The 576,716-nt window shown below is 36.9% G+C and overlaps 27 protein-coding genes across 49 annotated transcripts in view; 9 read left to right on the top strand and 18 right to left on the bottom strand.

Moving 5' to 3' along the window:
• The window catches only part of ano2b (anoctamin 2b), a 41,391-nt gene extending 25,585 nt beyond the window's left edge, over positions 1 to 15,806 (top strand). For all 3 annotated transcript variants that reach the window (XM_046874228.1, XM_046874230.1, XM_046874231.1), the window contains 6 exons: positions 2,419 to 2,567; positions 7,630 to 7,782; positions 7,906 to 7,958; positions 9,630 to 9,799; positions 12,138 to 12,243; positions 13,731 to 15,806. In XM_046874228.1, coding sequence (XP_046730184.1) covers positions 2,419 to 2,567; positions 7,630 to 7,782; positions 7,906 to 7,958; positions 9,630 to 9,799; positions 12,138 to 12,243; positions 13,731 to 14,099 — 1,000 coding nt within the window. In that variant the 3' untranslated portion in view covers positions 14,100 to 15,806. The remainder of the gene's footprint in view (positions 1 to 2,418; positions 2,568 to 7,629; positions 7,783 to 7,905; positions 7,959 to 9,629; positions 9,800 to 12,137; positions 12,244 to 13,730) is intronic.
• Positions 15,807 to 17,801: 1,995 nt separating this feature from the next.
• LOC124400820 (golgin subfamily A member 6-like protein 10) lies at positions 17,802 to 20,936 on the bottom strand. The gene is made up of 5 exons (XM_046872600.1): positions 20,895 to 20,936; positions 20,303 to 20,431; positions 20,147 to 20,215; positions 18,694 to 18,786; positions 17,802 to 17,891 (listed from the first exon to the last, which is right to left on the bottom strand). The coding sequence occupies exons 1-5, from the start codon at positions 20,934 to 20,936 to the stop codon at positions 17,802 to 17,804; spliced, it is 423 nt and encodes a 140-aa protein (XP_046728556.1).
• Positions 20,937 to 26,533: 5,597 nt separating this feature from the next.
• On the bottom strand, positions 26,534 to 45,329 carry ntf3 (neurotrophin 3). The gene is made up of 2 exons (XM_046874421.1): positions 45,096 to 45,329; positions 26,534 to 27,417 (listed from the first exon to the last, which is right to left on the bottom strand). Exons 1-2 carry the CDS (start codon positions 45,111 to 45,113, stop codon positions 26,635 to 26,637), a joined length of 801 nt encoding a protein of 266 aa, XP_046730377.1. The 5' UTR covers positions 45,114 to 45,329; the 3' UTR covers positions 26,534 to 26,634.
• A 24,783-nt stretch (positions 45,330 to 70,112) lies between these two features.
• Positions 70,113 to 91,017, bottom strand: tbc1d30 (TBC1 domain family, member 30). Of its 4 annotated transcripts, XM_046874059.1 has the most exons (14): positions 90,087 to 91,017; positions 86,697 to 86,861; positions 80,031 to 80,092; positions 79,812 to 79,877; positions 78,712 to 78,837; positions 77,795 to 77,980; positions 77,170 to 77,338; positions 75,265 to 75,433; positions 74,956 to 75,061; positions 74,231 to 74,337; positions 73,771 to 73,910; positions 73,107 to 73,313; positions 72,471 to 72,536; positions 70,113 to 72,115 (listed from the first exon to the last, which is right to left on the bottom strand). In XM_046874059.1, exons 1-14 carry the CDS (start codon positions 90,589 to 90,591, stop codon positions 71,211 to 71,213), a joined length of 2,979 nt encoding a protein of 992 aa, XP_046730015.1. In that variant the 5' UTR covers positions 90,592 to 91,017; the 3' UTR covers positions 70,113 to 71,210. The 4 variants fall into 4 exon arrangements, with proteins under 4 accessions (XP_046730015.1, XP_046730017.1, XP_046730018.1 ...); XM_046874061.1 differs by lacking the exon at positions 72,471 to 72,536 and having other exon boundaries at positions 90,087 to 91,012; XM_046874062.1 differs by lacking the exons at positions 86,697 to 86,861; positions 90,087 to 91,017 and adding an exon at positions 82,554 to 83,067.
• Positions 91,018 to 91,847: 830 nt separating this feature from the next.
• On the top strand, positions 91,848 to 100,202 carry gnsa (glucosamine (N-acetyl)-6-sulfatase a). The gene is made up of 14 exons (XM_046874204.1): positions 91,848 to 92,249; positions 92,340 to 92,399; positions 92,669 to 92,875; positions 94,147 to 94,212; positions 94,671 to 94,769; positions 94,901 to 95,068; positions 95,465 to 95,547; positions 95,628 to 95,746; positions 95,851 to 95,954; positions 96,059 to 96,160; positions 96,265 to 96,375; positions 96,633 to 96,743; positions 97,053 to 97,213; positions 99,030 to 100,202. The coding sequence occupies exons 1-14, from the start codon at positions 92,088 to 92,090 to the stop codon at positions 99,103 to 99,105; spliced, it is 1,629 nt and encodes a 542-aa protein (XP_046730160.1). The 5' UTR covers positions 91,848 to 92,087; the 3' UTR covers positions 99,106 to 100,202.
• A 3,207-nt stretch (positions 100,203 to 103,409) lies between these two features.
• Positions 103,410 to 148,580, bottom strand: rassf3 (Ras association domain family member 3). 3 transcript variants are annotated; one of them, XM_046873406.1, is made up of 6 exons: positions 148,101 to 148,580; positions 136,597 to 136,730; positions 110,516 to 110,623; positions 108,769 to 109,021; positions 106,513 to 106,628; positions 103,410 to 106,420 (listed from the first exon to the last, which is right to left on the bottom strand). In XM_046873406.1, the coding sequence occupies exons 1-6, from the start codon at positions 148,372 to 148,374 to the stop codon at positions 106,271 to 106,273; spliced, it is 1,035 nt and encodes a 344-aa protein (XP_046729362.1). In that variant the 5' UTR covers positions 148,375 to 148,580; the 3' UTR covers positions 103,410 to 106,270. The 3 variants fall into 3 exon arrangements, with proteins under 3 accessions (XP_046729362.1, XP_046729363.1, XP_046729364.1); XM_046873407.1 differs by lacking the exon at positions 148,101 to 148,580 and adding an exon at positions 143,328 to 143,466; XM_046873408.1 differs by lacking the exons at positions 136,597 to 136,730; positions 148,101 to 148,580 and adding an exon at positions 124,721 to 125,174.
• Positions 148,581 to 153,686: 5,106 nt separating this feature from the next.
• LOC124401901 (apoptosis facilitator Bcl-2-like protein 14) lies at positions 153,687 to 156,494 on the bottom strand. Its single transcript, XM_046874456.1, has 6 exons — positions 156,438 to 156,494; positions 155,447 to 155,706; positions 155,161 to 155,259; positions 154,998 to 155,056; positions 154,474 to 154,743; positions 153,687 to 154,313 (listed from the first exon to the last, which is right to left on the bottom strand). The coding sequence occupies exons 1-6, from the start codon at positions 156,464 to 156,466 to the stop codon at positions 154,266 to 154,268; spliced, it is 765 nt and encodes a 254-aa protein (XP_046730412.1). The 5' UTR covers positions 156,467 to 156,494; the 3' UTR covers positions 153,687 to 154,265.
• Positions 156,495 to 163,608: 7,114 nt separating this feature from the next.
• LOC124401899 (apoptosis facilitator Bcl-2-like protein 14) lies at positions 163,609 to 166,187 on the bottom strand. The gene is made up of 6 exons (XM_046874455.1): positions 166,144 to 166,187; positions 164,828 to 165,087; positions 164,548 to 164,646; positions 164,384 to 164,442; positions 163,902 to 164,171; positions 163,609 to 163,743 (listed from the first exon to the last, which is right to left on the bottom strand). Exons 1-6 carry the CDS (start codon positions 166,170 to 166,172, stop codon positions 163,696 to 163,698), a joined length of 765 nt encoding a protein of 254 aa, XP_046730411.1. The 5' UTR covers positions 166,173 to 166,187; the 3' UTR covers positions 163,609 to 163,695.
• A 5,902-nt stretch (positions 166,188 to 172,089) lies between these two features.
• On the bottom strand, positions 172,090 to 175,242 carry LOC124401898 (apoptosis facilitator Bcl-2-like protein 14). The gene is made up of 6 exons (XM_046874454.1): positions 175,159 to 175,242; positions 173,700 to 173,959; positions 173,414 to 173,512; positions 173,251 to 173,309; positions 172,727 to 172,996; positions 172,090 to 172,568 (listed from the first exon to the last, which is right to left on the bottom strand). Exons 1-6 carry the CDS (start codon positions 175,185 to 175,187, stop codon positions 172,521 to 172,523), a joined length of 765 nt encoding a protein of 254 aa, XP_046730410.1. The 5' UTR covers positions 175,188 to 175,242; the 3' UTR covers positions 172,090 to 172,520.
• A 2,334-nt stretch (positions 175,243 to 177,576) lies between these two features.
• dgki (diacylglycerol kinase, iota) lies at positions 177,577 to 245,652 on the bottom strand. Of its 3 annotated transcripts, none has more exons than XM_046873056.1 (33): positions 244,971 to 245,652; positions 213,599 to 213,707; positions 211,066 to 211,161; positions 208,865 to 208,936; positions 208,647 to 208,703; positions 208,502 to 208,567; positions 207,560 to 207,628; positions 207,345 to 207,461; positions 203,831 to 203,905; positions 203,420 to 203,515; positions 203,242 to 203,324; positions 199,674 to 199,734; positions 198,622 to 198,735; positions 196,248 to 196,373; positions 195,635 to 195,713; positions 195,472 to 195,527; positions 195,299 to 195,361; positions 194,991 to 195,064; positions 193,692 to 193,803; positions 193,392 to 193,591; positions 191,322 to 191,384; positions 188,559 to 188,659; positions 186,334 to 186,413; positions 185,374 to 185,418; positions 184,379 to 184,448; positions 184,247 to 184,287; positions 184,041 to 184,165; positions 183,594 to 183,619; positions 182,851 to 182,888; positions 181,906 to 182,026; positions 180,327 to 180,363; positions 180,145 to 180,244; positions 177,577 to 179,632 (listed from the first exon to the last, which is right to left on the bottom strand). In XM_046873056.1, the coding sequence occupies exons 1-33, from the start codon at positions 245,174 to 245,176 to the stop codon at positions 179,516 to 179,518; spliced, it is 2,895 nt and encodes a 964-aa protein (XP_046729012.1). In that variant the 5' UTR covers positions 245,177 to 245,652; the 3' UTR covers positions 177,577 to 179,515. The 3 variants fall into 3 exon arrangements, with proteins under 3 accessions (XP_046729012.1, XP_046729011.1, XP_046729013.1); XM_046873055.1 differs by having other exon boundaries at positions 208,865 to 208,939; XM_046873057.1 differs by lacking the exon at positions 191,322 to 191,384 and having other exon boundaries at positions 208,865 to 208,939.
• A 7,610-nt stretch (positions 245,653 to 253,262) lies between these two features.
• nots (nothepsin) lies at positions 253,263 to 260,701 on the bottom strand. Its single transcript, XM_046873101.1, has 9 exons — positions 260,646 to 260,701; positions 260,354 to 260,534; positions 259,663 to 259,780; positions 259,288 to 259,406; positions 258,697 to 258,896; positions 255,562 to 255,687; positions 254,992 to 255,139; positions 253,990 to 254,088; positions 253,263 to 253,891 (listed from the first exon to the last, which is right to left on the bottom strand). Exons 1-9 carry the CDS (start codon positions 260,699 to 260,701, stop codon positions 253,706 to 253,708), a joined length of 1,233 nt encoding a protein of 410 aa, XP_046729057.1. The 3' UTR covers positions 253,263 to 253,705.
• A 564-nt stretch (positions 260,702 to 261,265) lies between these two features.
• On the bottom strand, positions 261,266 to 270,413 carry cct2 (chaperonin containing TCP1, subunit 2 (beta)). The gene is made up of 16 exons (XM_046873117.1): positions 270,263 to 270,413; positions 268,225 to 268,299; positions 267,465 to 267,530; positions 267,266 to 267,377; positions 266,436 to 266,512; positions 266,016 to 266,128; positions 265,053 to 265,255; positions 264,834 to 264,934; positions 264,601 to 264,728; positions 263,979 to 264,082; positions 263,392 to 263,511; positions 262,860 to 262,988; positions 262,536 to 262,639; positions 261,979 to 262,078; positions 261,706 to 261,847; positions 261,266 to 261,472 (listed from the first exon to the last, which is right to left on the bottom strand). Exons 1-16 carry the CDS (start codon positions 270,263 to 270,265, stop codon positions 261,442 to 261,444), a joined length of 1,608 nt encoding a protein of 535 aa, XP_046729073.1. The 5' UTR covers positions 270,266 to 270,413; the 3' UTR covers positions 261,266 to 261,441.
• Positions 270,414 to 272,276: 1,863 nt separating this feature from the next.
• LOC124401127 (ras-related protein Rab-19-like) lies at positions 272,277 to 277,571 on the top strand. The gene is made up of 3 exons (XM_046873118.1): positions 272,277 to 272,777; positions 275,066 to 275,249; positions 275,952 to 277,571. The coding sequence occupies exons 1-3, from the start codon at positions 272,583 to 272,585 to the stop codon at positions 276,233 to 276,235; spliced, it is 663 nt and encodes a 220-aa protein (XP_046729074.1). The 5' UTR covers positions 272,277 to 272,582; the 3' UTR covers positions 276,236 to 277,571.
• terfa (telomeric repeat binding factor a) lies at positions 277,172 to 286,880 on the bottom strand. Of its 2 annotated transcripts, XM_046873115.1 has the most exons (12): positions 286,640 to 286,880; positions 285,317 to 285,412; positions 285,102 to 285,226; positions 284,540 to 284,632; positions 284,231 to 284,371; positions 283,103 to 283,284; positions 281,664 to 282,278; positions 281,160 to 281,306; positions 279,077 to 279,166; positions 278,725 to 278,810; positions 278,408 to 278,442; positions 277,172 to 278,069 (listed from the first exon to the last, which is right to left on the bottom strand). In XM_046873115.1, exons 1-12 carry the CDS (start codon positions 286,788 to 286,790, stop codon positions 277,911 to 277,913), a joined length of 1,920 nt encoding a protein of 639 aa, XP_046729071.1. In that variant the 5' UTR covers positions 286,791 to 286,880; the 3' UTR covers positions 277,172 to 277,910. The 2 variants fall into 2 exon arrangements, with proteins under 2 accessions (XP_046729071.1, XP_046729072.1); XM_046873116.1 differs by lacking the exon at positions 279,077 to 279,166.
• Positions 286,881 to 291,292: 4,412 nt separating this feature from the next.
• ckap4 (cytoskeleton associated protein 4) lies at positions 291,293 to 293,907 on the top strand. Its single transcript, XM_046873390.1, has 2 exons — positions 291,293 to 291,737; positions 292,407 to 293,907. The coding sequence occupies exons 1-2, from the start codon at positions 291,426 to 291,428 to the stop codon at positions 293,688 to 293,690; spliced, it is 1,596 nt and encodes a 531-aa protein (XP_046729346.1). The 5' UTR covers positions 291,293 to 291,425; the 3' UTR covers positions 293,691 to 293,907.
• A 2,446-nt stretch (positions 293,908 to 296,353) lies between these two features.
• LOC124401204 (IKBKB interacting protein) lies at positions 296,354 to 300,818 on the bottom strand. Of its 2 annotated transcripts, none has more exons than XM_046873286.1 (3): positions 300,354 to 300,771; positions 299,589 to 299,706; positions 296,354 to 297,250 (listed from the first exon to the last, which is right to left on the bottom strand). In XM_046873286.1, exons 1-3 carry the CDS (start codon positions 300,554 to 300,556, stop codon positions 296,447 to 296,449), a joined length of 1,125 nt encoding a protein of 374 aa, XP_046729242.1. In that variant the 5' UTR covers positions 300,557 to 300,771; the 3' UTR covers positions 296,354 to 296,446. The 2 variants fall into 2 exon arrangements, with proteins under 2 accessions (XP_046729242.1, XP_046729241.1); XM_046873285.1 differs by lacking the exon at positions 296,354 to 297,250 and adding an exon at positions 297,457 to 299,199 and having other exon boundaries at positions 300,354 to 300,818.
• Positions 300,819 to 301,480: 662 nt separating this feature from the next.
• Positions 301,481 to 311,411, bottom strand: arfgap3 (ADP-ribosylation factor GTPase activating protein 3). The gene is made up of 16 exons (XM_046873284.1): positions 311,084 to 311,411; positions 308,676 to 308,794; positions 308,521 to 308,593; positions 308,136 to 308,267; positions 307,865 to 307,945; positions 307,077 to 307,149; positions 306,903 to 306,959; positions 306,787 to 306,827; positions 306,503 to 306,642; positions 305,605 to 305,736; positions 305,021 to 305,152; positions 304,713 to 304,853; positions 304,489 to 304,612; positions 304,298 to 304,385; positions 303,838 to 303,962; positions 301,481 to 303,304 (listed from the first exon to the last, which is right to left on the bottom strand). The coding sequence occupies exons 1-16, from the start codon at positions 311,150 to 311,152 to the stop codon at positions 303,287 to 303,289; spliced, it is 1,545 nt and encodes a 514-aa protein (XP_046729240.1). The 5' UTR covers positions 311,153 to 311,411; the 3' UTR covers positions 301,481 to 303,286.
• A 3,126-nt stretch (positions 311,412 to 314,537) lies between these two features.
• pacsin2 (protein kinase C and casein kinase substrate in neurons 2) lies at positions 314,538 to 338,389 on the bottom strand. Of its 3 annotated transcripts, none has more exons than XM_046873045.1 (11): positions 338,240 to 338,388; positions 325,578 to 325,650; positions 325,333 to 325,489; positions 324,718 to 324,953; positions 323,871 to 324,023; positions 323,091 to 323,266; positions 322,289 to 322,409; positions 319,806 to 319,924; positions 317,775 to 317,909; positions 316,557 to 316,741; positions 314,538 to 316,364 (listed from the first exon to the last, which is right to left on the bottom strand). In XM_046873045.1, the coding sequence occupies exons 2-11, from the start codon at positions 325,629 to 325,631 to the stop codon at positions 316,252 to 316,254; spliced, it is 1,449 nt and encodes a 482-aa protein (XP_046729001.1). In that variant the 5' UTR covers positions 325,632 to 325,650; positions 338,240 to 338,388; the 3' UTR covers positions 314,538 to 316,251. The 3 variants fall into 3 exon arrangements, with proteins under 3 accessions (XP_046729001.1, XP_046729002.1, XP_046729003.1); XM_046873046.1 differs by lacking the exon at positions 338,240 to 338,388 and adding an exon at positions 325,946 to 325,994; XM_046873047.1 differs by lacking the exon at positions 317,775 to 317,909 and having other exon boundaries at positions 338,240 to 338,389.
• A 5,706-nt stretch (positions 338,390 to 344,095) lies between these two features.
• Positions 344,096 to 352,188, bottom strand: ttll1 (tubulin tyrosine ligase-like family, member 1). Of its 4 annotated transcripts, none has more exons than XM_046872839.1 (11): positions 351,897 to 352,188; positions 351,560 to 351,757; positions 350,121 to 350,329; positions 349,846 to 350,026; positions 348,883 to 349,020; positions 348,670 to 348,778; positions 347,907 to 348,050; positions 346,880 to 346,966; positions 345,257 to 345,420; positions 344,716 to 344,774; positions 344,096 to 344,589 (listed from the first exon to the last, which is right to left on the bottom strand). In XM_046872839.1, the coding sequence occupies exons 2-11, from the start codon at positions 351,670 to 351,672 to the stop codon at positions 344,519 to 344,521; spliced, it is 1,275 nt and encodes a 424-aa protein (XP_046728795.1). In that variant the 5' UTR covers positions 351,673 to 351,757; positions 351,897 to 352,188; the 3' UTR covers positions 344,096 to 344,518. The 4 variants fall into 4 exon arrangements, with proteins under 4 accessions (XP_046728795.1, XP_046728794.1, XP_046728796.1 ...); XM_046872838.1 differs by having other exon boundaries at positions 351,560 to 351,774; positions 351,988 to 352,186; XM_046872840.1 differs by having other exon boundaries at positions 351,560 to 351,774; positions 352,096 to 352,177.
• Positions 352,189 to 352,633: 445 nt separating this feature from the next.
• Positions 352,634 to 362,308, bottom strand: LOC124400968 (zinc finger protein 14-like). Of its 2 annotated transcripts, none has more exons than XM_046872833.1 (9): positions 362,173 to 362,308; positions 360,817 to 361,010; positions 359,516 to 359,620; positions 359,085 to 359,180; positions 358,839 to 358,949; positions 356,382 to 356,502; positions 355,626 to 356,280; positions 355,434 to 355,492; positions 352,634 to 354,857 (listed from the first exon to the last, which is right to left on the bottom strand). In XM_046872833.1, the coding sequence occupies exons 1-9, from the start codon at positions 362,243 to 362,245 to the stop codon at positions 352,840 to 352,842; spliced, it is 3,432 nt and encodes a 1,143-aa protein (XP_046728789.1). In that variant the 5' UTR covers positions 362,246 to 362,308; the 3' UTR covers positions 352,634 to 352,839. The 2 variants fall into 2 exon arrangements, with proteins under 2 accessions (XP_046728789.1, XP_046728790.1); XM_046872834.1 differs by lacking the exon at positions 362,173 to 362,308 and adding an exon at positions 361,165 to 361,349.
• zgc:171422 (uncharacterized protein LOC100001353 homolog) lies at positions 362,244 to 370,584 on the top strand. 3 transcript variants are annotated; one of them, XM_046872835.1, is made up of 9 exons: positions 362,244 to 362,493; positions 363,962 to 364,164; positions 364,284 to 364,376; positions 364,503 to 364,598; positions 366,070 to 366,180; positions 366,268 to 366,388; positions 366,497 to 367,010; positions 368,667 to 368,695; positions 369,184 to 370,584. In XM_046872835.1, exons 1-9 carry the CDS (start codon positions 362,244 to 362,246, stop codon positions 370,416 to 370,418), a joined length of 2,652 nt encoding a protein of 883 aa, XP_046728791.1. In that variant the 3' UTR covers positions 370,419 to 370,584. The 3 variants fall into 3 exon arrangements, with proteins under 3 accessions (XP_046728791.1, XP_046728793.1, XP_046728792.1); XM_046872837.1 differs by lacking the exon at positions 362,244 to 362,493 and adding an exon at positions 362,970 to 363,241; XM_046872836.1 differs by lacking the exon at positions 362,244 to 362,493 and adding an exon at positions 363,735 to 363,875.
• Positions 370,585 to 380,183: 9,599 nt separating this feature from the next.
• Positions 380,184 to 391,005, top strand: LOC124401488 (zinc finger protein 35-like). The gene is made up of 9 exons (XM_046873849.1): positions 380,184 to 380,340; positions 382,861 to 383,060; positions 383,718 to 383,810; positions 385,493 to 385,588; positions 386,463 to 386,573; positions 388,127 to 388,247; positions 388,561 to 389,128; positions 389,238 to 389,287; positions 389,828 to 391,005. Exons 1-9 carry the CDS (start codon positions 380,337 to 380,339, stop codon positions 390,877 to 390,879), a joined length of 2,295 nt encoding a protein of 764 aa, XP_046729805.1. The 5' UTR covers positions 380,184 to 380,336; the 3' UTR covers positions 390,880 to 391,005.
• Positions 391,006 to 394,948: 3,943 nt separating this feature from the next.
• On the top strand, positions 394,949 to 411,392 carry slc37a3 (solute carrier family 37 member 3). 2 transcript variants are annotated; one of them, XM_046872924.1, is made up of 15 exons: positions 394,949 to 395,145; positions 397,746 to 397,892; positions 398,327 to 398,441; positions 399,111 to 399,203; positions 400,127 to 400,210; positions 400,383 to 400,528; positions 401,579 to 401,675; positions 402,107 to 402,191; positions 402,824 to 403,032; positions 405,414 to 405,555; positions 406,455 to 406,556; positions 406,667 to 406,714; positions 407,353 to 407,504; positions 407,750 to 407,815; positions 407,903 to 411,392. In XM_046872924.1, exons 2-15 carry the CDS (start codon positions 397,819 to 397,821, stop codon positions 407,993 to 407,995), a joined length of 1,506 nt encoding a protein of 501 aa, XP_046728880.1. In that variant the 5' UTR covers positions 394,949 to 395,145; positions 397,746 to 397,818; the 3' UTR covers positions 407,996 to 411,392. The 2 variants fall into 2 exon arrangements, with proteins under 2 accessions (XP_046728880.1, XP_046728879.1); XM_046872923.1 differs by lacking the exon at positions 394,949 to 395,145 and adding an exon at positions 395,188 to 395,708.
• Positions 411,393 to 413,084: 1,692 nt separating this feature from the next.
• On the bottom strand, positions 413,085 to 419,031 carry cdkn1d (cyclin-dependent kinase inhibitor 1D). 2 transcript variants are annotated; one of them, XM_046872926.1, is made up of 4 exons: positions 418,927 to 419,031; positions 418,511 to 418,743; positions 416,121 to 416,530; positions 413,085 to 415,809 (listed from the first exon to the last, which is right to left on the bottom strand). In XM_046872926.1, the coding sequence occupies exons 3-4, from the start codon at positions 416,506 to 416,508 to the stop codon at positions 415,751 to 415,753; spliced, it is 447 nt and encodes a 148-aa protein (XP_046728882.1). In that variant the 5' UTR covers positions 416,509 to 416,530; positions 418,511 to 418,743; positions 418,927 to 419,031; the 3' UTR covers positions 413,085 to 415,750. The 2 variants fall into 2 exon arrangements, with proteins under 2 accessions (XP_046728882.1, XP_046728881.1); XM_046872925.1 differs by having other exon boundaries at positions 418,511 to 419,008.
• Positions 419,032 to 430,447: 11,416 nt separating this feature from the next.
• sapcd1 (suppressor APC domain containing 1) lies at positions 430,448 to 435,180 on the top strand. The gene is made up of 4 exons (XM_046872592.1): positions 430,448 to 430,700; positions 431,033 to 431,185; positions 432,151 to 432,303; positions 433,064 to 435,180. Exons 1-4 carry the CDS (start codon positions 430,614 to 430,616, stop codon positions 433,151 to 433,153), a joined length of 483 nt encoding a protein of 160 aa, XP_046728548.1. The 5' UTR covers positions 430,448 to 430,613; the 3' UTR covers positions 433,154 to 435,180.
• Positions 435,181 to 438,636: 3,456 nt separating this feature from the next.
• LOC124401521 (achaete-scute homolog 4) lies at positions 438,637 to 440,285 on the bottom strand. Of its 2 annotated transcripts, none has more exons than XM_046873904.1 (2): positions 440,146 to 440,285; positions 438,637 to 440,056 (listed from the first exon to the last, which is right to left on the bottom strand). In XM_046873904.1, the coding sequence occupies exon 2, from the start codon at positions 440,047 to 440,049 to the stop codon at positions 439,546 to 439,548; it is 504 nt and encodes a 167-aa protein (XP_046729860.1). In that variant the 5' UTR covers positions 440,050 to 440,056; positions 440,146 to 440,285; the 3' UTR covers positions 438,637 to 439,545. The 2 variants fall into 2 exon arrangements, with proteins under 2 accessions (XP_046729860.1, XP_046729861.1); XM_046873905.1 differs by having other exon boundaries at positions 438,637 to 440,053; positions 440,146 to 440,267.
• Positions 440,286 to 524,288: 84,003 nt separating this feature from the next.
• LOC124401575 (LARGE xylosyl- and glucuronyltransferase 1-like) lies at positions 524,289 to 569,631 on the top strand. Its single transcript, XM_046873967.1, has 15 exons — positions 524,289 to 524,405; positions 537,851 to 538,043; positions 543,672 to 543,946; positions 545,068 to 545,150; positions 551,922 to 552,045; positions 552,916 to 553,087; positions 557,827 to 557,931; positions 558,623 to 558,735; positions 559,275 to 559,400; positions 560,104 to 560,259; positions 560,418 to 560,581; positions 562,201 to 562,479; positions 562,790 to 562,936; positions 566,145 to 566,340; positions 567,044 to 569,631. Exons 2-15 carry the CDS (start codon positions 537,854 to 537,856, stop codon positions 567,239 to 567,241), a joined length of 2,328 nt encoding a protein of 775 aa, XP_046729923.1. The 5' UTR covers positions 524,289 to 524,405; positions 537,851 to 537,853; the 3' UTR covers positions 567,242 to 569,631.
• Positions 569,632 to 576,716: the final 7,085 nt, after the last annotated feature.

Here is a 576,716-nt window from a genome sequence, read left to right on the forward strand (position 1 = left end):
GTTATTCAAGCTCTTCCAAACTTCTACTAATGTCATTTGTTCAAGAATGCAAATGACATGAGTGAAGTCCTTGGAAAGGCCTGCGAGAGGAAAATGAGGATGACTTTAAACTGATTCTCCTGTTCTGCTCTATAAATACCCAACTTCGTTACTGGAGAAAGGACAGGGCTGAAGTGCCTGGTACCTACGCACTGTGATGGAGGCCAGAGGGGACAGGAGGACTCAATATCCCACAATTCCCTTTACACACCTGACCTACATTGTAGTTCTGATCCCCCTAAAGTTTGCTTTACACTTTGTCCTACTATATTATATCATACAAACTGTAAAGTAGTGTGTATTTTAATATTAGGACCATTGTCCATTACAAAGCATTTTGATGCATTCAAGGTGTGTGTGTGTGTGTGTGTGTGTGTGTGTGTGTGTGTGTGCTTGCGTGTATGTGTATGTGTGTGTGTGTGTGTGTGTGTATGTGTGCTTTTCTGTCCTAAATGAAGCTTGACAGCTGGTAAATGGGAGCTTTAGCACGGCAGGAGAAAAGCACTTCTGATACAGAGGCATTAAAAAGTAATGTTCTGGAAAAGGGCTGTATTTTGAGCATATAAATAATGCATCAGCTCCATTTAGTGGATTTTATTGGAGACATTAATAGGCAGAGATATGGACCACATGGCCCATTTCATCGTCTATATTTGGCTTTCAGAGGCAGCATGAGACACAAACTCTTTCTCTCTCTTCTTTATTACTGTACCCTTTCTCTCTCTCCATGACAACTTGCCAAATATTAGGGATGTCTTTCAACACACAGAACAAGGTTAGTGCTGGTCTGAAAGGTCCAGAAAAAAAGTGAAGGGCATATTAACACCAAAGTTACTATAACTGCAAATGGAACTTTAGACATTAGACAGATTTAAAGCTGGAAAACATTTTTGTTTTGCATATTAGCAATTTCTTTTATCAACTGGTAATGAAAGTTACTTCTTGTTCAAACATTTTTACAATGATTTTTCAGTGTCTATTGGAATGAAGGATAGGGGTTGAAGTTAACAAAACAGAATTATATTATTATTTATAACAATTTAAATATGTCTAATTAAATACTGGTCCAGGCCACACCCACTTCAGTTCAATAAAAAGTTAAAATACAAATTTATTTTAAACGCCAGGACCTAACAAGTTAAAATGAACTTGTAGGTTTAATTTTCTAAATTAATTATGCTGTTTGTATCTTTTTTCTAAATAAACCTGGTTCCATTTGCAGTTATAGTAACTTTGGTGTTAATATGCCCCTTAATTTTTAAATTAAATGTGACTAAATAAGGTAGGGAGTTTTCTTTTGAACATGTTTTTCCAAAATTAAGGAACTTCATTGAAAGTTTTTTTAATTTATTCAATTATATATATATATATATATATATATATATATATATATATATATATATATATATATATATATATATATATATATATATACCCTTTATGGGATTGGTATTTAGATAGTACAACATGTTGTGTATGTAGTGTTAAGTAATATGTTATACTCTCATTTATTAGAAAAAAATCTGATATAGCACCTTTTAGTGATTTCTTTAAAAACTACTGTACTGTAAGTTTGTTAGCTGATCATGATTATCTGGAATTTTGAGACAGGAAAATTAGCAACAGTCAAGAGTCATGAGAAAGTTCTTGGCATTAAGTCAGCTGGCCTTTTCACCTTTTTTTTTTTTTTTAATACAGCCCTATCTGGAAAATTTCCCTTAGTAATTCTTGGATTAATAGCAAATTTTTGGGAGTCTCTCAAACCCCCTTTAAGTAAAAATTTGTCTGTGTATGCATGGGAACTTTTATTTGAGTAGAATGACAGCATGCCATTGCATGCTGAGATTAAAGGCATGCTTCCTGGAACATTATTGGGTTGAAATCGGCCCCATTTACTCAGGTTGTTTAACTTTTACAACAGAGTAAAGTTTATGAGTAAAAAGTGAGGAGCTGTGTAAGCATGCAGGACACCACATGTCTGTGTCATTCAGATGGAACCACCTGAGGCAACACTTTCATTATGGCCTAAAAGTTGGTATATACTGTATGTTTCTTTTATAAAAGGTAATATGTTGACAGTTAGTTTGCTCTAAGATGATGCTATTGTGTCAGTCTCTTTAGTGTCAGTATTAGACTAATAATACACAACCTTCATTCATTCAGTTTAGATCAAACTAAAGCATACTGTGTATTTTGCCATGCATCAAATAAGAGATCAAAAATGTTTTGTGCCCTATTCATTGCATATTTCGTTTTTCAATTTTAAATACACAAATAAACAATATAAAAGCATGTTAACTCCATATAGTGTATTAAGATACTACATTCATAGATTATTAAACAATACATGCTTTTTGTTCTTTCTGTTGATCTCTGCAGGAAGCTAAAGAAGCTGTTCCGCTCCCTAAAGGAAAAGAAGCGAGCTCCTGAAGTGCATGTGGAAGAGACAGGCCGTAATCTACGTCAGTGGCACCTGGACTATGACCTAGAGCCGTTCGAAGGCCTTACACCCGAATACATGGAGATGAGTGAGTGACCGTTCAGCAACATCAAAGTGTCAGGTCTTATAGGAATGCACATGTTTATCACATCAAGCCTCTTTGATGTCCTGGGTTGTCATTTAATGATGGTCCTCTCTGGCTGTAGCTTTTGAGCCACTGGGGTTTGTTTGCATGCTAGAATAATGCATGCAAGTTCTGCATTTGTCTTTTGGACTGTTAACAAACAGTGTTTCCATTAGTGAGTGTGTTGTGTATAAATTCCTGACTGAATCATTAGTAATGCCATTGGTCATGAACATGTGTGTGCTCAGCAATAAGCAAATGTTGTACTATCAATGACATAATAGTTGCGGTAGTTTTTTTTTTTAACTAGGTGAAATAACTGTAGATAATTAGTTTAAAAGTTGATATATATATTGTACATACTGATATACTGTATTTTAGTTTCTTACTGCAGTTTACATTGTTGACTTCTGCTTAACGCTATCGAATAAGGTATATATTGTGAATTCTTTTTTACTTTTGTACCACAGTTTAAAACGCCGTTTGCATTTGCACAATTCAGTGCACGTTCACATGATTGCTTTTGTAATTTTTTAAATGGCCAAAAATATTTTTTTAATTCAGTTGTACTGTATACTGACTTGACTAGGGCATGTTGATTGCTAAAAATGCAGTTCAGTTGACACTTTGTTGGACAGTTAATGTTAACCAGCCAAAAAGAGACTTTTTAAACATGCCCTCTAGAGCAAACAGTGATTGTCAATCAAGTTAAAGCTGGAAATGCTATTTCCCACAAAGGTTATGTTCCATGTGCATGTGTGGGTGACAGAAAAGCAGTTATGCAGTCTTGCATTCCGTCACAAATTATAGGCTGTAATTTTTCCGCACAATAGATTGTTGGTCATGCAAAATCACTAAACTGTATCAAGCACCTAATCAGCACTCTAAACAGATTCTCACAAATTCGAGTTGCTTATGTAAGCAAATACATAGACAAGGCTGACAGTCAAAATTCATAATGTAGACTATGACTAGCTTTAGTCAATCTAGACAAGACTCTTTCTTTGGACAAACTTTGGATCTTCGCAGCTCATGTTATGGTAGCGCTAAATTACATTCTGAATTTAAGGATCAATGGATTAATATGGACTAATATGGAATCTGGATGTAATTATTATAAGTAATAATAATGCACATAGCTTATACAATAAATAATGCTAGCACACATTATTTTACATATCCATGCTTGTCTTTGACAAATGGCTGAAACTAATGCTTACTGAATTTATGCTAGACACTTTCTTTTTATTACATTTTTATGTTTTTCCCCTGTGACTCACCAGATCCTGATCATTATCGGAGTAGGTAAAACTGTAACAAGTTAGGCAGATGTGTTCTGGTTTCGAAGTAGGTGGCTGTAAAAACATAATGAATGCCAGATGATTGCTATAGCAAAACACATTTCATGTTTAAGTCTATGGTAGATTGATCTGTGGTATGGGAATGGCTGATTTAATATTCAAGCAGGTGTGATCTGAAGTCACATATCTAGCAGACCAAAAAGGCCAGCCTGATTAATGTGGGACTGCATTGGATGCTATGCTGTGCTAAGTGTTTAAAATATTTATGTTAAGTCTTTCTGTGGTTTATATTATATGAGAATAGACTAGTCTTTTTTAAAATACCCTGCTCCTGCCTATTTTAGACCCATTTACTATTTTCTGGCTGAGAGTATGTCAATTTATTAAAAAAGTAATATAAAGAATATACAGATTATTTGTTTGATATGATTATCAGTCATTATTTGTTCAATTTTATTCTAAAAAATGGGTACAAAATAGATATCAAAGCAATACACCGCCTAGAGTATCTCTAACTTAGTGATTTACCAGGTAAATGCAACAAGTTGCAGCCTGTGCCTTATATATATATATATATATATATATATATATATATATATATATATATATATATATATATATATATATATATATATATATAAAACTATAACTAGTCTATTCTCAAATAAATCACAGGCACCTTTGAATATGGATAAAAAAAAATTAGCCTGAAATGAAAATTAAAATGTATAGAAAAACATTGTGTATGTTTGTACACTAATTAAATATCTTTTTACATCTGTAAATATGTAATGTTAGCTGGTATGGTTGTATGTTTCAAATAATGATCATCAATTAATAGGTTACAGTTCCTCAGAACAAAACGCCTCAAAACAAATACAAAATAGTTACTCTTCATATACAGTATACTAAATATACACACTTACCAGACTACTTAGATACACCCTCTAAGAGTCCCAGCTGTTTCTCATTGCATCTCTGGTTAATTATTTTCCATTAAAGACTTTTATAGAATTATCCTGCAACGCGTGGCTAATACTAACAAAAACTGATTTTACCTTTTAACCTTTACCTATCTCCATCAAAATATATAAATAAAAATACAATGCAGTTTATGAGGTTTTACCCAGGAAAAATGTTTCTTAATAAACTAGGTTTTGTTGCCATAAATTCAATCCACGTGGTCTTGGACTTTAGATTGGAAGGTCATGAGTTTAAATCCCAGCACTGTCAATCTGCCACTGCTGTTCTATTGAGCAAGGCCTTTAAACCACAAATGCTCAGTTGTATAAATGCAATAATTGTAAATCTGCAAGATTCGATAAATGTTAAATGTGTTAGAACTATAGTTGTCAGAATTACATGTGTTCACAGGATAGACCAATCCTGCATTAATTCTAAAACAGTATGTTCAGTGTGTTAGAACAGCATAATTTTTTGTTGTTGGACCAGGCCTATTTTAATACATGGCATTTTCTGCATTGGTCTTTTTACTCAAATTATGTTATTATTGTGTATCCCAAAATCTGTATATTTACTTGCTACTGGATAATACATAATATTTAGATGAGGAGTTCTTGCTAAATGATTCATAAAGTATCAGCTGGAACTTTGGTGCTTAAAGGTAGCTGTTGACTCCTCTATTAGTAAGCTAACACCGCACTTTTTTGGCAGTGGGTTATCTGGACCAGGTTACCGGAATGCTCTGTAACAATTTGTAATCTGCCTGAGCTATGTAAATGAGCCTGTTGTCAATTAAGCACAGGACATGAGGTTACAGGTTTTCAGAATCATAAGCATAGTGTCCATGAGGTGCTTCTAGGACACTACACCTTCTCACCACTTTCCAGATTCCTGGGGTTAAATATTAGACTGTAGAAAACATCCCCAAATACTAAGGAATGAAGTAAAACGTAACTAAATGGATCAAGCTTGATTTTAAATGTGTTATGGCTGAAAACATTGCTCACTGGGCATTGACTATATCGAATCAGTGAATCATCATGTCTTCTGATGGCCTCTGGCATGTGTTTGCATGTTCATTGCCTCGTTAATTAACTCAACTTGAAGCTGTGAGTGGGTTTCCTTAAGGCTAAAGCTAGAATTTTGACCCTGAATCATGTCATCTTGTAGATTTGGATAGTGTTTTGCTGTACCCATGAGCATGCCTTCTGGTGTTAGAATGAAAAGACAGACATTCCATACACTGATGAGATGCTTATCTGCTGTAAAAAGGCCCACAGTGTAAAAATGCAATATTAGAACAATCAGCACAGATTTCACCATGCATCGTCTGATTTACAAGATTTTACAGTATTTACCACTAACCCTGTTAGGGGTACAACAGTGGTTATCTTTAAAGCTTCCCTGCAGCAGTTGTACAGTAAACTTCTAATGGCAGTTCTTTAACAAGTTTTATTACATTGGCAGCTCTTTCACAGGTTTTATCACATTTTTATTAATGGCATTTGGCAGACACCCTTGTCCAGAGCAATTTACAATAATCTCATTTATACAACTGAGCAGTTAAATATTTAGTGCCTTACTCAAGGCAGAGTGGTGGTGCAGGGATTTGAACTCATAACCTTTTGATCAGATGTTCAATGTCTTAAACACTCACTTTCTGCTACTATTAATTTCTTTGTTCAAATGATGATGTGTGTTAGAAGACGGTGTTAGAAGTCAATCCCAGAATAGCTTGGCATGTATTTCCACTTGGTTTGTGGTCGTATTAGTTTTCTGTATTAAAACCGAAGTTCGAGTGGCTTAATTTCAGATTTTGTCCAAACATGAGATTTGTTTGTACTTACATGCAATATTTTTTACTATGAATTTACTGCTATGATGTTACATATCTTAAAATTAAGAAGTTGGACCTCATACAGTCCTTTTGTAATGAGACTGTACAAAAAATTGTTGCTTTCCAAAAGTGTATATCATTACAATTGAAATTAGAGGCATGATATGGAATCACATAGTTTCACTAGTCACATAGTGAGTATTCAGAAAGCTTGTAAGATTATATATACATTGCATTATTTTATTTAGATTAAGATCAATTATTTTAATGCAGAAATCACTATAAGACCTCTTTCTCACAAGAGCATTATTTAGATCAAGGTACAACAAATTTAAAGGTCAAATTCTTCACATGGTTTCGAGCTTTTACGCAAGGTAATGTACAGGCATTCCTGTTAATACTTTCATTAGCACTGATCATTCCTGCATTGTTGACATGATGACTGACTAATGCTTGATTATCAGCCTGTAAGTTCCCAGTTTTTTATTTCTTAACACTTCATGCATTTTTTTTTACTGTTTTCTAAACCAATTCCCAAAACATATGAACACGTGTTGGATCATGAGCTAGCATAATTAGAACAAGAGAGAAATTTCTAAGGCTGTGTGTTTGTCAGAGCCAATTTAATAAAGCCACTGGAGTAAATTTTGTAATGTCCCTGAGGTTTCCCACTTGAAGATATTTAGGCCAGGAAAAAAAAAATCTGTTCTTCAGTAACATACAACAGAGTTCATGGTTTTTAATCATTTTGGTGCCTAAAGCCTTCAAACTAATAACCAGTATGGTACGCACAATCTAACACTGAATGAAAGCCAGGGCCTGTTTAATAGTCTTCAGCATGCTATTTAGTGCACAAGAAGTGTGTGATGATAATGAACTCAAAACCATCTCCATAGTTGTGTATTTTTTCCTTTCCTGTTTGCAGTAATCCAGTTTGGATTTGTCTCCCTCTTTGTGGCCTCTTTTCCCCTGGCTCCTCTTTTTGCTCTCTTGAACAACATCATCGAGATCCGACTGGATGCTAAGAAGTTTGTCACTGAGCTGCGCAGACCAGATGCCGTGAGAGCACAAGATATTGGTACTACACTACAGTACATCTTTATATAATGATTTACATCTAGAAAACCAGATGATATGTACTGAGGTTTATGCACATTTGTGACAGCTTATGAAATTTGTCTGTGTTTGCTTCTTGTTTTAGGAATCTGGTACAATATTCTAAATGGACTGGGCAAGTTTTCAGTTCTCATCAATGTAAGTGGGTCTATATTTCTCAGTTGCAATTTGCTTGTATGGGCTACTTTAGACTTGATATACATTATTAATGCGGTTCTTCCTATTGTAAAGGAGATAACAGAAATGGTAACTCATAAGTCACTGCAAAGAAAGATATTTAATTTTTTTTAGATTTATAAATGATGGAGTTGAAGAAAATCTTTACCTTCTGTCATTCATTTCTGGTGCAGTATATCCTATAAATATGTTATAGAGCTCTATTATAGGATATTCTAACTCCAGTTTGAGATAGGTCTGGGATTTAAGCCACCCTAATATGGACCAGAGATCTCTAATGCAGACATATTTTGGAATGCTTTGATGTGTTCTCTATTACATAGGTTAAATAAATATGAAAATATGTTTTCAAAATGTTATGTCTTCTTGATTTTTACAGTGATATATATTTTATCATGTTTGGTTTGGTTAGCTTATAGTGTTATGGCTATTTGAATATGGTTTTACACACAATGTTCCCACATTGAATGTATTATATGGAATGTATTAACTTTGGATACAGATCATAACCGATGTATACAGCTGAAAAGCATTTACATATCCGTACATGTTTTTATTAAAATGAGAAAAAAACAGATGGACTAAAAACTGACTTGCATCTCCTGAAGAGTTTTGAGAATCTTTATGAGCTGACACAGAAGTTTATCTGTGTCCAGATCTTTTTGACAGTTGCCAAATATAAAATCACATTATCTGCTTCATTATGTACAATAGTCTAAACTCTTTCATTTTTCTAATGCAAAAAAGCTTTTCAAAAGTAATGTGAATAGATAGATAGATAGATAGATAGATAGATAGATAGATAGATAGATAGATAGATAGATAGATAGATAGATAGATCTACCAGTAGTGCAAAAAGTAGCAATTCTGCAAATAGTGCAGATAAATATGTAGCATATGTACAGCATGTAATATATATATATAAATATATATATATATATATATATATATATATATATATATATATATATATATATATATATATATATGTATTTATTTATTTATATTTATTCACTGTACATATTTTTACAATATATATGTAAAACATAATATGTACAGTGAATAAATATAAAGGCTATAGCAGTGCAGAGATGTGTGGACATTGTTGAGAAGTACAGGTAAATGGTTCTAAGTCTATGGCATTGAAAAAAACAAGGAACAAGAAGTAAAAGGTTATAAGGTTATGGCATTAAAACATGTGCAAGCTGAATGTACAGTATGTGTAGAGAATGAGGAGTATATGAAAATACAGTATGTAATATGTACATTATATGTATAATTGTACAGAAGTTATATACAGTTTTTATAAAGTGATCTAACGGTGTAGTGTAGAGTTCAGTAGTGTGATGGTGGATGGGAAAAAAGCTGTCCCTGAACATGCTGGTTGTTCCTGAACTTACTGGAATAATTATTTTAATAATTTTATATTGCGAAATAGTGCAGAACAACAAATAAAACATAAATAAAACCTTAAATTGGTTTTTTATGAATTTTTTTTGCAGTTTTCTAACAAAATTTCTAGGCTTCTATGAGGATTTATAAGGCTGCTTTAAAGACTTTAAACAGTTATTTTGAATCTGTATCTCTATTTTCTAATAAAACTGCCTTAAACATGTTCCCTTTATTTTTCAGGCTTTTGTCATCTCCTTTACATCCGACTTCATTCCACGATTGGTATATCAATACTTGTACAGTCCGAGTGGCACCATGGATGGCTTCATCGACCACACACTGTCCTACTTCAATGTCAGTGATTTTCAGCCAGGCACAGCACCTGCTGCATCCACTTACACAGTGTGCCGGTGAGCCCCGTCATTGCTGTTTGAAAATTATTTAACACTTTAAGTAAGTTTCTTAATGTCAGATGGATGTACATTGACAACTATCATTATCACAGTACTTTAAAGCTGAGAAATAATAAAGTGAGTCGTGACATGTCTGTAACACATTCAAAATGATGGTGAATGGTTTAAAGATCATGCAATAGTTTCATCATAATTTCTATGAAGTATGTGTCCAGCAGCATTACACTATTCAACAACTTGCCATATCAAAGAGGTTTTCTGTGCAGTTCAAATTTCTGCATTAACCGAACTCCTGCCACATTGACTCTCCATACTGTACTATATTCTCCATACTATAAGTACTTTAGTCAGCTCAGTGAACCATGCTTCTCTAGCTCCTTGCTTCATTCAGACATGGATTGGTATAATAAAGTAGGAAAGGAAAAGCTGAGTTCACATTCTGCTTTTAGCATGAGACATTTTGTGTGTTAATGGGTTAGATGTTCTAGTGGCATTTCAGATGCTTTAAGTGTTTAACTGCAAATCTAAACATTATCAGCATGCATCTTCAGGCCACCAGGATCTTTTGCTAGCTCCTGATACCACTGGAATAAACTTGTGCAAGATCATTTTTGATACACTTTTCTACAAACAGAATTGTACTAACTAATATAACAGAGCCTCTACTTGTATATTCTTTTATTCAATACTTTGAGTGACATTATAATTGTAATAATTTACATTTTCTAAAGTCACCACTCTTTCTGTTTCTGTAACTGGTCTGGCAAGAAGGGATTACCTTAAGAACTGTTCACACGGGACTAAAATTACATGGTGATAACATAGCATGTTACAATTTCAGATAAATCCTTTAATTCTTAAACTGTTGTGATGAAAAGAAAGCTTTTCCCATTACCCTGGTTATAAGGAAAGATTTCTTTTTTTTTTTTAAACCAGTACAATTACTGACTGTGTGCATAATTTTTCTTGTTGGACAGGAGTCAGCTCAGCAGTTACATTGGGGTGTTCATCCCAGAGGGGTTAAAATTCCAACAACCTGCTTCACCTAATACTTATGCCAGATCAACACCCACTAATTTGTCAATGTAATGACTACACTGCTAGTCCAATAGACTTTCATTGGTACTAATGTAATCATCATTGTCCATTCAGTTATTTATTGTATTGCTTGTTACCCACAACATCAATGTTCTAGTTTCCAGTTATAACAATGTTGTATATCATTTTTAGCTCTCATATATGTGTGACGGTCCAAATAAATAAACGTAGGTATAAAGGAGTAAGGGTAACAAATTGAAAAAAAGAAGTGCATAAAGGTTAAATACTATACAGACATTACAGAAAGATTCCTGCATTTTGCTGTAGGTCTCTTGGCAGCCACTCTGAAATCTTGTACTTTCTGCAATTTTGGAAGGATGTCACATTATTTCTTGGAAGTATCACTGTGGTGCCCTGTTTTTATCCACTTGGTTATAGCTTTCATAGTTGATTTTTTTCTGTACCCCATTTCTGGCTTATACCTTTAATCAATAAGGTCTTGTAAATGCATTGTAAACTCTTTGCAGAACATTGGGATTAATTAGAACCACTTTAATATGACAGATAATGACTTTTAATTAATGTAATTAATTCATTTGCACACTCATGCAATGCAAAGTTATTGCATTATTTTCCCCCTAAAATATTGAATATGTTTTTGATTTAAGTGTTGGTTGCTATGTTACACTAAACAATTTTCATATGCACTGTATACACTTTTACGTGTCAAATTGAAAATGTTTAATGTAGGTATATGGATAAAGCAGTCAGGAAAATTTAGGAAATATAATAGGTTATACCCAAATAAAATTTAATACTATACAAATGGACACCGTAATAATACTTTATAAGGAATGAATTCACGGTGCTGACAATATCTGTACAAAAGGATCTTACACTAACATTCTGACTAAAAAGGAATCTGATGACTTTAGCTGATAAAATGTAAACACTTTGTCCCATATCTATTTCATTATGGGTAGTGAAAATCTGGATGCCTTTGAAATGTTTTTCTACCCTCTTCACTCAGAAAAACAAACAGTGCAGCAACTCTAAAGGCAGGAATAGTGCGAAGAGAAAACACACGATTTTATTACCTCCTTGGTTGTTTAAAGTCTATTAAAAATCCTGAACCAATTCATTAAATCTTCTTGTGTTAAACCATGCAGCTTGTCAAAAATATCTGTGGTGCATGTTCTTTTATGGCCCTGCAGCAAGGCATCTCTTGGAAAAAAGACAGTTGTATGAAATAACTCTTCCTGTAAGCACACATGTTCAACTCTGATCTTATCTGCAGGTATAAGGATTACAGGGAGCCACCCTGGTCTTCACAGCCTTACCAGTTCTCCAAACAGTACTGGTCAATCCTAGCAGCCCGACTGGGATTTGTAATCTTATTCCAGGTATGCTTTTTACATTTCTGGCAACTATTCACCCTAGCCTCTGTAAATCAGCTTCTCTAAGTCAGAGTAATTAGTATTAGTATTAGTATTCTCTGACTATATATAAAAAAGTAGGGATAAGTTGGCCATTCTCTTTTAAATATGCTGTGACTGACATTACAACATCTCAGATAGCAGTGAAATGAGCTATGAGCTGCTATATGGTGCTTGCACATAAAATGTTACATCTTTAAATCAACCAGGTGTTTATGATAAAAACCCCACTTTAACCATTTAATGTTCAAAAGTTTAAAAAAATAAAATTTTCTTTGCACACCCTTAAAAAGGGGAATTGGAATAAACTCAGGTCTGTGAAAACTGCATTCATACAGTTCCATCCTTGTTTTGGATTATTATTATTATTATTATTATTATTATTATTATTATTATTATTAAATTATTATGGAATAAATATGTTAAAAAACATATACACAAGGTATATACTTTTTTTTTTTTACCTTGTTTTATTTGTTTTTATGACACTCTTAACCAACCTGGATGTAAAATACTCAATCAGCCATGCATAATCCTGCTCAATCAAACATTCTGTCTTAGCTCCAAGAAGTTAATATTTTTCACTATATGATTTCCAAAAGCAACGAGAGTGAGAGTAAATAGCAGTCTGACACATGCCATATTCTTACAACAATATGGCATGCACATTGCAGAACAGCTCAGTTACATCCTGCCTCTCATCATATTTTTTAAAGGGCTCCATATTGGAAAATTCTTCCTAAGAAAAGACCACAAATGAAAATCACTGTTACTTCCATGTTAGAATTGTTAGATGAAATTGTTGTGCTCTTCAGGGTATTATATTTGGAATTGTGAAACTTTTACTACACGTTGTGAAATATAGGAAATTATTAAATGTAATTTTCTCTTTTTTTTTCTGTGTGCTCAGAAACAATAAAAATACATTTTTGGTAATATTTTTCTAATATTAAAAGGAATTAGTTTTTAGGCCCTTAACACAAAATGGTTGTATGATTGCTAAATGTCTGCACTTGATACATCTTTAGCAGAGCAAATATTGAAAAATACATAGTACTCATTTATAAATATGGCTTATTTCATGGAATTGAAATTAATTAATGCATTGATATTGGAACATGCAGCTGATTTAAGGTTAGATTATGTTACGTAGTACACTTTTAATTAGCTCAGGAAGCAGTAACAGAATACATTTTCACAGTAACCTTTCAACCATGTATGTTAGTAATCACTGGATGTAATGGATAACATTGGCAAGGGCAAGCAATTGTAACATAATGCCGTGATGTCTTGTCAGGGTAAAGATACTCATATAGTGATACTCTTAAGAGATACTTTGTCTGCATTCTAAAGCAATCTACCGATTGTTTCCTGCCCCATCCTGTTATGGCCACCTTCACCCTTCTTTCTTATTCATTTTCCTGTGTCTTGATTTGTATCCTTGTGTGTTGCAGAACCTGGTAATGTTCTTAGGCCTCCTGGTGGCCTGGGTGATCCCGGATGTCCCCAAGAACATCAGTGAGCAGATTAAGAGGGAAAAGACCCTGCTTGTAGATGTCTTCATGAAGGAGGAGAAGGAGAAGCTTCAGCTAATCCATAACCTTTTCTCTAAAGAATCAGGCCATTTGGTGCTGCAGGAGCCCAGGAAGCAAGTGCTGACAGTTTCTGAGCCCCAGGCTCCCTTGCCCAACCTCACACAAGCTGATGATACCAACTCTGCTTCTCGTCCCCGTACCCGTGCACGTGCTGCAAGCTTTAGCCAATTTACCCGCCAGACCTCTGTGTCACCCAATCATGAGGGAGGCACACAGACAGCAGTGTGAAATAAGCAATTAAGAGTCAGCAAGAGGGGTTAGCCGGCCATGAGATCTTCAGAGTGCCCATAATTAAAATGGAGGACTGGCAGAGGACGAAGGGTAGAGCTAAGCTTTCCACTGAGTTCTTGAGGTGAATTAGAACCCTCCATACTGTGGTTCTCACTGAAGCGAATGCAAGAGATCTATATCTATATCTGTACTGTATGTCTGAGCATATGTCCACAGGCGGCGTGTTTTGGCTGCTTTTAAAGCTGTGATGTATCCACGCAGTCCGCAGAGGCAATCGCATCCTAAGCTAAGGCTTCATAGGACCGCTTGCCATAGGACATCATCCCATGCACAATGCAACTGGTTGAGAGCACAGACACCGGAATGAAAGACCAGGAATCTCATCCGTGGGGCCTCTCGCACATATTTCCCCCATCTGTTCTTAAGCTAAGAGGAACACGTGTTTTGACAGGATTCAAAAATTAATGTTCACATCTGGTCCATGTTCACTGAACAATTTGTGACACTACACAAACCCAAACTGCTTTGCGAACTTTTTGAAATGTAGCGTATCACAGCAAATAATTATTCTCTTTCATTTTCTCAGGTAACACCTTCACTGTAGGCTTTATTTATTTATCTGAATAATGTTACAGCTCTTTGTTTATTAGAGACTATGAAACGTTTTTCAATAAGGGATAAGAAACATGAACTACAATATTGCACAAATTGTATTGTACAAAAAAAAAAAAACAATACATAAAAGTTGATGGGTGTCAAATTTGTTACAGATCTCTTTCTTTAAAGATGGAAGTCAAAGTGAATGTTTAGTTTTCTCATAAGTAAACTGGATGATAAGGCTGTCTGTGTTACCAGGTAAGGTTTTGTTTGTGCTTAGGGTCAATTAATAAGCTGTTTCACTCTTACAACTCAATATTTATGATTATTGTTGTTTTATTTTAATGAACTCCTGTTGTATGTATTAACAGCAATGTCACACTTGGAAAAGGCCAGCAGTGATGATTATGCACTGAGAAGTCAGATACATGAGCCAAGACAATGTTAACCATATGTAAAGCATATCTGGGAACATGGAATTAAACTCCCATTCAGTTTAGACATTTTCAAATGTCTGCTAAGTTCTTACAGAGCATGTGCAGACTACTTTCAATCCAAAATCAAGGTCTGTAGCTTTTAGCATTTTTTCCATGTTCATGACTATGTGCAGCTTTCTGCTTTTTGGTCAAACCCATTATTCTCGCTAAGATTGGATATCATCAGCCATGTACTGATTAGTACAGAGTCAGAGGCTGGGAAAGGAAGGCCAACATCTGGCTGTCACACTCTCTTTTCCTCGAATGACAAATCAGGCTTCTATCTTGGCAGTGCACTGTGTTTTGTTACTTTATTGGCATGGGCAGTGCCAGCCTGACGTTTGTCTTGAGTGCAGATTTTAAGCAGCAGGTGCCAATAGAAAGAGATCATTTTCAATTTCATAAATTATTTGTGAAATTATGCAAGCTTTATTTTCATATGACATCATGCAATAATGTGGTTTGTTTTATTCATTGAATGGTTTACATAGCTTTAAAAAAAGTGTATAAGAGTGCCATCTTGCAACTGTTACATCGTTTTAAAGTTTAACAAACCCAGGCTGGCTAATTCTGTGCATAAAAAATGATTTGTGTATTATTTGGTATCTATGAAGGCATGAAATGAAATCCAATTTGTAAGTAATTATTGCATTGAATTAATTGAAAGTGTACTTAATTGGAAAAGGGCATTGTGGGTAGCCAGGGACATGAAATAGATTTGCATCATGCCTGTGGCATTAAGCACATCGTCTTGCTACAAGCGCTGGGCTTTGCAGTATATTTTGTTGATGACGCATAGAATCTTTCTTTACATTTAAGTCATTATATGATAATGTAATAGGGTAAAAGGAAAGGCTTCACCCTGTAATTATCTTTTCTCTCTACTAACGGCAGTCTAGGCTGAATAATTTAATAAAGCTCCAGTCAGTGTGTCATTTGGCTGGCTAATAACTTACACGTCATGACAGGTGTTGTCTGGGTGTAGGTGTACTGCACAGCTATGCAGAAACATGATAGAATAATGAATGAAATGTTTCATTAATTAATAAATGAAGCCTTCAGATGACCTTGGCCAGTCTAGTGTTTTGTATAACTCCATAATAATCAGTAGTTCCTAATGTATGATGTCAGGTATTTATCTAAAGGGTGGCAAATCTAAACTATACTATAATCTATATAATAGTTTATGATACTCCTTTTACTGTTGCCTGCCTTCCTTCTGAATGCGAACATATCTATGGATGTGTTTACCGGTGAGCTGGAGGCATTTTACAAGCCTAGAGTGTAAAGTATACATGTGGAGTTTCATAACCCAGGCACAGGGGGGGCAATAATCATATCTTTTTCCCAGAATTTCCTCTAGGGCAACACCTCTTTAATTGAGGATGGTACATACTTAAGTTTCACATGGTTTCATGTGTTGGCTACACCTTAGAATTCTACCATTTTGTGTGTGTACATTTACAAACTCCTCCATTTTGTATTCCTAGGCATACATGCACAGGTAAGCCCTGCCCATAGCACATTCCTTAGTTAAATCCACAAGCCTGATTTGTACATTACTTGTCTTCTTGTTTTCCCTTTGATAGATCGCCATCTATTTTTGCAGTTGTGAAGGAAGCATTTTTCAAACACTGGAAGAGTGATTGGGAGAGTGTGCCTGAAAAATCTTGTGTAATAAATAAAAAAAAAAGAAAGAAATCAGAAGAAGAAGAGAGGGAGGATCTTGTGAAGTTGTTTGCGTGATAATGTAGCCTAAGCAGGTAGACCAGAATAGCTTGCCAATTATGTCTTAATCCTTTTCAGCAAAACAGCAACACTAGCCTTTTAGCACCACACTGATTCAGAAAAATCTTATAGATGATTATATAGTATACTAGCTGTGTCACAACAGATATTTTACTATTTTATTTAGCTGATTATATCATTCATTATTAAGATAGAATAGAATAGAATAGAATAGAATAGAATAGAATAGAATAGAATGGGGCAACAGCGTTTGATGTGAATTTAGGTGCTCTCTTGTATGTATCACAGAAAAAGACGGGAGAGAGGGAGAGACACTTGAGTCTGGCATTTTCCTGCCCTCAGGGGCCAGACACGCTGCAACATGACTCCGGAGAATCTCCTTTACTTAATGCTAGACCTGAACTGTTGGGGCCCTCTTTCTGTCTTTTTCTTTCTTCGTCTCTTTCACACTAGTCATGCACATCAGTCTAAGGTTCCTAAAGAAGACACAAATCTAAATAAACATTTTTGTGTAAGATCAACATAACCACCTTTTTTAGCCCACGGCATCATGGGAAATACGATTAGCTGATGTGACATGGGAATTAGGTTCCCGCTTATCTTAGCAATTTGTCACCCTATACTATTCTTAAAATGTACACAGTCATGAGCCACACTATAATTAGTTTTACACAAACTTTGTACATGTTTTTTTTCTAAGCTATTTTCGCTTGCACTATAGGCCTACTCTTAAATTAATAAAAAAATTTAATTAATTAAATGTAAAATGAATATACAACTTCAGTACTTATTAGGTCACTCAAAGTTATTTTTCAGTGCTCTTTACATTCACAGATTTATATTAGTGTTTTCTTCATTTACTATATATGAATGTTGGTTACAGCCTCCTAAGAAGGTGGGTGACTTTCTCACTGGCTGTATCAGGCTCTAGATCCAGATCCTGCATCAACACTCTCTTCTGAAAGTACTGCAAAAGGAAAAGTTACATATGAAAGGTGAATAAACAGTGCTATAGAAAGCATCCTTACCAGTTGTAAGTTGGCTAATAAATTATGCATAAATGCTAGGCCTATTTTCTAACACAAATTTTATACATTTATTTATTTATTTATTTATTTATTTATTTATTTATTTATTTATTTACTTAATCATCAAAGCACCAGAGATCTTGTGAAAATGTACACAAACACAATGCAAATAAATAATCATTAGTACAATGTGAGCACTGGACAGGGGATATAAAACATTTGACATTAAATGTTAAAAAAATTATAAAAGATAATTGAGATTAATAATATATAGACCCTTATTAACTAATAATCAGGTGATCGGATATCTTCAAAAAGCAATCCAAATTTCCAGCCAAAAATGCAATCAATTACTAAATCCAGTACTAACATATTGCAGAGAGATATTAACATTTGCACAACTTTCTTTAGTTTGTAAAGCTCTCTGTAAAGTCGTGCCATGCTTTAATCTGTAAAATACAACTGCATGTGTCACAATTTCTGTTTTGGTTTAGAACACTGTTTACTTTTAGAAGTTGTTTATGTCGGCATAGGAATTGTATTTGTGACTGCTTGTGTGTTGCTATTTTTTGTGGTTAGTGCTTGTGTGGATCTAAATCAGTGGCTTGGCACTGCTCAGCATGCTGTATGTAACATCTGGTGTAGTCAGGTCAGCCTTTTCCTGACTCCCACATCTGTGTGGTTAATCAATTTATTGTGTTTGTGTGTGTGTCTGTGGGTGTGATCAAGGGGCTACCTCACCCTGAATTCACGTAGCCTGTGTAATCTACCACGCAGAGACTCACGCTCAGATGATAGGCTTGCCACATGGCTTTTCCATTGCTCCTCCTTCTCCTTTAGAAGACACCAGAAGACACACACGCAACTCCATCACACACTCTGGCACTCCATGATAAAATGGCAAGTACATGAGAAATACCCAGCTTTTACAATGAGCTCACCAAACTTTGCAGAAGCATTTTGCAAATATGCGACTTGCATCATTTTCAATTTCCTTGACAAACAAGATGTTTCATGCATTAATCAGAATTGGCCTCTCCTGATAACTGATGGTTGCTCCAAAACTTTAGGGCTAACCCTGAATACTAAATACCTAATTCTGAAAAATTGCTTCCTGTGTGGCTCAGAGACAGGCCTTACTGTTCATGTTAACAAGATTCAGTTGATACAGAGTGATATGGGGCGTGTGACCTCAATTTATCCACATTTAAAGTATCTCTTATGTGGATACTTCTGATTCTGCTAAGTTAATAGTATAGCTCCTTGTGGAATTAACTTATGCCTATAGAACCTGTACTGTATGCTTTTCAGCATATGGTATAAATCAGAATAGATTTATGTTTCTGTTTGTTCTGAATTTTAACAACATGTTCCAGCACCTCATTCCTCAGACACTCAACACATTCACACCCAGGTCCCCAGGGGGAAGGGGGGAGATGTGGGTGAGGGCGGGGGGTCTTTAAGAGGTTGGATAGGGGTCTGTAAAGTTTATTTATTTGGATTAGACAATGGCAGTGATGGATTGTAATAGGATAGAGTGGAGTACACATTAGAAAGTGTAACCAGTTCCACATCCGTTTGTAATCTTAGTGGAAAATAAATCCTGGTTAACTAGAAGCATGAACAAAAGAAGGAGTGCTAATAAATTTCTTTTGATTCACACCTACAAAAGGAAACATGAGCAAAACGGTCATGCGAGAGTTTCCCTGAGAGTTCCCAAATGGAAACAACAACGAGAAGTTGTCCTTTAGTGACCTCACACAATCCCGTTAGACCATCACTGTGCTGGCAGTCAACAGCCTGCAGCTGGAAAGCTTCTTTCCTTATACACAGACACACATAGCATTTTTGAGCCTACTCTCTCTTGCTTATTATACATCTCAGCCTCAAGTCTCTGCTCACCATACACTTACAGTATAAGCTGTTTATAGGAAGGGATGAGCATTTATATTGTAGCACTTTTCTTTTCTTTTACATAGCATGATTGTTTTGCTAAGATGAGGTCATTTAATTTGAAACTGCATTACACCAATAAAGCAATTAAGCACAATAAGGTTTGCAAGTTAGTCTGCTAAAGAACTATTGTTTTGCTTGGCAAGATGACAGAGTGTGCTATCAGGCATGGATATAAATAGCATTATCTCAGCAGATTAATATAGCTATAATGGCCAAGCTGGCGCCCAGAGCATCATACCCTCCTCTGCTTCTCCAGCTCACACTGCCTCTCCTGCTCCTGCTGTTCTCGGGCTAACTTCCTGCGGAGCTTTAGGACCCACAAATCGTATTAACAAACATGGGCATCAAAAGTCATTAAAAATCTTTTTGGGACTGGTTCTAGAGGAGTATTTACCCTTTCTTCTTGTTTCTGGGGCCGGTCACTCTCACAAAACGTGTTCTCCTTTGGAGTCTTTTTTAGTTCCCTGCTTTCCTGGTTTTTAAGGAAAGCATAATCCTCTTCCTTACAAATGTCTCTCATACACTGAATTGAAGAGAACAGCCTGTCACAGCTTCATATCATCAGCTCATAACCATCAGCAAATGCGAAAATACAAAAAGCAGGTTCGGTTCTACCAGAGCTTAAAGTTAAATGTTGAACAATCAAAATTGCTACAAAGCATATGTGTGGTGGTCTGGGATATCCCTGCACATGATCACATTTTGACATGTTCTACTTTATTACACTTTGCAAACAATGTCAAACCTTTTAACTCAACTGATATTCTCTTTAGTTTGAATCTCAGTCAGAAGTAACGTGTTTACATTTGCAAACATTTGACATCTTTTGATAACGATGCTAATGTGTATTGCAGACTTTTTAATCAGGTCTTTAGGCATTAATGAACATCATTTTTATTTTTGGTAGCCTTCCAGAATTCAGCCACAGCAACTAAAATCGGTCAATATTGTCTCAGTCGAAAATCTGGAAAAGACACTATACATACCTTTGACATAGGAATTGCAGCAAACCTCTTTGAGTGAGCCATCCTTCAGAGAAAGTTGCATAAATGTAAGCAAACTTGCAAAACCCAGAAAATTCCCTTGCTTTTCAAATAATTCTGTCTCCAAATCCTATCAAAGTACTAAATTAAATATTCTTCCCACTGGTATGTAGAACACCCAGCAAACATGCTTTAGAATGAATGGACTTGTAACTAATTTCAATGTAAATCTAATAGTTCGATCTCTTGCCTGTGTACACAGTGACATGCTAATGAAATTTCACTCATATATAACTTTTTCATACAGACCCCTGGTTCTATTTTCAGCTTGTTACAATGTTAATCCCCTATCAGTCTATCAGCTCAGAACTAGCCAACTCACCTACAGTAGGAAAGAGGTATCCAACTTTGGAGCGTTTGTAAGTTCTCCTCTAGGTATCCTGCTGATCCTATGTTGTGGTCAACCTATTTCAATGAGTGAAATACCATGACGAAACTGAGCAGACATTACCGCTATTTCAGCACAGGCATGCTAGAACTGCCACTGCTACGCTAATAAAATCCAACAGCTCATTAATCTTAATTGATTGGAGATGTTTCTGTCACTTTGTTCTCTGTACTGTATGTTTAGAATGTGTTGTTTTGCAATGGATCTATTCCACTTTTGCTATCTTAATACCTATACCGTGTGATATCAAACCATTCATGTAATTGATTTGACAGTTCTTATTACCCAAGAAAATTAGTAAAGGAACATCTCTACATTTGTATCTGAATATGCATGACCCTACAACTTCCTATAAAAAGACAAGAAGATCTAATCTAAAACATAAATTCCAAGTCAATCTGGAGAATTGTATCAGAAAGGTAAATTTTGTTGATATTGTACTATATTACTGTATAGATGATGAACAAATAGAAAAAGACTTGAGTAAAAGTAAAGATACAGTAGGTAAAATATTACTTCAGTAAAAGTGCTCCTTTTGTACCTGAGTAAAAGTACAAAAGTATTTGCCTACAAATGTACTTAAGTGTCCAAGTATTATTATTTATTATGGCTATAATGTCTTATAAATGTTATCACAAGATTCTTTGCTTTATCAACTCAGTTTATATGAAAAGACTCTAATGCTACTTTTAGCATACGCATCTATTAATAGAATGATATTAATGAGTCAAACACTGATTGACATTTATTAAAATGATTATGATTCTACAACCATCTTTTCAACAACTTCAAATCTTGCAAATAAGGTCACAGGTTTTGTGGCTTGTTAGAGTCAGGAGTTTCTTCCATCATTTATTCCTCTCAAAATGTTCTGCTGGCTGTTGAACTGATGCTGAATTGTATGTTTGTGTTATGTAGATACCACTAACCGGCAATGGCAGTTCTAGCTTGGACGCCTCGTGCCACCCCTGGCAAGCTGCCTATGTCGCCTGTGCCTAAATCCACCCCTGCCAAATGGCGTGCTGTGTACTTGACCAGTTACGTTTCCACTTCACTCAAATATAAAGAAACAACTGTTTTCAATAAATATATTTGACTTTAAAATGTAGTGAAGTTGAAGTTAATGTCTCCCCAAACGGAAATACCTGAGTAAAGTAGAGATATGTGAAAAATAAACTAAAGTACAGCAATGAATTACATTCGCTTCATTATTGTCCACCACTGTTAGAGACCCATTAGAGCATTTAAGTGTTTAAATGTCTTTTTGGTGAATCAAAATAGTGGTTTTCTTTAGAGTTAGGGTGGCTAATATCTTATCTAATTTCATTCTGATGGTAATCATTACCTAAAAATCAAATGCCCCTTTGGGTCGGGTGATATTTAGAATAAACCAAAAAAACCCAGATATTTCAACCCAATACCCTTAGAGATTCCAAGTTTTATTTAAGAACTACTACAAATAACCTGCTGGACTATTAAACCCATTAACTACATTCCAAAAACATTTCCTTCCTGTATGCTTTTGGTTTTAAGCATATCCAACACAGTCTGTTTAGCTCAAATTTAATATCCCAACCTTAAGGCAACCTAACATGCTTCTTTTCCTTGATTATTTTTTTCTCTGGAAGTCATTTGTGTGGATTGGCCTGTTTGGCTCATGACCTGAATGTGGTAACCCAAAATAGTTTTTAATCCACTGTGGGAAAGTCATCCTCCATTTTGTGGTATCAAAAATGTCACATGCTCCACATGGCTGTGTGATTTATTGGATTTGCACCCACCACATGGTGATTAAAAGAATCATTTCATTTGTCTGTATTACTCAATGAATAGAGATCAGATCACATGTTATAAATATTATAAAAACAAGTTTAATCAGAAAATACATTTTTATGGAAACAGGCATTAAATGTCATTAAATAGTTGGCCTTTTTTCTTACAATGATCCTTCAAGTATCATAGACCAAGATGGAGCATATTTAACCAGATAAGTGAAGAGAGGGACTAAAAAACAAAACAAAGTAGAGACATCAGGCCAGTAAGGGTGAATTAAACAGAAACTACTTTGCTAAACAAGGAACATCCAACATACATGTTATCAAAATAGAGCTCTGTTATTGGTCACAGTTAACTCAGTCTTGACATATCCAAAAAGAAAAGAACATTTAAAATATCAGGTGGTCCATAAATGTAACATTTTGGCACATTCTCCTTTTCAACTTTGTAAATATTTATTGATAAGAAAGTACTTGTCCTGGATTTCAGCATTTGCAATGGTTCCATGGTCAGGTTCATTATCATTACTTAAAGCAGCAAGAATTTCTACAGAATGCACGTTAACAGCAGGGCCTTTTACACACAATACTATACATGTTGGAATGTATCACTGGATGAATTAAAGACAATCCAAACATAAGCAATATCAAGGGTGTGTATGGCTGCCCGCCTTCCATACTCCAGTGTAAGATTTAGCTTAACAGAAAAGAGAATGTGTTCAGATGATTGTGTAGGCTCACTCTCTAGAGCTTTCAGGGGAAATAAGAGCAAAGTTAAGTCCTTTATTTTGTGTGTTTTCTTCCTATAGTTCCAGATAGAGATGGAGGAGGCATCCCATTGGAATACCATATGAAACGTAGGACATATCCTGTTCTGTTTATAATGTTAGTTGACATCTGGATGGTGTTGAACTCTCTCATACACTCAAGTCCTAAAAATTTCACTCAAAGCAAGCAGAGTCTGTCAGTCAAAATGTGACTGGCCCAGAGAGCCTTATCTGGTTTAATCAGACATTCTCTTGATATTTTTTTGTAATTTTTAAATACAATACAATAACTAATATTGCTTTAAAGTAATGCATATTTTAATACAAATGTGTGAAGTTGTGCCTTAATCGAAATGCAACATCCTATATATTTTTTTAAACCCTCTGCTTGCACAGATGATCAGATGATGAAGATTTGCCTGAAACTTAAAAACCTTAAAAAAAAAAAAAAAAAAAAAAACTTTTATAGGACACTACAGTAGTACTATTTCATGTGGATTTATAGGTTAAAAAGTCTCTTCCATGACCCTATGGGATGTTCAGGGGTTAATTATTATAGTCACCTGAGATGCCTAGATAGACCAGTTTGAGCATACCTGACCCCTGAGCTGTAAAGCACCAGCTTGTGGCAATTTTATATAGTCACTCAAGTCCTCATAAAACAAAAATGTTTTCAACAATAGAAAATAATAATACAAAAACAAAATTGTCCTATGAGAAGCAACAACATATTGATATATATAAGTGTACACAGCCTGACTGGAATACTATCATTATTATCTCAGGATGCAATTGTGAAACTGGTGTGGAATAGTGAGGATGATAACCTAGAGGCAACCTTTTGTTTGATGGGTTAAATCAAACAAAAAATGACATCTGGAAGTCTTAAAATCTAGGTGGTACATTGCCTAGATATAGAAACCATTTGCTCTGAAATGGACCTTTTCTTTTAAAGGACCGATCTATTTGTCTCTGGTTTGGTGAAAAAAAACAACAACCACCCTTGGATTCAAACAATGTGTTTGGTAAATGGATCCCCAGTGTATAGTGTATAACAACCACAACATGACTCATGGATCAAGCTTTTACCAGTTCATTAAAAAGACAACTGCTGTGATTGCATATGCTTATTTGAGGTATAGCGTGAACTGTCATCAGTTAAGACAGGGCAAGACATTTGATGAAAGTGAGTGCGACCCTTTTTAAATTACTGAACCCATTTTTTTTTAAAGGCATTTTTTGGTATCGTTATTTTTAAATAAAAAAGAATGAGTAACAGCATAGCATTGTGGAAAATAGCAAAGGTGGCAAATAACATTTGTATTGGAGATGTTGATAAGGTACTATGAAAATAGCCCTTCTAGTATCAAGACGTTGGCATATTTGTTCCTACCAAAAAGGGAGAGAAATTGGCTAGCTTTCTTTCAAAATAAAGAAAATGTCCCCTTTGTTAATCTTCGAAATAATCTCAAGAGAAGCAAAACTTCTTAATGGTACTCAAATCCTAGCATTTTTTTGTGGGCTTTACTCCACTGTAAAAGTACATTTTGGCTTTAATACATTTGTTTTTTGCTACTCTTGTTCTGCTAAAGCGTTTAAAAGATTGGAAAATGAACTTGGCAGTAGTTTTTGATTGACAATGTGTGAAGAAGCAACTGTGATCTTTGGTAAGCTGGGTCAAAGGCTTAGGTCAAAGGTCTCTGGTAAAATCTACAGGGTTTATGAAGGAAAGTGGAATGTGCACCCATTATTCCTCCATTTTGCCAGGAGCTTTATTCAGTCAGCATGCTATTGCTTAATGAAATCACATCTACTTTCCCTACCATCCTTCTTCCTTCTACTGTATGTGCAGTTAATGACTTTAACTAGTTTTTTCTTTTTATGTTTCATGTGGCAAAATGATGTGAAAAGTTGAACAATATTAGGTTTTTGTGATCAAAGGCAATACATCAATCATTGTTATAGTTTGACACAAGGACTTTTTTTTTACTGAATTCCCCTTTTAAAGACCCCATCCAGATATATGAAAAATGGCTTCAATTCTTGGGTTCATTGCTGTACTGGTATTAACCATGGGGTATAATGTTTCTGAAATTAGCCATTAACTATTGTTTTCTGTACATAAATCTGTGTGACCAGTAAACCCATATGCATTGCATTGTTTGCACAAGTAGATGAGTTATACAAAAATATATATTTAACAATTTCATGCATTTTGCGATACACATATAACTCATATGCTCTGTGGCATATTTCTTGAAAGTAAATAAGATCTGAACTATGACTTCTTTTTTCCCAGACATAATGACAGCACAATATCAGTAGCACAGACTGATGCAATACTGTTGTTGAGTGATGAGGATGTGATTTTTTTTTCTCAATCTAATTATACCACAGTTTATATTTCAATTGTAGCTGATTCCAGGATTTAGGTCTTAACGAGTGATATATCCTTTGACTGTTGAAGGTGTAGAAGCAAGGCACATAGTTTCACCCTGTAATGCTCTCTTAGCTTAGTGGCATTCTATATCTTAAGTCATCTTATGTCCATTTATGCCTCTCTCTTTTTCTTTAGAATATGCTTTGATAACAACTTAAATAAATAACACAAATATATTTATACATCATATAAACATGTAACGGCTACATGTGTTTCATATAACTTAAATAATAATTTATATCATATTTACAACCTCCCAGGGTAAAATAGAAAGACAGTGGATTAGTTGCACAGTACAGAGTTTTCTTAACTTTTACGTCCTGCGGTGTTTGCGTGAAAGTGCGCAAACGCATGAGGTGTTTATCCGTATCCAGCGCCAGTTCATCACGTTGTTGAATTTGGTGAGGGCTCGTACGTACGTCTGTGAGGTTTTGCACTGCGAGTTCCAGTGCTTTTCGTCTATACCACGGCAGCCACTCTTAACTGGCTTGCTGGTCTGGCAGGTTGTCTCGTAAAAGTATTGCTTCATAGTTGACCTCTTTATGTCCACCTCCGTAAGCACCGAGACCTCAAAACCATGGATGTCCACTGCTGTGGTCTTGTCGGTCACCCAATGGCTCATGCTGTCACAAACTGAGAACTCACCACGGTAGCTCTTGTGCTCAGCATAACGCTTTTGCCGCGTCTTATTGGTGCTCTGAGAGTCCCGAGCACCCTCAAAGTCATTCATGAGGTATAAGGGTGGGGGTTGCAGTGGTGGCCGCTCACTCAGTAACACTCGTGGGGAGTTGTAGCGCTTATGCTGCCTCAAGAGCTCATCAGCCATAGACCTCTTAGGCTGATAAGCAGAGCTGACATGCTGGGGGTATTCCATATCTGTAGGTGCATTGAGGGAAGTGGGCATAGGTGTATCCTGGCTCCCATCATCTTGCCGCTGTCGACGGCTTATGTCTGCCTGCAGCAGTTTGACAATGAGAGTGTTGATGGGGTCCTGCGTGGGCCGCTGCTTGTTCATGGCAGTGATTGAGACGCAATAAAGGTACGTGAGGAATATCACGTACAGAAGGATGGACATCACTAGATTCACCTGTAAGACCTGAAGAGAGAAATGAAGAGGAGTCTAAGTAAACAACTATAAACAGTTACAAATAAAATTTTGAATTGGCAATAAAATTAATATTCTAATAAAAAATATTTTCTAAAACTAAATAACAGTAAATTAATTAATCAGTCTTGATGCGCGTTAACGCAAATTTCTAATCAGCCAATCACATGGCAGCAACTCAATGCATTTAGGCATGTAGACATGGTCAAGACAATCTGCTGCAGTTCAAACCGAGCGTCAGAATAGGGAAGAAACGTGATTTTAGTGACTTTGAACATGGCATGGTTGTTGGTGCCAGACGGGCTTGTCTGAGTATTTCAGAAACTGCTGATCTACTGGGATTTTCACGCACATCCATCACTAGGTTTTACAGAGAATGGTCCGAAAAAGAGAAAATAACCAGTGAGCGGCGGTTCTGTGGGCGCAAATGCCTTGTTGATGCCAGAGGTCAGAGGAGAATGGCCAGACTGGTTCGGGCTGATAGAAAGGCAACAGTAACCCAAATAAACACTCGTTACAACCGTATGCAGAAGAGCATCACGTCGAACCTTGAGGCAGATGGGCTACAGCAGCAGAAGACCACGCCGGGTGCCACTCCTGACAGCTAAGAACAGGAAACTGAGGCTACAATTCGCACAGGCTCACCAAAATTGGACAATAAAAGATTGGAAAGTTGCCTGGTCTGATGAGTCTCGATTTCTGCTGCGACATTCGGATGTTAGGGTCAGAATTTGGCGTCAACAACATGAAAGCATGGATCCATCCTGCCTTGTATCAACAGTTCAGGCTGGTGTTGGTGGTGTAATGGTGTGGGGGATATTTTCTTGGCACAGTTTGGGCCCATTAGTACCAATTGAGCATCGTGTCAACGCCACAGCCTACTTGATTATTGATGCTGACCATGTCCATCCCTTTATGACCACAGTATACCCATCTTCTGATTCCCAGATGAAGCTGGCTTGTTGAGAGAAAAATATGACTATTGATAGACTTTTCAGTACCTTTATCAAGCAGAAAGACCTGTTTCAAGGTTTGCCTCCAAAAGAGAAATGCCTCTATTTTAATCAGGATTGTGGGAAACTTGCCTTCTACTAGGCTGCACTGTAAGTATGGTTTGGTAAATACCCCTTAATTATTTTAGATTGGTTTTCTGTGACATACTGAACAAACATGTAATCATATAAACTGACATTTTTAGCACTCCTGCTAAAACATTCAGATGCTTTTTTTTTTAGGAGGAATATTTGAGGTTGCAGTAGGACATTCCACACAAAATAATTATGAAAGAGCAAATCAAGAGGTGCTGGAAGAATAAAGACATTAACTCTAACGGGTGCCACAAATAAATGCTATAGACAACAAAATTGTAGACTCTCCTGAAATACATGAGTATTAGTGTGTTCAGGATATTTTGTTGTTGTAGACACCATTTAAATCAGTGCCATGCCCTAGTTTAAGATGTCATCTAGTATATGCATTCATGCATCCCATCTATACATTGACTGACTAAACTCATTGCTGTGATGTTATTATACACAATTACTGTGCCCTTTGGCTTTCTTAGGTCTGTCAACTAATCACACCCCAATTTCCAGTCATTAGGATGCTCTTCAAGCAGAGCCATGGGGGATTAAATCAGGTCACTACACTTTTCAACCTAGTGACTGTATCTGGCTATACTCCAAACATATTTATTATCAGTTACCAGGTCAATGTTTGTGGCCCAGATTAGTGGAGTGTTTCATTTTAATTTGGGTTAACAGGTGTCTGAAAACACACTGCAAGACATTTTTATTAACATCAACAAAATGGAAAGGCATGCTGTTAATATTTAGCTATTATCATTATTAATGGTTGTGATATTTGTGGTGAGAGTAGGGAGCAGGTTGAGAAGAGCCTGGAAAGGTGGCGGTATGTGCTGGAGAGAAGGGGAATGAAAGTCAGTAGGAGTAAGACAGAGTCCATGTGTGTGAATGAGAGGGAGGGCAGTGGAGTGGTGCGGTTGCAGGGAGAAGAGGTGGAGAAGGTGGATGAGTTCAGGTATCTGGGTTCAACAGTGCAAAGTAATGGAGAGTGTGTTAGAGAAGTGAAGAAAAGAGTGCAGGCAGGGTGGAGTGGGTGGAGAAGAGTGGCAGGAGTACTTTGTGATATTGAAAGGGAAAGTTTATAGGACTGTGGTAAAACCTGCGATGTTGCAAGGTTTAGAGACAGTGCCATTGAGTAAAAGACAGGAGGTGGAGCTGGAGGTAGCAGAGCTGAAGATGTTGAGGTTTTTGTTGGGATTGATGAGGATGGACAGGACTAGAAATAGGTTTATAAGAGGGACAGTAATAGCATGTAGGATGTTTTGGAGACAATATGAGGGAGGCGAGATTGAGATGGATTGACATGTGCAGAGGAGGTACATGGGGTATATCGGTAGGAGAATGCTAAGGATGGAGCCTCCAGGAAGGAGGAAAAGAGGAAGACCAAGGAGGAGGTTTAAGGATGTGGTGAGGGAAGACATGCAGGTAGTTTGTTTGAAAGAGACAGATGTACAGGACAGGGGGGTATCTAGAAGGATGATCCGCTGTGGGACCCCTAATGGGAGAAGCCAAAAGAGGAAGAAGATTATTAATGGTTATTAATAATACATCAGTCTGCGGCTGTTTATGTATAAACCTTCTTACTTTCTGTTACCTAATAATTAGTAAATGTAATAAGTTATCATCATGAAAGCATTAACGTAGTATTCTCCTCACCCCACATCAGTATATGATTTTACCTATGCACTTGTGGTTGAAAAACCATAAATCTTCAAAATCAGAAGAATGCAGATTATTATGAGATGTTTAATAAGCACATATGAGGTCAGGTATCTACACATTTCTGCCTGTATAGTGTCCCAAAATGCTGCTCTACCTGTCTGCTGAACTATTTTTTGTATGACCTATTATTTGAATTTTGACACTGCAGTTAAGAAAACTGCTTACTAATCACTTTTAAATCAATATAAGGATGACAAGCCTATCAGTTATTTACACAATATTTTACTTTACCCTTTTACATTAACAGCTTTGTTTTTACTGTCTCAAGTATCAGTATAAAATAACTCAAACTGGCAGCACATCCAGTACTAGACAACAAAAGATAAAAATGGAATATAAGTGGAAAATTGTTACCATATGACAAGCATAATGTCTCTTTGAATGTAATTTCTTTTAATTGACTAAAGATGATGCCAAATTTAAGTTCTGTGTCTCGTCCCTGAGCTCAACTAATGATGACATTGATGTTTTAAGACAGAAATGTCAGTCGCAGCAGCTGGTGCATCAAATTGTCATTTGTCATATGGAAAACTGCTGAGTAATAAAACCAAATAGTGTATACTTGGGCCTCATCCCCCTGAGAACCCTGTGTGTATATATGCTTTCATGAAAACCTCCCATAAGGTAATTTATAACTTCACCATGTGAACATTTCAAATAAGGCAAATATATACAGAGCAGGGAATTCAGAGACCCTACTAGCCATTAAATTGGTCTTAGGTGCTATATAAGTCAAGTTTAAGTTCAAGTCTATTTCTATAGCTCCTTTCACAATGGACATTGTCTCAAAGCAGCTTTATAGAATGTAAGAATTACAGAAAAAGCAATTAATATAAGTGAATTATGTGTGTTTATCCCTAATGAGCAGCCTGGGGTAAGTTAGGGGAGGAAAAACTCCCTTAGATGGTATGAGGAAGAAACCTTGAACTAGACTCAAAAAGAAACCCATCCTCATTTAAATTCTCCAATTTTATCCTCATCCAAATGGTGCTGGTACATCTCTAGATTTGTTCAGGATGTTTACAGGGTCGGCATCTACTCTTTGAAGGTCCATAATCTTCACGAGGTAGGACACAACTGGAACTGGCACAACCTCAGGATGCCTCAGGATGGGTAAAGGAATTAAATTATATTTGTTTTTCATCTATCTAACCTGGGACTGTTAGACAGGATTTTAAGTGTGTTTATCTTGCATTCATTGGAATGTCTTTTCTTTAGGAGGCTGAATACCAACCATAAGGAGGAAATCATGTAAAGTGTGTTTATTTAAAAAATCATATTTTTTGTCAGGGTCAAGATTAATATAATGGCTGCCTCATTACAGTCATAAGTTGTCACATATACAATCAAATACACTTTAGGACAATACACTGTCATTATTACTTTACATTCAGTGGATCAAATAATGCCACATGAGTTTTGTACATGAATTCAATGCTTTCACATTTCCACTGTCCTCCTACTAGCTAAATCAGTGATATATGTCATTTAAGATAAGAGCATTACTGATCTTACTGATCTTATCAATCTTACAGTACTACCCTATGTGGGGCCGAACATAAATAACATTTTGTGTAACAATGTATTTTATGAGAACTCTAACTTAGCTATAAAATCCCAAAAGCACTAGAATAAACAAAAAAGCATACTTCAGCATGCTCTTTTAAATTTCAGTTGGAAAAAAAAATCTTTTTTTTCCAGAGATTTATCAGACACAAAGCACAAATAAATGGTTGGCTGAGTTTCAGGCTTGAGGCAGTTTTTTGTTTGCCATTTTACAGATATTTAACAAAAATGAAAGAAGGCATGCCTCTCATGAGGAGTGAGGAGTGACTGATTTTTACAGTGCACATACCATGTACACATTTAATTCCTTGAAGATGAACAGTAAACAATTTGTCTCATTATTATTTAGTTTAAATATATTTTATTGAGTGAAACAGGAAACAGAGAAACAGCTTATATTAAGCACTGAGCATGCACATACTGCACATTACCAAAACTAGGAGGTACTGTATTTACTGTTCCATGTATAAAGAAGAATAAAATAAATTTAAAAAACATCTATCTTTTCTAATCTATTCCATCCAATTAAGTCTAACTTATAAGTGTGTGGTCAGGTCCACAGCCTTATTGTTCTTTTTTATTTTTATCTATGGGCTTTGGAGATTTATAAGCCTCATAGATTAGAAGTAATAATATACCCTGATCCCTCTTATAGACAATAGATATCATAATCTAATGCAGAGTGAAAGGTTTGAACTTTCAGCTTTTAACATCTTGTCTTGTACTGTAAATTTCTAATGCAAGATTATCTGTTAGGGTAATTTTTCTAAAAGACCAGCAGTGTTTTCATGCAATCAGAATATAAGCACTGTTAGGGTAGTTTGTTTCAAAATTGTTTACAAATTTATCTTGATTATCACAAGGTACAGTGATTCTCTTTCTTGTCCGTCATCCTGTTGCATAAGCAGAGGAAATTTAGCCCTCAGAGGAACACAGATGTACTCAAATGACATCCAGATTTGCAAATGTATTAAGAAGGTTGTGCACAGGAACTGTTCCAGTAAGAGAATGAGGATTGGTTTTATTTTTTTAGTTGGTTTTATGTGCCAATTCTCAAATCAAGCACCACAATCTGCCAAGTTGCACACATCTGGCAATTAAAACCGTCCGTGTGGAAACAAAGCAAAAAGTCTGATGATTTATGTAATTTAAATCACAATAATTACTTTAAAACATTTACAAGAATATTTTGTCTTCATGCTCTATGTTGAGTTTGGTTTCACTAATAATAAACATTAATTTGTTTAAATATACATATACATATATATATATATATATATATATATATATATATATATATATATATATATATATATATATATAAATATGCAAATATATATATATATATATATATATATATATATATATATATATATATATATATATATATATATATATATGGTATATTTGCATATTTACCTGGTAAATCACTAAGATCATTACTCAAGTCAGTGTGTTGCTTTGATATCCTTGTGCCAAGCCACAGCGGTGTATTTCAAGTGCTGGTAATGAGGCTCCTTATCAGTACATCAGTATAGTGATTATCACAATAGCACTTTGGTAAGGACCCAAATACATTCTGTTCTACATTAAATTAGGATGGGTGTGAAAAAAAAAAAACAAAGTTTGTGTGCACTAAGGCTCTATAACCCTATGATTTAATAAAGTCAGCATTGAACTTTGGGGTAATGTTTCAGTCAGAACCTGTTTTGCATTTTATCCTGCATGCCTACCAAAAAATGTAACGTGAGTTCCATGCTTTTCACCCTGTGTTTGAACTTTGCCTTGCAGCTTTTACATTTTGCAGAGCTCTAAGGTATTTCTAAACTGCCAACAATGTGTCTTTGATAAGAGAACTTAAAATTACGCAACAAACAGCATGCGCAAGATAAGGACAGTTGCCCTCGTGGTCACATGTGTCAGGGGTGAATGGCAGCAGGAATAGCTGCAGGAGTGGACTGATCATCAGCGGATCAGAAGAATGTTGTTCATAAAGCAGCCTAGCAGCCGGACTGGAAGCAGCAGGGATAATGTGCCAAGCTGCCCAGACAAATGCTTCGTATTTCTTCCTAAACACAAGGTAACTGTTGTCAAATAGCTCTTAAGCACACTGCTTAATGACTCTGAGATGTGTTCCAGATCAACTTCGACCACTAGACCCCCCAAAAAAAATGTTTTGTCATGCACAATTGCCGCTCTCAAAATATCCGTGACGATCGATCTGATTCAAGCAAAGGGTACTTATATAACTTTAATCTTGTGATCCACACACATTTATTATCATTTAAACACAAGTTATCATTTAAACACAAGTACCTGTTATTATTATCCCTTGTTGCACTTCACTGTAAGCTATGATGTGTTACTTTTAATTCAGGATTTAACCTTTGCTTCTGAACTGTATATCTTTTTTGCTAGTTTAATTTTTACATAATTTATTACCTACTACTGCTTGCACATGTCAAATAAAGATTACTGAATTGAAATCTTCATTTACACATTCTAAGCGATTCCATAAAAGCTCAACCTGTTTTAAAACCTTAATCATGATTTTCTTTATTACACAAGCATGCTAAATTCACCACCTGGTGAAACCCATATGCTCTGTAGATTAAATCTCTAATATACCACAGTATGATCTAATAAATCACAATGCAATTGAGCCTATTTTGTGAGATAATATATTAAGTGTGTAGATAACACTCAAAACCAGTTTGGTTTTATTTTACAGAATTTTTTTTATTACCATATAGATATAAGTACTGCTTAAATGTGTCCTTTACGAGACTTAAGCAAACTCAACTTGCATGCAGAAATGAAAAACAAAGTGTAAATACAATTTGTGACTATGCAATTTTTCTTTTGAAAGTAGTTACATTAAACTACTTTACTACACTAAGTTGCATGAAGTTTGGTGCATGGACCTTCCTTCAAACATTTAAAATACAGCAATTGGGAATTTGTGTATTTATGTGTGACGATTGCATTGGGTTGTGCTAGGCTGTTGTGGGTTGCAATGGCAGCTTTTCTGTCCTGGCAGTGGCCTCAAGCCTGCAAAATCCCTTGTGTTGAATTGATGCCCAGAGTTCTTACTGTACTCACAAGTCCAGTTGGATATAAATGACCACAGTAAGGGTTAATTCAGTGCTAGGATTTTGCTGTGTGTGGGTTCTTCACTGCCTACGCACATCCCCTAAAACCAGCCAAGGAGGCTTACCACTATGTGAGCTTTAAACTCCCAGCGGATTGCTTTGGGATTAGCCACGGCCTCTTAAACCACACAGTATTATCTGAGCTCTTCATCTTAGCACATGCTGTTACTGCACAGTTTATTACTCTGCGGGTGTAGAACAGTTTACAGTAGATTCACATGGGATTAAAACAGCATATTTGAGTGCAAACCACAACACTTTTCAGATCCTATGAATTCTCTCTCTCCGTCTTCTGAATATATGATCCATAATGTAATACTACTATTAAATATAGACATATATATATATATATATATATATATATATATATATATATATATATATATATATATATATATATACACACACACTACCATATATATATTTAAAATCTTATTGACAGCGCATTCTTCTGTGCAAGACCCAATAAGCTCTAACAGTCCTTGAGACTATAATCCCGGTCTGAACATCCAAGTGACTAACTGAGACCAGGTGCTCCATTTTTTTCTCAATTGTGTGCACCCCAGAGGCACTTACTTTGCGTGTACAGATGGTTACTGCATATAAGGAATTATAACAGAAGGTAATTTGTTTCATTCAATATAATGAAAGTCTAGCAACAACATGTAAACTACAAGTGCCAGACTCGAGTCCTGTTATTCACAGCATAAACCTCATTTATTACACCAGATACAACTGAGATCATCACTGAAGCCTATATAGGCCTATGGTGTGTTAAAGATAAGCCCACTGGCAAACACATGAGGCTATCTTGTAAGGACAGTTTACTCCACACTAACTGTTGCAATGCTGTGAACTTTCTTTAAGTCGGGACCTTATAAACACTTTGGTTTACTCATCTTCTAAGGATTTCATTTGCTTAAATCCACTACATTCAGTTTAAAGAACATCATATCTGTGTCAGGGTGATGATGCAGACCCAGTCTGTCCTGAGTATTCTGGGTGAAGCAGAAATACACCCTTTTAAGTCCTTTATGAGACTTGTGAGATTTAAAAAAGGTCTATAATTTCCACACTGTGACAACAGTGCATACTGATAAGAAACTAGTAGCACATTTGGTTTGTGACAGAATATACTGGACTGCATCAGACAAGAACATTCACCTCACATTCACATCTTTCATATCAAGCTTTCATAAATAAGAAAAAGAGATTTTTCCACTGCACAGTACAAGAGCTTTTGGCTGCAGATAACATGTAGTGTGCCTTTTCTGTTTACCACCAAATCAGTACCAATAATTCCAGTTCAAAGGATCATAAAACATACATGCACAAGATGGGCATCAACAAGACCTTATTGTAGCTGTTACAAACCAGATATGTATACAAAGGCATGCTGTTTGTGTACACACTATACACAAACTGACAATTTTAAATGAATGTTGTGGTTTTCTAACAGATAAATTCAAACATTAAGGTATTAAGACAGTCAATATGAATTTACTGACTGTCAGATCAGACAAAAGAATTTAATCTGTGCAGTGCTTTCATGTTGGAATTAACTATGGTGGAGGTACATAGCGACAATCAATGACATTATAGCCACAGCAGTTGGTGAAATCCGTGAGCAACAACTAGAATCCATTGAATCCAGTTGCCCAGTTCCTTTTGTGCAATGGAAAAACACCTTAACAGAAATCGATTTGATGTCCAACCACCCAGGATTTACAAACATCTAAGACCTAATGCTTTCCAAATATCCAGATGTTCCCGTAAAGCAGGAGTTTCTGGAACCCCCAAATCTGGATCTATGATTAGCACCATACACCATCTGGAGGAAAGCAAAAGACAGGAAAGAATGCTTTGTGCACACTTCTTGGTTTACATTTAGAGACCTTGCGGAATGCTTTCAGCACACAGACTCGACCCCACAGTCTCTGAAATCACATCAAGTTCAAACAGACAAATATTTCTAGTCAGAGAAATCTATACATACACACTGTACATTGTGATGACTTTACATTTAGCTTTAATTATCTTTGGACTTCAGATATTTTTCTTGCATTAAATGGCTTTATGATGTTCTGGCACTATAGGTGTTTAGCACATACTCTACAAATTAAACAGATAAGAGCTAAACTGTTCTGTAGGGGTTTTTTGTTACAAAACAGACTTTGTATAAGAAAACTTTCGAAAGGCACATTGTCTGCAGGTACACACTGCTTAATATCAGACCTTTAGAGACTAACATAAGGTCAACATAGAAATGGATGTTTGCTAGTACATTCTGACACATCCAGTCACAATGACCTAACAATGAATACATTCCATGCATGTCTCCTAAGAGTGTGTAACAAACACTTTGTGACATTCACATGAGGAACTGCACGTCTGTTCCTGAGGATTAGGGATGAAAGGCAGAGGAAAGACTTTGTCACTGCTGCCTTGTAGCTATGCAACCATGTGTTTGGAGCACAGGTTGAATGTCTGGCTTTGCCAGCAGCGCTCAACACCTCCTATTAACACAAAGTGCACTGCATGTGTGATCTCTCACACACTCTCTGCCAATACTTGAAATTGTAGGTTCCCTAATGATTTTAAAGTGCTGAGCCTGCAGTCAGTTGTCATTTTAAGACAAAATATTTCTGCAATTTATTGTAAGCTCAGTTTAAAAGGATTCTTTAACGTGGGGCTTTAAAATTGTACATGTTTACATATAGAAAAATCTCGACTAGTTACATAAAAGTCAGTATCTTTCCTATGGAATATTTTCTGATTATTTTTTAGAAATAAGATTTAAATTACACTTGTGTTTTTGAAGCATATATATTCAGTGACAGAGGAAACATTTGTTTCATAAATTAGGGGGTTATTTTTTTCATTAAAAACACATTCCATCTTGGTGCCAAAGAGCAGAGCATAGACGGGGAATGCTCGTTCTAAAAGAGAGATTAGTGTTCATATTCGCCCATGATACCTTTTAAAGGCAAATAAAGGCTCGGTGTAAGTTCTGAGCACCCGCCATTCTACACCACTGATATTACTCTGCCAAACAAAATAAAATAACGAATATGTTGAAAGCAGAAAAAGACAGTGCTGTGTATGAAAATGGTAGCCTTGTTTTGAAAAATCAGTAAAACAGTTGACAGTAAAAGGCACAGACTTTTAAAAAATCTGACAGTAAAGGATATACCCTGTTAGTGATAATATCCTGAGACTAATCTTTATCGAACTACTTTGATAAATCTTTCGTATTGCAAAATCAATATGATCTAAAGCAAGGTCTTCTTGGGAATCTGTGATAGATAAACTGAATTGGTTGAAGGCGACACAAACACTGTTGAATGTGTCTGACACTATGATTATGTCTGAAATATTTACACTTCTGTTTTTATAATTTGCGATTAGATAATATTTTTCCAGCAGCCACAGCAGGGTAAATATTTACATACTACTGACAGCATTTCAGAATTTCTCCCTTGATGAATTGAGTTTTATTGTTTTGATTGACTCAGATCCAGCCATGAGGTCAGTAAAAAGTATTCTGAATAATTTACTGTGAAATGATTGCAGTATTTTGGTTTTCAGAACAAAAACAAATCCTTCAGTGACAACAGTCTGTGATAAAACACTGTTTTTGTGTGGAAATGTATTCATATCTCAAGCCTGCTGCCTTTTTATAACACCAGGTGCTGATGATTACAGTTCAGCTATATAACAGGCTAGACGTTTTCTTAACAATCGAATCAATTATCAGTCAGACACTTCTACTGTGAACTATCTTAAGTGCTTTCTTTAAAATATTAATCTGATCAAAACTGCACTCACAAAGTTATATTTTTATTCAATTATTATTCAAATTCTTTGCTCTATAGCAATTTATATTTAAAAGTAACTACGGAACCAAATTTTTTAATAATTTACCTTTGAAAAAAAACGTCTCTTTGCCCTAAAATCTTTCATATAAAAATTAGCTTGTGTCAGCTTTGTCAGTAATATTTATGGATGAAACTCAGTGCTCAGTGTTTTCACTGGATAATTGATAGGTTGGTGTGGGAGGGGAAACCTGACACTTTAGTTATTATTACTATTCTCCCAAATTTCGGGCCCATAATTATAATCACACCCAGTTCATTTACTGTACATTTACTTTACACATTTACATTTACACCAGATTTTACATTTTTGTGATGTGTTTCTTAAAGAATTTCTAAGATTTTGAATTCCTTCCATGCAATAGATTTCTATCCTTATATGGGAAAGGAGTTGACTGGTATGTGAACCCTTCTTACTAGTTCTCACAAAAGAAAGTGTGATTTTAGTATTTTGATCATTTAATGTTTGAGTATTTTGACAGCTAAAAACAAAATAGTGGTTATGCAGATAGTCAATTAATCTCACAGTCACCATGAATAACATATTCTTGAAATATTTCTGTTGTTCTCCAGGGTGACTGGGATTTTTTGGTATTAACACAAAGAAATTTGTATGTAGAGTTTCACTGTGGGGCAGCTATATTGCCTATACCAGCCTCAAAGATTCAAATAAATGTCATCTTAAAAGTAAAAACAAAAAACTAAACCTTGATAATAAAAGTTATCAGCACCATTAAGGTGTGGATGGGTATAAATAGAATCAGTTCATTTGGATGAGGACTTGATGAGACCCCCCAATGCTGGCTAGGGTATGAAAGAATTGTTCACATATTGCACGTTAAAATAGACCAAACTAACAAAAATTCTCATCAGGTCTGCACAATACAAGGTAAGTGTGATAAGGGCACAAAAGAGTTATTGCAATTACATGCAAGATGACCAAAAAATTAAGAATCATATGCTTTAATTAAATTATCAAATATAATATGGACTGTTCCCAATCATCAGCCAATGCAATCTAATTTTGCTCATGTATTATAAATAGCTCTAGGCACTATTAACACAAATGCACAAATTAACACATAACCCCAAGGACTGAGCACACATTTTGTTTTGCAAGAAAAAAAAAAAAAGACACACGTCCCAGACACACACAATAGAAAAGCCAGTTTACCCTGAAGCTATCCAAAGGTAAGTTTCTTTTTTGTTGTACAGTTTGTTATATGTTATAATACGCAGTACACTTCAGTGATAAACAGAGGAAAAAACCTTTTCCTTATATCTCTTAGCTGATCTTAAATACTTAGGAAATTAGACTCAGATGCCATAGTTGATTACGATCACGTATGTCTGCATGCCTGCTCATGTAGTACCTGGTTTTCTTCAGGCTGTCAACGCAACATTAAAGTGAAAAAGAATTTTTATGAAGAAAACGAGTAACGTAACTCATTCTTGGGATGTCATCATGTACTAAAGTCCAAAATTCCCAAATGCACATTAAATAAAGACTCGGTGTCAATAAATATTCAGTGGTCAAACTGTTCCATTTATGGTCAAAACTGTGTATTTCCCACAGTATGAATATGGAGACCAAAAAAGCATGGGGTCAATGCTGGGTATGGGTATTTGGGTATGGCCATGTTTGAGTATGATTTGACCTTTGATGCTCTACATGCAAGTACTCAAAGTTTCCGGCCAGATCTTCAGTTCAGATTCTATAGTGACAAGCCAGCTGTGGGGGAGCTCTGTCAATCTGTTCTAAAAAATTGTGTCACATCAAGCCTGGGAATGTACAGAATATAGACATAATTTATCATAAATCCAGAAAGTCATGGTGAAAAGAATGCAGGAAAATCCCTCACTTATGGACTGTTTCTTCTGTGAGATTCTGATTCTGTGTATCATATCTCTACAAGATTAATAATCTTATTTAAAAATTCAAACCAGGCATAGCAGTACTGTTTTGGTACTTTAAAGGTGAAGGTCAGAATTCCAAAACATTCTGTGCTTCTGAAAAAATCTGAGCTAGACCTCATTGGGGTTTATATTCAGATTTCAATACTACTTAAGTCAATGTTCTGGGAAATGTGCCAGACTGATTTTTTTCAAGTGTTTATACCTTTTATCTACACACATATGCAGACTGAAAAGAAAATATTAGTTATCAAATGTCTAATATAATACAAAGTCACATAAAATCAACAATTTAAGACTATATAGAAATTGGTTATATAGAATTAGATATAAAAATAAACTTCAAATAGGGGTCATGATAAGTCCTAGTCCTAAATTTGATTTTATTATATGGTTTCCACTATCATTGTTTGGCAGTTACTAAAATAGCACTTTATTTTTTTGAATATTATGAAGTGACAGTTTATTGTGAACACAAGTAAGCAATAAGATAAAATACAGCTCATGATATCTGCCACTGGTTTAAAAATTGGCATTAATTCAAGGTCAGAATCACAGTGAATCAGTAAATTCTTCATGCAATTAGCACACTATTCATGAATAGTGCTTGAATTTGAAATTGTTTTTGCCTATTTCACCTCGAAATATTGATGTATTTATATTATAAATATTATATATAAAATATACATCATATATAATCTAATATACTATTAAAGTGCAGTTATAATTCATGTTTGTGCCATAACTGAGCCACTATACTGAATAGAATAATATTAAATGACTGCCTCTTGCTTTCCATTCGGGTTAGCTTTGAATTCATTGTTTCATGTGTAAGCAAAAAAGTACGAATGTCACTTTTTTAAGCAAAAAAGTACGAATGTCACTTTTTGCTTTTGGCTGAATACCTTTTATGTGCATTTGTCACACCTGACATGACTACTACAATAGTCTTTAGCCTCTTTGCTTGGAGCTAGAACAAGCTATAATATGTGCATAATTTAGCTGCTGTCTCTTCCAGGTCTGGAACATGGGCCCTACAGCTCTGACCACAACGAAAACACAACTTAAACCTATACTTCCTTGTTAAATACATACCACTCTTACTGTGCTTCACACATTTGTATTATTGTTGTTGTTTTTGTTGTTATTAATTTCCACCAAACAATTTGAGACAGACAAAAATTGGAGAAAATGCAAAAGTAATAAAACAACGGTGTGCATGACCTTCATAAATCCCACAATAGCTTTAAAATATATTAATGTATGAAAATGCCAAAATCCTCTGTTAGAACAGCAATTACCAATAAGATATGCACACAAAACCCAAAAATTTTTATGGTAAGAAATATACAGTACCAGGTGCACAAATCTACAATGAGATGCTGCAAAAATACCAAAAAGTTGTTTGCAACATCCTTTCCTTTTACTGAACCACTTACATAAGCACCTGGAGTTTGCTAGATACTACTGGATCTTAACTGGAAACAGGTCTATAATCTGATGAGACACAAATAGTAATTTGTGACATCCAACATGCAAGGTGGGTTTGGCATAAAAAATGGTTTACAGAAAAAAATAAAACAAATCTTCACTGCTAAGTATGATGGAGAATGTGTAATGTTATGGGAGAGTTGAAATGAAATCTGGCTGCTTCTACGCAAAAGCAGCAGCTGGGCTGTTGCTGATTCTCCCAACAGGACTATTATTCAAAACACATGTTCAACTTTACATAAAAATGGTTCAGCGACCACAGAATCAAACTAGTGATATGGCTATCCCAATTCCCTGACCTAAAGTCTGCTGAAAACCTGTGGCATGAGTAAAAGAGGAAAGTCAGCAAGAGAGGACCTAAAACCATCTGGAGGCATTCTGTACTGAGGAGTGTCTTGCCTTGTGGAAGTACTTTTTTTGGTACTATTTAGTATTTTTTGTAAAAAAAAAAATAAAAAAAAAATTCATAGCTGAACAATTGCGACAATCTATCTATCTATCGTACAGTATATCTAAACTTCAAATGTAACTAATTAACTACAAAGGCATTTCGTTAAGGCAATACATTAATATTATTTCATAATATTTAAATTAATTCATTACAAATTTTCACCTATCCTTACCATTATATATATATATATATATATATATATATATATATATATATATATATATATATATATATATATTTGCTAATGTAGAATGGTGTACATTGGTTGGAGTAAAAGATTGTGAGTGACCTGCTATAGAGCTCTGACTTCAACCCTATTAAACACCTTTGGGATAAATTGGAATGGTGACTGTACCCCAGGCCTCCTTACTCTACATCAGTACCTGACTATACTAACCTCCTTTGGCTAAATAAGCATAAATCTCCACAACCACATTCTAGTGAAACATCTTCCCAGAAACCTTACAACAGCAATGGGGACTAGTGTGGAATAAGATGTCCAAAAACCGCATATGAATCTTAGAGTCAGGTGTCCACAAACCTTTATCCATGTAGTGTACTTTAGATTTCAGAGATGCAACATTTTCATGTACTTTATATCATCTACATTTTCTTGTTTTATAAAATGATTGTTCTGAATGATCTCAGACCAGGAAAAATAACACCAATCAAATAATCAAAATTAAGTATTTATTAATTATATACACATTTATTTTTATACACTTTGGTTATACAGAACTATTTTGAATAAAATTTTCAGAAGAACTGCAGGAATTTCAACATCTCAGCTATGTACACGGCCGTCTGAAAGTCTTTATGGCCCTGTTAAATTAATGGCATGTGGAAAAGCCCTGCTGGTGATGTTTCCTATTCCATTTCTGCTCAAAGCAGCACCTGCAAACCATCTTCAATTCACTAACAACCCTGGTGTACCTTCCTGGTGATAAACACAGACTTTTCTTGAAGCAATGCAAAAATAAAATACATTCTTACAGTACTTTCTGGTCAATTTGGTAGTGTAAAATGTTGATAGTATGCAAAATGACCATAGTTTAAGTTATATGAACAATATGTAAGTATGCATTAGCTTGTCTCATTTACAGGGTCTCACCCTGTCCTCTGTCCTGAAATTCTTTAGTTAATTCCAGAGCAGATGCTTTTTGTGTCAAGTCTATTAACGCTGTTTGACAGATTCCACATATGGCAAGCCTATACAAGACCGCATAGAGTGAAACCCATTGACTCGGTCTTTCAGTGTACAGTATGTATATGTGTGGGCATGTGTGTGTGTGTGTGTGTGTGTGTGTGTGTGTTATATAACTGCACGCAAACTGTACATGCAACAAAACATCAACAATATATTCTTGAATTTAGATTTTCCAGCCAACATTTGCATTACTTATTTAAGTATATTCTTTTTACGAATGGCCTGCTACTGTTTCTGAATCAGGGAGTAAAGTCAGTTCTGCCCCTCAGGCACTGGCAGACAATTATCCAAGAAAACACACCGCAAATAATTGCAAGTGTGGAATTAACACTTACAGTGCTGAATTAACTCTTAATGTACTCCATCTGTACTGCATATGACCTTACATGACAATGTTTATTTATAATCATTTATTTATTTATTGAAAAAATCATAGAATTTCACATAGTATTGGTGTGACTTCATGCTCCTTTAAATTCCAGGGGGGGAACCACATGCTTTGCATAAACATGCATGAAATGTATTGTCCATGCATGTCAAACCCACATTTTAAATAGTTTCTCTATCTGCTGCCTTTGCTTATGTGGATGTGCCATAAGTTTCTGGTGAAGGAAAAACTATTCAATATAACATATATCAATAATCATGGCACATAATGTAATCACTAGTTTTTGTGTCATGTTACACCTATACCTATAATCGCGTTCTGTTTTAGCACAATATTTACTACAACAGGATGCGTTTTGGGTCGCAGCCACTTCACTTTCGCCCCTGTAACTCTTACTGTTTTCCACTCAAAGCATTGCATATCAGGGAAGAAAAGCAATGAATTTGCTACTAGTTTTCAGTTGTATCTCAGGATGTACACTGCATTCGTAATTTTTTGTTTTTGTTTGTTTGTTTTTTTCCAGCTGCTACATTTTGCAATGCTTTCGCTTCTAAACACGAGGCGCGACCGCGTTTTACGCACAAATCTAAAGAATAAATGTAAGAAAAAAAATCATGTACACCCGAGTGGAAAAGTGGTAGTGCTCACTCCAGGCACATTCCTAGTGAAAGGTGTAAAATCAAGTAAGTTGGAACTGTCCTGCTCTAGTCGAGTGAAAGTGCAGTCCATGATCACCGAGTCAAACCCAACCTGTGTGACATTCGCTGGAAAAAATTAAAAACTCAGATTGAACAGAAACAAAACAAAATCAGACATACCGTAATAAAGGTAACCATAGCATCGGTGGGGCAAAATTCAGCAGTCCCGACATGAAGGTGACGAGTTTATTAAGGATCCTTTTTGGAAACTTTCCAAATGGTTCAGAGCGCACTGTTTCCCTCTGCTCCAACAAACTCTTGCCAACGCGCAGAGAGCACAGGATACTCCTCTCTCACTCACTGACTCACTCTATCTCTTACTCACTCTCTCTGTCTGCCTCTATCGCTTACTTCACTCTCTCTCTCTCTCTCTCTCTCTCTCTCACACACACACACACACACACACACACACACACACAGTCACTCAAAACTTTCTGAACACCTTGCATAAAAACTTTTGGTTCAGCTGAAATAGTCTAGAATTTACAAATATGACATGTCTGTCGCATTACTTGAAGCACAATTATATATAAATGTGCTTCAAGTAATGCGACAGACATGTCATATTTGTAAATTTTAGAGCATTTCAAAAACATTGCATATTTTACATATATTTTTATCAACACTATTTAGTATCAACTCACTGTTCATCAGTCATCCATGCCGTGGCTGATCTGGAGACTATCCTGGGAACACTGGGTGTGATGTAGGATTACACCCTGCGTGGGAGGACAGTCAATCACCATGCACACACAGACACACACATTCATTCAGTCATTTACACATCCAGCAAGTTAGAGCAGTCAATCCGAATATCTGTCTGTATTTCTCCCAGAGGAAATACACAGGGAGAACATCTGAAACTCCACACAGACAGTAACCGGAGCTAAGGATTGACCCTGAGATGATTAGAAGACACGGTAGCTACCAGGTTCATCAACAAGTGCACTTGTCTTCTATATAGCGTTCACTAAGTTTTGGGTCTTTAAATTCAAAGATTTAGGTATTTAATGACAATTTCTTTTTTCATATGCTTAAAAGCTTTTGTCAGGGCAGTGTACATGCTGCCAGGGAATGGGGACGCAAGTGGTGCATTTAGTGCTTAAATTGTAATTACTGTATCAGCATAACACAGAAAGGTTAGACCCTGGTGTGAGATGAATTAATAAAGTTGCAGCGTATACTGTATGGAGGGGACTAATATTAATTCCAGGGCCACTCCTTGAGAAACACAATGCTGTAGATTTGAAAGACGACGTAACATACCAAAGGCATGTACAGAGATGGTATATAATATGTTCTGTATTCTTAATATTTATATATTTTGCTGGGGTTTTTTTATCTGCATCCTGTCCTTATTCTGTCCTTATTAAAGCCTATCATAAAAGTCCTGAAAAGGAATTTAATAGTCCTGGGTAATTTGAGTTGACATCTGCCATAAAAGACAACATCAAAACTAATGTGTTCAAGACAATCAGTATGACTCACCCCAGGCTCCACTTACTTACTTATTATTCTGTTATGTTGGTAAAAAAAAAAGTATTTACATATGTGGGAGGCATAAAATGCTAAATTGCTTTGTCATTTAGGCTTTTATTTTGTGGTGTTATGAATGTTAATTTAGCAGATAGTTGTACAGGACATTGTTGCTTTCGTGTCTGTCTTTGAACAAAAGTATCCAAATATTAAATGTAACTTTCATTCTCTCATATAATACTTTCTGTATAACCTTTTTTGCTGTTGCACTTATGGGATTCACTGCATTCACTTGGCAAATCTGCCAGCATTAGTACAGAGTGGTAGCTCCAGTGGTTAAGGCGCTGGATTACTAATTGGAAGGTCGGGGGTTCAAGCCCCGGTATTGCCAAGCTGCCACTCTTGGGCCCTTGAGCAAGGCCCTTAACCCTCTGTACTCCAGGGGTGCCATATCATGGCTGACCCTGCGCTCTGACCCCAGTTTCCAAGCAAAACTAGGATATGTGAAGAACAAATTTCACTGTGCTGTAATGTATATGTGACAGATAATAAAGGCTATTCTACAGTCTGTGTAAACAAGAGCGAATGACTAAAAATTTGAAATTTTAAAAGTTTTTTTAATGATTCTTGATTGTTTGTTTCATTTGCTGTATATCTGGTGATGCTGTTTGTTGGGTCAATAATTAACCATTTTGTATATTTTTCTTTTATGATTTAAGTTAAGATAAAAAGTAGAATAAAAATCATCACATCTAAATGTAGTAAAGCTCTGAATACCTTTGTTAATTACAGACTGAAGTGATGAAATGTGAAGGTGGGTTGGTGTTTTTGTTAAACGCTTTGTTAAACTTCTAACCTTCAGTCAAATAAACTCACAGAGGTGCTGAAAAGGATAAGATTGCTTTCCTAAGTCATAGATATTTCTGCTAAAAAGAAATAATAACAGGTTTAGTCTCCCATCCAGTCCAGCAGAGCCAGACCTCACATGCAGGTCTTTTCTAAGAGTTCACTGAGCACATAATCTCTGCGGCTCCTCAGTCAATTGCTAAAGTGTAAACGTGATACTGTTTTTGAGTTTGTTCTTTCCTATGGATATATAAGATTTTTCAGGTAAAGCATTTAAAGTAGTTTTAAAACTGCTAAAGTAGTTAAAATAGTTTTGAGAAAGAAAAGTAAAAAGCTAAAATGTAATATATTTCTTTGTTTCTAATGTCTACATATTAATCATTTGATTTTAAATCTTAATATATTAAATTAAACTGTCAGTAAGGATGTAAGACCACAAAACTGTCATTTTGACACACAAAAAGGCAACATTATGGGTGTTCTGGTTTGTGTTCCCACACTGACGCATAATCATGAATATGGGCACTGAATAATGACTGCCAATTATTATACCACCAGAATAGTTTCATTGGAGCCTCCATAAAAGAAATAAACATGATGGTTAAATGATTACAGTTGGGCAGCATAATCCATTGAATGAGATGGAGAGGATGTGAAGGAACCATTTGAAATACTTCTAGTTAACTAGCAAATAATACTAGACAGCTATTGAATCTGAGTGAATGCAGCTGTGTATAAATAGTCGCACATGCAACAACATTAATATGAACTGTCTGTCACAGACATGATATACATATTGAATATATCTGTACTGAAGACCACCTGCCAAAGCTATGCTAAATATGCTGCAAAACTTTGTGCAGAGAGTTTTCTTAGACCACCATGTTAAACTGTTAAAGTGTTAAGTTAAATGGCCATGTCTGCTTCATGGTGGAATGAAACCTGTCTGGTAGTGTTTGTACAAGTTTCTGTTACTTCTTTTACATCTGTGGGAGGTGCCATGTGTGTTTACCTTTGTACTTTTAAAACCTTGCTCTATAAGTGAAAGCTCACAGAAACTGTCTTCTTTATTCAACCAGCATGTATGTACTTAAATTATTGTTAAAAAGGAATGGACACACCTGTGACAAGGCCTTGCTGGCACACATTCAGGATTATGAGCAATTATGCAGCAGTAGCACCAGAAAAAGAATACAATTCAAACTGAGTACAAACCTGTCTAAGCACTGAAGTATCCAATTCTGCAATGACAAATTTTATGTAGTCAGAAGCATCAAAGAAGCAGGAAGAAGAATGGGCAATGGCTTGCGGTTTTTGTGAATGATAAATTGTACAATACAGGAAAAAATTCCTGGTGAGCTACTTGCTGTTGGTTTACAGCCATATTACATGCCAAGAGAGTTTGATATAATGTCATTCACAAGCTATGAATGTCCTATCCTTGGCTGATGAGCTGCTAAAGAGAAAACAATTAAAAATTTAATAAATAAACAATTTAATCATTTTATTTACCAAGTTTCACTTTTATTATATCACTTTTTTTCTATTCCCACAAAAGAAAGTAAGACCTGGGAGGTGCATGCTAATGCTAAGGACAAATACAGCACAATTACAAGCCTGTCATTTGAAATATCTGGATACACAAGGCAAATTCTTAATTCAGCAGTTATTCATTCCCATCAGGATGAAGTGGACCAGGTAAACTACAGGGTGAACATTTTTCATTTTACACAAAATGTAAACACAAGGATCAAATGAGGTCCAAGAGTCAAGATGGGTCTATTTTATAAATTTTTCTCAATTAATGCAAAATTCTTAAAAAATAATTTCTGACAATAACTAGACAAAGTTGTAGTAGAAACTTTACATTTCTTAGTATTGAATTCGTCATTTTGCTATAATGACAATGCGCACTCAAGCAGGCATGACCTCCAAAGCCTTATGATCCATTTTAGATAAAATCTAAGTGTTGTCTGAATACATACTTTAATAGAAAAGTATGTAGAGAATCAATAAAGAGATAATGCATGAGGAAAATCTGACATTTTGAACTTATCAAGTCAAAATCAAAATGTTCTTACATTTAAATAGGGACCCAGAAAATGTGCAAGATATTGAACTAATAATTAAACTTTTTATGTTGTTTATGGTAATGGTGGTCGTAGTATTAAGATTTATTTTGAATTAAATGGTAAATTCATTTATATCTCTAGCTGAAGTTAGTTGTACTGATAATCTTGTAGTGGTATTTTACAGGCAGATTTGTATTAAGGGTGTTGGCTAAGAATTGGCAGGAAATTTGTAGACATACATCAGCTCAGATAAGCAAACTCAGATAAGTCAAATATCATCACACCCCAACTTCAGGCATGAAAGAAGCCTGGCTGGAAGTGACTGAAAACAGCCAATCAGCTTAATCAGGAAAGATTGTAGACAAATGCCAGTGCCAAGATTTAGTAAGAGCTAACTGTCCAGTATTAGCTAAAAAAACAAAGTGGGATCTAGTAGCTGTAGGAGCAACTTTGATGTGCACAGTTAAATTATTAACACTGTGTGTGCCTGACTATAAGAAGACCATCAAAATATGCAAGAGGTTTTCAGAACTAAGGCTTTCCTAAAGAGACAGCAGTAAAGCCATGGATCATTATGAACCTGATGGTCCCTCTGAACATAAGACAAAGCCATTCAGGTTAACAAAAAGTGGTTTGAATGTGTTTAAATAGACTTGACGATACAGCCGATGATGTGAATAGGGCTGAAACTATCAAAATTTATACAGTATATATACAGTGTATATACAGTTTATACTACACCATCGGCATTAATGTCATTCTGTTTTATCTGACTAAAGTAATGAGCTCAGACTGATATTGTAGCTTAGTGTTACAGTATTGTGTTGAGTGTTGTGTATAGTGTAAAAGATCCATGTGCAGGAGTTTAATGTATCCACATTACATGCATAAACAATGGACCAAAGACAGGAAATAAAAAGAAAAGCGGTTTAAAAAATGATAGCTGATATTCAGAGGGAAAGATTGGCACACAAGTAGTTTAAGACAAAGCAGTATGAACAATCCAAAAGTCCAAAGTGGGAAAAAAAACTTTCTTATCTTAAAAATTCTACAAACAATACCCCACAATGGCAATGTGAAAGCAGTTTGCTTAAATTTTCTTTGCAAATTTATAAAAAATAAATAAATTAAATTAAAAAAATTTTACATGTACATAAGTTTTAACAGCCTTTGCTCAGATGCATCTTGTTTCCACTGATCATTCGTTAGATGTTTCTACAACTTGATTGTAATCCATCTGTGGTAAATTCAGTTGATTAGACATGATTTGGAAAGGCACACACCTGTCTATATAAGGTTCCACAGTTAACAGTGCATGTCAGAGCAGAAACCAATCCTGCTGGAAAGGGAACATTTGGTCCCTTCTTAGAAAGAGCGAATAAAATATTTAACACATAATCCTTATTACATACATGGAGTTACTAACTGCTTCTGAGTCGAGGGGCAAGAAAATATTTTGTACTCGAACACCAAAATGTTAAAGCACTCAATCATCTGTATAATATTCATTCTCATCTGGTTTCATGATTGATTCTCAGTGTCAGTTGTCAGTGTGCATCTGGCTCAGAGGTGTCCATTATTTCTGCAATACAGACACAAATATCAACTGCATTTTTTTTTGCTCAGCTGGAAAACTGACATGATGGATTATCATGGGATTGTGTATTTCATGCTAGAAGCATGCTTGGTAAATTGTATTGCAGATTATTAGGTTCTAATGCGTAATGTTGTTATCGGTGCAGGTAGCTAGTTGGATTAATTTATTTGGAGTTTGAGCACCTCATCATGGTATAGAAGCTCAGTATAAAGTATGCTCTTTAGGCCTGGTTAAAAGTTGGTTTTCATTCCATCTACTTGCCACTGCAAAAGTGAAACATTAGTGTGTTTCTTTTAATTCCAAACATGTAAATGGAAAATTAAGTAAAACATTTCATGGGGAGCTGCCCTCTGGTGGTCTGGTGTTGAATTATCTGTGGTGGGTATGACATTTGTGGGTGTTAAAATGAAAACTGGATATTTAAGGCTCTTGCACAGGTATAGTATTCAAGTACAAAACCAATTTTTATCCAGCAGAGAATATTGTTGGAGAAATTACGTTTTTTTTTTTGTTATAGACAGTGTATGTTTCAGTTCAGAGAATCGTGAACGCCAGTTAAGATTTATTTGATAACAATTTGTGAGTCTGGACTCACTTAAATTTAAGAAAAAAAATAACACTAGTAAGAACAAAATTTATGGCAAATTAAAGGGTTTAGTCAATGCTATTCATTGTATTTCCATTGAGCACCTTTTGTCAACATTTGAGGTAGGTGGTAGCTCAGTGGTTAAGGCTTAAGACTTTGGCTCGGAAGGTCACATGTTCAAATCCCAGCACAGAGTAGCCAATGCTTGCCCCTTAGAGCAAGGCCATTAACCCTCCACTGCTCAGTTGTAAGTCGCCCTGGATAAGGACGTCTGCCAAATGGTGTAAATGTAAACATTTTCCATTGCAAGTCACTGGAGCACCCTCCTGAGATTCTTTACTGACAACTGCCATTTTAAATAATATAATGTGGCTATTGCCCTCACAACTGGCCTCTCTAGTTGGCAATAACAGATCATATAGTATTATGCTTGAAGTTAGTAATAGAACATATTCCTGTTTTTAGCACCCAAAACCTCTTTTGTATTCTGTAATGACCAGAATACTAGTTAATTTCCAGATTCATATGAACTTTCAATTTTTTTGAAATCACAACGGTGTTTGCTTACTGCATTTATACCCCTGGGATTCTATATAATGTGCGAGTCTTTCTATTTATTCAAGTTTCAATTTAGTTGTGTTTGCAATGATTATTGAAACGCTTATGACTAGCCCCTTTTTTTGTCTGTCTACCAACCTACTTTTCTGTTTTAAACTTTTTGCCTGGCTATTCGTCCTTTTCACTTTTCACATTTTTTAGACCTCTAAAATAATAGTGTCCAGCAACCATTGTCTCAATGTCTCCGCATCCTAATAGTGTCAGATACTTCCTAGGATCACCCAGATATGTTTTGTATACAGACTGGCAAATTGTAATTTGTGATCTCGTTCTTGGCAGGGCGAGCAAGGGATTAGACTACGCCCTCATGGTCTGAAAGTAGAAAGATATTGACCTCTAAAACAGTTTCTCAGCTACTTCAAAGCAGTATTTAATCACCCCCCTGCAGGCAAGCATTTAGGGTCACAATTTCATGACAGGGCACTCAGTCTGCGATAGAATTTCAAACCCTAGCTCCTAGTACAGGGTGGAGTGAAACTGCTCTACGTGTTGCAAAAGTCTAATATCAGTATTACAAGGGAAGCTCTGACCCTAGAACTATACATCCAGCTCTACTGGTCCATAATGGGGGCATCCACCATTTCTTTCTCAAAAATCTTTTTTTTCAATCTTAATCAAACTGCACATTTTTGTTTAATCTGATGAAAATGGACAGTTCAGAGCATCCAAAATATTTACGACAATTGACCTATACATACATATAGTCAGGAACATTTATAATGTGTTACACAAGTTGATATAGAGCTAGTTGTTGGTGAAAGCAGAGTGATTTTCGAATTGTCTTCTGGTATATATTCTCTTCTCTTGATGTGTAGTAGGGTAACTCCAGCCCAAACCTGTCAATAATCTACAACAATATTTAAACTTTAGCTGCTTTTATTAGGTGTTTAACTAATGGTTTAGCATCTCTTTCCTATCTGCTTAAAAAGAATGCTCCTTTGGTTCAAAATTTCATTCATGAGCATTCAAACCCACAAATAGTCAGTAAAAAGATGACCAAAAAAGACTGTCAGCTAAAAATTGCTGGTAAATTTAAGTGAAACTTCTATTGTAGATTCTATTGTACTTTTGTCTGCATTTTTTGATGAGACTGTGGCACTGACATATACCTACACAGTGCATTTACTGGTTTCACCTGCTTTCACAAAGACTCTTTTGTGTAGTGCAGTGGTGAGGCTCAGTTCGGCTTTCCTAAAGACACTTGTGTTTCCTACTGATCGATGTAGAAGGAGTCTCCCACCTGGGCAACTGGGCCTCAGGGTCTGACGAGGCAATGATCCCGGCCCCTTGTCTCAGTGTACTGTGGCTGCAGGGAAAGGTGGGCATCAGGCATCAGAGAAAAAGAAAGAAAGGGGGGAGAGGACGACAGAAAAAAAGACTGAAGGAGGTGGAGGCCTGCTGTCTTTCCTGGCCAGATCAAGTTTCTACTCGTTTACACGGGTCACTGAACAGCTTTTTACTTTTATCTTTGCCCTGTAACTCACATAAACACTATCTCTCACTCTTACTATCTCACACACTCTCTCTCTCGTTCTGTTTTTCTCACACACACACACACACACACACACACACACACACACACACACACACACACACACACACACACAAAAAAATGCATATAAATGGTTATAATAGAAGTTACACCCTTGTGTAGCTCTTATTTACAAAGCAAATTAGGTTGTGAAAGCTAGTTTAAAATAATGGCATGTTTATTTGTATAAAAAAATAGTTGATATTAGTCACATCCATATTTACACAGTACTCATATGCTCTTCTTAGTAGAAACATACAATGGTGCATGGGCCTCTGACCACAACTCCTCACCCTGTGCTCACTTTTGCAGTGGTGGTCCAATAAACTATTTCTCTTCACCTACTGTAATGTAATTTACATTTACATCTCACACATACGAAGGGGTCAACAAATAATTATTATAAAAGAAGAGGAGGGAAAACTACAAACCAGTGCACAGTTTAATTGGGAGAAACATTCATATCACTGTATATTGTAAACTTAATTTGAAAAGTCGACAAATTAGCTCTTTCTTCAATCTTGAACCCAGTCACCTTCTGTTATACAAAATTCAAACTGTACTATTTCAGTTTTATAGACTTGCTTGTCCTTGAACAAACTTCTTCTTGCCAACGCATACATATACTCAGCTCCTTAGGCACTGGTGAGGTCAGAAAGTCCTCAATTGGGTTATTCATTGCCATGAGTGTGAAGCTCTTTTGGTACTTTTGGCTTTAACATGGGCTGAGACTGGATAGAACTGGCTACACAACTTCTCACCGGAGACCCAACAGCTCCATCTGCTTCATCTGTCATCTGCTTTACTACTGCTGACCTACTTCTGTCTGATAACTTGCTGGTCACATTTGCTAACATTAATCCTCTCTCCTTTCTTAAAAGCTAGGTTAACATAGGCTTAAAATGTACCTCTTTTAATGAAATTATCAACCTTACTAATCTTGTTGGCTGTGCATTGTCTTGAATAAGGCTGCTTGTGTTACTTTGGTGAAGGGATCTTTCTCAAGAATACAACAGTGGCTGGGATTTTAAGCCACAACTTTCAAATCTCTGGTGCAGATCCTCCACCACTGCTGACACTGTGTAAGTTTTTCCTCTTTTTGAGTCTTTGTTTCTCTTTTAATCATTCCATTTTGGTTCCTATAATTTTCCTTCTTTTCTTTTACTACCAACGCTTACAGTCATTCAAGTTTCCCTATTCACTTTAATGTGTTTGTGTTCGAACTGGCCTGAGTGCTGTGTGTCACACAAACATTGAGGAGCAGTGGGAGCTCAAACACTGGGTCTGGACTGCAGGGGGGCTGTCATGCGCCCACCCTTGCAAACAGGGCTCCTCTTGTGCTATTTAGGAGTCAGACAGAGTAATGCACTGACCTGGAAAGCAAGCCTGAGAGTGCAGCGTAACTTAAGGCTTGGGGTTCAGTTTACCTGCCTGGGCACCAGCAACAGTGGAGTGGAGTGCAATCTCCGCCAGGTTAGATTGCCCATTGAGATAATGGCCAAATACCATATGGGAGTTGTTAAGCAATACTGCTACAACACAAGACAAAGATAACGCACCGTCTAGAGCTTTGTGGAAGAATCTTAGATTTGTTTGTAATGCTGTGCAAAATGAATGTAGAGCACAGGAAGGGGATTTCTGTAGGCATTTGCGAACATGACTAGTTGGATAAAAGTAATTGATCTATATTAAATTATATTTCTTGAATGACTTAAATAGGGGATAAATTAATGTAAACAAGAGGTACATTTATTTCCGGTGTGTATGGGTAATGTGCTTTTGTTGTTCCTCTGTTTCCCTTTTGTTGCTCCTTTGTCTTTCCTTCATCAGGAACAGTGGGACTAGCATTTAATTTTCCCATCAACAGCAAATCCCTGATGAAATGCATATCAGAATTTCAGTGGTTCTTAATGCTGTAGAGTGTAAGAATGTTCCAGGAGAATAGTAATGATCAAAGTGTAAAATCTCCAAAATAAAATAAAGATCAAATTACTTATTTCGATTATCTGTATATAAAAATCTCTCTCTCTCTCTCTCTCTGTCTCTCTCACTCTCTCTCTCTCTCTCTTTTTCTAAGAAAGAGTAGCCCTTATGTGGTGCTGCTTATCATGGACAGTGTGTAGCATGTTGAAAGACATAAATAATATATTAAGCCAGTCTAATGAAAAACTAATCTATTAACTCACAATTTAAACAGTTTTTTGTTCCCATGCTGTACATGAATTGATTTAGTGAAAAATTAGTGGCTTTATGACAACATCTATCAACATCTAACAACATCTAACAATCAATTCACTAAATGGATATCATAAGGCCTGTGACGGCAGAGAAATCCATAATTATTGTTGTTGTTCGCTGTGTACATGTGAAATGCACTGCTGAAATTGCAATAACCTGGGACACACTTCCCCACAGTACCACCCATATACAAAGAGCAATGTTCACTGTGTTTGAAATTACCAAGTCAATAATTGAAATAATTATTTAAATAATTTCTTTGTCAATTATGTCAATTATGCTGCCATGACCAAAAATAAGTGAAATTAAAGCTTCTTGTAATCAATTTACCCCAAAGTCACTTCTCTACTATTAAGGGTCATTGCATATGCATGATTATGGGTGTGTATAAAAAATGTATACACCCTTATGCACACAAACTAAAAACTTTCTTTCGGCTTCTCTCGTTAGGGGTCGCCACAGCGGATCATCCGCATGGTTGATTTGGCATGTTTTTACGCTGGATGCCCGTCCTAACGCAACCATTTATCCATGCTTGGGACCGGCACTAAGACTTGTGCAACTCTAATGGCTGGGGTTGGTTCCCTGACCAGGGATCGAACCCGGGCCGCAGCGGTGAGAGAGCCGCATCCTAACCACTAGACCACCAGGGAACACACACACCCTTATGCACACAAATCTGATAAAATACAGTCTACGTTTAGAAATCTGTAAAAGTACAAGTAAACAAAATGAGGACAATGATCTTGAAATATTCATTATTCATTATTAAACGAATGCTAATCAGCCGTACTAATTGTTTCTACTTTCTTCTGAAAGATTCAAGTTAAAGTGATGCTAAAAAACAAACCCACCATTACCTAAAAAAGGCAAACAGAGATTTAGTACTGTCCAGGCATAGCAAGGAGTGATTCACACTTTCCAGAACCCACATACATTGACAGTGCACCTGCCTCTTTCCTTAACAAGTGTTTGTGGTCGTGTCTATATACAGTATGTGTGTGGGCAGGTAGGTCTTTACCAATACATGACAGAAGAGTGAGGTTTGTGTAATGTGAGTCTAGGATCAAGGTTATCTTGTAACTGGCTCTATGTTCAGATTTATCTTGGAGCTACTCACTATGCAGAGTCCTGTTTAATGCTTCAAGTTTCACGCCACATCAAAGTTAAGGTTTATTATTTAAATTGGTGCACGAGCATTTGGCAAGCATCATGATTTCAATCTATGCAGTCTTTTTGCCCCATGGCACTGAAAGGTTCATTGGGTATACGGCTAGTACTAGTAGTGCCATTAATCAAGCCAAATAGGCAATTAACCCTTGTGCTTCAAAAGTTCAAGGCACCATGTGAAATTGAAATTCGATTTGGTCTCTATTCACATTTAAAACTTTTAACAGTTAAATATAATTCTATGTCATGTAGATTCTGGTAAACATATACAGCAGCACTGACCGAAGGATGAATGTGTTTTAACTCCCAGCCACTTATAATGTGAAGCAAGTGCTGGTTTAGAAACACAATTCAAACAACTTCAGAAAAGCAGTGTTGATACAGAAAGCTAGATATCTATACAAATTGTTGGTAGCTACATCTTAAAATATTATGCAAGAGTTTATAGTGTGAGATTTATACAAACAAGTATTTAAATGAATGATTAATAAATATATCTGTAGCAGTTGTTTAGACATAGATGTGGTTGACCTTTATTTAGGTTGTGAACCTAAAGAACCATGTATCTTTAGTGAATTGTTTAAATTTGATCCATATTAACATGGACATGCACATTTGTAAGAATAAAAATAAATACATATAAAAATGCTTGTAGCACAAGTTATATGCAAATGGTAAATGTTTGTATAACAGTTATATGCAGATCACTTTTAATCTGTCTCATTGATTTGAGTTTTTATTTCAGCCATCATAACTACTGTATATCTATTTATATCAGTTTGTGTTCAATACTGTTTAACCATGGGGTCAACTAACATATTGCTAATAAATATACAATTGTTTTCTATTTCTCTGCAAATGCACACATTGGTTTTAGTGACTAAAATATGTCCTGAACCATTGAGTAAATTTGTAATTTGTACTTGTGAACACGTGTGAATTTACACTGGGTTAAACAGAGATTGATTGTTTCTAATTATTCATATCATAATTTTAATTTTATAATAATTCGTTTTAATAATCTTAAATAATTATTAATTATTATAATCAAATGTAAGTTTTAGATGTGTGAAAAATGTGTGGGTTATAAATTATAAAGGGTTATTTTTAAAGCTGGTTTGTTAGAGTGAATAACAAAAGGGTAAAGATCAGTAAAAGTTCTAACTTTGTTTTTCCTTTCATTTTTTGGTCACTATCTCCTTTCTGCTCACAGATGTCTGATAATCCAGGATAACTGCAAACACAAGGCCATGAGCTTCAGAGCTAACACCAGGATCAACAGGACAGATCATAACTTCATAGATTCCTTTCATTTTTTGAGTGTTAGTGCTGTTAGTGCTTAGCATGAAGAAATTTCATCAACAACCTAATTAAAAGCAGAATATACATGTTTTTGTCAGAGATTTTTTCTATAATGTGTAATGAGTATCAAATGATCATGCCACCCATTATAACTTTGTTTTATGTTTTATTAATATTCAGTGTCTAACTTTTCTTTTTAGAATATACATTCTGTAGATTCTTTAATGGTCTGTTACCTGCTTGGTTAAACCAAACAAACAGCAGGTGCAATCTAAGTAAGATTGTGCAACATTATTATAAATTATATATGACAGTTTAAAATGATCAGTGTTTGCACTCCACCCAAATGTCCCCAGTACTGTCACAAGAAAGTTATGTGAACAGGTTGAGCATGTTAATTTCTTTTGCGGTACATTTTGAATGTGTGGTGGTGAAATTCAGAGGAAATCCAATAATGCCTTCAGGATGTATGAGAAGAAGTAAACAAGTGTGTGTAATGCATGGCTTGCATTCATGGGTGAGCAAACTTCAGAAATCTATTAGGCTCCAAGCCAACCCTAAACATTTGCTGAGAGTCTGTTTCTTGCATTTAATAGTATTTGCATTATTGCCTTGCAGACTGACAGCACACACACACACACACACACACACACACACACACACACACACACACACACACACACACACACACACACACACAGTATCTGTTTCTTATGTTTTTTAAGGCGTATTTCCCACCAAGGTTAAATCTCAGTGTCTCTGCTATCATTGATAAACACATCGTAGGTCTAGGGCTTCAATACATTTTAATACAAGAGAACACTTCACTTCAATATATTCTAACACTACTTCAGGACATCCTTACATCGCTCTAAGAACAAATTAAGATAAAATGTCATTGTGTACATCATACACTGGTCATTTCAGATGCATCAGTTAGCTGCAAACTTTTATTCTAACCAAGCAGGAACCTGATATTGACTGAAAGCAAAGCTGAACCGGTGGAATCAAGTGGAATTGTTGAAATCAAAACCTGCAAGCATGCCTTTTTTTTGTGGATAAGATTAAAGACCCCACTCTTTTAGTCAATTTTGCCCTTCCATAAATACAAAAATGATTGGCTGAAACCACTGCCAGTCTCTAATTATATCACCTCATCAACAGTTATCTACTTCATCCGACAAGGAGGGGCAGCACAGAAAACCACCCTGAGGGAGAAAACAATCCTGTCACCAGGGAATAGCTGGAACATGAGAGTAGACTTTGATCGGTAGCTTTGGTTCCCAGCCGTGATTATCACAGCTTCTCACCAGACATTGTGTTATGGTCTGCAGCATTAAAAACATGGGAAGTCCCATGGGAAAATGGAGTAGGGTCAGAAAAAAAAAAAACACAAATAGTCAGGTTTGTGACATCAAGGAAAAATCAATTGTGATTGGATCTTTTTTTTTTGGGTTTCATATCAACTGTAACCATTTTTCCGGTAGGCAATGATAAGCAGAATGTTGTGGGGGTTTTATTTTTTTTTTTTTACCAAAAATATAATGAAACATAAAAATATGTTAAATAAAAAAGAGATATAACATTAGTTGTGGCTGTTATTTTTAGATCCTGTAATTAAAATAGTTGAGCAGGGGTGCAGACATCATTAAAGATATGTATACTTATTAGCTGCTTTATTGTAGGAACTAGAAAGAAAATCATTATTGAGGGTCATGTGTAGAAAGGGCAATCAGCGACAAACTAAAGCAATTAACATAAGCAGTATAAAAATCAAGGTGAGCCTTGGCAGATATGAATGCAATCTGTTGGACAAGTAAATAAAAAATATTTTCTACGTGTTCTCTCTTCTTTCTTTTGATAGATTTGAGATGTCATATACCTTATTTGACAACATGGCAGCAAAAAAAGAACCTTTATTTGTCACATATACTTTACAACACTGTGAAATTTTTTTTTTGCAAATCCAAGTGATGTTGGGAAGCTGGGGGTAGACATGTTCTAGAGCCCCTGGAGCACATATAGAATTAAGGCACTTGTTCAAGAGCCCAAGAGTTGTTACTTGGCTATACAGGGGCCTGAACCCCCAACCTACAACCTCCCCATGAGCATGAATATTATGCCAAAAAATTTGCGAACAAAAGTCTAAAGCTACATCTGCACATATGGCGAATCACACAAACAATGGTGACCATGCAATTGTCAGTGAGAGCTGACAACTTCCAGTAACAGGAGCAGCAGATGTGGGCATTCCCTCAAAGTTTAACTTCGTGCAAATGCGGAGCAATTTGGCTCACTGTATCAGTTAGGAATGGGCAATACCACTTATTATCTTTTTAGTATACAAAGTTTTACATTCCTTTCTACTTTACATATTTAAGTGAAGGAACTAGGGAATGTTGACATTTTTCCCCCTGAGCCTGTTTCTTCTTTGAATGATCGACTCTCCTTTGAAAAACATTCTTTTAGAAGGTCCAGTTGACACAGCGATCCTGAGATGTACGATTGAGTGACAGAATGCTGACTCATTTGTACGAGTGTAAACACAAGTCACACGAGATTAGGTAATTTTCCTATTTACAGTGGTGTGATTTCTTATATTCTTTGCATGTTTTTAACACTTTAATGTTTCAGATCATTAAACTAATGTAAATATTAGTAAAAGACAACACAAGTGAACACAACATGCAGCTTTTAAATAAAAGTTTTTATTATTAAGGGAAAACAAAATTCAAAACTACATGGCTCTGTGTGAAAAAGTGTATGCCCCCCTGTTAAAACTGTGGTTTATCACACCTGAGTTATATTTCTCTAGCCACACCCAGGCCTGATTACTGCCACACCTGTTCAAAATCAAGAAATCTCTTAAATAGGACCTGCCTGACAAAGTGAAGTTGATCAAAATATCTTCAAAATCTAGACAGCATGCCGAGATCCAAAGAAATTCAGAAACAAATGAGAAAGAAAGTAATTGAGATCTTTCAGTCTGGAAAAGGTTATAAAGCCATTTCTAAAGCTTTGGGACTCCAGCGAACAAGAGCGAGAACCATTAGTCACAAATGGCAAAAACATGGAACAGTGGAGATCCTTCCCAGGAGTGACCAGCTGACCAGAATTACCCCAAGAGCACAGCGACGACTCATCCAAGAGGTCACAAAAGACCCCACAACAACATCCAAAGAACTGCAGCCCTCAATTGCCTCAGTTAAGGTCAGTGTTCATGATTCCACCATAAGAAAAAGACTGGGCAAAAATGGTCTACATGGCAGAGTTCCAAGACGAAAACCTCAAAGGTGTGTGTCCCATTATGTCTGGCGTAAAAGTAACACCGCATTTCAGAAAAAGAACATCATACCAACAGGAAAACATGGTGGTGGTAGCAGAAGCGAACTTCTGCAGCAGGACATTGATCCAAAACACACCAGCAAGTCCACCTTTGAATAGCTGAAGAAAAAACAAATGAAGACTTTTGAGTGGCCTAGTCAAAGTCCTGACCTGAATCTTATTGAGATGCTGTGGCATGACCTTAAAAAGGCGGTTCATGCTCGAAAACCCTCCAATGTGACTGAATTACAACAATTCTGCATAGATAAGTGGACCTCAGTGCAAGTTATCGCAAACGCTTGATTGCAGTTGTTGCTGCTAAGGGCGGCCCAACCAGATATTAGGTTTAGGGGCAAACACTTTTTCACACAGGGGCATGTAGTTTTGAATTTGGTTTTCCCTTAATAATAAAAACCTTCATTTAAAAACTGCATGTTGTGTTCACTTGTGTTATCTTTTACTAATACTGTATTTAAATTAGTTTGATGATCTGAAACATTAAAGTGTGACAAACATGCAAATAAATCAGGGACTGACACCACTGTACATAAAAATAAAATGACTTGTTTTAAAAATAACAGGTTGGATCGATATTTTAATGTTATAATCAGTTCACCTGATCCAACACCAGTATTGAATAATATCGACACTCATACTAAAAATGAGACCAAAGTTTCATGATAACTGGAATGCTAGTTGCATTACCCAGTTATAAAAGTAGAAATTGCATGTAGTGATTAGTGACAGTTAAAAATTGCTGCATGCATTAACTTACCAAAACTATCCTTTCTTCTGTAGTCAAATCTACTGCGTTGGTTCATCCCTCTGAAAAAACTACGCATGATATCTGAATGTCAGTCACTGTACTGTATAATCCTTCTGTAGTTTATCATAATTTAATACTGCCACAATGCAAATAGGGCATTAAAAATGTAATGTGAAGTTATGTTATGTCATACACTGTGCGTGGTGTTTTTCCCAGAACATTTAAAATTATTTTTAGTTTGTTTTGTCATGCATGCAAATGAGCCCATTCTTTTTTGTTGTTGTTCAGAACACTATCTCCATAATGCTGTAAAATGGGCTGCATTCTCTGCATCACATTTGTCGAGTTGTCATTGTACTGTAAAGATATAACATGACAGAAAGAAAATGTCAGCTGACAACTGAAGTGCCAGTGAAACAAGAGTTCAAATATGGTCTGATTCCATTTATTTTATTTAGTGTAGTGTCATGTGGTTATTTAGGGAATATTATGTTTGAAATTTGTAAGTTTTTTTTATTAGATTACATTTGTATTTTATGTATGGCATGTGTAGGTGTGTCCTTAATGAATAAAGCTGCCCAAGTGTGGACTTCAAATATTGATATTAGGATTGCATGTCCAGGTTAAAGTGGTGTGATATTGTACCAGAGTATTTGGATTTGGGGAGTGTGCATGTTTCTACATTGTCATGATCTTATCAAAACTGGAACAAACCATAAAATATAGTCAAAAAGGGGATTTCACAATGTTAAAATATGATTTTTGTAATTATGATTCTGAATAATTAATGAAGCTAATTACTTTGATTAAATAACCCACATTAACAATTTTTCATAGTCTTCAAGGCTGAAATTTCTCAGTAGTGTGACCTAGACTTGACCCAGTGCTGAAAGCGAGTTCTTTATCTGAACCTATAAAAAACCTTTGCACTCAACAGTAAAAGCTTGAGGATAATTATTTTCATTAGATGTGACAGTGTATGACATTTTGCAAATGAAACTGGATATAACGTGTGTAATTTGGTAGATAAGCCTGCACTGATCTATAGTGAGGTTTTAAATCTCAGCTATTCAAGTCCTTGCCTCGGCTCTTGTACCCATCTATAATCCAGGCCATCTTATATTACATAAGCATATCACATAAACTTGTTTTGCATAAGCCTGCAAATTGCTTCTATCGCATTGCTCATCATTTTATTCTCCTGCGTTCATCCAGAACATTATCAGAGGACATTTTAGAGGACATGATCAGAGGACAAAATCAGACAAAATCTTATTTACTTGAAAATTACTTTTTATTAAATAAGTCCATCATTAATATTGTCAAATTGTACATTAAACATACAATATATCATAAAACCAATTTTTAGAGATTTTTTACTTAAACATTATATACTATTTCCAGATTATTTTGTTTTTTTCTAGAAACAAATACCGTAATTTTTCCCGACTATTAAGCGCACCCAAATATAAACCACACCCACTGAATTTTACAAATATTTTTATTTTGAACATAAATAAGCCGCACCTGTCTATAAGCCTGAAACTACACTGAAACTAATGAACTTTACATAGGCTTTAACGAAAGACAGTGTCTGTTACACGGTGTAACGGGTAAAATATGTAGCGGCTCCTTTAAAAGCAGAGCGAATATGTCCTTATTATTTTCTGATGCTCATTTCTAAGTTTCTTTGAGTAACCCATAACGCTGTTGCCAAGAAAAATAAAAAAGCAGAGTTTTGGAAACCTGTCTGTGCTTATATGATTTCTGTTGCAACTGGAGTTAGTGAGCTCTCCCTTCTTGCACAAAGGATTTTTCTGCTACCGTGTATCACATATACAGTATGGCCTGACAGAAGCCTAAACACAAGATAGGATTTAATGTAGAAATCAACAGCAAAGTCAAACTGATAAACAAATTAGTGGGAAACAGTAATTATTCTGCACATGTACTCTCTGAATAAGGACAAGTTTGATGCTTGGTTTTTTCTTTGAATGGGTGTTTTGTCAGCTGCTCTCTGAAGTCTACTTTGTAAGCCATTAAAGAGCCAATTGCAGCTTAGTAGGTGGGATTTGCACCTTATCCAATTATTTACTTAACAGCTTCCTTACATATATGTATTATATATATAGTTTTTCTTTTGGCATCGTCGTGTGTTTAAAAATCACCATCGGTGAAGCTTTTCTCAGCTCAGAACACAGGTGAAGTGCGTTTTTTCATGCCCGTTCAGCAATTTCATTGGTCTAATGTTATGGGGCTCAGTTTTTTGGCTTGAAGTTTGTGAAACCGGGAAAAACCCAGGAAAAATCCATAAATTAGCCGCTTCGTTGTTTAAGCCACGGGGTTCAAAGCGTGGGGAAAAAAGTAGCGGTTTATAGTCCAGAAAATATGGTATTAAAAACAGTATTGCCAAAAGAACAAGGTTATTTCAAGCATAATGTTTGATTTAGTTCATTATAATTTCACAAATAGCAAATATTTGATAACTTTAACTACATTCCAGGATTTTCTAGTTGCTTAGAAGTTGTTGTTTTTTTTAAGTTTAACTAGTTGATGAGTCTGAGTGTATGTCTTTCTGTCTCCCACCCCTACCTCTTTTTGTCTCTTTTGTACGCATGACCCTGTCCCCCCCTCACCCTTCATGAGCCCAGATGAGGAAACCTGGAAACCTCAGAAGTATTACTTACATTATTTGCATTTGATTCACAGAGATTCTCAGCCATTAAAGCTTACAGAGTCACTGATGAGAGTGCCTGCCTGCAGAAGAGGCTGCATTGTTCACCATTAGCGAAGGTATATCCTCTTTTGTTGGTCGTGTGAGCGTGTGTGTTTGTGTGTGTGTGTTTGTGTGTGTGTGTGTGTGTGTTGGGGTGGATGGGGGCATCTTTCCTTTTTATTCAAAGCAGAAATGCTTGAAAGGTACCGGACTTATTTCGATTCCTCTGAGGACATCTATAGGTGCTTGTGATGATATGCAAAATGAGTACTGTAGCTCTGATTATTTCATTTACACTAGTGTATATGAAAACAGATATTTAATTATTTTCACAAAAAAACAATTAACCTGTTTTTGCCATTTACCATTTAATTTTTTTTTTTTTTCAGAAAAGTGAGAAATTCAAGGTAAGAATCTGTGAGCAGCATGTCACAATACTTAATAATTATCATAATAAGTACTATAAGAACATAACCCTCACCCTAGGACATAAGGAGAGAATTAAACTAGTATTGCTTCCACCCCTGCTGTGTCAATGGTAATCTGCTGTTGCCCCAACATTTAACCCTGAAACAGGAACATACATTTTTGATTATACAAGCTGCCTTCACTTACCATTAAAACTTCTGTGTCCCATGTCTCTTTATCTAAGTCTGATGATGTATATATATATATATATATATATATATATATATATATATATATATATATATATATATATATATACATATATATATATATATATATATATATATATATATATATATATATATATATATAATGTATTTAAAGGTCAAAACTATTTTGTTTATTTCTTTGGTTTGTATGAAGTGAATTTTGCAGTCCCCTGATGCAAACCAAATGCAACCAAACAAAATTGTAAATTAGGATTAGCTGTCTCAGAGCTTTGGTTAATGGGCCTGCCTGATTTGGGCCAGCCCTGCTAATATAAGCCCCTGCCCAATATAAATTGAACTTTATCCTATACAATCAGAGTTAACTTCACTGCATGCAGGCTATAAAGTCTTTGCTTTGCCACAAAGCAAATAAATTCCTTAAGGCATCTGCAAAAAAGGTTGGTGAAGCCTATTAGTCTGGAAAATATTGCAAAAAACAAACCCCCAAAAGATTGTCTGGGGCTCCACCAAACCACAATCAGAGCCATATTATCCAAATGAAGAAAGTTTGGAATTGTAATCTTTTGGCTGAGCTGAAGTCAGTGATCATGGCTCTATTTTTAGAAAGGCGCTTTAATAAATTGTCAAAAAGCACTGTTTTATAATTTTGTTGTACTCCAGTGTCTCTGATTATGTGGATTATATGGCTATTGTAGGTAAATATACTCAGAAATTGAAGAACACTTATTAAGTCAAGTCATTATTCAAGTTATTTCTTGAAGCTGCACACAAGAATTTCTTACTTCAAATCTATTATATTATATTATATCCTATTAAAAGAGGATTTTCAAAAATAACAATAAATTCTTTCCCATGTTGTTCATGCTTGGAACCCATGTCATCTGCATAGATCCGATCCATAGTGCTGAGATTCCTCTGACTCATCAACAGTTTGGCACCACATGTCAGACAGAAAGACTAAACACACTCCAAATGAAGTTTATGAAAATTGTTTGCTTTATCCCACCACACATTTATCATATTCTTACCAAGCTGTGACATCAGAAAATAAATCTGACCAAAAGGTCACTAAAACAACGGAGCAAGTAAGCCTTTGACATTATTTTTTACATTTTGATGTAAGGGTTTATGTAAATAAGAAAAAAAGGGAAGAAGTAAAGTATTGATGAAAGCTTCATTTGCCACTTTTTTTTTTTTCCAAAAAGTGACGGTGGTGCAGCTGTTCAGTGAGAAAACATAAACTCAGTAATGCTGTAAACATTGGTGGCATTCACTTTTCAACATAGTGGCTGTATTACAGTAATCTCCATTCTACTGTTTAGATTACGAATGTTACAAAAATTCAAAATTATATTTATACTTAATGCCATTGTAACTTAAATGAAAAGGTAAATGGTAAAAAGAAAAAAGATTTAAAAATGTAATTTAAATATATCCTGTCATAACACAATCATTTGGAACAGTATGCTTGATTCAGTTTGTTTGATATGATTTAAATGTCAGCATGACAAAGTCAGGGTCAGGCCTGGTGTACAGACCTTTTAATACAGCAGTGCACGTAATCAGTGACAATGTGCTAAAACATTTGGTAGAGAATAATACTGAATAAGAAATAATCTAATAGAGTACAATCCACTTACTGTCCATCCTCCTACATGCTGGGCGAATGTACAAACCCAGCTGTCCTCAGAGGTACCTTTGAACTATGATCAGTTAGGCATGCTAACAATGCTAATTTGACATTTCCTCTCTTCCCACACACCCTTTACACAGATACATATAGCCAAATGCTCTCACACACACACACACACACACACACACACAGTGTCCTCAATGCTCATGCAAGTCCACTTCCTCATTGTGTATTCCAGGTGGAAATGTTTTTAATTTAATCTTGCCCTGTCATATACACATGGATTAGCATGTGTAAGATCATGCCAGGGTTGTGCTTGGATGAGACAAGATGGAAGAAAGTCTGCAAATGTATGTGAGTGTGTGTGTGTGTGTGTGTGTGTGTGTGTTTGTGCATGTATATGCAGTGTGCAGTACCTACTATTTTGCAGTATCCTTTGACGATAGCAAAAAGAATTTCCACCAATTTCATGGCTACTTTTAACAACAATCGCAGTGACGAATGCAAGCCTAATTAATTAAAAGGAACGGAAGGACTTTTTCTCCTCTTTACAATATGGCTGACCTGGACTTTCAAAAGTGAGAAGAGATCGAGTAGCTGAAGGAAATGGAGAATTACTTTTGCATTAGTGCACATCTGTACAGCTGAATGCCTGCTGTGTTGTATGAGTGGGAGAGAAGGTGAAACCTCATCACAGGGTTAATGGGATCTATATGCTTTTTTCTTGCCTTTTTTCCATAAAGCAAATATTTTACATTTAAATCTTCATGTTGTGTGTCCAGTTCAGAGGGCAGTAAATTTCTGGAGGTTGTTCAGAATTTCCTCTGAGCCTCTTTTCATGGAACATGAAGATCATATGGATTATGTTTCACAGGTCAAGCAACAAACTATATTTATGGAGCGTTCTCTTTTGAGGAAAATATATTTTATGATGGTGTGTGACCTGCATTTTAGGCCACTGTTGAAGTTATTTACTTATTTGTAACTTATTTACTACTGTTAAATGTGCATTTTTGTTATTCTTTGATAGCAATTGCTCATGAGTACTTAATGTAGATGAACTAATAAAAGGGCAGCTGTAAGAAACGAGAAGAAAGTCTAGACTCAGTAGCTCCTGGCATCAAAAGGGTTAAAGTAGTGCTTGTACTGATTGTAAACTGAGTTATTTTCCATGAGTCTGTAGCTCCCAAGTTTTTTTTCAGGTCTGATTATTCTTAACATCCCAAAACCGACCCTCCACATTTCAAATTCTGTTTTCAAAACCATGTACAAGGTCTTGTTGAAGTTTATCATGTCATAGAAACTTAAAAAAAAAATCTAAACAAATGTCTAAACAAGGTTGTGTGTGCTGTTCTTGGATAGGTGACATCTAGTCTTGCCCTCTGCAATAAGAGATAAATTAGTCTCTAGGGCAATCAATCATGAAGTACACAGAAGCTGCTCGGCCCTCTGCCAGGTCCAGAAGGATCGTCTGCCCAGTCATTCAGTACACAGATTGTCCCCCTGATCTCTTGAGAAATCTGTTTCCAACATTTTCTCACAAACCCACAGTGATGCATATGCATACATCCAGCAAAAATGACACTGGCAGCCTATTTCGGGGTTTGAGAAAGATGATCCGGCTGAGACGGACCTGAGTACTGCTTCACTTGCGTCTACGTGCTGATCTGCAATCCTCCAATCCATCATTAACCATCCTAAGAAAAACATTGATCTTAATCAACAGACATGTCTTTCAGTCTGAAAGATATTGATGTGGAATTTTCAGTGGTGCATGGAAAGGCATAGCAGGACATTTCCCTCAATATCATTATGTATATAGGATGTAAGCAGTCATTCTAAAATAATTAAATGACTAAAAGGATTACTTGAATACTGCGTTCCCAAACACACTGCTCTATGTTGATCAAATATCTATAATCAAAACCCTGCACAATCAAAATAGAGAAATGATTAAATAGGGGAATTGACTAAATGTTTCTTTAAGGGTAATTGTACTTTATTTTACATTATTCTCTTTTTATATTAATGACAAACAAAACCTTTATCTCTTTTGATTTATACCTATGAATGTTTTATACATATTATATACACTGTCATATTTACACTGACGACAATATAAAGAATAAAGATAACACATCACATAGAAAGACAAAAAACACTGAGTAAAACAAATTGAAGAAAATGTACAAATAGCAAAATAAAAAGTCTCTGACCAATAAAAACATTGCAAGACATTTAATTATTTGTAATGCTTTGCCTTGAATACGAGATTTATCATTATTTCCATGACCAGGTTTTGAATTTAAATTTGACTAAACTTCCAGGAACAAAAATGTGTGTTATTAGAACAGCAGCGCCCTCCAATGGCGTACTGGCCACAGTAGACCATGGCTCTGAGAACAGTGTGTGCATATAGTTCTGATTCCACAGCAACAATTCTTCAGAAACAAAACATTATAGTACATAAGACACAGATGGACTGTGCGACTGTTGTAATTAAACAACACTGGGAAATAGACCACACTCATAATGGATTATTATGTAACAGGAACTCTACTGTGACACTGGGTATTTAATTATGGGTAAATAATCGTTTGTTCAATTATTGAATTGAAATCCTGTTCATTATCATCCTGTTATTCTTTATTCTGTTCCAATGGATCCACAGACTATACTGGAAACATGTAGGATGCCAGACTCAAAGTGCCATGCACACATTCATTTACATCGAAATCCAAATTAAACCTGTCAATCCATCTACTAGAATTATTTAGAAAAACTAGAGAACCCAGAGAAAAATAAACCCCACATGAACATGATTAGAACATATTTAGTAGCCCTGAAGGTGGCAACATGACTAATTAACATAACAGTTTATTGTTTTATGACCGAAAACAAAACAGTTACAAATGAACTCTCAGGTCATCTTTTATACATGTATAATTTTTTTTATTGATGTACAGATGTGGATCAATGATCTGGTGCAATGGAAAAAAATAAATCAACATCAAAGCAAATATTTCATGATCTATTCATTTCTATTAGTCATATCTAGTATATTATGTGTGCAGTTCAAAAAGTTTAAAGAATAAGCTATGAAATAAAAAGCAAAAACTATTATTTCTGTTCGTAAACTGAAATGACCACAATTGTTGTGATGGCATGAACAAACTAATGAAGTGAAATTGATGACAACTGAAAACAAAGCCAAATGTTTGGAATGAGTAAGATTCATGATGATGAAATATAGGGAAATATAGGGCATTTTTACCAGTAAATAAATAAGCTGTATATATATATTTTTTTTAAATATTAGAATTTCTAGATCTATATCTTTCTAGATCTATATATGACAAATACATAATCATATCCAATACATTTATGGCAAAAGCCAAAGGTCAGACATGCAGCAGAATTATTTCATGGCTTCTTCACATTCTCCAGCAATTATAAACACTAGAAAAGAATAACCTGTTTGGCTCTTTTGTTGGAATACAAAAAAGAAAAATGAAGAAAAAAAAAAGTTCAACACATTCAAGATAAACTTAACTATCTAGGAGATTCCTTCATTTCTATCTATACCACTGTGTACAATATCTCAGTGGCTTCTGTGCTGTATACTGCTATAGCTTCTATATGTACTGAAAGAGCAAGCATATTTCAAAGGCTCAGATTCAGAGCTGAGGTGAAGAACAAGTGAAGCTGCTAATCACCGACGCCTAGTGGACGCCAGCACCCAATCGGTTCATGGTTTTGCTCATGTGTGGAAAGTGCACATTGGGAGTTCTGGAGGTAGGGCCATAGAGGCCCAGGTTACGTGCTGCTATGGATTTGCGGGGCGCTTTAACGCAGGGGAAAGGGGAGAAGATCTGCTGTGGTTTGGGAAGAATTTCTGGAGTAGATGCTACAGAAGAGCTCTGCCTGAACGAGCAAGCTGTGCTCTCTGAGCTGGAAGAATCGTGGCGACTGGAGCTTGCCACTGCTGAGACATATGGCTGTACATTTGGTTTGGGTTGTGGCTCTGGATTATTTTCCTGCTCTGGCTCTGAAAGCGGAGCAGGCGTTTCTGAATCATTCAACTCTGAAGGATCTTGTACTGATGAATCCAGGTCTAGGGTGGATAGCTGCTGTTCCATTTCCTTTATCTCTTCACTGCAGCCAGTATCCTGAAGCTGAGTTCCTGAGTCGGCCTCCTCCACAATCCCTTGCACTGGCTCCTGCATTGGCACATCTACTTTCTCCTGGCTTTCATGGTTATCTTTCCTCTCCTTCTCTTGATCTCCCGTTTCCTTCATCTTCTCCTTTTCCTCTTCTCTCTTTGCTTTCTCAGGGTTGGTGTTATTATTGAGCTCCTCCGAATCATCAAAGCCCAGCTGAGCCCGGGCCCGGGCCAAATTCCTGCGATGAGCACAAACATGAGCATGCCAGGGGGAATGAAGACTGTGATCCTGGGTAGGGGTGGACTGGGCTTGGGGAAGTAACCCTGTAGGACCTCCGAGCTCCTGGGCTATACCATTTTTACATGCATTCTGAGCACCTGTGGCCTTCTTTCCCACGAGAAGATGATTGACCACAGGTGAAGAGTGAATTTGGGAGGCAAAGATGCCGGTGGCTGGACATTTATCTACAAAAAAATAAAAATACACAGATGACAATAATTATTACAGTTAGTGCTTTAGTTGAATGCATTCCTACTGCCCAAATCAATGCATATAATTGAAATCAAGAGATTTGATGCAATTTGTTTAAAGCAAGAAGATTTGATGCAGTTGTATGATTCATGGAAATTAAAGTACACCAAAAGCAAGTTCTCATTCATGAAAAGTCACAGCATGAATCAATAAAATACCCAGATTAGTTGTTTTAGCCCCTTCTAAACAGCTTCAATCCCAGCACTGTATACCACACCAGCACAGATAGCCAATAAATTACTATAACTGCCTGCTACCAGAATTGTCCCAATACAAAAGACTCAGTACCAGTGTCAAGACTTGCCCATTTACTGGGCTGATGAGGTGTAACAGGTTCAGCTTCCACTGGCAGTCCTGGGAAAAACATGTGATCACACAATCCTGAAAAACAGCTGGTGGATGTGTCTGTCTTACTCTAGATTGTTTGTAAACTCAAATACATGGTGGAAAGTAGAGATCCTGACTAAAATGTTCATAACTAATCTCAGTGAAGAAGTTGACACAGAAAAAAAAGAGAAACCAAAAAGGCCTGAGGAGGTTTGGGCTAGCTAACATGCACTGTACCATATTTTGCTGAGGTTTGTCAGTGATACTGCATATCCATGTGTTTTAAAACCACACTTTCGTTAAAGCTTTAGGATCGAGGGAAGGTGTCCCAGAAATCTACGCTTTCAAAGAACTTTAACCTGCATAATGATCTCAAGACAACACCGTCTAATGCACTTTTACCTGCTTGCCGTTTTCTTGTCATGCTCTTTCAAATCCAGATATGAAATGCACTTGATAAAACGTCAAGAAACAAAATGGATAACATAGCCAGTATTTTTAAACACTGCTGTCTCTTGAGCCGCTCCCTAAAACAAAAGCTGACTATCATCATATTTTACTTTGAAATCCTCCTTGTAGTGTGGTTTGAATGGCTACCTGTGTGAATGTAGAGCAGGTTGGCCTGCTTCTGCTGCCTTCTCTTGATGCGGTAATACTGCTTAGTGAGTGCTCTGATGTCCGTACTCATGCGCTCCATCATCATGCTGTTGATGGTAGCGTGGTGCTCTGCCCGGCCGGCCCCTACCGCTCCTGGGCTCAACTCAGCCATACTGCTGCAAGGAGAGCTCAGCTCACCTCGCTGGTCTGAAAGAAATGACACATTGTCTAGTCAAACAGTGCAATTCACTGCCCAGTAAAACACTAAATCATTTTATATATTCTGTAATACGTTTAAACACGAGTCATTGCATAACCAAATCTATGGTAACGTTTCGTGTTTGATAGTCAAGCATTTTTTTTCACCTTAGTTTAATAATGCCAATAGGTACAGAACCCCTTTTTTAATATATGAAAGTAATACCAGAGCTCTGAGCATTAACACACACCTAATACTGATCTAGTACTGAACTTATTTACTTATATAATTGTAATAGCTGTTGTTGTGGCTAGTCCACATGTCATTCGTTTTGTTCAGCTGATAATTTAATTGAAATGGAAAACAATTTTTTAATTTAAGCAGCAGGAAAAAGTTAAATGCTTGTGAAAGAAAATAGAAACTGCTTCAAATTTATAAGGTACAACCATCAATATGCCGTTTTACCTTTTAAGTGCTTTTGGTATCTCTGAATCTCAGGGGCCAGGAGCCCACCTAGTGGCCCCAAACATCCTAGAGCAGTAACTATAGAGTCTTCATCATCCAGGTCTCCATCATCATCACTTTCCCATCCATGGAGCCCCTGGCTACAATTAAGAAAATTATAATTCATTATGTCATCTGTATAATATGCGACAAATTTATTGTAAAAACACAACGTTTGCCCAATCACAGACAATAAAAGCAGGCATCATTTTTTGAGTAATCTTACGTTTCTCAAACCAGACAAGTGTTTTAATGCATTTAAAAAAAAAAAAAAAAAACTCTATTTACAACTTCGCTTACTATGTAGGCAGACGCATTTATCTATAGTATTTAAATGCACATTATACTCACACCATCATAACGTTAACTCATTTACAGAGCAATATGCTGTAATCTAAACAGGCCTTCTCGGGTTACACACCTGCCAATGGCCTTGACTGCAGCAGGGAATGGAGTGATATTGTAAGTGTATTTCTCCCTCAGCTCAGCCAGCTGGGGAAAAGGAAAGGTGGCCATGGAGTACACCGTCTGTTAGAGAAAACACACACACACACATATATATATATACACACACGGCACAAGGTTTTCACAGACTGCCATGTATTCAGTATACCATTATCACCAGCTGGTTTTCTACCACAAGGTTAACAGAATCTTCTCATTACACAGACTATAATCCCACAGGTTTTTCAAAATCAAAGACATAAATTTCAATAGTAAGGGGCAGTTCAGCTCCAACAAAATAAACCAAATAGAAAAAAAGTATACAGGGTAAAATTAGCTTTCTGTTATTAATAATGACATCACTAGGATTCTGACAATGGAAGAATGTTTGAATGCTCCTTCTCCCAAGTCATTTCTCCTGAACTGGTTTAAAAAAATTGAGCTCATTCTTTTAAAACTATATGTAAGTTTTAGATACATTATCTCTATTTATCTGTAACATTGTAAAAGTTCCTGTTGGTCTTGCATTTTAGAGTTAATTTTCCAAAGCTGTAGGCTCTATTCCAAACTGTCAATTTAAAATCATTCATTAATGCAAGCCAATCTCACAGGTAAACAAACATTCAGAAATCATCTTCTCGCTAATGTACCTGCTATGTAAATGAAAGTGTAATTGAGTGCTGGACATAGTGACACCCTCACCTGCATGAGTTCATTGGAGTCGATTAAGTTGTCCTCCAGCATCTCTTGAGTCAGACAGCCCATAGTGCTGTAAAATTCATCAGCAGTCTGGCACTCTTCAATCCTCCTGCCAGAAAAAAAAAGAAAGAAAGAAAGAAAGAAAGAAAGAGGGAGAGAGAGAGAGAGAGAGAGAGAGAGAGATGTTTACATCACATGAAGATCTTGACCATTCATCACTATGAATAGCACTGTTTTTGCATCTAAATCTTGGTCACAGCTCCTAAATGCAAGGAGGTTTAAAAGGATTTAAACCAACTCTGGTTAACTCACTCTGCCAGCTTAGACCAAATTGCTAAGGCAACACGTAGCAGTACTTCTGATCCCTCAAAGAAAACCGAGTCCCAGATCTTCAGCACGGTGTGGTGAGGCAGGCAGGTGGCAAACATGGTAAGAAACCACTGCATAGTGAACACGTTGGTGAGTGGAGGCTCATAGCTTCCTGCAACAGCACAGCATTCATCATGAGTATACATCAACAAAAAATCATTTATAAATACAGTCGTGTGAAAAAGTGTTTGCCCCCTTCCTGATTTCTTTTTTTTTTTTTTTGCATGTTTGTCACACTTCAATGTTTCAGATCATCAAACTAATTTAAATATTAGTAAAAGATAACACAAGTGAACACAACATGCCGTTTTTAAATGAAGGTTTTTTTTTATTGAGGGAAAACAAAATCCAAAACTACATGGCCCTGTGTGAAAAAGTGTTTGCCCCTAAGGCTAATAACCGGTTGGGCCAACCTTAGAAGCAACAACTGCAATCAAACGTTTGCGATAACTTGCAATGAGTCTGTTACTGCACTGTGGAGGAATATTGGTCCACTCATCTTTGCAGATTTGTTGTAAATCAGCTACATTCGATGGTTTCAGAGCATGAACCACCCCTTTTTAAGGTCATGCCACAGCATCTCAATAGGATTCAGGTCAGGACTTTGACTAGGCCACTCCAAAGTCTTCATTTTGTTTTTCTTCAGCCATTCAGGTGGATTTGCTGGTATGATTTGGATCATTGTCCTGCTGCAGAACCCAAGTTCGCTTCACCTTGAGTTCACAAACAGATGGCCGGACATTCTCCTTCAGGATTTTTTGGTAAACAGCAGAATTTATGGTTCCATTTATCACAGCAAGTCTTCCAGGTCCTGAAGCAGCAAAACAGCCCCAGACCATCACACTACCACCACCATATTTTACTGTTGGTATGATGTTCTTTTTCGAAAATGCTGTGTTACTTTTACGCCAGACGTAATCGGACACACAGCTTTCAAAAAGTAAACTTTTGTCTCGTCAGTCCACAGAATATTTTCCCAAAAGTCTTGGGGATCATCAAGATGTTTTCTGGCAAAACTAAAACCAGCCTTAATGTTCTTTTTGCTCAGCAGTGGTTTTTGTCTTGGAACTCTGCCATGTAGACCATTTTTGCCCAGTCTCTTTCTTATAGTTGAGTCATAACTGACCTTAACTGAGGCAAGTAAAGCCTGCAGTTCTTTGGATGTTGTTTGGGGTCTTTTGTGACCTCTTGGATGAGTAGTCACTGTGCTCTTGGGGTCATACGGCTGCTCACTCCTGGGAAGGTTCTCCACTGTTCCATGTTTTAGCCATTTATGAATAATGGCTCTCACGGTGGTTCGCTGGAGTCCCAAAGCTGTAGAACTGGCTTTATAACCTTTTTCAGAATGATAGATCTCAATTACTTTCTTTCTCTTTTGTTTCTGAATTTCTTTGGATCTCGGCATGATGTCTAGCTTTTAAGGTTCTTTTGGTCTACTTCACTTTGTCAGGCAGGTCCTATTTAAGAGATTTCTTGATTGTGAACAGGTGTGGCAGTAATCAGGCCTGAGTGTGGATAGAGAAATAGAACTCAGGTGTGATAAACCCCAGTTTTAACATGGGGGCAAACACTTTTTCACACAGGGCCATGTAGTTTTGGATTTTGTTTTTCCTCAATAATATTTAAAACCTGCATGTTGTGTTCACTTGTGTTATCATTTACTAATATTTAAATTAGTTTGATGATCTGAAACATTAAAGTGCAATAAACGTGAAGAAAAAAAAAAAAAGAAAGATCACATTAAAGAAAAAATCATTATAATAAATATTATCATATAATACAAATATTTAATGATGGTAAAAGATAACAATACTACAATAAATAGAGGGGCTAGCTGGTGTCCCTTACCTCCTCCTGTCCGATTGGCTACTTTCTGTAAGTGGTGAAGATGTTGAGAGAGCTCTGGAAGTTTAAGCCTGAGCAAATCCCTGAATACAGCCATGTCCACAGACAGAGCACGCAGGTTGTTGGCAAAGTAGCTCTCAGGAAGCACCTTATCAATTAGATAAATCATCACCTGAAAGAGCACAGAATAAACATCATTATAAGCATTGTGGGCAACGTGTGTGCTTTAAATTAACTAGACAGCTGACTGACTAAACTAAATATAGTAAGAGAATTTTTAAATATAAAAATGAGTTTATAATCGTGGAAAAGTTTTAATAAAAACGAATAATTATCAAAGTTTCAAGAGGGTTTTATCAAGAGTTTTATGCCCAGAATCTATTCAAACATCTTTCAAACATTTACCAGGATTTTAATAAGTATTGGTGTAAATGTTGCTATTACTAAAGTCAACAAACTTCTTAATGTAAATGTAACACCAAAGTTTCTACCGTGTTAAGCCATTTGTGAATTTTAAGTAATTTATTACTAACCGAATTAGTTGGTTTCATAATAAGGATTATATATTAATTATTTGATGAGTTCATGCCAATCACTCATACAAAAGGTAAGAGACATAATGGATAACCTTTAAAGCATCGCCTTCATTGCCCTCTGTGACCTCAAGGATAAGGGCAGCCAACACGTTGAAGCCCTGGCAGTAACCCACAGTCTTGTTCCAGCGGGCATAAGCCAGTAACACCCTCTTCAGTACCACACGGTCCTGTTCAGCCTCCTGGCCGCAGTAAGAACTGCATCCTGTTCTGTGCAGGTCCTGCAGGGGACAATAAAAACACATTATAATTAACGCATCGCTGAGCACATGGGAATATTTTTGCACTTACATTGTAGCTGTGAGAGCACAAGGGAGTATTTATATTACATACAATGGAGGAAAATACAATTTTATATATTGAGTATATCTATTGATAGAGTGAGTAAAAAAAATAAATAAATAAAAAGAGTAAGACTGACTTACTCTTTATGGTAAGATGGACTTAGCCCTATTACGAACTACAAGCATTTGATGATTCATTCAGCCTTCACCAACAGAGGTGGGAAGGAGAGCGCAAATGGCGTCTTTGTTCCATTATGCACTTTGAGCTGACGTGATGCACTGAGCAAACATCCTGCTAGGCCATCTGACTGATTTAATCGGACAGATTTCACGTACTAATATTAAATATCTCTGGCAAAGAACATCCGCTTGCTGCTTTTAGCTTTGTGTATCTATTTCAATGCCAGACAGTTACCATTGTCTCATATTACTGGACTCTGAAAAAGAGAAATTTATGTTTTCCCAAACAAATAATTTAACTGATTTGCTTTATATTTCCTCCTGCAAATATTATACGTGTATGAGCGTTGGGCAATTGGCGTGCAAATGTAGCGTTGCTATTCCTAACCAGCTCTGCTATTCCATGACTAGAAACATGGTCATGAACTACAGCAATGCTTACAGATGAAACATTCACTTATTAAAATATTTATATATAAAATCATTACTTTTACTATCTGGATCCCCAGAGAGTCATCATCTGGATTGCTGCGATCATTGAACGCAAATCTCATAGTCTTCTCCCAGTCTATGGAGATGCTGTGGAGGTACTGATCAGCTAAGGTCAACCATACCTTAACAACGAAAATAAAAAGCATGAATATGAGACTTACACATATTTACCCCTTATTATACATATTTCTATATTAATTAGCAAAACTGTTATCGCACATTGGATGGCAGTAAAGTCTGTGACTCAAAGTAACTATTTTCTCCGTTGATTTTAACAGGCCTGTAATGCTGTGTACAGGAACATGCCAGTGTTTTTTTACTCAAACATTTATCCACAATTTAGAGTTTACTGAAAACTCCCTGAGGAGTTATATATGATAAGCAACTAAAACATGATGAAATAATGCACATTCAAAATTATCTGTATTACAGTCTAAACAATTAAGGATTTATTTGAGACACAAAACTATTAAAACATGTAATTTAAGTTTTAATATAGTGAAAAAAAGAAATCCGTCTTCCCCACTGACAGAAATCTGTCTTTCCCCACTGTCTTCAGACATTTCCCCACTGTGGGACGAAAATAAAGGTATATCTTAATAACTTACACCTATAAAAAACAGACTTTTCAATTTAATTTTAATCAGTTTTAACAAGTGATTTTAACAATATACACTGCCCCAAAGCAGCTTCACAGAAATAAATAATTGCATATATTAGTCTATTAAGATTATCCCCAATAAGGGGAGGTTTCTGAGCATGTTTAAAAGTTATCTTTCTAAAGACTTATCATTGGAACCTTTTGTATAAATGTTGAAACTCTTAACTCTACGGAAGCTTTACAATCTGTACTGCCCAGAAACAAAAAAGTACACAGACATAAACATTGTTTTATTATTTGACTATTAACATATTATTTATAACATAATTAAATTTAATGTTTTAAGGGCTGCCATTCCATGTTAGCAGTGTGTTTTGGTCAATGTGCTGCTGCAAAGCAAAATGTTAACTTTTCCAAAATGCTATTAATGTCAAATACACTGCTACGGTACAAAAACTGCACTGCACATGCAAAGAACAAGAGATGCAGACATACCCTCTTCCTCCACTCTTTGGGAATTCCAGTTGGAAGCCTAGCCACTGCCTTGAGGGCATCATACCACTACCGAACACAGAATACTGAACACTAAGTGCCACATTGTATGCAAAGTATAATACTATAAGTTCATATAAAAAACACTTTGTGTAATATCTGTCAAATCCGAGTCTACAGGGACAGAAAAAGCCTATAGCTGAAAAGTTTGAACTTGCTCACCTGTTGAAATCCATTCTTGCCAAGAGATGGTTCTAGAGTAAACTTCAGCCTGGTATCCACTCCTGTAGAGAACAAGAATTACCATAGAGTTCATATGAATGTGTAATAAAGAGAAATGTACATGTGTGACAGGGATGAGGGGGACAAATAGAACAGGAAATAAAAGTTGCCTTATGTAATGTGAAGCTGAATTATACAAAAATAAAAAAGAGTAGCATACACATGCCCACTAAATTGCGTTTGACCCTGCTGATTATTCCTTTTTCATTTTTTTATTTCAGAATTAAAGCTAACGCAAAGATATGAGTGATTGTTCAAATTCTACGTATTCTTCCTGTCCAAACTGAGCTTCCAGTTCTTCCTATCAAGATCACAGCTGCTTTGCTAAACATCTAAAGCAAATATACAAAAGTAAATTTAAAATTTAAAAAGACAATTTAAAATATTGTCCATGTTCGTTCTTTATCTCGAATGATTAGATTTTCCTCAAGTCCCATCCCTTCCAAGGAAGCACATGTCCAGATGCTGAAGGGTTTAATAATGATCATCAGGTTTTACCAGAAGCCTGAGTGCACAGTCATTAAAGCAAAAAGAGGGGCCATATGATATACTGTGATATACTATACCAATACTATGATATTTAAAATCCATGTAAATATTTTAGTTATTTCTTTTCACACAGGTTATTGCTTACAAGATTAACAAAAAACATCGTGATCAACTGAAAAATAATACAAAACAGAAGCAATCTCCTTAGTAGTGTTTTGCTTTCTGGCCCTATTCTGTGTGTGTAACAATAGAAATACCCTGATTGTTTATACACACAGACAGACACATAAAATCTAGCTATCTTCAGCTGACAATGGTGTTACATTTTGATTCTTTTGCAGTTTTTGTTTGAAGGGTCAGAACACGTCTAGCTCTGTGGAGAGTTTGACCAAAAATAAACCCTACCAAGAATTCTACCCAAATCTATGCACAATGCTTCCCCATGTCTAGTCAACGGTTTTTTCCCTTCCTTTCTATATTATCTTTTATCACTTTGGTTCTGGGAAGGCCATGTATGTGCCTAGGTACATACGGACCAATAAAACAGCAATGACAGCAGGAGATATGTCAGGACTAGAAAAATATTTACCCAAGTGTTCCGACTTAACACAGAGTGATTTTAGCTGCCCCTTTCCTCCTTTACATCACATACTGTTGCTTTTATTTCTACTAAGGACCGAATTCATGTAGACAATGGTAAGGACCAACATAAATGAAAGATGTACAGTATAACGCTAAAGCTACTGAGTAACCCGGAAGTGGCGTTAATAAATGGCTGCTGTCCGGTTCGCTGTGGTGCTGATCTGTCTTAATCGACTTCCTCATCCAGGTTCAAAACCAGCACCGAATGTGTTATTTTACAAACATAATATTATAGGTTTCATATATTTTTAATATTCATACTAAACGCTGGTTATTAACTCATACGCGGTCGCTGCTAGGTCTTTCACGAGCAGTGTATAATAGCATAAAGGACTAAATAAATATACCAACGTCCTAATGAGAAGTTTTCTTTAAACAAAAAAAGGTTTCAGTCTGTAATACAGACCTCCTCTGATCTCCGTCATGGTCTCCTGCTACGAGCTATTCAACAACAAACCCAACCGCGACCCTTTATTTACAATCGTCCGCCTCTCAGTGCTGGTTACAGGGGGATTTGCAATAGCCGAAACGATTATCTTTTCTGAACACTCCTACTTCCCCTGCCGAGCACCTAAAGAACATACATGAACCATATACAAACATGCTAAACAATATATATCCGTTTCTAAAATATCATGGGACACCACAAAAATAAGATCAGACCAATCAGATCAGAAGATCAGATAAATGATCCTAATGCAGTACCACCAGGCCAAATATTCAAATATAACTCATGGACCTGTACAGAAAAAATGCATTATGCTTTACCATTGCGTTGGTACAATGTGGTCTGATTGCTTTTTTATACCCATTTCAGTTACAGTAACAAAAACACCACTGTCTTGCAGACACTCTTTGCAGCATAAAAATGTTTAGAGGTATAAGGGGAATAAAACAATTTAAAACGGCAAAACAATTAACTTCGGGACGATAACTGGGATTTTGCGATCTCCCGAATGTCCATGTTTTTCAATAACAGCATGTCCCTTATTATATACATTATGCTATAATCCTAACCTAAAAAACGTGAAGGTTTAATTTGGTGCTCATTAACTAGGAGTCATGGATGTAAATATAGAAGTGATGCAAAGTTTGAAGGCCGCATTCTCAGCATCCTAATATGGGCAGAAATGATTTCAAGATATGTAGAGGAAAGCCTAGGTTATCCTAAGTGATGTCATTCAGTGCAAAGCAAAAAAATAAACTTTTACACAACACACGTCTAAGCTGATTGAATGCACACCACTGCTAATAATAATAACAATAACAATAATAATAATAATAATAATAATAATAATAATAATAATAATAGGACAGGTAGGTATGTAGGACCTGGCTCGAGTGTGCACAGGAGGCGCGGTGCGCTGCGGGAAATGCCGTTGCGTTTCTTGAGCACATTGCTGATGATGCTTCCGACACCACCGACCGAGTTCTGCTGCCGCTTCAAACAAACCCTGGACCTTTTAGATGCGACCAGCCTGTCCTGCTTCATTTGCAGAGGAGAAAAATGTCACTAGGCGAAAACACACCGAGCGTTTGACACGCGGCCCCCTTTTTTTTCTCGTCCTTTCAATTTCTTTTGCTTTTCATATGATGATATGAGGTTATGTTCTCGCAGCCGCTGCGGATATGGAAGATGGCGAGATGATCGATTCATCCGGTAGCGTCCGAACGCTGTGCTGTTCACTCAAACATTCGTCCATCCCCTGTCCTCCATCATTTAAAAGATCAATCCATTTGAATTTCAGGAAAACAGAACGTGGCTTGTTTTTTTGATATATATAATTATTTTTTAAGCAGGCTGCGCGGTGATCTAAGAACAAGGTACTTCAGCAGCGGCCGCGCGCAATGGGCCGGGGTGCGCGTTCACGTACTGTACACGACGAATGGGAGGAGGCGGAATGGCGTCAAAAGAGCGCCGTATCCACAGGAGATAATACACAAAAAGTTGGCATGCACAGCATACCGCAAGCACATGAGCAAGCACGAACGATTTTTGAAATTATTTAACCCAATTCTGTAAGCAAGTCTTTACACTCCTCAACAATTTGTTGTAGTCAATCAACACTATGCAGTGATGCAAAACAATACAGTACAGTATCAAGTCTTCTGCTATAGTTATTCAAATATATATAAGAATTAAAATGTGCATCACAAAGATTATGTACAGATGGATTTTTTTTGATGACGTATATAGATTTAAATACTAATAAAGCTTCAGTAATCACTTTTATCCACCAGGGTCTGAAACCTATTGTAAACCTATTATACCACATATACCCACTGGCATGCTTTGGGAGATCCAGAGAACACTCAAAAACCCCACATTGTCTGGAAGAATAGCAAAGAATGAACTCCAAACAGACTAAAACTCCTGGAGCTCAAGAGCTGTAAAGCAGCAACTGTACATACCTCACACCAACATGCCACCCAATTTAAAAACAATTAAATAAAATGATATCTACACAGAGTTGTCAGTCTGTTACATACATCCTGAACCGTCACACAAATTGCACATTTCAACGAGACATGGATCATTAGAAAATCTCTCAAAGGGGTAACAAATTAGAGGAAAATACTGATGGTCATGTGATGCTGTCTGTGTGGCATGCTTTGCCAATATTAATTATTTCATCTTCAACCTGCTTTGTAGACACAAACAAATCAATATTCGTGCACAGCTATACTGTACCTGGTTGGTTCTCATGCTGCATGTGGATAAAATGAAGAAAATCAATTTATCATTAACTTTTGTGATCTATCCATAACACTTTATAGATATGAACATCATACACCGAGGCCATTTATAAAGCAATGCACATTTACAGGAGTTGATAATATTTCCCCTCTGATACATAAACCAGTTATTTTAATTGTTCTTACCTACCTTACACTAAATAGATACTTCTTTAAAGTTCATTAGTTTGCAAATAATTACTGTAGAAATCCATTAGAGATCTCAGCTTTACTGTGTAGCAAACAGCTAAAAACAAAGCTTGGGGAAATGAGCACTTTAACTAATGTCATTTTCTGAGACAATTATCTCAATGGACATAGGTATGTACATAAAAATTTAAAAGGATTAATCCAGCCTGAAAAAATATGCATATTAACCTTTAGAACTAATATATTAACTCCAATAGCATCAAAGATATATGACTGGGATGTCAGGCATATAACTGCTAACTCCTCACATGGATAACAAAAATACAGCCTCAACTAACAATGAATGACCTGAAATACATATTTAATGTGATTCAAAATTGAGATTTGGACTGAGTTTAAATTTCAGTAGACTGCGGTCGTCATCTAACTGATAAAAAAATCTAACCAGCATCCTTCCAAAAATTGCTGCCACATCAAACTCTCTAACATTATTATGCCTTGTTTTTGCCCAATGGCTTTTAGAAGTCCATATCCATAATTAAGTATTGGACAGAAGTAAGAAGAGACTATGGAAGGTACTTTTGAGAGGAAAGTTTAATGTAGATTTTTTTTACCACATCCATGTTGCCCATCAATTAGTTATATAAGGTCTAATTAAAAACCCAAATAAAGTCTTTACCTTTTGTGTTTTTTCACAGAAATAAGGAAAACATTAAAGCAAGATAGAATGCCTTTATTTGAAATATATACTTGCTTTGCCTCCTAATTTAAGAAATGTTCAATGCTGATCACATATAATGATGTCTGTGGTCAGAAAGATGAAAGTATTTTTCCTCTGGTTCGTGGTATAATATGATGTCTTTCTTATTTTCTTGTGCCACATGTTTGCTTCAAGTTGACCCAGACCAGAACACAGGCACTGGCCATGAGGATGCCATTCATCCCAACTCTCACTCTAGTCCTGTCATGTGTCAGTTTCAGTGAATAAGGTAGACAGGACTCAATCTGTCACCAAAATGGAGGCCTCCAGTTTGCAACGCAAATACATGCTAGAAAACTGTTAAATAATCTTGATTGAATTTAACAAAACTTTGCAAAATGTGGATTTAAATCATTGATAGGTCATGTGCCTTCCACATTTTTAATAACGAGAATGAGCTCACACGAGACATGAGCTCATGTCATCTGGCCCTATTAATTATGCAAAGAAAAGTTGAAGTGTACTATTGTAAAATGAGGCTTTGAATGAAAAGAATCTTCATATTAATTCAGTAAATTAATTTGAATTGCATTTCCCAATCACACAATATTCTTCTTTGTCTTTGTTTCTGAAGGAGCACAAATCTCCACAAGCACACTCCAGAATCTAGTGAAACCTCTTCCCAGAAAAGTGGAGGGTATTATAACACTTATCTGCAGATTAACTGTGAAATGAAACATACTTATCTTATGGTCAGATGTCCACAAACCTTTACTGTGTAGGTCAGGGTACTCCAGGATAAGAACTGAGAAACACTGAGCTATATAATTTGGCAGAGAGGAATGTGTATATTGAGTAGCGGATATATAACTATGACATATGGGTTATGCCCATGTGTCTTTATATCTGATTTGTGACTCTCTAGTTTTCTATATTAGCATATTTATTTTATAGAGTATTCCACTGCATATGCATACAGTGTTTTTACACTTATTCATTAAGGAATTGGCAAACGATCCCACTGATGTTTAGGCAGTTCCATTAATTGAGGACTATTTGGGTGCACTGAACAAACTGAATGTGAGTTACCGTATTTTCCAGACTATAAGCCGCTACTTTGAACCCTGCAGCTTAAACAATGAAGCGGCTAATTTATGGATTTTTCCTTGGTTTTTCCCGGTTTCACAAACTTCATGCCAAAAAACTGAGCGACATAACATTAGACCAATGAAATTTCCAATCGGGTTCAGGTGATGGTTATCACCTGAAACTCTTTATATTAAATCAGATGCGCTCCCACTGAATCGGGCCGCACCACATCATAAATTTGGATGAGGTTCCTCTGATGTTTGACCTGCCGCTCACTCGGACTGTCTACAGGAAATGCGAATCATTCATCACACTGAAAACAACCGGGCATGAAAAAACACTTCACCTGTGTTCTGAGCTGCACGGCATCGGGAGAAAAGATTCACCGGTGGTGATTTTTAAATGCACGACGATGCCAAAACTCCCGAGAGAAATAGTTGTGAAAGGAAGGAGGAAGACAGTGAAGAATGACTTTCTTGGTAGGCTACTGTTTAGATACAAGCCGTGTAACAGACACTGTCTTTCATTAAAGCCTGTGTAAAGTTCATTCGTTTCAGTGTAGAGACAGGTGCGGCTTATTTATGTTTAAAATAGAAATCTTTGTCAAATTCAGTGGGTGTGGCTTATATTTGGGTGCGCTTAATAGTCCGGAAATTACGGTAATCAAATCCATCTTGAAGTCAGAAAATAGGTGAAAACAATATGACTGAAGTGCACTGAAAACCCAACCACAGAACAAGGCTCTGATTAAAAGACAAAATGTGTATAGAAAAAAAGAGACAATGCTAAATATGAGTTACTTCTTTTCGGGGAAACAGCTTGCAGGCAGGCGGTGACAATGTCAGATTTCTTCTGCTGTTTGTTTTGCAGTCTGTCTTTCCTTTTCAGCTGTCGCACTAGTTTAGCTGACTGAATTCCGATACGATATTTAACCTCCTGAATGATGCTCTTCAGCTCCTCTGGATCTGAAATAGATGGCACACACGGTCAGCTCAAATCTGGGTCCAAAACTACAAACAAGGGTTCTTTCAGGTCTGAGATGAATGAGAATATGTTCATTCTTGGCTAAAAGAAACAAAGACAACCTCAAAGTAGCTTTTGTGTGAAAGGTGTCTTAGATCACAAGTGAACAGAAGGAACATAGAGCCTTTTGAAACTAGAAATCTCATACAATTAGCTATCAAATCATTTTACACTACTCAAAAGTAGAATTAAATAAAAAAAGAGCATTCGTCTTCGAACAGAACATATGGTGGTAGCAACAGTATATACACTGTATACAGCATATTGGATTGGATAAGGAACGCTATGAAGCACGCTCAGACAGTGCAGTGCAAAATATAAATATTTAAATTAGACTTAAAAACTGTTTAAGTAATTTAATATAAATACAGTGCTGTGATAGTGATTTGTGGTGAGAGTAGGGAGCAGGTTAAAAAGAGCCTGGAGTGGTGGAGGTACATGCTGGAGAGAAGGGGAATGAAAGTCAGTAATTGTAAGACAGAGTACATGTGTGTGAATGAGAGGGAGGGCAGTGGAGTGGTGCAGGAGAAGTGGAGTGGCGAAGAGGTGGAGAAGGTGAAGGAGTTCAGGTACCTGGGGTCAACAGTGCAAAGTAATGAAGAGTGTGTTAGAGAAGTGAAGAAAAGAGTGCAGGTGGAGAAGAGTGATAGCAGGAGTGATTTGTGATAGAAGGGTATCTGTGAGAGTGAAAGGTAAAGTTTATAGGACTGTGGTGAGACCTGCGATGTTGTCTGGTTTAGAGACAGTGGCATTGAGTAAAAGACAGGAGATGGAGCTGGAGGTAGCAGAGCTGAAATGTTGAGGTTTTTGTTTTGAGCGACGGGGATAGACAGGATTATAAAGGAGTTTATTAGAGGAACGGCGCATGCAGGACGTTTTGGTTACAAGGTGTGGGAGGTGTGATTGAGATGGTTTGGACATGTGCAGAGGAGGAACATGGGTATATCGGTAGGAGAATGCTGAGGATGGAGCCACCAGGAAGGAGGAAAAGAGGAAGACCAGAGAGGAGGTTTATGGATGTGGTGAAGGAAGACATGCAGGTGGTTGGGTTGAAAGAGGTAGATGTAGAGGACAGGGGGGTATAGAGACGGATGATCCGCTGTGGCGCCCCCTAATGGGAGAAGCCGACAGAAGAAGAAGAAGCAGAAGATGATAAATACAGTGCTTTGCATGTATTTGCCCCATTCCTAATTTTTTTAAATTTATTATTATTTGCATATTTGTCTCACTTTTAGGATTCAGATCACCAAGCTAATTTTAATATTACACAAAGATAACCTCAGTAAATACAAAATGCAGTTTTTAAATAATTTTTTCATTTATTAGGAAAATAGCGGTGCAAACCTGCCTGGTCCTATGTGAAAAGGTAATTGCGCCCTGAGATGGCATAAGGAAGAAACCTCATCTGGGTTACACCGAATGTCCATTTATTGCAGATATACAATGTTGCGGGGTACAGTGATGGTGATCAGAAGCAAACTGTAGTCCTGAGTCAATGTAGCAGACTGTTGAAATTAACTACAGTCTAAATCCATAATCAAAGATCTCATTCTATTTAAGTCCACTCCAATTACTTTTTTACCCAGGGCCAGGCAGGATTGAACAGCTGTTTTTTCCCTTAGTAAATGAAATCATCATTTAAAAACTGCATTCTGTATTTACTCTGGTTATCATTGCGTAATATTAAAATTTGCTTGGTGACCATTTAAATGTGACAAATCAGAAAGGGGAAAATACTTTTTACAGCACTGTAGTTCATTTAGTAAAAAAAATCGTTTTTCAACAAGTAGGGCTGTCTAGGCCTAGTGACTGACTAAAAATAATAATACTTGATCAGCTCCTACTCCTTAAACAATACAACTATACTACTCTCCCAGGAAAGTGTTAACCCAGGAGCGTTTTAAAATGTTTAACAATCTCTGCTTCCTAAAAAGGTTCTACTTGTCACCTTTTTGAAATGCAAACCCTCTGGGCACAGGCGGAAGAATAACTACGGGTTTTAGGTTGTCTGTTTTTCCCCATGTATGTGTGTCCTATTAGGCAAGTAAAGTTATTTGGTGTTAAATAGATGGTTAGAGAATCTTGATTTATAAAATGGTCTACTTGGACCCTTGTCTAAAAATGGAAACCATATTCCCCTCAAGCTCACAAAATCTACTGTATGTAATGTGAATAAAGCCTCGGTGTGCTGGAGGAAACCTGAAAATACACAAATATGGCAAAAACTTTGTGGACATCAGAATGTCACACTAACACATGGTTTTTGCCCACATGATTTGCTCAAAAGCAGGAAACACACAATTGGATAAGATCTTTGTATGCTGTAGCATTAGAGTTTCCTTTCAATGGAAAGATGCCCAAACCTGTTCCACAATGACAATCCCCCTGCAACAAAGTGAGCTGCATAAACACATGTTTAGACACTTGTTTGGTTTATTCTTCTGGGGGAAGTTGTGTAGATGCCAACAGCAGGAGCTCAAATTGAAAATACTATATATTTCAAGTACATTAGAAAAATAACCATCCCAGAAACCACAATTAGATACACTTTATTTAAAGTGCATATAATTTTCCCCTTTTAAAACTCAAAAAGCACCCAGTACCATATGGTATAATATGGCAAAAAAAAAAAAACAACAGCTTTACAGATGGGGTAGTTACAATCTTAAAATGAGAGCTTAATAAAAAAGTGAATCTTGTAAATATTAGTGTGCTTAGCCAATAATTCTTGATTCCTAAAAAATTTAAGAAAAAGTGTAATTTTCTATGCTGGGGCCTACAACTGACTCAATCTACAAACTAACATTAAACTAATATTGGGCCAACACTAGCAAGGTGGAACTGGTAAAGGCCATGGTTGGGCCAACCGATTCCCATTGGACTTCCGACTTCCCATTAGGCCAACACTGGAAGATGATTGTTATAAAAAGTGCTCATTTCTTGGCCAAGTAAAGTTGACCCAAGCTGGAAACAGGATTGTATAGTTCTGGTCAATATAGACACCCAGACCAATCAATGCATGTTTGCAACCTGGAATGTGTTGCTAAGGAACATATGAAGAACTAATCTGAGAGCCTCCAAAAACTTCTAAAGAACTTCTGAGCTGTATACAACCTGCTGCAGAGCATTCTTTAATATTTTGAGATAGACAACAAGCCCAGACACACCTTTCTGAGCGAGATAATTCCTTTGGTGTCTTTTGGTGTGTTTCTCTTGAAGTTCTTGCAGAAAGCTGGACGCTGTGTTGCTTCTTCCCAAAAACGCGTCTGATCCTGAGGCCTCGGTCGAACTGTCCAGACTGTCTGCACTCCTGAGGCCCTTCCCGCCGCTGTATGTGTCATAAAGCTCCACAAGAAGACAGTCCACAATGGATGACCGACACCAGGACCTGCCATCGTCTTCCTCACAACGTGTCCAGGCTTCCTGGCACAGCGGCTCCACACAGACACTCCGTTCTGCATCGTCACAAACCACCGACTTTTCAGGAGAGAAACTGTTCCGCGCTCCGTCAGTGCGACCTGAGTGTACCTGTAGATCTTCTACTCCAGGACGCGTTCTTAATGAAACCCCGACCGAGTTTTCGAAAACTCCGCTTTCCTCGTCGGACTCCAGGTCCCCGTCGCATATGTCCACTTCTCTCAGATCGAGTTCAGGAACTTGTACACCTGACATTTTATTACGCCGAAGTTTAGAGACTTCTCTTCCCACTGACTCTGCACTGTGAACACGTGTGTAAACTGATGTTATTATAACAGGTCTAGGAGAAGGAACAGCAGTTCCGGGTGCGTGTCGTTCCAGGAGCTTGGGTTTGTGCGATATCTTTCCAGAGCTCCGGTTTCCTTCCTGAAAGCAGGCGGACTGCTGCAGACCAGCAGGAGACAGTGCAGTCAAGCAGGAGACAGTGCAGTCAAGCAGGAGACAGTGCAGTCCAACAGGAGACAGTGCAGTCCAACAGCTCACACTCCTCACTCTGCAGGTTTCTCAGCAGCAGCTGTGAGTCACTGAAGTACACAGGTGCACATGGAGAGGACCACGTCTTAACTTTTACTCTGTTTCCACATATGAGTGTGTGTGTGTGTGTGTGTGTGTGTGTGTGTAGAGAGAGAGAGATGTGTGCATACAAATATGTGTACATAAGAAAAAAAAAACCCTTAGCAGAAACATGGGACTACATCCAATGCAGTAAAATGAAGAAAAAAAAAAAACTACCTATATATATATATATATATATATATATATATATATATATATATATATATAACATATATATCACTAAAAGCGGCCCAGCTGCCCAGCTGTGATATATATCACAAAGTTTAACATAAACCTCTAATTGGAAATATCTTTCATTTATATATATATATATATATATATATATATATATATATATATATATATATATAAATGAAAGATATTTCCAATTAGAGGTTTATGTTAAACTTTGTGATAGATAGATAGATAGATAGATAGATAGATAGATAGATAGATAGATAGATAGATAGATAGATAGATAGATAGATAGGAAGCTGTCTAATGTAACGTTTATTTATGTTTGTTTAATATGTTTAACAGAGAGTAGTCTATATACTATATACACTCCTTATATAAGGGAAACTTTGAACCGTTAAATAATAATAATAATAATAATAATAATAATAATAATAATAATAATAACATGCATACATACACATAACTTTTTTTGCATGTTATTTGTATTTTTTTCTTACTGGAGTTACATACTGACCAATCGGTAATAAGGACTCTTTGACGGGCGTCAGACACTGACCAATCAGATCCTGTCACATTCAGCAACAGACTTACAGGGGGCGGGATTAAAACAAAAACGCAGCGCGCGCGGCAGTTATCAGCTGACCGGAGCTTCCGGTTTTGTAGCGCACGTGACCGTGAAACAAGGCTGTACTTTGAGAGTTTAGAACGGTTTCTTATTGGGAATCTAGGGCACTAAGTAGGATGTAGTAGTTAAATCATCCATTCCCTCACTAGTGTACTTTAATAGGGAAGAGGAATGCTGTTGAGATGCAGTAAAAGAAAGCTGAAGAGGTTTTTAAGTAGCTCGTGCAGTGGACAGTTTTCCTAGTTTTTTTAGTTCAGTAAAGTGTGTGTATTTTTGTGAATAGATTTGTGCATTTGTAATTAGGAAGCAAAACATGGAATCGATTACTGGATTATGTTACTACAGGACGTCCTATTTCACTTGTATTTGGGTAACTTTGTTGTGCAGCAGTTTGGCCGTGATGACCAAAACAAACCAGAGACCAAACATCGTGCTAATTCTCACTGATGATTTGGACATCTCTCTCGGCGGGATGGTGAGTTCTGGACCATTATCCTGCACTTATATCCGTACAAAAATCTGTTGACGCATGCATTATCCCATTTCACCCTATATATATTCACAGATTCCCTTAAACAAAACCAGGAAGCTGATTGGAGATGCTGGAATAACCTTTACAAACACGGTGTGTATGAACAACTGTTCAGACTGGTTGATTTCATGGGAAAAGAATGCAGTAGCTGTAATACTTTGACCAGAATCCTTTGGAATAGATTACCTGATTGCTCCCAGCTTTGCATCTTGATAATAAGCTTTGAACATGAACCTATTTCATATTATATGTATATAAAGCACAGAAAGTTTGAATTACTCAGGGAGCAACAAGACATGGACTTCAAACCACCAAACTTCATCTCTTTGCTCACATGATTCACTGTGATTTGTGCTCCTCAGTATGTTGCCAGTCCTCTGTGCTGTCCCAGCAGAGCCAGCATCCTGACGGGCAAATACCCACACAACCACCGGGTCATCAACAACACAATGGAAGGCAACTGCAGCAGTCCTGACTGGCAGAAGAGCCAAGAGCCTTCAACTTTCCCGGTCCTACTACAGAAATATGGCTACTACCAGACGTTTTTCGCTGGGAAGTACATGAACGAGGTGGCTTTTCTATTTTTAACTGCTATACCAGTTTCCTTCACTATCATGCATCACTAGTCACAAGTCACATGCATGACGTTTTACTGACTCTGGGAGCAGCAATGCACGTCATTTATATAAATATAATTAGTCCCTAGATAATTCGTTTAAATGAATTAGGTCTGCATACACACGTACACTGTCCGTACATACATACATACATACATACATACATATATATATATATATATATATATATATATATATATATATATATATATATACACACATACACAATATATATATTATGTCAATTAACTGAATTGGATGGATAAAACTTTATTGTCATAGCATAGTACAAAGCAGCAAAATGCAGTTGAACATCTACCAGTAGTGTCAATAAAAGTACTGTGATAATGATAAATATGTAAATATATTTACAACAAATGATTGACCTCTTTATTAAGCTTGCTTCATTTTGCTGTAGAGTTTGTTAATGTGGGGTTTTAGAGTTCTGTAGCTCGATCTTTTAGCTCGTCTTTGTGTTGGTGTTAATCATCCTAAAGGCATTAATCAGTGACAGAGTCTGACTCCAATACAGTGTTGTTTGGGGTTTTGAATGAATTGACTTTTCTCCACAATGCAATGTCAAACTCTGAAACGAATGCAAACAACTCCGCTCTTATCAAAATGCACGTGTAGTAGATGCGTAGAAAAACACTTGTTCATTTTTGCATAAGATATTAACTGGCTGTTTTAAACTATTGTTTCATATTAACTTTTATATATAACTTTTTATATGAACTTTTTTGATATTTTCAGTTTTCAGTCTGCTGATATTTCTGTTCTACTACACGATTGTTTTTATAGTAAAAGCTCTTTCACAGGGACCCATGAGGCAGATGCTTACACAATGTGATTTTAATAAACTTGCTTCATTGTCGATATAGTAATATTTATTTGAGGAAACATTTTCAGTGCTTTGTTACAGTCTAAGGTGAAGCAGTAATTTAATAAAATGCACCGGGTTTTCACTTTTGGCTAAAAATGAATTAAGTACTTTTAGAATCTGATGTTTTAGTAATTAACTGCCTTCACATCACCTGTTATTGATGATTTTCTTATAGCAGCACTCCTGTTGCTTTACTCTTAGTACTGAATGTTAATATGCACATTATGTATGTAATATTATAAAGTTGTGACAGTGCAATTCATTGTACAATCCTTATTTCTATAGTGTTACAAGTAAACTGAGGTAAACTCTCAGACTGTAATGCACTGTGTATTTTCAGTATGGTAACAAACAGGCTGGAGGAGTGGAGCATGTTCCCCCTGGATGGGATTACTGGTTTGCACTGGTAAGGAAATACAAATGTTTTAAATGTTTGTCTGTTACAAACCAACATGTATGTTTTTAGAATTTTATGCCAAAACACACACATATGCAAACACAATTTCACTGCTTTAAGTGTGATTAAAATGCTAATGTCAGCACAATTGAACTCTGCTTGTGTATCTTCAGACTTTGTTTACCTCTGGGCTTTTGAATACAATACCTCTGTCTTCAATACAGGAGGAGGGGATTTTGCGAAAGATGAACTATCTTTATCTTTCTTTTTTTTTATAGACATAAATGCTGTATGCTATTTGCATAAAACAGATTTAACGAAAGCTGTAGTTCTTATGCTGATTGAGGATTAGCTTGGATTAGTCAAATCCGTGTTCTAGTGTGTCATTATGATCTTCTTAAACTCTACATTCCTTTATATCTCAAACCCTTTGTCTGTGCTTGTGGTTTTTTTTTCTCCTTTTACAGGAAAAAAACTCAAAGTATTACAACTACACATTGTCAGTAAATGGAAAAGCACAGAAGCATGGAGAGAATTATTCTGAAGACTATCTTACTGACGTTCTGGTGAGCACTATTCCACGTCTCTCTTTCATGAATTAGATCAATGTGTGGTTGCATAAATTTAACAAGAACCCCTTATTTTTAGTGTTAATTTACCTTAATAATCAAGTTTTATCTCCCTTTTTCTTTCCTAGGCCAACATATCATTAGACTTTCTCCAGTATAAGTCAACCTACAGGCCATTTTTTATGATGGTGTCCACACCAGCTCCTCATTCTCCCTGGACAGCTGCACCCCAGTACGAAGGCCAGTTTTCCAACGTCAAAGCCCCAAGAGATCCTAGTTTTAACACCCATAGCAAGGTATATTGCTTGGTTTAGATGCACAATGTTAACTCCCACATAAAAAACTTATTTAAACATGGTTTTGTATATTCAAGTTATTAACCTTTTGTTCTCAATATCTAGTTTGAAACAGGTTGCTTATGTGTATGACATCCGGTAGGCTTATCACACAAAATCGTGGCGTGTTTTGTGATTATCTAAAAAACCTAATGCATTAAATGTCTCATCTTTTGTCTATAGGGTTTATGAATACAGAGAACTTTATTGCCAATGTACAAATAAAGCGAGATTCAATGTGCAGCTTCCCATTAAGCTATAGACCTGCTGTATTGATTGTGATTTAATGATAAATGCTTTCCTTGGATTGTTTTTATTTCATGCCTGTATGTTGGCTTCATTAATTGCTTCTTCTAGGATAAACACTGGCTGATTCGACAGGCAAAGTCTCCAATGTCGAACTCCTCTGTGGAATTCCTGGACAATGCTTACAGAAAAAGGTATGTGTTGGATATGATTTAACTGCTAAATTTTCTGGAATTTTAAATGCATACTTACGGTGGTTTTTCTTGTCCACTAGGTGGCGTACTCTTTTGTCTGTAGACGACCTGGTGGAGAAGGTGGTGAAGAAACTGGAAGCCCGAGGAGAGCTGGAGAACACGTATATCTTTTTCACCTCTGATAATGGCTACCACACCGGTAAGTCTGAACAAAAACGAAACAAAATCCAAGTGTGATTGAAGTGCGCGAAGTTTCATTTATCCTTATGTGTAATGTCTGTTTCTTTTCTCTTCTTCTCTCAGGCCAGTTTTCCCTCCCCATTGACAAGCGTCAGCTTTATGAGTTTGACATCAGAGTCCCTCTGCTTGTACGAGGACCAAACATTAAGCCTAACCAGACCAGCCCAGTAAGCCACACAAGCTTTTAGAAATCACATATATAATAATGTTTCAGTAAAGACTTTACATTCATGTAATTGTATTGTTGAATCACTTTTTTTTCTCCCACTAGTTGCTTGTAGCGAATATAGATTTGGGCCCAACTATCCTAGACATGGCAGGTTATGATGTCAATAAGACCCAGATGGACGGGATGTCCTTTCTACCGGTTATGGTAAGTCGCAAGAAACATGCACCTAGGAGTGTGTTTTTTCAGTGTGTGAGGAAAAAAATCAAATGGTTAAAGGTTTGTTGGAACTTTTTCTGTATGTGTCCCAGATTGGAAAGAATACCACCACAACATGGAGAACTGACTTTCTGGTGGAGTACGAGGGAGAAGGACACAATGTCTCTGATCCAGCTTGTCCCAGTGTGGGGCCAGGAGTCTCAGTAAGGAATTGTTTAAGCATGTGTGTGTACACGGAGGTGTGAGACACATTCGTGTGTAGGTGTGTCTGTGTCGATCGATGTGTATGTGAGTGGGTAGGTGTTTGCTGATCTGTGTTTACACACTTGGGTGGGTGCATGTATACGTGTGTGTGTGTGGGTGTGTCTCTATTTGTGCACGTGTTTGGTGTGGAGTGTGTCTATATGTAGACAACAAAAGCCAGCATTCTAAATTACAGTACCGCATCTTTTTTCTTTAGGAGTGTTTTCCAGACTGCGTATGCGAAGATGCATATAACAATACGTATGCTTGCGTTCGCACAGTCTCCCAGTCTACCAACCTGCAGTACTGTGAGTTTGATGATAATGAGGTGAGAACATAAATATGCATATTAACATAATTTGAATATAAACATGATTTGATGGTAAGATGTTTGTATTATGCGTTTTATATATTCTATCCATTTGTACTGTTAACTCACTCACTTATTTCTAAATCTAGCTCAAGCCTTTTTTATACAATTCTATAACATTTATTAAATGTTATTGAGATCAGTAACAATGTCACTGATGTATTTTGTGTGTGCAGTAGATTTATACATGAGTATTAAATGCCATTTGCTAAATAGTGGACAGTGCATTGTCATATTCTTTCCTTAACCAGTTCTCTTGTTGTGTAGGTGTTTGTGGAAGTGTATAATCTGACTGCAGACCCCTTCCAGCTCACAAACATTGCTAAGAGTATCGATCAGGAGGTTCTGGAGAAAATGAATCATCGATTGATGATGCTGCAGTCGTGTTCAGGACAGTCCTGCAGGACACCTGGGGTCTACGATTCACGGTAAGATCTTATAAGCATATTTGTCTTTAATGATTGTTAGAGGCCTTTTAGTTTTACTCAGGGGTGACAAATTCACTGACATTTATATCTGTGTGACTCTTGTGTGACTCACATGTCATGGAACTAGTTAAGATCATATTGCACATACTGACATTTTCAGATAAATCCTTTCAACTCTATTTTCAGTTTCTCTGCCTTCAAATTTGTCCTCTACAAAAAATTATATTCAATTTTCAAATTTCTTCGTCCTTGGTTAGCACATGTTCTATTAAAACAGTTGTTTTATTACATGTACATCTCTGCATCGTTCTCTTTATGCCAGAATTGCAGATGATGAATACTAAAAGAGCATAATCCTTAATTTCTAAACATCACTGATTGCATCTGTAATCAAGTAATTGGTCAGTTTAATTAAGATGATATGCCTTTATTTGTCCCACAGTGGGAAAATTTTTGTGTTACAGCAGCTAAGAAAACGAAATATGCAAATATATAAAAAGTAGAGACATTATACAAGTAGCTGCTGCAAAAGGCTGCCACTGGGGCGGCGCCGATCTACTCATCATCTTAGATCTCCTCAGATCTACATACTTTCTATGATATTGTTATATTGAGAATGCATAATTGGTTGACTTCATCTATTGCAAAAAAGAGCCAGATCGAAATCTTTTATATTTATATGTGAAGGGATCGGTTAATGCCACATAATCTATTGAGGATTCCTGTCAAATAAAACGGGTTTCAGTATGGGACACCCATTACTGGTTATCGACACCCAACTTGTTATTCCTATTGAGAAATTCAGTTTGAAACCACATAGACGACTGTGTATGTATTCACTTGAATGCTCTTACTGAAATCTATGGTCACACCTTATTCATTTCATAATGGATACATTTACCTGGTAATCATAGTCATACATCTAGAATATAAAACGATACTAAAATCTAAAAGTTTATACTTGTTTAAGTTATACTTGAGTAATGATTTATTCATGATCTGGCATCATTTAGCTGAGGAATGGGATCTCTTTTTGAGACTGGTTCTTTTCTAGGTTACATTGGACATTTCATTCTCACCATCTTTAACTCTAGGAAACAATCAAATCTGTATCCAGATATCCGTAAAGCTGCACTGTGATGATGTTTATTTTTAAAATCAGTATGTACATAAAATGTAATTATTGGGTGTATATTCAGTATTACAAAACATGATTGGCATTATGGACATTGTGTTAAATCAGTTACTGTTTTAATCATAAAATAAATAATAATGCTGATAAAGTTATATGTTACATATACTGGACATATTAGAAGGTACAAGTTATGTCATTCTAGAAAGTTTGGCCTAGTTTTGTTTTCAGTTGGAGAGAACATGGGAGGCAAAGTGGGGCTGCATAAGGTCCTGAGAACTGAGGTTGACCCTGTTAGATTTTTATGCATGAGGTCAATAAATGATGTTTACAGACGATGGGTCATGAATTAAAGGAAAACCCCATTATAGAATGTCTTGGTGATTAGTTGCCAGAACAGCTTTATTGCATCTTGGCATAGATTTCACTTAGGAGTTGTACTGAAGAGAGGAACACCATTCTTACAAAATATAGTGCCTGAACTGGTGTTTAAATGATGACATCTTTAAACACTTCTCCAACATGGTGGTTCAAAGGTTCCCCTACAAAGACCATATGTCATTTACGCCAATTTTAAAGTCTTTATAATCCATTCACTCAGCCCCCATGCTTTGTAGATGAAGGACAGTGTGATGTGTTTATGTAATGAAATACAGCTCAAAGCTTTTGTTGATCTTTTTCAAGGTTTAAATTCGACCCTCAGATGATCTTCGACAGTCTCAGGCCTCACGTGAGCCGACTGTGGCAGACACTAAAGTAAAGACGGGAAGAAAGATTTGAAAACGATGTTCTGCTGTTTCCTTTTGTGCTGATCTTCCCTTTCTGATCGTGACCGTCTTTTACAACCTTGGTCAAGAATCTGGGCGTGAGGGTTTATCAGAACAGGACACTACCCTCCTGCAGTCACTCTTTACTGTATTTCTGATTCTGACAGCTTTAGTTTTAACATAGGATGACTGAATTCAGTATTGGACAGATTTCTTTATTTTTCCCTGCATTTTGTTTGTTTGTTTTTTTTGCATCACCTGATTAACAACTAAGTTGGAAAGATTAGAGTAGCACAGATGACCTGTTTGCAGTGTTCCAGTGAGGTCTTGTCTATAATGAAATAATTGTTTGTGTTCTTTAGACATCAGAGATCTTCTATTCTATCAAATGTAGGCTTCACGTTTTGCTTAACATGTTTTGACTTTCCTGTTGGACATTTTTTGTGCTGTAGTTGGTCAAAGCCAAAGTTGAAAAAATTGAATGTATTTCATTTCAGAAAGCAATGTGCCTGATTCTGACCATTGGTTTTTATTACAGTATACAACATTCATCACTTTTTCATCATAGGGGAACTTGTATACGAATCTAAAAGATTTCCATACAACTGATTTTAGTTCAGTTGTGAATGAGCCAAAGGGATTCCAATATTCCAGTTAGGCAATTTAATAACTATTGAATGTGATCTTGTTCTTTTTAGTGCAAGAAATAATATTTTACTATGTGAGGGCGTGTAAGGGATATGAGATACTGTGTTGCTCTGGTAAAAACAACAGCGTCACTACTAAGGGAATACTTTCCACATTGTACTGCTGCATGTTGAATAACCGTATGTGTTTATCACATCATCCTTCTGGCCGGATTTCATATATTACTAATGATTTTGTGTTTTTTGTTGCCTTTTAGTTTTGAGAGAAAAGTCAATAGTGATGGTTTACTTTAATGCTTGTGTAAATAAAATAACTGATTGTCACTGGAGTCGATATGATGCTTTATTTAACTGAGGCACGTTCTGATCTGTGATGTTTTAATTTTGCACATAATTTCTTGAGACTTTTTTTTCCTCTTAAACAATAAACGACTATGAGCTTACTCAGTTTTCCTCTTTTGTTTTCTTTTTTATCATAACAATGTAAACAGATTTCGAGACACTTTCAGGACCTTTTGACCTTCCCACTATATTTGTCCTGCAAAGTGGGCAGGTGAATACAATTTTTTGTACAAATTAGTACAAGTACAAATTAATAAAAAATAAATAAATTAATAAATAAACATTACGAAGAAAAAGTCTAGTGCACCAGCTTTTTACGTTGCTGTTATGGAGGACATTTTAGCCACTCATTCAATCACTATTCATATCAGATCAGGTGCATCAAGTCAAGTTTATTTCGATAGCGCTTTTCACAATGGACATTGTCTTTAAGAATTAAGGTGAACAATGTGTATTTATCCCTGATGAGCAGCCTGGGGTGACTGGGCAAGAAAAAAACTCCCTTAGATGTTATGAGGAAGAAACCTTGAGAGGAACCAGACTCAAAAGGCAAACCCATCCTCATTTGGGTGATATCAAGAGTGCGATTATAGTCTTTATACCATACAGAACACTGGAGAGTGAGATCTAACATGAGCACCTTTCCTACAGTCTTATACAGTCAGTTGATGTTATGGAACCAAGAGCTACTGTGCAACTCATTAAATAGCTCAACAATTGAAATGTCCAAACACTACATAAAGTGGAATCCAAATGGCGAAGGTACATCTTTAAATGGTTCGGGTCCGTGATCTTATGAGGTGGGACACAACTGGACTTCAGGATGCCTCGGGATGGGAAGAGAAAGAGAAGCATTAACATTTTGCTGACATCTAAATTAAGTACCAACTGTACATAAATGATTTTATTTTTTCAATTATGTAGGACAACCATACACTATATGGAGAAACGTTTTGGAGCACTTGACTTTTCCAGCCATATGTGGTCCTTCTAAACTGTAACCAAAAACCTGGAGGCACACAGTTGTATAGGATGTCTTTGGGTGCGGCACTTTTCCCTGACCCACATCTGTACGACATGCATGACAATGCTCTTGTGCACAAAGCTAGTTCCATGAAGATCTGCTTTATATGGGTTGGAGTGGAAGATCTTGAGTGGTCTGCCTTAGAGCTCTGACCTCAACCATACTGAGAACCTTTGGGATGATTTGGAATGCTGACTGCACCTCAGGCTTTCTCACCTTCATCATGTCTGACTTTACTAGCTGAATGAGAATAAATCTCCACAAACACACTCCAAAATCTAGTGGAACATCTTCCCAGAAGAGTGAAGGTCACTATAACAGGAACTAAATGTGGAATGACATTTTAAAATATTCATGCTAATCTTATGGTAAGGTGTCACAAACGTTTATACCATATAGCGTACATACAATGACGTGTCTGTTATGACCTCATACAGTAGTGCAATTCTCTGTCTTTAGAAGTAAAGGTCCAGATAAACTAATGTGCTGTGTGTCAACATGATGTGAAGCCAAATCTGGTAAAGATTGGACAAAAATAGAAGGGTAGCAATAAAGGCATATATGTAAACATTCACTGTTTGAGTTTGAGTTCAGAAGTTGGTTAACATAATTCCCTTGATACATTTTCTTTGCTTAGATAAGCTTCAAGATCATGTGAGCCAAATATAGAAAATTCTGGAGGAGGAGCAGAAATGCAGTAGGTGTTTTTAACATTTTATTGTACCCTCTGAACAGTAGGTGGCGCTGGCTACAAATATGTGTCAAAGTATGATCTGGAATATTTCATACTCATTCTGTTTGGATTCTCTGCCTGATGTTATTAAATCCAGAAGAAAAATCTGTAAAATACTGGCCCTTATTTGAATTCCAATCCTCTAAACAGTGTAGAGAACGTTGATTACGGAGCTCATTTTCATTCAAAACACCATAAATGGTGAAGTTTAGAAAAAACAAAAATTCTATTATTATATCAATTATTATTATTGGAAAAATCAAATGTAGAAATGTTCCTTCAGCATAAATGAAGTCTAATTTTAAGTTGTGTCTGTTAGCATAAGTGATATAACACAGTATTTGGTGTAATTGAGCTTTGTTCTCGACCCTTGAAGGCACCATCACAATGATTCAAGCACAAAATGCATTAACTACAGAAAAACTGAAAAAGCTATGTCCAGGTAATTATCAGCAGAGCAGGACCTCAGGGGTGGAACCCATGCACTTAGGGCACAACATCTACTAGCACCTTCCTCTATCAGCTTAAAGCTTTAGTTCTGCATTTTGACATTGGACCGAATTCCTGCTGTCTGTAAACTATAAATTAATGAATGTGTTTTCTTCAGATGACAGGCTTCATGAATCCAAATGTGATTACAGGTGGCCTGTTCTGAGATGATATATTCTGATTGGTTCTTCGGAACATCATTTGCTGAACGTGATTAAACTACAGTTTTTTTCCATTGAATAACATGATGTATTATTTTTGAAGTTAATTACTATTAGTAAATAAAAGAGACTGTAGACATGTATAATGGCTTAATTATCTTTACAGCTACACTATATAAACACCTGACCATAAAATTGTTATGTGCTGTTTGAACATCCCATTCCAAATCTAGTGTCTATTTGCTGTTATAATAACATCCACGCTTTTGGGAGATGTTCCACAAGATTTCAGATTGTGGTTGTGGAGATTTGTGTTCATTCAGTCACAGTGCATTAGTAAAGTCAGGTATTGATGTAGGGTGAAGAGGCCTGAGGTGAAGTCAGTGTTCCAGCTCATCCCAAAGATGTTCATCTGGGTTGAGGTTAGAGATCTATAGCAGGCCACTCAAGATTTTCTACACAAACCCATGCAAACCATATCTTCATGGAGCATTGTGCGCAGGGGCACTGTCATGTTAGAATGGGTTTGGTTTTCTAGTTCACACCAAGTGAGAGAAAAATGTAACTCACAATTTAACTAACATAAATTTAAGTTGTGGCCCAATACAATTTTGTGCCTCCAACTCTGTGGTTACAGTTTTATGAAGAACCAAATATGGCTGGAAAAGTCAGGAATCCCAATAGTTGTCTACATAGCGTATTAATGTCATGTTAAGATTACTAAACAATTACAGTATTCATTATTAGTTTTTGCTCATCATGATTTTACAGAATTTCATTATCAAAACAGTTGTTACTTAATCTTAAGCTAAATCATTTCTTAATAAGAAGGTCGTTGTAATGTTTCTAATGTAGTGGGAAGTATCTTGTATATGGTAAAAGGAGCCATGAAACCACCACATCACAAATACATCATCTTTATTATAACATTATGTATTTGGCACAGTCTACCTTACAGCACTGATCAGTCTCAGCCATTTTCATTAACAGCAGCCCAGCAAATCTTAAACCATCTCCGTGTTCATTTAAGAGGATTGACCAGGTTTAGCTTTTGGACTAGATGAATTTCTGAAATGGCCAGTGGAATATGTAATGTTTTGGGATTTTCTATTTGAATTCCCTAAACATTGTTAAAAGCAGTAAAAAGGTAGACATTCCAATGTCTGGCGATCAGAAGGCAGACCTGCAAATGTTGCAAAAAAACCCCAAACATGAATGAACTGAGATTTCTGTATCAATAATCATACGGTTAAAAATCAGGAGCGTCTTTCTGTATAATCAAGTCATGTGCTGCAAAATACCAGCCAGTGATGTCCTTCACAGCCAGAACTGATATGCATGGATTAATATAATGCATGCATGTATAAGAGGAAATTTCTTTAGTAGTACTACACATACTCATAGTGTTTAGCGGAGATTTTATCGAACGGGTTAAGAAAATGTGATGCAGTTGGACAGCTGGAACATTCACAGTATTGCTCTACAAAACTACTGAAGCTTTTTACTCTTAGAGACAAGCTTCCATGGGACATAGCGATGCTTTCATAGAATAAAATATTAGTTATATAGTAATGGACATTTTTCTTTTTTTAAAGCATCCAAAGTTGACAAAAATAAAAGCTCTTCCCTGAATTACAATGTAAAGTGCCCAAAATGGTTTACTATCTACTACTACTAATATTACAGGAGCTCTGGGTGAGAATCAGTCAGAACCTAATGACCCCTGTAGAACAGAGCCACTGCACTGCATCTCACTGATAAAAACTCCTGCAATGATCAAACATTTGTTTCTAAAATATATTATATCCCAGTGTTTAGGAGTAAGTGTTGTCATGGTGAGATGACCACACAGGCTATATATCTAGAGTAACACACACGGTGACCGCAGCAGGCACGAAATTCTATATACTCTAGAAATGTAATATAAATATGCAATTTTACACTGTATCTTTGGTTATTAAAAAAAAAATGACATTTGAAAATAGAAAATAAAGAAAATATTGCTAAATGAGCAAAAGGACTGTGAAGTAAAGGTGCTATTACAGCAGATAAACAATAGATGTCCCCACATCACCACTAAACCCAATGCATGAATGGATGCTGCAACACCATATAATGCAACATCCATCAGAAACCCATCATGAAGGACTAACAGAGACTTGTTCTCATAAAATATGCAAAGGTATATATTTATATGTATTTAAAAAAAAAAAAAAAAAAATCAACCACTGATACACAAGTATCATTAAAGAAAATTTTGTATGGTGTATATGTTCACCGAGACAAAGTAGGACAGACTGCTGACAGATTGTCTGCACTATAAGACACATTTCTGCAGATTTCTGCGAACTACAGTACATTTAACAGTTTCAAAAAGAGAGATATAAGTTTAATAATGTAAAACTTTCTGTTCAGATTGTTCCATCTGTTAAATGCGTATCATCGAGCCTCCCGTTCGGCGACAGAATGTGATTCTAAAGTATCCCCTAAACACATTTACAGTATCATGCAGAACGATCTAGAACAGCTGCAGCTGAAATACGATACAGACGCTTACAGCCTACAGCCTGGCCATGTGAACGCATCCTCCAGCATGCATCTTTAATCTTCACTCTGTGTAATGCCTATTTAGAACTGGTCCAACGGTACATCCCTCCCCCGAAGCCCACTGCCAAATAGCCCATGCTTTGTCCTTTCTTCTGTATCTTATCTCTGTCAAAGGACCTGATAAGAAGGAGATTATTATATATAATCACTCGCAGCTTTCTGCCGAAGTTCAGCATTTAAGTTTGTTCCCAGACTGGAGCATGACAGTTCCTCTAGATGCATTTCAACTTCCTCTATCCCTAAATGTCAACTTCCTGCAATTGCTTCTGCTCTGTGACAACATGCGCTACTATCCGGAGTTCAGAAGCCTTTTTTATCAAGTACTGAACAAACTTAACTCAAAACCAACATATTGATCAACACTTCTAATTTCCTACATTCTATAATCCTTCTTCATGTTACGATTGCATTTCTACATATCCTGCTCCCTTTTCTCCATTGCCAACACTATCCTTTATTAGCAAATGTATTGTCAGTTTAATCTCTTCTCATAAGCGGTCATTCGACAGGTCTGGTAATACTAACACTGGCACTGCAGCTTGTCTCCAGTCCTCACAGTGCTGACGTAAAACCGGCCCGGGCTGAAAATAAAAGAATTTTGCGCAGACTTTCATCTGAACAGGATCGACTTTACATAAATTCTTTGGTAAATAAATCTTGCAGGTCAGCAGTAACTATCACCTACTGTTACTGCCTTTCTCTCTAGTCATTCACTTTGGATTGCTGCTATGACTTAATAAAAATAAAATAAGACTCTTACAATATAGATACAAACTAAAAAAGAACAAAGCTTCCCCATATAAATTAAAAACAAAAATATGTACAAACCTTAGTATCAATCAATTAAATAAAAGAATCAAACAGAACAGATTCTCAAGCTTGCATCATTCACAAGTTCTAGAGGTAACTGAACACAAAAAAAAAAAAGTGTGAGAGATGGGAATATGGCACACTGGGTAAAAGCATGGCACACAAAAAAGAGCAATCCCACATGTCCTCTGGAGTTAAGAGTTTCTAATAGAGATGTGCCACCTCACAGCCCAATCTGTGTGCTTCATTAGGCACCAGTTCACCCTCTGTGTGTGTGTGTGTGTGTGTGTGTGTGTGTGTGTGTGTGTGTGTGTGTGTGTGTGTGTGTTTGTTTGAAAAGCATTGTTAATTATGGTTGCTTGTTGCTCGGAGTGCCTCTTCCAGCTTCTCTCTGTAGATGTTGTAGCGTGCAGTTATCACACGGACCTGTTCCTGTTCCTCCTTGTCCAGGATGCGCAGGAAGTTGTGCAGCTCGGGGATGGAGAAAGCATCCCACTGCAGAGGAAGAAAAGGATGCACAGATCAAGACATGCACAAAATGAGTAGCTTCTTTCACTACTGAGCTGAAAAGATTGTTGACTCCTTACCAAAACTTCTCCTGTCTGCTGCTCTCTGAGAACAAAGCTGAGAGTGTCCAGGTTTGGCCCAGCCAGCAGACGCAGGTGCAGAGGGTGCTCTCCTTCTGACAGCTTACATACACACACTGTTGGGGGAAAAAAAAAACAGAGTTACATAGAGACAAATAAAAAAAATATATAAAGAACATTTTATAGCAACAAAAAGTAAACGTTTCTACTCATGCGCACACAAACATATATAATTGAATCTGAATGCTGAGATACAAGTTACAAGTAATAAGGAAGAAATCATCTGGAGCAATGACATCATACTTTCAAATTTTCCATGAAACACTCTGGTGTTGTTGCAATACTCTGGACTCATATTACATTACGCTGCTTCTAAACAACGCAATTTAACAGTAAACCTGGATAAGATAAGGAAGTAAGTTGGGTTAATGTTTAGGACAGCTTGTGGAATAGATCATAAAATAATAAACAAAAATCCTAACAGCAAAAAAACTCCTACAAGTTCTACTAAGTTGCTCAGACACCAGATAAAAAAACAACAACAACTAATCAAAACTGACCCGTATCCTCTCCACACCAACCACACTGATGACACCTAAAGCCTATTAAGGTACTTTCTCTTTTCTAAAGCCACTAAATCCCATTTCCTCTGAAAAACAATGAAAAGCATTAAAACCATAAGTTTTGTTCCTTTCTGTTTTAATGTTTATTTATAAGATTTTTTATAAATTGAAATGCGATTAAAAAGTCCTAATGGTGTGATCTAAGAAGATTCAGGAAAACTACAGGTGTGACGACTGAATAATGATCATAAAATCTGCTGTATGTGTCCAACACTTCTCAGCCTATTTAATGGAGCTACATACTCTTGCTTTTTTTTTCCAAGTGAGAAGTTCAACAAGAACTATCCCAACTTATATTATCATACATAACTACAAATGATACAAGTTAATTATTATTATGATTTAATGGTGGATTGTGATTTCCACCACTGTAACAGCATTTTAACAAGACATTGGAGTTGGGCAGGGAACTGCTTCATTAAGATTCAACTCGATCAGTTACACACTTACAGACTTCACACAGTGCTGCTGTTGTGTCTCTGGCATGACATGGCATCATTTTCAATGTGTATGCAGCGTTTTGTCGCCATGATGTGGGCTGAAATATGTGGACTGAAATCTGTTCTCAGTAAATAAACTCTGTAGCAGATGTTAAAATTCTTTGTTTTTCACAAAGCCGCTTAGTTTGTCTAGACAGCGCATTTAATTAACAAATCTCAGTCTCGGTACATGCCTTCAATGACAAGTGGAAAACACAATTGTGTGACTCTGTGTGTGTGCATGTGTGTGTGTGTGTGTGTATGTGTGCATGTGTGCGTGTGTGTGTGTTCCCCACATACTACAACCCACATTCCCATCCCTTGGAATGCAGCTAGAGGGGATTTCAGAGAGAGGAGAGAGACATGGAGAGGAGCTCTGAGACATTCCTGTCTCTGCAGGGAAGACATCCAGGCAGCAACGTCAGCACATTTTCCCTCTGCTGGCAAAACCTCACATGCTCAATCTAACTTTTTTACACATTCTGTTTAATATTAGATTTTTATGTCTCCCACTACACTGAGGCAATATCAATTACTGTTTGTCTGCTCTGGTGTAGAGGTGGACCTCCATAACACACATACTTTATCAAGTGAGATGTGTGTGGCGTGTTTGACGTCAGAGGAGACCCTCAGCAGCAGGACATCTAAGCCGTGATTATAGGGGAGACAGCTGGAATGGTTTGTGATGGAAGAGGAGCTTGAGGGGGAGCTTGCAGAAATAGACAGTGTATGTCTGCAGAGAAAATCCTAACTAGAGATCCATGTGTGTGGGGAAAGTGCCAGCAACAAGTGTACCAGCTGTCAACAATCTAGTGTAGACAACTGGTCTGAGTGAGTGTGTGTGTGTGTGTGTGTGTACGTGTGTGCTATTCGGATATTCTTGGCACAAAAAGCAGAAATCATACACTTGTAGTAAAAGCACTACCCAAAGACACTGGGAGCCAAAACAGTCCATAAATACACACACTATCAGTCCAGCAAAAAAGCATGTGATCGTGTAGTGGAATGCCTGTCATCCTGGCAACACACACACACACACAATACACAAACACACAATAAAGCCTACTTGACTTGACTTACACACACACACACACACACACAGCATTAGAATCATTACTGAACTGACTCTGTACCCAGACCCACTCATGGCTCACCATGGTCCTCGCGGTGGAAGCGTTTGTACAGGGCAAACTTGGCAGGGTTGTCGGCCACGGTGAACTTGCGTAGCAGAGCCTCGATCACCTGCTGTACCGTGTTGGAACTGCTGATGTGCAGAGTGTTTACAGAGCCCTGGGGCAAATAAAACGCCTCGGCTGCCTTCGTCCCAGCTTTCTCTCCCGTCACAGTGATGGGCCGCCGCAGCTCCAGCTGCACCTTTATGAAGCCTGTGTATATGCCATCGGGATTCTGGCAGCACAAAGACAGAAAAGAAATTAATTAAATTTACGAACGTTTTATGAAAATGTGTTCAAGTGTTTAATCCTAAACTCGTTACATCTTGTGTGAGGTCTCAGGTTAGTGTACATTATACCTAGTCAAGAATGAGTGTGTAAATTGGTGTCATGAACTGGCTTCCCATTCTGGGTGTGTTCCTGCCTCACACCCAGTTTTGTAATGTCCTCACAGGTTAAATGCTTGGTATCACAAGTTTTCACAGCGACAGCTTTCAAACAGATTAAAATGAATGCCACCGCCACACCGGTGCATGCACAGAATTCCTACTACCACAGAAATACTTTGATACAGACAGCAAGTATAATTTACGCAGGAGCTTTTAAGTGTTGAACACAAACAGATGCACAATCCTGCAATCTCTGCATGTGTAATAAGACAAGCCAAAGAGCAATGACTTAATTTCTAGACCTCAGATTACAGGCAACTAAGTCTGCCAAAGAGAAGACACGAAGGGAGCAATTATAGGTCAGGAGGCAGGCCTTGTGCTTCACTTACTCACTGTGTACTGTAAAATAAATACACCACTGGAAAGCAGGAGTTGTGCTGAACTAGCCAAAGCATAGGGGCCCGACACCTCCACTACCTCCCCCACCATCTTTGCTCACACACAAAAGTCGTTTGTTATATGGGAGAAGTGAATACTCATGACTGCTCCGAGCTAAAGGAAGAGAAGACCGTGAGACATTTAAAGCAAACTGAGAAAGACACTATTTTTAGCTTTCTGTGAAACAGCACATTGCACTACATCTATCTTTTTTTTGCAGCAGAAAACGCACTTAAAGCCAAATCGTTCTTGCTATCATAATAACACAACTGCCATCTACATGCAAATCATCGAGCAGATAGCCCAAACAAAGGCAGATCCGCTGACATCACACTGGCCTTATCATACACAAAGAATCAAGGCTGAATGAAGAGACACAAGGACGGCATGAGTAATGTCTTCATGAGAGGAGAGACAGAGGCACTACAGTTGAGCTGCTTGGTGGGAAAAATCTCCTGTATACTATAACATCCAGATCCCGCGACCTGCTACACTAGTGCAACTAGTGCCCATCTAAAATGACAGACGTTATATATTTAGAATCAGCAACACACAAGTAAAAACAATATAAAATACTGACAATATAAATGCAATGTGCTCTATTAGAAAAGTTTATGATGCATTATTGCATTACGTTTATCTACAGCAATTTGTCCTAGAGTGTTTCCAAGCAAAAACACAAGGCTGATTCAAGCAGGTTTATGAGTTAATGATGGTAAACAGGAACAATATTATCCTCCCTGTACACATAACAAAAAACCTGGATTTGATCAGGTGTGCATGTAAAAAAGCACTCAGGGAAGGTATAGGATTGTTTGTTAAGTGGTTAATAATGGAAAATGGGCAGTTGGTAGACAGAATGGACAGATGGAAGGCAACAATACGAGGGAGGAGAAACTCACCAGTGTCATTTTAAAGTGGTCTCGCGTCGCTGTGTTATACAACTCGATCTTGTGATTGACCTCCTCATAACTGAGATGAGTCCGGAGGTCTTTCTCCTTCTCAGCATCCTAAGCAAGAGATTAAAAAAATGGAGTCAACAACAAGAAAACCCGACAAAATGTGCTTGAGAAAAAGTGACCTCACAACAGTAAGAATTCATATTGGTAAATAGGAGGAGTGCAGCTATCGATTATTTCGTCGATTTACCGAGTAATCGAATTGAAATAACTTTTTCTTTATTGAAGAGAAATACTAAATATACGCAAGAAATTAGACAGGTCTCTTAAAATGAACAAGCAATTTGTTTCCTTTTTAGAAAAAATGCAATTTTATTGCTAAAATTGCACACAAGAATATCTGTGAAAACTAAACCCATTTAGTGCAGAAACTTGCCATGTTACATCAAAATGCAAAAACAGGTAGGGTAAAGAGTATAGGGTTTTTGTTTTGTTAGTTTTAGTTTTATCCCAAAATTATTTTTCTTTGGCCTGAATCTTTTCCTCACCCCTCCCTGTTTCCTGTTCAGGGCAGTCCAGAGTTTGCGTGTGGCACATCAATAATAATAGTCGGAGGGGAAACACGCTGCTCCGTGTGTAGTTAAATAGACTAAACGAAGCATTTTTGTATTCGAGGTTACTCGAGGAATCGTTTCAGCAAATTAAGCTACAGGAGCTCGTCTGTTGGATCGGACCACACGAGCCTGTGCTGCATCAATAAGCCCTTGCCGCTCATGACCCTGTTGCCGGTTCACCACTGTTCCTTTCTTAGACCGCTTTTGATAGATACTGACCACTGCAGACCGGGAACCGCCCACAAGAGCTGCAGTTTTGGAGATGCTCTGACTCAGTCATCTAGAATCACTCACATCCTTACACTTGTTTCTAACACATCAACTTTGAGGAGAAAATGTTCACTTGCTGTCTAATAAATATACCAAACCCACTAACAGGTCCCATGATGAAGAGATAATCAGTGTTCACTCATAATGTCATAATGTCATGCCTGGTTGGTGTAAAAAAAAAAAAAAAAAAAAAAAATATATATATATATATATATATATATATATATATATATATATATATATATATATATATATATATATATATATATATATATATATATAGAGAGAGAGAGAGAGAGAGAGAGAGAGAGAGAGAGAGAGAGAGAGAGAGAGATATATTTTTTTTTTACATGCTTTTTAAAAAGAAAACTATAAATTATCACGATATATATCCACAACAATGATATATACATCAGAAAAGTGTATCATAATCAACTCATAATCTATCATAAAGTCCATATGATACAGAGTTTTCCAGTTACTTGGTTCAAGAGTGTAAGAAGTGAGGAAATCAGCCCCACCACATGAACAATCATTACAAAAACATTCAAACACGACAGAAAAAGAATGTTGCAACATCTCACTGTCCTACATGTGCAAATTCAACAGAGAATGACTTGCTGCAAATAACGCAGTGCCTGGTACACCCAAAATGATGCTTATGACGCGTATTAAGACAGAAGTAAGAATAGTATTCACACCCATGCATGGCAGGGAAGCACCTAAAATTCCAACATGCCATGTGTGCTTGAAATACTATTCATTCCATAAGAGTCAATTGCAGTCCAAATACGTGTGTATACACATAGAGCATTGTGTGCCGGGTTGAGTTGAAACGTACTGAATAATAGAGGCCACTACACTGCTTCTGTAGGCTGGAATATTTTAGTAAAAGATTTCAGGCACATTTGGACTGTTGCTCTCTGGGCTGTTATTGTCAGCAGCTTCAAGTGCACTCTGGTCTTACATGGTCATAAGACGGCAGAGTGAAGCAGGTCTGCTTTCACGAGCTGGCCTGTTTAAAGCAAAGCTTGAAAGGCTGCAGCAGAGCTTAACACAGAAGGCAATAGCCTTTTAAGGTAAGGCTCTTCTCTCAGGCAATAATGGCACACAAGGATCTTCACACTGTACAGTTACTATTCAAATACAGTTCTGTTTCAAACTGCTTTCTCCTCTAAGTGTCAAAAGTCCCTCAAATTCCCAGAGGCAATAACAGACGGTTTCAGGGATTCTTTTTTTTTGCACCCTGTAGTTGTATGACTAATATTGATAGTGTATGTGTGTGTGTGTGTGTGTGTGTGTGTGTGTGTGTGTGTGTGTGTGTGCGCCCTTTGTGGTCTAAGCACATATGCTGCACTCAGCCATGAATGCAAAAGGTGTACAAATGCTTTAGTTGGGAGATGTAGTGAAATAATGTTCAGGCCTGGTGCACACTCACTTTCAGAATGTGAAGCTTGGAACGGCTTCAGCTTGACCTCACTTGCTAACTGAGTGATTCATAGCAGGATTAACCTAATGACAGGTGCTATGCTGGTGCACCCCTCAGGTGTTATGCAACCAAGTATATTTTGGGCCTCAGGGACATGAGCCAGAAGTGAGTGACTTCACACCTGTGTGTGGAGTCTAATGTCTCGACAATTCACGTAACACTCCCTAAAGGTGACTCGTAGGCATCAGATTAGTCATTGTCTTAGTAATATCCGTGCTGACGTTCCTGGCTGGAAAGTCTCCAAAATATAAATCAGTACATCAAACCAAAGAGCTCTTGTCACACATGTAATCCAGCTTTAAATCTTTTATCTCACCCACATTGACTTGGTTTCCATGCAAGCGAAGGCAAACAAGAGCTAAGAAACACATTTCTAACCCACAAGCTCTCGCTTAATGAAGGGATTCTATTACCACACAAGCTCAGCAGTGTAATTAACCCTACCACACACTTTCAGTTGAGGTTATAATGATAAACAAAATGCTCCTTAAAGCCTCGTCAAACAAATTAAAAAAATTGGAAAAAGCTATGTAAACAGGTTCTGCATACCATTTCAGTGGCTTTTAACGTATCAAATCTTTGTATATGAGAAGTGGATGCACCATTATGTCCTGAACCGTGTGTGCTGCAGAGAATCCCACTAGCAACACAGAGAGAAGCATTATCTTGATGTGGTGGGCTTTATGATGTGGGTCCTGCTGGCTCTCTGCTGGTTTTTCATTGTTGGGGTTCGATTGGAAAACCCAGTTTGTGTAAACTGTGTGGCATCGTATTAACTCAGTCTAGCTCCAAAATATTTCCAAAACTCTACAATACATTATTAATATAGTGAACAGTGCTGCAGTCACACCCAGCTGTAAGTGCACTTCTCACATTCTTTGGTTTTCGCACAGCATATGCACCTGTTTTTATATTTGATATATGCCAATATAATGCTTGCTCTAAGACGTTTTTTCTTGAAAGTGAGTTTTGACTTGCATACTTAGTAGTGTGAGGTCGCAGATGAAAAGGAAAGGGTTAAGTTGGACTGTACTGCACAGCCAAGCATGACTAAGGCAAAACAAACACTGTCAGTGAGGTAATGGTACAAAAAAGCAGCCCTGACTCCCACACTGCGAGTTGCCGAATCCTCCCTTTCCTACATAGCGTGAGGAATAAGGGGAATATTACAGAAACAGCCGATCCTTCAGGTCCATCTGTCAAGCATAAACTTTGTATTTACCTACAAAAAATTTTAGGAGAAAAGCATTACCTTCCAGCTGTGTCTAGCAAACAAAAGAGTTAAAAAAAAAAACAACAAAGAGACCATGTGACCTCCATGCATGTGACCTTCTCAGTGTAGAGGAGATATATGTTTTAATCACTACATGTTGATAGATAATGGAGCTGTCTTGGTGAACAGATAAATCTTAGTGTGTGTCAAGCTGCTGGCCATGTACGTCCTTCACACTGTCATAGGCTTCACTGGAACAGGATCTGAGGATCCCACCAAACCTGTCTGACCAAAACTGCTAATCTGATGTCATCTTTCTTTCTTAGTAAATATATGCATTAGCAAAACCAAAAGCTAGAGGCGGAAACAGGCTGAGGCTGAAAAATACTATGCAGTTCTATATAGTTATGTAGGACTGTTTTTTTTTTTTTTTTTAGAAGAAGAAGAACTTTTAACATTTAAAGAGGACTGAATAATATCTTATAGGCTTGCCAAGAAAAGCAAGAATGAACAAGATGCTTTTATGTAAGGAAAAAAAAAAGGCTTTCTGCACACTTCTTCCTTTCCCGCAAGCACAGGAAGCCCACAGCCACCACACCTTTCCGTCTATACGCATTCCTTACATAATTATCTTTCTTCATAATAAACCAATCCCTCAATCCTGAGTGCATGAGAAGCTGTCTGTGTCTTAGCTGTGAAAATGTCAGCAAAGGAAGAGACACTTCCCATAGTCTTCATTCAGTCTCGCTTTGGTAGGAATGGAAGCAAAGTGAGCAGTCAGTGTTTTGCTCAAGTATGTGATATAGTTTTGTACACAATATCAGACAACTTGATGATTAATAATATTGTTAATTGATACAAATTTCCCCAGGACTCAGGCTGAGACTGAGAAGCACTTATTAACGTTCCTTCAGAGGGTGTGATGTTTCAGAAAAAAGTGTCTCAAACACACGATATTTGAACACACTAGCCAAGATCAACAAGCTAGGAACTCACTTAGGACTACAGAATGAAAATCGATGATTATCTTCTCAGGTTTGTTGGGCAGGAAAAGGGAAAGTCCGTAATCTTATTCCCTCAACCTTCTTTTGTAATCCCCTATAGGTTGACTAGTGCAGTTCTGTTTTGAGGTCTGGTGGTTGTGGTTATGGTATTGTGATCACCGATAGGGGACACTGAGCACCTTGGCCACTGTAAGGATTGATGTCTGGTTATTTGCCTGGGTTTTGTTGGCGTGACTATAAGTTTGAATCTTCAAATATCTGCTATACTGCAATACAAACATATATTTCAGCTTTGTAAAAAATACTTAAAACAACAGGTTCAGCAATCTGGACCATATAAACGGGTAAAAAAGGCCAGGACTCCATGTACCCTGTACAGTCCTGGGTGTATAAGATAAGCGAGTCAAGAAAAACAATTGAAATGCCCCGAGCTCCTCAGAACTGAAGAGTTTACCAGACCAACCACAATATACACTTCCTCTTAAGGAAATTCGAGTAACATACTGGAAACATGGACCTATCAAGCACCTTGCAGACATTTCCTTTATGCACATGGCCCCTGTTCAAGGTACATATATCAGAGGAAATTACATTCTTGATTAAGTATATTCAAAGATCAAATTAATGAGGTTGTGTCACATTGGCATCACAACACACAAAATGGACCTGAAGGCTCTGACAGAGTAATTAAAGCGACTTCAAAAGAGATACATAAAATGGAAATAATCGCTAAAGCTAATGGAGAAAAAAAGTGTGCTTTCAGTTTTATTCATTTGTAGGAAGAGCTGTCACTTCTCCAGAGGATTAAACTAGCTTGAAGCAGAACTGAAACTATTGCCAAATGGCCTCCCCTTCGGGAAAGCAAAGCTGAAACAAAGCCATCCAGCTGGTTCACCTAGATATATCAAGCACCACAATATACCGTAATATTAAAATAACAAACTGTTCGGGATTCATGCCCAACAGGGTTAAATATTAACAAGTGAGTAAAGTCCTATAGAACTACATAACAAACAGAAGTTCACAACATAATCATTACATTTCTCTTTCCATCAGTGTTAAGCTGTCTCAAAACCATTAATGACCTTTAAAGGGTAAACAATGCAAAAGCCTGTATGTTCGGCGAATAAAGAGTTAACGTTAAACTAAACGGCCTTTCATAAAAAGCTGAGCTGACGTTGTAAACGAAAGCTCACTCCGGTCAAGCTCAAATACGGCGTGAGATTAACAACAGTGTTATTCATGTATCATTAACAGGATGCCCTCTCTGCACACCATTAACCACGGAAATGATTAACCAAGTACTGAAACTTTTTAACGCTCTCAGTGAACGAGAAAAAAATTAGCACCATTAAAATCTACCATTTAAAACATTACTCATACAAACGTGAATAAAACAAACAAACAAATAAAGTAGTCAACATAATGAAACGTTTCCTACAATTGTGCCAGTTTATTTTGTACACAAAGTCTGGAAGAGATATAGCTGACGAGATATGAAGAATGAGAAGGACCTTTGTTCGTGTTTGATATTTAAGCTACCTGGCGACTACAATGCAAAGCTATGAGGTCATTCTCTGTGGCTGAATGAATAAGCCTGCTATCAGACACACACCAGGTGTTGCAACAGAATCCACACACTTCTAACGGGCACATATCTGATTTCAAGGCCATGTTCACCAAACTGTCTACACTTTTCTTGCATGGCCATCTGGGAACACAGAAGTGAGTATAAATGCAAACTTCCAAAGAAAATGTGTATTCATTGGCTGAAGGCAACCACATTTATATTTTCAGGGATGTGTTATCTTCAGTGGATACTGAGAACAGTAGCATCAGATTACTGGACCTGCACAATGCTCTGTGTATGTAATTCAGGGATGCAAATCTTATCTTTATTTACTTCTTTTTTTTGAAAGCTAAAAATAAGACTGACTTAAACAGAAGGCAAAACCTGTTGGTGCCACAAAACCAACCATCATAATGACACACCAGCAAAGAAACCTTTAAATGTTACGGTCATGTGGGAGAACTTATGAACTGTTCCATTTCTAAAGCAAGAGTTTAGACAGATCAGCGAATCACAGAATACACATTAAGATTAGAGTAAAAGTAGGGAGAACCTATTAAGTTTGGATCTTTCCAGGAGGAAAACAAGCCACAATAGTGAACTGAAAAGGCTGGGTCATTAATTCTCACATAGCAGATAACTAACTATAACAGAAGCCACTACACATTTCTATGAAATAAATTACTGGCACTTGTCACATGCGAATGTGCGTGATGTATTGGTTGTGTTTGTGATCATTCTGCATGCTGAAACTTCTGCAGCTATCTCCTCTCATCTCTCTCAGCAGCTTCAAAGACCTGTTGAGACATGGACTGCAGGCTACACTTCATCCATGGAGGCTCCACCTGATGGCAGTAATTACATCCCTGCTTCTAAAAACTGTCTCCAGATGCTACAACAGGCTCTGCGGTGCACTACACTTGATTGAGACCACAGCTTTAGAGGACTGGAATAGTGCATGCCCAGTTTCTCAGACTCTGGTGCAAACCCTGGTGCATATTATAGCATATAGATAGACCAAGATATGAATTTTGCCAGCGTGCTGTTGATTCACGGATGTAACTTTACCCGAATGCACACACCTGGCCTATCATCATCACACGGTTCATCTGCTCCATGACGCACAAGGCTGTTCGGAAAGTCATCACTTATCAGGTTAACCTGGAACCTGCAACCTAGAACCAACAGCACAGCCAAACTCAAGTGTAATACAATCTTAATTCCTTAAAAACAATGTGTTGGTTATTTTCTATATCATATATTTCTGTTGCAGAATTTATGCAAAACCTTTAAGATATTGGTCAGTAAAACAGATGAACTTTCAGATAACTGAACTGCTAATTTGCCTTTTACTTTATATTAAAAACTATTAAAAAAAACACCTAAGGGGAAGTACTTTCCATCCTGTCACAGAACTGTGAAACACAACTAATAAAAGAGGATGTTGCCTGACATGGACTCCACCCCACCATCTGAGTTTATTGAGCTCCACCCAGAGACTAGTGTAAATGTAAACATATGGGCACGTCCGTGGTTTACATGGCTGGAAGTTACTGCAGTCTTTGAGTTATACCACCATATTTCAGACAAAGCAGTGAACAGACAAATTAAACCCAATATTTAAAAAGGCTCTTAAAAATAACTTTTTGATTAAATGTTCAAAGAGTAAAGAGTCTGTAGTTTTCTCATAAATTGTGTGCCATGTTACAGCTTTGATCCATTGGTCCAGTTTAGTCTGGCCGATATTCACGAGTTTCATTCTACCAGTAAAAAGTTTGTTTGAGTCAGTGGAATGAAAGCAAATACCCAAAATACTTCTGTTTCTTTCTAGAGGTGAGAAATACAGTCAAATATCACCACTATACACTATATGGACAAAAGCCTGTGGACACTTGACCATATGTGATTTTTGAGCACCTCAATCCACATTTAGTTCCCATTAGATGTTATAAAAACCTCCGCTCTTCTGGGAACTTGTTCCACTAGATTTTGAAGTGTGCTCATGGAGAGTTGTGCTCATTCTGCCATAAGGAATTGGTAAAGTTCAGGTACTGATGTAGAGCATGAGGGCTGGGGTACAGTCAACATTCCAATTCATCCTTAAAATGTGCACTTGGGTTGAGATCATAACTCTATAGCAGGCCACTCAAGATCTTTCACTTCAAACTATGCAAACCATATCTTCATGGAGCTCACTTTCCCATGCTGGAACAAATTTGGGTCTCCTAGTTCAGTAGTACTAGTTCTAGTACTGTAGAATTGCTAACCAATGGTATAAAAAATATACTTTAACATCCAAACAATTGCTTGTAAATGTGAAGAACAATGGAATCAAGATTATAAAAGTACAGATGCTAGAAGTGGTCTTTCACAAGTGTTAAAAAAAAAATTTAATAACAGTGTGTCATATTGCATCAAGATTATTTATTATCATATTCTGAAGTAATCGCAATAAAAAATTATGGGGAAATTCTAGAACCAACTGTTTACATTACTACATTCTGCATATAGCATCCGGTACAGTTTGGAGTCTGCAAGAGTATTTTTCATCCCCTTTTAATATTTAGTTCATTTTTCAGTATTGCCAATACTGTATCTGTCCTGTGAGTTCTACATAGGCCAACACCATTCCTCTCTGGTGGCTGTAATGCAGTAGCTATTATTATCATCATCAGAGAGTTTTATAAACATTTCTAACTTAAGCCAGAACTTTGTTGATGGCTGTCTCTGGTTGCCAAGTCTTCAGAGCAAGTCACATTATGTGAATTAAGACCAATCTCATTTCATGCCCAAGAAATAATTTTAAAAAATGTATACAGTACAAAGCCAGCCAGCTTTACTCAAAATAAAGCTTTACTGTCTTCTTAAAGTTCATCTGAAAGTATCCTCAACTGATATGATTTGCATCATTGCTACATCTGCTGCACCTGATATATTTTTATGCTTACACCAGGCAATGTGTTTTGGTTGCTGCGCCACTGGAGTAAAGTACAGGATAAACCTGGAAAACGTTCCGGATCTCCTACACAATGGATCAGAAATCCTTACGTGGGAGCGGTTTTGAAGCCGTGAGTCAAAGTTCAGTGTTTATCCAATGCTTTGGGCAGACGTGCTATTGTGTGCACTGACTGGCTGACCTCACGGTAGCTGAAGGACAGTGATGTAATGCATAAAACAGTGGGAGTTGCCCTGTGACTGCTTGTACATGCTCACAAACAGAGATAGATAAGGAGTAGATAAAGAGCAGAGTCTTCAACAGAGCCAATCCACCCCCGATTGCAGTTGGTCTAAAAGCAGTCGCGGGATTTGAGCAGATCATAATAAGATTACAGCTGCTGCCCACAGCTGTTCGAGCAGCCAACTGTATTTAATCCAGCCTACTCTAAACAGCTACTGATTCAATTTCACTGCTTGGTACAGGAAGTATGTCCACAACATGAATTGTGAGGTTTGGTTTATGAGAGTGGGGTGAGAAAGACCGGACATCTTATCTTTTAAAATTCGTTGCTCTACTAGTTACTAAAAATAGAAAAAAAGTCCTTATTTATAATAATTACTAGAAAAAGATCTTGGTTCTCATGCCTGTCCCACACTATCCACCACCAACAAACCTCACTGGAAAACCAGGAAATGCATGCTCTGTTTGTGGTGTGTACAACACAATTAACATTCCTTCTCTTCTGACTATAAAAATAAAAAGTGCCACAGGAAGACTGTCAGTGCTGACTCGGCTTCATCAGCTTTCACAGGGTCTTAGTGGAAAGCAGCTGCAGCTGTTGAATTTGGAGAGCGCTGACAATAAAAACAAAAGAAAATGCAACCTGTGTAGCACCAGTCACACAAACACGGCTTTGTAAATCACACTTCACGCAAATGGGGAGTCTGGCACCAAGACATTATGCTTTAATATCAATACTGTGACAAAAAATTTGACAAAAGAATACGTCTTTTTGAAGATCATCTGTGTAAAGAATAAAAGATGACATGCCCTACAATTAAACAGGATGGGTAATGAAAAAGATACTAAAAAACAAGGCTTTTTTTCTGTTAAGCCACTTTAATTATACTGAAACATACTTATCTGTTTATAGTATATTGAATGTTGTGGAACATCCCTGATACAATACATGTTAGTTCCTGGTATCATAGCAGTTGCAATCCTCCCTTCATCAACTCCCTTTCTGTCTCTCTTCACCGGCCTGCCATATTTCCAAAAAAAGAGATAATGGAACGTCCTAAAGACTTTCTCAGATAAAAAAAAAACTTACAAGAAAAACTTTTCCTTAGAGAATAATCAATTTTTTTCAATTTGCTAATATGGAAAGTCCCTGGGTTGCTATAAAAACAATACTGTATCTAAACAAGCACATAAATACAACCCTGTGATATAAAACAGAGCCAGCTCTACTCACAGGGCTTCTGTTCTAGAAAATTAATTAACTCCTCTCAACTAATCAGATTTAAGCATTTCGAAAGTGCTCTACGTCCCTATATTTTTTTGTCATATGACCCACTCTTATTTTATACTGTACTGCACAGAGGTGACCACTAGGTGTGCAACAGCTCTGAAATGACTCGCTCCTGCTGTTTTAAACACTCAACACTGCAGTTGTTTGCCAGGTCATCGCTTTTTCAGCCTTCGCTTCAATCAACACTACTGAACTGACGAAACACTAAGCACACCTGTCAGACATGAACACCGACTGTGCAGGACATCAACCGCAAAACACATACAACTATGAGGTAAGACAAACCTAATTAAATAAAGGGGAAACAAACAATTCTGACGTTGACAATAAATAAAGAAATTGGGTGTTGATTAAATCTTGTTTTCTGGTGCAGGATGAAGACAGAATGAAGATACAGGAAGTGAGCTGTGGTAATCCTGATAAAGGAGCTGATCGTGCACAGTCCTTCAGACTAGAAAGGCCTTCGCACTATACCCGTTCTCAAACACAGTAAAAGAAGAGAAAAATTATTATATCAATCTGTACATATGGCTAGAGCTCTGGATGAGAACTTCGCTCCTCGCCGTGACATTTCTCACACTAGACGAATGTGTGGGTTTGATTGTGCACGGCTGCTAGGCTACCACATTCTTACAACTCTCCTTACACACACACACACACACACACACACACACACACACACACACACACACACACACACACACGACTTTGGAAAAGGCCTCAATCTATGAAGTCTTACTAAATACAAGGAGATGGTTTGAGTGTGTGTGATGAACGCTGATGTCAGCCAATTGTCGCTTATGGAAATATGTAAATCCAGCACACTGGACTGAAACTGCATTGATAAAAGGGAACAAGTGTACTTTATAGTAAAACCTAAGACATTCAACATATCTGTAGATTAACAAAAAACTTTTAAAAAACTACCTAGGTGTTTTTAAAGCACTCATATATAGAACATTCACGCCCCAACATGTGGTGCAGGCCAAAACTGTTGACCTGAATTTATGAACTTTTACAAAAAACAGTCCCTTGCTGTAATGGGGGTTTCCCTCCCAGTGGTACACATAAAAATAGGAGTTTTCAGGGGGTTATTAAGTTGAGACTATTAATGGACATCGACAGAATGACAAATACCACAAATTATGTAGAACAAATTGTAAACTAGCACGCAGCAAAACCCTGCACATGAAGCACACCGGGCCATGTTCTAACGGTGGGGCATGGGGGCCCAAACCGTGGCGAGGGTGCCAATACTTTGATCATAGAGAAAACACTGAGAAGTTGGAGTACAACCAAAAATACAAAGAAAACACAATGAGTCAGTTCTTTTCTGTAATGGAAACACAAAAGTCATTGTATTGAGAACAATACATGTCAAGTCTACTTAATCTGTAAGTTTTACTGGTCCATTATGTCTCCCATTAGTAGTGATCAAACACAGTGAATAAGCGTGTTCTGGGATTCTGGAATACTTCAGTTTTACAGAAAAACATTCAGGCTGATTCAAACTGTGTTCGACCAATCACCAGTCTTCATTATTTCCAGCTCAATCTATATTCCTCTATTCATCACACATGATGCCTGGAGAAACAAAACTGATTACTTGTAAATAAAAGCATCTCCAAAGTGTTTTATTCTTCAACATCTATTAACCATCATATCTTTTTCATCAGAAACGCTTGCGAGACAACTTAGTTATCTTGAGTTTTAGCTGCCATCCAGTCATCCATCATCCTTCGTTTTTCCTCTTTTTTGAAGTTAATAAAAGTCATAACGTGTGTTAAATAAAAGTCTTATCACACACTTTCATTATTATTAGAATTACTGAATGAGTAGAAACTAGAGATGGCACGATTTTGGCTGAAACAGAAACCCATCAAATATGGTTTAAAATTAAATAAGCCTCATCTCATATAGAAACACTGTATCAGAGAACGTTTATTAATATAAACCTGTGATGTGATTGAGAGCAGGCACGCTCAGAGCTGATGTTATAGGAAATGAATCAACACTTTCGGACCAATCAGATTCGCTTATTTAACACCGCTGTGGGATCATTTCAGGTGCATTAGGTCATACAGGAAGTGTCCATCTTACATTCCTTAGTAAATTGTATTGTAATGATGACCTGTTTCGCTGGGTTTTTTTGGTGACTCGGTCATGCTTGGATTGGCTTCTGTTTCAGTCATAAGACTCTTTAGCTAAAAGCATCTAATAAACGAACGACTGTCATTCGATAAGCGCATTCCTAGTTTAGCGTCATTTTCACTGCATCGTTAAATTCCTTCAAAAGTTGTATTGATCTTTTACTTATGGCCTAATTACTAAATACTTTGTACTTGTTTTTTTTTTTATCATCTATAACCTCATTTGTGTAGATCGATAACCACTTGTCTTTCTTTGTGCTAAAAGTTCTTCCACAGCAATGAAAACTATATTACACATGTGCAACTTTATAATTTTACACCAGAGAAATAAGACACGGTTCTGGGGACTGGAAGCAAAGTGCAAAACGATATCGGGTTTTTAAAGAATTACTTAGTCAAAATAAATCGAACTATTTCTTTAAGGTGTGAAATCAAATGACACATATATCCTGCTGAGGTTTTTAACAATTAACATGTCCTGTTGTGGTTTATTCCACTTACACAACAGCCATTTTCCAAGAATGACCTTCAGGAGTTAGTAAAGAAAGGCGTGTAATAGTTTTCATTGCTCACAGTGACGTTTCACAGCAACTTTGCATGAGATGATTGCAGAGAATCACTTGCAGTTTCTTTTTTTAAAGACAAAAATAAAAACACAGCTTGTCGGATTAGCAGGAAAACTAAATTTCCATTTTGCTAATTAATCATCAAACTTCATCGTACCATCAATCAGACGGGGTTCTGCCTTCTGAATCATCTGCTACTATTATCATAGTATATAGTACATATAGCATGATATTGTGGATCATTATTGTTGGGGGGGGGGGGGGTTGTTTGTTTTGTATTGTTGGACTGTGTTTGTCCTTAAATAAAAGTGATTATGATTATAGGAAAGTATCAAAACTGTCAAGAATTTTAACTTTTTTAAAAACATTTGACCTCTTGCTAATCCACAAAATAGGTGCTATTAACTATATAGAAAACAATTCGATTAAACTTTATAAATTTGTGGTATAATATTTTCAGATTTCCATATCACGGTATAGTGTTACACCGATATATCGGCCTACCCATGACACAGTCACGCATTATTGCACTGCATTATCACTCTGCGCTTTTATAATAAACACACTCCACCTGAGCACTGGAGACATGAATATGGCAGAAAGTGGAAGGGTTTTTCCATGTAAGATAGCAGTTTGTTAAATGTGTGACTTTTAAAAACAAATATTTATAAAAACCAGACAACCAGCAGTGTGAGTACGTCCCTTCTAACCCTCACTGTAACTCATGAGCTCCATGTGCTCTGTTTATCACACTGTAAAATCACGTCTTTGTGTCTTAAATACAATAATAGAAATAAGTCTGGTTAGCATGTGGCGTACATATATAAGTATTTAAGTTAAAAAAAAAAAACTTTTGGTCACACCTTAGGATCTGCGAGCTTCCCTGAAGGCTTCTTAAAAAAGGAAGTCCGGGCGGTAAAGAAATACTCCTCACAATCTTCTTCCAGACTGCTGTAACCACTGCTCATGGTGCTCGTCCACGTCATTTGAAGAGAAAAGTCCAAGTTTTCAATTTTTGCCACATTAAAAAGACATACAGTGCAACAGAGGGGCGGAAGAGAAGATTCAGTCCATGCGGCGGTGAGATCCAGAGGACAGCGTGGGACATAAAAAAAAACCTGTCAGTGAAGCTCGGGGAAAAATTCAACAGCACTGAGTGAGAAATATAACCTCTAACACCTCTCCATCATCTCCAGTCCGAACTAAACTTTTCATTCAAAGCTCTTTAAGTGTTTCAAACTAACTTTCCGGCCGGTTTTAACCCCAGGACTTACAGTTCCTCTGTGTGTCTCTCTGTGTCTCCACATTCACACTGCTACTACAGGGCGGTACAGTAAAACACGCCCACTGGATCCGTCTCAATCCGCTCCCTAGTGGACATGTAGTGCACTGCACAGGGTGTAATCAACTCAGTTTGATGTGAAAGACTCTTAGCACACCAGTCTGTTACATGATATTAATGATAGAATGATAATAGAATGATATTAATGAGTCAGCACTGACACTGAGTGAGATCTATTAAAATCATCGTGAGCCCAAAAACTTATTTTCAACTACTTAAAAAAAAATCAGGCAACTAAGTTAAGTCCACAGGAGTTGTGGCCACAGGTGTTAGACTCAGGAGTTTCTTTCATCATTTATTCCTCTCAAAATGTTCTGCTTGCTGTTGAACTGACACTGAACTGTATGTTAATGATAAATAGATACCACTAAACGGAAATCATAAGTTCAAAACAGAGCATGGGCTCTACCCTGTTTGGTGGCTTGCTGCATGATTGACCTGTTAAGTTTTTATTCGCTCATAAATAAAAAGGAACGCTTGATTCCGCAAAATGTAGTTGAGTAAAATGTAAGATATTTCACGTTGAAACCTAGTGAAGTTGAAGTAAAAGTGTCCCAAAATAAAAATACTTTAGTAAAGTACAGACACGCGGAAAACTACTTAAGTGTGGTAACGAATTACATTTACCTTTTTAATGTCCACCAGTGGCATTAATAACATATCACATAAATCAACATAATTGAAGGTTTTAGTCAGTAGAAGGCTTCACGGCCACATCAGGGCCTCCTCTGATGGCCTCAACGCTATTTGAATCACTAACTTAAGTTTTAATATGTTTTTGTGCATGAACATATATCATATAACATATATAACATACATCAATTTTGTGCATGCACATATACTGCACTGCTGCAAGTAGTGTCTGTTTACGTTGGAGTTTCTATCCAATCAGATTTCACTGTGCAGCTGTGGCTGCAGTGAAAGGAGTATGGTTGAAATGTGTTTGTTTGGTTTCTTGCTTTAGCAATGCCATTCATTCGTGCTGAATGAGATACCTGTCTTTTATAATGTGTTTCTGTATAATATTGATGGTTTCTATAGTCATTGCATTATAATGGTGGTATTAAGAGATCAACTGATTCTCACACTGAGGTGTGAAATGCATCGCTTGCCACTGGTTTTAGTTAGTATGAGGTGAGAACAACACTCTTCAGTTTATGTTATTTGGAGGAGTTCCCAACAATTTACATATTTTTGTCCAAGAGTTGGGCAACCAAATTCAAATTTGCCAGCTTTTGCATTCATATTTCATGCAAAATTACAACCAAAAACAATAATTTTACAAAAAAATGTAACATATAATGTAATAATGATAATAATGGTTATTGAACTAGAAACCCCCTTAGGATGTGACTATGGTTGAATTGTGGAAAATTTACAAAAATAATTTCTAAACATCACGTTTTTGACTAAATTAGTTTTCGGTAATAATATCTTTTCCTAGCATTAAGAAATGATATTATTATTAATTATAAGATGTTCTAATAAAATAAAAATAAAAATTTTAATATTTTGTTTAAGATCCCTGCTTAGGCTTTCTATCAGCAATACACACAGACAGCTTGAGTATATGTGATTATTTTTTGCAGTTGTGCTATTGTTACAGTTTAAATATGGTTTTGTAAAGTTACATCATAACACAACACTTAAAAACTAATCATTTTAGGAAAACATCCTGTAGATCAGAGCCTTTTTTACAACAGTATGTACATATATTGGAAAATATCTAAATTTGACCATGCGCCTGACAGAAGCAGAGTGAACAGCCTACATGAAAACACGAGCGTAGTATGTGGGTGCCCTATAATTAAAATGATCTCTGATGAAAAGCAGCCCATAAATTACTAGTGAGTGGTATATAACATGCTTAGACCAGTCTTTGCAGCCTTGGTGGCACTAATGAATGGACACGCTCAAACAGGTTTATTAACCTTCTACCCATTCAGGCTTGATGAACTAAGCCAGAGCTGGGTGTCTCGTCCTGGGGTGAAATAGAGAGGAGCTTTTATATCCAATTAGAGGTGTAACGGTACACAAAATTCACTGTTCAGTACGTACCTCGGTATTTAAGTCGGTTTAATCTGGTATGTTTAGGGGGAAGAAATGCAAGACATAAAATTGCTTGTCGGTTTTTTATTAACAAAGTATATTATTATTATTAATGTGTGATAGTCAACATTTCGAACAGTTTACATTTTTAAAACAATTTTAAATAAAGTGCCTACTTGGTTAAAAGATATATAAAATAAATAATATATAATATTTTATAAAAAAACAAAACAGAATAAATGAAAATAATGCAATATAATATTTTATTATATTGATTAAATTGAGTAATCAATTAAATTGGCACAAAATAAAATAAAATTATAAAAAAAGATATAATCTATTCAACTGTTTTGCTTATTTAAGCAAACTTTAACAAATGTCTTCATTCCTTTCATCCTTCATTTATTTACTCCCTTTATATGTGGAATTGTCAGGATTTTCTCCTTTTAAGAGTTTCTCCTAGTTTCTTTTTTTATACTCCTGGCAATGTTGTTTATGTTTTCAAGTTTAATACTAATTTATTAAAAAAATGCACTCAAAGTGCAAGCGAAGTCTAAACAAACTTGCGGTCCACCACTTGATATGGACCCATAAAAAAATGGATACGAATATGTGTACCGTTACATCCCAGTATGCAAGCTGGCGTTTCCTCAGCACATGGCAAATTACAAACCATGTTTATCCCTGATGATTTTAGGTCTGGTTTTGAATCAGCTCCATGAGTAAACCACTCATTTTTTTGAGGGTTAGCCGCTGATGGCAGATTTTACAGAAACAAAGTGGGAGTCCCCTAACTTATGATATATATTTGGGGAAAGTTGCATAATGGCAAATGTATGATAGTATTTTTTAAGACTGATATGGTGGATTGTTTTGCAGAAAAGTTCATTGTCTTTAGACCAAACAATTTTACTGGGTGCAAAGCAGGAGAATTCCCCCTAGATGGGACACCAATGCAGCACAACACTAGTTTAATAAGATTTCAAAAGGTATTCAGACCACCTTCACTAGATTTTTAAGATTCACAGTTTGCAATTAATTTTTACAAAACTGGCAGCTTCAGCAATGTGCAACACCAAAACATATTACAAACACTTGCAAATTCAGAGCGACAATATAATAGAAATAAAGCAGTGTATAAAAGTAATGCCTAAAATATAAGTTATGCGGGATGAATGATTTTCTGTCTCATTTCACTGTTCAACAAATGCAATGATTTTTATCTATAAGGTTCTCAGTTTGTTTTTTGAGATTGCCAATACATTAGTTTACTCTACACTTCTTTGTTTGCATTAAGAACATAGTGATGGCTATTGCTTTAGTACACTGCCTATTATTAGAAGCACCATTACAAATTAGTGGGCTCTTTGTGATTTTGTTGGTTTGAAAAAGTCTATGGTTAATTTGCTGGGCCGTACTAAGAGTCACTTATGTCACTATTCACATTTAACCACCAAGGTTAAACCACCTAACCTTAAATTTAAAACTTTTTTATTTTTAATTTTAATTTTAAGTAAACATGTGTAGGTTGATTTTTTTTCAATTGCATTTAGACAATAGCCTTTGAACACAAAGTATTTGAATTTCAAGTTAAAAAACAGGAATAGAAAATGTGAACAGATCATTTTTCCCCTTGTTGTCAAAACTAATGCTGTAAAACATAATGGAAGGACACACTTTTACACATAATTTATTTATCAATGGTAAGACTACATTATTACCTCTGCATTGTGTATACATAATTCATCTCTGAATATGGCCCAACATTTCTAGAACTGGTAATCATGAGGTAATTATTCCAACACCATGTTAAAAGATCAAATACCAACTCCTGCTCATAAGACAATTGTTTAGATTGTCATATATTGTAATCCATGTATAAAAGTATAACAGCACACTTTTAGACATACTATGTATGTGTAAAATTAGGCAGCAAATCTACAGGGTCAAATACAGGCAACATCTGTAATGGATAACGGCCAACCTAACCATACCCCACAAACAGCAGCTTTCAAGAGTTTTGTTAAAGGACATGGCTTTTTAAAACCCAAGAGCATGAAGAAGGCCTAAAAATAACAGAGAAATAGAACAGCCAAACCAAAACTGCTCCCTTCTCCTCTGTAGTCATTTATACTGTCCATTCAGGCATTTCTATATTATTAACATTCTTTCCATTTTTAAACATAATCTATGTGGCATTATATATACTGAACTACTTTTATATTAAAATGCGTGTAAAATGGACTAACACCTGTAAATTGTAATAAAAATGCTCCCTGCTGCATTAAATATTAGTTCAAGTAAAAAAAAAAAAAACAGGAGAAACTCAAATATCCAGCAGACAGATTGTGTGTGAAAAGGATGTCTCACTCAGCGACCAACAATTTCCTAGCTGTTAAACCGGCTGCTAAGACAATAGGATCTGGGAAAGTGTGTGTGTGTGTGTGTGTGTGTGTGTGTGTGTGTGTGTGTGTGTGTGCGTGAGAGAGAGAGAGAGAGAGAGAGAGAGAGAGAGAGAGGGAGACAGAGACAGATGAGTGTCACTAGCCTTTTTTTGGCCAGAAGCCATGGCCTTCGTTACACATTACCAAAATTCCTTTGCTGGGAAGGATGAAGGTGTATAACATTTTGATCTACATATGTTTTAAAGGATTTGTTACAAAACTAAATCAAATTCCTTTGTTCACTATGACAAAAAATGCCCTTGACCTATTTTAAGCTTGTGTGGGATTTATGTACACTATATTGCCAAAAGTATTGGGTCACCCGGTCATAAGTATGGTATGTGATTTTTGAGCATTCCATGCCACATTTAGTCCCAATTTGCTCTTATAATTCCCTCCACTCTTCTGGGAAGATGTTCCACTAGATTTAAAAGTGTGCTTATGGATGTTTGTGTTCATCATCCACAAGGGTATTATTAAAGGCAGGTACTGATGTAGGTGAGGAGACCTGAGGTGCAGTCAGCGTTCCAATTCATCCCAAAGGTGTTGAGTAGGGATGAGATCAGAGCTCTATGACAGGCCACTCAAGATCTTTCTCTCCAAAGCATGTAAACCATATCTTCAAGGAGCCCAATTTGTGTACAGGGGCATTGCTAGACCAGGTTTGGGTTTCCAAGTTCAAGTGAATGCAAAATTTCATTACAGCGCATCTAAAGAGGTCCTGTACAATTGAGTGCCTTCGTCTTTGTGGTAAAAGTTTGTAAAAGAACCACATATAGCAGGAAAGATCAGGTGACCCAATACTTTTCGAAATATAGTATACATTACTCAAATGTAATTAAAACTAATGTAATATTTCTTACATTTCTGTTATAGTTATAATAATGAACACAGTTAAATGTCTAACTTGTGATCTCACTTGATAATGGTAGCATATACTGCCTACAGGAATATAGCTTCTAGTATAATAGAAAAGAATATCTTCACAATGTTATCCATCTCATAAGCATGTGAGCAATATCCATTCTTTGTTATTTTCCCCAGAGTTATACAATAACCCTGATGTATCAGTTATTCAAGAGAACACAACAGAAAGGATAATGGTGTTATTCTCCATCCTAATGGAATCACAGTTTTGCAAACCACAATCCTTATTACTCTGAATAGTTTTTTTCAACACAAATTTTATTATACAAATAACTGATTATGTTGCCAAAGCACATAATTATGACATAATTATATTTAATGCTAATGCTTACAATTCAGCAAAGGTCATATAGTATGAATCTTGAGATAAAGAGATTATTCAGAGAAAGAAAAACGGTACAAAGAATGTCTTTCACTGGTTGTGAAAATTTCCTGCATGTGACCCTCATATTTATTTGAACAGCATTCATGTATTTATCAGCCAAAGGAAGTAGTGACAGTTACCAAAAGCTATAAAGACCCTCATCAAAGTTTCTCCAAACATCAAATCATGGGCGGAAATCAGAGTTCCTGCGGCCAATTTCAAAAGTTTCTAAAGACTAAATATACCCAGACAGACCCTGAAGACTAAATAGCAGGTAACTAAACCACACAAAAGAAATGGAGTCTGGGACACGTTCCATCTTGCCTTTTGGTGGATCCGCGAAAGATCAGTGGGCTTTTACTGCCTTTAAAAACTACCTGTCTGTCAGTCTCCGCTCTGTAATCAAAAGCCTGGGTGATGTTCTGAAGACCACACTGTTTTCAGGAAGCAAACCATACCTCTGTTTGGATCTTGGTTTTAACAAAAAGAAAAAAAAAGAATGACGTGAGATCTTTCTTTCCAGGGCAGGTGCACTTTAAGGTGGTGTCTATAAACACAATGATTCATGGGAAATGAACAGATTAAACACATGGCTTTTACCAGTTTTTCAAGCTCTTGTCCAGAATGTCTTGAAATTGTCATAGTCCTGTCACAATTACAAGAAAATCTTAGAGCATAGATTGTTTCATGGTAGTCTCTAATGCCTGTTCATTTTCACAAGTTACATCTAATAGCTACACGATTGTCATATTTTCAAATAGTATGCATTAATTTAAAATGCTGCACAAGTGGATTGTTTAATGAAAAACAGATTATTGCAAAACAAGAAAAACAGCCCTGTGGTTTCTTACAAGAATGCCTACAAACCCAAAGTCCATGAAAAGGGACGCCTGCGGTTCCATGCTTTGGAATATGTTTTATTGTTGACCGAGTTAACTTTCCTTAAGTATTAAAGCGAGGAAGTAAATAAAAGGTGAACAATCCTAAATTCTACCACTTTCCTTGGTTAACAGAATAGTAATAAAAAAAAAAAAAAGAAGAGCTACAGGATAACATGCCAAAAGCCAAACCTACTGCTTAGTTTTCTCCTTTTTGGAGCTGAAATAGCAGAGCTTAATTCAGAGTGTGGTTAAAGCTGGAAGCAATTAACAGTGCACCCTTCACACAGTGTGACTAAACATTTTTTTTTCCCATGGAAAAGACGTTTATTAGCGTTTGATCTGTGTGTAGGTACAGCAAACCTCATTTGTCTGTCTGTCACGACTCTATGGTTTTGTTTCACTTATTCTCTGTTTATTTAAGTGCTGTCACAGTACCATTGTGTGTTCATTTAACTTGATGTCAATATGTGGAGTTAAAACAGAGGTAAATGGTGCTGGAGAATGGGGTTATGTGTGAATGTAGGAGAAAGTGTATACAGCATGACACATCACTGCAGATCATTGTCACAAGAAGACAATAGACAGACATTCTGTGATCTGAAAAAAAAAAAAAAAAAATGAAATTTTGCTGCTTGTGCTTTTAAAGAAACGAATGCTGGAAAAATCATGTGGGCACAGGGTGAGGTGAAGGGATAAACATATCGAGGGTTGCCAGAGATGGAAGTGGTAATTTAGAGATGAGTAATTTACATTCCTTGTCAAAAAATGTGACTATGTGGCAACTTTCCTGAAACTGAGCAAACCAAATAACACCCCAGCCTAATTAGGTCTTGGAAATGATAATGAACAGGAATGGAGACATTAAACATATCCGTAGAAGTTTACTTTTGTGAGCTGGATTGCAATGGCACTAAAAAAAATGGGCGGCAGCCTTGTGAGAACACTTCACATAGAGATATTTTTCTACTTTTATAGTTATGAAAAATACAGACTTTGCAGAATTTAAATACAGTATATTTTTCTTTAGTGTGTATTCCAACCACAAACATATTCGTAGCATTTTTAAGTTTATATAACAAAGTATATTATCAGCAGAAACACCCAGTTCTGGTAAAAACCTGATTTTTTTGGCTGGTCTCAAGGAAGTTCAGCTCTAAAGATTCTAGACAGGTTTTTCTGGAAAGCTCCACTTATTTGCAAGCTTTTTGTTTTTAACTGACCCTAAACAATCAATAAAAACCACTTATCTATTTTAAGGTAAAGTGGCAGGTTTCAGCTAAGTGGGAGGGGTTCGTCTCTGGATAAAAAAAAAAAAAAGAAATGTAATCTAGAAAATGGATAATAAATAAATAAATAAACAGAAACTAGGCGTCTTGTGGCAATAAATGAATAATTACAGGCCTAAAAGCAGTTTTAAATGTAATAAATGGCTTGAATTATTGAAACTACAACTCACAACTGTGTCTAGCCAAAAAGATTTGGTTTATCGAGGTTTATTATCATGCTTCATCAAGAGAACCTGATTATAAATCACAGCAAAAATGCAAAGGCCATAAAATCTCCCAACACAGAATCTGTTAAAAAATACATCAACAAACGTTTCTAAACATTATCAGTCATGAATGTGGTGATCAGTGACAGTGGGAACAATCTAAGGATGTTTTACTGACAACCTCCAGACCTAATAATGACCAAAGCTAACAGAATTAGACTAATCAAATCAGTCTGACTCACATGAACCAAGTTACGGTGAATAAAATGAACCCTTTACCCTCAATGTGTATTTGTGAATGAAAGAACATTTCAACCAAAAATTATCCTTTTTTGAGAATTGAATTGTGTATGGAAAAGTCCTTCTGTGCATAAATATTCTGTACAAATGCCAACTTGATCACATGTCTTACCAATTAGAGTTTCTCCAGCTACATTAGCCAACAAGCTTGTACAGTTATCCCTGAGATCTTATGTAGGTTTTGTCAACAAATCAAAAATTAATTTGACAGGTTATTAGTGTACTAGCTGGGGGTATACCTGAAATGAAACACAACAGACCACCCTGGAGGAAACTCATTTGTCTACAGTCTCACACACAGTTACACAATATGAAAGCTGGTTTGTGATTTCTCAGCTCTGTTATGTAACTTTGTGGTTCTGGTGGGCACGTTTATGCCTGCATTAACACTGATAAAATTTTCACCAAGATCAAACTCATAACCTCCTGCAATTTGTTTCCTAAGTCAGGAATTGGTGGGAAGGTCCTTTCTTTCAGAACACCAAGCCAAAGAAATACTCTTTCAGGCCATGCCAGTCAGGCAAACTTTCTCAAGTTCCTAAATGCTTCATTTAAAGCTTGCCAAGATTTAAATACTGTTGACTGTCGAGCAGCTTTATAATGTACTGCATATGGACACACCAAAACATTTTACATTGATGAGGCATGTTAACTGGGTTTGTCTGTTGCAGATAGAATGTATGCACTTGTACCTTTACTGTTTGTGTGTGTGTGTGTGTGTGTGTGTGTGTGTGTGTGTGTGTGTGTGTGTGTGTGTGTGTGTGTGCACGTTGTGCCAGGCCCAGACTCTGTTCTGCATCCTGCGTCTATTTCCTGAAGGGAAACTCCACTTTTTCCTGCATCTGTCTATGCTCCTATCCCCTATATCATAGAAACATTTCTGTCTTTCTGTGAGACTCTCAGAACCATAACCAACATTAGAGAAAATATTATACTCCCAGATTTTGAGTTTGGACCGCCTGAAATACTTTATGAGAGTTCCAGTGTATTATGTTGGGGTGCAGGTTTACAGTTTCAAAATAAAACACTGTGTGAAAACATAAAAAGAAATGTACAGAACCTGAAAGTTTTGATGCTGGGATTTTTTTTTTTTACAGTCTGATGCTTACATAAAGTGCTTTCCTTATGCACTTCGATGATTCTGAGTATATTTGTACTGCCACTAGGTCACAGAATACAAGTGTTAACCCCCCATGTTTCAGGGCTGAAATATAAAACCTCTGCCTCTCTTTAATTGTCCATAATTAGAAGGACACGGACAGCTGAAAGGAACATCCAAAAGCATAAACCCCACCCATATTCTAACCTAACATACTGTACTTAGACACTTAAAAACTATGACACAAACAAGCCACAATACATTATGGGGACACTTTATTAAATATGCATGTATATTATAATTTGATTATACTCAAACCTTTGGGAGGTGTGGACCCGAGCTATTTTCCAAAATAAAGTGTATAATACATGCTGTTATAGAAAGTAAAATATTAAATAATAGACCACTTTTACATAGAAACCTCACTGGGAATGTCTGGGAGCACCAACAGAGACAGGAATAAGAGCCAAAGTCTATAGAAAAACTGAAAATCATTCAACAGACAATCTATTATTATGACAAAGTTTAGTTACTCTAGATATGTTTTTTTTTTTTAACTGCATATTGTCTACAATGATTATTTTTGGACATGCAATATATTTACATTTCACATTTATAATGCTTTCTACACCACTCTCAGCAAAACTGGTTTAGTGTAAATACTACACATACCAAACTAGATGACATGGTCTCCATTTCTTTTTCTGTCTCTCACTCCCTCCCTTTCAGAGACTTTCTACTACTAATCACATGAGTGTGTATGACCTGGCTATAAGGTCTTAAACACAGCAGGCCATTGCTTTTGCTGTTTGTTATCAAGTGAAATCTATCAAAATGTGTATGTATGTGCATGTTTGAATGCAGCACTAAATAGCAAATAATCACCCAGTTTCCACACACCGTACAGGGAAAACTGTATGTCTGAAACATATAATAAGAGCTCTGACCAGGGATGAGGTGTGGTTTCTACACACACTCATACAGGAAAACAACAATTCCTTCTTAGTGCTCATAATAAGAGTAAAATGTTTGAATAGATTTCTGAAACTTTGAATAAATATATACACTGCAGATAAAATAATAGCTACACTGTGGTAATTTAACACTGTACCTAGCATTTAAATTGTCCTTGTTATGAAGGACATAAAAAAAACTCTCTATGTGCTGATACAAAGAAGTCACTGAAATGTATCTGTTGAGCTTTGGCTCCCTCTTGTAGTTAATGCAGGTTATAAACCAAAAGGTGACGCCATAGGCCACAGTTATTAAAGGTTTAGACGCTTAGTCACATCCAGAGACTGTACTGTTGATCAGTGGTGAAAGTTATAGTTATCATTTCATTATTAATTAGTAACAGCTCGTCATTATATTACATGGGAATGCAACCTGTCCAGGAAAGCAAAAAGTCCAGAAAAGCAACGCCATGAAAGAAACAATTTCATAATTTGTTCCTCTCTGCGATTTTAATTGGATTATAGCCATGTTTATCGCATCTGCTTGTTAATCATGACTGATCATGTGTTATGAATGTATCAGTAAAAAAGATCTTAAATAAATTATATCCAATGGACAATAAATCTAGGGTGTGTTTGGCTTTAATGATTGACTGTACAGTCTGGAAGAGAAATCAATTAGACCTAGCCCCCCTGATGGTGCTATAGTTATTGATTCCTGTAAATAAATCCAAATAAATTACAACATTTGTTGTTAAAGGGTTTGCTAGTCTTTTTATGATAGCTGGCCCTGGTTAACATAGATATAGGTTTGACATACTTACTTGAATATATTGCAAATGTTATAATCATAAACACATAACAAACTGACAGACACAGAGAACCTACATTTTGGGAGGCCTGGTTGTTGTTGAGATGGTCTTGGCTAAAGGAACTCAGTGGAACGTCGTTGGAAGATCCCAGCTGATGGCAGTCGAGTGTCACATGATCACGACAGTGTGCGTGACAAGTGTATTTACAACCTGCAGAAACGAAATGATGAGAGATGACTTCATTATACATTACACTATTCAAAGTTGGCATATATGCATTTAGTGAGAATACTGAAATTTAGATGACCATATTACTAAATAAATATCATATTACCGTTTTATTTTTTATTTTTTAATGTTTAAATTTTTCATTTGTTACACTAGACAGCAAAGAAAGAAATATTTTAAATGCAAAAAAAAATAAATTAAATCCAGTTCCGTCTGATTCTCCTGTTTCTCCAACCTGCTGTGAACTACATATAGGCTTTAAAAATATGAATGATTCAGAAAGAAAATCCATGATGAAAAGATGAATACAACCCAAAATAACTGAAAATATCTAAACAAATGCTATAACCATAAGGATTTCAAATTGGTTATAAAAAAATACTTATGATCCCATTCTAAGACCTTGTCCATACTGCACAGATTCCTCATATCAGACCCCAGAGTTATTCTAGGGACATTTCCAATACAAAAAAATATCCAAAAAAAACACTATTCATGTACAATACAGTTTCTCTGCATTTGTAATGTGTTCTTTGTGGACATACAGCTTGAGCAAGGTTGAAATAAATAACCCAAACAGAGAGGGTGATGGTTTGCATAATATGCAAACAATGCAGAAAAAGCAATGCTTACTTTCAGGCACTACTATTTGCCAAACAAAAAAAACCCCCAAGACAATCCATATATAAGCAGTAAAGAACAAACTTCTCAGTCAAAAGTAAAACATGTAACCAGTTTATATATGAATGTTATATTTGTATTTTCTTTACATTTATAATACATAGAAACTTGACAGTAGCAAAATGACAAGAATTTTAATCTTTAGAGTAAAGTCTGTAACTTTACCTACTGTCTTTTGTTCTTACATGCTAACATTATGGCAAAATTATTATTAACATAAAACTAAGCATGCTCAGCAAGCCAGCATGATGTAAGACTGAAAGGCAAGGCGAGGGTGTGGTACAGGGCATCCTCAGAGTGTGCTGAGAAAAGTGATGTACACCAGCCCTCTCGTGCGCAATCATAATCATGGCACTTAGCACAACACACAGCAATGCAGCGACACACAGAGAGCTCTCATGGCATGTCAGCCACCCTGTTATCACAACCTACCTGGGGATTTGCGCCTGAACTGTGGGGTGTTTTTGCTAGAAAATTTGCACACTGCTGCTCCCATTCCAGCTAAGCCTCATGAGGATGAGACCTCTCCTTTTCTCTTTCCCACCTTCCCTCTCTCCTTCTCTTTCTTCCCACTTAGCCTGCTTGATGAAGCTCAATCAGGCACAGCCTTTTCAAACACATCAAGCAACTATTAACTCTGCACAATAAAATCCCACAACATCTTTCTCAGGCTCACAGTTCACTTTCAACCCATTTGTGATTCTCTCTCGTTCTCCCTGTCTGCCATCCTCTCACTCCCTATCGGTCTTTCTTGATGTGCTGAGTGAGGTGATTCTGCCTGTCAAATGTTGTCTCTCTAGCTAAGCTATGATAGACACAAAGGACAAGAGGAGGTGAGTAGTGAGAGAATATGTCGTGGGCTGATTTAGCTAAAAAAATTGCTCACTCTTATGCATTTCAAAATCCGAGTTGGTGAATTTCTGAAAATATTCAACAAGGTTGCATTTTGATATTTAAAATAGGTATAGGGTCAGATAAGCACCTGGTTCAGAAATGAATCACTATTCTGCTAAAATTTTCTCTTAGAGTGCCTTGTATTCATTTAGGTTTATCTGCCCACATTTACAACTTGTAGTTGTGATGTCTCTCATCATGATTATCACAATTTTACAACTTCAGACATTCCAGCTGTTTTATATTTCACCCTTCTACATACATTAGATAATGATTACTCAAACAAATAGTGTCTGTTTTTCCTGTTATTACAATATCCATAGCATTCGAAGAAATGTCATGTTTGTAGTCAGATGAGACATCTCTGAGCCTGCAAAGAGGCCTATTTTTGCAGATTTGTGCATTTAAAGTATGTTTTTACTGCCTTGCCAGCAGTTTCCCTCTAATGTACAAACACTGCATAATTAAAACTTTGCCTCACTATCCAGCTAGTAACATATAGTAACAATGTAGATTAAATTCAGCAGTTTCGGATTCAGCAGTTTTCACATTCATAATCAATGACATTCTGAATATTATATGACTATTGTCTTAGTTTAGTCAACATCCTGCCACAACCCCCATTCGGAACACACACACACACACACACACACACACACATGAGCACGCACGTGTCAGTACAGAGGTGCTGCTGATGATCTGCACCAGTGAATTAGTAACAGTCGTGCTCTCAAACACACAATAACCCGCAATCACACACCTCATATTTTACTAATTGGGCGAGCTGCGCTTTATCCGTACTTTACATACAGTGTACAGACACAATACAAATATACTTTCTTATTTAAACCCATTCACACAAAACATTTTTGACCCAGTCATTTGAAAAGTATTGCTTTGTCCTGGCAATAATAGCACTTCCAATAACGTGGAAAAGATGGTACTACTGACTATCGAAGTCCACTCTAAGCACACACTCAGCACACTTTAAATGGTGTTCGAATCCTGTGTAGATGTGTCTGAACAACATACAAGCATTCTCACAGTTTCCGACTGCAACTGTCAGGGTTTTCATCAGTGGGGGCCGGTCAGGGCCAGCAAAGCCTTCTCTCTTGGCCTAAACACTATTAGAACCACTGACCTACATTTACAACCTAAATTCTAATATTTGTTCCATAAAATTGTATTAATTTATTCCCAACAGTTTATTCTCTTTATTTTGTAGTGTTTCTCTTGGCTGCACTGCTTCCAGTACGTGGATGTGGATGTTAGATTTTTTTGTCCAATCAGATTTCAGCCATGTCAATCTAATCTGCACAGGGCCTGCAAAGTCAATACTGCTGGCTCTTTGGCCATAGAGAATATTATAAATGGGTCTGTTTATTTAACCAATCAGATTTCAGAATAGCGTCAGTATTTTTCCGTCCTCCGATTGGTTGGTCAGAGGGAAACTGTTACAGCCAAGTTCAACTAGCAAAACACATCTGTAGCTCGCTGCACACATGAATACATCTGAGTTAGACTCTTTTATGGCTATGTAGGAAGAGAAAATGATTTGGTCTCAGACATACTTAAAATATTTTTTCCAGAAAAGCTAGACATTGTGAGGAGGTCAGCCAACCCCGAATCTAGCTAGCTTGTCTCAGCCTGGGAAAGGGTTTGTTCCCCACTTCTAGACCAGTGAATACAAGTGGTACCACTGGATTACAGCCTCTGAGGATCGGTGCAAATTCTGTATCTCTGGTGAGTAGGTTGTATTTTATTAAAATTCATAATGTTTTTGTCATATTATTAGACAAATATTGGTTCTGAACTGTTCCAGATGATGTGGGTGCACAGTTGCGGTGGTAATGTAGAGGTTTGGAGTCTTAACTGGGTTTCTTGCTTTAGTAAAATGGTATTTACCCTCTATATGTGAAATGCCTCTCTCTCTCTCTCTCTCTCTCTCTCTCTCTCTCTCTCTGTAATGCCACGCACTGTTATATTGTGTAATTGTACAGTATTGATGGTTCCTATAATTGCGACGTGAAAGTGGTGGTCCAGGTACCAAATGCACGGCCCGCCACTGGTTTTCTTACTACTTCCTCTCCAAAACCGCATGACAAGATATTGGGTTATGCATCTTAGGTCATAACATGAAACAGAAACTTATTGAATACTGACATTTTGGCAGGTGAGAAAGTACTGGATTCAGTCTGTGCATCTGAACTTTTTTAACAGATTTTGAAAATATGAAATAAACTCTATATCCCACCAGCTTGCATTTATACCACAATCTATCATCTTTGTGCAATTTCACTTACTGCATATACTGGCAAAATACAAAACAAAAAAAACAACAACCCTGATGTAATGAAAAATTACCCAAGTGGATGAATTACATTTGCTTTCCTTCCACTGAGTTAAAAAAAAAAACGTCTTTATTGTGACTTTGTGTTCCATCCCTGTTCCAAAGCTCTAATGCAAATTACTTATGCAAAGTGTAAACCTATGGTAAAAACTGTGGCCTAATTTCCAGTGTTAGTGAAGATCTTGTGACTTTTAAATACCTGAGTACACAAAGGCTCTGTGACCTTTAAATACTTAAGTCTCAACTTTTATCTCTGTAAAACATAAAAAAAAAAACTTTTTAAACATGTGATTTACAGCTCTACAAGGACTTCTTTTACTTAAAAAAAAAAAACTTTACTCAGTAATTAATTTCATTTAATAGTTTGCCATGTATCTTTTCATCTTTTATAACGGTGAGAGAAGGGGACTGTCATGGCTACTTTTAAAATGATCTCTTTACTGGTCAACTCTGCATTGTGTGATATAGAGGTGTGCATCTATACTGGAATCCTAATAGGATCCTAGCATGCATGTTGGAGCTTGCAGGACAAAGCTGTCAAGGTCAATATGTAAAGTACATGGTGAATAGCTTGTGCTTGTGCATGTGTTTATGTGTTTTTCAGTAAACACATTTTTTTGACAATCTCTCTTTACTTTAAAGTAAAAAGAATCATTTTTGGAAATAGAACCATCTACTTTAAAAAAAAAAATATCCTGGATGCCTACTTGTAATAATGACTGTGCAGATGAGTGGGAAGGTAGTGTTTTATATAAAACATCAATTCAAAGACACTCTACATTGTTCAGTGGAATCAGATAAAATGGATTTCTAGCCTGCTGAATGTAGCATATCAGGAAACCAGCCTCTGAAATGATGCATCTGGAGAGATTTTTTTTTAATGGCTCAAACATGAAGTGTTTGAGGAACACGCTCCTGCCATCAAGCTGCAGTAACAGGTCAAAAAAATTTCAACCCTGAAAGAAAGACATTGTACAAGTGTAAATCCCCATCACTCCATCCATGAACAGGCGTGTGTGCGTGTGTGTGTGTGTGTGTGTGTGTGTGTGTGTGTGTGTGTGTGTGTGTGTGTGCGTGCGTGCGTGTGCGTGTGTGTAAAGCCTTGCTGTGGATCACACCTGTTACAGCACAATTGAACACTGTTCTGTTTATTTTTCATGCAATTGTTTTTCCAAACTCTCAAGCTGCCATATAGAACCAGTTGTATTTAACTAAGTTGTGAAGGTCGATTTCTATAAGTGTTCTTTCTTAAACAAACATGCCTAACATCACAGACGTTGACATGGAGAGAATAAATGTATTCCTTTTAAATGCGTACTTTGACAGAGCATCTTCCAACAGTCTGCTGACATTCTGTGAAAAGACTTTAAGATGTAGTGTATCGAGCCCTGTAGTTACTGGTCTAATGAGCTAAATAAATTCCATAAATGCATGCTGCTACATAAGCAAATTATGTTTACATTCTAAACATGATTAATAGAGCCTGTTTTAGTCTGTGGTTTGGCAATCCCATCCATATACACAATCATCTTTCTCTTTGACTAATAAAAACATGAAAAAACTAAAAGATCCAAACAAGAAGGAACAATTCCTATATGCTTCTCCTAGCTTCTTCCAGCACAACCTGAGTGAGGAATTTCTCATGCTCCAGAATTCATTCCTTTCGGCTCCTGACAGGCTGGACCCCTAACAGGCTGCTGAAACAACACCAAACTGCTAAACAAAGGGGCAGATCACTTGGCTGCCCATCAACTCTCCTCTATTCTCAAATCACTCTTCAGTCACAGATCATCCACTAAGGAAGTTCTCACGGTTAAAACGGTATTGGCAGGTTCCTGTGAGGCCATTCGCACATGGAAGTCAGACACATAAAAACATTTAGTCTTAACCTTTAACCTTGCTCTCTAGAGCTGAGAAACTGAATTTTGTTGGGTCTAAAAGCTAGAAGGAATCAGCAAAGAACACACAAAATCCACTTAATGTCATCATATCAATCATGTAATGTTAGCAATTCTGTGCAATTAAAGAAATTAAATATTTCACATAAGCCTTGATGAAATCACTCACATGAATGAGCAAAACATATTCAGGTTTTGGATTAACAGCAAATTGTTCCAGAGTACTATGAAATGTAGCCAGTCTTGAACAAGTCCTGACGATCAATCACTTTTGATTACATCAATAAATTGCATTCATTCCCATCTGTTACATGAAATGGGTCTGCAGTGTAGTTATTACATCATTATCTTCATCATCATATTCATCATCATTAACATAATCTCCAGTAACCACCCTGGTCCTGGTCAAGTTGGAGTTGGAACAAACTAAAAACGTGTGATCAGTCTAAGTGCTATTTCTTCATAGAATAGAAAACAGGGTGGGTTTTTTTAACTGTGTCCTTCAAATTGGAATGATACAGCATCAGGTTTAAATGAAGCAGGTCAAGGTAACAGGCTACAAAGCTAAAATGAATCATTTGAAATACTCTATAGTATTTTAACAGTTTAAATCATTGCTCTACAGTGTTGAATTGGTCAGTTTTACATTCTACAAAGGAAACCGCAAAATCAATTCGCCCACCAGTCAACCCAAATATAGCAATGAACACTAACTCTTTAGCCACATGTAGAGGTCCCGTATAGTACTGGACTCACCAGAAACCTTCCACAAAAGGCTAAGCTCCTTCCGTCCTGAGCGGCGCATCACTTTGGAGAAAGAGTAGAAGAGCACGCTTATTTTCCTCAGAGTCTTGCTGAAGCCTCTTTTCAGCGCCATGGCTTACACAGCAGCTCCAAATAAACCTCACACACAAGTCTGGACACATCGGCGTCTCCCACGCATGTAATAAACTAATGCCATAGTGAATTGTTCTTTCCCTTTACTTCATAAGGTCACCCTTCACCGAGTCCCCTGCTCCAGTGTGTATACGTGTGTGTGTGTCTGGGACCCCATGGTTTTTTACACTGTTCGGTCAGCTGGTCAGGAGGCGGTGCATTGTGATCCATTATTATGCTGTCACAGGGCAGTGTGTCTCCTCTAGATACACTGCCACTACTGCTATACAAACAAGCAGATGGATATTTAGAGGAGCCAACAGGTGGGTGTCAAATAACAAGAAACAATGCAGTCGAGAAATGGCTATTCATGCCAGTCTTGTAATATAAGCATAATAGTAGCTCCATAATGCACAAACACACTGACATTAAAAAAATATTATTTTATCTGCATTTAAAGACGTTTAAAAATCGCAAAGGGGGAAGACTTACTGAACTGTAACATTACTATAAGATGTATACACACCACAGCACTGCTGAATTCTCAATTCATTGTTCACAATGTGTTGATTTATTATCAGGCAAATCACAAATTTATATTAAGGTATATTTATATTCACTATTGATATGAATCGTTCTAATAGATTGATATAAACTTGATATGCTGACGTTTTCTTTTGTATTTTGGAAGGAATTTCCAGTGTTACAACTTTGTAAGTCAGATGTAAAAGTGAAACTTAAATGTCATTTCTCTACATGGTAAATGTACCCAGTATTCAATCTTAAGGACTTAAGGTTTCTCTGTAACATGACAAGCTGCATTTTTTGCATACAGAGAGCCTTGATAGAGTAGCTTGTTTTGTGAATGCTCTACAAGATTACACATAAAACGTACAATATCATTTCAGGCTGCATCACATCAAGCTACAGTTAAATATTTTTCCGTGAATAGGATGCTTTATCATGCTTTATTCTGTGTATATGAAGCCTATTAATTAAAATATACAAAGAGGTCACTGAGAAATAAACATCTTGCGCTTGGCCTGTATCTGCATGTTTGGATTCACTGTGCTGCGGCCACATTGGCTAATCTGCTAACAATAAACAATAGCTTAATGTTTTAAGCTAAATATCAAGTTTGAAACATAAACATATTTAGAACAAGAGTTGTGCGCAATAAATGGGCCAAGCAGTTTTCCTCAGACTGTTAGCAGAAAGTTGAGGGAAAAAAATTTTATATGATGTCTTTGGATGTGGTAGCTTTCAAATTCTCCATCACTTGAGCTAGCAGACCCAAACCCCTTCCAGCCTCTGAACACTGTAAAGATATGGTTTTTATGGATTGGAGTGGAAGATCTTCAGTAGCCTACATTAGATCTCTGACACCTGTGGGATGAATTGGAATGCTGGCTGCCCCCCAGGCCCCCTCACTCTACATCAGTACCTGACTTGAGCAAGGCCCTTAACCCTATATGCTCCAGAGGCACAGTATCATGGCTGACCCTATGCTCTGACCCCAGCTTCTTAAAAATCGTCGGGATATGCGAAGAAAAAAAATTCACTGTGCTGTAATGTATACATGAAATATAATATATATATATATATATATATATATATATATATATATATATATATATATATATATATATATATATATATATATATATATATATATGTATATGTATTAAGGCTCTTTTTCTTCACCCTTGTAGCTGAATGAGCACAATTTTCCATAAGCACAATCCAAAAATCTAGTGGAACATTATATACAACATTATATACTGTTATTATAACAGCACATGTGGAATGGGATGTTCAGAAAACACATACAAATCTTATGGTCAGGTGTCCATAAACTTTTGTTGATACAGTGTAATTAAGGGAGCAGTGAAGAACAACACAGAACCCATCAGCTTTTAATGCCGTTCTCTTTATTCACAACTCGTATTGATAACAGTATGTTTGTGTAAATATTTGTGCTTTTTCTAAGAACTTGAAGAAGTTCCAGTTCCCGGAGGAATTTACGTGACGTTACACCTGTTGTTCACACAGCAAAGTTTCAGAACTGAGGGTGCTGCTGTGCCATGACAAAACTGTGTTTGTTTAACTGCTATTTCATCAAATCCTGAAATACAACATACTGCAAGAAGTTATTTGCTGTGAGAAACTACCTTTAAGTTTACAAAAGTTTAAAAGTTTTTCCAGATGTTTGTCTAAAAATTCACTTATATATCACAAAAAATTTTTCTTTTATAAATATGTAAAATCCTCTGTATATCCTTCGTATATTATTTATATTGTGATTTTACTGTATCCATTTATTGCTGCCACCATTCATTTCATATCCTAGTAATTTAGATGCTACTGCCATGTCATATTTATTTAGCTACCTTCTCACACATTACATTCTTACTATCCTGCTTCCAAATAGCCATCCATAAATAAATAAACATTACATTAGCAGATAATTAGTGCTTTGTCACTACGTTTTGTTGTAGGTGGTACCTTCCTAGAAACAAATACACAAGCTGAACACATTTTTTTAAACTACCAGAATGTCGCCAAGCAAGTAGACGCATCACAGTGTAAGCCAGTGTAAACCGAGTGTCATTATAACCACATTGAATTTCCACCTACCATCCCAGAGTAAAACTGCAAGCCATGTAACACTAAAAAGGGAAAGACAAATAAAAATGTGTGTGCCAACCAATTCTTAAGTGTACAACTGGACTGGAATGATGTCCTACCACAAACATGTATGTACCATTGTTTATGGTGATTTAATGCATGGCAGCCCCTCAAAAAGTGAACAGAGCATTCATTTCACTTAAAGATTCCTCTCTGATTCAAATGCCTCACAAGTGCATCACAGACATTCTGACAGACCCGATCTGATTACAGACCTAACTGATTACACATACCAGCTTTGAGCGGTGATGCATGATTCTCTGCCAAGCCTGCATGCACTTAGGCAGCATTAGGTAGATTGCTTTTGTTAAACAGGTTTCTTACAACAAAATTATCCTCAGCAACTTTTAGAAAATAGATAAAGCTATTTCTGCATTGTTTGGATGAAACATTCAAAGTTTCTTAAAATTTTAATGCTAAAAAAAGCAAAAGAGAGTCTGGCCCAAAACCCAGTTTTTGTTTTTTAGAGATGTTTGCTAGAATTTAGCCTCAACAGGATATGCAACAGGTTTCCCCCAGACAGCTAAAGCTTATTTACACTTAAATGTACACAAGCCATGAGATTAGAAAAGTAGCCTTAAAAATGTCACAAGGCCACAATGACATGATCACAATGTGCCTTAGAGGATACGATAAAAAATAAATGGCCAGTGTGGAACAGGGTTATTATCATAATCACTTGATCCAGTGACGGCTTCACTCGTTTGCTTGCTTATTTGATGGCTTGAGTCAGGTGTCACATTAAGAAGGAGGCAAATAAAGTGAAAGTCACCTTTGTCCAGGTGTTACATTTGAGTGAACGCATCGCACACTAGTTGTGAATGAACAACTTTCGGAAAGAATAAAAAAACGAGAACAGACTTTAAAGAAATTTGATTTTGGGGACAGAAAGTGAACCTAGTGACCTAATGGCTTAGGCAAAAAAAAATAATAATGCAAATGGACAGGTTTCCATAGTGAGTAAATTAGAACACACCATGTAAGCCATATGATATGAATCTGTAGGAGTATCAAACTTCAGTTGATCTTTCTGCCAGAAAGCAGGAGCTTGACAAGACAAGTATGTGCCTACTGGTTTTTCCTGTAAATTACAAACCCTAAACATATAAAACCGTTTAGAGCTGGACTTCTGTAGAATTCCTATTATCAGCGCTCATACAAGATGGATGGTGCTATATTTTATTCAATTCTCATTACAAATATCATTAAATAATGTGTTTCAGTGTTAAATTTGAGTTTTGGTTAATTAGTGGGCACTTCATACATTGATGTGTCTGTTTAACTGCACTAGAGAGACACAGTGCTCAGGCCTCAACTATCAACAAGACTCCATCAGCACAGCATTTTAATATTGTAACAAAGTCTGAAGAACAAAGTTAATAAAATCAAAACAAGATATAAAAACACACACACACTATCCGGAAGGTACATAGTGACAGAATATAGAGGTTTACGAGAAAACCAGTCTGTCAGCATACCGGTAGGTGTGTGTGTCCGTGTGTGTGAGTGTATTTCGTGCACACCTGTCACCTATGCTTTGTTTTTGGATACGGTACACACACTGTAAAAATAATGTAAATCGGTTTTCTTTAAGATTCTCTCTGGGTTCTGACATATCAATGGAATCTCTGTTCCAAGGCATACACTATCCTCGATTTCTACAACATAGAACATTCATTATTATAATATAATTGTTCTTCATCTGAGTTTTTCTCTAGGAATGTATATTTTTAGATGATAGGAAGTGAGGAAATCAAATGTTCTGGATTTACATCGTGCCACCTTACTTGTTATTCTGTCTGTGGCCATGATTCCCAGACACATTTACAGATTAAAGTTTAAGGTTAAAGTCTCTTTAGTCCAAACACACTTGATCCAGATCATCAAGACCTCGATTAGAACTAGATCATGTGGTTTGGAGTTCACAAGCTTTCCAGGGTTTTATTCCCTAATATCCCCCCTCACCTGTGCACATCAGGCCTCCTTGCAATATGATGACACAGCACACATCACACCATCCTGCTGATGCTTCCTCTGTGAACTCGTGTCCTTTTCCTCTCCTTCCCTGCGCCCCGAATATGCTCCTCACATCCGGAGGTTTGTAGCCCTTCTTCCTAGCGCGTGGAGCCGCTCCTCCGTCATCAGCGCATCTGAGCAGGTCGTTGGCTTCTAGGAGCTTCTTGTCGGAGTGTGGCTCCCGCGGGGACGGCGCTTTCCTCGCTCCTCTCGCCCTGCGCATTTCTCCTTCTGCTCGCTCTCTCTCAGCCAGCCTGCGCCATTCACACCGAGCGCGCGAGCGCGCGCGCGCACAGGCGAGGGGAGAGAAGGAGAGGCGCAGGCACGCCCTCACACTTCCACACACCAAGACTAGTCAAACTCTTCCACAATGCGTTTTGTGTATATATAAAACCCCTCGTTAGTTTTTCATCTAATGATGATTCACTACAACAATGTTAATAATGACAGTTTGTTTCGACTCTAATCACAATAGGTTTAGAGGAACGCCTGCACACCTGTTCAACCGCTCGTGCATACAATTATCCAATCAGCCAGATCATGTAGAGACACAGCAAGAGCTTCAGTTAACATTTACATCATCGGAATGTGTTCTGTATTCTCCCTAACAAGTGTAATCTCAGTGACTTTGACCATATCATGGCTGTTGGTGCCAGACAGACTGTTTAGAATATTTTAGAAACTGTTGAACTTGCTTTCTTACACACAGTATACACAGAATGGTGCATGGTGTACCATGTTGATGAGAAAGGACAGAGGAAAATAGCCAAACTAGTTCAAGCAGATAATTCAAAATAATAATTTCTAATAAAGTGGACAGAGTGTATTCTGGAAGATGTGAATGACTGGCTATATTACAGTGATGGAGGGAAACTCCTTACACTCATAATGAACAAAAATAGTTGCAATAGAAACTAAACTGTAACTATTCCTGTGATCCACAATCATCTATAATCTCTTTATACTGCTGACCTGGCACGCGTTCTCACGCACAGCCGTCTCAAGAGTGTTACACAGAATGGTGCAAGGAGCTGAAGATCTGAATGTCAAAACATCATGTTGATTGGAGAGGACAGAGGAAAATAACCAGACTGGTTCAAACTGAAAGCGAAGACTATAAGTTGGTTAAACAGCTGCTCATTACAGCTGTGGTGAGCAGAAAAGCAGCTCAAAAAGTGAACATTCAGACAATTACATTGTTCACACTGTTGTCAGAAAAGAACAGGAATCTTAGATCACATTCTGTACAGACTCAAGTTGCATGGTCTTTCGTCTCTGTGTGCCTAGTACTGACTCAGATTCCTGATCATTGGCTAATAGGATTAGAATCCACCACCCTTTGGGTCAAGCTTGATTCAGTTATTTTGTCATTTCCTGCAGTTTTGTGTCTGACTCTTTTGTGTTGGTTTATCCCAGAGCAGTAAACAACAACCTTGTTTTACTCCCGGTTCCTGAAGCCTAGTCAATCCGTGACACATTGCAGCACAGGGATATACAGGGAGTGCAGAATTATTAGGCAAATGAGTATTTTGACCACATCATCCTCGTTATGCATGTTGTCTTACTCCAAGCTGTATAGGCTGGAAAGCCTACTACCAATTAAGCATATTAGGTGATGTGCATCTCTGTAATGAGAAGGGGTGTGGTCTAATGACATCAACACCCTATATCAGGTGTGCATAATTATTAGGCAACTTCCTTTCCTTTGGCAAAATGGGTCAAAAGAAGGACTTGACAGGCTCAGAAAAGTCAAAAATAGTGAGATATATTGCAGAGGGATGCAGCAGTCTTAAAATAGCCAAGCTTCTGAAGCGTGATCATCGAACAATCAAGCGTTTCATTCAAAATAGTCAACAGGGTCGCAAGAAGCGTGTGGAAAAACCAAGGCGCAAAATAACTGCCCGTGAACTGAGAAAAGTCAAGCGTGCAGCTGCCAAGATGCCACTTGCCACCAGTTTGGCCATATTTCAGAGCTGCAACATCACTGGGTGCCCAAAAGCACAAGGTGTGCAATACTCAGAGACATGGCCAAGGTAAGAAAGGCAGAAAGTCGACCACCACTGAACAAGACACACAAGCTGAAACGTCAAGACTGGGCCAAGAAATATCTCAAGACTGATTTTCTAAGGTTTTATGGACTGATGAAATGAGAGTGAGTCTTGATGGGCCAGATGGATGGGCCCGTGGCTGGATTGGTAAAGGGCAGAGAGCTCCAGTCCGACTCAGACGCCAGCAAGGTGGAGGTGGAGTACTGGTTTGGGCTGGTATCATCAAAGATGAGCTTGTGGGGCCTTTTCGGGTTGAGGATGGAGTCAAGCTGAACTCCCAGTCCTACTGCCAGTTTCTGGAAGACACCTTCTTCAAGCAGTGGTACAGGAAGAAGTCTGCATCCTTCAAGAAAAACATGATTTTCATGCAGGACAATGCTCCATCACACACGCCCAAGTACTCCACAGCGTGGCTGGCAAGAAAGGGTATAAAAGAAGAAAATCTAATGATATGGCCTCCTTGTTCACCTGATCTGAACCCCATTGAGAACCTGTGGTCCATCATCAAATGTGCGATTTACAAGGAGGAAAACAGTACACCTCTCTGAACAGTGTCTGGGAGGCTGTGGTTGCTGCTGCACGCAATGTTGATGGTGAACAGATCAAAACACTGACAGAATCCATGGATGGCAGGCTTTTGAGTGTCCTTGCAAAGAAAGGTGGCTATATTGGTCACTGATTTGTTTTTGTTTGGTTTTTGAATGTCAGAAATGTATATTTGTGAATGTTGAGATGTTATATTGGTTTCACTGGTAAAAATAAATAATTGAAATGGGTATAAATTTGTTTTTTGTTAAGTTGCCTAATAATTATGCACAGTAATAGTCACCTGCACACACAGATATCCCCCTAAAATAGCTAAAACTAAAAACTACTTCCAAAAATATTCAGCTTTGATATTAATGAGTTTTTTGTGTTCATTGAGAACATGGTTGTTGTTCAAATTAAATCCTCAAATAAAATTAATCCTCAAAAATACAACTTGCCTAATAATTCTGCACTCCCTGTAATTTCCTTCTCATATCCGAGCTCAGGGCTGGGCAAACCTTGTATTCAGTGGGAACAGTGTTGCTGGTGACCCTTTTCAGCCAGCACATCAACATTTGCTCTCTGGACAAAATAGACCTGCTCTCTCCGCCATGCAGTCTTTCAAAAACTTCCCTTTGGAGAAAAAGTTGCTGACCTTTGCTAATTTCAAGGCCACCTTGCCTTGGTCCTTGACTCCTTGATAGTGATCGGTCAGGAAAAAATGGCTTCTTATCTCTGAGCAGTAGTCACTCTATCTTGCACTGGCTGGTTTCTTGTGTAGTTAGCATTAGTTTGTGGAAGTGGCAGCCAATATTTCATTCTTTGAAAACTGCAAATGCATATGTATTTGATTGGACGTTGGTGAAAAAGTATTTAGCTGTCCACTCCTTATTAAAAATTCGGCACTCACTTTTGACTTGTCTTTTTTTGTTAGTCCATTCATTGTTAAGATTTCAATGAATGGCGAATGTGAAAAATGAAAATACTGTATGTCTCTAGAGATAATCAACTTTAGCAGAGGTTGTGTTTAAAGTGAGCCCTCTAGTGGAATAAGTTGAAAACGCAGCGTATTGCAGGAAAAAAGGCAAACTGAATGTGGACTTCCGGACAGTTTTGTAAATATTTGATAGGCCGTATGTGGCCCGCAGGCTGTAGTTTGCTCACCACTGGATTATAGGGACACTTGTACACCTGCTCATGCATACAATTATCCAATCAGCCAGATCATGCAGAGGCACCGCAAGAGCTTTAGTTAAAATTCACATCATACATCGAAATGTGGCCTGTAATCTCAATGAGAAGTGACCGAGAAGTGTTATCTCAGTGACTTTGACCTTATCATGGCTGTTGGTGCCAGACAGACTGTTTAGAATATTTTAGAAAACTGCTGAACTTGCTTTCTTACACACAGTATACACAGAATGGTGCAAGTACCTGCAGATCACCATGTTGATGAGAAAGGACAGAGGAAAATAGCCAAACTAGTTCAAGCAGATTATTCAAAATAATCATTTCTAATAAAGTGGACAGAGTGTATTTTGGAAGATGTGAATGACTGGCTATATTACAGGGATGGAGGGAAACTCCTTACACTCATAATGAACAAAAATAGAAACTAAATTGTAACTATTCCTGTGATCTACAATTATCTATTATTTCTTTAATATGCAGCTTTCAGAAGAAAAAAATCACCTATGCATTACAGCACTGTGAAAGAAAGCTGGGGTCAGAGCACAGGGCTAGAGCCATGATGCAGCACCCCAGAACAGAGTAAGTGATGTTAACATTTTCAGTAGTAGTGTACTTGAATTTTAACTACCGTAATTTCCGGACTATTAAGCGCACCCAAATATAAGCCGCACCCACAAAATTTTACAAATATATATTTTTTTAACCATAATTAAGCCATCTACACTGAAACTAATGAACTTTACACCAGCTTTAATGAAAGACAGTGTCTGTTACACGATGTAACGGGTGAAATATGTTGTGGCTCCTTTAAGAGCAGAGCGGCATTTTGGGAATAGGCTGCCGCCATATTTTTCCGGTATTACTGCATGTGTGCAAGACCGAGGAATATGTCCTCATTATTTTCTGATGCTCATTTCTAAGTTTCTTTGACTAACCCGTAACGCTGTTGCCAAGAAAAATAAAAAAGCACGAGTTTTGGAAACCTGTCTGTGCTTATATGATTTCTGTTGCAACTGGAGTTAGTGAGCTCTCCCTTCACCCTTCACTGTGTGTATATATATATACATATATATATATATATATATATATATATATATATATATATATATATATATATATATATATATATACATACACACACACACACACACACACATTTTTTTAAATGTAGATGCCTGCCGTCTGCCAGAAACAGGTTTTTTTTCTGCTGGTTGAATGCAGCTGAAGACCTTCGGAAGATGAAACTTCTTACTTTTATTTGGTTTATTGTGGCCCCTACGTTTTGTAGGGGAACCAGTCTTCGTCTCTCCCACACCGTTGCTCTGTGGGGGTTGACTGTGAGTTTTCTTCTGTGTGTACCAGAAGTGGTCTAGTGGTTAGGATGCGCGCTCTCACCGATCAGGGAACCGACCCCAACCACTCTTAGTGCCGGTCCCAAGCCCGGATAAATGGGGAGGGTTGCGTTAGAAAGGGCATTCAGCGTAAAAATATCTGCCAAATCAAATATGCGGAGGATCCGCTGTGGCGCCCCCTAATGGGAGAAGCCGAAAGAATACAGTGTGTGTGTGTGTGTGTGTGTGTGTGTGTGTGTGTGTAAAAGTGTTTGCCCCTGTGAGCAAAAGGATCTAAACGTATTTGATTTAAAAAGCCTGATTTGTTGTTTAATGTCTTTTATTATTATTATTATTATTATTATTATTATTATTATTATTATTATTATTATTATTATCAGAAGCATAAAATACAACACAATTGAAAAACAGAGCCATTTTCCCTAGGTAATTGCTTTTTTATTCAAGCTCATAGTGGTATCACAAATTGATTACATACATTGATCCTGATCATTGATACTTCAAATAAAAGAAATCCTATGAATATTTACTAAAGTATAAACGATTTCAATAGATACTGGCTTTATAACTGGTAGCACTACATAAATAATTTGAGGAAATAAGCTTTTATGTGTAGAACAGTTTAGATTGTTTTTTAATGCTATTATATTATACACTTTTCTCCACCCAGTAAATCTTCCAAAAAAGGACCCGAAAGTTGCCATGTACAGAAGCCTATCTGGGTGCAATACAAAAACATACAGTATGCTGTATTTAATGCTAAAACATTCAATATATAGGCAAATCGTTTTTTTATCTTTTAGCATATAATTGCTTGTTTATGTTCAAGTTTTATAATATTCTATTTTATATTTACATAACAAAAAAGCATACAAAAAACACAGCTACAAAAAAACCCAAAATATTTTTATAGCAGCTTTGCTTCCTTTACTAAATATGTAAACAAAAAAGATTTCCCTTTCAAGTACTCTGAGCCCAGAATTTTAAGAACAATCTTAATGAACCTCTTCGTCCTCATCAACGGGTGTACAGAAAACTTTTTCCTAAAAAGGTAAAAAAAAAAATCAAATAGGTGAACTTGTAATATTTATTATTTACTATTTGTTTGATGATAAACAATGCAAAACATTTATTTAAAGCGAACAAAACAAATGAGGCAAAACACAAGTAAGTTGGTTTGGAAGTAAATTGTAATGCGCTTACGTAGCCGCCTTGTTCGATGACCCAGGGTGTAAAATAGTCCTGCAGGTATTTACCACCGAAGCCCAGCGCTCGGTTCATGGGAAGGCAGTCCATGGTGTTTAGGCGGCTGGTCAGCTCACAGGTGAGTGCGATTTTAGCCTGCTCAGGGCTCTGTGTAGTAGGATGTTCTTCTGGACTCAGTCTCCTCATAAACATCTGAGTCACCTGCTTGAAGAAGGTGTATGAAAAACAGTCCTGCAGATTTTTCCTAAGCATGTGGTCCCTTTCGATCTACAGACAGGAGTTAAAGAGTTGTTAATAAACAAACATCAAAGCTGGGAAAAGGTTTATAGATTAAAAAAATATTTTTACTTTTAGGACTTGCTGCAACAACTATCCTATTATATTACTTACAACGTTTTATCCTGGTATTGTTCCTCACACTTAATTATTTACATTCATTAATTTCATTTCCATAACAGATTTATTTAAAACATTAATAAGCATCTGCTGGATCAATCAAAGTAAAGGAATTAATTTCTTACTTTCTCGTTAAGTTTATCTCCATGTTCCCTAATCAGCTCCACTAATCTCTCCACAACATCTGCAAACACATAATAAAAGATCAGACATCCTACTAACACACATAACTACTTTAACACACCCTCCGAGAAGTGAAACACAGTAAATCAGAAGAGAATTTCCCACCGTCACTATCGGTTTCTATATCCGATGTTATGAAATGAACATGATCTGTGATCTCAGTCAACCTGTTGACAATCTGTTCTACTTCTCCCTGGTGTGGACCTGCAGGATTAAAGAGCAACATGTGATTATTTAGCAAGCCATGTTTATGAGGCAATTTATAGCATCGTGACTCTTTACTACACACTTTGTAATTCATTTTATTCCCAGGACCACATAGAAGGTGTTAGTTGTTCAGTAAAGGTCACTGCATCAATACGTCTTAGGAGTGTTGCATTCTGATACTTACCTGGAAATGTAGATGCCTGCTGTCTGACAGGTTTTTTTTTTGCAGGTTGAATGCAGCTGAAGACCTTCTGAAGATGAAACTTCTTACTTTTATTTGGTTTATTGTGGCCCCTAAATTTTGTAGGGGAACCAGTCTTCGTCTCTCCCACACCGTTGCTCTGTGGGGGTTGACTGTGAGTTTTCTTCTGTGTGTACCTCAGTAGAAGTTTGTACTCTATACTGTCTTTGGGAAACAACAGTGCAAGCTGTTCTGCCTGGTCCCTGGTAGTAGAAAAAGACACCAAAAACCAAAAGTAAGACATCATTTAACACTTATGTTTCCAACACTTATCCCCTGATCTCTTTAAATGGAAAGCAGACCTCTTACAAAATCATTATTTCTCCTATGTATAACTATATATAAAAAAGCAAGGTGTATTTCACCTCGATATGTCTTTCTATGGGATCACAGAGATGAAATTATAAAAAAAGTGAATAAATGGATAATGTGGGCTTTTTTTAGAAATTGATTGATTGACTTCTATGTAGTGCTGGTTTTCATTTTTTATGTGACTTCTATAAGAGTGACTCTATAACATTGCTATAAAGTTCGCTTATAGACCGCATGAACTCAAATACTTTTTTTTTGTAGTGGATGTGGTTTTATAAAACATGTCTGGGTTGCCTTTCGGAAGTGTGTGTGTGTGTGTGTGTGTGTGTGTGTGTAAAACTGTGTGTGTGAGACTGTCACATGTCCTGGGTTGGTTATTACCCCATGAGTCACACAGACAAACACCACTTCAATAGAACACTGAACAGTATCCTGATCAAAATGATAAAAACTATGTAAAAACTTGGATGTTTTTTAGTGACAAACTGCATCTTCTTACTTTTACTTCTGTTTCTCCTCACACTAAACAGAGACACTACAAAAGTATCCGATAGATATAAATAGTGTGTATACTGTATACAATGTATATGAATGATATATGATGTAAAGAAACACTACTTACACAGTTTGGTCTTGTGTTCCGTTCGCCATTGCTAAGTGCCAATAGTTTACAAGTGAAACTGAAAGCATGAAACTATTATATAAGTTTTATAGTTTGGGGCGGAGAAAGACTGAGTGTGCTTCCATGTTGTGTGAATGATTCATCAAGAGCTCTTACTGTAATGAGTTGTTACGATAAACAAGAAAATACAACCACAGTGGTACTATTTGAGCATATTCCAGCTTCTTAGGTAACTTGTTATGTTATATGTGTATGACTGGTAAAGGGAGAGAGATAGTTGATATGATGGAGAGGAGAATGTTTGATATGTTGTGTTCAAGAGACCAAGTGGAAAGTGAGTAAGGACACTTATTTTAAGAAGAAGGAGGAGCATAGGGTGACGTATAAGAGTGGTGGAAGGTGCACACAGGTGGATAATGTTCTATGTAGGAGATGCAACCTTAAGGAGATTGGAGACTGTAAGGTGTTGGCGGGGAACAGTGTAGCTAAACACCATCAGATGGTGGTCTGTAGGATGGTTTTGGAAGTGAAGAAGAAGAGGAGGAGAGTGAGGACTGAAAAAAGAATAAGATGGTGGAAACTAAAGGAGGAAGAGTTTAGTGTGAGATTCAGGGAAGAGGTCAGACAGGGGCTCGGTGGTGGTGAAGAGGTGCGGGATGATTGGGCAACTACTGCAAGGGTACTTGGTGTGACATCTGGAAATAGAAAGGAGACGTGGTGGTGGAATGAGGAAGAGCAGGAGAGCATAAGGAGTAAGAGGTTGGCAAAACAGAGTTGAGATCGACAGAGTGATGAGAAAAGTAGGCAGGAGTACAAGGAGATGTGGCAGCAGGTGAAGAGGGATGTGGCGAAAGCAAAGAGAAAGGCATAGGGAGGTCAGGCAGAAGGACCGAGCTGGAAAGGATTTGCTGCAAGTTAGAGCAATCAATCCCCGGTCAGGGAACCAACACCAACAATTAGGGTTGCATAAGCCAGTGCACCCCCTTAGTGCCAGTCCCAAGCCCGGATAAATGGGGAGGGTTGCGTTAGGAAGGGCATCCAGTGTAAAACCATGTGCCAAATCAAACATGCGGATCATAAATACGAATGATCCGCTGTGGCGAGCCCTAATGGGAGAAGCCGAAAGAAAGTTATTATTATTATTATTATTATTATTATTATTATTATTATTATTATAATTATTATTATTATTATTATTATTATTATTATTATTATTGTTGTTATTATGAGGAGTATAAATATAACACTATTAAAAAACAGAGCCATTTTATTAACATGGTTACATACACTGATCCTGATCATTGATACTTCAAATAAAAGAAATCCTATTCCCTAAAACATAAAGCAGTAGATACTGGATTTATAACTGGTAGCACTACATACATTATTTGAGTGACAGTATACAGTGAATAAACATTTATGTGTAGATGTGTAAAAGTTTTTATTTTATTTATTTATTCTACAATTTTTTATCGTTTTATACACTTTTGTCCACCCAGTAAATCTCCCTAAAAAGGACCCGAACGTTACCAGTAGGAAACAGAATTTCCATGTACAAAACGATTTTGTCACCTAGGTGTCAGAAATCACATCACATTCCCACCCTGAGACAACTTCTTAAGAATGGGTTAAAAATCTCTTGATCTCTTTGACTGGAAAGCAGACCCCTTACAAAATCATTATTCCTCCTGTCATTATGTGTGTGGAATACCTATATATGAAATGTAAGGTGTATTTGACCTCGATATATCTCTCTGTTCGATCACAGAGATCCTGTCTGAAAAATGATATGATAAAAAAGTGAAAAAATGGATAATGTGGGTTTTTTTTAGACATTGATTGATTGATTGACTTCTATGTAGTGCTGGTTATTATTTTTATATGTGACTTTGATAAGAGTGACTCAATAACATTGCTATATTCGCTTATAAACCACATGAAGTCAAATTCTTTTTTTTGTGTAGTGGATGTGGTTGTATAAAACATGTCTGGGTTTCCTTTTTTCGGAAGTGTGTGTGTGTGTGTGAGAGAGAGAGAGACTGTGTGTAAATGTCACATGTCCTGATCTCTCTCTCAGTCTGTGTGCTTTCTAAGAAAAAAACCTTCTAACAAAAATTACACTTTAGTTCAATAGCTCTATACATTATCTGCACACTTAAATAACAAACAAGCAAACAAATTCTCTGTGATATTACACCTTTATAGGAACATATCCATGGTTGTGCAATGAGGCAGTTCCGAGCTTAAAAATGCAGATCAGGTGTTATGCGCTAAAACTTTCTTTTGTTTTTCTTTTCTTTTCTTTTTTTTTTTTTTTTTTTTTGTAAATGCAATGCGATTATTTTAGTTTTTTTTTGTTTTTGTGCTTCCGTAGAAAACCACATGTGTGAATGATTCAGTAATGTGTAGTTACGGTAAACAAGACCGGGGGGGGATGCATTTATAACAATTAAAAAAAGTAATGTAGATAATTCTATTAGAACAGAATATACTTTATTAGAATCTCCGAGACAGTGTCAATACTTAAATCCCTGCCCCTGAGATGCTGAGTGTTAGTCACCAATCATACTAAGTGAAAATTAAATCTGCCACAGGCTGCTTTAATTTATTCATGCAAATTAAAAAATATATTTATTAAAAGCTTCTTTTTTTCCAGTTTTTATTTAACCACTATAACAATAAGCTGTATATTAACATTTTGCGAGTTCTTTGTGAAATCAGACATTAAACACACCCATATAACCACAATGGCATAATCCATGGCTCAGTGACTCAGCGTTTTTAACAAAATCACAAACAGAATCACAAACAGAATTACAAACAAAATCACAAACAGAATCACAAACAAAATCACAAACGGAATCACAAACAAAATCACAAACAGAATCACAAACAGAATCACAGGTCTCTGCGTATTCCACTGAGTGTCGTGTTTAGCAGTGGCGGTGTCAGGAATCAGCATCACCGGATAATCCGCTTCACAGCGTGTATATGTGTTGGCTTTGCTTTTTTGTAAATCAACTCTGTTTGCTTGTATTTCAGCTTCCGCCTCCATATTTTCGCATGACAGGCATTATTCGACTATGGGGACACCGATAGCGGTCCGATAGTTGTTAGCCTGTTAGGGCTACGACTTTTTCATTTTCCCTTTAATGTGTATTGTTACTCTCGTTTGTTTGTCCTAAATAGTCTTGTCTTAGAAATGTCACAAAATCAATATATACTTATGTTGAAAACGTTCTATCTAGCATTCATTTAAACCCATTTTAGTTACATTATTATTTACATTATTTTGTAAAACAAGGGAAGTTGGTGAAATCCATTAAAACTTTTCCAATTTCACCTTTTTACAGTAAGCAGTACAATGTCTGCATAATTCAGAAAACAATTCACACAGATACGTCCACAGACAGGGTAAAAGTGTTTATACAAATATTTTGACATTACTTTGTGCATTAAATGGTTATTGTGCATTTCACATAATCAGGTCTGTATTTCTCCTGATTATGTGAAATGCACAATAACTATTTAATGCACAAAATCATGTCTGTATTAGAACAGCCCAACCAGTGCACTCTTAGTGCCGGTCTCAAGCCCGGATAAACGGGGAGGGTTGGGTTAGGAAGGGCATCTAGCATAAAAAAAATGTGCCAATTCAAATATGCGGATCATGAATCAGAATTTCATACCTGAACCGTTGAGGCCCGGGTTACCAACGACCGCCATAGGTATTGTTAGCCAACAGGGTACCGGTGGAAATTGTGCTAAGGAGGAGGAGGAGAGAAGGAAGATGTCTACAGAGACAGCAGGGACAGGAGAAGTAGAGGAGAGTGGAGGTTCGGGTTGGTAATTTAAATGTTGTTAATATGACGTAAAGTGAGACAGATATCTGATATGATGGAGAGGAGGAGGATAGATATGTTGTGTGTTTAGGAGACCAAGTGGAATGTGAGTAAGACCAGGAACATTGGAGGTTGGTTTAAACTGTTCTATCATGGTGTGGATGGAAAGAGAAATGGTGTATCCTGAAGGTAGAGTACAGTTAGAGTGTAGTGGAGGTGAACTATCTGATAGAGTGAGGAACGTGAAGCTGGAAGTTGAAGGGGTGATAATAAAAGTCATCAGTGCTTATGCTCCACAAGTGGGCTGTTAAATGGAGGGGAAGGAAAAATTCTGGAGTGAGTTAGATGAAGTGGTGTAGAGTGTACTTAGGAAAGAAAGATTGGGGCGGACTTTAATGGCCATGTTGTTAAAGGGAACAGAGGTGATGAGGAGGTGATGTTTAGGTATGGTCTTAGGGAGATGAATCTGGAAGGGCAGATGGTGGTAGATTTTGCTAGGAGGATGGAAATGGCAGTAGTAAATACTTATTTTAAGAAGAAGAAGTAGCACTGGGTGATGTACAAGAGTGGAGAAAGGTGCACACAGGTGGAATATATTCTATGTAGGAGATGCAACCTGAAGGAGATTTGAGACTGTAAAGTGTTGGCAGGGGACAGTGTAGCTAGACAGCATCAGCATCATGGTGGTCTGTAGGATGGTTTTTAAAGGGGAAGAAGAAGAGGAGGAGAGTAAGGACTGAAAGAAGAATAAGATGGTGGAAACGGAATGAGGAAGACTGTAGTGTGAGATTCAGGGAAGAGGTCAGACAGGGGCTCGGTGGTGGTGAAGAGGTGCTGAATGCTTGGGTAACTACTGCAGAAATGATAAGGGAAACAACAAGAAAGGTACTTGATGTGACCTTTGGAAATAGAAAGTAAGACAAAGAGTCTGGTGGTAGAATGAGTAAGTCCAGGAATGGATAAAGAGAAAGAGGTTGGCAAAACAGAATTGGGATTGGCAGAGAGATATGAGAAAAGTATGCAGGTATACAAGGAGATGTGGCAGCAGGTGAAGAGGAATGTGGCTGAAGCAAAGGAAAAGGCAAATGAGGAGCTGTATGAGATATTGGACACTAAAGAAGGAGAAAAGGATTTGTACCGATTAGCTAGGCAGAGGGACTGAGCTGGGAAGGATGTGCTGCAAGTTAGAGCAATAAAGGATGACGATAGAAATGTGATGACTATTGAGAAGAGTGTGTTGAGAAGTTGGTGGGAGTATTTTGAGCAGCTGATGAACAAGGAAAATAAGAAAGAGACGGTGAAGCAAGAAGTGGATAGGATTAGTAAGGAGTGTTGCTGGTACCGATTTTTAAGAATAAGGGAGATGTGCAGACCTGCAGTAACTACAGAGGAGTTGATCAGTCACACAATGAAGTTATTGGAAAGAAGTGGAAGCCAGGCTGAGAGAAAAGGTGACCATCTGTGATGGCGAGGAAGAGCACCACAGATGCAATGTTTGCCTTGAGAATATTTAAGTATAGAGAACATCAGAAGAAGTTGCATTTTGTGTTTGTGTATTTTGAAAAATGCGTACAACAGGGTAGTAGTTGTGGTACTGTGTGAAAAATTCAGGTGTGTCAGAGAAGTATGTGAGGGTGGTGAAGGACATGTATGAAGACAGTGTGACAGCAGTGAAGTGTGCAGTAGGAACGTCAGACTGGTTCAAGCTGGAGGTTGGACTGCATCAAGGATTGGTTCTGAGCCATTTCCTGTTTGCAGTGGTGATGAACAGGTTGACGGACAAGGTCAGACAGGAGTCTTCATGGACTATGATGTTTGCGGATAATATTGTTGAAACAACTGTGTAAACTGTCTTGTCTGTTCTCTGTAGAACAATGATATACCAGAAATCCTTAAAGTAAAAAAATGCCCTAAGAAAGATGAATTCAAGTTTATTTCTATAGCAGCTTTACATAATTTTAAGAGTTAAGGTGAATGGTGTGTATTTATCCCTGATGAGCAGCCATGGTGACTGTGGCAAGGAAAAACTCCCTTAGATGTTATGAGGAAGAAACCTTGAGAGGAACCAGACTCAAAAGGGAACCCATCCTCATTTGGGTGAAAGCAAGTGTGTAGAGAAAACTTATAAATGCTTCCTATTGAAATATGTTACAAAGAAAGTCGTCCTCAGTGACACAAAAAAAGAGGGAAATTCATGTCTATTATCACAAATCAATAGATTATATTTCGTGACTATATTACAAAATTCTGTGAGACTGGGCTGGTTTTCTATAACAGTCCGGTTTTGATGCTCACGGCTTATTCAGTTTCCTGTACTTGTCTAACAGGAGAGAATAATGTGCTCTGCTATTGTACCTGTTGTAGTCCACCACAGGATTTGACATGTTGTGTATTCTGGTGTCATGTGACTGGCTGATTATATAATAGCTTGAATAAGCAGTTTTGAAGAAGTTCCTAATAAAGTGGACTTAGTGTATTCTGGAAGCTGTGAATCACTGGCTATATTAAAGTGAAGGTGGGAGATGCTCTTCACTCCCAGTGAACATAAATAGCAGCAATAGTAACTAAACTGTAACTATTGTTGTCGTAGTATCTACAATCATCTTTAATTTAAAATGCAGGTTTCAGAAAAAAACATACACATTCCAGCACAGTAAAATCCTTTTCTACTCTTATCTTAGATTTTGGAATGGTGATTCATGTGTCAGTGTCCAAATGTATTTTATTTAAAAAGCCTGATTCAGCTTTTGTTTAAAATGTAGGTTGTTGTTTAATGGGTTTCTTTGTAATTATTATTAATATTAATTTAAGTATAAATATAACTCTTAAAAACCAGAGACATTTTCACAACATGGTTACATACATTGATCCTGATAATTGATACTTCAAATATAATAAATCCTATTTCCTAAAACATAAAGCAGTAGATACTGGATTTATAACTGGTAGCACTACATACATTATTTGAGTGACAGTAATCAGTGAATAAACATTTTTGTGTAGAACAGTTTTTATTTAATTTTTCCATCATTTTATACACTTTTCTCCACTCAGTAAATCTAAAAAAGACCCGAACGTTACCAGAAATAAACAGAATTTCCATGTAGAAAAGCCTCTCTGGGTGCAATACAAAAACATACAGCATACAGTATTTAATGCAAAAATGTGAACAGTATATACTGTATATCGGTGCAATACAAAACATACAGTGCGATGTATTTAATGCAAAAACGTGCAGTATATATTCATAGAAATTGTTTATCTTTTAGCATTTTATCGATTATTTATTATCTTATAGCTTTTATAAGACTTTATTTTATTGTCACATAACAAAAAAAGCATACAAAAAACGTTTTCATAGCAGGTTTGGTTTCTTAAGAAAAACATTTACTGAACCCAGAATTTCAAGAAAAATCTTAATGAACCTCTTCGTCCTCATCAACGGGTGTGCAGAAAACTTTTTCCTGAAAAGTGAAAAAAAAATCAAATAGGGTAACTTGTAATATTTATTATTTACTATTTGTTTGATGATAAACAATGCAAAACATTTATTTAAAGTGACCAAAACAAATGAGGCAAAACACAAGTAAGTTGGTTTGGAAGTAAATTGTAATGCACTTACGTAGCCGCCTTGTTCGATGACCCAGGGTGTAAAATAGTCCTGCAGGTATTTAGCACCGAAGCCCAGCGCTCGGTTCATGGGAAGGCAGTCCATGGTGTTTAGGCGGCTGGTCAGCTCACAGGTGAGTGCGATTTTAGCCTGCTCAGGGCTCTGTGTAGTAGGATGTTCTTCTGGACTCAGTCTCCTCATAAACATCTGAGTCACCTGCTTGAAGAAGGTGTATGAAAAACAGTCCTGCAGATTTTTCCTAAGCATGTGGTCCCTTTCGATCTACAGACAGGAGTTAAAGAGTTGTTAATAAACAAACATCAAAGCTGGGAAAAGGTTTATAGATTAAAAAAATATTTTTACTTTTAGGACTTGCTGCAACAACTATCCTATTATATTACTTACAACGTTTTATCCTGGTATTGTTCCTCACACTTATTTACATTCATTAAATTAAATGGATCAATCAAAGTAAAGGTATTAATTTGACTTACTTTCTCGTTAAGTTTATCTCCATGTTCCCTAATCAGCTCCACTAATCTCTCCACAACATCTGCAAACACAAAAAAAAAACCTCAGACATCCTACTAACACACATAACTACTTTAACACACCCTCCGAGAAGTGAAACACAGTAAATCAGAAGAGAATTTCCCACCGTCACTATCAGTTTCTATATCCGATGTTATGAAATGAACATGATCTGTGATCTCAGTCAACCTGTTGACAATCTGTTCTACTTCTCCCTGGTGTGGACCTGCAGGATTAAAGAGCAACATGTGATTATTTAGCAAGCCATGTTTATAAGGCAATTTATAGCATCATGACTCTTTACTACACACTTTGTAATTCATTTTATTCCCAGGACCACATAGAAGGTGTTAGTTGTTCAGTAAAGGTCTTTATACGTCTTAGGAGTGTTGCATTCTGATACTAACTTGGAAATGTAGATGCCTGCTGTCTGACAGGTTTTTTTTTTGCAGGTTGAATGCAGCTGAAGAACTTCTGAAGATGAAACTTCTTACTTTTATTTGATTTATTGTGGCCCCTAAGTTTTGTAGGGGAACCAGTCTTCGTCTCGCCCACACCGTTGCTCTGTGGGGGTTGACTGTGAGTTTTTTTCTGTGTGTACCTCAGTAGAAGTTTGTACTCTATACTGTCTTTGGGAAACAACAGTGCAAGCTGTTCTGCCTGGTCCCTGGTAGTAGAAAAAGACACCAAAAACCAAAAGTGTTTAAACACAAGACATCATTCAACACTTAACATTGAAAAAATGGCTGAAAGTCTGTACAAAGAATTAACAACTTCCTGTATATGTTTAATCAACATTTTATTTATCTGTTGAAACAAATCATGAAGCAAATGATTTATGTTTTATTTTTATGTTTTGTATTTGGTTGTATTTAATGTTTGCCAATGATATACCAGAATATCCTTAAAGTAAAAAACTGCCCTAAGAAAGAAAGAAAGAAAGAAAGAAAGAAAGAAAGAAAGAAAGAAAGAAAGAAAGAAATTACCAGGAAGCACAACATGATCAGGAGATCAGCAACTTCTAGGAAAAATGTCACCTGGGTGTCAGAACTCATTCAGAACACCACATTTCCACCCTGAGACAACTTCTTAAGAATGGGTTAAAAATGTCCCCTAATCTCTTTGACTGGAAAGCAGACCCCTTACAAGATCATTATTCCTCCTGTCATTATGTGAGTGTTATAACTACATATAAAAATCAAGGTGTATTTGACCTCAATATGTCTCTCTGTGAGATCACAGAGATCCTGTCTGAATAAGGAAATTATAAAAAATGGAAAAAATAGATATTGTAGGGATAATGTGTGTGTGTGTGTGTGTGTGTGTGTGTGTGTGTGTGTGTGTGTGTGTGTGTGTGTGTGTGTGTGTGTCCAGGCATGTCCTGATCTCTCTCTCTAAAAAAAAGTTTGTGTGCTCTCTAAAAAGAAAACCTCAATTACACTTTAGATCAATAACTCTATACATTATCTACACACTTAAATAACAAACAAGTAAACAAACCGGCTTGTTTATTACCCCATGAGTCACACAGACAAACACAACTTTAATACTGCATACTGTACATTTCTACAGTATTTATACAAAGAACACTGAACAGTATCCTGATCGAAATGATAAAAACTCCGCACACTAACAGAGACACTACAAAAGTGTCCGATAGATATAAATAGTGTGTATATACACTGTATATGAATGATATATAATGTAAAATAACACTACTTACACAGTTTGGTCTTGTGATCCGTTCGACATCACTTACTTTTAGTTACTATGTTAACTATGAAAAACTGTGTGTGAGCAGGTTGTGTGAAAGATTCTTCAAGAGCTCTCACGCTCTTACACTTTCAGTATGACTGTAATGTGTAGTTACGGGAAACAAAACCCGGGGGTTACATCACTATAACAATAAGCTGTATATTAAAATTTTGCAAATTCTATGTGAAATCAGACATTAAACACCCCCATATAACCACGATCCTTGGCTCAGTGACTCAGCGTTTTTTAACAAAATCACAAACAAAATCACAAACAGAATCACAAACAAAATCACAAACGGAATCACAAACAGAATCACAAACAAAATCACAAACAACAAGTCTCTGCATATTCCACTAAGTGTCGTGTTTAGTAGTGGCATCATTCGACTATGTGAATTCTTTATAATTAATTCATCAAATCTCAGTATCTCAAGCATAAATGGAACTATAAATAATGTCTATTTAATATTTTATATAAATGTGATAATATAAATGTTCTGTGAGTGTAAAAAAATATATTTTCTGCAAGTATGCTGTTGTTTTGGTCAGTTTTGGCACAATGATAAAGGCTCTGGTTCACAATTTAAGAGGAGGGGTTTTCTAACAGGTTAATATAAATATAAATTATTATAGATTAACACTGCATGAAAAGAGCAGAATACGCAAGGATTTGGAAACAGTAAACTCCCACTTAATTTCAAGTTTGTCTCATGTATGCAGATAAAAATGGACCAGAGTTGCACAAAAATGTCCACAAACAACCATGAAACTCAAGTTAGTGAACATACTCGGGAAACCAAGACATTTGACAGAAAATAATGGATAAAATACAGCCAGTTGTGAGGCCTTCTCGTTGCTGGCTGCCTTTCATAGGTTAATGTATTGCTGTTGTAAGTGAAAGGTGTTGGATGTCTGCTGTGATCCTAACAGGAAGGAAAAAGCTGATTACAGGTCAGAGTGCTTTAGCACGAGATCTTACTACCAAGCTGGAAGTCATTTGCGCCATTCAGCAACGGACTCTGCAGCGTCTCGAGTTCCTGGAAAGAAACGTGGAGATGATACAACAGAGGACACAGGAAGAACTGCCTAATAAATCAAAAAGGCTAAAAAGGCCACATAATGTGAAAATTGCGGTAAGTTAACCATTGACTCTCGTTTGTTTGTCCTGAATAGTCTTGTCTTAGAAAGGTCACAAAATCAATATATACTTATGTTGAAAATGTTCTATCTAGCATTCATGTAAATCCATTTTATTTACATTAGTATTTACATTAACATTATTTTGTAAAACAAGGGAAGTTGGTGAAATCCATTAAAACTTTTCCAATTTCACCTTTTTACAGTAAGCAGTACAATGTCTGCATAATTCAGAAAACAATTCACACAGATACGTCCACAAACTGCGTAAAAGTGTTTCGACAAATATTTTGACATTACTTTGTGCATTAAATGGTTATTGTGCATTTCACATAATCATGTCTGTATTTCTGTATTTTCTCCTGATTATGTGAAATGCACAATAACTATTTAATGCACAAAATCATGTCTGTATTAGAACAGCCCTGCCAGTAGGGTTGCACAAGCCAGTGCACTCTAAGTGCCGGTCCCAAGCCCAGATAAACGGGGAGGGTTGCGTTAGGAAGGGCATCCAGCATAAAACGTGCCAAATCAGAATTTCAAAATCGAGCTGAAGGAGGAGAAGGAGAGGAGGAAGACGTCTACAGAGACTGCAGGAAAAGTAGAAGTGGAGGAGAGTGGAGGTTCGGGTTGGTAATTTAAATGTTGGTACTATGACATAAAGGGAGAGAGATATCTGATATGATATGATGAAGCAGAGAAGGGTAGATATGTTGTGTGTTCAGGAGACCAAGTGAAAAGTCAGTAAGACCAGGAACATTGTAGGGGGGTTTAAACTGTTTTATCATAGTGTGGATAGAAAGAGAAATGGTGTAGGGGTGATTCTGAAGGAGGAGTACAGTAAGGGTGTAGTGGAGGTGAAGAGAGTTTCTAATTGAGTGATAAACGTGAAGCTGGAAGTTGAAGGGGTGATGATAAAAGTCATCAGTGCTTATGCTCCACAAGTGGGCTGTGAGATGAAGGAGAAGGATAAATTCTGGATTTAGTTAGATGAAGTGGTGTAGAGTGGAAAGAAAGATTCGTGATTGGGGCGGAATTTAATGGCCATGTTGTTAAAGGGAACAGAGGTGATGGGGAGGTGATGTGTAGGTATGGTCTTAGGGAGACGAATCTGGAAGGGCAGATGGTGGTAGATTTTGCTAGGAAGATGGAAATGGCAGTAGTAAATATGGTGGAAACGGAAGGAGGAAGACTGTAGTGTGAGATTCAGGGAAGAGGTCAGACAGGGGCTCGGTGGTGGTGAAGAGGTGCTGAATGATTGGGCAACTACTGCAGAACTGATAAGGGAAACAGCTGGAAAGGTACTTGGTGTTACCTTTGGAAAAAGAAAGTAAGACAAACAGTCTGGTGGTAGAATGAGGAAGTGCAGGAATGGATAAAGAGAAAGAGATTGGCAAAACAGAATTGGGATTGTCAGAGAGATATGAGAAAAGTATGCAGGTATACAAGGAGATGTGGCAGCAGGTGAAGAGGAATGTGGCTGAAGCAAAGGAAAAGGCAAATGAGGAGCTGTATGAGATATTGGACACTAAAGAAGGAGAAAGGGATTTGTACCGATTAGCCAGGCAGAGGGACCGAGCTGGGAAGGATGTGCTGCAAGTTAGAGCAATAAACAATGGCGATGGAAATGTGATGACTATTGAGGAGAGTGTGTTGAGAAGTTGGTGGGAGTATTTTGAGCAGCTAATGAGAGGAAAATAGGAAAGAGACGGTGAAGCAGGAAATAGATAGGATTAGTAAGGAGGAAGTGAGAGCCGCATTTAAGAGGATGAAGAGTTGAAATTCGGTAGGTCCAGATGAAATACCGGTAGAAACATGGAGATGTTTAGGAGAGATGGCAGTGGAGTTTTTAACAAGATTGTTCAACAAAATTTTGGAAGGTAAGAGGATACCTGAGGAATAGAGAACGAGTGTGCTGGTACCGATTTTTAAGAATAAGGGAGATGTGCAGACCTGCAGTAACTACAGAGGAATTAAGTTGATCAGTCACACAATGAAGTTATTGGAAAGAAGTGGAAGCCAGGCTGAGAGAAGAGGTGACCATCTGTGATGCAGAGGAAAAGCACCACAGATGCAATATTTGCTGTGAGAATATTGAAGTATAGAGAAGGTCAGAAGAAGTTGCATTGTGTGTTTGTGGATTTCGAAAAATGCGTACAACAGGGTGCTGAGACAGGAATTGTGGTACTGTATGAGAAAGTCATGTGTGGCAGAGAAGTAGGAAGAATGGGTGGAGAACGTGAAGGGGTTCAGGTACCTGGGGTCAACAGTGCAAAATAATGGAGAGTGTGTTAGAAAAGTAAAGAAAAGTGTGCAGGTAGGGTGGAGTGGGTGGAGAAGAGTGATAGGAGTGATTTGTGATAAAAGAGTATCTGCTGAAGCGTAATAGGGAAAGTTTATAGGACTGTGGAGGGACAGCGCATGTAGGATGCTTTGGGGACAAAGTAAAAGAGGCCCGATTGAGATGGTTTTGACATGTGTAGAGGAGGGACACCGGTAGGAGAATGCTGAGGATGAAGCCACCAGGAAGGAGGAAAAGAGGAAGTAACTGTAACTATTCCTCTGATCTACAATTATCTATAATTTCTTTAATATGCAGCTTTCAGAAGAAAAATCACCTATGCATTACAGCACTGTGAAAGAATGTCCTTCTCATATCATTGCTTGTTAGAAAGCTGGGGTCAGAGCCATGATTCAGCACCCCAGAAGAGAGTTAGTGATGTTGTTTAAAAGTTCAGTAGTAGTGTACTTGAATTTTAACTAATCACTTTATCAGGATAGCTTCACTTCAGCACAGGATTCATGTCTTCTTTAAGTTTTCTTTCTGTGAGTGAAGTAAAATACAGTAAATCAGGAAAGAAATTTCCAACCTCATTTTTATCATTTGATCATTTTAACATTTTATCTGTTGATGAGTCAAAGATGTCTGACTTCTTGTGGGTTTTTAGTCTATGCAAACCCATACACTGCTTCATTGTGTGTTTCTAGTGTTTCTTCTTCTGTTTCTGGGAAACAACTGTGTAATCTGTTCTGTCTGTTCTCTAAAAAGATCTCAGTTTATTATCCTGCTTAAGACTGAAATAACAAACAAACAAATGATTATATATAAATATATATTTTAATCTATTGATTTGTGTTCATTGACACGAATTTCCCTATTTTTTCGTGTCACTCAGCATGACTGCCTCCGTCTTTTCCTTTCTCCATAGCAACGGAGGCAAAAGATCACGAGTAATGCTGACAGAAATGCCAAAGGTAATCTTTTTCACAGTTTTTATCAGGAAATAAGGCAGAAAATATACTATTAGGTTTAGGGTTATGGTAAGGGTATAGGGTTAGGGTGATACTATAATATATGTGTGTCACTCTTAATAGACCAAGAGAATATATTTACTGTATTTTGACTGGAAGGAACCACTGACGATGGTTTACAATAGCGAGTAGCTTACCCAATATAAACCAATAAAAACAAGGATAAAATAAAAAAAATGTTTAAATATTGAACAATAGTGCTTGAAGATCCAAAAAATCAATAACAAGAAAAAACAACACAGTCCAGTCAATTCAAGTTTATTTCTATAGCAGCTTTACAGAATTTTAAGAGTTAAGGTGAATGGTGTGTATTTATCCCTGATGAGCAGCCATGGTGACTGTGGCAAGGAAAAACTCCCTTAGATGTTATGAGGAAGAAACCTTCAGAGGAACCAGACTCAAAAGGGAACCCATCCTCATTTGGGTGAAAGCAAGTGTGTGATTATAGTCTTTATAAAATACAGAACACTGGAGAGTGAGAACGAACATGAGCACTGGAATGTAAAATTAGGACTAATGTTCTTTCTACAGTCTTTTACAGTCATTTGTTGTTATAAAACTAGGAGCTACTGAGCAACTGTGGTATCCAGTGGCAGAAAGAAAACTTATAAATGCTTCCTATTGAAATACTTTACATAGAAAGTCGTCCTCAGTGACACAAAAAAAGAGGGAAATTCATGTCTATTATCACAAATCAATAGATTATATTTCGTGACTATATTACGAAATTCTGTGAGACTGGGCTGGTTTTCTATAACAGTCCGGTTTTGATGCTCACGGCTTATTCAGTTTCCTGTACTTGTCTAACAGGAGAGAATAATGTGCTCTGCTATTGTACCTGTTGTAGTCCACCACAGGATTTGACATGTTGTGTATTCTGGTGTCATCTGACTGGCTGATTGTATAATAGCTTGAATAAGCAGTTTTGAAGGAGTTCCTAATAAAGTGGACTTAGTGTATTCTGGAAGCTGTGAATCACTGGCTATATTAAAGTGAAGGTGGGAGATGCTCTTCACTCCCAGTGAACATAAATAGCAGCAATAGTAACTAAACTGTAACTATTGTTGTCGTAGTATCTACAATCATCTTTAATTTAAAATGCAGGTTTCAGAAAAAAACACATACACATTACAGCACAGTGAAATCCTTTTCTTCTCTTATCTTAGCTTGTTGAATGTTAATTCATGTGTAAGTGTCCAAATGTATTTTATTTAAAAAGCCTGATTCAGCTTTTGTTTAAAATGTAGGTTGTTGTTTAATGTTTTTTTTTGTAATTATTATTATTATTATTATAAGTATAAATATAACTCTTAAAAACCAGAGCCATTTTCACAACATGGTTACATACATTGATCCTGATAATTGATACTTCAAATAAAATAAATCCTATTTCCTAAAACATAATGCAGTAGATACTGGATTTAAAACTGGTAGCACTACATAAATTATTTGAGTGACAGTAATCAGTGAATAAAATAACAGTTTTTATTTTATTTTTTCATCATTTTATACACTTTTCTCCACCCAGTAAATCTAAAAAGGACCCGAACGTAACCAGTAAGAAACTGAATTTTTGGGTGCAATACAAAAACATACAGTATACAGTATTTAATGCAAAAATGTGAACAGTATATACTGTATATCAGTGCAATACAAAACATACAGTACGATGTATTTAATGCAAAAACTTATATTATTCTATATTCATAGAAATTGTTTTTTATCTTTTAGCATCTTATCGATTATTTATCATCTTATAGCTTTTATAAGACTTTATTTTATTGTCACATAACAAAAAGCATACAAAAAAAACAAATAAAAAATTGAACATTTTCATAGCAGCTTTGGTTTCTTAAGAAAAACATTTACTGAACCCAGAATTTCAAGAAAAATCTTAATGAACCTCTTCGTCCTCATCAACGGGTGTGCAGAAAACTTTTTCCTGAAAAGTGAAAAAAAAATCAAATAGGGTAACTTGTAATATTTATTATTTACTATTTGTTTGATGATAAACAATGCAAAACATTTATTTAAAGTGACCAAAACAAATGAGGCAAAACACAAGTAAGTTGGTTTGGAAGTAAATTGTAATGCACTTACGTAGCCGCCTTGTTCGATGACCCAGGGTGTAAAATAGTCCTGCAGGTATTTAGCACCGAAGCCCAGCGCTCGGTTCATGGGAAGGCAGTCCATGGTGTTTAGGCGGCTGGTCAGCTCACAGGTGAGTGCGATTTTAGCCTGCTCAGGGCTCTGTGTAGTAGGATGTTCTTCTGGACTCAGTCTCCTCATAAACATCTGAGTCACCTGCTTGAAGAAGGTGTATGAAAAACAGTCCTGCAGATTTTTCCTAAGCATGTGGTCCCTTTCGATCTACAGACAGGAGTTAAAGAGTTGTTAATAAACAAACATCAAAGCTGGGAAAAGGTTTATAGATTAAAAAAATATTTTTACTTTTAGGACTTGCTGCAACAACTATCCTATTATATTACTTACAACGTTTTATCCTGGTATTGTTCCTCACACTTATTTATTATCATCTATTAATTTAATTTACATAACAGATTTATTTAAAACATTAATAAGCATCTGCTGGATCAATCAAAGTAAAGGTATTAATTTCTTACTTTCTCGTTAAGTTTATCTCCATGTTCCCTAATCAGCTCCACTAATCTCTCCACAACATCTGCAAACACAAAATAAAAGATCAGACATCCTACTAACACACATAACTACTTTAACACACCCTCCGAGAAGTGAAACACAGTAAATCAGAAGAGAATTTCCCACCGTCACTATCAGTTTCTATATCCGATGATATGAAATGAACATGATCTGTGATCTCAGTCAACCTGTTGACAATCTGTTCTACTTCTCCCTGGTGTGGACCTGCAGGATTAAAGAGCAACATGTGATTATTTAGCAAGCCATGTTTATGAGGCAATTTATAGCATCATGACTCTTTACTACACACTCTGTAATTCATTTTATTCCCAGGACCACATAGAAGGTGTTAGTTGTTCAGTAAAGGTCACTGCATCAATACGTCTTAGGAGTGTTGCATTCTGATACTTACTTGGAAATGTAGATGCCTGCTGTCTGACAGGTTTTTTTTTTGCAGGTTGAATGCAGCTGAAGACCTTCTGAAGATGAAACTTCTTACTTTTATTTGATTTATTGTGGCCCCTAAGTTTTGTAGGGGAACCAGTCTTCGTCTCTCCCACACCGTTGCTCTGTGGGGGTTGACTGTGAGTTTTTTTCTGTGTGTACCTCAGTAGAAGTTTGTACTCTATACTGTCTTTGGGAAACAACAGTGCAAGCTGTTCTGCCTGGTCCCTGGTAGTAGAAAAAGACACCAAAAACCAAAAGTGTTTAAACACAAGACATCATTCAACACTTAACATTGAGAAAATGGCTGAAAGTCTGTACAAAGAATTAACAACTTCTTGTATATGTTTAATCAACATTTCATTTATCTGTTGAAACAAATCATGAAGCAAATGATTTATGTTTTTTGTATTTGTTTGTATTTAATGTTTGCCAATGATATACCAGAATTTCCTTAAAGGAAAAATGCCCTAACAGTCAAATTAAGAAAGAAAAAGAAAGAAAGAAAGAAAGAAAGAAAGAAAGAAAGAAAGAAAGAAAGAAAGAAAGAAAGAAAGAGCTAGCTGACATTTAGGTAAAAAAAAGGAAGGGGGAGGGATTTCCAAAAGCAATTCACATGAAAGCAACATCTGCAGAAGAACTTCTAGGAAAAATGTCACCTGGGTGTCAAAACTCATTCAGAACACCACATTTCCACCCTGAGACAACTTCTTAAGAATGAGGTTAAAAATGTCATCTGATCTCTTTGACTGGAAAGCAGACCCCTTACAAGATCATTATTCCTCCTGACATTATGTGTGTGTTATAACTATATATAAATATCAAGATGTATTTGACCTCAATATGTCGCTCTGATTTGATTGACTGATTATTTGAATTATTGATTGACTTCTATGTAGTGCTCGTTTTTATATGTGACTTTTCTAGTGTGTGTGTGTGTGTGTGTGTGTGTGTGTGTGTGTGTGTGTATATATATATATGTCTGGGCATGTCTCTCTCTCTATAAAACAGTCTGTGTGATCTCTAAGAAGAAACCCTCAATTACACTTTAGATCAGTAGCTCTATACATTATCTACACACTTAAATAACAAACAAGCAAACAAATTATCCGTGATATTACACTTTCCTTGATAGGACACTACATACAAACAAACAAACCCATGAGTCACACACACAAACACCACTTCAGCTCTGAATACTGTACATTTCTACAGTATTTATACAAAGAACACTGAACAGTATAGATAGAAAAGTTACAAACTTTATAAAAACTTGGATAGTTTTTAGTGACAAACTGCTTCTTCTGACTTTTACTTCTGTTCCTCCTCACACTAAACAGAGACACTACAAAAGTATCCGATAGATATAAATAGTGTGTATATACACTGTATATGAATGATATATAATGTAAAAGAACACTACTTACACAGTTTGTCCGTCTGATCCGTTCGCCATTGCTAAGTGGCTAAAGTCCTGAAGATACAGTACATGTATAGATATTTATACAGTCGAGAACGGTGATTGGCTGATGCGCTTGAGGGGTGGAGCCTAATGACTCATCAGAAAGTTTACTTTCACTTTGTACGATACTGTTTCGGTAAAGAAAACATTGCAAGGTTTTTTTTTTCTTTTGATATTCATTTAATGGGTTTATTTGAATATTATTTTAAATAAAAGTTATTTGCGGGACAAACTTGTATTTGTCACGTATAGATTTCAGCACAGTGATACTCACTGATACTGATAATCACAGTGATTTCAACATATCCCAGTTTTTTAATAAAAATTTGTTAGGAACCGCGATGCATTCAATGTTGATGCAACATCGATGCATTCAAAACAATAATACAATAATACTCAGCAAAACCTGTTGTTGGAGTGTTGAATTTACAGTGTTCTTTACTCTAGAGCTGTCTGGTTTTGATTACAGTGTTCATTTAAATGCTTACAAACCCAGCCATAGGGATGCACAAGCCAGTGCACTCTTAGTGCTGGTCCCAAACCCGGATAAATGGGGAGGGTTGCGTTATGAAGGCATCCAGCGTAAAACATGTGCCAAATCGAACATGCGGATCATGATTAAGAATTTCATACCGGATCGGTCGAGGCCCGGGTTACCAACGACCGCCACAGGTATCGTTAGCCAACAGGGTACCGGTAGAAATTGGGCTACTGTTGGCCGAAGGAGGAGAAGGAGAAAAGGAAGACGTCTACATAGACGGCAGGGACAGGAGAAGTGGAGGAGGGTGGAGGATCGGGTTGGTACTTTAAATGTTGGCACTATGACTGGTAAAGGGAGAGAGGTAGCTGATGAAAGTTGATAGGACTGTGGTGAGACCTGCGTTGTTGTATGGTTTAGAGACAGTGGTATTGAGTAAAGACAGGCGGTGGAGCTGGAGGTAGCAGAGCTGAAGATGCTGAGATTTGACGAGGAGTGACGAGGATGGACAGGAATAAACACGAGTTTATTAGAGGGACAGCGCATGTAGGACATTTTGGAGACAAAGTGAGAGAGGCCCGATTGAGATGGTTTGGACATGTTCAGAGGAGGGACATGGGGTACATCGGTAGGAGAATTCTGAGGATGGAGCCGCCAGGGAGGAGGAAAAGCGTAAGGCCAAGGCGGAGGTTTATGGATGTGGTGAGGGAAGACATGCAGGTAGTTGGTTTGAAGGAGGCAGATGTAGAGGACAGGGGGGTATGGAGACGGATGATCCGCTGTGCGACCTCTAATGGTAAAGGCGGCGAAAGAAGAAGAAGAACTTGTTGCGAGAAAACCGGAAGTTCTATGTGAAATCAGACATTAAGCACCACCATATAACAACCAGTGACGTAATTGCCTGACGTTTGATGCTTCTATAGAGACAGTGTTTAAAAAAAACACGTCTCTGCGGATTCCCATGAGAGACGCAGTAACGCCATTCGACTACGTCGATTTTTTGTAAATGAAACCCCTAGAGGTACGATAGTTGATTGGTCAATTGTACTGATTAATTCAATCAAATCTCAGTAATTCAAGCACACACTGAACTATAATTAATGTCAATTTATATTTTAATATAAATATGTTAATATAAAGCTGTTGTTCATGTAAATGTATAATAGCCCACCTGATAGTAAAATGGAAATTTATGAAACTGCAAATATATTAAAATAAGTGTGATTATATAAATGATTATATATGATTATATAGATTGTTATTATAATTGCAAAATATATGTTTGATATGATGCATATGTTTGTGAGTGAACTTTTCAGCATATATTTCTGCAAGTATGCTGTTCTCTTGGTCAGTGGTTTCACAATTCTTAGTGCTCTGGATTACTAATCAGTAGGGTTTTTTTTTAACAAGTTACTAAGAAGATAGGCTATGTTTAAATAGATGATTATAGATTAAGATATTTGCATTGTCATGCACGTTAATCGTTTTTCACGTTTGACCGTTTAAAATGTCCCAACTGTGAGATTGGTAGTCGAATCAGGCTCCTTCTATCGAAGCATTAAAATTCAGGGTCAGCCCTATAGAACTCAATTAAATATAATAACCTTTATAAGAGCTGTCATTGAAACAATAAATCAAAAACTTTTACAAAAATTGTAAAGTAAAAATCTCTAGGCTTCATGGGCCACTCGGGTTTCCTTATATTTTGAGAACCATGTAAGAACATTATGTTAAAACAATGAACATACTTTACATCAGGCTACTACAGGTATATTATAAATAGCAATAAAAAATCAGTACAAAGGTTTTAGAACTTTATAATAAACTTCACAACTGGGAAATCATCAAACAGTAAACAATATCCATGTCATAATTTAGTCCTGGAAATGAATAAACGTCACATGTAGTTTCCACTCCGTTCATTCTTTAATGAATAACATTCCAATATTGAAAATAGACATAAGGTCTAACACATGAATGGCCATTAGTCATCAGATTCCACTAGTATAGAGCGATGAGACTAAAATGCACAATTATAAATGAAAAAATATACATTATTCAAGTATTTCCATCATTCAAACATTAAAAAAATTATAATCAAGCAAGTGATTTTGATAATTTATGTTTAACAAAAAAAAGTAACAGAAATAATGCCATTTTATAACCTCATCATTGAGCAGAAAAAAATCTTAGGAACAAAAACTCATGCAAAATAAAATCACAAATAATACAAAATAACACAGTAGGTCAGTAATATATAAACCACTCTCACAGCAGATGTAACAAGTTTCCATCATGACCATTTTCATGCAATTGCTTTATTTTTAACTCGCATTGTTTTTTTTTTATGCAACAGGATGTGGCCACTATGATTATTTGCAGGCTTACCAAAACGAACATCAAAAGCTGTTTTCTGATCAGAGGATGCACACATGCTGCTTGTGTCTTGTTGAACCTCACTGCTCTGGTTTATGCCATTTTGTCACAATCTTGAAACTGATGTTTGAAGTGCTAAACGCATGAACTCGAAAATTTTGTAGGATCTGACAAAGTAAGACAAATTATTTACCATCACTTAAACTGAATAAAATACCCCATCATGTAGCTTGTAGGTGCCCTAGATGACCATTTGCCTATTAACATTAATGTAATGTATAAAAAAAATAAAACAAAAGAGAGAGAGATTAATGCACGTTATCTATTCATATTGCATTGAATATGGCTCAGATTATGATGTTTTGTTTCTTAAGATAAATAATTTACTGTCACAACCACTGTAACTGCACACAAAATAAAACAAAACAAAACAAAAAAAACTGATGTCAGATTATAGTTAAAAGCTATGGATTATTTGTACACAGATACTTGTTCACTGATTTTCCATAATGAATGACCTTCCTCAACCTTCACTTGTTCTGATATGAAATGGACATGAGGCACCCTCTTTTACTGCTGAGTCAAATAAAGACATATCCAGATTAAGAGGCACAAAATATCGAAAGTTTTAATCAGTTGTTTATGTAACAATAGAAATATTAGGAGGTGTGTTAGGTTCAGGCAGTAGGAATCAATCTGTTCAGCTAGTGGAGCAGTATACTCCTCCTGATCCAGGAAACAAGTACTCAGTGTTCTCATGTAAGCATACTGACAATTAGTGTCACTGATGCATGACTGGTGGTGAAGAAGAAATGTGATGGCAAACTCCTCATGGCTGAAAGGAAGCTTATGGCCTTTACCTGCCTGGGTTGGTAGTACAATTGTAATAATGGATGGAAATATACATCTACACATACACGACAAGGTGTATAGGAGAGGTGGCTGGCTTAGGCAGAAGTGTCTTGTGTGCCTGCTGTTCCTCGGGATAACTCTGTCACAGTTTGTGGAAACTGCACTATGCAAATTTTCACTGCATCTATCTGCTATGTAATACCTCATACTACTGTACCCAAACATAGGCTCAACCAGAGGAAAACGACGTCTCTTAAAGTACATACAATCAGTCTTTCAATAAATAAATCAATAAATAAGCAATAAATAAATACCAATGCAAATCTGCTCAAAGTCATTCTAAACCCACAGTGATCTCCACGAAGCACCAACAACCTTTTTCTCTCTTCGTAGGGGTTTCTGCTCGAGAAAACTCTCCCATTCGTGTCTCTGTGAGGCTACTTTAGGTCTTTGCTGTGACCTTCTCACCTCTCCATCTTATATCCCCTTTCTCTCTCTCTCTCTCTCTCTCTCTCTCTCTCTCTCTCTCTACATGTGAGAAAGTGGACTCTGGTACTTCTATGAGCTGTGAAAGCCGGAGTCTTTTGGAGGAACCAAGTTTCCTAGTGTTTCTTCACACTGCTGTCTCTAAATCCTCACGTGTGGCTGGCTGTTCAGACACCTTGCTCCCCAGATAGCAGGCCAAATCAGAGTCTCCAGCTTCCTGAGCACAGTCTTTAGGAGTTTTCCCCTGAAAAGACAAGAAATAATAACTCATGCATGTGCAATAAAGAGCAATGACAAACTTAAACCCATCAACCATCACATTATTCCGGGGATCTTATGATCATCTGTCAGCATTATTACATGCATTACAAACACAGTATTCGTTGTGAATCACTTAAAAATCACAGGATCATAAATGTATTTACAACTTGTACATTACAATGTATATCTCAGCCTGTTGTAAATACATTTACATTTTACATTGACATTTCTGACATTTGGCAAATGCCTTCATCCGGACTGACTTTCAATTGAGCAGTTGAGGGTTAGCCTTGTTTAGGGGCCCAGAGGTGGCAGCTTGGTGTTTGGAAGGAAACTTGTGGTAAACCGATCTAGCTTTTAAGCTTCCACCTCTCTACCACATTTTAGGCTACAGTACCTGTAACTCACATGACTCATGTGAAGCATGTGATTTACAGTACCTGTAGCTCACATGCTTCACATGAGTCATGTGCTAAAGAAAAACAAATGACTCACCACAAAGTTAACTTTGTTAGGAGAAGCCCCAGCTTCCAGCAGGAGTCTGCAGACTGCATGGTGTCTTTGATATGCAGCTTTGTGAAGTGCAGTATCGCCGCTAAAAAAACAAAAAAAAAAAAACCCAGTCACTTTCCATAGTAATGATTGCGAAACTCAAAACATCATCAGCTGGTACTTACGTTTCCTTGTCAGAAAGATCCAGAATTAACTTTGAAACTAAAAAACAGGAATAGAAAAAAAAAATAAAAAGTAAGAGAAAGCAACAGATCGTTGTTCAGAGGGTGTGGCAGGTGACTATTATAAGACTTCACTCTGCTGAGTCAATTACGAGAAGTACAATAGTACAAAGATAGTAAGATGTCTGGCAGGCAGATACAGCTGGTACAGCCAGGAATGAAATTCAGTGGGCAATGAGAAAATAATGAGCAAAAAAATGAATAAACTCATGTGAGCTCTGATTTAAGGCATGTTCTTACTATAATAATAATGTTGCCATTATGACATGATCAACTTATTTAACTTAAATGATGAAAATAATAGGGGAAATTTATTTATTTTGATCAGATCTACACTTCTTCATTTTCTCCTTCTTCACTATTATTTACCTCTCAATTTTCCAACATGAAAAGAACAAAATATTCCAAGTGGTTAACACAGTTTCTTAACCTAGCTTCGAGATGACATACCAACACTTTTAAATAGAAAATTCAGAAGGCAGAGAGAAAAAAAACAATTTCTGTACAAAAGTACAGAAATAATGGTATTGTATGAGGAAGTCAGGTGTGTCAGAGAAGTATGTGAGGGTGGTGCAGGACATGTATGAGAACAGTGTGACAGCAGTGAAGTGTGCAGTAGAAACGACAGACTGGTTTAAGGTGGAGGTTGGACTGCATCAAGGATCGACTCTGAGCCCTTTCCTGTTTGCAGTGGTAATGGACATGTTGACATATGAGGTCAGACAGGAGTCTCCGTGAACTATGATGTTTGCGGATGATATTGTGATTTGTGGTGAGAGTAGGGAGCAGGTTGAGAAGAGCCTGGAGAGGTGGACGTACGTGCTGGAGAGAAGGGGAATGAAAGTCAGTAGGAGTAAGACAGAGTACATGTGTGTGAATGAGAGGGAGGGCAGTGGAGTGGAGCGGTTGCAGGGAAAAGAGCTGGAGAAGGTGGAGGAGTTCAGGTCAACAGTGCAAAGTAATAGAGCGTGTGTTAGAGGAGTGAAGAAAAGAGTGCAGGCAGAGACACATTGTGCGGGTCGCAGTTCCACCCTCGGGGAAGAAGGAGGAACTGTGGGATGTGCCTATGTATCAGTGCTGTATGTGTGTGTGTGTGTGTGTGTGTGTGTGTGTGTGTGTGTGTGTGTGTGTCTCAGTTTGATTTTAGGAAAGAAAAGTGCCGGAGCGAGAATGAATGGAAATAAAGACCTCTCTGCTTGGTTAACCGTCACCTGTTGCCTCTTCCTTCCACCTGGCCAACGAGTTTAGCTACACTTATTATACTAATCTTTACATTTCTTTGAAACTAAAGTGACATAAGGCTTTATGTCTCATGTAGTATACCTGCAATCATAAAGACCACCATGTGCTTATCCTCTAATGCTTATTCAAAATATGACCAGTCTGACTCTTTTCAACACACTTAGTACTGTTTGAATTTCCTCTTGTCCTTGTAAAATGATACTTAAAGATCATCAACGTCATACTATATAATGCACTAAATGTTAAAGCAGGTGATTCAGCTGTACCGAATAAATCTCACCATGCTGCAGGATGAAGCTAACGATGTCAGTGTGTCCATTCTGCGAGGCGAGGTGCAGAGCAGAGTGACCTTCTGTGTCCCTAATCAACAAGCTGAGACCACTACTGCATGAGCTCGCCAACTGAGAGGACAAAAGAATTTTTAGATTTTCTAATGAAAAAAAAAAAATTTGCACGATATTTTGACATTTTTATATTCCTACTGTGAGCACAGCATGCTGCAGATCTACTCCACCCATCTGCCCCCGCATATCTGATCTCGTGACATTTTAACCTTACTAACCTGTACTCGTGAGCATTACTCACTGTTATGGGTGTCATGCTATATGTTGTGATGAGTGCTACTTTCTCGCTTACAATTATTGCATTGTGCCCATAGTTCATATTAATGGTTTTTCCTGTTTTGTTTGTAGAGTTTGTACTTTGCACAAAATTGTGCACTTGCCTCCACCTCCACTACCAGTTCCTGACAATGCTCTTTATTAAATGTTTAAATAGCTGAATAACTGCATTACACAAAAGTGAAAAAAATTGGGATTGATCTAAAACATGACAGCCGTCTGCAATTTTCTCTCTTTCATTTTAACTCTATCAATATTTCAAATATATGACTTACTTTCAGGACTGCTCTCCTTTACAATCCATAAAGCTTTCCTGATTAGAAATGCCAAACTATTGTATTAAATGCACTGAAATATATACAAAAATTATAAACAATTTAATTAATTACTATTTTTGTATTGAGACTGAACCTACGACTGTACAATTCTTATTGTTCACATTTATGATTTGCTTAATCATTATTATTTAAAAGGTTTTTTTTTTAATAATTTCCTTTATTAAAATAATTATTAAACTTGCTAAGGAATGTTTTTTCATTTTTCACATGCTGGCAGAGACCAGTTTCAGTTTCATTTAAACATTTGTAAACCTTTAAACAGCTTACCACAGCCAAGTCACCTGAGCTCGCTGCTATCAGCAATGCTGTAACATAAACAGGAATAAGTTACTCAATCTCCATGTGCTATGTAGTCATGTAGAGTTTACACAAAAGGAAATGCAACAATTTGTATGGGGATGTCAAGTTTCAAAACAGTTAAACACCATAACCAAATAGTGGAAAGTACTGTGACACAGAAGGTTAACTGACACAGAAATCAAGGTTTTTAGTTGAATGCCATTGTCATGTCTGGTAAATAAATGATAACTCGATACAAAGAAAATATAGCATTGGATCATTGATGTTTCACTAAATATTAATTGTGCTGGTGGCAATACCTTTTAGGAAAAAATATGTTACCCAAATAATAATATATATATATATATATTTTATTTAAAATATGCCCTATTTTCTATTCAATTTTGTGTTTTTAAGTAGGGTGTGTAATAAACCTTTAAAGATTCAAATGCGTAATCTGGCATTTCCCGATGTGTTAAGCCCTAAATACCAGGAAGAGTAATAGAATAATATCTTTGAAACTGTATTAGTCACCACCATACCTATAACTGCCATTTTGATTGCAAAACAACATTATAAATGACTTGGGTTATTGTATTGGAACTTGTACTTTGTTCCTCTGTAAATTATGACAACAATCTACAATTTAGATGATAATCTTAATTTGGATTTATAGTGTACTTCGTTCATCTGCTAATCTGCAGTTTAGTTAGTATAGCAGTTTTCTGTACCTTGTTCTTCTGGAGTCAACGAAACCCTGAAAATGGGAATAAGATGGAAAATCAGGATCAGAGACTTCCATAGGCAAATTAACTTTACTAGAAGGAGGACATATGGAGGGATTACAAAACATAAACCTATTCCAACAAGCAAGGGAAAGCCCCAATCTGCTTTGACCAGGCTAAAAACCTGAGTTAACTAAATAACAATCTAATTACATGCATTAATACAGACTAAGCTTAAGGAAAACAAGTGGGAGACGTTCTTTCATCTAGTTGTTGTATGAGTGACGTTAAAAAACATGCTAATTACTGTTAAATAAACCCACTGCTTTTCTTTAGAGTTTTTTTTTAACTCCAAATAGAATAAATGGATATCTACTATTCTAATTTTGAGTCACATGACTACTGATTTGTTGATTTGTCACTATGCTATCAGGATGTTGATGGTATTCTCACCCTGAGCTGGGCTCAACCACCACATCTGGCATTTTAGGGGCTCTGGTTTGGCACACTTGCGGTGACTCATGGTCCAGGATGAAGACCTCATCCTGACAAATCTCTGTCACAAAATGCAGATGGTCCTACACACACAAAAAAATGTCACTAATCATCTAAACCTCTAATGACTAAACATAACTCACTAAAAATGATTTAAGGCCTACCTGAGCCTTATCTATAGGGTAAAAGCGATCAGCGGATGTGGCTGTTGAAGAAAACATAATCAATATTATCATCATCATAAATTTGAATAGTGATATACAGAAAACCTCTATGAATCATCACCCCTGACTTACAGTCTAAGAAGCTCCAATTAGTGGAGAGTCTGTGTGCAGAAGTGGGCCGATGCAAAACTCTGCTCTCATCCTGAAAAAAGACATGTCTAAAATATTTCTAAAACAGTAAATTTTTATTACAAAAGAAAAAAAATATTGATGAATGAAAATAATAAATATCAAATAAATAATAAAAAATCTTTTCATCCTAATTTCTTTCTTCCTTGTATAGCTTATTTGCATAATATTTACATCTACAGCATTTAGCAGACACCCTCTTTCCAAAGAAGTGCTTTGTATTCGTCACCTCATGCAGTTTAATAGTTTAGTGACTAAGTGTACCATCTGGCTGAATCCCTATTAGGAGGTTAATAAAGCAAAAACGAAAGAAAACACAAAACAAAATTTTGTTTGTTTTTGCTTTACAAGTTCTCCAAGTGCTTAGTGAACAGCTGGGTCTATAGCATATTGCTGATCACCATCAACATTCATTTCTTATCTCAAGACCATACACATGCAAGGCTTGTAGCTTTAAGGTTACTCTGTATATAGTAGTGTATTAAATGAAAACCAACAACTGCCCTCAGACTTCCATCGCAAGTGTTTCATGTAAACAGAGTTTCTGGTATTTTTCCTGTATGAATAAAATGAATATGAATGTTAACTGCGCATACACTGCAGATAAAAGTAAGAACCCCCATGATGCATGATAGCGTTCCACATGATACGATTAGGTCACTTTAGTGTTGAAAGATTTATGATCAAACTCTTGATGTCACCCAAATGAGGATGGGTTCCCCTTTTGACTCGTTTCTCTGAAGGTTTCTTCCTCATTACATCTAAGCGGGTTTTTCCTTGCCACAGTCGCCATGGCTGCTCATCAGGGATAAATGCACCCCATTCACCTTAACTGTTGATTTCTGTAAAGCTGCTTTGAGACAATGTCTGTTGTGAAAAGCGCTATAGAAATAAACTTGACTTGACTTGACTTGACTCAACAAGGAACATTTCATTACCTGATAGTGCACTCTTTGACCAGCAGAGGGCGTCTGTTGCAGATCCTATAAATGCAGGCAACACACATAATAGTTAATAGTATTAAAGAGAAAAAGCACATGCAGTACACAGTTAATAATGTCACCTAATTTCAGTTTGGCTTATGTGCGTGCACACACACACACACACACACACACACACACACACACACACACACACACACACACAATCCTCTGTAGTCTGCACAATAAGGCTTAATGCTATACATAAGGTTTTACATGCATAGCGGAACAAAGATGCCTGGTTTAAAAATTTCACTATATCTATTATATCTATTATATATAAACTTCTATCATCTATAATAAGTTTTTTCTTCATCTTCATCTATAGCTACAAAGCATTACAATCTTATTCTCATGCCACTTTCATTTCCATATATGGGCACAAGAACACATATTCACACACACACACACACACACACACACAATCCTCTGTGGTCTGAACAGTGCCTTCTGGAGTAGTTTGTCAGAACGAAAAAAAAGTTAGATTTATAGTTTTAAGATTGTAATAAACAGGAATGAAAATAATATTTGTTTCTAGCAGACTGGGAGGCATCATAATGGTAAAACACAACCTGACTTACTAACAAGCATTATGCTTTCACTACTGATTAGGTTTTTATATATATCCTGTGACATGTCTGTGATTTTAAATGCAGGTATAACATTTTTCCTGTTCAAGTATATATATTGGGAATGGTAATGAGTGTTAATTTACAGGCTGTGTAACATCATCCTGATTGTAGCTTTAGTTTACTTTTCTCTGCCAAGAGACTCTACTAATTACTGCATGTCTGTGCTGATAGTGAGTTTGTCTTATAATGAGGCAAGTTAAAATGCCTCAGAGGACACACTACCATAGTATGCAGCTGGACAGCTGCTCTGGATGAAGATACACTTTCTGTGGTGAAAGATTCTCACCTCCTGCAGTCTGTCAATGTAGAGTCGACAAGTTTCTAGGTCACAGTCTCCTCGTACCACCACGATGCCGACAGGGGTCGCTACAAACATACAAAGAGAGAGAATTGATATTAGTCAATAATGTGCAGTATGTAAAAAAAAATTATATAAGAGCAAAATGACACATGAAAGCAAAATATTGTTTGGTCCAGTGCAAAAGTCCAGTAGAAATATTGAGAACTGAACTATTTAAAATATCAACACCTAGACTAGATTAGATTAGATTAAACTTTATTCTGAATGTGGGGAGTAAAAACACAGGGACAATAGTCAAATCCAAAATCTAATCTAATCTAATCTAAACTACTCTGACTCTGGTCACATTTTAAATAATACTCTTATTATTACAGATAATACAATATAAGATAAACACAGAAGAGTATTATTCGAAACGTGACCAGAGTCACTTCCAGTCATTTAAGTAATAATCTTAACCCTCAACTGTTCATTACTATGCTCAGACCTGGTCAAGTATCTAAATTGGAAAAACAACACGTGTTCTGTTTCCAATATTCAACTCTCCATTTATGTGCATTCTAAAAATTCATTCTCACTATACGTGTAAAAAGTATTTATTTTATTTAGTGTAGCCTTCCTGCCAACTCAAACCAATCTGCCCATTCTCATCTGATCTGTCTTATCAACAAGGCGATTTTCTGCCTACAGAACCACTGCTCACTGGATGTTTTTGCAACATTCTATGTCACCTATAGAGATTGTTGTCTGTTTAAATCCCAGGAAATCAGGAGTTTGTGAAATACTCAAACCAGCCTGACTGTCACCAACAACCATGCCACAGTCATGGTCCAATTTAATTCAATTCAATTCAATTCAGATTCATTCATATAGTGCTTTCAACAATTGACATTGTCAAAAAGCAGTTGTACAGTTCTCTGGATATAGATTTAGACCAATAATGAGCAAGTCAGATAACAGTGGAAAGTAAAAACTTCCTGGGATAATAAAGTCTATAAAATACCATGTGTGCTGACCGGATCCTCAGTACAAACATCAAATGTGACCACATCTTCCTTGCTCTGATACTTGATGTGAACATGAACTGAAGCACTTGAGATATTATCTGCTAGTTTTTATATAATAAGCTACTGCCACATGGATACTTGAGTGAATAAGCCAAATGTTTCTGCTGCTTATTAAACCTACATTCATCTGATAAACCTACTATATTTTGTAGATGTACAGATACTGACTGTATCCCATCTGCTGCCCTAGATTATTTGTCCCCCACAGGGCAGCAAAGGACCAAATTAGGTATAGTTCGAATCATGAACATTTTAGTATAGGAAATGAATATGAGTAGTTGACGTTTAAGATTTAAACACTAGATAAGTTTAATAAATAAGAATAGTATATGACCAGAGAAACTATACAAAACAAAGAATGTATGAATGGTTTACAATTAACAATATTTTATGATGACTTATTTTACAATGTCTAGACAGTGACTCAAATTTCTTCCCTGAAATATTCACATATATATATATATATATATATATATATATATATATATATATATATATATATATATATATATATATTTAATATTTAAGGTGGATGGGAATGGACAAATATGGATGCTTCATGTACAGGTATGTTTATTATACTGAAACCACCTAAACATAGAGCATAAAGATGACAGACATGTTTTTCTTGTTTATGTCTATTAAACACATGGAAAAAAGAAAATAGAAAAACCACAGGTCCCCCATTACTGCTCTTTTTTTTGCATTAAGCCAGTTGCTCAAACAGATAAGCCTATTTACATAAAAAATACTCATGTAAATGAGATGGCGTTTTGGATATATATATATATATATATATATATATATATATATATATATATATATATATATATATATATATATATATATATTTTTTTTTTTTAATTAATTAATTAATTAATTAATTTATATATATATATATATTTAATATGCCATGTTAGCTACAGAGAAATTTTGTTACAATATGTATAGTTTGGTGGCCCAATATTATTCTTCTATACTAGTTCCACTCATTTACATGTTTCCCAAGATACATGAAAAATGTGTTGAGCCTATTTCGCTTTAGTAAGGAATACACAAAATTCAGACATCCCTCTTGAACTGTTCTGTTAGTGCAGTAGTTACAGCAAGCAGGGAGTGAGGAAATGATCACTAGTCACTCACAGACTTCACGTAGTCGCTCCTTGTCCAACTGTAAGCTTTCATATTCGTGCCGGCCGATGCGATTGACACGCAGTCGTAGGCGTTCAGGCACCATGTGAGGACTGCACAGAGAAAACCATACATACACACACACACACGTGTGCACACAAAAAGAATCAAGTGTACTGACAAATTTTCTGATGAAGAAAGCAAATTCTACAACAAAGCATATTTCTTGTTTTCTGTTGGGTTTTTTATTTGCCACAGTCAATCCAGCTTTGAAATGTACAATGAGCAGAAATTTGCTTTTAATTTATGAACATTTAGTAATTTGACACCTTACTGTCGCTGCTGAAAAAATGTTTCCTGAACATATAAAATGTAATTTAATGTGTAAAATGCAACAATAATGCTTGCATAACAAGTGGTTGCTTGTTATGTAATTCTTATGAACACAGCTTTTTATTCTGGTATAATAAATATGAAACACCACCTTCAAATCAAAGGGAATGTTATTTAAATACCATAAATAGAAAGAGAGTTCATAAAAAGAGACAGTAATTTGAATTTGTGGCTATATACATATATACACATATACACATATACACATACATGTATATATACAGTACAGACCAAAAGTTTGGACACACCTTCTCATTCAAAGAGCTTTCTTTATTTTCATGACTATGAAAATTGTAGAGTCACACTGAAGGCATCAAGGGCTATTTGACCAAGAAGGAGAGTGATTGGGTGCTGCGCCAGATGACCTGGCCTCCACAGTCACCGGACCTGAACCCAATCGAGATGGTTTAGGGGTGAGCTGGACCGCAGAGTGAAGGCAAAAGGGCCAACAAGTGCCAAGCATCTCTCGGGGAACTCCTTCAAGACTGTTGGAAGACCATTTCAGGTGACTACCTCTTGAAGCTCATCAAGAGAATGCCAAGAGTGTGCAAAGCAGTAATTAAAACAAAAGGTGGCTACTTTGAAGAACCTAGAATATGACATTTTTCAGTTGTTTCACACTTTTTTGTTATGTATATAATTCCACATGTGTTAATTCATAGTTTTGATGGCTTCAGTGTGAATCTACAATTTTCATAGTCATGAAAATAAAGAAAACTCTTTGAATGAGAAGGTGTGTCCAAACTTTTGGTCTGTACTGTATATATATATATATATATATATATATATATATATATATATATATATATATATATATATATATATATATGTATATATATATATATATATATATATATATATATATATATATATATATATATATATATATGTGTGCGTGTGTGTGTGTGTGTGTGTGTAGGGTTTTTTTTGCAAAAGCATGCTTCATAAGCACAAAACAAACAGCAATAACTCACACTATGTATAGCTGAGTGAAATGTACATGAACACATTACACAAACTCATGGACACACGCTGTATTTTCAAGACAATAAATCATAATTATAATGATATCTCCCCAAACCATCTATGCAGGTTTGTCCTGCTTCTAAATCAGCACTAGCTGAATTATACAGCAACTTCTGCTATAGTCCTACAAATGTAATGACCCTGTCAGACATGAAAAATATTCTATCTGGGAGTATTTTATTTCTTCTATAATAAAGCGCTAAAGTTCTATTAGTAAGCCACAGTGGCACTGAGGATTTCATAAAAAAAAACATGTTTCTGACTTATGTGAGTGTTAATAATGGTTAATACAATGCATGACCAGCAATCAATAAAGCAGATATGCAGACTGTAACAAATGGGTTTTTGCTATGTTGACACTCACAAGGAATTTGGTTCCAGCCGTTAGTGACTCTCAAAAGAACAGACATAAATAACACTACACATTTAGCTTGGATTGTAATATATATATAGCAGGCATCAGGCATAACATTATAACCACCTGTCTGATATTGTATTGGTCCCCCTTTTGCTGACAAAACAGTTCTGACCCGACGAGCATTAACACCATTAACTTCTTTGAGCTACAGGAGCTTGTTTGTTGGATCAAACCACACAAGCCTTTGCTCCCCACGTGCATCAGTGAGCCTTGAACCTGATGCCGGTTTACCACTGTTTCTTCATTTGACCACTTTTGATAGATACTGACCACAGCAGACTTGAAAACATCCCACAAGAGCTGTAGTTTTGACCCAGTCGTTTATCAATCACAATTTGGCCATTGTCAAACTCACACATTTTTCCTGCTTCTAACACATCAACTTTGAGGACAAAATTATAATTTGATGACAATTGTATTCCACCCAAAAACAGGTGCCATGATATAGAGATAATCAGTGTTTTTCACTTTACTGGTCATAATGTTATAATGTCATAATTTTGGTCTGTGGTTTCAACGTGGCTACAATTTGGAAAATTCTTACAGTTTCCTAAATACTGCTATCACTTCCTGTGTACAAAATAACCTAAATGCTGGAGCAGCATTTTCAGCACATTTCAAATTTAAAACTGCCATATTACTGTAGAATTATGCAAAAATTATGCCATTGGACTATAAGTTGCTGCTTAATGGGAATAAAAATATTTCATTGTAAGAATGTGTTTTATAGTCTGGAAAATACGAGCTACAGGAAAGCTTTTCACAAATGAATATGTGGATCTTGTGTGTGCAGTTTATGCAGTCACACAAGCGAAGCCTCCTTCCACCCTCACACACGTTGTTGCGCACACAAATACACACACACACTCTCTGCATGGTTGAGGAGTGTGAGGCAGGTGTGTGAGCATGTGTGCGATGAGGTCCAGAGAAATACTTACACCGAGAAGGAGTCAGGGGGAGCAGAGAGGCGGCGCAGATCTGCTGCGCACACTTTCTGAATGCTGCACCAGCACAGGCAACACAGGAGCAAGCGAGAGAGGGGGAGAGAGAGAGAGAGAGAGAGAGAGAGAGAGAGAGAGAGAGAGAGAGAGAGAGAGAGAGAGAGAGAGAGAAAGCAAGTTGGAGACACAAACATGGACAAGGGGCTCAGTTGAGTTATCAGCAAGGAAAGTGATGTGGAATTAAAGACAGGTTACAGCATGGCTAAGAAAGAAACACTGCTGAGTGAAAGAATGATAGAGTGAAGGAAGGGACAGAGACTGGTGCTGTTTAAAAAGCTCATCACACAGGAAACACAGATGGAGGAAGAGGAACTCAAACCAGGATATAAGCTTAAACAGCAGGCAGAATCACACCGGTTAGTTTCACAATCAGAACCAGCCACTTGAGTGTTCAGAATCGTGTTCATGTACAGAATGTGTGAAATAATAAATGTTCCCTCATTACAATAATTACATCAGTGTTGTAGAAATCAATTTCATCATACTCATGCACTCAAACACCCTTGTATTAAAAAAGTGACCTGATTGAACCCAGAAATGGACTATGCATTATAAATGTCATATTTCTTTAAACAGATATTAATTTTGCATGAAATAAATGTTCAAAATCTAAGAGTGTGTGTAATAGAAGTAACATCATGCTTTTTAATGTCTAGAATTCAAATGGTGTTTTGTTAGGAACATAGTGTGTCATAGTAGTAGACACAGTTCTAATTAGTGAATTCAAATGTGTGTTTATCTTTTGTTTAGCATAGGGCAGAAAAGATTTTAAGTAATCATTGTTGACAGGAATTCTATATATTTCTGAAGAAAAAAAGCTTCTTAACGTTTTTTGGATGATTAATGTTTCAGGTCTAAAGAGGTTCTACTTAGATCATGTTGTCAAAGGAAAATTTTTCATTCTGATGAAGATCTTACAGTGTTTTGGGAAGAACCACATATGGGTGAAAAAGTCAGGTGTATCAGTACTTTTGTCCATACAATGTAAATAATGCAATGCACACAGTTTTATGTGTTCAGTGGGAAATATTGAAAGTAGAAAACTAGAACATATATTCCCTTTACAAAAACATTCAGTGAACAGGATGCCATTTGGAATTTGTCAACAGGAAAAACGCTTATGTGTATAAACAAATTACATTAACCGTAATTTCCGGACTATAAAGCGCACCCATATTTAAGCCACACCCACTGAAAGCTGCACCTGTCTATAAGCCTACATATATCTCTACACTAAAACTATTGAACTTTACACCGGCTTTAATGAAAGAGTGTCTGTTACACGGTGTAACAGGTGAAATATGTTGTGGCTCCTTTAAGAGCAGAGCGGCATTTTGGGAATAGCCTGCCTTGTGCCTTGTGTCCTTATTATTTTCGGACGCTCATTTCTAAGTTTCTTTGACTAACCCGTAACGTTGTTGCCAAGAAAAATAAAAAAGCACGAGTTTTGGAAACCTGTCTGTGCTTATATGATTTCTGTTGTAACTGGAGTTAGCGAGCTCTCCCTTCACCCAGACTCAATGCGTTACAATGGCTTGTATCTAAACAGTAGCCTACCAAGAAAGTCATTGCTTACTGTCTTTCTCCTTCCTTTCACAGCTATTTCTCTCTGGAGTTTATCTTTTGGCATTGTCATGCGTTTAAAGAAAAAGTTTTTTTCTTCCGATGTTGTGCAGCTCAGAACACAGGTGAGGTGCGTTTTTTCGTTTCCGTTCGGAAATTTCATTAGTCTAATGTTATGGGGCTCAGTTTTTTGGCTTGAAGTTTGTGAAACCGGTAAAAACCCAGGAAAAATTAATAAATAAGCCGCTTCGTTGTTTAAGCCGCGTGGGAAAAAAGTAGCGGCTTATAGTCCGAAAAATACGATAGTTAAAATCACTGAAATTATTACAAAGATCAATAATAAAAAAATTCATTATAGAATTATGAACATGCTATTTTCTTTAGTCATAAAAGCAACATGAACGAATAATAAATCTTTTGTATGTTTGTGTATGTGTGTCTTACTCATTAAGCAGTGGAACAGATGTGCGTCTCTTGCTTTTCTGCACCATGTTGGCTTGGTTACGGAGTGAGATACGAAGTGTGGATGGTGCCAAGCGACATGGCTCTCCATCCACCTGCACAGGCACTGTTTTGTAGGTAGTGAGTATCACTTCTCTGCACTGATGTAGTCGCTCACCGTGACCTCCAACCTGCAGCGCTGCCTAATGCACCAGAGGATCAATATTTACACAATCCTTTGATTTTCAGCAAGACATATCCAGCAATTTCATAACATACCTGGTATATAAAGTAGCCACTCACCAAGGAGGCCATTGTAAATCCGATAACCTCGATACAGCCGTCATCATGCCGCTGAGGTTCGAAGTCTCTGTGGTCACCTGTGTTACCCCAGGGCATAGTCCCTGCACAGTACCTGCAGAGAAGTGGGATGAGTGTGTGTAAAGAAATGTCACATATACCAGAGATTTTTAAACCATTTGTACCCAGGGAGCACATGTACCATAAATTCTACAACTACATGTGTGCAGTAATTTTCAGGTTATTTATAGGAGCTATAGGGCTTTTTATTTCTAAACCTTTTCACCAACATTAGATCCATTTTATTGCCTTATGTTATTTGGATGATGGATTAAATGACCAGTTAAATAGGCTAATAGTTATAAGAACAAAATCAACTTTGCTAATGGTTTTGATCTCCAACATTTTATTAAATTGAATTAAATTAAATTCTGATGACATCATGATTGTAAATCACACGCTGCGGTAAAACTGATGCACACCACCAGATGGATGGTGAACTGCAATTAAGCCCTGCACATCGATAGTCACTTTGACTTTCTGCCACTTGACCTATATATCAAGAGGTACTTTGTCCAACATAAAATAAAATGTCCTAAATAGTTCCCTGAGCCCTTCAGGCCATATCCAAGTCCAAGTCCCCATTACACCATTATGATGTTAAGTATGGACCTGGAGTAACTATTCCACAAGGTCTTGACATCTCATTATCTACTCAAGTGCTTGTGCAAGTGCTTTTCATTGATTGGTGAAATGTAAGTCATGTTCCATTCAAGGATCAGGTTCACAGTTCAATTTACCAGTCCTTTTAAACCACTGCCACTGCTTTGATTCAGTGGCATCCAATGTGCCACCAGAAACTGCACAGATATGATTTGTGAACAGTCACAAAGGTTTTGGGTAAGAGGCTACTGTTGCATCAGCATCGATGTGAGCTTTTCCAAGGTACACATTAAGGACCCATATAGGATTGCTGAAAGCATTTCAGGCATGCACAAATAAGGACTGCTAATTAATTTGAGATAGGAACACTGAATACTTAGAAATAGTTTCTCAACATTTCTTTCATGTTTCATGCTGTCTAGAGATTTTACTCTATTTAAATGCATCTAGATATAAGCTTTTAGGCAATATAGTAATCCTTATAGTGTGCAGGAACATTTTTTAGCTTGCAATCAAGGATACTTTTGGATTTTCAATATTGAGTAAAATCACTCATAATAGAGGATCTATGAGGTCTTATGGACAAAACAGAAAACAGATCAGTAGCATAGATGTGGGTTCTTAAATTTGTACACTAACCTGGGAATGTTTAAGAAGACAATGCACTGAAACTTCAGCTCCTGGATCTTGGCTGTGAGATCCGTACCGTCACACTTCAGAGGCCAATCAGTATGACACAGTGGGAAAAGGCGAACACAAAAACTGAGAATTGTGGTCGTTACAGGAAGCATTATTCAAGCAAGCGTGTCAGACTTGTGTAAGATTATCAGTGAGGCATGTGGGAAGCATTCACTGCCAATAGGTTTAATGGATTGGACAGGGCACATCAAACACCAGTATCAATGCCTTCTCACAATAGAAAGTTTCAGAAGACATGGGCTACTCACCACCACTCTGACATGCTTGGACAGGTCCCTGGAGCTCCTCTGTAGGAAGTCAGAAAAGGCAGCCTGAGGGGACAGAGACACGCACATAGTCATTTCCTTTCTCTCCCACTCTCTCTTATTAATCTAAGATAAGCCTACAGTCTCTCAGCTCTGGCACCCAGAGTTGTGCTCACCCCTGCATAGAACATCTTGTTGCGGAAGCGGCTGTTGAATTTCTCAGGGTTGGCCTCTGAAGGAAAGACACAGAATGCTGAACTGGAGAACAGCTATAGATTTTGTTAGATTTGTAATATTAAAACAAACACAGTTTTATGTAAAAAGTACAAGTCCACTGACCTCTAGATTCATGGAACTCGAGAGTGACATGAGCATCAAAGCCAAGGCTGAAGTAGTTATTGAACACGTTCAAAGGAAGCTGGAAAAAAGGATAAATTGGACAATATAAAAAATTAACAGATTCTTCTCTTTCCTTATGTCTACTCTGTCTTTATGTCAAAATGAAATACCTTGTTCAAATAGTACTTTTCATAAACATAATCTAACATAAAAGGGGATATTAAGACATGCAGTTCTTAATAAAAGACTCACCACATAGCTGCATGCAGGGTCTTAATAAATGTCACTCAGAGCATACTTTATTTTCACATAAGTATAATTTCTGTATAAAACAGTAATTATGTCTCTTAAAAGAAATAACAATAGGCTTTTTTAATAAGTTTTTTCTCAGTGGCTGTATCTCAGGTGCACAGTTTAATTAGGCATAAGCTGCACTATATAAGTCCTGCAGTGCTATTATGTTATACCCTATGTAGTTAGAGAAACGGTACTGTGTGAAGTCTGTGTGAAATAATGGCCAAACCATAGAAAACATTACTATGGGTCAAGCTTAAAAGTGCAAATCATCATCCTCTGATGTATAACCTTGTATCCTCTGACTGTCCTTCCTTACCTTTTGAGTGCCCTCCTCGGGCTGTGCAGGCGAACGCTCCACCTGCAGATTCCAGCGGTCAAGTTGGACCACAGTCCCATCCTCCACATGACACAGGATCTTGGACACTGGCTCATCTGTGTAACCCTTAAGAAAGAGAGAGAGCATGAGAAAGAATTAAACGGAGATAGACAGAGGATGACAGGGAGCGAGTGTCTGTATTAAGTGTGATGTCACTTTAAAGCCCTTAGCCCATACTGTTGTTTACTGGTTAACTGCACACTGCCATAAACATTTTCTGTGTACATTTTCTGTGTATGTGTATATATATATGTATATATGTATATGTATGTATATATACATATATATTTATATATCTTTATATCTTTATTTATCTGCCTTCTTTTTCTTATTATATTTTTCTTTAAATTTTGTTATTATATTTATATTTTTATTCTCCTTTTTACCCTATTTTATTCCCTCATGCCGGACCGTCGTTAAAAGCATTTCACTGCATGTCGTACCCTGTATGTATGTGTATGTGACAAATAAAATTTGATTGATTGATTGATTGAGAAAGTCATTACCTGCCATTATAATGACCCATAGGGAGCTTTTTTCCTTGAGGGTTAAATAGAGCCCTTGAACACATCAATTAAGATAATTAAAGCATCTATTCTAATGTACAACAAGAGTCTTACAACGATAGTTGTGCCAATAACACTATTTCACATGAAAAACATGAAAGGACAATAGAGAGAGAGAGAAGATCTCCAGACTCATCAAGGTCAATGCCAGCTTGTATCCAGTTCCGACTGGCAGCAGTAATGGCAGCACATAGTTCAATATAAGGGCTTTTATATGTAGAGAATAATCACTCAAGTAGCCCTTGTCATAATCAAGCCCACTTTACTAATCAAGCTACGCTTAGAAGGCCAATCAATCAAATTAGTCCATAAGTGCTTTTTGTTTCTATACCTAATATGCAAGCACAGAAATAAACAAGTCCTCTGCCGGTAGCTGCTTGCTATGTCTGGCTGTCTCAATTATACCATTTGTAAAAAAACAATAATTGTGTTATTCATCACTACTTTATAGTCAACACCACAATGCGATTACCACACAGATTTAATGCAGCATTTCATTATTCAATATAATTATTGTTGACGACCCTGCATATCACCCATGTCCCCCTACACACTCCTGTCTGCTTTGAAGCTGTTTACCTCTAGAGAGGCTTCAGAGATGGTACACAGAAACCCCACTCTTATCAGAAGAGATGCTAATTAGCATCAGAAACATGCTTTCATTACACAAATGCTCAAAGCTTTAAGTGCTAATGGAGAAGCGGAGCTAGCTGACCTTAAAGAGATTCTACAGTTACGTGTGAAGGGGTTAATAGTTACACCTTGCATTACACAATCCCACATTAATAGTGCAGACACCAAAGGCTCTATAACACCCGAAAACATTTTTAATATCATTCAATACCATTTCAGTACCAGGAGTTCCAAAGGTGGGCCTTGTTGCACTACTGAAATAACCTGCTGTTTTCTTTTTTAAACATTTACTCTCAAACTTCCAAGAGCCATCAGTTAGTCCTCTCACTCACTACCTCATCACTCTCATTAATACATTACTACTGTTATGACTATATACATTTACATTTACATTTGTGGCATTTAGCAGACGCCCTTATCCAGAGCGACGTACAAAAGTGCTTTGAGTCTCTAGTAATGAATAAATCTACACTGGTACGAAAGATTACAAACTTAATATAAATATAACTCGAATTCTAGATATACCTTTCCAACTCATCTCACTGTAGTTACTAAATAATTCATATCAGTTTCTGAATAAAACTTACTCAAATAAATAAACTGAGACATTGAACAAAGACACTAGACATGGCTTTTGGGGTTTCAGGGAGCTGAATCTCTACATCATTATTACCATTTTGTCATATTTTCATCAAAAGCTGAAAATTACAATGATTGTCAATTACAATTTCCATGGTGCAAACTTGTCCATGTTATTGTTAATAATATAAGTTGTGTGCAATTTTGTTGCATCTAAATAAGCTGCTTAAACAAATGACCAGATGCACATTTTACGTTAGTCATTGCATATTGTTAGAACTATGAGCGATCCAGGAAAAAATCTAAACTAGAACTACAAGTTTATTTTCCTCTGTCTTTGGCCCGTTCTTGTTTTGAGCGCACATATATTTTGAATGGCACTGATGCTAATCGAAACAGCATCAGCGCCAACCGAGTGCTCTCTGAAAGAAGAAAGCCAGGTTGCACATGGTTTATTAATCAATGTTTTTCAGTTCATGAATCATTTATATATCTTTTGCTTTCTATGGTGCGAGTTCAGGAAGAAGATGACTCACTCCTCCCCAGTTGAGTGTCCTGGCGAGGTCGTTTCCTGTGCCAAGGGGAAGAACAGCAACAGGAGGCTGTGGGTTCATCTGTAGTTCGTCCAGCACCGATAGGATCCAGCCCACCTGCAGCATTCAACACACAGACACATACTGGTGTGATCTCTGAAATAATCTCTGTATAATTACTACTCATTGTGTTCATTTTGCTAAGATATTGTATTGTTTAAAGTGGACAAAGATAATATTGCTATAACTCATAGCAGTGTTACTCAATCCTGGTCCTGGAATACCCCTACCCCACCCTGTGTGGGCCTTCCGTGCTTTAAAACACACCCACGTCAGTCCAATTCTCATCCATTAGCTAGTTAGGTTAATCAAGAGAGCTGGCAGCTAAAAAAAAAAAAAAGGAGTATTGGGAAATAGTGGATCTAATGTTGATTATGAAAGGAATAAAGTTTTAGAGTGGTAATGCATCACATGACCACAGCATTAATGATTTTTCTGTAATAGCATGCCACCAGGTTTTCTCCAGGTTCCTCCTCACCATCCAAAAATGCTAGGTTGATTGTTGTGTAATGCGAATGCACAATTGTGGAAATGGAAAAAAAGATATATTTTTTAAATAGGTAAACAGGCAAACAATCCACAAGGACAGACAGAATCAAAACATAGACCAGGTAATAGATCGGCCAATTGGCGAACAATGTGAAAGATGCTAAACAAGAGCAAGAAATAAAAAAACAAGGAACAAAACGGTTCACAAAGTGACAGAAAGCTGAACACATTATTTTGAGGAGACAAAGCGGAAACAATGTGGCATTTACGCACTTGTGAATTAAACGAGGAAATGAAATCAGCTGTGAATGAAAAGACACTTGTCACATGAAAACAGTGAAGGTAATGCAAAAGGGCTCTAACGCTTCATGCTGGTCAGCGCTTCGTAACCATTGGTTAGCCAAACTCTGTGAGAGGGGGATGCGCTCTAAAAGAATGGTTAATATAAATGGCCCTTATAAGGCAATTATAATGAGAACTGAAATGAGTGTATGAGTTAAACTTACCGTTCCGTCACCTCCACAGGCAAGGATGCGAAGATTTGGCACTTTCCTGTACAATTCCAACCTGAGAAAAACAGTCATATGGCATAGCTATAAATTTATGAGCAGTGTAGAAATACATATTGTGTTCAAACAATAATGTGTAGCATTGTTTAAGCTTCTCTCTCAGTCTTTCTCTCTCACTCTCTTTCTCTCTCTTTTCTCAACAGATGATCAGTGTGCTGGTATCTGCTTCTGGCTAAAGTCCAGTTAAAGACGCACGTTTTGGCAGAGAGGCTTTAATCACAGCTCTGTCAGGCTAAACTCAGCAGTAGGCACCACCAGCTGGGTCCTGCCCTCTTTCGTTCGCTCTTTTTCTCTCGTTCTTTCTTCTTTCTATTTGTATGTCTCTTTCTGAATGTATATGTGTGTACCTCACTCCATCTTCCTGTGTGTATGTCTTTCTGCCTCTGTCTAGCTTCTTTCCTCCATGTCTCTCTTTCTGTTTCTTTTCCTTAAGCCCCTGTCAGCTCAGAACAAACAGCAGATCCCCTCTGAGCGCAAGGACGTGCTTTACTGCCCACAGAAAACAGCTCAATTATGAGACAGAACCAAGCAGGGACCTGGCATGATCTAAGACCAGAGAGTGGAGAGAAGAAACTTCTGGAACACTTAACTCTCTAAAAGAGAAACATTACATCTTCTATTAGTGTTGTCATTTGAAGATTATAATAAATGTTTACAAGTATTTAAATGCATTTAAGGACTAAAAGGAAGGACACCATTTGAAGAACTTGCATATTAATCATATAAATAAGCATCTTGTCCATTATCAAACACAACACTGATTTTAGTTTCAGTGTTCTTCGTTAACCTGGTTTCCACATTATCCACAATGCCATTTGACTGTTTACAGATAGAGGTGCCAATGGCATGTCAAAACATTATAATAATTTATTTATTTCTTCGTCTTTTTTTTCTTCTTCTTTTTCTTCTTCTTCTTGTTCTTCCATCTCCATACTACCCTGTCCTCTACATCTGCCTCTTTTAAATTAGCCGCCAGCATGTCTTCCCGTTCACTCTTGCAGATATCCTTTTATCACAAATCACTCCTGCCACTCCACCCACTCTACACCACCTATACTCTTTTCTTCACTTCTCTAACACACTCTTCATTACTTTGTACTGTTGACCCCAGGTACTTAAACTCCTCCACCTTCACCACCTCTTCTCCCTGCCCTCCCTCTCATTCACTCACATGTACTCTGTCTTACTCCTACTGACTTTCATTCCCATTCTTTACAGTGTGTACCTCCACTTCTCCAGGATCTTCTCAACCTGCTCTCTTCTCTCACCACAAATCACAATATCATCCGCAAACATCATAGTCCATTAAAAATCCTGTCTGACCTCGTCCGTCAACCTGTCAATCACCACTGCAAACAGAAAAGGGCTCAGAGACAATCCTTGATGCAAACCAACCTCCACCTTAAACCAGTCTGTCATTCCTACTGTACACTTCACTGCTGTCAAACTGTCCTTATACATGTCCTTTACCACCCTCACATCCTTCTCTGACACACCTGACTTCCTTATACAATACCACAACTTCTCTCTTGGCACCCTGTAAAACGCTTTCTCTAAATCCACAAACACACAATGTAACTCCTTCGGACCTTCCCTATACTTCTCCATCAACATTCTCAAAGGAAATATTGCATCTGTGGTGCTCTTCCTCGGCATGAAACTATACTGTTGCTTACAGATGGTCACCTCTTCTCTCAGCCTGGCTTCCACTACTCTTTCCCATAACTTCATGGTGACATCTTTAATCCCCTTTCATCTTTAACTTTAATCCCCTGTTGTTACTGCAGGTCTGCACATCTCCCTTTTTATTAAAAAACAGTACCAGCGCACTCCTTCAATTTTGGTAAAATCTTCACTGCCATCTCTCCTAAACATCTCCATGCTTCTACTGGTATGCCATCTGGTCCAAACAACTTTCCAACCTTCATCCTCTTAATCGCTGCTCTCACTTCCTTACTAATCCTATCCACTTCCTGCTTCACAATCGCCACACCATCCACCCTTCTCTCTCTCTCTCATTTTCCTCATTCATTAGCTGCTTAAAATACTCCATTTTCATCATCTTCACATCTTTACCAACACTTCTTCTAAACACACTCTCCCCACTAGTCACCACACTTTACTGCCTACCTTTCCCATCTCTCTGCAGATCCCAAATCTGTTTTACCAACCTCTTTCTCCTTATGTCTTCCTGTATTCCTCATCTTCCTTTCTCTTTCCAGATGTCACACCAAGTACCTTCCAAGCTGAATCCTTTATTACTTCTTGTACCTTGTAGTTGCCCAATCATCCAGTTTATCATCACCCCTTCAACTTCCAGCTTCATATTTTTCACTCTATTAGAAACTCTCTCTTACTGCACTTTTCCTTCAGGATCACCTCTATACCATTTCTCTTTCCATCCACACCGTTTAAAGCCACCTCCAATGTTCCTGGCCTTACTCCCTTTCCACTTGATCTCCTAAACACACAGCATATCTACCTTTATACACTCTATCATATCAGCTTCCTCTCTGCATTTACCAGTCATAGTACCAACATTTAATGTGCCCACTTTAACCTACACTTTCCTAAACTTCTCCTTTCCCTGCTGTCTTCCTCCTCTCCTTCTCCTCCTTTGGCCAACAGTAGGCCAATTTCCACCAGGTTCCCTGTTGGCTAACAATACCTTAGGCGGTCGTTGGTCAAACAATTCAGTATGAAATTCAGGTTTGTGATCCACATATTTGATTTGGCACATGTTTTACGCCGGATGCCCATAAATAAATAAATAAATAGATAGATAGATAGATAGATAGATAGATAGATAGATAGATAGATAGATAGATAGATAGATAGATAGATAGATAGATAGATAGATAGATAGATATAGATATGTAATGCAACAGCATTTATCGACAATTTATAACAATTTATTTATTGACAATTTTTATTAAAAATATATATATTTATATTATAAATATAAAAGAGGTGAAATTAAAACCTTTAACGCAAATTTAGTCACGACGTCCTTTACTCAGATATAAAAATTTATAAAAAAAATTTTTTAATGACTACACATTTGTTTTCAACTCTAAAATCAAGCACCAAAATCCACCATGATGCACTCATCTGGCAATTAAAAACATCTGTGTGGAAATATAACAAAAGTTCCATTTGGTGTATTAATAATTTACATAATTAAAAAAACACATTTAGAACAGATAAAAATGTGTGAATAGGTTGTGATTAATCATGATTTAACTCATAACAATCATGTGATTAATCGCAATCAAATATTTTAATCGATTGACAGCCCTAATACGCCCTAATACGTATATATATATATATATATATATATATATATATATATATATATATATATATATATATATATATATATATATATATATATATATATATATATATATATATATATATATATATATATATATATATAAAATAACCTGGGTCATGGAGGGTAAAGGGGTTGTTTAGATCTAGATTGTGTTGTTTATAGACTTACGCTTCTCTAGGCCCTCCCTGGGAGAGATCAAAGACCTGCCGTGGATTCAGAGACCACATGAACATCTGCAGCAACTTGTTCCCCTGAAGGTAAGGCAGCAGAAGCGAGATGAAAAATAAGACAAACACAGCATTCACCTTCTCCATCATTTATGTGTGGAAGGAAAATATCTTTACACCTGATTTCCCCCACTCTTAGGGTTAACGAACACCAGCACAGGTTTCATTAGTGGAGAAGGCACAGGCTTCAGTATAAACGGACGCCATTTTGCCTCCTGCAGAGAAAGGAGTGTTATACACGGAACACATATTACTTCCCTCATGCGCGGGCACAGACGCGCACACACATATATACATACATACGGTTGCAGGAAGCTGCTTGTACAGATGTCTCAGAGTGGGAGTTAGGGGAAGGGAAACGTAGAAGAAGAAAAGAGATATATTTTGACAAGCTCTAATCGCATCACCTTTTGATCTTCCACCTCCAGTTTTAAAGGAAATAAAAACTTTCCTTTTTTTTACATAAAGTATCTGTCCATGTCCAGCACTCACAGATATGTCAGTGCGTTAAAGACATAGTGGCTACTCACATCCGTGCCCTTTTTGCTGGTTCTTCGTTTGAAAGAGGTCCGTTTTTTCCTCCGAGTGGAGTTTTTGAACGAGCTCTGAGAGACAGGAGAGAGATGGGACTGATGTCTAATAGCAGGTTTAGAGATACAAGCTAGACCTAACCCTAGCAGTACTGAGAGAGGACACAATTGACCTTTAGTGCGGTCCTGTTTTGCAGCTAAATAAAGAAACATGATCAGATTCATTAGCTGAATTCGCTCTTTTTCCCAGGGAGAGGTGTTCTATGAAAAGTATATTACATCACAACCCTTTCTATACTAGGAAACAAAAACAGAAAAAAAATGTAAACCTCTTTAATACAGGCTTCACCGTACATGTATAAGACTAGAGAAATATTTAGATGTACTTTTGGGTAATATTATTTCGCCTGAGTGTAAGAGGCTTCCCTTCTATTAACCCCTGAATTGAAAGTGACACTGTCACTCATCAAACCACTGCCACACCCCCTCACACCTTAGCCAATCATAGCTCAAACACCAGACCTTCGAAGGCTTTGAAGTTTTAATACACAAACAGTAGTGATACTAAATTTACCAGGGAAAAAGCTACAAACATACAGGGAGTGCAGAATTATTAGGCAAATGAGTATTTTGACCACATCATCCTCGTTATGCATGTTGTCTTACTCCAAGCTGTATAGGCTGGAAAGCCTACTACCAATTAAGCATATTAGGTGATGTGCATCTCTGTAATGAGAAGGGGTGTGGTCTAATGACATCAACACCCTATATCAGGTGTGCATAATTATTAGGCAACTTCCTTTCCTTTGGCAAAATGGGTCAAAAGAAGGACTTGACAGGCTCAGAAAAGCCAAAAATAGTGAGATATATTGCAGAGGGATGCAGCAGTCTTAAAATAGCCAAGCTTCTGAAGCGTGATCATCAAACAATCAAGCGTTTCATTCAAAATAGTCAACAGGGTCGCAAGAAGCGTGTGGAAAACCAAGGCGCAAAATAACTGCCCGTGAACTGAGAAAAGTCAAGCGTGCAGCTGCCAAGATGCCACTTGCCACCAGTTTGGCCATATTTCAGAGCTGCAACATCACTGAGTGCCCAAAAGCACAAGGTGTGCAATACTCAGAGACATGGCCAAGGTAAGAAAGGCAGAAAGTCGACCACCACTGAACAAGACACACAAGCTGAAACGTCAAGACTGGGCCAAGAAATATCTCAAGACTGATTTTCTAAGGTTTTATGGACTGATGAAATGAGTGAGTCTTGATGGGCCAGATGGATGGGCCCGTGGCTGGATTGGTAAAGGGCAGAGAGCTCCAGTCCGACTCAGGCGCCAGCAAGGTGGAGGTGGAGTACTGGTTTGGGCTGGTATCATCAAAGATGAGCTTGTGGGGCCTTTTCGGGTTGAGGATGGAGTCAAGCTGAACTCCCAGTCCTACTGCCAGTTTCTGGAAGACACCTTCTTCAAGCAGTGGTACAGGAAGAAGTCTGCATCCTTCAAGAAAAACATGATTTTCATGCAGGACAATGCTCCATCACACACGTCCAAGTACTCCACAGCGTGGCTGGCAAGAAAGGGTATAAAAGAAGAAAATCTAATGATATGGCCTCCTTGTTCACCTGATCTGAACCCCATTGAGAACCTGTGGTCCATCATCAAATGTGCGATTTACAAGGAGGAAAACAGTACACCTCTCTGAACAGTGTCTGGGAGGCTGTGGTTGCTGCTGCAATGTTGATGGTGAACAGATCAAAACACTGACAGAATCCATGGATGGCAGGCTTTTGAGTGTCCTTGCAAAGAAAGGTGGCTATATTGGTCACTGATTTGTTTTGTTTGGTTTTGAATGTCAGAAATGTATATTTGTGAATGTTGAGATGTTATATTGGTTTCACTGGTAAAAATAAATAATTGAAATGGGTATGAATTTGTTTTTTGTTAAGTTGCCTAATAATTATGCACAGTAATAGTCACCTGCACACACAGATATCCCCCTAAAATAGCTAAAACTAAAAACTACTTCCAAAAATATTCAGCTTTGATATTAATGAGTTTTTTGTGTTCATTGAGAACATGGTTGTTGTTCAAATTAAATCCTCAAATAAAATTAATCCTCAAAAATACAACTTGCCTAATAATTCTGCACTCCCTGTATATTTCATAAAATGTTTCATAATATTATTATATAAATATTTAATAAAAGCTGAATTTACACTGCAAATAAAAGTAATCCTAATTCATTAATGCTAATTCATTCATTCAAAAAGATTCCATTTTTATCAACACAAGAGTAGGTTTAAGATTCTTCAATATGGTACAGGTCTGATATGTGGCAACTCAAACTCAGTCTGATGTAATTTCATACAACTTTTAAGGCATTTCATCATCCATCAGTGGGATTTAATCTTGATTGGAAGAGGGTTTTTTTATGTGCAGACTGGTCTTTTAGTACAGAATGTTAGGACCATGTTCAGACTAGTGTCATATATAGGTCACATATACACTATAAGGACAAAAGTTTGTGGATATAAGATTTGTATGTGCATTTTGAACATCCCATTTCACATTTAGTCCCCATTTCTTGCATATATAATATAATAAAATACTATTCTGAGAAGTAGTTTTGAATTGTTGTGAAGATTTGTGCTCATTCATCCACAAAAAGCTGAGTAATGTCAGGTACTGATGTAAGATGAGGAGGCCTGAGGTGCAGTCAGCATTTCAGGTCATCCAAAAGGAATTTGATTGTGTTGAGGTCTGAGCACTATAGAAGGCCACTCCAGATCCTCCACTCCCACTCATGTAAACCATATATTTCTGGTGCCCACTTTGTGGAGCTGACTTTGTGCACAGGCGCACTGCTGGAACAGGTTTGGGTCACCTAGTTCAAGTTAAAGGAAAATCTAATGCTAGAACTTACAAAAACATCCTATACAATCATGTGCCTACAAGTTTGTGGTTACATTCTGGGGAGAAATCACGCATTACTGGTAAAATAAAAGAATCACACATGTGGCTGGAAAAGTGAGGTGTCCTAAAACTTTTGTCCATAAAGTGTACATACATATATATATATATATATATATATATATATATATATATATATATATATATATATATATATATATATTTGTATTCTAACCTGCATAGTGAGGGTGTGAAACAGTTGTTTGATCAATTCCACAGGCTTTAATGGAACATATCATTCATTTTAAAAGTGAGGCAAAAGCAACAAGCCTTTTCACCTAGCACATAATAGTAAAGAATGCGAACAATACACATGAATCCCGATGGCTTTGTTATATCAAACGGTAGCACACTGAGAACAAACTGCAAAAGACACCATGCAGCTGAGCTTTGAACAATCCTTAGTGTCCATCTAATTTACATGCAAGTGCATCAGGCTTATTTTTCTACATACTTATATTTTCTACAAACATGACTTCAAATTCGCAGGGCTTCTCTTTGCTTAAAAAACAAACAATGTAGAGTCATTCAGTTAGTCAAGGCCTGCTGTACCTGTGGCTTCTTCACTTTAATAATCCAAGAGGGAGGTACAATGACCCCGGCGTGTGCACCCAGAGAGCAAGGTTCCTCGATCTGTTGCAGCATGAAACACGTCACCTTGTTGTGAAACTGAGAAGGCAAGCATGAGACACAGGAGTCAGCACTCGGTACACACATGAGCAACTGAATCGGTAGCAGTGTCACCTTCCACCTCAAACAACACTCACTGCCTGCTTGCACCATGAGCAGCTGATAGCGATAATCTCCTTACTGTGGAAGAACTTCTGCTGGAAACTCTGCAGATCAAACAGAATAGAAATGGAAGATTTGATATCTGAGCTTTGACTCATTTTAATCAGCAATTTTCTGAGTCTAAAGACAGCGATTCTGCAGATGAAGAAAAGGACTTAGTTGACTTTGCACATCTGATACATTCCATCAATAAATCTGGATAAGAATCTGCCTACTTTTACAGGAAGAAATACATTGGGTAACATGATGACCATAAAGAAAGTGAATATAGAGGTTCATGTTCAGTTTTGATACCTGTATTTTTACAAAAGTTGCTTAAACTCTTCAATAACTGAAAATAAACCTTTTTTAAATAACTGATAAATGATTTGTTTTGCTTCTGCCTTTACTATTGATTCTGGGCAAAATAAAATTTTAATTACTGTATGTTCTTGTACTTAACTTTCCTTTAAATTGTTATCTGGCTGTATTTAAATGTGCTCCCTACTGTGTTCCATACTGGTAATGTTCTTTTTAATATGTTTATTTTTTTTAAACCCATTTCATGGTCAGGTCCAATTTTCACCTACCAATCATACGTCTATAATACAACAGCAAACAACTGCCAAGACAGGAAGATAAAATCCTTCAAGATATGTGAAGCAAGCTATTGCACATTTTCCTTCAGTGAAACATATCTTTTGCCCACACATGACTCACAGACACTCATGATAAGCCAGTGTTGCTGTTAGAGGAGAAAATCGCAATCTCTTGGATGATTAGTTGAGCGCCTTTATTGTTTTCCCACTCAAGGAGCCATAGTGGTCATTTTTAGGCCATTTAATAGAGTTTGCTTTATTGATAAAGATAGTGGTTTTAATTATTTATCAAGCTGAAACTGTTTGCTGGTATTATTTAAGGTCAGTGACACAACTAACCTTGCCACACTGACGACATTTTCCCTCTTGCCTTCGTCGATGGACCCAGTGATGTCTTAATACATTCTGAAAACAAAAACAATGGAATGAGCATAATACATACTACTGTACAAACACATTTATCTAGTCAGAAGTTAAAACTTACATCACGAATGCTCCGAGAGTTTCCTTCCCTAAATGTAGGCTTGCAGCGGAAATTTATCTGCACGCAGAGAAAAATGACATGAGAGTATTAGGAGCCTTTATGATTGAGAGAAAAGGCCATAACTTAAACATTTGTCCACTGTCATTTTCCCTTGATAGAATTATCATAGGTTGGAAGTGACATGAGTGCCATTAAAAGTCGGTAAGTTATGCGTCTACCTTGTCCAGCTGCTCGATGCACGCTGTGTGTACAACGATCTTACATGCTGCACATTTCCTCCGGGGAGCTGACTTCTTGAGAAAACCAAACAGCACATGACACATTGCAATGGCGAAATAACCACATAACATACACTCACATATAACCAGAGCTTAACACTAACGCCTGTGGGAGTTTTTGCATTATTGCAGGTAGTGTTTAATGTATCAGCAAAGTTAGCATGAGTATTATATACAGTATTTGGACAAACGTGTGTGGACACCTAAACAAAAGATCTGTATGTGCCTTTTTCCCATTTGCTGTTATTATAATCTCCACTCTTCCGGGAAGTTGTTTCCCTAGATTTTGGAGTGTGCTTGTGGAGATTTTTTTGCTCACTCAGCCATAAAGTCATCAGTAAATTCAGGTACTGATGTACGGTGAGGAGGCCTGGGGTGCAGTCAATGTTCCAATTTGTGCCAAAGGTGTTTATTAGTATTGAGATCAGAGATCTGTATGAGGCCACTCAAGATCTTACACTCTGAACCCATGTAAACTATATCTCCACAGAGTTCGCTTTGTGCACAGGAACACTGTCATGCTGGAACAGGTTTGGGTCTTCTAGTTGAAGTGAAGGGAAAATTGTATTCTACTGCATCTGAAAACATCCTATATGATTGGGTGCCTCTAAATTTCTGGTAACAGTTAACAGAAAAAAACACAAACGTCTGGAAAAATCAGGTGTCCCAATACTTCTGTGTAGTTTATACATACACAACAAAATTTTTTTTTTTTCTTCACTCATTTATGTAAATCATTATTACTATAGGTTTACATATTGTGACAGGATACAACTATTGTAAAAATAGCAAGTCAAAGAATGACAAAACAGACAGCAGTTGAGGACTAAAAACAGGAATGAGAGAAATATGATTTATTATTTGCACACACTCTTATACGCAGTGACTTTGCAATTGTATGAGTCCAGTGGTAGTAAAACATCTATTGTGATTACTGAAGGCTGTTTAATGTCAGTGCATCCAAAAGGCAGCTGACAACAAATGGTCAGAAATCTTTAATTATTTCAGCTGGCAATTGCTGCTATGATGCTCGTCGGTTACACTAATGGGACTCATGATTTAAAATGCAAAATGAATTTTTTTTTAATGAAATATGAAAGCAGAATTCAAAATACTCACTCGCCCTGTTTACCCTGAGCTGCAAATATACCACACATGTTAATATTCAATCTGCCTTTAAAGAATTAACGTTTTGTCTATTTACTCAGCCATGAAAAGGTCCAACTCATCTTTTTTACCCTTTAAAATTTTTGCGTTTTCTTTCTTTCTTTCTTTCTTTCTTTCTTTCTTTCTTTCTTTCTTTCTTTATTTATTTATTTATTTATTTATTTATTTCTTCTCTCTGGAAAGGCTTGTTTGTTAATTTGAGACTAATTTCTGCATCTAATCAATTTGCTTTTTATGATGTAGGCCGAATGCAGTCATTTTCTTCCATCGCTGGTCTATCATTAGTGTACTGTGATCATATAATCAGACATAGAGAAAAATGTTATCACCTGTCTATTACTGTACATCTCAGTCTGAATCCTGCCAGGATAGTTTTGTACAGTGTGACAAGTCATAATATTAAAAGACAGCTGAAATTTACTTGGTGCACAACCAGCTTTGGTTGAATTGTTTACAACAAAGTACGAATCGCAAGCACAGCTTGTCTCATTGCATCCAAATTATCTTTTGTACTATAAACACAGATTCTTCCTTTTATTGCTGCATGAAATAAAAGGCATGTTTTACAGCAAAAGATTTGCCATCTTGCCTGGAGAGGTATTCAGAGAGCTCTTTAACACCTCAGAGTGCCATGTTAAATGCAAACAAAAGCCTGACTGAGAGCGAGCAAAGAATCTCCTGCCTGCCTTTTTCCTCTTTAGACTAATAGCAATCTCTGGCTTTCGTGCGTAAAATGTATTAACTCATGAACAGCAGTGTCATTGCCGCAGCACTCTAATGACACATCTATTCATCAGTGGCCTTCACTCAGCTGACTCCTCACTGCTCTTTATGCTATTATATTATATAGGGACAGTTTTCATAGACTAGTTCAAAATAAGACAAACAAACAAGACTCTCAAAACTCACCAGGCAAATCTCACCATGAATATAAGGAATTTATGTCTACATGCACAGCAATCTTATATACTCACTGCAATCTTCACTATGCACGTCTCCTCGCCAAGGTAACACATCTCTCCAGAGCAGTTAGTCTCAAGCCACAGGTGCTCCCCATTTACTGCATTCTCCTAAACACCACACACATGCACACACACACACACACACACACACACACACACACACACACACACACACTCAGCTTTTAAGGTTACACACACTTAATGGCACGTCCTACATCCTGTACAGAAAGACAAATCCTGTACAGGTCATACACACTCCTACATAAAAAATGCTTTCTATCCTGAGCAGTGCAATTGTACACACTGATCAGGTATCAACCTATCACCTGTGCTCTCTTATTTCCTTCGTCCTCTGTCAAGTAGTGTGACTCAAACTAATCACCATCTTCTGTCTGTTGATTTACATTGAATAAAACAGAAATTGCATAAAGAGCATAAAGGATATCAGACTTTCCAGGTTTTGATCCTTTATGCTCTTCATTTTGGAAACGATATACAAAAAGGAAAAAATAGACACCTGATTAGATACAAAAATGTAATGTAATTCATTCATTTATCTGTTAGCAGGTCCTTAGCAGGTCCAGCAACATTTTAATAAGTTTTTTTTGCCTTTTACTGTTACCAAACAAACCTTATTAGATAACTAACAGAAAAAGTAATGAATTTCATTACATTTTTGTATCTCATCAAGTGTCTATTTTTTCCTTTTTGTTTATCGTTTCCAAAATACCCAGAATACATCTAATTTCTGCAGAACTTTGAGTCCTTTGACTCTGAACCTCACAGCTCAGTTTAGCATCACATCTAATTCTCCCACAACCCAAAAATACATAATTTGATAAGATATCTTTCTGCAGTTTGGTCACTTTCTCACTGCAGATGACCCATGCTGTGCTTTGCTGTTTGCAATGTTGATCAAATTGCCTCTTCACATTAGGTAGGCAGCTTTTGGCACTTTTAGTGTAAAAACATACAAGACACTCCAGTAATATTCGAGGTCCAGGTCATAAAACTGTGTAATATTGTAGTCCAACCATGTGGTTGTACATCAGTAGTTGACTTTTTTCATGATAAACATTTTGCACCATCCAAATTCCAATATATACACAAAGATATCATTTTAAACAGCAATTCCATGACATTAAAGTACATTTTACTTGAAACAGTGTATCTATACAAAAAAAAAAGGTTTTATTTATAGTTCCTACTCAGGTAACAGAACTTCGATAGTAATTCCCCAGATGTGGTCATTGAGTTCTTCATGTTGTTGTCATGGCAATGAAATGAAGCAGCCCTCTTGACATCATGTCCTTGGCTTTAGACCAGCAACATTTTAATGCTGGAACACAGGAACTAATCTCTCACACACAGGAACATAAAATACACACTCGGAAAAATATGTACATATAAAGCGAAACTGAATGAGGGCCTACGAAAAAGGCCATATTCATACACTCTCTCAGGAAAAAGCAGAAATGTATAATTTTGAGCTCTACTTGCATCGTACAATACAACTCAACTATATTACAAATATAGTACAAATCAACAGTAGTTGAAATCAAAAGTTTATACTCCATGTAATATGGCACACACAGCTTAGCAAATCCCCCCAGCATTAAATTAACACTTACAGTGCTCAATTATCTCTAATGACTGTAAATGTAAATTCAATACTGGAGATTTTTCCACCAGATAACATACATTAGTATTTAATGCTGTCTCGGGCCATATTACGTGGCGAGAAAGACTAGCAGCAGGAGGAGGAGTTGCCCACTGACCACACCCACGCCACATATCTTGCCTGTGGAGATATGACCGAGAACAGAATGCTAAACATGCAAATCGCACACAAACAGAGAGCTCCTTCCGGCTAACAACATAAACAAAATAAATCTTATCCATTTGCTTTCAAGCTAATCCATACCTTCACATTCCACTTTATTGCTATCCCCTTCACATTCCTGAAAATATTGAATGAGCCAATCACGTTGTCAACAAAACAAATAAACTCATATGCACAGAGATCAAGATTATCAGTTCATATTCACCCAGCAGGACAGCAGAATGGGGAATCTATGATCTCAATGAGTTGTTTTATTTTTTTGTGAATATTTCAGAGATTGCTGATCGGAGATATTTTCACACGACAGTCCCAAGAGTTTACATAGAATGTGTAAAAAGAAAAAAAAAAACATTTGGCGGTTCTATAAGTGGAAACATCTTGTTGAAAAATCAAAGGAGACTCAGATCCGTGTCATAAAACCATAATTGTGCAACAAGGTGTGCAAATGCAGTCTTAGACACACATACCCAGAATATTTACTAGTCTTTCCTAATAAAACAAATGATGAGCTACATTGTCAGTGAACCAAAATACATGGCAACTTAATTACCTGATTACATAGCAACTATCTATTCTATACCCAAACCCCGTTTATAAGGACCTTTGCTTTGTTTTTCATTTAGTATTTCAGTTTTGGAGCCAAGCTATATTTGTGTATGTGTGTAGGATAAGGAGGTATGAAATACAGAGTGTATGACTCACACTCCAGTCGATGGTGGCACGCAGCTCCTTGGCTGGTCCGTTGGTCACAGCAGGGAGAGGCTTCTGGACTGAGGCCAGGTGCTGCAGACCCGAGCGAGATATGGCTTTCCTGCATCACACACAAGGAAAAACACACACCTTCAGCTAGGCGGTCATGCATGGTTTGTATAATTTACAGTGAATCTAAAGTGGGTTATAGTGACAAAGAATACTGTGTCCATATACTTATACAAACTACAATACATAAAAGTGTTTGTGGAGCTGTAGCTTTTAATGTAAAATAGTTGTAGGAAGAAAGATCTGCGATTATACATAAGAGTAGGAGAAAGTGCTAAGACTTATATCAGGTGGCATCTAATGTTTGAAGTCCTCCTGATACTTATTAATGGATAACAAAAAAGACAAACAGACTCTCTTTCACATGTATACACACACACACACACACACACACACACACACACACACACACACACACACGATGAGCATCCTTAGCTTCTGCCAGAAACAAAAAGATCCCCACCAATCTGCTGACCAGTCTGTTTGGCCAGCAAACTCTCATCATTCAGTGCATAGAAGAGAGACTCTGCCTCATATGGTATTGAACAGCAGACATCAGCAGAGCTGTTTCTGTTCTAGGCCACCATGTGTGTTTATATGTGTGTGTGTGTGTGTGTGTGTGTGTGTGTGTGTGTGTGTGTGTGTCTATGTGACTCAGCGTCAGGTGGTTAATGTTCTCTGCCTGTCATTCTTTCATGGTTGCTGCCCCACAGCCCATCATCATACAAACTTTTCCCTATTTTGAAACACTATATAAAATTATTCCTATATACTAGAAATAGTAACAGAGTAATAGTACTTTGTTACCTTCTACCTCTGCAGAGAGTTTATGACGGGCCCCAGGTTTGTAAAACACAGTTCTATAACCAGGTATTACATGTTATAACAGGTTTATGACAAAATGCTGCATATTTTAGAACACTCAAATGTGTCTTCACATCTTTCATTTTGATACATTACTAATATTAAAAGATATTCCATATTGACTAGTAGCCATGGTAACTCTCTATCACATACTGTTCCCAGGTTGAGAGAACTGTAAAGTAGAAGTAATTTGGTTAGAAAGTTGGTTAGTTCAGGGACAAATTGTTCACATAAACACTGTGTTGTTTTGATCAACATAATATGCATTCAAGACAAGAAGTCCATTAATGGATTTTATCACAAAAGATCAAATTGTATCCGATAATGATCCAGCATTAAAGTCCGACACCAGCCTCAGAACAAGAACGCACAATATATTTAAACAATAAATATAAAATTAAATGGCTTTCCATGTCCTAAAAGTAACACCAGTGTGCAAATATTCTATGCGCCTCTAAAAAACAAAAACATTGTATTTTTATACAAATGTACTGCATAATCATCTGAAACCACCATCAGCTGCTCATCAGTTAAGAACAAATGAGGCACATATGAAACAATCAGAGGAAGGACAGAGAGAAAAGACAAAAACACGCACGGCACACAAACACAGGGTGGTGGGCTAGACACCCGACACCCTGCTGAAATGTCCAACTGCTCGTCTAAAATTATCCACTCAAAGAGAACAGAGGAGAGTCCAGTTACAAGCCTGTGTATACACAACCATACACACACACACACACACACACCTACAGCCTCCGAGTTAAAAATAGCAGCACAGGGGTTGACAGACATGCTGGAAAAATGCCACCATGACAACAACTAATCATTGCACACGCGCACACATGCACACACAAACACACACAAACACACACACACACACACAGACACACAAAGCTTTGTGATATGGTTAAGTTGGTGGATAAAAGTAATCAAATCATCATGTATAATCGAAAATATGCACATTTCTTAAAATTGTACCGAGATGTAAAGTTAACATGCAGTTAATCAGATGACTTTGGAGTTGATTTACTAAAACACACCATGTATTTAGACAGTAGTTATTTTTACGAGTCGCCTTTTTTTTTTTGTTAAATATCAGCTCATTTATTGATAGCCTGCACTGTCTGAAACAAAACAAAAGCATGTCTGTATGTTGCGAACAAGCGAAATGCTTGAGAAATATACTGAAAAACACAAGGAGGGCTAAACTTCAGGCAAAAAGGCACAAAAAAGTCTAAATCAGAAACATGCAGGACATAATCAAAGCAATAATCAAGATAATCAAGATCTGTGTACACCAACTTCCACTGAAAAAAACTTGAAGATTTAGCTTTGAAAAAAAATTGCCATTTAATAGAAATGAATTGCATTCCTTTTGCACAAGAGAGAATAAGGGTTTTCCTGGTTACCATAGTAAATAGTACTGTGGTTTGTCTTTAACAACAATACAACCATACCGATCATATCATTGTGTAGCAATAGCAAAAAAAATATAATCACCACAATAAATCATTGTATAAGAGCAGTCACCTATAGCTGATATGTACAAACCCAAGCACAAGCGACATAGAAGCTGTGAAATCTTCGCCCTCATTTACACCCATCCAGACTCTTGCACATAATCAGTGTGTTTCTCAAAGTGTGGGTTTTAAAGGCAGTGACAGATATTTTGATGAGGGTGGTGTGAACATGTGTTTACGTGGGAGGGTTAGCTTCCACTCATGACTGTCTGAGGCAAAGGGGCAGATAAGATTGCAAGTCCAGGTGAAAGTTTGTTGGAAATTCAGGGAAGAAATCCAAAACAAAAATCCAATACTGTGATCAGAAGCCAGGCACAGGTCAGGCAATTGGCAGACAGACTAGTTTAGGCAAAAATGAGATTCAAAGTGTAAATAAAGTCAGAACCCAAAAAGGAAGACTTGAAATTGCCACTAGGCACCAGGCATCCTACTTAGTCGCTGAGACATCACGGCCTCTACTGCAGTTTCTCAGGCATCAACCTGAACAAACAAAAAGGATCAGGGCATTTTAACATGAGACACTTGAAAGTGCCCTCTTCAGATGACCAGGTCAGCAGGGTTCATGTGATGTTAGCCTTCTTTTTTGAAGTAATGAGAGTAAAGTGCTTATAGAGTTGATACCCTGAATGGATCTTCTATAAACATTAGCAAATCCCCCCCCCAAAAATATTGAAGTTCCTTGTTTGTGACTGGAATAAGTCATTCTATACAGCATTCTCCTTTTTCTATTGGTTTCATTCTACACCGTCTTCTGTTTTTACCTGTCCAGGGGCTACATTTATATACAGTAAGTGGCATAAAAGTGAAAAAACAAGGCTGAAAACATTCGTTTGTCACTTTCAACACAAAGATTGTGATTTATAAAGAGAAAGAAAAACTTGACAGAAGAACGTGCGCACCTGTAAGTAAACTCTGAGCTGTGTACAGCGTGGAAACACAGAAACGGAGAAAGGGAACTGGTGACACAGAACCTTTTTAATGGAATGTGGTGTACCATTTTGTCCAAAAGCCATGTTTATAAATGAGACCCTACAGCAGAACAGAGTTTAGCGGGTGGTGTGTAAGTAATAATAGTCCGTGGGGAAACACAGTGCTCCCTGTGAAGGTAAATGGACTAAACAAAGCATATAATTTGCCTCTTTGCTTTTTTGTATTCGAATTACTCGAGTTATTCGAGAAATTGTTTCAGCCCTAATTACAACTATTATTGTTTGGTCTTTTTGAAAGAAACTGGATTTACAAATTAATGGTTTTATATCCAGTTTGATAAATGTGGCATAATGTCCTAGTGTATATGCAGTTGTAGCAAATAATATGATTAAAATATATCCAATATATGCCAACTAATAGGGATTATCACTTTTACCATAACTGTACACTCACACACACATGACGAGTAAATAAAGCTGTAAAGCTGAAAAGGTTTAGTGTAGATCACAATGGACAGCTCATTAGAATAGAGCTATTCGATCATTCGGCCTCAATTAAAGAACCAAGTGCAAGGAAGGAGGTCAAACGGAAAGCAGAAGAGAAGTGCAGAAAGGAGATGTCACATGGCTGCTGGGAGAAAGAGGGAGAGAGGGAGGGAGGGAAGAAAGGAAGGAGAGCAAATAGGAAGAGCTCTTTTAACGAAATTAGTTCCAGTAATATCATGGCTGATGCTGGTCTCACTTCCCAGATGGATATTACAATTGGAATGTGGCAGCACACAACATTTCTCTACAGCAAGCCTGTATTCAGTGGAGCAGGCCTTAAAAGACTTGGTTGCAATAAAAAGCAGATGAAGTAAGGAAAGAAAGAAAGAAAGAAAGAAAGAAAGAAAGAAAGAAAGAAAGAAAGAAAGAAAGAAAGAAAGAAAGAAAGAAAGAAAGAAAGAAAGAAAGAAAGAGGAGAAAATAAAGAAAGTAAATGTGTGAAGCTATGAGTTCATTTTAGAAGCTATTGTGTTTTATCCCCCTCCACTTCCCATCGTACCTTGCAGTAATGCTACCCCTCCTGAGTTACCATAGAAACAGTCCGACACAGCAGGCCCAGTGGTGTATTTAAGGCCATCTTGCTGTGAGCATGGTAATCTCTGTCCTCATGCGCATTGTCTCAAGCAATTAGGGAGCGTTGCTCTGCGTGGGCTGTAAACTCGTCCGGTTCTTTTATGTCAATCGTCTGCCCACATTCTGCAATATGATCCGATCCCTCTCTTCCTCCCTCTGCAGCCTGCGAACTCGGAGGGAACTCGCCTTTAGGTCATAATTTTGTAGCTAGTTATCTATCTATCTTTCTATCTATCTATCTATCTATCTATCTATCTATCTATCTATCTATCTATCTATCTCTGTCTGTCTGTCTGTCTATCCATCCATCCATGTATCTATTTATCTCTATATACGTACATCTATCCATAATTATCTGGTATTTGCTAATCTATTCCTCAAACTTTTTATATACCGTAGTTGCTCTGTTATGTCTAGGTCTGCAACAAATATTGAACAAATGGCTTAACACAAAAACATTGGCTCAGTTGTCAGGATATAGCAAGTAGGAATGCCTTTGATGGCCTCCCATGGCTGGGAGACCAGGAGAGCAAAATTTGACAGGTGGGAGGGATGGTATAGCTCTTTTACTTGGCAATAGGAATAACACTGTCCAGTCGCTTGTCTGTGAGCTCATGAATGCAAAAGAGTAAGCACTTTCCTCTAAATGAGTTAGAATGCTCTGTGAAAAAGCATTGAATTATCAACTGTTTCGATGTAACAAAACAGCTGACTTCAGGTATTTAGTCTAACAGCCAGCATCAGCTAATATCAAATACTAAACAGGTTGAAACAATAATAATCATTATGATTGCTAATAATGCTGATGTTAATGAGGATGCTAATAATAATAATAATAATAATTATTATTATTATTATTATTATTATTATTATTATTATTATTAATAATAATAATAATCGACAGATATTGCTAGGTGCAAACCTAACCAGAAGTAGTCTATTAAATACTCTGTACCTGCTGCTGTTTGGTGATTGTTGTTTTACAGTTAAGTAATTTTTACTTCTGTGATGAAAATTGAACTACTCTGGTTTACCAAAAGAAAATAATCTCTGTTACACTCAGTAGAAAGCACTTGGAAGCTCCACAGTTCAACAAAGTAGCTTCAGTGGAAGTGCGAGGATTAGCAGCTTATAGTGTAGCTAGCTACTTTATAATAATACTATTGACTCTAGCTATTTAGCTATAGTGAATGTAGATTAACAAGTTACAACTTTCATCTACATTTACTGCATTTTCTAACAAATCTACATAAAGTCAATAAACAACTTCCTCTTTGTGGAACACTGTGCAGGATCAAAGATCCAGGGATCAGTTTCAGGTACTGACTCCTGAACCGCAATCGTTAAAACAGACAGTTGACACTCAGCTACCAGAGACATTGTGTAGAACAGCAGTGACTCACCACCACAGAACCTGCCTTTTGCTCCTTGATTCTGGAAAACCTCCCCTCTCTTCACCTTGCTCACTCCTTCCAGAGATGAATGTAACAGCCATGATCGACACTGAGCAAAGCTCAGAGTTTACGAGAGTCCTCATCAAACACCTATACACAATGTAACAGCTTCACTCCAGCATACCTGCACTCACACACACACACTCACTGTCCCGGCATGTAGGCGAGACCTAATGCCAGATACCTGAGAGCGTGGAGGCTGATAGTGGGTGTCACCGGAGCTCTGGGAGAATCTCTCAGCACCATTAGCGATACGTCACTCACCATAAGGCAACCCGCAGGATCAATTGCAGCAGAGCGCTGAGGCTATTTAAAGACTCATTATGCAACCCAGTTAACTTTTCTCGGACATTCTTGTCTGGTACAATGATACATTTCCTAAACTGGACTCTAGTTTCAGGCATACATTACTGTCTAGCATTTAATCCTCAACCAAATATTGTCCATTCATGTGCAGTTTGGTACAAATGTGTTAGCTAAACTCTAGTGTACAATTAGCTAGCTATACTGATGTGTAATTATTGTCAATCCAATTAGCATGCATCTCACCAACTCAAATGCATCTTTTCATTTTATTGTTTAAATAAAATAACTTTCAAAGCTGCTGAGAACTACTACTTAATTTTAGAGAAAATATTTGTTTCTCCGAATATTTTTTCATCTGTAAAAGTGAGTCAGAAAAAGTCTGGTATGACAATAGTAATGAACAACAAGTACAATTTTGTTACTGTCCAAAAGGATCTCTTGTTTTCAGTCTTCTAAATTCTTAAGTCAAATTTCACCTTAACAAAGCTGGAGTAAAGCAACCGCAACCGCTACCAGAAATAATTGCAAACATTATTCAGGCTTCACTGAAAAAGCAAAAACCTTAGATGTTGGCCCAAATGCGAAAATCATAAAAAGTGCCATTTTTGGGTGATTTTGACTGCTAATGAAAATCGGATAGCCCTACTTGTTACAAGTTAGCAAACCCTTAAGCACAACAGTGTTTTTAATGAGTTTAGATGATAATCCCCCCTAAACAACCTCATTTATAATGAACTAAGGCAAGGGAGTAACATTTACTAGTCTACCGTATTGAGCTTAGCAACAGAATATGTATTACAGGAAATTTTGAACTGAAAGCGCAATGAGGACAGCCAGGCTGACACTTGCAAGACACTGAAACATTTCACACTGGCAGCAGACTATGAAATGAGTGTGACTGTTAAGGCCTTAGGGAATTTTCCCGGCCTATAGCTCACTATAGCACATTTCTAGTGAGGTCACCCTAGCAACACACACACACACACACACACTCCGAGCCAATACAACTATATCTCCATCATCACTGGTATTGTGAAGTTACTATTCTTCTTTCCAAGGCTTTTCCTTTTAGGACTTTTAATGTCAGCCAATGTGCTCACAGTGATGAGGTTTGGCTTTTAGCAGGCTGATCTGGAGAGCTTCATATTTAGTTTTTCTTCACAATACATACACTAAACCACACCCACAACAGCACCTGTATCAAACCCTAAAATCCTGCCATTTATGCTTTTTAGTCTTTGCTGCATATAAATGAGAATCCAAATTTTATTTTTATTAATTATTATAAATTATACACTATACTGCACATGTACCACAAACTCTATTAAAGAATATTCTTTGGCAACTCAAGCTATTCATAAAAAATTATAAACACTAAACAACTTGCATATTAAACTTTACAATTGATAAGATGATGTTCAGTAGCATCCAATATGTATTTTGTAATGAATTTGAGATTTTTATTTTAAAATTTACCTGCGATGCTGTTCGATTAGCTGCTGATAGTGCTAGTGAGTTTTGGCTATTGCTTCATCTCTACTTAAATAGTGCTTTATTCTTTAAATCCTTCCAGCTCACTTAGTTCCTCGGCTGTACACTCGGCATAAACAGATAAAGCTCTAAAGCTTCAACCATCAGTGCCATCGTGCTTGTCAGCCAAAACTGTGCTACAAGTCCATCACAAACACTTCATTTATATAACTCATTCTGGTACTTGCTGTTTCTTCCACCTATCCATTAGGTTTCTTTTTTTCTCACTACGTTTCGAACAAATTGTCTTTGCGTATATGGTGTCCATGGTGTGTCTAAAATCTAAGCATTAAGGAGATAGAGAAAAAGCAATAAGTGCACATACTCTCAGGTAAACCTTTATCTACTTTAGCACCAAAGGCAGATTTGTGACTAGTGCTAATTCAATCAGCGCTTTTTTATCAAAAGAGGTCTGGCTGAAGATACACACTAAGAGTCTCGGTGGTAGTGGAACTCTGATCTATAACAGTCTATTATATCATGGGCAGTAGCACATCATAGTCTTTGGAAAAACCTGTGCTACTCTTAAATGTTAATTTTACTTCATTAACACTTTTCTTTTTCTGAAATAAACTGTTAAAGCTGTAAGAGGTCAAACAAGAGTACAGGTAATAACCATTGTGGGAGATGTGAAAGCACACATTGTAGTGGTGAACATTTAAATATAATAGCAGTGATCCAACTGAGATGGTAATAGTGCAGTTTTTGCTACAGCTTCATCTAATTATGCAGAAGCTTATTACAGCATTGCATCATGCATTTGAAAGCCTGACTCAAGAACTTTTAAACTTCTCTCAGAGCTTCAGTAAAGCCAAACAATTATATAACTCATCCAATTTTATTGCCCAATTATGAATTAAACTTATTTTAATCTTATTTTAAAATTTAATTTATAAGTCTGAATAAACAGCTGCACTGTGCTGACTTGAAAGCAAACACAGAAATGAACAGAATGATTTTATCTGTGATTTAATTCTGCGTGTTGGCATATTTCCTGCAGAAAGTGGAGATCATAAGTGATTGGACTGCTTAACTATTATAAAAAAGAGCCAGTAGCATTCGAGATACACCACACCTTCACCTGACCTACACAAACCTGACAGTATCTTAGCAAACTTGCTGAATAACAGAAAAACCATTATTGAGAGCCTCGCATAGAGATAGATAGAGTTATCTTGCATAGAGATAGACTCATGAGTAAAGATGGACTCAAGTGTCTGTCACATGAGTATGATCTCATAGAAAATCCACCCACTTAAAAACAAATGAACTTAAAACAAATACAGCCAAAGACAAGGATAAATCATGTTTGATGCTAACAAGTGACTACTGTAGAGCAACTCCAGCCTCCATGAAGCAGTCTTACACTTAATTAAACATTCAACAGTAGTTATAACACCTTGATATAAATGATAAAAGATTTGAATTATTTTGCAGGAAGTGATGAGCTACACAATTAAAATAAGAAAATATCCATATTGTTGTTTTAGGATATACTTCTTGAATATGGTGTCTTTAACAAGTGATAGGTACAAAAAAGATCTGGAACAACAATTAAACTCAGGGGGACTTTTAGCTATTAGATTCGCTACAACCAACTCTTTCTTTGATAAGTGTGCTGTCAGAACTCCCACATTCACATGTCTCTTTATCGACCAATCACAGTGAAGGTGGCCAGGCAGCCAAAATCCTATTCAGTCAATAGTGAAAGTGAGCCATATATCAATCAATGATGATGAAAATTCAATAAAGTAAATGATTCGAACAAGTCGTGCCTCTTGAAGTGGCCGGCAAAGTGAAAAAGTCTAAAAGTGCACATGCTGAAAAAGAAAAACAAGTTGCAGGAACTTCAGTGCTGAAATGAAGTGCATTACTGAAATCCCTCCCACGCAAGCTGTCTGCGAGCGATGTGCTGCTGACATCAGCATTGTAGCAGCTGTCTCAGAGATCTCGCAGTCACCTTTCTAAAAGCATGCTGGCATTTACCTCAGCTCCAGCTAATAAAGTTTTCTGCATCAGTGCTAAGAAAATAAGAGTGCGGTGTAAACCAGTGTTGCTCACTAAGTTGAACCTGAGTCATTGTGTGGAGGAAGTGATGGGCATACATTTGAGCGTGGGTTTACTGTACTGCAGTGCAGTTTCCTAAAGTTACATGCAGACTTTTAGCTGAAGCATTCAGTCACTTACGTTATAACAAGTAACTTACATTAACCACTTGCTGGCTGCCCTGGAGCAGGACAGGGACAGCTCAAAACCTGTGATCAAGCCCATATTTTGACATGCTGTTTAAATGCAGGTCTCAGTGCTGCAATTGGGAAAATTTGGCAAAGCAGTTTTGTTCCCAAATAGCAGAAGCCAGAAAAGTTATATATTACTTCTAAGACATTGAAACCAGCGACAGAAAAAGCCCGAAATAAACCTAAAACCTAGATTGTTTCACCTTAATAGGGTGTGTTCTGTAATAGATTAAAACTCTTTAAAAAATATTTGTGAATTATGACTACATTCATGCTAGCAAATTAGGTAGCATTGCCACCTCAAACCTTTGGGTACCTGACCAGGTTATTGTCTGTGTGGAGTTTTACATGTACTCCCTATGTCTATGTGGGCTTCCACAGGGTTCTCAGGTTTCCTCCCCCCCCAGAAAACATGCTAGTAGGTGCATTGTGTTTAAACTGACATGATCTCATATTCCCACTTCACACGAAGTGTTTCCAGGATAGACTCAAGATTCATCATTTACCCTGAGCAGGATAAAATGATTATCGAAAGTGAGTGGGAAAGTGAGAATATTTTGTGTGAGACAAGGATAATGCATTCTGTGATAAATAATAAATCATTTAAAAAAACCCTCAGGGCTTTGTTTTTTCAAATATTATGATTTTTTATTTTTATTTTTTACTTTACTTTATTGTCATATGTAACAATGGAAAACTATAGTCAAATGAAATGCAAGTACTTAAAAAAAAACACAATTTTGATGACTGAGTACATTCTGGCCTCCTGGTGGTTTTCTGTAGGTGTAGTGATAAGTGGCCCGGTCAAAACAAAATGTCAAGTCATTTTGGTCAAAAGAATATAATCACACTTGTAAAATGCTCTTTAGTACACATTGTGCAGCAATATTGTGAGCCAGTGTGAAAAAGAATGGCACGACATTTAGTGAGTGATAACAAAAGGTCCATAAATAGTCCATAGGCGGCGATCAATAGGCAGGAGAAGCAGAATACTTGTAAGTGCTTCCACATTGTGAAGCCTGACACAGACAGGATGTAAGTTCACAGCAGTTAATATTTCTTTATTTTCTGAGTTTTAGAGTGATACAATACTTTATAAGGGTGATATATTAATATACAAATATGATTTTTAGAAAAACCCAGTGTTAAATATGCCACGTTTATTAAGGTCAATCGATAAGGTTTTCTGTAACTAGAAAAATTCCACCCAACATAAAATTAGATTTCTCTGACCATTTAAATTCTCAAACTCAAGGCCTGTGGAGTAAATAAAAAAAATGTTGAAACTGACAGGAAAGTGCAATATTAGACAACTCTTTGTCAGTGGAGCGCACATTTCACATCAGATGTATAGCATACATCACACACATCATGATCTACATCACACATTTCATGCATGCAGGAAGAGAATACAGTTCATGATAGTAACAAACTGCATATTTTTTTTACCAAAAGGGATCACATAACAGAACACTCTCATAACACAGTCAAGGAATTTTAAGATCAAATTAATTTTCAGGGTTTAAGATTAAGTATATAGCTTTAATGCTTTTATGGACTTGAATAGAGACATAATGGAAAACAAGAGTAAGAGGAATATGTCATTGGCTTGCATGCTCTTAGCAAAAATAATGATTTCTCGTTCACCTATGGTAAAGAAGCTGTGGCATGAGCGAATACATTTTTGTCATGATTATGAAACAACAATAAATACGATTCATTGCAACTTGCCATAATTAAACAAGAGAATATATGCCATCATAGTTTTCCAAAATGCGGACTATACTGAAATTGTGTTCTATTGTACTCTAAACAGGAAGTAGTTCCAATTGATGTCAACTTCAAATCAGTACCTTTAAAATGGTCAGTATTTTAAATAGGAAAAAGTCCTGAAAAACTAGCTACCAGTATTTAAGTTTTTCTCCTGGAAGAATTCATCATGTCCAGTTTAGAGATTAGGCCACGGCCTAAACTTAAGTGTGTGTGTTTTCGCTGTATTGGGTTAGTGTTTGCACAAGTCAGGTATAGGCTTTGTAAGTGCCTGAGTGTGTGTAGGATTTCTGTCTTAAACCGGATGGAGACATATTTCTCTCGCTTTTGCCCCTTGATGGTGTCACTGCAATCTGATATCCACCCACTCACAATGGCAGGAAAAACACACACACACAGCCGGAACCTGCACATACACATACACGCGCACACACACGTAAACACATATATACATCAGCAAACTTTTCACCAGGTCATAGAGAAAGGATGGAGAAAACTGATTTGTGTTTTGACCTTGTGGAGACATTTCTACTTTCTAGATTTCCACTTCTAAAAACCACCTTTTTACTTATTCCGACAATGTGAGGGTGCGTCAAGCAGAGTAACTGCGTAAGCAACACACTAGCATGCACACGTGCGCGCACGCACACACACACACAAAATGCACAAAACGCAAATTAAGCTATGTTGTTCTTTACTAGGTATTTCCATTTCATTCAGGCATTACTGCAGATAAATTGTTCCACAGCATATCATTAATAATTTCAGTCAAAATTATAGTACAGCCATTTCAGTTTTTGTTTGCTCTCTCTTTACTTGTTTGTGTGTGCATAAAAGGAGAGGACAGAAAACGCTCCAGACCCTCTAAAAATTGACGTCATCCTATCAAAATGGATGCCTTTCCACTCACTTCCAATCTCCAGATAGCATCTGTAGCAAAGTGACAACCAGCATAAGCAAATAAAAATGGTAATCACATCTTCGCTACATGCCATTATTCCAGCTTAATGAAGTTCACTGAATGCAGGCCTCTCGCTAACAGAGCGATGGAGCGCAATAATCACAAAACCCAGGGAAACAGACTGCAGATGCCTTTCAGCCTCTCTGCTGGATATCAGGCATCATATTTAAGCTTTTCTGTAGCATACTGAGATTTATTGTTGCCAGGTGCATATAATAACGTTTCACCATTTTGAAAAAGTTAGTACAATACTGCACCAAAGCATCACATTCAACAACAGGAAGTGGTATCTCAGCGGGTGAAATGTTGGACTTTTGCATGAACGTTAGTGAGTTCAAATCACAGCACCACCGAGCTGCTACGCGTGGACCCTTGAGCAAGGCCCTTAACCCTGACCTGCTCTGTGTATAATTGTAAGTGGTTTTGGATAAAGGTGTCTGCTATCAGTAGTGCAAGCTGTGAAATTCATTCATTCATACATTTATCTTCAGTAAACAATATTCTGCTCAGGCTCATGGTGGCTCTGGGACCAATCCAAGGAACACTGGTTCCATGGTGGAGGAATTGACCTCAGACAGAGCACTACATTATTTTAGAGCATCATGCACTCTCATATATTGGCAATAAAATGTAGCTGATCCACCTACCACAGGACATTCACAGTTTTCACATATACCTAAAATCGAAGGTAGGCAGAGGTTTATATAATAATAAGAGGAAGAAGAAGCAGAAGAAGAAGAAGAAAGTAAAAGAAGAAGAAGAAGAAGAAGAAGAAGAAGAAGAAGAAAAATAATAAATTTTGCCTGTTTACCACTACATAATATTTTACTAGGCAGAGTTATTAAACGACATAGAAAATGTATACCACAGTTGAAATTTAACAAAACTATAACCCCAGCACATTTGTTGGTTCCATAAACTGTAACTGGATGCCATAAACAATGGATGTATATGGTACAGTACCCCCTAGCAGTCCAATCTATTTGTTATCTATGGTTTTTTTTATTTATTTGAGTTATTATGCCAAATTTGTTGGATGGAATTTTTTTTAAAAAGACTTTGGAGCAGTAATGCAGACATATAGAATCAAATAGGGGTGTGGGTATGTGTGAATGTGTGAGTATGTGTGTGTGTGTGTGTGTGTGTGTGTGTGTGTGTGTGTGTGTGTGTGTGTGTGCGTGCTCCCTTCCTGATGGTCTGGTGTGTGCAGACAGGAAGCCTGGGCTTTTCCCCCAACCTCCCTAAAAACTACACGCAGATATTTATAACCAGAATACACAGTGCCACACATTTCTCCCTCTAGTCACCTAGCTCTCCTCTCCTCCTTTCCTTTCATAAGTCTCCTCTGTCTTCTCATGAATGACAGGGCAGTAGTGTTTACATGTCCGTGTTACAATCAGTCTCTCCTCTAAATCTGTCTATAAATTAAAGCAACTAAAAAACGGTTTTAATATGTAAATTGTCTTTCCTTTTGAATGTATTTTCCAATGGCTGTTTTTTCACCTTCACTGTTATGTTAGGTGTGTGTGTTTTCCATGTTGTGGGGTGAGTGTGCCTGAAGCTTGCCCTTTATATCTGTGTGTGAACCTCCATCCCTCTGTGTTTACTAAGAGCCTGCAGGTTCAAAGGTCAACAAACACTTAAGCTCACGTGTTATTAGCTGTCCTCTGTTTAATGACAAAGATAAAATATTAACCCACAGGCCTAATTATTTGCTGAGTAAAAAGTAAAGACGGGTGAAAAATTTTACTTTCTACATTTTCATGTAGAAAGTAAAATGTATAGGACAGCCTTTTGTCAGGAACCAAAACCGTGTCCATGGCTGCGCACGTGTTCTTGACCTATTTGGCATTCCATTTTCTATCCATGACCATTGGTTCCACATTTCACATTGTCTGGGCAATAGGACCATCTGCTTCCCATTTAAAGGTTCAGGATATTTATACTCTTTTGTTTACACTGTTCTTTGCTAGGTCTATAGTCTAAGACACTTTGAGTGTGTGTTTTATTTTTCCAATCTTATAACTCATATTGTCTCCTTTTTCAATAGAATATATATACACCCTATATGAACAAGAGTATTTGTATTCAAACCAGTATTTTTGTATAGATACTATTGACACTTTCTGATATGTGTATGGCCCTAGGTTTTGGATTCTGACATAAGAAATGTCCTAAACATGCCATGATCAGGTATTTCATAAACTGTTACCACAAAGTTGGGCACATAGGTTGGCTTTGCATAAATGGCAGCATAAAATTTTCCCTTCACTTAAAGGGAAACACAAACCTGTTCCAGCAGGATAAGGCCACTGCGCAAAGCCAGCTCTATGAAGATATAAAATGAACACGTTTGGAATTAATTGGAACACAGATTTGCACCTCAGGCTTCCTTACTCTATATTAGTATCTGACTTTACTAACGTCCATGTGGGCAAATGAGCACAAATCTTAACAATCACATTAGAAAATGTAGTGGAACATCCTCCCAAAACAGACTGGCTGAAAAATAACATAATCAAGGTGTTCCAATAGCCCAGTCAAAGTCCAGACCTCAACCTGACTGAAACACCGTGGCAGAACCTTAAGAGAGTCACGCAAAAAGAAATGCCTGAAAATCTCAATAATCTTCAGCAATGGTGTAAATCCAAAAAACCTTAAAACGATGTGAGAGACATAAAATCATACAGAACACGACTACTTCAAGTTAACAATGCTAAAAGACATTCTACAAGGTATGCTATCATTTTTAACGTGACTGTAATTCATATCATAAATGCATTTTAAATCACAGTTCAGTTCAATTTCGTTACGCTTTGGGAGAAGAAATAAACATAAAATTGCTTGTTGCTTTTTATTAGCGCAATTTATTATTATTAATTATTATTTGTAATAGTATTATTATTATTAATTTGCAATTCGAACAGTTTTTAATTTTTTTTTAATTTTTAAAACAATAGTAAATAAAATGCCTTCTCAGTTAAATAATATATGAAATAATATAATGTTTTATAAAAATAAAATAGATTATTAGATTGATTAAATTGAGCCATCACTGTTATAACACCTGGGATATAAAGGAAGAACATATGTGGATCCATATCAGGGAAGATCTCTCCCCTTGTGTCTGTCAGTGGGAATCATGATGTACCGTAATTTCCGGACTATTAAGCGCACCCAAATATAAGCCGCACCCTGAATTTGACAAAGATTTTTATTTTAAACATAAATAAGCCGCACCTGTCTATACATATATATATATATATATATATATATATATATATATATATATATATATATATATATATATATATATATATATAGACATATATGTCTACACTGAAACTAATGAACTTTACACAGGCTTTAATGAAAGACAGTGTCTGTTACACGGTGTAACAGGTGAAATATGTTGGGGCTCCTTTAAGAGCAGAGCGGTATTTTGAGAATAGGCTGCCACCGCATTTTTCCGGTATTACTGCATGTGTGCAAGATGAGGAATATGTCCTTATTATTTTCTGATGCTGATTTCTACGTTTCTTTGACTAACCCGTAACGCTGTTGCCAAGAAAAATAAAAAAGCACGAGTTTTGGAAACCTGTCTGTGCTTATATGATTTCTGTTGCAACTGGAGTTATTGAGCTCTCCCTTCACCCAGACTCAACGCGTTACAATGGCTTGTATCTAAACAGTAGCCTACCAAGAAAGTCATTGTTCACTGTCTTCCTCCTTCCTTTCACAGCTATTTCTCTCGGGAGTTTATCTTTTGGCATCGTCGTGCGTTTAAAAAAATGTTTTTTCTCCCGATGCAATGCAGCTCAGAACACAGGTGAGGTGCGTTTTTTCTTTTCCGTTCGGACATTGCATTGGTCTAATGTTATGGGGCTCAGTTTTTTGGCTTGAAGTTTGTGAAACCAGGAAAAACCCAGGAAAAATTCAGAAATAAGCCGCTTCGTTGTTTAAGCCGCGGGGTTCAAAACGTAGGAAAAAAGTAGGGGCTTATAGTCCGAAAAATACGGTATTTGCCAAAAATCTAATCAAATCTGTCAATATATGAAGAAGAATAATGAAATACATTTTGCTTCCTGATAACTAAGAAACTAATAATCCACTAACATTTAGTATATTACTGTAGTAGGTTTAGTAATAAATACATTTACATTTCCTGAGTAACAACTTTTTGATATTAACTTTACCGGACCGTGGTTTTGTTAATTTTTAAGATGTTTATACATCTTTTTTTTTTTTTGTAATTTACACATATTTTCTGAAGATACAGCAAAAAACCTAGACTGAGATAGCAAAAGTAGGTTTAGCATTATTATAAACTAGTTTAAAGCCTAAGTGGGCAGAGACTAATGGGCCAAATTAATAATTAGTGTCAAATTTATTTTATTCAGCCTCAGGGTTATCAAGGATTGGTCTAAAACAGATATAGTATAGTATAGTATAGTATAGTATAGTATAGTATAGTATAGTATAGTATATTGTGTTTTAGTATAATATAGTATACTGCCTACTCACCAAATTTCGTTCTACAACTTAGTATGGTCTGTTCAAAAATTTTTTAGTACAAATATTATCATATTTAGTGCAGATAGATGTTCATAATATCTCAAACTGATAAACAGCAACGCTATTTTTATAGCTTGTTATAAAAAAGACTACTACCTGCCTATTATACGCTTAAGAGTGAAAAAATAATACAACCCTTAAGGATTTTAGAGTTTACAATATGATCATACTGGCTTCAATTATAGAGAACTAAAGGAAACTGAGCCTGAGCGATGTGACAGCCAGCATCCTCTTAATCATTTCCTGCCTCTCAAGAAACAACTAACAATATTCAACCTCATTAAGTACACAATCATAAGTTACACACAGACCAAGCAGAGATACACACACCCTCACTCTCTCTCACACACACACACACACACACACACACACACACACACACATATATACAGACATGGAGCAATGGGTAAAGTTGGAGGTTCAGTGTTATGTGGAGGTAAATGATTAAAAGGTTGACAGGATGTGAGATGTCTCTTTAATGCCATCTCCTAAGGAACATTTTGTGTCTGTATCCTTTCACCCTCTGCAGTCTGTTTTACTCACTGTCCATATCTTTTACTTGCTTTGTCCTTATTTTCTTAGGAAAGCATAATGATGGTGTTACAGGTGCTGAAGATGTCACAGGTGCAACATCCTTTCTTGAGAGAGAGAGAGAGAGAGAGAGAGAGAGAGAGAGAGAGAGAGAGAGAGAGAGAGAGAGAGAGAGCTCCGGCTACACTGAGCTCCCCCTGTCCTTCATTCCTCTGCTCGATTTGGGCAGGGTCTGTGGGTGTTTCTGGCTCAGCAACCACCATTTGCATGCTTTTAATTGCTGCCTGGCTCAAACTTCGTTCTATCCATCTCATGATAGTGTTTGGCTGCTATTCCTGATAGTGAAGTTACAACCAGAACTAAACCACTTCCTCAACTGCGTTCATTGAAGTTGTTAATATTAAGTGTGAATTTTAAGTGTGAATAATAATAATATTAATAACATTAATAATAATAATAATAATAATAACAATAATAATAATAATGAGATGTTGACAGTAATCTGACACCATTATTGCTTATAGCAAATTCCTTTTTAAACTGACAAGCTTTCCCTTTCATGAACTTTGTTAGGCAAGACAGAACACAGCGATAGGGAGTGGTTATGATAGGATATACCTTTATTCGTCCCACAGTGGGGAAATTTCTCAAATTTTCTATTAGTGAAACGAACTCAACATAGAGCGTGAAAACTAGACGTTTTAACAGTCATAGATGTTTTTCAAAGAACTTGTTCATGTCTATTAGACAAATAAAAAAAAATAAGTTTCCCATTACTTCTTTTTCTTTGCACTGAACAATTTACTTACACAAGCCTGTTTACATTTTCAGATGGCAGGGCAAAAATACTCTTGTAAATGTTTTAAATTACATAAATCATCAGGACACCGAACAGAACTTTTGCTATGTTTCCACACAGGTGGATTTTAGTACTTGATTTTTATACTTGACATCAGTAAAACAAATGCTTAGTGATAAAAAATATATATATTTTATTATATCTGAGTAAAGAAAAGTTGTGATGCATTGAAAGTTTTAATCTTGCCTTTTTATTTATTTATATATGATATAAAAATTGTCAAACAAAAACGCACATAAAATTTGTGCCATTAAAATGACTTTTTTTTTTTTTTAACGTTTATTTTGACAGCCCTACATACACATACATTGGGCACACACACACACACACACACACACACACACACACACTCGTTAACAAACTGTTTATTATATAATTGGATAATGTAAAAATCTTTGGGGCTCAGAGATCTGACTGAAGTGTGTTGCTGTGCATGTAGAGAAATGTGATAACATCTCACTCTGCACAAATCCTTTATGTGTGTGTGTGTGTGTGTGTGTGTGTGTGTGTGTGTGTGTGTGTGTGTGTTGCTGTGGTGCCGCTGTGTATCAGTGAGCGCAATGTCAAGTGAGTGGGAGAGTGTGGGAACGGAGTGTAAAATTACATCTATCTGTGACGACCTACACTTGTGTGTGTGTGTAAGAGAGAGAGAGAGAGAGAGAGAGAGAGAGAGAGAGAGAGAGAGAGAGAGAGAGAAAGAGCAAATGCGAGATTAGGAGCATCATTTGCAGTTTACGTAGGAAGCTGCCTGTAGATCAACCTCCTCTCTCTTTCTCTCTCTCTGTCTCTCTCTCTCTTTATCTTTCTCCATATTTCTCTTTTTCCTCTATCCTCCTCTTTTCTGACTGCTGACACCTCCATAATTAACCTTGTTGGGTGCTGTGAGCGTGGGAGGCATCGGAAGCACACATCTCTCCTCTATCTGACCTCTCCATCTGCTCAAAATAGTTGTGCCACCATGACAGGAGAGGAGTGTAGCTCAGACCTTGGATGATCCACAGTAAAGTGCCATTTCTGACGCTGCTCTGCAAACCTGCATAGCCACAGGCCTGACTCCAACACTCACGAACATCAGACAAACTGCTTGCTGCATTCGCAGCTAAATAAAGCTCGACCCCTGGCTGAGTCGTATATCCGCATTCAGTCTTCCTCCTCATCCTTATACGCACTTCCTTTTCCTTATATGTGCTTCAACTCATTTTTCAGACCTTCAACTTAAAGCATATTATTCAGCAACTACAATAAATTCCATTAGTAACTGAAATAGGAATCAAATGACTGCAAATCTGAGGCAGTCAACAGGTTTGAGGATTTTAATGCTTTAAAACATGAGCACAAAGTCCAGGACAATAATGTCCAATACACTACATAATACACTATATGGACAAAGTATTGGAGCTCTTCACTTTTCCAGCCATACTTGGTTTTTCTTCAAACTGTTAGCTTAAAGTTATTGGCTCACAATTTTATAGGAAATCTCTGAATGTGGTATCATTGCATTTTATCTTCACTTGATCTAGGAGACCCAAACCTGTTCCAGTATGACAATGTCCCTGCTCCAATACACAACAGCTACATAAAGATGTGGTTAACACGGGTTAGAGTAAAAGGTCTTGAGCGGCCTGCAATAGAGCTCTGACCGTAACCTTATTAAACACCTCTGGGATAAATTGTAATGCTAACTGCACCCCAGACCTCCTCATCCTACATCAGGACCTGAATTTACTGTGATTGGATGAGCACAAATCTCCACAATCGCATTCTAAAATGTAGTGGAGCATCTTTCCAGTAGAGTGAAGGTTAATATAACAGCAAAAGAGGACTGTATAGAATGGGATGTTCAAATGTACATACAAATCTTACAATCAGTTGCATAAAGCTCTAAAGTACATATGGGCTGCTAACATTTTGTATACTAGGACTATAATTCCATCGTTACACCATATGTAGTGATCTTATATAGTGAATAAGAAGATATATAATTGCTTGAATCCTGTCTAAAATAACTTGAAGATTTTATGTGAATTCTTTAAGCATTAACCTTTATATTTTGGAATGCATTTATGATATTTCTGTTTCATATTAACATACACTTAATATACAAATTCTTATCCAGTTCTACTTGCCAATTCATATGTGAGAGTATAAAATAATTGGCTTGTTAATATTTTGCGTGACTCAATGTATAAAAATCTCTTAAGTAATTAAATCGCGAATGCAAATTTAAAAGAACTCTACAAGCAGTCATTTCATCCCTTTTACCTATTACACACTCATGTCCAGGTGCACCCTTGAGACAGTCGGTATTCATATTTTAGAGCTGATGAGAGCTTTTGAGTTTGATTAATAATGCTTCAAAATGCTTCATTATTTAAAGATTTCATTCTAATCTGCTGTATAAGCCTCTCTTTTATTAGTGATGACACAGCATGGGGATTCTGTATATTATTCTTTCTTTCTTTCGGCTTCTCCCGTTAGGGGTCGCCACAGCGGATCCTCCGCATGTTTTGATTTGGCACATGTTTTACGCTGGATGCCCTTCTATAACTTGCTAAAAAGAAGGCAGTATATAAATCTAAAACTCAGTATTCATAGTCAGCTGAAGATGAGATCACACAATTAACCCACCCCTCATGATTTACCCTTATGATCAGACGAAATTGGACATTGGGTCAGTCTATAGGCAAATAAATAGATTGAGTGAAGAATTATTATTAAGTACTGACTACACTTTTTTACTCAAGCTAAAGTAAAGAAATATTGGCTTTGACATGTTCTTAAGTAAAAAAGTAGCCGTTACCAATTTGCATTTTGACAGCCCTAATTAATATATTAATACAAAACTAATAAAAAAAAAAAAATGAATGTATCCAGGTTGAACATCCACCATCTAGAACACAAGCAGAGAAAAGATGGTGATGATCAGGTGATCAGGAATGTTTCTGTTCTCAGTCATGTTTACATCACTGACTCCCTCTGTCTCATCCACGTTAACCCCATACTTCTTGTGGTCTTCTGCCATGTTGTTGTGAGCTTCGTAAACTAGTGTATGTCTGTGGTGTGTGGGAGCCAGGAAATGATACACCAGTGGATTGAAAAAGCTGCGCAAAGACAGGAAAAAGGTTGATGCGCTGAAAACGGCGTGTAATAAGAAAAGATATTGACATTTCACCAAATAGATAAAAACAAAAGTAACGAGGCTGTTTGGAAACTTTATGAAGTAGAAAGTACAGATATTTGTGAAAAATGTAATAAGTAAAAGTGAAAAGTTTTCCAAAAAATAAATAGTGAAGTAAAGTACTAATACCAGAAATATATACTTCGTTACTTCCCACCTCTGCAGCTGAGCAATTAAGGGTTAAGGACCTGGATCAAGAGCCCAGCAGAGTGCAGCTTGGTGTTGGTAGGATTTGAAACCATGAACTTCCTATTTACATTTACATTTGCGGCATTTGGCAGACGCCCTTATCCAGAGCGACTTACAACTGAGCAGGGGAGGGTTTTAGGGCTTTGCTCAAGGGCCCAGCAGTGGCAGCTTGGTGGTGGTGGGATTTGAACCTGTGATCTTCTGATCCAAAGCCCAATGCCTTAACCACTGAGCTACCACCTCCCTCCTATCAAAAGTCCAAAAACGTATCCACTTCCCTGCATGACCATTCCTTAATTAAGCAGAGACACTAGTACAGAAAACAGAAGTGTAAAACACTGGACCTACTGTAACTGTTAAAATTAAATAGCCCTCTCATGCATTCCACCTTGAAAGAAATGTATTGTCACCAATCCATTTACCTGTATGTGATTTTTAGTTAACAGAAACTCATAGCCACTTTAAAAAAAAAAGGATGTTTTTCATTGCCTGTATAAACTGAAGTATTTAACAAAAGGTTAATGTGAGGAACAGTTGAGTAACAATTAAGTGAAACGCTTTTATAAAAATACAATACAGAATTTTTTACAATTCTGATACCTTGTCCGCTATTTAAATTTGTTTAATCTATGTAACTTGTAAATAAACTAGCAGTGTAGATCAGTATGGCATTTCAATTTATTTTGCTCATGAGGCCTTCTCTGGTCCGTGGAGAGTGACATTTCTCTCTTCTAATACAGCTTTTCCACCTGAGGTCCCTAACTACCTAATTAAATTAATCATTTGTTAAATGAGGCTACCATAACCCTGTGCTATCAGTTGAGCAGGCTAACACAAATAACACACACACACACACACACACACACACACACACACACAAACACACGCACACACACACATACACACAGGCACGCTTGCTCGAACTCCCTGACCACAGACCACAGCTGGAGAACATAAGGGACGTTCTATAATTAGTGCTGAGAGAGAATGACAGTGGGATGATGTGTACCAGTGGAAACACACACAGAAGCTGTGTGCTCAGTCAGATTACTCCTAGTTACAGAAGGATAATCACTACTGAGCTCTCCAGCTTCACTATTCAACTCAGAGGCTTTTCAATTGTTGCACAGGCAGAATTTATATATTTCTTTCCGAGCCGTCATTAGTGAAATCCACTTCCAGAATGTCCTCTCAACTATCAAAATAGATAGTGTTCCTGAACCGTTGTATATAACATGACAACATGGTTGAGACCTTTAAAACTGCATGAATAAGCTTGAAGATACGCTTCACTTTCACCAGGTCAGATTACCTGCTGCTCTTCTAGCAATTGGTTAAATCCCTCCTCACTCTAGGATACGGCCTGGCTTCATAATTCAAACCATGAATAAAACTCAGGCCCTCTGTCATGTCATCTACATCATTAATAGGTATACTGTGTTCTGGGTGTGGGTGGGTGTGTGTGTGTGTGTCGGAGTGTCTTTGTGTGCACAGCAGGACACCTGGTTGAGGTTTGTGTGTAGGTGTGTGCAGTGACTGATGCCTTATGAGTGGGGAAAAGAATAAAACAAAGTCACATGATTCTGCGTTCTGCTTCACAATTGCACAGTTCATCACCACAACCAGGTCAAGGCCTCAAGTTCAAGTTAAATATACAGCGCTTAAGTTGTGTGATGCCAAATTTCTATAGCATGCTCCTAGTTCCTTTATGAACATTTACTACATAGTGAATTGACTGTCATTTGTTTATGGTTAGTATAATAACTATTATACAGCCATTAAACTATTATAAACTATTAAACATAACCTTATGTATAATATTATGATGCATAAGAAATATTAATCTACAATGGTTTAACAATTTTATCGCGTCAAATTATATAAACTAGTAATAATCAAATAAAGACTTATCAAAGAAATGGACAGGTATGCAATTGTGTTGTTGTCGATGAAATGTTTTGTCGATGAAAAGTGCATGACTAAAAAACTACAATCATTTTTATTAAAATCTAAATACTAAATAAAAAATCTGTTACATTGGTCTCAATAAAAATAAATCTGTAATCTTGAAACCTGCAATTTATTTACAATCTAAGGTGACGCTAGCTGCAAAAAACTGCGGAGCAATTATTCAAAAATATTCTATATTTAATGGTAAATATAGAAATGGCAAACAAAAAATCCAGGCTGACAGTAAGCTAGCCAAGTGAAAGTCTGGCTTGAACTACTTAAAATGCATTAGTATCAGGTTTTGAGGTCACTAACTGCAACTCAGAAAAAGAACCTGTGACGTTAACAACAGTTTAAACCTGATATTTAGTAAAATTAGCTTTATTTTAAGACAATATCCGAAATTACAGAAGAGGTACACAAAAAAAAAACTGAGACAAATTAGAAAGTTAAATACAAAATACTTTGTAAAAAATGTTTCCTGCTCTTTTGTTTCAAGCATGAACTCAGGTTTACTTGGCAGCTATTTTTAGAGTGGTTTAAACTCCACAATTTACATGTATATACAGGAAAATGTAAAATAAGTAAATGGGTGCTAGTCATAAAGAGTTTTGCTTTTTATATATATATATATATATATATATATATATATATATATATATATATATATATATATATATATATATATATATTATTATTTTTTTTTTTATCTCTCTTTCTCTATTTGGTTCTGTCTCTCTTTCGTCTCTCTTCCAGTTTTCATTTTGCACTTGGATTAAAAGCACTGGGTATCCAGGATTATATCCAACTAAATCAGACACCATTTTGCATCTGACACCTTCCCTGTGCCTTAGACGAACCCAGTACTTTAACACAATCCAGAGGCCATCTGCTGCTGAGGAAACAACATAAAACTGGCTCTCCTTTCCAAACGCAGCACATTTATGGAACAGGGGGGATAATGCGAGGCCAGACCCTGTTGCCGCATTGTCAGAGCACAATAACAACAACAACATAAACAAGCGCTTTCAATCCAGTGTGACATTTCACAGCACTGTTAAAGCGCTAAGTGATGCGGAGCAGAGCTGCTGCTCCAGAACTGCAGGATGCATGAGTGGCACATGCAGAGAGGGGAGAAATGGAAGAGGTGACTGAGATATAGATGGGATTGAGACGCTTGCACCTCCTGTGGGGCGGCTGTCTGCAGGTGATCCTCTGCCAGAACACCAGGTGCAGGATTGGAGTTACTGCTCAAGAGCCAAGAGGAATTTGCCTAGGCAAACGGAGGGAGAGAGAGGACACCAGAAACCCACACTCACACACACAAACACACACACGCACACACGTGTGCACACACATGGGTGTATATATACGTAGAGACTGAAACTGGGAGAGCATTACTGGTATGAGCCTCAGAAGAAAAGACACACAATGGCTGGATCACTGCCTGGAGAAGAGCAGAAACCTCAGAGATTAAAGAAAGACTACTGAGGAAAAGAGCAAGACTTAAACCTCTTACAGTCATAAGCCTAACAAGGAAGGAAACAATCTTTTAATGTGTCTTATAAGAGTGCCCGACAAGATCTCCGGAACTAAAAAAAAAAAGAAAAAGCAAAACGAGGAAGAACTGTGATGTTTTAAAATGTGCGAAGCATCTCCAGGACGGATTCTGGGCATTTACATAACAGCCATATATGTATGCATCATCAGGAGGTGCTGTAGTGGCCCTTCTTCATATTAACAGACACCCACATGCCAAAGTTAAGAGATCCTAGTTACAAAAAAACAGTTATCTAGTTAGATAGAGAGAAGAGAGAGAGAGAGAGAGAGAGAGAGAGAGAGAGAGAGAGAGAGAGAGAGAGAGAGAGAGAGAAATTTGATAATAAATATTTAAATAAAGCAGCAATTAAAGCAATATCTACACCTAAATCTATCTAGTCTTTGGCCCCCCACACATACAAAGCAAAAGCTTAGATGCAATGCAAATGAAGCAACATAGACAGCTGTTGTTTTAGTATAAATTTCACTGTAAAATTTCTAGCGAAATGAGGAAAATGTCAAAAATAAATGAATAAATAAATTCAATACATTAAACAGATGCGTAGTCTGATCCTTATGAAGGTAAATAAAGATAAACTAAAAGTCATGACTTAAAACTTGTATATCTGTCATTTATCTTTAAAACAATGCACTTTATGCATTAGCAGTATCAACTAAATTATTATTTAATAATTTTCAAGTAATATTATAAAAAAGTGGTATTTTACAAAGTACGTAGTGCAATACATCGAATTTCTAACGAAGAATTTTGTCATGTACTGAGCACACGCAGTAAAAAGGTATTTGCGGCTCAGGATACTGTATCTTGCAGACTTAAAATCCAAACAGTTTAAAAGACATGTGTGAAAGAGTGATAGAATACAAGTGTTTGTAATAAAAAAAAAACTAGCACATGATTAACACTTCCCCCTTGTTATCTCACTTACTGTGCTCACAACATGCACAAATATACACTTAAAAACATAGTTAATGTCTGATGATCACACTTACTCCATGCCAGTATATAAATAACACTCCGAAGCCTCAGGAAGCAAACGTTCAAAAAATAAGATCCAAATCCAAGTGGAGTGGCCTCTAAACTGGGCGCTGTGCCCACAGAAAGCAGCTCCACATTTCAACAGGCAAAGAGAAGAAATCCAGCGCCAAACACGAGCAGTGTGTTCGATTTGAGAGATGGTAAAATGCACTGGGGGCCTCATTAAACTTGGATTGATAAAGAGACAACACTTGTAGGTCATAAATTATTAAACGCATTTTCCTGTGCTGTGGAAGAGCAATGTTTGGGTTGTAACATCTCCTCACATGGGCTGCCTCAAAATACGGTAATCAGAGACGCTTCCCAATTGAGGGCAAGGTGACAATTAGGGGTTATTTAATTCTCTCTACAACATACACACATACACTAAATCCTGAAAAGCTCCTTGTGCGACATTTACATAGAGTAAATCTCGTGTACAACTTAGAGATCATCTCCAGCAGTCAGTTTTCCTGTTAGCATACCCCTGTGTTCAAAACTTTATTAACTATAAATGGTGATGTATAAAAAGCAGCGCAGTATATTTACTTGCTTATAAAAAAGAAAGAACTGAAATGAACCACTCACAATAAATGAATGACTTACAGGTTATGGCATTCTTAAGATACATTTTATTTTTTAAGATAAAAGTTTTTGTTCATATTTCTAGCCTACTGATAAACTCCACCACCAAACACCACCACCACACAAAACTATACACCCACTAAGCCTGGTGTTTAGTGATCCTTTACTATTGTGGGATTTGGTGGGTTTATGTCCTAGTTCAATAGTTTGTTTAGAAAAAATATGGAAATTAAATAGGCTCAGCCCCGAGAGAAACTGATATCATTGCTTGCCACTCAACTCATTCGAACAATATACTAATGTCATAGAAGTGTTTGCTGCTCTATTAAAGCAAAAATAGCAATTTCTATGGTACAAGGAGTCTCAGAGTTACAATGGTTTGAATGACGATTTTTCAATGTTACGGTGATTTTTTACAAATATTTTCATTTTCGCACGCCATTTTAATTTTCGTGCGATACATTGGGACGCTGCCAGGATGTACGCATCAACCGCCTTGGCTTACTCTCGCTAGTAGTCGACAGAGTTCAGTTTTTTTGGTGTTAGAGAGCGTATTTCTTTCTGTGTTATTGGTGTTTCAAAGCCCAATTTTAGCTCCTTTTTATTAGCATCACCAGAATCTGTCACTTACATATATTCTTTAAAGTTTATACATTATGGTACTGTAAATTGCTATTTTGCTAAATTATGTACTATGTATACTACCATATATTTTGATCACCATTTTTTAAGACTCATATGTTAGGCCATGCCTCAACTTCAAGTTAGGATGAGGTCATCAAAACACATTTTCAAGTCAGAGACCACCAAAATATAGCACAATTAGTTTTATAATAAGCTCATTAACTGGATCGTGTCTTTTGAAGTAAGTAACCAACTATTGCAGGGCAATGGGTCTTAGAATACCTCCAAAACAGCTATCCTACTTTAAATTACTCAAACTGCTTTAAGGCATATCACTGTCCATGGTCAGAAAGACTTTAGCTTTTTATTGGACTGTTTAAAGGCACACATTAAGTCACATTATGTTTACGAGGGTTGGAGCAAACACTGAAAGCTCCACAACAAAGTGAACAATGTCTTTCTCCAGCTGCACACAACAGAGTAAAGACTCACACATTTTAAACTGCCCATTAGGTAGACAGGCTGGAGAGAGAAAATGTGCCGAATGTGTCAAAATCTACAAACAGAACTGCAGTCTACCACTTAATGATGTCTCCAGGTTTCTGTTCTGGACAGTCCATACATCCTTCTCTGACAACTCAGAGCTCATCCACCTCTTTATTCCCCCAAATCATCAAAATGAAGTAAACAGCTCTTTGAAGAGTTCAGAAAAGTAGAACTGTCTGTCTGTGTCTAAGTTCACAGCCTCATCTTTTCTCCATAGTTTTAGGCTGGGTGTCCTTGAAGTGATGCAATGTTATCAGAGTGTGTTTCAAGCTGTGTTAGAGTTGTCTTTTTTTTTGCACAGTGTTTGCTCGTGTTTTTTTTGCATCAGGCATCTTATCTGAATTGAAAATGGAGAGGTAAAGATGGCTTTGATCATTTGCGTTCGGACAAGACCGTGGGAGAAAAGTAAGGCTGATCTGATCAAGTGACGGCAGGATGATGACTGCTGCTCTCTATGACAGTTGTTCACAAAGGGGGAAGCAATCGGTCTCTAAGAATAGACAAGAATAAATGTTTGCTGTTTGAGAAAACAGATGTCCGGTGTGACTCTAGTTTGTTTTGTTTTGTTTGTGTCACAATTCTGTCAACAGTAGTATCACTGTTAGTGCTCTGCTGCTACTCTTCTGGTAGACCGTTTTTGTTCACTAGACAACAGGAGTGAAGTTTGATTAAACACAGTAAACCTTCCTCATACTCTTAATTGTAATTTTTCAGAGCAGATTGTGTTTATTTTGATGATGATGATGATGATGATGATGATGATGATGATGATGCATAGTCACTGGTCCACTGAATGTCAAAAAAGGGATGGAAAAAAAAGGTTAAATTCCCATCTAAATTCTGAACTGCAAAGAGACCTCTCACCACAACACAAAAATTGGCAAATGACCTTGGAATTTTTGGTCTAGCCCATTTTCTCTATGGCATTATCGCATTTTCTGTTGTGTTTTTATAATTGTTTCCTTATTAAAAACTCTTCTAAAAACAGTTTTTTTAATTTTCAACTCATATGTATGCAAAAGTGATGACGACCAATCAAGGTTTCTAACAAAACCCCTATTAACTATTACTTGTGTTTAAAATCTGGTTTTGTACTGTGACCAGTGAGATTGAAAAAAATGAGTTCCGTTTTATGTAGAAATACTGCTAACTTGTACAGAGGAAAAAGGCCTTAAAAGTCACTCAAATGGAATTTAGGGATTAGCCAGCTGACTCTGAGCGTGACAGTATACTGGCATGTCATAGCATGTCTTCTAGATTTGTTCTGGATTGGTGTGTGCAAATCAGGCAAAGGTTCAAAATAATAAACACTATGGCAGAACAGCGGAGGTAAATGGGAAATTCTGTATTATATGTAGGTGAATGTACAGCATGCTTGTCGATATCCTATAAGGTCTTCAATCCTTCTGATTGCCTGGAATCGGTGAGCCATATTGATTCAATCCACACAAAGGCAACCTTTAAATCATTTCTGAAGCAGTCTGCCTACGCCAGAGCAATGAATTAGCCATACCACACAACAAACTAAAAGTTTTTATAAAACTACATGAGGCAAATTGTCCTCCATAATTGTAAATTGTCATCAGGAGCCAAAATGTCAAAGTTATAGACTTCAAGGTTCTGACAGAGATAACATTTACAATTAAAGGAAGTGAAATTTAACAATATGCATGTGTTAAATCTGTGGAACTTTAGTTCAAAATAAATCTGTCATAAAATTTTGTTACAGACAGAAAGTCACAATATTTACCTATTATAAAATGATTTTTATAATTGATCTAATTATATAATATGTATAACAACCTGCTCTATTTAAGTACAAAGATAGTCCATGTAGTGCTCTTTTCTACAGTCTCCCATCAAATCCAAACAAAATCAGGTAATGAACAAGTTTGAAACATAAGATCTAAAAATCACAAATGACATTTAGCAACTTGTCAGAAAAATGTTTCCAATATTTTTAGGTAACTGAATTCATCATGCAGGCTTAGAATGCACACATGTTATTGTGATGTAGGAATGATAGATGATGGAGTCTCAGAACAAGTGCTTCTAATAAAGATCATATCAACCAATAATCCAAATAATAATACAAATGTATCTTTGTGTTAAACATGTACCTTTGTAAAGGCACTCCAATCTCAAAAAAAGAAAGATTGCTTATCTAATGGGGAAAGATAATAATTACATCAACAGTCGATACAATGGGATATTAATCCTAATATTTCTGAATTTGTATAGGAAATTACACATTTTATGCATCTATATTATGCAAATATATTTAACTGCAGTGACATGACAGTCAAAATACATATACACTGATAATTCATGAATATCATAATTGTCTATCACCACATCCTACTGTTTAAATAAAACATTTGATCTGCAGCAGAGGAAAGACCCTTAGACTCGCCTGTTCCTGATGTCTGACTTAATGTGTCCCTTTAAACAGTCCAATAAAAAGCTGAAGTCACAAAGAAAATACACACACACACACACACACACACACACACACACTGGGTGAAATCAATATTCAGAAAGCATGTCTGTTCGTCCAGGCCAGCATGAAGCCATAAAACGCTGGAATAAAAGCAAAATTCAGTCATATGGTACATTTAATCCTAAATGTGTTTATAATATTATAGGTTCATTAATTACTTTATTTATTACTCCGTGTTATAGATATAGACGCTTTCACGTGACCTGTGTGTGTGTGTGTGTGTGTGTGTGTGTGTGTGTGTGTGTGCGTATGTGTGTGCGTGTGTGTGTGTGTGTGTGTGCGTATGTGTGTGCGTGTGTGTGTGTGTGTGTGCCAGTGTGTTTGTTTCCATCATTAAACAGAGGACGAGCGCGTTGCTTACTACTGTATATAAACACACATGAAATGTGATGTGGTCTGCGTCTCTCTCTCTCTCTCTCTCTCTCTCTCTCTCTCTCTCTATATATATATATATATATATATATATATATATATATATATATGTCTGTCTGTATCATTGTACCTACTCACCTGTATGACGTCTGCTTCCTGAACGCCAGACCTTTCATTTTTTCCTCCAGCGGCTCCTCTCTGTCCACGATGCCGCCCGCGGCCGCCTCGTCCCTCCCGCAGTCCGCCTGCAGCTCGCGCGCTTCTCCGCCGCTAGCTCCAAGCCGCCCACCGGAGGTCTCGCTCCGCGCCTCCTGCGCACGAGTTTCGGCGGCCAGGGGGTCCATGCTCTGTCCGGCAGTGGACCCCCTCTTTCTCCTCCCTCTCACCCGCTGCACCCTTTAAAGCACTGTCCGGTCCGAGCGGAGCTCTTATACGCTTCTACGGGTTAAAAGTGGCGCTCTCCGGCCACGAGACTGCGAGACTGTGAGCTGGCACTGCGGCGAGGATACGCGCCTAACGGGAGCGCGTTGACAGCATCCATCCCCAACCCCAGCCCCAGCATCTGCCTCCGCCTCCTCCTAACGCCATCCTGGGAGATTCCTACTCACCCTCTCGGCTCAGCATCGCACGACTAAGAAACTAGGACAGAGCACAGAGCTTCGCTCCTTCACTTGTTATGGGAAGCCATATGGTTCACAAATGGGTCAGAAAAAGGGCTTCATGTGTGCTGTGTCTTTTGCTCCTGTGATTGAAAGGAAGAAAAGAGCGATACCTCACACTCAAGCTACATTCACACATGCAGTGAGTTTATTGCTGCCAAGCTCAAGTCTCTTCCTACTTTTATTCGGTGGGTGATGCAAAAAGCCTTCTGAAAAAATCAGGAGACGGATCTGTGCGCTCTATTGTCTTTTCGACGATTAGTATTCAGATCACACTCGCCCCATTGTCCTGTGTGTGAAAGTAGTGTGAGTGCAGGGCTGGTTTTGCTTTCTAGACTCCCACAGGTCACCATAGCAAGTTACCTAAAAATATTATTTTGTATTTAAATCTTTTTCTGTATTTTTATAAAAAACTTAATTTCAACGACAACATAACTGATGATTAGTTTGGTTTTATTTACCCATCAAAATACCAACAATGGGCAAATAAAACACAGTGATTGTGAATTCGATAGGACATCATATTGTACAATAATAAATGCCAAATACTGTCATCATAATAAAAAATAAACCATACTCTGCATTATTACCTGACTTTACTAATGCCCTTGCGGCTGTATAAGAACAAAGCATACCTTGTATATACAATTTTTTCCTTATATATATATCTTTATATCTTTACATATTTTATATTTCAAATACTTTTTATTTATCTGCCTTCTTTTTTCTTTGTTTCATTTTTCTCCCCATCCTATTTCCTCATGCTGAACAGTGGTATAAAGCATTTTAATGCATGCCGTACTCTGTATGTATGTGTATGTGACAAATAAAATTCTATTGATTTTTTTTTAATAAAAAATATTGACCCAACTCTCGACTACAATTGGGAGATCTGTAAAAAAAATTAGCTTTGATTTTCTGAATATTACGTTATCATCATACATGTCAGTCACATGTGGGTATTTAACCAATTAATGTATAACATGTTGCTCTTTCCTTCACCCTACATTTAAACAATTTCAAATAATGGCTTTTTTTTGTATGAAATCTAAATTATATTAGAACATCACAAACTGATTACCAAAGTGGACATGCCAAATCCATCTATCTGTCTGGGTGCTTTTGGACAACCACATTGGATGTTCATGAGTCCTATGGCTTTCCATAAACTGAAACGGCACATCCTCTCTTCAGAGCGTCACCACACTGAGAACCAGCTGTAAGAAAAGTCAGATATATTTAGAATTTCCACCATCAGAGATAATCAGTTGCACCGGCCATTTATGTTGTGCTAATGTTAAGATTATCCTTAAATACTGAACTGAAGGTTGTAGACCAATGTAGTGTGTGTGTGTGTGTGTGTGTGTGTTTAATTATACATTTACAATTACATTACACACACATTGGCATATAATTAATTTCTGTTTTCAATATATGTAAAAATCACAAAGATTTTAGATTAGACTCTAAAATACAACTACATTCAGCTGGCCCTGACTCTATGGTATGTGCAAATCACTACTGTACTGAATTACATCAAGTAAATGACGTCAGTTGCTGCAGGTGTGATTTGCATGTCAAGCCTCCACTGATGACACTATTTGTTGTTTGCAATGCTTGTATGCATTGTACATTTGATTATACTTTGTCTTTCTGTTGATGGGTAATTTACATATGAAAAGAAATTATCATATTCTTTACATTGAACTCCTTTATTAAGCTATTCACTCTTTGTGTCCTATACACTATATGGACAAAAGTACTGTATGTGGTTCTTCTCCAAACTGTTATCACAAAGTTGGAGGCACATAATTGTACATGATGTCTAAAACCTGTTCCAGCATGACAATGTCCCTCTGCCCTTAGTGATGAAGACATGGTTAACCTCGGTTTCAGTGGACAATCTTTCATGGCCTGCTGCAGAGCACTGACCTCAACTCTACTAAACACCTTTGGGATTAATTGAAACACTGACTGCACCCCAGGCCTCTTCACTCTGCATTATTACCTGACTTTACTAATGCCTGTGCAGCTGTATAAGAACAAATGTCCACAATCACACTCCAAAGTCTAGTGGAAGGGTGGAAATGATCATACCAGCTCATGGGAAATAAATGTGAGAAGAAATGTTCAAAAAGCTTATACGAAAGTCGTGTCCACAAACTTTTGTTTATATAATGTAGATATATTAGTATACAACATAAAAGTAATAGTGTTGTTTAATGCTTTAACTAAAAAGAGCACAGGTGACAAAACAAAATACAAGAATATAAAATAGATTTGTGTTATGTTCAGTTCGAGAGTCTTTCCATCACTAGCGTTAACATCATTAGGTGGTTGAGATGGACTGCAAGCAGCAGCTCATAACAGTACAAAGATCCTAAGATCTTTCATAAGTTAAGACAGGAAATATTGTATAAATCAATGGGTTCATCCAAGGTGGCTTCTTTCCAAACCATTACTATCATGTCATATAAAGCCAATGCTCAGGAGCACAAGTGAGTTCAGCACATTAGGTGCTTTTAAGACCTGTGCAGTGTGTGCTGGACTCCACTTGTCATAACCATTAACATCTAAAGCACTGCAGAAAGCCTGGCCTGTCACATAGCATCCTTTAGCCAATAACAGTGCAGACAGCACTTGGATGTTTACCAGATTAGGACAAAAGGACCCATCTGTCTGTTGAGGTCCTCAGCCAGATAAAAAAGGATATCACTATAGGGGCTTATTGAGGACGGTATGTTCCAGTGTTGAATTATTTGTTTTAGTTCCTTTCACAGGTCAAAGGTTTCTGCTGTTTATTCTGATAAATCAATAAAATGTCACTTTTTATATACATGTGTAAAAAGATAAATGGATTGTCAGCAGAGAAATTTCAACCAAAATACACAGTGGTTCAGGGTTTGAAGTTTTGTTTATTTTGCATGTTCTGTTTGTTCAAATTTCGTAATGTCACTGGTGCATTGATGGAAAACCTACATTTTAACCCTTTAAAACTGTACAGCTTTGAGTTTGGATTGATTACTGATGCACCTGGTGGTTGCAAAAGAATAAAAGTAAACTTACGTTTTTGCTGTTGTTGTTATTGTGAAATCACACAGATATTATAAAAAATTTAAAAAGGCAATATGTTTTTTGCTTAGTTTACATAGAATTATTAATAACAAGTACTATATATATATATATATACATATATATATATATATATATATATATATATATATATATATATATATCACTTTTCTCAAAGATTTAAGGGGTTCCTCTTCAGTTTCTTTACAAAATCCATTATTGCACTCTTCTGTTGTCTCAGTAAATAAGCAGTAAATAAGTGTGGCAACCAACCTTGACCAAAGTCTTGTAACTGAGAACCAAGAAAATACAAAGCCCTCTGTCCTGAAGACGTTATCTTTGACCATTGCAATGTACTCACGATGAAGACTTCTTTACTTAACATTTTTAAAAGATTTCACTAAAAAAAGTTAATATTTAAAAGATAACCTGTTTAATTAGGACTTAGACTATTCCCCTGTGTATTAACTCACTATCAAAAACTTATTCAAAGGAGTTTGACCTTCTGACCAATCATATGTAAGAATTCAAAAGTGGTGTGGTATAAAAGTGGCAAAAAGATTTAAGTTAAATTGTCTTTCTGAATATCAGTTTTCATTAAAATGCATTATAAAAGCACACTTTAGAGAACACCAGGTCCACAGTAAAATGTTTTTTGTTTTATTTTTGGGAATATATAAAATTGTGATAATAAAAATTGGCCTATATTTTAGGTTCAGAATGTCCCTAAAACAACATATAACATATATCTTGAAGAACATATACCGACAATGTTGACTGTTCTGGTCTGTACCATCTCGGCATGACATCACCATTATCACTCTGACTGTCTCATTTAAGAAGCATATTAACACCGGCCTCCTTATGTAGCCTAAAGCTTCCTATGCTTCAGTGTTAACGTGAATACATTACAGTAAGTGAATATATTGCTTCCCACTGGCAAGACATTGAAAACAATCATTAAATATCAGATACAAGATACAAGCCCAATGCCAATATGAAACAAATGAGCAACATGGAACAATGCACTTTTGTTGCAAGAGATGCTTTTGCCCTGTGCTGTAGTGCATCACAGAGAGAGCATGTGTGGGCTGAGCATGAGATGGAAATCAGAGGTCAGCTATGATTACATATTTCCACTGTTTTTATAGCTATGATAATGACGGTCTCTCTCAATAAATAATAATGAATTTCAAGTGCACATGTTCAAGTGTGTCGGCTGCATAATGCAGCCTGTTATGGACACTAATACTGTGTTACAGTCATTCATTAATGTGGCAGAAAAGAATCAACAAAGATGAAGTTTACTGAAGAAGTCAGAAGGGGACATGAAGAGAAAACAAAGGTCACAGAAATACTGACACAACCGGCAGCTGTGCAAGTAAATGTTGTTTTGTATCTGTAAAATAGCTTAATAAATAATTTAACCACAAAGAGTTGTCACTTCCCTGTACAGGGAGGTGATCTTTAAATATGAGAACTATTTCTCATATAAACCACAGGCCTCGGAAATCTAGTTTTAATCCATAACTGTAAATCAGGAACAGCTTGGATTATCTCCAAGAGGATGGAAGGGAGCTCAAGCCCCAGCAGGGCCCAAGACTCTTCCTGCTTCTATCACACAGAGACACAGCTGCTGCAGCACACATACATACATGAAAATGTAAAAAATGAAAGAGAATTAATGATGAATTGCAAGATAATTATTATAATTTTTTCTCCTTGTAAAGGTGCATTTAAGCTTTTCTCAGTTTTCTGTATATTTCTGTGTGGGCTCCTACAGTAAACTGCTGCAAAAAAATACCTGAAATATTATTTTACAGTTAATAAAACTCTATCCATTATCAGCCTCAAAATGTCCTTTTTTGTTTCCTCTTCTCTTTACTGTTTAATATTATTTATGGTTTAATATTTGCTGTAGTTTGCTATAGTTTGCCTGTACCGTAATTTCCGGACTATAAAGCGCACCCATAAATAAGCACTGAATTTGACAAAGATTTTTATTTTAAACATAAATAAGCCGCACCTGTCTATACATATATATATATGTACACATATATCTCTACACTGAAACTAATGAACTTTACACAGGCTTTAACGAAAGACAGTGTCTGTTACACGGAGTAACAGGCGAAATATGTTGTGGCTCCTCTAATGAGCAGAGCGCCATTTTGGGAATAGCCTGCCGCCTCATTTCTAAGTTTCTTTGACTAACCCGTAGCGTTGTTGCCAAGAAAAATAAAAAAGCACGAGTTTTGGAAACCTGTCTGTGCTTATATGCAAATAGAGATAGCGAGCTCTCCCATTCAACGCGTTACAACGGCTTGTATCTAAACAGTAGCCTACCAAGAAAGTCATTGTTCACTGTCTTCCTTCTTCCTTTCACATCGCATCGTCGTGCGTTTCAAAATCACCATCGGTGAAGCTTTTCTCCCGCTGCCGTGCAGCTCAAAACACAGGTGAAGTGCGTCTAATGTTTTGGTGCTCAGTTTTTTGGCTTGAAGTTTGTGAAACCGGGAAAAACCCGAGGAAAATCCATAAATAAGCCGATTCGTTGTTTAAGACGCGGGGTTTGAATCATGGGAAAAAAGTAGCGTCTTATAGTCCGGAAAATACGGTAGTCTCACTTAAGCAGTTTATTGTTCATACTGTCACTAACTTCTGAACATATGATAAATAAACTTGAAACTTGTTTAGCACAAGTATTGAGTATGAGACGACATTTCTGTGTAGGTGTATTAACGGGTGATTCTTTGAGTGGGGTTCCATTTATGTTCCAGTACTATAACACTTCACCCCAGAGGGAATGCCACTATTCACACTTACTGTGAATTTAGAGTAGCAATTCCACCTATGTGCATGTTTTTGGACGGTGTTTGAAAACCAGTGGAGCTGGAGGAAACTCATACACAGGAACCTGTACAAAAACAATAATCTGAGCTATAGGCCATTTAATCAGACATACTTATCGCTAATGTTTAGGATGAAGCCACCCAGCTGATTCCCCAGCAAGTTCATCAACAGCTCTTATGTCAAATGTTCAACAGGAAGTTGCATCATTTTAATTTCCTGTAGACCATGAAAAGAAGTAAATAATTATTTCATAAATTTTGCTCTTTATTTTTAATAATACTGTAATAGTGACTGATGATTTGACTTGAATATATAGTTATACTGCTAAAATTATAGATTAAAATTAAAGTATTTAATACAATTATTTAGAAATGATCACAATGCACATGATGTGCTCATGCCATTAGCATGGATGCTGATTTACCCTATTTTGTTTGCTAATTCTGTGCTAAAAAATGCAACCATATTTAAGTTGTTGCCAACTTCATTAACTGTTATACAAAAATAATATACATCAGGGTTGTAACCACACTTTACTTTGCATTGTGCCACATCACACCCACCGATTTAAAACAGTGTAGTCTCAGTTTTTACAATATGGCTGATCCAATAAAAAATGCAAATCTTTGAATTATAGAAATAGCACTAAACATTCAATGTATAATTGTTATTTTGATATCTATTCTGCTAACTAATATGTGTTTGTCTGCCTGAAAGGGAAGAGCCAAGAGAAGGGGTGTATAGAAATGCATGACCAGAAACAACACTCAAAACTGCAATAAAATATATTTCAGGTGAGTAATAACATTACAGACATATAATGTAGCTGTTTTTATTGTATAAATAATAATTACACAATATGTTACTTAGAAAATGTACTTTGGGATTATGGAATGACAAATCAGTCATTAATTCTATGGAAATGCAGAACGTTTTTTTTCTTTAACAGGCTTCTCCTGCAGTCTTGCTTGTTTATTTTCTTAAAATTCACTAGCTCATGTGTCCACCATGTGTACAGGATGAGTATTACAGTGGTGTATAGAGCCTTCAGAATGCCACTTCGCTGAATATGAACACATCTTTACATCACATTTATCTATTAATATATACAACATCTGTCGGTAATAATAAATAGATTACCTTCTACTTTTACCTTTTTCCTAGTTTTCTATGGCTTCATTTAAACCATCTGCTTAGTTTCACGTCACAGAATTAAAGACTTGCATTTTCCTGTCCTTCATGTCCAGTTTCACCAGATCCTAAACTCTGATGACTTGAGACTGATTTATACTCCTTTATTTTTTTAAACAATTAAACACATTTCTGTTAAAGTGGCAATAATAGGTGACTGTTGTGTTCAGAAGAAGCTATTAGGACACTGGGATCTGCCTACCTTATTTTTTTAAATTATGAATGGAATTATGTATTATAGAATGTAGTTTAAAAAAAAATTGCATTAAAAAGACCAGCAGTCACGACTTATTTTTTAGATTTACTTAAGAGAAAATTAGTCATTAGTTTTGCCCACAGACTTAAATATGCAAGTGTAAAATTAAACAGGGTTAAGGAAGTTTTAAGAAGAATTTAATATTATAGAAGTATAACATCATAATACATTTTCAGCACTATTATATATATATATATATATATATATATATATATATATATATATATACTGCATATATATATATATATATATATATATATATATATATATATATATATATATATATATATATATATATATATATAAAACATAAGTTAAATGTAAACATTAAATAAGGTAAAACAGGTGCTTGAAAAAATCCGACCACATCTATGAATTTTAAATGTATATGTTTGTGTGCATATAAGCTCCTCTCATTCATTAGACAGCACAAATGTTCTAACTTACTTAAATGAAACTTACTCCTGACAAATATGCACACTAAACACACAAAAAGCCACCAGTAAATAAAAGGAAGACCTTTATTATTCTTAAGTACTGAAATTAACACCTCAAATCATGTGAAAAAGCTTGGACATAAACACCCATCTTATTATTATTTAATTAGTCATCACTATTTACCTGGAAAAAAAAAAATGAATGCAATTAAAATACTGAAGTTAATGGACAAATTCTGGGATGCTAGTTTAAATTAGTCAAACTGCTTAATTGCTTGATAAATTGATTCTCACAGTTATGAAGAACAGACAGTCCTCGTGCATAATTTTCCCGATTAAATATATCTAAATGTCACACCAATAAGAACATAAGAAGGAGGTGAGTGAATCTGACACCCGCTTTTACTAAATATTGAGACTTGTGGCCTTGTCAGAGAGTCGAGCAAAGCCAACCCGGTCCTCACCCCTGTCATAGATACTGTAAACCTGCGAGAGGAAAATGTCCCCAAGAATCCAGATAGGGCCGAATGCAGACATGATATCCATCGCTTGAAAGCCGCTTATACAAATTTCCTCATTATTCAATGTATCCTACACAAGGAAAAAATAGATAACTTATAAATGTATGTAATAAATGTATGTGCATATGTAAGTATGCCTGTTCAGTATGTATAAATCAGAGTACTCACTCTGCGAATGTAGGCATCTGCTCTGAGAGCATACTCCACTCCATTAAGCACAAAAGACACCACAGGCAAACTGCTGATCCTGGTGCAATCAACAAGATACTGTAATCCAAAACATTTATGTTAACGTTACTGATGTGTACCTACATAAGGAACAGAAGTTTCCTAATCTATACTGGGGTGTTGTGATTCCCAAATTCCCACAGTCTAAAACATCATGTCTTTAACTGTTTTAGACTATATATTCATATTTATATTTAATGCTGTGGAATTAAATCAAAAAGAAGCAAGTTCCTATAAAGAGTTAAAAAGAATGCGGATTGAAATGTTCCTGAGAAAGTCCTTTTTTGATCACTAGAGAATACTGATGCCCAAGACCTTCTCAGTTATTATTAAATAAAGAATTTCCTTACAGAACACTTTGCCATATCAAATGTCTCCCATATGAGTCACTGTGAAGGAGCTGTTCCACTAAAAGTGCATGCATTTATATAAACCGATTATAGCCAATTATTGCCTGTTCTAACTATTTTCAGAGCTGCTGTTATACAAAAATTAAGCAAAACAGTCTGACTAGACATAGCAACAGTGCTATGCAACAGTGCTTTGTTGTTATTCTTGTTATTTCCAAACCAGTGCGTTTTTTTTATCTGTATTTTATATTGGTGTGTTTTGTTTACTAAGTGTTTGGTCTTGCTGCTAAAATCAGTCACGGCTGACTGACGTACTTTAAGGAGAAATATGTAGCAGCATTTTAATATCATATATTTACATTTTCCTTGCAAATGACTTTGCATGTTGTATTCTCCTTCCATAACAAAACACAGACTCACCTTGACTCAAAATTCCATGTTCTTCACAGTGACAATGGTGAAAGGGTTGAACACGCTATACAACATGTTTAAGGGCAGTTTTGTTTAAGATGTCTTTTAAAAGATAGCAATTGGCATGTAAAGTGTAACCACCAAGAAATATTAGTATCCTTTATTCTGAAGAAAGTGTCACCTCTCCTATGGAAGAAGGTGTAGCTCCAATGAGCTGCTGAAGGATCAGGATGTACACTGTTGGTCCACTGATGAGCGTTGTTCCCGTGTCAACAATCACCTGGCAACTGTGAGAGTGGCAAAATGTAGCACTTCCCTGAACCTTTACTCTATAAAGAAACAGAAGAAAAACTTCTGATGGATCGTGACACATAGTGTGTGTTAGTTAAGGAGTAAAAGGTTTACCACCTATACATTTTAAATAAGCGTGTTATAAAGGAAAGCAACTAAATGTTAATAATTCTGACATTGGTAAGTAACAAGCAAGCTTTTAATAAATTGTTTATTTGGTTCAGATTAGATTAATTAGAAAATAATTCTTGTAAAAAAAAAAAAAACGATTAGAAAAAGCACAATGAAAGAAATGTCAGAAAAATCAGATTCAGCATTATAGAAATTCTGTTAACTTTGTTTCCTAGTACAAAAAAATGATAAAAATAATAAATACAAATAACAGTACAAACTTTTAAATGTAAAATATAGAATGTAAAATATTCTCTGTAAACGATACTCTGCAGAACATTGAACTTACGTATCTAATTTGATCTGCCAGTAGCCTTTTAGAGTGACTGAGAGCCAGTTAATGGGAGGAATGTAGAGCTCTTCATCCACACCTCCCAGCAACAGTTCTCCTCCTATAGCAGTAATTTTGCCATTCCTGCCAAAACATAATCCAGTGTCAGCTTTTGAGTCGGTGAGGTCCAGACAACAAACATGCCTTGACTTTGAGCTGAAGTGTTTAAATGCATTAATTTATAAATGTTTAGATTTTTTTGTGCTGTGGAACATCAAAGAGACATTAATTACCTCATTTTTATCTCTGTCTCAAAGCTAATAAAACAAAAAATAGCTTTTTGTGTTACTAAGAAAAGGAAAATATTTTATAATTAGTATATTATTATCACGGGCGAGGCCCAGAGAGCCACCCTGTCCGGGTGAGGATGGTAGATCTCCCAGTTTGCTTGGGTCAGGAGGTCCGTGTGCAATGGAAGGGGTGATGGCTCCGCATACAGAAGAAGGATTATTTCTGCTAGCCACAGTGCCTTGGGCCACCTGGGTACTATCAGAGACAAACCCTGTACCTCCACCCTGACCAGGGTTGGGGTTATCAGGCAAAGTGGCGGAAATGCGTAGAGCAGTACGTTGGGCCATGGATGAGCCAGTGCATCCACGCCGAGGGGTGCATCCTCGTCCCGTAGCGAGAAGAACATAGGACAATGGGCATTTTCACGCGAGGCAAAGAAATTGACGGCTGCCCAGCCAAAATACTCTCCCATAGCAGCCCCACTATCTGAGGGTGGAGATGCCACTCTCCGTAGAGTGGGTTCCCCCTCGACAAAAGGTCTGCGCCCCTGTTCAGAATGCCCAGGACGTGAGTCGCCCATAACGACAGAAAATGTAGTCTGCTCCATACCAAAAGCTTGTGAGCTAGAGCATAAAGCCTAGAGGAACCCATCCCACTCTTGAAACAGAGCACAGTGATGTGCGTGAGCACACGGGCAGTGTTTCGAATCACTTTCGATCTTAAATCGGCTATAATCAGCCAATTGTCTATGTATATCAGGATCTTGAGACCCGCTGTTCTCAGCGGCGCAAGCCCCACCTCTGCACACAGATAGAAAGTCCTTGGACGCAGTGCAAGCCCGAAAGGATGGACTGTGAATTCGTAAAACACACACCTTGATAGGCGAAACAAAGGAATCTCATGTGCGGAGAATAGATGCTTATATGGGAAAAAGCATAGTTTAGATCGATTGAGCAGAACCAATCATTCTGCTTTATCGAATGTACAAGAAAACCATTTGTGATAGCATTCTGAAATTGTATCTCCTCAGTTGTTTGTTCAACATTCTGAGATCCAGAATAGGACTGGGAGAAGTGTCCTTTTTGGTACCAGGAAATAGCGAAAGTAAAAGCTCTAGAGTTAGGGTTAGGGTCACATCCTTCCCTTCTGGAACAGGGAAACGCACTCTGGACGACATGGTGAACAGTGAAGCCTGAGCGAAACAGAGATCGGCACTCACCGGGGAGGGGGGGCTGACCCTGCCGAAAGAGAGCCTCCATCTTTTGGACAGGTAAACCTGGACGGCAGAACAGGTGTCTGGAGGGCTGGCCGCCCATGAACACAAACTGAAAACCCCCTGTGGCCGAGCATCAGGCCGGCCATTTATGCTTAGGACCAGAAGGAGCGGGGTTAGGGGGCTTCTTCGCCGCGGCGAAGGACATCTTATCCCAGTTCTGCAAGTATAGTGGGAATGGCATCCCACAGCAGGAGTGTTAGGCGGCCGGACAGAGGGCATCTGGTACGACACCAGCTTCCTAGTAAGACACAGTTTGAAAGCCTCGTCCTCCTTCTTTTTATCATCGTAGCACTGCTGCATTAGCACAACGGCACGGCCAAAAAGAGCCTGCCCAGGCTCAACCTGCACTCCTGCGATGCGACGCATCGTTAAGGTGTCTGGCAATGGAAGGCTCAATAACGGGGGGGGTCACCTATGCCAAGACTCGCCATATCCTTAACCTCAAGCACCGCAAGACTGTGTTTCAGATCGAGCGGATTTCCTCAGCAGTATTTTTATGTGTTTTGCACATGCAGGTCAGACGGGAAGAAGCTGCTTTTTAGGGCCAGGAGGAGGTCCCAGAAGCTTACCGTCGCACACGTCTCTCTCCTAAACCGAAGCATTTAGGAGAGCCGGCCATTCGATACTGAGGCGCGCAGCAGCACGTTCACAAAGCTCCAGCAGTACCGATTGAGGCAGGACAGAGGGAACATAAGGGGCCACGGACGACAGGATGGCCTCCTCGTCATCAGAGCCGTCGAGGAGGTCCGCCTCACCCTTATCCCTGGAACCGGGTCGGTCCGTCGAGGAAACATTTGTCGGCCGGAAATAAATCCTCAAAAGAGGACAGGCACAAGTCGGCCCAGTTCGAGGAAGCTGCATCCCCGGGAGGCCCCCGGGTGCACAGCGGAGTTGCCTTTTCCCCCTCCGAGTCACACAACTCGAAGTCGACACACTGCAAAGCGAATATTTTGAGCCTGCGACGCAGAAGCCTTTTCGGGAGCGCTAGACAATGGCTACAATTCTCGGGGAGGTTGATACCTTCCTGTGCATGTTTGAGACCCAGACAGACAACGCAGAAGGGATGGGAAACAGATTATGAAAGAGAACAGATTAGAACAAGTGTATTAAGTATATACTTGTGAGTTGTATTCAGATTGGCATTATACTGGCAAGTTATTATTATATTAAATTAATCATCTGCCATATACTGTAGAATGCAATATCATTGTATAGCACTATAAATCTGACTAACATGGAATAATATATATATATATATATATATATATATATATATATATATATATATATATATATATATATATATTTATTTATTTATTTATGTATTTATTTATTTATTTATTTTATAAAGCAGGTAGAGCTAGATAGAATAAATTTGGGAAAGTGGGAAATTCGTTGCTTAGTGTTTAAGGAGTTGGACTTTGCATGTGAAGGTCATGAGTTCAAATCTCAGCCACCGCAAGCTGATGCAAATAAAAGCATTTCCTAGAATTTGGTGCCATGCATTGTAGTTTGATTTCACTACAGTTTAAATAGTCACTACTACACTGCCCAAGTTTCTCTTGTGGCTACATGTCCATGCTCACTTGCGAAGGTAGAAGGAGAATATAGGCTTTTCCAGTTTGTTTTGGTTCATCATGTTGTCAAATACAGGCGCTCCAAGTTCCTCAGCCAGCGAGGGGTAACTGAGGCCCAAAACACCATCAAACCTGGTCATGACAAAGGACATGCCTGGCTCATACACTGACTCCCCAAACACCTGATCCGGCAGAACCATAGAGCCAACCTACACAACATAGCACCATTACAGAACACACACTCAGCAGAGATACAACAAAACAGGATAAAAAAATATATATGTCTATTTAATATAGTAGAAAGGGATTGATTGTTTAGGGGCCCCAACAAGTAAACATATTATTTTTTTTTACAGTCTAATTTCTGAATTATACAGTATATCATGTTTGGTGGCCTGAAGTGTACTGTAATTCACTAACCACACTAATACGCTATTTTGTGCAACCATTGAGGGAGGAAAATATGTTAGAACGATTCAGTTATGAATCATATCAGTACAACCATTAAATTAAATCTCTCTTGTCTTTACGACAGAGGAGAACAGCAGTGTGTCCAGGCCTGATCAATTAGTTTCCAGTTTGCAGCGTCTGTGACTTTACCCTCAGGATATCTTTAGCCATCACACCCAGCAGGTGTCCAGAGCCATAGTGAATGCCAAAGACCCGGCCGTCATGAACATAGGTGCTCGACTCCACAGCCTTGAACCTATGATGTGCAGCTGTGCCAAGAGAGGAACACAGTGACCGGTGACCCAAAATCCTAGGTCACTAACATAAAAATATACAAATGGGACACCTAGCAGTCTCACTGTGCACACATTACAGCATGAAATGAAACAAATGAACATTACATAAAAAAACGCTGATATAAACTACAATTTTTTAATAATTAGGATACTCATTAAGATACATCTCACATGAGACATTTAAAATGGTTATCATTCATTCTACAACAAGTAGAAATGCATTTATTACCACATGCTTGACTGACACAGTAAGATGAAGGCACCCACAAATCAGCAGATCCAGTGTCAAAGACCACAGTGAAGTTCTGCTCTGGGGTTCCCAGACTGATCTGTCCATAGTATTGTGCCTTCACAACACACCACCCAACATATGTGTATTAAAATGACATACAGGCATGAAAATGGACATCAACAGCAAAATGCAATGCTTAACTTACATATAAATAAAATCTTTCGGCTTCTCCCATTACGAGTCGCCACAGCGGATCATCCGTATTCGTGATCCGCATGTTCGATTTTGCACATTTTATGCTGATACCCTTCCTAACGCAACCCTCCCCATTTATCCGGGCTTGGGACCGGCACTAAGGGTGCACTGGCTTGTGCCGGTCCCAAGCCCGGGTTTGGTTCCCGGTCAGGTGAGGGCGCCGCATCCTAACCACTAGACCACCAGGAAACCAATGCTTAACCTACATATGAGCACTAATTCAGTGTTGACCAGTCACTGAAGATTATACATTTAATACAATTATATGAATAGTTTGCACCCCATTTTAAAACATCTAGTACTTTATGTATCCTTACAGCTGATCACATCTGTACCCATCTGTATAGATTTAAGATTTTGTAAAATCAGCCCATGATGATGACGACTAGTTATACATTGCCAAAATCAGTAATCTTTTACTATTTGAACTTACATCCATAAAGTTGTAGAGTCTTTCTGCTACTTTTCCAGGTTCAAGAGATGCTAAGTTAGTCGGGTAACACTGGGCATAGCGACGAGAGAAAGCATCCACCTGATGGTCCTTCATAAAGTCCTTTAGCTGGTTAGCTGCTCTTAAATGACTCCTCATAGTAGACATCTTCATCAGAGGCACTCTTGGTCCCAAAATTATATTAAGCAAAAATGTAAGTAATATAAAATCTTATATTTAACATTTAGAATCAGGTTACTTTTTTCTTTAACTTTTATCTATAGAATTTTCTTACCTTATAAGGCCATGAACAAAGCTCAAAGAACAGAAAAGCAGAAGTACTCGCTTCATTTTCATTACTTGACAGCATCTGTCCATCTGTCTGTTAGCAGGTCTTACGATAACGCTTTCATAGAGAAAAGTGAACCAATGCACTAGTCCTCCATGCCAACCAATCTCAAGTGTTAAATAAATGTTGGACTAATTTCAGGTTGGTTTGACCTTGAACTTTGTTTTCTCTTTGCTTTAACATGCCACACAAAGGAGTTATTTAACACCACTTATAAAAGATCAACTGAGTCAGTAGTTTTTATACACAAATTTCTCTATAAAAAAGGATGCCACATTTTCAATACACATTGTACGGTGCCAATATTACCAAATATATATTTTTCATCTCATGTATTGATGAGAAAAAAAAATCTGGTTACGATCTAAATTAAGATTGCTATGACTTTGTACACTGGATACAAACTTAGTTGGATATGACACTCAGTTATCATCAGTTTATTTAAAATACAACCTCTGTTTTGGTCATAAGTACATTATGGCACCTTTTAACTGAAGAGATGTTTAAGTTTTATGTATCAGCTCTCAGTATGACAAAAATAAGGAAAATAAGACAAGAAACAAAAACAGGTTTTAAAGTTTTATTACTGAGTAAACAAACAAAGCCATGCTGGCGTGTTTGAATAGCAGAGGGACACAGACAGCCTCTGCAGTGCTAACTGTGCTACACAATGACGAACTAAAGAAGGAGGCCATTGCAGGTAATAAATACACAGGCTGCTTTTCACACTCTTCAGTTGCTTTTAACATGGGTGGTGATCTGGTACTCGTTTTCTAGAAGAAAGAAATTGGCAGTTGGTGAGTCATAACATATTGTCTCAGACCCACGCAGTTCAAATATTAGCTAGCTGGAAATGCAAAGCTAAATCTCGCATCACAAAACTAATTTAAGAATATGAGTCAACCAGAGAGAGAATTTGTTGCCAAGGCAGAAATCAATGACTAGTATCTGAGCATGATTTCAAGTTTCACTACGGTGTTATATTATGCAAGCAAATTTAATTTACCTTGGAGCTGCTTTAATAATGTCATCAACACGAAGAATCATCTCCGCTGCCTCTGCGGCACTTAGCAGGACCTGTCGTTTCACTTGGAAGCTCTCTGTGACTCCCAGCTCAGTCATGTCACCAATAGTGCCAGCCTTCATGTCTGAGGCACAGCAGGGTTAAAGGTTAGAATAAGTTCAAAATCATTGAATGACAGAGAAAACTTCAAACTCAGACATTTGATTTGCTCTAAAACTGATTACTACATGTGTGTGATACTATTTGAGAACTCACCCAGACCAAAAGTAATCTTATTCTCCTGGTGGGCTGCCCTCAGTTGAGCCACGAGGTCTGCACTGTCGTATCCTGCATTATCCGCAATTATAGTGGGCAGCTAGGATACAGACATGTTCATAGAATAAGTGGGAATTTCAAACACCACCACTTTTCAAGCCATAAAGTAACCAAGTTTGGCATGAAAAAGTCTGAAGGTAGAAATATATTATATATTGTAAAATCTCATATATATATTTTATAATAGTACAGCAGCAAGCAGTTACAATGAATTATAAAATCAGGCATTTGATCTTTTGATAGTTCAACAAAATTATTAGGGAGCAAAGAATAATTGATATGATATTTCTGAGCTGCTTTTCCATAAGCTTGTATTAGACCACTCTGACAGAAAGATAGAAATACCAAAATCTTACATGCTGTAACATGAACCCTTTGCACCGTATTCACTTTCAATTATAATTGTGTTTAAGTTTTGCTTAATTTAATAAATATACTTCAAATACATAAATTTGAAAAAAATTAATAATAAAAAACACAATAACTTCAGTTCTCACCATTCTCAGAGCTTTGGCAAAAGATTCCATGGCCACAGCTTCTTTACCAGGTGTTCTGCAAGCCAAGTCTGTCACTACTTTAGCCATCAACATCTCTGAACAACCTATGGACAATGGAATGGGTTTTTTTTTTAAATAAATTTTTCCCCCTATAAACTGATTAAACCCTTAAGAAAAACTTGCGTTAATGTCACACACAATACATGAGCATGAATTTCATTTTAATACAACAAGCATGTAAAACATGGTACATGCTTGTTGTATCTGCAATAAGAATGAATTCAAATAAGACAACAAATAAGAATGATCAAGATATTCACATACCTCCACCATAGACTGTGCGAGTCTCTTTCACGGTCTGAGACAATACGCACAATGCGTCGTGAAGAGAACGTTCAGCCTCATCCAGAATCTGCTGTGTCGCCCCACGCAGAACAATAGTGCAGGCCTCACCTTACAGGACACATGCATAAATATTATTGTACACCGCTTATAAATGCTGCTAAAAATTAAAATAAATATACCCATGTATGGAGAGATTGGTGATACTGGCTTTAATATTTCCAGAGGTTTCAAATGTAAACTCTACTGTACTAAATATATGCAAGAAAACCCTGTTTACAATTTAATTACAGTAACAAAGTCCCTGACCTCTGCACTCACAAGAGTGGTCTTTTCAGGTCACATTGCTACTAGCATTGTTTTTAACAATGTCATGTATGACTGGACCCATAATAAACCAGTACCATCAATAAGCAAATTTAAATATTCTTGTTGGGTCGCAAAGATTACAATAAAGAATAATAAAAATGAACATATTCAGCAGAATGTGGGCCATGTCTGAATATTTACTTACCCATATCCACTCCAGAGAAATGGATGAGAGTGTCCTCTCCGATCATTACCTCCTCAATGAGTTTGCAGTGGCCCAGCTTTACCAGCTCAGGGTGTTCAAAGGTGGATGCAATCTCCCCTCCTGTCAAGGAAAGAAATCCAATGTTAACAGTTTTTTTGGCAAAGAGAAATGTACAAGAATAACCAGGTAGAATCAGTGAACAAGTTAGAAAAATAATTTACAACATTTAGCCCCGATGCTTCAAACTAGGACAATACTAAATATACAAGAGAAAATAAGAGAAGTCTCTTAAAATGAACAAGTAATTTGTTTCCTTTTTTCTGTATTGACATTTCTATTGCTAAAATTGCATCCAAAAAATTTTAAAACTAAACCCATTTAATTGTCAAATCACATCAAACTGCAAACATACACACATATATGCAGACAAGGGATTTTAAAACCATGTCCTATTACCTCAACTCTACATTATTAACTGAGTTTATATGAAAATCGTAGATTTGTTTAACTTTTCCAAGCTTCATTTTTTTATTTGGGTATGAGAAGATATGTAATAGTTCACTCCCCACAAGTCTTTATTTATATACCTGTGACTAATGCCAGTCGCTCCACTCCAGCAAAGTCAGCATGTTCGATGGCCATGACGCCGGCAGAAGCAAACAGCTGCTCAGGGTAGTTATAGATCAGTTGTCTGCAGAAGAAGAAAACTTAAATTTTAGTCACATGGTTTGCAAGTGCTTCAATTCAATTCAAATGTATTTCTACCGCACTTTTTACAACATTTTCTTAAAGCAGCTTTATAGACTGTAAAAGCAAAAAATTTTAAATAAGTGAATTGTGTGTATCAATCTCCAATGTTCAAGCCTGGGGCGACTGTGCCAAGGAAAAAGTCCCTTAGATGGTATAAGGAACCAGACGTTTTAATGATTTTTTTTTTTTATAATTAATAATAAAAACATTACATACATTGGAGAGTAAAAAATATCATGAGAACCAGAGTGTGTGATGAGTAATAAGCCTTTTTACAGTCTTAAATGGTAAGTTTGAGTTGTGAAACCAGGTGCTCCTGAGCAATACATTAAATCAACATCTGAGATCATTTAGCAACTGTTATAAATATAATATAAAAATGCTGCATAGTAAAACAGTTAACAATTTACTTTTAGTTATTAAAAGCCTGTGGTGAATTGTCTAGTGTGCGCCTTGTACCTATTGATGAAGCAATTAATTCCATGCTTCAGAATGCGATCAACTTTCTCCTTCATTTTCTCTTTCTCTGCCGTCTCAATCTCTGCCACTTTTGCTGTAGAGTCGACACGAACTCTGGAGCCAAAAATCTACAGAAATCACACACAGAAGTTCAATGGCCATGTTTATAAAAAAAAAAAAAAAAAAAAAGTGTAAAAAAAATTATTTAAAAACAGTTCCAGAAAAATCTGTACCTTGATCTTGTCTGTGTCCATTCCAGTGTTGGCAATAAGGATGTTTGCATTCTCAATCCTTTTGGGCTGATTAACACCGATCTTCTTGTCAAGCAGAAATCCTTTAAAAGTATTAAAGCAATGTATTGAGCAATAAACAAAAAGACAATGTGCAAAGCCAAATCCAAACTGATTAAACATCAAGGAAATATGCTTCTCATAAATAATTCATATTCTGACCTTCATCCAGGTAGGAGTCTGTAAGGCTGCCTCCCAGCTTCTTGATCACGTGGATGGCCTCCAGGTTGCCAGAGCCCTTCAGACGGAGCACGGCCTGTACAGCCAGCTTAGCAAAGTGATCTTTATGATGAGTGAGCAGCTTGGATGAGAGAGTGGTTCGGGAGATGTTCAACAGGTCCTCCTGGAATTTAACCTCGTCATCACTGTAAATGCAGGGTGAGGGTTAAAACTACAGTTAGACTTGCTTTTAACTACACATATGCAGAATGGCAACAACTCCTCGAATCCTGCCAACATCATTGTATAACTTGTGTAAAATCATAAAGTCTTAATGAAAACCATGCATTTTTTCACTTAAGTGTAACATATGTAACTTTTGCAAAAAAAGGTATCATTATATAATACACACATGGTTATAGTATAGAATTATAATATATAATTATACATATGAAAAGCTGTAGAATTCGAAAGCAAAAATTGACAATTACGTATACACCATTTCTAAAAGTTTTGGGTCACCTGAACTTTCCTGCTATGTGTGCTTCTTTTCCAAACTGTTACTACAAAGCTGGAGGCACACAATTGTACAGGACCTCTTTAGATACGCTGGTTTACATGCTTTGGAGGGGAAGATCATGAGTGGCGTGCTATAGAGCTTTGATCCCAATGCTACTGAACACCTTTGGGAAGAAATTGGAACGCTGACTGCACCTCAGGTCTCCTCACCTACATCAGTACCTGCCTTTCATAAAACCCTTGTGGCTGATGAACAAACATCCATAAGCACACTTAAATCTAGTGGTACATCTTCCCAGAAGAGTGGAGGGAATTAGAAGAGCAAATTGGGACTAAATGTGGAATGCAATGCTCAAAAATCACATACCATACTTATGACCTGGTGACCCAATACTTTTGGAAATACTTAAATTCATGAGATGGTTAAAACGGAGATATTAACGTTACCCATGGTCCACAGCAGCCTCCCTCAGGGCCTGGCGAGCAGCCTGTGTGGCCTTCCTCCAGCCTGAGATAATGATCTGAGGATGAATCTTTTTGGCAATCAGCAGCTCTGCTTCCTAGTATGTAGTGCACACAAAGTCACCGCTGAGTCATCTTTACATATGGCATTAAAGAAGGTAGGAATCTGGGAACATTATAGCCCAGTTTTAAAATACTTTCTTTACACAATATAGCCAAACTCAACAAGTGGGGTTGATAATGTTCTCCTTGCTGTATAATAATTCAAGTTCATTAACACATATTAATTAAAGACCACTATATAATCAAATCATTAGTCAACCATTTGGAATGGATTTTCCTGCTTGTAAAGTGTGTCAAGTTTTTTTCAGATATGAACCACTCGGATGTAGGTTAATGCCTCACCCTGAGCAGTTCTGCTGCGAGCACAGTGACAGATGTAGTGCCGTCTCCAACCTCATCATCTTGGACCTTGGACATATCTAAAAACAAGACATTGTAGGGAGACCAATGATGATACGCTACTTTTAACCAGTGGCGGCAAAGCCTTTTGACCCACATTTACAACCTAAATTCTAATATCTGTCCCATGAAATTTTATTAATTTATTCTCAACTGTTTATTTACTTCATTATGTAGCTTTTCTCTTGGCTGCACTGCTTTCAGAACATGTAAAGAGGTTAGATTTTTTTTTGTCCATTTAGATTTCAGTGCTGCCATGTCAATCTAATCTGCCCAGGGCCTTCAAAGTCTGTACTGCTGGCCTTTTTTTTTTTTTTTACACCGTAGTCTCCTTAATAAATAGTAATGTAAATATGATTTCATATTCGCCTCACAGGGCCAGCTAGCTGGCCCAGAATAGCGTCAGCATTTTTACGTCCTCTGATTGGTTGGTCAAAGGGGAAATAGTTACAGCTAAGTTCGACTGGCAAAACGTGTGTAGCGCTCTGCACACATGAATACATCAGAGTTAAACTTTCTTTACAACTATTCTTTACTCTCTCTGTAATGCACACGTTGTTATATTGCATTTTTGTATAGAATTCATGGTTTTTTATAATTGTGATGTGATAATGGTGGTATTAAGAGGTGGATTAAGTCGGGTAAGTCCCAACTAAAAGCCCAGGTACCAAATGCACAGCCTGCCACTGCTTTAACTCTGTGTCGCTCCTGCCGCAAACCAAATTAAAACAATTGTACATTAAAACCGTTGTATATACAGACATCATACTCACCAACCAGCACTTTGGCAGCAGGGTTATCAACACCGATGGCTTTCAGAATTGTTGCACCATCGTTGGTCACTGTAACAGACCCCTCACGTCCTCCACCCAAAAGGATTTTGTCCTGCAGAGAAAATAAGCAGGTGAGAAAAAGAACATTCAGATAGATACCTAAATGAGTATCTGTTATTCTTTTTAACAATTTACATACCATTCCTTTTGGTCCAAGTGTACTTTTCACCAGATCTCCAATAGCAATGGCACCAACAAAAGAAGACTAGAAGGGAAAAAAAGCCTAGGGTTAGCAAATATGTGTTTTGATCGTTTTTAACATCATAATCAATTGCTATACAGCAAAAAAATAAAACATTCCACTTTAAAGCTTATTTGAATATTTAATATCTTGTATTATCTTATTTGTATATATAATCTATATTTAATCGTAAAATATATTTGGGAAAAACACATTTAACTGTATATCTCACACGCATATGTATATTGTACTGCTTCATACAATATTACTGAACACTTGTGTGCTGTAGCTTTTCAATTTTCCTTCACTAGAACCAAGAGGCACAACCAGTTCCAGCAGGAGAATGCATGTTTGCACAAAGCCAGTTCCACAAATACATGGTTTATTAAGGATCTCCAAGTGTCCAGCACAGAGCCCTGAAATCAACTCATATTGAACTCATGAAAGGTCTGTGGCTAAATGAGTACGAATGCACACTAACTTTAAGTAGAAAGCCAAAAGATGGGAGTTATATGAGAGATAGATAGGGAGATAGGTAGTTTATTCATCCCAATGGGAAATTTACAAATGGCAAAGGGGGACTAAATCTTATAATACATTTATAATAGCAAAGGGGAACTGTATCTGGAAGTCAAACAAGCAAATATGGGTGTCTACAAAGTTTTGGCCATGTAGCGTATTAACTGTTATTTTATAATTGGTCAGCAAAAGTACTCACCAGGCGAGCAGTCTCAGCTCTCTCCTCATCAGCGCCATGTCTGAAGATGTTCACGGGGGCCATTGATAAAGAGGCCTATAAAGTGAAGATCACAGACAGAACATTTAGGTAACACATACAAGAGATTTAAAAATCCGTACATACTACACTGATTACAAAGAACAGCAAAAACATACAGTAATCAACCACACATCTAAAAAAAAAAAAAACAGGAAGTATATACTGCATACGTACCATGGTTTTTAAATACTATGAGATCCCCTTCCTTTTTTAACACAAACATTTTAACCTGTAAGGAAGTTTCACTATCTGGTGTACGCTGATCAGGAGTTAATACTCTCCCCAACGTGTCAGTAAAAACACGCTATAGGATTCAGAACACTCAAACTTTACTTGGTTTAGGATTGATTGTGTATGGTGTGATTTTTGCTGTCATCTGCTAGCCGCTATTTGGTAGGTTGTGTGATGTCGAATGACTGCTGCTCAGTGTTCTGGCCCTTTTTGCTCTTGATGGAGAACGTTATGTCAGAGAGGTAAATTATCATGAAAGGTAAATTGTGAATCTCCCTCTAGTGTTGAAGCGTGGAAATGCAACTGAAGGGGAATTTAACACACTGCATTGCATTTTACTGAATCAATGCTTAAAAAAATCCTAAATCCTATCAAATAATCTCTTTTGTATTTATTTGTATAATAGATGCAGCTTCTTGGAATGGTTTCTGCCTATTATTTTGTTCTAGAAAATAATTTTTTGCTGGTTGACAAAGAAAAAAGTTTTAAACAGGTGGGTCTCATCTCATCATTTGCTTCAAATTGTCTTATTTATAACAATCTTATAATTAACAAGCTTTAAAATATTAATATTACAGCCTTTTAATCATATATGCTGCTTAACAAAAGCTTTTAATAACAAGTGGGGGATTAAAAAGAATACACCGATCAGGCAAAACATTATAACCTTATGAGTGGTGAAGTGATTATCTCATGATCATGGCAACTGTTAGTGGGTGGGATATATTTATTAGGCAGAAAGTTAGAAGCAGGAAAAATGGGCGTGAGGATGTGAGCGAGTATGACAAGGGCCAAATTGGGATGTCTAGACGACAGGGTCAGAACATCTCCAAAACTGCAGCTCTTGTGGGCGGTTCCCCGTGTGCAGTGGTCAGTATCTATCAAAAATGGTCTAAGGAATGAACAGTGGTAAACCGGCGACAGGGTCATGGGTGGTGCATCACTGATGCACAGCATGGCTGGTCCATGTGGTCCGATCCAACAGAAGAGCTCCTGTAGCTCAAATTGTTTAGAAGTTAATGGTGTTAATACTCGACGGGTCAGAACTGTTTTGGCAGCAAAAAGGGGACCAGCACAATATTAGGCAGGTGGTCATAATGTTATGTCTGATCGGTGTATAATACATCAGAGAATCTGCAGCATCCAGTATTGGTCTGTGACTCCTCCCAGCTCCTCCATCTTCCTCATAGAAACCACTAGAAAACTCACTCCTTAGTCTCCAACCCAGGACTAATAATTAAAACATTTCCTACGGAGTATATTTACTTACTCACTCACCAATTTAATGTGAAAAAAAATATACAAAAAACAAAAAAAAAAGTCAAGAATTTTTTTTTAAGTGCGAAGTAAAACACTTAGCATGCTAGCTAACCGGCTCGCGCAGCCGGGATGCACGAGCAACACAATGGGGTCTGACAGGTAGCATTAGCAGCTCCGCTAACTTTCAATACAGAGGAGTTTCCGTTTAACGGCATTTAGAGTTGACGGTAATAATATAAAAAAAATTAACAAAAAGCTCTAAAAACAGATATTGATGAACTCTTGTCCAGCCCCGTTTGCGGGTGTAACCGGGCTAACGGCCTAGCGCTACCTCTGAAGGCCGACATGTGCGCGTGCGGGAGTCGGGGTGTAGTCTCCGTGTTCACAGCTACACACTTTCCACATTTATTCTACTTCTACTCCCATTTTCATACAGATATTAATAATCTAAATTTGTGCTTTAGATTATAATTGAACAAACACTCACCATGACTGCTACCGGTTATGCTGAAAGCCGCACGCACGCGCACTCACAAACACCGGGAAGAGAAGAAGCTGCAGCACATGCAACGCTGAAGAACGTAAAAACGTGTTGTGTTTTTTTTTCCCATCCGTATTCAGACAAACCACGCCCCATACAATGCGATTGGTTCATGCTTTATGCAAACTGCTGCAATGTATTGGTTTGCAGTATTAAGGCTGTATTTTTATTGGATAAACGGTTTGTGAACGTTTGTGCTGACAACCAATTGTATTAAGAAGGACTTAGATTGTCGGAATATAGGTGAGAAAAATATGCAGGGACATAGACCATCGGGAAGACTTTTCAAAATAAAATCTCCATCATTATGGAATGAGTGAAATGATAAATAAGTGTCAAAAACTTAATGAGTGTATTTATTAAGCGAATGTTTTTAAATAATAAAAGACAAGTATGATTCAAAGTCCTTGTTTAGTCAGATCTTTGCAGGCAGATAAGCCCTAGCTAAAAATTTGTATAGACCAGGGGTGTCCAATCTTTTCCACAAAGGGCCGGTGTGGGTACATGATTTTATTCCAATCACACAAGTTCACACCAATTCTACCTGTTTAAATCTAATGATTTTCATCAGGTGTGGACCTTGATTGGTTGGAATGAAAACCTGCACCAACACTGGTCGTTTGTGGAAAAGATTGAACATCCCTGGTATAGACCCTTTTAACCATACTGCTGTGAAAACTACTGTGTATATATGTGCATATGCCGAATCCTGCCAATTGTGCGTTAGCAAACTAGAAACGTCCTAGCACCAAAGATGTCATTTCCCCACATAAAAGAATGGCTGTTGAGCAATTTCTTAATAATAGTGCACTCAGGTGGGACTTTGAGAACTGTACATTAAGGTCTACTAAAAAGATTAAGGTCTACTAAAATGTTACAATATAATATATGTTATATGTATATTTATGATGGTGTTTTATTTTATAAATATATTATAAAGTATTACTCCTAAATTATATTACATTGTAAATATATTATAATAAATATTATATTATATTATATTATTATTTTATATTAATTTATTATATTATAATAAATATTATACTAACCTGGACCCAGTCTACCTCTGCAGGACTTTGCACATGCCTTTGCACGATGCTACACTGCACAATGCACAATTTATACATGCACACACTTCTGTATCATGCATTTGCACATTTTCAGATAGTCAGTTTGTACATTCGTAATTGATGTCTTGTTAAGTTCTTGTTTTTCTTATGTCTGTAAATTATGTCAGGCTGTTCGGAGGAATCACAGAGTAAGAATGGTATGGAGTACATCATTGTATGGTGTAACAGACTGATTCCTGTACATATGACCATAAACACATGAATCTTGAATTCTAATGTTGATTAACAACCTGTAGCCAGATAAATTATACAAATTTCACAGAACCTACTGTTATCAGATCCTTTGTTTGCAACTAACTGGTGTGTATACCTATGTATGTTATAATGAGCTGCGTATAACTGTGGTATTATTATTATTAGTAGTAGTAGTAATAGTAGTTTTAGGGTGGCACATTGGCACAAAGCAAAGCTCCAGACTTCCTGCTTGGTTTACTGCCTCTGTGTGGAGTTTTGCATGTTGTCTCCATTCCTGCAATGATTTCCTCTGGCGTCTCTAGTAGGTGAATTCCTGTCTCTTGCAGGATAATCACTGCACCCTGATATGGCTAAATGAATGAATGAATGATTACTAGTAAAGTTTTTGCATTTATATCAAATCACAATAGCACAGCTCAAATCTGATTTATGATCTCGGTAGTTGACATTACACAACCTGTAAACTTTCCTTGTGAAGCAGTTCCAGTTTTGTTATTAGCGAGCAGTGCATTCTACAGGACATATGAAACATTACACTACAATTCCTCAAGGGCATAGGACAGGTAACAGGTGGAGCTTTGCTAGTGTCAGCTGGGCGGGAACAACAACAGGTGAAATACATGTAGGCATGGAGCTGGGAGGAGTGAAATAGAGGAAGAGGAACCACGAGCACACAGCATGAGTCTGTCTGGAGGAACAGCTAGATGTTGGAAACAGTTCAATCAAGATTTGATAAACTCAGCAAGGGCCTATACCTGTTCAGATCTCAGCAGTATTCTTGGAGATGCCGTGGAACCGTGTCTCTACAGGTGGACTGCTGTTTGTTTAAGACAGAAGACGGAGAGAAGCTTTGCTTTTTAGATAGAAAGCATCATCGAGATTGCCTTCACTACTATTCCAGCATCAGCACTGAACATTAGACTGGGTGTGCAAGTCTGACCATGCAGTCAGCTGGACTGGAACAAGAAGACTCTTTCGATTTCTTGTTCAAGATTATTCTCATTGGAGACACAGATGTTGGAAAAACATCTGTGATTCAGAGATTTAAGACTGGGATGTTCTCTGAGAGACAGCAGAGCACTATTGGAGTGGATTTCATTGTTCGCACCGTCAATATCCAGGGCAGAAAAGTAAAGGTTGGTTTAGTTGATTTGAGTTGTTCTTGTTATAATTATATAATTGTGCTGCAGTAATTAAAAAAGCCATTACTATAGTAGAGAAACTTGTATTGCCACGTTAGAATTAAATAACTATTTAGGTGGATCCTTTCAAGGCAAAGTAATTTTTAGAACTAGTCAAACCAGCAGCAGTAATACAACCCGCTCTACAGGTTTCCTTAAACCCACATCCTACATTGTTTCCCCTGTTCACCTTAAGGTCTCTTAGCCGACCACTTTTCAGCCAGCCATGGCCAGTGGGGATGGCTGTGTATCCTGGTTACAGGAAAGACCAAGAGCTCTGAAACTACAATAAATTTTTTAACACCAGAGTCCAAGCAGGTAAAATATTGCTCACCTGCTTGAACTCTGGTGTTGAACAATGTTATAACATTCAGGAACTGAACTAAAAAGTGGAATCTTTGGTATGTTGTCAGACGTAGGGAAGGACTAAAACGCATGACTTCCGTCACTCTGACATCAGTGAAACGTTGCTTTGCTTTATATTTATAGTAATCAGAGGCTCATGTTTCCATGCGACAAACAAATAACCTGTTATAAGCATAAAAAGAAGTTATTAACTTTTGTATGGCACAATTAAGGGTTTTTTGGATTAAAATAAACCAGCTTTTTGTGCAACCCTAAACCTAGAGATAATTGCCAAATGTACAATACACACCCAGTTTTAAAAGAAGGTGCATGATGTGCATACGGTTAGTTAGCTTATAATGGAGGCAAAATATCTCATGTAGCTTTCATTTTACTTGGTATGTTACTTATCATGAAGGTAGTACAGTATCTATACATTTATAGATCTTTAGTGTCAGGTTTAGTGTCTATGTTCCCATCTAAAACATGAGCCTCATTATAGTATAAGACTAAATAAGTCTGAATTTGTGAAAATATGGAAGTATGTTAATTGATTTGATTGGGTGGAACCAGTGATTTTCCACATGGCAGCCCTGTAAATAAATAGTCAACAAATCTCTTCAATCCATAAGGTGTGCTACAAACACGCTAGTGATTTATTTGCTTAGTAGGTACAAGAAATATAAGGTTGATCATATTAATAGCTATTAATTTCTTTTAAATGTGATCTACAGTATGACCAACACTTAAAATTTGGTTTTATTTGAAAGCAGACAAGCAAGAATGTCATATGGTTTAGAGGAGTCTGGTGTGCAAGTTGCATGTGTGTTAGGTTGCTATAGCACAAAAGGTCTTCAGAGATCAGCTAAACCTCAGTGGGATGTGAAACACATAAAGCAGACGTATTCAGATGCCTTCAAAACGACTAACAGGCATGTCACAAGTACTTTCTACTGTATAAACTATTCAATAACAGCATTGATTATATAGTATGCAAAAACTACTATAGTTTATTAAACTAGTACTAGTAATTTGAATATGAATAAATACAAAAGTATTTATGAAAGTCTGGGCCAGTTGCCTGGTTATTTGAGACATCTAGTCTTAAGTATCAGCTTTTTTCTTATGTAATATTCTCACAGTATCTAATTACCAGTTTCTAAAACATGATCTATGTCTCCTTCTAATGTAAATCAACTACTGTCCAGGAGTATAAAGGTAATAATAAGCATCCAATAATGAGCTTATGCATAGCAAGTAATCACACTTTCACAAATTGCTGCAGCAAATGCTCTTGGAGGAAATCACTAATTACCTGTCCTGCTTTATGTAAATGTCCCTGATGTCCCACTGATTAACAGAGGCAACTCTCCTGCAATGTCAGTCATGAAAATTACAGGGCTTCTGAAAGGGTTGGCTTAGTCTGACCAGCAAATAGCTGTCAAAACACAGGCTGAGCTGGTCAAGATAATAGATTAACACTGTTAGATAGCACTGGTACTTGAAAAGTTTCTGGTTTACTGTTACTTACATGCCACTCAAAAATTTTATGAATGTCAATAAAAATAAAGCGATTCTAAATCATTAATTGGTCAATATGCGGAAATAATATTGAAGCTTGAAAACCAGCTGGAGAGTAATTTAACCTAGCAACTGCTTTGACTAACCAGCATTTTTCCAGCAAGTAGATTGCTGATCATTAAACAAATCCTTTTGATTATTCTCTACTGAACGCATACACACAGATCTCTTAACAACCTTAGACACTACTCAGGAACTATAGTAGAACCTCAAAGCTGATAGCTCTCAGGAGATTTTTTTCCTTGCTCATACTTGCACAGGCAGATTCCCTTGAGATATTTTTGTGGAAAAGTCTAACTCCGTGTCCTCTGTCACAGATGCAGGTTTGGGACACAGCAGGGCAAGAACGTTTCCGCACCATCACACAGAGCTACTACCGCAGTGCACATGCAGCTATGATCACCTATGATATTACTCGCAGATCAACGTTTAATTCTGTACCACAGTGGATCCAAGAGATGGAGCAGTATGGAGCTGCCAATGTCCTGCTGGCCCTTATAGGTAAAAACAGTCATGTAGTTTCAGTGAGTTTGAAAATGGCTTCAACCCTCTGGCTTTGTCAAAATGACTATTGGGAATGTCTGAAATGGTCTGAAGGCCACTTGCGTTTAAATTACATTTCCATTTATTCATCTGGAGAATAATTTACGAGCAATACCCCATAATAACGTGAAAGAAGTTTGTTTGAAATATTAACATTTAAAAAAAAAAAAAAAAGAAAGAAAAATATCACATGTACATAAGTATTCACACCCTTTGCCATGACACTCTAAATTGAGCTCAGGTTCAGCCTGTTTCGTCTGATCAATCTTGAGATGTTACTACAATATGAATGGAGTCCACCTGTAGTAAATTCAGTTGATTGGACATGATTTGGAAAGACACACACCTGTCTATATGAGGTCCCACAGTTAACAGTGCATGGCAGAGCAAAAGCCAAGCCATGAAGTCGAAGAAATTGTCTGTACACCTCTGGGACAGGATTGTATGGAGGCACATATCTGAGGAAGGGGACAGTAAAATGAATGAGCACAGTGGCCTCCATCAACTGTAAATTAAAGAAATTTGGAAATGTAGTGATGTTAAAGTCTCCCCAAATGGAAATACTTCTTAAGCTAATAGCTACTTAAGTACATACATTTACTTCTTTACTGTTCACCACTGTTTTCCATGAAGTAACATGCTATATATTGTAATTTGCAGGTAACAAGTGTGACATGGAGTCTGAGAGACAAGTTGAGTTTAATGAAGCATGCACACTAGCAAATCAGAAAGGAATTGTAGTTGCACTGGAAACCTCAGCGAAGGAAGCCCAGAATGTGGATCAGGCCTTCATCGTGATGGCACGTGAGCTCCTGGCATGTAACGGACTGGCTGTGAGAGAGGACGGTTATCACATGGATTCTCGACGCATATTACTACGTTCCAACACCAAAACCATTGAGAGCCCCACAAACACAGTGGAGAAAAAGACATGCGAGTGCTAACAGTGGATTAAAAAAAAACAGCGTTTAAACATCTGTCGAAATTTTTGTTCATGCTATTCTAAATCCTGTTGATCTTTTATTATGAACATTGTTCAATCTAAGAGTGTGACATAACCTTATTACTGCTCATTTTTTGGTAACAAGACTAAACATTTATTCTGCTTCTCCCCCTTAGACCCAAACTTCCTGAGGATGCAAACCACAATTCCTCAACAGTACTTTCAATAGAAACAGTAATTCTAACCATACAGCTCACTGATACACATGACGCACATGACGCATTGGCTATGATACATTAGTAAACCACAGCATGTGATTTACAAACAAAGTGAAATGTAGGATTTTATATCAGCTGGATTCTAACAAAACATTATTTCCCCAACACTTTCTGTGACCTTACTTTTGTAATATATAAACATGCTTTTAACTGACTAGGACCAGCCCAGATAATTGAACAAGATAAATAAAGTTTACTGTACAAATAAAGGAAATGATAATGCTGAACATGAGGGTAATCCATGGTCACTTCAGTTATTCTTGCCTTTAAGGTACATTTCGACATGTTTCTGTAGACGCCACAAAGTGTTACGGGTTTTGATGTGTATGTTCTGCTATGTTGACTGTGATAAACTAATTCCATGTAGCAGTTTTTATAGTATGTGGCTTGCTTCATTTACTGGACAATAGTGCCCTTTGATGTAGGGTAAAGTGTGTAAATATATTACATTAGAACCCCTTTATATTAGTTGCTATATTACAAATAAACAGTCCATACAATGAGTTTTACATTATTATATTTTTATCGTGTTCTCTAAATAAAAAAAATGCAGAGTATATACAACAGAGGAGCAAAGTCTTTTTTTTTTTTTTTTTTACAATCACACACCTTTCTGGAAAGGGTCAACTATAAAACTTGAAAAAAAATTAACACAAACATACAGGATGTTTTTTTTATTTACACAAAAAGAATTTTTTTAAAAAAAGATTTATACAAGTGTAAATTGAGATTAAGTCAGGTGCAAAAATTGAGATCTGAATCTACAGTATTGTTCAATGTATTAAACAGGCCATTATACCTGAACTTGAACACAGTTGGAGAAGTAAGAACCCTGACTGAGCATTTCACGAATGTTACATACATTTCTATGAATATAAAGAAGCACAGCTGCTTTGTTACCTGGTGCATTTCTGCACTTGTAAAATGCAGAGGAGTACTACAGAGATCAGTCATGGGGCCTTTTTATTTTTTTATTTTTTTGCATGTAACCTATTAGCATCACCATTGCCTATTTTCTGCTTTCTGATGTTTAGCACTTTATAACTTTTTTTTTTTTTTTTTTTTTTTTTTTCGAGAAAAAACAAACAAAAAAAAAACAGTAACAAAAAAATAAGCTTTACATTTTAAGCTCCTTAAATCTCAAATAATTTCATGGCTATACACCTGTACACAGCAGCGCAATACAATAAATAATGCAGATACATGACCAAGTTTTCGTCAATGTTCACTCCAGATAACAGAATCTGTAGCTGGGTCTGCAGGATTTTCTGCATTATGAGGCTTTCATGTGACTGTCTAACGAATAAGGTGTATATGTGATACTAATAAATTAGGCAGGGAATGAATGTTCAAAAATATCTCTTTTTGTTTTCTATGCATGTGGTATAGTTTACAATTTTACACCATATTTAACTTTTTCATGGTGCGCCAGCGGTCTTTGATATTGACTGCTGTGCGGCCTTTAAATGGGTACGCATGTCTAATCCTCTCCCATCGGCCTTCTCCATAACGAGCCACTCCTTGCTTCAACCACTCAGACTCTTCATCGGTCCACTTCTGTAACAGAAACAAAGTGAATACTTCTGAGCGAATGTCTCCTACATAATCAGGGGTAATTATAAAAGATTGCCCTGTTTTGCTGGAACTAAGGGTTTATAAAACTATTCAAGTAAAACTAGCTTGTTCTTTCCCCCAATACAGTCCTGCTGCTGTTTTACATAAACCTTCTTGCTTTTTACTTTTTTAACAAAAACAAAAAAAGTGTCTGACCGTTTTACAAAATATTGTTGACATTCCCTCTATTTTATTTTTAACCAAAATTTCACATCATAAATCTACTGGATCAAAGGGCTTATCAGACTATAAAGTGTAACTGAAAGAAGGAAATCGCTCACCTTCTTTTTGGAATTGTTGTCACTTGAGTTTTTACCTTTTAGGGGAAAAAAAAAAATCAAGTGAGACTCAACAAAATCTTTTCCCCACATGATTATATAAAATCTATAAGAATAAATGGCATCAAGAGTAATCTTATTTAATGCTTAGTCAGAATCTGAGATTTTTTAATAACTTGTTGTTGTCACCCAAAAGCAGAACTACAGAACAAATACAACTGAAGGAAGACAAAATCTCAAGAAAAAACACTGTACATAAAGTCTCTATCTCTGTTTTTTAAAATGTATTTATATATATTAATGCATTAGAAAGATTATACCTTTTGATGTTTTACTGGAAACGGAGAACAATGACTCCTCATCGCTCCACTCTTCCTGGGCTCCAGACACATCCATCCAATTCCTCCTACAGCAACAAACATTTTATACTAAACATCACAAGTGCATACCCATTTTAGCCGCAATTTGTTAGATTAACAGCTAAAATAATCGCCTAAGGCTTTTATTATTGTATATTTACAACCTGAAATCATTTATCAGCTATAATGATATTAAACCATGACCGACTGATATTGAATCACTCTAATCTATGCAAATAAGCCGGAATACTAACAAACTGATGAGAAATAAGAAAGATGTAGTGAAGAGGACACTGATGAAGCAAACACAAACCTGTTAAATGAGGTTTTAGGCCGTTTTGCTGATAGTGGAGAGTTTAACACATTGCTTTCTTCACTTTGTCCTTTACTCTCTGTGTGTGTCCTTCAGGAGGCATTACAGTTATTACACAATAACTCCACTAAATTAAACATTTAGATTTTCAATCAGTCATAACATTATAAACACCTGCCTAATATTGTGCTGGTCCCGCTTTTGCTGTCAAAACAGTTCTGACCCGTCAAGCATTAACACTATTAATTTCTTCAGCAATTTAAGCTACAGGAGCTCTTCTGTTGGACCAGAACACACAGGACAGCCTTCGCTCCACACGTGCATCAATGTGCCCAATACCCTGTCACCAGTTTACCACTGTTCCTTTCTTAGACCACTTTTGATAGATACTGACCACTGCACACCAGGAACATCCCACAATAGCTGTAGTTTTGGAGATGCTTTGACCCAGTCGTCTAGCCATCACAATAAGACCATCTTTAAAACTCACTTAAATGCTTGCCCATTTTTCCTGATTCTAATGCATCAACTTTGAGGGCAAATTTACTGCTCATAATGTTATGATATACAGTGGTGTGAAAAAGTCTTGGCCACCTTCCTGACTTCTTATTTTTCTGCATGCTGGTCACACTGTTTCAGATCATCAAACTAATGTAAATATTAGTAAAAGATAACACAAGTGAACACAACATGCAGTTTTTAAATGAAGGTTTATGTTATTGAGGGAAAACAAAATCCAATACTACATGGCCCTGTGTGAAAAAGTGTATGCCCTCCTGTTAAAACTGTGGTTTATCACACCTGAGTTTTATTTCTCTAGCCACACCCAGGCCTGATTACTGCCACACTTGTTCACAATCAAGAAATCTCTTAAATAGGACCTGCCTGACAAAGTGAAGTAGACCAAAATATCCTCAAAAGCTAGACATCATGCCGAGATCCAAAGAAATTCAGAAACAAATTAGAAAGAAAGTAATTGAGATCAATCAGTCTGGAAAAGGTTATAAAGCCAGTTCTAAAGCTTTGGGACTCCAGCGAACCACAGCGAGAACCATTAGTCACAAATGGCAAAAACATGGAACAGTGGAGATCGTTCCCAGGAGTGGCCGGCCGGCCGACCAAAATTACACCCCAAGAGCACAGCGACGACTCATTCAAGAGGTCACAAAAGACCCCACATTTCCACCATAAGAAAGAAACTGGGCAAAAATGGTCTGCATGGCAGAGTTTCAAGACGAAACCCGCTGCTGAGCAAAAAAGAACATAAAGGCTTGTCTCAGTTTTGCAAGAAAACATCTTGATATAAAAATACTCTGTGGACTGATGAGACAAAAGTTGACCCTTTTAGAAGGTGTGTGTCCCATTATGTCTGGCATAAAAGTAACACTGCATTTCAGAAAAAGAACATCATACCAACAGTAAAATATGGTGGTGGTAGTGTGATGGTCTGGGGCTGTTTTGCTGCTTCAGGACCTGGAAGACTTGCTGTGATACATGGAACCATAAATTATGATGTTTACCAGAAAACCCTGAAGCGAACTTGAGTTCTGCAGCAGGACAATGAACCAAAACACACCTCTGTCCACCTCTGAATGGCCAAAGAAAAACAAAAGTCCTGACCTGAGTCCTATTGAGATGCTGTGGCATGACCTTAAACATTCATGCTCGAAATCCCTCCAATGTGTCTGAATTACAACAATTCTGCATAGGTGAGTGGAGCAAAATTCCTCCACAGCGCTGTAACAGACTCAGTGCAAGTTATCGCAAACGCTTGATTACAGTTGTTGCTGCTAAGAGCAGCTTAACCAGTTATTAGGTTTAGGGGCAAACACTTTTTCACACAGGTTCCTGTAGTTTTGGATTTCGTTTTTCCCTCAATAATAAAAAAACCCTTTATTTAAAAACTGCATGTTGTGTTCACTTGTGTTATCTTTTACTAATATTTAAATAAGCTTGATGATCTGAAACATTAAAGTGCGACAAACCTTGCAAAAAATAAGAAATCAGGAAGGGGGCAAACACTTTTTCAAACCACTGTACATACACACACACACACACACACACGTTTTTGAATGAGACTTGCCTCTTTGTTGCTTGTGTCCTAGATTCTTTAATAGGTGAGGGTTGGGAAAGATGAGAGCTGTTTTCCACTCTGTTGGGGGTGGAGGAATTCTGAGGCTTGTTAAGCTGCTGGTGGGAATCAGATTCTGGCTCAATGAGAATACTTTTCCTGTGATAAGCCAAACACATGATATCAGGGACTTGATGCAAAGGAAAAGCAGAAATAATTACTAGACTTCTGATGCTGGAAAACTATATATAACAACAACAAAATAACTATTTATAAAAAAGTTCTAAAATGAACATAGTAAAAATATAAACTTTGCATATAGAATAATCTTTACATTTGTGTGATTTTGGGTGCTAATTGATTTGGTGACTAACAGGCCAAAACCTGCAGTTTTGTTCCAAATCCAGAACTAAAAACATAGACCTAGACTTAGGACAATAAGGAATAATAATAAAAAACAAACAACAAAAAAATCTTTGAAGGAACTTAAGGAAATAAAATGTTTTTGCAGTTCACCTGTGAGGAGCTGCTCTGCGGAACGTCCTGACTGGTGTGGAGTTGACAGACAGTGAGCTGAGTGGATCTTCTCCATTAGAGTGTGTCTGCAGTGGACTGGGAGTGTGTTGGGAAACAGAAGTTTCTAGTTCGCTCAGCATACTGTCCTCCTCCATTACTAACTGCGCTACACTCACTGCAGACACATCACCAGCAGGTTTCTTCTTGCCTTTCTCAGCAGACACGGCAGGTGGAGGATCATGCACATCCAGTGAAATTGTGTCGTCTAAACTTCCTTGGTCCTGTTGCACGTGCTGTTTTGTGCAGTTCTGCTGAGTTTGACTGTCTGACTGTACACAAGTGCACCCCTCCGCATTTCGTTGCTGTGACTGCAAACTGTCTTCAGAGGGTCTTTCTTCAGATAAACACAGATCCTCCATTGGCGTCTCTGTGAGTTTGAGACAAAGCTCCATGTCACGATCTATTTCATTCTCCAGCTGTGCCTCACACTCCACCTCATCCTCCAGCTGAGTGAAGGGAACAGAGACAGAAAACTGTTCAGCAAGCTTTGGATAGATGGCCTTTAGGTTACCCTGAGTCAAGTGCACAGTCACCAAAACACTTGGAGAAGGAGCACTGTTAAAAAAAAAGAACAAATAAAGAAGAGAATGTAAATAATGTGTAATTCATAGATTGTTTCAGGGATTCAGTCATTTAACATGATGTGACATGAAAACATCTGTGCCACCTTAAAATCTGTGAAGGCAAAAATTTACTAAAAATATATTTCCTGTGATTCTTAAAATTACAATATTAAGATACAATTACATTCACTATGCCTTATTTTGTAACATAACAATTGTAAATTCACTCAGGATACCTTGTATAATACAACAGTATGATTCCCCAAACTAACAATTCTTATGTTAATGCTACAATAAATGATTTATAAGTACATTTCTTTCTACCCAGTATGATAAATGAGGCCCAATTTCAACATATCTTTATATTTTCCGGCTCTGTATGAACACCTGACCATAAGATCCGTATGAACATCCGACATTCACATTTAGTGGCCATTTTCTGTTATAATAACCTCCACTCTTCTGGCAAGATGTTCCACTAGATCTTGGAGTGTACTTATAAAAATGTAAGTTAATTTAGCCACAAGAGTGTTAGGAAAAAAAAGGTGTTAGTGAAAAAGGGTTGAGGCCAGAGCTCTAGAACAGACCATCTAAGATCTTCCACTCCAACCAATATAATCTGTATGTTCATAGAGCTGGCTTTGTGCACAGGGACATTGCGGGTCATACTGGAACAGGTTTAGACCACATATAGCTGGAAAAGATATTTGTCTTGCTAAGTTCTAGAGTCAAACAAAAACTTCAACTATCTAGAACAACTTCAATACTGACTACAAGAAGCTGTTTACTATAAATCAGAAGTAATTACCAACACACCTTGAATTATTTTTAGATGATGTGCTCTGTTGCGAGTTGGATGGAGTATAGTGTCGGACAACCGATGGTTCACTGTTCGCTCTTTCCTGTGTACATGACTGCACATTTTTACTCGTTACAGCTTGAGGGTTTTTTGTGGTCTCACTGTCAACAGTCCTCTCCTGTCTCGAGAGCTTCACCATCTTTGAAGACAATAAATCATGAATGTTAACCAGCATAACTGCACAGAAAACTACACTACAATGACAAGGAAGCCTATGCATTATATGTCAAGCTACAGTCTTTACTGTTAAAACACTGTTTAGGACGCTAGAGTCGAAAGGTCATCTTTTGTTTCAGGAATGTTGACATACAGGGTGTCATTACTCTCTGTGGATCAACTGGAGCTGCAAAATCTCTCTTAAAATAACCATGTTTATTTTCTATAATATCAAAATTATAGCCACCAATCAGAATTTTAGATAATATATATATTATGTTGAATCATTTTAGTTCAACTTGAGATATATAGAAATCATTACCATTATCAGGGGACAAATAAAATGTTTTATCACACAAGAAGGTAAAAGCTTACTTTCTTATGCAGTCTTTAAATTGCAAACATCAACAGTGAGTAACATCTGACAGGAAACTACAGTGCAACCTTGATCTCCGTGGGGGTTACGTTCTATGAACCCTCGCGAGTAACAAAAAAACCACAAGGTTTTGATTCTCAATTTGATGGTTTCTTTTTCAAGGGCAATTGTACATGTACTACTGTAAACTCAACAAAAATTGTAAATTACTTGTTAGAAATGTTTTATTTACTACTTTAAATGAATAATACTATAATAAAAGATCTTTTTTATTATTTAATTTATTAGTACAAACTCTGTTTCAAAATGTTACTCCAAACTTTCGAGCCACTTGTGGCTTTCTCAGATTCTTATCAGATTTTTCGCGAATTACTCCTAGTCCGGTTCCATATGAAAAGTCCTGAACTATCGATTGTCAGGTCGCGAGTATCGAGGTTCCACTGTATATTATTTCTTACTGCATAATCTGTGCCTAGTGGTCCCTGATGGCTTCTAATGTGTTTCAGTTCACCAAAAAAAAATAGATAATATCCATTAAGACCTAAAACCATACCTTGACTAGGAAAGGCTCAGGAATGTGGTAGAGTTTCTCAACAAAGTCCAGCATGTCCTGTTTGAACTCGCTGTATGAAATCACGTTCAGAACCGAATGTGTGCTGCATCGTCTTTTCATCAGATCTACATACAGCTTTTTCTACAAAACAGGAGAAAGATGGTTTATAGATAATTTCTTATTCCCCAAATAAATAATATGAATGAAAATCATCACATAAAAGTCAAGGTATATCTGAAAGACATCTGCCTTAAGTACAGATATACACACTGACCCCCAATATAATAAGTGGTACAAGTAGTAATGTACCTTGCCAGCTGAATCCATTCCTTTGGGAAAGTGTTTAAGCAGCATCTCCTGAGCTTTTTCAAATCGTTTGCTCTTTATGCAAACAACAATAAGCTGGAATACATATAAGCATCGTATTTCGTTATCATGTACCAGCACCAAAAGTGAAAACAAACCCTAATGAGACACTGGGAATGAATTTAGGTCATTTATAGGTTAGTTGTTTTATATCAGGGGTATTTAACTAAAATAAATAATCAATAGCAGTATTAATCAGCAGTGACAATTACATTTTAAATGTTTATACATTAGTAATTAAATTTCAAGTATCAAAAGACAATTTGAGGACAGTTTAAAATGTTTTACTCGATTCAGTAAAACTAAACTACAGGAAATTATTTGGTCAAGAGTCAACTTTAGATGTTCTGTAGTAGTATTAGTTGAATGGAATGCTTATAAATGCATATGTTTAGCAATTATTACATTTTTAAATTAATATCACATCTCAAAAATGATCACTTATTAAATAATCATCAGTTACAGCTCTACGCATTTTACATGTTACAGAAACTTTAGGTCTCACCATTTCCCTGATTAAGGTGTGAACTTGCTCGAGTGTCTCTTGTGCAACATCCATTTCTGCACAGATAGACTCCAGCACATTTAGCGCCGATTCTAGAGGTGTTAAAGGCTTTTGAAAAGTAACATCTGCAAATAAAAATTGGGAAAAGAAATATGATTTGCCATATATTGAATAAAATCTGACATCATTTAAAGAGTTTATGTAGATAGACTTACTGAGATTGTCTCCGTCGTTGATCCGTGATAGGAACTGCATGAAGCGCAGTTTGATGGCCATGTCAGTGTGGGCTTCAATGGGTCTGACCACCAAGTCTGCATTCATTGAGAACATATAAAAACAAATTAGTCAGGAGGCAGGATTAATGCTTTACTATGCAGGGTTTATTATTTGTTTTTACTAATGTGTTGGTTGTAAACTTATTTTCATTGTTTCTGTGAAATCTCTGGACTATGGATTATGGACCTTCGAAGAAGCAGATGCTGAACTCGCAAACATCCCCTACCATCTAGGGACGTACCAGTGCCAATTAGATCCCACTACATGTGTGGAGTTTTAACATTGGACCTCCTGGAGTGTTTAAAGGATCTGGCATGGAGAAGCTGGTGCTGGGTCTGTGATGATCACAAATGTTGAGCTCAGTAGCTCCTAATTTTATAACCATAAAGACTGTATAAGACAGTAGAAAGAACATTAATTATAATCTTATACTCCAGTACTCATGTTAGTTCTCACTCTCCAGTGTTCTGTACTGTTGAAAATTGTGATCAAACTCTTGATGTCACCCAAATGAGGATGGGTTCCCCTTTTGAGTCTGGTTCCTCTCAAGGTTTCTTCCTCATAACATCTAAGGGGGTTTTTTCTTTCCACAGTCGCCATGGCTGCTCATCAGGGATAAATGCACACCATTCACCTTGACTGTCTCAAAGCAGCTTTACAGAAATCAACAATGCCTGTTGTGAAAAGCGCTACAGAAATAAACTTGACATGATCTCTGATGCGCTAATGCCACAGAAGAACATTGTGTGTTTGGGTATATAAACTTGACACCGCTCAGTTGGACTGATTTAACAACTCCAGTACTGCTGCACTGATGGAAATAAATTGAGGTCTAAATCCCAACTGCATCACTATCAACATTACGTGTGATATAAAAGATCATTGTTTCAAGTGAATACAGTGACACTGCATGTCCAAATGTTTGTGGACACCTGACCATCACACCCTTATGCACTTCACCACCAAATTGTTGCCACACAGCTGGAAAAACAAATCCTTGAGCCACTGCGTTTTTCTTTTGGTGATATGTTAAGGATCATTGGTGTATTTGAAGGTGAAGGACCTGTCCATGTTCAGCTGTCAAGAAAAGGGATGTGAGAATTTGGATTGCATCATCCATTTTCCTGTATATATGGGTGTTGTTATTAGGACTTGCTAGCCCAAATAGACACCTTAGGTTTTATCAACAGTAAACATGAGTAAAGGAAGTGAACATGCTAGCCAGAGTAGCTTCTTAACCCTCGGACACAACACTAACTTACTTTCAACGAGGTTCCTGAGCTGCGTGAAACTGTTATAGTCTTCATTTCGAAACGCCTCGAAGGCTTTAGAAACGTAAAAGTCGAAACTCCAGCGGTTGATAATTTGCTCGTCACTAAGTTGTTTGTTGTCGTTCTTGCTGGATGACGCCATGTTCCTCTTGCTTCATAGTTTTTTATCTTTCTTTTTTAACTGGCGCGAATAATCTTCTTCTTCTGCAGGTTTTAGTGACACACACACACACACACATATCACCACGTGTTCAGCGCGCCCCCTAGCGGACTGTTAATTTCTCTTTCTTTTTATCATGACTTATTTTACATAATAGATAAATTAATGATACATGTGTTTTGGATTTGATGTTTAAAACGAAATAGTATTTATCATTAATTATATTAATTTTGTTATTACAATATTTTATAATTGTATTCTATAATCGTACTCTTCAACTTTGTAACTCGAGTCAGTAGTGTAGATTTTTACAGCATTGACATTTAAGGTTCTATAGAGAGCAGCTCAGAAGTGCTTTGCAGTCCCCATCCTTATGCTGGTTCACTATTATTAATTTCAATAATCCTGATTTTGGGTAGGTACACAATTAAAAAAATATATAAAAATATTTTAAATAAAAGTGTACATTCCAGTAAAAGTACATTCTATTACATTCCCTTGGTGAAATTTACGTACCTAACCTTACAGCATGTCCTCCTTGTACCCTGAGGGGTGGTCCGTCCAATCAAACCACACTCTAGATGAACAGGAAGTGTGTTGCAGTGTGGGGTGTGATGAGGACGGTGGGTATTCTACGGTCTGTTTTTGGATTTGTTGGAAAGCATCAGCAGTTTAAATGTAATGCTGGCAGCTACATCAACCAGTGGAGAGAGTGTAGTAATGAAGTTAACATTTTTAGCAATCCTGACTGGTGAAGAAGGTTTAACTTTGTGGGGAATGTTTTCTTAGCACACTTTAGCAGTAAGGAATCAATACTTTGACACAAGTAGGAGAAGTCAAGAAGTCTTTACACCACAGGTTGTGGTGAAGTGGGTACCGATCAGAAGGTTGGGGGTTTAAGCACAGAGCCCTGAGCGCTGAGTCCACTGCAGGCCTCCTTAATCCTCTGTGCTGAATTGGCACTGTACTCTCTACTTAACTACAATTGTGACTCAATATATGTAATTTTTACTCCACTATATTTTTTATTGACAATGACCATTAGCGATTACATTTTGCACGTCTGTTGAAGATGTCATTAAGATTTAACTCTCCGCTACCCACATCTGCTGCCTGTTCATTAATCTTTAGCACTGCTGGCTTCATTTTCAATCCAAAAATACTAAAGAATCAGTTCCAAAAATTTGAAAAGCAGCCTTTGTTTAAGTTGAATAAAAATATTGCCCATCTCTGAGACTGGTATTAAATTAGTCAGCTCTAAAAATTTGGTTGTACTTTATCTAACATTAGTAGTTAGCAGCAAACTTATTCCGGGTTTGGCTGGTATCTCAGGGGTTAAAGTGTTTTCAGCTAATGATTAGAAGATTGGGGTTCAAGCCCTGCTATCGCCAGCCTGAGCCCATTAGTTGCTTTATTGTCATTTGTCTTTTAAATACTAATAGTTTGTCTACTTTGTGACATTAAACTGTACATTCATTTGATAACTAAGTTTTGAAAGGAAGCCATGTTCGTTCATTAGGTCCAGTGACTGTTTATTCCGGGGTGGACTGGTAGCTCAGTGGTTAAGGTGTTGGGCTAGTGATTAGAAAAGTGGGGTTTGTTCCCTGATATCGCTTGCCCAAGCCCATTGGTTGCTTTATTTTTATTTGTCTATCGAATACTAATAGTTTGTCTACTTTGTGACATTTTACTGTAAATCTATTTGTTAATTAAAAAGACCTGTTAAAAATATTGCTTTGTTTTTTTTGTCTTTTTTAAAAGAAGCCATGTAGGTTTATTAGGATTATTGACTGGGTGCACAAGTCAGAACTGGTAGCTCAGTGCCTAAGGTGTTGGTTTACCGATCAGCAGATCCACACAAGGTTGGCGGTTCAAGCCCTGGCATTGCAAATAGAAACCTTTATTTCTCTTTTAAAGTCTAATAGTTTGTTTACTTTGTGATATTTAACTGTAAATCAATTTGTTAATTAAAGAGACCTGTTGAAAAAATTGCTTTTTTTTTGTCTTTTTTTGAAAGACTTGTTTGGCCTATGTTTAATATAAGTAAAATACCCAAGTATTGTTCAAATTACATACGCTACAATTTACTAACGTCATACTGGAATTGGTGACTTATAACTTGCAATGGAGGAAGTTTTACAGTAAGGTATCAATACTTTTACACAGGTAGGATTGTCAGGAAGTCTTTACAGCACAGGTTGTGGTGAAGTTAGTGCCAATCAGCCACAGTCCAGACAGAATTACATGGTGTTAAAGTATGGAAAGGAAGCCATGTTGGTCTATTAGGTCCACTGACTGTTTGCACAGGGGGGAGTGGTAGCTCAGCATCTCATATATATTTATTTTTAATTATCTTTACTTAGCTGTTGAAGAGCTTTTTGTTGTCAGACCTTTGGCGGTGCAGTGTGAAATGTTGTTAGCAGACTCTCTTTAAGAACAGATGTTTGTGCAAAAAAAATTTGCCACATCAGAGGGGTGGCACAAATAAAAGAGCCAAACGGAACTAGTTCTCAGCTGACATCCTCCACAAAAAGCTTTTTTTTATTCACAGTCATACTGCCTGAGTCTTACAGGAAGCCCAAATTTCATGTCATGCTGAACACTATACATGTACATACCCACAATATAGGATCACATGCATCTTATAAAATTCATCTTTCATATATTAGATAAGGACATTCTATCTATCTATCTATCTATCTATCTATCTATCTATCTATCTATCTATCTATCTATCTATCTATCTATCTCTTTGCCTGTCTAGTTTGTCTACATTAATCTTAAATAATTATATAAGTACTATAACATTCAGTAATAGTTTTAATAATTTATATTTTTCCAAACAATCTCAGATTCATTGTAATTTAGGTAATCTATGTTTGACCATCTTAATCATCTATATTTTTATTTACAGCAAACCCAAATACAGTATCTTACAACTCTGTTCTCTAGATGAAACCCACACTGTATAAAATAATATTTTCAATATTTATTGTGTTCTGCAGAAAAACTTTAGAAAACCGTGTTAGATCCGGGAGAGATGTGATTTCTCACGTCTTCTGCTGCTCTTCTGCACATAGTCGGAAAAGTTTGCAGCTGGTCGTGAAGAAAGAAAACGCCCCTTCTCCACGGAGCAGCACCAATGTTGCCAGATTTCATATATTTCAAGAATATAGGCATTGTAGTTTATTCAGCCTATATTGAGAAATGCAAGCTGATTAGTACAACTCTACATATTTTTTTAAAGTTATATATAGATATATTATGTTGAAAAATTGTATTGTTCATTTTTTTAAATTTTATATTATGTAATTACTTTCCTTAGCCTACATGTTTTGTTTTCAATTCTATACAAAGTAGCTATGGCACGGTAAATCCCCGAAAGCCTGGCTCAGGAGATTCCTTGGACCAGTCTTGTGACATCCTATGACATGATGCCTGAAATTTATTTAGTTTTTCTCTTAAATGTTTTGGAAACAATGTTCTTTTTTCATCTGTTCTGGCAGTGTCAGGAGATTTCAGGCTCATTTCTGCAGTGTGATTTCTCCTATGACAAACGGCAAACCGAGAACAGGCACGACAACTTCAAACCACCTCAGGGACAATGTCGAAATGAGTCAGTTGGACAGTAAAGCAAGAAGAAAAACGTATTGTTATTGTGGGAAAAGGAGTGTTTGTATGACATTTTACTACATTAGCATGTCAGGAAGGAAAAACATTAACGCCACAGATTGTTTTTTATTTGCGGCTAGCTACAGTTAGCGAGAGAAGGCGGGGCTGAACGTGATCGATGACGCAAAACTTTAAAGGTGTCTTTTTCTTGCGTGCATCAGTTATTGTCCTTCATACAGTCTGACATTTTACAACTGAGAACCTACAGTGTGACGTACAGTCTGACAAGCAACAATTGCAAAGGACTTTACGAATCACACAGTGTGATCCCTGCATTCGCTTGCTTTGCAAACCTGCCAACAAAATGAGTAAATATCTTAGAACATTAATCTATTTTAAAGAAACAAACATCGCTGCTAAAAACCATTGTGGACAGTGTGGTTAAGGCTCTGGGTTACTGATCTAAAGGTCAGGGGTTCAAGCCTTAGTATTGCTAAGCTGCCACTCTTGGGCCCTTGAGTAAGGCCCTTAACCCTCTGTGCTCCAGGGGTGCTGTATCATGGCTGACCACATCAGGCTGTGATATGCGAAGAAAGAATTTCACAGTGCTGTAATATATATGTGACAAATAAAGGCTATTCTATATTTCCACAAGCAGTCTGTGACCCTTGTTTGTGTCCAGGGATTATATGGATGAATACTTTTTAAAAGGTATTATAATATAGCACATAACAATCCTACACTTTTAAAAATGACTGAGATTGTTTATTTATTGCTTTCATTATACGCCTGCTTTATTCAAAGGAATCAAAGCAACTGAACTGAAAGAGCTTTAAACTTCCACTGTGTAGGAAGATTTATGTCCAATATGGCAACCCGAGAGTGTGCCACGGCTGCAGTTGCGGCCACGACGCGCTCCGTGATACGCTGCATTCATTCCACATCGACTCGTAGCGTAACAAAAGCCACAGCAGCGAATATTGTGCGGAGAAACACGGACAAGTCATGCCCTCCAAAAACAAAACCAAGAACGCTAGCTCCAGCGACAAACCCGCTGCGAACCCCCAGGATGACGCACCGAAGAAGATCCCTAAAGTCAGTAAAGCAGACAGTTCTGCAAACTCCAGGTCGGGCTCGGGAAAGATCTCCAAGTTTCTGTCTGCTCTGTCCTACTTGGTGTTAGTGTCTGGAGCAGCCTTCGCCTCTTTCTACCTGCAGAGAGTGCTGACTGAAGTGAACCAGATCCGCTCAGAAAGTGAAGAAGCCCTGCAGAAAAACGCCGAAGTGCTCCAGAAAGTAGAACATGCTCTTCTACAGGTGGGCTAATAAACCTTTATTTATTTATTTATTTACTGATTGATGAAGGTAACAGTTGTTTTTTTTCTGATTATAGAGCAATGGTTTTTAAAGCTATAGCAGAAAATGGAGAAAGATCTAACACTCCCCAGTTCTCCTTCTGGTCCCTGATGAGTTGGCAACCAAATTTATGTTTGTACAAAGTTATATTTAGGCCACAATGGTGGAAAAAAGTTAGATTAATACATTAGAAACAATATGTTTGTGTAACACTTGCAAAAAGGAAGTCGTTATTAAAATATTTATGTTTGTAAGAGTAAGTTTATTCACTCACTGTTCCATTCATTCCTTCAGGCCAGTGGAAACATGTATGAATGGAATAGATATCTAAAATACTTTGTGTGTGTGTGTGTGTGTGTGTGTGTGTGTGTGTGTGTGTGTGTGTGTTGGTCACCGTCAACTCAACATAATGGGATAATCATTGTCATTGTCAAAGCTATAGCTTTTTTTTCGTTTGTTTGTTTGTTTTTTGTCCAAATGTCAGCCGGGTCTATATTAAATATATACATTTTCTATATTAAATTGTAATTTTCATAATTTCAGTTTGTTGTCGATTTAAAAACATAAATGGATATAAGCCTTGTGTGTGTAAAGTTCAATGTGATATTGTAACCGTCACCCTTTTTTCAGGTGAATTCTATGAAGTTTTCTCTGGAGGGTGTGGAGGCTGCAGTGGGCCGTACTCAAGCCGAACTGGAAAGCACCAATCGAGCCATAATAAAGGGGGAAACAGAAACACGAAGGGTTGAGGAAGTGCTCCAGAAACTCCAGAACGAAATCCTTCGTGACCTCTCCGAAGGGATCCGGGAAGTGAAACAGGCACGGGAGCATGATTTCTCTTCTCTGGAGAAAACTTTGGAGGTGCGCCTGGCTGAGCTGAGTGGCTCCATTGCTGACAGCGTAGCCGAGTTCACTGGTGCTCAAGAAGAAGCTCAAGCCCAGCTCAGTCACCTTAAAATTCGACTGGAAGAGCACAATGAGCCTGGTAATCTCAAAGATGAGCTTTTGTCCATCACCACTGCTGTGGCTGGACTTCACACTGCAAATGAGGTGGCAGAAGGCAACATAGGTGTTCTCAGAGAACAGATTGTGTCAGTCAGTTCAGAGCTGCAGACGAGGAACAAGGAAGTGGTGTCCTTGGCTGAGGAAATCGAGGCAGTCAGGTCTCTAGTGCAGTCTACTGCTGGCTCATTGAGGCAGGAGGTATCCACATCACAGGCCAAGGTGCAGACCATGTCTGACCAGATCCAAAGTATGAAGGATGACCAGCTCATAACCAGTCAGGCCCTGCAGAGCCTCCAGACAGACATGAGGGGAGAACTGTCTAAAACAGAGACCAGGGAAGACGACCTGGAGGCCAGGGTGAAAGCCACTGAAGAAAGTATAGAAGCACTGGAAAACTCTGCCACAGAGCAGGCGAGCCGAGTGGAGGCTTTTCTTTCCAAATATGACACTCAGGAGAGCTCATTAGCTGCCCAGAGCCAGGAGGCTGAGAATGCAAGGCAAGCACTAAAGGAAGAGCTGGGGGGATTAAAAAGTAGCCTTGGAGAGCTCCAGGCCAGCATAGAAGCTTTGTCTGACACTAATGCCAGGTTAGAAGTTGATGAGGCTTGGGGAGAGCCAGAGCTACAAAATGACGATGCTCAGAAAGAAGAGGAAGCGGCATCAGAAGTTGAGGAGGAGACAGGAGCAGAAGAGGTAGTTGAGGAGGAGACAGGGGCAGAAGAGGTAGTTGAGGAAGAGGAAGCACCAGAAGTATTTGAGGAAGAGCCTGCAGCTGAGGAGGCAGTTGAGGACAGTTTAGTAACAGAAGAGGCAGTTGATGAAGACTCAGTTACAGATGAGGTATCTGAGGGGAAGAATGAAGTTGAGGAATTGCCATTAGAGGAGGAAGAGGAGGAGGAGAGACAGTAAGTAAAGCAATCTATAGTCTAAACCTTTAGGTGGTAAAATATCATATTGGAAAAGGTCAATGGACTGATTCTGTGAATCTGAAAAATACATATCCTGCACTGTTGTTTTTTTCTTCGTGGACTTATTTTCTTACGGGCGTCTTCCAATCCAAGCTGCTCTAAAAGTTCTGAATGTGTCATGAATGCTCAGTTTTCCAATAAAATATTTAAAACATAAACACGTTGTGAATATCTGCTGCCCCAAACTTATAATTACGTATTTTTTGTATACAGTAGATGTATTTCTTTTAGCAATACTGTCTTTTTATGAATACATATGAAGTCTTACATTACACAGTGCTGTGAAAACCCACTATTCAGGGAAGCAATGTGTGGTATCTGCAGCACTAAGCCTTTTCATCAACAGATACTTTAGAGATGGAATGCAGTGTCACTTGCCATTGGTTTACAGCTTCAGATGTATCCTGGTGGCTTGTAATGATTGGTTGTGGGGGGAATTGCCCTGGAACTACAACCCCCTCCATTTCCTCTGACTCAGGCAACTTACAACACAGCACAAAACAAATGGAGGCCAAACTTTTTAACAAGAGAAACAGTTTGTCGTCAGTGTACAAAAATGTCTCGAGAAAATCCTGATGTCTGATACCAGTAATTACAGTGTGATGATAACAGAATAAACGTCAACATTATTAAAATAATCTAAAGAAACAGGGTGGAAATGATCATTCCATAGAAAACAATATATTAATACTGGATATGTGACAAATGTTATAACATCAGAATATATAATGTAATAATATTACATTATCTAAAAGCAGCACATAAAGATATGGTGTGAATTATGCAGTGTAGGTGTGTTTTTTGTTATTTTACATTGTGATTTATTATAGCAGTATTGGGTGAGTTTAAACATGGCCAACTGCATTATTAAAATCTCCAACATACATAACATCTACTTTCATAGAATATATATATACTATATTCATTAAATGATGAATGAATCTGTTACAAAACCTAATGCAACCTACCGAAAATATTGAATTTTAACAAAGTATTTAAAAATGTGTATTTAGGGTTAAACTATAATTCACATGCACATAAATCATGGTAAAAAAATTATAAAAAATACATAAAAACAGCAGGTGTTCAAATTTTATTGCAGTCACAAATATTATTTTGTTTTCTTATGCTGAGTTGCATTAGACAATGCTGATACTTAGCTCCAGGGACCTTGATCCTGATCTCCAGTTATTGTCTTTTTGGAGTTTCATGAGCCCTCACCAATCAAAAACATTCCAGAAGATAAACTGTATACTTGTGCATGTCTGTTTGTTTGTGTGTGTGTGTGTGTGTGTGTGTATATATATATATATATATATATATATATATATATATATATATATATATATATATATATTATACAGTACAGACCAAAAGTTTGGACACACCTTCTCATTCAAAGAGTTTTCTTTATTTTCATGACTATGAAAATTGTAGATTCACACTGAAGGCATCAAAACTATGAATTAACACGTGGAATTATATATGGAATTATATACATAACAAAAAAGTGTGAAACAACTGAAAAATGTCATATTCAAGGTTCTTCAAAGTAGCCACCTTTTGCTTTGATTACTGCTTTGCACACTCTTGGCATTCTCTTGATGAGCATTAAGAGGTAGTCACCTGAAATGGTCTTCCAACAGTCTTGAAGGAGTTCCCGAGATGCTTGGCACTTGTTGGCCCTTTTGCCTTCACTCTGCGGTCCAGCTCACCCCTAAACCATCTCGATTGGGTTCAGGTCCGGTGACTGTGGAGGCCAGGTCATCTGGCGCAGCACCCAATCACTCTCCTTCTTGGTCAAATAGCCCTTGATGCCTTCAGTGTGACTCTACAATTTTCATAGTCATGAAAATAAAGAAAACTCTTTGAATGAGAAGGTGTGTCCAAACATTTGGTCTGTACTGCTGTACTGTATATTATATATATATATATATATATATATATATATATATATATATATATATATATAAAATATATACATATACATTTATATATATATATATATATATATATATATATATATATATACATACACGTTTATATGCAGTAGGCTGGTACTTCATTTAGTGCTTAATCTTGTCTTGAGCACAAAGGTTTTAAGATTGTGTGATCAGGATAAAGTAGAACAAGATTAAAAAGTAAATGTTACATCATTTATTGACCTAAATTGCTTTAAGGCCATTTTAATATCTTGTAATTATGAAAGAATAATATAGATTAGAAGTGCTATTAACTCATTTAATGTATTGTGATTTAATCATTTTGAAAAAAGTGTATGCAAACTTTTGCATCATAAGTACATCATATGGACAAAAGTTTGTCAAAAGCATTCCAATTTATCCCAAAGTTGTTATGTAGGGTTGAGGTCAGTGCTCCATAGCAGGTCAATCACGATCTTCTACTCCAGTTCATGTAAACCATATCTTAATGGAGCTGACATTGTGTGCAGTGGCATTATCATGATAGAACAAGTTTGGGTTTCTCCTAGTTTTAAGTTTACTGCTACTGCATCAAAAGACATACAGCTTAGGGACGAACCACTTATTTTTAGGAACAGAAGTTAAAATGATTGTGTATATACAGACACTTTCATGAAAGCCATTGTTTAAACACACTTTAATCCTGAACATCTTTTCCAGCATCTTAATCAGAGTATAAAAAAAACATAATACTAAGGCCAGTCTACAGTGCAGGTTAGAGTTCTGTGTGATCCAGTGTTTCACTGAGGTCTTTGGGGTGCACAACATCAGTAGTTACTTCCACTGCCAAGTCCTCCTGAGCTTTTTTAAGGTCCTTCTTGACATCTGCAAATTTGGCTAAACTCTCCCTGATCTGTGAAATTTCCTCCTCTCTTTTCATCATGTCTTCAGCCAAGTTGCCAATCCTTAGAGTCAGATCAGCCAGCTGTGGCTCCAGCATGGCAAAGTCCCTCTTGATGGTGGAGACTTTGGGTCGGAGGTCACTTGCAAAAGTTACCGTTCTTGTCAGCTTGGCTCGGCTGCTCTCCAGTGCCAGGACTCGCTCTGTGATCTTCGTATCGGCGGCGTACAGTTCTGGGATGCGTTTGCGGATTTGTTCTAGGCTCTTTGCGTTTTTTTCTGTAGAGGTCTTCAGACTTGAAACACGACTAATGCTGTTTGCTAGCAGCTCACCGATGCGTTTGACCATAAGCTTCTCGGCTTGAGTCACCTTGCTCTCAAGCTCATTGGTCTGATTAAGAAGAGCTTCCACATCGCCCTCCAGACCCCCCATGCGCCTTACATCTGTTCTAACTGAGGCCACTTTAGCCGTCACATCACTGGAGATAGCAGTAGTGCGGTTCTCTATGAGCTCCACAGCCTGTGTCAGGTGGGCCAGGTTAGTGTGCAGTAGCTCTCGTCGCTCATTAAGGCCTGAAGACCATTCCTTCAGCTGGGCTACTTCCTGTTTTAAGCTGCTCATCTGGGACAGTGGCAACTGCACTTCCTGGTTGGCGAGTTGCACCTGGACCTCCTCACACTATAGCAGGAGAGACAGTATAGAGAGCCTGAGATCACTTTTATCAATCCACCAGTCACTGTCACTTCTAACCGAGTTTTATCTGATAAATAAGGATCAATTTAACACATAAGCAGGAATACTGAATTTAAAAATGTTTATTTTTCATAGCATAAACACATTTACTTTTCTTACTTGTATCATTAAGTTACCAGTCAGGAAACCTCTTAAACTTTATAATTGTTTTTATTCAAATGGGAAATCATTTCTATGCATTGTACATTACAACTGATCAACATGAATCCCTGGAACAGGAAACATATCAAAGTGAATCATTTACAAAATATTGGTCCATCATCTTGTGTTACTCAATCAATGTCAATGACTAACTATTAGACCACCACAGTGAATAATCCGCCAGACAAGCAATAAATATGGAATATTATCCAAACATATAGATTACACTCAGTGCACTTGTATTGCAGGTGTACCTAAAAACCGGCTTATAATTACTATAAAATTTCTTTCAAAGTCTATAAATGTTTTGATTAATACATTTGCAAAAAACTCTCACACATTTCAGGTTTTAAATGTTTTCTTGGGGATTTGTATCTCTCATCCATCATCAACTCGAAGTATTGGTTGTTCTCATTTGTATTCCACCTCGAATGAATACTATGATATATAATATAATAACTTGTGGAGCTCCTAGTAGTTATGTGAAAGTAATTAACAAAATGGAAATCAAGTGCAAAGTGAACACTCAACGAGCATTATGGCAATGACTTTTCACTTCATGATGGCTGTGGATGTTTTAATGGAAAGGTGAAACATGACATAACATTCAGTACATTGAACAATATTATGTTTAGTGATGAGCGTTTTTATGGACAATTTCAATTTCAAATACATTTGTCTTTATTTGCATACAAAACAATAATTATATCTCTGAAGAGATTGATACCAAGGGCATGTACATTAACAAGCATATAAAAAAATGTATTTTTCTGATTTATAGTTTGTCTTAAACAAAATCAGTACAGTTTGTTTAATTCAGTTAAAGGGATCTCCTCATCTCCTGCAGTACTACTGGGAACTTCTGTTGATTCTACAAACTGGTTCCCCTTAAAACTTTGTAGATTTAATTGCTTCCCTTCTTCATGTTTGGGCTCCTCTCTTCCAGAATCCATGACTTCTTCATTATGTATATGCTTAAGCTCCTTCATGGTATCCAGGACAACACTGAGCTCATTCCTCACCTTCATCACACTATTGTCCACCTGCAGATCATTGAGGGTCTGCTTGAGTGCCAGAATGTCAGTCAGTGTCTTGAGCATACTGTCTTCGGTGCCCACCACTTGCAGCGTGAGTTCCTCAAGCCTCCTCTCGGCCCCACTTAGGTCAGCTCCTAACCTCAGGATGGACCTAACCGCATCTTCTACAGCAGGAAGATGTGTCTCACATTCTTTGGCCTGTGGCTCCATCTCAACCAGCTTCTCCTCAAACTCCACATCTCTTTTAGACAGCAACCCAAACTGCTCCTGAAGCCTGCTCACCTGCTTCGTGTTCCAGTCCAGCTGACTTTGGACGCTCTTAGCATCGTCCTCCTCTGTGCGCTCCAGCGCTCGTCCGTTTCTCTTTGTGCTGTCCTCTAACTCCTCCAGGCGTTTGGCTAGAGCACGTAGGCTCTCCTCAGCTTCGTTAACACGCTCCGTTACACGACCGTGAACTGACCGAGACTCAGATCTCAGCATCGTCAGGTCCTCCGTCACGGTGTTTAGTCCACCCTGCCAAGTCTCAGTCACATTCAAGAAGCGCTCATTTACACGTTTGAGGCGATGCGATGATGCATGTTGGTCCTCTTGCATCGCTGTAACAATGCTATTGAGGAAGCTGGTTTCCTGTTGCAGCGCAGTTAGCATGGTGAGTGAGGAGAGCGCCCCCTTCAGATGGTCTTCGGAGGCCTCCAGCTGCACCCACAACACAAGACAGGGTGTTTTGGCTGTGGTTCTGCTGTTTCACATTCACCCTCACAGCAGTGCGCATGCCAAACCACCAACACTGAATCTAACGGCGTTGCTTATCAAGTAACAAACCCATGCATTCTAATCTGACAGACGAAACAAACACTGCATGTGACTGATGCGCCATTTTCAGAACAGATCATTCTGATTTTATTATCATTTTGAAAATATAAAAAATTAGAAGCTTCACCTAAAATATCTATTCAGGTCCTGTGTAGTGTAGATAAGTAGCGTATAAATGTTCAATGCATCATACATCATGCACTAGATAAATGTACAAGAGTTTATTCTAAGAAAAGTACATTATACTCAAAAGACAAAAACCACATGCCCACCTTTTTGGAAGCCGCACTGAATTTGTTCTCCAGTGCTAGCAGATCAGATGCCTTTTCATACAAATGCCTGTATTTTTCCTCAACTTCATCAAACCTCGCATTCTGCTGAAGAACGGCCCTGAAAAACAAAAGAAATGGTACAATTATATAATGTGAATACGATACATTTCACAATAGGCATTTTTATTCATTTTTTTGATGTAACACCGTTATGCTTTTATTTTTTAGACTCAGAATTCCTGATTCGATCCTGAGCTTGGAAGTGTCTGAGTTTTCTGATTTCCTCCTACTTCAAAACAGCATACCAGGAGGTGGATTGGTGACTCAAAATTGCACCTAGGTGTGAATATGTATGCATGGATCTCTAAATAAATATATAATAATTTACATAATCAATGACTCCCAGGTGTGATTAGTGTTTGCATGCCAGCTGTTTTTAAGGGTGTCCCTAGGCTAGGCATAAATTCCATGCCAATGGATGGATCATGTGAATTCCAGTCTATTTTTTTGTGTTGGCTTTTCCTAGACAACATTGTGCCAACGGTGAACATTTTTGGGACACTTTTCACAACAACCTAGCCAATATGGAGCCAAATTTGGATACAATTCTCTCCAATCTGTTGGGTCAAAATCTGTCTGTTTTAACAAAAAAACTCGCAGGAACTAATTGACTGGTTTTGGATGCATTTACTTACTGTAATATCGATATCGCGATAATGTATAAACGATATATCAGTTGGTCTAGTAGAGTCACTCAAGACTTACCAGGCGAGAAGAAAGCAGGCGCTCAGAGACACCAAACTCACTACAGTCCGGATATCTACTAAAGAACGCGGATTAGTTTTCCCCCATACATCTCCATCTTTCTTTTCTCCATCTCCTCCACACGGTTTCGGTGTCTCTGTAGTTTCTCCGTTATTAGATGTCGCTATTTTTCCTTTTCTCTGCTTTACTCCGTCGCTCGGCATTTTTCCAACTTTTCTTTCACGTCTTAAGAAAAAGCTCGAAGTTCACTGCTTATAAAAGCTATAAAGAGCTGCAGTTCACACCGTTAAGGAGGGTTAAATGTACTTTACTGGTTATTGCAGTTTTCATAATTACTCAGTCCTCAGGAAGTTCTCATGCAGCCACGTAGCAGGCTCGCGGGGTCGCGCACGACTCCTCACACGCACGCGCTTCAGCAACCCATTCAAAACTTTTACACGTAAATGCACGTTTGTACTCAATAAAACTAGTCGGCGGAGGTTGAAAATGTACACTCTATCCAATAGATGATTTTTTTTGATAATTGATGCAAAGAAACCCTGTTCATGTTTCAATATATTTTATGGATATAGTAGGCAGAATATTTTAACAAGAACAAGATTAGCTCTTGGAGGAGGCATGATTTACTTGTGTCACTCTATGCATAATGTGAAATATACACACATTTTCTTCAAAATACAAAAAAAACAACAACCCAGTGCATTGCACAAAAACCCTTCCTTTGGAGCCTTGTAATCTAAACAATACGTGAAATGTTTAAACGTTTGTATTTATTAGGGAAAGGCAGTGAAAACAAGGTTGTAAACATTTATTTTCTCACTAATTATTGTTCATGTCGACTGAAGATTTTGTAAAATATAACACTTCTCCTGTCACGTGTCCTCCAGTCATCATGTTGTTAAAATTGTTATTTGGTGTCTATTTAAAGATTTCCACTTCAGTTATTAAGGTCTGGTTAATACCAATTTAGTTCAATTGACTAATCAAACTACAAAAACTTCTACCTTTTAAAAAAATAAAAAAACAAAAACAAAAAAACAAAAGCTTCTGGATTTATCCTTTATTGGCCTCATTTAGAGAGCCACAGCTTTGTAGTACACATTCTATAACATGAACAAGATAAAGAATGATGCATGAAGTCTTTTATTTTTTTTTTAATGAGGACCAACAGAGACAACAGTTTAGAGTTTAAAGTGCTCAGAGCTTAGAGCACTGTGAAACCTTTTTTTAAATATTTGTAGCCTGCGCAAAGAAACGCACTGCTTATAAGTCAACGAACCAATGTTTTTCTCCATCCTTTGGAAATTCCACAAACTACAACACAAGGAGGCACAAAAATGAGTTTTATTAATCAAAGCACAATTCAAATATTTTTTATTATTATAATTGCAAGAATTGGCAGGAATAGACTTTGCACTTTACGAAACAAATACTTTCCCTATGTAGTGCAAATCTTTTTGCCAGCTTTGGCTAAAGCATAAAGCTACAAACTGCTCATTTATACCTTCCACACAGTCTTTCTTCGTAGAAGAAATTGTGTTTTTATGCAGCATTCACTGTATTTAGGATTTCTTCAGCATTATGTGTACTCAATTTAGCCTTGTTCCATTTTCGATAAGTTGTAGTGCATAAAGTAACTTACAAATCAAGCAAAAAATGCCCATGCAAACTAATGGCTAAATCTATCAATAGAGGAAAAAATAAAACAACAACAACAGAAAAAAAACATCAAATGAAACATTTTCCACCATGAATAAATGGCAATTGACAATTAATCCAAGTATCCATTTTCACTTGGCCATTTCATGCAAATCAAGTATCAGAATTATAATGGTATGGTATATTACTTTCCACTGGTATTATCTATATACAAAGGTTCATTTCAATCAGATTCAAATCGGATCACTCAAACCACTTCTAAATGTCAGATTAATTTTAAGATAGATATTATACAACTAGGAATGAACCTCCCTCCACAATTAACTTTTGACTAAACACTTGACTAAAGTGGCCAATAATTGCCATATTTGTGGCTGTTAATAATAATAATAAAAAAAAACTCTGAATGAGCTAAATTGCATATTTTGCATAATAGTAGTTCATAACAGTATAAACCGGATAACTGTAACCCTGCCAATATGTAAAAGCATGTGGTTATTATCTAAATGCAAACTAAATTTATCCATACCCAGAGTACTTGACTCTGGACCTGTAGGTTTGAATTAGTCGACTCGGGTGTTTGGTTCACGGCCATAATCAGGTTTTATAGGTGGATTAAAGCAAGCAAAACAAAAAAGAAAATCGCTAAACTGGTGACTACAGACATGAAGGACTCACACCCATTAGTAAACAGCTATTATTGGATCACAAGCTACTTGTTAACTACATTAACCCTATAGTGCCAGTACATATAGTACATCTAATCATATTTAGTGCTGTGTTTCTCCCCATTATCAATAGATATAAGAACACCTACAAAAAATAAAGCTGTTCAGTCCCATATACATCCGTTCCTGTCATCTTACTTTTTAAAAATTATAATAATCTAGCATAATCCATGTGTAACAGTTTCAAAAACAACATGTAAACATTGCAATTTACAAAAAGCAAAACAAAACAAAACAAAACATTGGGCTTTTTATCATTTGTCAAAAAAAGTGCGTACCAAACTAATTAAATTTTGGTTTCATTTTTATAGGGGAAGAAACTATAAGCTACCCTTCACTTCAGTTCCCAATAGAGCTGGGGGTTTAACTCTACTGTGTAATGTGTAATCAACCACCTATATATCTACTCAATGAAGCTACATATATTTGCATTATATTTAATTGTAATGCATTTGGGACCTATAAACACAGGCAAATCGTTTCTCTCCGTAATGCTGAGAGGATCTGAGAGGGTCTTAAGGATTGAAGTCTGTATACTCTATATCTTCAGGTGCTGTAGCGATCCTGCAACAGAGAACATACACCATACGTTTTTTTTAAACATATAAAATTGATAGGGGTAACTATGTGACAAATGCTATGTTTGACTCAAGCCTGCAACTAATAAACCCAAAGAAAACACTCCCATTAACCAAGAAGTCCTACTTTAAAAGGTCAAGAGACAGTTTATACACCAGTTAGTTCTGTTTACTTCTTTAACTGGTCAAGTGACTGGCCAGAAGTGCTGATAGATTTTCATTTACATAGATACATAGATTTTCATTTCTAGCGAAAAGTTGTGATGTTATGGTTCCATGCTAGAGGGTTGTGAGTTCAAATCCCAGGACAGACCAATACCTTGCACTGCATAATGACAGTTTCTGAAAGCATCACTGCCAGAAAAACATTGCTAAATAAAAATAATCTATAGCATGCCCATCAATTTATTTAACAATAATCTCTGTACAATGATTTTTTTTTTTTTTTTTTAGCAAACTCCACATTAAGCTGTATTGAGTGTCACTGTGATTTGTGAAAGTAATTAAACAGGAACAGACCTGTATAGTTGAAACCACTCCACTGGCCATGACCGACAATTTGCCAGCCACCGAGCGGACACCCATCCTCAGCTGGGTCATATCTGGAGCATTGGGCAGCACATTGCTCAGGCTATAAGAGCTGCCTGCAAGACAACAGAGAATGTCAGTAGGAGTTGAGGTATTTCACGATATCTGCTTTTCTCTAGAATTTTCCTCTCTTACATAATTTACTTATAAAATTGACAAAACACCCTATATAACCTATTTATCTTTATCACATGAGATCTACCACACTTTTCCAAAAAACATCCTCTCTATTTGTTTTAAGCTGCCGTTCATGCACATTTTGGTGCTATGTGCCCCTTATATACATTCTGAAAGGGTGGAAATTGTCTTAACTGAAAAGAAAAAAAAACCCTGTATATTTGTAATGAGTTTAGATTATGAACATGTCCGCTTGTGGTGTTCTGCCACTCACTTGTCTGTTTCTTCTGCTCATCAAACAGATCTGCTGAACTGATGGCTGAACTGTCAGAGAAACGCTCCAGTCGTGTTCTCATTTCATACTGGGAAAAAGAGAAACTTCATTATAAATACATAACAGTGAGGCAACTTTCAATTGAGCAATTGTGTTATTAATGCATAGAGCAATGTGTAATTCGTCATTACCTCAGAGTTGTCCTGTTTACCAAAGAACATGTCAGAAGAGATGGCTTTCGCTCCAGCAAATTTCTTCTGGGCATCATCTGAGACAGGTAATGGAACCGGCTCTGCTTTTCTCCTTGCTGCAGTCCTGTGATTAAAAAAAATAAAAATAATAACACAGGACCATGTGATTGTCTTACTATTGCTTGGCAGGTCCTTACAATGACTATAGTGAAGAAAGATCAAACCTGTCTTCAAATGATGATGTTTTGGAACTCAAATAAACGTCAGGCTCTGGTTTCTTGCCTTCTTTCTTCTTAATGTCCTCCCACTGGGAGAAGAACTGGTCAGATGACTGAGGCACCTCATTATTATACTTGGAGGAGGTTCTACAGAGAAGATAAAAGGTAGTGGATAAGAGTTCAGACTGTAATGTAACGAGCATTGTGTCGTCAGCATAAGACAACATTAGATTTATTAAAATAGGTGTCAGTCTATTAAAATGAACACTTTAATATGCAATTTTCATGAGTGACGTGTCTGAAACAGATCTCACCTAATGAAGAAATAGCCCTCTTCCTCGTCATCATCTTCACTGTACTTCCTAGTATGTGAGGAGGACTGGGTCAAAGGGGGCGTGTCCTGCTGAATTGTCTGCATGTCCGCCAGGGCAGAGTGAGACACACCACTAGTAGATGGATCAAAAGTCAGAAAATTCAGACAAATAAATAACCAAAATTGATTTTCAGCTTAAAGTGAATTTTCCTTTCAAATCGTCTGCCTTACACTCCAAAAGTCAACAAACTTTCTATAGACTGCCATTAATTGCCATTAAAAGGCTAAACTGTTATTTTTTGATTACACCAGGCCTGGACTTGAAATTGTAATTGAATGATATACATTCTATTATATTATGACAATCTTGAATTCTCAAATCTGTTTGGTCTGAAGGAAACCAACAAGTTCGTCATCTATTAAAAATCAACAACCATAAACTGGTAACAGTGTTTTCAAGAATCATAGAATGCATGGGCATGCGGTTGTTTAGGGTTGTTTGGTTATAGTATTACCGTGAAAAATTACTTCATTGTAATCTATACCAGAAGATCAAAGATAATCGCATGAAGTAAAATCCTTTACCTCCGGTGGGAGAAACCCATCCCCAGCCTCTCCGCCTGTTCCTTCTTGTTGCCCTCAAGCCCTTGCAGCTTTTTCTCATCCCTTTTTCTCTGGAGCTCCAGATCCTTATAGGCCAGCCTCAGAGAGGTCACACTGACACAATGCAAACAAAGGCAGACAGACAAAACATAAGAGGTGTTTTTTTTTTTACAGCAAAATAAACATAACCACATTATCTACTGACAGGCAAATTCCATGCAATCATTGTTCCTTTGGGATAAAGCTACATGAAAATTAACATCAGCGTGTGGTAAAATTAATACACATGAGGTAATCCAGATCCAAATACAATCCTACTAACCTAAAAGCCATTGTAATACACATTTAGAAATAATTCAATAATAAATGTTATTTACTGTATGTTGTTACCGGTTACTTGTCCACTGGCTGCTTCACTTTACAGTATAATTTTGGAGTGTATGGTTGCAAAATAAACATACTACTGTCCTTCTGGCTGTTATCTACTTCTGTGCTAAAGGAGGTATGCATGGGTATTTGCATGGGTTTTATCTCTTAATGTTTACTCCTGGAGGTATTCCCACACACTGTCCCACTCAGTTTTATATAATTTGATGAATTTAGCTGATGCCATTTCCCCAAAATATAAACCCAATCATAATTTACTGAAGATGAATCAATGTCCAATATAATCCCATGTTAATGAATGAAAAGCTTCCACTTCTGTTTTGTTGGATCTTTTGGGGTTATTAGTCCCAATGCACTCACCTACAAGGCAATATGTGTGCAAATTTTCTTTTTCTTTGGATTCTGTGAATCTTTGATTTACAATGTTGGAAAATGAATCAGATCATTACTGTATTATTTAAATGGGTGTAAAAACATGCAGAGGGAGACTCACTCTTGCTCCTCAGGCTTGACACTCTTCTCAGTGACAGCCTCCTCACGTTGTTTGTCTGCAGACTGAGCTCTCTTCTCCTGAGCTGAGAAATTCTGGCTGCTCACTTTCTGAGCCCCCAGACCTCCTTTTTTAGCTCCCAGCTACTCAGAAACATAAATGAAATAAAAAACTCCATGTAAACTCCCTCTGCATTCGCTTTGCACCCACTAAATAGTACAGACTCAATGAATACCATATTCAATAGTAACGAATATTTAAAAAAAAAAAAAAAAGTACACCCTCACCGTTTTTTTGGCTGCTGGCTTCTTTTTGATTAGAGAAGTGTCTGATAAAGGCATAAAACCATAAATATCTACATTTAAACACATTTAACAGCATTGAAAATGACACATTTCTTTACCTAAAGCGGCTTTTGGTGAAACACTGAGAAGTTCAACGGATGGACCTTCTTCGTTTTCTGCAGAGAACAATTCTGGTTTAGTTACACTCTCACCAGCAGTCATGTGCTCACACAACACGTATACATTAAAGTACACAACAAATGTACACTAAGTGTTTGTTTGGCTTGTTATACCATTATTATTTTTGTCTTGCAAGTTTGCATCCTGTGCTTGATTTAGATTTTGCTGAAAGGATCCTCCTTCATTCTGTGCAAGTAGACACACATAAGGCAAACATACACACAGCAAAAAGTATTATTTCACAGACATGAACTATTAATCTCAGTTGTTGAATTATTAATAAAAAAAAAGAAAAAAAGAGTGTAGACACAATCTGACCTTGGTTGACTCGAAGAATTTATCTACACTAGATTCACAGAAAAATGCTGACCATTTTTAAGGAAAACTATACAGACTTATACTTCTGTCACTGCTTAATGTTTTTCATGGTCATCATCCTCTGTTTTGTCTACAAATCTTGCTGTGGTTACTGTAGTTGCACAGAATTTGCTTTTCTTTTTACCAAGGATGAAACTAGTATGTTCCACAATACAAACTCGACTGTGCTACCAATGAAAAGCTCAAAGATTTACCTCAACACAAGTCATGCAAACAAGTACGGAATTCAAATATTGTTGAATGGTTTTCTTCAGTGTCAGAGGGAATGCTGTTCTAACATGGTAAAATCTCCTGGTAACACAAACTGTATTAGTTTTTATTTTAACTTGTCTTGCAAAAGGTCCACAAAATGAATCAACTATTCTTGATTATTTTTCTATAATACTTAACCTACATGATAAAATGATGTTATTAATCTAAGAAAGATGTTACAAAGGATATTTCTTGCCCAGCAACTTTGTCTAGATCCCCCCCCCAACAAGATGGTCCTTCAGGAAAAATATAAGCAAAAATACAAACATACCCTTGTGTGTTGGCTGAAGAAGTCTTCATGCTTGTCCCCAGGAGATGTTGGGGAGAGAGGAGCCTGACTGTCCAGCCAGAGCTAATAAGAGAGAGCGATTAAGTGAGAGATAGAGAGAGAGATCATCACCACAGACCTTTATTCATAACCTTACTGTGCTTACAAAATAAAATATGCAGATATGAAAGACTTTCACCTATGACCTTTTGCATATTATCTCATGCATGAGTGTGTGTGTGTGTAGAAAGTTTCATGTGTTTGTGTGCCTGACCTCAGTGCCATGCTGTCTGGTGGCCTGGGTAGCTAGAGTCTTGATCCTCTCTCTATAAAGTTGAGCAGCACGGCTGTTATATTTGGCGTTGGTTTCACTGGCAGTGCAACCATAGTGGTCAAAAAAAGCAGTCTGTTGTAAGAGAGAAATACATTTCATTTAATAAACCTCAGTTGTCCGTGTGATTATAAAATTAAGGGGGGAACAGAATTAAATTATTTAGCATTTAGAGATAGATACAGACCTTCATGTTACTACAAGGATGTGTAGCAACTATGACAAATTACATGTTCACTTGGGTTTTAGTCTGATTTCTGTATTTTAAAACTGACTAAATAAAGCCTGGGATGTATGTATGTGTGTGTGTGTGTGTGTGGTCACTTACAGCGCTGGCATTCCCTCCAACTTGCATGCAACGCAGCTGAAACCAGGACCAGTTGAAATCCAGTTCAGTAGACCTGCTCAACAATTTGTTTATTACACGAAAATTAATGTGTGCATGATACAGATTAGAATGACGTATTATTATTATTTTTTTACCTGATAAAAGACAGATGCACCCCCAGAGAACGGTGTGTCCCAGAGCAGTCAATACACAGGAATACACCATAGGTGATGCTAGCCCAGCTTGGGTTCTTTGCAGAGCAGTCAAAACAGGCCTGGAAGCAATCATTAATACAACATAGGACATCACTCAATGTATACAATACAATTACAATACAAAACCAATTTATTTATCTGCACTTCTTATACTGGACAGGGTTGCAGTTGTTCCAAAAACACTGGGTGTAATAGAGGAACACACCCTGGATTATACACAGTGCACACACATTTACACACTTATACACACCTAGGAGTAATTTAGAATGGCCAGTCTACTGCATGTACCAATTGTTTTTTTGGAAGATGGAAGGAAACTAAAGCACCCATAAGGAACCCAGACACAAAATAAGAACACCACACAAATAGTGATGAGAGTTTTGACTTAAATTGAGGACCTCAGAGTTTTGAGGTAGCAACAGAACCTAAAGCGCTAGCCTGGCACCCCAAATATGAAATATATTTTATGCAATATAGGCAGGGACATCAGTGCAGGATAATATAGTATAAATTAAATATTTGGAAATATCGGTCAGGCATATATTATGCATATTCAGTTCACTCTAATGAGTCGAGCATCTTTGTTTGGAAAAAAATCTGCTTAATTCATTTAGATATCCATTATATATATATATATATATATATATATATATATATATATATATATATATATATATATATATATATATAGTCTACTCTATACACTTAGTAGCCACTTTCTTAGGCACACCTAACTTGCAGTTATACTCATTGGTCTATGATCAACTATACTCAGGCCACTCTGTTCTTATAAACGGTTTGTTATCTGGGTGGTGATTTAATGTCCTGGTGATAATGAGTCTATCATGTGGAGCAGCAAGGCCAGGAAACCTCAACCAAAACACCCAGACAACATTATCTCATGGTCAGAGTGCACATAAAAAAGGAATTGCACAAGCTGGATCAGCAAAGTAGGAGTGTCCCAAAACATGGTCAATACGTGTATAACAGTGTTTAACAAACTTACCATAGATGCTACCATGTCAGGGTCACTATAGATGTAGTTAACAGATGGTATATACAGTATAATGCTTATTCAATGCAGCTCTTGCAGTGGCCTCTTTTCACTGATACATATTACAAATACCTAATAGGATGTGTGTATATAGTGCACCGTATGTCCACTGACAAGATTCTAACCTTACACTATATTTTAAATATTTCAGTGATATCCCTGGAGCAACACACACTTCTACTCAATAAGTGCTGTTTAATCAGGTGTGTTAGAGCATTGACACACCCTAACAAGTGTAGAGCAGTGAGTAGGGGACACATGGAAATAGTCCAATGCGTCCAGATACCTTTTCTAATTTTTTTCCCCTACATACAATGGTTGTTAAAAATGATTATTTTAGACATGATTTGTTCAGAAAATTCAATCTTTGATCTTTTTTTTTAAACCCTCTATTTTCTCCTTTAACCTAGCACCATATGGAAACCTGATATCAGCTCACAACGTCTCACAGCTCACAAAGTCTGCTGTAATGTGGTGTTATGACTAAGCTAGCAGTAGTAACCTACAACCCCAGATCCTTTTTCTCCAAAGTAAAGCAATTAATGCCTCCAATTTTTTTTCTCCCATAACAGAATAAGACCCAGGGACAGTCAGACACACAGATAGAGGAGTGAGTTGGAAAGGGTTAGATGATCAGGGAGATGGATAATGACAGGAAATCATATTACTTAAAATCAGGCAATTGTCTGATGGTCATGTTTGTGGCATTTTCTCCAAGTTTGTACAGGAAATCTGACCAACAACGTTTTGCACCATTTGGGTTGAATAGAAACATAGGTGCTGAGGAAGTATTGGTTTGGAGCAGATGTGTTGCTTGTATAGTATAAGGATTTTCTCATATGTTTGCACTTATTACACAAACTGTGCCACGTTTTTCCAGCACCTGGTTTGGGAAACTGTGCAATGTTAATGGGGTTCAGACTGAAAATAATGATAATAGAAGATTTTAAGTGAAAAGTGAACCACAGAGCCCTGGAAGTCCTCGAATCTCAGTAAATGTAAGACTTAATAATTCTTGGAAAGAAATCAAAATGATCTGTGACCACACAAGTAAAAATATAAACATGTTCAAATATGGGTGAGAAAATAATGAAATTAAGCCAATGACATGTTGTGCATGTTATTATAAATCGGTCGGGTGGAAACACATGGTGGGGAAAACAACAAGCTAAGAAAGTCGTGCCATATGTTTCAGTAATGTTTCACCGAGTGACGTGTCCGACATCCTGTCTACTTCCTCCTGTACTATAATAAACAAGTCAGAGCTCATCTTCCAGGGCTTCTCCACACTCACCTTATTGGTAGAAATGGAGCGGAGACGCTTGAAGATGGCAGAGATGTCCTGCTTAGCGGGTTCCATCATGTTTGTCACCTGTTGAAGACGCTTTCACCTGGCAGAAATGAAGCAGGAAAATACTGAAAATAGGACTTCCGTATTCAACGTCAAAAAAAATGGCTGCATCCTAAACTGCACACGACTACACTAAACAGGGGGCTGTGCTCCAATTTGACTTGCGCTTCGTTTTCTACATTCAAAAACCACTAGGCGACTTTGTAGAAAGGACACTTGATAGTGTACAGATCCCAGCACCCGAGGGCCTGAGCCGCCTGCTGGTGCACGGGAGCGCGCCTCCAACGTCGTAGAGATCTCTGAGCACACGGGAGCGCGCCTTCAACGTCGTACAGATCTCTGAGCACACGGGAGCGCGCCTTCAACGTCGTACAGATCTCTGAGCACACGGGAGTGCGCCTCCAATATAATCAGGGATCACAGAAAAAAATAGAAACTTTTCATTTTTATTTTATTGGTCTCCAGTTTCACTTTATTTTTTTTGCACCCATTAATTAATCTCGCACTGATTCTGCATGATTGTCAGTTGAGTTACATTTTCATTATATGTAAAAACTAAAATAATCATAAAATCATATAATATGTATAAAAATGTATATAATATGGACGTTTTTCCAGGTCTTGCGTGAAACTGGTTAGTAGTGCAAAAAAGTTCTCCTCTACAGTATACAGATCTCCTTCTGTGATGGTGATAAAGGGGTGATGGGGATGTTGGGGATGATGGTGATAATGGGATGATGGTAGTGATGGAGATGATGGTGATAATGAGAATGATGGGGTGATGGGGATGTTGGGGTGATGCGGATGATGGGGTGATGGGGATTTCTAGTCATTCTGGCTCATGGCTGTATCATTGGCAGGTTTAACATTTTGCAATGTACTTTTAATAAAATTAATCTTTAATATTAAGCTTATTTCTAGTATATAAAAAATGCGTTTTAAAAGTAATTTCGAGAAGAAATGACTCAGAAATACAATCAAGCTCCGTGCTTAAGAGAATCGGCTCAAAGAATCGGCTCATTTGCAAACGACTCTAATGGAGTTCTGGAAATAGGAAGTTGTCATTGCTGTATACATCAACTGTGGGCTTCTCCCAGTAGGGGTCGCCACAGCGGATCATCTGTCTCCTTGCTACTCTGTCTTCTACATCTGCCTCTTTCCAAACAACTAACTACCTTCCTTCACCACATCCATGAACCTCCTTTTTGGCCTTCCTCTTTTCCTTCTTCCTGGTGGCTCCATCCTCAGCATTCTCCTACCGATAAACCCCATGTCCCTCCTCTGCACATGTCTAAACCATCTCAATTGGGCCTCCACCTCTCCAGGCTCTTCTCCAACTGCTCCCTACTCTCACCACAAATCACAATATCATCCACAAACATCATAGTCCAGGGAGACTCCTGTCTGACCTTGCCCATCAACCTGTCCATCACCACTGCAAAAAGGAAAGGGCTTAGAGCCGATCCTTGATGCAATCCAACCCCCACCTTAAACCAGTATGTCCTTCATACTGCACACTTCACTGCTGTCACACTGTCCTTATACATGTCCTGCACCACCCTCACATACTTTTCTGACACACCTGATGACTTCATACAATACCACAACTCCTCTCCCGGCACCCTGTCATACGTTTTCTCTAAATACACAAACACACTCCTTCTGACCTTCTCTATACTTCTCCATCAACATTCTCAAAGGAAATATTTTTCCACTCTTCATCCTCTTAATTGCTGCTCACTTCCTCCTTACTAATCCTAGCACTTCCTGCTTCACCATCTTCACATCATCCAACCTTCTCTCTCTCTCATTCTCTCATCAGCTGTTCAAAATACTCCCTCCACCTTCTCAACACATTTTCCTCACTAGTCAACACATTTTCATCGTTTATTGCTCTAACTTGCAGCACATCCTTCCCAGCTCAGTCCCTCTGCCTGGCCAATCGGTACAAATCCTTTTCTCCCTCCTTAGTGTCCAACTTCACATACAGCTCCTCATTCCACCACCACATCTCTTTGTCTTCCTTTCTATTTACAGATGTCACAAGTACCTTTCTAGCTGCCTTCCTTATCACTTCTGCAGTAGATGCCCAATCATCCTGCACCTCTTCACAACCACCGAGCTCCTGTCTGACCTCTTCCCTGAACCTCACACTACAGTCTTCCTCTTTCAGTTTCCACCATCTTATTCTTCTTTCAGTCCTCACTCTCCTCCTCTTCTTCTTCACCTTCAAAACCATCATACAGACCACCATCCGATGCTGTCTAGCTACTGTCCCCTGTCAACACCTTACAGTCTCCAATCTCTATCCATCACCTCCTCATCACCTCTGTTCCCTTCACCTACATGCCCATTAAAGTCTGCCCCAATCACCCACCTTTCATTCCTAGGTACACCTTCTACCACTCCATCTAACTCACTCCAGAATTTTTCCTTCTCCTCCATCTCACAGCCCAATTGTGAAGCATAGGCACTGATGACATTTATCATCACCCCTTCAACTTCAACCCCTCAACCCTAACTTCTACTCTCCTCCACTTCTCCTTTCCTTGCCGTCTCTGTAGACGTATTCCTCCTCTCCTTCTCCTCCTTCAGCCAGCAGTAGCCCAATTTCCACCAGTACCCTGCTGGCTAACAATACCTGTGGTGGTCATTGGTAACCCCGGCCTCGACCGATCCGGTATGAAATTCTGATTAGTATCCACATACAGTATTTGATTTAGCACGTTTTACGCTGGATGCCCTTCCTAACGTAACCCTCCCCGTTTATCCGGGTTTGGACCGGCACTAGAGTGCACTGGCTTGTGCAACCATAATGGCTGGGTTGTTTAAATCCAACCTGTATAGGCCTTATATTTATTAGATATTTGAGTGCCTCTAAATTCACGATTTTCAATGTTGGTTAATTTTCTGTAATTATCCTTCATTTAGCACAGGGTCTTCTGTCCCATGACAAGATTTAGAAAAGTGTCTGGCAATATGATTTTCTGCAAGGTGGCATTTATTTGTCATTGTTGGAAGGATTTTCAGGGTCAGGGATAAAGCTGTAGTTAAATTTCAGTTTTTGTGGTTTCCCAGTGAAGGAAAATAAAAGTCTAGTCTAGTGATGAAACAACTCTCCATGGTTCAAGACAACTTGCATTATAACAGCTTTTAACTTGTTTTGGTGAACTTTACACATTAAATATGACTAGAAGTGAGGAAAAAGTATATTACTCATAAATTAAACTTTGTAACTGTTGTCAAAATAAACACCTGCTACCAGTATTCTTTAGGTTACATATAATTTTAGCATAACAGTATACAGCTTTGATATTCTCAGTCCTACATTTAGATTCTCTGCACTTTTACTGTAAGGAAAAAAAATCCTTAAAAATTAATCAAATCAGTGAAACAGTTTTAGTTGAAACCATTTATTTGCCATCTGCCAAGGTGACACATTTAACAGTGTACTGTATAAACACAGCTGCAATTTTACATGCCAAACCCCTAAAGATCTTACACCACTTCTCAATAATTGCAACAAACCGCTGATACAATAAAAATTAATGAACTCTTATGAGATGGTGTTAATGGGGCACAGCCATTACTGGGCAGATGGTGATGAGAATACCAATTCCAAACTCAAAACACACTAAAAAGAAAATAACTATATTGATAACAGTGTGTCTAAATAACCATCTGCAAGCATGGAATTAAATTCATATAATACAGGTAACAAAATAAATTCATAACATTCAAATTCTATAAATGCTTAATATACATTCTGATTCTGAATCACAGCATTTATCCAGGAGCTGAAGCACTTATGGCATTTCATAAATTAGTCTGAAAAAAAGTCTAAATTTTAAACATATATTGTCTATCCCAAGATCAAGATCAAATTTAAAAATGCTTATCTTGTTCATTGTATTGTACATGCACAAATACTTTAACCCTGCTGCATTGTTTCCTTGAATATCTCTCCCTCTCAATGTAAAATATTTAATGTGAGTGAACATCATGTGTCTGTAACAAGTTTGAACTAAAGAATAACAAATTTTCTTCTGTGTACTGTCCAGTGCAGGTTGAAAATAAAGCTGACAAATTCAAGTGAGAGAACTTCCCCAAGAACAAAATAAAACTATTTGATACTGAACTATGGAGCAAAATAAGAAATAAACTGTTTTAATGGGAGAAGTGAAAAGATCCCAACTTTAACATCAATGAAAGTGAACAGCAAAAGATTCACCTGTGACAATGGCCACTTTAGCTCTTCCCTGAAAAACTAATCCACCATAAAACCTGGCTTTTTTTATTTTAGCTTAGCTCAACGTCAAGACTAACTATTCCAAAAATAAAAAAAAAATCCATCCATCCATTTTGTAAAAGTAGTAAAATCTGATTGGATAATAAAACATCTAGACTTCCTCTGTGGCATCACTGCAGAAAACTATAGAAAAATTACTATACTCTGAAAATGTCCAACATACAGTAAATGGCAACAATGTCGCTATATATTTTGCATGTCTTGGCGATTAGGCAGTTAAGCAAAATATAGCTTTTATAAATGTATGGAAACATACCAATGTTCGGAGGACAAAAAGTTTATTATTAACGGAGCAGGTTTTCCTGCCCTTAAACAAAATAAAAGCAACAGAGAAAAGCAGGAACCTGTGAAATGTGCCTCAAGATGCCTTTGTGTTGCCTTTAGAATCAGAATTTGGACCAGACTTGTTATGTGTAAACTACAGTCAGTGACTACTTACAGTTTTCAGCATAGATCGAATGTTAAATGATATGTGTTTTATATAAGTAATTAAAATACAGCATGTTTAGCTGCCCTTTTGTGAAGATCTGTTTTTGTTTTTTTGTTTTTTTTTACAGCCTATTTGTAAAGCATTTATGATAAGATCGTGGCATGGTATCTGCTCCTAAATCTCCAAAAAAAAAGGAGGAATTGATCAAATTGGAGTGGAAAGACATTTTGGATTATTGCAGCGGTTGGTCCAGCCTCCACCACAAGGGGGCAATAACGAGCAGCTTCTCATCCTCAGTAATAACCACTCCCCTTCTTTCTTCTCCTCTCGGGTGTAGCTTTATTCCTCTCCACTCGTTTTATTTTTTTCTGGTCACTGAATGTCCTCCACATAATTAGCTGGGTAGAGTCCAACGTGGCCGTCTTTCAGACGTCCTTTGCACCACCCCTGCTCGTCCTCCTCTCCGATTTTAATAAATTCATCACCTTTCAGACATAGAAAATGATGAGAATTGAGACAAAACAGATGTGTACATTATAAGGATTTAAAGTAAGAGGATTTATTTACAAATACCAATGTATAATTGCATGAATGAGCAAATGAGTAAATATTATATAATGTTGGTGGATTCTTTCACATCACTGAAATTCCCTTTTGCAGCCATTACGCTTCTTTACCTGCTTTGAAACTTAGCTCGTCCTGCTCCTGGCCCTCGTAGTCATAGAGCGCTCGGACAGGAACAGAAACTTTGGGAGAACCTGGCTCCTTCTCAAAGGGATTTCCGTTTTCATTAGTGTCTGCTGCAAAGGGGTTCCCTGTCTCCTCGTCTGAGCAATCCTGTGTCTTCTCCACATTGCTGGTACTGTGGGAAAACAGAACATCACTGAACCATAAACAAATGACAGCTGTCAGAACAGGACGTGCCGACTGGTAGCTTTGAACACTCAGACGTTGAACATAACAGGCAAAAGAAACAGGAAGGCAGGAGGATACAGAGACAAGGGACAAAGTATAACAACCCCGAGTGAAAGAAACTAACGAACACACAAAAACCCCAAGCAAAAGCCCAAGCACATGCCACAGTATCACCACTCAGAAGCTCAGGCTCTTCCTCCATGAACAGCATACCTGTTTATCATTGTGACATTTACAACTTTGTTTACACCAGAATCCATCTAACATGCTGGTTCAAAACCACAAGGCAAATATCAGGCACTCAAGACCCATCTGCATTCAGTTAAATGACCACAGAGGGGAAAAAGACAGAACACATGCGACAAATCGGACAAAAGTAAGAGCAGCGTTACAGTCAGATCATTTTGCATATTTGCTACAACTTGATTAAAACTATGAATTCACTTTAGGTGTAAGGAATGTCTTATATCTTATACAAAGCAGGTTTTCATTTCACATGCATGTCTAATGTAATTTTTACAATGATTCTTAAAAAACAAAAGCTAAACAATTGCCAATATATTTAATTTCACCAATTAAACATGTATTTTTAGGATGCAGAAATAAATCCACATTATTTACTTTGCTTTAGTGCAGCAGTACTTAGTTGAAATATTTTAAAGCAATTTATTTAACAGCCCTAACCTAAAATCGATTATTTTTCCATGTGAAATCTCTGGTACTGATCAAAATAGGTCTGACTGAACAGTTGTATGGCTCCCACTTAGGTCAAACTGTGGACCAAAAACACAGGACACAGTGTGCACGTGTGTAAAACACCACATGATCTACACTGTGTAACCATGCAGAGAAAAAGAACAGAGGAAAAGAATAGCAAAAAGATTGCAAACAAGACGGGCATGAGACAACAACGCAGCGAGGGAATGTAGATATGCAGCGAACGAGAGCAGAACAGTAGCAGGTGCTTTCTGTTCACCAACATTTTGGCAACAACTTCCTCTTTTTTCACACTGGCTGGGCTTCTGTTGGGCTGCTCTGCTGGCATTTCCTCTTCGTCTTCCTCATCGTCAAATGGGTTTAAGCCCACCGGTTCTGTGCTACTCGGCACAGTCAAGCTAATAATGTGAAGAGAAACAGGATTGTGACACATGCATACAACCTTGTGAGTCTGTTTGGACACTATGGCACCAGCTTCTACAGCAGTGCATTAAAAAGACATCAGAACAAAGATTAACAACTTCACAACAACAGAACAGTGTTTACAACAAGGCAACCAGCTCTTTTCTTTTTTACTGAGGAACTATAATATATTTGCTGTGCTGAGTGTTGCACTGTGCCTCATTAATATTTCAAGCAGTGGCCTGCCTCTACCCGTATCATTTCTGGTGTCACAAAATGACAGCACTAAAGCTTTGCCCTAAGACACATTATAACCAGTGTGATCAGACAACGGTTGATTGTGTGACAGACCCACTTTAAATAAAGGAAAATTGGTCAATGGACAAATAAATGCGGTATTTATTTCCCCACATTTCTCATTTTCTCGCTTTCAAATACACAGGTTTTATTGTTAGTCTTGCATCAAATCATCTTATCAGGTATGTCGAAATACAAAGAAATTATTACTTAATTACTTAAGCATACACAACAAATGCATGAACGTAACTACAGACAGAATGAAAAGCTACTGCCACATAGATGAGAAGTATAAATTTGAATAAATTCAATCTTTTGCTCAGAATTGATATATATCTAATCTTTGCACAATGTATTGTATATTACTACACTGCACCTAATCACCCTCATCCCTGTATATATGGACCTCATGCCTTATTTATCTACTGTTATAGTAGATGCTAACTGCATTAGCATCTTGAACAATGACAATAAATTTGAATCTAATCTAATGTGTAATATATATATATATATATATATATATATATTTTTTTTAAGGTGGGGAGGTAAAAACCTTGTGTGTGTGTGTGTGTGTGTGTGTGTGTGTATATAAACATTTTTTAAGGTGGGAAGGTAAAATTGTTTTTAAAGATAAGCTCCTATTTGTGGACGAGGCCCAATTCTAAACTGTGCCTACCAGGTTAAATAAAGGTTAAGCAGTTCTGGCATACTTCACATTCTTAAAGGGAACTCCCACTGCATATACACACTGTTACAGAGGAGCTACTTTTAAATTGCCCTAGGAAATAGCCCACAGAGGCGTTATTGTCATAAGCAAGCATTTTTACACGCATTTCCATCTGTTTAACCAGTTGGCAGGGCTGATTATCTAATCTGTGCTGGAATAGGATGCTAAATTTCCTGTTTCATTTTGAATAAATGAGTATATGCTTCCAAGGAAACACTGCAAATATCTCACACACATCCTGTGTGGCCACTCTTTTAAAAGCTAACTCATACACTGCAAAGATGTGAAAAGTATATTAAAAGAGGACTAAGAAAAAATTAAATAAACACTCATTCATTAAAAAGAAATAGGTAGGTATTTTTAAATGAAGCCTGAAATATGTATATGAACAAGATGTGCTTTTGGATATCTAGTTTTTAAGAAGCAAGGATTTGTAATAAAGAATCAACAACAAACATAAACAAGAGTGGTGACTTTTCCACCTGCTGGTGAAGGGAAAACACTATGCCATTAAAATAAAAGCTAAGTAAACAAGATATGTTTTGTAAAATGCATATAGAACAGCTTTGGTATGCCTGAACATAAACCTTTATTGTTTGAGTAAAACAGCTTGTGTTCAACACCGTCATTATGCTTCCAATGCACTCCAGATTTTGACATTTGAAAAATGCTAGATTTTCCTTTAAGGCCTGATTCCACAACTGTGTAGCTCCACACAGATGATCGTTATTTTGGCATCCTAAATTCTGAATTAAACATTACCCTCTGTGTAAACAGTGATATTTACTAACTCTTATAGCTCCAAGTATAAATGAAGAAACTACAACAAAGGGACTCTTTAATTGAGGGAGAGGAATATACCGGTTACCTGTTACTGGTCTTGGCTGCTCGTTCTCCCATTTGACTGATGCCTGTAAGCATTACTTCATCGCTTGGCTTCTTTTTTTCTCTCCGACTCAGCGTTCGGTTTAAGTCTACAGACCACTCCTAGTAACACACACACACACACACACACACACACACACACACTCAATAATAAAACATAAAACTAAATAAGCACACATACACTGTACACACTGTGATGAAGCAGCTTAGTAAAGATTGCAATACAGCCCAGATGTGAACAGAATATCAGCCGAATGCAAAAGACACATTCCCCAGCTGCTGCGAGTCCAAAAAAATTAATGAAATCTTCACCTAGCAAAAGATAACTGAATATGAGAAATACAGTCTGAGGTAGGCCAGCATAATTCTGCACCAATCACAAATCTGTGTATGTGTAACACAAACATTTTTATTTATTTTTTTACCAAATGAAATTACAAAATGATTTTGCTAGATAAACCTGCTTGGTAAGACGAAACATTTGACATGTTCTTATTGATTTTATTGACACCAAATGACACTTTTAGAGGACAATATCACCCATAAAAAAGTCTCTGGTAAGGAAGCGGTTAAGTAAATAATTGGATATGGTGCAAATCCCACCTACTAAGCTACAATTGGCTCTTCAATGGCTTACAAAGTAGACTTCAGAGAGCAGCTGACAAAACACCCATTCAAAGAAAAAACCTGGGGTTAAAAAGCATCAAACTTGTCCTTATTCAAAGAGCACATGTGCAGAATAATTACTGTTTCCCACTGATTTGTTTATCAGTTTGACTTTGCTGTTGATTTCTACATTAAACCCTATCTTGTGTTTAGGCTTCTGTCAGGCCATACAGTATTTGTGATACACAGTTTTGGGTGTTAATTTAAAGCAAAGAAGCTATGTAATGTATTTTTTTTTCCCAACTGCAAAAAACAGCTGTCAGCAACTGGAGACAGAATTAGCACATTCATAATTGTGCTGTAACCTAGGTTGCCAGGTTGACTAAAAATGTGATTAAGTTGGTTATAAAAGAAATGGCTAAAAACTGATTTTACAGCAATACAAAATAAATATGGGAGGCTGTACATCACACCTATTATTGGTTGCACATTAGGACTTAAAATTTCTGTTGTCAAATTAGAACAGATAAAAAAAATTCCACACAAGCATACACACAGACAAACATTATAAAATGTAAACTTCAATAAAAGATAGTAAAAAAAATACGTTTCCAACAGCAGCATTAAAGGCGGCAACGTAAAACCCTACAATGGACCTTTCTCTTATGGAAATGTGACTGTGCTTAATCCACCTTCTGGATTAAATAGGGAGGAGTGCGGTAGTCAGGACAATACCAGACTTCTTGGGAAATAACACCATTTAGCAGCAGGTTACATGCTGATCTGCAGTCTATAACAGAAGTTGTTTCTTGATTGAAGGCTGAGCCACATGCTGTGTTCTGAAGCTGGAATGTGAGGCTGTAATTATTGCACTATTTCCTATTAAAATTGAACCAAAATTACTTTAGACTGAGACGACCATTCACAATGTCTCTGACACACCAATTTAAACATCATGAACGAAAACTAAAAACTTGATAAACTGACTGTGTGTAAAGAGATTTTGGTAAATTTGAAGAAAAAGTGCCATAATTCACACTGTTCATTCAACAGTTTAAGTAATTTGCCCATTTTATATTTGATAACTGGTTATAGTAATATTACAAAATACATGTTTCTTACTTGGTTGATTTTATGGCTTAATATTTTATCATTGTTGCTACTGCAATGCACAGACTGCATGTGGTGTGTGCAAAATAAGCACAAGCTGAAAATGTATGGTCACTGGTCACAGCAAATATGTTGGTGCTCTGTGTCTTCCATGCCACTTAAATGTCAGTTTATTATATAGAGACCCATTTCTGATATGAACTATTTATATTTAGCTGTCCCCCCCCCTCATATTTGCAGGTCACCGGTGTATAAAAGACTGAAAGAAAGAAAAAACAAGAGGGAAAAAAAAATATTCATTATGCACTTAATGAAAACAGATGCAAATTCTAGGGAGATCCTGGCAGACTGGTTCTCTCTCTACCTACAGCTCAACTGATACCAGAAGCTAAAATTTCTCTGAATAAAAAAGGTCTTCTTTTACAGATTGTTTAAAAAGGCAAGAGTTTCCTCAAAGTAACTGCCTTCGGAGATTCGAGACTTTCTATTTGTCTTAAATATACAAGTCTGACCAGTTTTCTGCATTCTATTGCTTTTGCTAATGACTTAGAGTGATTGTGTGCAAGTGTGTGTAAGATAACAGTAGTGCCAATTGTCGAACTGGAAATGAGCAATGTGGTGTGCATGAGTATATACTACCTCCAAAGTCACTGGAGACATAATTTAAAGAGTCTGACCAGTTTTCTGCATTCTATTGCTTTTGCTATAGTGACTTATAGTGAGTGTGTGTGTGTAAGAGTGTGTGTGTACCTCAAACTGAGGCCAGTTCATAGGCATCCCCGGACCATGATTAGCACGGAACCATTTCAGATCTTCCTCAGTGTCCGCTGCCTGGATCGTGTCCTCCAGTGTCCGATACACATCCTGGAACCTAAGTGATGAAAGACACAGTCAGGACATCACACAGTGCAACAGGTACTCTGATAAATAAATACTTAAAATCAATAAATAAAAACAAATACAGAACTTGTGTCATTTGGTGGTTAGAAAAGTAGTCTAAGACCTAAGCCCTATTTTACCACAGTAGGGCAGAATTCTTAAATCTGATTGGTCAGAAGTTTTATATACAGCATGGCTGTGACAGTAGTTTCTGACTATAAAATGAATAAAGAGTTAATAATAATGTGCTGATTTTCATATATTATTGTTTCAAAGTGGTGTGGTGATGGTTCGATTGTTTTAGGTTTAAGTGTTTCAACATTTATTTTAGGTTTATGGAAGAACATTGGCTTTAAGCACTTTGCAACAATCATGTTACAATTTCTTGGGAAAATTACAAGCTGTGTGTTTTTTTTTATTGAGATTGAGATAGCGTGTTTGAAATTAACAAAATATAAATAACAAAACATTTTATTTCTCTGCTTGACAGAAGAATTAACAGTAGTAACCTGTGGGTCTGGATTATAATTTTTTTAGCTCTGATCTGCCCTTTAGTGAATATATTTGTTAATGCAGCACTAAATGAACATATGTGAAATATGTACCCAAGCAGTATCTGTGTATGCAAATAAACACACTGCCATGCATAAAGTGTACAGTGCATCTCTCTTACTTATGATTGGAAGCTAAGTCAAGGTGCTGTTTGACCTCCAGCAGGACCTCTTTGAAAAATTGCAGTCTGTTGTCCTCAAACTGCTGCCACTGTTCAAACACCTGCTCCATGTTCTCCATGTACTGAGGTGTAACCTTATCCAAGTCATCCAGGGCCTTCTCATAGCGCTCCTTAGTCTGATGTGTCCAACATAGACAAACATTCAAACCTGTACATTACATAATGTCTTCTGTTCCAATTTCACACACAAGCAAAGTGAACAACTGGAATATGTTTTATATTATTGACAAAATGTTCTACTGGACAGAGTTTATTATTAAGAATTTGTGTCATTATTTTATATCCTCTGGATTAAGGCTAATACATAGCATTGAGAATCTACCTGCAAAACCAGCAAAAACATTTCAGATAACATTATGCTATTATCTCTTCTGTAAACTCTTTGCTGGAGAAAGGGAGTAAGTCCCACCTTACAAATGCACAGTGTAGTGCAATCAGCTTTATAATGGCACACAAAGTGAATATTACTAGGGAAAATCAAATATTAAATATTTAAACTAATAATGTTTTGAATGTTTAGAAAAAAAATTGCCAGTCCTTTTTTTTTTTTTAAATTGTTTTGCTAATTACATTTTAAAAAATTAAGACAGTCACATAAATTACACAAATTACTATCCACCTGACTGTCTTTTATATGTATTTGCAAACATGCCTGCATAAATAAACATATATACTCACACACTCACACACACACACACACACACACACACACACAGAGACCTTTTGGACATCCTGCTGGCACTTCTCTACTTTGTCTTGCAGCTTTTTCTGGGCCTCTGGATTGTTGCTCTCCATCTTGCTGCTGTTCTCCCTGCTTGTGGCCAACTTCTCTTCCTTGCAGGCTGTGTGGTAGGCCTTCTTCATTGTGTCCACCTGAAGAAACAGGGAGCGTGTGCTCATTAAATCAATAACACCATAACACCTGTGCTTTTGCACTGACACACTGGTTCGTATCAAAATGTAAAAGTGAGTTGTACAATAGTGTCTTCTGGAATGGCCAGGAATTCAGCAAGTCACTATCTGTAAATCAGTACATTAAAACTCACTGATATAACAAATAACTAGAGTGTCACACAAACTTGAACACACAGCTGAAGTTAATAAAGAATTAAACAAACAGTCCAGTATTTTACCAGCTCAAACAACCACTCTCTTAGACACTGCAGTGGACAGTGTGTCCATCATTAAACTACAGATTTACAGCTTTGCACTCAGTTAATAGTATATTTTAGCTGAGCCCACAGTTCACCTATATAAGCACATTTAAAAAAAAATGGACCTGAACACTTTTGTAGTGGAAAAGCACTAAATGTCTCTAGTTTATGTAGAAGCACCCTGTTAATAAAATAAAAATAAAAATTTACATTTGGTGTAAATCAAAACATGACCTGTTAATACGGTTGTTTCGCTAACCATGCATTCTGTCACAGAAGTAGGGACTGTGTCCAATAACACAGGAACATGAGTGAGTATCTTTATTAAAGAGTCAAGACATATCTAGAAATCTGTTACAAATTAATCTCCATTTAGGGAAAAATAATATTTTGTTTGTGGTGTCAGGCTGTACCTCTTTAAGTTTCTTGGCCCAAGGTTTTTGAGCTTTGCGATAGCCATCCTCTGCCTCTTTGGTTTCCTTGAACCCTCCGATCATCTGCTTGTGATAGGCATCTTTCTGCCAGTTTTTCACTTTTTCAAAGTCCTCAGCCATGAGCACACCCTTTATCTCCATGTGGAGATCACTGACCTTCTCCGCTTCTGTCATCAGGGCACACCAGGCCCGCTCCACTGTCCCATACTGAGGTCCTGCAATAAAACAGCACATCGTACAAAATCAGCCCAACATGATTATTTAGCTTTAAGTATGAGCGACACACTCTCAGCCTCAAAGGCACTAATCAACAACACAAGGACTCAGAGAAAAAAAACGGTTTAGTGCCAAAATGTATTTTCCCCCCAATCACAATGAAGTAAACAAATCAATTCAGGATGTTCTATAACTCAACCAATCTGCAGAGCGAAAAACAATGCTACCAATGCAGAGGTCACCTTACAGAGAAAAATAACACTGCAGTACGTAATCTTGTTAATAAAAAACCCTGATAACTGAGGGAGTGTCTATAACAGGAATGGCTTTTTGCCTGGAATGTTTCAGCTATTCATTACAGCCCAGTAAGGTCCTCACCTTTGTCTATTAGTTGTCTCCAACGCTTGGCCCATTCAGTCAATTGCTGTGCGTATGCCTTTTCGATGCGAGCTCGCTCATGAATACAGTTCATTATGTCATTACACAGACGATTCCCGTCGTCCACCCGCTTTACAGCCCGTTTGTAATTCCCAACCTGGGTTGCAGAGAAAGAAATAAAGATAACAGTCGTGCCAATTGTCGAACTGGAAATAAGCAATATGGTGCGCATGAGTATATATTACCTCCCAAAAACTGTCACTGGAGACATCATTCATAGAGTCAGTGTAGTCAGACATGGCTGCGTTTTTGGATTATCTGAAAAAGGAAACAAAACATATTTTGTTCACGTATATTTGCATCTCGTCATCATGTCCCTCTGACGTTTGCATCAAAAAGGTTTCAAGGAACGTTGCATGCAAATTGTTAGGAAGTTTTCCTATCCGGCTCGAAGGACCAAATGTTAGGAAGCTTTCCTATCTAGCTTCTCACTATCTAGTATGCGCTGATCAGGGGATTGTACTCGCCCCAGCACATCAGTAAAAACAGAATACAGGATTCAGAACACTACTTTACTGGGTATAGAATTGATTGTATATGAGGTGATTCTTACTGTCTTCTGCTAGCTCCTGTTTAGTGCGTTACGTGATGCAGAATGCATGCAGTGGCTCTGTGTTCTGGCCTTTTATACTGTTGGTGGAGGACGGTGTACTGTGATGTCATGGGTAGCTTGTCATTGCTTGGTAAACTGTATATCTGCCTCTAGTGGTGAAGCATGGAAATACAACTAGGAATCCTTTCTTACACAAATCATTCAGGGATTTTTCAATGTGAAAACTTTAAATATAAAGTATGATAACTTACTTTGCAATAGAGTGATCATATAGTGTACTGCTAGGGTAAATTTATTTAAGAAAACATTACTACATTACTACAGGAAATGAAAAAAAAAAAAAACCCTGACACAAACAATATGCTTAAATACCAATGCAGAAACCATGCAGTAACTCTGCACTGAGATGGTTATAACTTTCTCCACCTGTGCCGTCCTTGAAATCTCAGACAATGTGTCATTGAGAGTTCTAGGCTGTTTAGCATTTGTAGGGTAGTATTTCAAAGTAGCTAAGTGGTGTGCTGCCAAAAGGCAGTGTACAATAGCACGAGGCATGAGGAAATCTGCTCCTAACATTATTCTTGCAAGAGCAACTGTGACACACTCATACGAACATGAAGAGATATCTGTCACTGGCTTAATGCGAGACATTTTTCCAGAGGAAGTGATGAAAAATCCTGCTATTCTTACAGCACCGCTGCCCGTTCGACACTGATTTACACAACATTAGTCATACACACACACACACACACACACACACTTTCCTGCACACCCGCTGATGGACCTTATCAGAGCAGCAGCAGGGAAATTCATACTTTCCATGATTATATTTCTAAAGCAGTATTATATGAAGCCAGGTATAAGAGGAAAGATTTATTTCATTACCTTATTTATGCAAGTCAGTCATATGGGGTCAGTGTGTTTATGGGCACAGCAACAATCGACAAAGCATGACCCTGAGTCATTGTACAGTTTTCACATATACACAGACACACAGATTCGATTCAAACAAAAAGATTTGTGCACATATTTTGAAAAATGAACTCTTGGCTCCTGAATATTTTAGTATAGATGCAAACAGTATAAACATGCTTGGTCAGCTACATTTAGATGATGGAAATAAGCAGAAAAGAGGCAGACCAAAAAGGGGAAAGGATGTGTTCTAGATTAAAAAAATAAAAAAAATCAGCGGTGTGCAAGTTTTTGAGAAAAAAAAAGAATAAAGATTTGTGTGAGAGAGTAAATATTTCTTGGAAGCCACTAAGTCAGAAAGCAGATGCACTAACTCAGCTGTAGGCATATTCACACATACACACATGTAATTCAGAGCCCACCTATGAAAATCTTTTCCATTGCTTGGACAAGCACTGCAACGGAACACCACTGACAGAGACTCCTCTGTGACACTCATCCACATCCATTCAAGCATCATTTCCTCTCTGCCTCAGACAATCTCACCCATCCAAAGCAGTGTCAGCTCCCAGCAGGGCTTTCCCCTGCTAAGCGTATTCACACTCATTAATCTTTTAGTTCATTTTGTGTGGCTTGTTTTCACAGTGCAAGAACCAAAAAGAAGATGAAGGAATTAAGAGAAGTAATTCTGAGGTAATTCACAAGTAAGGCAATATAGTCTGAAAGGATATCGACATTATCCATCTATCCATCCATCCATCCATCCATCCATCCCTCCATCCATCCTCTTTTATAATTGGTTATTCTTTAAATACAATAATGAAAAAAGATAAACATAGCTTTTGGCAAATTCATATACATCACTGAAATTTACCAACAACGCATAATAATAAAGTAAAAAAGATTATTATCATATGTGATTCTTTCCCAAACTGCTATCCAAAGTTGGAGGCACACCATTGTATAGGATGTCTTTAATTGACTAGGAGACCCCAAACCTCTTCCAGCAGGACACTGCCCCTGTGCACAAAGCCAGCTCCATAAAGATCTTAAATAGCTTGCGATAGATCTCTGATTCTGAACACCTCTGGGATTCATTTAAATGCTGACTGCACCTCCTCACACTACATCAGTACCTGACTTTATCAAGGCCCTTGTGGCTGAATGAGAACAAATTACCACAACAACAATCCAAAATACAGTGAAACATCTTCCCAGGAATATAGAGGGTAACTACTGCTAACAGCAAATCTTTTGGTCTTATGGTAAAATATGTGGCCTGCAACCCACAAAAATACAGGAGATTCTATTCACTTCCTGCACCTACAGTAAATAAAGGTTAAATCTCTTTCAGATTGCATGGTTCGGAACCCAGACCACCCCTTTTTGTGGAACAGCACCCTCAGGCAATCATATATAACATTTACTTAGTCGTTCATAAAACATTTACTCTTAAGTTGCTTTCATACCTTCCACATTGAACAAACGTCCAAAAGGAAGGGTGGGAACCCGGAATATTTACAAAAGAATTAATGAATTTTAAGGTAAACCAATGTTAATCAGGTGTTCACACTGAAAGCAACCAATTTTGGAGAATACACCGCTACTATTAAATGTCTCAAAAACCTTACATATTGTTACAGTGCTACAGCCCAGTCTTTTGGCTCAGTTTGTACCCTGCAACTTAGCAGAGCTGCCCACAATGGTAACAAAAACAATCCAACAAGCGAAGAGAATGTTTTTTAAACCTAAATACTTCAGTATATGGAGTGTGGGAGGTATAGCATACTCCCTGTCAATCACAGTGACACCAGCAAACTGTGGATCTCTGCAAGCTTATGTTTATGGCAGACAGCAGTTTTGTCCAGGTGATTTTTGCTGCCCTGTGACAAACCAACAAATTAAAAAGTTGGCCTTGACTGGATTTATGATTTATGTGTCTCTGAGGAAGCACATGCCAGCTGCGGCATATTAAGAGAGAAAAACATTATCAGCTAACCTATAAAAATATATCCAGCATGAAAATTATGTCAAATTTCTCGAAGGGTTTATAAAGCTGCAAGGCATTTGTTCAGATTTCTCTACAATGCTCACTGGTTGAGTTGACTGCCAATAACTTATGTCTGAAAGAGCGCCCTGATCTACGATTGCACACACTCATTCATTCGGGTCTGCTTAGTCTACTTGGCAGATATATGCATTCATTGTGCTTGAGCAATCATTTTAAAAAAGCTTGAGTAAAGAGGGAAGTTCAACTCATTATTAATGATTCTTGCAAAGTTCTGGCCTTACCTGGCTACATGTGTTTGCATTAGCATCAACAGTTACTGCTTTGCCATGTGGTATCTATTTGACTGTAGGCTGGGGTGTTTGGTTTGGATTACAGTAAACCTCACATGGTTTCTTTACACATAGTTATACTCTGTTTCTATTTCTGGCTTCACCAGTTTGACACATCTGTAAAGCAAGTAATTTACTGCACAATTAAACTGAATAGCCATTACAACAAATTAAATATAATGGTGATATATGTCAAGATAAAATAGCTAAGCCTGGTGAACATGCATGTGTCCATCAATTATATTTCACTGCTGTTTTATCCAGTTATTGCCAACTCTTTTTGTACCCAGAATATTCTCTCTCTATCACATGCCACAAATAGCATTAGAGGTGCTCGTATATTTATCACAGTCAGGAGTTTCCCTTAAAGCAAAAACAGTAATAAAGCCATTCGAAAGACTGATGATTATAAGTTTGTCTGCTTTAGCTGATTCATCACCTTTCTTAGTAATATTATCTTGAATCAGCAGCTTCTTGAAGTTCCCTCCTACTAAACACAAACACACTTTTACATCCTTGGCAACAGTGACGCTTAGTTACAAAAACACTGTTGAAGATCCTCAAAACACTAACAGAGCAGCTACATTCTACACAGGACTGTACTAACCCTAGCCCTTGATCAAAACTTCCACACTGGCTTATGGTTTTAAGTAGGGCTTCTGCTTACTGATTATTTTAGTAATTGAGTATTCTACGATTATTCCATTGATTAATCAGAAGTCCTTTTTCTTTATTAAAGAGCAATACTTAATAAAGAAACTACGGCAGATCTCTTAATCAAGAAGTAATTGGTTTTTCTTTTTAGAAAAATTGACATTTATTGCCGAAATTGCATAAACTAATATTTGTAAAAACTAAACCCATTTGGCACATTTAATAGCCATATTACCATATTTTCCGGACTATAAGCCGCTACTTTTTTCCCACCCGTTGAACCCCGTGGCTTAAACAATGAAGCGGCTAATTTATGGATTTTTCCTGGGTTTTTCCTGGTTTTTCACAGCATCAGGAGAAAAGATTTTTAAACGTACGACGATGCCAAAAGAAAAACTGTTTTTGGAAATTGTTGTGAAAGGAAGGAGGACAGTGAACAATGACTTTCTTGGTAGACTACTGTTTAGATACAAGCCATGTAACAGACACTGTCTACAGCTCTAGTTTTAATATTATTAACATGTTATTTAATATTTTACTGTGAGTCATTTAGACCAGGTATTCCTATGTTACTTACATACATTTTATTTTAATTAAATCTTCCAAAATATACAAAGCCCAACCAAGCATGGAGAAGAATGTGTCTAATTTAAACAAGTTTAGGACATTTGGTGTATTATGTTTTTTTTTCGTTGATTTAAATATGCAAATATCTGTAACCCAATGCTTTTCACAGGGCCAAAGTTCTGTCTTTTTGTTTAGATTAGCACTTCCTATTTAGAACCTGATCAAAGTCATCTCACTCAGACGGATTTGGACCAGAGCTAGTTACTATGTTTGGGCCCAGGGTTTGAACACTGTGTTACCACTTGTAAAATGTAACTGCATCAGAAAGAACTTCACTAAAAACATGTCATGGTCTATAATTAGACAGGTTCTAAAGTACTTTCATTCCAAAAATGAGTGCGGCCAATTGACAAATATGAAACCTGATACACTGATCAGAATAACCAACATTGCAATACACAATGGTGTAAAAAAGTGTTTTCCCTCTTCCTGATTTCTTATATTTTAATGTTTCAGATCTTCAAACTAAATTAAATTAGTAAAAGATAACACAAGTTAAAACAATATGCAGTTTTTAGATTAATGTTTTTATAATTGAGGGAAAACAAAATCCAAAACTACATGAACCTGTGTGAAAAAGTTTTTGCCCCCTAAACCTAATAAGTGGTTAGGGCACCCTTAGCAGCAACAACTGCAATCAAGTGTTTGCGATAACTTGCACTGAGTCTGTTACAGCGCTGTGGAGGAATTTTGGTCCACTTATATATGCAGATTTGTTGTAATTTAACCACATTGGAAGGTTTTCGAGCATAAACCGCCCTTTTAAGGTCATGCCACAGCATCTCAATAGGATTCAGGTCAGGACTTTGACTAGGCCACTTCAAAGTCTTCATTTTGTTTTTCTTCAGCCATTCAGAGGTGGACTTGCTGGTGTGTTTTAGATCATTGTCCTGCTGCAGAAGTTCGCTTTAGATTGAGGTCACGAACAGATGGCCGGACATTCTCCTTCAGGATTTTTTGGTAAACAGCACAATTCATGGTTCCATTTATCAAAGAAGTCTTCCAGGTCCTGAAGCAGCAAAACAGCCCCAGACCATCACACTACCACCACCATATTTTACTGTTGGTATGATGTTCTTTTTCTGAAATGCGGTGTTACTTTTACGTGAGACGTAATGGGACACACCTTCCAAAAAGTAAACTTTTGTCTTATCAGTCCACAGAGTATTTTCCTAAAAGTCTTGGGGATCATCAAGATGTTTTCTGGCAAAACTCAGACGAGCCTTTATATTCTTTTTGCTCAGCAGCGATTTTCGTCTTGGAACTCTGCCATGTAGACCATTTTTGCCCAGTCTCTTTCTTATGGTGGAGTCATAACTGACCTTAACTGAGGCAAGTGAGGCCTGCAGTTCTTTGGATGTTGTTGTGGGGGCTTTTGTGACCTCTTAGATGAGTCGTCGCTGTGCTCTTGGGGTAATTCTGGTCAGCTGGTCACTCCTGGGAAGGTTCTTCCCTGTTCCATGTTTTTGCCATTTGTGACTAATGGTTCTTGCTGTGGTTCGCTGGAGTCCCAAAGCTTTAGAACTGGCTTTATAACCTTTTCCAGACTGTTAGATCTCAATTACTTTCTTTCTCATTTGTTTCGGAATTTCTTTGAATCTCTGCATGATGTTTAGCTTTTGAGGATCTACTTCACTTTGTCAGGCAGGTCCTATTTAAAAGATTTCTTGATTGTGAACAGGTGTGGCAGTAATCAGGCCTGGGTGTAGCTAGAGAAATAGAACTCAGGTGTGATAAACCACAGTTTTAAAAGGGGGGCATACACTTTTTCACACAGGGCCATGTAGTTTTGGATTTTGATTTCCTTAAATAATAAAAACCTTCATTTAAAAACTGCATGTTGTGTTCACTTGTGTTATCTTTTACTAATATTAAAATATAACACAATATAATGTTAATAAACACTTTTTCACACCAGTGAATAATAAGTTAGATAGTTAATATAGACTGAGGAAAACAACAGTGTAAATGATTACTTGGAATAGTGTGTTTTCTTTCTTTCTTTCTTTTTTTTTTTTTTTTTTTTTTTGAGTATTTCAAACCAGGTCAAACCATTTGGCGGGCATAACGGAAAATGAAGGTGAAACAGTATTGCAACACTACAAGAATACAAATATATATTCTAAAGATTTACATTTTTTAAATGAAAGTTTTGGGGTTCTTCCCCAAACTTTTACCACAAAGTTGGATGCACACAACTGTACTGGATGTCTGTGGCAGCAGACAGCATTACATTTTCCCAGCACTTAATCTCAGAGACCTTAACCAGATTGTTTAACAAGGTTTTGTAAGGTGAGGGGATCTCTGAGGAATGGAGAAGGAGTGTGCTGGTACTGCTTTTTAAGAATAAGGGAGGTGTGCAAAAATGCAGTAACTTCAGGGGAATTCAGTTGATCAGCTACACAATGAAGTTATGGGAAAGAGGAGTGGAAGCCAGGCTGAGAGAAGAAGTGACTGTGACTGATCTGTGAGCAACAGTATGGTTTCATGGTAAGGAAGAGCACCACAGATGCATTATTTGCTATGAGAATGTTGATGGAGAAGTATAGAGAAGGTCAGAAGGAGTTGCATTGTGTGTTTGTGGTTTTAGAGAAAGTGTATGACAGGGTGCCGAGAGAGGAGTTGTGGTATTGTATGCAGAAGTCAGGTGTGGCAGAGAAGTACGTGGTGGTGGTGCAGGACATGTATGAGGACAGTGTAACAGCAGTGAAGTGTGCAGTAGGAACGACAGACTGGTTCAAGGTGGAAGTTGGATTGCATCAAGGATCAGCTCTGAGCCCTTTCCTGTTTGCAGTGCTGATGGACAGGTTGACAGACGAGGTCAGACAGGAGTCTCCATAGACTATGATTTTTGCAGATTATATTGTGGTTTGTGGTGAAAGTAACGAGAGGGTTGAGAAGAGCCTGAGGAGGGTGGAGGTACGTGCTGGAGAGAAGAGGAATGAAAGTCGGAGTAAGACAGAGTACGTGTGTGTGAATGAGAGGGAGGGCAGTGGAGTGGTGCGGTTGCAGGGACAAGAGGTGGTGAAGGTGGAGGAGTTTAGGTACCTGGGTCAACGGTGCAAAGTAATAGAGTGTGAGAGAAGTGAAGAAAAGAGTGCAGGCAGGGTGGAGTGGGTGGAGAAGAGTGGCAGGAGTAATTTGTGATAGAAGAGTATCTGCAAGAGTGAAAGGGAAAGTTTATAGGACTGTGGTGAGACCTGCGATGCTAACTGGTTTAGAGACAGTGGCATTGAGTAAAAGACAGGAGTTGGAGCTGGAGGTAGCAGAGCTGAAGATGTTGAGATTTTCGAGTGACAAGGATGAACAGGATTAGAAATGAGTTTATTAGGACGTTTTGGAGATGAGGTGAGGGAGGAGAGATTGAGATGGTTTGGACATGTGGAGGAGGGACATGGGCTATATTGGTAGGAGAATGCTGAGGATGGAGCCGCCAAGAAGGATGAAAAGAGGAAAGCCAAGGAGGAGGTTTATGGATGTGGTAAAGAAAGACATGCAGATATCAGTAAGAACGTTACTAACACCCTTGTAGCTTATTAAACATAAATCTGCCACAAAGATCAATGTTTTCTGAGATGTTTTTCTGATCACCACAATTGTTCAAAGTGTTCATTCAAATTACTGCAGCCTTTCGGTCAGTTGAAAACAGTCTGGCCATTCTCCAATGATCTCTCTCATCAACACATCAACAAGCCATTTCCATAAACAGAACTGCTGCTCACTGGATGTTCATTGCACCATTCTGAATAAAATCTAAAAACCGATGTGCACAAAAAGTCCCAGGAGATATAAACATATCTCTCTGGCACGACTGGCACCAACAATAATGCCTCAGTCATAATGAGTAAGATCACATATTCCAAAAATCTCCTGTCCTGTATCTGCAAGTTTTTGCACTGCAATGCTGCCACATGAATTGGTTATTTAGTGTACAGGGATTTCAAATAAACGGAAATACAGATATGATGTTGTGAAATACATCATCCTGCTGTGAAAAAAAAGAGGAACAAAAAATATCAAATCTAACAAATGTGTATGACTTGTTTAAGCATGTAAATCATGGAATGAATTTGAAAAAAAAAAATAGTGACAATGAATGCCACACAAATGAGACAGAAAACCGTCTGGAAGCTGTCATATTGAAAAACACCCATATAGAAAACTCTGACACAATTACAACAGTATACACACAGCAACAATTCGCAGTCTTTTAACGAGTGGAATGAGGAAAAAACTCAAAAATGCCCAGCACTCAATAAGCCTTATTATAATTTCCCATTATGCGGCAGGATTCTTAAGAAATAACGACACGGAAAGCAATCACAGGCCCCTACATGGAGTACTCAATCACGTGAGCATTGTGAATAAGACCTGTGTGTGAAAACACTGATAAGCTGTGAAGTCACAGACACGCATGATTAATGTAAGTTCCCTGTGTGCTACACCTCAAACCTGTGCAGATTACACACACACTACGATTACATTAATCAGACCAACTACACTTTCAAGGATCTGGTTTATGTTTTAGAGTGTCTGGGGAGAAATCACGGTGCCTTATCACAAAGTAATGCATAGTTGGCTGAGCTTCCCAGAAACCATGTTGGGGCTGAGAATCAAGTGCTTGGTGTTCTTAGATCACAGGCCTTTTCTACCTATTTCTATTGGAGGAAAGCGTTATTTTCATATTATCGCCATCACACTTGCTGAAAATATATTTTAGAAAATGTGACCACAAATGTCTGCGTATGAGAATAAGCAAAAGATAAGGGAAAAAGGAGAAAATGTGTTTTTAAAGTCAGACTTTTACAAAAATATTTAGATAGATAGATCGCGAGATAGATCGAGACAAATTTCTTATAATTCATTTACATAATACAGAATGTAATTGTATATAAAAATCCTTCATCATTTGGACATCATATCTCCCCATCTCCATCCTACTCCACCAACTAAAGTAATTCAATTAACCAAAAACTTCAAACATGACATTGCACTACACTTAGACCTTGTTTTTAAATAGTGAATAAAAAACCACACTAAACATATTTTCACCAAAATGGCTAACTATTGTAGCTTCTGGTCATACTTTATATTCGTTTGAAAAACTCACTGGTGCATGAAGACAATCCGAGAGAGTTAAAGTGCATTTCCAAACAGAAAAAGCACCAAGCACTTCACAAGTGTTATCATTGATCACAAAAGGCTAAACTACTGGCTTATGGCCATTAGAAATCATTTTTATAAATGGTTCGGATCATTAATTTCTATTTTATTCCACCACAAATACATTTGCCTACAAGTAAAGAGCTTGAGTAAACGAGTAAACTCGGAATAACTGTGGTAATCAAATTATGGTGCGAGGCAACTGAAAGCAGGGAAACAAATAACGAATAACGTCAATAAGAAGAGCTAAACAAAATCTACGACAATTATTCACAGCCGCCCAGATATTTCACATTTTTAAAACTTCAACCCTCCAAAATATATTTGATCCAGGATTGTATTGTGCAAGAACCTCTTCAGAAAAATCTTTCCCAATATTAATCTGCATGATCCCTTACACAGGGAATATAATGTGTCAAAGCTGTTATCTTAAGTTTATATAATTTCTAATTTTACTTTTATCTTCTTGAATTTTGTTATTGACTTTTTCAAGAATTACACAACAGGGAGCTCCCATGAGGAAACCTCACAAGTTTTTTTTTTTTTTTACCTTATTGGGAAATTTCTCTTTTGTTCCTGTGGGAATGAAAGTCGGCCAAAGTTCACTGACCCTACATGACCTCTTATTAATTCCCGAGACCAATTCCGAGTGAGTGTCCTTCGTGCAGCTGTACTGTCAGCTATGTGTAGAAGACATTTGTGGGAATATTATCAGACATTTCTGTAAAACTACACAGCCTGTGCTGCGAATATTCCCCTGTGTTTCAGTCAGCACCCCCAGCTGCTGCAGCTGCCACAGTCCACAACCAAAGAAAATCTCTGTACAGTGGCTTCGTTTCATAAGACACAAAATAATCTTATAAACTTCAAAGGTAACTGTTCTGCCATTTTACTCAAGTTTCCAAAAAACACACACGATGGTAGCTGTGCGATTGATAGTGGATGATGGAACGATGGTAATTGAGTGAAAGATAATAAAAGAGAACGATGGTAGTTGTGTGATTAGATAGAAAATTGAACGACAGTAGCTGTGTAATTGGATTGATGAATTGTTGAATGTGTGACTGCTGATGGAACGATGGCAGTGGTGTGATTGATAATGAGTGATGGAATGAGGGTGGCTGGGTGTTTGATGATACATGAAGAGGTAACTGTAAGCCAATGAGGACACATCTACCCTTCTCTCACCTACTCAGCATTCCAGTACCGATGGAAATAAGAGGACGTCATAATGAAGGGAAACACTATAAATAACAAAGAGGGGAAAAGTTGCAGATCACCACAGCTGTGGGCTTTTCCAGCTTACTTCCTGATTCCCCGTAAACTCTTAGCCTGATGCTTTTATGCTCAACAAAAGCAGGAACCACTGGGGCACAAGGGTGCTTTCACTTCTTCTTAAAACATATTGCTGTTCGTGGGCTGTAGAGCCTTTTTTTTTTTTTTTTTTTTTTTTAATTGTAATCACCGTATAATTACCAACCTATAAATTGTTTGCTTCGAATGTTTCTAGTCAAGGTTACACTTTTATCGCAGTTAAGATTAACACAAGTTAACAAACACAGGCTTAGATTGTACTGCCATTTTTAGTACTGACAGCTGTTTCCCATCCTTCAAGGTTATGTATTACAAGGGAGACTAAATTGCTTTAAAAGACAAACTTCTCATTAATACAGACTCTGTATATCATAAAAAATAATGTAAGCTCCTCTCAGAGAGATCAATACAGGATAGTAAATGAAAAACCTAACCTAAGGGGTACACTCTGGATAAATACACTGTCAAGGAAGTATTGACAGCAGACATAGGGCTCGTCTAAAACGCCTCCAACTCCCTTAAGAAGGTCACTACATCAGGTATAAAAAAAGACCTCCTACACCTGAATAGTGCACTACATGTCCAGCAGGGGCTGATTTGGTATAACCCCATTGAAAACGTTCACATTGCCCTGCCCCGCCTTTCTAAGCCTGGTTTGGTCAGCTCTCGCAATACAAAACAAAAATATATATTATCAAGCAGTAAAACGCAATAAATAAAAAAATGTAATAAGATTAGTAAGTCGGGATGTTACACGTTATGAAGTGGTGCCATGAAACAAGCATGGTTTCTATACTGAACATATATATACGTTGGGTTAAAATGTTAGACCTGGTATAAGTATTTCGACATTTTTTTCCATCCAAACACTCATTAAAACAGCTCCAACACCTTCATTTCTAGCTGAACATGGGACTAGAGGGCTGGATCTCCAACAAGCCCAGACCCTGTTTCACTGAGGTGAGCAACACTGACATGTACTGCCATGTTCGACCATTTTACAAGTTTCTATTCTCTCCTTTATCCTTCTCGGAGATGTTAAAAAGCCGACATAACATTTCTATCGACTTTAAACAGCTAGCCTGGTTTGTTAGACAGACGTTATCGGGTTTTTTTTTTTTAAAACATTGAATCACCGTTTAACGCAGCTAAACTGGCTAGCGACTAACCGTAGCTTTCTATTCACAACTTCCAACAGACTTACACACTCAAAAATATAATCTTAATGACAAAAACCGCCCCAGGCTCATTCTAAACGTGGTGTCAGGTATCTTTTTTTTTTACCTTGGTACAACCTGAAGGATGAAAATGTGTCGAAATACGGTGGTTTGTTAGATCTGTTCGTCAGCTCTGCTCCTGTTCCTCATAACCACTCCATGGCCGAATGCCTGCAGAGGCAGCAGGACTCGGATCTCGTGACTCGTCAACGAATCGACTCAATTTTAGGAGAGTCAATTCATGACCATAAACGACAAGGCTTTTGCCAAGCGATCCAAAATCACATTTCTATTTAAATAAAATGATTATCTTATAAATTATCCATTCATATGGTTTATGGTGCTTAAAGAAATTAATCTTAATCGAGATGTTTAAGTGAATCATAATGCTCAGTCCCAGCAGGAGCCTCCTCTGGCAGGCAGGGCTGCCAGATTTAAACCTATTCATCCATCATGATTATTATTTAATACAAAAATTACAAATTAGCTCTGCTTTATTTTATTTATTTATTTTATTGTTTTGGTGCTTAAATAAAGAGGACTCCTGAAGGAGTAGTTAAAAATGAATAAAGTGAATTGTAATGCTCGATCCCAACAGAATCATCTTTTGGCAAGAAGGGTTGCCAGATTTATTTACATTTACCAATCATCATTATTACATACCCTAAAGCAGGGGTAACCAAGCTTTTTGAAACTCAGCTACTTCTTGGGTACCGATTAATGTGAAGGGCTACCAGTTTGATACACACTTCTGAAATACAAATTTACCTTTAATTATATGTTATTATTAATAATGAATGATATTTATCTATGTGAAGACACTGATCATGTTAATGACTTCTCACAATAATTATCATCAATGATTTAACAAGGTAGGAAACAGATAGATGCTGCTCACTGGTAGGTGGCGCTATGGTGAGCTATTTTTAGAAAAGGCCAGCAGGCGACTCGTGGTCCTTGCAGGCGACCTGGTGCCCGTGGGCACTATGTTGGTGACCCCTGCTCTAAAGATTATACATTGTAAAAAGAAGTACAGTATATGCAGAATTAACTATACATATCGAAGCAAACTTTGGTTTCCATTGTCATTTGTTTGTCGAACAGGAGAAACCTTGGATGACTCAGGAGAACAGAAGAAGGCCCTGGAACATTTACTTTTGTACCTACAGTACAGACCAAAAGTTTATATATATTATATATACAGTACAGACCAAAAGTTTATATATATATATATATATATATATATATATATATATATATATATATATATATATACAGTACAGACCAAAAGTTTATATATATATATATAGTACAGACCAAAAGTTTGGACACACCTGCTCATTCAAAGAGTTTTCTTTATTTTCATGACTATGAAAATTGTAGAGTCACACTGAAGGCATCAAAACTATGAATTAACACATGTGGAATTATATACATAACAAAAAAGTGAACTGAAAATATGTCATATTGTAGGTTCTTCAAAGTAGGCATCAAGAGAATGCCAAAAGTGTGCAAAGCAGTAATCTAAGCAAAAGGTGGCTACTTTGAAGAACCTACAATATGACATTTTCAGTTGTTTCACACTTTTTTATGTATATAATTCCACGTGTTAATTCATAGTTTTGATGACACTACAATTTTCATAGTCATGAAAATAAAGAAAACTCTTTGAATGAGAAGGTGTGTCCAAACTTTTGGTCTGTACTGTATGTTGAATAGGCCAGAGGTGGAAAAAGTAAAACTTAAGTAAAAGTACAGATACTCATGTTTTTAAAGACTCTGGTAAAAGTTAAAGTACTGACTATACTTTTTATTTTTTACTCAATTTAAAGTAAAGAAGTTTTGGCTCTGACATGTACTTAAGTACAAATTAGCCATTACTACTACCTGTTTTAGTGTCATGCTGGTAACTGGACCTCACATCATACAAGTATATTAATTAGGACTGTCAATAGTGTTGCCAGCTTCAGCAAAGGAATATAAGGGACAAACCTAAAACTTGAAAATAAGGGACATTATAAGAGACAATCAAAATATTTGTACTGTACCACCTAGTGTATGTCATTTCAGAGTTTGCAATTAAGTATGTGTAAAAAAAAAGAAAGAATTAAATGCTATAATGATTCTCCAATATCAACCCAGGTTTTTTTTGTACCTATTTATGTAAAATTGTATTCCTTTTTACTACATTTTATATATCTTTATTAAATTTTATTTATCTTAAATTTTATGTTGACCCTTGGGTCCATCGGTTGGTCCCTTCAATAGGTCTCCATGGACATGTGTTGTTTGACGTCGCAAACACCGCCATGGCTTACAGAAAAATCTCTCCAACATAATTTTCAATTCGCTATGTGCATATTTCCCTGGACCTCTCCAAGCCATGGGTTCTCTGTCTCCCATTCTGATTTAGATTTCTGTAAACTTTTTTTCTTTCTTCTTTCTTATTTTTTTTACAAAGGGGACTACTACTCCTACCACTACTACTACTCCTGAGCTACTCCTTGTACAGATAAACCTCCCACATCCATGCTGTTAGCTTAGCTAGCATCCAGGTAACGTAGCAACACCCAGAGACAGAGAGCTCTCTGTCAGGAGCACACACTTGTAGACGTGCACAAACAGACACACAAACAGACACACAAACACACACACACACACTCTTGTACATATATAAGTTCACGCCCAGACATTAACTGCACATTTAGCCTATTTACATGTAGATTATACAGGACAAACTGCGTTCCGTTTGGGTTTAATATGGAACACTGCTTTTTATGTCTTAAATACAGAATGATTCTGTATTATACGGAACGGTTAGCAACCCTAGCTGTCAATAGATTAAAATATTTAATCGCGATTAATCGCACGAATGGCGTGAGTTAACTCACGATTGATCGCAACTTAATCGCACATTTGTATCGGTTCAAAATGTACCTTAAATGAATACTTTTCGAGTTTTTAATACTCTAATCAACATGGCCACGGACAAATATGAATGCTTTATGCAAATGTATGCTTATTATTAGTGAACTATACTCGGATTTATGGTGTTTTAAATTTATGGTGTAATAAATCATCAGGACACCAAAAGGGACTTTTGCTATGTTTCCACACAGACGGTTAATGTGGTGACAACTGAGAAACAAAACGTTTTCTAACTTTCATATGGATTACATAATGACATTTACAAATAGACATTTCAAGCCTTCCACACATATATTTATTATGTCAGTGAGGCAAACATTTTTATACTGAGATTCAGGTTGTTTTATTTATGTGTCTGTGAAAAGAGGAGAGAGAGAGAGAGAGAGAGAGAGAGAGAGAGAGAGAGAGATGGCAGAGAGCACCCCAGTCTGTTTTCTTTATTTTACAAAAGTGTTGTTATTATGAGTGTATACAAATGAAAGTAGACCCCTCACAGATACGAATGCATTGCATACAATCAAAAAAGACAGTGTAAAGGTAGTTTCAGCGCTATGAGGAAAAAATTACACAAAACGCGCCAGCGCGTTTGTCGACCCCAAAGGGTTAATTGTGTACATAATTGCGGACGTTGGTGCTGATTTAAAACTTGGTGGTGGACTTTATATGTATATAATTATACAGTAATCCCTAGCCTATTGCGGGGATGACGTTCCAAACACAAAAATCAGCGAAGTGGCAACCTAATATGTATACAGTACAGTATACAGAATACCTGTATATCTTAAGGCTTTATAAACCGTCTCGACGCTCTTATTAACCTTTCCTCTGCTCTTAAACACTTTCAATATTCTCAAACCTACGTAATCTTAACATATAAAACTCTATATGGGTACTCCCTAGTGAAGCTGAGCCAAGCAAAATAACGTGATACAGCGAAAAATTAATACATCTGTGGTGTGTGAGAGCCAAGAAATGATACACCAGTGGAAGGTGGAAAAAGCCACGCAATGACATGAAATAGGTTGATGGACTGAAAACGGCACACAGTGAGAAGAAAAAATATTGATCAAGTCACGAAATAGATTAAAACTTAAGTTAAGATTATTTGAAAATGTAGGAAGTAGAAAGTGAGATGTTTGTGCAAAGTGAAAGTAAAAATAAATAGTGAAGTAAAGTACTGATTCCAAAATCTACTTAAGTACAGTAAGGAAGTGTTTGTACTGTATTACTTCCCACCTTTGGAATAGGCTAGTTATCACCTACATATATATTTTCAATATGTATGTATGTTTCAAATATGTATATATATTGGATGATCAAAACTGTACAGATTTGCCACACAAATCCTCATCCAGGAAATGAGGAAATTTTTTCACTTGAGCTCTGGATCAAACAAGAGACCTCAAAGCTCTAGGCAACACTATCCACTGCTTTCAGAATGTCAGATCCTTTACAAAAAAACATATTTCTAAGATAGAATAAGATGTGACAAATACCAATGCATTCATAAGAAACCCAGTATGCCCAATGAGTTAAAGCTGTTTTTAATCTAAAACAGGGCTGGATGAGGGATGTAATTTCACATCCCCTAAGTGCGAAATCCAAAAAGTTAACCGAAGTATGAGTCCTTAAATATCCAAAATGTAAAAAAAAAAACTCACTTTACAAAATAAAATGCAGTTTCATGTACAATGTGAGTGTTTGTATGTACATGATCAAACTCATTTATTATCTCGAAAATTATTGTGTTCAGAACTGTACTCCAAAAATATTCTTTAGTCATATGGTCATATGGTTATTGGTTTCATGAGGGTTCTGAAACTTTGTGTCAAGCTTTTGGGGAAGTAGTTCACAAAGTCATGTTAAGGGAAAGCAGGTGCAGTAGAACCTTGGGTGACGTTGAGTGCTGAAAATGGCAGCAGTTGGGTTACATTTGTCACACATTCTTTGTCTTCTAATTAAAACCAGACATGTGTTAGCTATATGTATCATTACAATACATACAATACACAGACTGTGGTCCTCCACCTGACATGCTAAATTGGGTCCTTACAACACTGCCCACATTCTCACATTTTGAGACAGACTACACAACATTGTCACAGCAGAAGAACAAATAGATGCATAGCAGATGAAATACAATGTTATCTGGGACAATATATCTTCAACCAATCTGCTCATGATCATTCACAATTTTCACTCAAATACCTCCCACCATACTCTCCCTTACTTAACCCGATTAAAGACTTTTTCCCGCATAGCGGTTGAAGGTTATTGAGCTCCAGCCCTATGTTAGGATACCCCTTATTCCAGCACTGGAGGAGGCCTGTTACCTAATTGATGCCGGGTCAGTGCAATGATGGATTCGCCATACAAGAAGATGTCGATTACTTTATGGCAAGATCCAGCTAGGCGAAAAGATGAGGTTAAGGGTTTTTTATTTTTAATATCATGTTTTGTTTTTCCATGTACTAGATTGGATTTAGAATGTTCTGATTTCCAGTGCAAAATACAACCTTTGAACATGCATGGATGAACTGAATGGTTTAACAATGTGGAGAGAAATACATATTTTCATTAATATGCAGTACTGGTCATGTTTACTGTTCGGTCAATATATTAATGTACTTTACTTTAACAATATCTCTGAAAAAAATCCAACCCAGAGTATATATTTAGCACATTAAAAGTTGTATAAGTGTTTAAGATTGTAAACAGCAGTGTGTAAATTAATCAAACAGAATCTTATTGTATGAATCTTGTGTGTTCCATACGGGGTACGGTTTTGTTAAATTATAGTAAAGTTTTAAATGAAATGTAAAAGTTTTGCAAAAGAACTGAGGTGCTTTGCTATTTGTGTGTGGTTGTGTGAATTGTGTGTAGCGTTTTGACAAAAAGAGTCTTGTATTTTATATGGTGCTTAAGCCATCGTAAAAACAAAAACTGTAATGTGGCATTGTTAATTTTCTTGAAATTAAACAAGACACAGAGCAGAGACACTTTGGACAGTTTATTCAATTTCTCCAGCCTTCACCATCTCAAAAACACCATCTCTCATGGCTAAGGGTTTCCTTTTTAAAGGATTTGTATTATTGGGCAGATTTTACATAATGCTTTGCAAAGTTTCTTTTCTGTCTTCTAACTCAGAAAACATAATACTGAATGCACTTTTTAAATATCAGTATATATTTTTAAAGTACATTGCATAAACAATAAATAAGTGACATAGAAAAGTGACTGACATTTTATACAAAATACCAAGAAACACTGATATACGTGGTATGTTTTCAACCAAATTCAGTTGAAAGTTTGGGTGCCTTCGGGGTATTTATCCTTCCCACTTTCTTTTAAATTGTTTCAAATTTCTCATGCAACAAAAGGGACTCTTCTGTCTCACGTGGTCTTCACTGTAGTCTTATCATGCAGGAATGTGCAGGTAAATTCTCTCATGTTTCTCATTCAGGGCTTCCGTGTTCCCACAGTCTATCTCTGTTTCATAGGGAGGAAATAAAAGTAAACTCTGAGCTCCGTAGTTAGGATTGTAAGCTCACTTCCAGGTGGCCGTGACTGGACGCGCACTGCCAGGTTTTGTGCTCTTCGACGCGAGTGACTGACCTGAGCGACTCCGGAGATCACGATCTGTATTCTCACTCATAGCCTGTTCCTCATCATAACTGAAAAAGACAGAGAAATGTAAGAGGAGTACAGCATGTTGCATACATACAAGTTTTACATAAATGTATGTTATATAAAAATGAGTGACAAATTCAGGGGGGAAATTCTGTCTTTGTTATACGTTTTTGATAGGAGTAAACTGTAGATTCCAAAGAAACCCCACATGAACACAGTCAGAGCAGCAAAACTCCACAGTCAGTACCAGGGGCTACTGTTTGTTGTGTCAAAGAGGTATATAGGATACTGTATATAGGCACTCCACCTATGAACCTTCTGATATTTAAACTTTTCAATATATTATTGTGCATTTATGCCAGCGTGATAAATACTGTGATTTTCACTATGGATGTCAGTAAGACATTATTAAAAACATGTAAACATGATACATTTGATGCTTTCTGTAATCTATCATTTTGCTGATGGTTGCTAAGGACTGACCACATTCTGTGCACCCTCAGTGGAGAAAGAAGCTTATACTCACAGAACTTGGTAATTGCCAAGAGCTTCTTTAGGTGGGTTACGGTTCCATCTGCAGTCAGGGATCTCTCCGTTTGGGGCAACAATGTTGAGTGTGTCATTGATGAGATTGTATTTCAGAATGCGATCATTTGCAGTGCTGGAGGTGAGTGAAGGGGAGGCATTTACCTGTTTTACACACACACACACACACACACACACACACACACACACACACACACACACGAGTAGTGATTGAAAGAGTTGGCATATTGACTCAGATGTGTTTTGTCATGTCCTCTTTTGAACTAGGAGGTTATCTACAGGAAATGTTTTACACCACTTGTGGGTGTAGTCTACATGCTTGAATACCCACATACACACCCAACTTTATCACTAAGCCCTAAAGAAAACTATTAACCTCTAAAAGAGGAGCTCCAACCACCACAACCGATATAGCTGCAGATAAACTGGCACAGATACATGGCACATACCCTGACTTGTAACACAATATTTATGGGATTTTCCCACTGAATTGCTTATTGCTGTAAATACTGTAAACACTTAGAAAGTGCCAGGTCTGTGCTTAAAATAAACTCCATCATCACAAAGCTGTAACTGACCAATAACTGCTTTTACACGCATCTGTCGTAAAACATTTTGCATGTCTGATCTGTGATAAAACCCTTATATGCAGCCCTTATTTGGCTTTACACTTGGCTTATATAACATATTCATTTGTTTGTAGACCACTATATATAAAAACATTTTTTAAGTGAATATGTCTTGAATATAGTTAGATAGTCTAGTATTTTATATGACAAGATTACAATAAACCAAATAGAACATTATTGAAGCTATTTTTATTTTTTCATTAATTTCAAGAAAATAGTCATGTTCTCTTGGTAAGTAATTTGTCAAATCTTAAGCATTTTTAAACAGAATTAAGAACAAGATATATAGAAATATTAAAGGCATTTGCCTTTATTCAAGATTTTATACAAATGAATAATCTTGCCTATTGTCTAAAATAATATCTTGCTTACATTCGTATTTTACTTGAAAAAATATAATGTAAATGTAGATGACAAAATACATTTAAAAAATATAACATTATACATAGATTATACATAATTATATATTATACATAAAAATTGATAATTAGCAGATTACTAACGTTTTCTGAGTATTAATTTAAGTCTCATAGCACATTCAAAATCTTTTCTTGTCTATCAGAAAAACAGAATTTTGAAATATTTAAAACAAAGACAGAAACGTTGAGTATCTTGAATATATAACATTTCCCTCATGTCTAATCTCTTCTACTGAAGCACCTGTTCAGATGACATGGCAATAAATTACATTTATATAAAGTTTTGCACAAATGTGTGGCATCGATGCCGGCCAGAGTGCTAGCATTAACGCAAAAAGGTGACAAACCAAACACTTAGAAGCTCAGTTATGTTAAATAAACATTCATTATTCTTATGTATTATTTCATGAGGTAAAATACTTTTGTCTACTTGTCCTTTTGTTGAGTTCCAGGACATGTTTTAACAATTCAAGGTCGAGTGTATTTTAAGGAAAACATGACATCACTTCTTCATGACATCACTTCAATTTCTAATGCTCAGGACACAATACTCACCTCAATAAGCCACGGCTTCAACTTGTCATCAATAATGATGTCATACCCGTAACATTCAAAGCAGTGTTTGTCATTGATCATAACAGGCTGTGGGAAACAAAGCATTAAGTATTTTACCATAAACATTACACATAAATGCTGTAGTCAAGGAGTCATAGCACTTCATATTACATATGTGCAATTTCCTGTTAGTTAATTTCCTAGTGTGAGTGCAATCAAAACCATGCAAGTAATTTAAATATCACTGATGTACAGGCTTGTGTGGCAAATCATACTTTACGTTTCTGTCAGGAAAAGTCGAATGTTCAGTTTAGATAAGGTGTACATAGTCTGAATCAGGATTTGGAACCTGCTCATTGTGCTTGTACAAACATTACAACATGTGACGCTGACCTAGAAGCATTCATTAATAGTATTATATACAAACATCCGCTATGGATAAATGTGGACTTTCCACACATACTACTGCACTACTGTGCACAGAACAATGCTGAGTCTTAACCAATGCATTTGTATTATGACAATAAAATCTCCCCCTTGTGTCAACTACCAAATGGGAAACTACCGCTAAAAGGAGACAGAAAAACAGAGCAATATGATTGACACATTAGATTTTTTTTGCTGCTTCGGCTTACATTGGACTTGAAATATTAAATTAGAAGTTTAATTCAAGAATCATATGTTCAAGGTGAAGAATGTCAGCTTTATTGTGAAAAGTTTTACAATTAACCTCAAACCTGTGATTGTAAGACTAAAATCCTATCCACATAATTCAGCCTTAAACAGCAGCTGAATGATGAAACGAGCAGAAATGATGGATCCAGGAGTTGAACGAAAATCACGCAGATAAAGCACTTATTAGGTGAGATTTTATGTCAAATTAAAAAAATTTTACAAATGCGATGCCATTTTACCCAAAACAATCGAATACCAATAGTGTTAGCTACTTCAAAATAGTATAGTGAAGATAAATAAATATACTTAAATGGTAAAATATACATGTGGGTGTGTCTGTGGGTTCACTCACAGCCACAGCTTTAAGGGACTGCACCACAATCCAGTGGATCTGGTCAAAGAGATGGTTAGTGACTTCCTTTCCTCTGGTGCTCTCCAGATACAGGCGCAGGTTGCTGACTGTCCATTTACCTCCATGAACAGGATTATAATCATCCTGTGAATGTTTTAGGAATAAAAAAACAACAACAGATCGTGCAGTTTTAGGGATGATTTATTTTCCAAAATGTTCTTCTTTTTTTAATGAATTTAACACGTCCACATCACATTTTGTTAAACCATTTATTGTTGCATGTTAATGTGATGGAAAGTTCCATGACAAAATGTAGTCACTGTTATCATGTTTATTGTAATGGTTATAAACAATAAAGCCCTTCACCAGCCTCTCTTTCTTCTCTCTCTCTCCTGTGATAAAAGTCTCTGCATACACCGTTTCTATAGACACAATAAAGCCTTAAAACTAGTGTATTTATTCAAAATTAATTATTAATAAAAATAAGTGGTGTTATTGTAGCATAAGCATAAATCTCCAGTCAGGTTTCAGGTATAAGAGTATGATCACAATTACATTATTGTGCAGCATTGTGCTTATTTGACTGCCTGTAGTTATTTACTTTTTCCACAACATGGACAACTTGGACATAATGTTATACAACACACACTAACTAATGGTAAAAGGACTCTTCCAAAGCATGTTAAATGAACAAAAATTACCACATAGGAGTAAACACACGCAAACAAACACAAACACGGTTTCCTATCGACATGATACTCACCCCATGTTTCTGAATTGCCACATTTGTCAGATGAACAAACATGTTATCCAGTTCACTTGTACTGGGTGTGTACTTAACTGTGCAAAATCGACAAAAGCCGAGTTCATACCTGAAAAAGCAAGCATAAAATCATAAATATACACACATCCGGTTTTAAATCATTTGCTATAAAACACTCGTTACAAATATCTAGGTGTCCTGGTCAATACTTACATGTAACACTTCAGTGGCCGGTAAGTTGTGACAAGAACATACAGACGCAAATCAAACTTTTTCCCTCCAATCAACAAAGGATTATCGATATACAGAGAGATCACATACGCCTCCTTTCCACTGTTAGCTGTCAAGAAACTGAAGACAAAAATGGGAATTTTCACATCCGAAAGCCTACATCCATAAGCGCACAAAGGATTATCTTTGTATGCAACAGTGAACAATGTGCAGGTTCACACCTAACCACAAATAAGAAAAAAAAAAGGTTAATGAATGATTATCAAATTATTATAGCTTTTAATTACCCACAAGAGTCTTTCTGTAGTCCCCATAACTAAAGGTGCATTTTAGCACCACCAAGTGGTAGATATGTATACGCATAAACACACACAGCACCCTTCATCATACATATATGGACAAACGTTTGGGAAACCAGACTTTCCTAGACATTCAATTGTATAGGATGTCTTTGGATGCTGTAGCTTGAAATGTTCACTTTTCTTAAACTAGGAGACCCAAACCTGTATGACACTACTCCTGTGCACAAAGTCAACTACATGAAGGTGTAATTAGAGTCAAAGATCTTAAGTGGCCTGCTATCGAGCTTCAATCTCAATCCTATTGAACAGCTTTAGAATTAACTGGAATGCTGACCCCAGGCCTCCTCACCACATCCTACATCAGTACCTGACTTTACTAACTCCCTTGTGGCTGAATGAGCACAGACCTCTACAAGCACACTTCAAAATCTACTGGAACATCTTCCCAGTAGAGTGGAGGTTATTATAAAAGCACATACAAGTGTTCACAAAATGTTGTCCATATAGTGAATATTATATATATATAGATAGAGGCATCGCTGGCTGTCAGACTGGATGATGGATAGACAGACAGACAGACAGACAGACAGACAGACAGGTGCCATGTGACTTTTTTTTACACTCCTCCCCGTTTGTAACTTACGTGGAAGTGCGACTATCTCGTGACCATTTCTTAATTTGGGAGAGTTTATTGATAAGGAAGATGCCTTTTCCCTGAGCCTTTCCACAAGGCTTCATAATCCACGTGCTGGATGGACTCTTACGGAATTCCTCTACAAAAAGATTGTAGTCCGCTGGGAGCATGAACGTCACCGGCACAAAATCTGTCCATAGGAGGAAATAAAAAAGGACATAAGATGCAGCCGTGTATTGAATTTGACAAACCAGACTTGTGTGCAGACAAGCTGTTAAAAGTACCCAGGCAAACATATTTCCCATTCTCATCTTTCTCAGCAAGAGGGCTGTTCTCCTTCTCCAACTCCTTTCTGTAGCGCTTAATGTTCTTGATCATTAGATCCTTCCTTGTCAGCTCATAGTGGTTTGGGAAGTGGTTAACCATCTGATCATCAGATAGGCGATATCCCGTGTCAACGCTGAACACATTACGTATAGTCTGGATACTCATCCTACAGAAGACATATTCAATCAAGTGAGCTTTATAGGAACAAAATCAACATTTCTTTTTTTAATGCAAAACGGGTAAAAAAGTAAAAAAATTGAAAAATCCACTGTGAGCAACCTGAATGTCAATATTTACAATCAATCATAATTCTGCAAAAGATCTATGATTAAATTTAAACTCGATTAAAGTGATTAATTCAGTCTAACTCTCTAACTTAATCATCTGTAGTTTCTCCTCAAACAGATCAGGTTCCAGAGTTTCAACTTTCATGCTATTACAATTCTCCACTGTTTATATGTAGGATTTCTTGCTAATATTCAGTGGTGAACAAAGTACACTAACCATGTACTTGAGTTAAAGTAGACCCTAGTAGATACACCAAGTCAAATATTACAGCAGTAAAAGTGCTCTCGTATAACGTTCACTTCAGTAAAAGTAAAAAAAAGTATTTGCCTTTAAATGTACGCAAGTATCTATGATTTTTTATGGCTATAATGTTCCTATTATAATTTATGTCACAAGACTCTTAATCAATTCAGTTTATGTATTGAGTCAAACACTGATATCTATTACAATTATCATGAGCCCAAAACCTTCTTTTCAACCACTTAAAACCAAATCGCCCAAATAAGACCACAGGTGTTGTGGCAAATTGGAGTTTCTTTCATCATTTATTCCTCTCAAAATGTTCTGCTTGGTGTTGAACTGACACTAAACTGTAGGTTCGTGATGAGTAGATACCACCAATCAAAACAATTTTAAAACAGAGAGCTCTACTCTGATTGGTGGCTTGCTGCGCGCTTTACCAGTTACGATTTTATCCGTCCTTAAATAAAAAGGAACGACTGATTTTGCAAAATTTTGATGAGGATATTTGACTTTGAAATGTACTGAGGTTAAAGTATTCCCAAATGGATCTACTTTGCTAAAATTGGTTTGTGAAAGAAGCTTTTGCTGTTGTCTTTTCAGCAGGCAAAGAACACCATCTTGTGTATAAATGGATCAGACTTTTCCCTCTAAAACAGCACTTGAAATGTTCCCTTTAGACATCATGGTGGCACACACCTACTATCCTTATAGAAATATAAATCAAAAATAATAAATAAATAATTAAAAATACAGCACCGACCAACAAAACAGCACCAGAATCATTAACCAATATCATAAATATTTAAAAGAAATATATCTGAGGTGTGTCAGGTTCATGGAAGTGTAAAGATATAAATAGTCTTGCCAGTAAAAGTTCCAGTCTTCGGTGTCGGTCACTTGGGTCCATCCTCTCTTCTCAAAGTTGTTGACAAGCACAGATTTTTCAATGTCAGTCACCCACTTCACCTTACCAGCCATCACGCCTCCTTTAGGGATGAACAGGACCTTCTCCTCATTGCAGGGGGCAAAAAGATGACTTGCCTCCACCCATCAAGAATCTGTCCTGAAGATCATGAAGAACTTAAGTGCAACACACACACACACACACACACACACACACACACACACACACACACACACACACACACACACACACACACACACTTCTGTCATCCAGGATGCCACTTATACAGGACACTTACAGTTCAAGGCCGGTGCTGCATCCCAGCTAGCAATCTAGCAGCAGCACAAGCATGTGAGCTTCATAAACAACTGGATTAAAAATGTCCTCACCTACTATCAATGTCTTAAACATATCCGAATCTTCAATAACATTTCGCGATTATTTTACGTTTTAAACGTCGTTTTCTGGGTTTGCAATGAAATTACAGTACAACACACCAGCTTCCTGGGTGGAGAAAGTCCATGGCAACGAACCTAGCATAACAGGCATGCTGTAAAATCCCGCCTCCCAAGCCTTATGATTGGCTGATAATAATTCTTCCTATGCTATGATTGGCTATTCTCGTGCACACTCATGACAGGAGCTGGATGTCCATCACAAAATATCAACGTAAAAGTAGCCCACTCTTCTACTTCCACAAAACACAGGAAAGGATCTTTTCTCAAAACCATCATCTTAGTAAAATCCTTCAATATATTCAGTATGTGAATTATTTTTTACTGACAGAAATCTCACAAAAAAGGAATGATATGATTCGCCCATTAAAGTGATTTTTTAATGTCATTGTGATACCAATTTATACATCTATACATACATTTACATTGAGTATCATTATATAATTTTCATTGATTATACCTTTATGTTTATTATCTCTGTAAACGTTGCTGTGTAGTTTACTGTAAAAGCTACAGAATACAGAAAAGCCAGAATAAAGGAGTTTTTTATTTGTCCTTCAAAACATCAAGAACAAATTGCTGAGTTATTCAAGCTTTATTGGATTTCAATATAGACCTGAAAGTATAATAGAATACAACATTTCATTATTTTGGGTGAAGGGGTTTGCTCTAAACTTAAAAGGCGAGGTAAGGGATACATTTAACAACCTAATATGCAAAATGTATTGTTGTAGGTCTTTAAATGTCTTAGTGTATCTGTGATGGAAGACTCAGAAGCTTGAGAGTTTATATCGATTTCTCCTGTAACTGACACGGAGTTCTATTATGCACCTTTAGAGAATGTGCCTGATTAAAAGCCTTTCCGCAGTCACATTTAAACGGCCTTTCTTGCGTATGAACGAGCGTGTGTCTTTTTAAGTGTGTATTGCAAATAAAGGCTCGATTACAAATGCTGCACGTATAGGGTCGCTCTCCTGTATGTATACGCATGTGGACGCTCAGGTAACAGGTCTGTGTGAAAGTCTTCGAGCAGAGTGTGCACCTGAATGGCCGCTCTCCCGTATGATAGCGCATGTGTTTCGCAACCTCGCCTTTGGTCAGGAAGGTCTTGCCGCATTTCGGGCAGCCGTACGGTCTCTCTCCCGTGTGGGTCCGATGGTGTCTGTGCAGTGCGGATGCTCGGAAAAACATCTTCCCGCAGAATTCGCACGAAACTCTTGCTCCTGTCGTATGCTTTAACAAATGGCTATGCATAGCGTAACTTGTTTTAAAGCAGTTCTTGCACTGGGGACAAGAGTACGGTCTTTCCGTTTTGTGGGACACAGAGTGTCTCTGCAAACTGATGTTGCTGCTGAAGCACTTCCCACACTCCTCACAGAGGAAAGGCTTGTCCCCAGAGTGAATTTTTGCATGTACAGTGAGGGCACTGCGCTGTTTGAAGCTCTTCGAACAGTGCGAACACTGGAAAGGCCTCTCCTCGCTATGCGTCTTTATGTGTTTAACTATAACCTTGAGGTCTGGGTGAGTCTTATCACACTTGGAACACTGATAGGGTCCTGTGAAATCATGGACACTGTGGTAGTGCTCTCTCAGCGAGTCGAGCCGCTCGAGAGTCTCGGAGCACAAAGTACAGGGATGCTTGTTCTCCTGCTCGTGCACCAACTTATGCCTTGCTAAGTCACTCTGACTCAAGCAGTACTTACCACAGTGGGAACACTGCAGATGGTCCTCACCCCAGTGAATGTGTGCGTGCTTCTGGATATCAAGCACTGTCTTAAACAAAGCATCACATTTTATGCACTTGAAGTATCGCTCAGTGCTAGTACAAACCTGCTTGTGCGTTATTAAAGAGCAAGTGTCTTTATATTTCTTCTCACACTGACTATAGGTCAAAAACGATTCAAACTGAGCAGCACTCTCCTGTTGTTCCTGCTTATTTAAACATATTTTTTCTTGAAGTGTAGGCGCTGCAGAGACGCTTGTCCCATGCTCAGATGTGTCAGACTCTTGCTCTTTGGAAAGGCACTGTGCGGAACCTGCGTGCTGAAGTTTCCCTTCACAAATGTCCTCGTGTTTTTTGAGATTGTAGGAGTACTTGAAGCCTTTGCCGCACTGAGAACATTTATGAGGATGGTTAGCTGAAGGGGATCTCAAATGGCGTCTTGAGGGAGAGTTGACTTGAACTGACTTTAAACCATGTGTGGGCTCTAATACATCACTCACATCAGGCCTCTCAGTCGATGTCATAGAGTCGGGCTGAATTCCAGAGCCAGCACTTATAACCGATCCTGAACTTAGACATTCAGCATTCTCACTACAGTTGTGGAGATCCTGAGGCACAACTCTGGAATCGTCCACCTTGATTTCTACACTACCATCCTCTGTGGCTTCACCCCTTTCCTGATACACCACCACATAATCTTTATGCGCACACTGCTGATGTCTCCTCAAATCAAAGGTGTACCTGAAGGTCTTGCCACAATTCCAGCATATGAAAGGACGGTCCACTGTATGAGACACCTGATGTCTTCTCATGTCTGAGCTTCGAGTGAACGTTTTATTGCATGTGGGACATGTTTTGCACACTGGTACTCCTCTGTAGGACCGAACCTTATTTGCAGGGCTAATCTGTATTTCATGAGGTGTGCTCTTGTCCTCCTGAGGGTCCTTTCCATCTTCAGCCTCACAGATTTTCTTGTACTCTTCTGGATGATGAACAAAGAGGTGGTGGTGCAACTGGATTTCCTCAGGATCCTGGAAAGAGCACAGAGAGCAGGCGTATTTCCCAGATTCCCCTTTCACTACTGTAACAGAAATCAAAGGATTGAAAACATATTTATTAGATTTAGCATGGTAACACATACAGTGCTGTGCAGAGATATATTAAAAACATGGTGTCTATCGTAACTGTTTTATTTTTTGACCAATATCTCATCAACATTCTCTTAGAAAACACATACGCTAATTAGACATGCAGATAATTTTTAGCACAGGAAGTAAAAACAAAAGAACAAAAGGTTGTTATAGCAGCTCTGTATCAGTGAAGCCTTCTCGAGCTCTCTGGCTGCTTCCACTCCAGACATTTCTGTCCTAAACTACCAGCACAGATTGGACTAATTAGTTGATCCAATAAAGAAATCATTCTTATCATTGTTGTTCATCTCTCCGGGCAGATAAGCTAACTGGTACAATTGTCGGAAGCTGCAACATTATTATGGTTACAGTGAACTTGTTATATGAGCAACCTTTTTATTGCCACTAAAGTGTTGCAGAAGCATAACAATTATTAGAATATCAGTCATCTGAACCAAGCTGTAAGTCATGGTTATGATCTAATGGTTAGTGTAAATAAGCCTGCAAAGTGATCAAATATTTCTTACATGTATTCTTTTTGGATACAGCAACGATGCTGGACACACCATTTTTGAGTCCTGTAGGCCTGCATAGAATACAAAATCAGTGCAGTCACCAAAGATTTGTAAAAAAATATATAAAGCAACCATGGGTTTAAAAAAAGTCCTATATAAATGATATTTATGTATTTAGTAGTAGTAGCATTATAACATGCATACTTGTTTACTGATGAACTTGGAACAGCAACTGTTTTCTCTTCCTGCTTCTTCTTGCATGTCGTTTTATTCCGAGGATGCTTCTTTGGCCGGCCTCGGTTTCTTTTCGGTGGTTCAGGGTTAAAAGTCTTTGAAAATTGTCCATCACACAGATCAAGCTTGTCTAGTTTACCAAAAGGCTCTTTAAGTGTGTACAATTTAACCAAATCTATTGTTTCCTTTGGATTCTTTGCCATTTCCTTCTTTTCTTTAGATTCTCCACCATCAACAGTTTCCATGGCTACAACACCAACTTCCACAGGATCTTGCTTTTCTGATCTTTCATCCAAAGCAATTCCTACAGTGTGCAAGTGGAGAGAGTCGATATCTTCATAAGCACTTTCAGCAGAATTTGTAGTGTCTACCGGGTCACACTGTTTGGTCTCTTCCGCATCATATTGTACGCCATCATTATTTTCCTCGGATATGCTCGTCTCTAGTTCATTCTGAATGTATTGGGTAATAACCAATGATTCCACCTGGACCTCTTGGCAATATGGAGGGACATACTCAATAACCGGCTCTGAATGGGTGTCCGAAGGGGTTTGCACTAACTGAGGCCTGCCAAGAAAGTTTAGTATGCAATCATCAGGAGAAGGGGAACACAACTGTGTAGTTTCTAAAAATAAGAATAAAAGATACAATTAAATATATGGTGGAAAAAAAACTTTGGGAAAAAAAAAATCCAGTTTCAGTAAGAAAAAAGAATAAAGTAATAACCTTTTATCTCTAAACTGATTTCTCTTTGGTATTTAAGAACATTTTTTATTTGTTCAGGTTGTGAAAGTGACTGCACACATTCCTCCATGACTGTAGGTGTAGTGTTGAGCAAATGGGCAGCCTGAAGGTAAACAAAGACAGAAAACAACAAAAACACAATTAAAAGCCGACCATGTTCAACCAGCATCTTCATTTAAAACTGTTAATTAAAGATTAAAACATTTTACTTATTTTCCATGTACACTGACCAGGAGGGGTATAACGGTTTTCGCACTGAAATCTTTGGGTAAAGGGTACACACGTGTACCAAATGCAATCATTTTTACATGTGAACATAATTAAAATCTGAGTTTCTTTAGGAACATATAAAGTGACATTCTGCAAGTTTGTTTAGTCTCCGCCTCGCACTTTAAGCACATTTTTTACATTATTTTTAAACCTGAAAACATACACAACAATGCCAGGGGTATAAGAAAAAAGAAACGAGAGTTAGCGCAGTGTCACTGTGGCCACACACTCAACCAGAACTCACACACTCCGTACCGGAAATAAGATTTATTTTGTGCGAGCATGAAAACGCTAAAGAATCAATAGAGCTAGCGTTAGCTGCTAACCAGTAATAGTAAACGCTAGCACTATGGATTCAAGATTCAAGCCTTTTTATTTGTCACAAAAAGTTATATGCAGGATACAACTTTAAGTAAAATGATAAGTTGAACAAAAAACCTTAAATCTTAAATTCATAGTGTTAGCATTAGCCGCTAGCCACTTCCTGATTAGCGACTATTGCTGGTGCTATGGATTCTTTAGAGCTTTATGTCCAACTTTAAGAATTTCTCTTAAAAGGAAAAAAAATCCTGACTTTCCACATATCGAGGAAGTGAATGAATGATAGAAGTAATGAAGACATTTATAAAAGTATGCTGAAATAAGTTGAACAGTTAAGTAGATCATATCTTTAGAAAATGAAATAATATATGAAAAAAAAACCACACATCTGTATTAACCAAATGGGTTCTAACAAATGTAAACTATTTAATTTAATTTTTTCCATTTATTTCATTTTATTTTATCAATTAAATTTGTGCCAATTTAGTTGATTTCTCAATGTAACCAATATAATAAGATGTATTGCATTAATTAGATTTTTTCTATTTTTATAAAATATTCTTTTATATAATATTTAACCAAGAAGGCATTCTTAAAATTGTTTTACAAATGTAAACTGTTTAAATGCTAATCGCAAACATTAATAATAATAATTAATCGTACTTAAATTGAACCGAACCGCGATTTAAAAACCAAGGTACGTACTGACCTGTGAACTTTGTGTACTGTTACACCCCTTCTGATCAGGCATAACATAAAGACCACCTGCCTAATATTGTGTTGGTCCCTTTCGCTGCCAAAACATTTCTGACCCGTCGAGCATCAACACCATTAACTTCTCAGCAATTTGAGCTACAGGAGCTTTTCTGTTGGATCGAACCACACAAGCCTTCACTTCCCACGTGCATCAGTGAGCCTCGGCCGCTCATGACCCTGTCGCTGGATCACCACTGTTCCTGTCTTGGATAGATAGATACTAACCACTGCAGACCAGGAACATCCCACAAGAGCTGCAGTTTTGGAGCTGCTCTGACTCAGTCGTCTAGACGTTACAATTTGGTTCTTGTCAAACTCGCTCAAATCCTCACGCTTGGCCATTTTTTCTGCTTCTAACACATCAACTTTGAGGAGAAAATGTTCACTTGCTGTCTAATAAATATATTCCATATATATGAAGTTTTATTCACTTCATCGGTCATAATGTTATAATATCACAATATTATGCCTGATCAGTGTATTTAATTATGGTAGAATGAAATTGTAATTAGAATGTATAAGTCAGTAATGACGACAAAAAAAAAAAAAAAAAAAAAACATTGTGTTCCTCTGCTTATTCATTTGTTATCGAACATACTGTTATAATACCTACTGTCTCTTTTCTGGTTTATGTCCAAGTTGTCATAAGTACCTTTTAGGAATTCTTCTACGTAAAATGATTGATTTTGTGTATAATTATATTGTGCAATGCAGTCTATTGCTGACGATAAGTGAACGAATATTTGTCTATTTATAAAATACACAGAACATTTAATGCCTTTCCAACACCACAATGAACAACGTTTCTAAGATAACACTATATGTTTTTGAGGTCTTGTTTGGATTGGACTCATTCGATTCAAAGGATTTGTCAAAAAGAATCGATCATAAAAAAAAAAATGTACTCAATAACAATGAGGGTGAATAAGGTTGTGACTTCGACCACTGTCACAAATGAACAAAAAACAGACCCCACACAACACACTCTAATGCAACACATTGATGGTACTCCTTTACATGACTAGCCCACCTTTCTTCTCTCATAAACGCTGACGACTATTAGATATTACTAACATGATATGGTCTTCATACCTCCTCTATGGTAGGCTGAGGGAAAGCATTTTCTAGTCTAGACAGGAACCACCGCATCAGCTTCTGTAATGCCGTATTGAACTTCTCACCATACTGTGAGGGATACACATCCTTTACAAAGGAAACAATTAATTCAAGATATTTTTCGATATGCTCAAAAAGTGTACATTCAGAAATTAGTCTTGTACAAAGAAGGCTGTATAAATATTCAATATTACAGAAGCTGTGATAATGAAAACTTCTGACCTTAAAGAAGATACTTCTCTCAGCTGGGTCCTTCATTAAAATCTGCATCAGCACCACAAAGTTAGCTCCAGATTCTTCCACTTGGGTATCACCTGACTGTAAGGGAGAAACGCAAAGATAAAAAAAAATACCAGACTACAACTTAGATTAATGACACATTGAGAATAATTAGCTTGTACAATGCAAACTGGTGGCTGAAAGCTTTCCAGTGCAGCTTCTTAAAAACACATAGGAAACAGTTCATTCACTAAACATATCATGGTTGACTGACTACACTGTGTGTAAAATCGCAATTTTTTTTGCTATTGCTTTTTCATCTGCTGTTACGTAACACCTATTGTATTCACCCTGTTTAAATGTGTTACAAGAATCACTGCACAAATTACAAAAATAAACAGCATGACATGAAGACTGAATAACAAATGCTTCACCTCCATTTCCTTGTGAAGTGCAACAAGTGTCTCGATCCGCTGTAAATGAGCCTGGATTGAGTCTGTATCAGCTGGAGACCCCATTCCACATAACTCTAGAACAAGCTGACACACAAAAAAAAAAGAGACCAATGTTTTAATACTCCTTTCCCCCATGTTATGACAGGGCTTATAAATTCACACTTTATCTTCAAGCTGCCAGTCCTGGGCCCCTGGGCAGGGCCCTTCAACCCATAGCTGCTCAGTTTTATGAATGAGATAAATATACGTTGCTCTGGATAAGGGCTTCTGAGAAATGTCATACATGTAAAAAAAAGATAACTGTAAGTCTCATATTGGATGAGAGCATCTACCAAATGGCATAAATGTTACAAAGGTTTATTTATGTATTTAAATGTCCAGTTTTGGTGAGCAGGTGCTGACTAGATTCCGCCTGAATGAAAGGATGTACATTGCGACACAAATAAACCGGTGTTTATTAGATTTTACTTCTGCAGAATGTGACAGGAGTTTTCATGGACTACGATGTTTGCGGATGATATTGTGATTTGTGGTGAGAGTAAGGAGCAGGTTGAGAAGATCCTGGAGAGGTGGAGGTATGTGCTGGAGAGAAGGGGAATGAAAGTCAGTAGGAGTAAGACAGAGTACATGTGTGTGAATGAGAGGGAGGGCAGTGGAGTGGTGCGGTTGCAGGGAGAAGAGGTGGAGAAGGTGGAGGAGTTCAGGTACCTGGGGTCAACAGTGCAAAGTAATGAAGAGTGTGTTAGAGAAGTGAAGAAAAGAGTGCAGTTGGAGAAGAGTGGCAGGAGTAATTTGTGACAGAAGAGTATCTGTGAGAGTGAAAGGGAAAGTTTATAGGACTGTGGTGAGACCTGCGATGTTGTATGGTTTAGAGACAGTGGCATTGAGTAAAAGACAGGAGGTGGAGCTGGAGGTAGCAGAGCTGAAGATGTTGAGATTTTCGAGTGATGAGGATGAACAGGATTAGAAATGAGTTTATAAGAGGGACAGCGCATGTAGGAAGTTTTGGAGACAAGGTGAGGGAGGCGAGATTGAGATGGTTTGGACATGTGCAGAGGAGGGGCATGGGGTACATCAGTAGGAGAATGCTGAGAATGGAGTCACCAGAAAGGAGGAAAAGAGGAAGACAAAGAAGGAGGATTATGGATGTGGTGAAGGATGTCATGCAGGTAGTTGGGTTGAAAAAGGCAGATGTAGAGGACAGGGGGTATGGAGAAGAAGCAGACGAAAGAAAAAGAAGAAGACTTCTCCAGAATTTCAGGAAGTAGTGTTTCTCTCACCTTTGCTCTGAGGCCCATAGTGAGCTGGGCCTTCTGTCTGTAGCTCAGCAGATCAGGGACAGTATCTGTGATGAGAGACACAACCTCCTCCAGCATGCCGTAGTGTAGGACTGCTTCCTGCTGGACCATGTGCCACATGGCAGCAGAGAGCAGTCTGAGAGGAGAAAGCAGAGAGCGCAGAAACAACGCACTACCTAAACACAGACACAAAGTAGATACACTGATTTTAGATGTAACACACACACACACACACACACACACACACACAGTATTTCAGTAATGATGTCAGTATTCACACAGTGTGTATATACACACCACCAAAACACAGAAAGAAAACAACTCATTTACCTTCTTCCCGAGCCTGCATCTTTATTCTGTTAATTTATCTTTATTCCTGACACCGAAACGTGCAATAAGGCGGTGAGAAAATACTTTAGAAAGTCTTTCATTATACATTCCCACTCTGTGTTTATTCCGTTTCAGTATTGTTTACCGGAGTGAGTTTCAGATTGTAGTCAGCGCCTCCTGCAGGCGTGGAGCAACATGACACTCTACAGGACTTCAGAAGTATTCAATATCTATCTATGTGTGTGTGTGCGCGCGCGCGCGTTTTGATCATGGTTTCTAAGCATTTCTCATGTGTTTTCATAAAATATATAAAGCTATCTAATCAGTATATCCAAAGCAAAGTAAATACAAGTATAAGCAAATCATGTAAAACAAGGTTAAGTGGATATTGTTGATCAATCTTATTAATCGTTTAATTAACTGCTCTGCCTTTGCACAGATGCACAATACTGGTGCTGCTTTTAATGATGCTTTTATAGTGTTTAAGTTAAATTTACGTGTGTGTGTGTGTGTGTGTGTGTGTGTGTGTGTGTGCGTGCGCAGTGTTACTGAGTAGTCAAGGTCAGGAAAACTTGGCACCATAATCATGCTGTTTTTTTTAATGGTTAAGGTCAACTGTGGGCATCATTATCATAAAAGGTTAGGAAAACACAGAGAAAGATCCAAAAGGCAAGTTTCAATTGCATTATGAAGTGTCAATTTCTCCAAACATTCAGCCAATTCACACTTTTATATTCACTCATTAAATGTAGATTCAGCCTATATGTATATACATATAAATACATATACATATGTATAAATACGTATACATGATGACAAAAAAAGTAACAACATTTCTGAGAAGTTCTGAAATATTTCTTTACTTAAACCCCGTGTCAAGAGTTCAAGGAATGTGTAATAAACACCACTTTTATTCATCCATGTGCATCTTTACACTTTAATTAGTGTATAATAATAACACAAAACACCACAACGCGCTTGTTTTCCCCAACAACGCGTAAAATTCACCTTGTTTCTGCAGCACTGACATTTGAGGCCTTGTCTCAAAAACTCCGCCTTCGCCCTCGTTTGCATGCGCCATGTTGTCTTGCGGCTACGTCCGAAACCACACCCTTATTCACTATATAGTGCGCTGCTCTCGAACCGGCCGCCATTTTGTCGAGTCGAATCACAAATTCCGCTCCCTACGTTCGGTAGGGTTCGACTTGGTGCCTCGGGGCGCATGCGCAGTAACCGTCTCACAGCCGTGCAACAATTCAGCGCGACAGCCAGAGAGAAACCAGGACGTCGGAGCGAAAAATCGGCGGTTGTCCTGCAGCACCATGATGGGTAGGAGTTCTTGGGTTCCTCGAAGAGCCGTGGAGATGGTTTCAATGACGGTGTGCTCGCGGGGCGTGTAAGATATGCAGTGAACGCTGTAGCTTGAAGCGCACCTGACGCTCAGTTAGCCTAGAAGCTAGCGATGCTGGTTGGAGCAGTGTGTTTGGTACTTTGTGTTGTGTTTTGTTCCGCACTGTTGATCATGAACGACGGGTTGTAGCTTTTAAATATGTGTATTATCTAATAAATCGTTAGAAGAGAAACTCTATTGGACTAACAGAGGGTTAGAGGGCAGACTCGGTCCTGCAAATGCCGTCGAGAGGAGCAGAGCGCGGGCTCGGGGCTCGTCTCCAATCTTACGCTGCCAAATTCACTTTTATTTGGCGCTGAAACCTGAATACAAGTGTCCCTTGCAGCGGAGGCGAAGTGGCGAGGGAATGGTTTGAAACATGGCCTACTGCTTTGAACCCTGCGCTCTCGGATTGTGTTGGTCTCACTTGGGGCTTGAACGAGCTCTTATTATTATCCCGAACGCCTAATAATATCGAATAATCACACAATCCCGCCTTATAATTATCGAATTCGGTCGTTTTTATTTATTTTATCGACATTGTCGGTTCTCGTCCGTTTTCTGACATGTCCCGCCCCCCTCGACGGGGCTAGTTGGTCATACTTAATCGTGATTGGCTTGCGGTGCTCGGGTGCGAGAATTTAAACCAATCGTAGCGCAGAGGAAGACGCTGCCGCCGAAATACGGGTAGGAAACAAGAACACACCTTGGTGTTTTCGCGCATGCGCACCTGTGGTCTCTACAGTACTGCGTTTTTGAAGCGCACATATAATGTGGTGTACGTGTGCTAATTTCAAGTATACCATGTTGCGAGTTTTGCCCCTTTATTTGTAAACTTTTACAAGCAATCCTGCTTTAATACTTTCGGTTTACTATTTTGTTAATAGTAAACTAATGTAACTAATTGTTCACTAAACATAAATGCATAATTTTTAGTGGTTCTTGTGTATTTCGGCAACTCCGATAATACAATTAGTCTTGTGTTTTTTATTTATATTTAACCCTATTCTGTTTGACGTCCGGTTGCAGCGGTTATCCCGCCGCTATGTGTTGTCCAATCAGCGAGCCGCTCCGTGAATATGGACAAGTCATGTATCCAGTCATTGATCAGTGGGCGGGGTTTTAAACTTAGGCGCGTGAAATGTTGAAATTTTAAGCCCCAAACATACCGCACGTGCGTATAGTTTTATGGCGAGAGAAGACCGTACCTTCTAAACGTATACTACTTTTCCAATCATAACTGCGTGTGTTCTCGCGAGATTTAGAAGCGTGATACTTGCTAAATTTAGACGGAACACAGTGTCACGTGGTACACAGCATGGTGATGTTTGTGGTTCTAGTGAACATCAGTTTACACTGCTTCTACTCCATACAGGGAAATAACATTGTTTTCATCTCTTTTCTTAGGTTCTGTCCCACCAATTTCCTCCCTGCGCTTACTGGTTCCACCTTTAAGGCTTATGTCTGCCTTTATGTGGAAAATTGCCCAACAGCAACATCTGGAGCATTATGGAAAACTAGAAGAATTTGTTTCCTTAGTCACAAGGCTTGTCCCAGAGGTCTTGACCAGCAGACAGAAGGCCACATTGGTAATGGGACTCAGAGCAAAGGTGAGCACAGGAGGAGTCTGCAGCAGAGTATAGATTATTGCACAAACAAGGGCCGAGCAGAGGTGTGGTGTTCAAGAAGAGACAGATGTTCTATATGCTGTTTTTTTTCTTCCTTTCAGATGATTCTTGAGATGTGCCGGGGTGAACTGCCAGCAGACCTCGAGACAGTGAAGACGCACATAAAGAGGATTCAAACGTCTCATTCGTCCAAGGTAAGCGGTGTATATGACTAAATGTTTCATTTGTAGCTTCATTTTTGTGATCACTGAAATCATGTTTGTTTGTTTACGTTGTATATGTTTTGCTCATTCTAACACATTCCTTGTTGTGTTTTTTAGGGAATTGATACCGAGGCAGATCTTTTACAGGCAAACCTTCTAACACTTGTGCTGGGTCTGCTGGAGGATCCTGCCAAAAAGGAATATTTCTTTCAGGTCAATATCTGACACGTTCTCTCACACTTGACCTTACTGTTTATGATAAATAGTACAATAATTTACAATAATAAAGTTCAAGAAATTGTCATCATTTAAAAAATTGGTTAGTAAAATTTAAATAAAACTTTGTTTTATTCTTTCTGTGTGACCTGGAACTAAATGTTCCGTGCTCTTTGATATTAAGATAAAAAAAATAAATAGGGTCATAAATAGGATAATCACTTGTTAATTTGAGAATTGCTAAGTAATTACCTAAATTTATTTTTTATAATAAATTATCTGTTTGAGGGCACATGATTGTTAACGTCGCTGTGGAATAGCTTTTAAAATCTTTTCTTATGTGAAGTACTTAATTAATTTAGTATGTAAATGAGGGCTGCTGCTATCGATTATTTTAGTAATCGAGTATTCTAACTATTATTCCATCGATGAATTGGATGAGAAGTATTTTTTGTTACAGAGCAATACTAAATGAGAGAGAAAAGAAGACAGGTTTCTTAAAATGAACAAGTAATTTGTTTCCTTTTTATAAAATGGTACATTTGTACATTATTGCTAAAATCACACAAGAATATCGGTGAAAACTAAATTTAGTTTCAATTCAAACCCATTTAGTGCATGAAATTGTCATATTACATCAAAATGAAAATACAGTGTGTTCCCATGTAGAGTAATTTGTAGGAAAATGATCTTTTTAATGAACCGCAATTATTCTCACTCATGTATTTATTGATTAAATCCCACACAGTATCATAATGTGGTTTTCTTTTCTCTGTAAAAGCTGCTTAAAATTTTCCACACACTAAATTACTGTGTTTATTGCCAGCTTTAAAAACCTGCTCTACACGGCCACTGCCCAGGGACAATTTGAGCGCACTGTATATAAATAAAAATATAAACGTCGATTTCAAATTACTTTAAAACAGTAACCGCACTGTACCGTGTTTTCTTTGTTTTAGTTTGAAATGATCCCAAAGTTTGGAAACTTTCTGGCATTTTCTTTGGCCTGAATCTTCTCCTCGCCCTTCACTGTTTTCTTCTCGTTCCTCCATTTTTCATTCTGCAGCGTCTTCTGTGTTACCTGTCCAGAGCGCTCCACAGTTTAGCAGGTGGTGCGTCAGTAATAATGATCCGTGGGAAACACAGTGCTCTGGGTGTAGTTAAATGGACTAAACAAAGCTTTGAGGAAAAGTATTGTAATTGAATTACTTGAGGAATCATTATAGCCCTACTCACAACCTGTTAGTTTATTTAGTCATCCTTAAGGCATCAGTCCTGCTAGTTTTGGCTTTTTTTTACAGAAAAAGAGGTCTTTCACTGGAGGTCTCTGCCACAGTGACCCTGAGCCAAGGCCACTTTTAAACTGTGACCTGATTCACTTGGTTCTGCACATGGCTATAGTATTTCAGGTGCACTGCTTTAAAAAATATTGAAGTCATTGGACTGTATTATAATGTGTGTGTTCTAGGAGGTGTTCCCACATGAGTATGGGCCAGAATTTGATCAAGCGCTGCAGGTCCTGGTTGGCCATTTCCTTTCAAGACTGGAGCAGCTGCTGCCAGTTCCCAGCTTCAAGCAGGTAGGAACGTGATTGCAAGAAGTTTGCATTCCACACTTGATTGCTTTTGGGCTTCAAATGTTTAAAACATTTGGTATTGTTTTCCAGACTTCTTCTTGGCTCAGCACCTGTCCCTGGGAATGGAATGAGTACCTGGAATCTGTTTGTAGAACAGAGAGTTTATTACCTTTGATGCAAATCGGCATTTGTGGGACGTTGGAGGATAACGGTAAGGTTTATTCTGTGAATTAAAACTAATATAAATATGGATATTTTATTTGCCACTTTTTTCTTTGAGAATTAATGATGTTTGTGTATATGCATTTACTTATTTTAGCACTCCCATCAATTGTGGAGGACAGAATCCTCTCCTCATTGTCCCTAACTGACATGGTTATTACCACCCAAACACAACCCCCCTCCCAGGATATGGACGGGGAGTGTGTACAGGATGATAGTGTCCAGGAAGAAGATATCAGCTCAGGTCTCGATGAAACCGTAGTCGCAGAATATGTCAGCGCAAACGATGGTGTAATGGAGGAAGATTCAGAGAGACAGACCTTTGAGAGAGAGATCAAGGAGGCAATTAAACATTTAGAGAAGGAGACTGACATATCAGTCGAGGTGGCCGGGAGTCTCCAGAGCACAGGGGTTGACTCAGAATTAAAAACGACTGATGGAACAGAAAGTGTCATATCTGAAGCAGCACCTGCAGCAGACGATATTGCAGCAGATCAGCAAACTGTGATCCCCAGAGTTGCAAATACAAAGATCACTCAACCACTGGAGGTACCACAGTCAAACACAGGGAGTGATGAGGAGGGGATAACTGACCAGTGTGATCCACAGCAGTAAGTTACCCAATTTTATATATGTATAAAATATATATTAGGGGTGTTACGGTATGCATAATTCACGGTTTGGTCAATACAAATCGTATTTCCAGTTTGGAGTGAGTAGCCACAGTGACACAGCGCTAACTCTAGTTTCTTTTTTTCTTTTTCTTTATACCCCTGGCATTGTTGTGTATGTTTTCAAGTTTGATGATAAAAAAAAGAATTTTTTTTTTTTTACACATAAATGGTAACTGTGTTCAAAGTGCAAGGCGGAGATTGAACAAAATTGCGGTTAAACCCCTAATATACAGGTGCATCTCAATAAATTAGAACATCATCGAAAAGTTAATATTTCATCAATTCAATTTAAAAAAGTGAAACTTGTATATAGATTTAAGTGTTTATTTCTTTTCATTTTGATATACATCGGATAAAAAACCCAAAATTTAGTATTCCAGAAAATTAGAATATTGTGAAAAGTTTAATATTGGAGACTCAGTGTCGCACTCTAAACAGTTAATTAACTCAAAACACCAGCAGGATTTTCCAGAGCCTTTAAATGGTGTTTCAGTCTGGTTCAGGCTACACAATCATGGGGTAAGACGGCTGACTGGACAGTTGTCCAGAAGATGATCACTAATACAAAAGGTCATTGCTAAAGAAGCTGCTGTTCAGAGTGTTGTATCTAAGCACATTAATGGAAAGTTGAAAGGAAGGATAAAATGTGGTAGAAACAAAGCCCATTCAAGAATTTGTAGAAGATTCACACGGGGTGGACTCCAGCTGGAGTCAGTGCTTCAACATGTACAGATGTATCCAAGACATGGCCACCAAATGTCACATTCCTTGTGTCAAGCCACTTCTGAACCAGAGATGTCAGAGGCTTCTTTCCTGGGCTACAGACAAAAAGGACTGAACTGTTGCTCAGTGGGCCGAAGTTGAAACTTTTCAGATAAAAGTGAGTTTTGCATCTAATTTGGAAATCAAGGTCCCAGAGCCTGGAAGAAGAGAGGAGAGGCACAGAATCCAAGTTGCTTGTGGTCCAGTATAAAGTACGGCCAGTGGTGGTTTGGGGAGTCATGTCATCTGCTGGTGTTGGTGTTGGTGTTATCAGATCCAAGGTCAGCACAACCGTCTACCAGGAAGTTTTAGAGCGCTTCATGCTCCCCTCTGCTGACCAGCTTTATAGAGATACTGATTTCATTTTCCAAAAGGACTTGCCAAAAGTATTAATACCTGGTTTAAGGACCATAGTATCCTTGTGCTTGATTGGCCAGCAAACTCGCCCGACCTAAAGGCCCCTGTCAGAGTAGCCTTGGCTTCCAAAACACCTCAGCAGTCCCACTGACTGATCGCCTCCATGCCACGCCGCATTGCTGCAGTAATTCATGCAAAGGGAGCAAGTATTGAGTGCTGTACATGTTCATACATTTCAAATTATTAAATAAAATAAAATGTAATCATTTTTTAATTAGAATTTTGGGTTTTAATCAGCTGCACAATATAATCATCAGAAATAACCACTTGATATAAATGTGTTTATGTAATGAATCTATACAATGAGTTTTATGAACTACTGAAATAAACAAACTTTTCAATGATATTCTAATGAATTATGTGTATATATGTTTTTATTTATCAATATTGAGTCCTGTTTTTTTCTTTTTGCAGGACTGTTTTAGAGGAAGCAGCTCAGGGAGGTGAGTGCTGAACTGTTACCAGAGCTTTCAAAAGTTACACTTTAACGCAAATTAATTTCAACTGCACAGATTTTATTAACGCATAATTAATGCCGCTCGCATTTCTGTTTGACGTTTAAAATTTTTTTTTAAATAATTAAAAGCTTCAATGCAACACATTTCTTCACAAAGTCCAACCGGAAAAAAATTTACGTATTTTACTTGATTTACGTAATTTATAACATAATTACATATTTTGTCTTCATGCTGTCTGAGTTTGGTTTCATTAATAATAAACATACATGTGCATTAAGGCATATGTTGATTAGATTATTAAAAATGTAAGTATTAATTAAGGGTATATTTAGAACAGATAAAAATGAGATTAAGTTGCTTTTAATCGTGATTAAATATTTGAATCGACTGACAGCCCAAACTGTTGCCAGTGTCATTTGTGTGTTTGGCCGTTAAGCAGTTTTGTTATAAATCTTTCCTTGTTTTTTTTGCAGAGGTAACTGCTGAGGAGCTAGGATCGGAGCAGTCTCCCAGCAATCCAATCGCAGTCGACTCCCAAAAGATACCTGTAAAGAGTTCTTACCTCTTCGGCAGGCTTTTACACAAGTGTCTGAAATGTGGCAAGCGTTTTGCGTATCGCTCCGAGCTCCATAAACACCAAGAGAGTCACAGACTCGCTGCTTCGTTCAAGTGTAGTGAATGTGGGCAACTCTTCAGAGATTCGAAACTCCTGGCTCTACATCGGCAGAGAGGCTGTCGTATGAGGACGTACAAATGCATCAAGTGTGGCGCAGGCTTCAGGTCTCTTTCAAACTGGTACAAACACCAGCAGGCACACAAGGTGGTCTGCACACACAAATGCCCTGAGTGTGGAAAGGTATTCCGGAGTCTCACAGGCTTGGTGGCTCACAGACGAGAGCATATGGGTCCTGCAGTAAACGGTGTTTACACCTGTGACAAGTGCGACATGACTTTCGGCTCGTATCGTGGCAGGGTGCTGCACCAGAGGGTCCATACGGATAAATCCAAGCAGCCTTTGCGAAAGGAACGCGAACCGGGGAAGTGCCGCTTCTGCGACGAGTCGTTTGTCCTGCTGAGCGATCTGAGAGTACACCTGAAAACTCACCCTGAATACAGACCCCATCAGTGCGACCAGTGCGGGAAGTGTTTCGCTCTGCACCACAGTCTGCTCGCGCATCTCTCCAACCACACGGGGGACAAGCCGTACCTCTGCACACAGTGTGGCAAGCGCTTCTTCAGCAAGGTCCAGCTGAAATCACACATGAGGTGTCACTCGGGCGAGCGGCCACACATGTGCCCTCACTGTGGGAAATGCTTTTCACTGCTGGGCAACCTGAACATCCACGTACGGATCCATACTGGCGAGAAGCCCTACTTGTGCCGTCATTGCGGGAAAGGCTTCATCTCTGCCGGAGAGCTGCAAGTGCATGAACGCAGTCACACTGGCGAGAAGCCCTACTGCTGCAGCATCTGCAATAAAAGATTTGTGGTGTCGAGCCACCTGACGGCTCACAAGCGTGTTCACACAGGAGAGCGCCCTTATTCCTGCACTCAGTGTGGCAAGACCTTCATACGGAGATACGACTGGAATAAACACATGTACACTCACTCAGGGGTCAAGCCTTTCCCCTGCAATATCTGCCAAAAGAGCTACACACGTCGCACACACTTGAACAGACACATGCAGAGCCACGGCACAGGCCATTAGTAACCTCGATCTGAACGACCGGCGTGAGAATCGGTTCAATGTACAGAAGTACGTACTATAAATAAGGACATTCCAGTGCAAAGTTTCAAAAGCACATTGATTATGTTTTGTTTGACCAAATGCAGATATAATTAACCAATAAATGTTGGGCTTCTAGTTTATCAAAGTACTGTGTGTGCGTGTGAATATCTGTTAAACTCTCTCAGGAACGAGAATTTTGTAAGATGCTAATAGCTGAAGATGTACATAGTTCTTTTTTTTTTTTATTTATACAGTGGAACCCGGTTATGTCGATGTCCTAGGGGGTCGCCAAAAAGCATCGAGATAACCGATGATCGAGATAAACGAAAATCAATATGGCGGCAATATATTAACGTGCTTGAAATTTCTTAATGTACATGATGTGCGTTAATAAATGAGAATGTGCATGCACGTGTTTTTGGAGGGTTTTTTACACAACAGCGTTGCCGCGATTTGTTTGATGAAGGCATGCTATAAAAATATATACAGTACATGTTTGTTAACTGTCAGGAATCCACCTGCCATGCCCCCTTCGGCCCCCTTCGGCGTGTCAGGTGCTTTCTCGGCCGCTTTCTCTGAAGCTCCCGGCTTCAATCGCGCACATTTTGTGCTCGTTTAGCATCATCACCAGCTCCTATTTAAACTTCCACATTTTCACCGTCCGTTATTGTTGGTATACGTTGGTTCACGGCGGTCGTTGTTATCGCTCATGTGTATCCCGGTACGTGCATTCCCATCGGCACTCTCTCAACGGTTGCGCCGCGCCCCTACGAACACTAGCACTAACTGACAGCAGAGATTCACCAGTATACAATACAACACCTGTAGCATCTGTAAGGCTTGATTTTTCCACCACTTTCGCGAGTTCTTCTGCGGCTGCACCGAGATAACCGACGTTAAATGGCAAATTTTTTCCCCCTTGTGCTGGAGATATCAGGGTTCAGCGACATGGTCGACATAACCGATAAAAAAAATGCCAAGACAAAGTGAGAATTTGGCGGTTCCACTTAAAAAAAAAACGTCGACTTAATAGGGTTGTCGAGTTAACCGAGGTCGAGATAAGCGGGTTTCACTGTAGTAGATATTTCTGACCTATTTATCTATTTCCTGAGAACCTGTTCTTGATTTACCCTCTATTCTGTCCATGACACGAGTATACATGAACAAATTCTCACTCGCTTTTAAAAAAAAAAAAAAAAGGGTGGGGGTGTGTGTGTGTATGTATGTGTATATATATATTACATATTACACACAGTGAGGAAAATAAGTATTTGAACACCCTGCTATTTTGCAAGTTCTCCCACTTAGAAATCATGGAGGGGTCTGAAATTGTCATCGTAGGTGCATGTCCACTGTGAGAGACATAATCTAAAAAAAAAAATCCAGAAATCACAATATATGATTTTTAAACAATTTATTTGTATGATACAGCTGCAAATAAGTATTTGAACACCTGTCTATCAGCTAGAATTCTGACCCTCAAAGAACTGTTAGTCTGCCTTTAAAATGTCCACCTCCACTACATTTATTATCCTAAATTAGATGCACCTGTTTGAGGTCGTTAGCTGCATAAAGACACCTGTCCACCCCATACAATCAGTAAGAATCCAACTACTAACATGGCCAAGACCAAAGAGCTGTCTAAAGACCCTAGAGACAAAATTGTATACCTCCACAAGGCTGGAAAGGGCTATGGGGAAATTGCCAAGCAGCTTGGTGAAAAAAGGTCCACTGTTGGAGCAATCATTAGAAAATGGAAGAAGCTAAACATGACTGTCAATCTCCCTCGGACTGGGGCTCCATGCAAGATCCCACCTCATCCCACCTCAATGATCCTAAGGAAGGTGAGAAATCAGCCCAGAACTACACGGGAGGAGCTGGTCAATGACCTGAAAAGAGCTGGGACCACCGTTTTCAAGGTTACTGTTGGTAAAGACGTCATGGTTTGAAATCATGCATGGCACGGAAGGTTCCCCTGCTTAAACCAGCACATGTCCAGGCACGTCTTAAGTTTGCCAATGACCATTTGGATGATTCCAGAGGAATCATGGAAGAAAGTCATGTGGTCAGATGAGACCAAAATAGAACTTTTGGGTCATAATTCCACTAAACGTGTTTGGAGGAAGAATAATAATGAACACCATCACTACTGTAAAGCATGGGGGTGGTAGCATAATGCTTTGGGGGTGTTTTTCCACACATGGGACAGGGCGACTGCACTGTATTAAGGAGAGGATGACCGGGGCCATGTATTGTAAGATTTTGGGGAACAACCTCCTTCCCTCAGTTAGAGCACTGAAGATGGGTCGAGGCTGGGTCTTCAAACATGACAATGACCCGAAGCACACAGCCAGGATAACCAAGGAGTGGCTCTGTAAGAAGCATATCAAGGTTCTGGCGTGGCCTAGCCAGTCTCCAGACCTAAACCCAATAGAGAATCTTTGGAGGGAGCTCAAACTCCGTGTTTCTTAGCGTGTTTCTCTTTTTGTTTCATTATTTTATCTACCATTCATTTTTTAAAGTGTAGAAAATGTAATTAAATATTGGGGTTTGATAGTTTTATGTTTAGACTTGATTTATTTGATGGTAGACAGTCAAATAAAGAAGAATTTAAATTAAACCCTTAACAAATAAACTGTTTAATTTAATGCTGAAAATTGACGTCATTTTAAATAAGACCTTTCATTTGTTCAGTGAGTGTGCAGATGTTAACTTGTACAAAGTAAAAAACTTCTTTCTTTTTTTTTCCTCAGCACTTCAACCGAAACAAAAATATCAGTTAGTAACGATGACCATGTCCATATTTACAGGAACTCAAAGTGTAGATCTTCAGTTTGCACATCTTTTTTTATATTTCAGGGTGCTAATGGATTGGAAGACTGACCATTTCAGATAATGAAGCTGTACTGAATCTCAGTATTTTGGGTTCAGCTGTGGCTCTGATAGTGCTGGAAATCTGCTGCAACCAGCTGTAAATGTGTTGCAGGGATTCTGGAATACACACAAATGTCTATATTTACCACACAAAAAAGTTTAGATAAATATTTTTTAAGATATAGCTATTATAACCATGCTGCAAAAAATCCAGTAAACCTGTTAATTATATATAGTTATACATATCCATATTTTAGATGGATGGGTGGATAGATAGGTTGATTGATAAATAGGTTGAAAGATGGCTAAATAAAGAGAGAAAGATGGGTAGATAGATAGATAGGTAAATGGAGAGAGAGATAGGGAGAAAGATGGATGGGTAAATGAAGAGGGCTAAATGGATAGGTTATATCTATATAGTGTAGGATGGTTCGGGATGTTTGGAGGCATCTACTTCTTTAAAGGTCCACAATCTTCATGAGGTGGGACGTGACTGGGGCTGGAGCAACCTCAGGATGCCTCGGGATGGTAGAGAAAGAGAAGCGGTGGAGAGAATTAGCGTAGCTGCTGTTCATGATATTAACAGCACAAGTTAATAATGTGCATGTGATCAGTACTGGAGCACAAGGTTATGATGTGATGTGTGTTATGTGTAGGCTTTGCTAAAAAGTGCGTTTTTAATCTGCACTTAAACTGGGAGAGTGTTTCTGAGCTCCGGACACTGTCAGGAAGACTATTCCAAAGTTTAAGAGCTAGATGTGAGAATGCTCTACTGCCTTTAGTGGACTTTGCTATTCTAGGAACTACTAGAAGTCCGGAGTTTTGAAGTTTGCAGCTTGATCCTGAGCTTACACTGGATAAAGCCATGATTAAAGTGAGGCAAAGCGAGGCTGTAAAGAGACAGCATCTAATTCTGCTTGGAAGTTTGCGTGAGGTGCAAATAGCAGGGGATGTTCATGCATTAAGCTAAAAACCCAAAACTGTCACAAAAGAATGTAAAATAGTCAAAACATAAGGGATCCAGCGAAGTGGATAAAAATGCAAGTTGCAAGTGAAGCAGATTGTCGTTAAACGCCAAAAAAAAAAAAGGACATTTCGCAAAGCTATGCTGGTCAGCTGGAACTGTTAATGACATCACTCACAAACATGAAGAGAAGAGCATAAAAACCGTTGCTTTCCTGTGAGAATTCAGACAAGTGAGTGAATTAAACTTGTCAGACTAAATGGACAAAATACTAAGTTCAAATCAGACACTGGCACAGCAGTCACTGCAATGCCAGAAAGCAGTTTTTCTGTGGGCATTTATGGTAAACTCCAGCCACACCGAAAAGTCCAGTATGGGCTTGGGAACCATGATCTCGACATTCAGGGATTGTTTCAAGGAGAGTTGAACCACAAAAAAACAAAAAACAAAAACTAACTAAACAGGACATATATGTTGTAAAAGGACTGTCCAAAGCACTGCTGTGGGGTGAGGTAGCCTGCTAACATCATCTCTCCAGTTCTCCAACTTACATAAGTTCTTATGTTCAAGTCAAAAATGTCAAATGTGAACTCATCTACAGAACTCATTTACTGTCAAATTCTTGTGTGTTTTTGCCCTTTACCTAGTTGATTACATATAAACAGAAGGAACATGCATGTGTCTCGAAAACAGTAAAAAGAAAGTTGTTTCCAATCTTTTGATGGATTTACAAACTTCAATTTATATACAGTTGTGTGAATATTATCATGTATTTGGTTCACAAAGCAAACCAAAATGTGACAATTTCATTTCCGTTATTAAACATTTTTTTTTCTTTCTTTCTTTATGCAGAACATCTTTTAAAGTTCCAAGTTTTTGAAGTGAGAAGTTAGACATGAGAGAATAGTGTCATTTCTATAGCAGTATTTTCATTCCACATTTTAGTAGATTTGTTAATGACAACACATATTTAAGTTTTTTTACCTACCGATGCTTTAGTTGGCCGTGTTGTCTTTCAAGTCAATTTAAACAAAAGTACAAGACTACTATGTATACAGTGAATGTATGCAAGTATATAAATATATATAAAAAAGTATTGGAAAATGCGAATTTTCCAGCCACATGTGACTCTTCCTACAACCTTTCGATATTCTCTTCATTTGAAATAGATTGAACAAGGACATGCCCATTAGTCCATATAGTGTTTTTACCTTCAAACAATTGTAGCACCCTATTCCCCTTGGCTTAATTGGAATGGGCATGAGTTCATTTAGTTTGGATCTCTCTTAATCCAATTTAATGTCTTTTACTATATGTGTGCTTATTAGCTAAAACTGTTTGTTTCTTTCTTATGATATAAAATAGTGACCAGAACAACTCAATACAAAAGAAGTGTCACATCTTTTGTATAAAAGAAATATGACTATAAACTACTCAAACATTTTCACAGAAAGGTTTCACAACAAATGCGATTAAGCACTTGAAATCCTTGCAAAAACAGGTCTTTTACACTTCAAAGTTCATTATAAGTAGAAACAATACCACCTTTTTTAAAAAAGAAAAACGTAGCAGGCCTAAATCGATCCTAGGATGTGATGAGGCATTAGAGACAGAAGAAAGTTTGCTCACCTCCAACTCATATTGGTCAGTCTGGTGAACGATGTCCTTGTGTGGGTCTCCAGCGGTGCCAGAGATACCACAGAGCATTTCTGGTAGCTCTGGGTGCTATCTGGGTTTATTCTGCAAATCTGTGGATGTGGAGGTATCTCTATCATGGAGAATCAGCAGGCGGGTGATTTTCATACCTGAAACTTTTAGTCTAGATTGCCCCGTATCTCTATCCCCCTCTGTCTTGTTTAAACTGACAAAAATAACAAGACTATCAAGTTAAAATGAGATACTTTCTACTTCAACAGCTCGCAGTCACTAACAATTCTGTAACTGTTCTCTTGTCGACAAGTTGCAAGACCTAACTTAATTACTAATTATTATATTCTGGAGATTTAGTTAATTGCAGCCCTTTTTTCTATTCTCTCCGTCTGCTTTTCTTTTCCTAACTCTCTCGATCCCTTAGCCCCCAGTTCCACAGACCATTACACGAATCTTTCTCTTTACTTCAGCTAAGTATATTAAACCAACATTTTACTTTTCAGTGTTTTGTCATTGTGAGAATTATGTCATGTTTTTCACTTTTTTAAATGATTTTTATAATAATTATTATTTACCTCTACACACTGCACTGTATTTACATGGTCACAAGCACCCTGTTAGTCAGTGAAAGTATTTTAATATGATTTTATTCAGAATCATATTACAATTATCATATAATTTTATTTATAATCATATTATATATTGCCATAGCTGGAACCTGACAAAAATGAGGTTTGAACCCATTTCCTTATCTGAGTGTCCACAACTCTCTTGTCACTGTGTCCTTCCATTTCTTTTGGGTCATCATACTCAGAGCTGCCTTGACTATCTCTTCAAAGTCTATCACTTTATGCAGGATCCCTTCATAGTAGACCTTCCATGTGTATTTTTCTCTGTTGTTAAGTATGTACATATTAACAAGTGACCATGCGTTGTTGAGAGGATTTAGATGTGCATAGTAGTCGGGGGGTGTTTTCAGCATTTTATGGCCATAGGATTCAGCCACCTTTGGACAACAGCTCATTGGTAGAAACTCCACTGGAGATGAAGGATAGGGAGAATTTCCATTGTCGTCAAATTTAATTTCTTCTGAATCTTCTGAGTTGACAATAACGGCACAATTACCATAGTGGTCCTTCAACTTTGCACACAACTCTGGAAATATGGTCTCATCTGGTCTCACTGTAAAGTTACTCAAATAAGCATGCAACTTGTAGTTCCAGGGAACCCAACCACGTGCACCACCAGCATGGATAATGCTCCACATAGACTGGTATTTCTGCGTAGCACTTTGTGGATTTATAGTATATGACATGTTTCCAGTGAGAAGGCCTTCATTAATTTCTGTTTTGCCCACATAAACCGGATAGAAGCCTTTGCTTTGCAATTTGTGAACCTCTCTGATGTACGTTGTGTGTCCTGATTGGCTACACATATTTCTTTGCCACATTTGTCGCACGACATTCATCGGTTTTAGACGCATGATTACAGAGAAACTGGTAATGGGTTATCTTCGTAGTAACTTTTTAGGTTATTCTAGCAGAAATTCGCTTGGTTACCTTATTAAAACCTCCTTTGCTTACACTTGCAGCAAATGACTGCTGTAGAATTGACAGAGAGCTTTTATACCTGGGTGAGTAGTACTGTGACGTCACACAGTATTTTACCTCACATTGGAATGGGACATTTGCATGTCAGTATTTTTCACAAAAAATTATGTTATACCCTTTGTTTTAACACATTACTGTATTTGTCTTAGGATGAATAATAAACTAATAAATGTATTAATCAAAACGAAATTAAATCACGGCATGTAAATACCTGACTAAGAAATTTGCTTGTGTAGTGAGGTACTGTCTCTTTAAGAAATGACGTTCCCGTCATGCATTGCTGTTGTGTTTATGAACAGAGAGCGTGTAGTGTTGCTAAGTGACGTATGCAGTAAACTTCCTTGTGAAACACGCGTTTCACGTGTTGTCTCGGTCACTACAACTTGTTTTTTTGGGGGGAAGCAAGCTTATTTTAGGCTTGTTGTCATACACTTGGTATGAGCAATGTTTTGTAAAGGAAATAATTGAAGTTACCCAAACCCACTTGTATGTTGAACAGAACCGGAAGTAAAGAGTCGTGTTGGTCCCCGTGTGCTGTCTCGTGCTCATTAATTATATAACCTGGTGTCAGAAGTTTAGTAAACTACAGTATTTACTTACGATACCACTGCCGTGAGCACGTGTCTGTCTCAGAAGAAACTGAGATAAAAAGAAGTCGGAGAACTTTGAGCGAGACGGAGAAAGAAGGACAGTGAATGGAGCAGAAGGTGTGCCGCATCTCACGCCGTTGCTGATGCACCCAGGCATGGCAGATTTCAGCGATATACTGTAGAAGTCAATGGCCAAAATGGATTTGACGCTTTGAGCGATATAGAGTCACGTCAGGTCTGGACGCGATTCTATATCGCTCAAAGCGTCGCATCCATTTTGATGCGAGTAAATGTCAGACTAAATGTGACAATATAAGAGGGTGAAAACGGCATTCACATGCATGTAAGCAAACGTAAAGTGATTTTTGAACGAGCTCGTTTTAACAGATGCAACCAAGAGGCTGGAGAGAGCATAGAAAAATAACTGCTGTCCATGCACTCGCGGAACATTGTGAGTTTGGAACCTCAGGAGATGAATTGAAAAGGGGCAACATCGTCGTTCAACGGGATGCAGGGCTGTCTGGAAGTTTGCAGCTTGATCCTGAGCTCACACTGGATAAAGCCATGGATAAAGTGAAGCAAAGCGAGCCTGTGAAGAGACAGCAGCCCATTCTGCTTGGAAGATTTAAATGATTTTTATAATAATTATTTTTTAACCTCTACACACTGCACTGTATTTACATTGTCTCAGGGCCCCATTTGGGTTGCCCATGCAGGGCCAGAATGACAGTCCAGCAAAAACCTGCATGGGCCCACATGAAAATGTTGGCTGGGATTGTCGTTCAATGGGATGTAGGACTGTCTGAAAGTTTGCAGCTTGGAAAAAAAAAGCCATGATTAAAGTGAGGCAAAGCGAGGCCGTGAAGAGACAGCAGCCCATTCTGCTTGGAAGTTCAAGTGAGGTGCAAATAGCAGGGGATGTTCATGCAATAAGCTAAAAACCCAAAACTGTCACAAAAGAATGTGAAATGGTCAAAACATAAGGGATCCAGCGAAGTGGATAAAAATGCAAGTTGCAAGTGAAGCAGATTGTCGTTAAACGCCAAAAAAAAAAAGGACATTTCGCAAAGCTATGCTGGTCAGCTGGAACTGTTAATGACATCACTCACAAACATAAAGAGAAGAGCATTAAAAACGTTGCTTTCCTGTGAGAATTCAGACAATCGAGTGAATTGAACTTGTCAGACTAAATGGACAAAATACTAAGTTCAAATCAGACACTGGCACAGCAGTCACTGCAATGCCAGAAAGCAGTTTTTCTGTGGGCATTTATGGTAAACTCCAGCCACACCAAAAAGTCCAGTATGGGCCTGGGAACCATGATCTCGACATTCAGGGATTGTTTCAAGGAGAGTTGAACCACAAAAAAACAAAAACTAACTAAACAGGACATATATGTTGTAAAAGGACTGTCCAAAGCACTGCTGTGGGGTGAGGTAGCCTGCTAACATCATCTCTCCAGTTCTCCAACTTACATAAGTTCTTATGTTAAAGTCAAAAATGTCAAATGTGAACTCATCTACAGAACTCATTTACTGTCAAATTCTTGTGTGTTTTTGCCCTTTACCTAGTTGATTACATATAAACAGAAGGAACATGCATGTGTCTCGAAAACAGTTAAAAGAAAGTTGTTTCTAATCTTTTGAGGGATTTACAAACTTCGATTTATATTCAGTTGTGTGAATACTATCATATATTTGGTTCACGAAGCAACCAAAAATGTGACAATTTCATGTCCCTTATTAAACATCAAAACGTCCTGTGCTGTAAAGTGTGTTTTTATTTCTTTCTGCGGTTTTTGAAGTGAGAAGTTAGACTTGGGAGAATATTGTATAAATTTTATAGCACTATTTTGTATTTAGTCTACATCTTAAAAGACCTATTTAATCATTGCTGGTTTAAGAATAAGATTTATTAATAACAAATACATAAGCTTTTTTTTTTTACCTACCAATGCTTTAGTTGGACGTGTTGTCTTCCCGGTCAATTCAAACAAAAGTACAAGACTACTATGTATACAGTGAATGTATGTAAGTATATACATTGTAGTGTTCGTCTCCAGGTCAGTAGGTGGCGCTAATTCCAGTCTAAAGTATCATGCAGTCGGGAAAAGAGGAAACGCAGCTGAAGGCGTAGTTCAGCGCTCAATCTTTTTTTTAGTGAATAAAGTTTTCTTTTTATTCAGCAGCTCTTCACTAAGAAGTACAGTATGGGTGCGTACTGAAATACATGACACGTGTTAGTTAACGTGATACTGTTATCATTTAGCTTTGCTTTGCGTACTTCTGTAATAAACTGCGGTTAGCCTCCGGTTAGCTCTGTACTACATTTACTGTGTATGATGCGTGTAAAGATTATATTTACTCTGTATAATGTTTCTAACGGCGTGTTAAGTTCATAAAGGATTCGTGTGTTTCTGAGATTTCAAAATAAATAATACCCTCATGAGCTGGTTCTGGTCCCCACACACGGGCTTTTTCATGACAGCTCAGTTTGGCAGTGAACGCTGTTGAGATATAAATATAACTTCCTGTAAACAATCATCTTGACGCAATTATTGACACGTCAAAAGTTGCAGTTTTTTAGATATTTCCAATTCTGCATATAAACACTTAAGTTCAGTAAAGGTATAAGACAGTGTTAGACTGGTGTAGATAGTTTTAGGAGGTATTAGACGGTGTTCGGCTGGTGTAGATAGTTTTAGGAGGTATTAGACGGTGTTAGGCTGGTGTAGATAGTTTTAGGAGGTATTAGACGGTGTTAGACTGGTGTAGATAGTTTTAGGCGGTATTAGACGGTGTTATGCTGGTGTAGATAGTTTTAGAAGGTATTAGACGGTGTTATGCTGGTGTAGATAGTTTTAGGAGGTATTAGACGGTGTTCGGCTGGTGTAGATAGTTTTAGGAGGTATTAGACGGTGTTCGGCTGGTGTAGATAGTTTTAGGAGGTATTAGACGGTGTTAGGCTGGTGTAGATAGTTTTAGGAGGTATTAGACGGTGTTCGGCTGGTGTAGATAGTTTTAGGAGGTATTAGACGGTGTTAGGCTGGTGTAGATAGTTTTAGGAGGTATTAGACGGTGTTCGGCTGGTGTAGATAGTTTTAGGAGGTATTAGACGGTGTTCGGCTGGTGTAGATAGTTTTAGGAGGTATTAGACGGTGTTCGGCTGGTGTAGATAGTTTTAGGAGGTATTAGACGGTGTTCGGCTGGTGTAGATAGTTTTAGGAGGTATTAGACGGTGTTAGGCTGGTGTAGATAGTTTTAGGAGGTATTAGACGCTGTTAGACTGGTGTAGATAGTTTTAGGAGGTATTAGACGGTGTTAGGCTGGTGTAGATAGGTTTTAGGAGGTATTAGACGGTGTTGGCTGGTGTAGATAGTTTTAGGAGGTATTAGGCGGTGTTAGGCTGGTGTAGATAGTTTTAGGAGGTATTAGACGGTGTTAGGCTGGTGTAGATAGTTTTAGGAGGTATTAGACGGTGTTAGACTGGTGTAGATAGTTTTAGGAGGTATTAGACGGTGTTAGGCTGGTGTAGATAGTTTTAGGAGGTATTAGACGGTGTTAGGCTGGTGTAGATAGTTTTAGGAGGTATTAGACGGTGTTCGGCTGGTGTAGATAGTTTTAGGAGGTATTAGACGGTGTTCGGCTGGTGTAGATAGTTTTAGGAGGTATTAGACGGTGTTAGGCTGGTGTAGATAGTTTTAGGAGGTATTAGGTGTTAGGCTGGTGTAGATAGTTTTAGGAGGTATTAGACGGTGTTAGGCTGGTGTAGATAGTTTTAGGAGGTATTAGACGGTGTTAGGCTGGTGTAGATAGTTTTAGGAGGTATTAGACGGTGTTAGACTGGTGTAGATAGTTTTAGGAGGTATTAGACGGTGTTAGACTGGTGTAGATAGTTTTAGGAGGTATTAGACGGTGTTCGGCTGGTGTAGATAGTTTTAGGAGGTATTAGACGGTGTTAGACTGGTGTAGATAGTTTTAGGAGGTATTAGACTTGTGTAGATAGTTTTAGGGGGTATTAGATGGTGTTATGCTGGTCTACATTTACAGCATTCGGTAGACGCACTTATCCAGAGCGACTTACAACTTAGCAAGTAAGGATTAAGGGCCCAGCAGTGGCAGCTTGGTGGTGCAGAGATCCAGAGTCCAAGTCTTAAGCACTGAGCTACCACCTACACCTGGATTAGATGTAGAGGTTTTAGATGGTGTTAGGTTGATCTAGATGGTTTTAGATGGCCTTAGGCTGGTCTAGAGATTTTTAAATATTTTATATGGTCTTAGTCTGGTCTAGATGATTTTCTGATAATTTAAGGCTGGTCCAGTTGGTGTTAGGCTGGTCTAAAAGGTTTGAGGATGTGCTAGATGATGTAAGCCTGTGCTAGATGATTTTCTGATTATGTAATGCTGGTCTAGTTATTGTTAGGCTGGTCTAAAAGGTTTCAGGATGTGATCGATAATGTAAGGCTGGTCTAGTTAATGTAAGGTCAGTCTGGTTAATGTAAGGCTGGTCTAGATAGCATTGGCCTTGCCTAATTGGAAACTGGTCAATTTAAATAGCTAGAAACCAACCTTTTAATGTCCACAGCCTTTCAAAAATGATTATCAATACTTTTAATGCAGTTCTTATAGGTTTGCATTCTGGCATGGTCATTATCTGTTACCAAACCACTATGTGTACAAAGTCTTTGATTACATTTAAAAGGCAGTAAATTTAAGTGGAAATGTACTTTGTAGGCTCTCTCCCTCTGTGCTCTGTGCGGCTGCTGGTGCCTCCACTACGCCTCATGTCTGCCTTCATGTGGCGAGTCGTTCAGCAGCAAAACTTGGAGTGTTTCGACAAGCTCGAAGAGTACATCCTCGTCATAACACGGATGGTCCCTGAGATTCTGAGTGAAAGACAGAGGAGTGTGCTCATTATGGGCCTGAGAGCAAAGGTGAGATCCATAGGCTGCTTCTTACAAGTCTAGTCGATGTCTTGTTTTCCCAACTTTGCCTCTTCCTCAAATAAATTAAAGGAACAGGCCAGGAGGAAAGAGATCAGTAGCTATTTGAGAATTGTTCCAAAGGCAAAATACTTTATTATTGTAACACATAACGAAGGGTTTAAATTATTCACTTCTTTTATAAAACTTATTTTAATAAATGATACCATAATAATAACAAAAATTTCTTTGCATGAATGTCATTATTTCTTGCAATTAAAAAAAAGAGAAAAATGTAAATGTGATAAATAGAATCTTGTTTAGACTGAGACACTAGCATATGCATGTGAGTACATAAGAGTGCATGAGGATGATATTATTTGAATGATCCTGGGAAACAAAGTCACTTCTCTAAATGACACGTCAGGGAGCAAAAACATCTCATTCCATACATTAATTTGTGCTTGAATCCTCATATCCTAGTTTCTTTTCCGTGCATCTTTATTTTTCTGTTTTGAATGGAACTAATAAGTGAAAAAGGAATGAAAACACGAAGAAAGCGGCATGTGTCACACATCTTGCGCATTAGTGGTGAAACTTGGTTGGTCGATCATTTCATATGGCACTAGAGTGGAAAATATCCTTCCCCCCCCTCTTTTTTCCACACAGATGATCCTTGAAATGTGCAAAGATGAGTTACCAACCGACTTAAAGGCTGTGAAGGCACGTCTTCACACAGCTGAAACCTTCAATGTATCTAAGGTGAGAATGTTCGCTGAAATTGCTGTAGTGGACGTTGAAATAATGAAGTCAATCCAAGAAGCCTTTATTTTCATTTCCACCATATATAGCTGACGCAGCACACAGTGAAATGGGACAATGTTTCTTCAGAACCCAGGTGCGACACCACACAACATAAAATTACATAACAGAACTGGGGTAAAGAAGGTTGTGTGCAGTCAAAAAAAAACAACAGTGCAGACAGACACAAGACAATATGATATACACAATACATAATAGCACCGACCAGTGAACCTATTGTATAATATGATCATACAGTAATGTGCTAAAGAGGACTATAAACGAGTGTGTTTGTAAACATAAACACAATGTAGTGCAGCATGTAACAGTATAATATAAATAATTATAAATATAATATGGGAGGTGGACTGGATTGAGATGACTGATGAGTGTGTGTTGAGTTCAGGTTGTGCAGTTCAGTAACGTGTGTGTGTGTGTGTTATGTACAGTTCAGTTCTGTGTGTTGGGGAGCCTAATGGCTTGAGGGAAAAAACTGTTGCACTGTCTGGTTGTGAAGCCCGAAAGCTTCGGAACCTCTTTCCTGATGGCAGGAGGGTGAAGTGTGTGTGTGTATTGAGGGGTGTGTGGGTATCGTCCACAATGCTGTTGGTGTGTGTTGTAAATGTCCGTGATAGAGCGGAGAGAGACTCCAGTGATCTTCTCAGCTGTCCTCACTATCCTCTGTAGGGTCTTACGATCTGAGATGTTGCAGTTCCTAAACCAGGCAGTGATGCAGCTGCTCTCGATGGTCTCTCTGTAGAACATGGTTAGGATGGGGGGAGGGAGACTTTCCTCAACCTACTCAGGAAGTAGAGGTGCTGCTGGGCTTTCTTAGTGATCGAGCTGGTGTTGAGTGACCCGGTGAAATTCTCCACCAGATGTACACAATGGAATTTGGTGCTCTTGACAATCACAGAGGATCCATCGATGATCAGGGCGCCGCACTTTACGTGCCGGGGATGTTTGTGTAAACAAGATCCAGTGTGTTCACCCCTCTAGTTGCAAAGTCCACATGCTGATGGAGTTTAGTGAGCACAGTCCTGACATTTGCATGTTCGAAATCTCCAGCGATAATAAACAGTTCGTCGAGGTGAGCATTCTGCAGGTCGCTAATAGCCCTGTAGACTTCACATAGTGGCTCCTTAGCATTAGCGCTGGGGGAATGTGCACTCCGACAATGAAAGCAGTAGTAAATAAAATTAGAATTTCCATGGTAAATAAAATTGCCTGCATCTTACAGTCACGTACTCCACTAGTGATGATGATGAGACAAGATGATGATGAGTGGTCCACTGGAGTCAGATGTAGTCTAATTTATTGTCCGTTAGATAGGTTTAGATTAGATAAGTTCACTGGGAGATACTGTACCGTTTTAATAGATTGCTTTTTTCTGCTATTTGTAATTCTGGAGTTTTCTCATTTTAATACTAAAGGTGTGTGCATGTTTAATCCTTCTGAAACAAAGAATGCTGTGTTTTACTCTTTTGGCTGAATGTTTGCAAATAGGAAATTTCACTTTGATTTTAATAAATGACACCCTGCAGACTTATACACAACTTATTGTGTGCTTGAATATACATTATAAAGTTCAGATAATGTATGCGTGTGAGTAATTAACATGTAGATCTTTTAATTTGTTGTAGAGCACTGGTTCAGAGGTTGAGGTGTTACAGGGCAGATTGCTGAAGCTCGTCTTAAGCCTTCTTGAGGACCCAGTTAAAAAGGAGCATTTCTTTCAGGTAAATCATTACGCATAGCTTTCTAAATCTTCTGGTTTAACATTGGAAATGTTGTGTGGGAAGGCCGAGTAGAAGAGCATCATATTCTGACTGACCAAAGAAAATTTTTTAAGGGCTAAACAATGTTAATCTTCTAAGAGTTCACTTTAGTCACATTAACTGTGTTTACATTTTATAATGCTTTAAATGCTTAAAAAAAAAGGTAAACCCAAGCATGTGGGTTGATAGCCAGAAATTCAGCAAACATCCAATATCTACAATTAGCTAATTACTTTATCTAGTATTTTGCAGTCATTTGTGTGTAATTAGCTGAGAATGACAAAAATAGTGATCAACACTGCTACATTGCCTGCACTGGCTTCCTGTAGCTGCCAGATTTAAAACACTAATGCTCACCTACACAGCTAAAAAGCAGCACCCCTCGACCTCTCAGTAATTACACCTCCTGACACCGCACCACTGCTTGACTGGTCCCACTATCTCTTAGGGTACAAGAAATGCATGGTGGAATGTACTTCCAGTTGATTTCCAAGAAGCTGAGTTTCTAGCAAACTTCAAACAATGTCTGTAGACCTACTTCTTTGCGAGGTGTTTGATCTAGCACCTTTCTGAGAAAGAAAAAAAAAATTAAATAAATAAATAAATCTGCTTTCTGACTATTTTGTCTCCCAACAGAGATTATAGACTGATTGTATTTTTACTCCGTGTACTAATAAACCAGTATCAGAATGTATTTATTGATGATTGAATCCGGGCGTATGTTCACTGTAAATGCAAAATCAACCTTTATCAGAAAATGAATGCAAATTAATTTTTTATTTTAGTGACCTATATGCTTACCGCTTTGTGTCATGTTATGTCCCTATTTCTCCAGGAAGTGTTCCCACAGGAGTATGGTCCTGAGTTTGACAAAGCACTGCAGGTCCTTGTTGGCTATTTTCTCTCCAGACTGGAAAAGCTCCTGCCAGTACCCAGCTTCAAACAGGTTAAATAGATCTGATGGTTTACGTCAGCCGTTTTTCCCATACAGTGTGTATAATGATATTTGGCTTTTTTGTTTTACATCATTGGCCAGATAAAATAAATACTGGCTGATATGTTTGAAAATAATGGACTGAATCCAGTCTACAGCAGATTAATCGTCCGATCTCTTTAGATTTTTATAGCGTCCTTTCATACATTCATACATACTGCTGTTTCATAACTGGCTTCCTAGTGACTCATTTTTGTGGAAAGTTTGAAATAAAATTTGATTAGAAAAAAAATTAGAAGAAATTATGTTAATTTAGTTTTCCAGAATTCAGCAACAGCGACCGACTGGTTTTCCCAAATCACCACACATATACAGGTGCAGCTCAATAAATTAAAATATCATTGAAATGTTGAATTATTTTAGTAATTCAATGCAAAAAGTGAAACCTGTATATTATGTCGGTTCATTACACACAGACAGATACATTTCAAGTGTTTCTTCCTAATTGTGATGATTATGGCTTACAGCTAATGAAAACCCGGAATTTAGTATCTTAAAATTTGAATATTGTGAAAAGGTTCAATATTGGAGGCTCGTGATGTCACACTCTAATCAGCTCACTAAATTCAACAGTGTCTGTCTGGTTCAGGCTACACAATCATGGGGGAAGACTGCTGACTTGACAGTTGTACAGATCATTGACACCCTGCACATGGAGGGTAAGACACAAACGGTCATCGCTAAAGAAGCTGCTGTTCACAGAGTGCTGAATCCAAGCAAATTAATAAAAAGTTGAATGGAAGGAAAAAATGTGGTAGAAAAAGGTGAAACGAAGCCCATTCAAGAATTTGGGGAGATTCACAATGAGTGGACTGCAGCTGGAGTCAGTGCTTCAAGAGCCACCACGCACAGATGTATGCATGGGCTACAACTGATGCATTCCTTGTGTCAAGCCACTCCTGAACAAGAGACAACGTCAGAGGTGTCTTACCTGGGCAAAGAACAAAAAGGACTGGACTGTTGCTCAGTGGGCCGAAATCGTCTTTTCAGATGAAAGTAAATTTTGCATTTCATTTGGAAATCAAGGTCCCAGAGTCTGGAAGAAGAAAGAAGAGGCACAGAATCCAAGTTGCTTGAGGTCCAGTGTAAAGTTTGCACAGTCAGTGGTGGTTTGGGGAGTCATGTCATCTGAACTGAGGCAGTAGTTAAAGCAAAAGGAGCCCCTACTTAGTATTGAGTACATATAGAGTAAATGTATATAACCTTCAGAAGGCCAACATGGTCTTATGAAGTATTTAAATTTCTCGAGATAGTAAATTGGTGGGTTTTTGTTAATTGTGAGCCAAAATCATCAAAATTAAAAGAAATAAACATTTGAAATATATCAGTCTGTGTTGAATTTATATAATGAGTTTCACTTTTTCTATTGAATGACTAAAAAAAATCAACTTTTAAATGATATTCTAATTTATTGAGATGCAACTGTTTTTGATAATATTCTGATTGTAAAATCAATCTTGAGTTTAAATTATAAATAATTTTTCTGAATTTTTGGGGGGTTTCAGGTTGCCCAGTGGTTAGATTCTGAACCCACAGAACTGGACGATTTGGTACAGATGAACTGTGATCCGACCCACTTGCTTCCTCTGCTACAAAGTGACTATCATGAAAACTTGGAAAGAAATGGTGAGCATTCTTTAAATTAGGGGCTACAATTTAGGAGAAAAAAATGGAATGCTGATTTTAATGTACGTCTGACTGTACATTTAAACTAGCAAGTATAACATGTCCATCTAGCTGGGTGTGTAGCGATCACTGCTTTGACTTACACTGTACATATTTCATAAGAAGTCGTAGAAGCCAAAAAAGAAATGCTGTAAATCAAAGTAGGTATTTTAAGTGCTTCACTACCTTTATTAGAAGATGTTTGATTTTAAGTACAGTTGAGGTTTGGTGCTTAAATTTAATATTGTTTACGCTCGATATGTTTTATTGTCAGGACTGCCATCTGTTGTCGAGGAAAGAATCATATCAGCTTTGTCTCTCGATTCTATGGCCGATGAAGTCATCCCAGCTGAGAGCAAATCTGATGATCAATCTGCAACGCCCTCCAGCATGGATAATTCCTGCCAGACTCACCAGGATGTGATGCAGGACATTAAAAATGATGTTTTAGTTGATACGATCGTGACTTCAGAACAAGCAATGTGTCATTCTGAGTCTGTGTGTGAAGAGTCAGAATCTCTTACAAATAACACACAAGAAGAAGTGGACTTAAACGTGAAAGATGTCTACGAGACCGAAGAGGAGACGTTGAAAACCTCCCAAACGGAATGTATGGAAGAAACATCAACAGACGTTGAAAACTCTGAGCCAAACGCAACGATTAGTGATCCAGGAAACAGTGGTGGTGAAGGTGCTAAGAAATTATCTACTGGATCAGAGGGCAAAAGTGGACAGATGCTTAAAGTTATTGTTCCGAAGCATCTGTTACCTGCAATTAAACAGATCAGCCTGCCATCTGTGTTACTCTCCTGCTGTATAAGCAGTGAACCAGTTCCACTTAAGTGAGTATATTTTAAGCTTTGCTGTGTTTGTGTGCATGAGCATTAATCTGATGTCATTTGTTTTGTCCTTTGAATATAAATGACACTATTTGTTTTGTTTCTTTGGCAGGGTTGTTCCTGTTTCTAAAGAATCACCCTCTGAGAATTCAAACATTACTGGTACTTACCTCTCCTAGTCATGGGGGTTATTGCAGATACATTTTGTTATTCTGTGTCTAGCGTTTAGAATATACAAATATATAATGCAAATTCAAAACTATAGTTACCTATCACCAATAAGTGATGAGACCTTGAGGTTCTCTAAAATGTTTTGTGGTAAAAAATTAGGTGGAAGCTGAGATGGTAGACAAATCATAATTAGAGGTCGATCGATTTTACTGATAGCTAGTTTGGATCGTACTTGCCCGGTAACCGATTAATCAACCGGTTTAAAATGGATACTGAATAAAAAACAAGAAGCACATAACATCCATCCATGTAAAATAGAAGAACTGAGCTTTATTAAAAAATTCATTAATAAACCAGTAGAGGGCGACCGATATGGGTTTTTCTCTGGCCGATGCCAATATTTAGAATTAAGGGCAGCCATTAGCCGGTATAAAATGCCGATTGCTTTTGGTCGATTCGTTTTTTCGAATAACTTGAAAAACACTGCCATTTTGTTTTAACTATTTACTCTGCATTTACCTTTTCCTCCAGAAAATACCAAGACGGTGCAGAGGAGGCGTTTAAGAGCGCACAAGGAGCAGCATCCTGGTAAAGCCAGCTACAAATGTGTGCCCTGTAAAACGAGCTTCAAAACACATTTCCAGGCTTCTGGACATCAGAGTAAAAGGCACAGGAAGTTAGTTTATTCCTGCCCTCACTGTGAAAAGAGTTTTGAATCCATGAAGGCTTGGACGAGACACCGCACGGAACACAAAGAAGAAAAACCACAGAGATGTACTGACTGCGGAGAGGAATGTGCGAGCCTGCAAGCTCTTGTTGCCCATTCCAAAATCCATAACCACGTAGTAAGCGAGAGCTTGCCCACTTCGGAAAAAGCGGCGCCTCCTCCGAAACCTGCGCCAGGAGAGTGTAAATTTTGTGGCGAGACGTTTACTCCGATAGAGCTAAGAAACCACTTAAAAACCCATCCGGAGTTCCGACCTCACCAATGTGACCACTGCGGGAGGTGTTTCGCAAACCTGAGCAATTTGTTAGCTCACATTTCGAACCACACAGGAGAAAAGCCTCACGTTTGCTTAAACTGTGGCAAGAAGTTCTTCAGCAAGTCGCAGCTCAAGTCACACATGAAGTCTCATTCGGAAGAGCGGCCATACTGCTGCTCTTACTGCGGGAAATGCTTCCAAACCGCTGGGAACCTTAACATCCATACAAGAATACACACTGGAGAGAAACCTTACACGTGCATAGAGTGTGGGAAGTCCTTCAGCTCAGCTGGGCGTCTGCAGGTTCATCGTCGTTGCCACACTGGAGAGAAACCTTATCAATGCGACGTGTGTGGGAGAGGATTTATCGTATCGAGCCACCGCACGATACACATGAGGTCACACACGGGGGTACGACCTTTCACCTGCCAAATCTGCGGCAAGACATTTTCTAGGCGGAACTGCTGGAGCGAACACATGTTCAGTCACACAGACTCGAAGCCGTTCCCTTGTCCCGTTTGCTCAAAGAGCTTTATTCGCCGTAGCCATTTGAAGAGACACATGCAGAGCCACAGTGGTGACCAAAGCAATGCTGTTTAGATGGAGCTATAAAAGTCTATAAAATGCTGTATAATAAATAGCTGTGAAGTCTGTAGGCTTCAGATTTATTGTTTAGTTTTTTTAAACATAACTGCTTTAGAGCAATAAATCCTGCTTCTTTAGAAAGGTCATGCTTCATATTTGTGTTATTTCGGGTGTTTAACTGCATTAAGTTAAACGTCTAAATGATGGCGGAGATCCCAGTGGTGTATCTGTTTTTCATACCCCAGGAAGATCATATATTTGCAGAATCTATTGCTTCATATCTTTCTCTAGCCAAAGTGTCTTAGCTTGTCATCACACAAATCATTCACAGGTTTGGTCTTATAATTCCTGGAACGTCACAATTTCAGGGTTGTGTTCTCCAGTATTATGCTAGGTTTTCACAATTTCTGTCCAGATTTAGCATTAGAAAAAAATACTTTTGCCTGTTGAGACACTAAAGACTGCATAGGAGAGTGTGGAACTCAGAACATGATTGATGATATAAGTTGATTATTGTCATTAATTTCATGTATTATAGTCATTATTTAATCACGCACAAAGAACCTGCATCTGTTATAGAATATAGACAGATTGCATTCGGACTTTTACAAAGAATTTATGAACTTAAGACCACTGTTTGTGCAGTGTTTTTTTTACAGGTTTTAAGTGTGCATACTAGAAATTAAAGTAAACTAGAAATGTAAGTATGCATTCTAGAAATTTTAGTATGCACACTAGTATTTTTTTATTTAAGTATTTTAGTAATTATACAGTGCCTTTTGGAGGTTTAGAAACAGTCATTTTTCAGATACGTATGTTGTTTATATGCAATAAATTAGGGGGGAAAAAACACGAATTGGACAGTGAATGACTGGAAGAAAGATCTGTGGACAGAATTGAAATGTGACATTTCTGGCTTTAACAGAAGAGCTTGTGCAAGACGGAACAGGAGAGATGATGTTAGTAGACTTCCTCACACCAAACATGGAGGTGGACGCTTAATGGTTTGGGGTTGTTTTGCAGGCAAGGAATTTTGGAGACTTATTCCGGGTGACAGGAATTCTGAACCATTATGACTACCATTCCATGCTTCAACACCATGTAATTCTGACTGGACTGCAGCTAATTGGAACCAACTTCACCACATGCAGAGGTGTAAATAGTACCTGAAACAAACACATGTTGGTGAAAAGCCCTAAACAGGTGATGTGCGAGGTTTTATTTAAAAAAATATAAATCGCATTGTAAACCTCAACACTGCATTAACCAAGGATTAACACAACAGCTTCAACATGCCAGAATGAAACAAAGATCAAACAAGTTGGTTTAAAAAAAACAAAAAAAACAAAAGACTTTAACTTCAGTACATTACAAAGTCAAATATTGTACTTTTTACTCAGTAGATTTTGCAAAATCAGTCATTGGGGTTTTTTTTATGACCAGATAAAAACTTAACTGTGCAAACATGCAGCAAGCCACCAATCAGGGTAGAGCACGCTCTCTGTTTTAAACTTGTTTTGATTGGTGGTATCTACTTATCACAGTTCAATGTCAGTTCAACAGCAAGCAAAACATTTTGATAGGAATAAATGATGGAAGAATCTCCTTACTCGAACTTGCCACACCTGTGGTCTTATTTGTGCACTTTTTTTGAAATAGTGGAAAAGAAAGTTGTGGGCTCATGATAATTGTAATAGATATCAATCAGTGTTTGACTCATTAATACGTCCCAGCCAGGATGTCCAGAATCCAGTTGCAAAAGGAGGTGTTTGAGCCTTCTGGGCCTGAACAGCTCCCTCTGCAACTGGATCCTGGACTTTCTGGCTGGGAGACCTCAGTCAGTCCTAAACGGGAACAGTATCTCCAACACCACCACACTGAGCACTGGGGCACCTCAGGGCTGTGTGCTCAGCCCACTTCTGTTCACTTTGCTGACTCACGACTGTGTAGCATTGCACAGCTCGAATCACATAAACAAGCTCGTTGATGACACGACCGTGGTGGGTCTCATCTGCAAGAACAATGAGTCAGCATACAGAGAGGAGGTGAAACAGTTAACAGCCTGGTGTGGAGACAACAACCTGTCTCTGAATGCTGACAAAACCAAAGAGATGGTTGTTGACTTCAGCAGAGCACCAACCATTCTCCACTGATCATCGATGGATACTCTGTGGAGATCTTCAAGAGCACCAAATTTCTTGGTGTACATCTGGCGGAGAATTTCACCTGGTCACTCAACACCAGCTCGATCCTAAGAAAGCTCAGCAGCACCTCTACTTCCTAAGAAGGCTGAGAAAAGCCAATCTCCCTCCCCCTATCTTAACTATGTTCTACAGTGGGACCATCGAAAGCATTCTGAGCAGCTAGATCACCGCCTGGTTTAGGAACTGCACCGTCTCAGATCGCAAGACCCTACAGAGGATAGTGAGGAAAGTTGAGAAGATAACGGGAGTCTTTCTCTGCTCTATTACGGACATTTACACCACATGCTGCATAGCAAAGCCAACAGCATTGTGGACAGTACCCACACACCCCTCACACACACACTCTCCACCCTACTGCCATTAGGAAAGAGCCATCAGGCTCCCCAACACACAGAACTGAACTGTACATAACACAAACATACTCACTCGACTGTGTTACTGAATTGCACAACCTGAACTCAATACACACTCATCTCAATCCAGTCCACCTCCCATATTTTTATCCCATGTTTTTTCACTACATTGTGTTTGTTTACAAACACACTTGTTTATAGTCCTCTTTTGCACTTTACTGTAAGATCATTTTATACAATAGGTTTACTGAAATACCCTGCTGCTAAACAACCACAAACCACTGTGTCCACCTCCATGTTTGTTGTAAGGAAGTCTGCTAACATCATCTCTCTTGCACAAGCTCTTCTGTTAGAGCCAGAAATGTCACATTTACACTCATCTGTCCACAGATCTTTCTTCCAGTCATTCACTGTCCAATTCATGCCCACCCCCAATCTATTGCATATAAACAAAAAGAACATAAGTTTACATAAAAATGACAAAAGACTACATTTCTAAACATTTAACAGGCACTGTATAATTACATTTCTAGTATGCATACTTAAAATTGTAGTATGTACATGTAGCGGGTCCCGACTAGGTCCCCACTGGCAGATTATATATATATATATATATATAAAATCCACTGGTCGGAGTGCTCTGGAAATATTACAAATATTACAAAGAAATCAGTGAAGCAGGACAACTGTTGCTCATACTCCATTCACTTGGATTATATTTATTATTAACTTTGTATCTGCAATCATGAATTATCTTCTGTTCTTTGTCTGTTCCACATTGAAACACAGGTTATATCCACATTTGGATAACATGACATTTAAATAGTCTTCAAAGTTCTGTTTCCACATAAATGTATCTTCACACATTTTACAGACATCGACTTGTTAACATTAGTATGAAACCAAAAATAAACATATTCCATTTAAATCCTAATTTTAGTCTAACATCAATCATATTTACCCATTCGCTTAGACATCTTTCCTCTTTATCCTCTTATCAAAAGAGTAAAAATGTAAAGTTATTACAAAATAAGTTTTCACTTTATACAACACTTTATACAACAGAATAACCCTCATGTGCAGTATTACATTTACACTATAAAAACATAAACCTGAAAAATAAACTTAGCTGTCTCATAACGTAGCGTTCAGTGCTATGAACTGCACCTGTATATTCGTAGTATTAACCTTTTACCTTTTTACAACATTGTATCACAAACAGAACTGTTTTCCACACACACTAAAATAATACACAAATGCCTCGGAGCCATAAGAAACATATGAAATAAGCAACATGCAACCGCCATTTTCTCAACCACGTGCTATTAAACTTAACTGTTTACACATTTAACATACCTTTCACTCATGGAACACACATCACTGGGGATTCATATTAGTTTGTAAACATTTGTAATCACAAAAAAAGGTGTGTAACTGACCTGGGAATATTACAAATATTACAAAGAAATCAGTGAAGCAGGACAACTGTTGCTCATACTCCATTCACTTGGATTAGGAGCTCGTCTTGCTCTGTGCATCGCTAATTGTCCCCGTGTGACGCGGCACTCGTTGTTACTGCCCCCATGTGTCCGTTTAATGAAATATATGTCTTCATGTGTTTTTTCAAAGTCTCTCATTAGCATTTAATTATATGCATCAGAATAAAATAAAATAGCATTGCAGTAGAAGGACACAGAAGTAATCATCTCAACAAAACTTTTTTTGTGAGTGTCACATCCACTTAAATTGTCGTATGCACATTTACATTTCCACAGTACATACTTGCCGTGATGGATGAAGTACACAAACCATGTACTTGAGTTAAAGTAAATAAAACCTCGCAAATCAACTGTTTAAGGCTTTTCACCATTTAGTTTTTCTCCTGGCATGCTGATCCACGGAAGTCCTAAGAGGCCATGCATTATATTGTTTTCCTCTTTGTTTTTTCGCGATCTTGACATGTCATAAACATTGTTTTGTCGTGAACAGTACTTTTTTCAGTGTATTTGGCTTAAGAGCATGTTCTAGAGGCGTCGTGGATAACAATAACCATTTGCAATAGCGGGCGTGTCGATACCTGTTATATAAAAGTAATATTCATATTTTATTAGGGGTATTTATCCACAAAATCATGGTACAAATGAGCAGAATTCAAATACTTGTGTTTAATATACAATAGTGGCGCGCTGAGAAACAAAAAAGGGGAGGGCTTGTAGTTTGTGACGTCACATCCGGGCACCTTTAGATCATCAACAGCTGGGACGCACATCACCACACAGAAACACAGGTTCGTGCGCGTTTATATCCCTCCTATTTATTTGTGAAATCGGCTACGGTTAATAAGTACACGACCGTGCTTTGAGTACAGACTGAATAAAAATATAAATGACAGCACTCTCTAAATCCGGAAGCTAAATCCGCTAGCAATTTCGGCTAATTTCTGGTGGCTTGTTGGCAGGCAGGTCTTCTTTTTCCATGCGTATTCCTACAAATCCCGCCTTCTGCACTTTGATTGGCTGGGAGCGCTCTGTTTCTTAGACGCGATTGGCTAAATTTCAACACACGCGAGGGGAATAGTGATTCATAGCCAACCAGAGTCAATCCTGATTAAGGAGGCGGGATCTGTTGGAATGGGGGTGAGGGCAAATTAACGAGATATATGTCTAGTGAAAAATGTTTTTATTTTGATATTTTTGGTGAAATTAGTCTTGGTTATAATAAGAGTTGTAGTAATAAAAGCTTTTTAAAGGTGTCTAAAAAACAGAAAAACAATTTTGTTACTTCTGTCTCTGTTATAAGATTTATTTAAACATATTTCTGTTAAATGTCTTAATTATTATAATATACAAGTGTATTTTAAGTCATAAGTGTGTAGGTAGATATACATACATACATACCCAAACGTGCATCCATCCATCCATCCATCCATCCATCCATCCATCCATCCATCTATCTATCTATCTATCTATCTATCTATCTATCTATCTATCTATCTATCTATCTATCTATCTATCTATCGTAAGATTTAGTTAAACATATTATATACATATTATGTTTCTTATAATCTCACAAAAGTTAGTACACCCCTCACATTTCAGCAACATTTTAGTGTTCAAGGGAGAATATAGAAATCAATCTTAGATATATTTTAGAGTTGTCATTGTGCAGCTTGTATAGCAGTACAGATTTACTGTCCTCTAAAAATAACTTAACATACAGCCATTATTGTCTAAATAACTGGCAACAAAAGTGAGTACACCTTAAGTGATAACAGCAATACGTTGTGTAACCATGCAAAGCCACATGTCCAATTCATCATGGTGATGTGTTTGTCTGCTTGACAGGACAAAACAAATTTGTTTATTTTGTTTTAAAGCAGTTAAAATGTTGTGTTTTGAGTACAGTTCTCTCATACTGACCACTGGATGATCAACATGGCACCTCATGGTAAAGACTCTCTGAGGATTTGAGAAATAGAATTGTTGCTCTTTACAAAGATGCCGAGGCTTTAAGAAGATCTGTAACACCATGAAACTGATACACAGTACAGCTGCAAGGGTCATACAGAGGTTTTCCAAAACGTGCTGGTACGTCAGGTACAAAAGTTGGTTTAAAAAAAATACAGTGCTACAGCATTGCTTTAGAGGTTGCAGAAGCAGAAGGTCTGCTTGTCGGTGCTCAGACCATATGCCGCACACTGCAACAAGTCATTTTGTATGGATGTAGTCATAGAAGGAAGCCTTTTCTGAAGCTGACTCACAAGAAAGCCCGCAAACTGTTTGCTGAAGGCAACTTGTTCAAGAGCATGAATTACTGGAACCATGTCCTGTGGTCTGATGAGACTAAGATAAACTTGTTTGGCTCAGATGGTGTCATGTGTGGTGACACCCTGTTGAGGAGTGCCAAGAAAATGGTCTTTTGCCTACAATATATTGACACTTTGAACACAGATTTGACATGTTTACTTAGGGCGTACTCAATTTTGTTGCCTGTTAATTTGACAAAAAATGACAGTTTTTTTTTTTAGATTACAGTAAATCATTCTATTGTATTGACCCTTGACTTACTTAGACTTAGAGACTTTATTGCCATTGTAGAGTTTGGTAGCTCTCCGAGACCTTCAGCAATAAGAAAATGTAAGAATAAACAAAAGATAATTGCAGTAAAATATAATAATATTGTGAAGATATACTACAATAGTTGCTGAAATGTGAGTACATTTCAGTACAAGGGTGTATTCACTTTTGTGAGACTCTGTGTGTATGTGTGTGTGTGTGTGTGTATATGTATATGTGTGTGTACCTTATACGCCTTGTGCCTGTAGCTCCAGATGATCCTCTGCTGGAGAGAGAGTGTGAGCCTCCCTCTACGGAACACTTCCTCAACATCAGTCAGTGATGATTCCCTGCTGCGACTTCTTTTCACGCTACACCCACCATCACCTGGTCGCCTTCCTCCTCACCTTTTTTAGGTAGGCTGAATGCTCTCCATTGCATTGTTACTTAATCTTGCAGCTCATATTTAGATAAACGTTATACTGGATACTAGTAGACTCAACAAAGATTAAGAATACACTGGATTTTGAAAATGCTCATATAACCAAATTAGTATTCTGGAATGTACTATCATTAAAATATGTCTGAAATGCAATATAATTTTTAATGTAGGTTTGGCTTTTATGCAGTTTTTAATCTCTTTAGGTTTGAGCCAGACTATATTTTAAATATATATTCTCTCCTTTTCTTTTACACAGTCTTCCTCAGTATGAATATTTTTCTATTTCTGATTCATGGAGCAATATCCAGACATTTCTGCTGTTTTTTTTTGTTTTTTTATAGGCTCCTTTTAATGAAAGACTTTCTTTAATATAAACTCATAGTTTTTTTTTTTTTCCACCTCACACAGCTATGTGTTGCTGCACGCTTCACGCAAGACTTTCAGCAATGTGAAAGTGAGCATCTCTGCACAGTGGACCCCTTCAGTGCAAAATGGCAGCTCTCCTGCTTTTTCCCCTGGGGAGGTAGGAATACACTGCGGCTTTATGTTCCAGCATGTGGCTAATAAAAGGCTAAGACCAAACCCTTGTGTACTCATAGAAAAAGTTACATACATGTATTCAGGCATATAGAATGTGTTAAAATTCAATTTGGTAGCATAAGAAAACTTAAAAGTTCTTTGCATATAAAGAAAAATTACAAACACATACACAAAATTGGGAGCTTTGAAATCACTGATTCTTGAAATCTTGTTTATGAAACTACTACCGTCAGTCTCATTGTGCCTTAAATGACCTTGTTGTCAGGACATGTGGCTGTGTCTAGGTAATAAAAAAAAAAAAAACAACCTTAAAAAAAATAGATAAGATTAAAATAAATAAAAATTTATCAATTTGAACCACTGTTAGCTGGTTAGTTCCATATAGGATGTTTGAACAGCAAACCAATAACATTATAAAACTGACAAAAATGGAGGAGAATTCTACTTTTTGTTTTTGTTCTTTATAAACTTTTTTTTTGCTCATATGTAAAACGAGTGAATGCAGTGAAAGAGCACAATCAAAAGGGTTGATTATCATTGACATTGCATGTAGTACACAAGTATTCATGCTGTAAATATACAGTAAAAATCTATATTTTGTGAGGCAGTATTGTTTGTTTTTTGTGCCCTGGTCTTGTCTGAATGCCAACAGACGTGGGAAGAGAATCGGCTGTTTGCAGATGCTGAGGAGGCCACACTGTTCCTCGGTGCCCTGGACACCATATTTCTCTTCTCTTATGCCGTGGTGAGTGAACATAAATGATTAGATCAGCTCACAAGGCCAAATAGTTTCAATTCTATTAGTTTTAAATAAAACATCCAAAAAAGGGTTTCAAAGACCACGTAGTGTAAAGCTGCACAATTAGTAGTTTTATTTAGGGTTTTTGAAGACAAAGTAAACAATTAAACAAGACAAAGGGAAATTAATATACACCAAGCAATGACATCTGAGCATTCATAGTGCTGTGGTGTCAATAATAAACCTTGTAATTAGAATAAATAAAATGAAAAAATACAAATTAATTTTATGACACCGATTAGTACTTTGGACAGAATTTCTAATGTACAGGATAAAAGAAAGGTCTGTTAATTCTGATCAATTGCAGTTTGCAATTAATTTGCAATGAACATATTTTGTTGTAAAATGTAATGAATATTAATAAAGTACTAATTAATCAGTACTTCTGTCCAGCTCTATGTATGATAATTAATTAAATAATATAAAAATGTATCATATATATATATATATATATATATATATATATATATATATATATATATATATATATATATATATATATATATATATATATATATGGATGGATAGGGAGATCCATTACTTACTACTACTTGGATACAACATTGAATAACAACCAACATAATAATGTCACAAGTGTAGTGTGGTACACCACTACTTCCAGTGTCACAGTGCCATAAACAAACACACATCCTGCCCCTGTTGTCTCACTGCATGTATTTTTGTAATGCACAGAAACACAAGCATGAACATGTAGAGAAACAGAAGCATGTTAGTTCAGTGCTTTTCACAAATTCACTGTACTTATGCTCTGTACTGACTCTCTTGTGCAATTTGAAAATATGTAAAGCTGACCACAGTGATCGGTAACACTTAAATCTTAGGATTCATGTCGTGTTTTCTTTCAACAGGGTTTGTACATTAGCGGGATTATAGGTGACCGACTGGACCTTCGTTATGTTCTCTCCTTCGGGCTGTGTGGATCAGCTGTGGTGGTACAGTAATGTATTCTTGAAGTTGTTTACAGAAAATTGTAAATTATTAATGAAAAGCCATTATGAAGTTCAAGGTTAATGAAATGTTATAAAATACAGCTCTCTCTCTCTCTCTCTCTCTCTCTCTCTCTCTCTCTCTCTCTCTCTCTCTCTCTCTCTTTCCTCTTTATAGGAGTTTGTTTTTGGCACTCTGACAGAATGGCTGCATTTTTATAACGTGTATTTCTACTGCTCTCTGTGGGTGCTAAATGGCCTGTTGCAGTCTACAGTGTGGCCCTGTGTGGTGGCTGTCATGGGCAACTGGTTTGGCAAATCTGGGTGTGTGTCAGTGTGACGTTTCTTTTCTTTTTTTGCTACACTATATTAGCAACAGGACAATTTAAAATGTTACAGTTAACTTTCCGAGGTCTGTGATAAAACATTTAATTAATATACTGTATATTTAAAAATTGTAGTGTAAAGTTGTATTAATATATTTGTCCCATGTTCCTGACATATGTAAGACGTATTTTTCTGCAGTTTGAAAGTTTGTATATACTGAATGTAGTGTAAATGAACAGCACAAAAAATTGCATATGCTGTGTATGCAGTTTTTTACATTATAGAATTTGTGCTTTTTCACATATGTTGGCACAATTTGAAAAACAATTAATAATTAGCAAACTACAGTACTGTGGGATTTGCCCGTAAATCATTGTCTGAGTGCTGAGCTGAAAGCAATCCTCTAGAGATAATGCCATAAACAACGGCTCAGGTACTGTGCTGATCATATGCCATCACATGAACTGTGAATTGTATGAATACTTATTTACAGAGCAAACCTACAGTATTCACGCCCCTTGAACCTTTTCACATTATATTGTGTTACACTTTGGAATTTAAAGAGGAGGAGCTCAGTACTTGGCTACTTATCATCAGTTGATAGATTATTTAAGTAATGTAGTCTGCTTCAGTATACAGGTTTTCCAAAGAACACACATTTGTAAAAATAATACACAAAACTGTATTTGGTTTAAAACCCCCCTTTATTTCCTGTATGTATAAACAGCTTTGTAAAATAATGAGTAAACTACAACATGCTTTACAACATTATTTTCTTTCTATCGTTGCTGATAGCGATAACTATGTCCTTGCCTTGTTGTCTCAAATTGTGATTGTCTTTAATAACATACTCCGTTTGTTCTCTGACCTTGGGCATTAACTTTACTTCTATAGAAGTTAAATAAAGAGGATCTGTTCTGCGTCCTTCTTACTGTTAATAGTACAATTTTGCTTATATTGTAAAAATTTTAGTCAAGGACCCCACTTACACAAATGTAATGAATTTTTCATTTCAGTGTATAACAAGCTTGTTTGTATGTTTGTTAGCCGAGGCTTTGTGTTCGGCTTGTGGAGTGCGTGTGCATCAGTGGGGAATATTCTAGGAGCATTCCTGGCCTCCAGTGTTCTGAAGTATGGTTATGAGGTTAGTAAACTATAGCACATTTTTCATTCACTTGCTTCTGCATCTTTATATATACAAAATATGCGAACATAGTTTTACTTTATTTAGACCTGTACATTTAACTATATAATCAGCCAATTATGTAGCATCAGGGTAGTGCATAAAACCACACACAAACAGGCCAAGATCTTCAGTTCATGCTCATGCCAAACATCACATCTCTAATTTTATACAGTGGGAGATCTGCAGGTAAACAAACCATGTTGATGATAATAGTCAGACTGATTTGCATTAATAAGAAGGCAGAAGACCACTCCTGTCAACCATGAACCGAAATCTTAGTCAGGCACTAGAGAATTTTGAGTGTTATTTTAGTTGTAGAATTTAAAATGTTTTTTTAAAACAGGAAGAAATAATTGTGTGTGTGTGTGTGTGTGTGTGTGTGTTCTCAGTACGCTTTCCTGGTGACATCAGTGGTGCAGTTTGCAGGTGGGGTAGTCGTGTTTTTCGGTCTGCTCACATCCCCAAAGGAAGTGGGTGAGTTTCAGAAGGAGGCTGCATCTTTTTCACTTTCTTTGCACGTACCTTTAAGAAGCCACCACCTGTACCACAGTTATAGGCATGAAACTGCATTTTATTATGGTGTTTTTTGCTCACTTTGTGATAGAATATAAACTTTTGTCAGTTTTGAAAAGAATTAACACTTAATATCTTTCTTTTTTTTTCTATGTGGATACTTAATTTTTTTAGTAAAGGAAACCTTTACAAATCACTCAAGTTTAATTTACTTTAAATCTTAAAATGGGCTCAAGAAGAATTATATTAGCTCATACTATTTAAAAATTATAAAAATATTTTATGTATTAATACCTTTATTTGGTCAGTTACAACTTACTTAAAAATAATTTTAAAAGAAGCAGATTCAGATAAAAAAAAAAAAACGTGGATGTTGAAACACATTTGAGTTGAGGGATGACTTGTACATAACATTTCTAAATGAAACTATAGATTGCATACTTTTAAGTCTCGCAGTTTCTTGGGCATTGTGCCTGGGAAGCTTTAAAGGTATAAATGTCATTAATAATGATTATATATATGAGTGAGCCCTGGTTTTATCTCTATTTGATTTTGTTATACTGAATATAGTGTGTGTGATATTTTTCTCCCAGGTCTGATTGAAGGACCTGTAACAGGTCTAACAACAGTGGAGAGAGACACGGACAGTCATCAGCCACTTATGAGTGATAATGAGGATGATAAGGATGAAGTGGTGTATGACGGAGGATACTATTCTATACAAGAGCAGGATGATGAGCCTGAGCCCCAAACCAAAACTATTGGCTTTTTCCAGGCTTTCTGTTTACCAGGCGTTTTACCTGTAGGTCAAATTCTTAATTTTATTATCCTGAATTGACCTTTGATTTACAGCTCTTTTTTCAACATGTACATTTTGATTGATAGTTCAGTAAAAAGATAGTTCAGTAAAAACAGCATGCTTTTGTTTTGTTGTCATGCTTTCGCTTAGGGCAACTCCACCTTTGTTTTTTTGGCATTTTTAAATGAATTTGGCATCGTCCGATTGTGCTGCAAATTAGGCCGATTATTGAGCAAGCGCATCTGACACGTGTGTACGTTCCATGCTTGCGTGAGAGAACATAACTCATATACCAGCAGGTGGCAGTAGTCTGTATTTAGCATCCAAACAGGGAGTTTACGTTTACACCTGCTGCAATCGTTACTAAGGGAATCGTAACTTTTTTTAATCATGTCTGCTAGATTGCAAAGACAAGAATAAGAATGACAACAAGCGTGTTCCGTTTTTTTTTTTTTTTGTGTGTGTGTGCGCTCATTTTTTAAGCTAATAAGTAGGGATGCACCGAATATTCGGCCACCGAAAATGGCCCAAAAGTGCATTTTCGGTTTTCGGCCGAAAGACTTTGATCACCGAAAAAACACGGCCGAAACAGTTTGTTGTGATGACGCAAACAGAAACCGCGGCCTGCACGTGCTTGTCGGTGTGGACGTATTTCAGTATATCTGAGAAAGATCCACGGAGAGCGATTTGCAAAACATGTAATCGCAAAATTTCAAGAGGGGGTGCGTCTGCAAAAACTTTCTCCACGTCGGGTTTAATTTATCACCTGAAATCCAAACATCCGATCGCTATGCTGAATATGAGAGGAACCGCGGCACAGAAAAGCAAAACCCCTCCGAGCATGCGCACTCCGTCTGTGGCGGACGTTTTTGAAAAGGCAAGAAAGTTTAACAGTGATGTATTTTTAAGCAGTTGCACTTGTTCTGAATGCACTTTGTTTTTATGAAAGAACATACTTAATTTTACAACCTTTCAGCAGGCCATTATTATTGTAGTGCACTTAAGTTAAACATTTAAGTTTGAATTTTAATTAATTGTATCCTGTGCATTGTTGCAATGTGCTATAAATAAATATTTTCATAATTTGTAATTTGAAATTCCTTGATTTTAGTAAGGTTAGTACACAGTCATAGCCATAAATGCAATGGTAATAATAATTGGCAGAATTTCTTTCGGTGTTTCGGTTTTCGGCCTTGCTTTCCTCTTTTTCGGTTTTCGGTTTCGGCCAAGAATTTTCATTTCGGTGCATCCCTACTAATTAGCCAATCGGTGATCTCTTTGTTGTCAACGAACTCGGCTGCTGATTCGACAAGCAGAAATGCTGGTGCCAAAAAAAAACTAAAGCCGACCGACAGTCGGAACCCCACTGACATTTAGGGGAGGCTCGGTTACCAAAACCTGGTAACAAGTCCACTGATTGGAGAGGCTTGTGTTATTCAATAAATGTTAAAATTATTTACAAATATATATATATATATATATATATATATATATATATATATATATATATATATATATATAATTTTATAATAAAAATAATACATTTTCTGTATTACGTTTTTATTATTGGCGAAAAAAATCGGCATTATATATCGGCCATCAGCTGTCCTGATTTCTAAATATCGGCATCTGCCACAGAAAAACTTATATCGGTCGACCTCTAGTCAGCATTTGTAAAGGTGATCGAGACAGTGAACAAACAGCATATTGGTGTAATGAGTATCTTTGCTGCAAACATATTTTGTTTTGCTGCTACAGGATGCACATTTGCAAAGTTTTAAATCAGGGGTGCACACACTTTTTCAGCTTTCGAGCTATTTATAAAATGACCGTCAAAATGATCTACTTACTATAAAAATGCATAAATAAATATCTATTTTTTGAATGTTATGCGATCTACCCACACTACCTTTGCGATCAAGCGGTAGATCGCGACCAATGTATTGGTCATCCCTGTTTTAAATTATATTAACTCTTATCTAATTGACTAGTGAGTTGAATCTGTCATAAGAATATATATTTATGAAAAAATATATAAATATATAGAGCTTTTAACAATAGACATTGTCACAAAGCAAACTTAAAGAAATCTAAAAGTATATTTACATACTTTAGCAAGGAAGAAGCTACAGTGGCAAAAAAGCTCCCTGACATGATTTGAGGAAGAAAACTTGAGAGGAAGCCTCAAAAGACATCCTCTTTATGTGACACCAGATAGTGAGATTATCCAGTGTACATTTGTAAGAGTGTAAAGATAAACCATACCAAATATGCTTTAGAAAATGAGAACTGAAGCTTTTTGAAGAATTGAAATTACTTTCATTTCTGGGTGTATAGTCAATAATTATGCAATTGTGATTTTTTTTCTTTTTCTGCTCTGACAGTACTCTCTTTCCTACGCTTGCCTGAAACTGGTGAACTACTCTTTCTTCTTTTGGCTGCCATTTTATCTGAGCAACAACTTTGGCTGGAAAGAAGCAGAAGCAGACCGGCTGTCTGTGTGGTATGACGTTGGAGGGATCATCGGTGAGTGGCAGTGTGGATACGCGTTATGAGGATTATATTCACTGCCTCTGCATGCATAGGACTGCGTAATACAATCATTTTGACATCGAATTTCCCTGTGCTGACAAAAAATAGAAATCCTGTTTACTTTAATAACTCATAAATGTTGTTACCAGTTTAAACACAGAGAGAAACACACATTTACATACCAGGCTGGTACCAGTTAATCTCAAAGTCTTCTCTCTGTAAAAGTCCCATCATTAAAAATACAAATTATTCAGACTCAAAGACTAACTATAGAATTTGTGAACGCATTTCTCATGTGCGCACACACACACACACACACACACACACACACACACACACACACACACACACACTTTTTGAGAAAGAAACATGCTGCGGATTTCTGTTGTAGGTGCGATTTGAGATTTGAGTAAGCAGTTTTCTGTTCTTTTCTCAGAACAAGGAAACGAGTGAAAATTCTTTAAAATGAAATGATAATTATGTGTATGCTACAGATGTGGTAGATAGACAGATAAAAAGTACACTTATAACACTGGAGTACCCCTTTAAAATTAAATACTTTACCCTGTATAGTTCAGGGTCAATGTTAAGGAAAAAGCAGAAGTTAATTATGCATAATTTTATAAGCACTTCAGTTAGCAAATATTAAGCTTTATTTGTTTTCTTATTTAGACATTTTAAATAGATTTAAACAGTATACTTATATTTATTGTATATTTAAAATCTTGTGTAGTATAAAAAAATTACCCTGGAAAAAAATACCCATTAGAATTATTTTTGGCAATGAAATATTATTATTGTTGTTTATCTTCATTGTATTCAACTTCTGTGACCTTTGCAATCCTAAAAATGCCTTTATATATTCAAATATTATTGCACATTATTTATCTCAGGAGGAACACTGCAGGGTCTAATCTCTGATTTCCTGGGGAAAAGAGCTCCTGTCCTGTGCATTAGTTTGCTGCTAGCTATGGGATCTCTGGTGGGATACAGCCGTGAGTCTGGACTGCAGCACATAGTCATATATGCACAGACATGAGTCATCTTTATAGAGTCATTGACTGCTGTAAACATATTGCTCACTATTTTCCTTTTCCTTATTTAGACTCTCCGAATGACCAGATTGTGAATGGAGTGCTTTTAGCAACTACAGGTGAGAGAGAAATATAGTGTTTAGTACATTCATTGCTATCTTATCTTAGCTTGCCTTGTTTGCTTTTCTGTGTATTTTCACAGTTTGATCAGTTATAAGCTGTAGTGAAATGAATATGACTAATCAATTCAGTTTGAGAACCATCATGTTCATTATATAATCAAGTGTTTACACGGTCACTGTACTTTACACAGATTACAATGGAAAAAAATATTTAGATGTTTATCTGAGATGATTGGCCGATTAGATAACTGCACAATGTGCCGGAACATGTGTATATATACACAGAGAGAGTAATATAAGCCAGTGAGGGTTTTTCCTAAAGTTGTAAACATTGTAAAGGTTGTGAAGGTGGAGGTAGGTAGGTCTACCATATAACCGTAAAAAATACTGTGGCATCACATGTGATTGGGGTGCATACAAAAGAGAAACACAGCTCAGGAAACTATGTATACAGAACTATGTACTGTATAAATATCCAATATGTAATTAGTACTGTGCTTATTATATTCATACTACAGTTAATAATATATTATATAAGCTCAAGTAACCCTAATGGGTAGAAAACATATGATGATGAGAGAACATTTTTACCATAGCTGTTTCCTGTTGAGTAAAGCAAAATGTTTTCTCTTCAGGTTTCTTCATTGGTGGTCCGTCGAACATGATAAGCTCAGCGATTTCAGCAGATCTGGGTCGGCAGGAAGCTCTGCAGGGGAGTCAGGCGGCTCTAGCCACTGTCACAGGCATAGTGGATGGAACTGGCAGCATCGGGGCCGCTGGAGGACAGGTGGGATTCGACACTAATTTGCTTACTTCTCAACCTAGACATTTTTTGTGAATTTCCCCATCTGAGGACAATATCTAATGCAGCCTAATACTAATAACTAATACTGGTCAGAAAGGCATATTATGTCTCATATACATCCCATATATCAAATCTCAGACAAACGTATTTAATATGTAGGTAGATGTTAATGTATAAAATAATCGTTCTGATGGCACATAACTAACATAACCCTTATCTATTTTTAGTACCTGGTATCACTCATCGAGAGCAAATTAGGATGGATGTGGGTCTTCTACTTCTTCATAGTGATGGTAAGATTTCTCTTAGAGGTTAATTCTCTGATCTGATCATCTACCTGCTTGTTTGATATCTTGGTTGTGTTTTTTTCTTCTCTATAGACAGGATTCAGCATCGTATTCATCATACCTCTTATCGTAAAAGAGGTACGCTCCATGTGCAGAGACAGTCAAGCAAGGACACACCAGCTGTGAACATGTAGTGCTGTTTATAACATCTCGTCTTGTCTGAGTTTATATGAAGAAGGTGGAGAGTGTATCAGCTAAGATGCCCAGTTTTCTTCTCTGTTCTTTTTTTCTTTTTTTCTTTTTTTTTTAAAGCTGCTTTTTATGTAGAATAATGGTGTTTTAAATGATTAGTTCTTGATTCTATCAGTGCCATTGGCATTTATATAGTAATATAATGCCAAGGACAGCAACTAGCAATGGTGAAAAATCATCCAGACAATCATCATAACTAATCTGACTTGAACATTTATTATTGTCTAATCTTAACTATGAAAATGTACGTAATGTAGACAAAATGTTAGACCAGTGCAACTCGTACTGCAGAACTGAGTGCACAAGTGATATGATTATTATGTGATCTTCAAGTTAATTGAAGTGTTCATATAAACAGTACGTTTATCCAGGGCTGCTAGAGGTGTAGTAACCTTGCATTGATGAACACTAAATTAAGTTCTCACAATGTGTGCGTCTGTTCTCGCATCTAACGATTTTTAGCCAGGGCTCCAAACCAGGTCAAGGAATTAAAACGAATGCTATTTAACAATTAACACAAACACTACCGACAATGTAATCATGCAGAATGGTGCAAACTTCATTTTTGAGCCCTGGCTCAGGCACTAACATTTCAATACTACACCAGGCTTGCAGTTTGTGTCCATTGCTAATGTGAGTGTCGGGTATCAAATTTGACCAACAAATACAACCCCAGTTCCAACAAAGTTGGGAGAGGCAGAGCGTCTCAGAAGTAAAGATGGGCAGAGCGTCACCAATCTGAGACTGTGTCCATAAATTGTTCATAACAATGTTTCTCAACACATAATTGCAAAAAACTGTTGTTTATCTAATCATTTACAGTATGTAATATCAAAAGTTTCAAAGAATGTGGAGAAATTTCTGTGGACAAGGGTGAAAATCAATATTGGATGTCCCTGATCTTCGGCTCAGGTGGCACTGCATTTAAATAAGACGAGATTCTGTAGTGGAAATCATTGCATGGCCTCATTAACACCTCCAGAAATCATTGTTTCTGAACACAATTTGCCATGTCATCCACAAATGCAAGTTAAATCTCTATCATGCAAAGAAGAAGTCATGTGTGAACATCACCAAAGCTCATTTTAAATTTACTGAGGCAATTTGGAAAACTGTTCAATGGTCTAACAAATTAAATTGTAATTTTTTTTTTGGAAACCTCGGACATCTCTGCTTTTCAAGGAAGGCTTTGCATATTTGAACAAGACAATGCTAACTGCATACTACATCTATTACAATAGCATGACTTCCTAGTAGAAGAGTCCAGGTGCTGAACTGGACTGCATGCAGTCTAGACAATTTGAAAACATTGGGCGCATTATGAAATGAAAAATACAATACAGAACTGTTGAGCAGCTGGAATCCTGTATCAGACGCATATGGAACAACATTCCTCTCCCAAAACTTAGTTTCCAGATATATACGTACAGAATATGTGACGCTTCAAAGCCATTAAATATAAAATTACCTTAATTGTTCCTTAAACTGGTAAACATTCTAAGTTTAAACATTTGATTTGTTTTTATTTGTTGTTTTATTGTGCATAGAATATAGTTTTCATTTACATTTTGCACAGTGTCCCAAAGTTTTGGAATTGGGGTTGTACAAACAGCCAACAAATAGGAAACTTTGAGCATATGTTTAAAGTGCCTTTATTTCATTCTGTATTTTGATCTTGAAAACAATCTGAGCTTTGTGATCTTAGAAGTTATTTCTCTAAAAATACAAAGGACTTGGCCTATAAAAGACATTTATTTAGTGTATATAATATTTTTTTAATCAATATATAGTGAGATTAATGATTATGAAGAAAACGTATATGTGGTCTAATTTGAACTATATTTTGCTTAAAAGCATATTAATTAATCTTTTTTAATAATTTGATTTTAATGGCTGCTATAGGTGCAGGGCATACCATCGATGTACTCTCTGTGGAAGTTACATTATTATGTCATTCCAGATTTTAAAAAGATTTGTTTGTTGAACCTGACATTGTTCCAAATCGGATTTCTTTCAGCTGTATTTATTGTCAAAAAAATGTAGTGTAGTGTTAAAGATGTACTATGTAGGTTTATGTCAAGGATTTGACCACTCATTGTTCTGCTTTATGTATTACCCAGAGGGATACATTCAGTTGCTAGTTTATAAGATTGACCTGCCTTGCATCTTACACTACATGGCTTTTTTTTTTTTTTTTTATCTCACATACCTGTAATGTAAGTCTATTCAAATAATGTAATAACTGACTGTAGCCTGTATGTCACAGCACAATTTGTTTTTACTGAGTGGAAAAAGACCTCAACAGGATATCTGAGACTCCTATTGTTTGGGGTGTGTAACATTCTCAGCATAGCAGTGACACTGACCTGAATATATTTGTCCACCTGTTACACTACAATCTACTAATACTCAGAACGATTCACCATTCGAATGATATCAGTTCTGGTCCCATGGTGGTTTCTTTCCAGAGCTCCAGTTACTCACAAAATACACCTGTGTGGTTGATTTATTTAAACTGGCAACTGTTTGAATATTTGCATCTGTGAAGCAAATATTTAAAAGAAATGTGTTATCTGTTGTATGTTGTGCACAGTGATAAATATTTTTAATGTATTTTTAATGCTTACATTTTTTTATTTTATTTTATTTTTTAAATACATAATCTGTGTATGTGATGTCATCTGTCCAATATCTTATGACCAAAATATTTAGAATTTTATATTTGCTTACATGTTTGTGTGAACATCTTAAACTGTTGAATACAGGTTGATTCAACACATTCTGTAACTGGAACTTTTTCAGATTTTTGTAAATTGCTATTAGTACTTTCTTTACTGCGCATTTGTGCTTTATAATTTCGTAGTGCATGCCCTTAGATTTGTTCCTATTTAATGAAACAAAAAGGCATCACTATCACATGGTGCAGGTGTGATTTTCTTAGATCTAATGCAAGCTCAACTTGATGTTATGCATTTATTGTTGAAATCAGGCTCAGGTTCTTTGTTGAATGTTGTGAAGAGGGAGTAGAGCTGCAGTTTTAATATAATAGCAATTTTTTTAAATGTGAAAGGTTTTACTTTATATGGATGTTTCACATTTGCACTTCAAATAGAAATGCCTCAACATTTCTGTTTTATTTGTCTGTTTACATGTTTTTCTTTTCTTTTTACAATGAATGCAATCTTGATTCAGATAAATAATGCTTTTAAACTCATGCAAACACTTTGTATATAAACACTTGCCAACAAATGTCATCTTGATACAAAAAAATCATATCACTATAAATGTCAAATCATTGTTTACATTATATTAAAAATAATTATATTACTGAGCTTGTAGTGTAAATGAATGATTTTTAAACCAAACTCTCAAAAGTCTCAGTAGAATTCTGGAATTGTTTACTTTCAATGTTGCCTCTTGAAAAGACCACATGGGCAGTGACTATTTAGAAATGTCCACAATAATAATACTGTTTATGCTTAAAACACATTATTTTACATTACATTATAAAAGATAATGAGAATATAAAGAGAAAATTATTCTTATTAAAACTTTTTAAAAATATTTTTTTAGTAGTTCTATCTATCTATCTATCTATCTATCTATCTATCTATCTATCTATCTATCTATCTATCTATCTATCTATCTATCTATCTACAGTGAGGAAAATAAGTATTTGAACACCCTGCTATTTTGCAAGGTCTCCCACTTAGAAATCATGGAGGGGTCTGAAATTGTCATCGTAGGTGCATGTCCACTGTGAGAGACATAATCAAAAAAAAAAGAAAAAAATCCGGAAATCACAATGTATGATTTTTAAACTATTTATTTGTATGATACAGCTGCAAATAAGTATTTGAACACCTGAGAAAGTCAATGTTAATATTTGGTACAGTAGCCTTTGTTTGCAATTACAGAGGTCAAACATTTCCTGTAGTTTTTCACCAGGTTTGCACACACTGCAGGAGGTATTGTTGCCCACTCCTCCACACAGATCTTTTCTAGATCAGTCAGGTTTCTGGCCTGTCGCTGAGAAACACGGAGTTTGAGCTCCCTCCAAAGATTCTCTATTGGGTTTAGGTCTGGAGACTGGCTAGGCCACGCCAGAACCTTGATATGCTTCTTACAGAGCCACTCCTTGGTTATCCTGGCTGTGTGCTTTGGGTCATTGTCATGTTGGAAGACCCAGCCTCGAACCATTTTTAATGCTCTAAAGCATTGTTCCCCAAAATCGCGCAATACATGGCCCTGGTCATCCTCTCCTTAATACAGTGCAGTTGCCCTGTTCCATGTGCAGAAAAACACCCCCAAAGCATGATGCTACCACCCCCATGCTTCACAGTAGGGAAGGTGTTCTTGGGATGGTACTCATTATTCTTCTTCCTCCAAACACGTTTAGTGGAATTATGACCCAAGTTCTATTTTGGTCTCATCTGACCACATGACTTTCTCCCATGACTCCTCTGGATCATCCAAATGGTCATTGGCAAACTTAAGACGTGCCTGGACATGTGCTGGTTTAAGCAGGGGAACCTTCCGTGCCATGCATGATTTCAAACCATGACGTCTTAGTGTATTACCAACAGTAACCTTGGGAACGGTGGTCCCAGCTCTTTTCGGGTCATTGACCAGCTCCTCCCGTGTAGTTCTGGGCTGATTTCTCACCTTCCTTAGGATCATTGAGACCCCACAAGGTGAGATCTTGCATGGAGCCCCAGTCCGAGGGAGATTGACAGTCATGTTTAGCTTCTTCCATTTTCTAATGATTGCTCCAACAGTGGACCTTTTTTCACCAAGCTGCTTGGCAATTTCCCCGTAGCCCTTTCCAGCCTTGTGGAGGTGTACAATTTTGTCTCTAGTGTCTTTGGACAGCTGTCTGTCTGTCTGTCTGTCTATCTGTCTATCTGTCTATCTATCTATCTATCTATCTATCTATCTAATTTATTTTGTGTTTAGTTTTTATGTATTTCAGTGGTCTTAAATTTTAAAGAATTTCCCATTTTCAAAAAAGTCACAAATTACATTTTTTATAAACATGAATATCCTTTTATTATAATTTGTGATTTAAAGATGGCGACATATTCACAATCTCACAATACAATGAAAGAAAGAGAGAAACATTTGGTGGAACTGAGAAGAGTGAATCAGTTTCAGCATTTTTGGATCATATTTCATACAACTTTATTCAATATCAAACAATCACTCTGCCCCATATAATGTATACTTTTCGCATATACAATATATAGGGTATATACCTTTTATCATTTATATCAATTACTGCAGAATTTTGAAAGCCAGATTTAGTATTTTTGGCAGGCTGCATTCATACCCAAATATAAATACATGCAATTAATGTTTGTAATTAAAAGAGTAAAGTTTCTCACTGCAGAGACTTGGCCAATGTTAATTTTTATTCATGCTAACTTCTAAACATCACTGCAGGTTACCATACACTGCAACAGTAATATTGAATAGTGCAAAGCTCGTACAAAACCAGTTAGTAATCTATGAACAAAATTACCTTCCAATAAGTTAAACATATTTTAGGCTGCTCTCAAACAAAAATGATGGCTACAAAGAAAAAATGGTGGTACAGCGCACACACTCATTAAAAAGTAAAGGGAGAAATGATCAAACCATTTCAGACTGAGCTGATGAGTGTAAACATGCAGTAAATTAATAGACACTGACTCAGCTTTAATGTGGTAGACGATAACTAAACACCCGGACATGATTGTGCATAACCTCCGCTGTCTTGTGTGTGTGGCGAATTTAGGTTTTGACCTTTGGCCAACTACTGTAGAATTTTCTGATTAAGAAGACCTAAAACAAACAGGACTTGATTAGCATAATTCTCAAAAGGGTGGTGAGGGAATCTCACAAATCTCACATATCTACAAACTTCATGTCGATTGGATCAGGAGGGTTTGTTTTCTAATAAGGGAATGAAAACTTCATTGTTTTTGTGAGGTAGATGAAAACTCTTCTTCAAAAATATTAACAGACATGAAAAATAGCTGAGTGAGCTGAGTAGGACACTGTGACTGTCACCAGATATATTACTAAAAGAGTGTTTTATCGAAAAACTGCGCCACTGCCACAAGGCCAAAAGTATGTTTTGTCAGCTTTTGAGGCTGGTTAAAACTAGTGGCTTTGTCCCTTTTCTTTGACAGCAGTTGGTAGCTGCTTCCTTTTGACACTGTGTGGAGCTAATCTTTGGCTAGTTTCTAAAGCTGCCTTTCTAAAAACATAATGACATGTAAAAATTAAAACACAATTACAAACAAACTCACAGCAAACACTGTGTGAACAAACACCTGGATATACTTCCCTGCTATTTACATGCTTAGCATGGATTTTTAAGTCTCTCATGAACAATTATAAACATAATTTTTTTGGACACGATTCAGTCCGCAATAAAAACGCTACATTTTTTGATATAGTATTCAGAACCAAAACGGTTAACATAACAGAAATAAAAACTGAGAAAAAATGCTACATGAACTCCAAAAAAACAACAAAAAAAAACATATACAGTTCTCATAAGATGTTGTGCGTTACTGTTGTTAATACAACAGATATTCTTTGTCTATACAATTTTACTTTTAGATTTTTGTGACATATTCACAGAAGTCTTAAAGTGTAAACACCAATCGCAGAAAAGCACAACTAATGTTTATATATGTTGTTTTTTAAAAGAAGGCTATATTGATCACATTTACAATAAAGGATGTTAAAACGAGAAAAGAAAGTCTTGTCATTTTGCCCCTTGTCTGTATGATTAATAATTCAAGTAAATGTAGGTAGTATTGTTTTTTTCTGTAAGTTGTCAGCAAGGTAACTTGTAACTTGGGTAGTTATATGTCTTCCGTTTGAGATGCTTTAACAAATGTTACACTAAATGGTGAAGTAGTGAAATGTTTACAAAGTGGACTTTAGGTATGCATCAGAGGTCAGAGGTTACATTCTTCTGAGACCTAGCTCAGTGACCATGTTGAGGTAAGAGAGATTCATTCATTAAGAATTCATCAACTTTTTTTTTTTTTTCTGTGAACAATCCTGTATAACACAAACATAATGAGGCAATGGCTCAGATTTACCAGTTCAAATCTGGTTCTTTTTTATAAAAGGTTTTATAATGTGAAAATAAATAAGTAGTGAGTATCATTAAGTAATATTATTCAGTTATAACATTTTAAGGCCTTCATATGTACAAGAAGCGTAAATCAGCCAGTATCAGAACAGCAAGACTGTTTGTAACCGTTTAAAGTCTGGAGGTCAGTATTAATCCGATGTCGGTTGCTGTTGAGGTGGGGAGCGGTTTTATAACCTGCCGAGCCGTTAGGCTTTGTGCACACTAGTCAAGACCCAAATCACACTGGCATTTAGAATACAGGGGAGGAAGACAACTGTCACAACTTGAGTGTTGTCAAGTTATTGATTAAAGTGTTCTTTTTTTAGAGTGCATTTTTGTACTTCTTCACAGTATACTTTAAGCGTATTTAAACTTTTTGATAACATAATCCCCATATACTACTAATAGTTATAACTGCAGGTATTGTATGTACAGTTACACACACATTATATATATATATATATATATATATATATATATATATATATATATATATATATATACACAGTGAGAGTTTGAAAGGATCTTCAGCTGCATAAGTATCTGCTCTCTTCTTACTGCCTTGATGAGGCTTTGTAATGAAGACACCGCCTCTTCTTCACGGTGAAGAAGTCTAGAACAGAGAAAAGGTGTTTAAAGGTTTCTAAGAAATCCTCAAAGACTTCTGCACCATAAATGTTCTGTTTTGTTAATCTTTTTTATCTTGACACATGTTGCCCAGATATTTAACATTCTGCAGATCTCAACATCCTGGTACAGCTCTGTTTAGAAGGTAAATACAAAGGATTAAATGCACTAGCAGGTTAACCCTGAGGGCTGGAATGAAAACCTATGCAGTAAACTAAGTGTTATTTAAGCCTAGTGCAAACATTCCTATTCTCAATGTTAGCAATGTACACAAACAGGGTTTGACTCATGTCTTACCTGTGATGGTAGCCTGTCTGTATTTGTCTGCTCTCTTCCCGAGCTCGGCTCCTCTGTAAGCCACAGTTACATCGGGGCTCACAGGAACCACCAGTGTGCGTTTCCCCAACCTCATCACACAGCTGTGGTAGAAAGTTGGCACATCCTGGCACCGCACCTCCTCCCACTGCACTGAGCCAGGGGTAGGATGCTCGCCCTGGAAGTCAAAGTTCCAGCGCTGTTTGGCCATTTCTAATCTCATGCACATGAATTTGTGGAAGTCCTGCTGAAGCTGCTGGTGGTCGACCGGGCCAAAGAGGTTCCGCCGCACACCTGTGCCCCGTGGCTTAACATCCTCTTCCACTCCTTCAAGCTCTACTTGGTCATATTGAGATGAAGTTGTAGCCATTTTGCTGTGGACTAAGGAAAAACTACACACAAAAATTAAATCTCTATGAGACTGAGCCACTGCACATGGCCATATGTGGAATGTAAAGCAGAAGATGCACAAGTGTGACAAATGTCTCACATGAACTCAACAGTTCAGCACAATCTGCTACTAATTAAAAACACACTTTATGTGAAAAGACTGTGTTGAAAATTGAGAGCCGTCATGGTCTTCCTATTAAAAAAAAAACTAGCTGAGAAATATTGTGGCAGCATGTTTTATGTTCTAAATGATCAAAAGAATTAGAAAGTGATAGCTAAAACTGCATCTGAAATTCAGCCACCCAAAAGCTGATCTCTAGCAACCTGTCCTCAATTCCCTGTTCATTCACTGTGTGAAAAACTATAGCAGCTTTTGTAGGCTTCTTATCTAAGCTGGAATACTTGTTATGGATTCTGATTTGCTTCCTTGAGGTGCGCTTTTGCCCACCAGTGCAACCGTTTACACCTTATCAGTAAAGGCTTAGTGAACTCTAAACCAAACGCTTGTAGGACGTTAAAGGGGAGTTAAAGATCAATTTGCAGCTGTTGCTTGACATGTAAGATGTACCCAAAGCACAAAACAGAACATATGACAAATTGCGTAATTTAGCAAATTAAATGTAAAGACATTTAAATTATTTTGGAAGCAGATACCTGCCTACATTATTACACAAATTTACACAATGTAGGAAAGAAAGTTTGGTCACAATTTTATTTTTGGATATATTTTTGTAAATTTCACCTGAAATATTATTTTACATTATCTATATTTTTACAGAGCAAAGATGATAATTTCACTCTTTTTGTCCACTTATACCCACAATGTAATGTACATGCCATTATATTATACGTCTTTAATGTAAAATTGTGATACATGTCAGTTTCATTTACTTTACTTTTTTATTTACTCGAAAATGTATATATTTACAAATTTAGACACATTCGAATACATTCTAGTGCTCAAACACATTTTTCTCTAAAACTATTTTCTTTGTTTACAGCTAAAAATTCTCAGTTTCTATATTACAGATATTTCGCAATTTTACATTAAAACATTGATAACACTTAATAAAATAAAATATATGTTAAATGATAATAACAGTGGCTGATTTATTTCTTGTATAAAATTACCAAAAAATGCAATTTCTTCCCACTGTTTTGGTAAAAGCCTCTGAAGAGTGTGTTCACATTTAAAAGGAAAGTTAGCGTCTAAATTTATCCAAAGATTAGATTTTTTTTATTTAATAAATTGACACCTCATTTGCATAAACGATTTTATATATTTATTTTTAAAAACCTCCAGTAATAAAAATTAATTCCATTGTTATAAATGGCTATATATCCCACATGAACTTGTAGAACAGCCACTTTACTTAATGTAACTCTGTGTGTGTGTGTGTGTGTGTGTGTGTGTGTGTGTGTGTGTGTGTGTTCTAACCATGCAGCTAGAGGGGGGGAAAAAGTGCTGGAGTAAAAGGATGTTTATATAGAAAAGTGGGCGTGGTTTTACTATTGACTTCGAGGAAATGTTAGTGAAGTATGCATACAAAATTATTAGCAGAAATGGGCGTGGCCTCGAGACCGCAGCTTTAATACGAAGAAGCAGGTGGGGTGTACAATTCTACGAAAATGGGCGTGATATACATACTAACTTACTACACCATACCCTTGTAAACACTGAACAAATAGGCTACTACAACTATTACTAACGATAACAATAATAATAAATACAGAAGATGAATAAAAACAGTCCAATGCTGCATCTACAGAAACCTGGAAAATTTCCAGACTGATCCACACGAATGCATGTATTGCTCTTCATTCTTTTTTAATATTTTATTTACAAATGAATAATACAAACACGAAAAGTGGTATATTTTGACTGGAAGATCAGCAAGACCAAGTACTTGAAACGTCGCCCTTAGAAGATGGCTGTAACAACTGTAAACAAAACAGAAGACATAAACAGATGATGCACTCACCCTCGATATGCCGTGTTCAAGAAGAAATACTCCTGGAGAAAACAGTACACCGTTTACGATCTACGGATGAACAGATCTGACAAGCAGGAAGCTGAAGGAAAGTGCGTCAACACGTCCACCTCCAGCTTGTTTGTTATTTTGAAGCTGAACGCGAAGAGAACCCCGCCCGCTGTGACGTCACCGCCGTCGCGAGCAACTCGAGACAACAAACAGCACGCGCCCCAGCTTGGTGTCTGTAGTCAAACGCACGACAATGCACTAACACAAAATTGGGCCAGGGCAGTGATGACCTCAATAAATAATAATATCATATCTATGGTTATTTGAATATCTGATACACTAAAACACATGAAATCCAAACACTATAAATGTCACATTAATGCACAAATGCGCATTTCACCCCTTATTTCACTCACACAAGAACTTTCAGCTTTGTCGTACTTTTCGGCTCTAATTCAGACTTCCACATTGTTTGCGGACTGAAGGTTAATGCCTAAAAATCGCCATTTTGGTTTCTTCTCCAGCGCGTGACCTACTTGTTGGTGTTTTGATTGCGTCATGAGGTTGGCACTCGGCCAGCAGCTACAGTCACGTTTCTCGCAACGTGAGCCGAAATGCGCGCGCTTTCCCGCAAACCCTCATTCAAACTCTCATCTTCTTTACTACTAGTGTAGTCTCTGGGCTGGTTTACAGGGAAATGGAAAGGTTTTATATACCAGTTTACAGTAAACATGCACCCTGATAAGGGGGGCAAATACATATTGAATAAAATTGTAAATTTACCCCCCCCCTCCATTAGTATGCAGGATTTTCTATTTCTATATATAATATTCTTTCCTCTAATTCACTCACTGTGCTTTATTTTGTCAAAAGGGTATATAAACTTTTGCACTTTTGCCTGTATACACCAACCAGGCATTGCATTATGACCACCTGCCTAATATTGTGTTAGTCACAAAACAGTCCTGAACCGTCGCACATTAACAGCATTAACTTTTCAGCAATACGAGCTACAGCTCATCTGTTGGATCGGACCACACGGGCCAGCCTTTGTTCAATGAGCCTTAGCTGCCCATGACCCTGTTGCTGGTTCCCCACTGTTTCTACCACTTTCGATAGATCCTGACCACTGCAGACCGGGAACACCACACAAGTGCTGCAGTTTTGGAGATGCTCTGACCCAGTTGTCTAGCACAATCACAATCTGGCCCTCAAAATCCTTATGCTTGTCCATCATGATAAGGGTTACAGTGGTTCTAAAGTCTATCCAAGAAACACTGGGTGTGATTAAGCAATACGCCACATCACACAGTCACAGTAAGGGACAATTTAGAGTCAACAATATATCAGGATGTTTTTAGCTGGAAACCCAGAGAAAACCCCCAGGGAGATCATGCAAAAATCAAAATGAGTTGTCCAAACTTGGCAACCGGAAGTGAAAACCGAACCTGCCAAATGACATACATAAACGCAAAACAATATATAGATAAAACTATATTTGTTTTTGCCATTTGTGTGAATTGGTTAGGTCTGACTAAATATAATAATGTTCATTATTCTTAAAATAATCAGTTTTTTCTTTACTATGATAATTTGGAAACATGCTAATATCAAAACCAAAAGAGCAATGAAACAAAGGTGCATTTAACATTTTTAAATAAGGGTTTTTGTTGGGTTAGTTGATTAATGAATTAGTGAAACAAACTAATTAAAGGTAACTTTACCTATTATGTTAAAAATGTTGGTGATATATCAGTAATTCTATTTATGAAATTAAGAAGTAAACTGTATTTCAATAAGAAAGATTTTGCTTTTTTTTTTTTTTTTTGCTTTTTTTTTTAAAATAACAATTTAAAACGGTATTACTTAAATATGTCGTCAACAATCATTATAATTCATATACAGTTGTCACAGTCCCCTTAAGCTTGTTCTCACTAAATAGGTCAAACATGTGAACTAGGCTGTGTCATTATTAGTTTAGGATTGTTGTTTGATGATAGCTATTTAGCTTTGTTTTGGGATTTGGATTTACATTTTTGCCAGACGGGGAGCTTTTAGTGCTTAAATACCTTATGAACTGATCTAATATTTGAAAACTTTATTTTATTAGTAAGTTTATTGATTAAAACATTGTGTTTGGACTGAGGACAGAATTTTCAAAGGACAATGAATTACACCTGTTTCTGATCTGTAAGTATAGAAGATGATTGATCGGTCAGCTTAAATTTAATTCTGAGAATGCTTTTACAATGAAAAAAAAAGAAAAAAGAATCAAAACCATTTTTTTTATTAGTTCAGCAATAAATATATTAAATTTTAAAATCTAGCATTTTTAAAAACCGAGCCATTCATCAGTGGTCTGCACTTTCGTAAGAAAGAAACAGAATTAAACTTTTCTCTTGCTCCCATTTTCAGAGCAATTTATAATAATAAAATTTGTGTAAAGTTGTTTCAGAAAATTTAATATGTACTGTGAACTTATCTATTGTGACAGAGAGTGTTGAATTTCATTAGTTTGATTTATGTCAAGTCCTTTGATTAGTTTGTTCTAGCATATGGATCTCAGTAAGTGAAGGAATGCAAAAACATCTGTCCTCATTCAGATTTTTTGGTAGCTCTCCATGTTCCATTTTAGTCTGTGACATTTAGGAATCTGCTTTTGTTTTATATAATTTCACCTTAAAGGAGCAAAATTTATTTTTAAAGCCATGTGCTGTTTATGTATGAAAAATATTTATACACATCATCAATTCATCCTCAACCCTGCCCAAAATATCTATTCTCAATTCCTTTTAAAGAAATAAAGACATGATTAAGGCTGGAAATTAAGGAGCTAACTAAATATATTACATTGTAAAAAATAGCTAATTTTAAATAACCTAAAATTGATGGTCTAGGAACATACATAAATGCAGACCTCTCTATTAAGGGAAGTGTTAGCAGCTCTTGCTTTTACAATGCTGAGAAATTGTAAAAAAAATAAATATGTTTAGAAAAGATGGTAGATGAGAAGAGCAAAAGAAATGGTTAATATTGTTAAAGAAATTGAACAATGCCTGAACTCAGTTTTTATTATACAGTTTGATTGAACAGGTCAGAAACCATGTGAATAAGCCACACTTAAGCCTTTACTTGATATGACCCTACAGTATACAGTATAGAATAAATCAAATCAATTTTTCCATTACAGACCTACCAATATTTGACGTGAAAGTCTGCATTTTATTGCTACTGAAGAGTCTTTCACCGTCTACCAATGAGGACTATTCTGAAATGTTTCCAGGTTTTTGGCAGCTGGTCCTCAGTGCACACTTTATTGAACAGATGCAGAAATGTTTTAAGTTCCACATGCTTAAATAAAACAGATCACAATAAAATAGATCACATTTCCCCCAGAGTTGGACAAGCAGTCCAGTCAGGGCTGTTCTGTTTTTCTATTTTAATATAGTTTCTGTTCATTCTAAATGGCTGGTAAAGACTTTTTCCTCCAACTGGCACTGCCTTTCTATTAAAAAGCAGATTTATTTTTGCCTACCTTATGTTCTAACACACGTGTATCCAGGCCGTGCTGATGCCTCACTAAATGTCTCATTTTTCCTATTTACTGTGACAGAACAATCAATATCCAATCAGGAATTACCACTGCTTGTTGTTTTGGAGAAGCCAAAAGAAAGTTGTTTTGGTTATCGACCTTTCAGCTGATCAATGCTGTACATACTCTATCAGCAACTTCCAGAATGATGGAATATATATATATATATATATATATATATATATATATATATATATATATATATATATATATATATATACATGAAAGGGTTTGCAAATAGATAACCCTCAGTGCTACATTGTAAAGTGTAATTATAGGTTGTTTAAGTAACAGTATGTTAAGATTATTGTGACCAAAATCTGTTAGTAAAAATCACATACAAATAAAACAACCAACCAACCAGAAAACCCAAACCAAAAAAAAAAAAAGACCTTTGCATTTATTTTGCAAATGCAAGTAATGAGAATCAACCCACAATTTACTTTCGTGTTGTTTACAATTTGTAGTTAGCATGTTTTTTTTGCACCTAACTTGAGTGGGGGTTGTGTTGGGGTGTTGGAGGTCTTAGGCGGAAGAATTGACCATAAATCTCTATTAGTCAACCTAGTTTTAATGGGCGGTGCTCGAAAAGTTAACCACGCCCACAATAGTAAAAGTGGCACCTCCTATAACGTGGCAAAACAACGGGAGTTGATTCCTCATTTGCGGAAATAAAAACAATACAATATACATATTACATATCACACGCTAACACACTCATATTAGACTAACATTCTTGTCTTAGTTGCATATTATTGTCTTCTTTAATAATCTTTATCATCTATTTAAGTAACAGTTTTAATAGATAATGTTAGCTGTTTAGGTAGAAGCTGACGCATTTGATTGTTTCCACCTTAAAAGGCGCTTTACAAGGTAGCGACTATAGATGGCGCCATGCACTCTGATATAAAACTGTTGCACTCACCATGGTGTCACAAATGTTTTTTTTTTTTGATGTTGTTCTTAAACCGACACAAAAACAACAAATAATTTTCAAAATCTAATAAAGAAATAATGAACCATTAATAACGTTAATAATAATGTGTATGGTTATTGTAATGTAAATTCCTTCAATACAGTATTCAATAAAACACAATTTCTCACAGTTTACAGTTTACTTTATCACAAATAACTGAATAATACGGCATGACTTTAATGGTTAAATTCCTGCACTGGAGAATGTTGCCTGAGACACTTTAAGCTTAAGGTAATAACAGACCCACTGGACAACATGGCCTGCAGGGGACCAGGCACCTCTGAGACAACAGAGCAGAAGAAGGAAGAAAACTGAATTCTTTTGCTGCTAGAGGCACTGCAGTGGGAAATCTTGTGGGCGAAATTAAACAGGGGGCCCCAGACAGCTGGGTTTTGTCAGCATGATGCAGAGAGAATTCCAGCATAAATAGGTTTAAAAGACATGATCCCTCATCATACTCTTCACTTCACTCTTCACTCTTCACTTAGTCTTCACCAAGACTTCTAACAATTTTTTTTGGTTTTTAGTTTTTCTTGTCTGATTTATTTGAATATTTTAGATGACTTATAGAATAAAGTATGTATTAATGTTTGATACATAAGGCTTGTAACATATTCATCTGGAATTCACCTATAAAGGGATGGGTGTTGATTGTGTGGGAATAATTTAGTGTATGTGTATAATGTGTGAAGAGAGAGACAGAGAGAGAGAGAGAGAGAGAGAGAGAGAGAGCACGCATGTGTGACTGTACAACACTGTTGACTGTGTTTCTGGTAATGGGATTTCCTATCGGAAAGCTGAAGTGTGCATACAGATGGATTGGGGGGTCAGTTTTCATGGGTGGGTTTGTGTGTGTGTGTGTGTGTGTGTGTAAAATTTGTCTGTGTGTATGGAGTAGTGGGAGTGTATGGTGTTCACGGTGCCCAGACTTGAGACTTCCAGAGAGCTTGTTGTTCGTGTTTTCCTGATCTCTTCTGTTCTAAACTGGGGCACCAAAGCCATATTGTGCCATTGCAATATATCTCATAGACTTTGACAAGATGGATGGCCACACGTGCCTTTCTTTACTTTCTCCTAAATGTTGACATTCTTTCAGTATGGGTAAAGCTGTTCTCTGGTGCACTGTATACTTGACATTTAACTGTGAAATACTGCAGTGTGACATACAGATGGGAAACAGCTCAACCAAGGATTTACATTTGCATTATGTTGTAATTTAATTACTTTTGGTCTATAGTTAGGAAACATGAAGACTGGGACAAACACTATGTGGTGAAACACTATATTTCAAATGAGAAAAAAAGTTGACTGTACTTTTACATTACTATTATTCATTATTTGTAATTAGCCCCCAAATGCGTGCATATATTCAGTAATAGTGTAGGTAACGTGTAAAGGAAATTATTTTTAGCTGCATTTAAAATATGTATGTGAATTTACAATGTGTGTGTATTTGTATGTATATAATTATGCATTGTTCTCTCTCTCTCTCTCTCTCTCTCTCTCTCTCTCTCTCTCTCTCTCCTTGACTATGAATTGATCCCTCTTTCCCTTTTGGTAATTTTCAGTGTTTGTTGGACTTGGGCAGGAAGTTGGGGCCCTCTTCTTTTCCATGGTCAGAGGAGCTTCAGTTTCAGGACTTCTTCAAAAAGATAGACATTGATACACAAAACACACACAGGGCAGATATTTGGTTCTGTGTATACATCAGAAATCTGTTTGCAAGAGACTGAGCAATATTAGCTATATTATATTGTCACTGACAAATGTGTGTAATTTTTGATATTTTAATGAGGAATATTTATTTCTTCGACCAAGCATTTGATTTGCTTTTGTACACAATAAACAAAGCTAAGTATACATTTCAGGGGCACAGTGTTATAGTGCTCTCCACCAAAGAGTGTAGCGCAGAAACCAATCTGAACTCAAGGATGTATTCAGTATTTGCATCCAGGCTAAGAACATGTGCCAGTTTCTCGTCACATTTCTCTGTTTGAGAAAAGTAAGATGAGGTCTCTGGAGTTTATGGTGATGGACATGGCAGATGTTCCTAAAATAATATATATATAATTTATTATTACATTTTATATATATATATATATATATATCTTCTTCTTCTTCTTCTTTCGGCTGCTCCCATTAGGGGTCGCCACAGCGGATCATCCGTCTCCATACCACCTCTACATCTGCCTCTTTCACACCAACTACCTGCATGTCTTCCATCACCACATCCATGAACCTCCTCCTTGGCCTTCCTCTTTTCCTCCTACCTGGCGGCTCCATCTTCAGCATTCTTCTACCAATATAATTCATGTCCCTTCTCTGCACATGTCCAAACCATCTCAATCTCGCCTCCCTCACCTTGTCACCAAAACATCCTACATGTGCTGTCCCTCTAATAAACTCATTTCTAATCTTGTCCATCCTCGTCACTCCCAACGAAAACCTTAACATCTTCAGCTCTGCTACCTCCAGCTCTGCCTCCTGCCTTTTACTCAATGCCGCTGTCTCTAATCCATACAACATCGCAGGTCTCACCACAGTCCTATAAACTTTCCCTTTCATTCTTGCAGATACCCTACTATCACAAATCACTCCTGTCACTCTTCTCCACCCACTCCACCCTGCCTGCACTCTTTTCTTTACTTCTAACACACTCTCCATTACTTTGCACTGTTGACCCCAGGTACCTGAACTCCTCCACCTTTTCCAGCTCTTCACTCCACTGCCCTCCCTCTCATTCACACACATGTACTCTGTCTTACTCCTACTGACTTTCATTCCCCTTCTCTCCAGCGCATATCTCCACCTCTCCAGGCTCTTCTCAACCTGCTCTCTACTCTCACCACAAATCACAATATCATCTGCAAACATCATAGTCCAGGGAGACTCCTGTCTGACCTCGTCCGTCAACCTGTCCATCAGCACTGCAAACAGGAAAGGGCTCAGGGCCGATCCTTGATGCAGTCCAACCTTCACTCTGAACCAGTCTGTCGTACCTACTGCACACTTCACTGCCGTCACACTGTCCTCATACATGTCCTGCACCACCCTTACATACTTCTCTGACACACCTGACTTCCTCATACAATACCACAACTCCTCTCTTGGCACTCTGTCGACGCTTTCTCTAAATCCACAAATACACAATGCAATTCCTTCTGTCCTTCTCTATACTTCTCCATCAACATCCTCAAAGCAAATAAGGCATCTGTGGTGCTCTTCCTCGGCATGAAACCATACTGTTGCTCACAGATGGTCACCTCTTCTCTCAGCCTGGCTTCCACTACTCTTTCCCATAACTTCATGGTGTGACTGATCAACTTAATTCCCCTGTAGTTACTGCAGGTCTGCACATCTCCTTATGCTTAAAGATCGGTACCAGCACACTCCTTCTCCATTCCTCAGGCATCCTCTCCCTTCCAGAATCCTGTTAAACAATCTGGTTAAAAACTCCACTGCCATCTCTCCTAAACATCTCCACGCCTACCGGTATGTCATCTGGTCCAACCGACTTTCCATTCTTCATCCTCTTAATCGCTGCTCTCACTTCCTCCTTACTAATCCTATCTACATCCTGCTTCACCAACTCCACATCCTCCAACCTTCTCTCTCTGTGATTTTCCTCATTCATCAGCTGCTCAAAATACTCCTCCACCTTCTCAACACACTCTCCTCACTAGTCAACACATTTCCTCTCCATCCTTTATTGCTCTAACTTGCAGTACATCCTTCCCAGCTCGGTCCCTCTGCCTGGCCAATCGGTATAACTCCTTTTCTCCTTCCTTAGTGTCCAACCTCTTATACAGCTCCTCATATGCCTTTTCCTTGGCTTTCGCCACATCCCTTTTACCTGCTGCCGCATCTCCTTGTACTCCTGCCTACTTTTCTCATCACTCTGTCGATCCCACTTCTGTTTTGCCAACCTCTTTCCCTAATGCTCTCCTGCACTTCCTCATTCCACCACCACGTCTCCTTGTCTTGCTTTCTATTTCCAGATGTCACACCAAGTACTTTTCTAGCTGCCTCCTCATCACTCCTGCAGTAGTTCCCCAATCATCCGCACCTCTTCACCACCACCGAGCCCCTGTCTGACCTCTTCCTGAACCTCACACTACACTCTTCCTCCTTCAGTTTCCACCATCTTATTCTTCTTTCAATCCTTACATTCCTCCTCTTCTTCTTCGCCTCCAAAACCATCCTACAGACCACCATCCGATGCTGTCTAGCTACACTGTCCCCGCCAACACCTTACAGTCTCCAATCTCCTTCAGGTTGCATCTCCTGCATAGCACATAGTCCACCTGTGTGCACCTTCCTCCACTCCTATACGTCACCCTATGATCCTCCTTCTTCTTAAAATACGTGTTCACCACTGCCATTTCCATCCTTTTAGCAAAATCTACCACCATCTGCCCTTCCACATTCCTCTCCTTAAAACCATACCTACCCATCACCTCCTCATCACCTCTGTTCCTTCACCTACATGCCCATTAAAGTCTGCCCCAATCACCAATCGTTCTTTCCTAGGTACACCATCTACCACTTCATCTAATTCACTCCAGAATCTTTCCTTTTCCTCCATCTCACAGCCAACTTGTGGAGCATAGGCACTGATGACATTTATCATCATCCCTTCAACTTCCACCTTCACGATCATCACCCTATCAGAAACTCTCTTCACCTCCACTACACTCTTACTGTACTCTTCCTTCAGAATCACCCCTACACCATTTCTCTTCCCATCCACACCATGATAAAACAGTTTAAATCCACCTCCAATGTTCCTGGCCTTACTCCCTTTCAACTTGGTCTCCTGAACACACAGCATATCTACCTTTCTCCTCTCCATCATATCAGCTATCTCTCTCCCTTTACCCGTCATAGTACCAACATTTAAAGTACCAACCCGAACCTCCACTCTTCTGCACTGCTCCTTTTCCTGCCGTCTCTGTAGACGTCTTCCTCCTCTCCTTCTCCTCCTTCGGCCAACAGTAGCCCAATTTCCACCGGTACCCTGTCGGCTAACGATACCTGTGGCGGTCGTTGTTAACCCGGGCCTCGACCGATCCGGTATGAAATTCTCCTTTGTGAATCGCATATTTGATTTGGCACATGTTTTACGCTGGATGCCCTTCCTAACGCAACCCTCCCCATTTACCCGGGCTTTTTTCTTACCTCATACACATCAGAAATTCCTGGGACTGTAGTCACAGTTGTAGAAGATCCGTCCTGTATTGTTATACATTGCAATAGTATTTCATGATACACTGTGGGATTCAGTGATGCTAGGTAGCTTTGTGTTAGCCTTTCCTCACTTGTGCACTTATTATCGCCCCACAAGCTTGTTTGTTGTTGTTCAGTAGCCGTGCATACATCTCTTAAATCAGCATTATCTTATCCCAATATGCCCAATATTCACTAGACTATTTTCCCTACCATATGATAATTTATTACTACTGAGCCAAATAAGTTAGCTCTCACTGGGATAGAGTCAGTTTTCCTTCAGTTTAAACATAACCTTTCTTAAAATTTAATTATTCTTTCTGGGTCCTCCTTCAGTGATATCTGTTTAGGATATTTGGTCATTTGCAAGAAAGAGGGGTGTAGCAGTCTAGAAAGCAGAAGTAGATAAAATACATATTTATTTGGTATTTTATTATTATTATTATTATTATTATTATTATTATTATTATTATTATTGATTATTTATATTTTATTATACTGTTCCATTATTTGTTAAAACTTGAACATCATGATACTCTACAACAAACGTCCTACAGTGTGTGTGCATGCACATAAAAATATTTCGAGATGTAGTTATATATTATTATGATTATATATGATATATATGATTCAAAGTATCACAGTTATATATTTTAACTTTCTCATTATTTAATACAATATAGCAAATTCAAGAAAACCTGAAGGCAGTTGAGAAATTTTACTGCCACTAGATGGCGGTGTCTGATCAATACTAGATCAATAATACTCATTTACCTTTTATTTTGACTATACAAAGAAAAGAAAAGTCCACACCAAGTTGTAGTCATAAGTTACTTTACCTACAGTGCATTAAAAACGATTGCCCCTTCATGTTTTATTTTTGCATTTTTGTCAGACAAAGATTCTATTATAATTTTTTTAATGTAAAACACACAAGCACTACCTGAGTAAGCACAAACAGTTTTTATAGTTTTTATGTAAGGTACTGCAGACCATGCTTACCTTAGATTATCTTAGCATTCATTATTTTACTATTAAAAATAAATGGAGAAAAATAAAATCCATAGTAGAGTTGCAAGTAAAAACAAGTGTTATAGAAGAACATAAAGGTTAATCTTGCATTTACTAAAAATAACCTTGATAATTCCAAAGCCTTTTAAAACATGGTTCTGTTTTTAAAAACCAAGGGCCCCGATACATTGAGTGTAAAGCTAACATGACATTCCACAATGAGCATATTATACTAACAGTCAAACATGGGCAAGGTAGTGTGATGGTGAAGATGTTTTCCTGATTCATGGCTTGGGTTACTTGCCATAACTGGTGGAAACATGAATTCTGTTCTCTATCAGAAAATCTTGAAGGAGGAAGTTTGGTCATTAGCCTGTGATCTGAAGCCCAAGAGCAAGTCCATCTCAGGATAACTCAAAATGAATGATTTGAAGATCATCATCCTGACAGGAACCTCATTGAGATGCTGTGGCAGAACCTTACATGGAAGATTCTTGATTGCAAGCCCAACAGTATGGCTGGATAATGGCTTAAAGCCTGAAGAGTTGAAAAAAGAAGAGTTGCCCAAAAATCCTCCACTGTAATGTGAATGACGGACAAATATGCAGAAATAAAGAAACTGAGGAGCGGGCAAATACTTTTACATGACATTTTACATGACATGGCACTGTGCATCCTGTGGTCTCAAAAGGAACATGATTTGTAACTGTTTCTGATGAAACCTAATGAAACACACCTCTTCCTTTGGTTTTAGTTTTATTATTCCAGTCCAGGTTCGGGCACATTCCAATAACATGTTTAGACAGAGAGTGAGGAAGTGTAGGCATGTGTAAGAGTGTAAGAGAGAGAAAGACAGCAAGTGTTACATTTGCCTGCTCCACCTACACTGTGCTGTGGGAACTTGGAAGCAAATAAAATCGTTGGGGCACACTGTCTTTCCCATCACTTCCTTCTCCTGTCTCTACATAAACTGTCCCAAGTCGCACTTCTGAATTTCTCACTCCTCTATTTGCCCCATTATAGTTCATTCTGCTGTCTCAGGGTTAATAAAACAGCTGTCCACACTGGAGCATGGAATTCATCACTGGCTTTGCTCCAGACTGCTGTGGCTCCTGTCTCATCCACTCCCAATCTCTGTCCCTCCCCTTTGCTCCCAGCAAAACGTTGCCTACTGAGTCGAATTGTCCTGTCACAGGAATTCTTTTGCTTTTTTGGGTCTATTCTGCTTGTCACAGTGCAGTTTTTTATAGTATAGGGTGAATGCAGTGTGGACGTGGCGTCCCTGTACATATGTGCATATGGCATGTGGTGATTCCTACACAGTGGTTATCGTTCCTCTGCAAAACAGCTTATACAGTTCAGACGCGCTGCGATTCTTCCACTGGGTGAGGCTTTCTCTGTGGGTCTGTGTTTTTATAGGAGTTTGGGTTGTGTTTTACAATGAGACATTAAGTTGTAAGATGTAAGACTACATATTGCATGTGTGAGAATCTCTTATATTAAACAATGCTCATCTTTACACACAAGTATCAGTACATCAATTCATTCTTCACGTGTCTGGTGAAAAATAAACCGTGTTCTAACTCAACCTTTATTGTCACAGAACATAAGTTTTTATCATTCAACATTTTGCAACATATTCTATAAGAATTGTTCTCAGCCCATAAATTTTGAGTGTTGCTGGCAAGGATGATAGTTATTCATGTGTCTCCAAAAGCTGAAGAAACTGCATGCTCTAGAGAGAGAGAAAGACAGCCTGTGGATTGGACTGCAGGTCCTGGAACAGGCTCGGTTCTGCTATCAACACCAGCTTGATCAAGTCTCCCAGAGGAGTGTAAGGATCGGCACAAAAGAACATGATGCGGAAGAAGTAAGTTTAATCTCCCTCATCCCCCAGTGTGTGATAATAAGGCTTAAACAGTGCTTGTAATAACTGCAGGGATTAAAGATATCTTGATATCTTAAATACCTCAATCAGTGCTACTGTGTATTAATTAAGTAGCATAGGTTACATATGTATTGCTTCCCTTAATAGAGATCACAGCTCTTACAACACATCTGTGTCTATGGAAGTGGAGATCTGTATAAGCCTTTTGATTGGTTACTTGAATTAAACTGGATTTAGAGGGAAATCATAAAGGTTTAAAAGCATCATAATAAACAAATGTCTAAGTAAGGCATCAGTATGTAATGTGGCTGAAATAAACATTTGAAGGACTACTTGTATGTGTTTATTTGTATGTCCTGATGGTCTTTATATAGACACTACCCTGAATACCTGTTGACCACACCCCTCTTTCTTAATTTCTGTTTCCAAGGAAAGGAAACATGTAAGAATCCTGTAAGCACCCAGAACAGGCACATCTATAAAAATTAAATCAACAGGGGTGGTGCTTTTCTAAGATCTAGAATTAGCAGAACTGTTTGCTCGGTTTCCCCTGATTGGTCACCATGGATTCATGCTTTCTTTCATGCATAAAGTTGGAGCTTAAGAGCTGCTCTAAGAGCTGAAATATAGATACAAAAAAGGGAATGTTTTCCACAAAAAACCTACAATAGATACAATATACAAAATTGCAATGATCTTTTTCTGTGAAATGCATAATGTTTGAACAACTGGATTATATTCATAAGGCAAACTCACACCTGACTCATATTGTTATAGTCCCCAAAATGTCTGAAAACCCCTAATGATTCTGGTTTTTCTTTGGAGAGTTAATTGTGATGAAAGTGGATATTGGCCTGTAAACAGGATCATTATTACATGTAATTAAGATTTGTTATACTCATCGCCATTATGTGTGTGTGTGTGTGTGTGTGTGTGTGTTTGTATAGAAAGGCTGGTCATGTGCATTACGCTCAGCTATGCAGCGTGTGAATGGAAGTCTGGGCAGTTTGCTGAACAATGCATACGTGTGTAGTGCAGCCCCTGATGAGAAGGATGGTTCAGACTGGTATCTGCGCTGGACCAATGCCACACTCACACGGGTAAGAGAGAGGACACAGCTGAACGGGCTCAGATCTTAACAAAATGTTTTGCACTTAAGTTTTGCAGGGCAGTAGTGTAGTAGTTCAGTCCTAGTTAGAATTGGACAATTAGATTGGCAGTTCTGTCCAGTCCACTATGCAGTTATCCCTAATTCACCTTATATTTTTTTTTAGAACATAGTCTATGATTTGCTACCATTTGATTAGATAGCTGGAAAGAAAAAAGCTAAAGCAAATCAATAATGTTTAAGAAAAATTTAAATCAAACATGTTTAAATATACAATTAAGGCATTAGAAATGCATTTGTTAAAAATGTTATAAAAACTATATTGCCAAAAGTTTGCAGACACCTGGTCATGTGTTTGGTATGTGCTTTTTGATCATCGCATTCCACATTTAGTCCTAATTTGCTCTTATAATTTCCTCCACTCTACTGGGAAGATGTTTCACTAGATTATGGATTGTGCTTGTGGAGATGTTTGCTCATGCAGACACAAGGCTGTTAGTAAAGGCAGGTACTGATGTAGGTGAGGTGAGGAGGTCTGGGGTGCAGTCAGCATTCTAATTCATTCCAAAGGTGTTCAGTAGGGTTCAGGTCAGAGCGCTATAGCAGGAGATCTTCCACAATTGTAACAAAATGAAAACAAAACAAAACAAAAAAAACAAAATCAAATAATATCAACAATAAAACAATAACAACAGTCCTGAATTCAAAATACATGGCAATGGATGCTAAGAATGCCTTCATTTTCCCTACAGGAGCTGAGCCAACAGAATCACAGGATTTCTATGTTGGAGTTTGAGAAAGAGATACTCATTGAAAAACAGGCTGGAATACACTACTTCTGAAGACACACACACACACACACACACACACACACACACACACACACACACACACACACACACACACACACACACATTCCCCATCTTTGTCTTTGTAAAATTAGCTTGAATGTGCATTTGAATGTGCTTTTAAACAAGTAACCAGAATCTGTGGCATTACATACTGTAACATCTGTAAATAAGTTTGAAGATATATTGTCATTTATTATACAATTATTTGTTGTTTCTTACTTTGTATAGTTAGTAAACCAAATATATGTTTTGGTGGCCAGAGGTAAAATGGATTTAAAAAATAGTGGTGAAAAAATAAATAGATGGCAGGGTTTTTTCAAAGTGCTACTACCCTTATACATGAGAAGTAGGCTTTTACTTTTTCATTTTTTTTTGTTTTTATTTGTCTACAAAAACAGAGCTATATTAATGGATGGGCATTTCAAATATGTCTCAGATGCCCAGAGTTAGTGTGGTCTTTAAACACTAGCTACTTTGCACTCATAGCCTACTAGCTAACAGAAGCCAAAGGTCCTATAAAACACCAAATGTGCTGGATTGCAACTCTTCAGCATCACACTAGAGTGCAGCAGAAAAAAGAGAAAAGCATCACTGTCAATACATACTGTTCAAGTGTATATATTCAGCACAATAAAGACTGTATATTTCCAGTCTTTTCTGCAGTAAGTACAACCAACAAACATGCTGCAATAAAAACACATAAAAGATGATAATTTGTCACTCACAGTCATCAGTCTGTGCTATCACTACTATGTGCTAAAAGTTGTTTATGCACAGTTTAGTAATACATTCTATTTAATTAAACAAGTTGTCAACAAGAATATTCCTGCATATATTAAACATTAAATATACCTATAAGTATAAATAATATTTATACTTGTTTATCTCTTGTTATTAATGTACAAAAATATGATTGTCTGTCAGATGTTCATCTCATTTACACTCCCACCTGTACACTCACAGCTGCCATATGAAAAAAGTCCTACTGCATATTAGGGAACAGAACATTATTCATGTTTATAATCTTGATTAAAAAAAGAAATACATACAGCTGACATCCAGTTTATGGAAGAATGCCTCCAATCGTGCAAACCCAGATCAATAGCTTCGAAGTTTAAAAAGGGGAAAACTTGTTCTCACTGACTTTGACCATGGCATGGCTGTTTTCCTGCCAGCTGGGCTGATTTGCACGTCATATCGATCAGGGATATTTTTTTCCCGACCACCAGAGGGCACTCCTTGTCATGGCTATACCTATTCCAAGCACAATCCTGCACACATTTTTGATTTTCTTCTTTTGTTGTAAAGTCTTTTTCTAAATCAATTTTGCACAATTATGTTTTCAATTATTAGTCACACTAATTAAGTTCTGTGTTGTGTAAACAACATCACCACACCCCTTTGATTGGCTTGGGATGCTGCCCTGCCTCCCATATTTAAAAATCTCATACTACGATTTTTTATTTTTTTTTTGTGCTTTTTTTTGTTGAAGCATTAATCACGTTGTTCTTGTTGGTTAGTTGTTTTACATGCTGCATGTCACTTTTTTTATGCTGAAGTTTCCTAGAATTCCCTCAATTTGCCTAGCCCTAGTTTTTGTTTTTTGTTTTTCGGGAATTTTTTTATTTATTTTTTTGCTAAATCTTGCCCTTCTACTTTGTATTTACACCATGACAACACAACATTCTGTATGTCACTCTGGATATGGGTGTCTCCCAAATGCCATATATGTAAATGTAAACAGTCTTAAGAGTTTACAGAGAATGGTGTAAAAACAAATAAACAAACAAGCAGTTATTTGGGTGGAAAGGTCTTGGTGATTTGAGAAGGTGGAAAAAATTGGCCATTAAAAAAACACAAAAAACAAGTATACTCAGATATCATGGAGCTTTTACACATACATATCTATGAAAACACAAAATTATCAGAAAAGAACTATGTAATAGTTTATGTAATATGTTTTTCCCTGTCGGTTAACCAGTAGTGACTTATTAAACATTGAATGTTTATTTAATGCATGCTGCTTATTCTAAGAGTTATATGTCTTGCACAGTATTACTGGAAGCAGTGCTTTGCGTTTCTGTGCTGTTTATGTGTCATTTGCTGACAAAGAAAATCCTGTCACCACATGTTGCAGTTCCTACCCTGGTGGTCCCCCATTGATCTCAATGCAGTTGATAAGAGCTATCTTCACATCTTACACACACACACACACAGTCTTCTCCCCATCAAAAGCATAAACACACTTGCAAAGGTGTGCTGAGACTAAACACAACTGCGCTTTTAGAGAAGCATGTGGCTACAAGTTGCACAAAAAGATCCATCGCACCATGCAAAGTCTCTACACGTAAAACACATCAAATAAACACTGCACACTGACATGGCAATTGTATATGTTTATTTTATCTTTATTCATATACAGAAAACTAGGGGTTTGAACAACTTTTCCTTTCAGTATAAATATGAATCTGAAAGCTTGATTTGCTGTTCCCTTTCGGTATGGAGCTCTTCTCCAAGGTATTCAATTTTATATGGGTTTTTAGGTTATATAAATTCATTTTTCAGCTGTAGACTAGAATCACACTTGTTAACATCTTAATATCCCAGGAGCTGTGGGTCTAGACTTACATTCCTCACTCGCATTACTAAACATATTTCCTATTAGTTTCACTGCAGTTCCTGAATAATTCATAGCAATTTCTGAAAGATGTACTTGATACAAATAACTAATAATTAAACCATTAGAATCAACAGGCACTTCATTTAATTCACAATAAAACAAGGGACAAATGGTGTTTTCTTCATGTCCTAAGTCGGTGTTCTTACGTGGAATCCTTATATTTTACATTTGATTGTAGGAGTTACATGCAATTACATGTGACAATGAATAAAACCACATGGCCTACATGTGAATGAACATAGGAATAAAAAATGTATCATGCAAATCAGGTAAAATCTCATGTGAAAGAAAAAAAAACACACACATGTCCACATTTGAAACATGAAATGTGTCAAAAAACCCAAATATTTTAAATCTATCTTGAATTATCAAAAAATCTCAAATATTTTAATTTGACATGCAAAATATCCTCTATTTAAAACAATTTTATGTCTATGTTTTTTACACAAAACTATATAATACCTAACTATAACCCAATGCCAAAGCTTAGAATTGATAAGGCAGACATTTCCATATTTGATCATGACACTGTGTTTGCAAATGAGGTACATAGTCATTCCTGGTCATATTGTATGGACAACATCAATTACACAATATAATTGAATGATATTTAATATTTAAAATTTTTGTTAATTATTTTTTTGTATTTGATCGATTCCAGGGATGTCCTCAGCATAATCACTGCTGGCTCCTTCCCTGTTCAACATTAGAAATTTTCCTTTTGCAAATGTACTTACATTGCCATTTTCAGCATGACTAAACTTTCCAAAGTAAGACACAGACAACAGATGCTGATTAGTACTTGTTTATGTCTTTTTGTGTTTTGTATTTTGCAGTTGAAACTTGTTTCGCCGTGTGGCTTCACTGCATCAGGCAGCAAAAAAGAAACCGCAGGTCTCCTACAGAGGAATTCAGAAGGCTTTTCTGTCTGATAAGATCTTGTTCCGAAGCATATTGCCACCCTAATGCATACTTTAATGTGCGTAAGTTCCAGCAGACCTGCCACTGAACCGTCAAGGCCAGAGTACCAGCAACACCATTAATTACGACCTCTTATTCACAAGGATGCAGTAAACAGTTTTTGTTGGATCCGTCACACTTCTGTGAGAGTTAAGATCATTCTTCCTTCCCGAAAGGGTTCACTGACACTGAACTCTGCTGGTGCAATTGCCCTCCTTCCCATAAATCCCAGTCAACTTGGGGGTTTAGTGGATTGGGTGATATATTTGCAATAGGAAATGCAAACCACATCCATGCAGGTCTGTTAAAGCGTGAAGGATAAACAGGTAGTGGATTTAAGGAGGGTGGAGGTGCATTTTTGTGGCTTGCATTAGTTCCCCCACTTCTTCTACATAGAACTGATGCTTGCTTAATAATAAGTACACCAACAGCTATTATTCAGCTTCCTGTAAATGTTCTTTGATAAATACTTATAGGGAAATAGAACTTAGAAGGTGAATGTGATATAACCTGATCAAATACTGCTGAGTTCTGTTCCACATTATGGTGATATTTAATACTGATTTAATTTGAATGATTGATTGATTTTCTTTAACTAATTCGATTTTTGGGTTGAGGGAATTCTAGTGTGAATCTTGCATGTCAATGGGAATACAATCTATAAACACATACTTCTAAGATGAAGATATGTTATTCAAACACAATTGACATTTTAAATGTCTAATAATTAGACTAGATATCAATCATTTAGCTAACAAGATGTTTATGATTTAATTATGAACAGTAGGATTACTGTAATTCATTACTTCAATTTAATTCAGCATTAGCTGTAATGAACTAATCTCACTATGCACACTGGCAGTTAGTGATACACAAACACAATTCACCATATCACACTGGAAAACTCAGTGATCCTTATAATTATTAAACTAAACAAGTAAGAACAGCATGCTCTGCAAAACAATTGCTAAATTATGTTAATTCAGAATTTTTTTATCCAGCTCCACAGTTAACCTCTTGAACTCTGGGCTTAACAACTATATATTATATAGTAACCACATTAATAGATTAATAACATGTCTGAATGCACAAATAGCTCTTTTGAAATTTAAGGGGTTGAAACTAATATCATGCATTAAATACTGCAGAGCCATTGTGTGTTCTAGCTTTTATAAAAGAAATATGGTGAGTAAATCTGTCTTTCTTCTGGTGTTAAATCATATCCCTGAAAGAACCCCATGTGGCGTTGAATAAAAATACAATGAACAGCTGCACAGTAGGAATATGAAAATGCAAAAACCATAGCCCTAAGTTAATAGAAATATGAGATGAAACACTTCTCCCACTGATCCACTCCTGTCATTAATACATTAATGCTTTCATAGCTGTTTCTCCCTTTGAAGTAAAATGAACATGGTGTTCATCACACCGGAGGAGCTTACCTGGAATTAGATGCATTTGATAACCTGACATATCTAACTTAAATCATGGTGCAATTAATTATTTAACGTCATGTTTCACATTCTTCTTCTTCTTGTTTTTCTTATTTTTGCATAATTATTATTACTGCTTCTCAGAACTCATCAGTTCTCACATGGAAACCATCAGAGCATTTAAATAGTAGTGGATTATATTCTATTCATATCTGCAAGTCCCATTATGTAGAGGTTTTGTCTTTCTTTTGTTACATTGTGTTAATTTTGGTGTTATTTGCTAAAGCAAAATGTTATTTTATATTCATAGGGTTTATCATCCAACAGAAATTCTGTGAGTTATATGCTTTTCCCCTATAATTAAATTCTGCAGTTAACCACAAAGCCGTGTATGAGTCTTCTTTTATTTAACATTAATTCTGTAACATTCTAAAAACATCTGTATAATAATGGTTTGCTTAACAACATTCATAGAAGCATAACACTTAGAAAACCTCCTGTAAAATGAATAGCTGGAAAAGGATATAGAAATGATGAATGAAAAACTTTTCTTGTCACGTTCTTGTGTTCTCCCAGTTGTGGTATTTATGCCATAAACTGAGTGAACTGAGAAATTTCACACAGCGTGCCTTCCAGTTTAATAAAGAAGCCTGACATTGTGACAGAAAATAACAGCAGAGTACATTTTATAATACGCTTTGCTTCTGTCCAGCTAATTTAGCTAATTATAAATGTTCTTATTTATGTTGAATTCTTTCACAGCAGCAGAACAGCAACAAGAACAAAAGCACCCTGACCTTTTCTTTAACTGATAAGAACTTAATAACAACTATTTCAGCATTTCAGGAAAAGTTTGACATTCAAGAGCTTGTGTGATTTAATGATTGTGGATATTTTGCGCAGACAAAAATTAATATGCAAAGAAAAGAAAAGAAAAATGAAAACTGGTTTCAAACATATTGCACATAATTTAATTCATTTTCTTCAATGTTAATGTATAAATTTTTAATTAAAGTGACCCAAAAATGCACACCAGTCCTGTTTATTTTCTTTTCCCCCAATTCACTCCCCAAATTGACTCACATGGCACCAATGCAACAAGCTACATATTAAAGTTAAAACAAATTCTTAAAGGGATTATGTTTGTTTTTTTGTTTCAGAGAAATCCACGTTAGCTGAATAGCACGATTCTCTAATTATATGAAAACAAATAATATTTAACATATCAGGAAAATATATTATAAAAGATATCCTTCTCCACAGTTTGTTATTGTTTGTAGTGACAAAAGAATGGTCCAATATTATAGACTTCAGTAGCATGGTTCCCCATTGTCACTCAAGCTGTGTTTAGACTCTCCATCACTGTTACACTCTGTGAGCTGCCTCATAGCTTCAGTCTGTCTTTCACTCCCGGGAGACAACTCCATCATGGCATCTGGCAGCCGGAGCTCCAGGAGATTCTGTAGATGTTTGATGTAGCTGATGGCTGCCCGTAATGTCTCCACCTTACTCAGTCTTTTATCCTCAAACTCTTGAGGCAGGTGCTCTCTGAGCCTTGTATAGCCCTCATTCACACACCGGACCCTCTGCCTTTCACGCTCGTTTCGTTTACGGATAAATGCTGGTTCAAAGGAGCAGTCATACATGCTCAGGTGTGTGGGGAAGTGCAAGTAGGAGAAACGCCCATTGTATCGGTGACCGTAGATCGGCTCGAAGTGGAGGCTTAGTGCATCGCTGAATGGAGAGTGCTGGTGCTCCATGCACAGGCCAAAAGTTAAAGGCTGCACAAAGTCTTGCAAATGGTCTGCTGCCATTTGTCTGCTAAAAAAAAATATTATATATTTTAAAATTAAGATAAATTCACAAATTTCACAAGAAGCAAATTAAGAACGAAGGCAAGATTCTCTTACTTTGCAACAAACTGCTATCCAATTCTTGCAGTCACTCTTGGAGTTGATGCAAATCATATATACTTTGTCTCCAGACTCCTTAGTGTCTAAGCCAACAAGTTTCTCTCTTCGGGAACTTACATGACTCGACATTATGTAGCAGTGGGTGTGATCTTAAAACTAAGACACATCTTTATTATGTAACCTGCTTACGTCTGCGTACAGATGATATGATACGGTGATACCTGCATTACAGTGTGGGGGGAGAGACCATCTAATTTCCCTCTTAAATGCATAAAGAGGTGGGGCTTCTCCTGAAATGTCACACTGAAGGTACTGTATGTTTTAGTTAAAAACATAAAGAACCAATTCTAATTTAAATTAAAGCAAAAATGCCATGGCCTTTTTTTTAGAAAAGCTATAAGCTGTATGCTGTGCATCTGATTTTGTTGCTTCTAGCAAATCAGTGAATGAACTAGACTTGGGAGGTTTCATCTATACATTTATTAATTCTCATGATTAATATTTACATGTTGCATATCTGATTCTTACATGCAGAAATGGATATGCAAGTTTAAAGAGAACAAGTTTGGATAAGCTAAAATATGTTCTGATTCACACTAAGAATATTTGTGCTAAATCCCATTTTTCCTTTTTCCCCCGAGGTGAACCAAACTACTGTTAAAACCTAAGAAATATAGCGCCCTCTGTTGGCGAATAAATATTTCTACTGTATCCCACTGGTTTTACTTTATAAACACTGTACAGTGTTGTTGATATATAAGTAACATTTCATTGTTAAACCACATTAGATATATAAATTGTGTGCAATTTAATTTGAAAACAGTGTAACAATTTTAACTAACATTTCTGTTGTTAGATGCCTCGATATCCTTTAGTTATAGAAAGCATTATGTAATTTCGAAAAACATTTGTTGAAAAAATTTACTGAAAGTCGTGTGTGAAAAAAAATCACAAATAAAAATTATCTTGGGCACATGCGAAAGAGGGTTTCATGAGATATTTCACTGAACATACTCACCACTTACTATTATTTGTACTATTATAGTATTATACTATCACACATTGTTGAGTCAGCAATGTACACTTGACCTTAAAAAAAATTAGACAAATTTATTTGACTGATTATATAAGCCTGTGATTTAGTAGAAGTCAAGCAGAAGGAGGGTAATGTTTGTCATACCTGAGCACGATATATTAAACTCTTTCTTCTTTATCTCTTTTTCTGAACAGTGAGTTGAATGTGTGTAGGTGGCTATTAGCAGTGCAAAGCAGAAAGTAATAACCAGGATGAGAAACACAATTATTTGTCTTGGAAGTATTTTTTCATCAGTAATTGACCACAAGCACGATCCTAAATTAACAGCTCACCTGTGATTGTACCCTGGCTCAGTTCTGCTTCAGAGAAGTCAAAATTCCAAATATTGTATTCATTGCTACCAAATTAAAAAATATTCAGATCCTGCCTGCAACAACACAATAATCTTGGAGCTTAATAAGGATAATAAAATTAGGATCCTGAATGTACATCCTGACACATGAAAATGTGGAAAACATGGAAAATGTAAATGTGCATTTCATTCAATAAATGACAAAGACAGCAAACCTTTACCATCATAGTTTCACAAGAAGTATAAAAATAGGGCAAGCACTGTTATCAAGTACTGTCAGTCTCATCTGTCCTTTGGTGAGCTTTCTCCGAGGCACTATATAAGAAAATAACTACTTCCTCTCTCTGCACTTTTGCTTGCTTGGCTCTTCAGTGACCTCACATATAAACTTCTATATAGCACTAGCATTGCCAAAGAGATTTAAAGACTCAATAAGAGGTCCTGGGATGTCCTTTCTCTTAAAGTAGAGGATAAATGTGTAAATGCCCAAGTCTTCTTTATTGATCTACATCAGTGTTTTGTCCTCCAGATGCCATTAGACTGAACTTTTTAGTTCTTGCCAAAAGCGCACACACACACACACACACACACACACACACACACACACACACACACCCTATGTACAGTATATGGTTTCTAATAACCTCATTCTGTTTACTCCATGAATTGATCTAAATTCATATGACAAGTAGAATGTGTACAATGTAGTATAATTACTACAATATATTAATTATTGCTTTAACACAATACTATACATATTTCTTCAAAAAACTTAAGTGCAAGGTTTTCATTTTAATTTTCTGAAGAGCAACTGTGAAATTTAGAAAAACAGTATTATGAGAAAGTCAAATTACTTGTCTTTTTTTAACAATGGAAAAATGAACTATTCACTGAATAGATGTATAAAGATATATTTTCTTGGCACCTGCAAACAAGCATTGATAATAGAAGAAGTACATAATTACTCTTATTGGGTGGTAAACCAGGAGCAATAGCTGACAAAGTATTCCATTACCTGAATAAGATCCAGGCTGGGATTTGAACTCATGACTTTTGGATCCAAAATTCAATGCCTTATTCACTAAGCTACCACCTTCCCTTTGGTGGATTGTAGTTGATAAATTGTGCACAGGAACAGATTAGTATCCCAGGACTACAGTCAGTAAAAGTACATCTACACTGAAGGCTATAAGATGTGAATCCAATCTGTAGATGTTTCTGTATTGATTTGGAATCAGTCTTGAGCAGTGGTCTTTCTGAATATAATCTTTGGAAACATTAAAATGTTGGTTGTTTGCATGCACAAGAATAAATTCCATCATCTACAAACATAACATGATCATTGTCACAATGCAATAATAAAGCAAACTAGAGTCTTGGTCTATAAAATGATTTAAAGGTCTTATGTCTTGATCTTGAATCTGCTTTTACCTGATTGGTCTTGTTCTTGGACTTGACAGTGGTGGTCTATTATTAGGCTGAATGGTTATTGACTGTAATTACCCATATAAATCATATGCAAAATACTGACCCTTGACTGGTATAATCCATATATTATATTAAAAAGTATTTCTACTTTAAATATTTTGTTATTTTCTATTTTTTATTACAACCCTTGCTAAAATATACTGCAGAATTAAAGAAGTAATCCTCAATATATTAAACAATAACTCTACTGTCTTTTTGTGTCCAAAGGACATAATTATTATTTTATTCACTACTTATTTAATAATTCAATACTTTGTTGATTTATTATTGCTAGTACTGGAATAGTTATAAAGGCTGGCCTGCTCACAGAGACCAATATTATCTCAAACTACTTTCAGATTTACAGAAGGCAAAGATTTATTTATCATACTTCCTCTACCACTGACCGATAGGCATCATCTCTTTTACTGTCACCTCCATGTCCCCAAATGTCCAGTGCAGTAAATCTCTGTGTTAGTGCTACCAAGGCCTCTGAATCTAATTTCCAGAAAAGCAAATCATCTCACATCTCATCTTTTATTCCCATCTGTGACTTATGGCCATCAGCAATGTGCAGAATCTGCATTTTTGCATTGCATGTTTAAAAAAAGAACAAAAAAAATTCAATAAAAAAAGACAAGAAACATACTGAAAAAGTAAAGAGCCACTGACATGACATTAAGGTCATAGTGAATATGATTTAAGGCCACAAACAAACTATCTTATGCACACATAAGATCTGGCCATGATACACCATGTGTGGGGAACTGTGCATGCTGAAACTACAGCGTTATATCTGTCTCTTAATATGCTGTCTCTTTGAAATTCTTGGACTAGAACAGGTGAAAATGTCACTTAAGTTTATGCAGGCTAATGGTGAATAATGTGTGTTAAGATTGTAGTAATGTGTAATATTAATCCTTTACATTTTTACATATTTGTGGCCACAATAATCTATTTTACACTATTTTTCTCATGTCAATATATCAATTATTGGCCTAACCTAACTTGTAGCCTATAAATTAATTCCTGTTTACAAGAAACTAAACTCATTGCTTTTTGGTGTATTATTTTGTGGCCTGATAATACTTAACAGTTCATAGAAACAGTGCAGCCAAAACTGTCTCCAATATTTATAATTAGCACAGAAATTAAAGGAGCTAAATGAAGCAGGGTAAAGTTGAGTGTGACAGGTGTCTTCTGTTTATATTGTCTTCCTGTTTGTTTCTGCCTTCTGTTCTCTATTTCCTATTTCCTTTCTTTCTCCTGCTTCAGTTTAGCTGTGAACACACCCCATGTTGGCACCTGTTCTCACAATTAGGCTCATTTTTTCTCATAGTTTATTTATACCCCTTTTCTCTAGTACTACGCTGTATTATTCTGTGTTATCAATTTCAGTTATGGAAAATGAGATATGAACTTGAAAGGCATGTAGTTCATCATTGTGATGTGAGTGGAAGATTATAAGAGTTGTTTCTTGGGAGAGGAGCAGACACTTAGAAATAGAGGAAATGCACAATCTACACAATTTTAACAACCATTCTTGGGTCTAAGAGAATAAGATTACATAAAGGGTATTTAGAATTATTTTTTCTCTTGGCAAAGTTTTTCCTCTGATCTACTGAAACTAAAGCTTGTAAATATGTATTGCTCTCATTAGATACGCATGTTAAAAGGCAATTAGGGCAATGTGACCAAAGATAACCAATATGTCTGCAAGAGCAGTGGGAAGAACAGTGTTTCACATAATTACATAATTACTGAAGGCAATGAGAAAACAGTTAATTCAAAATCCTTTCACCAAATGCACGAGCATTAAAAGTTTTACATTTCTTTTTATTTAGTCATTGTATTGAAGCCTTAAAAAAACATCCCAGGAATTTAGTTCAGTTCAGCATCTACATTTCCAGAGTAGAGTTTTACAGATTTAGATTTAGAAAACACAGCAGGAATGAGTAAGCAGATGTAATAGAATCCAATCAATTGCACCATCTATTACTCCACACAAGTTACCCAATGGGACTTGCTGTTGTTTTTCTATTTCTCATGGGTCCATAGATAATAGACAACGCGTTCCCATCTCTTTCTTTTAATAATAAAATGCTACAATGAGTCAAACAACAGCACATGTGCTTCCTGCTTTGGTTGCAGTAATCATTTGAGGGGTAGAGATGTAGAAATAGAAGTTGTTCAGAAGAGAAAGACTGATTTGGAGGAAATATAAAATAGGAGTAATTGGCTAAATTGAGGATGAAGGAGAAAGGGATTGTGTTACTGTCTGCTTTAATGAAGACTCAGACTTAGATTAATGAGTGTATGTCTGCACATCAGATACCCTGTGCTCTACTCTCGACAGACTAAATTAATAAATATCCCTGAGAAAGTGGACCGAAAGCATACAAATGGTGCACAACAATTAAAAGAAGAGGATCAAGTGAGGTGAACATTTTCCCAAAAAAGCTTTTTAAAAACATTGTCCACTCTGTGATAAAAGAGCCAATTGTGAAAAAACTGGCAAATCCACACTAGTCAAGGTACTGCAATGTCACTTTAAAACAATCTGATTCTATGTTTAAATAAATACATTAATAAATTAATAATTAGAATCAGTGGATTAATTGCAAAAAAAATATTAGGCAGGTTTGCATAATTGAGGCATGCAGTTTTTACAAAAATAAATTTTAATCCTTAAACTGCTTTGATGGTTTTCTTATTTAGGCCACAGAACCAATGACAACTAATGGCATTCTTTAATTTTTTATTGTTATTTCGTTCTTTGTCCTGTATGTGCTAGGTCTTGCCATTGGTTTGTTACCTGACTGTGTTAACCTTTTTGGGGTTAGTACTTGTAATGCATGAAAAAATGCACAGAAAACCCAGGGTAATTTAATAAAATTAATATTGATGCTTCTACTAGATATTATGTATTTGGGCAGTGCAGCTGTGGCTTCAATGAAATGAGACTTGTTGAATTGTGTTCATTGGGTTTCTTGCTTTAGAAAAAGCATTCATTCTCGCTGCCATGACATTATAATGATGGTAATAAGAAGTGGATTGACTTAAATAGAACACAACTGAAGACCTAGGTGTGAAATACATGGCCCACCACTGATAAATTGCCCAATGATGTGATATGTAAATTATAAGCCCATGAAGTAAATTGCATAAAGGTAGCTGAAGTACCAGCAATGTTCCTGATTTATGCAACAAATGTGTGAAAACATATTTGCATAAAGTGAGTGTAATGGAATTCTAGGAGAATAAAATTAGGAAAAAATAAGAACTTTGTTTTGATTTGAGCTTGATTATAAACAAATGTAGCATTTTCTGCAGTTTTCATTTCAAATCAAACTCTTGCAATCTAACAAACAAGCCAGAGTTACAACTTCAGTCTGTTTTACATCAGTAGAACCTCATAGACAACTGAGACAAAGACAACTGAGTAAGTCTGTCAGTCATTTATGAATATGATTTAAATGTTTAAGCAGCAGAAACAGGAGGTTTGGATTATTGCTATGACTGCTCTTCTGAGGAATTATTCACCATACCGTTTCAAACTTCTGTTTACACTCGTTCTCTGCCTGACTCGCTCTGTCTGCCTCTCTCTCTTTTCTTTTGAGCATCAAGAAAGTTGTCTTTGTTTGAGGCTCCTCTCTGGTGTCTCTGCAGTTCAGTTTTAGAGGATCTGTGAGCTGTTTTTACACACTTTTTGCACACGCTGTAGAGCTGCTCCACATGTGAAAAAGCAATGCTAAGTGTCATGCTGTGTTCACTATATTGACTTTTGTTGACTTGAAGTTAAAACAGTAGGAGAAAATGAGGACTATTTCCATGTTGTTTACAAATATATACAAAAAAATCTGTCTGTGTTAGCAGTGCTAATCATGTGTCTGCTAATTGGTGTTGTTAAACCTTACTTTGTAAAAGCATGCAGAAGTTGAAACATGGGATGTTTTAAATGCCTTACATATACACATAGTAATTGCAAAGACAAAATTTTTTGCACTATAATAATTCTTCTACAGACAACTGTTAAGCAACATTGCTCTTTCTGTCTTTCTTTTGCGTACTGCTGGAGTGTTTACTGGACTCCAGGCTAGTGAATTTCACAGGTTTGATATTGACTGGAGTTTCCAAATTATGGCATTAAAATAACAATAACCTTGAGTATAATAGCCGTGTAAAACTGAATAAAATTCTAAATAAAATGTTTAGCCATGTCTGGTCAATACTCAAAATACAACAATCAATGACTAATCACTTAAACAAATGTCAGACTTTGGGGTTTTACTAACTTATTGTTCAGTTCTTGCCAACAATGGAGTAGGCCATATATAGGTTCTAGTTAACAGTTAGGTCTGCAAGCTGGTTTTCACAAATGAAGCTTCTACAATCCAAGAAGAAGACACTAAAAATTCTATTAAAAAAGAACTCAAGGTGTACTCTTTATTTAGCACATCACTGATATATTCTTGACAATTACAAGGACCACCTTTAGAAACAAATAAACATAACTTAATAAACATATTATACGACAGAGTGAGATTTAGGTGCAGAAATTGCAAATAAAATGTGAATTCAATTAAAACACATAAATCACTGCATTCACTTAATTTGTTGGTTAGTAAACACATTAGAATAAATGCAGGTCAAATTCTTTTATTTCCAAACAGTAATTTAGGCTCAAAGTTCTGATTTCAAAATATATATGGGAGTGGGTGGTTATATGTGTGGTCTCAAAAGGAATAAAGGATACATAGAATTACATTTCAAATAAACACCTAATACAATACACATTGCTGTGCAAATGACAAATCGTCAGTAAAATTAAATGCTAAGCAATTCATAATTTGTTGCATATACAAATAAAGTAAGTGTTTTAAGTGAAGCTGGTTTGTTCGCTACAAAGCAAGTCTAAAAAGTTCAATCCGACAAGCTACGTCTTTGACATTTCAAACTCCAAAGCTCACTGACAATCTGACATAAAAAAAAGTGTTAAACAGATGAAAGTACAATTGTTCTTGCTTCAGCTTAAAAGCTTCAGTAGGGTCAGGAATCTTAAGTATGACCCCACTGTATTTTAAGAAAAAGTCCAAACCTAACCAAATATTTTGGCTGAGCAGGCCAACATTAATAACATCAACAGTTCAAGATGCCTAATGCTTAGAGTAAACCTTTAATATGATGCTGAGAGTTATGAGAGAGATGCATCAGATGAAAATGGTCATCTCTGACATAACACTGCTACTTTACTGTTTAATTGGATTCATTTGTAAATCAATTTAGCTTGTCAATCTTTCAGATGAATAATTTCTTATGGTTTTATTGAAATTTATAAAAGAAAATTATACTTTTAAAGCAATTAGGGTTAATCATGATTGCAAACAGAATGCAGGTAGATGCATTCCAATGGCACATTACCAACACAGCTAGTAACAGCAAGCTAGATTGATCACGCTTGCTAATCGCATCCTTTTTAATCAGGGAAACTGTGGACTAAAATGATTGCAGTGTTAATTTTGATAGCTGATGTTCAAATGGATTTTCCCCAATGTAATTCCACTACATTCAACACAGCAGGTGTGGTTTCCTGTTACCACCACAGAGTGTGAAGGGAAACCTCAGAAGAAAGACTGTTTACTTTACAACTCCAAAAAAAAAAAAAATGTAATCTGGAAAAATACAATTCTTGCCCCATATGGGCCATTTTAAATACTGTATTATCCCATTTTGACCACTACAACACACAAGTAGTCACGTCACTACAGGACACAAACTCCATATTCTATCAGATATAAATGGCCACCCTCCAAATCCCAACACACAATCACCCTCATACTGAACACCTGTTTCCATTACACACTTAACTAAGCCACAGAATAAAAGCAGTTTGTCCTCTACCATTTACCAAGAATTTGGTCTTTTTTGTTTTCCTGGTTTTTGATCTTGTTCTGGGTGCATGTTCTCATTATTATTTGCCCAGGTTATATTGTTTGCTGATAGACTAACCCAAACGTTTTATTCCATTAGTTGGATTACAATTTGGATGTCTGCTTGTTTATTTGATAAATGACATCTTTATGTGCATTTTTTCATTCCTCATATTCCTCATTACATGACAACATATATAATTTTTGAAACAGCAGTGGATGTTTAGTCAAACAGTTCTAATCATAGAAAATTCTAATTTAATGTCATGGAAATTGTTATGAATTTGCAAATGTGAGACCATGTCGTGGTGAATAGGAGTGCACCACGAAACAGAACCTTTTCTGAGAGCACAGTCTGTAGAAATAGCACAGCTCAGACTTGACCCAGGCTCCATTTGTAAAACTGTATAAACAAGTAAACAATGTATTATCTGCCTAAGCTGCCCCACTAACCTAGGTTTATAAATGCAATGAAATCTTATATGATCTTATGATCTTATATGACCTTTTTTTCTTTAATCCCTGAAACCTGTGCAGAGTAATAAAATTCAACAGTAAATTCTCAATCAATAAATTTAACCCATGTCCTTCCTCTGCACATGTCTGAACCATCTCAATCTCGCCTCCCTCACCTTGTCTCCAAAACGTCCTACATGCACTGTCCTCAATCCTGTTCATCGTCATCACTTCCAACAAAAACCTCAACATCTTCAGCTCTGCTACCTCCAGCTCCACCTCCTGTCTTTTACTCAATGCCACTGTCTCTAATCCATACAACATCGCAGGTCTCACCACAGTCCTATAAACTTTCCCTTTCACTCTTGCAGATACTCTTCTATCACAAATCACTCCTGCTGTCACTCTTCTCCACCCACTCCACCCTGCCTGCACTCTTTTCTTCACTTCTCTAACACACTCTCCATTACTTTCCACTGTTGACCCCAGATACTTAAACTGTCACACTGTCCTCATACATGTCCTGCACCACCCTCACATATATATAATTTAATCAAGCATTTTATAACTGTCGCTGTCCGCTGGTAGCTCCAGTGGTTAAGGCGCCGGGTTGCTGATCGGAAAGTTGGGGGTTCAAGCCCCGGTATCACTAAGCTGCCACTCTTGGGCCCTTGAGCAAGGCTCTTAACCCTCTGTGCTCCAGGGGTGCCGTATCATGGCTGACCCTGCGCTCTGACCCCAGCTGCTGGAATATGCGAAGAACAAAATTTTACTGTGCTGTAATGTATATGTGACAAATAAAGGCCATTCATTCAAATAATAATAAACTGTGTTAATAAAAAACAAGCAATTTCATGTTTTGCAATTCCTTCCCATAACCGTATCGAAATTGAAGCAAACAGTGACTTAAAAATAGAGGTTATATACTGAACCGTGAATTTTGTATACCGTTACACACCAAACATTGGCACAGGATAGATATCAGACGTGTGCTCTTAAAATGTATTTATCATATATTGTTTAAATATATAACAAGTAAAACATGATGGGGTTCGGACTGATGTACATGCCATGAATTTATATGACCAAAGAATTTATGCCATTATTTATGCCAATTTATACTAGTATTTAGTATTTATGCCAAATCTTTTGTTATACTGATATTTTTTTATAGTTACAATTCCTGAGATCACCTATCAAGCTATATATAAAAACATATGAAATTCCAGTTTCTCTAAACATATAGTTAAAGCCTTACATCTGATTGTTACTGTAGACTGTAACAAATTGTTGACATTAGAGACTACTGAAAATGCTTTCATTTCAGCATCTGCCATACAAGTCACTGTGTTATAAAATTACTAACATATCGAAAACAATTAATATGTTGGACATGAGTGTTAAAGTGGTGATGTTACACCTTCTGACAGTCAGATCTAAAAAGTCAACATCACTGTGGTATGAAAATTGATTACTTTGCGATGGTCTGTCTCTTTCTTCTTTAAAACATGTTTTATTATCTAGGAGATACAGATAGATAGATTCAAAGTGTGAAGCGGAGAGAACAGTATTGATTTCCTATCATGTCGATTCTGATGAGGATAAATAAATGATAATGAAAAGCCCACAGAAGCCGAGTGAAAATTCACAGGTTGGACAAAATCATCTTACATTTCACACATGGTGTATAAACCTCAATTTCTGCTTCACACACACATTAAACACTGATTGACAAACACAAGTGGCGAGACAGAGACACACTGCTGGGTACAGTGTCTCTTGAAGATATCCATGAAATAACAAAACAAATTGTTGTCTGGACTGCAGTGAAGGTGAAATACATTCACCTTTCAGACAACAACAACAAAAAATACATTATTTGCTTTTAAAACAGAAATAATAATATTAAAATTTTATTAGAGGGACAGCGCATGTAGGACGTTTTAGAGACAAAGTGAAGGAGGCGAGATTGAGATGGTCGGACATATGCAGAGGAGGGACATGGGGTATATCGGTAGGAGAATGCTGAGGATGAAACCACCAGGAAGGAGGAAAAGAGGAAGACCAAGGAGGAGGTTTATGGATGTGGTGAGAAAAGACATGCAGGTAGTTGGGTTGAAAGAGGCAGATGTAGAGGACAAGGGGGTATGGAGACAGATGATCTGCTGCGGCAAACCCTAATGGGAGAAGCCGAAAAGGGAAGAAGAAAATTTTCTATTGTAAACCTATACAACTTGCTATATATCAATTAAAATGTCTTGCTTTTGAAAAAACCTGATCCCTAAAACAACTTTATATATTCTGAAGCAAATACATAGACAATGACAAAATGTAAGTGTTTATTTTCACTAGCATAACAGAAATCGGTTCACTATTAATATTATCCTTTAGTCTAACTGGTCCTGTATTCAGTGCTATTTTTTTAGTAAAGGGTCAATTAGTGGTGTATGAGAGGAACACTGATCCCAGAAACATCAACTGTTAATGGCTGTACCATGTGGAACTTGCTGAACAGAATTGAGAGTGTAAGGCGGGGAACCACCCACTGGTCCAACGACGGTTTCCAGAGGCGTGGCGAAGGATTCTCGCGCGTTCTAATCTTTCCTTTCACATTAGATAATACGATTTGGATTAATGTATTACTTCATTTTTGTTATTGACCTTTTATCTGACTCCATTTAGATAAAACAATAAATATTTGCATAGGTTGTTATTTTACTAATAGTATAATTTTGATGGATGTTTGTCTAGTTATTCTGATTAAGCTCTGGCATTACACTCGTTCATTCGGTTCACACAGTCGCACAAGATCCTAGTATGGGCCCTATAATTAACATACTGGTCAACGGTCATAAGCGAATCAGTATTGGTCGCTGCCAGAGGTTGGACTATATGCTTGCGGCCGCTCTGCGTGCTCAACTTTAAACATACTTTATTTAGTCCCCTTAGAGGTGACACTTAATTATTACAATAATTATTTCTAACCACAGATAATGAATAGAATAATATTGAAATAATCAGAGGTTGAGGCTGACCCTATTTAGAGTGATTAGAAATGTTACTCTAAACGGAAATACATATTGTTAGCCTCCACGCTTCTAAGTACACTTAAACTAACGCCATGCTAGTCGTATCTCTAAAATCCTCAGTTGATGTGTTATTCACTATCTAACTGGGATTTAGGCCGATCCTAGCCTGATTTCCAGTCCTTACGGTAACTGCGGATGCAACGTTATTACTTGCAGTGTCAACATTTACCGAGCAACACAGAATAAAATTAAACATAACAATTTATTAACCAGGTAAGAAAATCACAATTCAAAGCCAATTTATAGTTCAATTAAAATAAAACATAAATACAAACCAATAGTATTTACATTTAAACAGGAAATATAAACCTTTCATACCTGGTACGAGACTACACACAGTAATCGTAAGGGATATCTGTTTACAGATTCCCTGAATTGTTGGTCAGTTCTCCTTAAATACCCAGATAGAGTAAGCATTATGTAAACATTATTTAGTCATGGAAGTTTGCATTGATTGGTTCTTACAGACCTGTGGGAGGCACCTCGCCTGTATACATCTGTAGTGGGCACGCCTTGTATAGAGTTATGTTTTCTTTAACTTTATTAAAACCTTTTTATTATTTGTTCTATTGCTGTGGAATGGGACCTGTGTACCAGTCGCGATAAACCTTTGTAAAGAAATGAAACATGAACATTTTCTGTCGTTATTTACATGTGATATGACCTTTCTTACACATAATCATCCGGTGTGCTGTAGAATGTCCTGTGTTGAGGATGTAACAGGAAAAGGAGGGGAAGAGGGGTCAGACACTTGTCTGCAGATCCACCATTTGTATGGAGATGTGGTGGCCGAGACCAAGGGTAGCTCTCCGGGGAGCCTACTGTATTCCAGGAAACGTTCTGGTTCTCGAAAGAGGGGGTTGCGGGGTCTTTAGTCCCCTGCCGTGAGTCCTGGAGGAAAACGTGTTAGGGCCCACATCCTGGCCCACACCCCTCTCGGGCATCCATGCTGTGTTCTCGGGGGGGGCCGACCTTTTGGTCAGGATCAAGCAAAAATCTTACAAGAGTTTGCTTTCAAACCTTTTTTCTGACTTTCTCTTGGTGGAAACAGACTTGCAGTGCAGCCAGAACAGTGAAAGCCATGTAAACCCAAACGGTAAAAAACAAGTTTGAAGGTATTGAAGGTATTTTAATGAAATCTAAGAGATTTCTGTCCCTCAATTAACAGTCTACACAGCTATCACATTGATGCTTCAAAAAGTTAATACAAATTTATATTCATCAAGCAGTTTAGTCCCAATTTTCGGGAGAGACTCGATCACTTTATATGACGCATACATATTTATATATATGTATTTATATGATGAACAGATTTAATTCAGGCTTTTATTTTTTACTTGAACCCAATACTCCTCCTCGTACTTCAAGCAAGCATGCTTGAGCTTCTATTTGCCATTACTATTGTGTGTGTTTATATGCTGGATATTGGTGAACCACCCCTTTAAAATATAGCTGTGATTTTTTTCTATTAAAGTGGCAGTGAAGAAGTTTCCCAGTGTGTCCAGAGGAGCATTGGGGATTGCAGTAAATTTTATATATAATTAACTTTTTTATATAATTTACTATATATAAATATATATGCCTTTCTTGCTTGATTTGTGAAATGTGTATGTACATGTATTAGACATAAAATAAAGATTTTCTTTCATGTGAATGTATTTTCTTGGATTAAAATATGTGGAAGACAAAATACATTTAAAAATATATATTTTTATTAAAATATATTTAAAGAAAATATACAAAAAGTGATCAAAATATTTTTAGAAAATATATTTTAGTAAATTCTTTTTTGGGCAATTTTTTTTTTATATTTTGAAATCAATTTCAAAATATATTTTTTTATCACATGGGAATCAACCTTTGTGTTTCTGCACGTACATAGGTGGCCTCCTACTGAGTTTTAGGGGAATGTGACATTCGATACAGTACATAATGGATACATTTCTTGTTGTAAACTCATTCCGTCTGTATAAACTTAAGGGATGGCCAATACGGGATGGCCAATAGTATAAATAATATTTTCAGGATAAAATAATTATTATCTGAGTGATTGCCAATGTCATAATATGCATAACTGAAATACTTGGTATATTTTGAAAATAAATTTTATTGTTGTTTAAATAGAAAGGATTCACTATAATGTATCCCAGAATCAAGCAGGTTTAAATACGTAACACAAAAACTGTCCTCTAGTCCTCTGACCACATTATTTTAATATAGTTCATAAACTTGAGACATAACATTAGATTTTTACTGTGTTATTGCTGAATTTGTAATGCTAGCATGCTTTATGAAATGTAGACTATTATTTATTATTTATTTGTGATAATACCTGAGCATATACAGACGAGGTATATGTGCTTGTGGATTATAATTGTCCCATTCTAGCCATCCAACCTGGAATTATGAAAAGATTGTAAAAAGTATTATTGTATACTTACATTATAACAATTTAAATATTTAAACATATCACGAATACATTTAGAATGTATATTGAGAAGGCAAATGTTAAACTACTTCTCTGTGAGAGTCAGGGTAACTCTAGGAGGCCCAATGGGAAACCAGTGCCACACTGTCACCTATCCAGGAACACCTGTGCACAATGTAAATATTTTTACATTTTTTTTTGGTAAATACTTTTCTGAGACTGGAGACAAGAAAAATGTGAGTGGAATGGAGAGACATGCTATTATTGACTGCATTATCCTGCTAATAGTTCATATGTTTTTTTGATGAGATCCTCTCAGAATATGACGAGCCACAAAGCTAGGAGGTATTCTGTGCATTTAATGTGCAATGTGCTATAATTTGTTATGTAGGTAAAAATATGAATAAGATATATGATATATTTTTTCTAAAAAGATAATTATCCTACCTGATATTATTCAAAACATAGCATTGGCTAAAAGTTCCCAAATCTCTGTTAATCAAACCTAAAAAGAAGCATATTTGATTTCATCAATTACATGAAACTTTAACTTTTGCTTAGTGTCAGACCAAACAAATAACATAAGTGCATTGTAGCCTGTGTAGTAAAATGGGTGCAACTCTGTATAGGCAGCTTGTCCATGAGTCAAGAAAAACCTGACCTAGGTTTGTGGTTCCTATTAGTCAGTGACAAGGATTTCAAAATTTAGCATAAAACATGTGAGTGTCTGCATAGGAAATCAATTTAAATCACTCTCCAGGCACGTAAATGGAGCACTTCCACAGAAGCTGTGGTAGAAATATCTTCACATTTTGAAAGTCTGGCTGAAAATCTAACATTAGCAGAAAAGGCTTAATATTAGCAAATTAGCAAATCAAGTTTCCTTTTAAACTACCTTTCGGCTTTTCACTATGCATCTCTTTCTTGATAATAATTAAGAGTAGAGGGGCATGTGCACTAGCAGTACATCTACCAAATTAAACCCAGGTGAACTCAAGTGACCTTATTATGTTTATTTCAATGTTTATTTCACTGGCCCACCTCAATTGTTTTTTTTTTATTTTATCTAGGAAGGAGACTATAAATGAATATTTGCAGAACAACATAGAAAGTCTTAATATAAAAAATAATAATAGAATAATCCCTTTTTATTAATAATGTTCAATGATTTACGTGTAATTCTGGAAGCACTACAAAACAAAATGTTGAAAATCTATATAGCAATATATTGTTCAAGAACATGTCAAATAATATGACTGATTTTTAAAGGCTCGTAGGTGGTCAAAAAGGATATTTAAAATTTGTCTCAAATCAGAGGAAACACCTATTATATATAATTTAGTTCTGAAAGAAATAGAGTTAGACCTGAGGTCATAGTTGGTTTCTTGAGCTAGTCATTTCTGTGATTTCATGTCTGATAAGTACTGATAGAAAATGTATATTGGGATCACTTTTCTATACTCTAATGCAAATCATGGATGAATGTAAGAGAGCTTCTTGGTTATGACTCATTGATGGTCCAGTTTAATTAGAAATTATAAAGTGTAATTTTATAGACACTATAATACAATATATTCAATTTTATTATCAGTTATTATATTAATTAAAAATTCTGTAAAGGATAAAAAATGCTAGACATAAGAAAAAAATAGTTGATTGCTTATAAATCAGTGCTATGAGCGCTCAAGCTTCCCCTGCCACCTCAGCCAATAGTCTGGCATGTTTAAAGTTCAATCCCAGTGATTTGGCAGGTTTGAGATACACACCATTTGTCTGGCATTGTTGACATGAAGAATGATGGCATACCCAGAACTCAGAGCCACGACCTGGCAAGATTTAATTTCAGAGCAAATGTTTGGCAGCACTGTATTTTGAACATACTGTGGCTGTTAGTCAGATGGTCTTGGTAGATTCTTGGAAAACAGATCTACTGCTTTTTCCAGAGGCTTCCCATATCTTTATCACTTTGACTTTTCGTCTTATATATCCTGATAATTCATTGTTTTATACCTTCAGTTTCAGCAGTTTGATTCTTCATGGGTCACAGTTTTTGCGTTTTGATGTTTTCTGTATGTCTGCAAGTTTTTTTTAAGTTCTCCAGTTTCCTTCCACCTCTCAAAAACATGTGGGTAAGATGACTGGCTATGGTGAAAATGGTTTTAGTTTTTTTTTTATTTTTTATTGCAGAATCAATTTAATTCATGTTTGGTATTTATATAATCATTGACTACCACCTGCTAGTTCAAATAAGTTTCCTCACACATCATTTTCTGTAAACAGTCTTATTACATTTCCTAAAGTAGTTTATTGAAATTGTTTGTCCCAATTAATCTTATTACATAAAGCTATGGAGAGACCCTGACAGCTTGAAAACATGACCCGGTGTCAGAGTAATTCATATTTATATGAACAAAATCATTTAACAACAGGAAAAATTTGATATTTCAATTAAGACAAATAAATCAGTGTATGTTTTCATACTAGATACATGCAGCTGAATTTTAAACAACCAATAAACCCTGTGAAACTGGATGTGACATGAATTTGAAACAATTCATTGTGTATTTTCTGATTATTGTCTGGTTTGGGAGGGTTTATGATCACAAATGGCACATATGGTGTTTACTGCAGATTTTCCCTATCTCCTTAGGTTTGTATCGAAGTGCAGATATAAAATTATTTACTATACTTTTACTGATCATCTGAATAATCTTGTAACAGCAAACACCCATGGTATAGTATAAAACACAGACAATGTAATGCAGTAGAGAGAGCTTTTTACTGCTTGGCTTCGAAGCAGTACAATTACCTACAACATCCTTTTAAGGTTTATGTAGGAGACAAAATACACAAAATAAGGAACAAATAATATGAAATATAATGCACTTTATTTTTTCCAGCTTTAAAGCTGCAGACACCACATTTTCAACAGACTTTCGAATCAGCCGACATTTTAATTGCCATCATGATAGTTGGAATCTATCAGCAATTTCTGGTGCTTTCATCAATAATTTCAAGCCTACAGGACTTTAGAAAAGTAATCAATTTGGTATTTTATGTCGACATTTTATTGTATTGTATGTCGAGGGAACATGTTTAAAGGTTTCATAAGATTAAATGTTAGAAAGTAATGGCCCTGTAACTCTAAAAGTGCTCTTTTAGGCTAATCCAAAGCCACATACACAGGCATTTATTACAGACCCGGCATGGTTGCTATGCAATGCCCTTCTGCAGGTAATCAGCCTTAACATCCTGCACCTAGCCACACCTTGTTATAAGCCCTCTGAACGCCTCAGTCTGTGTGCGGATGTAGAGTTCTGCCAGGCAACAGAGCAAGCAACACGCCGAGTTAAAGAAAGAGAGAAAAGTAACATGTCAAGAGAAAAAAACGAATTAAAGAGAAATCATTGAGGAGGAGAAAAATAAAAACTCATGATTAAAGATGACAAATTAAGGGGGGAAGAAGCAGAGCTAAGAATTAAGAAGAAAACAGATTCAAGAAGGGGAATAAAGTACAATAGAAGCTTAATGAAAAGGACATCAAAGGTGAATATTAAAAAGAATATTTAGTTGAGAATAAATATTTGGGCCTCTATTACCCTCACCAGAAAAAAAAAATCCTCATTTAGTCATCAACAGAAGTGCTTATGCTTTGAAAGTTGGCTCTGAAAATGATATTCTTATAAACAGTGATAACCAAAAGGCACTAATAAACAGTATGTGGACAGAAGGATGAGTAAGAGGACAGATTCAAGTCTTTTTGTGTACATTTTGAATAAAGATGCTTAAAAGTAAAAAAAAAAAAAAAAAGAAGAAAAATACCAAAACAAACCGTTTGCCATTCTCTGCCATGACCAGATCGATCAATGTTTAGAAGTACAACAATATCAGCATACCAGTGAAAATTATTATATATATCATTGACAACAATTGAGTAGTATTGGTAAATGAAAGCTGGATTTTTACAGCATTGACTGAGATGTAGATTAAGGCATTGGAGTACAAGTGTTACAGGAATCTCCAGTGCATCCCCATCAAAAACCTGTTAGGCCATCACCACCTAAAAAGGGCAAACGAGAACCTCTCTTAAACATGATTAAACACTGCAAGTTTGCCAGGCATGCTCCTTTAACCACAAATTGCTGGCCAAGACCATCCTATGGCACATTGAGAGAATGTGCTGGTGGGACACAAACAAGTCCTGGCTGTACAATTGCAAAGAATGAAATGACAACTGCAATGTTACAATTTGCCAAAGTCTAGCAACAGTGGGCAGTCTTGACTGACCCCCACCCTCACACACTGTGGTGAACCTTGATACCTTGAAAGTCGCAACCTCGATAGAGCGCGACTTTTCATTGGGAACCGGACAAAGAGTAACTTGCAAAAAATCTGAATCACGACAAGCCGAGAGTGGCTCGAAAGTTTGAAATGTTACGACTGGCATGCTGACTGCAGCAATGTCCACCAGAGCTGTTGCCCGTGTATTGAATGTTCAAATCTCTACTCAGAGATTTTGGCAGTACATCCAACCGGCCTCAGAACTGCAGACCACGTGTAACCACACCAGCCCAGGACCTCCACATCCAGCATCTTCACCTCCAAGATTGTCTGAGACCAGCCACCTAGACAGCTGCTGCAACAATTGGTCTCCATAACCAAATAATTTTTGCTCAAACTGTCAGAAATCGTCTCTGGGAAGCTCATCTGCATGCTCTTCGTCCTCATCAAGGTCTCGACCTGACTGCAGTGCGTCGTCGTAACCGACTTGAGTGGGCAAATGCTCACATTCAATGGTGTCTGGCACTTTGGAGAGGTGTTCTCTTAATGGATGAATCCTGGTATTCACTGTACAGGGCAAAATGCAAATGGTGGTCACACCAGATACTGACTGGTTTTTAACAACCCATGCAATCCACCATGCAATCCTGCCCATTCAATCCTAACTGATGGCCTATATAAAGGTGTCCCATTACCAGGGTGTCACACACAAAACATTTTATGATGGGTAAAAGCAAAGAGCTTGCTCAAGGCTTTTGCAGCCTTATTGTTGCTGCAACACACTGATGAAATTGGTTACAGAAAGATTTCAAAACTTCTGAATGTTCCAGTGAGCACTGTTGGGGCCATAATCCGGAAGTGGAAAGAACATAATTTCACCATAAACCGGCCACGACCAGGTGCTCCTCACAAGATTTCTGACAGAGGAGTGAAAAGAATTATCAGAAGAGAACCAAGGACCACTTGTGGAGAGCTTCAAAAAGACCTGAAATCAGCAGGTACAATTGTTTCAAAGAAAACAATAAGTAATGCACTCAACCACCATGGCCTGTATGCATGCTCGCCACGCAAGACTCCATTTCTGAAGAAAAAGCATGTTGAAGTTCGTTTAAAGTTTGCTGCACAACATTTGGACAAGCCTGTGAAATACTGGCAGAATATAGTCTGGTCAGATGAGACCAAAATTTTACTCTTTGGATGCCATAATACAAACCATGTTTGGAGGACATATGGCACTGCACATCACCACAAAAACACCATTCCAACATTGAAGATTGAAGGTGGGAATTCGAACATCGTGGTGTGGGGCTGTTTTTTAGCATACAGTACTGGCAAAGTTCATATAATTAAAGGAAGGATGAATGGAAAAATGTACCGAGACATTCTTAATAAAAATCTGCTGCCATCTACTAGGATGACGAAGATGAAACGAGGGTGGACATTTCAGCAAGACAATGATCCCAAACACACAGCCAAGGAAACTCTCAATTGGTTTCAGAGAAAGAAAATAAAGCTGCTAGAATGGTCCAGCCATATGACTTAAATACAATTGAAAATCTATGGAGAGAACTAAAGATCAGAGTTCATAGAAGAGGCCCATGGAACCTTTAAGATTTTAAGTATGTTTGTGTGGAAAAATGGGCTAAAATCACACCAGAACAATGCATGCAACTAGTTTCTCCATACAGGAGGCGTCTTGAAGCTGTCATTACCAACAAAGGCTTCAGTACAAAGTATTAAATAAATCTCAGTAACCGTGTTCAGTACTTTTTCTCTGCGTCATTTCACATTATTACACACAACCCAATTTAAGGACATCTATATTATGATTTCTTTCCATGTGTGGATTACATGCATTGTTACCAAGATCTGGTAACAATGTAATGTCAATAGCACCTTTAAAAAAATATTTTACTGAGAAAAATTTTGACGTTCAGTACTTCATTTCAGTACCCGCTGTATATGTACAGCATGCTGTTTAGGAAATTATCCATTAAAGAACTGAATGAAAACTCGTGAGAATATTGAAGAAATTTTGAATATATATTGAATGGATTCTGAATTTATTAAAAGAAACCTGATTTTAGGCAGAATAAGAAAAAAATATTCAGTCAGTGAGAAACTGCTGCAATTTTGTTGCTGCAAAAACTGTTGCTGCAATTTTGAGAAATGAAGAGATTGTTTACACTGAGTGTGTGTAAAGAATTACGAGATAAATTCGCAATTGCGAAAAAAAGGCATTTTTTTCTTTCAATATATATTTAGAATCCATTTAACATCTTCAGAATTCATTTCATATTTTCACATTTCATTCAATATATACAGAATCCATTCAACATATTCAGAATTCATTCAATATTCTTACATTTCATTCAATATATTCAGAATCCATTCAATATATTCGGAATTCATTCAAAATGTTCAGAGTTATCATTCAATTCTCTTATGGATAATTTCTTAAACGGCATGCCATAATATATTTATATTAATATGTATATGAACATGCTGTGGAAGTAGCTTGTCTGAAGAATTGCTTTATAAAGGATCAGAACTCTCATTCTCATTCTAAATCTTCTGTCTTGTAGCAAATATTTATCATCTGCCCTACAGTTTAATAAGAACAAAGAGTCTAATGTAAATTAAACATGAATGGATCATTTAACATGCTTTCTCAATCATTACACATTGTAATAGGATTGATGAATGAATGTAATGTTAGCTAAAAAATTAAATAGCAAGAATCAGAAGAACTTTTTAGAACATATATGTCAGGGGTTGTCAAAAGTAAGGGGACATGTTTATAAGTCTTTTGGGTGCTTTGGGCAACAAGAGCCTGATGGCTTACTTGCCATTTCCATAGTACAGTAGTTTTGTTACAGAGTCGGGTTGCTAGCCCAATGCCCAATCCTCATTTTGTAGCTGGGCTTGGGACTGTCCATGGCAAAGTACTTTATCCCCATTTCCACAACTGAGCACCCTTTGGGGTTGGGTGTGAAAGCTTGGTATGGCCGGGACTTGAACCCACAATCCCCAGATCCAAAGTCCAATGCCCTAAACTCTAGGCTCCCCCTCCCCCTGTTCAGCTTTAGCATGTATATACTATTTACTTGGAAACCTTTTAAAATAGATTTAAGTTACATACTATAAATATGTTAAACACTTCTAGGTTAAGAGTACCTACTAAATGTAAGCATCCTTGATGATACCACTGCAGTGACAAAGAAAAAGGAAATCCTTTAAATTTTCTAATATACTGAATCAGAGCTAAACAATTCGTCATTCAATGGTTCAACTCTATCTGAACTTGAAACCGAGGCCATTGCTGAGCAATACCCCATGCAATTGTATGTAACTTATTTAGCTAAAGGCAGATGATGAGACTAGAAAACAGCTACAGTTATACGGATGGGTCAAAATTGTTATTACAGACTTTGATAGATTTAGTCTTTCTGGTATTGTTAACAAATAGGATTTGTTTAAATAAAATCTAATGTTGAAAAAAGTCAGTGTTGCAAGCCTTAAATGGTACAGTACTGTGATGCAAAACAACAAAACATGGCCACTCTTTGATTATTAAGCATCAAAAAGCAAATATTGTCACCATTTAGACATGTTACAACGCTGGACCTTTGTAAGAAAAGGATTATATGTAACCAGACTGTTGAAGTAAATATGCTTGATGTATGCTAATGAGGTGTACGAGTAGCTGAAGTTGTAAAGCTTCAACACACAGCAGTAAAGGATGAAGCATGTTGCATTTCTTGATGTTTTCCAATCAGAACTGACTCTGTGTGTGTGTGTGTGTGTGTGTGTGTGTGTGTGTGTTAGGAGGTTGTGATAGTGAGTCCATGGCTCATGGACAATAGTAAATTGCAACTGAGTGTTGAACGCCATGTTTATCTCTTTTATTCCTACCAACATGGATCAGCATAAACCAAGCACTTTCTCATTATTCACACAGCAATTAAACAGAAGGTGTGAGGTGAAACTGTAAGGTAAAACAAATAACAACTTGGAGACTGATTTGGCTGTAGTAGGGACCTTCCACATGGTGTCATTAGCATGTGATGATGGACATATTTATCCTAAGTGTTCATTCTCCATTTTAATGAGTTGGCTCCTACTAAAACTTGCATGCTGGTGAAAATTCAGCAGAATTGTTCTTCTCCAGGAATCATTAGGTTGATTGAAAACACAGCTATAAAAGGTAGATATCTTTTCATTAATAACAGGAACTACTGTTACTTAATTAATTACTTAATATAAGGAAAAGGGAAAAGGCCTTGTTAGCAATCTTAAACACTATATGATTTATGGTATGAGAGAACATCCGTACAAACAAACCTATATAATACATGTCTCCCTTTAAAGATGGCCAGAAATGTTATGTACTATATATACTATTTTAATTTGGATTAATCTGGATATTTTTTTTTGTAATAAGTATATTATGGTGTAAAATAATTCAAGATTCCCTATAAAACAAAGTAAAGCAGGAAACATTTATGCAAACTAAATAAAGTCAGCATAAAAAATGTAATGTGCAATGGGAAAAATGGTTTGCTGTTTTTCTTTTTTAAAATGTATATTTATGTATTTTTGTTATCTCATGGAGATAAGAGGACTGCCACATATTTGTAGGTGAGATGTTTGTGTTCATCCACCTCCTCAACTCTATGCATATGCTTCTGTAGATATAGAGTGCATTCACACAGGTACAAATTATTGCAGCAGAATAGCAGACAGGATAGAACAAAATAAAAATCTATGTAATTCAATTATTTTATGAAAGCTTAAGACCTGACAGCTGTGTTTGCACTGATAGAGTTTATGGAATCATATTGTTTACACTCTGACATATATTACATATAGTTATTAAACAACCCACAAGGTAGCTGTTAAATAATGCACTCCAAATGTGCTGTTACATATTTCACTATACACTATGGAAAAATTTATTGGGACACCTGACATTTCCAGCCATATGTTCTGTACTGTTACGACAAAGTTGGAGGCACTCAACTGTATAGGATGGCTTTGGATGTGGTAGCATAAAATTTTCCTTTCACACCAAACCTGTTCCAGGCTGACAATAAACCTGTGTACAAAGCAAGCTCCCTGACGCTTACATGGGTTGGAGTGGAAGAATCTTGAGTGGCTTGCTATCGAGCTCTGGATTCATCCCTATTGAACTCATATGGGGTGAATTGGAACACTGACAACATCCCAGATCCTACATCAGTATCTGACTTTACTAACACCCTTGTTGCCGATTGAGCACAAATCTCCACAAGGCCACTTTAAATTCTACAGGCAAACTAGAAAAATGCAATGGATATTAGTTAGAAAAGCTGTTTTGCTTCTAACACTTACAAGTGCACAACTTTGAGATACAATTTGGTTATCTGTCTACAGTAAGCCTTAACAAACGGAAATAATAAAAAAAAGTTTAATTAGCCTAATTTCTTTATCCAGTTAAAGCCATATAACTTTAGGTAATTGGATACACAGAACACTTAAAAAAAAAGAAATAATTTCCACAGTGTAAAACTGGATGTGCATGTCCCCTTACTGATTTCACATCCAGCCATTCTTAAAGGTGGCAGCTTCATATATCACTAAACTACACTTACATGTGCTTTAGCCGAAAGCTAGTGTCTGGATAAACAATGCCATAACACAGGAGATAGACCGAGAGTAGTACGGCTTCATTGCCCAGCTGTCAGTAATGTTTTGCACCTAATGTGGTTCTGTCAACTTCTAGGAAATGGAAAGCTCTTAGGAGAAAAAAAGAAAAGCTCTTGCTGTTGAAGGAAAATGCAGGGAAGGCCAATGTTTTTTGTAATGAGCAGGTACACTGCAGCTGCAGGTGTTCATTCCAACCAAGTAAGAATCACATCTGACTGTTTAATGAGTTGGCTTTCAATTGACTCTGTGCTTCCTGTTTGGTTGGAATGAAACCTGCAGCAACATGGGCTTAATTTGGGTAAGATATGATGTCCAACACTTAGGCTATTTAATTATCAAGTGAAAAAGATTTTTTTTTAATTTGTAGCACCTTGTGACTGCATCGGACTGACACAGAGACGGGAAAATGGAATAGGGTGCAGTGTTTATTGTTGTCTCTCTGTACAGTGAAAATTTATCTGTGCGTGTAAGTGAAGGTGGGCATGTGATGTGGTGTGAAAAGGTCCTCGCCCTCGAGGAGTTGGTGAAAAACGCAGAGGGACCTGGAGGGGAGTTGTCCAATCCAGATGTGTGTTTGGACTTGGAGGGTTCTGTCGTCCTCGCTGCAGGAGTTGCTGCTTGCCAGTGGGAGAAAACAGACATACAATCTCTTAGTGCAGTTGAGAACGAGCTCTCCCTTGCACACCTCTGTCTCCTTTTTTGCATGGCTTTCTTTTATGCAGCTGTATGTCTGATCAGCCACCAGCTGTGTCTCATTCCTCTGTCCCGCCTGTCTGTCATGTGCTTGCCAGCTTTCCAAAACACTGGTGCTAAACGGTCGCTGTCCGTTCAGCACCCTGTTCTTTGTGGCAGCTATGTACCGGGTTCCCACCAACACAAATTACATCATTTAAATAACCCTAACTATAATTCATCACTTTCTCTGACTCTTCACTGTAGCAGACTAACATATTTTCAGTATGTTATAAACTATGATTACCAAGTTGTGATTCTTCCCATTAGCCATTTGTAACTTTACTTGAGCAGAAAGTACTTTGCATAATGACCTCAGTTTGTGAAATGCACAGCAGTGCTTCCAAATGAGCAGAGACCTAGTTAACTTAATCACTACTTACAATAGGCACATGTTTGCTGATGAGATATGCTGCGCTTTCAGTATTTCAGAAATTTTTACACACAATGTTTTTAGCCACTACACTGAAACTTCTAGTGAGTGGAAGTTCTGCAGGCAAAAACACCTTGTTTACATGGGTAAGAGAAAAATGGTCAGACTACTTTGGCAATTAAGATAATTCAAAGAATCATTTTTACAACAATAGTGAGCCGAAAATTATATTTAAATGTAAAACAGTCTATAAACTGGTTGGTTATGTTTTTCAAATAATGAATTTGTATTAAACATTAGATATTTAAACAGTATTCAATATTTAGAGTCAGAATTATGGCACAAATTGAAACCTTAAGGCACAAATATAGCTGCATTTCAAATATTAGACTATTAGACAAAAAAAAGGTTACATAGACTGGTTCCTGATTGGTACACTTGCCCAATAAATTACGTTTTAAAGTAAACCTGGCACATTTGTGGAATCACCACAACATCAGTGGTGGCCTTTTGTGTAAAACGTTTGATGAGAACTGGTGTGCGACACAATTTGTGTTTTCCTTGTAGTCTCTTCACATTGCTCCAGGTTACGTACAAGCTTCCAGATTAATCTCCCATGAAATTGAGTAGGGTGATCCTGTTTTTGCAGAGGGCAAGTGCTATTTGTTGTGAGGTGCACAGTGACTCTAGAGTTGTACTGGATTCTTCAGAACCCTAAGTGCAGCAAAGTGATAGAGAAGCAGAAAAGCAGTTTCAATTACATGGATAGCAAAAACACTATGGACAGTGATGGAGTACATAGAAAAGTGTAAAACAGATCGAGCAAGGGGTTCTATTAAGTAAGATGATTATGCTATTCCCCCCAAAAAAGTGTGGAAAACACAGTGCATGACTTTAAACAAGTGAAGAACAATGTAGTGACCTGAATCACAAATCTATATAAATCTATATATATATATATATATATATATATATATATATATATATATATATATATATATATATATATATATTTTTTAACTGTCTTGCTCTAAAATTCTGTTTTATTCAATTTACTTACTTAGTTCTGGGAACAATAACATGTATGGTTTTCCAGAATTTTTTTTTCCCCCCTAAATGTCTTGTGCATTATGGTCCACATTATGGTGAGCGTTTTTCTAATAGTAACATTTTAATAATCTTTAAACAACAATACAACAATAAAATAGTGTCTAAACCCCACATTTAAATGTCCTTTGGCATATAACCAGCTGGGAACTCCACAATGGCCTCAAAATATGGTCATTGCATATAACTTGTAGTATATTTACTACAAAAGAGACTCTTTTAGACAGACTCAATGCAAGCTATTACATTTAGTTAAATGTCTATACCAAGCTATTTTTATGTGTAGATTTCCTAGTTCTGATCTCACGTTTGGTTTACACATTAATGTTCTTGTTTTGCCAAGATTGTGTTTGTTTATCTCCTGACCTTTGCCTGTTTTCTGTTTGAGATTTTTTTTTGTCAGTTCATTTATTAAAATGATCTTAAATGGCATTTGCATCCTTCTCTACATATTATTTGAGTAAAAAAAAAAAAAAGTGATTAAAAAAGGAACTAAAGGCTAATGTTCGAGAAGTGCTTTGTTTTTTCATACCACATGTAGTTAAAATTTTTTTTACATTCTGCATTGTAGAGGAATTTTAGGAAAGGTGAGTTATAAAGAAATGTCGAGAAATCTAGAATGGAAAATTAAAGAAGGTTGCCCTTATTGAGCGAGAGTTTGCAGTAGTTTATTTATTTTTAATATTAAAAAACTTCCTCTGTAATTTACATTTATAACATTTGGCAGATGACCCTATCCAGAGCGACTGACAGCTATAATATTTATACACATGATGTGGATCTGAAACACTGCTGTACTTGTATCTGCTAAAAACCTTCTTCAGCAACACAAGGAAAATGCAAATATAGAATAAAAAAAATGAATACTGCTCTTTATTTCAAGTCAGAGAAGCATTAACTTGTATGTGAGAAGCAATGAAAATAAAATCAATACCTTTTTCTTTCCAAGCCACAAAGGTACTCACTCCGGTAGATGGGATGTTTTTTCTAGCATTCACACTGGAGGATTGTGAATGTTGACGAAATTCTAAAATATAAACTATTTATATATAAATATAAATTATTTTTAAAATAAAGTGTGACTATTGATACCTTGTCTCTAGCTGTGTTTAATCCAGCTTTCTTCAGTGTATTCAGTTTTTGCTTTAGGCAGTGTCCTGGTCATGAAAATGGACTTGTATAGCTTAAAAGGAGAAAATAGCTCTATTGAAAACGAGTTTCACATCAGTACATGTTATTCGAACAGGGCCCTTCGTCAGCTTAATCATTCTTTCACTTGCTCTTGTTTCCACTAATACTGGGAAAATTCCTATTATACTGATGTTTATGCACGTCAGTGTGCTATGAGTCTCTAGGGATTTTTATTGTTAACAAGCTGGAGGCTCTAATTACTCTACCATAGCCCTGAATGAAATTGTGGATTATCTGCCACATAGGTGTAAACACAGACATGGAGCCATCTTTAAAGATGAGTTATGTGGTCATTGTGAAGAAACCATGCAATTTGAATTGTAATACACATTGGTATTACTTTGTATTATAACTCAGTATTTACAAAATGTTACTATATTCATTACATTCGATTGTGGCAATGAATTTATGGCGGTTTTTATATTAGACAATATCAATTCAGGTAGCAAGCTGTATTCATTGGTGCTGTCTGACAATTTGTAACCATATTTAACAGTATGGCTCCCAGTCTTATTATTCAGCAGTATAAAAATAGCACTTTGATCTAACATATGCTATTAAATAGCATTTTATTTTTTAGGTCTTAATGAAGTTAGAAGATACAAAACAAAGGCCATAAAATTTAACTGTTTGCACAGGATGTAGTTGGAGTTACTGAATGACAGTAATGCATGACTTTAAGTATAAACTTACATTTTTCTGCTATGATTACAGCTTAATTTAATGAGTGTTGTCCATAATTTTATGAATAAAAATGTAATTTAAGAAAAACAAAGTGAAGTAATTTCTATATTAAATCTAGATATACAGTGTATATAACTTAACTATGAAATGTGCCTCTATGTGTTTAGTAGTTATTCTATATAGGACTGGGTGTTGATCGATGAGGAGAGAATGTGTACAGTGCTGGTGGGTGGGAGACTAATACAACATTCTGCCCTCCAGAACCAAACTCCTAATTAAGATTTATTTAGGTCTCAATAGAACATGGTGAATTTTGGACTAATAAATCTCTTGGGAGTTCCACCCTCTCTTTCAGCTTCTAAGCCCAGAGTTTCTTTTTCTTTCTCTCTGGTGATCTTCTTTACATAGCTTATGATGATAAGGGATGATTCAGATATTAAGTAAGAATGGCAAGGTAGCCAAGTTTCAAATTTGACATTCGCTTGAATATACTGATTTAGTGCACCGGCAAGCATAGACCTCTTTCTTACTCTTGTTCTAACAGCATGAACAATGTAAATGTGACAATTTTGTATGCCTTTCAGTATAGAATAATCAAACACTTACCCAGGGGTCTTTATTCCTGTACAGCTCTGCTCATTTGACTGTGTTATGGGATGGCAAGTTGAAAAAAAAGGAATTAAAGGCTACATTTGCATAGTTAATTATTTGAAGCCAAACACAAGGCAACATGGTGCTTTGGTTATTGAAGATAATTTTATACAGTACAAATATTGAAATATTATTTCAAACAGGAATAAATAATACATTGAATAAAAGTTTCTAAAACTAGGCAGTTTTTTGAGCAGCCATATAGTCCCATCCCACCATTCTTTACAGATGAGATAGGATGCTTTGGATCATTAGAAATTAATATTTCTTTAGACATTCCTCATTCTATCATTGTCTTTAGCAGATTTGTCCTTGAACAGTCTATTCTCTGCTTTTTTTTTTTATTTTTACAGATTTTGTCTTTTTCCATTAAGCTTGCCTGGAGTTGTGATACCATCAGACAAAATAACTACACGTTGTCTTCTGTTTTATTCTATTGGACATGTTTAGATCATGCAGGCTGTTTTTTTTTTATCAATCTTAACTTTTCTTAAGGTTTCTCCTCAACATTTATGGCATATCTATAATTCCAAGCCACTGCCATCCGTGGCCAGTGACAAAAAATACTCCCTCTCGGCAAGCGGCATAGCACTCTCTTTCCTGTCAGTGTGGCAATAACCAGTCATGGGTGGATGTGTATGCAGAAGACAGCAGTTAGTACTTTCATACAGGTTCATTGTTGATGTAGGTTTAGAAGAAATTTTGACAAAATGTGCCTTGGAGGCTAAATGTCACAGGAAATTTATACCTGAATTACATGTAAATAAATAATAAATACATTATGATTTGAGGTTTCCATTTATTTGAAAAAGTGGTATAAGACATTTGGCAGAGTTACTAACAAATACGAGGCAGAATGTTGCAAAGATTTGCCAAGCAATTTGGCAGTGTTAAGAGGATCCAATAAACTGTTCCAATGATATGGATAAGATTGCAAGCAGTTATAAAGGCAAAAGTGGGTAAACAAATGAATACAATGCTTAATAAAATTAATAAGTAAGAGGAATGCAAAGTATTAACTTTTTGCTTAATTGCTGTAATATTCAAGCACAATAATTAGGCAATATTTCACTACTTCACTGACTACTATCTTAAATTGCTTACTATCAAGCATGCAATTTAGTAGTCTTTAACCTTTTAAGTTGTATCTTGTGTACCTTCAATTAGATTTTAGAGTGCATCACCAGTCTTAAAGACTCTATTATGTAAATTATTTGTATGAATACTAAAAGTATTATTTCTGATAGAAATGTACAGTTTGATAGTTGATAGTTTGGGAGAATATTTTTTAAGATTAATGATGGATCATAGTTGAAACATAACACAATTAATATCTTATTGCTATATATTTTATTTTGTCCCAGGGTTATGCAAATATTCGCACTCAATTGAATGAAACACCTCACACTATGGAAACTGGACAGCCCAAATACCCCATGTACATTAATAATAGACATGAAATTAATATATTCAAACAATGGGAACTGGAAACATCAACCTTTGCATATATAATATGCAGCTGTGCCTGCAGGCTGTTGGAAGATAATCGGGTACTGAGTCTGTCAGCTGCTGTATATATAAGAGTTCATGCTCCTCCCTTTGGCAAGGTTCAGTCAGTGACCATGTTCGCCAAAGCAATTTCAACTCTTCTCCTTACAGCTAAGATGCACATAAAATCGGACACTGCACATGTGTTTCCTCATTCCTGGGCAGATTCTGACAGTACACCTGACATTTTTTAATAGATTGCAGCCACCCAACAGAAGAAACTACACATCACAAATGGTCATAAACACATTACTGCATTATGTCTAAGTTATGATATGACAATAGTTTGTGTGTGTGGATCCTGCTTTTTATCTTATTTAGCACACTGGTCCCAATCCCAGCTAAATAGGGAGGGCTGCGTTCGGAAGGGCAACCAGTGTAAAATGTGCCAAATCAAATATGCAGATCACAAACCAGAATTTCATACCGGATCGATCAAAGCCCGGGTTACCAACGACCACCACAGGTAATGTTAGCCAACAAGGTACTGTTGGCCAAAGGAGGAGAAGGAGAGGAGGAAGATGTCTACAGAGACAGCAGGGGATAGTGTAGCTAGACAGCATTGTATAGTGTTCTGTATGATGGCTTTGGAAGTAAAGAAGAGGAGAAGAGTGAGGATTAAAAGAAGAATAAGATGGTGAAAACTGAAGGAAGAAGACGGTAGTGTGAGATTCAGGGAAGAGGTCAGACAGGGGCTCGGTGGTGCTGAAGAGGTGCTGGACGATTGGGCAACTACTGAAGAAGTGATAAAGGAGATAGCTAGAAAGGTACTTGGAGTGACATCTGAAAAGAGAAAGGAAGACAAAGAGACGTGGTGGTGGAATGAGGAAGTGCAGGAAAGCATAAGGAGAAAGAGGTTGGCGAAACAGAATTGGAATCGGCAGAGAGATAATAAAGTAGTAATAATAAAAGGATGTGCTACAAGTTAGAGCAATAAAGGAAGAAGATGGAAAATAGTGAAGAGAGAGGAAGAGAAGATGGAGGGAGTATTTTGAGCTGCTGAATGAGGAAAATGTGAGAGAGGGAAGGTTGGATGATGTGGAGTTAGTGAAGCAGAAAGTGGATAGAATAAGTAAAGAGGAAGTGAGACTAGCAAATAAGAGGATTTAGAGTGGAAAATCGGTGGGACCAGATGACATACCAGTAGAAGCATGGAGATGTTTGGGAGAGATGGTAATTTTGTAACCAGATTGTTCAAGAAAATCTTGGAAGGTGAGATGATGAGGAATGAAGGAGGAGTGTGCTGGTGCCGGTTTTAAAGAACAAGGGAGATGTCCAAACCTGCAGTAAATACAGGGGAATAAAGTTGATCAGTCACACCATGAAGTTATGGGAAAGAATAGTGGATGCCAGGCTGAGAGAAGAGGTAATTTACATTGTGTTTTTGTGGATCTAGAAAAAGCGTACAGCAGGGTGGAGAGAGAAGTTGTGGTATTGTATAAGGAAGTCAGGTGTGGCAGAGAAGTATCTAAGGGTGGTGCAGGACATGTATGAGGACAGTGTGACAGCAGTGAAGTGTGCAGTAGAAACCACAGACTGGTTCAAGGTGGAGTTTTGATTGCATCAAGGATCAGCTCTGAGCCCTTTCCTGTTTGCAGAAGTGATGGGCAGGTTGATGGACAAGGTCAGACAGGAGTCTGCATGGACTATGATGTTTGCGGATGATATCGCGGTTTGTGGTGAGAGTACGGAGCAGGTTGAGCAGAGCCTGGAGAGGTGGAGGTACATGCTGGAGAGAAGGGGAATGAAAGCCAGTAGGAGTAAGACAGAGTACATGTGTGTGAATGAGAGGGAGGGCAGTGGAGTGGTGCGGTTGCAGGGAGAAAAGGTGGGGAAGGTGGAGGAGTTTAGGTACCTGGGGTCAACAGTGCAGAGTAATGGAGAATGTGTTAGAGCAGTAAAGAAAAGAGTGCAGGCAGGGTGGAGTGGGTGGAGAAGATTGATAGCAGGAGTGATTTGTGATAGAAGGGTATCTGCAAAAGTGAAAGAGAAAGTTTATAGGACTGTTGTGAGACCTGCGATTTTGTATGGTTTAGAGACAGTGGCATTAAGTAAAAGACAGGAGGTGGAGCTGGAGGTAGCAGAGTTAAAGAAGCTGAGATTCTCATTAGGAGTGACAAGGATGGACAAGATTAAAAACAACTTTATTATAGGGACAGCACATGTACTGTAGGACGTTTTGGAGACAAGGTGATAGAGCCCCGATTGAGATGGTTTGGATATGTGCAGAGGAGGGACATGGGGTATATCTGTAGGAGAATGCTGAGGATGGAGCTGCCTGGAAGGAGGAAAAGAGGAAGTCCAAGGAGGAGGTTTATGGATGTGGTGAGAAAAGACATGCAGGTAGTTGGCTTGATAGAGGCAGAAAGAGATAGAGTAGTAAGGAGACAGATGATCCGCTGTGGTGCCCCTAATGAAAGCAGCTGAAAGAAGAAGAATAAGATCAGGCTTAGGTAATAAATAAAATGACAGTTAATTAGAGTGAGACTAACCATTCATAATTGGCTATATATAGAGAAAAGTGCAGTGAGGGCTTACCCCCATGTATGTTCAGCTGCACTGTGATATAGTGCTGGGTGGCTTCATGTAAAAAAATATCTACGTCTATTTTACATAAATAAAGAAAGACATTTCAGTGCATATTGTATCAAGACAGCAATTGAAAAATCAATAAATTGCACATATAAAAGGTTTTTATTTGACATATCAAGGCCTGATTTGAATTAGCTTATATGACATCTGGCAGAGTTTATAACAAAAATATATGTGGGAGAAAGGTGCAATCATTTACCAACTGTTACAATCAATATAATATATATTAATATAAATGATTAGTTGGCAAGTGCTATATACCAGATCTCCTGACATCATGTTAGAAAATGTCTATGAGAACAAGCAAAGAATATATATATATATATATATATATATATATATATATATATATATATATATATATATATATATATATATGTTAGAAAATGTCTATGAGAACAAGCAAGAATATATATATATATATATATATATATATATATATATATATATATATATATATATATATATATGTATATATATGTTAGAAAATGTCTATGAGAACAAGCAAAGAATATATATATATATATATATATATATATATATATATATATATATATATATATATATATTTTGCTTGTTCTCACAGACATTTTATTATATATATATATGTTAGAAAATGTCTATGAGAACAAGCAAAGAATATATATATATATATATATATATATATATATATATATATATATATATATATATATATATATATATATATATATATAAATACAAAAGTGGTCCCAATATCAAAACAGAAATGTTTGTTATATGACACTGTGTAAAAAATTTCATGCTGCAGTAATCCAGTGGTTACTGGATATAAATGTATAATTAAAAAAAAAGTATTTGTCTATTTCAAAGAGTCTTGGTAGCATAATTAATAAGAGTAATTGGAAGTTTTTAAAAATATGGTGTTGGTAGCAGGAGAGCCTTAGGTGCAGCAGTGATTCCATAAACAACTGTGACTGACAATCATAGTTCATGCCATTTTAATATTACTGAACACCCAGCTGTGGGGTAAAGGGCCTCCCTGGAACATTCCCCCCTTGACCCAGACACCTTCTGCTTTTTATGCATGACAAGCTGTGCTATATATTCTCAGTGAGTCTGCTGGGTTCTTTAGTGAAACTAAAGTGGCCAGAGCTGTGTTTGTTAGCAGCCCTCTATAGATGGTTTTGGCATCTGTAGGACAATCACACCACCTGAGGCTCTGCTGCTGCCAACATCATTTTATCTGCCTATTCTTCTTTCTAAAACCACATCAACCTCTTAGTTAACTCACTTTTCATGAAACTATATAGCTTTCTTAATAGTTTCACTATAGTTTTTAAATAGTTCATCATAGTTAACTTTGCCCAAATTTCACTTTAGCATAAAGAATTGCTTTAAGCTGACAGTTATGTTATGCCAGTTAGAGTAGAATTCTTATTTTATATAAGAATTATAATTCTTATATCTTATACACTTCTTGCTAATAAGGCCTAACAAATCTTTACCTGAAGTGTTAGAATTAACATTTCAGTGTGATTTTGTATATAACCTCACATTTCTGCCTTCAGACCTGGTGTAGAACAGCTCAGTGTCCAGTATGACTGCTTGCTCACAGTGCAGTCATTTGTAATTAGATTTAATTGTCATTGCCTTTCAAAGCCTGTCTGTAGGCCTGTGTTGCCATAGAGACATCTACTCCAGTTGCTTCTCCAATGCTGGCATCTGTTTTATTGATGGCTGACATGATTCACCTGTTTTTCGGCCTGTCTGGTATCTGCAATCCATTAGTACACCTACCAAGTTGACATTTTGCCCTTTTTCTCTAAGGCCAAGGGCTGTAAAGGTCATGAAGTTAAGCTGAGTTGCTTTTCTGCAAGGGAACAGACAACTGCAATAATCTACAAAGATGAAAAGCCTTTGGATCTTTTCAGGCCCCCTTTTGATAGAATGAATATTGAGAGTCTGTCAATGTCTGAATTGTAGAGGTGGACACTAAACATATGAAAACTGCTCTAAAAAATGATTGGCTTGATGTGTGGAAGTAAACAAGTCAATCTTGCAAATATTATTGCATGAGATGTTTGCAGTATTATTATAGACTGCCATGACTGTAAATCTTGCCAATATGCAAAAAGTCCACTGAAGAAAGTGGCCTTCAGCATTAGAGTGATGTAATATGCACAATGTCTATAATAATAGTGAAAGAGGATATCATGATACATTGCATTTTGATAACAGAACAATAAATGTGTGTCAGAGAGTGTTGTCATTTTAAAACAAAGATGAGAAGCGAAAGGCACAATGACTAAGCTTTCAGTTTGACTTCTGCAGGCAGATGCATGAAAGAGCTAATGACAGCTACAGCCCCATTCTCAGTCCCAGCAGACATTCATCATTAATGCTGTGTTACATTATGCACAGAATTAATTAGGGCAGACACCATCAGGCCTGATTTATAAAGAATCTCAGTCTAGGCTTTTCCATTTGTTATTTTCTGTCCATCGGTTCTTTTTCTCTGAAATGATGCCTTAGTTAAAATTTTTATTGTTGCCAGCATTGTTGATCCAGCTGATCAGTCATTTATTCATTTTCAGTAACTAATACATACTACTCAAGATTGCGGAACTTATCAGAGGATCTCCAAATGTGAGGCAAAAAAAACACCCTGGATAAAATGCCAGACCATGGCTGGTGACTTGGCACACACATTCGCAAATAGGAGCAATTTGGGGTCGCTCGTCCATGTACTGGCATGTTTTTTAGAAGGAAACTCTACACATAACCAAAGATTAGGACCAATCTGGAGAGCTTGGAGCTTTGAGGTGGCAACACCATGGTCTGAGTCACAGATGTGTCACAGCAGGTCTTACTAAATAATAATAAACTGCCACACTTCTCAATATACGTTATGAAAACAATATATTTACATGCATATATGCCTTTACATTTAAAAATCTGTACTGACACTATGAGAAAACAGCTTATTCACTTTGAGGGCCTGCTTCAATAATATGCCACATATCAGCTCAGTATTCTACACTGCAGAAAAATGACACTCAATTTGTGTGAAACTCAAGGGAAGTAAATGACAGTTGTGCTGCAGGTATTCATAAGTACTTTTGAATGTAGCAGAGGGACTCATCCTTTCTGAATAAACTCTGATTAATTTAACTCACTCCGTCTGCTACTTTAATTCAAACCTGTAACTGGATGGAAAAATTGAGTTCTGTAATGAAAAAGAACACTGTACTGGGTAGAGATAAATGAAGGACTAAAGGACTTGAATACTGACCTTTTACCTTTTGATTTAATCTCTATGAGGTTAACCGATATAATCCCTAATACTGCCAGAGGCACATTACCATGCATCATAGGAAAAAAAGGTAATTAATATCAGTAATAACTAGGGCATACGTTTATGTGCTTTGGTAAAATTAGGTTAAGATCTGTTTAGCGAGAAATTCCTTTAGTGTAGTCAATCTGCATGTGTTTATTTTCACTCAACTTAACTAAGCTGTCATTCAAGTTTCTGTACACAATGCAACACAAGTATGGACAACCATGGAATTTGTCCAAGGTGCAGAAAATGAGGAGGCTCAAGTGTTTCTTATACAAAACAGTGTATATAAATTGGTCAAAATGTAAACATACTGTACACACCACGTAGAGCCCGCTTTTGCTGCCAAGACACCTCTGAGCTATTGATTTCACAAGATCCCTCAAGTTTGTGGTATCTGGAACCAAGATGTTAGTAGCAGATCCTTTAAGTACTGTAAATTGTGACCCAACTCCTTAAAATGTATTTGTCTTGATGGTTAATTGTATTGAGATCTGGAAATTTTGCAGGCCAAGTCAACATTTTGAACACCTTCTCATGTTTAAACCATACCAGACCACTTTTGGCATGTGGAAGGGCATATTATCCTGACAAAAGTGGGCACTTTCTTTAGTTTCTATTGAGGGGTATTTTCATATTACCCTTTTCCATTGCACCACGAAATTGCTTTGGCAGTATAACTAAAAGAGAGAGCCAGAAGGTAACACAGACTGTCTCCAGATTACCTTTGTAACCATGGTTCCCTGAGGGAACGAGATGCTGCTTCAACAATGCTTTGGGAACAATTTCTCGTTGTCCACGCTCTGAATCACGTGTGTAATCAGGACTGTTGACACAGTCAGTTTAACTTTTCCTGGTCTGGGGCCTAAAAAGGAGAAGGAAGGAATAAGTGGAGCATAACAGGTCTTGGGACGACCGAGGGTACCTTGTGAACATTCTCTGTTCTAGGGTAAAGAAAGACACTGGCTATTCCTGGAGTGAACTCCATAAATAAGGGGGCCACAGAGAGGGCCTGAAGATCCCCCACTCTATTGAAAAAGGAAATGGTCAGGAGAAACACAGTCTGTTAACTGTGAGAAACCTCCAACGCACCTTGGCCGACGGGAGGCTCAGACAGGGCCTTCAATACAACGGCCAAGCCCCAGGCAGGCACTTTAGGTCGTGCTACCCGTTGACTGCCCCGCAAGGGCAATGGCGGACGCAAGGACTTTTAGGGTGAAAGGAACCAACCCTTTGGCAAAAAGCCAATCTGGCTGTTAACTGGATCCAATTGGCCGTAAACAGGCCCAGTCTGGCAGCTTTGAATTGGAGAATGTCTCTACCAGCTTGGTGAAGAGACCAGAGGTTAGGAGCTGTGCCCCCTCAGGGGCCACAGTCACAGTCTTGACAGCTACGGGTGGGGGTGGACTATTGTGCTCCCTGCCTAAAAGAAAACTCCATGGGCCTCAGCCCTTGGCTCGAAAGGTCATCTGCTCCCTCATTTAGATGTCCTGGGACATACACTGCCCTCAAGGAGAGCAGCTTCCCCTGGGCCCACAGGAGAATCTGACATGCCAGATTGTACAGGAGGCATGAGTGCAGACGGCCCTGGTGGTTGATATAAGAGACCACAGAGGTGTTGTCCGAACGGACCAACACATGATGGCCTCTGAGGTCCGGAAGGTAGTGTTTCAGAGCTAGAAGCACAGCCAGCATCTCTAGGCAATTGATGTGCCACAGCAGACGGAACCCTCCTCAAAAACCTTGGGCAGAGTGGCCACTCATGACTGCTCTCCAGCCCGTGAGGCAAGCATCCATCGTTAGCATTACCTGACAATTGGGAATTCCTAGCATGGGGCTCTGAGACAGGAACTGTAGGGCAAGACTGAACAGAAGGACCTGATATTGGTAAGCTTTGACGCCGAAAGTGAACCTCGGGAACTTGTGAGATGGAAGAAAGGATACATGAAAGTATGCATCCTGCAGGTCTACCGTGAAAACAGTCCTCGGATCTGATCTGGAACACGACCTGATTCAGGGTCAGCATCTTGAACCTGAGTTTTAATAGTGAGCATTCAGCTGATCTAGTATAGGACACAACCCACCATCCTTTTTGGCAACTATAAAGTAGTTGATAGTATAAAATCGTTACTACCTATTGATGGTGTGCATGCTAGTGCAGTGCTTTTATTTCCTGTTAATTTTGCTACCATGCTCACTACAAATCTAGAATTATGCTTGTTATTTTCTATGAGGGTCGAGAAATATGCTGATCTAGCAGCACTAAGAGCTTTTCTATAACTCAGTAGGCTCTCCTTCCATGCTATTTTAAATACTGTCAATTGGTTTGATGTTATTCTAATTTCCGAGTGGTCTGTGTGTGTATGATCATTATATCATGGTGCAAATTTTTTCTTCTTGATTATTTTGTTTTTAAGGGGAGCTTCATTAATGGAACGTTGATTCTATACATTCAGTGGCCCAGTTGAGCTTTGCGGTGTCAGACGGAGATCTAATTAATGTCGACAACAAGATTATTGGTGCTATGAGGTACTAATGTAAGGACTGAGGCAGATTTTAAAAGAAATAAGGTAATGATCTGAAATGGCTTCAGACTGTGGGTAGGTGAATTTATTTTTTATATTGAATCCAAATGCTAATGTAACCCTCCTATGGGTCCCACCCTAACAGGCCAGCCTTGCCCTCAAAATTGCTCCAATTATCTATGAAGTCCACTTTGTTTTTGTAGCACCACTCGGACATTTATCAGTTCAGCGACCATAATACTGACTTCAATATGTGAATTAAGAAGTTTGTTAATGGAGTAAATAGGATTTTGGCTTACTAATATATACTAATTTAATATATACTAAGATACTAATTTGACATTTGGTTACTGAAAGCCTATTTGACTGTAAATTTAGTATATGAACTTGTGAATGAGTTGAAAGAAAGTAGAGCCCGGACTTATTTGTAAGTGTCAAGTATGCTAAAATTATTACAGTTTAAGGTAAGCAGAGTTCAGACAAAAACAACTGAGACTAATTTATGAATAAAGTTTTGAATTAATAAAAGTAGACATCATTGAAAGCAATGACCATAAATGTAATTATTGTGCAGTATATCATGGCTAGCCTACCTCCTCTATCTTGCTAATATACATTTTTTTGTCTTTAGTAACTGCTTTGTCTTGGCCCGGGGTGGGGGTTATGGTGTATATAGAGCCTATCACAGAAACACCGGGTGCCAGGTGGTAATTCACCCTGGATTGCAGGGCACATGTCATTGTTCCATGCATTTTATGCAGTGTAATGTAGTGTGAATTCACCACTGTGCATCGAGGAAGCATTTCTTATTTTTATTATGAATGCTGATTTGGAATGTAAATGGCAAATGTAAGTTGTATGATTTATAATTTATTATTATTATTATTATTATTATTATTATTATTATTATTATTATTGTTATTATTATAATGACACCCATTTGACCATAGTGTGGATATGTGATACCTAATAATATTATTATAAAAAAACTGCACTCACTCTACAAATTCATAGAACTGAGAAAAATCAATGCTGAAACAGGGAGTAGAAACAGGGCCTCCCTGATATTTACATATCTCCAGTTCAAATATTTTGGCCCATATTTACTAAAGAGCTTAACAATGGGGAAGAGCAGTGCTTCTAGTCTCAAGACATATAGAAGTTGCCATTTTAAAAAGGGCAATTAATCATGAACACTCAGTGTTAACGGGAGAAGGGAAAAGAATATGTAGTGAAATATTAATCATCTCAGCTGCTCATGAATTCAGTGACTGTTGCAGCAGCTGCTGTTCTTTATGCTGCAGTGGACTGCAAACAGGGGAGAAAAAGAAATGTACTGGATAGAATTGGGAAAGTGTCTTGAATTAATCCTGTTGTTCTTCACATTAACCTCCTTAAACATTAATATCTTTAGAATTGAGAAAGGAAACAAAAGTTATCTTAATCTTCCTTTGGAAAAAATGTCAAAACTCAGTAAAGAGAGGATAAGGTTTGATTCTGTGACATTCAGTGATAAAACCCTTTCTAGACTAATAAAACAAATTAAGGTAGGGTCAATGTCAAGACATGTATTACATTTTTTTCAGTTGAATCAAAAGCACATGTATGTAAGCCAAAACAACCCATTGTTGTTAAAGGTCTCCACACAGACTCCATTCCACACATAGCAAATATGAATACATATGAGTGAAACTAATATTTGCTTTCCAGAACAAACATGTTTGATCCCCATTTGTATTGGAAAACTTCTCATTTCACAATGCTAATAACTTTCAGCAATCTACAAAAGCTTTGCTTCAGTTGACATCGAAATAATCACCATTAGACTATATCCACAGACCCTGCAGCATTTCACTGCAATCCTATTGTTCCTAAGCTGCCTCTGTAAACACATTTTATACTCAGACCAATTCCCATCTAATCAGACTAATGAAACTACACTGAAACACTTCTCTGTTTTTGGAACTGCTGATTTTGCTTATCAGTAAGTATCATATTAGCAGTAGCAGCAGGAGGCAGCTGATATGGAATAGATGAAATCAGTCCACCACTCTGTAGTTTCTCCTGTAGAAAACAGGAAAACTAATTCTCTTAACAGCCAAACTGATAAGACTCTCTCTCTCTCTCTCTCTCTCTTATATATATATATATATATATATATATATATATATATATATATATATATATATATATATAAATATGCCCCTTCCTAACCCTAACCCCTTCCTTATTTACTAATTTAAATATTAATAAAAAATAACCCAAGTGAACACAACATACAGTTTTTAAATGAAGGTTTTTATTATTGAGGGAAAACAAAATTTAAAACTACATGGCCCTGTGTGAAAAAGTGTTTGGCCGTGTGTAAAACTGTGGTTTATCACACCTGAGTTCAATTTCTCTAGCCACACCCAGGCCTGAATTCTGCCACAACTGTTTGCAATTAAGAAATCTCTTAAATAGGACCTGCCTGACAAAGTGAAGTAGACTAAAAGGGGGCAAACACTTTTTCACACCACCGTATGTGTGTATATATATATATATATATATATATATATATATATATATATATATATATATATATATATATATATATAAGTGTGTGTGTGTGTGTGTGTGTGTGTGTATATGTAAGGCCCTCATAAGGGTGTCTTTGTATAATATTTACATTTATTAACTATGAAATTTTTCATTCATCTATTCTGGTCAGGGTCATAGAGCATTCAGAGCTTATCTTAGAAAAAACTAGGTGTGAGGCACAACTACTCTGTGGATGGGATGCCAACCGATCAGAACTTTTAAGGTTGGTTTTTTAAATAATTTTTAATTTTTAATTTTTATTCATAAAACATTTTCATTTAAACTATCTGTAATTTTGCATGAGCAGAGATGTACAGTATCTCACAAAAGTAAGTACACCCCTCACATTTCAGCAACCATATCTTGTCAAGGGACAATACTATAGAAATTTGGATATATTTTAGAAGTAGTCAATGTGCAGCTTGTATTGCAGTATAGATTTATTCATATAACTCAACATACAGCCATTATTGTCAAAATAACAGGCAACAAATGTGCAACAAATGTTGAACATGTCAAAACTGTGTCCAAAGTGTCAATATTTTGTGAGCACACCACTGTTATCTAGAACTGCCTTAATCCTCCTGGGATTCCTAAATTCAGGTTTGGTGAGGACACATGTATTCTGCTTATTATGACTGGTTACTTTGTAAACAAACACGTGTTTTTTTATGTTTTATTTTTATTTGTTTTCTATATGTATGTATATATTTTTTCCTATAACAAAATGAAAAACATTCTGCTAAAGCAATCCAGATAGACTGATATATTGTATCTGATAACATTTGCAAATGTGAAGTTGGCTTGCATCCTATTAAAAAAACAATAAAGAGATTATTTTTGTGCATTCTCCAACATATGGTGTTAAAGTTAGACACTCTTAATGCTCATAATCTGTAATAAGAATGAACCTCTTTATCACATTAAATTAACATATGTATCCAACAATAGAGGTACGAAAAATTAATATTTGTTTGCAAGCTTACTACTAATTTATGTCAGTTTCCTTAAAGGAGCTTTTTAAAAAAGTTTCTGTCTTTCTGTCTTCCTGTAAATTATTTTTTGTTTGCAATAATTTCAAGTATACAAGTACAACATTTAAAAAACAACATTTAGTATATTATTATGTATATACTATATATATTATCGTGACTTGACTTGACTATTAGAATGAAAAAAAAAAAGGATTTTAAAGAAAATTACAGAATATTAAAGAATATTGGTGTTTAAGTAACATGATATTGTCGGGTTATAAGAGCAACCAAAAAAACAAACAAACAAAAAACACGTTACCTGATGACCATGTACAAAAACCCCATTAAAGAGAAGTTGCATGTAAAACTTTGGGGGCAAAAATCAATAATTGTACCTTTTAAAGTAGTCATCTGTCTCTCTCTCTCTCTCTCTCTCTCTCTCTCTCTATTCAGCTGCCTACTATTACTTCTCCTCTCATCCTTCTTTCTGTCACTCTCTCCTGTCTATATATATATATATATATATATATATATATATATATATATATATATATATATATATATATATATATATAAAATTCACACAAATACTTTAAAGGTCATTAAAGGGATATGTTGAGTCTGAATATTGGGCTCAGTGGAAAAGGGTACATCTTGAATAACATGAAGCTTTTGAAATATTCTTATGTTCTCATTTGGCAGTATTATTAACACAGCTGTATAGACTAAAAAACGTCATTTCACAGTTATTAAAATGGATTGGGCAGAGAAGAAAAAGCAAGTAAGTGGATTTCTCTCCCTTTTGATGGCATGACATGTAATGGAGGCAGGTACATAAATGGAAAAAATAGACTACAGGATATTTTAATTACACATCATTACAGTATGAAGAACAATTGTGGTCTAATGTAATGGACAGATTATAGTGTAAAGCTAAATATTACTTTACTTGGGGAAAAAAAATCTCTTTATTTTGCTGTAGTATAGATTATAAAGAAAGACAAAATCCTCTATTGAAAGGGGCAACAGATGGGAAAATCCACTCAGATCCTTTCTGTAATTTATGATGCTTCATTAGTGAGCTGAATCACTATAGTCTTTGTTGAACCTATTGCAGCTTCCTGAACACTGCTCTCCTAATGTACTTCATTGTTACATCTCATTCACCATGGTCTAAAAGAAGTCCTGTCTATTGAACGTCTTGGAGGAAAACAAACCAATGTGATATATATCACTGCAGTCAGTGACTAATTTCAAGGTCATATATATATATATATATATATATGACCTTGAAATTAGTCACTGACTGCAGTGTTTTTTTGAAAGTAGACGTTGCTCATTTATGAATCTTTTTGTCTATATAATCATGTCTTGTCAACCTGTGTATAGCCAACATTTGTTTTTAAGATAAAAAAGCTCATAACAGCTGCCTATGTTTTTCTTTGTTAGTTGTTAGCTTTACATTTTTTTTATATTGATTATTTTCACTGACAATTGCTTGTCTGTTTTCTGACCTAATCTGTAACATTAACTATGAATCAAGGCCCACAATACAAAACCCTCTAACTTTATTTTGCTTTCATTGTTTATTAGAATGTATTTAAAACTTCTTATACTCTCAGGATCCATCAATTTACATTTCCCATTTCCTATGTTTCTTTTTACATTTTTATTGTTTAAACATATTGCACATTGGAAGGCAGGTTAAGTGTCTAAAGGAGACAGACAGGCAAAAGGTCACATATAGACATGTCTACAGTATAAAACATATAGAAAGAGAGGCTTCATTTAATGTAGCAGTGTTAAATGCAGTGTAGTCCTAGGTCTAATTGAGTAGACTATTATGAATTGTGTAGGTATGCTCTCTGTTCTGTCCGTAGAACAGAGAGTAATTGCAGCAATAACGTTTAGAAGATTCTGCTAGAGGACTGAGAGAGTCAACTGGCTGTTAAACAATTCATTAAACGGGATAAAACTAATACAAATACCTGCAAAATATGCTAACAAAAATGCACATACTGAAATAGATTTTCTTAATATAATGAAAAATTATAATGCTGACATTTTTCTTAGTCACCTCTTAATCTTACAATTTGCACAATTCACCTTATCTTTTGATTTTGTTTTATTTTACAAAACACAAATCACAATAATAAATAGTCCAGTGGGACTTTGTTTGATGGTATGAAAGGCAGTTTAACAGCCACACAACATATTATGCACAGGTTTTGCACAGTAAGTCGATCATATTTAGTATATGAAATCAAAATGTAAACGTCATTATTTATGCATTGTTTGTAAGGCTTCTGTGCTATAATGGTATAGTATGAATGTAAAATGAGGTGATAGCAGATATGGAGCATGATGTCAATAATAGTAATAATACCAGTAGTAATAAGGGTGTGGATGTACCACAATCAGGAATGTCTTGTATCTCGTGTGTGTGTGTGTGTGTGTGTGTGTGTGTGTGTGTGTGTGTGTGTGTGAATGTTAAGAGAGCATGAGTATCTGGGACAGTAAATTCTTCCTCTGTTACCCTCCAGAGCTTTTTGCTTGATTAATGGCACAAATTCAAAGCTTCAAGGTAAGTGATGCAAAGACTGATTTTTCAGTATGAATGTGACACTTGTATAATGTTAAAGTCATCAGAGTAATGAGGTGACTCAGACGCCCAACCCTCCCTCATCTGTCTTTATTTAGCCACATCCTCACCAGAGACAGTCTAAAAACTTTCATTCTCCTTGAATCATGGATAAACCTTGGAGTAAAACATAGTATAGTGCAGAGGTTTGAATATTGGTAAGAAAAATGAAGATGACAAAAATTACGGTTGAGTTGTTTCCAGTTTTGTATGCTTTCTTCATGTCAGTGTGGATTTTTATTTGTTTTTTTTTTTTAATAAATAGACTGGGTTCTCTAAATTTAGGTTTCTGTTTAAACTGTTGCATAGTACCCTACACACTGGATTGGTGTCCCATATATTATATTACCTCATTATTACAAACTGTTTCACATGCTGTGTACATGCTGTTTTTGCACAAACCCTTTTTAAAAATTTTTTTTTAAATTACAAGGTACACTCCTGTACTCAGTTTCTCTGCACACTGCACTGTATAATATACAGTGGGTTTACTGGTGGCGCTATTTCGTGTTTTGTGTATTTGTGTTGTCTTACACTGTCTTGTGTTGTCTTTGCACTGTCTGTCTTGCACTGTTTGCACTAGGTTGCACACGATGCACTTAATGTGGCGAGGACACTTACTAGTCGTTAGCTCTGGGTTTTTTTTGTTATGTAGCTTTATGTTGTTTAATGTAGCACCAGGGTTCTGGATGAACGTTGTCTCATTTTGCTGTGTACTGTTTCAGCTACTGAAATATGGTTGAAATGACAATATAAGCTTTTTGACTTGACTTGATATAAAGGTTCTGCACTCCTGTGTTCCTGGGAAAGTCTTTGTTTCCAATCTGCATTTCAATTCCTCATTATAATTGTTGATATTTGCCTTTATATTGGCCTCAAACCACTTTATACTGGACACATATCCGCCTAATAGCTTTACCATTGTAATATTTGTCCCTGAAGACAACACACTCCAAGAAATATGCATCAGAACCCAGGAAGATGTGATATCCTGCTTTCTTTAAATCACTTAGGAGACAGGGAGTCAGAGTCAGTTTTTGGTGAGCTTGTTTTTATTTCACAACTGTAGGGTGCAAATGTTTGCGTTCTTCATTTAAAGTCTTTGTCGGAGGAATACAAAATTGTTTAACAGGATTTTTTTTAAAGCATTTGTCAGTACAACATTTGCATTCAGAATTTACTTTGGTTTCATCTTGAACACATTTTTTTTCCAAACATGCTTATTTTGCAAAAAATAATTATTTGTTTCCTTGGCAGTTTAGAAAGATATCTGTCTATGTCTGCTAGCAAAATATCAGCTTGACACAGGGGTAACATTTTAATCACAAAGACAGCCAGAACTTAAATGTCAAACATATACTAACACTTTAATTTGCTCCTTCATTTTTTTTCTTTTCTTTTGAAAAAGCAAACAGAAGCAGGCACCATAAACTCATACTGAGGGTAAGCTTTCTAAGGTGATTAAATAGCTGCTTCAGCTTTTTATCTGTCCTCTGGGCTGCTGTAAAAAAACAAATCTTCTCAGAATAGTAATGCTATTGTTCCAAGCTAACAAAGAAGGTAAAGTTTGGGTAGAGAGACAAGCTGAAAACATAAAGACAAAAAGAAAAAAACAATTGCCTCTATTCACGTACACTGTTCCGCCCATATAATAAACACCCTTGGCGTTCCCTGTACTGTATGTACTTTGTGTCTTTGTACAGTTTTTCAAGCAACAAGATATGATCCATACCTGTATGCAGCAGAGAAATGAAGCCACTGTAGACATTTAGGCTATAAACTAATATATTTTATATAATGTTTAATCTTATCTACACACTGATGAAAACATAATCTGTCCTCTATACTGAAAAAGCCAAACAAGAGTACTTATGTTAACAACAAATGTAAAACTTGTATTACAAACCCTAATTTGATGGCATTGATTCTACAAAAGTAATATATATGCAAATCCAACAAAGTAAAGCAGGAAGTTGATGATGCTTCCCATTAGGATAATATAGAAGTCGTCTATTGAGCATATTGTGCACTTAATGGCAATATGCCACTGCTAGCACAGCAGAAATCCTCCATTACAAGTGAAAAAATATGATTGAATGTAAATTGAGTAGTGCACCACTGCAGGAATGCACAGATCACTTCTATTTAATAAATTGTGAAGACTCTTGAACACAGAGTTCAACTGTCAAGGAACAGAAGTAATTTGGGTCTGTGAGGCAGAGATAGACTAAAACATTAGCCAGAGCTGCTGTCTCTGGGTTGGTGAGATTAAGACTTCAGGCAGCAAAAGGCAGTGACATGTTCTAATTGATTTCAGGATTGATGCTTTTACAAAAAGCAATGAATTTGGTGAGGGTTTGGAAAGACTCATTTTTGCCTTGTGAACACACTGAATGCTTTGGCACTCTTTTTCTCACACATTGGATTACAATGGTAGGAGGGCAAAAGGGAGCAGAAACTTAGTACTGAAATAAAATGAATAGAACTAGTTTGCTGCATGAATTGAGTGACTTTTTATTTTTTTTTAAATTGCAATTGATTTGGACTTCTTCTTTTCAGTATATTACCTGTCAATGAAGGTACAGTACACAAACTTTGCTGTCATTTGTCTTTATTTATCATTTAAATGTATGTATGATTATAGGACCAATTTTACAACACCTATGTGCTAATTTGAAATGTTAATAGAAAAATCCAGAATTGTTTTTCATTGTTAGAAAGGTTAAAGTAGAGGTTTGTTGCTGTTGCTGTTGGGGAAGGGTATCTTACTGCTGAACATTCAATTAATTTTTTTGTGTTTTGGGTGCCTATAATTAGTGATTTTCTGTATTCAGTAAAAAGAGTGAAAGTAAACTTAAAATTTGAAATTTAAACATGATGTTTACAGCATTTTCTAATTTCTAAAGACAAATTGCTGTTGCACTGGACTCTCTGAAAAAAATTCACTAATGCCTTATGGTATGCCTTTTAAAGAACTGCTTAGGCTGAGAAAATATTCGGAACAGCTACATTAAACAGAGAAAACCCATTGCATGGCGATATTGTTTGTTTTCTAAGGAATTATAGCACAGATAAGAAATCTCATAGAAATTATTACTCTACTAGCCAGTTTAGTTTAATAAAGAAAAGGGAAGAATTATGGGGTAGAAATTCTCAACAAGCCTCATCAAAACAGTGAACACAAATGAACATAAAACAACATGGAACTATAACATATACTGCAGCCAGCATGCTAACAAATAGCTAACAACCTATTGAGCATTAAAACAGCAAAGACACTGTTGAGGTTTCTGGGTATGCAAAATAGTGCTTGCTAATGGAAACACTGTGATAATACAGCAATTTTGGCTAGTGTTTCATGTGAAAGCAAAGGTGCTTATTCCCATGCTGCTGAGAACAACTTGTGGAAGCAACAGTAACTCATTAATTTCTCTCATTCGGAGCAGAGAGCAGTTGTCATGCTTGCGTTAAGCTCAACTATAATACCACAGTTTGTTTTAAAGGTGTGAGTGATTTCAACTTATACCGAAAAAGTTCGCATCAGGAAAGCAATCAATAACTTTGATCCACATTGCTCTAGGAAGAGGTGTTTGTTTTAAAGGTGTGAGTAAAACTATCACTGGTAAAACCACATATAAAGCAGTGAAGCATCAAACAACACAGATTGTGTTTGGACCAACTGAATCCATATCAGTTGCATTCCCTGAGGGGGTGTTGAGTGAATGGTGGGGTTTATAGAAGGAGCTGCTCTATCAGATTGGAACTTGACTCGACAAAATTTGATGAAAAGCAATATCAGTTAAAAAAAATAATAACAATCTTCCGACCAAAGAGAGCCACAAAAAAAAAATTGGAGCGCTAGCCAGCATGACATAAGGTCAGAGAGAAATGAAAGAGAGACAAAAACCCTTTTACTCTCCATCAAGCAAGTCAGATTTTCTGGAGATTCCACAAAAAAGGTCCTGCAATAAGAAGAGCTGGTTTGTCAGGAGACACATCTTTCTTTGTGCGGTTTAAATGTGCAACTTGCACACAAAGTGATAAAACAAGAGCTCATTAGTACACTCAAGTAAAAGTAAAAAGACCCTAGGAATGAATATATATAAATAGATCATTAGATATGTTTGTACGTATATGCACACACACACACACACACACACACACACACACACACACACACACACACACACATACACACAGACACACACACACACACACACACACACACACACACACACACACACACACACACATATTTTGAAGCGGTTTCAACAAAAATGCATCAAGATTTTTTTTAATGGCATTTCCTTTTAACTCTCCTTTATATTTCCTTGACAATAGTGTTTAAATATAAATGTGCTGCTTGAGATAATTATAATAATTAAACAATTCAGCCAGACAACTGTGTTCATGCAGAGGAAGAACAGTCTGAGCTGTACACTCATGCCTGCTGGCTTTTCCATTTCAAACACTGCATTGCCGTTCCTCAAAATAGATACGTTATCAGCCCTGTGAGACATTACAAGCAGCAATTCGTCATCTTTATTCCACTCGCTGTCGTTTTAAAGTCACTGAATTTTGTGCTCTGTATATAAAATTATTGGCACCTCATAAAGAAAATAGAGATCAAATATTCTTAAACATAAAATAAGTGAATGCATGGGTGGATAGATGATATAATAGGGAGATGGCAAGCCTTGGAAAAATGTTCTTTTTTCCTCTCCCCCACTAACAACGTCTTCCACACTGCAGTGCAGTACATTATGTGATCAGGAAAGGTATGAATCATGATCATGACTGTATGAATATCTATTTTGCCACTAGAGTAAGAACCAGGTTGTGAATTTAATGGCAAAAACTAATGCAAACAGCAATGCATTAGAAAGCACACTGTAATAAAGTAAAAGGCAAGATAGAGAGGAGGTGAGAGAGTGAGACATGCCTGTAACTTTCATGTTTTTTTTCCCCTCTGAACATTTACTTGAGTGATGTAGTTTTAAAACAGCAAATCTATAATAACAATAGAAGGTTTTAATGGTATGAAAGGCTTATGTATGTTTAATAAACATCTTTGTATCCTTTTGGAAGTACACACCCTTTGACATTAATTTCAATATAAAAAAATAATTTTCTGGATGACAAGCACTTAATAATATGGACTGGTTTAAATGAATCATTACAGGAGGTTTGAAGTTAATGCATGCTTCAGTTTCAACTTGGGTCATTAAGAATAGCAGCATTTCTATCTAACATTTATATTATTTTACAGATTTAAAAATAATTAAAATCTGCCAAATATTTTATCAATAACCAAGTTGTTAAAATAATTGTATTCATTTTATGTAGGTTGTGAGACAAATGATGAAACATGCTTCATATTCACTTATTGCCATGCATAAGCAGGAATGTGCACAAGTATATTCCTTGGCTTTCTATTAAATGCAACCAGAACAACAAACCAAAAAGGCTTTGGCAGCGCTCAGAGAAAGGTCACTGGGGGTCATGAGTGAGTCTTGAGTTTTTGCTAATCTTGTTAATCCTTAAAAATATTGTTAATCTGCACTATCGAATAGAGTGATTTTTATATTTATCTAATATGTAATCATTCTAATAAGTTTGAGATTAATGACCAAGCTGTATGGGGAATTGAAACATTTCCAACAAACATTTACAGTTGTGCCCTAAATACAGTGTGATATTTTGCACAAAGCCTCAAAAGCTATTGAAATATTGCTGACATTGTCTCATCTTTTTTTTGGTGTTGCACAGCTGCAGCAAAGAGGGAAGCAGGCAGAAGATATGGCAGCAGAATCCATTGGGAATAAAACACTCATTTGCTGGGTTGCAGGAACTGGAGCCGCATTGGGCAGAAAACTTCACTAATCAGTCCCAAGGAAGAGAAGCATGTGCCTTTACTGCATTAAAATGCAGTAGAGAAACATGCAGTGAGCATGGACATAAATGCAAAAACTGTCAGCAATACAACAGCACATTAAAATGTAGACTTCAGGGGGGAGGTTGCGGGCTTAGCATACTACAACCACCTCACATGCAGACTTTTGGTTATAGTCAAGACATGTTTGAGACTGACAAAAGGGTCATGGCATGCCAAATGCTTTTTTATACCTGACGTAACTCTCTTTAAGCACTATGAACATTCTTTTACACCTCTAATTGCTCTGTACATACATTTTTCAAATTTTGATGCAGTTCTACGCTTAAATGTTATAAATAGCATTAATCTACATTCAATACAAATCAAGGGCATGCACCCCATGCACATTTAATTGACTTGATTTGGACTGGCACATACCTGTTAATATAAATTCTAACATTTGAAAATAGGGTAAAATGAAGTGTAATAAGGTCAAATAAACTGCCTACAGAGCTCTGAGACAAGTTTGTCTAAATACTTATCTGGGGAAGATTTAAAAACAAATCTTCTGCATTGAATATTTTTAAGAACGCACAGAAAGGGGGCACATCAAAATAGAAAGAGGCTTAAAACAACAGAAATCTTCCTACATCCGAGTTATTCGGAAGAATGGCTTTGGTAAGAGAGGTGACCTAGAACCTGATGGTCGTTCTCATTGAGTTTCAGACATCGTGTGTGAAACTCAACCAGAATCATCACTAGATCATAAACACTTGCAGAAGGTCAACCATTGCAGCAACAATCCCATGAAGACTTTATGCAGTGTCCATTTTAATGACAATCTACTATTCTGTAGATAATCTAAACTATTATGCAGCTACTTACTATATCTAAATGTATGGAATTAATTAGAGTAAATGTTAACTAATAAATATAACACAAATAATAATGACAATTTACTGTTTTGTTCAGAGTTGGCAATAAGCTAACTGTAGCAATGAATATCAATAAATTAAAACAGACTAATTAACCAGCTCACATAAATAAATCAATAAATCAGTGGACCACTGTTATGCTCTAATGCTTCTCAAGTTAACATGTATGCAGTTATTATGAAGTCACATAATTGAACATAAAGTGTAATCAGATAGCAGTGATTTGTTTGTAATTCTCTACATATTCACAGAGTTCCTGGTGTTTCTAAAATGTTGTGAATCTCTTTCTGTATGGGTCAGAACGTCCATAAATATACAGCTAATTTCCCTAATAAATGTATTTATACAAAACGATTTCTGGATTAAAGTTTGTGTACAAGAACATTCCAGACCCATATTTTTGCATATGCTACTTTTATATTTGAGTTAATTCCCTATACCTGCAGGTGTTCTTGCTAAATCCTACATGAAATGTTTGCAAAAAAATAGGAAACATGGCAGTAAAAACTATTAAACTAGTACAAAAAGTGCGATCGCACTGTACCACCTACCTGGCAGGCACTAGTTTAACAAGTTCAGTCTACAATACCACTTGGACATTTTAAAGCAGCAGGCTACTTTTCTACCAACAAAGACAATATTATTAAGTATGTTGAGTAAATCAGGTTAACTGAGTTCAAGATGATGTTCATTTCAGATAATTCTCTCACTTACAAAGCTTCCCCAAAAAGTGCCATTTAAATGATTCTCAGTCTTAATAAAGTTAAGACCGCAGTTCCATATAAACAGCAACCTTCTGTTTCAGATGGATAAAATATATACCGTACTTGTGGAACCAATCTAACTAATGTTTGTAGATAAACATTTTCTTTAGTAATATGATTTATAGAGCTATCATATTACAGTTCCAGACTTTATATTATTGTACATTGATTATTAGACAATGACCCAGAATGTCACTTAGACTTACATTAATATCAATATCAAAATTCTGCTTACTACAGCTTTATTTGAGTTGGTGTACCAACTATTTATGTGGCTTTTAAAGTAAATGCTATTATCTTCCTCTGAAATGTTCTAAATTAAATCACAAACTTGCTGTGTCAGTAGAAGTGAAGGAGAAACATCTTAAAAAGATTTGTATGATTTGAGTACTTTTACATCTTGGCACCAAAAACAAATTAATCTACATTTTCAAGGTTAAAGTGTGTAAACAAATCTTTCACCAGTTAAACAGCAATCCATATCCATTTATATGCCAAGGCAGTTTTTGAAATTTACATCTATAAATATATGCAACTATAGATTGGCAGAGAGTACAGTATATTGTATTGTTGTTGGATACGATGATAATAGATAATGTATAAAATGTAACAGAATAATTTTTTTTTTAAATAATTTCATTTATTTGTCATTTATTTTGGTAAATTTGTTATAATCTTTTGCCTCTGAAGGTTATATTTTAATGTAACAACTTTCTATTTTCTCCACTTTATCACTCATAGCAGCAAATCCACAAAGAATGATTTATGATGTATATGCTCATGCATATTCAGGCCCTCCTCACACACTGCTATGAGACTATGGAGAAATGACATAATGGGGGGAGGAAATCTGGTACAACCAGGTGGTGGACAGGTTTTTCCTCCATATACCCTACGGATTCCAAGCACATTGCTGTAAATATGGTCTATTGTATTGCAGTCCTATGGGATTGACGGCCTCTTTTTTTCTTTCCATTTTTGGCTGCAGTCCAGAATGATAGTCAGTGCACAGAGGGAGGAAGTCTAGATTTCACCACTGGGTAAAATATAGTTTATTGTGTTCTGTTCTGTGCACTTTTTATGCTTGCAAAGTTCACATAAAGGTTTTGGGTAACACTCTTTGTGCTTATTTACAATAACACTTAAAAAGATGAGAGAGGCCTGTAATATTCATCATAGGTACACTTTAAATATGAGAGACAAAATGAGAAAAAGAAATCCAGAAAATCACATTGTCTGATTTTTAAAGAATTTATTTGCAAATTATGGTGGAAAATAAGTATTTGGTCACCTACAAAAAAGCAAAATGTCTGGCTCTCACAGACCTGTAACTTCTTCCTTAAGAGGCTCCTCTCTCCTCCACTTGTTACCTGTATTAATGGCACCTGTCCACAACCTCAAACAGTCAGACTCCAAACTCCACTATGGCCAAGACCAAAGAGCTGTCACAGGACACCAGAAAAATAATTGTAGACCTGCACCAAGCTGGTAAGACTGAATCTGCAATAGGTAAGCACCTTGGTGTGAAGAAATCAACTGTGGGAGCAATTATTAGAAAATGGAAAACATACAAGACCACTGATAGTCTCCCTCAATCTGGGGCTTTACGCAAGATCTCACCCTGTGGGGTCAAAATGATCACAAGAACGGTGAGCAAAAATCCCAGAACCACCTAGTGAATGACCTGCAGACAGCTGAGACCAAAGGCTACCATCAGTAACACACTACGCCGCCAGGGACTCAAATCCTGCAGTGCCAGACGTGTCCCTCTGCTTAGGCCAGTACATGGCCGGGCCCGTCTGAAGTTTGCTAGAGAGCATGTGGATGATCCAGATGAGAGAATGTCATATGGACAGATGAAACCAAAATAGAACTTTTGTTAAAACTTAACTTGTCATGTTTGGAGGAGAAAGAATGCTGAGTTGCATCCAAAGAACACCATACCTACTGTGAAGCATGGGGGTGGAAACATCATGATTTGGGGCTGTTTTTCTGCAAAGGGACCAGGACGACTGATTCATGTAAATGAAAGAATGAATGGGGCCATGTATTGTGAGATTTTGAGTAAAAACCTCCTTCCATCAGCAAGGGAATTTAATATAAAACTTGGCTGGGTCTTTCAGCATGACAATGATCCCAAACACACCGCCCGGGCAACGAAGGAGTGGCTTCGTAAAAAGCATTTCAAGGTCCTGGAGTGGCCTAGCCAGTCTCCAGATCTCAACCCCATAGAAAATCTTTGAAGGGAGTGGAAAATCCGTGTTGCCCAGCGACAGCCCCAAAACATCACTGCTCTAGAGGAGATCTGCATGGAGGAATGGGCCAAACTACCAGCAACAGTGTGTAAAAACCTTGTGGAGACTTACAGAAAACGTTTGATCTCTTTCACTGCCAACAAAGGGTATATAACAAAGTATTGAGATTAACTTTTGTTACTGACCAAATAATTATTTTCCACCATAATTTGCAAATAAACTCTTTAAAAATCAGACAATGTAATTTTCAGATTTTCTGGATTTTCTGGATTTTTTCTCATTTTAGCTCTCATAGTGTACCTATGATGAAAATTACAGGCCCCTTTCATCTTTTTAAGTGGGAGAACTTGCACAGATGGTGGCTGACTAAATACTTTTTTCCCCACTGTATCTACCTTAGTTATTTCTGACCATTACATTACATGAGAAGAATGAGTTTCACATGCTTCTCATTTAATTACCTGCAGTGTGAAACCAAACCAAACTAAAAACTAACCAAGCCTATTCTTTTTGCTGTTTTAAACTTGGCGAATGAGCCAGTACAGTAGGTGTGAAAGCTTATTGGAGGTAGTTATAAAGGTAAAGGGAAGACATTCACACTACAAAAAACATACAGATCAGATTCAGAAAAATAATTAACATTTACACAAATGTTATTTTGCTTTTTAATCTACTTCCACATTCTGATACTGGTTAATTTATGATACAGACAAAGAAGTACACAAATGTTTAAACTTTTCTGGGAGAAAATATAGTTTGAAAACCAATTTATTTATATATTATATTATATAATATTATTTAATATTATATTATATTATATTATATTATTTATTTATTTATTTATTTATTTATTTATTTATTTATTTATTGTTATAGTAAAGGTACTAACTGAAGTATTGTGGATTATGAATTGGAGGGAGTAGTGCAGGTGTGCACAATGATGCTGCTGAAAAATGTTAGTTAATGGCCTTTTTAAATTAGTTTGTACAGAATAAAAATGCTGTACATTTTATTTATTTCAAATTTATTTTACAAAAATCTGAAAACTTCCAAGTATCACTTGTAACATTTCTCACAATATGATCGTTTTAACCTGTAACTTAATTTGATGACATGTGAGATGACCAACTCTGAGTCCTGCTGCTTCTCTCTAATCTGAGTGGCTCATCCACTGCACTCTCTGACTTTATATTTAATATTAATTCCTCCTTTCACAGTTAAATGTGTAGTAGACCTTGTGACAGCTCCCGTTCTTATCAGTCCCTCTGGTCATTCATCTTTCATGCAAGATTAAACCGCATTAGACACAGGCCTAATTTGCTCTCAGTGTGCATAATCCTTGCCCACCAAGGCTTTGATTGTTCTGCTTTTAGGAACCATCCATCTAGACATAGCATTATGAACTGACTCCCACCAAAACAGACACTTCTTCCTGTTATCACACCAACACCCAGCCATACAGAACTGTACCTATCAAATACCTTCGATTCCCCCAAATCTCTGCAGTACATCTTTATCCTGAAAAGCTCAGAGGAGGAAATGGACAGCCACTGTTGCTATGACAACCCAAAACCTGGGAGAGCAAATCCTGCTTCATACTGAATCTCTTTTGTGATTGACAGATTGCTGGGGCTCAATCGTTTGTCCTAGTTAAAGATCAGCTTCACATTGTGTGCCCCTATGTACCTCCAGCTCAGATGTTTTTGTGTTTGAAAAAAAAGATTGGATTTTTGGATTTTTTTTTGGTTCAGCTTTTTAAATAAGTAGGTAGAAGCTATGCTGTTTTCCTGTCAGGTGTGTGTCTACAGCTCATGTACAAAGGTTTGAATGAGAGGATTTTAGTTATGTAAATCTCAGGGACACACATTCTGAAAATGATCATTGTTTCATGGCAGGTAAAATAGACAAAGTGTAGAGAAAACTGGAAGAAATCCACTCGGATACCCCGGCGAAACTGTGAACCTTTTAACAATGAGCAAAGGATTAAACTTTTTTACCCTGGAGCTGGTGTACATCATGCACCCTCACCTTGTTTTTCAGAGACAGGAATCTGGAATAGGAAAGAAATATAAAATCTGATTTTTGTGATGGATCATGTTTCAATTAAAATTTTATGTGTGAAAAACATTAGTAGAATTTATTATATTTTTTTTTTACCAAACTAAACTAAATCAAGTACTTGTATTTAAACATTATCAGACAATTTTGTAAAGATTGGCCTATAGCTCACATTAGATGAACTAAATAGGTGTGTGCACCTTATTGAAAAAAGAAGATGCCATTTTGAGAGATACAAAGTTTATACTGTAATCACAAGCTAAAGTATGAGATGCAAATGTTTAAAGAGACGTGTCAGGTGAAGTAAGTCATCATTCATTTGTATTGTCCTTTTCATTAACAAGGACAGAAAAGACAAGACCCTGCTGAGCTTAAACTTTCATGCCCAAAACTGTATTACATAGAATCATTTTTGGACGATGTCAATGTTTGCCTACATTATCAATCTGTTTTTTCATAACTCATGTTGTTGCCAACCTTAAGGATGACTCACTTGTGAATTGTTCTATAGAAAGATGGACACTGTCTTTGTGGCCTTTTTCAGTTGGTCAGTTTGACTGATAAGACGGGATTTGTGATATTTTCTACAAAGGTGACCATCCAAGCTTATATGTGAAGAGTGCCTGTCATTCAGAGAGTAAATAATCTGGTGACAGGGCATTTAAACAGCGATAACATCCTTTCCAAAATCTTAAAGTGAATGCCATTTAGCACAATGTAAGAATTTCTCAATTGAACATTAAAAATGCACATGGACATCCTAATACAGTATTGTTAAAACAATGTTGAAATCTGTGCACCAATGCAATTCCTGTGCAATTTATGCTTTGTAGCAATTATTTCTAATAATGCTTTTGTTCAACTAATAGCTGCTACCATAAAACAATGTGTTAATTATTCATTTCATGTGATGAGTATTATACAAACCACATAATTACTTGCCATTCCTTTAATGTGTACAGTCCTCTAAAATCAATTCAAATGCATTTATATAATGCATTATAATAGTAGTGAATGTTTTGCATAGAAAATATTCTCCTCCCTCTTGCTTTTCTAAAATTAGAGGATGTGCACATTACCTCTTCATTACTAACACATTTACCTTTCTGTGATTACTGAATCCTGACGCACCCACTGCTTGAATAAGATGCTCTCTCACTCATTTAAAGCCTTTCCCAACAAATCTTACCTCTCAAATATCTCAGTTTCTTTCACTTTCACCTTTATAATAATTTAGCAGCGATCCACACTAAAGACAATATCTTACAACAAATTCTATAAACACATTTATTACAAAGCCTTCTAAATATAGATTTTAACATTTTCCTGTTCATTTGTATTAACAGGTCAGGAAATTAGAAGTAAAGAAGCATTTATCAAACACTGTATTTATATTGAATCCTTGATTGCAGCAAAAAAAAAAAACTAAAAAAGAAAAACATAAGTGAATGCAGAATAAAAATGAAACTCTGGTTAAACAACAGGGCAAATACATTTGAGGGAAACCTACAATTAAAAAATAAGTATTTTCATTCATGAGGAACATTAATAAGTGTTGATGGTAGGAAAGGAAAAGAATAATGTTGGAAACACCATTTAGAAAAGTATATACATTTTGTTTTTTAAATTTAAAAGAAAAAGTGTTTTTAGAGGCATTAGACCAATAATAAAACACACTCTAATAAGCGTAATGGACTGGTTAATACAATATAAACAACAACAAAAAAATGGCAGTATATACAAGACAATAAAATTTCATGTTCATGTACAATATATGTACAAATACATCACATCCCCCATACACGTTTTCTTCAATGTAATACATTTTGCATCTTTAGTAACTGCTTTATTCTGGTCACTATCATAGTCTGTCAGAGTGTTTTTACTTTCAGTCTATCCTGGAACACTGGAGGAAAGGCAGGAAATCAACCTGGATAGGAACCCAGCCCATTACACACAGACCAAACACTAAGTTTAGGCTTGACCTGGGGATCCTGAATCTGTGAGTCACAAATGCTACAAAATGCAAAAGTTGTTGTTAATTTTACAAAGTATGTGCAAACAGAGTTAGAATTTAGATTTTTTTTTTGCCATTTTGTTTGGAACAGCCACATGTATACAGACAAACAATTGGCAACTCCTTTAGGCTACTTATTTAAGAACAAAACATAAAATTATTACAATGTCATGCATCTCCATGATTTTAAAGTGGGTATGTTGTTGCCAAAAAAATGTATTACATGTAAAGTTTAATGGTAATATTTAATAAATGTTTAGTTGCTGTTTAACTTCTAATTCAAATAACTGGAATTTAATGACTTATTTAATGATTATTGAACACATTACTTTAAGGCCTACTGCTTATTAAATATTGATACATTTGTACCACAGTATGGTCAAATTCTCATATTTGTTTGGTAAGAAGCTTTATACCATAATACAGCTAACATTATCTTCCAACCATGCTTAGCTTCAACCATGTAGCTATACTGAAACAAAATTATAATTTTACTGCACTCTAAAAGAAATGCTTATGTTTATTTATGTTTTATTTTTTGGCAGCCATTTTTAATCAGACGCATTTGACTGCCTACAAGAGCTGGGCAGTGATTCAGATTTTTTTAATTGTTCCCTGGGGATAAGATAAAACAGCTGCCTCATAGACCTGCTGCATTTGAGACTGCTGGACAGTTTCAGTATTTGAGTGTGGGTTTAATAGAGAGATGATTTTTCTTTTCTTTTTTTTTTTTTTTTACCAAAACCCAGACTTCGACCATATGTCTGCACTATGTGAGGGAGGAATTTATATAAATAAATCTGACATAGGTTAAAATCTTACATGATACAAAAGCTAAGAGATATGTTTTTTAAAAACCTAAGGAAGCCTACAACAAGCTATTTTGTTTTGAAACTAATAGAACTAATAAAAGATGATTGAATAATAAAAAAACAATAGCACTATAATGGACTAGTAAACTAATAGTTTAAATAAAATATATATTACAATATTAATAAAAATATAAATCAAATATTGAAGTGAAATTTATCCAAGAACAATTGTAATGATAGTATTTATATTTTTAAATTAATTAAGGTCAGGGATGGGCAGTATTTATAATACATGTATTTTAACAACGTATTTCAAATAGAAAATAGAATTTTGTCGAAAAATGGCTTCATCTTTTGTATCAAAATCTTGTTGGTATTTTTGTAGTTTTCAAATATTGTAAAATACTTTAAGAAGTCTACATGATAACATCATTAAAATGTGGCCTTTGATTGGTGACTACTCAGTAGTTTGTCCAGACTTTTTGAGATCAGAGCAGATGATTGATCCTATATAAGATGGTGGTGAAGGTAAGAAACCTGCAGGCTGCCAGCTTTCAAATAGATGTCCAATGGTTGATAAATAGATATTTAATTGCAGAATATTGTACCGTAATTGAAGTAGCTGTTTAGTTAGATCATGATTTTGCATACAATTGCATGAATGACATCCTGACACATAATTTATTATTATATTTATGATCAAACATCAATTGATCAATTAGTTTAAAACTAGGAAAACAGTTGCCAGTTGTTTTCTTATATGAATGACTTGTTTGTCATTGAGTCAATGTTGCCAAAATTACCTGATAACCAAACACCAAGTAACTAAATTAGAATTAAGCTTTAAAACTAAGTAAGTAAAGTAAAGTAAAGTAAAGTAAAGTGTACAAGTTGGGGTTTTGCTGCTTATTTACATGAAATTATTTAACTATAATGCAATTAATTCTTTGTATGAAAATCACAGATTTGTTTTTATAATATTTACTGAACCACCCATCATTTTTTATACTGAGCCACATTGTTTTCAGTGTAGAAAGGATTTTCTCTGAATTATTTACAGTGTGGTTGTGGGAATTTCTTCACATTCAGTCACAAGAGTATTAGAGAAGTTGGTACTGATGTCGGGCAAGAAGCCGTGCTGCAGAGTCAGAATTCACCCCAAAGGTGTACAATCAGATCTGTCTGCAGGCAAATGTATACACTCCAACCTAAATAATATAATTTTGATGCTTGCTTTGTGCACAGGAGCACTGCCATGCAGAAACTAATTAGGATCCTTAATTTCAGTAAAGAGAAATCTTAACGCTATATAAAGACTTTCTTGAAAACTGTGTGATCATCAGATGTCCACATACTTTTAGTCATGCAGTACAGCTCCCCATCAGTGCATTACTGCACAAAAATTAAAATTACATTTTGATTTAAAAAGGAAAAATAAATAAAAAAACATGCATATATAGATTTTGAAGTTTTTTACATTCAGATACATTAATTTGTACTAAATGTTTTTACACATTTCCTGTTTAATTATGTAATTGATTAAATTGAGAGTACATTTTGCCCTTCTGAAACATTCAAGACGAGTGACTTTAAAAAATACATTAATTTTGCATTGATTGGAAGGTCCATGGACATAATTATAAAATGAATGGAGGTCATTTTCCACACTGATTGACTTTGAGACAAGGAACGTTAGAGGGAAATACATTACCAGCAGCGAGTATCCATATTTGACAACTAAATTAATTATACAATTATTATGTATTAGAAAGGCAGAGATTTTTAGGTAACTACTTTTATGTTATGCTGAAGATATTTCAGTTGAAGGTGTATGGCAGAAAATGACAAAATGTTATCAATGTTTTTATTAAATGTTATAAAAATTCGTCCTGTTGTTTTTTTATTACTGTGATATTAGATCATCTTATGGTCCAACATAGTATTTAAATTAAATATACTTTTACATTTACACACAAATAAACCATTGAAATAGCATGGAACAGGGCTAGCAATTTGAGGTAAATCTCATATTAACTTCTAAACTTTGAAACCAAGGGAAAAAATATATATCTGCTTTTAACCCACACTCATTATTTTCAGTCCAGTTCACCGTCCATTAACATGTCTCCTAAAATGATTGTTTATATTTTGAAACACATTATGTCTAACCAGCATAATTGAAGCCCAGAGTACAACAGGAAGCAGAACAGAAGCATGGCTATATTTGGGCAAATTGAAGAGTTTGAATGGTCCTGAATGCTGCTTCTTTTCTGTGTTGGACATGTCTTACACACAATTTCCTGACAGGAACATTTTGGTCCTCTGACAATGGCACAAAGTGCGTCATTGGTGTTGGACGTGTTCTTGTCTATACCTAAGCATTCAAGGTTGCCAATGGAAACAACTCAGTTGTGTTTACTGATGATGTAACTGCTGATGGCAGAAACCAAATTTATTCTGAAGTGAACAGGACAATTGTAACTGTTTAAGTTGCTAAAACTTCACAGGTTCTCTGTACCAAAGTACACCTGACTGCTTAAGTGAGTTATCTAATCTGAACCAGATCACAGCTGATTTTAGAAATACACCCAGTTTGCCAGTGGATGGTAGAAATAAATACTTTAAAAATGTTTTAACCATTAGTTGGCTAAATAAATGATTAGAAATTATAAGTATGCATAAAACAAGAGTTCCTTTTTGGTTTTGTTGTAATTCTGCTCTTTACCATCATTAAAGTCAAATATTTTGTTTGTTTTAAAACAGGAAAATCACAAATTTTAACTCACATTTCAATAACTGACTGACTGTATATATATATATATATATATATATATATATATATATATATATATATATATATATATATATATAAGATTATTTTATTGCACTGTTATTATTTTTACACACTATACAGTTTAATTGTCTTGACTCATGAAGTCATTTACAGGAAATACTTAATGGATTAATAAAGGCACAATTGTCATTTAATGTAATCAACCCATTTTGTGTGTGTACTGTGTGTTTGTGTGTGTGTGTGTGTGTGTGTGTGTGTGTGTGTGTGTGTGTGTGTGTTATTATCCATGATGTGGTCATTTTTTTGGCTTAACCTTGAAAACACCACCATATAAAGGAGAGCAATAGAAATCCCAAAATAAAAAAAATAAAAAACATAAAAAAGTTTAAAAAAGTATACAAATAAAAATTAAACTATACAAATGTCATGACACTTTGGTGCTGTTATTAGCTTCAGTGTGGTTATAATCTCTAAATTCAGCACCTGATAAGAGACCCATCCCACATTGAAGAAAACAAAAGTGATACACATTTAAACTTGACTTGACTATTCATTGTTATTTGCATGTTTTTTTTATTAAGAAAAAAGATTTCCGCTACAGAAGTCATATAAATATATAACAACATAGCAGTCTGTTTGTGAGTAATAAATAAATAAAAGATTAAAGATAAATCCAGTTGTCCCTTTGTAGGAAAAAAATCAATTCCAGGTTGGTGTAAAGTGAAGTTACTGTTATTGCCCAAAACTGCATGTAAGTGAAGTGGTTTATATTATTAAACACATAAACTAGCATAAGTGTCTTATTTCTATGACTAAAATCTGCCAATTCTATGAACACCATGTTTACTAAACTTTCTTTTCTCTGTTCTAAAATAAAAATCATAGATTGTTAAAGAGAAAACCAAAAAGTTTCTGAATTAAGTATTGAAATATTTATTTTAATAGTTTTACATTTACAAAGTTAGGGTATCACAATTAAATTTTGTATATAAAACATATAACATATAACATATACATAACTGTGTGTATAAGTAAAACATTCTGCAGACTGGATTGAACTGAAACTGCTATTTAAAAAAGTCAACCATACTGTAAACTGCATGCATCATGTGATCTATCTATCATCTCTTGCAATTAAAAAATATTTAAATGAATTCAGGTCAAATTATAGATACTGACAGCTGATTAGCTTTGATTTTAAATAATTATAATTGAATTTCATGGGCATGAAATCTGTTTGTCTCCTGATCCTTAAAATAAAACACTTTAGTTCTAACTTCCAAAAATTAGGGTAAGTCAGTGGCATTTTGCATTTAGCACATACCAAACTGAGTGTGAGAGGAAAAAGTATGTATTACACACACACACACACACATATATATATATATATATATATATATATATATATATATATATATATATATATATATATATATATATATATATATATATATATATACTGCCGATCAAAATTAGAGAAAAATTTATAAACAATTGAACAATTCTGAAATAATGTCTTAATCTTTACTGCTCAACAGTTGAAGGAGTTTTTGTCTTGTCTATACCATGCTACCAGAACACCTTTTCCACAAATTAACTAAGGCATTTGAAAAAAAAACATTATTTTGCAGAAAACACACTGATCAAAATTAGAGAACACTTTCAGATACCTCCCAGTTAATGGTGTTAATCTGGCACCTGGTGCTAATTTCCTTAATTATCTGTCAACCCCTATTTAACTGGCAGCCTAACTTCCAGTTTCACTGACTCTGCAAGATGGTGGGTCGTTCTAAAGTGACTGAAAGCCTCCGGCAGCAGGTTGTTCAGATGAAGGCCAAAGGGATGACCCTATCAGCCATAGCAAGACAAGTTGGTCATTCCAAATCTGTGATTTTAGGAATATTGAATCTTTACAACATCACAAACTCATTCAAGTCCACCAAGAAGGCTGGTCGTCTACGGAAGACAAATACAAGAGAGGACAGGACACTGCGGAGGATCTCAATGGGCAATCATTTCCACACTGCAGGTGGAATTGCTCACCAGTTCAGCACTGAACAGGGTAAGGATCTGTGTCTCGACGTTTAAGAGCATTTGGACTGAAAGCCCACTCTGCAGTGACCAAACCACTTATTAGCAGAAAGAATCACAAGGCTGGATTAAGCATGTTGTGTGGACAGAGGAGAACTGGTCCAAAGTTCACTTCAGTGATGAAAGCAAATTTAATTTATTTGGGTCCGATGGGAAACATTATGTTCGGCGACAAACTGGAGAAAGACTGAACCCAAAGTGTATAAAGAAGTCAGTGAAAAGTGGAGGAGGAAGTGTCATGGTTTGGGGCATGTTTTCTGCAGCAGGAGTTGGGCCTCTTATACAGCTACATGGCAGAGTGAATGCAAATGTTTATCAGAACCTTCTTCAACAACATATGGTTCCTTCCCTGCGTTCATCACTGTGGGAGAGCGTGTGGGTGTGGGAGAAGAGGACTGCCACAACCGGTCGGATCCAAAGGCTTCACAGCTGTTTTTATTTCTTTCTTTACATTTACTTGTGTCTGGTTGCTCGGTGCTCTCACAGCACACTTCTGGCACACGCATATAACACTCACACCTTCTCTCTCTCCTCTTTTATGCGCCTTCCGATCACTGCAAAAGAGAGCACAGACATCAGGTCTTATTAGCTGCAGGTGAGGCAATTCCTAGCTTACCTGTGCTCGACCCCGCCCCCCATTCACAAACCGACGCTCGACCATGCCCCCGCTGCTACAATCACCCAATCAGCCCGCAGTGTTCATGCAGGACAACGCTCCATGTCACACAGCAAAACGGGTAAAGCAGTTCCTTGAAACTGAAAACATTGAAATAATGACATGGCCTGCCCAGAGTCCTGATCTCAACCCAATAGAGAACCTTAGGAAACCCACTACAGTCACCGAACTGTGGAGGAGACTGGAAGAAGAGTGGACCAAAATCACACCAGAGCAGTGTGAGAGACTAGTTCTGTCCTGTGGCCGCAGATGTGCTGAAGTCATTCAGAGCAGAGGCCTGTACACTTCCTACTAATTGCTGACTGTTGTAACCTTCAGAGAATTTTGTTGTAATCTTTTTCCATGCTACAGTCATTTGTTATTTTCTAATTTTGATCAGTGTGTTTTCTGCAAAAAAATGTTTTTTTTTTTTTTTAAATGCCTTAGTTATTTTGTGGAAAAGGTGTTCTGGTAGCATGGTATAGACAGGACAAAAACTCCTTCAACTGTTGAGCAGTGAAGATGACATTATTTCAGAATTGTTCAATTGTTTATAAATTGTTCTCTAATTTTGATCGCCAGTGTATATATATATAAATATTTATTAATTACATGATTGTTTAATGGATGAATTGACAAGTTTTTATTTAGATGGTTTTACAATGTGTCTTCAGGAAAAAATTGTCCATTTTATACAAATTAAGAATGTCAATGACGTGATTGTCCATTCTGTGTGTAGAACATATTAATGCGTGTTTTTTCTTTTTATTTAACATATGTTAATTTTTTTCCACTAAGTAAAATCAAATCATGTCCTGCAATGAGTCCTGTAACGATAAAAAATATTTTTTTTTCTTCTAAATAGTCACTATTTTTGCATATCCTGTAGGCAGTGCAAAATATTTCTTCACTGTTGGAAGTTTCATGCACTGCAACTCTTTAGAGCCATTTTTTCTACTCCTCTTGACCTCTCCTTTTTATGGTGGTATAAGAAATCTTGTCAAACTGCTTTTATTCATACTGTATGTGTAACACTATGACTAATCAAAATGATAATGAATATATAATAATAAATAATTTGGAATCTTGATGAATATAAGCTTGAGTTCAAGTTAAAAAATAATTTTATTACAGAAGCCCACATTTAACCTTAGAAAAAAAACAATTCCAAAGAAAGTGTTAAGCTTGTGCTCAGAACTCCGATATATGTCATATCCTATTTTTGCAGCTGAATGCAATGCACTGAGGGTACTGTACACTCTGCAGATGCCTAATGCCTCTTTTTAAAGGATTCTACTCCACAAAGTAAGATTGGCTCTGAATTCCATGAAAAAACAGTAACTGTGATCAGTGCAAAAAATGAAGCCATTTACTATGGAGTTTTCATTAAACACCTAATGGAACAACTAACGTCTAAAGGCACAATATACTGCTTAGATTTGAATATGTGGATCTTATTATAGCTAAGAGCAGACAAAAAGACAAACTACTGAACCATAATGCACACATGAACAACTCGGCTTTTGGTGTTTATTTGTGCACCGTTATTAAAACACTATTTCCACTCTTCATATATTCATTTGTAGCCATTGCTGATTATGTTCACCACTAATGGTTTCCTTGCTGAATGCACTCTCTGTTACATTAGAAATGGAGGACGTGTTTTTTTGTTTGCTATTTCCTGCCTTTACTGAAGAAGGTCATACTGCAAGATTTTAAGACTTTTAAGCATCTGTTATGTAATTCTTTTCCCTCTAAATTGTTCATGTCAGGCTTCTCTGCCTCAAATGCCACTAGGTTACATAAGCCTTAACCTTCGGGCTCCAATTTCCATTTGTGATTTTAGATTATTTCAGACAAGGCAGTTTGACTGAACTTTTAGACTTCCAACCTTTTAACCTCCAATCCTTATTAGCTGTTAAGTCTTACTTCTCCATCCAAGTGACACAGTTAAAAATCTATTAAAGTTAAATTTAAGTTATATGGTGAACTTATTGTTTGTCATCGGCACGTGTGAATAAAAGCTATTATGCACAAATGCCTTTATAAATAAAATAAATCTTTTCTACTTAATTAATTTCTACTTAATAATTATTATGACAAACAGTAAGCATCAGTAAATTAATGTCAATATTTGGTATGACAACAATCTGCATGTAAAAATGCATCATTAGTCTAATGTGTACTTCATGTTGTACTAGAACGACTCTGACGGGGTCTTTGTGAATCTGCCATAGTTCTTCTGGAGACTATGACTCTTGACACTTTGACACTTTCACTCTGACAGCCAAAATTTTTTTTTCTGAATAGTAGATTATCATTTAATAACCCAGCCATTAGGGGGGCACAAGCCAGTGCACTCTTAGTGCCGGTCCCAAGCCCGGGTAAATGGGGAGGGTTGCGTTAGGAAGGGCATCCAGCGTAAAACATGTGCCAAATCAAATATGCGGATCACAAAGGAGAATTTCATACCGGATCGGTCGAGGCCCGGGTTAAGAACTACCGCCACAGGTATCGTTAGCCGACAGGGTACCGGTGGAAATTGGGCTACTGTTGGCCGAAGGAGGAGAAGGAGAGGAGGAAGACGTCTACAGAGACGGCAGGAAAAGGAGCAGTGTAGGAGAGTAGAGGTTCGGGTTGGTACTTTAAATGTTGGTACTATGACGGGTAAAGGGAGAGATAGCTGATATGATGGAGAGGAGAAAGGTAGATATGCTGTGTGTTCAGAAGACCAAGTGGAAAGGGAGTAAGGACAGGAACATTGGAGGTGGATTTAAACTGTTTTATCATGGTGTGGATGGAAGAGAAATGGTGTAGGGGTGATTCTGAAGGAAGAGTACAGTAAGAGTGTAGTGGAGGTGAAGAGAGTTTCTGATAGGGTGATGATCGTGAAGGTGGAAGTTGAAGGGATGATGATAAATGTCATCAGTGCCTATGCTCCACAAGTTGGCTGTGAGATGGAGGAAAAGGAAAGATTCTGGAGTGAATTAGATGAAGTGGTAGATGGTGTACCTAGGAAAGAACGATTGGTGATTGGGGCAGACTTTAATGGGCATGTAGGTGAAGGGAACAGAGGTGATGAGGAGGTGATGGGTAGGTATGGTTTTAAGGAGAGGAATGTGGAAGGGCAGATGGTGGTAGATTTTGCTAAAAGGATGGAAATGGCAGTGGTGAACACGTATTTTAAGAAGAAGGAGGATCATAGGGTGACGATAAGAGTGGAGGAAGGTGCACACAGGTGGACTATGTGCTATGCAGGAGATGCAACCTGAAGGAGATTGGAGACTGTAAGGTGTTGGCGGGGACAGTGTAGCTAGACAGCATCGGATGGTGGTCTGTAGGATGGTTTTGGAGGCGAAGAAGAAGAGGAGGAATGTAAGGATTGAAAGAAGAATAAGATGGTGGAAACTGAAGGAGGAAGAGTGTAGTGTGAGGTTCAGGGAAGAGGTCAGACAGGGGCTTGGTGGTGGTGAAGAGGTGCGGATGATTGGGGAACTACTGCAGGAGTGATGAGGGAGGCAGCTAGAAAAGTACTTGGTGTGACATCTGGAAATAGAAAGCAAGACAAGGAGACGTGGTGGTGGAATGAGGAAGTGCAGGAGAGCATTAGGGAAAGAGGTTGGCAAAACAGAAGTGGGATCGACAGAGTGATGAGAAAAGTAGGCAGGAGTACAAGGAGATGCGGCAGCAGGTAAAAGGGATGTGGCGAAAGCCAAGGAAAAGGCATATGAGGAGCTGTATAAGAGGTTGGACACTAAGGAAGGAGAAAAGGAGTTATACCGATTGGCCAGGCAGAGGGACCGAGCTGGGAAGGATGTACTGCAAGTTAGAGCAATAAAGGATGGAGAGGAAATGTGTTGACTAGTGAGGAGAGTGTGTTGAGAAGGTGGAGGGAGTATTTTGAGCAGCTGATGAATGAGGAAAATCACAGAGAGAGAAGGTTGGAGGATGTGGAGTTGGTGAAGCAGGATGTAGATAGGATTAGTAAGGAGGAAGTGAGAGCAGCGATTAAGAGGATGAAGAATGGAAAGTCGGTTGGACCAGATGACATACCGGTAGAGGCGTGAGATGTTTAGGAGAGATGGCAGTGGAGTTTTTAACCAGATTGTTTAACAGGATTCTGGAAGGGGAGAGGATGCCTGAGGAATGGAGAAGGAGTGTGCTGGTACCGATCTTTAAGCATAAGGAGATGTGCAGACCTGCAGTAACTACAGGGGAATTAAGTTGATCAGTCACACCATGAAGTTATGGGAAAGAGTAGTGGAAGCCAGGCTGAGAGAAGAGGTGACCATCTGTGAGCAACAGTATGGTTTCATGCCGAGGAAGAGCACCACAGATGCCTTATTTGCTTTGAGGATGTTGATGGAGAAGTATAGAGAAGGACAGAAGGAATTGCATTGTGTATTTGTGGATTTAGAGAAAGCGTACGACAGAGTGCCAAGAGAGGAGTTGTGGTATTGTATGAGGAAGTCAGGTGTGTCAGAGAAGTATGTAAGGGTGGTGCAGGACATGTATGAGGACAGTGTGACGGCAGTGAAGTGTGCAGTAGGTACGACAGACTGGTTCAGAGTGAAGGTTGGACTGCATCAAGGATCGGCCCTGAGCCCTTTCCTGTTTGCAGTGGTGATGGACAGGTTGACGGACGAGGTCAGACAGGAGTCTCCTGGACTATGATGTTTGCAGATGATATTGTGATTTGTGGTGAGAGTAGAGAGCAGGTTGAGAAGAGCCTGGAGAGGTGGAGATATGCGCTGGAGAGAAGGGGAATGAAAGTCAGTAGGAGTAAGACAGAGTACATGTGTGTGAATGAGAGGGAGGGCAGTGGAGTGATGCGGTTGCAGGGAGAAGAGGTGGAGAAGGTGGAGGAGTTCAGGTACCTGGGGTCAACAGTGCAAAGTAATGGAGAGTGTGTTAGAGAAGTAAAGAAAAGAGTGCAGGCAGGGTGGAGTGGTGGAGAAGAGTGACAGGAGTGATTTGTGATAGTAGGGTATCTGCAAGAATGAAAGGGAAAGTTTATAGGACTGTGGTGAGACCTGCGATGTTGTATGGATTAGAGACAGTGGCATTGAGTAAAAGGCAGGAGGCAGAGCTGGAGGTAGCAGAGCTGAAGATGTTAAGGTTTTCGTTGGGAGTGACGAGGATGGACAAGATTAGAAATGAGTTTATTAGAGGGACAGCACATGTAGGATGTTTTGGCGACAAAGTGAGGGAGGCGAGATTGAGATGGTTTGGACATGTGCAGAGAAGGGACATGAATTATATTGGTAGAAGAATGTTGAAGATGGAGCCACCAGGTAGGAGGAAAAGAGGAAGGCCAAGGAGGAGGTTCATGGATGTGGTGAGGGAAGACATGCAGGTAGTTGGTGTGAAAGAGGCAGATGTAGAGGACAGGGTGGTATGGAGACGGATGATCCGCTGTGGCGACCCCTAATGGGAGCAGCCGAAAGAAGAAGAAGAAGAAGAAGTAGATTATCATTTAATGAGACTTCCCTCATTATTCATAAACTTGTTTTTATGTGAATGAAAAAAAAAAATCTAAATCTCCAAAAATATTTTGTCTAACACTTTTTCACTGTACCTTATATTTCAGTTACATTGCAGTTTTCTTAAAATAAGGAACATGTTCTGACTGATTCAGTCTATGAGATGTCAAAATTAATGACCTCACTAAGATTGTACTTACACACTTGGCAACGGGTTTGATTAGTTCAGTTAACTCCAATGACCTCTACTGCTCCACAAGATGCCCTGGGCTTGATGCCTGTCTCAGGGGTCAGTGGGTGAGTTTCCTTTTAGGCCAGGCATTTAGCATCTGCCATTCTTGGGCCAAGTATTTATCAGTTTTGGCAGTTCTAGAGTAATAGCAGTTCTACTTTGGAGGGGAAATTTATAGCCTGCTATACCTTTACTGAGTTTGCTGCTTAAACAAAAATAGAAATCTCCTTCAGGGCAACATCAGACATATTATTTTTAATAAAAGGAAACAGGTATCTGACTTTGCTGATAAAACTGGATTCTGCAAACACAAATACAGCTATTTATCTATAAATACATGCTAAAAATCAGTCTTTAAATAATCTTTGAATAATTTTTGCATCAATCACAATAAGCAGAGTGTATATAGGATTATGAAAACACACACAGAGTTGACTACAACTACTATTGTTATTTGATGGAAATATAAATCATAATGTAGTGTAATTTGGCAATATTATTTTCATTCTTCATAAAGAAAACTATTTGATTTCAGAATTGAAATGTTCTGTTAATTCAGTTTTACTTACATACAGTATGTGATTTAAATGGCACTAAATATTTGTTGAAATTTTTAACAATTTCAATATTGATTATTATGCTAAAAAAACTGCTCTAAAAATATAAAAGTACTTTGAACGTATTTAGATGCAAAACCAAATCGATCAATGTCTCAAAATTGCTTATAGATTTTTCACAAATCTTATAAGACCAAAGTCTTGTGTTGTAAACAAACATTTCATAATAATGTTTATTTAGTGACTGAAACATATTACATATTTTAAACTCCACATATTCTTTACATATTCTAAACTCCAGTTTAACCTGACAGCATTGGAGTTGAGACCACGGGTAATAATGGATATTATTTTATAATCACTTACTGTAGTTTTTGTCTAAAACCTATGGCTTGAGTGTATCTTAGTATACAGTATGTTGTATATAGTGTGTTCACTATTCCAAAACACTGTCCAAGTAATGTCACCAATACCAACAATATTTGAAACATAGTGCACAGTTTAATATGCTATGTCTTAATAACATGGACAGAAATGGGCAACACAATGCTGTACTGTTTTTATTACAGCATTTTGCAGATACGACTTCTATAAAGTCAGTTTTTCATTTCTCTTGAGCAAGCGGCTGTTACAGAGGCTCATACAATGTATCAAGGCATATTACAGTGTGTCAGGATGAGTTTCTGCTTGTGAAATGAGATTGGAAACTACATTTTCTTTATACTCTTCCAGGGTGCTGGTGCAAGAATAAAGGAATTCAGCATGCAGCAGGTAAGAGCAGCTACGTTTCAGGAATTATCTTATTTTTATGCATAGATAAATGTTTGCTTTAAAATTGCTAATATGACTCAATGTGCATGGGTTCATCTTTCTTATGACTAAAGCACGACTAAAGTATATGTTTTGGCTTTTGTAAAATGAGTCAAATACTGTTTTTCTATGATCCTAGGTTGGTTGCCAAGAGGGTAAATGCTTGTTGCTCCAAATATTTAAAGTTTGTGATTTATTACAGGCAGGCAATTTATTACAGCATCCACTTTTTACTAAACAGTCAGTGCAATTATTATTTTTCTGAGGGACTATGTGTATATTGCTGTGTTAAAATCTATTATTAAATGCAATCGGTTTAATTGTAATATTTGTCATGGTTTTGAACTCTCTTGTTAATGCCATAAATGTAATATAGTTTTAAATACAGGCACTGGCCTCTCTTCAGTCCGAGTATGATGAGGCAATATCACAGATTCTTTAGACTAAGATGCTGTAGTACAGATGAATAATGTAGGAGAAATATTCCATGTTTGAGTTAGCATTCTTTAACAGAGAATACATTCTACTGTAAGAAATGTTTGAAATTTTAGGGGTTTGTTGATTGGCCCTTTGTCAAAATCCAAGGATTTCTGTACAACCTTACAGCATATGGTCCTTTTATAAGAAGTGTTTTTTTGTCAATGCTTTTTTTTTTTTTTGGAAACCATCCTTCAAGTCATTCCTTCATTTTTAGTAAATGCTTTATCTTGGTCAGGGTGGCAGTGGATCTGAAGTCTATGCTGGGATCATTGTGAGCAAGATACATCCTGAATGAGACACAAGGACACCATGCACACACAATTTATCAAAGATTTACTACTGAATCACATGTTAATTCAAGGTTATAACAAAATAGTTCTGCAGCATATTGTAGCTTGTTTGCTAGCACTTGAAATTACACACATCTTCATACTGAACCGTTCTGAGACATCTACTTGCCCAATTAAAGCAAGTCATAGCTGTATATCTTAACCTATGCAATGTCTATTGTTATTAGTTTGCTTGTGCAGCCTGTTTAACATTATCATTAGCATGGTAATTAGCTGAGCATACATAAAAGCATCCCATTAGCAATGCTTCATGGAGTCTGGACTGATTCCAGAGATAAATAACTGAAATAAAAGACACATAAAATATCATAAAAGGCTAATTACCATACCACAGGCCAAGTCAGATGATTGCATGATGGGTAAAACACATTTCCATACCATCTCTTTAATGTTAAGGACAATAAGTGTCTTCTCAAGGAGAGAAAATGTCCAATTCATGCATGACATTACTTATCAGTTTATTGCAATAGACTGCATTGGCCTAATTGAGAGTGCAGTAAATCAATGAATCAGTGAACAGTAGAAGGAAAAACCTAAACATGAATCCACTATCTTTGTATCAGCTACATTCTAATTAACCAGCCATTGGTTATTGCCTTAAATATTTAATAATGCTTTCTGTATTAGTGTGTCGGTGGGTAAAATCTAAATATGCTTTTCCTACCCAAATTCAATATTACAAAGATAATTGGTTATTATTTGATCATTTTCTTTATGAAAATTTTGTTAAAGTTGTTCAGGCAGTCATTTGAATAAACTAAAGTAAACTAAAATAATGAATATAGTTATAGTTAAGTAATAGTTTAGTAAGTTATAAGAGGCAATAATTGGTGTTCAAGCACCCATCCAATATCACCTCTAGTGGCCAGTTCTTGTCATGTTATACATTTTATGCACATTTTCATATAAAAAATAGTCAAAATGTTAAGCCAGATGACAAAAATAAAAAAATTGGATCATGATTAACCTTAAGGCCTAAGACAAGACCTAGACTTCACACATTATGCAAATTGTCACAAATTCGAGTGGACAGCACAAGACTTTGAATGGATTGAGGGTGACCATCAAGCTAAAAAATTATTGTAACAGTATAAGCATAGAGATTGTGACAGCAAGTGTTTTTTTTTTTTCAATAAATAGGCCATCATAAAAAACCCACCAAGAGATTACCACATAGATTGATCATGCGCTATCTATGTGTCTCCATTCTGTTACTATAAATGCAATTTATGATCATAAGAAATATCAATAGAATGCAAAAAAAAAAGGAGTGCAGAAATGCATATAATACATTCATTGTATAATCGGGAGACAGACCAACATTTTTTTTGTCTGTACTTGATAATAAATGCACCACAGATGCCTCTGTAGTAGTAAAAAATCAAATTATATAAAATAAACTGACAGGGACTTTGACAAAGTTTAAGCAAAATATGTAAGCAGTGTATGCATGTTTCCTTCAGGCCTTACACTGTACTTTCTTACTCCGCACTACCGGGAGCTTGAAACAAAGGCAGACAAGCTGCATACAATTCCCAAAACAATCCAATTATTATTTGAGGATGAAATTTCCAAATGTTTGACATTCTCTATGAAATCATCTTTAGAATTATGTCAACATTTATTTAATTATATTATATTGTGTGTTCACCAGCTTCATTCTCTAAAAAAACAATGACAACAGCAAAACAAACAAAGCAAAACGACTATAAAACCTCATAGCTTCTGAATGCCGTGGGAGAATTCAAGATAAAGGTCTGAAATTGTTTGCTTTTCTGCAGACCACTAAATGTAGAGTCTTACCTCTGAGCAAAGTTTGGATTCAATTTGCAGCATTGCCCACATTTTGCATTGGTGCTGAGAACATCTTCTTATTCTCAGGGTATTCAAATCTCTTTGTTTTACTGAAACATTAACAACCAAAATCTAGTTGTAATTAAATGACTATTTATCTGCAGTTATTTGAAAAAGGAAAGGAAAGGTTTGTAATTTGCAATGACTTTACTTTATTTTAGGTATCCCAAATTGTAAACCAAATAACTCATATATAAGATATTATGCCAGCAATATTCTACTGCTTACATACAAAGGCATATAAGATTTTAGTAAGTCTCATGTGCTTTCGAGGGAAATGGATGGTGAGGTGGGATTCACCTTCTCAACCTCATTTATGCCTAAGGCATTCAATCACCTAGTAAGGGAAACCCACATGAGCCAGTAAACAGAGCTTAGGGGACCATGGAGCTGTGGCCAATCTGAATTGAATCAAGAAGAAATGGTTGTGCCTTCACAGGATTTGGGATGACCATAACTTAAGAAATAAAGGACAAACTGCTAAAAATGGCAGGAGCCTAGTTGATAAATCGAGCCCTCCATATCATTGCGTTTAATGTAGTCCACGTTAAGTAATGCTTTTTATTTACAAGTCAAATATCTATTAAATACAACAATTTTGTGGGCTCAGCAAATGTACCTAATTTATCAACTTGGTCCCTGCTATTTTTAGGAGGTTGTCTTCTACTTTTTTTTCCTCCTACGTCAAAACAGGTGTACCGTCTAAATATACACTGGTAATTCTGTATTTTTATTCTGTTGATTTATTTATATCCCACGTAATACATGGGTAAATTCATTAAACAAGTAGTCATTTTTTTTCATTTCAAAACAGATGTGAATAGAATGAAAGATGTCTCCCCATGCATCTTGTTTGTGCTAGATGTAAAACAGATATGCTTTCTGCTGCACTGGGATTTGGTTACTGTGTTGTGTATTATTTGGAAGCCTAATAGTATTTTTATGGCTTATTAGGTTTTCCTATTCACATCATTTCTCTTTTCATTCAAAGTTCTCTTGGAAATGCTTGAATGTTCATTTACAGAATAATCTTTATAATTGATCAGCCATTTAATAGCGAATGACATGTTAAATCAAGTGATTAATTAAATCAATTTGGTAGCCTACTGTAGCCTGCAAGTGATGATAAAGCTGACCTCCCAAATGATTCCCACTTGCACTTATACTTTCATGTACCACACTACTTTATGCTCACCTTTATCCTTTTAATGCAGGACTATTCTTTTGTCTCCAATGAAAAGCTATATTAAACCTTTAACACACATCATACCTCATAACATGAACACTAATTGCTCACTGCCTTTAAAGACACCAGCCATGATCTCATGCTGTATACTCTGCATGTGCATTTTATATAATCTGTAGCATCATAAAAGGCTTCATACAGTATCTACGCACCTGACTTCATTTCTATTACAGCCGAATCCTCCCACTCATGTTTCTCCTGTTGAGGACTGAATTGAACAACATGTTCCATTGTGCTGCTGAATGCTGGAGTGTCCAATGCGTTGCCCCCCTGTGTAATTATGAACCAGTGCCTATCAGCTTGAGTTTAATTTGTTATGCTAAACAGAGGTGCTCCATCTTCACAGCCATAAACAATAACCTGATTTTTCATTCTGTCACACGGAACTCAGGAGAGCCCAGAAAGACCATCTGCTCTCACAAAACCAGCTTCTGTGATAGATTTTTCAGCCATATGAACCAGCATGGATCTGAAAACTAAACAGTTTTTTGTAACTATATAAAGTATGCTCTTTAAGGGGGAAATAATACTGTACACTAGTCAGCATAAACATAAGTGCAATAACAAGAATATGTGGCATTGACTATCACTGTAGGGACAGAAAAAGAAATGTTTTCCTTTTTATAGTAACCTACAGCAAGGAACATTCACTGTAACTAGTGTTACAGTAACTTAACCACACTTGCTAAATTGCTAATTTACAGATGCATAACTATTAGTTTTTTCTGCCATGTTATTGTAAAGTTGCATATCTTTTCAGCAAACCTCTCATAAACTTTTCTGATATATTACACGAGATTTTACTGTATGAATCAGTGTAATTAACATTACAATATTAATATTAAACCAGTGCTCACAACACTCGTTAAATGTGGCTTGTTACAGCAAAGGCTGTACTTCCCTGTGGCAAAGAATGATACATTTAGAGCGATATTTCACTACAGAAAGTGTACAAGCAACATAAGTACATCAGGAGTTTGCTCTTCTGTAAGCACATCAAATTAGTTTCTATCATTCAAACCTCAAAATAGGTTTCGCTCTTGATACTAATGTATGATAAACAATAGAAACAAACAATAGAAATAGAAATACCGTATTTTTTGGACTATAAGCCGCTACTTTTTTCCCACGTTTTGAACCCCGCGGCTTAAACAACGAAGCGGCCTATTTATGAATTTTTCCTGGGTTTTTCCTGGGTTCACAAACTTCAAGCCAAAAAACTGAACCCCATAACATTAGACCAATGAAATTTCCGAACAGAAACAAAAAAACGCACTTCACTTGTGTTCTGACCTGCACAGGAGAGAAAAAACGTTTTTCTTAAACTTCTGAGAGAAATTGTTGTGAAAGGAAGGAGGAAGACAGTAAACAATGACTTTCTTGGTCGGCTACTGTTAAGATACAAGCCATTGTAACGCGTTGAGTCTGGGTCATGGGACAGCTTGCTAAGTCCAGTTGCAACAGAAATCATATAAGCACAGACAGGTTTCCAAAACTCGTGATTTTATTATTCTTGGCAACAGCGTTACGGGTTAGTCAAAGAAACTTAAAATAAGTATCAGAAAATAATGACATATTCCTCGGTCTCCACACATGCAGTAATAGCGGAAAAATGTGCCGCCAGGCTATTCCAAAATACCGCTATGCTCCTAAAGGAAGCGCAACATATTTCACCCGTTACTCCATGTAACAGACACTGTCATTCATTAAAGCCTGTGTAAAGTTCATAAGTGTCAATGTAGGCTTATAGACAGGCACGGCTTATTTATGTTTAAAATAAAAAATCTTTGTCAAATTCAGTGGGTGCGGTTTATATATGGGTGCATTCTATAGTCTGGAAATTTCGGTACTATGAATACAAAAGGACAGTTTTATTTACACCAATTAACCTTTTACTGATGCTTGAAATGGTAATAATAATAATAATAATAATAATAATAATAATAATAATAATAATAATAATAATAATAATAAAATCAATCACAAAAGATAATTTTTCTGTAATTGGCAATCAATACTGACTCACCACTAAATATCAAGCTCATTGATGTTTTTCCCCATATAGAGTTTAGAAAGCTTTAGACATTTTACAAGCTAAATCTTACAATACAAGAGTTGTACCCTTGTTTGTGCTACAGCAGTGACAAGGAAAAGTACAATTTAGTGCTTTTAATTTTCAGATTATCTTGGTTAGTATAATGCACTGACTATTGATAGTGTGCCTCTTGTGCCCTCTAGGACTTGTCCAAGTTGCTGCAGTTTACCTGTGGTTTGTGGTTCTGAAGTTCCCAAGGTGCAGTGGAGCATATGAATTAGCTAAACATAGTTGGTTAAATATGATTGGTGCTTGAGCTCCTATAATCTCCTGTGTGGAGACAGTCTTTGGCATTATAGAGACCTGCTGATATTCTGCTTTAGCGATTTTGTCTGCATTCCTATAGAAAGTCAATTCATTGCAGTTGGCAAAGTATAAGCTGTTCTCTTATTTGCTTGCAATGATTTCTCCTTAGCACAGGGCACCTTTTTTCTATGTGAGTCTCATTAACACATAGATAGAGCGAAGCTGGAGAGAACTCTATTCGGATCTTCATCCTGGAGCGAGCTGTCAGGCCGGTCCCTGGGGAGAAACTCACACAAATGTGCTCTCTGTTCTGTCCTGTTGCTTCACACAGAGCAATTATTTATATGTTATAGGATGTGACAGGCAAAACAAATCATGCAGATACTCCAGGTACTCCGAGTAGCATGAAAACACCACCATGGATAAACGATGTGTGTTGGAAAAACATGCTTGGGGCAAATTCTAAGTGTCATTATTCTGTTATACTGTGACACGCTGTGTTAAGGTTCCCAAAATGTCCATTGATTAAAAGTATTAATCAAATAGATTTTATTAGTATTTTTTCAGCTGAAAAAATAGCCCCTAATAAATACATTCTCAAACAGTGGCAGAGTGGCACTTATTTCACATAAAACCTCGAAAGGACCCCGATCTTTAAAAATAATGCTGCTGATTAGAAGAAGGTCATGGCCATAGATATTCTCAAGGCAAAAATAACAATATAACCTCTAAGAATAAAACAGAATGTACTTATTTTAATACATTTCTAGTAAATCTGTTCACTCTGTAAAAGGCAGCTGAGAGTCTACAGCCCTGTAAAAATTTAAGAAAAGAAACAGGTAATTAACTTTCTTTCCCTGAGGCTAACCAGTAACATCAGAAAGCTAATGCACTTGATACTACAGCTACGGACAAACCATACCAGGTGTTGGCTTGTAAAGTATCCTGGCAGTATTCTATTACAATGATTAGTTCAAGAATGGGATTTCATGTCCCAGTTGAATCCTTTCTCACATCTTTTCAAGTCTGGTCTATCTCTTCTGACTGTATCTGCCAAGAAAGTCCACTGAGACTTTCACCAGCTTGATCCACTGCTTCCCAATGTTTCTGACCTCTGTTACTGATTTCTAATTATAGCCTAGTAAAGTGGTTGTTGCTGTTGGTTGGAAGATTTTTTTCATGCTCTTTTACAACAGATTTTATTACAGTGTTTTTTACTTCAATTTTTATCCAGTCAGCAGTGTCCTTAAAAAAAATACAAATAAAAATTGTTTATAACAGTTATGCCATTAACCAACTATTGAGTTAAGGGCTTTGCTCAGAGGCCAAGAGTTTGTAATTTGTTGTAAGTGGGATTTGATCGCATGACCCTCTGAGCCAAAGTCAAACAACTTTACCACTAAGCTACCATTCCTGACAATGATGGTTATTGTGGTTGTTTATTTATAGATTTTGTTTGTGTAATTTTATCGTTGTAATTATTTATGTAAATGAAGTTGGACAGGATATTATTTTCATGTTATACCACTTTACTATTCAATTATGTCATGTAAACCATCTTCATGGAGCTCGCGTCGTTTACAGGGACATTGTCATACTGGAAAAGGCTTGGCAGCAGTTTTGGGAAAGGCTTGGCAACAGTCAAATTACATTAATTCACCTGTGTGAGGGACAGATGGGGCAGAGTAAAGAGGGGAAATAATAAGGACTACACCCTGTGCACTTTCTGTAATCTTTACTTTTTTCTTCTCAATGCCTGAAAGTCGATCTCTGACTAAATATTTCCAAAGTACTGAATATATACATTTTCTGTTGTACTGTTCATATCACCTTCCTCATCATATATAAATAAACATTCTAACAACCATCATCTAAAGTAAATAAAGGGTCAAATATATTCAGCTTGTGAAATAAAATATGAATGTGAATTCCAGTGACAAAAGAAAAAGATTCCCCGGGTGAGGGGCGAATGAAAAACAACTTCATCAATAACAACAGCAACCTTCAAACTCCATAAAGTGACTGTTTTACTTGAAGAAATAAATTAATGTGGTAAGCAATTAGTCTGATGCTTTTATCCCTACTGCTGGTGCTCTGTGTAGTGGTGACCGTCTGCATAACCTCCTAACACCTTCATTAACCTTCATTGGATTCTGTGACGATTGCTGCCCTGTGGCTATGTACACTCATAATAACTTTGATCTGATCTGAACCTACCATATCTTGTGTTCCTGATGATGATGATGATAATTAAGAAGAAGATGATTATGATGATGATGAAGAAGAAAATGAACACAGAGATCGTAATGCTAATAAGGAAAACCACTAGCAAATTCTAAGTAACCATCTGCTTGTGATATTACACAATAAGAAAACCTGGCACTTTTTCAAACATAAAAAGATGGCCCTCTCAGACTAAAGGCAAGTTTTGAGAAGCCTTTAACTGCTTGCAGGATGTCTAAAGTTCAGAGGTTATAAGGGTTTTAGAGTGCATGCAATGTAGTCTGGTTTGAATGTTCCACACTTACGTACATGCTAGAATAACTATTATGAAATATTGTTGGCACTACTGGGATTTGGATTTGAAGCTTGTGAATGAGAAATTGTATGCTTTATTTTATTTTGATGTCAAAAAATTAAAAAGAAAAATCATTCTATCAACTGAATCTGTAATCTCAAATCAGGCTCTTACATGAAGTTAATTTGGTGGTGTTTGAATGTGTTGTGCCACTAACAGATGTTTACTCATTTTTCTGTTTTATTAATTTATAAATTTGTTAAGTTTTAAAATGTGGTGTTGGTTGGTACATCCCCAAGATATCCAGTTAGATCCTGAGCTCAGGTGTTCAGTAGCTTCCTCCCTGTGTGCAATAAACTGTGTACATTCCAGGGTATGTTCCTACCTCGGTGTTAGTGTTCCCAGGATAAACTAATGTTTTCAAGTCAAATCAAGTAGGCTTTTTATTGGCATTCTAACCACATACAATACAGTACACAGTTAAATGAAACAACATTCCCCAAGGACCAAGGTAAGTCATAAGAAATCATAAAGCGACAAAACTAACTGAAATAAAGTGCACATGTTTGATATTTAGTGCAAAAAAACATCATTAAACAGTGAGACAGTAAGAAAATGACACTGTACAGATTTATTAGGGCAAATGGATTTGTCTGTATAATAAATAATACATAAATATTAAATAGTGGACATGTAAACACTGAATTGTTTTAACAGCAATTGTTTGGAGCAAACAGAATTTTACAGTTCATGAGTTTGTTCATGCGTACGTGTGTGTGTGTGTGTGTGTCACTCCAGTCACTTTGTATTGAGTAGTCAGTAATTTTAAAGGCTTATCTACAAAATCAAGTGTGTTGGCTACAAAATCTATTTGATTAAGGCAGCTCCAACAATTTCGGATTAACTTACAAACATTTATGTTTCAAAAATTTCAAACCAAATTATTGTCAAACAAAATATTCTGTACGTTCACATGTCGGGGATTAATGTACAGGGTTTTATGAGGGCAGTCCGATCCGAGCGGCTGTACCGTGTTTTACCGAGCGCGCAGTGGCGCGGTGAGGATTGGATCCTCCATGCTTTACATTAGCGGGAGGATGCTGGGAGGATGCTGGGAGGATGAAGGCGCTGTTGTGTTCAGGCAAACAGCACATGCAGCCGGCGATTTCTGCCGGTCACCACCAACACTCTGATGATGCTGATGATCTGTGAACAAAGAAGCGTTATGGCGAGCAGAAATGTCGCGTTTGCGTTGAACTAATTCCTGGCGCTGTGGACGAACCGGGTCTCGGACCCCAGTCTTTAAAATGATCCCACACACACACGCTTTTTTGTGTTGGGACTGTGAATGACAAGCGGAACGAGAGCGGAATTTCAATGATCGCATTTGTTTGCTTTAATGCGGAATTTGTGCAACTTCGCCGGCGCTGTGTTTTCATCTCTGAACGTGTGTTTTTTAAAAGACCATGAGCTGTGTAAAATACTGTCTGATTCGGATTCGATTTTTTTTGTACTGCTGCTCATTGAAACAGCGTCCTGATTGTGTCCTGATGCTCTGATGTCAATTGTTAGCAATGTATTTGTTTATTTAGGGTAAGTCAGTTCTCCTGATATACAGGTCAGGAAAGTCCTCCAGGTTCTGATCCATGACTGTAGGGAAGTTATGGGAGCTCGGTCCTGTCTCTATCCTGTTCTTTTAGTGATGAATCGGGATGGCGGATGTCCCTAGTGTTAAATAAGACATGCCTGGTGAAAGCGTCTTCTGAACTTCCTCGGATTTTGCCTCCTGTCGACAAACAGTTTCAATCTGGACATCGCCCTGAAAGATCTACAGGGTGGTATGAGTGGGAGTTTGAGAGCTTTAACAAAGATTCAGAAAAAAATCGGATCCGATTTCTTTACAAACAGGTTTAAATGCGGACAAGGAATTTGTTCAGGGCTTTCTGGTGTCGGTGCATCGCCTGAGTGTGAACACCGCCACATTTATTGCCGATTATAGACCAAAGGACTTTTAGAACCTCGACAACAACAAATATTTACTGCCTGTTTCAGATTGCACACACTGCGTGGTATGTGAAGGAAGTCACGAAGCTTCATAATAAATACAGCGCGCACCAGACCTGGAGCACAACGATCGCTCATTATCATCTAACTTTAAAAGGGTATAAAGAGTCACGGAGGCTTCCATATGATCTTGGACATTTATCTGGAACTTGGAAAAAACAGGCTGTATGTTCTTGTGTTCAGACCTGTGAAGGAGCTTTTTCCTACAGCTGCATCGTCGACGGAAACCCCGTCCGCGCGCTGAACCGGTGCCGAAGCGGAGCTGTCCACTACCGCGGGTTCTGACGCAGAGCTACACCCGTTGCTAATAACTGATACCACACACACACACACACACACACACACACACACACACACACACACACACACACACACACACACACGCGGGTTGTCGAGACTGCCAAATGGAGTGAGCTCACAAGGTAAACAGAGATTTTCTATAGTTTATAGCTTTATGTGGAGTATGAAAACTCTCTCTCTCTCTCTCTCTCTCTCTCTCTCTCTCTCTCTCTCTCTTTCTCTCTCTCTGTCACACACACACACACACACACACACACACACACACACACACACACACACAGGTCATTAAAAAAACAACACATTTTTAAAAACAAAGCAATTCATATTATTTTCTTTTAATGGACATAAAAACATAAACATATATAACTATATATAACTATATATAACTATATATATATATATATATATATATATATATATATATATATATATATATATATATATATATATATATATATATATATATATATATATATATATATATATATATATATATATATATATATATAACTATATATATATAACTATATATATATATATAACTATATATATAACTATATATAACTATATATATATATATATATATATATATATATATATATATATATATATATATATATATATATATATATATATATATATATATATACTGCAAGCTAATTGCAACAGGACGTTTCCTTAACAAAAAGACTACTATTGGAGCATTTCTGAGGCTCTGTGGCAGTTCTAAGTACATTTAAGTGCAGAATAAAAGCTAAAAGCTTCTTAATCCAGTAATTTTGATCTGCAGTATTGGACTATTATTTCTCTTTATATTCTTTGAATTTAAGCACAGGTATGTGTATGAACCAATGAACAATCATACATATACTATATATTACACATATAGCTTTGTAAACAAAACAAACAATTCTTATATTATTAAAATACTTCACAGATCTCTTTAAATGACTGTATATGTTTACTAAATATGTTGTGAAAATGAGCAGATAGGATTCATAATCAAAAGTCTACAATATTCATGCTGTAAAATCAGTAGTAGCTTTTATGTAAAGTAAATTATAAGTTTGGAAATTGTGTTTCTGTTTTTGTTTGCACATTTTCTGAATGACCAATATCGAGTTATGTTTGTCATTCTGACTCTCAAATAAAAAGGCATATAAAGTCTCACTCAGGAAGCTACAGGTATCCTAACACCACTGATCTTTTTATTGTCCATGGAAGCTGTATTGACCTAAGTTTGGATTTGGTTTGGATTTTGTTTCATATTTTTTTTCATAATTGTACCAGTGTAGATTTATTCATTACTAGAGATTTAAAGCACTTTTGTACGTCGCTCTGGATAAGGGCGTCTGATAATGGTTCATTACGTATTGTTACTGATTTCAAATATTATTCCTACAAACCCAAAATAAAATTATTTTGCTTCTGAAGAACATATATACAAAAATCTGTATATTGGCATGAATGCATTAATATACACATTTCTTTATTTAAATACATTTAATAATACTATACAGGATAATGAACCTAATAGCAAAAGCCAACAATCAGCATTTTGGGTATCTTCATATCAGTCTCTGTGTGCTCTGGTTGACAGTATTTACATAAATTTAAACAAAAGATTCACAAAAAATACAGAGTGCAGAGGTAACACATTTGTCACACTTAATGACAATATAAGAATATATATATATATATATATATATATATATATATATATATATATATATACATAATTAGCCATAAGCAGATGGTCCAGTATTTTTCCAAAATGTTGTTTATGATGTGTAATGTGACACATTTTGGCTTTTGAAATTTTTTTCGAGCAAGTCACACTTGAGCGAGTCTACTCCATGTGAATGCACCATAATTGACTTATTTCCAGATTGCACTAGTAGCAAGACAGCTGCTATGCTATTTGTTTTATGTATAAGGAAAAAAATGACCAGATCGAGGTTAAACACTTTGAATGGGTAATTATATTGTTAGATTCTTAAGATGAGCTAATGCCTCTGTGGCCGAACTGATCATTATCCATATGTCTAAAACTTCTTTCTCTTTGCTCTTTTCTTCCTCTCGTTGTGAATAAAAATAGGGAAGCATCATTCTCCCTAAAGGCTCTATCTGCAGCTGAGGAATTTAATGAATTTTCTACTTCCATGACCTTATTTCCATCCTTTGGTTGCCATGAGCTCCCTGAGCTATTTTTTTCATGACCTTTGATTGAATAATAGGCTTCCTTTTGGTCATAAAGGTAAAATTTTGTGGTATTGTCACCTTACAGATTAAAGGTCTCATGCATGATTGTATACAACCTCGCATGTTCCAACCATACTGTGTAGGCTTCCTTCAGGTTCTCTCTTTTCCATCTACACACCTGGAGTGGCTACTTAAAATTGCTCCTAGTTGTGAATAAGTGTATGGTGTTTGGTGTATTGGTATGAGCACTATAGCCACATTGATTCTGACCAGGATAAAGCTGCTTTGTCAGTTGTGCCAGAGGCTTTTGAAAAAAAGGAATCCACAATGTAGATGTAAAATCCCCTGCTCTAAGCTGCAGAGATTTAGTTGTAATTTATTCACATGAAGCAGTTGATTTTGTGTTGCCTTTGCATCTTTATAGCTCTTCCCCCACATGTTTTTTTTTGTGTGTGCTGCATTTGAGTTTTATTCCTTAGTGTTGCATTTACACAGTGCTGACTCCACTGTACAGAAATAGACTCTCAAATTTTTACTCCCAGACACAGTTTTTCCTCAGTTGCACTGCATGATTGCCTGCTGTTTTACACTGTTATGCAGGCCATGACTCTTCAAATGTGTGTTTAGGTTTCCCAAGCCTCATTCCACAGGGATTCACAGAGGTGGGAACCTGTGAGCAGCAGGCAGCAAAAAATGCTTTGCAACTTTGCAGTGTAACAAATGAGCCCACAGTACCAAACATCCAAAAAACATATACCTATAAAAATAAAAAGTAAAATCTAATTCAGAGGTTAATTTTATGCATTAGGTTGTTCATACTAAAACTCAAGTACAATATAAAGGATATAAAAAAGCTACATATCTAAAACTTTCTTTGTTTGCACTTTCCTCTTCTTATACTCTACTTTCTTAAGGCATTTGTACTTTTTGTTGTTTGTGGTTAGAGTGCTCTATATCTATTACACTGTGAAGATATCTTCTGTGCACAGCTCTCTTCAAGTTATATAGGTTTTCAGTAGGATTTAGATCTGGAATTTGACTGGGCCATTCCAAAACTATGATCATTATCTTCTGAAGCCATTTCTTGAATAAGATGGATTTCTGCCCACGGTTGTTATTGGGATGGAAAGTGAACTTTTCTTCATTTTCAGCTGTCTGGAAGAGGCCTGCAAGCCTTGTGCCAAAATCGCTATGTATTTGGAGCTATCCATGAGTCCCTCTCCATTGATCTCCCCAGTCCCAGCTAAAGAAAAGACTCATAGCATGGTGCTGCCAACATCGTGCTTCAACATGGGCATAGGATTTTTTGTACAGGTGGCAGGAGATTATTTATTTATTAACTGTTTTTGTTTCTTTGTGAGAAACAGCATGTACGTAGCAGACTCCAAAGTACAGGGAGCGCTTTTTTTAAAAAACATGAATCTGAAAGTGATTAATTGTGTGCACCATCACAAGCCCCCATTACAAAAGGTGTGCACACTCATATGGCCAGGTTATTGCACATTTTATCCACTTGGTTTTTCTGTGAATTTTGCGCATTGTTATAACACATCAGATATTTAGATATGGTTTTACTTTTAACATCACAAAAAACTGCAATCTGAGCAAAAGGGGTGTGGACTGCATATGCGGTACTCTGTGTACTTTCTTTTCGTTTACTAGCCTTTTTTCTTTTCCAATACTTTTCTTTATCTGTCTGTTATTCAGTGTTTGCTTGCATTCAGTGCTGTGGAAAAGACCTTGTAGCGTCAAGGTAGAGCAAAATATATAAGCAATAAGTGAAGCTAAATAAATTCAATGGCAGCACAGTAGGCATGCGCATTTTAATCTAAGTGTGACCCCACATGAGTTACTCAGAGAACTGAGGAGTCAAGGTACACACACAGTGAAAGAGTCTAAGCAGAACACTTAGTTTCTTCGTCCATTTATTCAAGATGAAATATCTTTTTACAATTTGCATGACACAAGCTATTTCAGTCAACATGTCTTTCAACGGTTTCTTTGTACAGTTTTCTCCTTTAGAAGAGGAACTGAATACAGTAAAAACTACATTTTCATCTCAAAGATGCAGAACTTACCTTCTCTATAGGACTTGCATAACTTCCACCATAAACACACCATGGTCTTTGTGATAAGCAATAAAAATGTGTAACAATGTTATTACATCGGTACCCTGTTGGTGCAGTGGATAGCAGTGCTTCTTAGAGCTCCAGGGTTTTGTGTTTGATCTTTGAGTTGTGTGGCATTTAGCTTGTTCTGTGAATCCTCTGGGTACTTCAGTATCCTCATACCTCCTAGAACATGATAGATGCTTGCAGGTGGTTTGGCTCTCTAAATTGAGTGCCTTAAGAGGAACTGGCATACTGTACCATCAAGTTTTGTTTTGTACCCAGTGTTTATGGAATATTTCCTGAATCCACAATGACTGTAACCATAAGTTTTTCCTCTCAGTTCTGTCAATGAATTACTAAATTAAGTCCTATTGTAAGTTTTATATACAGGGTTAGCGTTTGCATATTTTTCTGTCAGATTTAATTGAATCCCTCATGCACATTTTATTTCATTCTAATTTTTTTGAATAATTATGGTATATGAAATGTATTTTGATCACAATTTTTGGTGTCTATTAATCAAATACTATTGACACCAGTTGGCAAGCTGAATATATTTTAAATAATTATCTGATTGGGGTCATGTTTAGATTTTAAGTGTTATGGAAAGATAGACTTATAATGTACAATGTAAAAAAAAAAGCTGGTTTCTCTTGATTTTAAAATGCAGTAACTCTATTCACTGAAAAAGCATACAGAAAAAGCAGCTATGGAGGATGAATGACTAAAAATAATTGTGCCCACATGCCACTGAAAAAAAAAAGTGTTAATTATTATATAGACACACAAAGAATTAATATAAATGGCACAAAATCACAAAGGCAGTATGAAAAATTTCTTTTTGTTCCCCCTAGTTGAATGAGTCAGCTGTGTCTGATGCCATGTTGCCAGTGGGGTATTCAGAGTCACAAATCTAATTTCTCCATGCGTGTGACCTTTCCACAAATCACAGTTCAGAGCATCTCGATGGTAGCAACAACTGTGATTTTAGGTTTTGATCATTTTCTCTTTCACTGCTAGGTGAGGAAGGACTCACTTGTCGTTGGTTATGTTCATCTACTGTACATGACAACACAGACATTTGTCTGTATCTTGGAAACCCAACCAGTATATGCAGCTAAGAATGTCTAGAATTTCGCTCTCCTTGTAATAAGTACTAGGTGAGGTGAACATGCATGGGGTAGAAATGAGTGCTGATATATTATATATAATATCCTTTTCAACCAGATTAGAGCCATTATCACTCAAGGAAACATTAGCAATTTATTAAAGCAATTTCTTTGTGAACAATTCTGTATTCTCTGGAATGCTTTTGTATTTTGTCAGAACTGGGACTGAATGATTTTGCATGGGTTAAGTCTTTAGAACTTGTTCACATTGGCTCTGTGTAAATCTTATTTATTTCACTGCTCTTAGAAAAATATTCTAAAGAAGCATTTCATAACTTTTTGCAACTGAGGAGAGATAGATAGTCGTTCAATTCTGTGCAATAACAATCTATTTTTTGTATTTGGTTATTGAAATCAGGGGTCTGCATTTTTAAACCACAGACCAGTTTTGTTTTAAAAATATTGTTGCAGACCGGGTTGGTGGGGTGTGTGTGGGGAAGGCAGTGTTGGGAGTTGTTCTGGATTTTATGAACTGCTTGTAGAGAGGAAGCTGTATTTTTAACCATATTTTCAAATAAAAGTTGCTTTTGTACCCCCCTTCCCTTGCTTTCCATTATCATTACTTAGTCTTTTCTTACCAAAAAAAAAAAAACATAGCAAAATCTGTAGATTTATATTTTAGCCTCATGTGTAAATATACATAAGAAATATTACAATGATAGAAAATAAGATAGGCCATTCACTGTTTTTAGGATGCAGATGTGTAATGTGCTCATTTTTGATTGAGGATTCAAGTAGACCTATGTGTCATTTCCAAGAGAGCGATTTGCATGAGTGGAATGAGTTTTAATGTAGCACTGGCTCGTTTATATAAATCATAATGGGCTCTGCTGTTGCTGTGGCTCAATGCACTGTAATATGACTACAAATTTATTAGTTTGTTCCATCATCACACTTGGTTTCGTTTTATCACACAGGTACAGTCAAAAATACTGTGTAATGTCTGTGCAGGACTCAAAGTGGAGGTCTAATTCAGTGAAATTCAAAAACCTTCAAAAGTACATGGAGCATTTTTATGAGCGCTATCAAGGTGAAATATCAAATAAAATGCATTAAAATAGTAGCTAACTGGTTAAAAAAAAAAAAAAAGGAAAAAAAAAATGACAAGAGTTAAAAAAGTAGGGGGGGAGTAGGGGGAAGGACACATACTGTATAATGTTTTAAAATACTGAACTTATTTTAAGTCTAAGTTAATTCAGACATTTTAATTATAATTGGTGATCAGTCTTAATTACAGCTTTCTCTACAGCAGTGGTAACTAAGATCTGCCAGAATTTGCTTGTCTGTGCTTTAATTCTGTTGTTTGAAACAGAAGCAGGGAGAATGCAGACTGTACAACAGATGGTTGAATGATTTGAAATTGATTTGAATTTTAGATGGTGTGAAGCTTTTTTAATTTATGTCTTCAATTTATGTGAATATTTTGGTTAAGGCTTAATAATAGTTACACTTTTTAAATTCTCCAAGTCAGTAAAATCCTCAGAGCAACTCACATTTTTTAAATGAAGGAGAAAGAAGTAGACTATACTAATAGCTAACATTATACGGCCCATTCTTTCCTTTAAAATTTACAATATAATTATACTAAATTACTTTATGGCTGCTTTGATTTATTTAATTTGCTTTGTAAAATACATTTTTCTTAGTGTTCAATGATTTACAATTTTCAAGTACAACATTTTATTTGCTTGCACGGATGTTCATGGATTCACCATGTATGATTTAGTAGTACGTACTTTGACATCTACTTCATCATTTTTGCTTTAAAGAATGTTTTTGTAATAAAGAAAAGACAAAAATACTGGAGTTAATTACCAAATAATAATGTGGCAATAATAATTATAATTCTGTTTGCACTATTTTAAAAACATTTCTAAATTGACTGTTCCAAAATATTCCAATGCCCAATTATGGAACTATTTTATAAAACAATTCTATTGGTAATTTAAGGAACATAAATAATTAAATGCATGTGCCGATCTACATGTGATAAATAAATAAATAAATTCATGTTCTGTAGAAGTGTTCATTTTCTGTTGCCATTAACACACAACAAATCTACTCTGTGGATAACTTTGTTAGATTGTGCAAATAGTACTAGAGATATGGGTTTGTTATAGCTTTCACAGTACATTTCAGAAGACAACTGAAAAGAATAATGCTGAAAATTAAACCTCATTTTATTGTGGTGATAAACCCCTTTTCTCTTTACTATGCTTCTGGGACAAAGGCATTAGTGTCTCACTCTCTGTTTCTGTTTACATTTTAACCTCATGCAGATACACATCTGTGGTTGTGAAATCATTTTTGTCTAATTCCAAACAAAGCAAAAAAAAAAACATTAATTGGTTTAATCTAATTTAACAAGCTATCATAATAACCACCTTTATTTTTGCATATGCTACAATATGATGATTGTATTACAGAATTATTCATTGGAACACACAATTATGTGATTATATCACCCCGTGTTCTATAGAAAAAGACAGAACCTTCATATGTGAATATGAATACTTAATTTATCTGAATGCATGAATTTTATTGCAATTCAGAAGTGCAAATATTTTATTACACATCACCTTGGAAAAATAATGCCACCCAAAAAAAAAGGCAATAGTGATAATAGTGATAGTGGGGAGGATATGACCCGAGATTATTTTCTAATTATTCCATTTTCTAGTTTGATTTCTTTTCCTTATTGATTATTCTGCTAATAATACGCATTCTGTTTCCCTGCCTGTTTAAAATATGTAGTTATTTTTCACTAATATTTCTTCATGTTGCTTTTATGCTTTCATTTCATGTTTGGCTGAAAGGGCTCTTGTAAATGTATATGGATCATTACAGTCTAACATGAGGAATATATATAAAAAGGGTACATTGTATTGCTACAGTTTTTTAGCAACTGGGTGGGGGGTGGGGGGTGGGGTGGTTTAGATGGTAGCATAATGGCTCTTAAGCAAAATATGTAAGATAAATAAATCCACCTTACAAATCAACCACAAAATGATCCACCTTACATTTCTGATCAATACGTTTTCTCTGGACAAGCCAGACTCCATTTTCCCTAAGCATTTCTCAGCATAATTGGCTCCACTTGATGAAGAGAGAGATGAGGATAGGGGTGGGGAGATTCACAGAATACAGGTGAGTGAGAGATAGAGAGAGAGATAGAAAGAGAGAAAAGGGAGCTAGGATGAGACAGAAAGAGACAAGTCTCTTGTTCTCAGCTACTAGAGAAGATCCTAAGTCTAGACTCCAGATTTCAGAGATTCTTTTTCTGGTCAAATGACAGAACTGCTCTCTGAAGCCAAGGAAAACCACAAAGTCTTTCCTTCTATCTACTGTGAAAGAGATTAATAGACTTCTCCAATTACTTCAGATGGTGGAAGTGTTGTATTAGAGTAAATGTGACAGGCTTAATATGCTGGTTAGGACACCACAGCACAGCATGACCTATTTAAACAGCCTGTGCTTTTTCCATGTGGTCTTGTTTTAAGAGCTAATTAAGCAAAGTAGAGAACCAATCAGTACTTTTACAACAATGAGCAGGCTGATGAAGTTACTTGCAAAAAAAATATACAATTGAAATGACTAGATTAAGATTTTTTTTCCTCATAGATCCTTGATTTCTTTTCTAGAATTTTTGATCGCATGTTTCAATGTTTTCCCAAATAGATTGTTTACAACTTACAGGTACACAGCAACGAAATGCAGATAATTATGAAAGAATATTTACAGCAGCTAATTGTATATATATATATATATATATATATATATATATATATATATATATATATATATATATATATATATATATAAAAGTTATAACAGTGAAAACAAGTGCAGACACTATTGAAAAGGTACAAGTAAAAGGTTACAAGGCTAAGGTAGTGATAAATGTGCAACAGCTGATAATCTAGGTAAACTAAATATATGTATACATATGTGTGTAATATTAGGGAGGATGTACAGTATATAAGGTATATATAGATACACATACATATGAATAAAATATTCGTGCAGATCTATTTAAGGCACAATATATGTAGAGGAAGTGTATAAACATATGAATATATATAAATGTGAAGGTCCAGGTTTTTGTAATGTAATAGATCTGGGTGGGATAGCAAGCTTGGCGAGAAAGATCTCATATGGATGGCCCCTCCCTTCCAAATATAGTTTTACCAGGTTTACCAGGCAGGAGGGCGCAAGCATATGGCCTCTTCTATCTAACCTTCACATTGTGCCTGTGTCCCTGTTGAGTGTCCTGATGGTATAACTGGTCAAAAGGCAAACTGGGCTCTCTAACTCAAGTTGGCAGTCAGTCTAGGGAAAGAAACTTTAACTTTAAACTTGCAGAATGCAGCAGAGATCGGAAATGCAAGTACAGTGATTAAGGCATTTAGAAAGCCACAGCCAGTAACTTCTGAAATCTACAATTTCAGATTTATTTCATCCAGAATGAATTACCAGAACTTCCCTGGATGCCTCTGCAGATCTCCTAGTCCTGGTAAGGTTAGACATACAGCCAACAATGAACAAAACCATTGACTGCTGTGCTTGTGGGAAGGTCTTTCATACAAAGGCATCCTACGTGATCCTCAAGGGTGGGAAAACTGCATTGCTTCTGCGCTTCCCACGCTCCTCTGCCTCTGTTGAAAGAAGCACAATGTCTCACAAGATAGGAGAGGCAAAAAAAATGGTAGTTATTAAGACTGAAACGATCACCTTACCATCTCCTCTCTCAGTATAGTAACAAAGTTCTATGCACAAGTCACCTTGATTTATCCAGGAAACAACCTAGTTTTAAAGCTGGCGAATCCACACTGGACAAGCTCTAATAGTGCCAGCTGCAAAAGAGGTCCCTCATGCCGAGAAGTCAACTATACATTGCATTCATTTAGCTGAAAATGGCAATTAACCTGGCATCCTACAGTATGCTGGCATCCACAGAATATTTACCATTCTCAGCCACAGGCAGCACAAGTGGCAAGACCATATCAGGCCAAGCATCTTGTCTTATGGCAAGCTTGGCATGTTTGCATGAACCTCTGGTTCGAATATGTCTGCAAGAAGGACTTAAATCTTGCAACAGAAATGGCCCAAATAGCTTATAACACACAGAATATAGGACATCAAGATGACTAGATGAGTCATAGTACCATCATTCATCTGAAGCAACTACAATAGAGATGGCCACCCTAAAATAGGTTTCATCAGCCATCTGAGAAATTGCTCCTCCTAATTTGGGAGAATGACACTACCATTTAAATTTTTTCAAACTATATTTTTAACACTTACTGACTCCGGAATTTATGAACTATCTACCATGACATAAAAATGTAGACTGTTTTTGGTATAAAGTAATTCCCCTCTTTACCACAGTTCGAATCTTGAATCCCCCGGTTTATCATGGAATTGCATTTGCGACATAACTAATTTGTTTTGCTGATTTTTTCGGTCTCTCGCGGATAGCATGATAGACCAAAAAACTTATAGTAAATTGTTTTTATGGAGTTTTATGTTGAAATAATGAAATGTATTAATAAAAATATAATTATTAATTATAAAATGAAGTAAAATGTTAACAGTACAGTACTGTATACATAAAATAGCATTTTTTGGGTTGCGTCTGTTTAACGTAGGATTACTGCATGTTTATTGTATATACTTAAAATATTTAAAATGATTTGAAACTCTCACCACCACCTAGCTAGAGAGCTAAATTCCAGATCCTTCAGCCATGTTATGTTCGATCTAAAGCACAAGAAAAACAACAGGATAATTATTTTATAATAAAAACAATTATTTGGAAACCAACATTAAAGTAAAAATTATTGACCCCATGTTATTTGCTATTACATATGTGAAACTTAAGTGAGTTTTCTTAAGGATATGAAAATGAGGCTATAAAATATTAGCATTAGTTAGTATTCTTTAGCTACCTTTAATCAGTTGAAGTGACAATACTGACCTTATTTCTGTCTTACAAAATTAATTTTATTTTACAATTAAAAATGTCTTAGAATAGATGCTTTATAGATTTTGCTAGTATATAGACTAAGTAGTGCTTTCATTTTTTTCCTTGTGATGCTCTGGGCTCTGACCACACTTCTTAATTTATCTCTCTACATTCCCTAAGCACCTGTTTCTGGGTCAGCCTAGTTTCTGCCATCCATCTCATCATCTACTCTAAAATTAATAGCCATGTCATTCACTTTTATTGCCCTCCACTATCTCTCAAATACACCTTGGTCAGTTGAATTACTTATACTTCCTACAGATAAAAACGATACCACTGATATGGTTGATGTTGCTCAAGGAGCCACTAATTGAATGCCTGAACTTTAGTAACACAGCAGCAGCAATATTCTTGTTTGTCATTTTGTCAGTTTATAGTAGTTGGCCTGGTCTGAGGGTAAATGTTAATTTCTTCATTCGGACGAAGCCTGTGCAGCAGGCGGTTTGGATTGTTTGGATTTACAGATACACCTATGCAACAATACAGCAATAAAAAGCTGTAAAGATACAGTATCTATTCGAGTTTCAGCGGGTTTGCAGTGTGCAGAAGTGGTCCTCTTTTTTTCACCTACATAGATGTCAGGAAAATGTATATGGCTATTTTATCTTACGGCAAAGGCATTTTTAGTTACATGGATGACACACTTCTATGATTTTAGTGCACTTGCCTCTCAGCTCAGAGCTCCTAGTGGTGATGGCCTATAAGCTTTTCAATGATATGAACCAAAAACTAGTGAATTCTTATGTTTTTGTACATTAAAAAAGTCTGGACACTGGAAAATTTTGTCAAGACTTGGCCTAGCCTACCCAGGAGTCTTAAAGAATGATCAGTATGGGGTAGCATACTGTAATTTCGTGATAATTCAACAAAGAAATTACAGTACATACATTAGCAAAACATAGAAATTTACAATGCTGTACTCTATAAACTGTACAGTATACATGTATTTATATTATAATATTTCTACAATTTTTAATATCACTATAGTCATTGAAAGATCGAAAAATCCTAAGTGGAACCATCATAACTCAAGGACCATCTGTATAAGTAAAGAAAATGTGAAAAAATGGAAGTTGCTAACAATTATTTGTTCTGCAAATAGAACTGGAGGCACATACTGTGCCAAATTACCAAAGACTCATGTACTGTTTGTGTTTATTTTTTGCTATTCAAATCAACCATTTGGACAGGACATGGCAAATAACTTATTGTACTGCACTTACATACTCCCTGTGCCTTCCCACTAAATAAATTGATAATAAAACTGTTATCAAGGATCTGCTATGCTTGACAGCAGATGAATCAGATATCTTGTATAAATGTTATTGCCTTTATCTTATTGTTGTACTTGCAACTATTCACACAGATTTACACAATGACCATTTTAAAAATGCTTGAAAATATCAAAGCTTTGGTAAACAAATGCAGACTGAAAAAAAGCTTTGCTCCAACATTCACACTACATGAGCGATCGCTGTGGGAGTGCACAGTGAGTAGTCTCTGATTGTAGGGGCTGGGGAGGGGGGGGGGGTAGTGACTGAGTCCCTGTTTAATGCACACTATGATAAGTTTAGGCTAACAACCCGGTATGTCATGTCCGAAAAAAAAAATCATAGCATTATAAGCTCTAACCAACATAAAAAAAAACAATATCCCTACACACATTCATAGGTCTGTTTAGGCTGTGATAAATACAACACACATTGTTTATTGGACATGGGTTATTGCAGCCATTTATTTCCTCTTAGACTTATTACAAAAATATTAAATATGCAGTTCTGTTATCCGAAAATTTTTTTATGAAAGTAGCAAATAAAAAAATATAAAGAAACAAGACAGCATGCAAACAAGTAACCACAATGATTGACAGCAGAAGGTACTGTACCTGTGGAGAGACTAAGGTGGGAAGCTCAAACAGGGAATAGTGCTCAACTACTAAATAATTTCTATTTAAAAATGATTTTTTTAAATCTAAGGTTTAATCCAATACTAGGAGACATTTTCCCTCCAGGACACTTCTTAACATCTTAAATTTGCTCATCATATCTCTTTTTTTTCAGTCAATGCCATGCAACCCCTGGCAAACACCTGCTGTCCACATAGAGGTCTGTCAGCCTCCTGAACATCTCCCCTCTTCAGCGCAGAGGATGCTGGGAATGTGTCGTGGGCGCAGGAAGTTCCTGGCTGCCTCCCTTATCCTGCTCTTTATCCCGGCCCTCACGTGGCTCTACCTGTCTGCTACTAATTTCACAGGTAGGAAGTTTGTGCTTCTTCCAAAGAAAGGTCATTTTCTTTCTTCTTATTATGTCAATTTAGATCTAAATAAAACCTTCCATGAAACACGTTTTTTTGCACTGTTAGCTAATTAGTGCATTTACATAACCAAAGACTCAACATTTATCAGAGTGACCCAGAAAGCAAACTTTTTAGATTCAGCAATAAGCCAGGACAAAATACTTATAAATTGAAGAATTGGAAGAATTGAGAATGGCTGCTGAACCTACTCTCTCCTTATGTGCATTTTTTTTTTTTAACAGCCGACTATGGATTCTAAAATGTTTACAGATGGCAATAAATGTTTGGAACTTGCCAATTTGGAATACTGTATTGTTCAAAATTCTGTAAAAATACAGAGTAAAATATGGTTTATTCTTTAAATCATGGTTAGTTTTTCATTATGATGTAATTAGAACATTTAGAAGTCATTCATGCAGAAAAGTGATCATTCCAAACAGTTTACAATGCTGTCCAACATTAGAAAATGTGTTCTTAGGAAATATAATATAGTTGTGCTATTGATTAATTTTCACAGCGAACATTGGCCTAGATTATTGGTATACCTTATGGATAGGGAATTAACATACGAAACTGTTTTGGAACAGATGCAAAATGATTTGCTTAATTAGCTGAAAATATAGATCTTTAAAAAGCTTTTGTGGGCTCTATTTTTTATGCATATGTAAGTGTAAATGGTATAACCCCACATTATGTGTTGGGAATAAGCTAGTGCTTTTCTGTTCTTACCTAGCTGCTGTTTCCTGAAATGTTGTGCTTGTGCTCTTAATCATCTACTCATCTACATCTACTCATTGGCTAAGCTCATTGGCCAGAATGAGCGGCACTGTTTCAGATCAGCAAAACACACTGAAGCAAATCTATTTTGAGCTCAAAAAAGCTTTAAGCTATTAAATATTTTTTGTTTCATTTTTAGTTTATGAAACTTTAATATTACGAGTAGATGACTTTCATCTTGTGATGACGCCAAAACTGAATTCCAAAGTCTTATCATTAAATGTTTAACTTGCATTTTAATTTGAAATCTAAAAAGAATTGCTGCTTTTTCATTTTGTGTGGGGATTGGTTACTTTCAAAATATATGCAATTGCTTGCATTTGCTCTTGTCTTTGTGGTTGCATAGGAATTTGGTAATTATAAGAGGTAATGTTCTCACCTAGTTGCTATTTACTATTGTACTGTAAAAGCTTGTGCATTTATATGAGTGGACCAAAATGTGTTTTTAACCAGGCCAGCATGTTTAGGTTTAGAAAATATATTCTTCATCATATCAGCAGCAATGTGTGCTGCTATACTAGGTGATCTAAGAAAAATAAATAGCAAAAGCCTGATAGTGTTTAAACTGAAGGCCAACAGGGCAGCCACCCATTGAGTTTAGGACATATGCTGTCAAGTTTGCTTCATTCCGCAAGACAGAGGCTGACAAGTCAACTTTTCAAGACACGCCCAAGTCAAAGACAGACGAGGTATACCCCATACCATGCTAATGGTTCCTAAGACATGCATTGTCCAGCTGCCGCCTGAAGTCATTCTTAAGCCAAGGGCCAACTAGGCAGCTTGTCCAGCTACACTCATACCTGGGGTTGACGAAGACCTCGTTAGCCAAGCTCAAGCCAGAGACCAATAAGGTTGTATCTCTAGCCAAGCTCATACTAGAAACAGACAGGCTGTCCTGCCGTGTGCACCCTAAAGCTGTTGCTCTTCCACCAGACCCTAGTAGGAATGTCCCCACTCTGCCAGCAGTCTCTGGAAGGGACACTGTTTCTCCACCACCAGACCCCAGCAGCAAGGTCTCTGCTCTGCTAGCCTGTACAAGGTCAGTTCACCAGCTCCTCTGTGTGGAGAGAGCATGCTGAACAATGCCTGTTTTGGGAACCTGGGATCCAGGGTGCAAGACCTCCTTGGGGAGTGGTGCTTTTAAAGGGGGTTCGGTCATGTATTTCTTCCTTGTGCCAAGTGCTGCATGCAGAGGGTCTGGTGTATACTTCAGTTTGTTTACATTGCTGTGTGCTTTGTTTTAGTTCATGTCCTCGATCCATCCATGTCTTGTCACTGGTTCTCTCTCTAGATTTCATTTTACCATTTCATTAGTCAGTTGTTCATTGCAAAGTACATGCTGAGTTCTTTGTGATCCAGTCAACAGTTTGAGTGGAACTCAACTCTAGCTAATCTTCTTCAGCAATTGATAAGACAGGATATAGTCCTACCATTTGCTATGACACAAGTCAGAATGCACCTTTCTTTGTGTTTTGACAAATAACAAAATGTATTTATGTCTTTACTGTCATGCGGCCCAGTTGCTTAGTCAGTTTACCCTCTGGCGGCATGACAAGAATGCAAAATCATTCCCCCTGCCCTTTTCCGAGACATTTTAATTTTGGCTCACAGCCAAAAAATAATTGCTTTACCCTACCATGGAGGAGCATTGACTCAATATTGAAATAATATTGAGATAATGGTGATGTAATGCTATGCCAAGGTCATAGCTCTTTCCCTTCTGTCCCCTCCCAAAAGTTAAAGGTAAATATGTCTGAATACAAATGGAAACATTAAAAGGACAACAATATAAGCAGTACCTTATTTTACTGTATTGAGCTGAATGTCTACTTTAACGCAGAATACTGAATATTGCAGTTTCAGTGTGAGCACATATGACAATTCAGTTCTTCACTGCTTATTAATAAGAACTTGGATGCTTTATGCAAATGTTATTATGTTTATAATGTTATAATGTTTATTATTAGTCAAATCATTCTTAACATAGAGCATGAAGACAAAATATTATTGTATATGTTTAAGTAATTAGTTGTGTTACGTATTACGTGAATCATCCGGACACCAAACAGAACTTTCATAAAGATTACATAATCTTATCAGTAAAACAAATGTTTAGTGATTAAAAAAAAATTCTCAATATCTGAGTACAGAAAGGACGTCATTAATAAATGTGTTGCGTTGAATGTTTTAATTTTGCCTCGTATTTATTTATTTATATTTTTAATAAAAATGGTCAAAGAGAACTGTGCGCTGCATTAGTCACGCGTTAATAAAATTAGTGCGGTTAAAATAAATTTGCGTTAATGCATTAATTTGACAGCCCTAGTACATCATAATATACAATATCAAGAACTAAATTAAATTTAATAAGAATTAAAATAAATTGTGGATCTTTCTGGTATACCCTGGGGTAGAAATATTTGCCTCTACTCATTCTAGTCTACCTTGTGCATATTTGATTACATCAAGAGGAGGAGCTGGAGGAAGTCTGAAATGAAGTCCTTTTCAGGTCTTGATTAGCTTTCTTTGTGTGTTTATTCAACTGTTGGTGGAACCCTGGAATAAAATACCTCTCAAAACACCTTCCAGAATCAGCTAGCAAATGGTGTGTGCTTATTAGAGACAAGATCCATGACTCTAGAGCTGGCTAGAGATGCTGGAGTAAATTACAAGATTTCCCCCAAAAGAATTATACACACACCAAAACTGATCACCAGCACAAAGCATAAATGACTCAAGCTTGAGCATTGAGTAAATGGAGAGCGCTCTTTAAAAAGACCAGGGCACAGGTGGAACTAATTTCCACTGATTACAATTAAGATGGTGCTCTCTGGCTCCTACTGGTGGCAAAAGCTAGCAGCAACTCAGTCATGTACATTCACTACATGTACCTTCTGTAAGGAAGAAGGTACATGTAGTGAATGTACATGACTGAGTTGCTGTCTCACAACAAATAATAAGGGATGCATTCTTTAATTTTCATCTGATCTATAGACTGCATAACTGAGCTTTAAAAACTATATTTGAAACATGATAAAAACAAACAAACAAGAGACTTAGATATACAGCTGCTGCTCAATTAAGCTCATACAGACTGTATGAGCACATCTACTGGTATGCTGCGTTTTCAAAATTACTTTTTTATTTAATTGTTTTTCATTTGGATTAAATGATCATTCTTCGATCATTTCAGAAATATATCATAATCCAATTCTGACTCTCAGTAGCACTGCATTCCAGCTTTATAGTAGATTCTGATAGTATGTTTTTATATTGATATTTTCAGAACATAACAAACCTACAATTTTCTGACAGATTTGATAAAATACTATATTATAAGTTTCAAATATAAAAAACAGACAAATGTTTTGAGGACTACACAGATACAGATCCGCACACAGATAATGGCATTCCATTACACGGCTAATAAGTATGTATGAGGACACTCTTCACTATGACTGGACATAAGCCACAGACTCCTTGCAAATTGATTAGAGCCTCTAAAAGTGATAAAGGGCATAGAAGCAAGGATCATTTATTCAATGCATTGCTCTAAAGGAATTTACTGCTGCATCCATTTCACCTCTCACAACATGGCCACAGTTGGAATTCTTCCTCTCTCATTGTGATCTGAAATTAATTGTGCACATCAAAAAACAAACCAACAGTAATCTATTTTTAATTGAAAGTGGGTGTCCGAGGTCAAGTGGGTAAGAGCTGTTCAAAATGAATCGTCCACTTTGTTGACTAAAGGGACTATAAGTATTATTAGAGCCACTCTAAAACCCTTTACTGCCTTGAGTTCAAGCTCAATCAGATAAGAAAGAGAGACAAAAATGAATGACGTCACTTATCAGCACACATTCACCAGTAAGAAGACACCTAATTCATATTAACTGCTATGCATTGTCTCTTATGTATGTATCTTTTTTTAATGGCTTTATCCTGCCCAGATGATCATTGATGTCAAAATTATAAATGAATCTAATTTAGACTTTACATTACAGCCAAATCAGCCCTTTGATATCCTTTTTAACTGCTTACCTATAGTATCTATAAAGACTTTCCACCAGAGAGTTTTCTTTAGGCATTTCTCAGGTTAAAGAATGGTAGATTAGGAGGTTATTGAAAATGTTCTTAGAGTAATAAATGGGGTTAGCCTCGGTATCCATATTTTTTTTTTCTATTTTCTGTTCTCTTGGTTTAATCCCTAAGGAAGACTACACATAGGATTTAGTGCTGAGATGAGTGATGATGCCATACAGTAAAGCTATCTGTCTTCTGACTATGATCAATAAGAGCAATAACAGCTTACACCCCCATTTACTTTGCTGCTGTACGAATGCAATTGTGTGTGTGTGGGTGTGTTTTGGTGTAAAAGTGAAAGACAAGAACATGGGTCCTTTTGCCTTTATTTAACATTGAAGTAGATTTTCAAATAGGCTCCCCTTTGATGGTTGAACACGTTGTTGTCATTTACAATGTACAGACTGTTCCTTTAAATGATTCTTTACTTTGTGTCTCTTGGGGAACATCAACAAAGCTTTCCCTTCTAATAACCAACTGTACCTACTAATTCAGTTGTAACTACACATACCTTCTGAATTTCAAAGAAATAGAGGAGAGAGTCAAGCAATTCTTTTTTGCCTGGGTGTGGAGCTGATTTCTAATTCTAAAAAATAAAAACCTGAAAGTACAGAGAAAAAACTGTTAATATTTTTCTAAAGCATCTTCGATATTTTACACTTACAACAGTTTGCTAAAAAAAAAAAAAAAAAACTGTTTCTTAGCTTTTATTCTTACCCTCAGTGAAGCCACTGCCTCTGTCCCCATTGGAGCCTCAGTCCTCTACGTTGGCCCTGGAACTAAGGGTACGGGAGGTGGAAGAGGAAAACCGTGCGCTCAGGAAAGAGCTGAGTCAGCCACCCAGAAGTCCCACACATGGCAACCAGAATGGCAGTGGACGCCATGGCAACCAGTCCCATGTTGGCAGAGAGGGTTTAAGGCATGCAGAAGCTCAGAGAGGCATCACACTGGGAAACAGCTCTGACTGTGTGTCTCAGCCTGAAGTGGATAAGTGTGAGGTAAAGCATAGTTAAGCGCTTTATTAAGTTCTATTCACAATGTATGAAAAAGATGAAGAAAATGTGGCTGGGTGAAAATATTTATTATTTTCTTCACTGTATAATTTGTATTCATTTTAATGAATTGTTATGTCCAAGTAAATAATAATAACTGATCAGGTACAAGTGAATGTTTGTTTCACATGACTAAGTTGGCTGACTATTTAACAGTGTCTCACAGAAATGTAAACATACACTACTAAAGGGACTTTATATTTGTCATATGTACCTTACAGTGCAGTGAAATGCTTTCTCCACATATAACAGCAATGTTAGGAAGCTTGGGTCAGACAAGGTACTGGAGCATGGAGGTTTAAGGTCAGCTTAGTGATACTGGGGCTTGAACCCCCAAACTTCCTCTCAGTAACCCAGTGCCTTAACCACTGAGCTAACACCTTCCCCTAAGAGATCATAGTCATGAAATGTGTTATTCACGCTTATGGTACAATCCCAAAGACGAGGCATATTATGTGAATCTGTTTTAGTACATTGTGCGTCCCTAAAACCTATTATTTTTTATGGGTCTAACATATTGTAAATGTTTATGGCCCTTTTGGTGCCATGGTGAATTTCTTTATTAATCTCCATCTCATAGTAAAAGTTCACATTTTATTTATATGTAGCATATTCTATATGTACGCTGTAACACAATTTATTGGTAGTGTTTGAAATTATTTGTGTGTTAATTGACCGCCATGTGCAGTACTGTATGTAAAGTAGGATTGGGTACAACACATTTCATCATTGCTGTAATTATTTGTCAGCAAAGTAATAAAATTCCATGACGAGTATTAAGTATTGACTAATACAAGCAATGGGAGTGTGAGTGTGTAATGAGAATGTATGCACTGAGAATTAAAAAGTTCGAAGGGATTTAATACAAAAAAATCTCAGTGAGGTTTAGATAAAGAGTCAGTAATAAAGTGTTCCCTTAGTGGAGCTTCACAGAAACAAATTGGTGCTTAGTGTTTCGAGATCTCCTGTAATGCAATACTGCTTTAGAGAAACCATTTTGCCTACGTTTACTTATGCAACCATTAAACCATCTTTATCTCTTTTTGTAAACACTCTTGTACCTCCAGACAATTCATATGGCTATAGTGTGTGCCGGATATAATGCCAGTAGAGACGTGGTGACACTGGTGAAGTCTGTCCTTTTCCACAGGTAAGGATTTCATCATGCATTAGTACACACTGCACCTTCTGAAACTTATATAGGAGGATCCTTTGGCTTATTTTTAACTCCTGTAGCCAAAACCAAATGTGGTGTCATCCCATAAGCTGTGGACCACTTTATTGTCTCTGCTTTTTCTGTCAAATCAGCAAGTTCTCACACACACACACACACACACACACACACACACACACACACACAGTATCTATATTTCCTGCGCTTTCTCTTATTCTTTGTCTCTCTCTGGGCTGGCCTTGTTGTTGTCCTTTGCTCACAAATCTGAATATGCTTCTCTCACGACGGCAGACTGTTGCCAGGCAACATAACCTCTATGAACTTCAGCTCACATCCAATTTCTCCTCCTCTTCTCCCAAACAAAGTCCTACAGTGTAAAGAAAGAGAAACAATGAGAAAGAAAAAAAAATATAAAGAGAGACAAAGATGGCACATACTGTAAGGACAAAACAGGCAACTATAGACTGGTGTGTAATTAAACTCTGTAGGGTTTGAAAAAAGAAGCTCTTTCTCTGGAATTTGCAGGATGCTGGTCATTATCATTTCAAACAACGTTGTGATTATGTGCTAAGGTTGTTTAATGTGCCATAGCAGATGCCAAGCTTACAAGAGGAGATTACGACTACACATAAACCACTTTTAAAGCAAAGTTTAAAACAGAAATCAGGTACAGTTGAGCAGCTTCTTTTTTCTGTTGCCATCTGCACTCTTGAGGGGCTTTAAATTTAAATTTGTATGTATTTTTTAGTTGAAGGTTATGAAATGCTTACTTCACTCTGTTATTCGTGCTTTCTGAATTTAAGCTTGCTTAAATTACAGGCTGTCCCTCTCTATGCTGTCTCTCTTTCATGCAGTCCCAATTTATAGTCTTCCGTGCAGCTTGTTGTTTCTTCCCAGTCTGTCACTCTTCCATTTACAGATGATCAAACATAATTGTCATGTTTAGACCGTCTACAGAAGGAAAGAGAGTTAATGCTAATAGAAAACCTTCAACCAGCATCACTAATTTAGTAGATTACCAATTAAGGGTGTTAATGACATAATTAATACTTTTGCAGTGTTTTAAAATTAGTAAAATTTATTAACCACTTTATCCTGGTCAGTTTTGCATCAAATAAATACTGTAGCCTATACCAGTTTTTTTCTCATAACATTATACCACAAAGAGTAAAATCTACAGTATGTGTGTTTTTTTTAAGGAATGTATGTAATCTATGTATGTATGTAATGTATTTTTTCTTTCATTTATGCTCTTATTGATTACCACATAAATTAGGAACAAAGTAATTGATTTTGAAGGACAAGATTTTCACTTCTTTCAGATCTTAACACATCATTATGCTGTTTCAACATAAGCATTAATAATTGGGGTGTAATGGTACAAAATAATTCACGGGTTCGGTACGTACCTCAGTTTTTAAGTCATGGTTCGGTACAATTTCGGTACGGTTAGAGGGAAGAAATGCAAAACATAAAATTACTTGTCATTTTTATTAATGCAGTTTATTATTATTAACATTTGTGATCATCAACATTTAAACAGTTTAAATTTTTTTGAATGGTTTAATAATATATATAAAAAAAATAGAATAAATCAAATAAATGCAATACAATTTTTTAAATATTAAATAGTTTATATTTGTCAGACCTACTTTGGGTAATACAGATGTGTAAGTGTGTGTGATTTACATTTAATATTTAATTTTCTAAAGATATGATCTACTTATTTCAGCATACTTTAACAAATGTCTTCATTTCTTCCATCCATCCTTCATTCATTCACTCCCTCGATATATGCAGATATCCTTTTAAAATCAATTCTTGAAGCTGGACATAAAACACTAAAGAACCAGGAAGTGGCTAGTGGCTAACGCTAGTGCTATGGATTTAAGATTTAAGATTTTTTATTTGTCACAAACATAGTTATATGGAGGATAAATCTTGCAGTAAAATGAAAAGTTGAAAAAAAAAAAAATTTTGACTCTTGAATCTCTAACAATAGCGTTAGCCGCTAGCCATTTTCTAGTTGGCGGCTAACAATTGCGCTATTGATTCATTAGTGTTTCTCATGTTGTGTATGTTTTTAAGTTGAAAAATATAGAATTTTTTAAATGCGCACAAAAGTTCAGATTGTAACTATGTTTCGCACGTATAAAGGATTGCGAAAGCTCTGTATTGAAAAATTTCAGTATGAATAAATGTACTGTTACACCCCTATTATTAATACTTTTAAATTATGGCCAAAACTTTTGCTTTAAAAAAGACAAAACAGAAATTGGTCCCAATATCTGCGTTTAATTTACAAGGTATCAAATATACTACCAAATACCCCTTTTTTGCTAACTAGCTAGCTAATTCTTTATTAGTATTTAGCAAGGTATATATTTATCATGTTCATTACTGACAGAACAGTCTTTAGGTGCCTAACATGGGTGCTTCCTTTAAAAGCTTTCTATTGCAGTAAAATTAAAAATAAAATAAAAACACACACACACACACACACACACACACACACACACACACACACACACACACACACACACACACACACACACAAATCTAAATATCTTTAAACGCTTACCATGTCATGTCATACACATAGCTTTGAATACTAGTATACTACAGTAGCTGTTCGTCACACTGCATAAACCGTCATAGTCACTGTATAAATAAAGACACTTCATTGGATGCAAATTGGATAAGCAGTTAACCATTTTTCGGGTTTAACAGAAATTATCAACTTATTATAATGGCAAGAATCACATACATACATAGAGATGTAAAAAAAAACTTATTTCTTAAAAATTTTTGGGTCATTTTTTGAGTGAATAATGTTTGGAAAAGAAGACAGTAGTACACACTCTCGCCCTATTTCATTGTGTGTGTTAGGAAGTTTTTCCTATCCGGCTCGAAGGACCAAATGTTAGGAATTTTTCCTCTCTAGCTCGAAGGACCATATAAGGATTTTCACTATCTGGTGTGCACTGATCAGGGGATTGTACTCGCCCCAGCGCGTCAGTAAAAACACGGTACAGGATTCAGAACACTCAACTTTACTGGGTACAGAATAGATTGTATATGAGGTGATTCTCGCTGTCTTCTGTTAGCTGCTGTTCGGTAGGTTGCGTGATGCAAAATGCATGCTGAAAGGCCACTGCTGAATGGTCAGTGCTGAGTGACAGGTTGCACGATGTCGAATGGCCACTGGTCAATGACGACTGCTGCTCGGTGTTCTGGCCTTTTATACTCTTGATGGAGGACATGCACTGTGATGTTATAGGTAGCTTGTCATTGCTTGGTAAACTGTATGTCTGTATATCAACTAGGTTTATCTAAATCACTTTGACGGTGTTGAACTGTGGCTTCAACAAGGTCTTTCCAAGAATTGTACTCACTGGGATCTAAGGGCTTTGATGTTTGTGTGACACAGAATATACTGGCTCTCCTTTCCACTTTATCTTCAGGGTTTTTAAGGGATGGCAGGGTTGGCCAATCTGATTCATCTTGAAGTAAAAAGGGTGGGCCTTGACTCCACCTGTTAGGTGTAACAAGCTCTAGTCTCTTAATCTCTTCATTATATGCAGCTGCCTTCACGAAATCCTTCCCCAACCGCCGCTCTATGCTTCTTAAGTTGGGCATAACAGAGTTCTTAGATGCACAGAGTTGTGGCATATTAGCTTTCCCCAAAGGGGGAGTTGCGGAGCAATTCACTCCATCTACCATCTCCCTGGTTCTGGTTTGTAGTAAATCCATTGCCACTTGATCCTGCTTTGATCGCGTGACTAATTTCTCATTTCTGTGTGGAATAGTATCACCTTGCCAGAGTCTCTCTGCATGCTTCTATTTAAGAAGTGATAGAGATATGTAAACATTGTTGAGGCTGTAGCTGTTGCTGCAGAAAGCGTGTTGGGCCTTGTAATGTCCAGCCTAGTCTAGTTCTGATAGCTGCTGGACCTCCAGGGGGCCCTAGGCGTACAGGCTCAACGGGTGTTATAAGGTGAGGATGGTCTGCTCCTATCAAAAGGAGGGGTTTTACTTTATCAATGGGCTGTAAAGGAATGTCCTTTAGGTGTTGGTATCTCTGCTGGAGTGTTGCAATGGGATAAGAGTGTTCAGCCAAACCTAGGTGCTCAGAGGTAAAGGCATTCTGGATCCAATAACTCTGTTGGGGCTGCGATATAGAGCGTACTCTAAAGGAAACTGCTGCCCCACTGAGTTTCTTGATATCTTGTTGAATAGTTCTTAATGTTAAATCTTCCTTCTGTCCTTGTAGCCCTAGTTTCTTAGCTGCAGCTGGGAGTAACATAGTCCTTTCGGATCCGTCATCGAGTACTGCATAAGTGTTCATGGCTCGATTGTTGTGTTGTAATACAACGGAAATCACTTTCATCAGAACATGCTTGGAACCTTCTGGCCTGTCTAGATACAGGGTTTTGTTCGTGGAACTCCCTAGACAGGTACTCTCCCTTTGAGGTTGGCTATTAACCTCATGAAGGATTTGAAGATGTTTCCCACTGCACAGATGACAGGGCTTCTTTAGGGTACAATCTTTAGCCAAGTGTGATCTACCACATTTCCAACAACGCTTGTTGTCTTTGATCCACTTGATCATCTGATTTGTACTGAATGCCTGGAAAGTGGTACACTGGCTTAAATAATGTTCGGTACTATGGCAGTATGGGCACAGAGGTCTGCTCTGTTCAGGTCCCCGTCCTGGCTCGGACTGATGCGAGGGCGTCAGCACTCTAGTAACTGTTTCTGGGGGGCAGTCAGCTCCATGCAGGACAGAAGCGAGTTTATGTTTCACCACTGGGCCTGGTTTGGGCCGCACCGTCCTACTTATCTGATCCTTTCTCTGATTCAAGTTCACAGAGTCTTGACACCGGGATTCAAGCTTGAGCCACTCTGCCAGATCCGGTAGAGTGTAGGAATTCTGATGAGGAAGGTGTCGTTTGAATGAAGCACGCAAATCAGGGGGTAACTTAGTGAGTAAGCGTGCTGCATGTGAGGTGCACTGTAGTTCGCTATCTCCCTCTGAACCTAATGAGTTTAGGAGACCCACGAGAGCTTGAATTTGGAGGGCGAACAGATCGAAACTGGCTATATCTCCAGGCTCTACATTAGGGGCATCCATGACTTCTGTTATCTTAGTTAGGGCTAACTGAAAAGGTAGTCCATATCTCTCATTAAGCATAGTCATGGTGTCTGTGTATGGCCGAGAGGAATTCAGGGATGAGTCTGCTATTAGGCAAGCCTCTGTAAACTTGAGGTGTCCTAGGAGAATCTGATACTTAAAGAGTTCAGTTGCATCTGGAGGGAGGATGTTATTGAGGGCTAACTTTAGATGAGTGAACTCTCTAGGGTCTGGACTGGTGAAATTTGGAATTGTTGGGTGCGGGCCCTTATAGGACGTGTCCGGAGATACAGCACTTGGAAGCTGCCCCATCAGGGAAGGATATTGTAGATTAGGTAGGTAGGCATATGTATCTACTTCTGACTTTAAGGGACTCTTACTAGGTGGCACTTGGGGTCTGCAGGGTGTAGACCACCGAATATAGGGCACTGGCTCTGGCACCACTGCCTCAGGTGGTTTATAGATAGTTCTGGGCAATGGGACTGGAGTCTCTATGACCTGCTGTGGTCGGGGAGCTAGCAGAGCTGCCTGCAGATTTACTGTTAAATTCTGCATATCCTCGTTAAGGACCTTAAATTGTCGGAGTTCCTCCAGAATGGCCGCCTTATCTTCACGGAGTTGCCTAATCTCCTTCTCCATGTCATGAATCTTTGACTTATGCCTAATGGGTGTGAGGGCAGCCTCGTCCTCTTGTAAAGAAGGCTCCTCCTCTTCATCACTCTCGAAAAGCTGTTTGGTGAGCCACGGTCTATCTGGTTGTATGTTAACATCCGAATGCGGAGCGTTAGTAGCTCCCGTAATTGCGTCAATGTCTTCAGCATGTGAACTTAAAGGAAGAGAAATACTGTATTCGAGGGTTAACATACTAGATTCATCTCTCATTGTGTTTTGCTGTGTCTCCTCTGCTTGTTCTCGTGAACGCTGTGTAGGGTATTGCACCTCATAGTCTTTAAGGTGGGATGGGGGCTGAGTTCTGAGTCGTGGGCGCAGATACTCGCTGGAAGGTTGCTCTGACATCCTACTTCTGTGGTAAACACACTTATCCGGCTCGAAGGACCAAATGTTAGGAAGTTTTTCCTATCTGGCTCGAAGGACCAAATGTTAGGAAGTTTTTCCTATCCGGCTCGAAGGACCAAATGTTAGGAAGTTTTCCTCTCTAGCTCGAAGGACCATATAAGGATTTTCACTATCTGGTGTGCACTGATCAGGGGATTGTACTCGCCCCAGCATTTAGTAAAAACACGTACAGGATTCAGAACACTCAACTTTAGTGGGTATAGAATAGATCGTATATGAGGTGATTCTTGCTGTCTTCTGTTAGCTGCTGTTCCGTAAGTTTGTGTGATGCAGAATGCATGCTAAAAGGCCACTGCTGAATGGTCAGTGCTGAGTGAAAGGTTGCACGATGTCGGCTGGCCACTGGTCAATGATGACTGCTGCTTGGTGTTCTGGCCTTTTATACTCTTGATGGAGGACGGTGCACTGTGATGTCATAGGTAGCTTGTCATTGCTTGGTAAACTGTATGTCTGCCTCTAGTGGTAAAGCATGGAAATACAACTGAATAGGAATCCTTTCTTACAGTGTGATTAACGTTTGTTTGTGTGCATGACAGACGGAACCCGCTCCACTTCCACTTTATTACAGATGCCATTGCCCAGCAAATCCTGGCCTCCCTCTTCCACACCTGGATGGTGCCTGCTGTCCAAGTAGACTTTTATGATGCTGATGAATTAAAGGTGAGTCTGACCACTGAGACTTTTTTTGTTCTTAAAAGAATACACTTTATCAGTGATTGATAACATGTTGGTGTGGCAGGTAGTGGTTTTGCTGCTTTACAGATGCAAGCTTCAATCCTTCAGAAACTGTGTCTTCTGTGTGTAGTTTTGCATTTTCTTGTTATACTGTATCTGTATGTATTCTCTGGGTGCTCCAGTTTCTACTGACCAACAAAGCATTCTTAAATTACTTCCAGGGATATACACCAACCATCCATAACTTTATAGTCACAAATTAGGCGTAACATTATGACCACCTGCCTAATATTGTGTTAGTCCCCCTTTTGCTGCTAAAACAGTCCTGACCCATTAAGCATTAACAGCATTAACTTCTATGAGCCTCGGCCACCCATGACCCTGTCACTGATTTACCAATGTTCCTTCCTTGGACCACTTTTGATAGATGCTGCCCACTGCAGACTGGGAACACCTCACGAGAGCTGCAGTTTTGGAGATGCTCTGACCCAGTCGTCTAGCCATCACAATTTGGCTCTTGTTAAACTCACTCAATTCCTTACGCTTGCCCAATTTTCTTACTTCTAACACATCAACATTGAGGACAAAATGTTCACTTGCTGCCTAGGATATCCCACCCATTAACAGGTGCCATTATGAAGAGATAATCAGTGTTATTCACTTCACCTGTCATAATGTTATAATGTCATAATGTTATGCCTGGTCGGTGTACACTATGTGTAAGATGCTTTATATTGACTTACTTATTCTAAAAACAAACCAAAAAAAACCCTAATTATTCCAGCCTATTTAAAATCTCTTATTATTGTTAAATGTGTGTAAATGATAAATATTGTCTCTCTGGATCTTTGTTAGTCTGAGGTGTCATGGATCCCCAACAAACATTACTCTGGTATTTATGGCTTAATGAAGCTGGTTCTCACGAAGACGCTGCCATCAAACCTGCAGAAAGTCATCGTTCTCGATACTGACATCACCTTTGCCACAGACATTGCTGAGCTGTGGGCTGTCTTTCACAAATTCAAAGGTATATATTATTTTTCTTTCACTTTTATCTAATCTTCAAGATGTTTTACATGTTCTGCACTCATTAGTGTCATCATTATATGTGTTCTGTGATCCTCTAGATTAGGGTAAAAACATTTATTTTTCTTATTTATTTTAAAATCCATTTTCTCTATGTGGTACATTTAAAACATAAATGAACATTTCTTTTTTGTCCCCTTAAGATTTTAAGGGAAAGTGGTAGTACACTCCATGCCAAGCAGCTTTGAGGGTTAAGCTAGCATTCAGGAAACCATGTAGAGACTGGCAGGATTATGGAGGGAAATCATGGAGAGAAACTGGGATCAGCCTGGCAGTTCTTCAAACATTTCTTTAATGCTATTACACCCTTGGCTATTTGCATTTACATCCCCATACAGCATGGAGGAAACTTACAGCACTTTATTCTGCAAAATCTTTTCCTTTACTATTAAGAAAGGTTTAACAGGTCAGTGTATTTAAAAAAAAGATAATAATGATGATGATGATAATGATGGAAATTAAAGAAAGGGAATGCATGAGATCATTGTTTAAGAGCAATATTGTTTTATGGAATCTAAATCAGCCTTTATTATACTGTTAAACTCTTATTTTATTATTTAATAATTCACATTTACGTGTTTTATCAGTAACTATTGCGACGTGTTTAGTATTGACAGTAAAAATAATATACACTAAATAAAAAACTTTACTTCAAACTTTGACCCAACAATGTAAATTCTCATCTTTTTAAAAGGTTCACTGCATCAACCTTTGCAGGTGAAATACACATATTAAAGGTACAAAAGATGCCATTCCTAATGCTTAAAAAAGGGACAGTTCAGTAATGTACATGAGAGTGTAGATTATTGTTTCTACTAAGAAACCTAGGAGTTAGGTGCTAAGCACAAGATCCACTCCTTTTTATTTTAGCTGTTGGTAGAGTAACCAGCTCATGAGTGTGTATAAGTATTTTTCCAGAGGAACTATTAACTATTAACTATTAGGGCTGGCGATAAATCGATTTTATCGAATAACTCGAATGTGTAGTTATAAAAATCATTGAAGTTTTCTCTTCAATGTCCGCCGACGCTCACCTCTGGGCTCCCATAGTTTCGAACGAACTCACCCACCACCCCCCTCGCGTTTGTCATAGAGATACACAAACAACATGGCAGCGAGCAGAGAAGAACTCGTTCCCAAGAAAAGTTAAGACAGCCGCATGTTGAAAATACACGGTTAAGCAGCCGCACTTTGTTTAGTGTCGCGCGTCCAATCGTACACTTACGGTACGGGTGGTGGAAGCGACCAAAATACATGTAAAGACGCTTCAGAACGGCGTTTCAAACACTCATAAACAGTCATTTTACTGTGTAGTTTTGAAGAAAGGTAAAGGCAAAATCACTCCAAGCATCACTGCATTTTTAAGCATGTTCCACACTCAAACACTCATAAAACATTTTTCTTTATAGGTTTGCTTAATCGTTCAAATTATTTTTATTTACAGTGTCCCTGTCTATTACTCTCTTAAATTTTATCTTATTTTACTGTGGAGTTTTGGAGAAAAGTAAAGGCAAAATCACTCAAAACCTCAGGTGCATTTTCAATCATGTTCCACATTTAAACACTCATAAAACATTTTTCTTTGTAGGTTTGCTCATTTTATGTTATGTTACGTTCTATTTTTACAATTTACAAAGGCAGGGCTGCCATCTTGTATTTTTGGCTTGTTGTTTCTGATTGCACTTTAACCCAAAGTGGGTTATAATCCCAGAAGGGTAAATAAACTTTATTTAATAAACTTAAAAAAAAAAAAATTGTCATATGCAGATTGATTTTAAGCAGGGGAAAAAATCGATTTAAATCGCAAATCAGATTTTTTTGTGAAAAAATCAGGGATTTTTTTTTAGGCCATATCGCCCAGCCCTATTAACTATAACTATTAACAGGGTACTAAAAAAAGGTGATATTCTATCACCGCACATAGACAAATATGTATTTGGTAAGACTCATTGAGGAAAAAGAGTTATGCATATGTATATAAATATGTATATTTGATCATAACAGTATAGTTATGCACTGTGTGGTGAATGCTCTGTGTAATGTATTTCAGATGTCATAATTTGTTGAAAAGCCACAGTACCTTTATTTGAAATGCATTGTGCCTATTCAACCCAAACCCTGAGTCCTCTATTCTGCCTCAAACAGTAACCTCCCTGACCTTGAAATGGCTAATTAACTTTCTCTGTTAGCTTTTCTTTTTTATTGATCCTCAAATCAACGTTGTATTCACTAGAGGTCTGGCCTCTCAGACAAAAGCCAATACAGGCAATTTGGAGATTTATAACAGTTACAAAACAGTAAAATATTCCACGCACCATTGACACTGCCTTACAGGCACATAAAAACTGTACCCAAATTTAGGTTTTTAGCAAAGTCAACTGCCTGTTAGGAACAGCTATTTATATCTGTATGTAGAGATGGACTATACTGTATTCTATGAATATAATTATCAGGGCCTGAGCCCGAGGAGAGATCTATCAATCTGCCACTGTAATACAGAATATCTGCCACTGACATACATTAATGATCAATAACAAGGTCATTATAGAAAGTCAAACACTTACATCTAACTGTCACTGAAGATTTCCGTTTAAGATTTATACAGTCAGCAGATTTGCCTTATCTTGTAAGGATATATTCTTGCCATGCCTCGAAAAAATAAAGGGATATAAAATTCTGCCTTTGAACATACCACATTTTGTCTTTGCTGTTTAAAAATGAAGCAGACAGAAACTAATGATGATGAGTTTTATGAGGTTGAAAATCCTGCCTTATGTCCTTGAAACCATTTATTGTCCTGTCCTTGAAAATCTAATAAATAAGTCTAGTCTTATCTAGTCAATTCAAAAATGTTCTATTTAATACAGCCTGTACACATACCATAGATGTGTCATTAATATATTTGCCAAATTGTGTTAGGATGGTTATTGAATAACAATCTTCCACATGCAGACATGCAGAAAAAAAAGGAGATAAACAATATAGAAAAAGCCCTGAAAAACAAGTGTATGTTTCCTTGCCATCCTTCAGGTATGCAGTCTGTATTGCAAATCTGAAAACTTCTATAGATTTTCGTCTAACAGCTATGGACATTTAACATCGGCAAATTTTCTGCAATTTCAGTGCATGTGAATAAAATACACAATTACAGTAATGTACCAACTTACAACAGAAATTGAAAACCAATAAAAAATCAACAAATCTACATAGTAAAGAAAAGCATTATAATAATGTGTTATAATAATGTGTTATAATAAAATAAACTAGTTAATAATTCATGTTGAATTTTGTGAGCAAATTCTTTAATCCCCTTTCAAAATGTGTTTGTCTGTCAGTCTGAGGAAATGCCTTTGAGCAAGTTTTTTTCAAACTCTTGCCAAACACAGTAGAGTTGAAAAACATTACCAGTTAAATGAAGCCTTCAAAGTAGATGTATTTTAGTTCATAGCAAAACTCAAGAAGCAAAATCAGAAGAAGTGGACATTTATAAAATTCTGTGTAGGAGCTCTCTATTTTAATATCAGAGTATGCTGCTATAAATTATCACTCAAAAAGAAGAAAGAGACATCTTCCTCCACCCCTTCATAAAAAAGCCAAATAAGTCAATCTAGATGTAAATCTGGAATGATTGACAGTTCAGTAGGAGTTTTGAACTGTCCCTCTCCTCTCGATTTTCCTGCTTGAATGATGGGCTGATGTGGCACCCAAGTTCTCTGTCAGGGTAAATGAAGAATGTAAAATGATAAAATGTATCAAAATATATCGAAGTAAGATATTGCATTGCATTTTTTAGACATTTTTTTTTTCACAAATAGGTCTAAAAATGCAATGTGCTTAAAAACAGTTTTAGCTCTCCTAAAGGACCATAGCTAAAATACAATAATATTGTCAGTGCAAGCTGTGATTGCGCCTATATTTGCACTGTATATATTTCCTGGTAGATAGAAACCCTAATGTCAAGTGTTAATGATTAAAATATTTTATCACGATTGTCAGTTAACATGTGATTATTTGCAATGTAATAACACATCACAGCAATGTTCTTAATGTACCTTTAATGAATATTTGTCAAGTTGTTTAAACTCTAATCAACATGGACAAATATGGATGGTTTATGCAAATGAATGTTTATTATTAGTGAAACCAAACTCAACATAGAGCATGAAAAAAAAATATTCTTGTAAATGTTTTAAAGTAGTTATGTTGTTTTAAATTACATAAATCATCAGAAAACCTCACAGAACTTTTGCTATGTTTCTACATGGACGGTTTTAATTGCGGCATGTGTGCATCATGGCAGATTTTGGTGCTTGATCTGAGACTTGGCACAGCAACGGAGTTTTTTATTAAGTTTTTTTTTTATATCTGAGTAAAGAAAGTACGTCATGAATAAATGTGTGTTGTCCTGCAGGTTTTCATTTTGCCTCTTTTATATTTATTTATATTTTTAATAAAAATTGTCAAACAGGAATTCAAAATATGTGTCATAAAATTTATTTGTTTTAACACATTATCAAAGCATTCATTTTAAAGCCCTAATATATACATATATATCAATGGAAGAGAATTTCATTTAGGCAAGACAATGATTTAAAAAATCCGATTCTTATTGGGTTTTATAGAATGCCACAAGAGCTATAATGATTCAAGTTTCCCTCTTTTTGTGTGTATATTTCTCAGGTCAACAGGTGCTTGGACTGGTAGAGAACCAGAGTGATTGGTATTTAGGAAACCTATGGAAGAACCATCGACCATGGCCAGCTCTGGGCAGAGGCTTCAACACTGGTAAATACTTTTTTGCATGGATGGATTCCAAAAAGAATATAAACCTTTAAATGCAGTGACAATTAGATAATTAATCTTAAAAAATAATTCACAGATTCTACAATCTCAGAGGTTTGGCTTGCAACATTTAGTCAGTCAAATTCATTCCCCTTCAATTAACAATGGTCTGTCATTCAAATGTATTCTTACTACAAAGATTTGATCCCTCAATGAAAAATGGCTGTATTATCACAATTCAGTCTGTTTATTTTAGAATCTACCAGCATTCAATAACAAAATACCACTCTGTATCTCAGCAGGTCCTGGAGCAATTTAAGTTTGCTATGAGTTTTTTTTTTATTGAGATATAACAGCTTGGGTCACTATGAATTTTAATGTATAATGTATATGTACATACACTGTTAATGCAGTGGTCAATTCTGTGACCATTTTTATTAAAAGTATAAATAAACATATAAAAGAGATGAAATTTACACCTTCAATGCAACACACATTTATTCATGACGTCCTTTCTTTACTCAGATACTAAAAAAATTAACTGCACTAAAAAATTATTTTTAATCACTAAACATTTGTTTTCAACATAGAGACATTTTATTCACATTTAGAATTCGTGTGTGTGTGTGTGTGTGTGTGTGTGTGTGTGTGTGTGTGTGTGTGTGTGTGTGTGTTTTGTGTGTGTGTGCTACAGGTGTGATTCTCCTGCTGTTAGATCGTTTGAGGAAGCTCAGATGGGAGCAGATGTGGAGACTGACAGCAGAGAGAGAGCTGATGAGCATGCTATCTACATCACTAGCAGATCAGGTATGCACACACACACACACACACACACACACACACACACACACACACACACACACACACACACACACACACACACTTAGAGCTGCTTTTTTTCATCATGAGCTGGTATTTATTGAGCCAGTTTCCTGCTGTCCCTTGTTTGGATGTTCATGATGCCAAGACACATCAATTAAGTTTTTGCTAATAAAGCTTTCAAATTCTTTTCATGAGATAAAAAGAAACAATATTCTACAATTTAATACTAGAAAAATGCTAAAAGCCTATATTCTGTTCTTTCAGTCTTCTGCTATGTTCGTTCAAAGTCTCATTGGATTGCCATTCACTGTTTCCATTCATCACTCTTATCATTTGCTGCATTATCTGGATTATAATCCTTAATGTAGCCAATTGAATGTGTGAGTCAAAGTGATATGGTGTCTGGGAGGCTTTTTGTGCAACGGCTTTTCATACTGAAAGAGACGAGTCCTTCGGTAGTGTCCACAGATGTCTGGGGCTGTTTGTAGCTGATGGAATGTTAAGTGTGTTTTGTGTTTTTGCAGGATATCTTCAATGCTGTGATCAAACAAAACCCTTTCCTGGTGCACCAGCTTCCCTGTTTCTGGAACGTTCAGCTGTCTGATCACACACGATCCGAGAAGTGCTACAGAGATGTGTCTGACCTCAAGGTGAGGGGCAAGTGGGACCAACAATGAAAGCATGTGCAGGAAATGCATAAATGCAACAACTACCATTTCCAACAGTTTACACTGTTAACTGTTTACAGATAATTCCATGGTTAATTGTGTATCGATTTCAAAAAGAAACTTTTTACAAGCTGGTCATGTAATTAAAATCCTTTGCAAAAACATGTCATTTACTCAAAAAAAATTTTATAATTTCAATTCTGGGTGAAAGTAATAATGAGATTATGTATCATTACAGTATTTGGTTGGAAATGAGTAAAGGCATACAATACGAAGTTTGCTGAAAGGATAATCTATATTGTTGTAATTAGAATTCTTGGGTGAGCTTTTTAATTACAGCAGCAGTCCCTAAAAGATATAAATCTGTAAGGATCCATGTGAAAATATCCACTGAAGCAAGGGTGAGACTTGGAAAACTGTTTTAGAAAAGTGCAAATCTTTTGGGTATTTATTGTATGTGGTATGATTCACAATAGCAGATTATGAGTCACATGTGCAGAAGATCCAAGAAGTAGTAGTGTTAGGATGAATCAGGCAGGCCTTGAGGGTGAGAGGATATACAGAAATAGAAATGTATCAGGATCAGGCACTGGTGTAATTTTAGCCCGCAAGAAAATGTGTAACGTCTAAGCCTAAACATGTTGCCTGCTAGCTAATATATTTGTTGCTGCTTAAAAATGTCCAGGTGATCCATTGGAACTCTCCTAAGAAGCTCCGTGTAAAGAACAAACATGTGGAGTTTTTCAGGAACCTTTATCTGACCTTCCTGGAGTATGATGGCAACCTGCTGAGGAGGGAGCTCTTTGGGTGTCCAAGTGAAACTGACCACAATAGTGAGAACGTAGGTAGATATATAATTAAGCACAAGAGTAAGAGATACACATTGCTTGTATGAACAGGATTTGGAATACTATAAGCATTGGGAATAATAAAGTGTATTTTATAGTATTTAGTATATACTACAGGTGCTGTCTTGCTGACATGTATGCGGTGTTTTAGCTCCAGAAGACTCTACTGGAGCTTGATGAGGATGACCCATGTTACGAGTTCCGGAGGGAGCGTTTTACTGTGCATCGCACACACCTCTACTTTCTACACTATGAGTATGAGCCCAGTACAGACCAGACTGATGTTACACTTGTGGCCCAGCTCTCCATGGACAGGCATGAGCAAGATATTTATATTTCAAACATCGTAAATGTTTTTACTTTGTAAACATGTTTGGTAGTCATTTATTATTATTAATTACCTATGCCAAATACAGCAATTACATCTTTCAATCTGGATACTCTTATAATATAGCTGGATAGATAACAGTGGAATGAATAAGTGAACCACCTTATGACTCACCTGAAAGGTGCAGGATGCCTTAAAACATGCAGTTCTTCCACTTTTTCTTTCTGATGTATTCATGGAACATCTTTCTGAGATAGCAAATTCTATTAAGGAAAGAAACAGCAGGGTGTACCACCCACTTGTGAAAGTAGCAGTGGGAACAAAGCCTTGAGGGCCATCTCGGAACAATTGTAAGGGAGGTCTTGCACTAGCAGCAATTTAGTCAGCCTGTGCTCTTCTCCAAAAGACTAGGATTGGTCTCTGGTACCTTATTTAAAGTCCAACTGCAGGCTGCAAACACACTTCTGACTTAGTCTTTTAGTTTTAGCAAACCCAAGGGAATTACCACTGTGGGTGCTATAAACAGCTCTAGAATCTGCAGTCTAAGATGATATCACACATGCTGGCTTGGTTGTATACAGCTGGTGACTGAAATAATGTCCACTGCATGTTGGGGTGAGAGTTGGTCTCATTCTCAATGAATCAAGCTGCTTTTAGAGTTTACTGTAGCACAGAGAACAGTAATATTGGCCAGAAAGGATGACATGTCATAAATTATGTGCACTTTGGGTGCATAGAAGTCAATTACCAAATATGGAAGTGTCCTCACATTCCTGGACAAGAGGCAAGACCGGGCAACCTGCATACATCTTGAAAACACGGGTGTGTGGGGCCCTTTGCTTTTGCGCTCACTCTCTAGAGAGTATAGAGTGGATTTGGTGCTCTGAGAGTGTCTTTTTTCCCTGTCATAGAAATATACTGAATTATTGGACCTCATGTGAGCCCAGTTGAAAAGCTTGTTGTAGCTAAAGGAATATGTCAATGGTTTGTAGGTCAAGTCAAGCCAAGTTTATTTCTATAGCAACAGTCTCAAAGCAGCTTTACATAATTTACCAATTAAGGTGAACGATGTGTATTTATCCCTGATGGGCAGCCATGGCAAATGTGGCAAGGAAAAACTCCCTTAGATGTTATGAGAAAGAAACTTTGAGAGAAACCAGACTCAAATGGGGAACCCATCCTCATTTGGGTGACATCAAGAGTGTGATTATAAATCTTTAAACAATACAGAACACTGGAGAGTGATAGCTAATTTCATGGACACTGGAATGTGTGATGAGTAATGTCCTTCCTACATTCATAGTAGGTCATAGTAATGTTTTTTTTATTTTTTTAAATATGCCATTAGAAAATATGCGGCTTTAATACTTAATTGACTTTTTAGTCCTCCAAACCTAATGCCATTCAATAAAATAGACCCTTATTGTTCATATATACTGTCTTAATACTTTTTAAAGAGTTTAATGTTAAAACAGTTGTTTTATTTTAGGAAAGCAGAAACCAACTAAAAGTCTGCAGAGTAACTTATCTGTATCTTAAAAGAAACTCCCTTTGGCAGAGTAGATCATTAACACAAGTGTTTTCTTTTGCTGTTTGCATGCCTCAGGCTGCAGATGCTGGAGGCCATCTGTAAACACTGGGAAGGACCCATCAGTCTGGCTCTCTACCTGTCTGATGCTGAGGCACAGCAGTTTCTGCGCTATGCTCAGGGTTCTGAGGTGCTCATGAGCAGGAGCAACGTGGGATACCATATCGTCTACAAAGAGGGCCAGTTCTACCCAGTCAACCTGCTGCGCAACGTTGCCATGAAACAAGTCAACACACCCTACATGTTCCTGTCTGACATTGACTTCCTGCCAATGTATGGACTTTACGAATACCTCAGGTAAGATACGCCCCAAATCTTTAACGTACTATCCTTAAAACTATATTCATATTCATGTTCAATACGATCCAGATTTACACTCACCTTATTAAAGTATATGTGTGATATGAGCTAGACCAAACCTAAAGTTCTTTGGATCACTGGACTTAGAACCTACCAAATAAAAACATGATGTGGATAGCAGGCTTAGGAGTGTATACATTAATAAATACATTGCATAAATGTAATAATATAGACATACAGATGATATGAATTGGACTCATTTGTGAGCTTTATGGCGTCTAAGCCAGGTAACATGTTTGTCTTGCAGGAAATCTGTTGTACAGTTGGACATGGCACACACTAAAAAGGCTCTGGTGGTGCCTGCATTTGAAACGCTGCGCTACCGGCTGTCCTTCCCCAAATCCAAGGCTGAGCTTCTGTCCCAGTTGGACATGGGCACGCTCTTCACTTTTAGGTAAAAAAGATGTAGTGCTTGTTCAAGAAAGAAAATGAAAGAAAATGTTTGTCTGTTTGCGTGATATTCAAAATTGACAGCCTAAATTAAGTTCAAATAAGGTTTTACAGATTCATCTTATGCAGCTGCCTTATAAGAGTTTTGGTATAGTCTATACAGATAACAAAAAATGGCTGGTTATATCTACAAAATTGCCTGGTTTTATTGCATATGTTGGCTGAGATGAGGTTTTTTAATGTTGTTAAAGACATCTGCCCTTACAGTCTTCAAGCACCTGCGTTTAATCAAATGAGAGAAAATGCATTCTTAGTTGGCAGCTTTTATGATATTTATATTGATGATGCTAATAAGGTATTGAAGCAACAGTACATTTACCAAAAAGCAATAAAAAGAGAGAAATTATTACAATATACACACTATGGAAAACAATTTTTGAGCATCATCACTCCCGTACTGTTTTTTGAACATCCGATACCAAATGTAACCCCCCTTTGCTGATATAATAACCTCCACTTTTCTAAGAATGTTTTTCAATAGATTTTGTAAAATGGCTGTGTAAATTTGCTTATTTTAGGCATTAAGGACTCTGACCCAGTTTGCACTTCAGTTAGTTCTTCCACACAAGCCTTGGTAAATTACAGTATGTCTTCATGGTCCTCACTTTTTTTTACAGAAGAATTTCCATGCTGGAACAGATTCAGGGTGTGAAAGAAAATCTCATTGTTATTGTATACAATAACATTCTATACAATTGTTTGCTGGTTTGGGGAAGAACCACATATGGGTGTGATGGTCAGGTGTCCACAACCCTTATAGTGTATAACTGGGAAAATAGATAAAACTCATATAAACAACTAATAGTATAATAGTATATTGCTAATAAAGTGCTGTCTAAACAATCCTAGTAATAAACACACATAATTATTACTTTAATAGCTAAGGAATTTTCTAAGGCTTCCATTGTTAGATTTGGTAGTTTTATAAAATAGCACTTGATCCAGCGCATGCATTTTTTGCAATAGCCACACAGCAGCAAAAATTGTAAAGCTTAAGAAGGTGTGAAGAATTCTGTATTCATTGTTTGCTGTTGCAAGTAGAAACAGGACTGGCCATAAAATCAGAATATGCTAGGGGTTGCATAGACTAGCCTACTAAAGGGGAAAAAAGCAGTGAAATGACAAAGAAAGAAGGCAGACAAGTGTATTACTTTGGCCATCTGAAAATATTTTAAACTAAATTAATTAATTTCTATAATCAGGTACACAGTATTATGCTGGCATTAAAAATAAATCCTTTGTTTTACTCGGCTGTGAATTAGACCATGTAAGATGTGACCGTGAGCTAGTGTAGTGTCAGATTATGGATGCATGCCAAGTGCATGCGAGCAGAATTAAAAATGAGACTCTAATTGGGTTTCGCTGCATTTCTTCATGGATCTCATAAAATTTTTTTATAATTCTCTCTGCCAAATATTGCATTACTTCTTTGACAAAGAAGGAAAAAGCAACAGAAAAATATGGGCAAAACCCATCTGTACATGTTTTATTTATTTTAGTTAATGTTTAATTTTTAAAGTGCTTTTCTATTTTAAAAAATGTTCCACAATTTAAAAGATAAACTGACCAAGCATTCATCTGCTGTGGTGCCAGTGCACCTTAAATAACATTCACATTTATGGCATTTGGCAGATACCCTTATCTAAAGTGACCTACAGAAGTACTCTGGGGTCTATAAATATGTTCTTTTTTTTCACTAGGTCCAAAATTCATGTTAGAGAGGTTAGTATAGTATATTTAAAATGCTTCAAAAAGAGGTAGGTCTTTAGTTGTCATTTGAAGACAGCCAGTGACTCAGCTGTTTTGACGAGTAGGGGAATTTAATTTTACCACCTAGGTGCCAGAACAGAGAATAACAAAGATGCATGCCTGTCATGTATGCTGAGTAATGGTGAGTCTACAGAAGCAGTGCTAGAGGGTCAGAAGGAGTGAGATCCTGTGCAGGGTGTGATAAGCACTCAGAGGTAGATAGGTGTTGGCCTACTTTTCACTTACCAGGCAAGCATCAACGTTCTAAATTTAATGAAAGCAGCTAAAGGGATCCAGTGGGGAAAGCATTGCGGTGGCTTTGGAGAACATGTGAAGGTTGCAAACAAGTTTTTTGCAAAAAAGATAATTTTTTATCTATTGTAGAGGTTTAATGGAGCTTACAGGGAGACCTGCCATGATTGCAGTTCCACTAGGGTTGCTAATTACAATGTACTGACGAAACACCTATTCCTTTGTTAATAGTTATGGATATAATATTCCGATATCTAAAATCAACAGAGGCATGTTTAACAGTGTTATATAAAAGATCAGTTGATTGTCCATGGTTAACTCAAGGCTGCCATGACAGAAAGTTAAAATCTGTGGGGTTTTTTTTTTGAGTGGACCCCCCCATTCAGCCCCCCAATCAGCCACTGCCGAGCAGCAATCAAAACAAGTTTAAAACAGAGCGCACGTTCCATCCTGATTAGTGGCTTGCTGCGTGCTTGACCAGTTAATTTTTTAGCCACTTATAAATAAAAAGGAACAACTGATTTCACAAAATGTAGTTGAGAGAAAAAGTGTGATTATTTGACTTTGAAATGTAATGAAGGTAAAGTAAAATCTCCCCAAACGGAAATACTTGAGTAAAGTACATATATGCGATGTGTGATGTACATGACACATAGTGCTACTTTTTTCTTTAAACACTGTTCTGCATATATAACTCCCAGACAAATATCCACATAGATGAGCTCTGCAGTTTCTATATTAACTAACTATGAATAAGTCGCTTGATAAATATTGTCTCAGCAGCAGGTCTGGCAGAATGTATTAAAAACATAAAATATGACACTTGTATGTCACAATGTTAAAATATTAGTTGAGTCAATAAGTCACTAATGAACTATACATTTATTACTTTTAATTACTCTCCATGCTTATCCCAAGACTGTGCAAATAGTCTGTACTGTATGTGCCCTGTTTTCTGAACTAAGAATAACATGGATGCATAATGTATTTTGTAGCCATCTATAGTTTTATATCTAGGGCAAGTCCTTGAAGGCTCAGAATATCATCTCTTATGTGCACAGAAGTGTGATTTTTAATCTCTTCTTAAAAGGTCAATTCTGTCTGAAGTCAGTTTTTTATCAAGTCTGTTGTAATGTCTTTCAACACTTTAGATATCATGTATGGACAAAAGGACACGCTCCAACCAACTTTGCTAAATGGCGGACAGCCACGACGCCATACAGAGTGCAGTGGGAAGCCGACTTCGAGCCGTATGTGATGGTTAGGAGGGAAAGTCCAGAATATGACCGCAGATTTGTGGGATTCGGTTGGAACAAAGTAGCTCACATAATGGAGCTCGATGCACAGGTAAGCAGATTAATGAGCTGCATTTAATGATTTAAAAGATCTTATACTTTTTTCAACCACATTTAATATTGTACTTGAAAGATATTAAATATTAATAAACCCATTATTTAATTTACCTGTATATAAAGCCCACATAAAATGAATGACCAAAAAATAGGCTTCTCCACTAAAAGAATTACATTATTAAGAACGCATGTGGGTTAATTAAGTGATATAGATTAAGAAAAAAAAGTGTTTTAATGCTTTTCCAATGAATAGGCATTATTATTATTATTATTATTATTATTATTATTATTATTATTATTATTATCATCAGTTACGGATCAATAACTACAATACCACTTGATTTAATTTCAAATTTCTTTAACTTTTAACTTAATAGTTTTAATTTAACTTAAAAAAAGTTTAATTTCAGTTGATTTGATTTCTAATTTCTAACTTTAACTGCCTGTGTTTAAATAAAAATAAAGAAATTAAGATAACATATGAATCAATCATCCATCATTTCACATCAGTTTTTTCTTATATTTCAAATCCAAAGTACGTCCTTAAATTCACTCTCATGAACTAAGAAAACTGGTTGTCTACAATAAAAAATATTCTTTTTACATAACATATACAGAATATATTAATGTTGTGTGACAGCATAGTGTCTTTAAACATATTTTATTGTTAAATATGTTTGTTGTGTTTATGTTTCCAGGAGTACGAGTTTGTGGTTCTACCCAATGCCTATATGATCCACATGCCTCATGCACCTAGCTTTGACATCACCAAGTTTCGCTCAAATGAGCAGTACCGCGTTTGCCTCAAGACCCTTAAAGAGGAGTTTCAGCAAAACATGTCCCGCCGCTATGGATTCGCTGCACTTAAATACATGACTGCAGAAAATAACAGCTAGCACCTTTGCCATACTGAAATTCTGCATGTGTGATGGACAGAACTGCTTTAGAAGGTTATAAAATAGCGGCAAAACTGGGCAGTGAACGATGGAGTCTTCAAAACGTAGAGCGGCTGGTACGCTCATGAAAATGACTTAAGTAAATAAATTTTATGTCCATTAATCCCAATCTGGCTAAATTAATCCAGATGGATCTTGAAACTGCAAATTTAAACATTTGATATACAGTAATCTCCCGTTTACTGCGGTGATTATGGTCCAAAACCACCTCTGGATGCCACCCCAAAAATGCAATTTTATGTATACTGTACTGTACTGTATTAACATTTTACTTCATTTTATAATTAATTATGATATTTTTATTAATAAATTTTATTATTTCAACATAAAATATTTCAAATTCAAACATTTTTGGTCTATCGTGCTATCTGCGAGAGATCGGAAAAATCAGCTAAACAAATTAGTTATGTGGCAAATGCAATTCCGGGATAAACTGGGGGCCCGAGATTCAAACCGCGGTAAAGTGGGGGATTACTGTATATTTTTTCCAGGTTACTTCCTATTTTTGTTTTAGCACGAATTATGGTAACAAAACTACTTCAAACTTTACCTTTTAGGTTGTTGAAAGATTTAATTACACTGTTATTTTCTAAATATCATATTAATAGATAAATATATATTTTCCAGGGTTAAAATAAAAAATGCGATTATGTACAATTAGTCTAAGTATGTGTAAGACTGGAATATGTAAAAACGATATAGGCTTCAAGGTAAGTCCATAGGATATAGATTTCAACATCCCAGTTCCTAAGAGATTAAAGAAATTCTGATTGACCCTAATATGGACAAATCATTCCTCAATTAATTGAAGGATACCACTGAACAAAGTTACTACAAAAAAGCCAGTGTTCATACATTCAACAAATAGATCAGAAACAACCTGATCTTCATACACCTTTTTGATAGTTAAGATTAATCAAGATAATCAAATGTTTTCTCCATAATATCATGCTATAGTGTTGTATACTATGATGAAAACAATGTTATGGCACCAGTGAAGAGCTGCAAGCGGTTCTTCTGAATTGGTAAATACCACAGAACAATGTTGTTAAAATGAATATGTCTATTTTGATAATAAAATAATGTTAATAATGTGTCTTTATGTTCTTGATCTGATGGTCAAACAATAATGCAAGCTGGTCCATGCCTATACTGATTTATGTACTAATTGTATGAATCTAAGTGAATTTAGGACAGTGGTCTGTGGTTTAAATGGCTGATAATAAATGGAAAACCTATTGACTACCTTTGAACAGACTAAACAGAAGAGAGAAAAATACTTAAAATCTTAACCTCTGAATTTCAATCAATACTATTCACAATGCATGACTCTGTAAAGAATGCACACTGATATTTGTATATTATTAAGTAATTTTATAACAGGAAAAGCTGACAAAAGCTATTCAGCACCTGGACCGAATAACATTACTACATTACCACTTACAATTTGACAGTTGGAAGCTGAATGACAGTAATTATTTAATTAGGACATGGAGTTACTTGTGTTGGCTGGTTATAAGATAGAGAAGGTAACAACTGTGCCAATCTGTGATCTAAGCCTAGAGGTTGTCATGGCAAGGTGTGAGACATCTATTTTCAATTTCAATGCTAATGGAGCATCTGGAGCATCTACATCCATTATAAAGGTACAATTATTGCTAAAATATTTTCGAATGTGTGACATAGTAAAACCATCTTTAGACATGTTTGGACAAGGTTCTGAGGACATGGGAGAGACTGATTTGTCTGATCATATGCCAATTTATTGTAACGAATTAACTATGAGGCCTTAGCCCTGTTTGTTTAAAAACTAAGAAACCTGCAGCAATCATCCAGGACATATGGAATTATATAACTGGTTTGATGCTAAATCCATTTATTGTCCCACTGCCTTGCTTTTAATGTTTATGTTTGTCCTTACTGGTTGTAAATTTATAGGGATGGTATCAGAGAGCATATCACTGGCACAGCTTTAATATCTCTGAGGGAAATTAGCACACTCTTTGGCTTTACCAAATGCCTTCCAAAGCTCCACAAAAACTCAGGCCCACTGTGAGGCATTAAAGAGATGTATGGCAGTGGTTATTGCAAAATAAATATATCACCTGGCTGTGATTTTTTTCAGTATATTCTTGAATTGTATGTTTGTAGTCATGGCAACCCGATTACCATTGTATTGTTGTGAGATTCCATGATAAAAGGGTGGCAAGTTACTATGCATGGTGCTAGTATGTATGCAGTATTTGATTCAATCTGTAATTTTTGGCTATTGCTGAGTATTGAGAGTCAGGATATAGCTCCTGAATGGTGAAGTACAACTTTTTTGCTGAGAGATTGCTCTAAATGAGGCTTATTAGGGCTATAGCTGTTGATGCCATTAGCATCTATTGTCTTTTCTGACCTTTGTATGAGCACATTAATAAAATGTGATTCTGGAATTATGATCATCTGGAACTGCTAGTCAGGCTTTTCTTGATAAAAGCAAAGTGTTCTTGTGCAAACCTAGCTTGTTTGCATTCTTATCTCCTAATATCCTTAGCAACTAAACAATTCCTAAATTAGACAATAACACAGACTCCTCTATTCAAGATCTAGTCAAGATTCTTAGCCTCCTAAGAGAGCTTCACAAGTCTCAATCATAAAGTTTTGTGTTCTGATTAACAATCTTGTTTTAATTTAGTTTTGTATAGTTTACCATTTTTGTTTGCATACAGGGTGTTGCAACTGTTTGCAGTCTGTGTATACATAATGTATGTGTGCAAGAGCAAGTCCCCATCTCTCTTAATGTCACACTCAGTGAGAGATAAACTGGAACATATGTCAAAAAGGGAGTTTGTACTATACTGTAGATCGTGTCTATACATGAGCCTTCAGAACAGGAGATTCTACGTGTTGGCTAGTTATTGTAAAGCTTTATTAGAAATATTACTTGTGTTATACAGATTTAAGGAAGTTTTTCGAAATGGTCATGTGTCTTTTGGCCTAAAATGTTTAGTCTATTCAGCATTTAAGATTAAATAAAAAAAACATAGACTAATTAACCCAATCTAAAGGGCTCCCCATATGCTATATAGACCTCATGCATTTGCATGAAAAAGACATGCTGCACAACTGCACCCCAAACCACCCATTTCACCCACTGTCGCATCTCCTAATAGACTCACAAATAAAGGGCAAAGGATTTCTCAATGCCAACCCTGATATCAGCAGTAAAGTTAACATGCAGAAAGACTGTCAAATGCAAGAGGACATCAGTATCATGAGAACCGATGAGGCATGTGAGATTCCTTCCGGGGTCTACACTTTGTTATTGAGTCAAGGAACAATTAACATCAATGCCATATTATCATAAAAAAATATTTAATAATTTGGCATGAACAATTTTTGGCAACACATGGCACCAGGCAACACTGCAACGAACTATTAACAAGAATAGTTCAGTGAAAATAACAGCTCTTACTCATTGGATTCTTCCTGATGTTTAGCCACTGGTGATCTTTGAAAATGAGAGATTCTGACACAATGAAAACAATGAGGCATATGTAACAGCTGTAATGAAACACAGCCTGCTTTTCTTCACTGATCGAACCAGAGTACCTAATGAAATGAATTTAAAATCAACTATGTAATGTTATAAAGAAGTAATAACATAAACAGTCAGAATTATATTTTTAATTATACGCCAAGATTCTCATTTTATTTTTAGAATTAGTATCAATGAGTGCAAGAAAACATTCTGATTGACACATGTGTAATGTACAGTATATGCGTTCAGTGTTTAAACTATAAGCTACAGATTTCAGAGTCAATGTTATAAAGAGTTATAAATGCAGTAATTTGTATGTATGTGTTTGCTTCAGATAAGACTGGTTGTGTCGAGATATTTTTTATGAAGACACCAGACATCAGAGTCTACAGTATGTTTACTATCTTGCACCTGGAGCACAGAAAGACAGTTTTTAACCTGCAGCTGGACCTCTTCCCCTGGAGATCATGGTTTATGATTCTATCCATGTCTAGGTCTCGAAAGCCTAACAATAAAGCATAACAACTACTATTAATTAGATATTACATATAAATTAAGTTTAACAACCCATCGAGTGGTTCTGGGAGAGTACTGATTTAAGCTATTTTGAGGAGGTAATCGTATGGTGTTTTGCTGGAAGATTTTAGTGTCTGTTAAAGTATATTTGCGTGTGTTGATGAACCTAAAGTATGGCTTGCTTAATCACCCAGTTAGTGGATCTCTATTTGTTGGAATTAAAAAAATTTGTGAAAGGTTAATATTTAATATGTAAGCTCATTATAGGTCATATAGTTAATGTCTAGCATAATTTTAACAATACATGCTGTCAAATTTAGTATTACATTTCCGTGAATACGTTCTCTGACAGTTTTTATCAGCTTTTTAACTTTAGTGGCCTGCATTTAGTTACAAATTTTTCAATTGAACTCAGATGTACAAGAATACAAAGATTTTGATGGCTCTTTGGCATTGCTGATGGCTCTCAAATTAATGTAATTATTTTTGGGCAGTATACACCCCGAATTCCAGAAATGTTGGGAACGTTAATTTTTATTTTTTCATTTAAATAAAATAAAAACTAAAAGACTTTCAAATCCCATGAGACAATATTTAATTCACAATACAACATAAGTTCAAACTGAGAAATGTTTTCACAAAATGAGCTCATTTCAAATTTGATGCCTGCTACAGGTCTCACTCTGGAACGGGGGCAACAAAGGGCTGAAAAGAGATTTTGAAAATATTCAGCTGGAAGAACATCTAGCAACTTATCAAGTTAACTGACATCAGGTCTGTAACATGATTAGCTATAAAAGTGGCCTTAGAGAGGCAGAGTCTCTCAGAAGTAAAAATGGGCAGAGGCTCTCCAATCTGTGAAAAAGTGAGTGAAAAAAATTGTGTAATATTTTAAAAACATTGTTAAATTGCAAAGGCTTTGCAAATCTCATTATCTACAGCACATAAAATCATCAAAAGATTCAGAGGGACTGGAGAAATCTTGGCACGTAAGGGAAAGGCTGAAGACCTTTGTTGGATGCTTGTGGTCTTCTGGCCCTCAGACGACACTGCATCAACATCGGCATGATGGTGTCATTGACATTACTAAATGGGCCCAGGAATACTTCCAGAAACCACTGTCTGTAAACACAATTCACCATGCCATCTGCAGATGCCAACTAAAGCTCTATCATGCTTAAAGGGAGCCATATGTGAACATGGTCCAGAAGCGCCGTCGTGTTCTGTGGTCCAGGGCTCATTTAAAATGTACTGATTCATAATGGAAAAATGTTCTATGGTCAGACGAGTAAAAATTTGACATTCTTGTTGGAAATCACAGAGGGCATGTCCTCCAGGCTAAAGAAGAGGGAGACCTTCCATCGTGTTATCAGCATTCGGTTCAGTGTTTGCATCATTAAACAAAAAAGATGACCATGTACTCTTTAGTAGGTGGAAACCTAGATCAGGCAAGAACGGGATTAAATTCCAACAACAAAACTCCAAAAACTCATAACCTCAATGCCCAGACGTCTTCAAACTGTTTTGAAAGGAAGAGGAGATGCTACACAATGGTAAACATGACCCCATACCAACTTTTTTGAGACCTTTAGCAGACATCAAATTTGAAATGAGCTCATTTTGTGCATAAAAGTTTACAATTTCTCAGTTTAAACATTTGTATTGTTTATTGTGAATAGAAAATTGGCTCATTTGGAATTCAACTAACTAACAATTTGGAAAACTAAAAGTCTTTTAGTTTTCATTTTATTCTAATTTTAAAAACGTCCCAACATGTCTGGAATTCGGGTTGTAATTATATCTACATGTTGAGCCATTGAGGTGTAAAATTGTTACATTCTTTTCGGATTAAAATTTTATTAACACCTGCTTCAAAATTAAGAGTTCTGATGGGTTTACTTGTGTCTAATACTGAATTTCTAGCTTTGTATTAAGGGTGGAAATCTGTATCTTTTGATCTTTCTTTTATTTGGTCTAAACAAAACTGAACCCTGTATTGGGTCTCATTTATTTAAGTATGACTACATAGAATTCACATGCTAAAGCAGCAAGGATAGACAGATGGATCGATAGATGGATAGATAGATGGATAGATAGATGGATATATATATAGATAGATAGATAGATAGATAGATAGATAGATAGATAGATAGATAGATAGATAGATAGATAGATAGATAGATAGATAGATAGATAGATAGATAGATAGATAGATAGTTGCTAAACCACACACAATAGTAAAGGGCACTGTGAAATTGAAACTCAGATAAACTGGGCTGCAAAGATTTGTTCCAACCTTGTGCTTCACCAGTTTGACTAATGAGCTCCTTAACAACAGAGAAACTTTAATTAGTGAAAATGGTTGTTGGGGATCAGAGTTGCAATGAAAATCCTTAGCCACACAAAGCAGCCCACAATGTTCAATACACTCATCTAACACTATTAATTACTACATGCAATTCAATACACAACAGTGAGTACATTTTTGTTCACTTGTCACACTAAACACCATGTACTCACTTGCCTTAACATCATTTACATTTTTAAATCCAGTGTGGCTTAATTCAGACAGTTAATAGTTCCAGACACAAAACGTGTAGAGTTTAAGGGCCTTATAATAGCACCAAAATCAGATGGCTGGTTTCTGTTGCTTGGTAACTCCTAAGTGATGATGGCATAATTACGCCCTGTGCTATTCCAGGAAAAATGTATGTTACTTCAGTAAAAATTAAGCTTTTGATTTGAATGATACTATACTAAAATCTTCACATTTGGATTACTAATATTTCAGTGGCTGAAAAAATCATGACAAATCAACAAAGAAAAGAAACAAAGAAACGTGCTTAGTAAATGTGACGGATTTACATAAAGTCTGGTTAAAAAAAACACAAGAAATATCTCCCTCACAATGTGAAGCTAATTTACAAACAGGCTCTGTGGAGGATTAAGTCTTTCATATTAGCTAAGTAGCATGTCATTTCCCTTATTTACCTTAATGAAGATCCAATTTAGGTCAATTCTGCTAACATGTTTATAATTAAAAAAAAAAAGCATCAGTGTAAGTAGATTAATTTAGTACCTGGAGGGAGATTTACTGCACCCTAAAAGTCACTACAGGGACAGAGATTGCATCTGCAAATTAATACATCTTAAAAGCAGATACACTTGCAAAAGAGTCATTTGAAGACAAAAGTATCTCACAACACTGATAAATGGTGCTGTAGTTGGTTTATACCTCAGTATCTAAAGATATCAACAGTTATATGCTTATTCCAGTATTGTTGTGCAGTCATGTTCTCTACTATCTGACATAGAAGTTCATTTCGTTCCAACACACTTGGCACAATTACAATTTTACACATTTTATACTTTAAAAATTGTAGATTATCCAGGTATTATAAAAACATTTCTCAGTCTTCCTGGCAGTTAAGAAGGACGAATTAAAACATTTTCTATTTATTTAATATATTTTATATACTAGATAACTGCCAGATGGAATCACCTGGACACTCTTTTGTGAGAAAGCAGTCACATGCTGAGACTTTCAAACAAAATCACCAACTGAAAATATGTTCAACTTATAGAACACTACAGGGTCAGTCAAACTGTTACAGTAAATGGTGATACACTAAATTGACAACAGTTTGTGGGCACCTGGTAATAAGCATGGTATGTGTTCTTTGAGCATGGCATTTCACATAATTCCCTTCTCTCTTCTGGGATGATGTTCCACTAGAATTTGAAATCTGCTTGTGGACTTTTGTCTTCATCAGCCACAAGGGTGTTGGTATATTCAGGTACTGATGGAGGGTGAGGAGTCATGGGGTGCAGTTCCAAATCATCCCAAAGGTGTTCAGTAGGGATGAGATCAAAGCTCTAAAACAGGCCACTCAAGATCTTCCTCTCCAAACCATGTAAAGCATATCTTTTCGTAGCGCACTTTGTGCACAGGGGCATTGCCATGCTGGAACAGGTTTTGGTCTCCTAGTTCAAATAAATGCAAAATCTTATTCTACCACATCCAAAGACATCCTATACAATTGTGTGCCTCCAGCTTTGTGGTAACTGTTTGGAGAACCCCATTTGGCAGTAAAGTTTAGAAGTCTCAATATTTCTGTTCATATAATGTAAGTGACATACAGGGTTTGCTCACAAGGTCACCCTGTCTGGCCACCAACATACAGTATGCAATAAAAGTTTACTGCTAAGGCATATACTTTCTTCCAGTACTTTTTGTTGATGTAATGATGAGCAAAATGTCAGCTTAAATAGAGCAAGGCAATGTTAACTGCCATGCTATGCTGAACATGATATATTCCGATAGTCTGAAATAAGGTTATAAGCCCTCAATGAGATGCTATCAGTGGTGGTTTGGTATGTGGGACGTGTCAACACATACCTGTACACCTTTATTTCAGATAAATATTTACCCACTTAGAAAATGGGCAGGCTAGTTGTAAGCCAGTTCCTGTTCCAGGCTGTCTTGGTCCATCAGGGAGAAACACAGTCAACAAAAAGTTCATTTGGCTTTGGCTAAGGGGTTATATGTGCATTGGTAACTTTTTTGCTTGATCTGGGACACCACATCTCGGTCTTAATAGCACTTCTGCTGCACAGGTGAGTTGCCCTAAAGTTTTAAGCAAATAACCCACTGCGGCTGATAACTCACTACAAACCCACTTAATAACCCACTGAGTGAGTAGTGTAAGCCTCCTTTAGACATAATGTGAGCTGAAAAAAATGTTCATGCTAAATTAAGCAATTTCCATAAGTACTACTTAGAAATCGCTTTCACTGCATACCTAAATGTGCATGTATTAGATCACATACAAATTTTTAGCAAGATTTCAAACATGAACGTTTTTTTGAAGGAACATGCTCTCAAATAAAGTGAAACATGCACTGCAGTGTGATTTCTAGACATTTTATACTTAAGACTCAAGACTGATTTACAGCATATATGCTTATGGCACAGACATATTTTATTGTGGGGTCTTGCATGTTCCTTAAGACAGCTGAGCTTTCGCTGTAGTAAATCCGTATTTTAGAGGGGCCAAGGCCCCTCTCTCTCTATTACCACTCATGCTTTTGGAACACAAGCTGTCCTGGTGTCCAGAGTAATAAATCACACTATTTCATATCTCCTATTCATAACAGCTTTCTCTGACTTATGACCATATGATGTGGGGCCTCCAGCAGTGTGTGCAGAGCTATGTTTTCAGGTGAAGTATATGGTAGTGCTCATTCCCACTATACAAAAGTCTGGCTGACTCTTTCACACTTCTACATCTTCTGTCAGGTGTCATCTTTAGTGAGTTAATAAATAAAACAGTAACAGTATAAAAATTTAATTGAATTGAATATCTAAAATGT

This window comes from Silurus meridionalis, chromosome 18 (genome assembly GCF_014805685.1).
Source record: "Silurus meridionalis isolate SWU-2019-XX chromosome 18, ASM1480568v1, whole genome shotgun sequence".
Taxonomy (NCBI): domain Eukaryota; kingdom Metazoa; phylum Chordata; class Actinopteri; order Siluriformes; family Siluridae; genus Silurus; species Silurus meridionalis.

What these genes read in the sequence shown, in the direction of transcription:
- LOC124400820 (XM_046872600.1), bottom strand. Translation starts at nt 20,936, where the DNA reads ATGGCTCACTCAAAGAGGTTTGCTGCAATTCCTATGTCAAAG. An exon ending in CCCAGAAACAAGAAGAAAGG is followed by an intron (nt 20,216 to 20,302) that starts GTAAATACTCCT and finishes TGGGTCCTAAAG; the next exon opens with CTCCGCAGGAAGTTAGCCCG. An exon ending in AGCTGGAGAAGCAGAGGAGG is followed by an intron (nt 18,787 to 20,146) that starts GTATGATGCTCT and finishes TGTCTTCTAAAG; the next exon opens with GAGAAGGAGGAGCAATGGAA.
- tbc1d30 (XM_046874059.1), bottom strand. Translation starts at nt 90,591, where the DNA reads ATGTCAGGTGTACAAGTTCCTGAACTCGATCTGAGAGAAGTGGACATA. An exon ending in CCAAAGAGTGGAGGAAGAGG is followed by an intron (nt 78,838 to 79,811) that starts GTATGTCTGCAT and finishes TTCGTTGTTAAG; the next exon opens with GTATGGTTGACCTTAGCTGA. An exon ending in ACTCCAATGAACTCATGCAG is followed by an intron (nt 74,338 to 74,955) that starts GTGAGGGTGTCA and finishes TTTCTCTAACAG; the next exon opens with ACGGTGTACTCCATGGCCAC.
- gnsa (XM_046874204.1), top strand. Translation starts at nt 92,088, where the DNA reads ATGGAATCGATTACTGGATTATGTTACTACAGGACGTCCTATTTCACT. An exon ending in GGGATTACTGGTTTGCACTG is followed by an intron (nt 94,213 to 94,670) that starts GTAAGGAAATAC and finishes CTCCTTTTACAG; the next exon opens with GAAAAAAACTCAAAGTATTA. An exon ending in AGCCTAACCAGACCAGCCCA is followed by an intron (nt 95,955 to 96,058) that starts GTAAGCCACACA and finishes TTCTCCCACTAG; the next exon opens with TTGCTTGTAGCGAATATAGA.
- rassf3 (XM_046873406.1), bottom strand. Translation starts at nt 148,374, where the DNA reads ATGCGCAGGGCGAGAGGAGCGAGGAAAGCGCCGTCCCCGCGGGAGCCA. An exon ending in AGGAGGCCTGATGTGCACAG is followed by an intron (nt 136,731 to 148,100) that starts GTGAGGGGGGAT and finishes TCGTTTCTGCAG; the next exon opens with GTTGTAAATACACTTGTCAC. An exon ending in ACCACTTTAAAATGACACTG is followed by an intron (nt 109,022 to 110,515) that starts GTGAGTTTCTCC and finishes TTGTGCTGCCAG; the next exon opens with AATCCCGATGGCATATACAC.
- LOC124401901 (XM_046874456.1), bottom strand. Translation starts at nt 156,466, where the DNA reads ATGGCGAACGGAACACAAGACCAAACTGT. An exon ending in GGAACACAAGACCAAACTGT is followed by an intron (nt 155,707 to 156,437) that starts GTAAGTAGTGTT and finishes TTCTACTACCAG; the next exon opens with GGACCAGGCAGAACAGCTTG. An exon ending in TATAGAAACCGATAGTGACG is followed by an intron (nt 155,057 to 155,160) that starts GTGGGAAATTCT and finishes ATGTGTTTGCAG; the next exon opens with ATGTTGTGGAGAGATTAGTG.
- LOC124401899 (XM_046874455.1), bottom strand. Translation starts at nt 166,172, where the DNA reads ATGTCGAACGGATCACAAGACCAAACTGT. An exon ending in GCAGGCATCTACATTTCCAA is followed by an intron (nt 164,647 to 164,827) that starts GTTAGTATCAGA and finishes TTAATCCTGCAG; the next exon opens with GTCCACACCAGGGAGAAGTA. An exon ending in TCATCGAACAAGGCGGCTAC is followed by an intron (nt 163,744 to 163,901) that starts GTAAGTGCATTA and finishes TTCACTTTTCAG; the next exon opens with GAAAAAGTTTTCTGCACACC.
- LOC124401898 (XM_046874454.1), bottom strand. Translation starts at nt 175,187, where the DNA reads ATGGCGAACGGATCAGACGGACAAACTGT. An exon ending in GGATCAGACGGACAAACTGT is followed by an intron (nt 173,960 to 175,158) that starts GTAAGTAGTGTT and finishes TTCTACTACCAG; the next exon opens with GGACCAGGCAGAACAGCTTG. An exon ending in TCATCGAACAAGGCGGCTAC is followed by an intron (nt 172,569 to 172,726) that starts GTAAGTGCATTA and finishes TTCACTTTTCAG; the next exon opens with GAAAAAGTTTTCTGCACACC.
- dgki (XM_046873055.1), bottom strand. Translation starts at nt 245,176, where the DNA reads ATGGACCCCCTGGCCGCCGAAACTCGTGCGCAGGAGGCGCGGAGCGAG. An exon ending in GTCAAAGAGTGCACTATCAG is followed by an intron (nt 184,449 to 185,373) that starts GTAATGAAATGT and finishes GTCTTTTTTCAG; the next exon opens with GATGAGAGCAGAGTTTTGCA. An exon ending in GTTGACTCCAGAAGAACAAG is followed by an intron (nt 182,889 to 183,593) that starts GTACAGAAAACT and finishes TTTATGTTACAG; the next exon opens with CATTGCTGATAGCAGCGAGC.
- nots (XM_046873101.1), bottom strand. Translation starts at nt 260,701, where the DNA reads ATGAAGCGAGTACTTCTGCTTTTCTGTTCTTTGAGCTTTGTTCATGGC. An exon ending in TGGCTAAAGATATCCTGAGG is followed by an intron (nt 258,897 to 259,287) that starts GTAAAGTCACAG and finishes TATGTTGTGTAG; the next exon opens with GTTGGCTCTATGGTTCTGCC. An exon ending in CAGATGCCTACATTCGCAGA is followed by an intron (nt 253,892 to 253,989) that starts GTGAGTACTCTG and finishes TTCCTTGTGTAG; the next exon opens with GATACATTGAATAATGAGGA.
- cct2 (XM_046873117.1), bottom strand. An exon ending in TAAGATTACTTTTGGTCTGG is followed by an intron (nt 261,848 to 261,978) that starts GTGAGTTCTCAA and finishes GCTGTGCCTCAG; the next exon opens with ACATGAAGGCTGGCACTATT. An exon ending in ATTATTAAAGCAGCTCCAAG is followed by an intron (nt 261,473 to 261,705) that starts GTAAATTAAATT and finishes TCTTTCTTCTAG; the next exon opens with AAAACGAGTACCAGATCACC.
- LOC124401127 (XM_046873118.1), top strand. Translation starts at nt 272,583, where the DNA reads ATGCAGTCAGCTGGACTGGAACAAGAAGACTCTTTCGATTTCTTGTTC. An exon ending in TCCAGGGCAGAAAAGTAAAG is followed by an intron (nt 272,778 to 275,065) that starts GTTGGTTTAGTT and finishes CCTCTGTCACAG; the next exon opens with ATGCAGGTTTGGGACACAGC. An exon ending in TGTCCTGCTGGCCCTTATAG is followed by an intron (nt 275,250 to 275,951) that starts GTAAAAACAGTC and finishes TGTAATTTGCAG; the next exon opens with GTAACAAGTGTGACATGGAG.
- terfa (XM_046873115.1), bottom strand. Translation starts at nt 286,790, where the DNA reads ATGGCGTCATCCAGCAAGAACGACAACAAACAACTTAGTGACGAGCAA. An exon ending in CCTAAAACCTCATTTAACAG is followed by an intron (nt 278,811 to 279,076) that starts GTTTGTGTTTGC and finishes TTGTTGCTGTAG; the next exon opens with GAGGAATTGGATGGATGTGT. An exon ending in ACAACAATTCCAAAAAGAAG is followed by an intron (nt 278,070 to 278,407) that starts GTGAGCGATTTC and finishes TTTCTGTTACAG; the next exon opens with AAGTGGACCGATGAAGAGTC.
- ckap4 (XM_046873390.1), top strand. Translation starts at nt 291,426, where the DNA reads ATGCCCTCCAAAAACAAAACCAAGAACGCTAGCTCCAGCGACAAACCC. An exon ending in TAGAACATGCTCTTCTACAG is followed by an intron (nt 291,738 to 292,406) that starts GTGGGCTAATAA and finishes CCCTTTTTTCAG; the next exon opens with GTGAATTCTATGAAGTTTTC.
- LOC124401204 (XM_046873285.1), bottom strand. Translation starts at nt 300,556, where the DNA reads ATGCCGAGCGACGGAGTAAAGCAGAGAAAAGGAAAAATAGCGACATCT. An exon ending in GCCTGCTTTCTTCTCGCCTG is followed by an intron (nt 299,707 to 300,353) that starts GTAAGTCTTGAG and finishes TTTGTTTTTCAG; the next exon opens with GGCCGTTCTTCAGCAGAATG. An exon ending in TCAGTGCGGCTTCCAAAAAG is followed by an intron (nt 299,200 to 299,588) that starts GTGGGCATGTGG and finishes TTGTGGGTGCAG; the next exon opens with CTGGAGGCCTCCGAAGACCA.
- arfgap3 (XM_046873284.1), bottom strand. Translation starts at nt 311,152, where the DNA reads ATGATGGAACCCGCTAAGCAGGACATCTCTGCCATCTTCAAGCGTCTC. An exon ending in ACATCATCATTTGAAGACAG is followed by an intron (nt 304,613 to 304,712) that starts GTTTGATCTTTC and finishes TTTTAATCACAG; the next exon opens with GACTGCAGCAAGGAGAAAAG. An exon ending in TGAGCAGAAGAAACAGACAA is followed by an intron (nt 303,963 to 304,297) that starts GTGAGTGGCAGA and finishes GTTGTCTTGCAG; the next exon opens with GCAGCTCTTATAGCCTGAGC.
- pacsin2 (XM_046873045.1), bottom strand. Translation starts at nt 325,631, where the DNA reads ATGTCTGACTACACTGACTCTATGAATGATGTCTCCAGTGACAGTTTT. An exon ending in GACTTAGCTTCCAATCATAA is followed by an intron (nt 322,410 to 323,090) that starts GTAAGAGAGATG and finishes TTCATCACTTAG; the next exon opens with GTTCCAGGATGTGTATCGGA. An exon ending in CGAGCTAAGTTTCAAAGCAG is followed by an intron (nt 316,365 to 316,556) that starts GTAAAGAAGCGT and finishes TATGTCTGAAAG; the next exon opens with GTGATGAATTTATTAAAATC.
- ttll1 (XM_046872839.1), bottom strand. Translation starts at nt 351,672, where the DNA reads ATGGCTGGTAAGGTGAAGTGGGTGACTGACATTGAAAAATCTGTGCTT. An exon ending in TGGGAAATATGTTTGCCTGG is followed by an intron (nt 350,027 to 350,120) that starts GTACTTTTAACA and finishes TCCTATGGACAG; the next exon opens with ATTTTGTGCCGGTGACGTTC. An exon ending in TGATCTCCGGAGTCGCTCAG is followed by an intron (nt 344,590 to 344,715) that starts GTCAGTCACTCG and finishes CCTATGAAACAG; the next exon opens with AGATAGACTGTGGGAACACG.
- zgc:171422 (XM_046872835.1), top strand. Translation starts at nt 362,244, where the DNA reads ATGTTGTCTTGCGGCTACGTCCGAAACCACACCCTTATTCACTATATA. An exon ending in TGGGACGTTGGAGGATAACG is followed by an intron (nt 366,389 to 366,496) that starts GTAAGGTTTATT and finishes TACTTATTTTAG; the next exon opens with CACTCCCATCAATTGTGGAG. An exon ending in GACCAGTGTGATCCACAGCA is followed by an intron (nt 367,011 to 368,666) that starts GTAAGTTACCCA and finishes TTCTTTTTGCAG; the next exon opens with GACTGTTTTAGAGGAAGCAG.
- LOC124400968 (XM_046872833.1), bottom strand. Translation starts at nt 362,245, where the DNA reads ATGGCGCATGCAAACGAGGGCGAAGGCGGAGTTTTTGAGACAAGGCCT. An exon ending in CTCAGCCTACCATAGAGGAG is followed by an intron (nt 356,503 to 358,838) that starts GTATGAAGACCA and finishes GTTTACCTTCAG; the next exon opens with GCTGCCCATTTGCTCAACAC. An exon ending in TGTATCCAAAAAGAATACAT is followed by an intron (nt 354,858 to 355,433) that starts GTAAGAAATATT and finishes TTTCTGTTACAG; the next exon opens with TAGTGAAAGGGGAATCTGGG.
- LOC124401488 (XM_046873849.1), top strand. An exon ending in AAACCTTCAATGTATCTAAG is followed by an intron (nt 383,811 to 385,492) that starts GTGAGAATGTTC and finishes AATTTGTTGTAG; the next exon opens with AGCACTGGTTCAGAGGTTGA. An exon ending in AAAAGGAGCATTTCTTTCAG is followed by an intron (nt 385,589 to 386,462) that starts GTAAATCATTAC and finishes CTATTTCTCCAG; the next exon opens with GAAGTGTTCCCACAGGAGTA.
- slc37a3 (XM_046872924.1), top strand. Translation starts at nt 397,819, where the DNA reads ATGATTCCCTGCTGCGACTTCTTTTCACGCTACACCCACCATCACCTG. An exon ending in TTCCTCCTCACCTTTTTTAG is followed by an intron (nt 397,893 to 398,326) that starts GTAGGCTGAATG and finishes CACCTCACACAG; the next exon opens with CTATGTGTTGCTGCACGCTT. An exon ending in AGTGCTTTTAGCAACTACAG is followed by an intron (nt 406,715 to 407,352) that starts GTGAGAGAGAAA and finishes TTTTCTCTTCAG; the next exon opens with GTTTCTTCATTGGTGGTCCG.
- cdkn1d (XM_046872926.1), bottom strand. Translation starts at nt 416,508, where the DNA reads ATGGCTACAACTTCATCTCAATATGACCAAGTAGAGCTTGAAGGAGTG. An exon ending in CAGACAGGCTACCATCACAG is followed by an intron (nt 415,810 to 416,120) that starts GTAAGACATGAG and finishes TCTCTGTTCTAG; the next exon opens with ACTTCTTCACCGTGAAGAAG.
- sapcd1 (XM_046872592.1), top strand. Translation starts at nt 430,614, where the DNA reads ATGGCATGTGGTGATTCCTACACAGTGGTTATCGTTCCTCTGCAAAAC. An exon ending in AAGAACATGATGCGGAAGAA is followed by an intron (nt 431,186 to 432,150) that starts GTAAGTTTAATC and finishes GTGTTTGTATAG; the next exon opens with AAAGGCTGGTCATGTGCATT. An exon ending in CCAATGCCACACTCACACGG is followed by an intron (nt 432,304 to 433,063) that starts GTAAGAGAGAGG and finishes TTTTCCCTACAG; the next exon opens with GAGCTGAGCCAACAGAATCA.
- LOC124401521 (XM_046873904.1), bottom strand. Translation starts at nt 440,049, where the DNA reads ATGGCAGCAGACCATTTGCAAGACTTTGTGCAGCCTTTAACTTTTGGC.
- LOC124401575 (XM_046873967.1), top strand. Translation starts at nt 537,854, where the DNA reads ATGCCATGCAACCCCTGGCAAACACCTGCTGTCCACATAGAGGTCTGT. An exon ending in AAGTCTGTCCTTTTCCACAG is followed by an intron (nt 545,151 to 551,921) that starts GTAAGGATTTCA and finishes TGTGCATGACAG; the next exon opens with ACGGAACCCGCTCCACTTCC. An exon ending in GGACTTTACGAATACCTCAG is followed by an intron (nt 562,480 to 562,789) that starts GTAAGATACGCC and finishes TTTGTCTTGCAG; the next exon opens with GAAATCTGTTGTACAGTTGG.